The sequence below is a fragment of the Narcine bancroftii genome, chromosome 7 (genome assembly GCF_036971445.1).
Source record: "Narcine bancroftii isolate sNarBan1 chromosome 7, sNarBan1.hap1, whole genome shotgun sequence".
NCBI classification, from domain to species: Eukaryota; Metazoa; Chordata; class Chondrichthyes; order Torpediniformes; family Narcinidae; genus Narcine; species Narcine bancroftii.
Genome location: NC_091475.1, coordinates 1,741,153 through 2,232,141, shown reverse-complemented (window position 1 = coordinate 2,232,141; position 490,989 = coordinate 1,741,153). Strand labels below are relative to the sequence as shown.

The 490,989-nt window shown below is 39.6% G+C and overlaps 4 protein-coding genes, 3 long non-coding RNA genes and 1 pseudogene across 23 annotated transcripts in view; 5 read left to right on the top strand and 3 right to left on the bottom strand.

Annotated features, from left to right (window-relative positions):
- Positions 1-4,402: 4,402 nt before the first annotated feature.
- Positions 4,403-272,379, bottom strand: LOC138738384 (syntaxin-binding protein 5-like). Of its 8 annotated transcripts, none has more exons than XM_069888459.1 (29): positions 271,969-272,103; positions 254,023-254,098; positions 227,763-227,860; positions 197,430-197,511; positions 191,127-191,227; positions 170,189-170,323; positions 154,283-154,346; positions 140,336-140,419; positions 137,260-137,383; positions 127,198-127,276; positions 118,646-118,800; positions 118,363-118,435; positions 113,074-113,224; positions 111,113-111,180; positions 106,713-106,753; positions 102,893-103,110; positions 95,468-95,643; positions 88,317-88,442; positions 87,114-87,265; positions 65,238-65,309; positions 52,990-53,040; positions 36,681-36,770; positions 31,521-31,694; positions 27,165-27,401; positions 24,692-25,052; positions 20,335-20,500; positions 11,825-11,936; positions 10,110-10,330; positions 4,403-6,858 (listed from the first exon to the last, which is right to left on the bottom strand). In XM_069888459.1, the coding sequence occupies exons 1-29, from the start codon at positions 272,016-272,018 to the stop codon at positions 6,817-6,819; spliced, it is 3,579 nt and encodes a 1,192-aa protein (XP_069744560.1). In that variant the 5' UTR covers positions 272,019-272,103; the 3' UTR covers positions 4,403-6,816. The 8 variants fall into 8 exon arrangements, with proteins under 8 accessions (XP_069744560.1, XP_069744561.1, XP_069744565.1 ...); XM_069888460.1 differs by having other exon boundaries at positions 254,071-254,098; XM_069888464.1 differs by lacking the exon at positions 271,969-272,103 and adding an exon at positions 255,060-255,130.
- Positions 238,374-265,658, top strand: LOC138738385 (uncharacterized). 2 transcript variants are annotated; one of them, XR_011341523.1, is made up of 3 exons: positions 238,374-238,485; positions 239,040-239,157; positions 265,392-265,658. It is a non-coding gene; the product is annotated as an uncharacterized lncRNA (long non-coding RNA). The 2 variants fall into 2 exon arrangements; XR_011341522.1 differs by lacking the exon at positions 265,392-265,658 and adding an exon at positions 258,777-258,997.
- Positions 272,380-272,577: 198 nt separating the features above from the next.
- LOC138738383 (uncharacterized) lies at positions 272,578-422,354 on the top strand. 5 transcript variants are annotated; one of them, XR_011341517.1, is made up of 12 exons: positions 272,578-272,693; positions 278,003-278,097; positions 320,488-320,602; positions 322,189-322,329; positions 324,028-324,093; positions 325,530-325,655; positions 368,029-368,141; positions 405,779-406,169; positions 406,272-406,381; positions 407,729-407,891; positions 413,000-413,191; positions 421,319-422,354. It is a non-coding gene; the product is annotated as an uncharacterized lncRNA (long non-coding RNA). The 5 variants fall into 5 exon arrangements; XR_011341518.1 differs by having other exon boundaries at positions 325,525-325,655; XR_011341519.1 differs by lacking the exon at positions 325,530-325,655.
- Positions 286,229-291,426, bottom strand: LOC138738381 (uncharacterized). Its single transcript, XR_011341516.1, has 3 exons — positions 290,821-291,426; positions 286,823-286,932; positions 286,229-286,751 (listed from the first exon to the last, which is right to left on the bottom strand). It is a non-coding gene; the product is annotated as an uncharacterized lncRNA (long non-coding RNA).
- Positions 375,208-375,303, top strand: LOC138740213 (U6 spliceosomal RNA; annotated as a pseudogene).
- LOC138738382 (general transcription factor IIE subunit 1-like) lies at positions 400,476-454,107 on the bottom strand. Of its 2 annotated transcripts, none has more exons than XM_069888454.1 (5): positions 454,033-454,107; positions 447,119-447,573; positions 418,386-418,587; positions 413,031-413,263; positions 400,476-408,074 (listed from the first exon to the last, which is right to left on the bottom strand). In XM_069888454.1, exons 2-5 carry the CDS (start codon positions 447,564-447,566, stop codon positions 407,683-407,685), a joined length of 1,275 nt encoding a protein of 424 aa, XP_069744555.1. In that variant the 5' UTR covers positions 447,567-447,573; positions 454,033-454,107; the 3' UTR covers positions 400,476-407,682. The 2 variants fall into 2 exon arrangements, with proteins under 2 accessions (XP_069744555.1, XP_069744556.1); XM_069888455.1 differs by lacking the exon at positions 454,033-454,107 and adding an exon at positions 451,184-452,458.
- Positions 454,108-454,213: 106 nt separating this feature from the next.
- rabl3 (RAB, member of RAS oncogene family-like 3) lies at positions 454,214-476,109 on the top strand. 4 transcript variants are annotated; one of them, XM_069888449.1, is made up of 8 exons: positions 454,214-454,404; positions 456,746-456,837; positions 464,581-464,710; positions 468,117-468,231; positions 469,012-469,162; positions 470,823-470,894; positions 474,141-474,179; positions 475,374-476,109. In XM_069888449.1, exons 1-8 carry the CDS (start codon positions 454,359-454,361, stop codon positions 475,437-475,439), a joined length of 711 nt encoding a protein of 236 aa, XP_069744550.1. In that variant the 5' UTR covers positions 454,214-454,358; the 3' UTR covers positions 475,440-476,109. The 4 variants fall into 4 exon arrangements, with proteins under 4 accessions (XP_069744550.1, XP_069744551.1, XP_069744553.1 ...); XM_069888450.1 differs by having other exon boundaries at positions 474,134-474,179; positions 475,374-475,461; XM_069888452.1 differs by lacking the exons at positions 474,141-474,179; positions 475,374-476,109 and adding an exon at positions 473,924-473,968.
- Positions 476,110-484,564: 8,455 nt separating this feature from the next.
- The window catches only part of hgd (homogentisate 1,2-dioxygenase), a 29,432-nt gene continuing 23,007 nt past the window's right edge, over positions 484,565-490,989 (top strand). The window contains exons 1-3 of the mRNA XM_069888447.1: positions 484,565-484,709; positions 489,028-489,099; positions 490,134-490,222. Coding sequence (XP_069744548.1) covers positions 484,695-484,709; positions 489,028-489,099; positions 490,134-490,222 — 176 coding nt within the window. The 5' untranslated portion in view covers positions 484,565-484,694. The remainder of the gene's footprint in view (positions 484,710-489,027; positions 489,100-490,133; positions 490,223-490,989) is intronic.

Genomic DNA, 490,989 nt, shown 5'->3' with positions numbered 1-490,989 from the left:
AAAGAAATACTAAAATAGATTTGAAGTGTTTTCCTTATACTGAAATGTTCTCACTTAACAATCAGCTAAACAGTTCAATACATGTGGCAGTTAGGTTTTGCTTCAGTGATTTGTGCTGGAGTTGTATTTTTTGGACTGACAATTACCATCACGATAAATCTACAAAATGAATACAGTCGTTGGAATGCAAATAAGTTATACTAAGATAACTAATCCTGTGGAATGTTTTAACTGATTTTTTTTCCACCTGCAGAGAATAAATACCATACAATACGTTATGAATGATGGACATTATAGCAAAAATGTCATACTTCACTGGCACACACATAAAAGAATATATCTCGCTGCCACCAGAGATCAGTCTTTGGTAGTCATGTAATAAAATGTAACCGTGATGGGGACAATAACGAAGTGTTTCTTGTTATCATTTAAAATGCTACAACTGATGGCTTTACACACCATTCAAGTGCCATGAAATAGTTTCAAGCTACCATCAAAATATTATCTGAGATTACACTTCAAAGATGAGCTTGGATTTCTTCATTCCTTCACTGAGCACTTTGATTTGAGCCCAAATTAATTTCTTGCCACAGACTTATGAAAATGATTACCATCAAAAATATCAAAAAGATATTTTTTTGATATAACTTGTAGCAAAATAATGAATTCTGTTTAAGAAATGAAGATCTAACCAAAACAACCCAAAGTAGCTATATCATACGACTTGCCACATAAAAGAGTAATATAGATTTGAAAGACCATTTCATTGTTTCTACGGTGAACCTGAGTCAGGTATATGGTTCTTTATTTCTTCAAAATGAATGAGGTCTAGCACCCATATTTTACAATCACAGAGATAGGGACAGCTGCACTTAAGAGAACATGCAACATATGAAAGATGTAAAAAGGTGATGGTGTAGCAGGCCGAGCGACCGCGCAGTTAGATGAGCCAAATCGCCGCCCCAGTCGGCCGGCTCAAGATGGCGCGGGTCCCCCTTCACTCCCGAGAAGCCTGCAGTTGACACCATGTGTTACCCAGGGGAACTCCCCGCTTCCGGGTGGCACCGCCCGCCAGAGAGCGACGCCGCGATGCGCTGATATCACTCCCGGAAGCCGGAGCCCATATCACCGGGGGTGGGTGATCCCTTACGTGCAGTGCAAGGAATTCAAATAATAGTCTGTTCCTGGTTCACCTTTGCACCGTGGACGTCTATTTATTCCGTAGCAGACGCTACAATGGAATGTAATATGAGCTACTTATTCATAAAATGATTTGAATTTAGTTGATCCTACTACTAATTAAACAGTCATTGTTTAAAAATAAATAGATCAACACACTACAAATTTTTGGCACTGAACCATATTAAATATAGGAATATTTTCAGATTTTAATGATCAATTTTCAAAGTGGAATCTTGTAAACCAAATATAACCAACTATTTGTGTGTGATGTCAAATACTTAAAATATGGACGATGTGATGACACTGGACAATGAAGATTTTGCTTCCTGAACACTTTTGGGTGTGTTATATGGATTTTTGGCAGCTGGTCACGAAAATCACCTTAAGTAGTTTCCTATCATGTACCATTTTTTAGATATACTTTATATTTCGGCATATAAGACGATTCTTGAAGCACCCAAAAAACATGGGTTGTCTAATAGTCCAAATACAAAAACATAATCTTAACCTTCTACTCAAAATAGACTTGCTTGGTTCCATAACCCACTCAGACCCCATCCTACCACAAATTTTTAAGTACCTATTCTGCCTCATGATTTTCCAACCATGATTCCTCTTCTCATTGAAGATTGTTTCTTTTTCCATTCTCTTCCCATCTTCTCAGTTACGTCCAATGACCTCGCAGCACCCCGGTTGGTAGAACCCTTGGCCACTTCAATGACTTTCAACTTAAAAGTTGCTTCATTTTACTGGAGGCTCCAATGATTACACCCATCTCCTGGCCATGCCCAAAGGCTCAGTCAATGCGACATCAGCTCAGTCAACACACGCATTTTTTTGGGGGGGGGGGGTGGTCTTATACACCCGATATGATAAAACCATGAAATTCAGGCTGAAATTGAGGACTCATCTTATTGGAAGGTTGTCTTAGACACTGAAATTTATGATACCTATTTTTGTGATTTCCTGTCATATTTTAAGTCGACTTCAAGCCGACAAAACCACGATGTGCAACATGTCATTGAAATTTCATTTTCTGCATTCACATTTGAACTTCTCTGCTGATCTTGGTGCAGTCAGTGACGAACACGGTGAAAGGTTTTACCAGAATATTGAGACCGTGGGAAAAACAGTATCGAGGTAACTGGAATCCATCAGTGCTGGCCAACTCTTGTTGGACACATACACTGAGAGGCATCAGAAGCTGAGTAAAATGAAAATCAGTGGCAAAACATTTTTAGATCAGTTGAACTAACAATGTGTCAGCTTCATTATGTGATTAAACACATTAAATTCAATAAAAGTGAATTTAACGTTTCTCCAACTTTCTACGATACAGCAAATCTGAAATTATCTTTGCGTTTATCTTGAAGTTGTCTTTCATAATCCCCAGTTTTTTTCAGGAAGCAAACCTTTTGAAAACATTTGTTGTCCAGTATAATCATTATGAATCTTGCATATTTTCAAAGGATATTCAAACCGCAGATCTACAGTAATAATAATAATCACAAATGAGAAAAGAACCAAAAACTGTGATTTGATTACCATTAACTCAGCAATGGGTCTTTCATAGTTTCAGTGAAGAATATTCAGTAGCTATCAACTTTTCATAAAAATATGATTGGCTGAATCATATTGCCACATGATATTCCTATGTCCAGCCAGAATTATTCATCTACATGAAGACATGGAAATTTAATCATCTTGTGTGGGACATGGGAACTTAATTTTGGAAATTTAGCAACCAAATGGATCAATACCCATCATAAAGTTTGAAATATATGCCCATCAAGGACAACAAAAATCTTTTTTTCATTGTTTGCAACATGTTCTCTAATCAGAAAAATACAATTACAAGAATATCACTGCATTATAGTAGAGCAACTGTGAACTCCTTTACTTGAACCAATCATGATTGCTACTCGAAACAGCTACATCTATTTTGAAAACTCAGATGCTGTTTTAACTTACCAGATAGAAATAATTGTGGTGCTGTTTAACTGCCTTCTCAACAGTATCCAAAAGAAATTAATTGAGTTGACAAAAATTACATTTGTAGACTAGTCTCACTGGGAAATAGCCTATAAATAGTGTTTTGTTTTTAATGGCTTAGTCAATATAATTTCTCCTGTCTATTCCTGAACACAATCTAAATTGATGGTTTATAATTCCCTTATGTAAATATTTAAAATCAAAAATTTTGAAATAAAAATTTTATTAAACATTGTACAATTTTTATGACCTCAGCATCATTTACACATAATTCGTGGTCCTTGTGCCAATTTTTAGTTAATGTTCTGTAAATATATTTAGAACATCTAAAAAATGTGCTTTTTTTCTTCCTTGTTTACTGTCTGTGAATTGATGACATCACAACTTCAGGGAAGAATGATAGCAAGGAATGTCAGAAAAGAAAGAGCAAGTGTTACAAAGGGGCATTGAATTTTACGGTCAAGAAACAGACTGCTGGAGAACTCGGCAGCTCAGGCAGCTTCCAAGCAGGGAAATGGACAGGCAATGTTTCTGGTTGAAACCCTGCCTCAGAGATTTGACCCAAAATGTCAACATGCATTTTCCTCCATATATGCAGCCTGACCCGCTAGGTGTCTCCAGCAGTTTAATTTTTTTTTACTCTAGTTCCTAGAATCGGCAGTCTCCTGCGTCTTCAAATTTTATGACCAGCTTTCTTGGGTTCATGATGCTTTGCTGCTGGAAGGCGATATCTTATAATTGGTGATGTTAAACCACGCCAGGATTCACAATGATTGGTGTTTTATACATTACTCTATTTGACTGCATATAAGACCCACTTTCTCCCCCCAAAATTGGCTCAAAAATATCCCCCGGGTCTTATATGTGAAGTTGAAATTAAAGTGATAATGGTGAGTAACACTGACAGTGACCCTCGTCACTGTGTGGCTCAGTATCAGGGAGGGAGGGACCTCCTGCTGCCGCCTGGTATTGCCACCTGGCCCCAGTATCAGGGAGGGAGGGTAACAAGAGAACCTGTTTGTCAAGATCGCCAACACCCGCAGGTTGTCAGTGGGGCCCCCAGGCCCAGGCGCTGGGTGGTCCGCCAAGAAGATACCGCACAGCAAAGTAAGGGAGATCTGAACTTAAAACATTCTGCTTACGTATAAATACACTAGAAAAATTCTTACCATTCCCTGCTGAAACGGGGGGGGGGGGGGGGGGGTTCTTATATGCAAATACGGTACATTTTAATATTAGTGGAGTGAGACCAGTGTAATTCTAATTTGTCCATATGAACACCATCTTGAAGTGGGCGAGATGGTTGCTACATTAACTTGGGCATTTTTAGTGTTCTCACAATCCCCTGGTGAGAATTGGTTCAGGGAAAGTAAGTAGCATAATTTAATCTTTCACAATCATTTGAGTTGAAAGCATTTATCTGTGTATTCATTTATAAAAATAAAGAAATAAATATTGTAATACATTTTCTTTCTTTGGAAAGAAAATACATGGTTTCTATTCAAACACATTAATCACCATTTACTCATTATTTGGGGAAAACGACAAACTATGTATTTGAAAAGATCAATAAAAACAATGTAACATTTGGCACAAATACAAACCATAACTTTGATCTCAGAAATTAAGATGAAATTGGCAGATTGTCTAATAGAGTTAAAAAAAATCATCACATACCAGGAAATCCACAGCAGAGTACAGGGACTCCCTGGGTCACGAATGTATGACTTATAGAGATCCAATTTTAGGCACACTCCCCAAGAATACTCCAGATAGTAATAATAAGGTTTCATGATATCCATTAATGAGTGGATACCACATATTGTATATTCCATTTTGGGTAAAGTTAGGGTGAGTATTCCATGAAATAAAAAGTTATATCAAGCATATGTAGAACAAAAGAAACCATATTTTTGAGTGCAGCGAAATGACCAAGTTCTGAGGAACGGACAATTGCGTAACCCAGGGAGTTCCAGTGCATCATTTTAACAATCAAGGTCCATATAATTCTGGACAGACTTGCTCAGATTATCTGGGACCTTCACACGATTTCTATTATGAATAAATTGAGCTAGAAACAATCAAGGAATCAGTGGGTAAATATCCAATTACAGGGCAACAAGTCAGCAATATAAATTACAATCAAATGTCAAGGAAGTGTTAAAACTGCCATTTTGATATTGGAGAGAATGCCCTCTGTATTTATTTGTATTGATAATGTGGAGTCTGTTCAACTATGTACTTTGGAAGCATAGCAACAGGGATTTATTTTATGCCTGTGTTATTCTGAATGTGAAATAATAGAGTATGAGTGCTTCCTGGTTTTGATTGTGCGACCTTTGAACTTGTGAACACTCAAAGTTCTTCGCAGCAAAGATCCTATTGATAATATCATACCACTACCTTTCTATCAGTGATTAAAACAGAAAATGCTGTAAACATTATCGAAGTTGCCACATCTTGCCTTGTGTCCTGTTCACTAAAACATAATTATATAGAACTATGGAGTGAATAATGCTAGTTTCAATTTAGATATATGAGCAATACCTAATTTGTGGACAAGGTTATTGCTAATTAGAAACTCTGATTTACAGTTAATTCATATTTTGTACGTTTTTCTTCCATCCAGTCCAAATGAAGTAAACTGAAATTGTGTTATGGTGGTAAAGCAGAGTGGGATACCTTATAATGTTTACTTCTTGGCACATATCTTATAGAAATCCTCTAAGTACACAGACTTCTGCAACATGAATAATGCCTGTTTTCCATAAAAATACTTGCAGAATAAATTATTGATAGTTTGATAGACTCCAGTTGCCGAAATCCTCAAAGAAAGAAATATCCATGACACCCTGTGACAGTGTGATGAAGAAAAAGGTCCAATGGTTTGACCTTCTGCTCTATTGTAGTTAACATCATTCATGCTGCATATTCTTTATCAGACCATGGCAATATCCTAATGCAAAGCAGAATCTGTAGCTAAGAGAGGGTTTCATGAAATTTAAAGATTCACTGCTAGGTTATCTCTAATTCAACAGTTTCTAGTTTGTAGAACAGCACATCCAATCATTCATTCAGCCATCAAACAGTCAATTCTTTGTTATAGTTCACATGCCAATTTTGGCTTTGCTATGCAGATTTAAAAATAGAAATATTTTCTCATTTTCTTTTTATATTCTGTCAAAGCTAGAAATGAAATCTATCCCCTCTCATCTCCGTAACATGCTTTTATCATCATATGGGTGGTATTTTTTTTCCATGCAAGGTATTAAAGTAAGTCTATTTTTCTGTAAGAGCATTAGAAGTTTAATCTGTACACGTTGTTACTGGTGGCCTTTCCTTACTCCAAGTTAAAAAAAAAAAGCTCTATTTAAATAAAACGAGGATCTGCTATTGCAATTTTGTGAAATGGAGATATAAGCTTGTGGGATAAACTCCCAGTCTCGATGGACTGAGACATTGTTCTTTATAGTTTGTGAAAACAGAAAGTGTCAATTTATTTTTCAAATCTTTTTTTTGATAAATAAGAGGAGTTTTGGAGGAGAAAAGCCATTCCTTTCCAGCAACCAATGGAAGGAGACAATATCCATTTCCCTGAATGGCATTATTGATTTAACACACAATTAACTGTTCTCGAAGTCTTCAGAACTGATACCACTTCTTATCTCTGCATTTGAGCATCAACTGAAAAAGGAGAAAAATAGCCAAGTGAGAGGTCGTTAGTAGCAATTGAAAACATAAGAAATGAAGTATGAAAGTCTGCAGATGCTGTGATTATAGTCAAAACACAGAAATGCTGGAGGAACTCGGCCAGTCACTGAGGAAGGGCTCAGGGGCAAAATGTTGATAATACAGTAAAACCCTTGGTACCTGGAATTCAAGCATCTGGAAAAAAAACTGAGGAAAATAAATTAAAAAAATTAAAATATATAAGAATAAAATAATAGGTCAAAAAATATGCAAGTTTAAAAATGTAAATGTTCTCTGAAGTAACACATAAATCTTCGGAGAAAATGGGAGCAAATATTCAGCCAGTGGAATGCCTTGGTCATGCTTTGCTTTTAGCAGCTGTTAGAATAAAACTGCATTTGAATAAAATGGTGTCACGCAGAATGAAGAGCTGGTTGATGCTGCTTGACGTGGAGTGTCTCTTAAAGTTTCTCCTTATCCCTGTTAAGAAAGTTTCATCCGTAAACTTGGGGGAGGAGGGGTTTAATTATCTATAATGTTATTGTTCATCTTTCGGGCGGCTCCATCGAGGGGGAGGAAACTGCAGAAACAGTGATGGTTGATGCTTCATGCAAGTGAAACTTGTTCAATGCAAGTACAGTAAAGTATTTTTGTCTTTTAAATTGTTTACTCTTAATTAATTAGGGATGGTAAAAGTAAGTATCAAGCAACTGGAAAATAGACTTATCCGGCATCTGCCAATCCCCATAGGATCAGGATATCAGGAGTTTTACTGTATAGTTTACCTCTTATGGATACTGTGAGACCAGCTGAGTTCCTCCATTATTTCTGTGTTTTGATTCCATTGATATAAGTCTATTGAAGACACTGATTCACATAAAAATGTTTATAGAATATATAGAAAACACCATAAACTATAAGCATTCATCAAATTCAGACGAGAGGCATAAATTGAATTTCCCTCCAAGTAGGAAATATTAGGGGATGAATGAACTTTCTGAAGTTTCTTTCACTTTACTTGGGCTGAATCCATCAATATTCTTAAATTCATAACAGCTAACACAGCCTTGGTGCAGAAACATCCAATGGAGGAGGAGGGACAATTGCAGTACAAAAACCTCCCATGTCTTACCTGCTTCCATGAAAAGGATTTCCTAAAAGTTCTCAACTCTTCCTCATTTTACTTTGCCTTTGTCTTGAAATTAGACTTTTAATAAAGTCAAACTACATTTGAATTGGGATGTAACATTTGGCACAATGTATCCCTTTCATGACCGTAGCAGCTACTAACAAACGCAATGACATGGATCTGATTTTCACAAGTCTATCACCTTGTATAAATAAGATTTGATATCATTGTAAAACTCAACATATATTATGAATATAATGGCAAAAGACTAATCTCCACTTGCAACTAAATGGACCTTTCAATTACTACCATTTAAAGGTGTCAGCCAGAGTAAGGACTAGCAGGATTTACTGCAACAAACACATGGCCTGAGCAGCGGGAAGAGGGAAGAATCACTGGAACCAGCTCGGTGAAAGGTACAAATGAGACTGTACACCTGGTCACGGCTGGAATCAATGCCGACAGATCAAAATGTTTGCTAGTGTTATTGGGCAGGGTTTAAACCAATATGGCAGGGAGATGGGAATCTATGCAGGATGTAGCATGGAGGAGGTAGCAAAAATAGGGGGAAAAACATTAAAAGGAGGGGTGAAAAATGAAAAGAAAGGGGGCAAAAAGGCACAATGTTTGAAAAAAGAAAACAAGTCTGGATATATTATGTCTCAAGGCAAGGAGCATTTGCGATAATATTAATAAACTAACAGCAGACAGTTAATGTTTATGATTGAGATTGGTGTGGAAAATTTGAGGACATGGTATGGGGATAATGTGTTGATTGATTAATGTACTGGTTGGAAGGCAGGAAACAGAAAGGGGTCATAAATGACCCCTTTTTAAATTGGCAGAGAGTTTGACCAGTGGGGTACAAAGTTCAGAGCTGGGATCCCAGCTATTTCAAATACATATTAATGATCTGGACAAAGGAATTAAATGTAATATTTAAAGGAAATAAATGTAACATTGTTATGCACTAACAACCCCTTTAATTATGTTTTGGACTAAAGGGTTTTTGTTCGCTCTAACACAGGAGCAGCAATAGAAAATTCACCAGACAATGGTAAATTCAATTCTGAGTGGTAATGTGAGCTGTGAGGAAGATTCCAAGAGGTTGCAGTGTAACTTGGACAGATTAGGAAAGTGAGCAAATACACAATGGATCCAGGGTAATGTAGATAAATGGGAGATTTTCCACTCTGTTGGCAATAACAGGCAGGCATCTAAAATGGGGACAAATTAGTACAAGGGGAGATGCAACGAGACCCAATTGCCATGCTGGAATGCAAGTACAATGGGTGGTGAAGAAAGCAAATGACACATTGGCCTTTATTGCAAAGTGTTTTGAACAGAGAAGCAGGAAGGCCTTACTGCATTTGTACAGGGATTTGGTGAGGCCGCATCTTGGGATGGCAGGACTGATATTGTAGGAAGTCTGGATAGACGACTAGGGTTATACTCATGACGATTTCGAAGAGGATCTCATAGAAACATACACAATTCTGACAGGATTAGATATGATAAATAAAGGAAGAATGTTCCAGATGTTGGGTAAGTCTCGACAAGGGGTCAAAGTCTAAGGATAAAGGGGTATGTCATTTAATACTGAAATGAGGAGAAATTTCTTTACTCAAAGAGTTGAGGACTTCTGGAACTCCCTGCCACAGAAACCTGGTGAGATCATTCATTAGATAGATTCAAAAGGGAGTTAGATGTGACCCTGATGGTTAAAGGGATCAGTTGTATGGAGAAGAACAAGAAAAGGGGTATTTTCATTGCATGATCAGCCATGATCGCATTGACAGGATTGAAGGGCTGAATGGCCTGTCCCTACACTGATGATTCTATGAATTCATTTCAAAAATCTATTCTTTTTAAGTCAACAGTGCTAAATCTAAACCATCTGATAGTTAAAAAATTAAGTACTCACTAAAATATGAGTTATTGATTTCATTTAGATTATTAAGTAATTCACATTTTGAATGAAAATTTACACATGGGAGAGTGTACTTCAACTACATTTCAGAGAATTTAAATAGATAAAAAGAGGTAGATAGCTTTTCACGTTAAGTAAATAAATTGTATAGATGACAATTCTATAAAAAAATCAAATGGTTTTTACCTCATGTGCATGTTTGGAGAATGTTTCTGCACTTGCCATCATAGCTGCGGTTCGGTCTTCCAATTCCCCCAGTCTCTGGCCACGTTCATCCAAAGCAATACGAGCACGGGCAAGGTCACCCACAACGCCAGATGCAGCACCCTTAACCCCCTCAAGTCCACCAGGTCCAGGGATGTGCTGAGCAAGTGTCCGAGATGCCTTGCCAGCTGAAGCCTCTCCAACTTGAATGTAAAGGAGAAAAAAAAATATTATTTGGTCTTACGTTTTTAAGGGCAACGATAAAGAGACACCTTTTAACTTGAGACTTCAGATTTCCTCAGGCACTTCAGTAGGAGAGCACCCCTTTAGGAAGATGTTGCAAAGCTAAATTAGCTTTCACCCAGTTTGTTACCTTGCAATTGGAATGACTTCTGAAGGCTTGACTCATTCCTGATATAAAAATGTTACAGTTTAGCTGTTCAAACATTTCCCTCTGACATTGGCAGGATTTTCTCTGTGTCATGAGAACATTTGAGACAAAAGGAGTATCAAGTAATATTTACTTATGCATTTTAAGAATTAAGTTACTCCTGTTTTATTTAAACATAACTATTTCACCAGAAGAGGAACAAAAGTTGTTGAGGGAATTATCTTCCAGTATATAATGGTAAAGGAAAAGAATTTAGATACCCTAATGGATCCACTATAATTCCATTCAAGGCACTGAATACAGTAAAACCCCTGGTTTCCGCCACCTAGATGCCGGATAAGTGAATTTTCTGGTTGCTTGAGATTACATGTTGCATAATTAGTGAACTCACGGTGAGGTGCGCCAATTTTAAACTTCCAAATTTTTTACCTGTTTATTTTCGGCAATTTATTTTGGTGCTTGCTTGAACCTGCCGATGGCTTGAATTCCAGATAACAAGGGTTTTACTGTACCTGTATTGTAATATGAGTGTGGGTATGACAACGGCTCTGTATACGCTTATCTTTGTGAGGTTTTTCACACTCCTGTTCGGCTCCGGCATCACCTACGGCTCCTAGAACGCTTCCACCAGCGTTGTCTCCGCTCCATCCTCAACATCCATTGGAGCGCTTTCATCCCTAACGTCGAAGTACTCGAGATGGCAGAGGTCGACAGCATCGAGTCCACGCTGCTGAAGATCCAGCTGCGCTGGGTGGGTCACGTCTCCAGAATGGAGGACCATCGCCTTCCCAAAATCGTGTTATATGGCGAGCTCTCCACTGGCCACCGTGACAGAGGTGCACCAAAGAAAAGGTACAAGGACTGCCTAAAGAAATCTCTTGGTGCCTGCCACATTGACCACCACCAGTGGGCTGATATCGCCTCAAACCGTGCATCTTGGCGCCTCACAGTTTGGCGGGCAGCAACCTCCTTTGAAGAAGACCGCAGAGCCCACCTCACTGACAAAAGGCAAAGGAGGAAAAACCCAACACCCAACCCCAACCAACCAATTTTCCCCTGCAGCCGCTGCAACCGTGTCTGCCTGTCCCGCACCGGACTTGTCAGCCACAAATGAGCCTGCAGCTGACGTGGACTTTTACCCCCTCCATAAATCTTCGTCCGCGAAGCCAAGCCAAAGAAAGAAGAAGATTGTAATATGATGATATCAATTTATACAGAATCAAAAATCAAGTGTGAAGGAATACCTAATTTAATTTAGGGCAATTGTATTGTCTGCATAAAGGCAAGTTGCAATGTATTTACTCACATAACTCTTCTCTATCAAATGTTTGCCCACTTCCTCCAAACAATCCCTTTAAAAAACCTCTGTTCTGGGCCTCTGGAGTTTCAATAGGAGTAAACAAATCTCCAAGCATTTCCTGGGGAAAAAAAACCAATGAATCATTAGAACCAATAAAAACTCAACAAGCAGACGCAACTTTGTCAACTTACAATTGTAATTTGGAAACAAGGTTGTCGGGATGGAGGGAGCAATGCAGTTGCACCTTATTGAATGTTTGTCCAGATTTTATAAATACAAGCGGCAATTCTAGCCAGCCAGCCTACAACTCTGAGCAGAGGTGGAAGTCACTAATGAGGATTTGCGACATAATGGAAGATGCATGCAACAACTGGGGGCAATAACTTTCCAAAGCTGTATATGAAGGAATTGTAGAAAACAGTCACAGTTCTTAATCTGCAGAAGACCAGAGGCCTGCCAAAAAGTGCTCAAAACTGTTGCAGCTACATCGCTAGCAGCATATTGGGAAAATAAGACAACAATATACAAAGTTATTGAGGTGAGAATGAGATTAAAAAACAAAATCCTTGAACAAAAAGCAATCTGCTGGAAGAACTCAACAGGTTGATCAATATCAGTGGGAGAAAAAGATTGGTCAACATTTTGGGCTGGGGCCTTCATCAAGACTTAGGACCCCAGAATAGGAGACAGGATTGTGTTTTCCAACCTGATGAAGCTACACAAGTGCAGTTAATGGTTGTGATGTTCTCTAAGAAGGCTTAAAGAATTGATAGCTGCTTATTTGGAAGAATGTTCTCCAGTAATAATCAATTGATTGCAGAATTGAGTTGGGGACTGTTTTGAGAGGCCATCTGTGGCAATTAAATAGTTAGGTGTAGAATGAAACCAAATCTTCATGAGATACAAAGAGAATTGGAAAGAATTGGCAAACTCATTCTCAATGAGAGTTCCAAGCTCAAAGTCTTAGAGACCAATAAAAGTGACCACTGGTTGTAGTGAGATTAGAAACTCTAAAGCATCTTCCATATTATCTAAGGCCTTAATGGCAAACACAAAGGCTTCTTGTCACAATGTAATAAGAAATAAGCATAGGCCTAGGTTAAAATTGTGAAAAATGTAGGTAGGATGACACATAAGAAACTGTCAGTAGCAAATCAATTCCATGCTCCATGGTATCTGATTGGCTCAGTTTGAGTTCAAGGAATCCCAGTAACCTGAAAGACTGATGCAAAAGCATGGAAAAGAATAATCAAGTATATTGGTTCCATAACACTGGAACAACTATTGGAGGTACAGAGGACTCTGAGGTTGAAACTCAGAGAAGACTACAATTCATGGAAGTAACCCTGGCCAGTTTATCTTGCACGAGCAGAATCTAAATCTAAACAGTGATGTATTGAGCAGCAAGTAGGTCATTGTGAGGTCATCTGAGTTACAAGTATTGCAAAAATCTTTTAGAGTGGTCCAGATAGATGACCTGTTGCTTAAATACACCAATGATCTGATCTACCAGACTGAAAGAGATAATGACACATAGTTATTTGCATAATGCCTTTGAGGCAAGGGCCTTTGGGCTGGTGAATAGCTTTTTTGTTCAGTAGCCATCTTTACCTTATCTCAGTGGTTATTTGCAGAAGTCAAAGTTGGCTGCTGCACTTTGAAGACTATTATCATGGTATGATAACATCCTGGCTGGACAATGAAGTAGTTAGTGGAAGCCTTTCTAGTTACACTACACCTTCATGTTGACATTTAGTGCACAATATGACCGAGTCGTGGTAGACTTTCAGATGACAGAGATGCTGACAGCCTAATCCAAATGTTACTTGTCACTTATTTGTCTATGTCTGAATGTTCTACACATAGTTTTCTTTATTATTTGAAGAGATGAGAATGGAACTGAACCTTGCGCAACTCTAAATCTGACAATGTTGATGGAACAATGGAGGAAAGATCATTGAAGTGGCTAAAAACAGTTGGATATACCTCCCACAGGAATTCCTAGAGGGATATCCAGGGGTTGAACTCCAACAATCACCACTTCTCTTTCTGAATTAGAAACGGAATATATCAGAAATACTCAGCAGATGAGCAATATCCGTGCAAGGAAACGAGTTAACATTTCAGCTCAATGGATCTTCCTCAGGACAGAGATTAAAAAAAACAAGCATATTTAAACTTGCATAGAGAACAAAAGGAATGACTGATAATATGGAGACTAAGAGAAAATAATGACAGAATGTTGTTGAATGAGAAAGGGCACTGAAGGTTTGTTAAAGATGATTAACCCGAGCGAAGTGGGTGCAAACATAGGAAGGAGAGCAGATTTACTTAAACTTCTAATTTAGTATATGCATTTGGTGCCTTATGATGTGGTCTCCTCTACAAAGATCAAATTTGCATTAACACCTCCATTCAAGTTACAAGGATGACCCGGAGCTTTTAGATGCTTGCTATTAGTTTTCTGTCCCACTGCCATCTTATGTCTCAAATTATATTCCAAAAAGTCCAACACAAGCTCAAGAAAGCACCATTATTTCTGAAAGGAACATCTCAGTCCTCAAACTCCATGTTCAGTTCAATAATTTCAGATGACAGGTCTTCATAGAAAAATTAATATGGAAATATGAATTGGGAGATTTACAACTCACTAATTTTAAAGATGATTATCGAGGCGCTCAGATGAGATTTCTTACTTTTTTCTTTGAGGAAGGAGATAAATCTGCATGGGTGAAAATAGAATTGGATAAAATAAGAAAGAGAATGGCAGAAGATTTTGTATATAAATGGGATGTGAAATTAATAACTGCTGAGAAAGAAACCCCTTTGCTAAAACATTTAATCAATACATAGTATAAAATAAATCAGAACAAGGGGGGCATTATCTCCCTAAACCCCTGTGACCCTGTACAGTGGGCAGTCAAAGTTTTGAAATTTGGTCTCATAAAGGAATCAGATATATCGAAGATTGTTATGAGCAGGGGCAACTGATGTCATTTGAACAATTTAAAAATAAGTATGGAATTCTTAATAATACAATCTTTTGTTATTTTCACATAAAAGTGTATCTAAGGGATAAAGTGGCCTCAACAATGTTTTTACCAAAATGTAGTGATTTAGAGATGTTGATTCAAAAGAGAAATTCAAAGAAATTTATCTCTTACTTCAAATGGGAACCCTCAAACAGGGGGTTCATAGGTCCAGGTAAAGACGGGAAACAGAATTAAATGTAAGAATTGATGAGCAAACCTGGTCTGAACTATGTCGGGATAGCATGACTAATACAATCAATGTAAGATATAGATTAGTACAATATAATTTTTGCATCAATTATATCTCACACCGCAGAAATTAAATAAATTAAAATTAGACCTATCGGACCAATGTTTTAGATGTGGAGAGGAGGTAGGAACCTTTCAACGTTCAACTTGGTCATGTTCTACCTTTTTTTCTTAGAGCAGATCACAGGAATTCAATTTCCACAAAACCCAGAATTATTTTTACTGGGGAATATTATAGGGATAAGACCTAAACTGAAACTATTCAAATATCAAATATAAGTTGTTAAAATTGCATTGGCAGTGGCCAGAAATGTATAGTAGTTGCTTGGAAGTTTGATTCAGATCTAGGTATATAGTTGGAATATGAAGATGGACAGCTGTATGCCCCTTGAGAAGATTACCTATAACGTAAGAAATAAGTACGCTATATTTTTACATCTGGCATCCATATTTATGAATCTCAGGAATAAATCTTTTGTTGTGCTTCTTCCTAAATGTTGATCCCCTCCAATGAAAAATTAAATAGAAATTGAAGTGTGGAGCACTTTTCAGCAATCCATTTTGCTTTTCCCTTCTTTTCTATTTCTATATATCCACATCTACATCTTTTTCTTTCGGGTCTTTCTGAGGTGGGTGGGGGTTGGGGGAGTGGGCTATAACCATCATGGAGTAAATGGTTTTGTACTTGGTACTCTTTAATTTTGGACTTGACTGTGTGTATGGTCAAAGTTTTTAAATGAAATATTTAAAAATTTCAGATGACCAACCTTTCAGATTGTGACGAGTTTTCGTTTAACAGAATGAAATGTGCTTGGCGAGCAATAGTTGGAAGATGGATGCAAGGGTCGGGGAACAGATGGCGTTTCATCTTTTAGTAGTTTAGTCTTTCTCTCTCCAGGAGTGTTAGCTGCCCATTCTGTATTCTTACTTTTTCGCAGATTTCTAGAAACTGCTGTGTTTTGCATCTCACGATTCCAGGAGATTTTTTCCTTCTTTCTCTATTCTGCTCATTATTACATCTGCTCCAGACAGATTAGATTCCATGAACAAGCACCAATTCCTAATCTGCACCACTTTCTGTCATTTGGCTTTTCTTGGTCTCCATATTATTATGGATATTCCTTTTGTTTTCTCTTTCCCTTCCCTTCTCTGAAAGTTTAATCACTTCACTTTTATACACATTCTCCAGTTCTTAAAATCGAACTGAAACATTATCTTGCTTCCTTCTCCACAGATGATATTGGAGCTATTATGTATCTCTAGAATTTTCTGTTTATATTTCCAATTTTACTTCGTGTTAGTTTTTTCCTCCCGATTGAGCCACACTCTTTATAAAATGCTGCTTAGATGTCAGGTCAGTATGTATTGTCATGTCAAATATCTCGTCAAGGACATCCTTACAGCACTGCAGATGATTCATATATTGTTCCTGCAGAGATATATTCAGGTAGAAGATGCTAAATAGAAATAGAGTCCCCTTCTGAGATCTCTCCTTCCTCCAACTGCTCATTTTGTTTTACCCCTGCTGATTTTTTTTTTGTGTCCTGCTGCGATCCTAGGGGAAGAATTAATAAAGCGCAGGAGTCTGGCAGGAAAGGTTTTTAGTAGAACCTTGAAATCAATCAATGTGGAATTTAAAAACTTTCAAAAATCCAGAACTAATGAGCTGAATCAAAGCAGCACTCAACTAATCTGCAGCCAATATACAATTTCCTTAAATACCCCTGGTGGGGTCTTTAGCATTAAACACATACAATGTGTGAAAACACACAATGCTGGAGAAATTCAGCAGGTCAAACTGTGTCCTTTATGTAGCAAAGGTAAAAATACATAACCTTCATTTCAGGCTTGAGCTCTTCATCAAGGAACCTTTCTTAATAGAGCAACAGGCAACAATGAATATTCACAGTCAAACTGGATAGCACATTGGGGAAGAAAACAATCTCATCAAAAGGAAATGCTGTTGAATGGAGAGATTTCCTTTTATGTGCCAAAAACATCACTATTTTTAACCTTCCTAACCAGCAATAATTGGCAAGTGTTCAGAAAAACCATGGAGTTCAATTTATTGGAAGGATGCAAGGCACAGAGGGAAGTTGCAATATCATTTTAATTGCTGCTGTCCAGTGAAACCACAGCAAAGTATAATTGGTTAAAACCCAGGAATGACAGCTCCATCTTCAGTTGTGCTTTGGAAATTGTATTGACTATTTATGTGGATAAGTCAACAAAAAAGCCTCTAGATTGCAGTGCTCTGTGATTAGTAAGAGATTGGTTAAGGTGGGATGTGAGTGGGAAGGGAAGGTTGGGAATCACTGCTCTAGACCCAATTGCTACTGAAATATTTTGCTTGAGAAAAATTGTCATTGGTCCATTTCCTTTCGAGTTATGAAACTGGGCACATAACGAATCAATCAGGTACGATTAAAACAGTGGTTTTTCAAACTTTTTCTTTCCACCCACATACCACCTTAAGCAATCCATTACTAATCACAGAGCACCTTTGGCACAGGGAATAAAAGTGGTATGTGAGTGGAAAGAAAAAGGTTGAGAACCACTGTTCCAGAGAAAGGTATCAAATATTATTTCTTGGAAGAAATTTAACATAATCCTCAATATTGCCTATGTATAATTTTAAGAAATATGATGCCTTCTTATTATTTTTGTCATTTTTATTAATCACTCAAGATAAGCCAATTGCCATTTGGGCCGGCCCAAGACTTTATGGGTGATTTTTGAAGGTGACTCACACTGTGGATCTGAAAGCACCATAATATTTTACTAAATCATTTGATTTCATGTAAAAACTAAGATTTTTGCATTTAGTAAATACCATCTATTACAATATCTAACATGCTTTACAATTAAACATCAATATAAAGGACCTGATAAGTAACGAAGAGCTGACAAAGATTCATGGGGACCAAAACTCCTCTACACAGTCATTCAGAAAACCTTTTTTGCTGAAGACTGTGCTCTTGGCGCACAAAAATAGTGATCTACAGTTAATGCTGAACAAATGCTCAGACGCGGTTACACTTTTTGGTCTGATCATCAACCTGAACAAGACTGAAATACTCCATCAGCTCATGTCAAATACCAACACCATAGAACCAAAATTCACTGTTGATAACACCCAGCTGACAAATGTAAACAACTTCAAATACTTGGGGAACATCATCTCAAGCGATGGGTTTTTGGACAAAGAAAGTGACTCCAGGATCAGCAAGGCCTGCCAGGCTCTGGGGAGACTGTGTACCAGAGTGCTCAATCAACACAACGTCCACATCTCCACAAAGCTGAAAGTCTACAGAGCTGTAGTCATTCCTTCCTTCCTATATGTATGTGAGACATGGAGTCTGTACTGATGTCACATCAAATAACTGGAGAAATTCCACATGCGCACCCTGTGTCTCCAACCTGGAGGTCTTGGGTCTCATGAAGTCCACCAGCATTGAGACCCTGATCATCAGAGCCCAGATGTGGTGGGTGGAATGGACGACCATTGTATGTCTCGTCAGCTGCTCTACAGTGAACTGAAGACCGGAAGGAGACCTCAAGGTAGTCATCGCAAGCGCTATAAATACTCTGTGTAGGAAACCCTTCGCTACTGTGACATCTAGCCAATACTCTGTGTAGGAAACCCTTGGCTACTGTGACATCCAGCCAATACTCTGTGTAGGAAACCCTTGGCTACTGTGACATCCAGCCAATACTCTGTGTAGGAAACCCTTGGCTACTGTGACATCCAGCCAATACTCTGTGTAGGAAACCCTTGGCTACTGTGACATCCAGCCAATACTCTGTGTAGGAAACCCTTGGCTACTGTGACATCCAGCCAATACTCTGTGTAGGAAACCCTTCGCTACTGTGACATCCAGCCAATACTCTGTGTAGGAAACCCTTCGCTACTGTGACATCCAGCCAAGAGAACTAGAAGCTGCAGCTGCTGACGGATCCCGTTGGCGAGGCCTGTGCAATGAAGCCTACATCAGTTTTAAAGTCAGATCTTGCCAAAAACTGATGGAAAACCACAAACAGCGTCACAAAACAACAGCCACAGTTATTACAAGAACGGACTTCGTGCCCCCATTGTGCTAGATTCTGTGCTTCCAGACTGGGTCTTCAAAGTCACCTTCATGTCCACAGATAAACTGTACAACAACGTGTCTTCTTCGAACCGGACTACCAAAATTAAAATCATGTTTTACAATGAGCTGATAAAGATTCAGTGGGACTCAAATTTAGGCTGACATCCTGTACTCAAGAGGTGTTATAAGGATTTAGTCCTGAACAGACTCCAAATGAAGATCAGTTGTGCTGAGGCCCTGCTTCCTTAAATGCCCAGATAGCCTTTGACAGGAGGCATAAGTGGGATGAACCTCTCTCAAAGACTTTAAAAAACTGTCATAGTTTTTATAATTATTTGCCCCAATAAACATTAAAGCATCAATATATTACTGAAACACTGTTAAAAAGTAATTATTTTACCTACTTGCACTATTTTGCTAACAGCACCCGCTCTGTTCTCACTGCTGCCATCAGGAAAGAGGTTTGGGAGCCACAAGACTCACACCACCAGGTTCAGGAACAGCTGCTCCCCCTCCACCATCAGACTCCTCAACAACAACCTCCATCAGGGACTCATTTAAGGGCTCTTACTTATGCACTTTGTTGTGTTTTTTTCTCTCTGTATTGTAGTTGTTTATATTTATTTATAGTATTTGTTACATAGGTACAGTGTGTACAGTTTTTTGGGTAATTCTGCCTCATCCGCAGGAAAAAGAATCTCTGGGTTGTATGTGATGTCATGTTCGTATATGTACTCTGACAATGAATCTGAATCTGAAATCTTTGATCTCTAGCTCAGGAATCCTCTTTCTTGTGAAGGATGGTGTATGATGGCAAAGGTGAATTCCCTAGCAATAACACAGAGACATCAATGCACATTAGTGCTCTGCTTTTGGAGTCCATGTGGAGTCGAACCATGGAATGGAATGAGAAAATATTATCAGGCATGAACTGGAATTGGAGCCAGTCTGTTGAAAGCTCGGACTTACTAATTGAGGAAAAGGTGAACATCAACGGTTTCCTAAAGAACCATCTGTATCAGTTTAACCCCATATTTCACTGAGTGATGCTGTGCTCTCAATGATGTACTCAAATATTTGCTTTGTTCAAGTTATGGGATACTTATGCAAGATTATTTGGTCCTATACGGAATGGCCGCCTCACCTGAAGATTTTCACACATCTCTTGACTGTAGGTAATTCGCTGGATTTCACTGGGTGAACTCAGATACAGAGCCTGACCACCATTTGTAAAGCAGAATGTCCGGGCTATTCTCATGTCAGTTAAAGGCAAGTAGTTTAGATCCAGCAATGGCCTAAGGCTTGGCAAGCTGTGGTTTAAAATATATAAAAAAGACTGAAATTATTTATTGCAGTTTAAAATTCTGAACAACAATTCATTCTCTAGAAGTTGACATGTAAACTGGGCTTAATTTGTTTGAATTGCTTCTGATGACCATCATACAATTATGTCTTCTTGTAATATATTAATCAACTAGTGAAAACATTAACTCAGTCTTTGTCTACTCCATCTGTTAAATATTTCCTGCATTCTCCTTTCAACGAGTTTATTGCCATCTACATCGAACACTGCAGAACAGTGGAATGGAATGAGAAAATATCATCCAGCATGAACTGGAATTGCAGCCTTCCGCCCTCAATATTGTGCTATATATTGCTACCAAAAAAAAATCTAAGCCCTTCCTACCTTGTAACCCTCTATTTTTCTTTCATCCATGTACATGTCTCCTTCTTTCTTTGGCTTGGCTTCGTGGACGAAGATTTATGGAGGGGGTAAATGTCCACGTCAGCTGCAGGCTCGTTTGTGGCTGACAAGTCCGATGCGGGACAGGCAGACACGGTTGCAGCGGTTGCAGGGGAAAATTGGTTGTCTAATACCCTCTTAATTACCCCTAATATTTCAGTCTCCACCACCACCTCTGGGAAGGCATTTCAGGTACCTACAACTCTGTGTAAAAAAAAAAAAAACATCTCTAATGTTTCCTCTAAACTTTCCTTCCTTCACTTTGTACAGATGTCCTCTAGTGTTTGACACTCCGGCTCTAGGACAAAGGTGCTGGCTCTCTGAATTATCTATATCTCTCAGAATCTTGTAAATCTCTATTAAGTCACCTCTCACCTTCTTCACTCTAACAGAAAAGCCCTAGTTTTGCTAACCCTTCCTCGTAAGACTTATTTTCCAATTCAGGCATCATCCTGGTAAATCTCTTCCATATCATCTTCAAAGCTTCCATATCCTTCCTATAATGAGGTGACCAGAAATGAACACAATAGTCAAGAGATTTGAGGATTTGCAACATGACCCCTTGACACTTGAATTCAATCCCCCAACTAATGAAGCCCACCACACCATAGGCCTTCTTAATTACTGGTATCCTATCAATGTGCATGGCAACCTTGAGAGATGTATGGGTTTGGACTCCAAAGTTCCTCTGTTCTTCCATACTGTTAAATATCTGACCATTAACCCTGTACTCAGCCTTCAGGGTTGACATTCCAAAATGTATTACCTCCGGATTGAACTCCATTTGCCACTTTTCCACCCAACTCTGCATCCTGTGTGTATACTTTTATAACTTACGACAACTTTTGTATTATCCAAAAACTTACTGACCAATCCTTCCACATCTTCATCTCAGTCATTTATAAAAATCACCAAGAGCAGGGGTCCCAGAACAGATCCACGTGGAACTCTACTAGTCACTGACATCCAGGCAGAATAATTTCCATCCACCACTGATGCACTATCAATAAATTTGAAGACTAGAAGTTCCCAGAATGATAGGCTTTTAATTGCTTAAAACTATATGTGCCCTCATGTTGCTTGGCCCGAGTCTAGACCTCATACTGGGTGAGGGGGTCAGGGCTCAACAGCCTTTATTAGAGGTTCCAAGGGGAGGAGTCACTGAAACAGTCAGCACAGAGGTGGGTCAGCCATACACACAGAGATGGTAACCAATAGTAAAACAGTGGTATTACCACAACTATTACTCTCTGCTTTCTACAGTTAAGCTAATTCTGAATTCACACAGCGAAGGTTCCATCCATCGCATGCCTCAATTTCTGACAGTTTCTCATGGGGAACCTTGCCAAATACCTTACTAAAATCTATATGCAGCAGATCTACCGCCCTACCATCAATTTTGTTTGTTGCTTCCTTTAAAAAAACTTAATTAGGCTTGTGAGACACGATCTTCCCCTTCCCCTGACTATCCTGGAGTAGACTGGACTTCTCCAAATGCTCATAAATCTTGTCCTTAAGGATCCTCTCCAATAGTTTGCACACCCTGATGTAAGAATCACTGGTCTATAAGTGCCATGATTCTCCCTATAACCTTTTAAACAAGGGGACCACATTTGCTATCGCCAATGCCCCAGCTATCTCTTTCCTCCCTTCCCACAGCAACCTGGGGTATGTATCATTTGGCCCTGGGGACTTATTAAGAAGATCCAGCAATTCCTCTTACCTAATCTCAAAATGGTCCAGCACAAACACATTCTATTCTGACCTCACCTTGACCAAGGTCCTTTTCTATGGTGAATACTGAAGCAAACTTTACATTTAGGACCTCCCCAACCTCCTCTGCCTTCAGACACATGTTGCCTTCTTTATCCTTAATGTTATCCTTCTGTTCTTCACCTTGGAGTTCTCCTTAATCCTACTTGCAAAGCATTCTCATGCCCCTTTCGAGCTCTTCTGTCCTTTCTCGTTCCTTCCTGGCTATAATTCTCATGAATCCTTCCTGATTTTTGCTTCTTAAGTCTAACATATGCTTCCTTCTTCCTCTGAACTAGCTGTCTTGCCTGTTTTGTCAACCACAGTTCCCTTTTCCTACCTTCTTTTCTCTGTCTCAGTGGGACAAACCTATCCAGAACCCCATGCAAGTGGTCCCTAAACATTCACATTACTTCTGTGCTTTCTCCTGTGAACACTTGTTCCCAATTTACATTCCTCCTGTTCCTGCCTCATCCCATCATAATTAACCATTTCCCAATTAAACACTATCCATTTTGTCTGCTTTTATTCCTGTCCATAGCTTTGCAAAAGCTCAGTGTGTTGTGGTCAATATCACCGAAATACACCCCCACTGAGAGATCTGTCACCTGACCAGGTTGATTACCCAGTAGTAGATCCAGTCTGGCCTCTCCTCTGGTCTGCTGGTCCACATACTGGGTCAAGAATCCTTCTTGGACACTCCTGACAAATTCTGCCCCATGTATCCCTCTTGCAGTCAAGAGATGCCAATCAACATTTGGGAAGCTGAAGTCTCCCACAACATCAACAACCCTGCCATTCCAAAATCTACCAACTTATCTGCTCCTTAGTGTCCCGGGGGCTATTTGTGGTCCTATGGACTACTCCTAGTACAGTGATTGCTCCTTTCCTATTTCTGACTTCCACCCTGAGACACTCCTTTTACAATTTCCTCCCTTTCTACAGCTGAGATACCATCCATGGCCACTAATGCTACTCCCCTGTCTCTTTTACCTCCCATCCTATCTTTTTTAAAAGACCTAAACCCTGGTACTTGCATCAGGCATTCTTGTCCTTCCATCAGCCAAGTCTCTGTAATGGGCACAACACCACAATAACACACCCTGATCCATGCTCTAAGTTCATTACCTTTATTCCTAAATTTCCTTGCATAGAAATAGACACCTTTCAAACTCTCCAACTGACTATATTTATGCTTCTTCCTCTGCCTGTCCTTCTCCACAACATCGTGCATTATCCTTTCCACCTTCTGCCCTTTTCTCTGCACTAACACTTTGGTTTCCATCCCCCTGCCCAACTAGTTTAAACTCTCCCAACAGCTCGAGCAAACCCATCTGGCAGGATATTGGTTCCTCTCCAGTTCAGGTGCAGTCCTTTGTGTACAGGTCAGGCCTTTCCCAGAAGAAAACCCAATGATTCACAAATCTGTTCCCTGCCCCCTACACCAAATTTTCAGCCACACATTCATCTGCCTCAATTTCCTATTCCTCCTCTCACCAGTGCATGGTACAGTTCTTGCTTTTCAGCTTCCTTCCTAACTCCCTACATTCCCTCTTCAGGACCTCATTCCTACTCCTAATGTACAATTTACACATCAGCAACTACTGTGTGATCATGTGGGACATTGCAGGTAGCAGCAATTACTGGGATGGAGGATCTGGTGATCTCCTTGTAGCATTTTAATGGTGTTACCGGAACCTCTTGGAGAAGGAAATCTCAAATACAGCTAAACCCAGGAACAAATGAATGCTATGTAAAAAAAAAAGATTATGAACTGAAAAGAGCAATAGTGCAATGACAAAAGGTCACCTGGCTCCCCAACTAGCTATACTGACTATGGGTTGAAGAAAATGAGTGGAAAAAAGAAAATGATAGAAAATTACCTAAATATGTAGATTATAAATCTTCACAAAAATTTCAAAAACTTAATTTTACAATCTCAACAAATAGTGAAATCATGGAATTATAGTAGGAAAATCAAGTACTTACAGTACATCAAAGTTACCTTAAAGTCATAATATGTCCATTAGCACAGAAACAAGCAAGGCAAATGCTGTTGCACATTGATACGACATCTGCTCGTAATATAAAGGAAGTCTCTGTGATATTGTGCACATACAAGCAGCATTGAGAAGGAAGAGAATAGAGCTTGGCTTGTTTTTCAGAGCAGAGCACTAGATACTGATGGTCCTCCATCTCTTGAGAGGAAGATGGTGAAAATCTTACTAGTTTTCGTTTCCGTCCTTTATCATCTTTTTCTTCAATGTTTGGATCCCTCCATACCTCATATGGGGGGTGTATTAATCCACCCAGAGAATCCAAGGAGGAGAATTTTAATATGGCTCCTTTCAACATTAACACAGTGCCTGAAAAAGTAAAGCCATTGTCAGAAGCAGCATTGAATTCTAAACTTTACTAATTTGAGTACATTATGTTCCTTATTTTAAGATGTACTTAAAATGAAATTAGACAAATACCACATACTTTAATTTTAACTCTGGTTATGATAAACTTGTAACGTCAGACCAGAAAATATTTGCAAGCAAATTTAATTTGTCAAATTCATTCTTTCAGTTCTTGTTGAAAGTATCCACAATCTAAACCATAATTTTACTGATCCACATAGAAAACATTCTCAGTTAAAAAAATAAATATTACTCACAGAATAACCTAATTTGTATTTATCCAAGTGGTACATCTGCAGCATTTATCAAATACATTTATACAGGCATTTTAATATTAAAACATATCATTATATGTTGAATAGCCACAGAAAGATTGTTCAAATATCAGGGCTCCCTGTGAAAACTTTCAATGGAATACAGGGAAAATGTAACACATTAGATTTTGAGAGCCAATGGCATTCCCAATTTTGAGATAATATTTAAAATATTGTAATATTAAAATTGAAATGAGATTTTATTGTCATATACTCAAGTACAATGTACAGATGCACTGAAATTCTTTTTCTCACTGTACACATGATACACCAACTACAATCGTATAAATTAAATTTATGCCAAGACAGTGCAAAAAGAATAATCATAATTTAATAAATATACTTAAACCAGGTAAACTTTCTGAATAGAATGATAGTTGAAAGAATTTACCCAGTAATTACATCAAACACTTTATAGGTCTTTTTTGCACTGTGGCAGCCTTCTACCTATTAGAACTTATATTAGCACAGTTCTACCGAGCAGACAGTTTCCTCTGTATTGATATCCAAAGGCTCGCATCGTATGATTTTAGGGTTAAACTCTTAGGATTAATGGAAATGCTCAATTACATTACTTCCACCTGATTACACTGACCAATCTATATACATTTTATTCTGGTTATTGTTCTGAATAGTAACTGTGACACTACAGATTCTATCACCAATGTACAGATGTACAGATGGTAGTGCAGGATGACTGTGATTGGCTGAGAGTGTAGCCACACCTACTGGCAGGTCTTAAAGGCTGGCTCCTAGCCAGACCAGGTCATTCTGGACTGGTCGACCTACATGTGATATGCTCCAGTCTTCTAGTTAATAAAAACCTTGATTTGGATCAACAAGTCTTTGGTTCTTTTGACGTGCTCTACAGTAACACAAGACTATAGGAGCAGGAGTAGACCACCTTGCATCAAGCATGCTGCACCATTGAAATTATGCAATTATTGATCTATCCCAGGCCTCATCTGTGGCAGTTTCTCACTGCTCTCATTTCCTCAATCTTTCAAATAACTATCTAACTTCTTATTTCATACCTCAGTGATCTAGCTCTCAGAACCCTCAAGGATTAAGAATTACAGTGATGTGTCATCTTCTGTCAGAAGAAAGTCCTATGTCCTCAGTTTTAAATGACCATCCTATTACCTTGCACCATGTTCTCTTGTTTGGAATTCTTCCATTTGTTAAAAATGTCTCAAATTCTATCCTGCCACGTCATGTTATGTGTCACCAAGTTTAGCTTTCATTCAAAGAATACAAATCCAACGTCTTTAATCACTTATGATAGGTCAACTCCTCATCCCAGAAGTTAACCATATGAATCTCTTTTTGAATGTCACCCATGTTAATATATCCTTTTTTAAACAATGCACAGAACTCAAGGCTTCACCAATGTTCTGTATAATTGTTACAATGCTTTTCTTCTCAAATCCAATCCACTGTAATTAACAAAGCATCTTTCAACTTGCACGAGATTAGCTGGATCCCACAACAATCCATTTCATCTCATCTACTTTCATTTTTTGGTAAAATGAATACCTTACACTCAGCTCCCTCCTCTGTCATTAAAATAAATAGTAAATAATTAAAGGGCAAGAACAAATCACTGGCGCACCCCAACAGTTACATCCTTCCAGCCTAAAAAATGACCCATTTTCCTGTTTGATAACCAGATTCCAACTCTGTCTTTTATGTGATAATTGATAAAGATTGCATTCAAAACCTTTATCATCTTATAAAGTAAATAAAATAAATTTCTTACCACTGGGAGACATCATGAGTGGCTCTGAATATCTTTGCTCCTCTGGAGGAAGGTTCAATGAAATGACTAGTACTGTTCCCAAACTGGTACCAACCCAAAGACATGGTGAGAGAGTTGGGACCATCTTTCGGCTGAAGGACTCTATAAAGTATAGAGCTGTAATAGCTTCCTTTGATTCTTTGTCAATGCTGGATACGCTGGAACTTCGTGACCGATTAGAAGAATTCTCCTTACATTCTGTATAAAACAAATAAATAATAAAATCATCTCAGTTGAAAAGATTTGAGCAATTAATATGACTGCACTACAGATGGATGTATACTTCCAGAATTTTAATGATAATTTTGATAATTATATACAAAAATATATTGCTCTCAGATGAGTGTCAGATGGGAAACAATAATCTTGATGAATTGAATTGTTCAGTAAAATTAACCATTGCATTGATAATATTGGATCCAAAATACAAATACTTTTATTGAAATTGTGATTTTAAAGAAATGGGCAATGTGAGAAATGAACAAGATACCCATTTGTTATAAATGAATTCTCACAATTATGTTCTTTATGCTATTTCTGTGCCTTGGAATTCAAACCAATTTTGGAAATTAACATCATAGCTGAAAATAAATTAAATAGCATTAATTTACACACCATCTTGCTGAAATAAAGATCTTGTCTGAATTGAGATATTATAAATCTGTTCAAACAAAAACAATTTGCTTTCAACAACGAGCATTTTGATTTGGAGCACGGCTTCAAATATGGATTGGCGTTGACCATTCCTGAAGTGAAGTGCTCCTAAAATGCAAAACTACAGAAGTGTGGCCATGCTCACTCAAATACTCCAACATTGTGGAGTATCAAAGGATACAAGTTGTCAGCTGCCTTCTTCTCACTTCTATAAGTGCAGACCAATTTCTCATAAAATGGTGGGTTCAAATTTCTTAACCTCTTTTATAACAAAGGGTGATCTATTTATGAGAAACATCTTTAAAAAACCTAGGCTGAGAAAATGGGGGAAAACGTCCCTAGCTATCTAATGAAATTGAGTATTTTGTAACATAAGAATGGACATTTCCCTGTGGTCTTTTCTGGTTTTGACACTATTTAAATTTGAGAATTTGGGATACTCCAATTTTGGACAATCTCATGACCCATCATTTGCTGTTAAAATAATAGTTGGTGCTCATGAAGAACATTCTGCTCTGGCCAGATTTTGTTGGTAAAGTAACTGAGGCAGTTAAGTGCTCACCACTTTTTGAAAATACACAGAGCAGACACATCAGTGAAAGATGCCATCTGTATTGCATTGTTTTGATATTAGTTTTGCTTAAAGCCTCTTCACCATCTGCTACAACACAGACAAGATTTGAATACCATGGTTAAGGTATTTATATGTTCAAACTAACCAGATAAAATCAAAATTTCTTATTAAAACTGTCAGCCTTGTCATTGAAAATTAAGAGATGTGTAAATCTTCAATAAAACCTACAAAGAAGCCTTATTGGATACAAGGAGGAATTAACCCAATTTTTTTTCCCAAAATGCTGTTTCACCTGCTGAATATTTACAGCATTTTCTTCTCTTCTAATAATTAATAGTTTGTTGAGATTTTAAAATAATTGCAGTATATGTAAAAGTATTTTTCCTGGTATTCCAATACATCTTCCTCTCTATTATTCATCCATTCTAAATTTCTGATCCTTTAATCCAATTAGTAAAAAATGGTGCAAAGCTGATGGTGTTTTCAACTGCCAGGTCCAATACTTAGAAATTTCATCCTTTAAACTTTCCATTCTATTTTTCTTGAAGTAGTGTTGGCCATTTCTCCCTCAATAATTTGGTGTCATATTTGAAAACTCTTATGTGAAGTGCTATAGGGTGATTGGAAAAAGAGGCAAGTTATTATTGGTAAGAAGCTACAATCCTATTCACAAGGTGCTCTTTCCTCTTCAGTAATATTTTGATCTTATGTAACAAATTTAATCTAATAGTGGCCTATGTCATTATATGCCAGTTTATGACAAAATCTGGACCACTAGTTCATACAGATTTTGAATGTTTTTAACCAAATTTACGTAACATTCCTAAACAAACCTTGTTTTGCACATCAGAACTATTAACTTAAAAGTCTCAATTTTAAATTAAAATCGAAACATTTCTCCTTCAGTCCATTGATCAGAGGCCAGACAATGGAAAATTTAACATAACATAACATAATTTACAGCACGGAAACAGGCCATTAGGCCCTTCTAGTCCGCACCGAACCAAACACCCCTCTCTAGTCCCACCTCCCTGCACAATGCCCATGACCCTCCATCTTCTTCTCATCCATAGACCTCTGTCCTATACTCTTATCACCTCTGATACCCAGCTTCTTTCTCCCTTTATATATCCAATTTCACTTGATCGACCTTAGTCTTGAGAAAGGATTCACTTAAAATGCTGTGAAACATGAAAGACTGCAGACATCAGGAGGGCATGTCAGTGACGTGACTGTGTGTTCAACCACAGTTTCTTATTGTACTTGAGGAAGGGCTCAGGCCCGAAACATCAGTAATATATCTTTACCTCCTATTGATGCTGCGAGGCCTATTGAGTTCCTCCAGCAGTTCTGTGTTTTTATACTTAAAATATTGACTGACCCTTTCTACCCATGGATGCTGACTGGCTGGCTGAAAACCTCCAGCAATTCTTTGCTTATTCATTAGAATACATTTGTTTTTACAACAAATATTTCTGGAAAAACATACTCAATTGAGTTTCTGTTTAAAATACATGATAATATGCAATCACTCTTTAGAGAAGAAAAGTAAATTACCAGTATCATAATTCTTTTTAAGACTTCTGAATTCAGAAACAACTTGTTTTGTGATTTGAGATAACATATACAGTGGCTCTGTTCAATCGCTACTTGTGGACAAAATTTGTATAATTCATTTTCTTAAATATAACTATATGATTATCCTTAGCAGACTACATCATAAAAAGTTTTCAGATTTCATTCAACAATGTGATTTAATGAACTATCAAAAGTGAACTTTTGAGGATATTAAATTTATAGACTGTGACATGCAACTTTCTCAGAAAGTTTTTAATCATATTGGTTAAATAGATTACTTCAGTCATCCGATTTACTACCCATTGATTAGTTGTCTTCTTTAGGCACCTTCTCTGCTCATACAATCACTATATAAAATTATTGTTGGTTTTATGTGCTTTTGAGTCATTATTTTGTACCTACGTTGAAAAATGCTAGAACGAGTTGATGATGAGCATTAACATCCGCTGGGGTGACTTTTGTTCAGTACTTGGGAGCAGGGGGTGCAGTGCTAATTTTTTAGGTGCTGGAGCTCACCAAGGAGGTCACGTGAGACCTGGACTTGGTGGCTGCCATGTTGCATTTGGTGTTTATAATTGAGAGTGTACGGTAGGATGAGAAAGGAGAATGACAGGTCATGGAAGAAACAGGTACCTTGTATGTCCAGAATAGCGCTCAGCAGTGGGTGGGGGGAGGGGGAGGGTGCAACCGGAACAATGAGGTGCCAGAGCGGTGATCTGGTGAGCTCCGGCAGCCCTGCACCCCTGCTTGAGAGGTGCAAACATTACTTACCACTTATTGGTCAATGCCTGAATACTGTTTAGGGCCTGCTGAATTCATATTTTTTTCAGAATTACAAATAGAATTTAATATGATGTGCTATCAACAAACAAATCAAATTCTAAGATTATGATGGAAGTACAGTATGTTAATTTTTCACAGGACTTCTTTTGTTAACTATTAGCTGCCTTGGACAATATTTAATCATCATTTTAATCTGTACCCAGGTTTATCACTCCAACTCTGAAATACTAATTGTTTCTCCTAGTAAAATGTCATTCCCCAAGATGAAATTGATGGTTATAAAACTCATTTGTCTATTTCTAACCAACTTGTCAGAAGAGCATGCTAAGGCATTATATTGATGAGCAAAGTTCTGGAGGTACAATTTTGCAAATAAGGCTGATTTTTCTTGGCAGATCTCTACCAGGCACATTAAATTTTCAGACACAAAATCATTTGACTTAAATCATGACAACGTTAATATACAAGTTTGCATTTTAAATTATTTTCATTGAAGATAATATGAGAATTTTTACTGATGGTGTATCCTTCAACTCTACATAAACACACATGTAGAATGATGTACTGATTGGCCAGGGTACATGCACTGACCTGGATGGCTAAATTAGTAATTGTTACCAATTTCATTAGGGATCCTATTGGTTCTACTTTCTGTTTAATATTAATGTTTTTGACACCACACAACTGCAGTCAACAGGGAATACATTAAGCCGCATGCATGCGCACACCTTCTGTGTGGGTGACAGGCAATGAGATTTCCATGCAGGCAGCTGACTGTGCTTTTCGAAATGGCGGTCGCCCTGGTCCGCGACGGTTTTGCTTTGAAGTATCTGCAATGGAAAGGCGCTTCCCAGTGCTGCAGGGTTGAGATGTGGGGCTGGTGCACACTCCATTGATATGATCTACAAAAACACAATCAATGATAGATTTGAAAATCAGTCCGATAATGTGATTGTGTGGAGCCCCCTTGTTCTTCCTCAGAAATTGTTTTGCTGACAAGCTAAAAGAAATATTCTGATAGCAAAAGTCAAAAGAAAATTAACGCTGGAAATAATCAGCATTTCAAGATTAGAAGTAAAACCATTACTGAATGTTTGATAAAAATATTTTAATTACTAAGCATGTAAAATGATTAGAAAACAAGATATCCATTAACAATATAAGATCAGCTTAATTGTACATTACCATCTCACACCACTATTTTCACAATGACTTCCCACAAATGCAGTAAACAAAGACAAGTAGAAACCTAGATCAAAAACCAAAATTACTTTAAAGGACTGACTGAATTAACAAAAGCATCTGGTACTTTCATGCTGACCTATTTAAATATTCTGCTAGTCAGATTCCCATCTTCTGTTCTGCACAAACATCCTCCTCTAGAATTTCTGCTCATGTGAATCATTTGCATTATTCATTTCACAAATCAAGCCCAAGGTTTGCTAAATAAGTGCTCACTAAAGCCTCACCTTAATTTTAAAAATTCAACTCATTTACAAATCTCTCCTGACCTCTCCCTCCAAATCTCTGCAACCTTCAGCTCCGGAGGAGGGTCACCAGGCATTAACTTAATATTTTGAGTAAAACTTCGATAATATGCTATTCTATTGTTTAAAATCCTGATCATCGAATATCTGACTCTCATGGTCCTGTTTCCTGTGCTCCGTTTAAACTCACCTGGTTTACTGAAACATTTATTATACTATTGTGAAAAATGTGTCCATATATTAGTAGGAGTAACATTAAATAACGCAGAACAACTGCTAGTCTGACAACACCAAAATCTTGAAACTGCTGGGATTATCAGAATATTACTGTACATTCGTTTTAAGTAACAGGGATTTTGGGATGGAAATGGTAGTTGTGTATACATATCAAAAATAACATTGTACGCATAGGCTGCTCACCTCAGCCTTGGCTAACATGGGTCTGCAGGCCATTGCTGCAAAGAGAATTGATGATATAGATGAGGGAGGTTATGATGGCTTTTAAAAATAGAAAATGCTGAAGAAACTCAGCAGGTCAGGCAGGACCTTCATCAATCTGAGTTTTTAACGGTTTCTTTTCCCACAGATGCTGCCTGACCTGACAAATTTTTCCAGAATTTTCCACTTCTATTTCAGATCACCAGCATCTGTGTATTTTTGATTTTCATTTGAAAGCTTTCTCTTTCTTCTTTTCTTTGGCTTGGCTTCGCGGATGATGATTTATGGAGGGGGTAAAAGTCCACGTCAGCTGCAGGCTCGTTGGTGACTGACAAGTCCGATGCGGGACAGGCAGGCACGGTTGCAGCGGTTGCAGGGGAAAATTGGTGGGTTGGGGTTGGGTGTTGGGTTTTTCCTCCTTTGTCTTTTGTCAGTGAGGTGGGCTCTGAGGTCTTCTTCAAAGGAGGTTGCTGACCGCCGAACTGTGAGGCGCCAAGATGCACGGTTGGAGGCGATATCAGCCAACTGGCAGTGGTCAATGTGGCAGGCACCAAGAGATTTCTTTAAGCAGTCCTTGTACCTCTTCTTTGGTGCACCTCTGTCTCGGTGGCCAGTGGAGAGCTCGCCATAGAACACGATTTTGGTAAGGCGATGGACCTCCATTCTGGAGACGTGACCCACCCAGCGCAGTTGGGTCTTCAGCAGCATGGATTCGATGCTTGCGGACTCTGCCAGCTCGAGTACTTCGATGTTGGTGATGAAGTCATTCCAATGAATGTTGAGGATGGAGTGGAGAAGCGTTCTAGGAGTCGTAGGTGATGCCGGTAGAGGACCCATGATTTGGAGCCGAACAGGAGTGTGGGTATGACAACGGCTCTGTACACGCTGATCTTTGTGTGTTTCTTCAGGTGGTTGTTTTTCCAGACTCTTTTGTGTAGTCTTCCAAAGGCGTTATTTGCCTTGGCGAGTCTGTTGTCTATCTCGTTGTCGATCCTTGCATCCGATGAAATGGTGCAGTCGAGGTAGGTAAACTGGTTGACTGTTTTGAGTTCTGTGTGCCCGATGGAGATGTGGGGGGGCTGGTAGTCATGGTGAGGAGCTGGCTGATGGAGGACCTCAGTTTTCTTCAGGCTGACTTCCAGGCCAAACATTTTGGCAGTTTCCGCAAAGCAGGACGTCATGCACTGGAGAGCTGGCTTTATGTCTGCAATAAAATACTTGCTTCAAGTTGGAAGACTTTATACACAATATATAAAGGGATATTCTGAAAATGAGTATGCAGAATTCACTGAATTGCTAATTTACTTTATAAAATTATTTTGTAGCAACAAAAAGAACCACGCACATTATAATATGGGCTCACCCAAACTTAACTCTAGGAATTTCTTACCATCACTCCATTTACATGTTATCAAAATATATTCTATTTACATTGCGTCTGTGGAAACTCGACTTTAACCCAATACCAAGGTAGCTTGATGATAAGATTAAACCATGAAATAAAACAAATTGCATTTAAAATGAAAATTAATTACATACACATTTAGAATAGAATCTTGTTGCTTAATGAAGACAACCTATAATTATTTTGATTTGTGATGAACCTATCAAATCACAAGATGCATTTTACAGGTACATTTCTTGACCAAAATTTCTCAAATAAATTAAATACAGCTTTAAAAATGCATATTTCACATTTTGATAACATGTAAATATAATCTTTTGTATCAGTTGGCATCTTTTTAAAGATTTTAAATTGAGGGCCTTGATTATTCTTGAAAATTTGGATTTTGGATGGATTATTTTAACTAAGAAAATATGGGAGAGCTTATAGTTAAATTTTGACACATTTTTTTTATTGTGTATAATGAATAGCTTAATACTGCACGTTAAGAACATCTCCTAATACAGTGGACAAGATATGGAGGTAAACTTGATCAGAAGTTCATTATCAGGCAAATTATGTAAAGTACACAAGTTGATGGCAGAAAAGCAAATTGGAAACATTTTAGAGACAGAAGGTATTAAATTCAGAATCTTGCACTTTTTGAAGCAATCTATTTCAAATCTGCTGAATTTATACAATAAAGTGAGCTGTTAATAACCAGCAGGTTCATATCTTTTCAAGGGATTGTGTAGAATTTATAGGTCAATTAAGGGTTGCCTTTTCTGGTACAGTTTTGTCTTGTGGACACTTATTTGGTGTTTTATCAGTGAGGATAGTTCATATCTATACAGGGGAAGGTTTTGAAAGATTGCAGGAAATAGATCATTGCATGCCTTAGTGCCAACATCATTTTATGATATTTCCCGTCTTTTGCATTAGAGGACGAGGGCAAATAGCCAGGAAGATACTGCTGAATAGGAGCAGATATCACAGAAGAGGCAGATGGCAGTCTTCAGGAAGTTGCATCAACAGCAAGTACTCAAAATGCACTTTTCGAATATCAACTTTAATCAAAAAGAGGCCACTGTCAAGATTGATACTTTAGTCCAATATCCTAAATGCAAATTCAAAGAAATCATCCTATGGCATTCTTTGTGATAAAACATGATTTTTAAAAATTATTTTCGAGTTTCTTAGAAGAAATTTTGAAAATAAATAAAAACACGGCAAAAATTGAAGTTTACCTTATCAACTTTGAATAAGATACCCAGAATGTTGTTCTGTAAATGTAATATGTGTGCAACTTCATTAGATATATATTGTCAAAGATTTTCAAAGTTCTAGAAACTGTAAAATAACTCATATCAAAGTTTCCTACACAGCCAGCATTATGCTTTCACAGAATGACATGCACAAAGTTGAATACTGCACATTTTTTAGCTATGTCAAAATATTTGAGAGGGATAAGGCTAGAAAATCACACATGGCATTTTTCAAACTTTGGTTACAGGTAAACTGCATGGCCTAATCAATCTGTAAATGGGCATGTGCATGTGAACTGAAAGGGTGTTTTACCATATATGTGTGTGAAATAAGTGCTCATTTTCAACATGGAACTGAACTTCCACTGAAGCTGCAATAATGTGCTATGGGTTCATAGGATTATTGAAAACCTTTTGATAAATTCTGGTGAAAAACAAGGAGAGAGAAATATGTCACAAATTTGTCCTTGGATTCTGCTCATCCAAAACACCTGCAGGTGGTACTTGATACCAAATGGGGATCTCGCAACAATGCATCTGTTATTGAGGATGGACCTCCCACCAGCTTGCAAGTTGAGCTAATTGAGAAGGATACCTTGAAAGGATCGACAGTCAGAGTTTACAGCAGCAGGTCTTGTCACTCACCCTATAAACTTGCTCATTCCTTTTGAGGAACTTTCAGAGGTTTCATCAGGGACCACTTACAAGACAGCTTTATTATTAGATTTCACAACCAGTGTAGGAGCACAGTTTGTATATTTAAATTGGTTATTCCAAGCAGATGAGCTACTCACCCAGTTAAGATCCACTTGACAATTGTATCATCTGAATCATGGTTGTTTACCAGCCAAAGAATGGGACCGAGACAGAGGTGCACCAAAGAAGAGGTACAAGGACTGCCTAAAGAAATCTCTTGGTGCCTGCCACATTGACCACCGCCAGTGGGCTGATATCGCCTCAAACCGTGCATCTTGGCGCCTCACAGTTTGGCGGGCAGCAACCTCCTTTGAAGAAGACCGCAGAGCCCACCTCACTGACAAAAGGCAAAGGAGGAAAAACCCAACACCCAACCCCAACCCACCAATTTTCCCCTGCAACCGTGCCTGCCTGTCCCGCATCGGACTTGTCAGCCACAAACGAGCCTGCAGCTGACGTGGACATTTACCCCCTCCATAAATCTTCGTCCGCGAAGCCAAGACAAAGAAAGAAAGGTCAGTTTTGAATTCCACATATTTATTGGGCAATTAAAACAGTTATTTCTTTTAATGAATTATCTTCAATTCAAAAATATCAAATCAATGCCTCATAACATACCTTCAAATATTGTTCTAGTCTTCTCAAAAGTTTTCACTGAGTTCTTTGAAACAGTTGCTTTCCCTTCAAAACAGGAACCTTTCATAGACCCTAAAGAGCAAGATGGTAACTGATTCCTGGAGTAAATTTTAAAATTTTTGATGTCATGAATTTATTGTGACATTCACGTAGTAATGAAGATAAAATATTTCCTTAGTGTTATTGTTAATTAATATGTGATCCTTCAACAATCCAATTTTGCACTGATTGTCACTCCTTTTTCCACTTAATTGAAGTATAAAGGCTGGAAACAATTGCCCAGAATGATATATTTATCCTCCTTTTACCATCACCAAATCCTTTATCAATAAGAAGACTGTTTGGAATGGACAACGTATTTCAAACTCCAAATGCTTATGTCCTGAGAATTGACAGTAAACAAGGATTTTGTATCGCAGAGTGGCACTTCATTGCTACTGCTAGAAGGTTGAAAAGTTCAAGTTTTAAATTTATTAATTTGGGTAACAGAATGTCAATATCAATGCGTCAAAGTCATTAAAAGGAAGGAAAGGTAGTTGGAGTCTATGCAGCCTGCAGGAAGTTGCCAACACCATTTTACTTTTACTGATGTTACCACATTAGTGGGTTGTATAAAAGGGGGCGATGAGACAGCGTAGAGGAAGATTGAAAACTTGGCTGATGTGTGCACTAACAAACAACCTCACACTCAATGTCATCAAAACCAAGGAGCTGATTGTGGAGTTTGGGAGGGGAAAACTAGAGGTGTACAATTCAGATATCATTGGACGATCAGAGGGTGACCAAATTTCAATTTCTGGGAGTCATTATTTCAGAGGACATTTCCTGGAACAAACACACGAACGTCACTGTGAAGAAAGCATGTCAGCGCCTCGACTTGCTCAGGAGTTTGCGGAGGTTTGGTATGACATCGAAAACCTTGACAAACTTCTGCAGATGTGTTGTGAAAGGTGCTCTCCAGCTGCATCCCGGTCTAGTATGGTGCACCAATACCACTGAGTGGAAAGCCCTACAAAAGGTAGTGGACGCAGCCAGGTACATCAACTGGTAAAACTAGAAAATCTACATGGAATGCTGCCGTCAGAGAGCAGCAGCAATCCTAAAGGAACCACATCATGGAGAACTTGTTCTCACTGCTGTTATCAGGAAAGAGGTATACTTGTACCACCAGATTCAGGAACTCCTGCTGCCCCTCCACCATCAGACTCCTCAACAACAAACTCAATCAGAGACTCATTTAAGGACTCTAACTTTGCACATTATTTATGATTAAATGGCTATTTTCTGTACTGCACGGTTTGCACTTCCTTCTTATTTACATTGCTCTCTTTTCGAGTACAGTTTTTTTTGCACTCCTGGTAAGTGTAAATTCTGTCTGGCCTGCAGGAAAAAGAATTTCAGACTTGTATGTAATGTCATGTATGTACTAACATAAATCTGAACTTTGAATTAAAGCTTTTCCATTGTGTACTTTTATAGTCCAATCATACACAACAGAGGTAAACCAATTTCTAAGAACCACAAACCTTTGGTTTGCAAAGAAATCATAATAATTGCATATTTGACATGTGTTTATTTTAAATTGATAGCACAGTTGGTGCTGTAAAAAGAAATGGAGTTGGAAATGTTCCCTTCTGCCCTTCTTTTGTCACCACTGATCAGCACAAGGAAGCACCACTCCTCTTTGGAGGATATTTTTAGTGCTATTGTCCTCCATCAGTGGCCCTGTATCCTGGATGGAATAACTGCAATGAGTTTCCAGCACACCAAAGTGCAATTTGTCCAGGCAGCATAACATAAACAGGATTGAAGACTGAACAGTACTTCATCCAAGGGACATGAGCAGAAATATCTTCTGCGTTAAAAAAGGCCACAAAGAAATCGGCATCTACTGGGACAATGAGCTGATGAAAATCAGAAGAAATGCAAATCTCCACTCAAATGTTTCATACTCAATCCACCTCCTGATATCACCAGCGAGTACAAACATTCAGTCATCTGTGAAGCTGAATTGACACGAAAGCAAAGAATCTTGTAAATGCATCTGTCCTATCTTCATAGGATATCAATAGAGGCCAGAGCTGCCAGGGGAGACAACAGACAGACAAGAAGAACAAGAGATGACATTTGAGGGTAAAGGGCAAGAAAAAGAGAAGAATAATACAGTAAGGATGAAATGCACATTGCTTCATTGCACCTGAAAGCTCAGAGATTGGAACAGTGAGGGATGAAAATATTAAGAGTATGGTCATCGAACAGCCATCAGTGGACAGTAGTCTGGCAGCAGGCAAAGAGAAAAAGGTGTGGGTGCTCACCAGAGGGGAGTCTGAGCATCTGTGATGGTCTGGAGGGTTCAGGCAAACACATGGATGCTTTCTTGTCATAGCTGATGAAATTCAGACTGAGGTGGTTAGTGAGCTGTCAACATTGCCTAAATACAGATGATAGAGCACTTGCAAAGCCTACAGTTAAACACTCAAATATTTCATTCTGATATCAACCTGCCCTCTGATAGAACCAGCAATATATATAACCTCGCAGTCATCGGTGAAGCTGCATGGATATGAAGACAAAGCTTCTGCAGAGGTCAGTGTTTTGTTTGAAAAATGATTTCATACTGCCATTAACATCAATTCCACAGCAAGCCATGGCAATAAGTGAGGAATGCCTATTAGGCAGTACATGCAAACCTGCAGAGGTGGATGTGAGGGGGTGACCAATTATAATTTCTATATTGGCTTAATTACGGAGAGAAATCTGGTTGATAGGAATTGTGAATGTGGTGGACCATTGGACTTGGAACCCTCTCTGTGCAGAATGGAGAGGAGAAACATTTTGTCATTAGTAATGATTCCTTCCCACTGCTGACAGCAAATGGCACCATTTTGTAACTCATCTTCTAACAACCTATCCTTTTCCTGTAGATCTTTAGTTTTCCTTTCTTCATCCAGAACATATTGCTGTCTGCTTCTGGCTATGAGTATGCCTGGTAGTTCCCTCTCCCCAAAAGGAGTGGGGCACTGTTGGGACATGTGGCATTGTTATACATTGCAGTGTCTTGATCCTGAGGCAAGGACATTGACAGCTAAACAAAGGAAACAATCTAGTGTGAGAGCATGGACTTACTGAAAAAGACTGAAAAAACATTGCTCCATCATGACTACTTTTGAAAACCAGTGCCGAGGAAGACATTCTTCTTCAGAGATTTAGACATCCATATATGTACGTTGTGGGTCAAATCCCCAACCCAGCTTCTATGGCTAAGAATCAGTAACAGAAATCTCCCATTGGTGTGACTTCTTAAGCCCCTATTTCAAGACCACCTGACCTGTTAGAAGTTGGAAAGACTACAGTTGGAAAGACTACAGTGAATCAGAGATTGCTCAATCCCATGTTCCACTATCAGTTATTTCACTCTTAATTACAAACATATCTGAGAAACCGAATGATATAGTCACGGCTGAACCATGACTGAACAACTCAAAAAAGCTCAGTTCGTCCTGTTGAAATAAAAAATAAACTGCCAAAAGAGCTCAGCAGGTTGAAGTGGGAAGTGGATACACATTGATAGCTGTAATAACTCTACGATTCACATTGGGTTACCTTTCTCTGCACAGAGTACAGAACTGTACAGCACAGGATCAGGGTCTTCAGCCCACAATGTCTGCACTGAACAGGCAGCTGAATGAAATTTAATCTCTTCTGTCTCCACGTGATCCCTCCACTGAATGCATCTTCCTGTGTCTCTCCAGACACTGCTAAGTCTGATATACCACTACCCTTGACAGCCAATCTTGGCAATGGGTGACATTTTCAAATCAATTACGTGCAATTCATTCAAATGGCATTAAACAACTCTAATGCACCATTAGCATTAAAAAAAATCTACCACTAATGGGTTCTGTATCGCTGCGTATAACTTTGTTCATAAAACCCAGGATCTCGTGTACTAACTATCTCAAAAAATTCTGCTCCTTTTAAAGATGTATCTACATATTTTTCCAGATACCTCTGTTACCTGCATAACCTTTATAACTGTCAGCCTGCACTCTCTCTTCCGGTACTCCATCAAAATGTATTACTTGACACCGACTTGCATTAAGCTCAGTCTATTACTGTGAGTCTCGTTCTCTCAGTCATCGTTTCTGCAAATTTTGAAAATTCTACGTGCACATCCGTATTTATTATTACGTGGAAGATCACTGCCTACCACTTCCAAACTGAAAAATAAACTTGTACCACATTCCTGTTTGCTGTTGTACCACATTTATATCTGAGAGGCCTATTTTCATGGCATTCCCTTTTGCTAAGCAGAGTTTTGTATGGAATATTGTTAAACATCTTGTGCAAATATACTGCATTCTCATCAACCTTGTGTTAATTAATCAAGAAATGTAATCAGTTATGTCAAACACTATTTGCCTTTAACAAAACACAGCTGCAAGCATCTCTTTAATGTCTTTATCCATTTTTAGTTGATTGCTGATAAAAGCTTCCCTGCAAAGATTAAAATGTCAGAATTGTAATAATCAGCCACCACCTTATAGACCTTTTTGAACAAACGTCACATTTGCCACCTTTCAGCTGAGAAAGAATGTGAACCTTTCAGCAAACTTCAATTGTACTTGCCTCGGCAGCCCTGGGATTTCCCATTTGGAATTTGTGACAATTCTTTTGAACTTTAAACATAGACAGCCTTTAAAATACTGTTAAGCCTATCCAACCTTTTCAATTTTCTAGTCTCTGTAATATATACTACGTCCACCTGAGATTTTGGCAGAATACTCTTTCTCCCTAAAGACTGATAATAATAACTGCACCCTCCTCAATGTACCCACTTCCTATGCTACAAGAGATTTTACCCCTTTCTATTTTCATATGGCCTCTCCACATATATGCACATCTACCCTATTTATTCTGACTTGTCAGTGAATTATGATTTCATCATATAACTCTTTCCTCTTTATTCTTCCTCCCCCCACCCCCCCCATCTAGTCTATATCCCATTGTCACTCCATCAACCTTCTACACTATCCTCAGCACCTCCAACATTCATGTTATCTGCAAACTTCCTGACCTACCCTCAATTCACAAAGAACAGGGGTCACACAACTTTACCCAGTCAAATAGCTCAAGTCACCGATCTCCGGGCAGGATACACTCCATTCTCTGCCTTCTGTAGGCAAGCCCATTCTGAATCCACACAGCCAAATTTCCATAGATCCCTTGCCTTATAGCTTTTTGGATAAGCCTACCATGAAGAATCTTGTGAAATGCCTCACTAAAATTCATATACACCACATCCACAGCCCTATTTTCATCAATTTATTTTGTCATCTCCTTGAAATACTCAATCAGGCTCATGAGGCACGACTTGATCTTCACAAAGCCATACTATGCTTCTCCAAATGCTCACAAAAATCCTGAATCTGAGAATCCTCTCCAATATTTCACCCACCACTGACACAAGATTCACTGGTCTATAATTCCATGGATTCTCTCCATTATCTTTCTTGAACAAAGGAACAACATTTGCCATTCTCCAATCCACTGGTACTACTCCTGTTGCCATGGAGAATCCATTATCAATATTCTGTAGTAATATTGGATATATGCCACTGGGCTACAGGGACATATCTATTCAATTGTTTATTCAGAAGTTCCAACACTACCTCCTTCTTAACTTCAACATGCTCCAGCACATTAGCCTACACTGACCTCACATTCATCAAGGTCCCTCTCCCTGGTGAATATTGAGGTGAAGTATTCATTAAGGATCTCCCCTAACTCCTCCATCTCCAGGCACATTCCTCCCCTTTATCCTTGAGGGGTCCAAACCTCGCTCTAGCCATCCTCCTATTCTTCATGTACATGTCAAACACCCTTGATGTTTTCTTTAATCTTACTTGCCAAGGCCTTTTCATGCCCCCTTCTAGTTTTCCTAAGTCCATTCTTAAGTTCCTTCCTGGCTACCTTATAATTCTCATGAATCACATTTGATTTTTGCTTCCTAAACCTTATGTATGCTTCCTTTTTCCTCTTAACTAAATGTTCCACCTGTTGTCAACCATGATTCCTTTACTCTCCATCTTTTCCCTGTCTCAGTAAAACAAACCTACCCAAAATTCTGAGCAAGTGGTTGCTAAAAACATCCTCCACATTTCTGCTAACATTGCCATAAGAATATCTGTTCCCAATTTACTCTCCCAAGTTCCTTCCTAATTCCATTATAATTAGCCCTTCCCCATTGAAACACTTCACCATTTCATCTGCTCTTGTTCTTGTCCATGGCAGTGCTGAAGGTCAGCAATTTGTGGTCAGTCTGAAATGCTTTGCCTGTCCAGGTTCATTCCCCAAAACTAGATCCAGTATGCCCTCTCCTCTAGGTGGCTTTGCCCATATTCTATATCAGGAATCCTTCCTGGATGCACCCATCTAACCCTTTTGCACTAAGAAGGTGCCAATCAATATCAGGAAAGTTGAAGTCTCCCATGGCAATGAACCTGTTATATTTTCACCTTTCCAAAATCTGCCTACTCCTCTTCTCCTTACTGGCCTGGAGGCTATAGAGAGGCCTGTAGAATACTCCCAATAGAATGAATGGTCCCTTCTTGTTCTCATTTCAACCCACATCAACTCAGTTGATGATCAATCCATGACATCTCCCTTTTCTGTAGTTATGATATTGTTTCTGATTAGCAATGCCACTCTCCCCATCCATCTTTTATCTCCTCCTTTATCCCTTCTGAACATCCAAAATCCTGGAACATCAAGAAATTAAACCACCCCCGGCATCCATGTTTTGTAGTGGACACAACATCGCAATTCCATGTACTGATTCATACTTCTCGCATTAAAGTATACACATTTCAACTCATCCAACTGACAACCTCACTGTATGTTGCATCTAACTGCCCAACAACTGCTCCAATCTGAAGTTACATTTAGGTTCCCACCTCCCCCTGCCTACATAGCTTAAATTCTCACCAACAGCTCTATCAAACTTCCTACTGTATCGGACATACCTTCACCAGAAGAGATCCCAAAGATCCACAAATCAGAATCCCTACCCCTGTTTCTTATATTTTTAATGTAAATGTTACTTGCACAAACATACCAACATATCACAGAAAGCTGAAATGATGCTCTTCATGTTTGGTTGTTAACAAACGTCGTGTTATATGGTGAGCTCTCCACTGGCCATCGTGTCAGAGGTGCACCAAGGAAGAGGTACAAGGACTGCCTAAAGAAATCTCTTGGTGCCTGCCACATTGACCACCACCAGTGGGCTGATATTGCCTCAAACCGTGCATTTTGGCGCCTCACAGTTCGGCGGGCAGCAACCTCCTTTGAAGAAGACCCCAGAGCCCACCTCACTGATAAAAGACAAAGGAGGAAAAACCCAACACCCAACCCCAACCCACCAATTTTCCCCTGCAAACGCTGCAACCGTGTCTGCCTGTCCCGCATCGGACTTGTCAGCCACAAACGAGCCTGCAGCTGACGTAGACATTTACCCCTCCATAAATCTTCATCCGCAAAGCCAAGCCAAAGAAAGAAACCTACCAAGAATTAAAACAGAACTAATATGTCTCATTGCATATTTTCATAACAGCTTGTGCTAGTTTTCTTGTGTATATACATTAATAATCTTCTTTCTGTTTTAGAATGAATGCTCTCTTCACTTGATTTTTTTTGCCTATGGTTAGCTCACTTTATAAAATGCATAGATGTGCATTCAAATCTTCTTCTTCAAAAGGAGTGTGGAGATAAAACATCTGAAATTAAGCCAATTTGTTTGATTTAATTGTATGACTCCTAAAATACTACCATAGTTGAGGAAGAATCCTTTTAACATACACAGTTCCTGTAGCAAAATAAAACCATTCAAAACAATGAAAAATCAGAGTGGCACCCTGACAAAATTTAGTTCAGTAACTTATTGCTCATAGAAATATCAATGGCAGTGCATCTACATCTCTTGAGATATAAAGTTTCACAGGAAAAAAGAAAAAAAACAATACATAAACTTGAAGGCTGAATTTTGATATCAAATCCCTATGCAGATTGGGTGACCTCCTTGCAGAATATCTTCAGTGGGACAACAAACAAAACACATCTTCTAGTTGTCTGTCATTTTAATTCTCTACTTCCCTCCTATAGTGACCTGTCTTGGGTCTCCATTATTATTCCAACAAAGAGAGAACAATATCTCACTTTCCAAATAGGCACAATACAGTCTTTTTGACCCACACAGAATCAAACAACTTCAGATAATCAGCAATTGAAGCCTTTGCATTTCTAGAACTGTTTTTCTATTCAACTAGAAATTATTTGTCTTTTCCTATTCACTCTTGTCACAGGAATTATAATTACTAATTCCTTTACCTCTCTATCAACCAGCTCAACATCCTTTTTTCGATTTAATCTTTCCTGTTCGCCACTCTTACATTGATTCCTGGGCTCTCTTCAACGATGCCTAACACCTCCCTCCCCCACCCACCACCATAATTTGGACAACTTTTTTAGCGCTTTATAATTCCTTTTATTCCTAACTTCTCAGAAGTCTAATAGGTGGTCATAAACATAAAATTTTAATGCTTTCTCTCTCCACAATTATTATTTTTGTAATTTTCCATTTCATTTCACATTGGAGTATTGAATTCAAGAGTAGGGAGGTTATGATGAAATCGTACAAGGCATTGGTGAGGCCAAATTTGGAGTACTGTGTACAGTTTTGGTCACCAAATTATAGGAAAGATATAAACAAAATAGAGAGAGTACAGAGAAGGTTCACAAGAATGTTGACAGGATTTCAGGGTCTGAGTTACAGGGAAAGGTTGTGCAGACTAGGGCTTTTTTCTCTGGAGCGTAGAAGATTGAGGGGGGACTTGATAGAGGTGTTTAAGATTTTAAAAGGGACAGACAGAGTAAATGTGGAAAGGCTTTTTCAATTAAGAGTGGGGGAGATTCAAACTAGAGGGCATGGTTTAAGATTGAAGGGGGAAAATTATAAGGGGAACATGAGGGGAAATTTCTTTACGCAAAGGGTGGTGGGGATGTGGAATGAGCTTCCGGCAGATGTGGTCGAGGCGGGATCATTGGTTACATTTAAGGAAAGACTAGATAGTTATATGGAGAGGAGGGGACTAGAGGGGTATGGACCGGGTGCTGGTCAGTGGGACTAGGAGGGTGGGGATTTTTTACGGCATGGACTAGTAGGGCTGAACTAGCCTGTTCTGTGGTGTAAGTGGTTATATGGTTATTTTCAATATCTAGTCATTTGATTTGGATTTAGAAATGAGGGTATGAAAATGGAACTTAGACTGCAATATTCAATAATACATAATGGGCATATGGTGCCAAACTTCAATGAGCATCTGAATACCAAGAAAGTGCAGAAGAAGTCCAAAACATTTCATTTATTTAAAGGCTTCCTGATATGCAATAGGAATTGATACCTCTTCCAGTATCTCTTTCCAATAATCAAAGAGACAGAAACTTCTTGACTCCTGATTCTGATACCCCTGAAATGATTTCAGGCCTGAGAGTCAAAACACACGAGCATTATGTTGCCAGCTCAACATGATGTCTTGATTACACGCCTCTTAACATTTCACACATCTCGCACTGGTTTTCTATTTCTACTGGTAATTTCAGATTATTTTTTGTCTTTTTTTTAACCTCTTACTAATTTTGTTTAATTTTCATAAGTTGGGTCTTACAAAGAAAAACATATTTCATAAGCTTATAATAAAAAAGGAATATCAGAGAATTGTGAATATTATTAACCATAGAAGGACCAATTTTTAGGACAGCCAACTGAAATGCACTCTGGATGCCTGGAGACAGATGGTTACAAAACCTAATATGTTCCAGTTGAACAATTACACACACATATAATTTCTGGAGAATAATTGAGGAGAAAGCTAAAATCCACAATGCAGAAATTTCTGATAAGCAAAATCGTATTTGGTTCCAGGAGAAACAGTTTGTACTTCACCAGTGGAAATATTCTATATTCCTCTCTCTGTGAATGTTCAGTATCTTAAAAAAACTTTGTGCTTTAGAACAAATTTTAATGGATGGAACGCATTATTTTACAGATTTTAAAAGCTTACCAGTTGTAAATTCTGGCCAAGAAATACAAAATAAGATACCCATTTTATTAAAAGAAGCATACAATTTAAATTAACCAAAATATAATACAAAAATCAAGATTTAAAAATAAAATTGGAACGAAAGAAAACCAGTTTGAGATGAGCAAAGAATCTTCAGACCATTAACAAATTTGGCGTGGAGCTCAAAAGGACACATTCTATCTGTATTAGTGCTGTACAGCATGGAAATAGGCCCTCTTTCCCAACCTGTCCATGACAAACAGGTTGGTCCCATTTGCCTTTCCTATTCAAACCTGTCGAAACCCCTTTTGATAGTTACAATTGTCCTGAAGTCTACCATCCATATACTCACCATCTTTTGTTTGAAGAAGGCACCCCTCAGGTCCTTTTAAAATATTTTAAAATATTTCCCCTCACATCTTAAATCTATGCCCTCTAGCTTTAGAGTCACCTAATCTGCAAATCCTGCCTGGCTTAGATTCACTTACTCTGTAAATCCTGTCAAAGTGAAGCACCTCACGTGTCCAAGTTTAATTCTATCTGCCGTTCCTTGGCCCACTTTCCCAGTACATCTCGATCCTGTTGTAATCTCAGATAACTTTATTCACTTTGCACTATAGCACTAATGTTGGTATCATGGTAGACTTACTAACCGTGCTAACAACATTATCATCCATGTTATTAATATAGATGACAAACAACAATGGATCCAACACCAATACCTGCAGTTCACCACTGGTCATAGGCCTCCAATCTGAGTTACAAACCTATGCTACTAGCCTCCGTCTCAAGTCAATTCTGTGTTCAATTTACCAGCTAACTCTGGACCCCATACAATCTAACCTTCTAGACCTGCCTGCCATGCAGAACCTTGTCAAAGGCAATATCTATTGCCTTCCCTCATCAACTTTAGTCACATCTTTAGTAAAAATGCAATCAAGTTTGTGAGACACTATTTCCCACAAACAAAATAATGTTGACTATCCATAATCAGTCCTGGGCAAGTTGTGTGTGGTGATATGTAATTACACCACTAGGTCACCAGGGGTCATCACGGTGACCTTGTATATAAAGCAGTCCAGAGCTACAGTCTAGCCTTCCATATTTGTCTTGTAAAGACCTCTTAGTGTACATATTAGTTTATTAAATTGTACTGTTTTATACTCGCACTGCTGGTGTGGTTATTGTCAGTACAGAGTGAAACACGATAGGCTGCAGACGTTGTGATTTTAGTAAGCACACTGAAATACTGGAGGAACTCGGGTGGTTTTTTCAGCATGTATAGGAGACAAAGATCTATTGCCAAAGTTTTGGGCCTCAGCCCTTCTTCAAGGAAAAATAGAAAAAAGCAGAAGCAGGATATATCAGAAAGTCTCAGAATTCAAACAAGGGGGAGGAATCCAGACCAACAAAAGGTGTTTGGATATGAATAAGGGACGAGGTGAGAATTTATCATGTCTGTACGAAAGGAGACAGGGAATGGAGAGACAGAGAAAGAAGCGGGGGTGGGGGGGGGGTTTAACGAAAGCTAGATAAATCAATATTAATGCCATCTGGTTGGAGGGTGCGCAGTCTGAAGATGAGGTGTTGTTCCTCTAATCTGCAGATGGTTTTAGTCTGACATGTCAGCAAGGGAATGGGATGGAGAATTGAAATGGGTGGCCATTGGTGCAGACTGAGCCGAGATGCTCAACAAAGCAATCTCACACTTTGTCCAGTCTCCCTGATACAGAGGAGACCACAGCAGGAGCAGTGGATGCAGTAGCTGACTCCTGCAGATTCACAAGTGAAATGTTGCTTCACGTGGAAGGACTCTTTGGGGCCTTGAATGGTGTTGAGGGGACAGGTTTGGGCTGAAGTGGAGCATCTCTTGCGGTCACAGGGTTAGGTTATAAGGGAACGATGAGTGGGGAAGGAGGAGTAGAAGGTGGAGAGGGAAATATGTGTCTAGTGATAGAATCACGTAGTAGGTGGCGGAAACAGTGGAGGAGGATGTGTTGGATGCGAATGCTGGTGGGGTTATAGGTGAGGACAAGGAATTCTGTTCTTGTGTGTGGGGGTGACAGGGGCCTGGGCGGATATGCAGGTAATGGAGGATATGTGGGTGAGGGCCGAGTTGATGCTGGGAGAGGGAAAGCCACGTTGTTTGAAGAAGGAGGACATGCGGCCAAAGGGCATTAAGTGGAGCTCCCCAGAGAACAGAAAAATTAAAGACAGAGAAAGGAAGATTCCCTAAGGAAAAAAAACAACCAGAAAGCAAGAAGACACTGAAAAAAAAGAAAGAGTTAAAGTAAAATGGGCAAAAGGTCAAAATGAACAAATTCAGGAAGGATAGGAAAATCAAGGAATGGAGGCTCACCTCGTGGCAATTGGGATGGAGTGGTTGTACTTGGGTCTTCTCAGAAGCTGAAGGCAGTGGCAGCAAGAGTGGAGCCCCAGATCACCCAGCTGGAGGAGAGCTCACCCAGAAGGGTGAGTGAAGGAAGCCTTAACAAGGCTGACTCACGAGGAGGCAGAGAGAAAGCCACAATTGAAGTGGCAAGAGTGCCGTCATGGACATGCAACGAGGTTCCAAGGATGGTGGGAATGACCCGAGCCTGTGGAGGCAGTGACAGTGGCAAGAGAGGAGTCACTGACCACCAGGAAGGAAAACTCACCTGTTAAGGGGGCTGGGAGGAGGCCGCGATTGGGTCGGCGTCGGGCGCACTAAGCGTTGGGCCTGGCAGGCAACAGGAGCAGCTGACCAGGGAGCCATTGGAACCAGAAGGAAAGGCACATGGATGGGAGACACAGGCAGCCGTAACCCAACAACATCAGAGGATGAGGAAGAAGATGCAGATGGGGAAAAGGAAGAATGTGAACAGAGGAGATGGACAGTGAGGAAAGAAAGACAAGAAAGAAAGGAGGCAGAGGGCTTGATGCCCTCTACCAGGGATATTATGGAGGACATCGAGCAAATTAAAAAAATATTAAAAACATTGTTGGTGGGCCAGGGTGTGATTAAGGAAAGATTGGACAACTGAAAGGGTGAAAGAAACAGGGGAAAGGATTGAGAGAGTGGAGGAAAGACTGGAAAAGTGGGAAAGTGAGATGGATGTGTGGGTGAGGGAAAGGGATAGGATGTGGGAAAAGATAAGATTCCTTGGAAAATTATAGTAGAAGAAACAACATTAAGATAGTGGGGGTGAAGGTGGGTGCAGAGGGAAGAGATCCTGTGGGATTCTTCAGAAAATGGATCCCAGAAGTGCTGGGAAGGGAAAAGAATTGAGGGTGAATTGGAAATTGAATGGGGCCACAGGTCTCTCACCCACCCCCACTCCCTGTTCCCCACCTGGGCCCAGATCAATGACCCTGCTCCATCCCAGTCAAACTCCTAAGCTACCAAGACAGAGAGGGAATTTTATGGGCGGCAGCAAAGGGAGTGAAGGAAAAAAGGGGTCCAACAGAATATGGAGGAAAGAAGGTCCTCTTCTATCTGGACTTTAGTGTAGTGCTATTAAAATGCAGGAAAGAATTTGACCAAGTAAAAAAAAAAAAATCAAGACAAAAGGCAAAAGGAGATAGATCTCACCCTCCTTAACCCAGCAACTTTAAAAATAAGGCCAGGAGGGGAGAAAAATAATTTTTATTGATGCTAGGGAGGCAATGTGCCGTGTAAAAGCCTTGCCATCCTCTCGAGAGTAAATGGGAGAAAAAGGGTGGAATTAATGGAATGATTAGTTGTATATATTGTAAAGGATAAGAATATAGATGGGAATGTTTTATTGTTTAAAAATATGAATGTCAAAGTTAAATAAAAAAATATGGGAGCTCTAAGAAGGGGAGGAAGGACTAGCGATGGAGTTAGATGGGTGCAGTAGGCACACTCCAAAATAATGGGGGAGTTGGCACCAGTATCTTGGATACTGGTACCAGGAGGGGGTGGGGAGGTCAAGAAGGAAGGAGAGAATGGAGGGGGTTTATTTGGGTATATTATTTTGGCTATTTCTTTTACTGATTTGTTGGTTCTAATTTTTTTTTTTTTAGCTTGTTTACTGGGAGCACAGTCATCTGTGTCAGGGATCCATGGAAGATAAGCTAGACAGAGGATAAATATCCTGGTGAAAGAAGGTAATGTATAAGACAATCAAATTTGTGAGTTTCAATAGTATTTCTACAGGAGACCCACCTTACAAATCTAGAACATATAAAGTTTAAAAGGGAGTGGGTGGGTCAGGTGGTGACATCCTCCTTTAGCTTCAGAGCCAGAATAGCCATCCTCATAGGTAAGAGTGTTTCAGTGGTAGACTGGGCATGGTCATTGACCTGGCTGGGAGATTTGTGATGATTCATTGTCAGATATACTCAGAATTATGGACATTCATGAATATATGTGCCCCGAATTTTGATGATGAACAATTTATACAAAAAACCTGTGCCAGTAGTGGAATGATTAGGATAAATGAAGTGGGTTACTTTGGGTTTTTCTTAAGTTCCTTTAAGGGTCTGTGACTTCATTGATAATTGCTTTTTTGTGTTTGTTTAATTTATATAATCTTCTTCTTGTGGATTAGGGTATGGGAGGGAGGAGAGAAGGGCAGGGTAAAAACACTGTTATATACCATTGTTGAGAGAGATTGTTGTTTGTTTGGATTTGTGTGTCTTTGAAAATCAAAAAAAAGGATATGCGGGTGCAACAGAGATGGAGGAGTTGAGAGAAGGGGATGGAATCCTTACAGGGGACAGGGTGGGAGGAGGTGTAGTCGAGGGAGCTGTGGGAGTTGGTGGGTTTGTAGAAGATGTCTGATGAGAGTTTGTCTCCTGAGATGGAGGCAGAGAGATTGAGGAAGTGAAGAGTGCTGCTAGAGATCAACCAAGTGAATTTGAAGTTGGGTGGAAATTGGCAGCAAAGTGGGGAAGTCAACGGGCTCATCATCGGTACGAGGCAGCACCAAAGTAGTCAACGATATAGCAGAGAAACAGTTGAGGAGCCTCACCTGTGTCGGCTTGTAGCATGGATTGCTCCTCGTAGCCAACAAAAAGGCAGGCATAGCTGGGGCCCATGCAGGTACCCATGGCTACTCCTTTAATCTGGAAAAAGTGGGATGAGTCAAAAGAGAAATTATTGAGGGTGAGGACAAGGTCTGCCAGCTGCAGGAGGGTGGTCGTGGAGGAGGACTGGTTGGATATATTGCACCGGAAAAAAATAAAGGGCTTTGAGGCTTTCAGTATGGGGAATGGAAGTGTATAGGGATTAGATATCCATGGTGAATATGAGGCGATTGATTTCAGGGAACTGAAATGATGGAGGACATGTGAAGTGTCCCAGATGTAGATTGGGAAGGGACTGGACCTGGGTGGTCAAAACAGAGTCAAGGTAAGCTGAGGCCAATACGATGGGGCTGCCGGGACAGTTGGGTTTGTGGATCTTGGGTAAGAGGTAGAAATGGCGGTGCAAGGTTGGGAATCAATGAGGTTGGAAGCCATGTCAGGGAGGTGAGCTGAAATGATGAGTTCAGAGATGGTATGATGAATTTTGGTGGGGTCCTGTTGGAGGAGTAAGAAGAGGTGTCTGAGAGTTGTCATCTGGCTTTGGCCAGATAGAGGTCAATGTGCGAGACCACAGCAGTATCACCCTTGTCTACAGATGGTGAGGTTTGGATTAGTGCAGAGAGTGGAGGGCCAGGCGTTCTGAGGGGGTGAGATTGGATGCTGTCTTCCAAAATCCTCTCCTGTAACTTATCCATGACGGAGGTTGATCTCATTAGTCTGTAGTCCCCTGCCTTATCCTTACGGACTTTTATAAAGGCACATCCTTATCCACATCGGTCTTCCAGCACCTCACTCAAAGCTAATGATGAAACAAATGCGTCTACCAATCATGAAAATTGCTTCCCTAGCTTCCCATAATGTCCTAGGATACACGATCAAATTTTGGGGATTTATCTACCTTAACATAATTGAAGACCCCCAGCACCTCCTCTTTTGCAATCCAGACTCTTCAAGATATCATTATTACTTCCCTGAGTATTAAAAAATATATACATATCTCCATAATGAATGCCCTTAGCAGAATCCCATACAACTGTTAACTGTCTGGTTTAATTTAGTTTATCTCAATTTAGTGAAATTTGCTCATTCCCAAACTGAATAACCTGGAAAAATAAACTGTCAGCTTTCGCCTACCGTACCGAGATCAGTCTTAAGATCTGTCGGCAGACTTAACTTTCTTGGTCCTTTTACTGAAACAACAGAAAGAAAAAACAAAAAGAAACAATTAATACTAGAAAACAAAATTTTCAAGATCATGTGCTAAAAACGTGTGCTGTATTTGCGAAGCTGGATAAACAAGAAAAACACAGGACAAAATGAGATTTGGTATGCTCAACAAATGTGTTGCTAAAGGAGACAAACTGGATTTTAATGTGCAAAAACAAACTGTATATTTAACATTGGAACATGAAACTAAATATTTTTCTTTCAGGAATCTTTGGAAAATCTAGCACTATTGCTCACTAATAAAGATACTTCAGAGAGAACAAAATGCTCAAGTTACTGCTTCAAAATGGAGTTGATGTTTGAATGTGTGGAATGGTGGGAAAAGACAGTGCAGCATTGCATTAATGAAAAATACATAACCTGCAAACAGAATTACTAAACATGGTTGAACACCACTAAACGTCTATTTTAATCACGATTGATAATTTATATTTATTTTGTGCTTAGATAAAATAACAAAATTCATCTTGCATTGTACCATTTTACGCCAGTACAATTTCCACACATTTAGTCTCCATATTTTTCAGTGAACAAGCCACATGAACAATGAAAATTGCATTTTTCACTACAATCTTTGTATAAAGACAAATCCTTGATAATTTTACAACTATGATTAGATGGATTTATCTCAAGCAAAAATGTATATAAAACTGAATGCAACGAACGTGCTCGTTTTGAGAGATATCTGTGCATTTGAATGCACGATGAGCCCGATGGACATTCCACTAACATTCATGTATTGGAAGACAAGCAACTAAGTCTCCTTTTGGTTAAAAAATAATTCCATCCTACAGTTTGATGTGGAATCAAGATTACAGGAAGATCATGAAAGACTTTTGAGGTAATAAAAATACATTATCTGAGTTATAACTGACACAACAGACTATTTGATATTAAGCACGGATCAGATAAAATCAATCATAAATTAATTATATACAATCAGTGAAACACACGTAGCTTAGAAAAAAATGGCATCACTACCTATTTTACTTCATTTTCCCCTCTACTTTTTTGTCATTTAGGAGTTTATTGCATTTACTTGGGAACCCATAATGTGACCACTTCTCAACACACTACTTGAAGCTCAGCCGAGTATCACATAAATGAAAAAGACTTATTCCATAAATGACACATGGCCACTGAACACAGCACATCAAAAATTATGGTCCCTGCTCTACTTGCTCAGTGCACTCTGCTCCTCTTGCTAATTTCACTAAAATCAATTTAGGTCCCTTGGAAGATGCAATTTGAAAAGCAGATGTCTTAAGCAACTATATTGTGTCTGTTAGAGGCTTATGTTAATATTTACCTTTATTCTATGTTACATTATATTTTAGTAAAGTTACTGTGGAGATTTGGAACAGGCAAACACACACACACACACACACACACACACGCGGATAACAAAACATTTTTTAAAGCAGATACAAATGCACCTAAAGGTGGCCATAAAACCTAGAGTTATGGTTCTCGATTGAAAAGACTGACAATGGAATGTTAACTTCAAGAGACTCCTGTTCAACAAACAGCCATCTGCCAGATGAGAGGTTTTAGGAAAATTGAAACCTAAAAACCATGAATTGCTCAAACAAGTCATGTAATTAAAGAACCTTGGTTTTAAAAAAAAAAGCATTTTTAGTATTCAACCAGAGATCTACAGACAGAATTAAAATGACTCCCAGGTGAGATAGCCACTTCTGCTACTCCTTGTCAGAGGAGAGAAATCTGCTGGTAAAGAAAGCAAGATCATACTTGCATTTGGATCATGATCAGTTTAATGATCATTTCATTTAACCCTTGCCTGGGTTCGTGGAAACATCACATCGAAAAGTCACAAGTTCCATAACCTCTACCCAAGAATGGGGGGGGGGGGGGGGGGGGAAATTATGACAAATCACTTGTATGAAGAAACATTTCTATGAAAGCAATTCAACAAGATTTCTTGAGTTTTGAGAAGACTGATAACCCAGTGTCTCGCATACTATATAATTACTTCCGAACATCAGTTTAAAGATTTTGAGTTTCAACACAAGATTTTTAAGACTGAACTTTGAAATTGACTTTTCAGAATTGTGCCTAAGCTGTAATGGTTTGGTGATCCACACACATGTACATATACATATGAACATAGTTCGGGTTTAGAGTTAAGTAAGATATATTATTAATAGTTACTAATAAAAATTATTGTTTTAAAGATACCATTGCCTTGGTGAATTTCTATTATGACTGGTCTATGATATAACAGTATCAGACTTCACTGTAGAAGGCATGTCAAATATGTCAAAGAGTGAAGTTAAGGATGCAAGGACCTTAACACAATAATTATTACATAGAGCTAATGCTGAGCAAATTAGTGGTTCAAAAGGCAGATAAGTACTCTGGTTCCGATGGAATGCAAATGTCCCACCACTGTTTAAAAAGGATACAGGCAAAAGAAGATATCTATAGGGTGGTTAATGTAGCATCTGTAGCCAAGAAATGTTCAAAGCTATCACTAAGGAGGAAGTAGCAGCATACATTCAGGAAGGGCAGGTCAGGTCTGACAAATCCTCTTTGAGGATATAATGAGTGAATGATGGATACTTGGATTTCCAGAATGAGTTTCATAAGGTGCCACATGAAATACCTATCCTTAAGATAAAGATGCATGGAGTTGTAGATGATATATTAGCATGGATAGACAATTGGTTTACCAACAGAAGGTAGAGAGCTGGCTACAAGGGTGTTTCTCTGGATGGCAATCAGTGGTGAGTGGAATGTCATAGGGGTAGCCCTGCCACTAAATTGAATGGTTAAGTAAATTGTGCAATGGATGCAAAAAGCCAGCAGAGAGATACAGATAGACTGAGTGGGCAAGGATCCAGTGGATAGGGGGAAGGGATGGGATGGAGAATGGAGAGTAGGTTATTAGAAACTGGAGAAGTTGATGTTAATGCCATCTGGCTAGAAAGTGCCCAGATGGAAAATCAGATGCTGTTCCTCCAATTTATGGGTTGTCTTGGTGGGATAGTGCATGAGGCCATAGACAGATATGTGAGTATGGGAGTGGGACGCAGAATTAAAATGGTTGGTCACTGGGAGATCCCTGCCACTGATGCATCTGGGTATTCTCCAGCTGGATGGCATTAACACCGACCTCCGGTTTCTTCCTCCCTTCCCTTATTCCAGTCCTCTTTTCCTCAACTCTTCCATCCCCCTCCTTATTCACCTAGTTCCCTGCTTGCTGCTGTTCCCTCCCTCCTTTCTCCACATTTTACCTCCTACCTTTAGGACCATGATCCTCCCTCACCCTCCCCCTTACCTTGTTTTGCTTAAATGCCTGCCAACATTTTTCTATACCTTATGATGGTTATCTATCTTTGCTATATAAAGTACAGTTTGACCTGCTGAGTTTCTCCAGCATTGGATTTTTACAGAAAAATTCGAATTGCTTCAAGTCTTATATCAAACTTTGAAGTAAGGGATTAAAAAATAAAGCCTTTAGCAATGGATATGGGAGGTTATATACTGGAGAAGCAGCAGAGCTCCCTTGGCATTGGGTGGGAAAAAGATGGATGATGGTGAGAAAAAATCTAAAGCTGCAAGATGCAGCTTACATCATTAAGATGAACATCCTTCCTAACTGTTTAAAGATTTTTCAAGCTTTACTTGTTTTTGTTCCTATATCCTTCCTTGCTTCATTGAATTCTATCATATCTTCTTTTATATGGAAAAATAAGCCCCAGTCTTCAAAAAAGTTTTTCTACAAACTATTAAAAAGATCAGGGTTTGGGATGACCTAACTTTAGGGTTTATTATCGGGTTTTATTAAAAAGAACAGGGGTTTGGGATGACCTAACTTCAGGGTTTATTATCAGGTTTATTATCAGGTTTTATTAAAAAGAACAGGGGCTTGGGATGACCTAACTTAAGGTTTATTATCAGGTTTTATTAAAAAGAACAGGGGCTTGGGATGACCTAACTTTAGGTTTTATTATCAGGTTTTATTATTCAGGTTTTATTAAAAAGAACAGGGACTTGGGATGACCTAACTTCAGGTTTTATTATCAGGTTTTATTAAAAAGAACAGGGGCTTGGGATGACCTAACTTCAGGTTTTATTATCAGGTTTATTATTCAGGTTTTATTAAAAAGAACAGGGGCTTGGCTTGGGATGACCTAACTTCAGGTTTTATTAAAAAGAACAGGAGCTTGGGATGACCTAACCAGGTTTTATTATCAGGTTTATTATTCAGGTTTTATTAAAAAGAACAGGATCTTGGGATGACCTAACTTCAGCTTTTATTATCAGGTTTTATTAAAAAGAACAGGGGTTTGGGATGATCTAACTTCAGGTTTTATTATCGGGCAGCAAATATTAGACACATTATTTTTTGGATTCATCATAAGGAAAATTAAGATGCTTCATGATGGATGAATCTAGAAATTAAATCCCCCAAAAAATATTCTCCTCTTTTGATTCTTGGAGCACCTTTACCTTTTCTGGCATCCAAATTAACTGATAACAGTTGTTAGACAGACATTGAGAATCTGGTTTCAACTTAGGAAATATTTTGGGTACCACAGATTTTTATTAATTAGTCCCATTTTAGGCAATTCTTTTTTTTTTTAAAAATAAAACCTTTGGTTCAAGATATTAAATTTAAGTATCCATTCCTTTTTAGATATTTCTACTGACCTCTTTTGAATGATTATCCACCAAATTCACAATATCTAAACATCACTTCTTTCATTATTTACAGGTTAAGAGCTTTTTGAATTCTCTAATTTTGAAGCTCCCTGAAGACCTAGAACCTAATATGATGGGCATGATTTATAATTTTCAACCTAATTATAAAGAGATGGCATCTGGCCTTTATGATTAACTTCTAAATTCTAGGCACAGTTCCCTGGACAGAATTAAAAATCTATGGGAACAGAAACTATTTTCGGAAACTACATGGAATTCTGTTCTGAAACATGTGCATTCATCCTCTTTTTGTGCTCAACATTCATTATTACAGTTCATGGTCGTGCACTGGGGCCTCTATTCCAAAGTCCAATTGGCTAAATTCTGTTCTAATCTCTCTTCTAAATATGATAAATGTATAACTGAAGAAAGCCCACTGATCATATATTTTGGTTATGTCCTCCTCTTTCCAATTTTTGGGAAGGGGTATTTCGTACTTTGTCTTTAGTTCTTAATATTACTTTGACTCCAAATCTTTTATTACTCTCTTTGGAATAAGTGGGCCATCTGGTTTAATTCTGACTGCTTCACATCCCATGCAGTTGCCCTCACTTCCCTTATTGCATGAAGAGCCATATTAAGAAGATGGAAGATGCTGTCCCTCCCACTCAATGGTTGTTTGATAAGATAGCAAGTCTGATTTAGAAAAAATTAGTTGTTCCACAAGTGAAATGAATGTTAACTTTGTTTCTTTGGGAGGGGGGGGGGGTTCTTAATTATTTTCAAAATTTGTAAGACTAACTAGTTTCTGGTTTTTCAACTCAATGCTTTCCTTCTTTTTTCCTTATTATTAGTAGTGAACTGTTTGTGTTCAGCCAGTAGCCTCCAAAGGGAGGAGATTGATATTTAAATAATTAATGGTTTTCTTTTTATTTATTTTTAACGGAACATAATTACAGTACTATTTGTATTGCTAGATATCTGATTGGTTAATACTTTATTTTATTGCTTTATTTTATTATCATGTACCTATGTAACATTTATTTGATAAAACCAATAAAAATATTGAAAAAAAAATCAAATCAAGAGGTACTCCAGAAATGATGCAATCCTAACAAATATTTATATGCTGTGGAATAAATAAGAAATACACCATTGAATACAAGACTAATAAAGAAACTTGCAGTATTGAAAAAAAATATTCTGCACATTGCGTCTATGTTGAAAAACACCTTTCATTACTCATTCTGCATTCCAGCACCCAGTTCAAAGTCTAAGTTACAAAATTTCAAGTACTCATCCAGGTTCTTTCTCAAACACATCTGCCTCAGATCCACTCTAATTTTTCTTTCTTTCTTCCATATCTGCTTCTATGGAAAATATACTTAACTGTGACTTTCAATACCTTCTGGAAAACAACCCTAGGTTAGTTGATCTTTTATTATAATTTAACTTCACCATTCATAATTCTATCTTTGTAATTCTCCTCTGAGCACTCTCTAATGGTGTCAGATCTTTTCCAATAAGTGACGTTGATAACCATATGCATTCTCTAGTCCACCTAAAGTTCTATTTAATTCTGCATAATCTCATCGCTCTTCGGTTTTAATCTAACCAATAAATGAAAACATTTTAAATGATTTCATCTGTCTGCCCTGCACCTTTTAGAGATCTATGGGTATTAACTTCTATTTAGTTTCTCAACTCCTCGACATTTCACTGCATCCTGCTGTACATTGTACCCCTTTTTCTTGTCTGTTCTCTCTCCCATTTCTCTGAATTAAATTCCATTCATCATAACTCTGGAACCTAACATATCCACTAATAACTTTTTAAAAAATTTTATTTAATTGTTTGCATCATTACAGGAAAAAATATGAATAAACACATTAATCCATAGCCAATTATACAAAAAAATACTTTTATATTTTTCTCCCCAATCCCCCTACCAAAAGTAAGAAAAGGAAAGAAATGAAACACCCACCATTTAATGTACAATAATATTAGCATAGACATTCATTAATTGTTATTAAAAATGACTAATTAAGAGGAGTGGATAAGATAGAAGAGGTGGATGGAAAATTATCCATAAAATCCATAGATGGTTTCCAAATACTATAAAAATTTTCAACTCAATTCCTTAAACTATATGTAATTTTTTCCAAAGGTCTACCATTTCGCATCTCATTATACCATCTCCTTAACAACACTTCTCCATCATCTCTCCATGATATCGTTATACATTTCTTTGCAGTTGCTATTGCCATTCTTAAAACATTTTCTTGGTATTTGTCCAATTTCAATTTTATATCCTTTTCATAAATATCTCCAAGTCAAAATATTCTGGGATCCTTTGGTATCTTTATCTTCATAATTTGCCCTAATAATAAACTCAGTTCATTCCAAAACCTTTCCACCTTTTCACAAAACCACACTGAATGCAAAAAAGTCCCTGTTCTTTTCGCACATCAAAAACCCTTATTAGGATTAAGTCCTTTTAACTTTTGTGGCATATAATACAATTGATGAGGAAAATTATATTGAACCATTTGATACCTAACATTTACTATATTTGTAACCCTTTCATAACATAACTGTCACTGATAACCTTCTTATTGTTTCTCATTATAAAATAGCATTTTGGCTTCAATTAGCAAAAACATGCAGGCAGTAAAATTTATAATACGGTCATTGCATATAATGTAAGAGACCGTTTTCTTCATTTGGTAAAACTAGGCATCAACTTTTGGTCTCTATATTGTGCAATAAAACAACATTATTATTAATTATTTCTTTGATAGAACCTTCATTGCCTTTGATACCACTATGGACACTTTTTAGTTTAATGACCATATTTACTCTTCCAGCCTTTTTCACCTGTTCTGCATTCCAGCATCCCACAAGTGGGATTGCTCAATAGCTTAGGCCAGCATTTTGAAAATCATATATGTTATTCTTGACCCAAAATGGATGAACATGTAAATTCTGCATTGTTGACATTTACTACTGGCATTGAGCTTTATTGATGAAAAATAAATAAAAGTCATTCTTTTCAATTTACAAAGGTTTATTGGTCACAGTTTTTAGTGAGCATGTAAAAACTGATGACTCTCTTCATAATAGACTTTTCTTACACCTTGCCCTATTTTGAATTTGATTCACCCATCTTCTCACAATTAACCATCAACTACTCCAAAAAGATAAAGGTGGATAAATCTCCGGGACCGGACAAAATATTCCCAAGGACACTCAGGGAGGCTTGTGGACAGATAGTGGGGCCATTAACAGAGATATTTAGGATGTCACTGGTCACGGAGGTGGTGCCAAAGGATTGGAGGGTGGCGCATGTGGTTCTGCTGTTTAAGAAAGGGTCCAAATGTAAACCTGGGAATTATAGGCCCGTGAGTCTGATGTCTGTGGTGGGTAAGTTGATGGAAAGTGTTCTGAGGGATGGTATTTACAATTATTGGGAGGTACAGGGATTGATAGGGAGTCATCAGCATGGTTTTGTCAAGGGTAGATCATGCTTGACAAACCTGATTGAGTTTTTCGAGGGAGTTACAAAAAAGGTTGATGAAGGGAAAGCTGTGGATGTTGTCTATTTAGACTTTAGTAAAGCTTTTGACAAAGTTCCCCACAGGAGGTTAGGAAAAAAGGTGGAGGCATTAGGTATAAATAAGGAGGTAGTGAAATGGATTCAGCAATGGTTGGATGGGAGGTGTCAGAGAGTAGTGGTAGAAAATTGTTTGTCCAATTGGAGGCCGGTGACTAGTGGGGTTCCTCAGGGATCGGTCCTGGGTCCACTATTGTTTGTTATATATATATTAACGATCTGGAAGTCGGGGTGGAGAATTGGATAAGCAAGTTTGCGGATAATACAAAGATTGGTGGTGTTGTGGACAGTGAGGAAGATTACCGTAGGTTAAAAGGTGATTTAGGAAGGCTGGAGGTGTGGGCTGAGAAATGGCTGATGGAATTTAAGACAGATAAGTGTGAGGTGTTACATTTTGGAAAGGCAAATCTAAATAGGTCATATGCATTAAATGGTAGGCTATTGAGATGTGCAGAGCAACAAAGGGATTTAGGAGTTGTGGTAAATAGTACCCTCAAGGCTGATACTCAGGTAGATGGTGTGGTGAAGAAGGCATTTGGAATGTTGGCCTTCATAAATCGGAGTATTGAATTCAAGAGTAGGGTGGTTATGATTAAATTGTACAAGGCATTGGTGAGGCCAAATTTGGAATACTGTGTACAGTTTTGGTCACCAAATTATAGGAAAGATATAAACAAAATAGAGAGAGTACAGGGAAGGTTCACAAGAATATTGACAGGATTTCAAGGTTTGAGTTACAGGGAAAGGTTGTGCAGACTAGGGCTTTTTTCTCTGGAGCGTAGAAGATTGAGGGGGGACTTGATAGAGGTGTTTAAGATTTTAAAAGGGACAGAGTAAATGTGGATGGGCTTTTTAAATTAAGAGTGGGGGAGATTCAAACTAGAGGGCATGGTTTAAGATTGAAGGGGGAAAATTATAAGGGGAATATGAGGGGAAATTTCTTTACGCAAAGGGTGGTAGGGATGTGGAATGAGCTTCCGGCAGACTTAGTTGAGGCGGGATCATTGGTTATATTTAAGGAAAGACTGGATAGTTACATGGAGAGGAGAGGACTGGAGGGGTATGGACCAGGTGCTGGTCAGTGGGACTAGGAGGGTGGGAATTTGTTACGGCATGGACTAGTAGGGCCGAACTGGCCTGTTCTGTGCTGTAAGTGGTTATATGGTTATACTCCCATTACATTCCTGTTTTTTTTTCTTTTTATTCGTACTTTGTCACATGCTTTATTCCTCTCATCTTTGCGAAGCTGATGTCTTTTCTATTTACAGTCACAGAAAAGTTGCAGCGCTAAAAGAGGTCACTTCCTCCAATTAATTTACTGTTTACCTCCAGTGTTATTTCATTACCTCTCACCAGCTTTCCTTTCAATATCTATTTTTCAAAGGTATCCTTCTCACTCGATTTGTTACTTTGGGAATTCCACACCCATCCTAGGCTGCTTTCTTAAGATATAACTGGATATCTCAACTCGAGCATCTTTTTACTATTTTGTAAGATGTAATTCTCCACAGGTGACAAAATAACATACTCCAAACTACATGTATGATTACAAATATATTATCTTTTTGACAAGCCAATACAACTGTCCAAATAATTAATGAACAACTCTACATTCTTTGGAATACCTTGTAAAAGAGCAAATTTGTAAATCAAGTGCTGTCATCGCTGCATGTCCGAAAAAAATCACAGCTATAACAAATAGCAAGGGAAGGATTGGGAAAAAATTGCTCTGCTTTTGGATGAAAAAGAAACATCAGCCACAAAAATGGAAGAATTCCTTCTCCAAAATAGTATCTTGGTAGCCCGAACCTGCTGCATATTCCTAATTTTTTTTAAAAAGGTGACTTGGGTTCCTCTTTCAAATCTGTAGTGGGAGAGACAAACCGAAGGCTTGTACTGCTGTTTTCAACATGATGCAAACTGTCTCTTGCTTCAAACCGGTTTAGGTGACTGGATTTAAAAGAAGTAACACATTAAAATTATTTTAATATACATAATTTTGTCACAAGTATGATAAATGCATGTAATAAGTACAAAGGAATTGAAATTCAAATACACATGAAAGTTCATTGAAATGGTGCTGCATAGGAAATCTGAGTCTGATCGATTGCCCTTCACATACAGGTTTTAGGCAAGGATTGAAGGGCTGAAGAAATTCCTCATTTGTGTGCAGTAACCAAGAATAATTTCATTTATTTTGATGACAGTCAATTTGAACCTTTAACTCATGTTTATCTCTTCACAAATACTATCTGATATCCTGAGTGTTCCCAGTATTTTTAAAAATTTTATTTAGATTTCAAGCATTTTAAGATATCATTACCTTTTTTTAACTATTTGATTAATGACTTCAAGGTCAATGAACAAACACATCATTAAAGTCACCAACAAATGAATGCATAATGAAATACACACACTCCTCAAGTTAATACACTTCCAACTAGCAATAATCCTTGCAAGCAGTATCTCTAGTCACATCACACCAACTCATTTACTGTTGCAACTACACATAGACTTCACATACTCACTAATTATATATACAATTATTCAGTCATGGCAGACAAATTTTATATTCATTACCAATATTTCCCTCTCTCTTGTAAATGATGGTGATTCACAATGACCACCACAAGCAACAAGTGGAAGGAATTTCAGTCTTCAGTGCAGCCCAGGTGTTGAATCACGAGTGCAGTAGTGAAATTGTTGATTTGTGCCTTGTAAACTTGGCTTGCTGCTATGCAAGCTCAGAGAAGTGCATTTGAGGTTTGGATACTACCGTTCCAATAGTCTTCAAGAGTCTTCCTGGCACTTGGGCAATAGCAGGGCTACTGCACTGCCCCTGAAAAGTGGTGGGTGACAAGATCTGTGAAGCTTCCACTTTTTTTAAACTATGATGATGTAACACTGAACAAATAAAGATTGTGGGCGAGTGTTGCAGATGGCCATAGAGTGATTCCAGCAATGCCACTGCACGTGTCAAAGGGCAAGGAAGATTCAATAATTCCTTGGAATACCTTGGTCTCTAATACAGTATCATTCTAAATTGCCACAATGTTTCTGTTCCATGTCTGTGTCAAGGTACATCATTTTTATGGTTCAGCACAGATTGATAAAGATAGTTAGCAGCTTGGTGATGGGGCTGTAGTGAACGGTAAAGATATGATTGAATTAATAGGTATACAATTTAGATATAAACTCGCTCACCTTGTCGAATCCTGTGAGATTCCTTTTATAAGCAACATATTCAATGTAGCTCTTACACCTGACAGCAAAGAGCACTTGAAGGGGGAGAAAGGGAATACTAGCAAAGAGGATCATATATACTGTATTTATTTACATCTTGTAGAATTTTTCTTCCATTGAGAGAACCATTTATAACTGATGATTTATTCATTCACATGTGGCACATGGTCTGCCAAAACTGTCTTCAGAAAAGTTAATTCTGTGCAAACCTTGAGTTACACCAATAACAAGCTTTGGTGAAATGATGCTAATTTGTTTTTCCTTTGTAGTAAGTAATAATTGAAAAATATCACTGAAGGAAGTCCAACATCGATAACATTTCTATTTCATTTAACTGCAAATTTCACAATGAAATTCTTGATTTTCTAAAGAAACCACAGCTATGATTTAGAAAGCAAAAAAACTTTCTAATCAATAACATTCTTATCAATAAAAGTGGACTTGAACATATAAACCTGATCAAGCAAGGTTCTGTCATTGTCTTTGCTGTAAAGTCATCAAATTACAGCCTATTTGAAGCAAATGTTGTAATGTTAGCGATATAAGAGCTTTGCTCAATATATAACATAGATGCAATGAAACAACAAAACTAGGATACAAATATCCACAAAGTAAAAATGGACAGAAACTGATTACCTCTACCTGAGGTGGGTGATTTGCAGCGTTCAATCTCTAGTGATCCAGGGCTATCCACAAGTTCAGTCAAGCCTGGGAACAGAAATGCATAAATATTTTGCATCAAATTAAAAGTAAAATAGTTTCAACACAGTTACCAATAATGAAAATTATTAAAGGATGCCAAAGTGAAAAGGCATTTTTGGTGAGATTCTTCAAAATAATGTACTGTATTTTCTTTATACCCATCAAAAGCAAGTTTCAGTGCTGAGCCTTTTCAAAATATTTTACGTGATGCCTTTATACTTCAGACCAGCAAGGAACAAATTATTTGTCAAAATCTTCTCCAGAGTAATTCAGATGAATGAATGCTCAACATTTTTGATTCTACAGCACCCAAGGACAACAAATGATTTTTAAAAATGATTTTACTGATATGAAAACGACAATGATTATGTTTCAAGACACAACTTATAGATAACATTGCATTCTGAATATCAGAACCTTTGTGCATTAGATCAAATGAATAGGGTGAAATCGACAAGAAAACATGAACTGCTTTTGGTGAGAAAGGCACAATCATTTCCACTTTCTGTTATTAAAATGATTAGCATTTGAATGCATACTACTGTATATGATTATAATTGTAATTTCCAAAGTGCTGTTCAATGCAAGTCAACACTTGGACATAAAACTGGCCCATGTAAACATAGTAGCTCTTTGCGACTGCCTGTGTAATATTAGCCCACCCTGAGTCATGACGGTCAGTTAAACTTACCATACTAACTTTAAACATCACCTATTAGGCAACCACCATAAAGGTGGAACTCTTAGATATGTGATGCCAAGAAGTATAGGAATGATTTATCCAAAACCACAATAGAATATCAACTGGTTTCTCCTATTTCCTCTACACTGTCCACTTCTTCAATTATCAATCTTCGTATGCAATCCCAATTGTTTTGCAAATGGAAGAGACCCAAGCAGCAATGTTTAGAACACTCAATTAAGGCTTAGGGGTTATTCCTGATTGCCCTGTATATCAGAAAATGGGTGTTGCCAAATTTTTTGTTCAGTCTTTTTAAGCATACTTACCAAACAGATTTGAAACAAAATTCACTGTTTATTCTAAGGCAGAAATGGAGGACATTCTATTACCTTTTTAGGAAATCACAAAATTCTGTAGACACTGTGATTGAAGTAAAAACACAAGAGACTGGAGAAGCTCAGCAGGTCAAACGTATTCTTTATGTAGCAAAAGCAAAGATACAGAACCAAACTATCGGTTCTCTATTTTTCCCTTTGCTACATAAAGGACACTGTTTGACCTGCTGAGCTTCTCCAGTCACTTGTGTTTTTACTATTACCTCCATGTCAATTAGAGCCAAAATATTACTTTACTTAGTGCTTTCATTTATTAACTTGCTATTATCAGTAAAATGACTAGGTATGGGACCATCATAATTACAAACACTTGCCTGTATGCTGCCAGCCAATTCACAGCGTAATACAGCATGGAAACAGGTCTTCCAGCCCACTAAGTCCATGCCAACCATCAAGCAACCACTTACACTAATTTTGCATTAATTGTATGTTATTTTCCCAAAATTCCCATCAACTTCCCTACACACTAGAATAATTAATTAGCCTAACAACAATGCATATTTTTGGACATGAAAGAAAATTGGATAAAATGTGGGGGGAGGGGGCGGGGAAGTGCAGAGAAAACTGACAGGGTCACAGGAAGAACATGCAACTTACAAGATTCAAGATTCCTTTATTGTCCTGTAATGGTACAGAACCTGCAATATTACATGAAATCACCTTTTGCTTGCCGTAAGGCAGACAAAGAGTCACCATTAATCAGCTGGCACCCCTTAAAGAATGAGATAAAGATAAAGCAGAAGAGAGTCCCCTCAGAGTCATTGTGTAACTATGATTTCACCTCCAGCTCTCCCACAGACATCAGCAATCCAAGCCCCAGATCCAAACCTCCAATATGATCAGGAAGTCTTCAGTGACTGAGGCCCATCAGGACTTCTTGCCTTCAGCACACTCTTGAACCCAATTCTGATATCTGGTTCTCATGAGCAGTCTTCAGCGGCCTGCAGCCCATGCATGCATCCCGACCACAGGTCTGCCCCCTGTGGTCACTGTTCTGTTGGGTTATCTTCCAACTCTCGTGACTGCTGCCAAGCACAAGCTCTGCAGTCTTGGGCACAGACCAGACTTGCAGGATTTTAGTTTAAAAACTCTATCAGCTTCTTAAAAAGGCCATTTAATGCCTGTACAGAGCCACCAACACTGCTGTTTCTGCGCTCTACCAGGTCCACGCAAGTGGCAGCACTGCCACTTCCCCCCCCCCCCCCCCCCCACTACACAAACGGCAGCAGTGGTTAGAACTGAATCTGGGACACTGTAGCTGTGAAAAAGCAGTTGTACTTGCTGTGCTGCTGTGTCATCCTTAGAATTGTTTGGGATTCCTAGGATAAAGTTGGTGATGTAGCTGCTTGCTGGAAGGCTACAGCCCTCTCACTTGACTGGAGCTTTTGGTGGTGAGGAAGGAGGACAAGGCAAGTTATAGTTCTTTTAATATGTACTTTCAATGCTTTCTATGTAAATGATGCAATAGTTTCATCACATATATACTTTAAACTGATTTCTTTATTGATAGCTTTTGAACATTTCTGAATATCAAGTTGAAAAGTCAGGGCCTGGCTACCTGGACTATCAAACAGCATTTCACCTATCTATATGCTGAACACTTCCCATTTACAATGTATCCTGCCCAATACTTGCAGTCACACAAGTTCTTCTGGATCTTTGCATTCAATTTCCAGGAAGGCAATTTCAATCCTGATACATCTTGGGAGCCGAACTAACATTCACAAGTGGTCATGTACAAGTACCTCATGAAAGATCGACAGTAGAGGATCTTTGACTTTGATTAGCTCTAAAGTGCAATTGCATAAATGATCATTTTTTTTTAAATGTAGAAATGCTGCATATTAACAGGCCTTCTGGCCCACACAACAGCACTGCCCACTTACACTCATGTGGCCAATTAACCTACAAACCCCATATGTGAGGAAACCAGAGCACCTGCAGAAAATCCACATACACATGGGGAGAACGTACAAGTTCCTAACACACAGCAGCACTGGATTTGAACCCAGGTCACTGGCACTTTAATAGCATTGTGCTAACCACTACACTAACCTCTTACTCCCTCCTTTCCAAATGGTTTTGTATGCTTTCTGTGAAAACAGGTGCAAAATATTGGTTGAATTTATTTCCCACTTTTTTGTTGATCTTATTCCTGTGGTCTCATTCTGTCTCCATTCTTTTTCGACATCAATAGTCATTTTATAAAAGAGTTTCCAGCTTACTCAAATATTCTACTTCCAGCTCCTTATTAATAATACTCAAGCCCTCTGTTGCTAAACTCTGCTGTTTTCCCAATGCTCATACTTACGCCGGGTTTTTTTTAACATTATAAGACATTTCCTTTGATAAGTCACTTCCTATTAGCACAGGGTGCCTGTCTTTTTGGAAAATCAGAAATTAGAACCAGTTGGTACTCTCTAAGTTTTTAAATACAGTCACATTAATGTAGAATTATGAGGTACAGGGAGTCATCCTCCAACAATATCCATCTTGAACAATGGCATGTAAGTGTGAAAGGCTGAAGCATTTGAGACAGAATTACCCAACAGGTGATTCATCCTGGCTTTCTTATTAAGATCCCCACGATCACAGAAGTCAGTGACTGCCAATTCAATTCACTCCATGCCATATCAAGGAGAGGCTGAGAACATTGGCTATAGCAAAGGCTATGGAAGCAGACAATAGCCCAGGTGTAGTCATGTTCTTGAACTAACTGTGCCTTAGTCAAGTTCTTCCAATACAATTACAACATTGGCATCCACTCAACAATCTGAAAATTTGTTCAGCCATGTCTTTCTCATAAAAAGTAAGACAATTGAAATCTATCTGATTACTGCCAAACCAGTTTAATTTCAATAATCAGTAAAATGTAGGAAGAATTCAAAGCAATGCCATCAAGCACAATGTATTCACCAATAAACTGCACAGGGTTACTTAATGTGATCAGAATGATATGGCGGTACTCGCTCTACAATAGTCTGTTCACTATTATTCAGTGGATGTTTTGCCAGGACCAGACCTCATCACAACTTTGATTCAAAGATGGACCAAAGAAAAGAAGTTTTTAGGTACCAGGGAGCACAAAACTTCATGGAAAATGAAGAAGTCCATGTCCACAATGCAACAAAACCAAGACTTGGATTTTTCACTTAGCAAAATGCCATAAATTTAATTGCAGGATTGGTAAGGGCAAAGTTGTGGATCTTGTCCACATGGACTTCAGCAAGGCCTTTGACATGGTCCCTAATGCCTGTCCAAAAGGTCAGACAGATCACATGAAATCCAGGGTAAGTAGCTCAACTGGATACGGAGTTGGCTCGATAACAAGAGTCAGAGGATAGGAATAGAGGGTTGTTATTGAGGTTGAAAGTCTGTGTGCTTTAGGGATGGGTGCTGGGTCTTTTGATTTTAATCACTATTAATGACTTGGATTACAATGACTTTAGTATGGTTAGCAGGTTTGTGGATGCACCAAAATCATGGTGAAGAAGATTATCTGAGATTATAGCAGGTTGATAAGCTAAACCAGGGCAGGAATTACGGTGAATATTAGGGTCTTGAAGAGTGTAGTATAATAGAGACACCTAGGAGTAAGGGTATACAGTTCCTTAAAAGTGAGGACACGGTGGGGGGGGGGGGGTGGGTTGGTGAAGAATGTATTTAGCACATGCACCTTCATTGGTCAGGGCACTGAGTACAGGAGTTGGCATGTCATGTTACAAACGTACAAGATTTTGGTGAAATTATGAGTATTACACGTTTCTGGTCACCTAGCTCTTGGAAAGATCTCATAAGTTGGAGAGGGTCCGAAAAGGTTTACATGGATGATACCAGGACTGATAGGCTTGAGTTATGACAAGAAGGAGGGATGGCTGACATTTTTCCCCCAAGCACACGAAACAGAAGGTGATTATATAGAGGTGTACAAAATTATTGGGGGTGGGGGCCAGGGAACAGATAAAGAGTCAATCTTTTTCCCAGGTTACAGGAACATAACATTGGGTGTGGGGGTCATAGATTTAAAATGAGAGGGAAATAATTTATAGGGATAACTTTTTCCACACAGAGGAAATGATAGAGACAGGTCTAACTGTAACATTTAAAAGGCATTCAGATGTGGATACATACAGTATATGGATATAAATGGTTTAGAGAGATGGGCCAAATGCAGACAAATAGAACAAACTTAGGTAGACAACTTAGCTGGAAGGGACACGTTGAGCTGAAGGACATGTTTTAGTGCTGTAAACTTCCATGGCTATATATCAAAATGCTGATGTGATAACTAGAGACATATTCTCTAAAGTGATGACCAATTCAACAAGAGATTCAAACTTGTAAAAACTTATTTTTGACATTCAGTGGCAGTACCACCATCTACTTCTCCCACTATCAACAACCAGCAATCATTATTGATCAGAAACTTAGCTGAATCAGCCGCATAAAGTCCAGAAGCTGGGCATCTTGCACTGAACAACTCAACACCTGATGCCAAAAGTATTTCGACAACCTATGTCAGATAAATGATGATTAATCTTCAATTGTCTGCATGAATGAAGTTCCAAAACTTCAAGGGAAGGTGGTCTGTTTAGCCCCTTTTCCACGGCACCCTGTCCCAGAAATTAACTGGGAATTTACTGGGACAGGGTCCAGTGGAAAAGGAACATTGTCCAAACTGCGGTGTCAAATGACGTTATTTCACACCTCGACCCCTACTCATATCCCCGGCATTTGGTTGACTCTGACGTGCTGATAAAACCAGTGGAAAAGGGACAGCAGAAAGTCACCCATTTCCAGTTGAAGACAGAACATTCCAATTCCCAGAGATGAGTGTGTTTAGTGGAAAAGAAATTAGTGTCCCATTTAAGGGTGGCCCAGTGGAAATGGCACAAAGGGCTTCCTACCCTGGGAGACTGCACAGCCAATTAACTGGGATGCCAGTGGAAAAGGGGCTACAGATTGCTACTTTGTCCATCACTTTAAACATTCAACTTCTCCACCACAGCTGCAATGTGGCTGTTATTTGTACTATCTACACCTTGGATTGCCACAATTTGCCTGCTCATCCATGACCTCCACATCCCTAATTTCTATCACCAAGAAACATCAAGGACAAAAGAAGTATATAGACATCATAGCCAAGAGATTCCTTCAAGTCAATGGCATCTTAACCTAGGTATTTGTTGACGGCAGGGAACAAACCTAATTTGAAATTTCATTCTAAGAGCCTTGCTAGGCAAAATGGATTGAATAGTCTTCTTCTTGCTGTTTCGTACAAGGCTCAGAGAAGACACCTAAAATATTCATGTTGATACATTGATTAGCAAGTGAATAGCAAATAGGTGTAAAACCAAAAGTAAACATGTCGAAGTAGCAATGGGAAATTTTTTTAAACTAAAAATTTGGTGAGCGATTCATGGAGATAAGTAATTTAACAAACAACCACTCGTAATCAAAATTCATGAGGGAAAATGGTATTTTAATCAATACCAGAGGAAAAGAACAGAACCAAAAGGAAATTAAAATCATAACTATGAAATAACTCTTTGTAGGATTGGTAATGATTTACTATTGAGGTGAGATAAGAAATTAATATTAGTGTAAAATAAGATTTTGAGAGAAATCTTCCATCCCCACAAGCCATTGCCCATCTTCAGCATTCTCCCACACAACCTGAGAATATTCAACACCTGCCCTTTTACCTCTTCCATCATCCAGGGTTCCAAATTGTCCTTTTGGATGAAGAACAATTTATTTAAATTTCAGTGCATCTGGTGTTCACCATGTGATCTACTCTATATACTGGATGAACGAGCACTTTGCTCTGTAGCTGTGATCAGGGTGACCATGAACTTTCCGTTACCTGCTGTTTTAATTCTGCATTCATTCCAGCCCATCTCTCTGCACTTATAATGAGACCTAATGAAAGCCTGAGTTACAGAAGCTCATCTCTCTGAGCACTTTCCAATCTTCTGGACTCATTACTGAATTCTACTGTTTTAAGTAACTCACTTTCTCTATCTCAAGTCATCCATTTGTGAGATGAGCTCAGTTTTTTGTTTCTCCATTTGCATAACCTAACCTCCTGGGCATGCCTGTAGTCATGTGTTTGCCAACTTCTCTCGTTCTTTTATTTGTACTCTCACATTCCAACTACCATCTTCAATCATCAACTGAATGACCTATTCATGACAATTCCGCCTTCATACTGTCATTGTTGAACTCATTCTTCCCCAACTTTTCTGAAACATAAAGTTAACTTATTTCCTCTCATTCCCAGTTGTGACAAAGATGTTTACAGTTTCCCTAGACACAGATGCTGTCTAGCCTGCTGAGCATTTCTAGCATTTTCTAAATTTGTTATGTGCCTAGGGAAACAGAAGAATATCATCCCTGATTTAAAGGAACTGTAAACTGATAAATAAGTTTTCATAATTAGTATAAATTGATCAAGCCAAATTCAACAAGAAGACCACTATTCTGGAGGAGCAAATGATATAGGAAGGTTGTCTTGATGAAGGAGAATTAGGCGGCATGACACCGAAATTTTCATAAGACTGTGCCCAGCACCAGTTGTCCCATCTCCAAACCTGGTTTCCTGAAGCAAACTCTTGGCACACTGGTACTGGAATCTGAAGCAAATACAAACTGCTCCAGGAACTCAACTAGTCAAGCAGCATCAGTGGGAGAAAATGAATGGTCAATGGTTCGAGTTGAAACTCTATCAGAAGTCAAATATGGATTTTAAAAAGTCATGATGCAATGAATGTTAGAAAGTAATTAAGAAAAATTAATCAGATGGTTTCAAATGGAATCAGAATCAAAATTTATTATTCATGTCACTTAAAGTGAGCAGCAGCGTCAGTTCAGGGTCCCTTAAAAAGCAATCACATTTTTTCACCTTCAGTCACTGATCCTTTTTTAATACATGGCAAACTAAGGTTTCAAATGTCCTCAAGATCTTTATGCAGACCGAGTATTTAGCTGCTTCACCTCTCTGTCACACACATATGCCTTATCTACATCACACTTATTTTGCTACTTTCAGATTTGACATTTTAATTTGAAGTCTTTCCCAAAGTCTTTCTCAGTTACCTGCCAAAGATCTTGTTGGAAGATCTGGGAAGTCCTAGTATCAGCTAATCCAGGAGTGAGAGAGACAATTTCAAAAATTTATAGCTCTATTCTGTCAATTAAAAGTCATTCACTTTCCAAAATAAAGACAGAATAGGAGGAAAAATTGGAAATGGAAATTGAGGAGAAACTGTGGGAAAAGGCTCGTGAGAGAATTCATTTGACCACCTCCTGCACTCGCTTGGGTCTCATTCAGTTCAAGATACTGCACAGGGTACACTTTTCTAAATACAGACTGTCAGCCTTTTATCCTGAAATAGAAGACAAATGGAATCAGTGTAATGGCTGTCCTTGCTACCCAAGTCAAATTTTATCAGTGCCCCAAAATACAAGGATTCTGGAGCAGGGCCTTTAGCACACAATCCAAAATATTTAAAGTCAATTTTTAACCCTGCCCATTGACTGCAATATTTGAAATCTCTGACAACTCCCAAAATTCCCATAGAAAGACGTGATAGCATTTACATCCCTTTTTGCCAAGCATCTAATCTAGTTACACTGGAAGTCTGATAGGTTCCCTTCTATTACACAATGGATCAAGGATATCAGTTTCTTTATTAAAATGGAGAAAATCAAATACATATTAAGAGGGTACATCAGAAAATTTGTTCATAAATGGCCACACTTGATGTGTTCTTGCTCTGAATTACAAGTGTTTTCGGAGTTGAAAAAAATTGTACCAGTACAATCGGAAATATACCAATGATACTGTCAACAAAGATGCCAAGGTGATCCGGGTGTGTATCTGAGGGTGTATGTGAACGCTTGTGTATGTACATGAATGTTGGTTTTTCTGTTTTTTTATAAAAAAGGAGCACAATGTACATCTGTATAAATTGCACAAAATTGTTTTGGATGCTCGATAAATACATTTTGGGAAAACAAGAATTCATTGTCTTACAGCAGCATCACGGTGTGAACATTTATATAAATCACATTACTTAATAAATAAAAATAGTGCAAGGAAAAGAAAGTAAGTACTCTCACTTCCCACAGGCAGTGAAAATGCTGAACAACCAAAGGAACTCCTCACACTAACCATCTGAGACTCTCATAGTCATGAAACAACATTTATTTATTTGTATAGATGAAATGCTTATCTTGCATGTATATTGTTTGTCTGTATGTGTGTTAGGTCTGGTTGTGTGTCTGCATGTTTTGCACCGAGGACCAGAGAACTATTTCATCAGGTTGCACTTGTACAATCAGATGACAATAAATTTAAGGTAGTGGTTAATTGTTAATTCAGGAATCAGATGGCAGCAGGGAAGAAGCTGCCCTTGTGCCGCTGTATGTTAGTCTTCAGGCTCTTGTACCTTTATCCTAATAGTAGCAGAGTGAAGAGGTCATAGCCTTGGGGATAGATAGAGGCTGCTCTTTAAAGACTCCGCCTCTTATAGATGTCATCAATGAGTGAACACTGGTGATGTCACTGGCCAAGTTAACAACCCTTTTGAGATTTTTTTCTTGACCTGAGCATCGACACCTCCACACCAGGCAGTGATGCAACCAGCCACAATGCTGTCCACGGTTCACATGTAGAGGTTTTCGTGAGTCTTCAGTGACCTACCGAATCTCCTCAAACTCCTAATAAAGTATACTGCTGGCGAGCCTCCACACCAGGCAATGATGCAACCAGCCACAATGCTGTCCACGGTTCACATGTAGAGGTTTTCGTGAGTCTTCGGTGACCTACCGAATCTCCTCAAACTCCTAATAAAGTATACTGCTGGCGAGCCTTCTTTGTGACTGCCTCGAAATGGAAGTGCCAGGATAGATTCTCAGAGATATTGCCACCAAGGAATTTGAAGTCCTTGACCCTCTCCACTGCTGATCCCTCGATCATGACTGGTTCATGTTCTCCTGATTTCCTCCTCAAGTCCACAATCATCACCAAATCATTAGAGAAGGGAAATGGAAAATGTGCTCATAGGCAGAAAGCAGATTGTTGGAATGGGAGGGGACTAGAGTGGACAATGAACACTAGCCCAGATGAACAGTTTCATGTTGTATATTTTATATACAATTCTGTTCAAAGATTCTTAATTTAGACACACAGCAATGGTTACTGGCCATTTCGGCCCATGAGTCTGAGCTGCCCAATTTACACCCCATTAATCTACATCCACCCCCCACCCCGGTATGGTTTTCTAACAAATATATACACTTTTTTCCCAAATTTTCAGATGCGGTTAGTTCCGTAGGAGGGTTGTTTATTTGAAATTTAACTAATCCACTTGTTCGTTTACCAGAGCTTGTCTGAATTGTGGCATATATACAGCATCTTCTGTCCTTACCTAAATACAGTACAGCATTACTAGGAACAAAAATGGAACATTTATCATACTTGTGAGTTTCTCTTAACAGTGCTAGCAAATACAGAGTGAAAAAATACAATACAATCCATTAATGTGGTCATACCTTTCCCATTCCTCAGCTCCACGCATACAGCCTCAGTCATTGAGCACTCCAGTCTGTCCTGTCTGAGCACAGCTGTGATATTTTTCTGACGAGCAATGCCACTCCTTCCCCTTTCATCCCTCCTGCTCTATTGCATCTGAAACAATGGAAGCCCTGCCTCTCCTGCAACCAAGTTTCACTAATGGCCACAATGACATCATTCCACTTGCCAATCCATGCTCTAAGCTCATCCGCCTTTCCTACAATGCTCCTTGTATTGAAATAGATGCACCTGAGAACATTATTTCCACTACACACAACCCTTTGATTTCTGTCTTTATACGCAGTCTTAGCATTATCTTTATCCTCATCCACTCCTTAGCTTTATTCATGAGGAGAAAGAGGTGTTCCAAGATAAAACAAAATCATATAGTGCTGAGTTGCAAACTAAATAGGGTGTATTCACTTTAGAACATCATTTAGTAATATATATTTTCTCTGAATCAGTTTAATGACAGCTTCCTCAGTCTCATTAGGCGATAATATTTCTTCGAGCACTGAAGCAGAATCCCATTCAAGAAAAATATGTTGAAAACAAAATGCACTAATTTCCCCCATACTAATTTAATAAATGCAAGTTCTGTCATGTATATGTTCACAAAAGTGGTGCAATGAATCCAGCCATAGTGGTCTTCAAACTTCTGTCTAGAAGAGAAGCATTTATGGCCTGCTTTGAATATCACTTTCCACTCCCAAAAATGACACACGAAGTCTTAAAACGAAGTCTTAACATTTAATCAATATCGATAGAAATGCCTTCATGTTTGTTCAAAATTAATGCTTAATTTAACCCAAAATAAATATTTTTTTTCTGGCCTGGCGCACACAAAGAATAGACTAAATTTAAATTTCTGAACATAATTCCATAAGCAATTAAATAAATAATATGCAGCATATTTACCAAACACTATTTTACAGAATATAATCTGGACAAAAGGAATTTGTATTATTTTCCATTTCTATTCTGATAATATTACCCCTTTTATATTATCAGTTTTGATATCAGATTGTAAGGGATGAATTAATTGGAGACCATTGGAAAGTCAGATGCTCCGTACCAGTGGATTCTGTTTTTCTGTCAACTGTTTCATTTACATAATTATCATTCAAATTGTTTCAAAACTCGAAACACACTTTTGTATGAATTCATGTCTGATGTCCTTTTGATATTGATTAAATGTATAATTGTGATACTATTTGGATGTAAATGTCCAGGGAGAGCTCAAAACTAGAACTACAACCTCTGCAAAAGGACAACAGCACTCAAAATACAAAATACAGTTAATTGTCAAATGTATAATTATATTTTTTTCAAATATTTATCAAGATACTACACTATCACATTACTCTTACTGAACTGTACAGCATGACAAGAATCCAATGATCATTTTTTTTTCTCACCCTATTCAAAGTTTGGGAAAATTATAGACCATATTTCATTTTGTTTTAATCTAATAAATGGATAACTTATTTGCCACTCTGAAATGAGTTGCACATACATGAAAGTAAGTGGCTTTGACAAATTATGTATTTCAGCTTAATTAAAGCAATACATTTGAAAGAATTTCTTCTTGCATTAAATCATACTACAAAAAGAGCAATTAACCAAGAAATGGTACTGACTCTTCCTTCAGAAACTACAACAAAAAATATTAATTTTATCATGGCACTCAAGTGTGGCAAACAGTAATTATCAATCCATCACCCAGCAAAAACAGAATAAAATATGGTCTACAGAGATGGATAACTTACTCTGATATGATGTACGGAGCCGTTTCAGTGAGTACAAACTAGACAGGCCACGCATGCAAAGGTTTTCTGTCAGCAAATCATCACCCAGCAGCAGCCAGAGGAGAGAAAAACAGACATAGCTAAAGAGAAAGAAAGTGGCTTCCAGCTATCAAATAGCAAGTTTCATTCAACAGCATCCAGGAGAAAGTGGAAACTGAAAGAAGTCGATCTCTGTATGCATTCCATGGACAAAGCCATTCAAAAGCATTTAGGAATTATGAAATGAAGCTTTAAAACTAAATGTGTCCAACAGGAAAACATACAACATAGCTATTTGCATATGCATCGCAACAGTGCAATGTTATTCATATCCATTTCCAAGTTTACTGAGCACAATTATATTTAAGACACATCAAAGTCAAATAAATCAAACCTGAATGAAGTTATGGAAAATTCACCAAATTCTTAATAGATTAAGAATCATAATCTATTCCGACCTACTGGAAGTCAAAAATGCATAGTTGTGTTGCCTTGGAGAAGATTACGTACAACCACACAAATTGCTACAACAGGTTTTTAAGAAAATGGAATGTGTATTTAAGATTTCCCTCTCTAGTCTCCAATGCCACATCTTAAATATCCCTAGCGATGTCTATGTCAAGACATTTATCCCTTTAGGGAGGAAGTAATCTCAGGATGAATCACGCAATGTTTCATCTTAATGTAATTAATGTTTTTGGAAAACAGATGATTTTGTCACATCATATGGGAGAAAAACATCTTTTTTTCCCCCTTGTCCTGGGGGGGGGGGGGTCTTTCTTTTTTTTCTTTTCTCCATTTCCTACTTTCCTTTGAAGGATCAGCACATTGTTTAATTTTGTATTTATAAACAATAGTGCAGAACTTGATAATTGTGATAATGTGTTGGATCTTCCTTCTTTGTATATCAACATGTAGTTCAGTTTTGGTATTTTATTGTATATATCTTAGAACAATTAGAGTTCGGAAACAGACTATCTCGGCCCCTCTAGTCCATACCGATCTAAGTGATCTCCTCTAGTCCTACCTACCTGCATTCTGCCCATAACCCTCTAATCCCCTCCAATCCATATACCTATCCAACTTTTCCTTAAATGACAAAATTGACTTTGCTGCGACCACCTCTTCCAGAAGGTCATTCCACTCAGCCACCACTCTCTGAGTGAAAAAGTTCCCTCTCATGTTACTTCTAAACTTTTTCCCCCTAACTCTTAACATTTTATTTCAATCTCACCTACCATCAAGGGAAAGAGCCTATTCACATCTAATCTATCTATCCCCCTCATAATTTTAAACACCTCCAACAAATCCCACCCCCCCCAACTCAACCTTCTACACTCCAATAAATAAAGACCTAATCTACTCGATCTTTCTTTGTAATCTAGATTCTGAAATCAGACAACATTTTAGTAAATCTTCTCTGCACTCTTATTGATATCCTTCCTATAATTTGGTGACCAGACTGTACACAGTATTCCAAATTTGGCCTCACCAATACCTTGAATAGTCTTAACATCACTTCCCAACTCCTATATTCTATGTTTTGATTTATAAAGGCCAACAAACCAAAAGCTTTCTTCACCACTCTATCCACATGAGATACCGCCTCAAAGAACAATGAACCATTATTCCTAGATCTTTCTGTTCTTCTGCATTCTTCAATGCCCTCCCGTTTACTGCTTATGTCGTTTTGATTATTCTTTCCAAAATGAAGCACTCACACTTTTGAGTATTAAACTCCATCCGCCACCTTTCAGCCTACTCTTCTAAGCGTTCAAATCATTCTGTAATCTCTGAAAACCTTCTTCATTATCCACAACTTCACCTATTTTTGTATCATCTGGATATTTATTAATCCACTTTACCACCCCATCATCCAAATCATTAATGTAAATGACAAATTACAAGGGACCCAATACCGATCCCTGAGGCACTCTGCTTGTTACCAGCCTCCATCCTGACAGACAGCCATCCACCATGACTCTCTAGCCACTGTTGAACCCATTTGACTATCTCAAAATTAATACCCAGTGCCTGAACCTTCCTTACTAACCTTCCATGTGGAAGATCTGTGATGTTTCTTTGGTTTTTGTTTGTTTTGTAACTTCATGTTGATTGAAAATTTAAAAAAAAAATCATAATCTATTATAAAATCAATGATCAAGTAATTAGGCCTAAATCTTGTTTGGCTTCTTGATTGTTTATCACAAAAGGTATGATTGGCTAAATTATCACATATTTACCTGGAAGCTGAAAGGCATTTATCGAGACTTTTAAACCATCAGTCCATGGTAGTCCAATAAATGTTTTATTTGAGTGCCTACTGCTGGGAGTTTCAACAATAAATAAAACAACAGACATTTTGTGTGCTATTGAACAGTCCTGGAGCAAGGAAGGATCTTTCTTTTATGTGTCAACAAGATGATCAATCTGGGTTTAGGTCATGCTGAAGTGATGGGGGAGGGAAGGGTGGGATCTGGTGACAGGCATTGAGAGTAGAGAGAGTTATCAGTGACCCAGTATTAATAAATAGAGTAATTGGTCTGGAAGGTTGGCAGAGGGGTTAGTGGCTGCAAATAAGTCAAGAGACAGACAGATGATGCTGTTCTGAATTAGTTCTTAGTACTTATACTGCAGAGATCTAGAGGTGCAAAAGTTTGAATCCCAGCATTGTGGGTGTGGAATTTGAATTCAATTAATTTAGTTACTTGAAGACAATTAATCTTAGTAATGACAATCAGATAGCTAACCTGCCTACACAAGACATCAGACCCACATCAATGTGGTTGACTCAAGCAATACATTCAGTTGTACCAAAACTGTATATTAAAACAAAATTACAAAACAACTAAATGGACCATCAGGCAGCAATTCAGATGGAGCCAAGTTACTTCCAGTCAAGACTTCCTCATCAACAAATACTAGTTTCCAAACTGCAAAAGCTCTCTTAAGGATGAGTCAAGAACAACTAGCTATTAGTACACTCAGAATCATACCTTGTAGATAACATGCCAGGCTGCTCCGTCAGAATCTTTTTTGGTATGTCTTGCATCATTAGCCAGACAGATTAAATAGAGGTAAAAGAAAGTAGCTCTGGGAATCTGCAACACGAATGCCATATCTGATGGCATCAGGTCAAATGCGAGCAAGAAAAGTCCCTGTGATCATCACTGTCCTCCCTCATCTGTTGAATCTGCATTCCTCCATGGTGAAAATATCAAGGGCATAGGATGTACTATATTAGGACTTCAAGGTCCACACCAAAACAAAAGCAGAAATGCTGGAAGAACTCAGTCAGTTCAACAGCATCTGTGGAAAGAAAAAAAATCAAGTCAAAGTCCCTCCATCAGAACAGAGAAAGAGAGAAGGCCCAGTTTTCTGCAGCATTTCTGTTTTTTATTTCAAATCCAGCAATTGCAGTTTTATTTATAGTCCAATAAGTCTCTGAGTAGCACTGGGACTCTGCAGACCATGTCCATATAACCATATAACCACTTACAGCACAGAACAGGCCAGTTCGGCCCTACTAGTCCATGCCGTAACAAATCCCCACCCTCCTAGTCCCACTGACCAGCACCCGGTCCATACCCCTCCAGTCCTCTCCTATCCATGTAACTATCTAGTCTTTCCTTAAATGTAACCAATGATCCCGCCTCGACCACGTCTGTCGGAAACTCATTCCACATCCCCACCACCCTCTGTGTAAAGAAATTAACCCTCATGTTCCCCTTATAATTTTCCCCCTTCAATCTTAAACCATGCCCTCTAGTTTGAATCTCCCCCACTCTTAATTGAAAAAGCCTATCCAGGTTTACTCTGTCTGTCCCTTTTAAAATCTTAAACACCTCTATCAAGTCCCCTCTCAATCTTCTACGCTCCAGAGAAAAAAGCCCTAGTCTGCACAACCTTTCCCTGTAACTCAAACCTTGAAATCCTGTCAACATTCTCATGAACCTTCTCTGCACTCTCTCTATTTTGTTTATATCTTTCCTATAATTTGGTGACCAAAACTGTACACAGTACTCCAAATTTGGCCTCACCAATGCCTTGTACAATTTCATCATAACTTCCCTACTCTTGAATTCAATACTCCGATTTATGAAGGCCAACATTCCAAATGCCTTCTTCACCACACCATCTACCTGAGTATCAGCCTTGAGGGTACTATTTACCACAACTCCTAAATCCCTTTGTGGCTCTGCACATCTCAATAGCCGACCATTTAATGCATATGACCTATTTAGATTTGCCTTTCCAAAATGTAACACCTCACACTTATCTGTATTAAATTCCATCAGCCATTTCTCACCCCACACCTCCAGCCTTCCTAAATCACCTTTTAATCTACGGTAATCTTCCTCACTGTCCACAACACCACCAATCTTTGTAACATCCGCAAACTTGCTTATCCAATTCTCCACCCCTATTTCCAGATCGTTAATATATATATAACAAACAATAGTGGACCCAGGACCGATCCCTGAGGAACTCCACTAGTCACCAGCCTCCAATTCGACAAACAATTTTCTACCACTACTCTCTGACACCACCCATCCAACCATTGCTGAATCTATTTCACTACCTCCTCATTTATACCTAATGCCTCCACCTTTTTTCCTAACCTCCTGTGGGGAACTTTGTCAAAAGCTTTACTAAAGTCTAAATAGACAACATCCACAGCTTTCCCTTCATCAACCTTTTTTGTAACCCCCTCGAAAAACTCAATCAGGTTTGTCAAGCATGATCTACCCCTGACAAAACCATGCTGATTACTCCCTATCAATCCCTGTACCTCAAAATAATTGTAAATACCATCCCTCAGAACACTTTCCATCAACTTTCCCACCACAGACGTCAGACTCACGGGCTTATAATTCCCAGTTTTACATTTAGACCCTTTCTTAAACAGCGGAACCACATGCGCCACCCTCCAATCCTTGGCACTGCCCCGTGGCCAGTGACATCCTAAATATCTCTGTTAATGGCCCCACTATCTGTCCACTAGCCTCCCTGAGTGTCCTTGGGAATATTTTGTCCGGTCCCGGAGATTTATCCACCTTTATCTTTTTCAACACAGCCATCACTACCTCCTCGGTTATCCTTATATGATTCATTACCTCCCCACTATTTTTCTTTACCTCAACTGGTTAAATATTTTTTTCCCTAGTGAATACCGAGGCAAAGAAATCATTCAAAATTTCCCCCATTTCCTCTGACTTCTCACTCAGCCTACCCTCACTATCTACAGGGGGTTCAATTTTATCCCTCACTAATCTTTTACTTTTAATGTACTTATAGAAACCCTTTGGATTTATTTTTACTCTGTCTGCCAAAGCCTCTTCGTGCCTTTTTTTGGCCTTTCTAATTTCTTAATCTTAAGATTCCTTCTACACTCCTTGTAGTCCTCCTTCAAATTGTCAGCTCTCTGTTCTTTATACCTCTTGTACACCTCCCTTTTTCTCCTAACCAAATTTCCAATATTCCTCGAAAATCAAGCCTCCCTATGACTTCCAACCTTTCCTTTGATCCTCACTGGGACATAACTACTCTGTACCCTCAAAATTTCTTTTTTGAATATCCTCCATTTCTCATTTACACCCTCACCTGAACAAGCTTTATAGATAATTTGTGAACCAACACGAATCTTCTTTCCTTATCCTCTCCAATGTACCTATGACATATCATTTATCCATGACAATGTTGTGGAGGCAAGGTTATTTCTTCACTCAGAGATAGGTTCCATTGTTGTGGTATTACCATCTTTAATCAACCATTACAATCAAACCAGCAGATCAATCTTAGTTTAACAATGTGTGCAAAAGGACATGCCAAGAGCTGCACTATACATGCCTAAAACCAAGGTGCAATCTGTCAATGTTGCAAACTAAGAGATAAACAGAATGCAATAAAGCTTAGCAACACCACAACCACCATATCAAATCAAGATCTGCAATCTGTTTCATATAGTCATGAATGATGGTGGGCAATTAATAGGAAGAGAAGGTCAATGAATGTTCCCAGAATCAGACATGGTAAGGCCAAGGCCACAGATCCAGCTGAAGCATGTTAAAATAATATTCAGCCAAAAATGCCAAGTTGTTTCCTCCTGAGATCTCACACTATAACAGCCAGTCTTCAGCCAATTCAATTCACTCTATATATTAAGAAGTGACCACAAGAGAGCCTAACCATCTATTCTTGCCATTCAATGGCATCACTATGGCTATGTCCCCACCAAAAACACCCTGAGGAGGTGATATTTGATGAAATACATCACACCTCTAAGTACCCTTCTACCATCAACACAAATCAAGCCAAGATAGATTGATCTCTACTTCCCTGATAGAGTACAGCTCCAACACATCAACAAGTTCAATGACATCAGAATGTCTGTTTGTCACCCCACCGACCACCTAAATTTTTAATCCTTCCACCACAGGCATACCATAGCTGAAATGTGTGTGCTCCAACAACACTTCCCAAATCTATGATCTATGCTGTCAAAAAAGGACAAGGGAAACAAGTACGTAGGAAATGCACCACTTTGTCAAGTGCTGGGTGAAAAATACACCACTAATTCATCATTTACCTGGGCTGTAAACCAGGAACATGCTTCATAGCACCTTTGTAGGTGTATCTTTACCAGGCTGTGCATGCACAGTCCAGACTGTTAACGAAAGGAGATTTAACATAGGTTGTTTCAAGGTGTTAGACTCCACAAGCTGTGACCTGCTCAGGCAGATCACCTTCAAGTAACATTGAAGCAAATAGCACCAGAACAGTAAAATCTCTGTTATCTGGAATTCAAGCAATTGGCAGCCTCAAGCAAACGACAAAGCAAATGCGGAAAATAAATAAGGTAAAAATACAAACGCTTAAAATTAACCCCCCCCCCCCACCCTTAGTGGTTAGATCACCAATCATACAACATGCAATCTCAAGCAATGGGAAAATTCACTTATCCGGCATCTACCAATCCCCCATAGATGCTGGATTCCGGGGATTTTACTGTATTACCTTCTCTAGTGCTTGTCTGTGTGAAAATCCCCAAAATAATATTCAGGTGTGTGAACTCTTCCAATGCGAAAATAACATCATTCCACAGTGGAAGGAATATCATTGACTGTGCAATGAAAATACAACATTTTCTATGCTGTTTTATCTTTCATAGAAATTAGTGTGGTTCTACATAATCCCATTTCCAGGTATCACTACCACAAAGTGTTATTTTCTGTTTTGACGATCTGAAGATGTTAATTATTGACGTTGAATCATGCTTCATAAACTGCTTTGGAAGAAGCTTTTTTTTTGTTGCTCCTTTTGAGTATTTTGACCTTGAGAATAAAAACTTTACAAAATAATTTGATGTCTAATTAAGATTCTGTGAAGGCTCAATTATTTAAGAGACTGCTGTGGATCATAATTTCTAATGAAGAAAGTGGTATAATATCTCATTTCCTATTAAAGAATGCTGTTTTGTGAATCATTTTTTGACCAGGTACAAAAATTTGATACAATAGTTTGACAAAGTAATTCCATCACTGTTTAAAAGGAATATTAAATAATTAACTGTAATTGATCCTAACAATAATATCATCAAAGTGTGACAGGACTGGAGAAAGGGAAAAGCCGGCTTTGATGTTTGAGTAACAATTATCAGGTTTCTAACAGAGAATTAGTTACAGTGATTACACTGGACAAGGAAGATTTTGCTTCCTGAACACTTTATGGATTTTGGACTGATTCAGTCATGATTTCAAGAACAATCAAGAAACAATCCTTGTGATAGATTAAAAATAGATCACTAAGGTGTGGATCATTGGAAAGAAATGCAATTTACAAATGATTTAAAAACATCAGTTACATCCAATGAAGACATTTTATTTGAGAATGGCTCTTCAGAAAGTTTTAACTTTAGGAAGATTCATAAAAGTTTTATTACTTTGTCTTTCAAAATGTGGAAGTTAAAAACCAACATAACAGTCCAAAATGTAACCATTGTATTTACCCATTTCAATGAAAGCAACTATTAAAATATCAGTGCATATGCTGAAGTCCTGAATGGTAAGGGGTAAAAATTGGCACTCTATCTATCATGATGCTCTTCATTTCATCTCCACAAGGAGGTCAATCTTGCTGAGACTCCCCAGCATTTACCCTGGGAAAAAGATTTGATTCATGCCAGGTTAAGTCACTGCCATATTAAGAATACAATCTGGACTTGTGTGAAGGCAGCAGTTAGAAAATTAAAAGAATATTTCAGTAAAAGTACAATCAAAAAGAGATATGGCACATAGAATTTTAGGAATGCGTCCACTTTATAGACATAATGATAAATATTAGCCTTTATGTTGCTTTACTAATTTATAATTTCAATGATCAATAATGCATTCAGTATTTCAGCTCTGCTGTGATTTTGTTTTGGTGCAACCTGACTGCTCAACAGCAGGAATCCTCTGAGTGAGATCATGGCCACAAACCGCAGGATGAGCAGAATTTCATGCAATGCACATTCTATGTGGGTCTTTGGCTCAGTCTAGAACTTGGAGTGAGTTAATTTTGCCATAAAATATGCTAACCCACTTCCTTTCAGATAATTGACATAGAAATCCCAGCATTGGCCTCAGTTGCATTCTTGTTTACAGATGAAGGGGTGGGTGAGGCATGGTCAAGAGACATGTTTCCATTTAAATTATCTATGAAACAATGGAACTGGCATCATCAACAAGTTAGAGATCAGGTCATATGACTTTTGTATGCCAATGCATGACAATTTTACCTGGTATGCCAACGTTAGCGAATGGCACATACCATGGTCACAACTGCAAGATAACTTATCCAAACCAGACTCAGTGGCACAGAGATTCATGTTGCAGCTGCACAGATCCAGCAGCCCGGTTTTTCCCCAACCTTGTGTACCTTCTCCCTGTGGGTTTCCTTTAGTTGCTCTGATTTCTTCCCAGATCCCAAAGATGTATTCATTGGTTGCTATCAATTATCCCTGATGTAGGTGAGTAGAAGTAGAATTAAGGTCAGTTTATGCACATATGTAAATAGGTTACAGGAAAGTGGTGGAATAGGACTAATTACTGCTTTGGCAGTTAGTATTAACTCAATGGGCTGAATGGCTTCCTTCTATGTCATAAGAACTATTGGGCCAAATAAATACACAGTTGCAATATTATGTAGTCATCCTAAACTTAAATGTAGGTCTCCTGCCTTCTCCAACTCTATGAAGAGATGAATGCACAACATTTTGTGCATCACAGGTGACTATATATTTACAAGAATAAACATGTGAACAAGCAGAACACTTCAAGCGATGTACATTCCATTATAATGAGGATAGACACTGTAAGATTGTACCTGCAGTGAGCTGTTTGTTCTTACGGGGAGATTTAAGGTGGCGCTGAAATGGGTCACTTGTACCATAAAGTTCAATGGTTCCCATACTAAGTAGAATGGTCTTCTGAATGAAGTCCACAACTGCCAAACCATTACAATTTCCAAACGCCACACTTGAGATAAGATACAAATAAAAAATGGAAATGTTACTTTGTGTACAAGCTGAAATACAAAAAAAAATTCTATTAAAAGGTCAAGAGGGAATCAGAAGAGAAGGAGAGCATGAATTCTATTCAACAAGATTATGTGGGACTTATGAATGCATGTTCATTAATTCTCAAAGGTGCAGGCCAATTTGAAAAAGCAGTTAAGGAAGCCTTAAATATATTTGATTTTGTGAATAGAGATACCAAATCGTAAAACAAGGAAGTGATGGAAAATGTGAACAAAACCACTAGTTAAACCCCAACTCGAGATGCTGTGGACAAATGGAGCCATCTCTCTTTAATGATGAGGCAAAGAGGGCATTTATTATGATGATAACAGAGAGGATGAACCTAAATCACATGGTGTGACCAGAGAAGGTTAAAGCGAGACCTTTAACCAAGAAAGTTACTGCTGTTTCTTTTTCCATAGATGCTGCCTGACCTGACAAACATTTCTAGCATCTGAAGTCTTTAAAAATTCATTCAGGTTAATATGAAAATCCAGAAGATGTATTCAAAACCATGAATGACTTCAACAGACTAAATGAGAAACTATAAGTATTAGAGCATAAGAAATTAAGATCATATACAGTTGAATCATTCCTTCTGGCACCTGGACCCTACCCTCAACCGTCAAAAGTGCTTCTTGCTCCATCACCTTTTCTGACAGTCGGGCTCCAGACCCCAACACCATTTAGGTTAAAAAAAAAACTTTCTCTCACTGCCAATTATTTTAAATTTATGTTCTTTAGTTTTTGAGTATTCCACCAAGGGAACTAATTTCTCCATATTGACTCTGTCAAGGACCTTATAATTTTATACACCCTCTAAGTCTTCCCTTAGCCTTTGTTCAACTCTAGTCCATCCATCCTTTTTGGTTGCTATTTTCCAGTCTTGGCAACATCCTCAAAAACCTTCTCTGCATCTTTCCATATGATTGTGTTGTCCAAGATCTGGTGTCAGATTAGCAAATCTGATATATTCAATGACACAGTCATTTAATTGTGGCTTTACTTACAGGCCGTATGCAGAACTAACTGCGAGGCTGGTGATTTGTTGAGGTGGATCCCCATCAGTCCATACGAGCTGAATGATGAGATGAGTCTGGTATCCAGGAGGCATTTTGACAGGACGCGTTTTCACCCTTTGGTTCAAAAATAAGACAATAGGATAAGAATTCTAGACTAGTAAATTCATACTGTAGCTCTTTTTGAATTTCATAATATATTAGTGGAAAGTCTGCAGTGCAAATAATAACGCACAGTGATTTTTTAAATGGCTGTAGGTTCCAGGAAGAGTAGCCAAGTAGCTCAACAGAATAATAAATTGAAACACTTGAGTTTGGGCATTCAGGTTAACTTCTCATTTGCACTAACTTAAAGTGGTTTATAATCAATTTAAATTAAACTATTCCTTGGGTATTCTTCATACGGTATTAAAGAATGTTCTTTAGCTTGACCAGAGTCTCCAAAAATCTACATGATGTCATATTTAAGCACATGCCAAGATGCTTTAAACTGACTCAGACCATACACTCTGACTGATTCAGGAAGAAGTCAAGAATTTAACAGTACTGAAATGCACCCAAAAATTTTACCAAATGAAAAAATTAGGCAGGCAACCAAAAGAATTTGGTTCACAAACAAGTTTGTCTGCTTTTTCATTTCACTGAATACATCCCATGGAAAATTTCAATACCCCATAGCTTAAAAATGACTTGATTGTCAGTCCTCCAGCAAGGCTGGTTCAATCCAGCTGGGTCAAGGTTAGCTATGCAGTGAGTCTCTGAAAAGCTGGCTGCACAAAAACAAACAACAATCTAATAAAAAATAAGCCTCATTTGCTTTTGAGTAATAATACAATTGTTTAAGAAAGAAACATCTAAAGTTGATAATATTTCTAATTTGTCATAGAGTCATACATCAGGAAACAGACTCTTCTGCCCAATTTGTCAATGCCAACCAAAGCCCCTTACTGAGCTATTCTCATTTGCCTGCATTTGGTCCATATCCCTCTAAACCTTTCCTATGAATCAAATGCCTGTTAAATATTGAAATTGAGCCTGCCATTTCTATCTTCTCTGTGTGGAAAAAATTGCCTTGCAGGTCCCTTTTAAATGTTTCCCATCTTATGTTAAACCTATGCCCTCTATTTTTAATCTCTCCTACCCTGGAGGAAAAAAAACTAAGACCATCCACTTCATCTATGTCCTTCATGATTTTATAAACTTCTATATTCCCTCAAGTTCCTTCACTCCAATCTAAGTCAATCTAGCCTCTCTTTATAACTCAAGTCCATTAATCCCAGTAACATAGTTAAGGCAACCAGTACTGTACACAATATTTTAATCTAAACACAGAAATGCTGGAGAAACTCAGCACGTCTTGTAGCATCCTTAGGAGGTGTTACTGATGCTTCAGTCCTGAGCCCTTCCTCAAGGGCTCATTCCTCGGGGAAGGCTTCAGGCTCAAAACTTTGGTAATACATCTTTACTTCCTACAGATGCTGTGAGACCTGCTGAGTTCCTCCAGCATTTCTATGCTTTTACTCCAATCACAGGGCTTGTAGACTTTTGTGTTTCACTTCAGTTGGGGGCTCATCAACATCTGATCCAGATGTAAAATGATACCTAAACTCTGGTATTCAATGCCTCATCCAAACTATTTATATGACAAACAGCAGGGGGCCAAACTCTGATCCCTGCAGCATACCACTGGTCATAGGTCTCAACTATCCTTCAGCCATGCCAATTTTCTATCCAATTGCTTAGCTTACCGTGGTGCCAAGCAACTTCACTTTCTGGACCACCCTACCATGTAGGACCTTGTCTAAAGCCTTGCTAATATCCATTGTGCATGGTTCAAAACTAAAGCTATTTTTGGCCACTGAATTTTTGGAATTCATGCACAATTACTTATTTTAGGTGTAAAAACAAAAGGTACTGAAAGACAGAACAGATACATCTGTTAAAATTATTTTGAAATTCAGGGAGTCGTCTTGGGGAATTTAAATTCAGGTAATTAATGAAATCTGTCCAGTTAAGCTACTGAGAATGGGAGATAATTCTGGGAACAGTATATGATTACTCGAAGCAGAATAATGGCCCGCCCAAGGTTGATCATGAGAAGGTATTATTTTTTCAAGTCTTTAGCATGACCTTGATTAAACAAAAAAAAACTTGAAGATGTGAATGGAAACCTATATGGATTATATAGGGGCCCAAATATAATCAAAAAAGGTGTCACTATTATAAAAATATGTCACCTCCCCAATGAAGACTTTCACTTTTTAAAAAAACCCAACTGTTAGCCCTGACAATGTGATGGGGGTGGGAGGAAAGGGGTTGTTGTGTTTTGTTTTGTAAGAAAAAAGTACATTCTATCTATCTATATATTTATATCTATATATTTTGAAAATTGTGATCTGTATATTTATAGAAAAGACAAAAATAAAATATTCAATGAATCTGGAAGGGGCAATAGGGCCTTATGAGGAAAGACAGAAGTGGCAAGGGTTGTTTCTGCTGGATATGCGAGAACTTGATTGAAACATAAAAAATCCTGAGTGGTCTTGACCAGATGAATTGGAGAGATTATTCCCTGCTGTGGGAGAATTCAGAATTGAAGCATTACTTTTTAATGATATGGACACTCAGTTACATAAATAATGAGATGAAAATTGTTCTTTCACAAGACTAGAAGTCTTTGGAAGTCTTCCCCAAAGGACAGTATAAGCAGAATGAGTATTTTGATACAGATGGAGATTGATATTGAAAAGCAAATGATGAAAGATTACAAGAAATAGGTGAGCATGCAGAGTAGAGGTTACAATCACATCACCCACAATCTTATTGAAGAACAAAGTAGCCGACTTCTCATATGTCCCGTGAATTCTAAAAAGTTAACCCCTTGTCATGAATCTGCTGAATTGTTGTAAAACGTCACCTGCCAAAGGAAATCTGCCACATTTACTAGTTATAGCCTACACATGATGTGACTGAAGTTTAAATGACTTCTCAAAAAGGGGATCGAATTTAAAATATTTACAACTTCAAAATGTTATCAAAAAGGTATAAAGTTAGTCAATAGGTCTCAAAAACAAAGACTAACAAAATAGTTTATAATGAATTTTCATTTTCAAAATAAACAAGACATTGCAGGATGGCACATTTATGATCACAAAATATATGCCAAATGTATTAGTGATTCTGTATTATTGATTCTAGTGAAGCTAGAACCCAGCTACAGCTTCTACTATTTGGTCAACACATAAGAGACTGCAAATGCTGAAATATGGAGCAAAATACAATGTGCTGGGAGACTTGGTGGAAGATAAAGAATTGTCAACTTTTCAGGATTTGAACTTTGGTTCTGGATTAATTATCCAGATTTCTAGAATTATTCTGGTAAAATAACCACTTTGATATGTTTGAGCAAAATAAAAGGTTCTGACAAAATAAATCTCAGAAATTTGTTAGCTTTGATTTTATAAGGAAAGATTAGCAAAACTGAATTCACTGACAACATTCTGTATAATTAATCAATTTTCTTTGTATGTATACACAAACGTAGAACTCGGTAAATTGTTGTCATCAAATGTTAGAGTTCAGGAAAGAAACAAGAAAATAAATAAAAAACTGTTGATGCTAAAAGTCTGAAATAAAAGCAGAAAATGTTGATCAAGCTGCGTTAGTGGGAAAAGAATCAGTTAGTATATTAGTTTTGAGATTCTGATAGAAAAAGATATTTAGCATTTCAGGTCCACAGATGATGTCTGAACTGTTTCCAGCATTTTCTTTTTTTATATAAATAAAAAATTATGTTGATTTCAGTACTACTCCTTGAAAGTTCTGCACAAGGTTGGAGATAAAGCAAACAGAGCATTCTCATTGACCTTTGGAAAGAATTTCTACATGAAATTTTAGTAAGTGTTTTTTATTATATTATTCAAAATCAAGTTAGGTTAGATATCAAGGATCAGTCAAGCTGACCTTCCTCACCCAGGTGGAGTCCAATGAGATGTAGTACAGCCATAGCAATGAACAGAAATCAGCAAGTGGATTGGGAAGGCCTGTACAAAATAGCAATTTGTTTTAAAAAAATAATAAGTAGAGCCTAATTGAAACCTTAAAAACATAATTACAACAGGCCAGAAATAATTAAAATTAATATTGTGGGCTGATCTCATATCAAACAGCATGACAGTATCGTCATTGGTCTTATGGAGTCCAGTGATGGGTTGGTGACAAATACATCATTGTCTTTAAGGATATCCTAAGATCACACAAGTATGGGACTTAGTTATCTTGGAGCAGCTGAAAACTGAAAATCCCTTTTATTTTTTCTGCTTAATGTTTTCCATAGATTTAAATACATTTTAATTTTGAATAGTTGTTTTGGAATGGTCGGCATAGTCTTTGACATTTCCAGCTAAAGGCATGACTAAGTTGACTGTCAAATTTTATTCACTGTTTCGTAGAGAGGGCTGGCTTGCCCACCCCCCACACTGCCCCTCCTCCATACCTGCTTTTATTAAAATCCATTGACAATACTGACATGCTGTTTACTATGAGATCAGTCTACAATATGTAGAAGTATCAATGTGAGAGGATGCAATACTCGATCTTCTAGGGAACCAGGCAGGTCAGGTGGCAGAAGTCTGTGCATTTTGGGTCCAGTGACCATAATGTCATTAATTTCAAGTTACTTATAGAGAAGGATAGGTCTGGTCCTCAAGTTGAGGTTCTAAATCGGAGAAAGGCCAATTTTGAGGAAATGACAAAGGATCTTGGAAGAGTCCATTGGAATAAGCTGTTTTCTGGCAAGGACATGTCTGGCAAATTCAAAGGCAAGATTTTGAGGGTCCAAAGTTCCTAGTAGGATTAAAGGTAAAATTAACGGGCAAAGGGTACCTTGGTTTTCAAGGGATATTGGTGATATGATTAAGAAGAAGAAAGAGGTGTATAACAAGAAGCAAGTGAGGTACTTGCAGAGTAAAGAAAATGTAAGAGAATAATAAAGAAAGAAATCAGGAAGGCAAAAAGAAGGCATAAGAGTGCTTTGTCAGATAATGTGAAGGTATATCCGAAGTGTTTTTACAAGTATACTAAAAAGATAAGAAGGGACAAAATTGGTCCCCTTGAGGATCAGAGTGGTCAATTATGCATGGAGCTTTGCAAAATGGGGGAGGTCTTAAACAGTGTTTTTGCATCAGTGTTTACTCAGGAAACTGAGGTAGTGCATAAGGATGGAAAGGAAACAAAAAGAAGTGTCAAGAAACATAAGGAGAGGAGGTGATTGCTGCCTTACAGATCTGGATTTAATATTCCCTCGGACCTTGAGGGAGACAAATGTTGAAACTGCAGGAGCCTGATGGATATATTCAAATTGTACTTAGCCATGGGAGAGGTGCCGGAGGATTGGAGAGTAGCTCATGTTGTTCCACTGTTTAAAAAGGGTTCCAAAAGTAAACCAGGTAACTATAGGCCAGTGAGCCTGACGTCAGTAGGAGGTAAATTATTGGAAGGAGTTTTGAGATAGGATATATAGGTATTTGGACAGCCATGGGCTGATTAAGGACAGTCAGCATGCCTTTGTGTGTGGTAGGTTGTGTTTAACAGATCTTATAGAGTTTTTGAAGGAAGTTACCAAGAAAGTAGATGAAGGAAAGGCTGTGGATGTTGTCTACGTGGGCTTTAGTAAGGCCTTCGGCAAGGTCCCATATGGGAGGTTAGTTCAGAATGTTAAGGCACTATGTCTACATAGAGGGGTTGTAAACTGGATTCGTAATTGGCTGTGAGAGAGAAAACAGAGAGTGGTAGTGGATGGCTGCTTCTCAGACTGGAGACCTGTGACGAGTGGTATACCTCAGTGATCTGTGCTGGGACCATTGCTGTTTGTTGTCTATATCGATGATCTGGGAAATTGGATCAGCAAGTTTGCTGATGACATTAAGATAGTGGGCAGTGAGGAAGATTTTCAAAGCTTGCAGAGGGATCTGGACCAACTAGCAGAATGGGCCAGTAAATGGATGATGGAGTTTAATGCAGACAAGTGTGAGGTATTGCATTTAGGAAAAGCAAACCATGGAAGGACGTACACAGTAAATGGTAGGGCACTGAGGAGTGCAGAGAAGCAAAGAGACCTGGGGATACAAGTACATTGTTCACTGAAGATGGCATTGCAGGTGGTCAGGGTTGTAAAGAAATTTTTTGGCATCTTGGCCTTTATAAATCAAAGTATTGAGTATCGGAGTTGGGATGTTATGTTGAAGTTACACAAGACATTGGTGAGGCCAAATTTGGAATATTATATGCCGTTTCGATTGCCTAGCTACAGGAAGGATATCAATAAGATTGAAAGAGAGACGAGATGATTTACTAGGATGTTGCTGGGTCTTCAGAAGTTGAGGAAAGAGTAAACAGATTAGGAGTTTATTCCTTAGAATGAAGACGAATAAGGGGAGATTTAATAGAGGTTTACAAAATTATGAGAGGTATAGACAGAGTGAATGCGAGCAAGCTCTCTCCACTGAGATTAGGAGGAATAAATATGAGAGGACATGGCTTTAGGGTGAAAGGGGAAAGGTTTAGGGGGAACATTAGGGGGAACTTCTTCAATTAGAGTGGTGGGAGTGTGGAATGAGCTGTCATCTGATGTGGTGGGTGTGGACTTGATCTTGAGTTTTAGGAATAAATTGATAGAGACATGGATGGGAGAGGTCTGGAGGGTTATGCAATGGGAGCAGGTCATTGGGACTCACTGAACATTGGTCAGCACAGACTAGAAGTGCCAAATGGCCGTACTCTAACTTTCTTTGGTTCTATGATACTGCTTGCTGAAAGAAACACATGGATTTCAGAACTCGTGGTTAAATACAAATGCACAACTTCTGTTATCATTTTTGATGCCAATGTATCATTGAATAAATTCAACCAGACTCACAACAAGGTAGTTATGATTACATATTTGAATAAATGCATTAATTTTTATTTTGGTAATAGCAGGGACTGGTGCACCTGTCAAGACAATGACATGGGGAAATTAACTCATTCTAATTAACAATAAAGAGCTTTTGATCACAAGCATAGAACATTTATAATTCCAGGAACTTCATACTGACAGTCACAAATAATGAGCTACAATGGCATGAAAATTGTTCACATCTTACTGGAGGCATGGGATGCTGTCTTTTAGTCCCTCTGCTGTTAATGTACTTGCACTGCCAGACAATGCTGAAGTCTTTGAAAATGAAAGCTGAGAAGACGTATCAGTGAATGGCAGCACTGATTCAGGTTCTGGAGTCACAATGTCTTCAACCTCGCACTGCAAGCGCACTTCAAGAGCCTGAAAAGAAAGATTTTAAGAAAATATTAAGTACAAACCTTTGGCTTAGAGGTTCAAAACTTCTTACAGACATGTTCACCTAGCAAATTTTCCTTGCTAGTTTTTACCTTAACTTAGTTTAGAAAACACAAGAAATTTGGTTCCTGAACTCAATAATATTCCACAGACTAAGAAATCCACGAATACCCAATCTATTTTCTGGTGGGAAAATATCAGGCTGCCAACTATTATTTATTAAGATTAACATGGCTTAACTTTGAAACCAAGCATTAACTGAAAGGGAGCTGCCCCAAATCGACACAATTAGAAAGAGGTCTGAGGCCCAAAGCCTCAGAACTCATCTAAACCCATAGTGGACATCCCTGGGATTGTAAGTTTGATGCTCATATTTTATACTGGCTACCCCCTCCTTCTACGCTCAGTTCTGTTGCTGGGTCTCAACCCAAATGTTAACTATCACTATGCCTCCACGGATGGTGCTTGATCCCTTAATTTCCTCCAGCAGTTTGTTGTTGGCTTGAAATTATAGGATTTAGACCTCATTATGCCGACATCGGAAATTTGAAGAAATAATTTACAATTCTTGTTCTTTTACCATGCAAGAAGCAGAGCATGAGAACTTAGGTGCTAAAAGAGCAGGCATGCATTGCAAAGGAGTTAGTATATCTGAAGGCATGGAAATGGAATAAAGTGTAGTATGCCTTTTAATAATTCCAAAAATACATGGGCATTTTTGTGTTATTTCTTAATAGATTGCATTATTTCATTTCTGATATCAATGCTTTACAAAATATCTATCGTTTGTACAAATGTTCTAATCAGTCAAGAAAATAGGTGGAGCTAAACAAGGAGGCCTACAAAGTTCTTAGTGCTGAAAAAGTACAACTCCCAAGTCAAGAATATTTCTCTTGCACACAAGGACCAGACTGTCAAACTACAGTGCAGCACTCTAATGGACTTGAATACTTGTACTTAATTGAAAGTTTTTCTTGTTTGCTCTGCAACTCCAGAACAAGTAGAAAAAAAAGATGGATCACAAATTGCAGTGAGAATGATGAGGGTGTGGAGGAAATAATTTAGAGAATAACAGGAAATGAGATAGGGAAGATTAGGGAATCAGATTACATGGGGTGGGGAGAGCAGTGATATGATTTGAGAGCAGGATACCCATTTGAGGTTTCAAGGATAGAGGGTGAATGGTGGTTGATAAAGGATTGTGAAGTGGGGAATGAAATGGTGAGAGGAGTCCTAATCAGAGGGTTGACAAGATTGCTAATTGAGTGTTATTATTAATCTTTAGGAAAATAATATATATTTCTCAGAAAAGGCTTTGTGGGTGGACAGGGACACACACACACAGACACACACATTGAAAAAATTGGAAAGTCAAAATGTCTGCTTAAACCATTGTTAACAGCCATAAAACCTGAAGTCATTGTCCATTCAATTGCTGGAACCATAGTGTTTGCTATGGAGAAGCACCTGCATATACAAAGAGGACTTTTGATTCAGTGGCCAGCAGTCAGAGAGGAGCAATTTTCTTTTGAATTATAATTTTGAAGTGGTTTGAAGACACTTGAAAGACAGCAATGATGTCATGTCATGGGATTAAAGACATTTGAAAAACAGCATTTTAATACTGCACCAATAAACATCTGAGGTCAGAAATGCAGCAACATTCTGTGAGGGAGAAACACAGAATTGCAGTGGCTTTGGAAAGGATGGCCACTTTGCAGCTTCTCTTGGTCAAGAGAGAGGGCAGTGCTGTGATGCCATTTTAAATAGTCACTTGTGATTATTCTGGATTAAAAAAAAGATCATTTTTGATTCTGGATTATAATTATTGTGATGGTTATTTCATCAGACTCATACCAGACTTTGTGAAATTATCGTGTGAAGAACAGATACTGTTACCTCCATGCAAGAGAGGGAAATCATTCATATGAAGAAACAATTCTCTGAAAACAACTCCACAAGAATTTTATGAGTTTTGAGAAGTATGCAGCCTCATACCTGCTCCATAATTACTTTTGAGCAACAATTTAAAGAATTTGAGTTTCAACACAAAACTGACTGAACTTTAAAAACTGATTCTTTTTACAATCGTGGCTAAACTGTAATGGTTTTGGGACCTGCTCCCCCCCTCCCCCCAACAAACATTTGTGCATAGTGAGGTTAAGTTAGAGTTAAGTAAGAAGTATTGTTATTAATAGTCATTAATAAAATTATTGTTTTGAAGATATCACTGACTTGGTGAATTTCTATTGCTGGTGGTCTAGGTCACCACAGTGTAAAAGGAGGATAGGGTTCAGAGTAAATAACAAGGTAGGCAGTGACCTTGACAGAAGTTCAGCACTGCAGAAGTACATACTAGGTAAGACAGGTCCACTAGTAATGCAGAAGCAAACCTCCACTTGTTACTGAGGGTGTTCAGATAAATTTTGTACATGGCAAAAAAGCATGCTCGGTATGCTTTTTTTTGGTTTTTTTTTAAATTTTATTTTTCACACTGAATATCATTAACCAAATACACACAAACATTTCCCTCTTGAATATACACAGTGTCATTTTCTCCCCTTTCCCCCCCCTCCCTTCCCTCCCACCCCCCTCCCTTCCCTCCCCCCTTCCCACCCCCCTCCCTACCTACTCAACATTCAACATATATGATACATTAAACCCATTAAACAATTTCATCACACAATGAAAATAAACAAGAAAATTGTGTCATCTACTTTTACACACTGGGTCAGTTCATTTCGTCTTCTTCTCATTCTGTCATTTTAGGGGATGGAGGTCCATGGTAGGCCCTCTCTGTTGTGTTCCATGTACGGTTCCCAAATTTGTTCAAATACTGTGACTTTATTTTTTTAATTATATGTTATTTTTTTCCAAAGGAATACATTTATTCATTTCTATGTACCATTGCTATACTCTCAGGGTCTCTTCTGATTTCCAGGTTGACATTATACATTTTTTTGCTACAGCTAAGGCTATCATAAAAAATCTTTTTTGTGCTTCATCCAATTTGAGGCCTAATTCTTTACTTCTTATATTACTTAGAAGAAAGATCTCTGGATTTTTTGGGATGTTGCTTTTTGTGATTTTATTTAATATCTGATTTAGATCTTCCCAAAACTTTTCCACTTTCTCACATGCCCAAATTGCATGCATTGTTGTTCCCATTTCCTTCTTACAGCGAAAACTTCTATCTGATACTGTTGGGTCCCATTTATTTAACTTTTGGGGCGTGGTGTATAGCCTGTGTAACCAATTATATTGTATCATGTGTAACCTCGTGTTTATTGTATTTCTCATAGTTCCGGAGCATAGCTTTTCCCATTTTTTATCTTTGTGTTTAGATCTTGTTCCCACTTTTGTTTGGCTTTACAGCTTATTTCATCGTTCTCTTTCTCTTGCAGCTTGATATACATGTTTGTTATAAATCTTTTAATTATCATTGTGTCTGGAATCACATATTCAAAGCTGCTCCCTTCTGGTAACCTCAGCTTGCTTCCCAATTTGTCCTTCAAATAGGTTTTCAGTTGGTGGTGTGCAAACATTGTACCGTGAGTTATACCATATTTGTATTTCATTTGTTCAAAAGATAATAAACTATTTCCCGAAAAACAATTTTCTATTCTTTTGATCCCTTTTCTCTCCCATTCTCTAAAGGAAAGGTTATCTATTGTGAAAGGGATTAGTTGATTTTGCGTCAATAATAATTTTGGTAGTTGGTAATTTGTTTTTTTCCTTTCTACTTGAATCTTCTTCCAAATGTTGAGCAGATGGTGCAGTACAGGTGAACTTCTATGGTGCACCAGCTTTTCATCCCACTTATAAAGTATACGTTCTGGTACCTTCTCCCCTATTTTATCTAGTTCTAACCTGGTCCAATCTGGTTTTTCCCTTGTTTGATAAAAATCTGATAGGTATCTTAATTGTGCTGCTCTATAATAATTCTTAAAGTTTGGTAGCTGTAAGCCCCCTCGTTTGAACCATTCTGTTAATTTATCTAGCGCTATCCTCGGTTTTCCCCCCCCTTTCCATAAGAATTTCCTTATTATTTTCATTAGTTCATTGAAGAATTTCTCTGTTAAGGGAATTGGTAACGATTGAAATAGGTATTGTATCCTTGGGAAGATATTCATTTTAATGGAATTTACCCTTCCTATCAGTGTTAGTGGTAAATCTTTCCAATGTTCAAAGTCATATTGTAATTTCTTCATTAATGGCTGATAATTTAATTTGTATAGATGGCCTAGATTATTATCTAGTCTAATACTTAGGTTTCGGATTGCTTGTGTTCACCATTTAAATGGTGATTCTTTCTTAAACTTTGTGAAATCCATATTATTCATTGGCATAGCTTCACTTTTATTTGCATTGATCTTGTACCCCGATATTTCTCCATATTCTTTCAATTTCTTATGTAATTCTTTTATTGGTAATTCTGGTTCTGTTAAGTATACCGTGATGTCATCTGCAAATAGACTGATTTTATATTCCTTCTCTTTTATTTTTATCCCTTTTATTTTATTTTCTGTTCTTATCAGTTCTGCCATGGGTTCTATAGCTAAAGCGAACAGTGAGGGAGATAGTGGACATCCCTGCCTAGTTGACCTGCTTAATTTAAATTGGTTCAATATATATCCATTTACTCTCACCTTCACCAATGCTTTAATCCAATTAATATATTTCTCTGGTAGGTTGAACCTCTGTAGTACTTTGAATAAATAATTCCATTCTACCCTGTCAAAGGCTTTCTCTGCGTCTAAAGCAACCACCACTGTTTGCGCCTTATTTCCTTGTACTGCATGGATTAAGTTAATGAACTTACAGATATTGTCTGTTGTTCGTCTTTTCTTAATAAATCCAGTTTGATCTAGTTTTACTATTTTTGGTACACAGTCGGCCAATCTGTTTGCTAATAGTTTTGCTATTATCTTATAATCTGAGTTAAGTAGAGATATTAGTCTATACGATGCTGGTGTTAGGTTAGAAAATGGAATATAAAGCTAGATTGTTATTGGATCACTCACCCCTGTTATTAGCAATAGGGCTGGAGGACATCCCACCAAGAACGTGGTGTTAGGTTCATAAGTGTCAACTGATTTCACAGTGACTGTTATTCCCTCCCATCCAACCCCCTCCAGAAGAGACTTTTATCTTCCCATTACAACAAAGCTCCCCCTCATTTCTTCTCTTTTTCTTTTTGTTTTATATATTCATTATTAATTTTTTTTAAACCCCTCCTCCTTCCCCCCCCTTCTCCCTTACTTCCCTTTTCTTCCCTCCTTTAGTTTTTACTTCTACATTACTTTTACTTCTTTATACGTAGTTTGTTGTCGTTCTTTGTTCTTGTTATAGCTCTTCATCTCTCTTTCTGTCTTGCAGGCATTCTGCAAATTCTCGTGCTTTCTCCGGATCTGAGAACAGTCTGTTTTGCTGCCCCAGTATAACTATTTTAAGCACCACTGGATATCTTAACATAAATTTATAGCCTTTCTTCCATAGGATCGATTTTGCTGCGTTAAAGTCCTTCCTCTTCTTCAGGAGCTCAAAACTTATGTCTGGGTAGAAATTTTTTTTGACCTTTGTACTCCAGTGGTTTTTTGTCTTCTCTCATTTTATTCATTGCCTTCTCCAATATATTTTATCTTGTCGTATATCTCATGAATTTTACTAAAACGGATCTTGGTTTATGTTGTGATTGTGGTTTCGGAGCTAGTGTTCTGTGTGCCCTTTCTATTTCCATTCCTTCTTGCATTTCTGGCATTCCCAGGACCTTTGGGATCCATTCTTTTATAAATTATTTCATATCTTTGCCTTCTTCATCTTCCTTAAGGTCCACTATCTTTATATTGTTTCCCCTACTATAGTTTTCCATTATATCCATCTTCTGAGCTAACAACTCCTGTGTTTCTTTAAATTTTTTATCACTTTCTTCCAATTTTCTTTTTAAGTCATTCACTTCCATATCTACCGCCATTACATGTTCTTCCACATTTTCTAATCTTTTCCCTACATATGTTATGACCAGCTCTATTCTACTCACTTTTTCTTCTGTACTTTTCATTTTTCTTTTTATTTCACTGAATTCTAGTGTCAGCCATTCCCTTAATGCTTTCATATGATCTTGAAAAAGTTTTTTATCTATGTACTGTCCATTCCTATTCCTCTGTGCAGAGCTTGGTGTTCTTCTTCTTTTTCTGTGTCTGCTCTTGGGTTTGTGTCTTCTATTTCTCTTCCTTGTATCTGTGTCTCTTCTGACTTTCTTGTTGAGCTGCTTGTCTCAGTTTGTTGGGTATTTTTTTTCCCATGGTGTCTTGATGTTGGTCCTCTTCTTCTGGGTTGGTTATCTGTTGTGTTTCTCGTTCCCTTTTTTCATTCTCACCCCCTCCCGTTCCCGTTGTTTTTTTAAATCTTCCAGCTGGTCCCCCCTTCCATCGGTGTGGTCTTTGTCATGCGCATCACGCATGCGCAGTTGCGCACCTCTGTTTGGCTCCGTGAGGCATCTTTGCAGTCCTGCGGTTGGTGGGTCGCGACCCTGCGGGGTCTCCACTAACCTTGGGGAGTGGGCTCCTCTTTCCACAGCGGGTCCCTGCTTTTTCGTGCAGGTAAGACCTTCACTTTTCTCTTCTGGCGACTTTCTTTCTTCTTTTCTTCCCGCTGTTTTTGGATTTTCTTTCTTAGGTGCCATTTTCCCCACACCTTTATTTTTTATTTGTTGTGATTTGTGTGTCTGCGGCTTTGTTTTTTCTTCACTTTTTTCCTTCTTTTCTGGAGAGAGCTGGTATTCTCCTACTGGCCACTACTCCATCACGTGACTCCTCCCCCACGGTATGATCATTATATATCCTCAATGTCACAGGAATGGAGAACTCCTAATAAATTTTTAAAGACATGCATCCCAAAGAGGAAGGTCATAACTAAGATTTAGATTTTAAATATCGTACTGTAGGAGAAAAAAACTGCAACTGCAAAGTGAACAACATTTAAGAAGTCGCAAGTAATTATTTTCCTTTTACCACCAATGTCATATTATTTTATTATTTTTTATTCTGAGTACTACAGTATAAAATGCTTAGACAACTGCAAACAAATTCTGTTTGTAAATTATAAGTCTGCTCATTAACATTGTTATCTAACATAAAAATGTTGAAGAAACATCAATGCCACTAATATGATATTTTTCTTTGAAATAAGTACCTTGTTATTTGTAAAGCCGCAAAAATGAACAGAGGCTCACCGATATCTCAGCTGTAACTTCATGTTTGCTGAATCTATAAACAATAACGTGTGCTGAGATGCCCACAACACAAATGATTCTGCTTTCTGGACACCAACTGATCATCTGTATGGCATAAGGATCCTCTTCAACAATCTCTGCAGTCTGCTTTCCATCTTTCACATTCTGCTTTTCAAACACTTTGGAGGATTTCAGTTTGTATAATACTTGAAGAGTTACTAGCAAAGGATAAGCAAAACAAATCAGGTAAGTTAAAAGATCAGAATGGCAATGAAGAAACAAAAAACAGTTGTGATATGACTTTGCTATTCTGAAAAGAGAAATGTTCATGCTGGAAGTCAGAAACAAAAATAGGGAACATTATAATTTATCAGCAGGAAAAATAACATTTGTAAAAAGAGGAAGCAAATTAACAGCATGTTGATGATATCTTCATATAGAGAAAAACACAATTAATTTCTCATTTTTCAGTTCTGAGAAAAAAACATTAATCTGAAACTTTAACTGTTTCTCTCATCATAGATTCTGCCGACCAGCTGAGCAGTTTCAACATCTCTTAACTTTATTATTCGGAGGTAAATGATCTTTAGTTTGTCATTTCTATTCAGGATGACAACTTGATGTTCAACTGCATTAGATTTTATGTCACTTTCTGTAAATCTATATCTGGCTTGCTCTTTGTATATTTGCATATCAAAATACAGCTTAATAAAATCATGGATGTAATCTGAAGGACATTATTGGTATCCTTCTGGAGACAAAAGTCATATAATCATACAGCAAAGTAATGGGCTCTTTGGACCAGCATGAATTAGCTGTCCTAGTCCCACGTGCCTATATAAGGGCAGTGCTTTCTATGCCTTGCTTTTTTAACCATCTAAATATCTCTTTACCATGATCATTGTATCGGCATCAATTATCTCCTCTGGCAGAAAGTTCCAGATGTCAACAACTTTCTGTATTGAAAACGTTCCTGTCAAATCACCTTTAAAACTCATTCCTTTCACCACAGAGGAGTACATAAGCTCAGTGACTGGCTACATCAGCAAGTGCATTCAGGACGTCATCAAAATCAAATGGTTCACAATCAAGGCTAATCAGAAACCATGATTGGATGCAGAGGTCTAGGCCCTTCTCAAAGGTCATGATGCTGCCTTCAGGAAAGGGTGTAGGATGACACTAAGATCAGCCAGGGCTGAACACTTCCATGCAATCTGGAAGCAAAGTGAGGGTTTGCACAGAAGATCCACAGACAGCTGTGCGACACCGGAGTCATGAGGCGCATGGAGCAAGGGATCAAGACTATAATGGATCGAAAGTCAACCTTGTGAGTTAAGGACAATGACGCCTCCCTTCTGGACACACTGAACATCTTCTAGGCACAGTTTGATGAGAAGAACAGGATGATGCCAAAGAAAGCTCTGTATCCCCCTGATGAACGGGCCCCTACGTAGCCATAGCCAAGGTGGGGAACCCTATTCTAGGTGAACCCCCACAACATGGCAGGACCAGACAATATACTGCGCAGACCAATTGCGGAGGTCATCGCAGACATCTTCAACACCTCACTGCAGTAGTTCACCTGACCTCCACCATAATAAAATGCTTCAAGCATCTGGTGATGGAAAGCATCAAAGCACACCTCTAACTTGCCTATAGAAGAAAATTTTGCACAGATAATGCTGTAGCCTTGTCACTTCACTCAATCCTGGCTTATCTTCCATCGACTTCAGCTCAGCATTTAATACAATCATTCCCTAGAGGCTGGTGAAGAAGCTATCCTCACTGGATCCTGGACTTCTTAACAGAAAAACTCCCATCTGTCCGGGTCACTGACAGAAAATTGAGCATCGTCAAGCTGAGCACTGGCACACCTCAGGGCTGTGTGCTCAGCCTGCTCCTGTTCACACTACTGACGCACAACTGAATCACCAGATCCAGCTCCAACAGTGTCATCAAGTTTGCAGATGACACAACTATAGTTGGTCTCATCAGCAACAATGAGTTGCACATCAGAGAAGAAATGGAAAACCTCCTGAAAAGAATAACAACCTGAGTCTCAACGTGGATAAGATGAAGGAGATGATCGTGGACTTCAGGAGGACCAGGAATGACCATCCTCCACCACACATCAACAACTCTGTAACAGAGAGACTGGGGAGTCAACTAGTGACCTATCGTGAGCATGCAACATCTCCTCACTTGCCAGGCAGGCACAAGAGTGACTGCACTTCCTGAAAAGACTGAAGCGGACAAGGCTACCACAGACCATTATGTCAATCTTCTAAAAGAGCTCTATCAAGACCAGCTGCATCGCAATGTGGTACAGTTGTTGCACAGAAATTAATTGGAGGTCAATCCACAGGACCATAAGAGTGACAGAGAAGATCACTGGATTCTCCTTTCCCCCCCAAATCGATGTGATCTTCCAGGATTGTTGTATGAAGAGGGTGCACAAAATTATTGAGCCCTTCCACCTTGCACTCTGCATCTTTCAGCTGCTCCCGTCAAGGAAGAGACACAGGAGTATCAGAGCCAGCACCACCAGGCTAAGAAACAGTTTCCTAGGGGCAGTGAAAATGCTGAATGACCAAATGAACTGCTCACACTAACCATCTGAGATTCTTGTATGTACAAAACAATATTTATTTATTTTTATAGACAAAATACTTTTCCTGCATATGTATTATTTGTCTGTACATGTGTTATGTCTGGTTGTGTGTCTGCATGTTTTGCACTGAGGACCGAAAATGCTGTTTCGTCGGGTTGTACTTGTGCAATCTGATGGCAATAAACGACTGACCTAAACCTAACCTCTTACTACCTACCCTATTTATGCCTCCTATAATTTCATGTACTTCAATCGTTATCCCTCACCCTCCTTCACTCCAGGGTAAACAAATCCATTCTATCCAATCTCTCCCATCACCAAGATCCTCCAATCCATGCAACCTCCTCGTGATTTAGCTCTGCACTGTCTCCAGCACAATCACATCCTTTCTATAGCATGGCGACCAGAATGACACAATATTCCATCAAGAATCACTACAAAATGTTCCAATTATTGTTATATTCTCTGCCATGACCTAGGCAGGCTTTCTTCACTACCCATTTGAGACACAAACTTCAGCAAGAGAAAATTGAATAATAATTTGTTTATAACAGCTACAGAGCACGACAGCTCAGAAGCATGTTCAATTTAAATTTAGACATGACCATTTGCCGCCCAAATATACACCCTATGAATCTACATCCTTGGTATGTTTTGAATGGTGGGAGCCCCCAGGGAAAACCCACTCAGACCATGTGGAGAACATACAAACTCCTTACAGACAGCGGGGGATTCAGACCCGGTCCCGATTGGGATTCCACATTTTAGGAAAAATAAGCAATTAGTATTTGCTTCATTTATATCCCTCATTATTTTATAGATCTCCATTAGATCCCTCCTATGGTCCAGAGAGAAATATTCTATTTCATCTAGCCAATGGTGCAGTGAGAAAACTTACAGTCTATCCAGCAACGTTAAGCTTGAATTCAACAGGTTCTGGGGCTGAGGTTCATTCACATCTTGTGTGCAGCATTCTATCACATCTTTTGATGTACATCATAATATAGTGTGCTGGGTGCAGAGTAGACCTTAGATCTCAAAGTAAGCAGCTGGTCTCCAGTACAATAATAAAATGCAATTGTTTCATTGCCTTGGGTATAATTTAAAAAGCTACATAAAATAATTAAATATAACAATCTTGAATCAATTTATGTATAGATGATTAAAGAATTTGAAAATGCCATGACACAGCTAAAGTTTAATACTTACTGGCAGAAGCATCCCAGAACTTCAAAGAACCATCTGCATGTCTGAAAAATAGTTTAATTCCAAATTTTACAATAACAAACAAGCCAATAATAAGAACATGGTAGACAAGTACAACAGGAATAAGTAACTTGGTCAATGATTAGAAAATAATGAGTTGCAGTAATAACAAAAAAGATGTGAATTATGGAAATGTTCAAATGGACATGGCAATCAGATTCATTTGAAGACTCAAATTCCAGCAAAATGAGTCTTTGCCACTGAACTCCATTAACTTTACTCATAACTGGATTGTTTAGGCATGGAACTTATTTTGATTAATATGGATCAATGCCGTCAGATCTCTGCATGACTGCTGACAATGCTCAGGAGATTTAACCCAATATTTCATCCTGTGAAAGTCAAAAATGAACTTAATAATCAAACGAACAATGTGGCGAGGACTGCCCATGCCCTCAATTACCTTTAGTGGCCACATTGCTTCCAAAGACTTTGTGGCCTTCCTGCATGTTCTGTGAAGAAGTAACTAGGCAGCAGGCCATGCAAACTAAACCCATGGCCAAGGGCCACCTTCCTTGCCTTTAGATGGCTATAGTTAACTCAGATCTTTACTGCTGTTTCTATCTGGCACTGAAGATCAGTGACATTTTGACACAGTTGAAATATATTTCAATATATTTAAACAAATTTAAATTACAATTATAGTGTAGATTAAAACACATTCAATTACATAAATCCATTGAAAATATTAATATGATTAAGGTTATGTAAAAGGAAACAACCCAGACTCCATTTACCTTTTCAACAAAGGCCAGCTATTCAAATATTGTTGATGAAATGTTAAGGGGGCCTTGATATGAAGAGTCTATGTGATCTCTCAGTTAAGAAGAAGCATAAACTAAGGGCCTAGATATGAAGGGTCTATGTGACCTCTCAGTTAAGAAGAAGCATAAACTAACGGGCCTAGATATGATGAGTCTATGTGATCTCTCAGATAAGAAGAAGCATAAACTAAGGGCCTAGATATGAAGAGTCTATGTGACCTCTCAGTTAAGAAGAAGCATAAACTAAGGGCCTAGATATGAAGAGTCCATGTGACCTCTCAGTTAAGAAGAAGCATAAACTAAGGGCCTAGATATGAAGGGTCTATGTGACCTCTCAGTTAAGAAGAAGCATAAACTAAGGGCCTAGATATGAAGAGTCTATGTGACCTCTCAGTTAAGAAGAAGCATAAACTAAGGGCCTAGATATGAAGAGTCTATGTGACTTCTCAGTTAAGAAGAAGCATAAACTAAGGGCCTAGATATGAAGAGTCTATGTGACCTCTCAGTTAAGAAGAAGCATAAACTAAGGGCCTAGATATGAAGAGTCCATGTGACCTCTCAGTTAAGAAGAAGCATAAACTAAGGAGCTAGATAGGAAGGGTCCATGTGACCTCTCAGTTAAGAAGAAGCATAAACTAAGGGCCTAGATATGAAGAGTCTATGTGACCTCTCAGTTAAGAAGAAGCATAAACTAAGGGCCTAGATATGAAGAGTCTATGTGACCTCTCAGTTAAGAAGAAGCATAAACTAAGGGCCTAGATATAAAGGGTCTATGTGACCTCTCAGTTAAGAAGAAGCATAAACTAAGGGCCTAGATATGAAGAGTCTATGTGACCTCTCAGTTAAGAAGAAGCATAAACTAAGGGCCTAGATATAAAGGGTCTATGTGACCTCTCAGTTAAGAAGAAGCATAAACTAAGGGCCTAGATATGAAGAGTCTATGTGACCTCTCAGTTAAAAAGAAGCATAAACTAAGGGCCTAGATATGAAGAGTCTATGTGACCTCTCAGTTAAGAAGAAGCATAAACTAAGGGCCTAGATATGAAGAGTCTATGTGACCTCTCAGTTAAAAAGAAGCATAAACTAAGGGCCTAGATATGAAGAGTCTATGTGACCTCTCAGTTAAGAAGAAGCATAAACTAAGGGCCTAGATATGAAGAGTCTATGTGACCTCTCAGTTAAAAAGAAGCATAAACAAAGGGCCTAGATATGAAGAGTCCATGTGACCTCTCAGTTAAGAAGAAGCATAAACTAAGGGCCTAGATATGAAGAGTCCATGTGACCTCTCAGTTAAGAAGAAGCATAAACAAAGGGCCTAGATATGAAGAGTCTATGTGACCTCTCAGTTAAGAAGAAGCATAAACTAAGGGCCTAGATATGAAGAGTCCATGTGACCTCTCAGTTAAGAAGAAGCATAAACTAAGGGCCTAGATATGAAGAGTCTATGTGACCTCTCAGTTAAGAAGAAGCATAAACTAAGGGCCTAGATATGAAGAGTCTATGTGACCTCTCAGTTAAGAATAAGCATAAACTAAGGGCCTAGATATGAAGAGTCCATGTGACCTCTCAGTTAAGAAGAAGCATAAACTAAGGGCCTAGATATGAAGAGTCTATGTGACCTCTCAGTTAAGAAGAAGCATAAACTATGGGCCTAGATATGAAGAGTCTATGTGACCTCTCAGTTAAGAAGAAGCATAAACTAAGGGCCAAGATATGAAGAGTCTATGTGACCTCTCAGTTAAGAAGAAGCATAAACTAAGGGCCTAGATATGAAGAGTCTATGTGACCTCTCAGTTAAGAAGAAGCATAAACTAAGGGCCTAGATATGAAGGGTCTATATGACCTCTCAGTTAAGAAGCATAAACTACCTCAGACCTGCTGCAAGTCCAGAATGGGTTTAAACATGGCAGCTGTAAATTTGTAGAATTTGGTTCATAGAAATTGTAGATCATGATCATTTTATACACCACATGACAGTTGAAGCCCCAATACCAGGTTTAAGACTGAAACACAGGAATAGGAATTGGGTTTCCAATTCTTCTTGCCTTTTTGTAATTGAGGAATTCATTTGTTCTGACAAAGGGAGCATTTATTTCCATCAAGACAGATGTTCTTACTGCCTCCTAGCTATTGCTTCACAGATGTCATCATATCATTGAATGACACAAAACCATAAAATAATCAAGAGATCACCTATTAATTTTAATGAACAAAACAATTAACATTTTACTTTATTGCCCCAATTCATGTTTGGGTAATTTCACATTTTTGCTGACACACATTATAGTCCAATAAATGTGGGCTCATATTCTATTTAATTTTGGTCAAATAACAATTTACAACAACATTTGCTTTTAATTGCTAAAAAAATATAATTGACAGATCTCTTAGTTTATTCTAGAAATTTTTAAACTCCAATGTATTCTGAATATTTTGGTTCACAAATCAAGTAAGCAAGTTAAAAATTACATAGGGAAATTCATTATTCCCCAAAACAACATGATGTTCAACCCAGGGGGGAAAAAAAACATGAAAGTAGAATGGCATTTATTACAAACTCACATTTCTTTAAGGGTTAACACAGGCTGTAAAGCTTTAACAGCAAAATCTTTTACAGTTTGTGGTCAGACAGGAGGCACCAACCATCAAGTAGGAACATTACTCAAGGTTGATACTTTAGGAGAAGAACAATGGTGTTTATTCAAGGAAAACAGATGGGACCCTGAAAGAGAATGGCGATTGAGGCATGTGATTGGAAGTCATGTGTTTGTGACACTTGAAGAAGCAGGATTGACTTATGACTAACCAGAGAGCTGCAAAACAGAAAGGTGGCAGTGTGAGAGGGCCATTTTACGGGTTCTCCTTGTCAAGAAAATTGTTGGACTACCATGACCATTGTAATGGCCATTTTGATTAACCCATGTCTGGGTAAAGGACGCAGGAGGATTCCTGCATTTGCATAATGACCAATCTGATGCCCATTTCATCTGACCCTTGCTTGGGTTTTTTGGAAGCGTTGTGGAAGTCACACATTTCGTTTCCCTTAGGCAAGGAAGAGGAGAGTTGAGACAACCATTCATAAAAAAAGACATTTCTCTGGAAGCAACTTGACAATAATTCACGAGTTTCGACAGTCTGATCACACAGTCTCTCATCTCCTTCATGATTACTTCCATACAACAGTTTAAGAGTCTGCATTTCAGCACAGGATTTCTAAGACTGAACTTTGAATTTACATTCCAGAATTATGCCCAAGTTGTAATGGTTTGGGTATTTTACACACACACACACACACACACACACACACACACACACACACACACACGGTTATTTGTGCATAGTTGGAGGTCAAGTTTAGATACATTAATTCAGGTATTATATTATTAGTAAAAGCAATAAATATTATTTTTAAAATAACACTGTCTTGGTGAATTTCTATTGTTGTTGGCCTGTGATGTAACACGTTCATTTACAGTGCTAAATATTATGTATGGATTGTTCAATTCTATGCAAATTATAATAATGTAACCATAAAATATTAAACTTAACAACTGTATGGTGAATTGACAAAGTCCTTACCCGGTTATAATGATTTCAGGATATGTCTGTGGACCCAAATTCCAGGTACCACCTCCAATTGGCCATTCCTATGGAAATACAAAAATTAATATTATCTTCAGATGGTTAGTAACAGACATCGGAGATAAATTGGTAACTTGAAAAGCCCATATCTGTCCAATAAATGTTAACTTGGTCAAAATCTGCCCAGCTCTTCTTCAAATAGTATTTTTTTCCCCAAATAAAACGATATGGAGGAATGTTTCTCATGATTTTGAGTTTCTTTCCTTGTTCGCAGCATCCTTTTATACATTCCCAGTCCCAGTCCCATTGATATCTCCATTGAATGGGTTACAAGTTACATGAATACATTTTTAAATGTCTATTCGAAATATGCCTGAGACTGTCTGATCTCGGAAGCTAAGCAGGCTCAGGACTGGTCGGTACTTGGAGGGGAGCTGGCTAGGATCACCAGGTGCTGAAGGTTTCTCTGAGGGACAAAGTGGCGACTCACTGTATGCCTTAAGGTACACAAAAGTTAAAGAATTTCATATAGGTTGCATTCTACATGTTACGTGACAATAATGGAACCTTTACCTTTTTACTATTTAAAATTTTTTTAATTAAAAAAAATCAGGGTAGATCAATTCTGTTCCATTAAAAACTCAAAGGACTTGCAAACTACATATATTAATTTAAATTTTCACAAATGAAGTTGGGGAGCAAGAAATTAGATCAGAAATAAATTAAAGGAAATGAAGAGTTCATTTTGGATTATGAAATATTATGGAAGCAAATGATTTTAAACATCTTTAAAATATAAAATTATCAGTGTGTACTTTAATATCTTAAAGAAGATGATAATGAGGCCGATATAAACCAATTTTATGTCATGAAGGACATTTTATTAAGCACATTGTCATAGTTATGATAACACTTTCCTAAATTTCATAAACTATTTTATATATTTTTAATAAACAAGCTTCTGGACTTTACTCAGAGAAAAAATTATTAGAGTAAATAAAATATAAAACTGCAGATGCTGGAAACTTCAAATGAAACATGAATATATAGCAACACGCTGTAGGCCAGGTAGCATATGTGGAAAGAGAAACAGGGTTTACGTTACAGATTAGAAACCATTCATCAGAATTAGTAGAGATTAAAAAAATTGAAGTTGCTTTGAATTGCAATTTAAAATTTCCCCTCTTAAAATGATTCTTTCCTAGTGCTGACAAAGGATCTAGATGAGTTTCATTAAATATCTCTCTTTCCTCAAATGTTGCCTTGCCTGCTGAGCATTTCCAGCATTTTCTATTTAAAATGTGATATTGTTCAGACTGATGTAAAATTGGAAAAAACACTTTTTTTAAACCAAAACAAGAAAGGGGACTATAAGTGAATCATTCACAGAATGGTGAAAACAATGAGCTATCCAGGTGGAATTTGCAAAATTCATAGAGTGAAACTAACATTCGTCAAAGACTTAAATGTTCTTACCAGGTTTTAAAATACTTCACCAGAACAAACTTTTACATTCAGATAAAACTTTCTCTCTGTTGTTTGAAGCAAAATTATAGCACCTCTTGATTAATATGGTGCAAAATATAGTTACATTTTGACTGATTTTGAATGCAAACATATTTAATGCCCTGCTAGCTTTAGCTTAATTTATTAAAATAATATGAATGAAATTTATAATGCGGTGCCACAAATTATCCTTCCAAGTTTCAATAACTTATTTCATTTCTTCTCCCATGCTCTTGAGCATTCTTGTAAAAATCAGTGATAAAATGACCCATTAACTCACGACTCCATTTGGTTTTCATTTTGATTCCCTCAACAGAGTTGCTTTAGCAGTTTTTTTGCTCCAACTTCCAGCATCCGCAGTCTTTTTTGTCTCTAATACAGCAGGAGCTTTGTCAGCAGTGGGGTCCTCTCAGGGTCAACAAATAAAGTTATCATAAATTGGAGTTTATTACCTTTGTGCTACAACCCTGCCTTTTTTGTTGTTTCGCTCCCACAGAATAGAGGGCAGGTATCAAATCAGGAGGACAATCTGCAAAATACTCTGAGCAAGTCACTGGAGATTCATGCACATCCATTGGATATGGGTTTTCAAAGATAGGAAAACTAACCAGAGGAACAAACAAAATAAATAAAGACATTGTGCTCAACCATTAGAACTACAGACTCTATGAAAATAATTAAACAGAAGGTAAGTACTACGATCATATTATGGAGTGTTCCAGCACATAAACAGAATATTCTTTCATTAAATTCATCTTTATTTCCTGCCAATAGTGCCTGCAAACATGAAAATAAACAGACACCTATGATGCTGGATCATCAATTTGTTTAAGTAGTACATGCATTCCCAGCAATGAAATGGGTCAGCACAGGAAATCCTGCATGGGACACTTAAGAATGGATGGAAATGACATTCCTGACTTACACAACATATCATTTTTCAACTTTAACATTTTACATGCATTGTCTTTTCTCTATATACATTTTCTTCAGGATACAAAGTGTAGAATACAATTCTTTTTTAAAACAATCCTTGCTTCCCAAATTTAAGGGATCCTACCTTATGCAATTTAAACATCCTATATGTATTCCCATAATATGGGGTCCCAAAAAAAACATAGGGCCCAAACTGAACCTTAGAAAATCTACACAAAAAATTCAGCATTTGGTACTTCATTTTGAAAATGGAAGCCTACAGAGTGCAAGGTCCCATAAGCTGAATAGTATTTTATAACATTGACCCGAATAATTACCAATAACCTCAGAGTTCCACTTGTTCCACAGAATTTTGAGAAAAATTAGAGAAGCAGAAGGTTTCTGGAGAATTCTGAGGGTGAGGAACAATGACATAGATAGGAGTAGGGATGAGGTCCTGAAGAGGGAACATGGGGAAGTTATAAAGCAGGATCTCAAGGGTGATGATCTCGAGATTGATACCTGTGCCACTTGCCAAAGAGGGTAGGAATAGGAAGTTATGAGAGATAAATGCTTGGCTGAAGAGTTGGTGCAGGGGCAGGGGTTCAAATTTATGGATCATTGGGGTCCCTTCTGGGGAAGGTCTGACCTGTACAAAAAGGACAGGCTGCACCTAATCTGGAAAGGAACCAATATACTGGCAGGCAGGTTTGCTAGAGCTGTTGGGAAGGGTTTAAACTGGTTTTGCAGGGGGGTGGGAACCAGAATCTGTGTGCAAGGAATATGGCAGAAGGTCAAAAGCATGATGCTATTTGTTTTGAGATTGTGAGGAAGGACATGCGTAAATGTAGCCAGTTAGAAGGGTTGAAATGTGTGTATTTTAATGCAAGGAATATTAAGAATAAAGGGGATGAACATAGGACATGGATCCGTACATGGAGCTACGATGTTGTGGCCATTGCAGAGGCTTGGCTGGAGGAAGGGCAGGATTGGCTGATGCAGGAACTGAGGTTTTTGTGTTTTAGAAAGAATAGGATGGGAAGTATGAGAGGGTGGGGGCAGCAGCATCACTGGTCAGGGATAGTATTGTGGTTATAGAAAGGGAGGATGCTGCAGAGGGAGTGTCTACTGAGACAGTGTGGGGGGGAAGTCAGAAATAGGAAGGGAGCAATCACTGTGCTGGGAGTAGTCTACAGAGGTCCCCAAATAGTCCTTGGAACAGAGGAGCAGATAAGCAGGCAGATTTTGGAATAGTGCAGGAAATACAAGGTTATAGTTATGGATTGTTTCAACTTCCCTAATATTAACTAGCACTTCCTGACTGCAAGAGGGATAGATGGGACTGAATTTGCCAGGTACGTTCAAGAAAAATTCCTGGCATAGTATGTGGACCAGCCAAAAGGAGGAGAGGCCACACTGGATCTAAATTTGGGTAATGAAACTGGTCAGGTGATGCTCTTGGTGAGGGAGCATTTTGGTGAGAGTGACCGTAACTATCTGAGCTTCAGCATTACTATGGACTAAGATACAAGCAGACAACATGGGAAAGTGTTTAAATGAGGAAGGGGCTAATTACAATGGGATGAGACAGAAACTAGTGAGAGTAAATGGGTAACAGATGCTCAAAGGTGAAAGCACAGAACTGATACATAGAAACATAGAAGATAGGAGCAGGAGTAGGTCATTCGACCCTTCAAGCCTGCTCCTCCATTCAACGAGATCATGGCTGATCTTAAAGTTCAGTACCCTGTCCCCGCCTTCTCTCCGTAACGTCTAATACCCTTATACTGAAGAAATAGATCTAATTCCCTCTTAAATAGATTTAATGAACCTGCCTCTACTACCCTCCGTGGCAATGAATTCCACAGATTCACCACCCTCCAGGTAAAGAAATTCCTCTTCATCTCGGTCCTAAATGGTTTGCCTATTATCCTCAAACCATGGCCCCGGGTTCTGGATTTTCCCATCATTGGAAACATCCCATCTGCATTCATTCTGTCCAGTCCTGCCAGAATTTTATAGGTCTCTATGAGATCCCCTCTCAATCTTCTAAACTCCAGCGAGTACAATCCCAATTTGCGCAATCTTTCCTCCTAAGTAATTCCTGCCATTCCAGGTATCAGCCTGGTGAATCGCCTCTGCACTCCCTCCATTGCAAGAACATCCTTCCTTAGATAAGGAAGGAAGTTTAGGGACTACATGTGTTGAGTTCAGGATAGGCTTGTCCCACTGAAAAGATGGTAGGAAAAGTGAACCGTGGTTGACGAAGCAGCTAGTCAAGAGGAATAAAGAAGCATACGTTAGATACAGGAAGCAGGAAACAGGAAGGGCTCATGAGAAGTAACTGGTAGGCAGGAAGGAACTTAAGAAAGAACTTAGGAGAGTTCAAAGGGGGTATGAGAAGGCCTTGGCATGTAGGGTTAGGTGTTCTATGAATATGTGAAGAACAGAACAATGATGAGAATGAATGTGGGGCCACTAAAGGGTAAAGGAGGCAACATGTGCCTGGAGATGGAGTAGGTTGTGAAGGACCTAAATGAATACTTTGCTTCAATATTCACAACAGAAAAGGATCTTGATCAGGGTGAAGTTGGAATAGAACCAGCTGTGTGGAAATTAAGGAAGAGGAAGTATTGAATCTTCTTAAAAACGTGAAGATTGATAAGTCAATGGGGCCAGACATGATACACCCCAGGGTGCTGTGGGAAGTGAGGGAAGAGATACCTGAAGCAGTAGCTATGATCGTTGAGTCCTCTTTGGCCACAGGGGAGGGGCCAGAGGATTGGAGAATGGCAAATGTAGTCCTTTATTTAAAAGAGGTAATATGGAGAACCTTGGGAATTATAGACCGATGAGTCTTATGTCAGTGGGGTGTAAACTAATGGAGAGGATTCTTAAGGATAGGATCTATGAGCATTTGGAAAAGTCCAGTCTACTCAGCGACAGTCAGCCTGGCTTTGTGAAGGGAAGGTCATGTCTCACAAGCCTAATTGAGTTTTTGAGTAGATAACAAAAGAAATTGATGAGGATAGGGTGGTAGATATGAATTTTAGCAAGGCATTTAACAAGGTCCCCCATGGGAGACTCGTTCAGAAAGTCATGAGGCATGGGATCAGTGGGACCTTGGCTGTATGGATAAGGCTTGCAGGAAAAAAGCAGAGTGTAGAAGTGGAAGGAAAGTATTCTGCCTGGAGTTTAGTGACTAGTGGAGTATCTGTTCAGGAATCCTGCTCTTTGTGATTTTAATAAATGACCTGGATGAAGAGGTGGAAGGATGGATCAGTAAGTTTGCAGATGATACAAATGTTGCAAGAGTTGTGGATGGAGCTGAAGGCTGTCAAAGGATACAAGATGATATGGACAGGATGCAGAGTTGGCGGAGAAGTGGCAGATGGGAGTTCAATCCGGATGTGTGAGGTAGTGCTTTTGGAAGGACAAACCAGAAGGCTTAGTACAGGGAAAATCATCAGTTACTTAAGAGTGTGGATGAACAGATGAGCCTTGGGATCCAAATTGATACATCCCTCAAGGACACCACACAGGTTGATAGGATAGTTCAGAAAGCCTATGAGATGCTGAGATTCATTAATAGGGAGATTGAGTTCAGGAGTAGAGAGGTCATGTTACAACTCTACAAATCTCTAATGAGATCACACTTTGAGTATAGTGTTCAGTTCTGGTCACCTCATTAAGGAGAGGGTGCAAAGAAGATTTACCAGGATGATACCTAGATTGGAAAATAAGTCTTACAAGACAAGATTAGCAGAGCTGGGACTTTTCTCTTTGGAGTGAAGAAGGGTGAGAAGAGACTTAATAGTGATCTACAAGATTATGAGAGGCATAGAAAAGGTGGACAGGCAACACCTGTTTCCCAGGGCAGGAACAGCAAACACCAGAGGACGAGTACAAAATGAAAGGAGGGAAGTTTAGGGGAGACATCAGGGATTTTATTTTACACACACACACACACACACACACACACACACACACACACACACACACACACACACACACACACACACAGAGTTGTGGGTACCTGGGATGCCATGCTAGGGATGGTGCTGGAGGCTGAAACATTAGGGTCTAAGACAGGCACATGGATGGAAGAAAAATAGAGGGTTACAGGGTTGAGAGGGTTTTGTACATTTTTTAAGGAATATATGGGTCGGCACAATGTCGAAGGTGAAGGGCTTGAACTGTGCTGCAGTATTCTAAACTCAGAAATTTCTAGTGCATGTGTAAAGCGCGTCGAAAGAACCAAAGAGTTGTTGATCCAAACCAAGGTTTTTATTTACTAAAAGACTGGAGCATATCACAAGTAGGTCGACCAGTCCAAAATGACCTGGTCTGGCTAGGAGCAATCCTTTAAGACCTGCCAGTAGGCGTGGCTACACTCTCAGCCAATCACAGTCATCCTACACTACCATCTGTACATATGTACATATACACATTGGTGATAGAATCTGTACTATCACAGCATGTTTTTAAATTACATAGAAATGCTTCTATCTGTATAGCCACGTAGTTTCTTTCCTTGTCTCAACTACCACTTATAGAGCAACGGATTTACTAATGAAAAGGATCACTTCCTTCAGTCTGGCTTGGGTAAATACAACTAAAGGACAAGAAAGAAACTTTTTTTTCCCCAAACTTTAAAATACATTTTCCAGAAAACAAAATAAACTAAGTTTCTTGGGCAAATAACTCTTGTCAATCACTATTAAACATTTACACTAGATAATATTTCCGGAAGTAGTTTAATAATTTTACACTATTCTGTTTATATTAAAAAAACTAATATATTCTGCACATGCAAATTCACTTACTTGTTTTGTGTAAGATCAACAACGATCAGATCTTTCTCAAGCAGCACAGCCACAGCATAAGGGTCCTGGAATTCTGTAAAACAAAGTGTAATTAAATACAAACCAATTATATGCACAAATACTATGTCTTCTGAATATATATTATTTATTACGCTGCCAAATATATCTTTGCCACTTAAGGGGTTTGAGCAAACACCTGGACAGCATTATTCAAACTTTACTAATTACATAAATAGTAAATAGAAGTAAATAAAGCCTCAACTGTTCACTTGTAACTATTTACCATTTGGATATGGTGTTTCACAGAGAGTTACGAAGTCCACAATGGGATAATCCATTTCCAGAACTGTAATGGATTTTCCATGCATAATTGTCAGACTGGGTCTTCTGCATGCTTTATCATAGGATAGTCCTCCAGAAAAAATAACAAATGGTTCACTGGAAGATGAAAATCCAAAGTTAGATAGCATCCAATTTATACTTGACATATTACAAAGGTACTCTAGCATTTGGAAGTTTTTAAATTAGCTTCTTTATTGAAGCAAAATCATCATATACTTTTGAATATTTCAAAATTGCAATCTTAAGCTAATAATACTTTTTCAATATTTCCTAATCAAGCAAAAAGTTAAACTCAACATTGTGCCAAAATCTGTTTGCCAATAATAAATGACTAGGACTCCCATACTTTAAAAGGGCTGGATGGCTTGGAGTTTGTCAAATGTATTCAGGAAAGTTTTCTAAATCAATATATAGAGGTACCAACGAGAGAGGATGCAAAACTGGATCTCCTATTAGGGAACCAGACAGGTCAGATGATAGAAGTATGTGTAAAAGAACATTTTGGGTCCAGTAAATATAAAGTCATTAGTTTCAAGTTAATTATGTACAAGGATAGGTTGAGATTCTAAATTGAAGAAGGGCCATTTTTGTGGAAATGAGAAAGGATCTACGAAGAGTGGATTGGGATAAGTTGTTTTCTGGTAATGATATGTTCCGTAAGTGGAAGGCCTTCAAAGCTGACATTTTAAGAGTGCAGAATTTGCATGTTATTGTCAGGATTAAAGGCAAAGTTAACAGGCATAGGGAACCTTCGCTTTCAAGGGATATTGGCGATTTGGCTAAGAAGAAGAGAGAAGTGTATAACAGGTATAGGCAATAGGAGCAAATGAGGCACTAGAAAAGTATAGAAAATGTCAGAAAATACTCAAGAAGGAAATCAGGAAGGCAAAAAGACACAAGGTTGCTTTGGGAGATAATATGAAGGTAAACCCGAAGGGTTTCTATGAGTATGTTAAGAATAAAAGGATAGTAAGGGGAAAAAAATTGGTTGCCAATAGATCAGAGTGGTCACCTATGTGCTGAGCCTCACGAGATTGGGCAGTTTTTTTGCATCAGTATTCACTCAGGAAACTGGCATAGTGTGCAAGGAAGGAGGGGAAACAAGCAGTAGTGACATGAAACATACAGAGATTAAAGAGGAAGAGGTGCTTGCTGTCTGACATTGAATAAGGGTAGATTAATCCCCTGGGCCTGATATGATATTCCCTTGGACCTTGAGGGACACGAGTGCAGAAATTGCAGGAGCACTGGCAGAGATATTTAAAACTTCCTTATCCATGGGTGAGGTGCCGGAGGAATGGAGGCTAGCTCATGCTGTTCCGTTAGTTAAAAAAGGCTCCAAAAGTAAATAAGGAAATTACAGGCCGATGAGCTGATGTCAGTAGCAGGTATATTGGAGGGTGTTATGAGAGATCGGGTATACAAGTATTTGGGCAGCCAAGGCCTGATTAAGGATTGGCAGCAAGGCTTTATGCATGGTAGGTCATGTTTAACGAATCTTTTAGAGTTTTTTGAGGAGGTTACCAAGGAAAGGCTATGGATGTTGTCTACATGAACTAGGTCCCACTAGTTCAGAAAGTTCAGACACTAGGTATCTATGGAAAGGTTGTAAACTGGATTTGAAATTGGCTGAATGGGAGAAGACAGAGAGTGGTAGTAGATACCGCTTCTCAGACTGGAAGCCAGTGATTAGTGGTATGCTTCAAGGATTGGTGCTGGGACCATTGGTGTTTGTTGTCTATATCAATGATCTGGGTGACAAAGTAGTAAATTGCATCGGCAAGACTGGAGGTGTTGTGGACAGTGAGGTAGGTTTGCAAAGCTTGCAGAGGGATCTGGAAAAGTGTGAGGTGTTGCATTTTGGAAGGAAACACCGAACACAGTAAACGGTAGGGCACTGAGGAGTGTGGAGGAACAAAGGAATCTGGGAATTCAGATACATAATTCCCTGAGAATGCAGTCTTAGATAGACAGGGTTGTGAAGAAATCTTTTGGCATCTTGGCCTTCATAAATCAAAGTGTACAGGAGTTGGGATGTTATGGTGAGGTTGTATAAGACATTATACAATTTGGTGAGGCCAAATTTGGAGTATTGTGTGCAGTTCTGGTCGTCAAATGACAGGAAGGAGATCACTAAGATAGAAAGAGTGCAGAGAAGATTTATTAGGATGCTGCCAGGTCTTCAGGAGTTGAGTTACAGGGAAAGATTAGATTAGGCTTTATTCCTTGGAGCATAGAAGAAAGAGGGTAGATTTGATAGAGGTTTACAAAATTATGAGAAGTATGGACAGAGTAAATGTGAGTAAGCTCTTTCCACTTAGATTAGGAGAGAAAAATGGAAGAGGACATGGCTTTAGTGTGAAAGGGGAAAGGATTAGGGGCAACCTTTTCACTCAGAGAGTGGTGGGAGTGTGGAACGAGTTGCCATCTGATGTGGTAAATGGGGGCTCACTCTTAAATTTTAAAAATAAACTGGATAGATACATGGATGGGAGAGGTCTGGTGGATTATGGAATGGTGCAGGTCTGTAGGACTAGTGGTATGATGCTTCTGGCACAGACTAGAAGGGCCAAATGGCTTGCTTTCTGTGCTGTGGTGTTCTATCATTCTAATTAATTTAAAAAAAACATTGAAACTCAGCTCTATATTGTGAAGTATATGATAGGGTATAGTTTTCATGATTAATCAGATAGGGAAATTTTCATCTCACCAACTGAGGGAACAGTGACCTTTTTCAGAAATTGACCTCTCATTCCATTTAAATAAACAGAAAAGAATATTGGGCAGTTTCTTTAATATCTGCAATCTTAGTTTTACACGAACAGTTCTGCCTCTTTCAATTTAATAGGAGGAATATTATGGAGGATATGGGCATTCCCTTTCCCTGCCATAACCTCTTGTGCCAAATTATAACTTGTTGGTTCATATTCATAAATTTAACAAACCAGAATTCTGTATGTAGTGGATATATAAATCAAAAGCAACATCTGAAGAGTTACCAATCAGACTAGCAAATATGATATGAAGTGCAGGTGGGGAGGGAGAGAGAATTGAAGAAGAGAAAATGAGGAGTAAGGGGAGGAGATGGAGCAGAAGGAATGGTGAGAAAGCAAAATGGGGAGAAGCAGAGGGGGAAGGTGATATGAGGAGAATAGGAATGGAGAGTGAGGGGATGCATCCAAATTAAAATTTGTATTCAAAAGGAAATACCATAATCAAATCTGCATTAGTCCTTAGCCAATCATATTTAGCAAGTGTTTACTCAGCTTTGGCAGTCAGACAGACTTGGAAAGAATTTCCTCTGAAGTCAATGATCAGGAAAAGAATCTTCTGAAGTAATTGATAACCATCTTTTGATTACATAGAAAACCACAGTTCCCATGTTGCACTGCCACCTTTAAACCTTAGGCTTCAATTCTGATGATAATCTTATAATGTGACGTTTTATCAAATCCTTTTTGAAATTTCAAAGGCATGAATCAACCACAATTGTCCTGGTGACCCTGATTACTGCAGCATCACAAAATTCAAACCAAGTTAGTTGAACTTGCAGTATTGATTGGAAACAAAGGGTAACAAACATTTCAGGCCTGAACCCTTCGTCAATATATGAGAAAAAAGCAGGCAGGCATCTGAATAAAAAAGTGGGGGGAGGAGAGAAGGGAGGAAGCAGATAAGAGGTCATAGTGGCTATAGGTGGGAGGGTAAAAGAGGATTAAAAAGCTGAGGTGATAGAGGAGGGAGTAGCTTTCTGAATGGAGATGAAAGGAGGTGGGAAGCTGGAGAAAAAGAGAATGTGGGATAAGGAAAGGGAGAGACTCAGGGAGGGTTTAACTGAATTAAGTTGATGTTAATGGCGTCTGGTTGGAGAGTGCCCAGATGAAACATTAAGAGTTGTTCCTCCGATTTGCGGGTAGCCTCGGTTTGGCATTGACACCTGGCAATGTCACAGAAATTCCCACTATTCTCTGCATCCAACTCCTGCAAGTTACGATGTTTGTTTACTTACTTTTCCACTACTGATGAGGGGTCCCTGAAACAACTCTTCATCTCTCTGCACATGGTGCTTTCCAACATTTTCTGATTTTGCTTCAGTTATATTTATTATTTCACAAGTCAGAGTCCTGGAATTCCATTCCTTCCAGTTTTCTCAGCATAAAATTATGTATTATTATTATTAGTTTTATTTTTAGTCTTAACATTGTATAACAGTTTTAATTTTCCAGCCCTTTTGCCAAATCATTGTATTCAAGATGGATTGAAAGGTAACTACTTTTTATCTTTTCAATATTCACCTTACATCCCACAACAACATTAGATGCATCCCATCTGAACTTGGTGTTGCAGGCTTCTGTTTTTTTAGTAGTTTATATTTTATATTTTAGTAAAGACCCGAATCATGGGTCCTCTACCGGCATCACCTACGGCTCCTAGAATGCTTCCACCAGCGTTGTCTCCGCTCCATCCTCAACATTCATTGGAGCGACTTCATCTCCAACATCGAAGTACTCGAGATGGCAGAGGCCGACAGCATCGAATGCACGCTGCTGAAGATCCAACTGCGCTGGGCAGGTCACGTCTCCAGAATGGAGGTCCATCGCCTTCCCAAGATCGTGTTATATGGCAAGCTCTCCACTGGCCACCGTGACAGAGGTGCACCAAAGAAGAGGTACAAGTACTGCCTAAAGAAATCTCTTGGTGCCTGCCACATTGACCACCGCCAGTGGGCTGATCTCGCCTCAAACCGTGCATCTTGGCGCCTCACAGTTCGGCGGGCAGCGACCTCCTTTGAAGAAGACCGCAGAGCCCACCTCACTGACAAAAGACAAAGGAGGAAAAACCCAACACCCAACCCCAACCAACCAATTTTCCCTTGCAACCGCTGCAACCGTGTCTGCCTGTCCCGCATCGGACTTGTCAGCCACAAACGAGCCTGCAGCTGACGTGGACATTACCCCTCCATAAATCTTCGTCCGCGAAGCCAAGCCAAAAAGAAAGTTACTTGGGGGGGGGGGGAGGTTAGAATAGGGAATGACACTCACAGATAATCACATTACTAGACAGTCTGGCACCTACGTCCAAGCCATAAAACAGAGGTATTGTTTTCAATTGAAAGACTGAAACAATGAATGTTTACTCAGAAGACATCTGTTCAGAGAGAGAAGGGCATCTGTCATATGATTCAGGCTTTTGTGAAATTGAAACTGGACCAGTATTGTGCTCAAGCAAGTCATGTGATTGGGAAATTTGAAGAAAGCATTTTAGTTCATCAGAAAGTCATCTGAAAAGGCAGAATTGAAGTGACTTTTGGGGAAGATGGTCACTTCTGCTGTGTCTCCCTGTCAAAGGAGAGCAGTCTACTGTGGCCATTGTAATGGTTATTTTTGGGATCATGACCATTCTAATGGTCAATTCATTTCATCCTTGACTAGGTTCATGGAAACATCATGGAAGTCACAAGTTTCACAACCTCTATGCAAGGAAGAAGGGAATTGTGGCAAATCATTCGTATGAAAAAAAACATTTCTCTGAAAGCAACTTGACAAGAATCCATGTGTTTTGAGAAGTTTGATGACTCAGTGTCTTACCTACTTTATAATTACTTCTGAATAACAGGTTAAAGATTTTGAGTTTACAAGATTTCTGAGACCAAACTTCAAATTGACTTTTCAGAATTGTGCCCAAGCTGTAATGGTTTGGGTGATTCACACACATGCACATCCATATGTAAGATGTTATATTAATAATAGTTATTAATAAATTTTTTTGTCTTAAGATACCATTGTCTTGGTGAATTTTTATTGCTGCTGGTCTATGACGTAACCCTGGTAACATAAACTTCAAGACAAGCCTTTATTCTATTCTTTCCAATGACTCAACTGCTTCATTTTTTTTGCATCCTGACAAGTGATCTGATAAACAGAAACGAAAAAACACAAGTATTTCTCGCCTTTCTTAAACACCCCCTAATGAAAGGAAATTGACCAGAAATGCTGACCATTTTTCTCCCCACAGATGCTGCCTGATCTGTTCAGCTTCAAAGAATGGAATGCTCCCAGCACCACTCTTACCTATCTTGAAATCAACAACTTATTTAAATACTTTAAAAAAATCATTAGTTATCCCTGTAGGTCAAACAGTTTTATTCTTTAGCTCTTCCTATTTCTCATCTACAAATTCCTGTCACTTTGACCAAAGACGCATCATGTTCCACGAGCATTTCGAATGAGATCCAGTGTTAATGGAAGACTTCTTCTCTGAATTGCCTCTTTATTTTCAACCTTTGATGAGCCACAATATTATCTAATTAGGAAAACTGAAAGCACTGATTTTGGCTTGCACTATAAATTTGGTTCCCTTCTCCGGTCATTCCTTGCCATGACTATTTATAACCAGCGATCTCATGTTGAACATTTGATCTACTTCCTCAACTCATCTCCTGAACACTCCTCATTCCTCCGTGTGTTACCCTTTCTGCTAATGAAATGTTCATTCATTCATCCTCATGACCCAGGACGAGACAGTACAGTTCTCACGCTGGCTGGCATGTTCTTCTATGAAACAGATTGAAAGGTCTGCTGCTGTATCTAATCATGTCAAGACCTGGTTACTCCAGTTCCTGAGCTGGGTGACCTACAAGACTCCCATTCAATCAAAATACTTATTCTCATGTTCATATCTTTGCCTGATGGAGACCTATTAAGCAATGAGAACTTTACATTTCATTTCATTATTTCCTTTGGTCTGTACCTTCATACAATCATTCATATTTATGCCTCGAGTTCCTAGGACCAATGCTCTAGAATCCTCGCACTAAAATTCTTAACCCCTTCACCCAGCTCTCATAATTTAAGTGAAAATTAAAGTACTGCAGATGCTGGAAACTTTACTGCAGAAAAATGAGGGAAACATTCAGCAAACTAGGCAGCATCTTTAGAAAGAGAAACAGATTTAATATTTCAGGTCGAAGATCCTTGTCAAAATGTTCTGAATAAAGGTCTTTGACCTTAAAGGCTTTCCTATGAATGCTGCTTCACCTGCTGAGTATTTCCAGCATTTTCTATTTGTAATCTCATAATTTAAGACCCTCTTTACAGCTTTCATCGAAAGTTTTTAGTCTCTCACATAAATTAGTCCTTGTATAATTTGATGTCAAATTTTGCTTCAGCAAGTTCCTATGTAACATCTGTGATCATTTCCAAAGGTGCTGTACAAGTGCAAGTTCTTATCTCAGAACTAATTTGAGTTCAAATTGAGGCCACACAAGTTGTTCCCCTTGATCCTCTGGCCAAGAGCATCCACCTGCTTATGTCCTACCTCCAAAATGAAAAAAAAACAAATTTCAGCTCCTTGATGCCTCAATCATTGAATGTAGCATACTACGGACAAAGAACATTCGTATTTCAGGCTAGAGAAATTAGTAAAAATTAGTTACTGTGCCTCAACAATATGGATTGAGACAGATTGACTCATGTCCAGATTTATACTGGTTATACTGGCAGATCTATTGGGGATGGAAGATTATCATCTTGAAGGGATGAAAAATAGAATAGGAAGAACAACTTATATACTCCAAAAACATTTAAAGCTAAACAATCCTGAGTTTATTTTTATTACAGTGAGCACGAAAGAATATTGGTTTTAAATTGCATGAAGAACTAGATAATATAATTTGCAATTTATTCTCTTTGAAAATTCCTCAGTGATGATAAGTCTACAAGAATTCTGGTGCAAGAATGCCAACCATCAGAAATGATGTAAAAATGGAGTCAATGTCTTTTGGCAATTTACTTTAATCTTAAAAAAATAATCATATTATTTTGTGAAATATCAAATTAAAATACAAAATAAGTTAAAAAGAAATTAGGCGTTCTACAACTGCAATGGATTTTAACTTTCTTTCTCTTTGTAGGTTATTGGTCTTTTTTTTCTCTGTGACCCCATTGTTATTATTATCAGTAGTGCTCTTCTTAACTTGGCCAGGAGCCCTCCTTGGGTGGGGTTTGATTCATAGTTTAGAAATAAATGTTTTTTTTTCAATTAATGACAAAGGTTCATATGTACCTCGTTCACTGTTGTTTGATATTTGTAATTGGTTATTAATTTACTTTACCATTATTATCATCTCTACCTATCTAGCTTGCAAATGTTAAAAACAATAAAAAGATTGAAAAAGCTCAAAATAAGTTAAACTCCAAAGATGTTGTCAATTATAAATGATAGCCTATGAGGTTTCTAACAGATCCAGTATCAGTGCTGTTGCTACAATGAGGATAGCACATGAAGCAGACAACACAAGACTTTTACAGTATACCAAGAATCAAATCAATTTGTGCTTTACCAAGAAAGATGTATCTATGGCACAACAGGTTGTGAATAGCCCACCATAACAATATAACAACTGATCCACAAGTTGTTGCAACACATTTTAATTCATAATGGACTATATAGTAAACCTTACACTGGCAAATAGAAAAGATTCATTATACTTGCCTATTTCTGCAAGTCTTATGATCAACTGTTAGGATTGGTTTGCAAGACTCTGGTTTCTTACCATCTCGTGGGACTTTACCTGTTAGCAAAACACCAGAATGAAAAGCTGTAACTGCAATGTTGCCACATTGGATAAAGGTCGCAGTGAGAAATTCTAAAATAATCAGACACCAATAATTCCATCATAAAGATCAATGTGGATTCACTATTAACATCATTCACAGTTCATTTTTAAATTTAAAAAAAATTAAATGTAGACATACAGGCCATTTTGGCCCACGAGTCTATGCCGCCCAATTTACACCCAATTAACCTACATCCCTGGTACGCTTTGAACGATGGGAGGAAACTGGAACCCCCGGGGAAAGCCCACGTTGACTCAGGCAGAACGTACAAACTCCTTAGAGACAAACCCTGGTGCCGATCGCTGGTGCTGTAAAGGTGTGACACTGACCACTATGCCAACTGTTTTGAATTTGCATTTTATGTTGGAAAACAATACCCTTACCGGACCAGTAAAATTATGATTCCTGAAATATGGGATTAGTACATTAAGCAGACAAAATGAGACATTTTACAATTTCATATAAAATTAAGTTTTCCAAAAAGGGAGATGCAACTATGACAACAGCAACAGGTCCACTCTAAAGTCTCCAGTTCCTCTCTTACACCTGTTGAAATCAGCCTTCACCCAATTTTGGACCTCAACCTGGAAACAGTCTTTATCTGTTTCCTTACATACCTTGAAACTTACAGAATTATGGCCATTGTGACCAAAGTATTCCTGCACCAACACTTCCATGAGCTGATCAGTTTCATTTCCCAAGGTATTGCCAAGATATTGCCCATTTCACATAGGATTATCCACATATCGTTTCAGTATCTTGGACACACTTAACAAATTCCAACTCATACAAGCCATTTATGTTAAAAGAGAAAGTTTACAACAACCCTAATGCTCTTTCTCTTCTTTGTGATTTGCAGAAGCTCCTCGACTTACGTTGGTTCAACTTACAATTTTTCAAAATTTTGATGGTTGTTAACACTATATTTTATGATTAAATTTTTTTTTCCAGTATTCAACATTTAACTGTAAAATCGGCTTTGTTTTAGATAAATTTGCACAGCTGAAGGCTATGGTAAGTGTACTGAGCACGTGAAAGGGGGGCTAGGCTATAATGTTCAGTTATCTTTTTGACTTAATATTTTTCTACTCACAATGGATTTATCTGAACGTAACCTCATGTAAGTCAAATAGCACCTGTATATCCCTTTAATTCCTATGGAATATTGGGAGGCCTATAATATAACCCAGGCACAGTGATCACCACTTTCTTATTCTTAAATTCTAACCATATGGCATCATTGATTGATGACCCCCCCCCCCCCCCCTCCACCTCATCTCCATTAAGTATTGCTGTTATGTTCTCTCTAACAGTAGTTATTTAATCCCTAAACAGTCATGCTGCTCCTCCTGCACTCCTCTCTATCAAGTCTAAAACTTCTCTATCTTGGAACATTAAGCTCCCAGTCCAGCTCTTCCCTAAACCTTATTTCCATAATTACAATTTCATATAATACACTCTCTTCTTCTTTTTTCTTTCTTTGGCTTGGCTTCGCGGACGAAGATTTATGGAGGGGGTAAAAAGTCCACGTCAGCTGCAGGCTCGTTTGTGGCTGACCAGTCCGATGCGGGACAGGCAGACACGATTGCAGCGGTTGCAAGGGAAAATTGGTTGGTTGGGGTTGGGTGTTGGGTTTTTCCTCCTTTGCCTTTTGTCAGTGAGGTGGGCTCTGCGGTCTTCTTCAGAGGAGGCTGCTGCCCGCCAAACTGTGAGGCGCCAAGATGCACGGTTTGAGGCGTTATCAGCCCACTGGCGGTGGTCAATGTGGCAGGCACCAAGAGATTTCTTTAGGCAGTCCTTGTACCTTTTCTTTGGTGCACCTCTGTCACGGTGGCCAGTGGAGAGCTCGCCATATAATACGATCTTGGGAAGGCGATGGTCCTCCATTCTGGAGACGTGACCCATCCAGCGCAGCTGGATCTTCAGCAGCGTGGACTCGATGCTGTCGACCTCTGCCATCTCGAGTACCTCGACGTTAGGGGTGTGAGCGCTCCAATGGATGTTGAGGATGGAGCGGAGACAACGCTGGTGGAAGCGTTCTAGGAGCCGTAGGTGGTGCCGGTAGAGGACCCATGATTCGGAGCCGAACAGGAGTGTGGGTATGACAACGGCTCTGTATACGCTTATCTTTGTGAGGTTTTTCAGTTGGTTGTTTTTCCAGACTCTTTTGTGTAGTCTTCCAAAGGCGCTATTTGCCTTGGCGAGTCTGTTGTCTATCTCATTGTCGATCCTTGCATCTGATGAAATGGTGCAGCCGAGATAGGTAAACTGGTTGACCGTTTTGAGTTTTGTGTGCCCGATGGAGATGTGGGGGGGCTGGTAGTCATGGTGGGGAGCTGGCTGATGGAGGACCTCAGTTTTCTTCAGGCTGACTTCCAGGCCAAACATTTTGGCAGTTTCCGCAAAGCAGGACGTCAAGCGCTGAAGAGCTGGCTCTGAATGGGCAACTAATAATACACTCTAAGCTCAGTAAAAACACAATGCTGGAGAAACACAGCAGTGTCCTTTATATAGCAAAGGTAAAAATACATAACTGACGATTCAGCTCGAGCCCTTCACCTTGCTTCAGTGAGAGGAATCAAAGTTCAGCCTATTACACCTTGATGAAGGGCTCGTCTGAAACGTCGGTTATTTATTTTTACTTTTGCTATATAAAGGACACTGTTTGACCTGTTGAGTTTGTCCAGCATGGTGGTTTTACTTCAACCACTGTGTCTACAGATTTGCATGGTTTACTTCACTCTAAGCTCACCTGACTTACCTGTATTACTGTAAATGTAGTTGAGCCTGCCAGCTTCCCATACTTCCCAACATGTAGCTTGTTCCCTCCACCCATTGGGTCTTTCTGATTTTCCTCCCCACTTGCTGCAAGGTTACAATGCTTCCCACCCTGCTGCGACTGAGTTTAAACACCAGGTATGCAAAAACTTCCCTGCAAAGATATTGGCCCCCTTCTAGTTTAGGTAGTGGTGCCCCCTTGTACAGGTTCCACCTGCCCCAGAATTGATCCCAATGATCCAAGTACCTAAACCCCTCCCTTCTGCAATCGTAAAGGGGAGAGAATTCCATAGATTCACCACTTCTGCAAGGAGTTCCTTTGCACCCAAGTTTTAAATGCTCATTCCTCTTCACTTGTAACTATGTTTCCTTTTCAGTTTTCCCACCAGTGGAAATATCTCAACATCAAACCTGACCTGTTCCCTGAGGATTTTATGTTTCAATTATTTTCCCTATTTTAAATTCTGGAGAAACAAATCTATATTTTTAAAGATCCTCCCATCCCCGTCCAATGTTCAGGTCATTCAGGCCCAAATTAAATGCAATCATTGATTGATGACCCTCCCCCCCCCCTCCATTTGGGGCAGGATATGTCGTCCACATGATTGGCAACAAACTTCAGAGATACAGGAAGAGATTACCAGGTTGACACTGGAAAGACTTGCCTATCTTCTTAAAGCTTACTGGTGAAATGTCCTCACTGACTGATGGGAAATGTTGAGCTCAGTTATTTAATCTGGGGGAAGGAACCTTTGGGTGGTACTATGAACTTTGAGTCCATGTGCTGGAAACGTAAAGAAACCCAGTTAAATGGGAAAAGAGCACACCATCTCACAACCACCCACCTGCCCAGTTAGGTACTTCCTTCCCACCTGCAGTTCCAATATTGCAACTCAGAACCCACAGAACTGAAGTGGAACCATCATCCCCAACAATAGACAACAGACAATAGACAATAGGAGCTGGAGTAGGCCATTTGGCCCGTCAGGCCAGCACCGCCATTTTAGATCATGGCTGATCATTACCATCAGTACCCCTTTCCAGCCTTATTCCCATAACCCTTAACTCCGTTACCCACAAGAGTCTTATCTAACTCTCTTTTGAACATAGTCAGCGAATCCGCCTCTACCACCCTCTGTGGCAGAGCATTCCACAGATTCACACTTCTCTGGGTAAAAAAATGTTTTCTCATCTCCGTCCTCAAGGGCCTACCCTGTATTCTTAAACTATGCCCTCTAGTCCTCGTCTCCCCCATCATTGGGAACAAGTCATCCGACTTCACCCTGTCTATCCCCCTGATGATTTTGTATACCTCAATCATGTCCCCCCTCATCCTTCTAAACTCCATCGGATACAAGTCCAGTTTCTCTAGCCTTTCAGCATATGTCAACCCCGCCATCCCTGGAACTAACCTTGTAAATCTGCGCTGCACACCCTCTAGAGCTAGTATGTCCTTCCTCAAGTTTGGAGACCAGAACTGGACACAATACTCCAGGTGGGGTCTTAAATGCTTATTGTCAACTTCAGTAAGCACTTTTAGAAACAACAAACTGTGTGAGTTTGTGGCTCAGAAAATGAGTGTTCGATTGAGTTGATGACACAGGAAAAGAGCTATCTGTGGACTGTGATTACGTAAAGTGGGGTCTCACCTCAGCATGTGCAAATTAACACACAACACCTGTTTGCAAAATCCAAAGGGACAGGTTAGCACAGATCTATTGTAGCTAAAATTCATTAAAAGGATAATTTTTCCCATCTTCAAATAGGAATAATTGTTTGCTGCAGTCTGATGCAATTTGCTTGCTCCTTTTGAATAAGCCATTTAGTCATTAGTGGTGGATCTATCTCTGTATCAAATAATGTAAAAATCCATTATTTTCTAAGGGGTCAAACAGAAGTGATAGATATATTCACACTGTTCCTACAAAAATAACAATTTTAAACTCGTGACTTGTTTTTGTTTCATTTGGTAAATAGCTATAATACAACATGCTCTATTAAAAAAATCACATAGTATCATCCAAATTTTGCTGGAAGATATAATTGCATTAAAACTATATCCAACCCATGGGCCAATCACATCAGGAGCATAAAGATGTTCAAAAATTTGGTTAAAACAGTGTAACTTCCAATATCATGAGGCATAAAAATCCATCATGTGAAGTATTTATGCTCCATGCAATGTAACGATCAACCCTAATCTGAACCTAAACTTAATTTTCTTACTGCTCTCACTAACACAAATACAATCTGAAACCCCAGTATCCAATTTCTTTTCAACATACTTTGGGAAAAATAAGCAATCCCAAGGGATCAAACCCATTTTTAAGATTAGTTGCTAATTCTGGGATTAGGGTGAAGAAGTAATTACTCAGAGCTTTTGTATATTGTTTAATTTATTTTTTGGTCCCTCCCTAAATATAATACAAGCATGTATTAAGGTGAGTACAATTTTTTATCATCCAATTGTACAAGTACCAACCTAAAGAAACCTCATTCTCCAGTGCTCATTGTAAAGCAGTGCAAACACACATGATACATGTGCACAGTACACACACACACACACACACACACACACACACACACACACACACACACACACACACATATATATACACACACACACACAAATATTAAAATTAATAAATATTATCATTAAATGAACAGTTGTGTCATGGAGGGTTTGGATGAGCAGATCATCAGTCATTCAGCAAACTTACTGCCTGAGGGAAGAAATAGTTTCTCAGCCTGGTGGTTCTGGCTCTGATACTCCTGTCTCTCTTTCCTGATGGGAGTAGCTGGTAGATGCTGCAGGTACGGTGGTAGGGGTCCTCACTGATTTTGCAAGCCCTCTTCAGACAACAATCCTGGTAAACCACATCGATGGGAGGGAGAGGGAGACCCAATTATTCCTCTGCCATTCTTATAGTCCTGTAGATCGATCCCCAATCTAATTCTCTACAGCAACCGTACCACACTGTGGTGTAACCAGCCAGGACATTCTCGATAAAGCTCCTGTAGAAAGTTGACAGGATGGTGGCCAGTAGCCTTGCCCACATCAGTCTTCTCAGGAAGTGCAGTCGCTGTTGCACCTGACTGACAAATGAGATGTTGTGTGACCAGGATAGATCACTTCCTAAGTGGACTCTGAGGAACTTGATGCATTTCACTCTTTTCACTACTGAGCTATTAATGTGTAATGGAGGGTGGTCATCCCTGGTCCTCCTGAAGTTCACAGTCATCTCCTTTGCATTATCCACATCGAGACTCAGGCTATTATGCTCACACAATGTCACGAGGTTTTTCACCTCTTCTCTGTAGTGTGTCCTCATTGTTGCTGATGAGATCAACTAATGTCGTGTCATCTGCAAACTTGATGACATTGTTGGAGCTGGATCTGGTGATGTAGTCGTGGGTCAGTAGCATGAACAGGAGTGGGCTGAGCACACAGCCTTGAGGTGTGCCAGTGCTCAGCACGATGATGGTCGATGTTCTGCAGCCGACCCAGACAAACTGTGGCCTTTCCCTTAGGAATTTTGACAGGAAAGTTAAAACATCTAAATTATGAAAGATTATAAAACTGAGCTGAAAATGATCTGAACATGTTACTGAATGATGTACAAAAGGTGATAGAGCAAATAATGAGGAAAGCTAATCGATTCTCACTTGGGAAATTAAATCCAAAGTAGAGACACACTAATTCAGTTCTATAGCGCATTTGCAAGACCTTCATTGGGAGCAGCGTCGGCCGCCACTGATGTTGTAAGCGATGCGACGTGCAAGAGTAATAGCGTGCATGCGTGGGTGTGTTAAGCATCAGTATATGGGTGATGAATCTCAGATGCAGGAGGAGGAGAGTGTGAGTGTCAGGATCACCCATGTGGCAGTGAGCCAATGAGAAGGTTCGAGGAGTGGAGCTGGGTGGTGTTTGGGGAGAGGAGTTGAGCTGGGTGGTGTTTGGGGAGAGGAGTTGAGCTGGGTGGTGTTTGGGGAGAGGAGTTGAGCTGGGTGGTGTTTGGGGAGAGGAGTTGAGCTGGGTGGTGTTTGGGGAGAGGAGTTGAGCTGGGTGGTGTTTGGGGAGAGGAGTTGAGCTGGGTGGTGTTTGGGGAGAGGAGTTGAGCTGGGTGGTGTTTGGGGAGAGGAGTTGAGCTGGGTGGTGTTTGGGGAGAGGAGTTGAGCTGGGTGGTGTTTGGGGAGAGGAGTTGAGCTGGGTGGTGTTTGGGGAGAGGAGTTGAGCTGGGTGGTGTTTGGGGAGAGGAGTGGAGCTGGGTGGTGTTTGGGGAGAGGAGTGGAGCTGGGTGGTGTTTGGGGAGAGGAGTGGAGCTGGGTGGTGTTTGGGGAGAGGAGTGGAGCTGGGTGGTGTTTGGGGAGAGGAGTTGAGCTGGGTGGTGTTTGGGGAGAGGAGTTGAGCTGGGTGGTGTTTGGGGAGAGGAGTTGAGCTGGGTGGTGTTTGGGGAGAGGAGTTGAGCTGGGTGGTGTTTGGGGAGAGGAGTTGAGCTGGGTGGTGTTTGGGGAGAGGAGTTGAGCTGGGTGGTGTTTGGGGAGAGGAGTTGAGCTGGGTGGTGTTTGGGGAGAGGAGTTGAGCTGGGTGGTGTTTGGGGAGAGGAGTTGAGCTGGGTGGTGTTTGGGGAGAGGAGTTGAGCTGGGTGGTGTTTGGGGAGAGGAGTTGAGCTGGGTGGTGTTTGGGGAGAGGAGTTGAGCTGGGTGGTGTTTGGGGAGAGGAGTTGAGCTGGGTGGTGTTTGGGGAGAGGAGTTGAGCTGGGTGGTGTTTGGGGAGAGGAGTTGAGCTGGGTGGTGTTTGGGGAGAGGAGTTGAGCTGGGTGGTGTTTGGGGAGAGGAGTGGAGCTGGGTGGTGTTTGGGGAGAGGAGTTGAGCTGGGTGGTGTTTGGGGAGAGGAGTTGAGCTGGGTGGTGTTTGGGGAGAGGAGTTGAGCTGGGTGGTGTTTGGGGAGAGGAGTTGAGCTGGGTGGTGTTTGGGGAGAGGAGTTGAGCTGGGTGGTGTTTGGGGAGAGGAGTTGAGCTGGGTGGTGTTTGGGGAGAGGAGTTGAGCTGGGTGGTGTTTGGGGAGAGGAGTTGAGCTGGGTGGTGTTTGGGGAGAGGAGTGGAGCTGGGTGGTGTTTGGGGAGAGGAGTTGAGCTGGGTGGTGTTTGGGGAGAGGAGTTGAGCTGGGTGGTGTTTGGGGAGAGGAGTTGAGCTGGGTGATGTTTGGGGAGAGGAGTTGAGCTGGGTGGTGTTTGGGGAGAGGAGTTGAGCTGGGTGGTGTTTGGGGAGAGGAGTTGAGCTGGGTGGTGTTTGGGGAGAGGAGTGGAGCTGGGTGGTGTTTGGGGAGAGGAGTTGAGCTGGGTGGTGTTTGGGGAGAGGAGTTGAGCTGGGTGGTGTTTGGGGAGAGGAGTTGAGCTGGGTGGTGTTTGGGCAGTTGAAGAGTGTAATGTTGAGTCTAGTGAATAATTAAAAAAGAAAGACAACTTCATGATGCGCTGATAGAAACGAGTGAGTGTATTCTTTATTTGTTTGTAAGCTGTGATAAATCAGTGCTTTTAAAAGTATACAGATTCGGTCATATTCAAGGACATGTGTAAATGCATTGAAAGGAACTCAGAGAACCTTTACGAGACTGATACTTAAAATGGGCACGTCGTCAAATGAGGAAACAGAAGACTATCTGCTGGATCTTAAAAAAGTGAGAGGGGATTTGACTTTGGTGATTAACAGGGCTGAATACATTGCCCTGTGGTGTGCTTGTGGTCAGCATAACAGTGCTCAGTGTTCTGCTACCGACCCACACAGACTGCAGGCTTTCCATTAGTCCAGAATCCAGTTAGAGAGGAATGTTGTCTCAGCGAGGACAACTTCTCCACAAGCCTCTGGGGTATAATCGTATTAAACACTAAGCCGAAACCAATGAACAGCAGCCAATGAACAGTATGAGGTATCATTCTCCAGGTGGGTCAGGACAGAATGGAGGGACAAGGCTATAGCAGCATCAGTGGAATCGCTCCATCTGTAGAAATTGAAATGGGTCCATTGTCTTTGGGAGGTGTGGTTTGATGCTTTCCATCATTAGGCACTCAAAGCATTTCATAATGGTGGAGGTCAGTGCCACTGGACGTTAGTCATTGAGGCCTGCTACTGTTGCCCTCTTTGGTAATGGGATAATGTTGGCGGTGTTGAAACCCGCAGGGACGATGGACTGCTGTAATAATGCTTTGAAGATGTCCATAAGGAACCTCCATCAGTGGGTCTGCACAGAGCTTCAGTAACCGACTGAGTGCATTATCTGGACTCGCTGCCTTGTGTGGGTTCACTTTAGATAGGGTTTGCCTTACCTCTGCTATGGGTATGCAAGGACCCATTCATCAGTGGGACATGGAGTTTTTTTTGGTGTCAAGTTGTTCTTCTTTATGAACCGTGCATAGAAAATGTTCAGTCTGTCTGGAAGGGAGGCATTGCTGTCTTTGATTGTGGTCTGTGATAGTTTTGATCCCTTGTCACATGTGCCTCATGTCACACAGCTGACAATGGTTCTTCTGAGCGCACCCACTCTTTGCCTTCCAGATAGCACTGAGTGAGTTTAGCCCTGGCTGATTTTAGTGCCATCTTGCCTCCTGTCCTGAAGGTAGTATTCCAAGCTCTAAGAAGTACAGAGACCCCTGTGTCCAACCATGGTTTCTGGTTCTCCCTGGTGGTGTAGCATTTGATCTCTGTGAAATCCTTGATGCACTTGTTAATGTAGCCATTCACTGAGCTCATGTACTCCTTGAAGTTTACCTGACCATTGTAGGGGGCAGCCTCCCTGAAACCACTCAAGTCCGTAGTCTCCAACCAATCCTGTGGCACAACTGTGCCCCCCACCTCTTTCAGGACCCAGAGTTGTTGTAAACCATGGAAAAGTTCCTTTTTTCATAGCTTGATACCCAATGAGATATTAGTTCATTATCAGTTTAGATTTCTGGCAAAAAGAGCATTACCCTACTCCCTGTTTGATCCATTAGCCAGAATGAACAAACTGGGATGCTATTGGAAGGTATATTTAACCACAAATATAGGAAACAAATTATTTTGTAAATGTTGTCTGTTATTTTACATTTTTTTCTTAAATGACTATGCAAATTAACACCATGTATACCTGCACTTACCCATTAGATTTCACAAATGCTTACCATGTGGTACTATGATCTGAAAAGGTTTGCTTGGGTTTTTCAAGTTCCAAAGAGTTAAACTACCATCTGAATGGCTACACATGAATTGCTTCCCTTCATGATGCCAGCTGATAGAATGGATAGCCTAAAAATGAAGTGACAATGAGCACTGTATCATGATTCATTGGTGCCTTTAAAACAACATAATTGTTGCCAAAGAATGTGTCCTGGCACCTTATATTCAACAACCATTGATAAAAATAAATATAATATATCCAGTACACAAAATTTCTTTCAATATCTTTATAACAAAAACATTTCACTAGAAGTCAATGAATTTAAAAATATGATCTGAATAGTTAAAACAATATCCTGTCATTAGCTTCATAACTTAGGCGAAAGATTTTATCCACACAATTTAACCGATCAATTATCAAGATTGGTATTCCATTAAGCATATGGCCTTACAAATCTATTCATATGTCTTCTCCCACTCATTTCTCCTTTCTACAGAGCTCCCACTCTACATGTTCTAATTCATGGTTTCTTCAAGAACCCTTCTGCCTGGATGCCCTTCAACTGATCAGTGAACAGGATATATTTTATCTACTTATTTGAATTCTTATGTTGTGCATCCAACCACAGCATTGCACATCTTTGAGCACATGTATCATGTTTTCACTTTTTCCCCTTTCTTCACACAACTGGGAGAAATTCCCAAGATACAAAAAAAATGGAGAGGAGTGTGGGAGAGGTGGGTAAGGATGGTACATCAGTCCTTAAGCTCGAAAGATAATTTTTCCGCTTTGTACATATCTGTGCACATTTCAAATATTAGACTAACCTTTCCCAAAATACAGGCAACATAAATAAACCCTGCAACTAACTAATTATGTTGTGTGAAATGGTTCTGCTTTCAGGCTTGTTGTCTTGTATCTTGTCAGTAGTTGGTTAAAGATTTGGTGGCAAATGGATTTTTGTTTATTGTACTTCCTTTAATATTAGGGTATAGTTCCAAAGGTTGCTCAGCTTTTCACTGACTGGATACTAGATCTTTTAGAGATTAAAGTTTATTCATAATTAATATGATTTAAAACAAGTAACTTTCATCCAGGTGGGGTGTCTTGGAGAGGGTCATTATTTATATCCTCTAACTTCTCAAACTAATTATTAGATATAGCTCCTTGTAACATTTTTATCTAGAGTACCAGTTTATTCTATTAACATAGGAGATTGTCATTTAGATACATTAAAATCCCCATTCAATCAACTGGAAACTCAAACAACCAGCAAAATAGAAAAACAAATAGGTCTTAAAATTAATGAAGAATAAATAAAGTTTTAAATAAAAGTTTAAAATTTTTAAAGTAAATATTCTCTGAAGCAACACACAGCCCCTTGGAAACAAACATTCAACTAGTGGAGCACCCTGGTTGAACCCCACCTGAAGGAGCTGTTTGAATGAAGAGGCGGTGCCCAGAATGAAGAGCTGGCTGGTACTGCTCGCCGCTGGTGCAACTCTCCCCCCCAACCTGGTCAAAGTCTTTATCGTTATTAGTATTAAATATATTAGTAAAGGCTTGGGGGATGGGGATTAATTATGATGGCAGCACGGTTAGCTTAGCGGTTAGTACAATGCTCGCAAATGGGGTTCAAATTTAAAGGAAGGTACACTGAGGGCCTGACAGGGATACTGGCGTGGAGCTGAGTCAGGTTATCAGTGCAAGAGGAGGAGTTAATTATGACAATGGCATGGTTAGCGCAAAACTGTTACAGCGCCAACAACCAGAGTTCGAATTTAAATTTTGTAAGTTTCGGAAATTACTTGATTAAAGTAAATTTAATAAATTAAAGACTACAGTCCTGATTTTTTTTCTCAATTACTTTACATTTTGCACCATCTTTTAAACCGTGCATTCTTAATGCAGATGTTAGTTAGGCATTGTAAGATTGAGTCTCAGTCAACTGGAAAATTCGTATATCTGACATCTGCGATCCCTGTAGTGCCAGATAATGGGGATTTTACCATATTTAGGAGTCTACAACAATGATCAAAAATAAGTGATAAGAAAATTGGGTTTATACAGTTCATTTAAATGAGTGTAGGACATTTTGGCACCCACAGTTTGACGCTGGACATTTTGGCCTACCGCCCCACTGCTGGTCGACTCTGTCCCCGAACCCCTAATGTTGCTGAAACTCCCTCCCCCAGCAAACAAGGGCTTTTCGTAGCTTATAGCAATATCTTTAAATTATTAAAAAGTCAGGGATAAATAAAAAGCAAGGACTTTGGGTAAATTATAATAATTTATTTATTAGAAGTTTAATTACATATAATGGAATATATATTTAATGGAATTATTATTTGCAGAATGTGATTATTTGTATAACAATAAATCCTATAATATTGTTTTCCTCTCCTCACAGATAGACTGACCAAAGGCCTTTATTTTTGATTGATCCCCAACTGTTTTTAATAATTTAAATAAAGTATATCACTATAAGCTACATAAAGCCCTGGCTTGCTGGGGGAGCAGTTTCCTGGGGTGGGGGGCAAGTTTCTGAAATACTGGGGGTTCAGGCAGTACTGCAACACTAGGCAGTGTGGCAGGACCTTGGCTAGCAAACAATGAGTGGGACGGGGAGACAGGCCAAAATGTCCAGCACCAAAATGTCCGAAGGGCTACAAAAGTTTTTTTTTGCCAAAATGTCCAACACCAAAATGTGAGCGCTAAAATATCTGGCATCAAAGTGTCTAATTTCTAATTTAAGTTAGTGTCTACATTTGGCAGTCATTAACAAACTAACCTTCAAAATATCTGGACACCCACCCTTACAAAACTAAGTATTTTGTCAAAATCCAGCATGAATTTCTAATTTCATCCCCTCTTTAAAGAATTCAACACAGGCTATCAACATAGTGCCATCTCTTAAAGTCACAATTGCTAATGTAGCAGACAGGGATCATAAAATCTAAATTTTGCATAGAACTAAAATTAGAAATTTTGAAGAGGATATTGATAGACACAGTCTAAACATATTACAATCATACAATAACGATGATTTCATGCTTTCCCAACATAAAACCTTTACTCACCTCATCATAATAAAACCTAAAATCTGCTCTCTTTGACCTCACGTCCCATAATACAACAGTTCCATTTTCAAACCCCAAGAGGAGCTGCAAGAGGAAATTGAAGATACATAGTCAATTTCAAATAAGCCTGTTTGCTTCAACTCGAACATGGGTGCCCAATGTCACGTGATTGTTCAGGCTTCACATCTGTAGACCTCGTCCTTTATGTATTAGTAGCACGCAAATTTCAATATAGAGCTTGTACAAGATGAGGGAGAGCATACTCACAGAGACACTTTAAATGAGAAATCCAATCAACTATTTATAGTCAAAAGAAGTCTCCATAAAATGCCAACAACAGAATTAATTGATTATTTTGAAATACAGAGAATTCATCATTAATTGGGGGATGATTTAGCAGTGCAATGTTTCAAAGCTCTGATCAGTCAGTTTAAAAGGATTTCACTTCCAGGCTCAAACCATTTTGAAAGTCAGAAAGTTTGCTGTTTGCATCTCAAACAGAGATGAAAAGATTTTATGATAGTTCTTGAGAAATAGAACAATGTTTTGGAAGAGAGAAACATCAAAGATTAAATTATGGTTTTTTTTTAGCATAAAGATGTTAAAAGGATCAGAAAAACTTCAAAGAATGTTATGTTGTCATACCATGTGACATGAAAGATTTGTACACAACATATGATTGAAATCAGACATTTTTTGAAAAAAAGTCACACTTGATTAAGAAAGAAATCATCATGGAAAACAGTCTCCATAACTCTTAGGCAAGATAAGAAATTTTTCAAATCACTCCTATTAAGAAATATCTCTCTAAAAAACAGCTCACCAAGAAATTTGTGAGTTTAGAGGTCTGAAGACATGATGTTTCAAAATGCTTCATAATTACATTTGAATTTAAAAATCTTTAAGTTCGACATACGATGTTTGATGCTGAAATTTAAAATGGACTTTTCTGATTTATTCCTAAACTATAATGGTTTGTGTTTTGGGCACACACACACACAGACATTTTACATTTGTGCATAGTGGGGTAAAGTTTAAAGTTAAGTAAGAAATGTTATGTAATGAATAGTTTAATAAAAAACTATTATTTTGAATTTACCATCCTCTGGTGAATTTTCCATTGCTGTTCTTTGTTAGTCCATAATAATCCTACTTGCCTGAATTTGGCCAACATGTCTCAAAATCTGCCTTGGGAAAAAGACAGTGATTATCTACCTTAGCTATGCCCCTCATATTATAAACTTCTATACGATGCCCCTTCACTCCACAAAAACAGTCCGCAGTCTATCTAGTCTCTCATCATAACTCATCCTGCCTATTCTAGCAAGATCTTTATGCATCCATTCTGGCTTAATCACATCCTTCCTACAGTATGGCAAGCAGAACTGTACACAATATTCCATGATCAGTCTTACCAACGACATATACTGTTGCCACATGACATCCCATGTCAATGTCCCATCTTATGAAGACAAACATGTCATATGCCTTCTTCACCACTTTGTCCATCTGTTCAGGGAAGAGTGCACTTGTATTCTAAGTTCTCTCTGTTCTGCCACAACTTCAAGGTTCCTGTCATTTATTGTCCAAGTTCTACACTGGCTTAACTTCCCAAAATACAACCCTTTGCACTTGTCAGTCAAATTCCATCTCCTATTCTTTTGCCCACTTTCCTAGTTAATCTAGTTACAGTTGTCACCTTAGATAACCTTCTTCACTGTCCACAATACCACTAATGTTGCTGTTATCCCCAAGCTTACTTATCATGCCACCTGTATTCTCATCCAAATCGTTAATATTCAAGACAAACGACAGTGACCCAAGCACAGATTCCTACATCATACCTCCAGTCAAAAGCCTCCAATAAAAAAAACTCTCCAGTACCACCCTCTGACTGTTTACACACAGACAACTTTGTATCGAGTTGGGGTGATGGGGGGGGGGGGTTCCTTTAGGATGCCAACTGTCTCCTTGACTCAGTGGTTCATACAGTGCCCTCCATAATGTTTGGGACAAAGACAACTTTTTCCTTTATTCATCCCTGTGCTCCAGAGTTTTACATTTGTAATTAAACAATTCACATATGGATTAAAGTGCACATTCAAGATTTTATTCAAGCTTCTTTTTATACATTTTAGTTTGATGATGTAGAAATTACAGCACTTATAATATTTAGGACATAGCAATGGTATGTATATTAAAGGAGTCATGTTTAATACTTTGTTGCATATCCCTTGCATGCAATGACTGCTTGAAGTTTGTGATTCATAGACATCACGAGGTGCTGAGGTTCTTCTCTGGTGATGCTCTGCCAGGTCTCTACTGCAACCATCTTCAGCTCCTGCTTGTTTCAGGGATTTGACCCTTTAAGTTTTCTCTTTATCATATGTTCAATTGGATTTAGATTGGATGGCAGTCTTGGCTATTCAAGAAATTTCCAGTTTTTAGCTTTGAAACACTCCTTTGTTGCTTTAGTAGTATGTTTGAGATCGTTGTCTTGCTATAGGATGAAGTGCCGTCCAATGAGTTTGGAGGCATTTCCTCGCACTTGAGCCGATGTTTCTATACAGCTTAGAATTTATTTTGCTCTTGGCTTCAGTAGTTACATCATCAGTGAAGATAAGTGTGCCAGTACCTATGGTAGCCATACATGCCAAGGCAGGCCATTACACCCAATCACCATGTTTCATAGAGGAGGTAGTAGCTTTGAATCTTGGGCAGCTCCTTTACCTCCACACTTTGCTCTTGCCATCACTTTTATACAGGTTAATCTTGGTCTCATCTGTCCACAAGGCTTTTTCTAGAATTCTGCAGGCTCTTTTAAATTCTTCTTGGAAAACTGTCATCTGGCCATCCTGTTTCTGTGGCTAACTACTGGTTTGCATTTTGCAATGTTGCCTCTGTCTTTCTGTTTGTGAAGTCTTCTGCGGACAGTGGTCATTGGCTCATCCACACCTGCCGCCTGAAGAGTGTTTCTGCTCTGTTGGTCAGGGAGATTTTTTGTCATAATGATGAGAATTCCTCTGTCATCATTGACCTCCCATCCCTTTGTGGTTAATGAGATCACTGGAATGCTCTTGCTTCTTAATGACGTACCAAGCTGTTAATTTTGGTCATCCTAAGGGTTGGCCAATGTCTCTTACTGTTACATTTTTGTTTTTCAGCCTCATAATGGCTTCTTTGACTTTCACTGGTTCAAATCTGGTCCTCATGTTGAAAAATGACAACGACAGACTCAAAAGGAGATCAGAAGCTTGGAGGCAAGCCTAGCTCTTTTATACCTGCACCACTGAAGCAGTTAAACAAACCTGAGCATCACAAACATTTGTGAAGCCAAATATCCCAATCATTATGGTGCCCTGAAATGGGGGATCCATGTATTAAAAAGTGCTATAATTTCTAAATAGTCAAACCAAAATGTGTCCAAATAAACAAATAAAATCTGGAATGTGCACTTTAATCACATGTGAATTGTTTGATTACAAATGTAATTTTCAACACAACCTTCAGCAACCCCATCCCATCTCTTCCTTCTTCCCATTACAGGGCATCTTCCTCAACCTATACTTCCTCAACCCTCTCACCTTTCTTCCCCCTCCCACCTACTAGCCTGTGTTCCTCCCTCACCCCATTCTCTTGATCCTTACTATTCTTGATAAAGGGTTTTCTCCCCTAAACCTCCAGTTTTCCAACAACAGCAAATTTCTCGTTTATAGAATGAATATGTTGACCCTTAATTTGCCCCATTTCATTTTTGATACCCCCTTATTTGCCAGATGTTCATCACAGCCTCTCCTAATTAACCATTGAAGCTTCCTGTCTAATACCATCAAAATTACTTGCCCCCAATATAGGGCTTTAACTTGTTGATCAGTTCTATTTTTTTCTATAACAATTATGATCATTGTTCACAAAGTGTTTCTCAATTGATACGACAGTCATTTGTAAGCCTAATTTTCTAAGAGGTTAAGTGACACCCGTCTCTCCAGTACGGCCAATGATACATTGCTTGAGACAACTTTTCTCGATACCACACATATTCTGCCTCATCTAATTTCTTGGCACTGTGGCAAACCCAGTCAAGAGTAGAGAAGTTACACATGTCTACTATTAAAATCCTCTAATCTGACAGCTAACATTTATTGCTCAACTTATTTTTGTTTTATTTATCTTTGAGAGATGACTATTTTACTGTAGTCAAGTCACCATGTATTACAGTTAATATATCAACATTAAAATTCTAATTCTCCCTGCCCTCATTAACAAGAGCTGAATAATATTCCAGTATATAAATAAAGTTTTTCACATCAAAAATGTGCCAGGTAATGATCATCTCCAACAAGAAAGAGTTAAACTATCCATTTGGTGACTAAAAAGTGGGGTAGAGAAAAAGAGGGGAATTATAGGCCGGTGAGCCTTACATTAGTAGTGGGCAAAATGATGGAATCCATTATTAAGGATGTAATAGCGGAGCATATGACTAGCAGAGAAGGGATCGGACGGAGTCAACATGGATTTACAAAAAGTAAATCGTGCTTGACAAATCTATTGGAATTCTTTGAGATGGAGACAGGTAAAATAGATGGGGGAGAGCCAGTGGATGTGGTGTACCTGGACTTCCAAAAGGCCTTCGATAAGGTCCCGCATAAACGACTGGTTTCCAAAATCAAGGCTCATGGGATTGGGGGAAAAGTATTGATGTGGATTGAGAACTGGCTGGCAGGTAGAAGACAGAGAGTTGGGATAAATGGCTCGTTTTCTGAGTGGCAGGCTGTGACCAGTGGGGTGCCACAAGGATCTGTACTGGGACCCCAGCTGTTCACAATTTACATTAATGATCTGGATTAGGGGATTGGATGGAATATCTCCAAATTTGCAGATGACACCAAGCTTGGAGGGGTTGTGTGCACGGAAGAGGGGGTCAGGAAGCTCCAGTGTGATTTGGATCAATTGAGGGACTGGGCAGATCCATGGCAAATGCACTACAATGTGGATCAATGTGAGGTTATCCACTTTGGTAATACAAACTGGAGGGCAGATTACTATTTGAATGGCAATAGATTAAGAGATGGGGAAGTGCAGAGACCTAGGGGTACTTGTACACCAGTCTCTGAAGGCGAGCATGCGGTTAAAAAGGCAAATGGTATGTTGGCCTTCATATCAAGAGGGTTTGAGTAGAGGAACAAGGATACCTTACTGCAGCTGTACTGGGCCTTGGTGAGACCCCACCTGGAGTATTGTGTGCAGTTTTGGTCACCTTATCGAAGGAAGGATGTTCTTGCAATGGAGGGAGTGCAGAGGCGATTCACCAGGCTGATACCTGGAATGGCAGGGATGACTTAGGAGGAAAGATTGGGCAAATTGGGATTGTACTCGCTGGAGTTTAGAAGATTGAGAGGGGATCTCATAGAGACCTATAAAATTCTGGCAGGACTGGACAGAATGGATGCAGATGGGATGTTTCCAAGGATGGGAAAATCCAGAACCCGGGGCCATGGTTTGAGGATAATAGGCAAACCATTTAGGACCAAGATGAGGAGGAATTTCTTGACCCAGAGGGTGGTGAATCTGTGGAATTCATTGCCACAGAGGGCAGTAGAGGCAGGTTCATTAAATCTATTGAAGAGGGAATTAGATCTATTTCTTCAGTATAAGGGTATTAAAGGTTACGGAGAGAAGGCGGGGACGGGGTACTGAACTTTAAGATCAGCCATGATCTCGTTGAATGGCGGAGCAGGCTCGAAGGGTCGAATGACCTACTCCTGCTCCTATCTTCTATGTTTCTATGAACTTCCATATTGTTATATGTCAGGAAAATAAAGGACAACTATCAATAACAAAGGCATGCTTACATGATGGGAAATAATTAGAGAAAGACCTTGGCATAACAGGGATTCTAAATTCTACTGCAGGCAATATATGGCAGAGAATATTTGGTACATTGGGATCATGAAACAGAAAATTTGAGGATCATCCTAGCATTTTTTTTGAAGTCTCAAATCCACAAGCTGCAGGGTTATTTTTATAATGATCAACCCCATTTCCAACAAATCATTAAATAAAGCAGTTCAAATGTGCATTCTGTAAAATATAGACTCAATGTGACTAGACACACAAATTTGATGACTAAATGAACAAGCTATAAATTAGGTATCCTGGACAATTGCCTCAGCTCTTGGTGCACCAAAGCTTTTTCCACCATGTACAGGAGCCTGATGAAATAATCTTCAGCTGCTCTAACAATAGTTCAATTGACACTATTCAAGACAAACCAGCCTGTGTGACGAGGACCCCATCCACCACCATCTTTCCTCAGTCATCGGTGAACAGTAGGTAACAGATTACGCTTTATTTTTCAAATGTGCGAATGCCATGTGTTTTTGAAACCTGATTATCGATACAGAGGACTTTGAACTGCTACTCCTAACATTATGAAAATTGATAACTGACTTGTTCTCTTCAACTATTTATTTAGCAAATGCACAATTACAAAATCAAGTGTGAACCTCCTCTTCTGCTCAACTGTGTCTGAGTTTGGAGAAAATACAGCCACAACAGTGAAGATTAGTTGTTTAACAGAAATGAAGGACAATAGAGTGATATCCGACCAAGCCCTTTAATTGAGATGAGGACAAATTCAACTGATAACTTTTGGTCAATGAAAATTCAATCAGAGTTTGAGTTGCATGTAGCTGAATGTGGGAGTCTCTGACTTATTATGGATGGCTCTGTATCTGATGCCAGTGATTACATTTGACAATTCTTCTTCAATTTTATGTCAGTCTGTCTACAAGGCTCAAGTCAGGAGCAAGATGTAATACTCATCACTTGCCTAGATGAATCGGACTCCAACAATTGTCAAGAAGCTTGAAGCCATTTCAGCACAAATCTGCCTTTTGACAAGCCAGACAACATTCTGAACATTCATTCTTCCTTTTACTGGCACACAGTGGGTGCAGTGGGCAATATAAGATGTACTGCATTGATACCCTTATCTATTCTGAAAGTAGCTGCCAAATCTGCAAAGTTTAACTTCAGGACAAGGTCAGCAGCAATACATGCATGGGACTATCACTGGTTGTAGATTTTCTTCTAACTTGCAAACTGTTCTGACCCAGAACTACACTCTGCTCCTTCACTGTTGCTCGATAAAATAATCCAACTCCCTATGGTCACTACAACAAGGACTATAATGATTCAAAAGTGAGTCAATATGATCTCAAAAACTATTAGGATTGGGCAATACATTGTGGGCTTGATCTCCCAAAACAAATGCAACTCTTTATTTACTTTTTCAAATTTTGTCCTGCTTGCAAACCAAACCAGCAAAATGCATTTTAAAAATGAAAAATAGGGTTTATATTAAATGACCTAATCAAACTCAAAAAAGAGGGTAAAATCCTTAGACTGGCTGCATGCATTTCAAAAAAATCTTATGAAAAGAAAGTAGATCTATTCCCATGCATATCTAATAATCTGTTAGAAAAAATGTAACGTCAGAGGGCTCATGAATGGATAGTATTACACAACTATATGGGGATGCTGAACATATCCATGAGTTATAGACCAGTCAGTTTAATCATGGCAGAAGGAAAAATAAAGGAATTCCTTTTGAAAGGAATAAGATTTGGAAACAAAAAGGTAAAATAATGAATAACAAATGTAGATTTCAAAATGAAAAATCTTACTTGACGAACCTAAATTCAATCTGTACAGTGACTTTGCAAGGATGGTACCAGACATGAGAGTAAATATATTTCAGAAAAGCAGGATCAAATTAGTCTCTTATGTCTTGAGAAATTACTAAGGAATCATTTGAAATAAATTCTAAGAAGATCCACATTTTCTAGGTTAGAGATTAACCACACAACTACAAAAATAAATTTCCAATACATTAGTTTTAAATAACTAATCACTTCTCTTGAAACAATGTCCCTTTGTTCAATATTATTCCCCTGGCAAAAACACTACAGCTCTCCGGTCATGCCCCTTTGGGATCTCTTAGGTTTCAATGAAATCATTCCATTCTTCAGAACTCCAAAGAAGACAGATCCAACATGTTTAGACCTGAAAGTCTACAAATAAAGCATAGACAAGATTATCAAATTTAAAGAGAACAAACTTCAGAGATTTGAACAACAACTCAAATTTACAATTGAGCTACATTGGTATTATACCGAGTAAGCTCAAGTTGCCTGGCTTTAATCATTTTCACTTATTTATTTTTGGATTTGGCCAGTTTTACTTTCTGCTTCTTTTTCTATATTCTGTCTCTTTCTTGTCTTCTCACTTTTGTGCTGCTGTCATTTCCTGATTCAATTTTTAACTTCTTTCCTTTTTAATCAAAGGTTCATACTTTAATTCTTTCAAGGTGCAGTGAACTGAGAGTCACAGGTGGTGTGTTATTCTGATGGCTGTCTCCACCTCCCGGCTCTGCCCCCATCTGCCCAAATATAACCTTGGTTTCCCGCCTAAACCCCTCTGAAGATCACTGTAAGACCCTACCTTCAGTTATAAGCTAATAAAAGCATATGATCTCCCTCCAGTCATGAAAGCTTTTATTCACAGTACCATTTTATTAGCTTATTCCCTAAATGATGGAAGTGCGATTCCAGTCAGGTACACTGCTGATAGATCCTCTGTCCCCTGACATGGCTGAGGAGTTCATGTACTGGCTAGACTCCTTCCAGGCCTTACTGAATGTGACCAGAGAAGTCTTCCACACCAATGAACTCAGGAGGTTCACACTCATTTCGAGGGTAGGAATGAAGAGGTATGCAGACATCAGGGCTGCACTACATATGATGCTGCTATTGAGGCATTGAAGGGTAGGTACCTGAAGTCACAAAACGAGGTCCTAGCGAGGCACCGTCTCGCTCTATGTCGCCAATGGCCAGGAGAGACCATCGATGACTACCTGTTGGATCTATGGATGCTTGCCAAGAAGTGCAGGTACAAGGTGGCTATGGGGCGCATTCATGAAGAAGAACAGATCCGGGACACTCTAGTCACGGGGTCGCTCAAGGTACATGAGGCAGCAACTGCTCGAGTTGGGTAAGAAGGACCTGGCTAGTTACGTTGAACTGGCCAAATCGTTGGAACAGGCCAAGCTCGAGAATGAAAACCTTGAAGCTAGTGAGCTCGCTCACCCAGGTGACCCCTTCCAAGGACCGGCTGCTTCCACTACCCCAGACCTAAAGGCTTCCGCCTTCCCATGTTACTGAGTGCTCCCGCGCTAGGGAGTGCTTTTTCTGTGGCAAGAGCCAGCATCCCCAATATCCCCGATCGCGTTGCCTGGCTAAAGACTCAGTGTGTTTCAGCTGTGGCACGGAAGGACATCAGGTGAGGGTTTGCCGCACAAGGGGAAGCCCAAGCCATCTGCCCTGAATTCACCCAAACCCACTTGCTGCGCTACATGCCGTCGGAGGATGTGAGGAAACTGCGCAAAAAGGTTTGGCAGCCATCTTGCCTTGACTCAAATTCAAACTCAGTGCCATCATTATCAGAGGAGGAAGGAGGGCGGCCATCTTGCCGTGCCACAAGGTCGACGCCATCTTACCCACAGGTAACCCATGAGGGTGGGAGCCACTCAAGTGAGGAGTATGGAGTCTCTGGGGTCCTAGTCTCGATGGTCCAAGATCAGGACAGACCTCACCAGCTCGGCAACTCCATAGTGACTGTTAAGGTAAACGGACATTCCACTAAATGCCTAATTAACACATGCTCTACTGAAAGATTCATTGACTCTCGGACTGTGGAGGAATACAACCTAAGGATGCATTCTTCCTTATCACATATTCCTTGCATCTGTCACCTCTATGTATATTCAACAACATTGTATATTATATTTGTAGTATGTAATTTTGTAAGATATGTCTATATGTATGTGATGAATTGTGTGCTCTGGTGTTGTTGGGTCTCAACTTCTTGTGTCACCTTAAAAGCGTGACCTTAAAGTATACTGGCACCTTCCTCTCCACATAACGGTTCAGAAATCAGAACCCACTTGTTGCCTCTCCACACTGAATATCGACACCCCACCCCCCTCCACGTCTGTTCCCGAATCTGTCCTCAGACTGCAAACCTATTGCTACAGTGTGAGATAAAATGTCTGCTCGATGAAGGTATCATCAAATCTAGCACCAGCCTGTGGAGAGCACAAACGGTAGTGGTAAAAGGGGAAAACAAGTCCAGACTAGTAATTGACTATAGCCAAACCATTAATCGGTACAAGCTCCTGGACACATACCCACTCCTTCGAATTTTGGACATGGTAAATGATATCGCACAGTATTGGGTCTATTCAATCTGAAAGATGCTCATCAGCAGCTGTCAATCCATTCTGAGGACCGTCCATTTACAGCATTTGAGGTTAATGGTCGTCTCTATCAATTCCAGAAGGTCCCTTTCGGTATTACTAATGGTGTTTCCATCTTCCAGAGGCAGATGGACAGAATGGTGGATGAGTATGGGTTGAAGGCTACCTTCCCCTACCTCAATAACGTCACCATCTATGGCCACACCTTGGAAGACCACGCAGCGAAAGCCCTGAACCTCACTTATAACTCTAGCAAGTGTGTGTTCAGGACTAAACTGGCTTTCCTCAGTTAAGTGATGGAGAATAATATAATTGGCCCCGATCCCAATAGGATACACCCCTGTTAGAGCTCCCCGTTCCCAGGACCACAAAGTCTTTGAGGAGATGCCTGGGGTTTTTCTCATATTACGCCCAGTGGATCCCTCAATTTACTGATAAGTTTGCCCTCTCGGCTGAAGCCCAAACGGCTTTTACCTCCCTCTGGAATCACATTATGAAAGCCACCACGCACACGGTGGATGACAAGCTACCTTTCCAAGTGGAAACCGACACCTCGAACACAGCCCTGGCCTACCCTCAATCAGGTGGGCAGGCCAGTTGCATTCTTTTCTCAGACATTGTAAGGCCATGAGCTCAAGAACTTCTCTGTGGAAAAGGAGGCTCAAGCCATTGTAGAAGCCATGAGGCACTGGAGACACTACCTGGCTGGTAGGAAATTTACGCTCCTTACTGACCAGTGCTCTGTTGCATTCATGTTGAACAATGTCAAGAGTGGAAAATCAAAAATTTCAAAATTGCTAGGTGGAGGATAGAGTTCTCCACCTACAATTATGACATTGTCTATCAGCCAGGAGCCCTTAATAACTCTCCAGATGCCTTATCCAGAGGAAGCTGTGCTTCTGCACACACCGGCCAACTGTGGTGTCTGCATAATGAGCTCTGCCATCCAGGGGTTACCACATGGCTCATTTTGTCAAGGCATGCCATCTACCCTGCACCATGGAAGATGTCAGGGAAATGACCAAGTCTTGCCAGGTCGGAGCAGAGTGCAAGCCGCACTTCTACAGCCCTGCAAAGGTGCACCTGATCAAGTCATCCAGGCCCTTCGAACAGCTCAGTGTCAATGTTAAGTGACCTCTCCCCTCCACGAACAGGAACACTCTCTTCCTCTCTATCACTGATGAGTTCTTCCACTTCCTGTTCGCCATTTTGTGTCCAGACACGTTCACTTTGTCAGTCATAAAGGCCCTAGATTCCATTTTTGCCCTGTTCGGGTATCCCGGCTACATTCATGGCAACCGGGGCTCATCCTTTTTGAATGTCGAGCTATGTCAGTACCTGCTGGCGAGGGGCATCGCATCCAACAGGACTATGAGCTACAACCCCTGGGAGTACAGGCAGGTTGAAAAGGAAAACACCACAGTCTGGAAGGCTATCAATCTGGCCCTGAAGTCAAGAGGCCTTCCAGGCTCATGCTAGCAGGAAGTCCTTCTTATAGTGCTCCATTCCATCCAGTCGCTACTATGACCTGCAACCAACACTACTCCTTTCGAGCTCCTATTCAATTCTGAAAGAAGGTCACCATCGGGAACCACATTCCCGACCTGGCTCACCACTCCTGGTCCAGTCCTTCTCAGGAACCACATGAGGAGAAGCAAGACCGACCTGGTGGAAAGGGTGAAACTGCTCTATGCCAATTCCACATATGTGGAGTACCCGGATGGCAGGGAGGGTCTGTTGCCTCAAGGGCCCTGTGAGCCATGGAACTCATTCCCACCACCCCCAGCCAGGGCCTCAGGGAATCCGGTTCAGGAGGAAAGTGCATCCCCCTCCACTCCTCCCCCACAAGGGAACCAGGAGACCCAAGGAAGCCAAGGCCCTCCCATGCTTTGGCGCTTCACCAGGATCTCCAGACTGCTTAAATTTGTAAATAATTATATTTTTTGATTTTTTTTTTCTGAATCAATGTTCTCTGACTTCAAGCACAGACCCTAAATTCTGCAGAATTGAGATTCACTGGTGGTGTGTTATACTGATGACTGGCTCCACCCCCATCTACCCATATATAACCCTTGTTTCCCACCTAAACTTTGAGCCCCTCTGAAGACCACTGTAACACCCTACCCTCAGTTATAAGCTAATAAAAGTGTATCTTCTCCCTCTGGTCATGAGAGCTTTTATTCAAGCTACACAAGGTCAGGTTTCATACTGATAAACTTTCAATATATTATTTCCTGTGACTTGGCATCCTCTTCTGCAATTGTATCACTGACTCTACAATCAGTGAGGAATGGCAAAAAAACACTTCTTCCACAATAATCCTCAACACCATGTGCCCCATTGCATACTTGAACCCATACCATATTTCTTAGATACTCATGTCTTTGTGCCCCAATACTGCTCTGACTGCACTTAGAAGTTCACAGATGACATCACCACAGTAGACTGGATCTCAAACAATGAGGAAATGGAGTACAGAAAGAAGAGAGAGAATCTAGTGGCATGGTTTCAGAACAACCTCTCCTTTAACTTCAGGAAGCACACACCTGGCTGCATGGTGGTGAGGTGGAGTTGATGCTCTGGCTGAGAAATATAAGAATACCTCTACTTCCTCAGAAGCCCAAGAAAATTTGACAAATCCTCAATTCTCTTATCAATTTTTACAGATGTACCTCAGCTTGGTGTGTGAATGGCTCTGCCGAAGACTGCAAGAAACTCCCCATCTCTATTTTGCTGTTGCCTCTTGAAAGCAGCCAACATGTTAGAGAACCCATTTCATCCCAGTCACCTCCCCATTCCCAATGGATGGAAAATTCACAAATTTAAAAAAACACATCACCAAATTAAAAGGCAGTTTCATTTCTGTTAATTCAAAAGTTGATTCAAATATTTCTACTCTTCCGTAGAACTTCCTGTGCCAATCAATGTAAATTAGTGAATTGACATGGACTTCAATCCTTCATTCTCACTGTAAATTGTGTCCCTCATTAAATGAAGAATTCAATGAATATTTGATGATATTCTATCATTATAACTGAACAATCCTATTAAACCCACTTAATTTGGTGGGTATCAGTAGCATTCCTTCAGAATGATTACTGTGCTATGTTTAAAATAATATTTTGAATTTTTTATAATTAAGTTTAATTCTTAATCCATTAAAAATGATCCAATCTCCCCCTTGCAGTCTATAATGTCAATTAAAAAATTAGAGCAGCTCCCTCCTTAGTTTGCTATTTTGTAAAATTATTCAATTAATTTGCAGCGCTGTTAGTTCAGTAGCATCACAGCTGCTGGGTGTTAAAATTCCAGATCATGGTACCTGATATCAAGAAAGTAGAAGTCCATGCCATAGTTTCACCAGATCTTTTGTGGCCATATTTTACTGACAGCTGCAAAACATGAAACATTACAGCAGAAGACATAGAAGAGCACAGCATGTGAACAAGCCCTTTGGTCCCACCCTGTCAGGACCCTCCATGATGCTGATCTAGCTGAGCCCATCTGACTGCACATGGTCGCATTTGGTTGTTTTAGATGAGATTTAAGAGTCCAAATAATTATTTTGATCTTGGGCAGAAAAAATAACATTTCAAAAATCAATAATGCTATTTTTCTTTCTTACTTACTTTCCCCTCGTCCCTTGGGCTGTCACTTAAATGAACAACAGGGCCAGGGTGAGTTTTTGTAGACCTGCAAAAAAATATAATTTTCCATGACAAAAAACTATTGAAAAAATAAGATCTGATGAAAAAAAAAATTTACACACATACAAGAATGTTTTTGCAAGATTACAATTTAGGGGTTGACTTGCAACCCCCTCAACAAACTGCTGAAACAACCAGAAATGGTGTTGAAATCCTGAGACCGACAACAATAGCATGACAAATCTCTTTTCACCATTTCATCGCAACTGAATCAATAAGAAAAAAATCTTTGAACAAAAGCAGAACAAGAAATAGCTACAAGGCAGAACACTAAATGCAAGGTTGGACGCTGACAAAGATCAACAGCTCTCCTAGACAGTTTTGCCGCCTGCTGAGATATAGCATCTGAAAAAAAGGGAAATTAAGTCAGCTCTATTGTTTCTTCCACTCTGACAGCATTTAACCAACAACTATTGCAAGTGTTAACAATACATCTGCCTTCAGAAGGAGGCTCCCAAATTAAGGGTCAAAATAAAAGGGTCGGTAAGGTAGCATCATGCTTTCATTCCATTTCATAGCTTCTTGTGCAGTCCAAAGCACAAAATAATTTCTAATCATTGAAAAGCATTTATCTCACTGAGTTTACACCTATGAAGAGTTATGTTAATTTAACATGTAGGATATCATTATAATTATTTGTTAAAATTTGGAGATTTATATTTACATTGAATTCTAATTGGAGCAATTAACTCATTTTTTAATATCACAATAGAGCCTTATTGGCAAGGGACAGAGTAGTGTGGAGTATGAGTGTTGAGGGAGGGGGCACAATGCAGGCCAGGCAGAGTAACAAAGGAGCTGAAAGGTTAAACAAAGCTTGTACTCCCAATAAATTAGGAAGATACAAGGTGGAATCTAATTCAGATTTAGAAAGCATTCGGAAAGACTCAATGGATAGAATAGATGATGAATGGCAAAGAACATCTGGCCAGGTGTCTGGAAGTGGCCCAACTAACCAGGAAATTCAACAGCATTATCATCACAGTAATGGAGAAATATTGGGAGGAATTTGTAAGATTAGTGGGTTACATACATACACACACTTTAAAACAGATCTTATTTGAAAGACTGAAGGATTCATATTCAATAACATTTCAGGATCTCTGGAGAATGTGATGCACATTTCACAAGTAGGTGCTAATTGAAATGATGTCATGAAATGTAAGACCATTGTTGTAGGACACAAACTGGCTGTTAAAAAGTACTTACAGTGTGCTCACAGAAAGGTCATTCCTGGGTTTTGTTTTATCTAAGACAACATCTTGACCAAGGAGAAGAACTCCTGTTGTTTGCTGAAGAAGGTGGGGGTTTTGCAAGTGAGAGAGTCACATGGGTTTTCTGGAGTCTCAGTTGGAGAGAGAGAGAGAGAGAGACAAGTTAACAAGCTCTCCCAGCTAGTGTGGGTGACACTGAAAAGAGACTGAACAGTCACGGCTGAAACAAGCCAGGAAGAGCTGGTTGAAACTGATGAAAAGCTCCAGAGCAGTGGACGGCTGGAAGTGCTATCGGTCTGATGTTTCTCTTGGAATAAAGGAAACAGAACGGAATTCTGTGGTGGTAGCCTGAAGAAAGAGGATACTATCTGGAAAACCCTGATGGGGCAAGTTTCATCAGCGAGACCTTGAGGTGACTAATGGTGGTATCTCAGTTGTGGAAATCCTGGAATCTCTCTCTGCAAACCCTACAAGAACCTTCCTGAGCAGTAAACATTTACCTTTCAAGCACCAAAGCCTGGTGAACTTTATACATGTTAAATTCTGTGCACAGTATAAGAATTGCCTGCACCCAGAGAACTTGGAAGAAGGAGAAGTGAGATTGAATTGTGAACCAAAGAACTTTTCTTAAATTTACACACATATTACATACACATGCACTTAGAATTAGAAGGGGGTTAATTTGGGTTAGTTAAGTATAGAGATTAGTTAAAGTTTGATTCTATTTTCATGTTTAAAGATGATTAAAAATAACTTTTGTTTTAAAAACTACTTGTCTTGGTGAATGTCTATTGCTGTTGGGTTTTGGGGTCCTTTGGGCTCGTAACATCATCAAGTCTTTTGTCATGAGCATTCTGGAGGTCAACACTAACTAGAAACTTAACTGGCCCTAAATATTTTGGGCATAAACGTAAGGCTAATTTGGATAGAATCTGAAAATGCCAGGGTAATTATAGTGCAGGATTAAATCTAATAGGGACTGGAGGGTACCTTTAGGCTGTCTGCTAAATAGTTAGAAGACCTTTCAGACAAACTCTCATGAGGAAGGGGGAAGAGGTGACTATAGCAGTCAATGCCAGGAGCTGCTTGAAGGAAGTTCATTGGCTTCAAGGTCAATGAATTTATCTTCAAATGACATATCTCACCAATATCACTCATCTCATTTACCCATCTAAACTTTTATCTATTACTGCATACCTATTGTGACATTCAGCCCAGACATAATCTTTCTGCACTGATTCAAGCCCTAAATCCACATTTTGGTTCACAAATACTACACAATGCTCTTATTTCAGCTATCAAATACCACAAAATGCCATCACATTTCTTCTCTCTCCAGCAGAGCAAGAGGTGGTACAACAGAAGATGGTAACAGTTAACCAGGAGCCAGAGGTCAAAGTCAGGTGAATGATCTTGGCCACAGGAGGAAACAGGGCCACCAATCACAGGAATAATTGTTACTGAGGATATTACCAATTGGAAGGCTCAAAACATCAAAAATGTACAAGACAAAAGTTGCATGTTACCTGCATAAAAGGCCTCAATAATATGACATTTTGCTGATTTAAATCACATTATACAAAATTTTAAAGCAAAATAGCATTTCTCTCATCCAAAGAAAGAAACAGAATTTTGGATTTGGACCAAACTTTTGTCAAAGAAATTTAAAACAAAGCAACACTATCTTAAAATTAAAGCCTAGTTACTTAGAAGCATTTTTCCATAGACACAGCAATGGAAGTCCAGAATTTTTGCCATAAAGGGGCATGTATATTTTCCTGTGAAATCAAAATTATTTAATTGTTAAACATAAAGAAAATGGAATAAAGGCAAGTCACTAGTGCCTACACAAAAGAGCTGGAGAAACTCAGCAAGTCACATAGCATCCATAGGAAGCAAAGATATACGACCATTTGGGGCCTGAGCCCTTCGTCCAGGTAAGGGCACTGACAAAAGGCTCAGGCCCAAAACAAAAATTATACACTTTTTGCTTCCTATGGACACTGCATGACCTACTGAGGTTCTCTAGCATTCTTGTGTATTAAACTGCAGTCTCAGGGTCTGCAGACTTTCCTGTTTAACTCACTATTACACAGTGGTTCTCAACCTTTATTATTCCATTCACATACCACCTTAAGTAATCCCTTACTAATCACCAAGGACTTGTGGCATCCTATGTCATAGGTGCTCTGTGGTTACTAGGGATTCCTTGAGGTGGTATGTGAGTGGAACAACGGTTGCCAACCACTTACTTGTACTAGTGCTTAAAAGGATGTTTCATCAGGGATCAGCCACAAACGAGCCTGCAGCTGACGTGGACTTTTACCCCCTCCATAAATCTTCGTCCGCGAAGCCAAGCCAAAGAAGAAGACAATACTGCCACCTACTTGTCAACTTGAAAGATTTCCTGAGCAGTCTTCAACCCAAGACAGTTTCCCAGAATCGAGGGCAAGTTGCACTGGGTTCAGTCTTGGCTCACATGGCCAAAATGGAAACAGTATGCTCTTCCATTGATGGGTCAAGAGGTGACTGATGGAGAAAGTGGACAGTTGGTCCTTCACTAACTACGTAAAGCTTTAATGTGTTCCTAAACAAAACAGAACGCTGGAAGAACTCAGTGATTAAGCAGCATCTGTGGAATAAAAGTTTAAATTGACCAAACAAGAACTGAATTTCTGAGGTGGAAAAATTGCTTGAAACAACAAGTTGGCACTTAGATCACAAATGGCATCAAAGGGCCTTGACAAATTTGAATTCAATGCAAACATTAAGAAAAACTCCCATTGGCTGTAGTTGTTACCTCGCAGAAAGAGGTTGATTGGGACCAATCATCTTGGCCCCAAGAAATCATTCTAGGGGTCATTTCAGAGACAAACCAATGCTCTATTACCTGCACCTGTTTTAACAGCTCAGCCTCTGAGCAGCTCAGAGTGAGGATGTTTGCCAATGACAACAATGGTCAATTTCATGTGCATCTCTTCCAAAAAATGCATGCATATTTACAACAAAACCTGAGCAGAGATGATGAATGGCAAAGAACATTTGGCCACAAAAGTGTCAGGAATTAACCTATTTAACCAGGATGTTCGACGCCATTAGCATTCTGGAAGTCAACACCAACTAGAAACTTAACTGGATCCAACGACAGTAGATCCAGTGGATACAAGACCAGGGCATAGGCTGGATATTCTGTGGTAGGTAATTCAATCCTCAAACATCAGTTTCCTGATGACATAAGAGGTGGCCATTCAGCTATTGAGTCTATGCTGATTCACAGGGTAATACATCCTACCACTAATTTTCTCCATGACCTAGTCCCCAACATTTCTATTAATTCCACCATCCACACGATACCATGGGAAATTTACAATGGGCATTTAATGAATCCACCCACACAGTTTTGCATATAGGATGGAACCATAGCATCAAGAAGAAATTAAGAAAATCCAAACTCTACATTGATGGCAGTCAAAGCCTTTTTACGATGGAATACTTTTCATTTACCAAGTTAAATCTAATTCCAAAGGCACTGGTCTAGCATCACCAAAACCAAAGCAGCCCTATCTATCATTGAGATCCTTCACCAATGAACTATGGTTATGAGGAAGACCATGCATTAAACACATTGGTTATTCATCTCATGCTCTTCGACAGTACATCTCAAATCTACAACTTGCAACAAATAGAGACAGTAAGTACCTGAGAGCATCAACCCTTGCACCCAACCACCACACCCCCCCACCCCCCACAACCAGATCACTCTCTATTCTGACTCAGAAATATATTGCTGTTCATTTTAAAACATATTTTATTTTAAATGTTTCCATATGTGTAATTAAAAAACTTTCAGATAGACAAATATTGATTAAATTAAAAATTACAGTGATTACATGCTGGTTTTACCCCACCCTTACCTTCCCATCCCCTCCCTCCTTGTACCCCCATCCCACTCAGAAATTGTACAAAATGAAAACATAGCTATGATATATAGTTATATAAAAAGTAGAAAAGAAAGAAAAATAGTTTCCTGGATTCCACGAAGGGTCGGTTCACACACTGGGATCCTATAGTTTTTGTACAACCATTTTGTGGGATAAGATTAACACAGGTCTTGAGGCCGGAAGTACATTTTACATATTTACCTCTAAACTTTGCGTATATTGGCTCCAAATTTATAAAATGGCAGAATATTTATTTCTTAAATTATATGTAATTTTCTCCAAAGGAATACAACTTTAAATTTCTGCATTCCATCTCTCCATACCTAAACGTCAATCCAATTTCCAGGTCTCAGCAATACACTTTCTTGCCACCGCTAATGTTGTTTTAATAAATTTCACTTGATAGAATGGTAATTTTAACTTAAGTCTTGTCCCTCTATATTTTCTAATAAAAATAAGTCTGGATTTTGATGAAATACAGTACCAATAATTTGTTCTAAAAAAATTCATAAATCCACCCAAAAAGACCTTACTTTAGAACATAACCAAGTAAAGTTTTAAAAAAATCCTCTCTTCATACTAAAACATTTATCTGATAAATCTGATTTCATTTTATTCAATTTTTGTGGCATTAAATATAATTGATGCACATAATTCTATTGAACTCATTGATACCATACATTTATGGTATCTGTCATATAATCTCGACAAAGATCTGACCACCTTTTCTCATTAATTGTAATATTTAGATCTTCCTCCCATTTCTGTCTAGATTTATGAACTCCCTCTTTAATAGTGCCTGGTTATAATAAAAGGTACATTACAGGTATGAATTTCTTAGTATTACCTTTCCTGATAAGATTTTTCAACTCACTAGAAGCATAAAATAAAACTTCGGCCCCTTCATACTCAAGTGGATTTTCTGTCAATCTTGCCTTTTCTGCCACCAAAGATAAATTCTTCTTACATTGGGTTTGAAGAAATTTAATTAACACAGATCATGGATTTTGTGTTCGAAGCAGTTTTGGTCTAAGTGCTCTTTCAATCTCTATAGTATGCTCAAAATGCTCAGCTCCCAACAATTCAAGAATTCATTCTGAAAAAAAGCCACTTAGGTCTTGTTTTTCTACACATTCTTTAAGACTTAGTATCTTGATGTTTCTCCTACTCAAATTTTCCAGTATATCCACCTTTTGCTGTAACTTCTTATTCTCCATAGTTAAAACAGTGGTAGTATCATCTACTATAGTCATTCTGTCTTCTACATGTTATAGATCTTTTTGCATTTTTTTTATTGAACCTTCTAATTTGTCCAGTTTTATCTTCATTTTGTTAACAGTCTCCAAAACTTTATTTATTTCTTCTTTTACATCTGACAGTAATTTAATATTAGATACATCTTTAGCCTTGCTCTTGGTTGAAAATTTCTCACTGCACCTCATTAGCTTCAACCAATTACTGCTATGGATTCAGCTCCCTTAGTGCTAAATCATTTTTGATTTGTGTTTTCCACTAAATTGGTTGAAACAATTTGACAGATCTTTCCACTGCATCTCTGTTTTGTGCTTCTTACTTCCTAACAGCTGTTGCATAGGTCAGCTGTCTCATCAGCCCTGATCATATGTACAGTATTTAACATCCGAAAAGCATTATTCAAATTTCCTATCATCTCTTATCTTTTACCTCTTGTAATAAGAATGATGTCAACTTTGGGGAAAAGCTAGGATTAACAATCCTTCTTCCATTGGTGATTACTCTTCCATTAGAATAATGAAATGCACCTTTAAAATTGAATTACATACTTGACCTGAATCCCTGAATTATCTGCCACTTCGTCCACTAGATCTTTTTATTTGTAGTGCATAGCCTCCACAAATTATATATTCATACTCTGTTATTCACTAAGCTGCTATTTGCCTTCTCACTCTAGCACACTCCAAACTGGGACATTTTTTGTTGATGTCCCATGCTGGTTCTCCATTCTTTAAAAATAACTGCACCATTAGGAGCTCTCAAACTTAAACTTTGGCCTTTCCTTTAGCAACGCTTTTATGATTGTTTCCAACCTTCTTCTGACATCCTTCTGTGCATTTGCATGCATGGTTTGACTGATATTCTGGACCCTCAACTCTTTTTATGATTCAAAGTTAATCAGTTGAAGAATTGGCTGTGTTTCTGCCTCCATAAATGCTGCCTGACCTGCTCACTATTTAAGCATTTTCTGCTTTTATTTCCTACTATTCTGGTATTGTATTTCTTTCTATTATTTCCGTTTAGGCCTTTTGCTCTTCCTTCCTGACCGGAAAGTGCATAACAGCATACTCTTGTTCAAACAAAGTTTCCTGACTTAATTTCCCGGTGGAATTCACTTCAAAATTTAGTGGCTTGAGGCAGAAACAATGTAATCAGAAACACTAGATATGATAGATGGACATAGAAGGAGGGATTGAAGGAACAGTCTAGGAAAAATACTAGATTTATTGGCCTTAAGTCTATTTCAATATTCCAACTAAATGCTTTTCTATTTACATGTTAATCATGGGCAACATCTGGATAGTTGAACTTTCTGTTGGAACTTGTTGACAAAAATTAGTGCTGCTTGCAATAACTGATCATCTTTCAAAATCACCCAAAACCACTGAGATAGTGACAAAATAGTACCCAGTGGAATAGATGGAAATATATTATGAAAACCAATGTGTACACAAGATTACATGGGTAGGCTCCTGAAGGCAATTCTTTAAATGTACAGTATAGCTACACAATCAAATCATTTTTCAGGTCATGGAACCCAATAATCAGAAAATATTTCAGATTATTAAATGTACACAGCCCAGGACATCACAGGCAAAACCCTCCCCACTATTGAGTACAACACTGATGAATTAAGGGATATGGGGAAAAGGCAGGTAGGTGTCGAGTCAATGATCAGATCAACCATGATTTTATTGAATGGTGGACCAGGCTCGATGGCCGACTCCTGCTCTTATTTTTTATGCCCTTAGGATGATTGCGGTTGCCCTCCAATGGCAACAACCTACACCACCCAGCACATGCTCTCTCCTCGGTGCAACCATCAGGAAAGAGGTAGAGCTGTCACAAGACTCGCACCACCAGGTTCAGGAACAGCTGCTACCCTCCACCATCAGATTCCACAACAACAAACTCAATCAGGGACTCAGTTAAGGACTCTTACTTGTGCACTTTATGGATTTTCTTTTGTTCTCTCTGTATTGCACAGCCAGTTTGTTTACATTCATTATCTGCTTACAATTCTTTTATTTGTTTACATGTTTATGCTGTGTACAGTTTAATTTTTACACGACCAATTAGTGGTAATTCTGCTGTGTCGGCAGGAAAAGGAATCTCAGGTTTGTATGTGATGCTCAGTATGTACTTTGACAATAAATCTGAAATCTGACTTATAGCGTTCAAGTTAAATGCTTTGGAGAGAGAGTGAAACAGCAAACATGGGAGAAGTAAATTAGGTACATTAAGATTGTTAAAGGACATTTTTCACAAATTGTGTACTTCAAAAGGAAGTCCGCCCTGCCTAGAATTCTTCAGTGCTATTAACTAATTGTTTCTCTTTTAAAATAAAATCTTTTTACAGAAACAAGAGGAATCAGAATGCATTTCCAATTATACAAGTCATGATTAGCCCCCACATTACCATAGTCCTTATGTAGCTACTGTACGTAATTGGTTCCCATTCTTGCTTTCAAAACCATCCAGTTTTAAATTCCAACCTTCTCTTTAATCTCCTTCATCACAGGATAACTTTGCAATGGGCTTGCTGATCATTTGTTAATTTATTTGCTCTACAAGGAGCCAAGACCCAGAGCTCATAAATTCCCCGCTGCCTTTCTACTATTTTGACTACTTTTGAAAGCTCCTTCTTTGACCAATATTTTTGATTATCTGGCTTAACTTTACCAAATTAGCTTATTTGTTTTGTTCAGTTACGATTTTGAAAAGTGCCCACATGTCTTGCTATGTTAAAGATACAATGCAATGAAAAGTTGTGGTTGCCAGGTGATGTTGAACTTCTCAGATATTGTTGCAGCTGGATTCATCCAGGTGGACTACATCATATTTCTGACTTGCTCTTGGTAATAGTGGAAAGACTTTGGAGAGTCAGGAGTTGAATCAAGTTCAGGGTTTACTCAACCTCTGGACAATTCATGCAGATATGAACATTTATGTACTTGACCTGTCAGGGTTAAAGAAAAATGTAATATTCCAACCCTATGAATATTGATGCGGGGGATATAACAATGGTAATGTAATTAAATGAGAAAGGTGGTTGGAGATTTGCTTAGAGATGGTTGTTGTTGAGGAATTCGTGACAAGAATACAATCTGTCACTCAATCATTCAAACCTTACACTTATCCAAATTGCGCTGGACACAGACATGCATTGTTTGCAAGTGGAAATGAACAACATGCAGACATTAGGAACCATCTCCACTTCTGAGCTGAAAATATCATAGATGAATCAGAAGAAGGGACTAGGTTTTTGGCACTGGGAAGAAGCATATACAAAGTAACCATGCAAGAGGCCACAATTTGATCCCCCCTCACCATGCCAGTTAAAAAAAAACTACTCAGCTAAACCTTACTTTCCAGCATTTAGTTTGTAGCTGTACAGTTCACAGCTCTTCAAGGAAAAATCCATTTTTAAAATCTACCTCTACCTTCCTTCAAGCAATGAGTTCAAGATTCACAGTACTCCCTAGATGAACCATGTTTTCCTCATCTCCCCTCTAATTGTTTTCCCACTTACTTTATATCTGCACCCATGTGTTTTTTCTCTGCAAAGGAAAAGCTGGTCTGTTTTTTTATTCTATCTTGACCCTCAATTTTATACACCTCAATAAAGCAGCACCTTAGTCTCCTGCATTTCAATGAAAATGTCCTCAACACCTTCAATCTTTCCCCATTGCTGTGTTTTAATCCAAGCAGCAACATTTTAATATGTATTCTCTCAAGTACAATCACATCTTTCCTGTAGTGTGATGACAGTACTCAAACTGCAGTATACATGCATTGTCTGCAGCTACGTATATCATCAACACCATACTCTTAGGCTTTATGTGTCAGCTAATAAAGGAGAACACCCAACATGCCTTTTCATAATTAAGTTTCATATGTCAACTGACCAGATTAGTTACATCTTCCTACACTATAAAGATATCTGTGTCACCAGGGGTGCAGTGCTAATTTTTTAGGTGCAGGAGCTCACCAAAAATGGCGACAAGGAAGTGCAGGAGCTACCCCCAAGGTGCCTGGAGCGGCCCCCTGAGGTGCTGGAGTAGAGCTCCTGTGAACTCCTGCAGCACTGCACCCCTGGGTGTCACTAACATTCATAAGACCATTTTATGTAGCATTTGCAAACTTCTGTATCATGCTCCTACATTCAAGTCTAAATCATTAAATATACATTGCCACAACACAAAGACTTATAGCGAGTCCTGTGGAACAAATCAGAAACTGTCTTCCAGATGGAGAAACACTCATCAGTTCGCCTCCTGCAAGTGAACCAGTTTTGATTTGAATTTGCCATCTTTTTGAATCCTGTCAGCTTTTACCATTTGACCTGATCTTGTCATGTCTTGCTAGAGTTTATAGAGACTTAATCAAAAACACTGTCCTGTTCAATCTTCCTTGTTACCTCCTCCAAGACTTCAAAAAAATTGCCAGACAAGACTTTCCCCTGAACAAATCCATGCCAACTCTTCTTGCTTAATCTGTGCCTTTCTATACTGTTTTTCAGAGTTGATTTCAATTCTTTTAAACCTGGTTACATTAAACTGGTCAGCAACTACTCAGTTTATCGCATCTCTATTTTTAAAGAATTATGATCCTCTTGTACCTCTATTGAAATTAGGGAGGTTTGTATAACGATGGTCAGGGCCTCCACATTCTTCTTCATGGCTTTGTTTAATTACCTTCATATATATTTAATCAGGGACTGTCAATTTAATCCTTTTTCAAAAATGTGAGACTCTGTAATTCATCCAATATTTCACATGCTTCCTCATTAACATGAGTATAGTCTCTTTTGAAAATCCATCCTCAAAGTTTTCATGAAGACCCTAACTCACTTCATCCGTCTCCATACATTGGTCATTTAAAAAAATCCTTAGTAGGCTTTTTCTCCCCCTTAATTATCCTTCTGCTCTACATAATTATAGAATATATTTGGATTTTCTTTAATTTTACATCCAGTGATTTTATTTTGCTAGCTCTAATTTCTCTTTTAATATTTCTGTAATACCTTCTATACTCTTTTATGCTTTCAGCTATACCTGCATTACATTTTCTGTCTGACTTAAAGCCTCCAAATTTGTTCTTATCTTACCCTCTATGCAACTTACATCTGGTGAATATATATTTTGGCAATCCTATCCTTTAAATTGTGGGAATGTGTTTATCAAAGGAGATGACTGAGGACTTCAGGAGAACAAAGGTTAATAATTTTCCATTACACTTCAATGGTTCTGTTGTGGAGGGATCCTTGATGTGCACAGAAAAGATGACCTATCCTGGACTCATAACACATCCTCATCTGTCAGGAAGGTGCAACTTCTGAAGGAGGTTGAGGATGGCAAGGCTATTGGCCCCCATCCTGACAAACTTTTCCAGGAGCACAAATGATTGTGTCTGGTAGCATCATGGCATGGATTGGTGACCACAAAGCATCGGTTTGGAAGTTAATACAGAGGATCATCAAAATGGCCGAGGAAATCACGAGGGTCACCCTTTCTGCTATTTATGACATTTACCAGGAGAGTAGCTTAAATAGGGCTCATAGAATTATAGAGTATCCTTCCATCCATCACACAGTATCACTGACCCACTACTATCAAGGAGGTGGCATGAGAGCATCAAAATCAGGACTGCAAGGCTGGGAAATAGCTTCTTCCTACAGGCTATGCGATTGATGAATATACAATCTCAAATATATTTATATAAAATTAGATGTTTATGTATATATTTGATAATTATGTGCTGTGTATTGTGTGAGTATGTGAATGCACTGTGGTCCAGAATATCGCTGTTTTTTCGGGTTGTATTTGTACAGTCAGATAATAATAAACTTGAACTGTGGCAACTACCACCTAAGCTCTCTCTCATCTGATATCACTTCTACTGTAGAAGTCCAAAAATCTGGATGCCAGAAATCTTGACCACCTGAGAATCCAGACTTTTTGAAAACTCTCAAATTTTAAAAATTAGTGGGCTTTTAATGTACAGTTCTATCTTTATTTTTCTTTAAAACTGCTAGTTTTGATAAATGAAGCATGCTAATGAATAAACATTCAAAATTTACCTGTTTATCTCTTCCTTATTCTTCCTTAAATTTGAATTTAAAAGTATTGCCCGAAAATCCAGAAAATCCAAAAATTCAGACCGACCCAATTCCCGAGCAGTCCAGATTTTCGGACTTTACTGTACTTGTTTGGCTTCACTCCTCAAAACTAAACCTACTCATTTTTCTGCACTTGCTACTTACTGGCTATAAAAAAAATTCTCATGAATACAAGTTAGTTACAGAACATTTCCGATTATCTGGAAACTGATTATTGAAATTCTCGAATATCCAAAAAATATTTTGGCTAAGACACAATGTCGCAGTTTGAAAAAAGTTGAATTTTTTTTTTACCCACCGTGCTCAAGTGGGGTTAGCGCAATTTTAAATCAACAGAGCTCTCGTGCACTAGTCAAAGATACAGATGCAAGGGCAAGATTTTACTCAACTGCTCAAGTAGGGTTCTGAAGCCATTAGAATCAATAGAGCTCTCGTGTACAGTATTGTTCAAAGATACAGATCAGGTGAGGGTCTGTCGTGCTGTTAGTATAATTTTGAATCAATGTAGCTCTCATGTACAGTTCAAAGATACAGCTCTGTTTGTGGCTGCAGTTTGTAAGCTGAGATTATGTTGTTTTTTTGGTAAGAATTAAACATTATTTCATGCTTTTTGTTATTTGTTGTTGTTTAACCGTGGATACAAGTGTTGTGCTGATGCTACTGGTCAGCTTAAAGAAATTTCTCAATTATCCGAAAAATTCGGATAGCTGAGGTAGGTCAGGACCCAAGCATTTTGTAAAATTGAAAACGTACTGTATTTTGTGCCTTCTGCATCTTACACACTGACTGTATCTTCGTTAAAACCAAAGCAATTGAAATGCGCCTGTCAGAAATGTACCAACGAATATACCCTTCTCCCTTGCTTGGATTGTTGAGAGATTTACAGTAAACTCCCCAACACAATGATTGTTCCTTTTCCCTTCTGTTGTTTAATCCACATTAGCCCTGATTTTTCTTACATTACCTTCTCCCATCATTGTGACTTTTTTCTCGAAGCAACATCCTCTACGAATGTCCAGACACTGAAAAGATGGATCACCCACAACCACAAAACACCTTGCTTTGCGTAAGCCATGACTGCAGTTTTCCCCAAATCACTCTCAAATTAAATTTCATTCATTCTTCTCGGACTAACACTTCAAATGTTCTCTTGATGCCAAGGGTAGTCATTTTCAAAATGTCTTGGGAACTGATCTTAAAAAAAAGACCAATGAGGTCAGGAATAAAGCAGTTGCAACAGAACACAAATGAGCATCAGGTGGAAAGTTATTAATGAATTAGTGCCACATCAACAACATTTTTCATTGCTTTCATGATGTCTGCAAGCAGCACGAATGCATGGTCACTGGCCCAATTGGATTTCATCTGCCTTTTATGTGTAACTATGGCCAGGCAATCTTTCAGTGTCATGGGAATAAATTCTTTGGAGATGCAGCAAATTCTGGAGCACATCTTCAGTCCTGCAGTGACATGTTTGGGACTCATTGTTTTGAAAACTACAGTGTGCTCACACATCCCTTGATATTGTATCACAAATTGAGAGGTTTGGCTTCTGATAACAAGGACGTCACGAGGAAGTCCTTGAAACCTCTGGCTAAAAGTGTGGCATTTGCTCCAGCTTCATTTTGCCTTTCTTCTTGACTACCTCATTATTGAGAAAAGGGATATTCATGGAGGCTCATCCACATCTTAGTCGTTTAATGTTAATCATTCTTCTTGGATATGACAAGGTAGCAGAGCTTGTCCTATTCATTGGATGCAGAATTATTTACATCTATTTCTAGTGGGCTACTTCTACCTTCCAAGTAACCTTAGCTTATAGCTTAAACATTTAATACTTAAAAATTAAAGAGACATCACCTGACATGCTTTTCCAAATTACACTGTACTGGCATTGATCACATTGCTGAATGGTAAAGTGAGGAAGATGTCTGTTTTGAAGGTTACACATTCAAACAAATGCAATTGTGTTGCAGTAACGTCTATAGCTCATGATGCCTTGTGAATGGGCTGTTGTGCATTAATAGATTGGTTCCAAATCAACAATATTTAGAATGGGTATACCACTACACAACCTGCAACAAATCCTCAGTATAAAGACAAGACTTCAAATCACAACAATTTTGACATGCTTGCTAATACCAGAGTTTGACAGACGTATCTACAATAGGCAGCAAGATTTGTTCTTTTTTTTTTTAGAAGCAACACTTCATCAACTTTGAGTATTTTTAGAGGTAATCTATCACACTTAGAATTCCTATTTTTTTAAAAATTAGACATACAGCACGGTAACAGGCCATTTCAGCCCATGAATCCATGCCACTCAATTTACACCCAATCAACCTACACCTCCAATACATTTTGAAGGGTAGGAGGAAAGTGGAGTTGGAGGGAAAACCCATGCAGACATGGGGAGAATGTACAAACTCCTTACTGACAATGTAAAGGCATTGTAAAGGCAGTCGCTGACAATGTAAAGGCATTGTGTGCCAGCAGCTGCACCAACCCTCCATTGGTTTTTTTTCCCCCCATGATGTAAAATCTTTTCTTCAATTGCAATTTTCAATCCTTTCTTTCTACTTATATTTTCTTCAGGAAGACCCCTGCATTCATTTCAATCAAGTTTTTTACTGGTGCACATCTGCCCAACTGAAAACATAAACTAGAGTTATCCCCAACAGCCCCTTTACAGAATGGCCTCTGGCACATTTTAGAGATCCAGTAAGAGTTAAGCCCATTCTTCGTACTGATTTCACTGAAGTGTCCAGGTTCAGGCACAGAATTCTGCTTTGCAATCTTCGTTTCTGACAAAGCCGTGATAACACTGGACCAACATAACATTGGGCATACTTCTGCAGCCATATGATGTTGGAAGTTGACGTTGTATAAAATTGTTGTTTTTGCTTTGAAGTCCAAAATTAGTTCCTTTTTTTCCCCACCGATAGAATCTTCATCAGTAATACCTCCACCAAAATATCTTAACCAGTACTACAAAAGACAATCTCAAGCTTCCATCCTTTCTCTATTTATTGAGGAACACAACATGGGGCTCCCAATTTCTGGGTAGTTCTTTGTCAGTTCTCCGTAAAGTAATGCATTGCAATTTGAACAGGAACAATGAAACCACATTTATTTGGGGGGGGAAATCTATATCAGACCAATCAAGCCCTCAGAGTTAGTCATTTGATTGCATAAATTTTAATCATGCCAATTATTCAGCATTAAATCTCATTGTTGTAAACTGCTGACTGTTTCTTGCACAGTAACACTCTGCACTTGGTTTATGGATGATACTTACAGTTCAATAGCTTTATTCCACATGATGACATATCCCGATAGGACAAAAGATTCGATATTTACAATGTACATGTTTCCTCGCTCCGTACCCACGTATAACCATTTACTCTGGAAAGGGAGATGGCAGCAGGTAATCCTGGTTTAAAAAAAAAGTTATAACATTCAATATTTTCCAAAGAAAACCTAGATAGTTTCTTAAATTCAACAAGAAGTAAACATCCAGGTGAGAAGCAAAATTTCACTTGAAATTCAATAGCAATACTACCAATCATTTAGCAAATAATAAAAACAACTTTTTTGTGACAATGCACTTGAGAAATGAGAAAACCAGGATGAATGCTTGGCATTGTTCAAATGCAACAGATAGAAAGATGCAGCAAGTCCTGGGTGAGAAGGAGGAGAATAAGAATAAGGTGCAATAACAAGGGGGGAGAATTAACTAGAGAAAGAAAAAGCAGGAAAGAAAAGGGAAAGAGGAGGTTAAAAAAGGAGAGTGAAAGAGAGGAAAATAAAGGGGAAGAAGGAAAATGGAGATGGAAGTAAAAAGATGGTAGCTCATGGGAGCAAATAGAAAGGGGACAGAGAGGGAGAGAGAGAGATGATGATGACAGAGTACATGAAAAAGAATATTGGTTAATCCTTTGTAAACACCATAATGGTGCAAGGAGATTTTTTTGGATTAGGAGATTGAATTCCAACAATCTGAGCGACGTTTACAAGTCAGAAAGACAGGGGTGTATGGGGGGTGGAGGGGGGGGGGGAGGTGGGTGGAGGGAAAGAAGATTTGCTCTACTGAGGCAATATGAACTCTAGCAAAGAATATCAGCAGCTGAGAAGGACTGTCTTAAAAAAAACTTAGGACCTGCTCCATCAAGGGAATTAGGCATCACATTAATTGCAATTACTATTTCATCTAAGAGAAGAGGCAGCAATGGGGTTTTCAGTACATTCATTTCAGAATGCATAATAAACTATTTCAGTCTGTTGAGATTACCACAACACAAATGATCTTAATCATTGGTTTATTGATATATCTTGAAAATACTTGGCATTCAAAAAATTATAGAACATTTAATCTTACTGACGAAACATTAATTGTCTTTACTTGCTATGGATACTGCCTGACCTTCTGAGTTTCTCCAGCATTTTAGGGCACTGCACACTTCATCTGACAGCTTATAAGAGATCCATATAATTATTTCATTAGAAGGTAATGGAGAACTGTAATTTTTCACTGAGTGTAACTTTACTTCAATGTACCTTCTGAGGTATTTTGATCTCTAGTGGACTTCTATTTTAAAAATAGTTCATTTGTAAAACCTTTCCCTATTTTTATGGCTTCAAAGATATCAATGAAAGCTATCTTTGGAAGATACTCTTAAAAGAACAATCCCAGTTTCTCCAATGTCCCGCCTAACTGAAATCACTTTTTCCTATCAAATAAATAAACCATTCGATTAATCTCTCCAAAGTTTTGACATCCTCTGTTATTGTTGTTCAATTATGCATTTCAACTGTAAAACGGTGAAGCTTTTGGCAACTGTGGTGGTCCACCACTGGCCTACTGCAGGGGGCAACCTCTATACCTGCAGAAAAGCATGGGGACAAGACAACACTTGGCCGGCTGTCAATCAGCCAACTTGAATAGACCAACCTCCACCCGGTCGGATGTCAATCACCCTCTGGGTTATAAGCCTGAGCCGGCCCTTCGAAGTCACTCTCAGAGTTTACAGCCAGCACACTCTCACAGCTGCCTTGTGGAGGTTTACATTGAATAAAGCCTGTTGTACAGTCTTTTGGTTTTGTGTGTTTGCTTCTGACTGATAGCGCACCACAGCAACATTGCAGGAAAGTGCGACAGGAACTTTTGGTCAACTGAGGAAAGCCACTCGCTCTGCTGGCCTATTTTCAACAGAAGTACAAGGGAATTTTCTGTGCTTTAAAATACCTCTGCTTTTCTTGAATTGTTTTCTTGGTTTCGATTTCCTACTTTGATATAATGTTTCTGTTCTATGAAAAGTATCATTATCCACAAAATAACAAAAGAGAATTTTAAGTACACCTTACTATTCTTATGACAAAGAATCTTCGGAGATTCTGAGTGCTTCATTAATTATTACTTGTTTGCTTTTTTTGAAATGCAATGTAATATTATTTTGCATTACTTAAGATAACAATATCATAATTTAAACCAAATCTATAAGAAAAACCTAGAAACAATTTTTAAGAGAAATTAATCAACTCTGTAAGCACTGAAAGTCTACAAAAGGGCTCAATCCCAACATGGGATTAATTATAAACCATACATGTTAAAGATATTTAGAAATACTCAATGAGAGCGACATCTTTGACAGTTGGTGAGACTGAGAACAGTGGACGTACTAAAGCAGCAGCAATAGAAATTCACCAAGACCATGGAATTTTCAAAAACAAGTTTTATTATTAATTATTAATAACACTTCTTACTTAACTCTAAACTTAATTCTAACTTAACCCCACTAAGCACAAATGTGTATATGTGTGCATGTGTGTGGCAAAACTAAAACCATTCCAGTCCAGGCATAATTCTGAAGAGATGATTTTAAAGTTCAGTCAGTTTTGTTTTGAAATTCAGATTCTTTAAATTGTTGCTCAACAGCAATTATGAAGTAGGTATGAGGCATCAGACTACTGAAAACTCATGAATGTCTTGTAGTTTTCAGAGAATTGTTTCTTCATCCAAATAATTACCCCCTCTTGCATGGAGGTTACAGTACTTGTTTTCTTCCACGATGAATTCACAAACCCAGGCAAGGGTTACACAAAGTGCCCATGTAGAAATAAACGCGGCAAGATTGCCCCCTCTCTCCCTCTCTCTTAAATAGGCAGTTAGAAGTGGTCATTCTCTTTCAATAACTACTTATTTTGTGTTCTCCTTTCGCCAGGAGTAACAAGTAAGAGTACCTTTCTGGTTACTATATCTTCAATCACGTCTTACATACAGGATGGCCAAGCAACAACAACTGGTCTCAAAATGTCTGTGTTTTCAGCAATATCTTCCCTCAAAGTGTCTTTAATCATGTGACATGACATAATTACTGTGTTTGAAGTTTAAATTCGAATGGTTTGTGAGTGGATACGACTCCGATCCGTCTGCTGAGCCATAGCCAGCAGAATGTACACAGCCTGCTCCTGAACAAACATCTATTGTTTGGAGGTTCTCAATGGAAAAGGGTCATAAGGACCTTTATGACTGTTTACAGCTTGGAACTAACAGTCACCCTTTCTCTTTAAGCAAACAGGCATCCAGCAGAATAATGACTAAGCAGACCTTTCCACTTCCAAAATGGTTTCTCTCGGAGGACAATTATGTGTCTGTGTGTGACCCTGTATCCAAACCCACAAAATATGTATGCTATAACTTAAGATTAATATTAACACAATTATAAAACTAGTACCAAAAGCTGATGAGGAGGGGTCTTGGTACCAGCTGAACCCAGCAGAACTGGGGTTGGGACACCCCAAGATGTAGCCAACATCCTAAATAAGATGGAAACATTGTGCACTTGTTTTACGAATGCTCAGAGTAATTGTGGAAGATTTAATGGAATGAATGAGTCAAGTGGAGGCTGAGCTGGACAAAACAAAAGACAGGCTAAAGGGTCAAGATGAAAAAGCAAAACATGGGACACAGACAGAAAAGGATTGATGGACAAGATCAATCATATGGAAAATTCCAGCAACATAAGAATCATTGGACTGAGAGAAGGAATCGAGAGGAAAGTCCTGATGAGCTTCTTTGAAATGTGGATCCCACAAATGCTGGGGCAAAAAAAGTTAAACACAAAGCTGCAAATTGAAAGGGCTCACTGGGCCCTGGGACCCAAAAGAACCGGCGAACAGCCGGTTAAATTATAACCAATAATCAGATGTCAGCGGTATTCCCCTTGAGTACACTGAGTAGACAGGGATGCCCCCTGTCTCTAGCGCTTTTTATTTTAGCGATTGAACTGCTGACAGATAATAAGAAGGGATTGGATATAAAAGGCTTAAAAATTTTCGTCCTTTTTGGTATATTTCATATTCAAAATGTGTCAATGGCATTCATTATCTTGCTTTTGTCCATATTTATTCTATACCATATATTCTTCCATATTTTTCTAGTGTCAATAATTAGCTCCTTGGTTTTGGTGACATTAAGTTTATTGTTATATAGAGAATTTAAGTTAAAAAGACTTAAGTTAAAATGTGATGATTAATCATAAACAGGGAAGCCAGAACGGACAGGGAGTTTACTAGCAGTCAAGGACAAAAGGATCTGCTGAATATGTTTTTTTAAACCTATCTTTTCATGGTCATAGTGAGAGACATGCAGGAGACAAAGGATTGATAAGAAGGGTGAGAAACAGAATTTAGTGTATGTAGAGTTCACAGCGTACGTAACGAACGTGATAATTAATAATGCAGTTATACTTAGAATGTTTTTGTAATACTAACCAATTAAAACAGTATTAATAAGAAGGGGAAGGGCAAATAATAAGGGTATAAAAATCAATGCACTGTATGTATCGGGGCTTAACTGGTGAGAAACCAGTTGAGTCCAACTCTGCAGACTTGTAAATAAAGCTTGTCGTGTCATCAGTTTTAAAGAGACTCATGTGTGAGAAGTTTTATTTCTGACAAATGGGGGCTCGTCCGGGATCTACACTCCGGCCGTGAGGGGAGGCGAGAAGAGGGACATCGGAGGCGGTGCACCCCGCTGAGTTCAGCGGCTCCTAGTCCCTTGCTCGTCGCTTCGGGCGGCTTGAGCGAGTGGTATCCAGACAGGGTGACACGACAAGACGGAGAGGAGAAGGGTGACGGTTCAATCCCCGGGAAGACACCAGTAAGTGACGACTTACGATTGTGGTGTGGGGATTGGGTAACAGGTGTAACGGGATACACCTGTTTGGATAAAAACCTAACGGAATAGATTAAGTATAGATCTTTTGTCGTGGTGTGAGGACCCTGTCGCGGGACTCTAGGATAGACCCCAGGGAAACCTCGGCGGTAACCGAAGGAGGGACAGCACCTCCGACGAAGTGCCGAGAAGAGAGGGGTCAACCCCAGGAAAACCTCAGCGGTAACCGAAGGAGGGACAGCACCTCCGACGAGGCGTCTGAGAGGAAGGGAGTAGGGTCCAGAACGAGAGGGTCCTCAGCAACGATAAACAGATCTAGGTGGGAAAATGGGAGGATCAAAATCTAAGGGCTCGTCTGAAAATTCAGGACAATTCCTGGGAGTACCCCTTGACAGCCCTTTGGGGAGAATGTTTGAAAATTGGGATAGTAAAAGATATCGGGACAAAAACAAGAAAAAGATGGTCCAATATTGTCTCCTTTGGTCAAAACAGCCTATTAAAGGTTCCTCGGTCTGGTGGCCGAAATTTGGATCTGATGAGGATTGGGTTAGACAAGCATTAAACATATATGTAAATTCGAGACCAAAGGTGAATCAAGAAGAGTCAGCATATGCATTTTGTTGGGTTCCCTGGCCAGGATCCTTAACAGAATGTTTTAAATTGAGGGTAGCAGGAGAAAAGAAATGGGAACCTCTGGACAACCTTCCCCCTCCTTATATTCCCCCGGTGCCTACTGCGCCCGAGGAAAGCTTATTACCGGAGGGGAAAGGTGATGAATCTGATTGCCCCGAAGGGGGCCGGGGAAAAAAAGATGAATTAAGGGAGTCGGACCCTAAACTTCCACCGGTAAACCGACCCTGGACAAGATCCCAGACTGGTCCAGGACCATCAAAGTTTTCAATAAACCTAAATCCCCTGAGAGAAGTTCCTATGGGAGGACCGGGAGGGGGAACGGGATATGTGAATGTTCCCCTAACTAGTACAGAGGTGCGGGGATTTAAGATAGAAATGAAAAAGTTATTAGAAGATCCTATAGGACTGGCTGAACAGCTCGACCAATTCCTGGGACCAAACACATATACGTGGGAAGAGATGCAGGCAATAATGGGAACATTATTTTCACCCCAGGAGAGGCAAATGATTCGACGGGCTGCCCTCCTCATGTGGGAATATGAACAACCTGGGGACCCTAGACCCCATGAACAAAAATATCCCTTAAATGAACCCAGGTGGGACAAACGAACACCCGAGGGATTGGCAAGTATGAGACAATATAGAGAGTGGACAATTAAAGGGATACGGGAGGCTGTGCCAAAGGGTCACAATTTTACCAAGGCATTTGGGAACCACCAGGGGAAAGACGAGTCCCCTACTGATTTTTTGGAGAGGGTGAGAAAGAATGTCCAACAGTATGCTGGCGTGGACCCTAGTACACCAATGGGTGAACAGCTTATTCGAATTGAATTTGTTTCCAAATCATGGCAGGACATTAGAAAGAAACTAGAAAAGGAGGAGGACTGGAGTGAAAAACCCCTAAGTGACCTGTTAAAAAAGGCACAAAAAGTATATGTGCAGAGAGAAGAAGAAGATCAAAAGAGGGCGACAAAGGTTATGGTACAGACTATCCGACAGATGAATGCTGAATCCAGAGGGGAAAGAAAACAAAACCTTCCTCTAAACAATCCAAGATATCCAAGAGAGGGAAGACCCCGGAGGTTCGTTAAGTGCTATTACTGCAATGAGGAAGGACACTTTAAGAGGGAATGCCCCCGATACAAGAGGGAATTGCGTGCCCTCGAACTTATGGAAGAAGATTAGGGGTGTCAGGGGTTCCAAATGTTAGGGACCAAATATAAGAGGGAACCCCTGGTAAAACTAAAAATTGGTCCCAAGGGAGAAGAGGTGGTGTTTATGGTGGACACAGGAGCGGAACAAAGTAGTGTAATAACTGTGCCAATCGGAACTGAGCCTGTAAAAAGTAATTTAACAATTTCTGGGATAGAAGGGGCTCCCAGAATGGTATCAATAATTCCCCAAGTAACAGTGAAACTGGAAGAAAGAGAAGGGGTACAAGACCTCTTGTTATTACCGTCGGCTGGATTTAACCTCCTAGGAAGGGACTTACAGGCTCTCCTAGGTTTGGGTGCTCTCCCTGTGGACGGAGAAGTGCGAGTCCACCTCTGCGCTTTAAAGGAAGAGGATGAACGGCAGATTGACGAGAGAGTCTGGTATAAGGAGGGAAATCGAGGAGGTCTGGACATCCCACCTTTACATGTCACATTAATACCAGGTCATCAGCCGGTAAGGAAACGTCAGTATCCTATTTCTTTGGAAGGGAGAAAAGGGCTACAGCCGGTAATTGAGACTTTAATACGAGACGGACTATTAGAAGAATGCATGTCACCTTATAACACCCCTATACTCCCAGTGAAAAAGTCAGATGGATCCTGGGGTTATCGTACTCCTATATATATGTTAAATCGTATAATTCGCTTACAAGCAGTCCTTGAAATTGTTACAAATCAAACAGCTATAGCCCTGCAATTACTTGCATCCCAGCAAGGTCAAATGCGCTCTGCTATATATCAGAACCGTCTAGCCCTAGACTATCTCCTAGCCATGGAAGGAGGTGTATGTGGCAAGCTTAATTTGACTAACTGCTGCTTACAGATTGATGATAATGGAAAAGCCGTTCGTAAAATCGCTGATAATATTCGTACATTGTCCCATGTACCGGTTCAAACCTGGCTTCCCTTCTGGAGTACAGTTGAGGGGTGTCCCACCTTGGGGGAATGGGAGACCCTGTAAGACTTTTATTTCAGCGTGAGATTAATGTATCATAAAACATTTCTCTTCCCTAGCTTAGAATCCCCATTCATATCTATACATATATTCAACACATTTTAAAGAGAGAAAGGGGTGGATTGTTATATAGAGAATTTAAGTTAAAAAGACTTAAGTTAAAATGTGATGATTAATCATAAACAGGGAAGCCAGAACGGACAGGGAGTTTACTAGCAGTCAAGGACAAAAGGATCTGCTGAATATGTTTTTTTAAACCTATCTTTTCATGGTCATAGTGAGAGACATGCAGGAGACAAAGGATTGATAAGAAGGGTGAGAAACAGAATTTAGTGTATGTAGAGTTCACAGCGTACGTAACGAACGTGATAATTAATAATGCAGTTATACTTAGAATGTTTTTGTAATACTAACCAATTAAAACAGTATTAATAAGAAGGGGAAGGGCAAATAATAAGGGTATAAAAATCAATGCACTGTATGTATCGGGGCTTAACTGGTGAGAAACCAGTTGAGTCCAACTCTGCAGACTTGTAAATAAAGCTTGTCGTGTCATCAGTTTTAAAGAGACTCATGTGTGAGAAGTTTTATTTCTGACATATTTCATATTCAAAATGTGTCAATGGCATTCATTATCTTGCTTTTGTCCATATTTATTCTATACCATATATTCTTCCATATTTTTCTAGTGTCAATAATTAGCTCCTTGGTTTTGGTGACATTAAGTTCATGGCTGTTAGTGGTGCATCATTTAGCCAAGTTTTCAACCTCCCTCCGCTATGCTAACTCATCACCCCTTTTTAGACTACCATAGTATCATCAGCGAATTGGTAGATGGTGTTGCTGTCATACTGAGGGTGGCAGGTTAAATGGCCAATATAAATTGCCTCCAGTGTGTCGGTAAGGAGTAGTATCTGTGGAAGAATTGATGGGAATGTGTAGAATTTAACATGAAGAAAAAATTATTGGGGGAAGGGGATTAGTCTGTGAACTGGCAGAGGAGGAGCTATGAACTCATGTTACAAGGAAATATGCTTTAAATTCACATATATTTAAAGTATCTATGCTATTACAAGCTCCCATTTCATTTAGTGTGAGTATCACTTTAAGGGCTAGTACCAGCTGCAACCATACACAGCTGTGGAGAGACTGGGTGGCAACATCTAGTACAGGCTGTACCCAAAGTTGATTCTCTCTGGAAGAAGATAAATAATTTTGTTGCTTTATCTAGGGAGACAGGTGGTGAGAAAGTCATATGGGTGAAACACTGAAGAAATAGCACTCATTATAGACCACCTGCCACCTCAATTTGGCTGATTCTCCCTGTCAGGGGAATTATTGAACCGCACTGTGACCAAAGGAAAGGTCACTTTGATTGAACTGTACCTAGATTTTGGAAACAGAAGAATTGCTGCATCGGATTGTGACCAAAGTAATTTTGACTGACCCATACCTGGGTTTTGGAAGCATCATGGAAGTCACACGTTTTGTTTCCCCTACACAAGAAAAAGGGGAGTTATGACAACTGTTCATCCGAAAGGATATTTCTCAGCAAGAAACTCGACAAGGATTCGTGAGTTTTCAATAATCCAGTCACCCAGTCTCTCTCACCTACTTCATGATTACTTCTGGGCATCAGTTTAAAAGTCTACGTTTCGACACAGGATTTCTAAGATTGAACTTTGGAATGACTTTCCAGAATTATGTCTAAGCTGTAATGGTTCAGGTATCTCACACAGACACAAGTATATTTGCACATCTTTGGGTTTGATTTAACTAAGGTGCTATATTATTAGTAGTTATAAATAAATATATTGTTTTAAAAGAAAATCAATAAGACTGACTTGGTGAATTTCTATTGCTGCAATGTAACAATGTATATTTTTCAGAATGCTTCTCAATGCTGTCACCCAAGAAAGTAATTTACTTTAAGTTAATACAACACAAGTAGCATTTTGATAATAGCAAAATGATTTCCAAGAGTATGAGGCATGCTGGACAGCATGCATGACAGACCACACAGAGTTCAAATATCATTAACATCAGTGGTTATTAAACAAGTGCTTTTAGTTAGTCTATCAGGGAGAGAAACAAGAACATGTCATTTTTAACTCTTTTTGCATAGAACCATAGAAAACTACTGCACAGAAAACAGGCCATTTGGTCCTTCTAGTCTGTGCTGAAACATTCTGCTAGTCCCACTGATGTGCACCTATTTCATAACCCTCCAGATCTCTCCCATCCATGTATCTATCCAATTTATTCTTAAAACTTGAGTGAAACTGCATTTATCATGTCAGATGGCAGCTCTTTCCAAACTCCCACCCCTCTCCGAGTGAAGTAGTTCCTCCTAATGTTCCCCCTAAACCTTTCATCCTAAAGCCATGTCCTCTTGAATTTATCTCTCCTAATTTAAGTGAGTCTACTTGTATTTACTCTATTCCCCTCATAATTTTGTAAACCTCTATCGAATCTCCCCTCATTCTTCTATGTTCCAAGGAATAAAGTCCTAACCTGTTTAATCTTTCCCTGTAACTCAACTCCTGAAGACTGGCAACATCCTAATAAATCTATCTTACTGATATCCTTCCTGTCGTTTGGTGACTAGAACTTCACACAATACACCAAATTTGGCCTCATCAATGGCTTAAAACACCTCACCATAACATCCCAACTCCTGTACTCAATACTTTGATTTATGAAGGCCATAATGCCAAAAGCTTTCTTTTGAATTCTCCACCTTAGAGGGCAGTGGAGATTCAGTCATTGAATACATGCAAGACAGAGATTGATGAATTTTGGATATTATGGGCATCAAGGGATTTTGGGTTAATACCATAAAGTGCTGCAGCAGTAAGATATCAGCAATGACCTTAATGAATGCAGAACAGGTATGACAAGCCATATGGCCTCCACCTGCTTTATTTATTATCAAACTGGGTTCAGATGGAATTGTATTGATTCTCTTAATCCTAAAATGCATCATTTCAATTTCTCTGGATTAAAATTCACCAACCCCATTACCCAATGTGGCTACAATCTTCTACTGCACGTTACACCCTGCATTGTAAGGATTTCATGGATCAAATTAGTTACATCTCAGAAAGCATTTTTAATAACTTGTTTAACAGAAGTGCTTTACAAACTACATAAAGAACACTTCATGATTTGCTAAGTTTCTTCAGCATTTTTGTATAAACTACAATAACAGCATCTGCAAGATTTTCTTGTTTACCTTTAAAAATTGCTTTGTCGTTGATATTTTAGAAAGTTTCAACAATGGATTTTCATTTAACAGTTGGAAAGTCAAAACCAGACTGCAATGTTTATATATTAGAGAATCTTACAGCATGGCCATTCAGCCCATCATGTGAAGTTCTGGTTCTTTGAAATAGTTACCTGCATTTCGGTTTTTAAATGTCCTTTTGTTTGTGTTCTCTCTCCCTAACATTTCCTCATTAACCCATTGACTGGATGACTTCACCAAATACTTAACACCATGGCAATCCAACCTCACCTGTCAGAGAAGCCCGCTCTGTCTTATCCATCCCTTCCTCCACCCTCTCTGCAAGTTAAAACAAACTTGTTTTATTTTTCACTTTACCAGTTATGACAATGGGTCTGCAACCTAAAATATTAATTTGGTTTTTCTTTTCACAGATGTTGCCTAAACTGCTGAATGCTTCCAGAATTTTGCTTTAATATGAAACTGTTTTTACTCCTATACCATCTTCCCATGGCCTACAATCCCTCCCCCAAAAAAATATTCACTTCACTTTTTAGATCACAAGTAAATTTTCCCAAGACTAAATTCCAGAACACAATAACCATTACATAGAAGTATTTCAAGGAAATCTACCTCACCAGTTTACTAATGATTTGCTGGTGTTTTTGTCCCTTTCAAAAAAAACACCATGATTTTGTAAAGTTTCCATGGGCTAGATGTTGCAGGAACATGCTCACTGCTATCAGACATCCTGCATTCTAACTTACCTTTTCCACATGCAAAGGGTGAACATCGCTGGCCAAAGTGGCCCAGATTCCAATGACAAGGCCTGTACAGCACCAGATTCAAATGATAGACAGGAGAAGCCCTACTTCCAAAACTCTACCGACAGTGAACTAAAGGACACCATTTAGAAACATTGAAAAAAAAGTTGTTAAAACAATATTAAATGAAAAAAATCAATTATCCCAAATAAACACATCTAAAGAAAAGCAGTTGAATTTATGGAGAATATACAACAAAACTAAAGAACTCCAGAACTTACTTTGTAATTTCTTTGTACAAGTTAACTTTGCAAAGGTCTCACCTTCATAACTTTACGCACACAATTCAATGACTTCCATGCAGAACATGATACTGAACACTTGTTCCATTGCCTCCTCCTCCATTATTTGAGAAACAACACCTAATATTCTGTCTGGACACTCTCTAACCAGATGGTATTAATGTCAACCTCCAGTTTCTATTCAACCCCTCCCATGTGTTTCTCTCTTTCTCTATACGTCTCCTTTCCTCTAGCTCACCAGGCTCTTCCCTTTCCTCTTCCCCTACAACTTCTCAGCTTTTTTCTCTTCTACCCTCCCACCTATATCCACCAATGACCTCTTACATGCTAGTCTGTACTTCTAACACAGGCCTTTCCTCCTCACTCTCCTCTCTACCTCTCCCTTACTCTTTTTATTCAGGCACCTGCCTGTCTTTTGCACATTCCTTGGTGAAGAGCTCAGACCAGAAACGTTGGCGACCCTTAACTTCTTATAGATGCTATAAAGTGTAGCAAAACATCAAAAGTGCACTGAAACATTGAGTCTGACAGTACCAGGTACTTCAGGGCAGATTTAACCAGTTGTCAATTTTTTTGCTCGCTTTTATGGATAGGATTGTTTTGAGTGCCTACATTATTTAATTACTGAATTACTGTGTATAAGACTTGATATCAATATGGAAGACACACTTCATGTCCAGTGTAAAACCTCACCTTCGGAGATCAGCCTAGCTCTTTGAATTCCAGAGATTAATTTTGTACTGTACTCAGAAATTAGCCCAAAAAGAACCAGGTCATAATTTCTGTAAGTCCGTATGCAATGGCCTTACAGTAATAAAAGTAGAAATTAACCGGTGAATGTCGCCTACTGACTTCCAACAATCTCAAATTAATGAAAATGAATTACTCCCCTTCAGAGCTTGTTTCTATTTCAATGAAATATTTTCTTTTTTTTTAAACTTTTTACTTTTCACAATATAAATCATATTGATCAAGATACATACATTTTCCTTTTCAAATATATAGTGTCGTTTTCTCCCCCCCTTCCCTCCTCCCCTCCCTCCCTCACCTCCCCTCCCACTTATTTAAAGTTCAGAATCTAAGATACATTAAACCCGTTAAACAATGTTGTCACTCAATAAAAATAAACAAGAAATTCCACTGAGTCAGTTCTTTTCATTCTCTTCTCCTTCTGTCATTTTAGGTGGTAGATGTCCCCGGTAGGTTTTCTCTATTGTGTTTCATGTATGGCTCCCATATTTGTTCAAATATTGTAGTTATTTCTTAAATTGTATGTTATTTTTTCTAATGGAATACATTTATTCATTTTTATATACCATTGTTGTATTCTCAAATTATCTTCTAATTTCCAGGTTGATATAATACATTTTTTTGCTACAGCTAGGGCTATCATAACAAATCTTTTTTGTGCTCCATCCAAATCAAGTCCAAATTCTTTGTTTTTTATATTACTTAGGAGGAAGATCTCTGGGTTTTTTGGTATATTGCTTGTGATTTTATTTAGTATCTGGTTTAGAGCTTCCCAAAATTTTTTCACTTTCTCACATGTCCAGATTGCATGAACTGTTGTTCCCGTTTCCTTTTTACAGCGAAAACATCTGTCTGATACTGTTGGGTCCCATTTATTTAACTTTTGAGGTGTAATATATAGCCTGTGTATCCAGTTATATTGTATCATACGTAACCTTGTATTTATTGTATTTCTCATAGTTCCGGAGCATAGCTTCTCCCATGTTTCATTCTTTATCTTTATGCTTAGATCTTGTTCCCATTTTTGTTTGGTTTTACCATTTGTTTCCTCATTCTCCTTTTCTTGTAGTTTAATATACATGTTTGTTATAAATGTTTTGATTATCATTGTGTCTGTAATCACATATTCAAAATTGCTTCCTTCTGGTAACCTCAGACTGTTTCCCAATTTGTCCTTCAAGTAGGATTTCAGTTGGTAGTATGCCAACCTTGTATCGTCAGTTATATTATATTTATCCTTCAATTGTTCAAAGGATAATAGTTTATTTCCCGAAAAACAATTCTCTATTCTTTTGATCCCTTTTTTCTCCCATTCTCTAAAGGAAAGGTTATTATTGTAAAAGGGATTAGCTGATTTTGCGTCAGTATTAGTTTTGGTAGTTGGTAATTTGCTTTATTCCTTTCTACATGAATCTTCTTCCAAATATTGAGCAGATGGTGTAATACTGGAGAATTCCTACGTTGTACCAATTTTTCATCCCATTTATATAATATATGTTCAGGTATCTTCTCCCCTATTTTATCTAGTTCTAATCTAGTCCAATCTGGCTTTTCCCTTGCTTGATAAAAATCTGATAGGTATCTTAATTGTGCGGCTCTATAATAATTTTTAAAGTTTGGCAGTTGTAAGCCTCCTTGTTTATACCATTCTGTTAATTTATCTAGTGCCATCCTCGGTTTCCCCCCTTTCCATAAAAATTTCCTTATTATTTTCTTTAAATCCTTGAAAAATTTCTCTGTTAATCGTATTGGTAATGTCTGAAATAAATATTGTATCCTTGGGAAAATGTTCATTTTAATACAGTTTATCCTTCCTATCAGTGTTAGTGGTAGAAATATTTTCTTGAGTGACGTTATTTAAATATATTATTTGTGATGCTAATGACTGAATTATGGTATGATGTCATCCTCTGGGGGATTCTGCCAAAGAAAGAGGTCCAAGGAACAGCAGTTTTCTCATCTCGTGATTTGCAAACTTAAGAAACGTGCATGCATTTGCCATGTTTTAGAATAGTTGCAATCATCAATCACAACATTATCAAGTCTTCAAGCCTGACAGGTGACAAAATAATTTCTATTATGTTTGCCTACTTTTAATTGAAAGAAAGAATAAGGTGACAGTCTTTAAAAGTAGCTATTTTAGTTATCTACATAAAAATGAACATTTATTGAATATTATTATAAATATACTCATTTCTGCTCAAATAAAACCTAAAGCAAAAGAAATGCCCTTCACATTTTTAAAATGTTCCACTGCCTCAACACAAGACATGATTTTGACACTTCGATTTTGTTTCTAAATATTGCCATGAAGTAGATCCACTACATTCCATGAATGCCATAGTCTTCCATGAAGGAATGAATGCTTAAATGGTATCTTCTAATTTTTTTATTCAGCAAAAACATTAGAAAAATAGACTAAAATATATCTATTACCTGTTTCCAAATGCAATACATCTCGATTATTGCTCAAGTATGGATCTGTCACTATTATATTTTGTTAAGTCATCAAGATTCAAAGAAAATGCATGAATGATTTTGTAAGATTGTATAAGCAATTGCTGAACAGTAAATAACTTCTGCTTTCATGAACTCATTGAATTTTATAGTGCAGAAACAGGGCTTTAGACCCAATTTGTCCAGGCTGGCCAAACTAGTCCCTTTTTCCTTCATTTGGCTCAAATCCTGCTAAAACTTTCCTATCCATTAATAGAATTTTTTTTAATCTAAAAAGTAATCTACAATGAAATTTTCTGAAAGCACTGAACAACAAGGTACAATGTGAAAATCGGACAGATAGAAAGAAGATTAAGAATGTATGATTTAGTGTGAAAAGAATTATGGAGGCAAAATGCATTTGAAAAATAGTACAAATTATATGATTCATTGCAACATCCAAGAGAGCGAGAGAAGAGGAAGAGATGGTAAAACCACATGGAACAAATTTTAACAGGAATAACAAATAATGAACTATCAAAGTTGTTGAGTTATTTGTAGAACAAGTTAATTAACTATAAATTATGTTGTTGATGATCAGAATTAGATGCTGACCAGGATATGACATAGGTTTTGAATTGTGAGGGGATATAGATCCAACAAGGCTAGGACATAACAAGACGATATTGAGGAATAGAGGGACACATTCATGAACAAATCCTAAAGGCAGCAGTACAGACAAGGCAAGTAAGAAATATAGGATACTTGCCTTCATTAGCCAGGGCATAGGTTATAGAACATAGTATAGCTAAGGAACTCTGTGCAGCTCAATACAATAGGAAGAATGTGATGACACTGGAGAAGTTGCAGAAGCATTGGATGGGCCACTTTACCCATGTACTTTTTCTCTATGGAGTGGAGAAAGCCGAGGAGTGACCCGAGATAGATCAAGGAACATAACGAGAAACATGTCCCTTAAACAGAGGCATAAAAAAAGGGAATAGATGCAAGATGAGTGATTTAGAGGGGATGTAAGGAAGAATATTTTAATTCAGAAGATAGCTGAATGGGTGATAGGAGGAGATACTCCCAATGTTGAGGAAATATTTAGAAATGCCATGTGATAGAAAGCAGAGGGCAGAGTTCTACAAGATGGGGCATGTACAGAAAGGTACTTTATAACTGTCATGGATAGAATAGAGCAAAGACCCTATTTCTATGCTGTATGTCTCTATATAAAAATGAATTATTGACTTTACTGATGATCGAAAAAAAAGACACAGGTACCATCAGAAATATTAACCTTATAACAGATGCTGGGGAGTGAAGAAGTGATCATAATTCTTAGGCTCACAGTTCACCCATATTTGATTAGCAAACATTGGCTACATTATAACGAGAAAGGAGATGGGTGCATAGAGCAGAAATAGTTATTATTCAAACTTCCTTTGGCTAGGTCTCTTCTACTCTATGGCCTAGAAAACTGATCAAAAACAGGATCATTTTCTCCCAATGTATGTGATGCATATTAAACTTTCAAACTAAAGAAGTCTACCAAATAAAACTCATATAAATTTAAATAATGACTTGATAGTCACTGAGCCATTAGGTAATCTAGGTTCAGTTTAAATTTATGTGTCAAAATACCAAGAACAGTGAGAAGAGGAAACCAACAGATTATCTCTAACATTCACACAGTTATGTAAAGTGCACAATTTAGAGAGTACAGGATTACAATGAAAGGGAAGATCAATTAGCATCAAGCAAGGTCAGGACAATAGAACTGTTATGGGGTAAATTCAAAAATAGCTGTGGGGAAGAAACCTTTAATCCTGTTGAAGTAAACTTTCACATGTTTAAGACTTCCCCTCATTACTAATGAGAAGCGAGTACGCCCAGAGTGTGGTGATGTCTGCTTTGCCTAGGCAACGAGAAATGTACATGGATTCCACATAGGGGAGGGAAGCTTGTGATATGTTCTGAGCTACATTCACTATCTTTTGAGGCTTCATCTGATCTTGAACAGAGCAGCTCCACATTCCATGATGCTTTGATGTATCGAGAAAGGGAGGCTCCTGGCAACCCCGACACACCTGCTTCCATCTGATCCAGAAGCAAGAGTCAAAAACATCAGATAGAGTTTGGCAGAAGGCAAAGTGAAGACTAAACTTAGCAAAAATGTTCAAAGTTCAAATTTATTGTCAGAGTACAAACATGGCATCATATACAACCCCAACATTCATTTTCCTGTGGGCCATGCAGACTTTCTACTCACTGGTAACTGTAAACTGTACTCAAGAAAAAAGATAAATACACAAGAGAGAAATGTATCATATCCTTCAAAGATTTTGAAATTGTCATGTCACTGATGTGAGACATAAATATTATTTACATTGAAATAAATAAATTTATTTTTTAAAAGATTTAATTTAAATTAAAAATACTAAATTGAGGTAAAATAATTTGAAAAATGATTTAGCTTTGCTGCTCTCCTAACCCTCATTCTAGAATTCCCTCGGATTCATTTTGATTGTTTAATTTCAAGGCCTGATCATTATTAGTCAGCCAGCATTTATTGCCTGTACTTAAATACTCTTGAAATTCTTTGGACCTTCAAATGAATATGCTCAAAAAAAAAATGCTGTTGGATAGGAGGTTTAAGGATTTAGACTCAGCAACATTGAAAGAAAGCTATTTCCAAATCTTGATAGTGTGTGGTTTGGAAGGGAAACTACCTGTGGTGGCTTTTCTAGTGCCGGCTGACCTTGCCCTTCGAAGTGGCACAGATAATCTTTTTTGGTAGACACTGCATGCATTTTAGAGATTGCGAACACTTGCTCCCAGTATGCTGGTAATACAGAGCATTAATGATTATCCATGCAGGTTGGTTTGCCTGGATAACATTGAACTCCATTATGTTATTTGATTTCCCCCCCCGCCCCCAAAACAAATGGAGACTATCCATCACACTCCTGAGTTAAGCCTTTAAATGATGCAAAAGCTTTAATCTGGCTAGGGATCAAAGTGGTGATTCCTGAATGCAATAACTAAGCCCTGCTACTAGACTCCATGTGTAATCCAGAGAGAGACAAGTATAACCATGGCGTCCAACATTCAACAGTTGAATGACTGCCATCAGATGCAGATGAAAGTTTCAATAACTGAAAGCAGATGTTTTAATTTATTGTATTAAAACTAAATGTCAAATGTCATCATTACCACTCAATGTTACTAGATTGTCCTGCATTTCCATTGAACATATTTAGAAAAGGCCAAGACCTATTTGCAGCTAATCGCTCCTGTTGGTGCTTTTATGCTCCATCCTCATTACTGCTGCCTTTATTAGCTACACCAAAATAAAATATTGTCAAGAACTGGACCCTTGTCAAACTCATGTACAGTCAAACCATGCTGAACTTAACAAATGAGTATGTTACTTTGCTCTACAGATAGGGATTTATGAAATAAAACAATAAATGCGGAGAGCTTGAAAGTCTTCAGTTGTACTCAATTGAAGTAATTTTTGGCCCTATTTATTAGCAATGAAGTACAGTATCAAAATATCATAGTTAGTCAAACATTTAAACCAGTTTCTACAATAAATATCACATTTAAATGAGGATAAAGATATTGAACAGTGCAGTTCTTTTAAACTTTAAGTGAGGCTGGCAATTGAAAATTGCTTATTTATCTGGACATCTTTCAAACAGTTTCTCATCTTCCTACATGATGCTGCCAAATGAATTTAGGAGTCCAGCCAGCTATAATTAAAATCCAAAGCAAATACAAAAACATAATTTTATCACATGGCAGACGATTAAATTTAGAATAATAACAATCAGAAGTCTTTCAAAACTCTCAAGAATAAATTATTGATTCCCTTCAGTGGCCAACATTAGATTGATATTCTTTTGTGAGTTGAATCTAAGCAAGGTCAGATATGGGACAACACAAAAGATGTAGGTTTTAGTAAATGGGTGAGAAGGTGTTTGGTGGAAATGAGGCAAATCCAGTTTTGATAATTATGTTGAGACTTCTATAGCTCAGTATGAAGGCTTGGATTCTTGAAGCAATGTCATCGTATTTAAAAGTAATCTCCACATCGATTATATCGACACTCAACACATCAGACGCATATGAGAAGTAAGTATTTGATCAATGCCTCTGGCAGAAATAAGACTGCTTTGTTCTATTTTGATTCATTGGGTCCTGAGGAAATTATCAGAACAATAAAAAATGAAAAATAATAAATGGGATTAAATTTTAAACAGAGATATCTACAAAAAGTATTTCACATGATGATGGGGCATAGCTGTCCTGCTAAATGGGGTAGACCTGACCCCACCACCCCCGTCGCTCCACGGCACCCAACTGTCTCATTGGCCCAATGAACTCAATGTGGCACAATTCGTCTTTGTCAGAAGGGGACCACCGAGAGCACTGCTGCAGCGGCCTTACGAGGGGCTGTACAAGGTTCACCGGCAGTCGGGTGGAACTTTTACTTTGGACGTGGGGGGCAAGGAAGAATTCTTTATCGTGGATCGCTTGAAAGCCACCCTCCTATACTCATCTCAACCGCCCAAACGACAGGACATGTAGCCGGTTCTGGAGGGGGGGTTGTGTGGCGGCGCACAGCCTAATGGTGAATCGGCCCCACTTGTATCACCACATGGCGGGGCAGCCATTAGGATATGGCAGCGTTAGGGATTTCTTCTGGACTCCAGCATCCCTTCCAGTGCGTGCCCTGGGCAGCGATTATGATGTCACAATACACCAAGTGACTGAGCTCCTGCTGCCCTTAAAGGGCACGCTGAATTGGAATAAAAACATTTGTTAACAATCATCGGTGTGGTTTACTTCAGCTCCTCAGAGCACCACAAAACAATATTTATTGATATATATCTGAAAACACATATACTAACCATCAGGATGAGTAATTTTTGGTTGTGTGTCTGCATGTTTTGCACTGAGGACCGGAGAACGTGGTTTAGTCAGGTTGCACTTGTGTAATTAGATGACAATAAACTTGACATGACTAGGCTTGATGCTTGTTATGTAAAAAATTGACATTAAAAAGCAAAAGACAAGCTTGAAGCATCTTCAACCATCTCTGAAGGTTTCAAGCAAATGGACCACTTTGGATTCCTCCCAAGATATCTACTGTCATAGAAGTCAGCAAAATTGATACACAACAAATGATAACAAGAACTAATTGACAGCAATGAGTCCAAACAACAATACAGGAATAGTATTTTTGATATATTATGTTCTAACCCAAGCTGTGTCTCACCCCATGTCAAGACAGATCCTATCTGGCCAATTACCAGAAAGACTACTCTCTATCATCAGTAAATTACTTGAAAACATCATCAGAACTTGCTATTAAGTGAAACTTTCTCACTAATAACCTGCTCACCATTGTTTAGTTTGAGTTTTGTTATGTTACAAACCTCAGTTCCACATTCAGCCAAACATAGTCAAGAGAGTTGAATTCAAGAGACATGGGTCTCATCCAATAATGTCAAGTGTCCATTTCCCTCCACAGATCCTGCCTGATCCATCGAGTTCCTTCAGCAGTTTGTTTTTTTGTAACATAAAAATAAAATCTTCCATAGTAGATATAGTATTTGCACATCATCTTTGCTATAGATAAAAATTTCATATACGACTCAGATTATCTTGCAAAATATCATTAATAACCCATTGAAATGAATGCCATAATACAAATGGCACTTAAATTTAAACTAGTCCAGAAAAAAACAACATTAATGACCTCTTACCGCTCTCTGTTGAATTTGAGTGAATGAAGAATAGCTGGTCGCTTTTGACGAAGATTCCATAGATGAAGTGTGTCATCTGCACATGCACTTACTAAAGCACCCTGGAAAAATGGGAAGAAAATGTAGAAGAGAAATTATTCCTTCTTCCCACAATATTTATTACAGCTCATTGAAGTTACTTCATTTGTTTTGATTGATTATCAGGGATGCGAGTTTGCAAGCTCTAGGGAAGCTGTCAGAGGTGGTCAAACTTATCAAGGATTATGCAAAAAATATCTACTTTTAATGGTAGAGGAATCAGTAACCAGGCACAGAGCTCTGGTATAATTTAAAAAAAAAAACTGAAATGACACAAGAAAAATTGTATTATTGTTGACAAAGCCAACTCTAGACTGGCTTCATTGCCTAAAACAAAAGAAATTAAACTGCACCTTTCAAACAAAAAAGATGAATAAACTTACAGGATAATGGAGAAGAAATAGACCAGTGGGACTAAAGACTTTTGAAATAGCCAGCACAGACAAAAGCAATCAAAAGAATAATAAATTTAGTTTTAAATGGTTGGCTGGAGGCATACAGAGCTCTCTGCAATGTTTGGGACAAAGACATTGTTTTCCTTCATTTGCCCCTGTGCTCCACATTTTAAAATGTGTAATCGAACAATTCACCTATGATTAAAGTACACATTTATTCAAGATTATTTGTATGCATTTTGGTTTGACCACGTATAAATTATTGCACTTTTTATACATAGTCCCCTCATTTCAGGGCACCATCCTATTTGGGACATTGCAATGGTATGTATATTAAAGCTGTTGTGCTTAGTATTTTGTTGCATATCCCTTGCATGCAATGACTGCTTGAAGTTCTGTGATTCATAGACATCACCAGGTGCTGAGGTTCTTCTCTGGTGATGCTCTGCCAGGTCTCTACTGCAACCATCTTCAGCTCCTGTTTGTTTCAGGGATTTGACCCTTTAAGTTTTCTCTTTATCATATGTTCAATTGGATTTAGATTGGATGGCAGTCTTGGCTATTCAAGAAATTTCCAGTTTTTAGCTTTGAAACACTCCTTTGTTGCTTTAGTAGTATGTTTGAGATCGTTGTCTTGCTATAGGATGAAGTGCCGTCCAATGAGTTTGGAGGCATTTCCTCGCACTTGAGCCGATGTTTCTATACAGCTTAGAATTTATTTTGCTCTTGGCTTCAGTAGTTACATCATCAGTGAAGATAAGTGTGCCAGTACCTATGGTAGCCATACATGTCAAGGCAGGCCATTACACCCAATCACCATGTTTCATAGAGGAGGTAGTAGCTTTGAATCTTGGGCAGCTCCTTTACCTCCACACTTTGCTCTTGCCATCACTTTTATACAGGTTAATCTTGGTCTCATCTGTCCACAAGGCCCTTTTTCAGAATTCTGCAGACTCTTTTAAATATTTCTTGGCAAACTGTAATCTAGCCATCATGTTTCTGAGGCTAACAAGTGGTTTGCATCTTGCAGTAAGCTTCTGTATTTTGATTCAGGAAGTCTTCTGCAGAAAGGAGTCATTTGCACATCCACGCCTACCTCCTGAAGAGTGTTTCTGATCTGTTGGACAGGCATTTGGGAATTTTTCTTCATGATGATAAGAATTCTTCTGTCATCAGGCAGTGGAGGCATCACTTGGCCCATCAGACCTTTTGCGATTTCTGAGCTCACCAGTATGCTCTTTCTTCTCAATGATATACCAAACTGTTGATTTTGGTCATCCTAAGGTTTGAGCGACGTCTCTTACTGCTATACTCTTGTTTTTCAGCCTCATACTGGTTTCTTTGACTTTCATTTGTCTCAACTCTGATCCTCATGTGAAAACAATTAAACATACTTGAGTAATCACAAACACCAGTGAAGCCAAATGTGCCAAACATTATGGTGCCCTGAAATGGGACAATTATGTATATAAAAAGTGCTGTCATTTTGACATGGTCAAACCAAAATAACCTTAAATAAAATCTGGAATCTGCACTTTAATCAAATGTGAATTGTTTGATTACAACACAGTGGGGAAAAAAGTGTATTTGTCACAAACATTCTGGAGGTACCATATATTGTGATTATTTTGTTGAAAATTAGGAAATCTTAAATTGAGACTGCCCATCATGTCAAGCAAGAACAACCAATAACAACACAATGCTAACATTTTTCTTTTCATTTTTTGAGATGCATGTATGTCCATACCCAATTTCTATCTTGAGGGTGAAACATTGCACCTACACACAATTGTTTGATCAAAAATATCCATTTGGCAGGATGACTTTCACAGTAGCAGAACACAAGTACCCAATTGAAAGCAGGAGTCAGTTGGCCCAATAATTGTCCTGCAGCTTTGTGGTTTTATTGAATTAACTAATGCAAGAGATGAGTATAAATCAAAAATCCTGACTGCTTTAGGCTCTGCAGCTCCAGAACCTCTGCTCAAAAACTTTGAAAGGTGACCAAGACTGGAATATTCAGAGGCATTTGACATTTTGGAAAGTTAGACAGAAAGGAGAAGTTGGAGGGGGGGGGGGGGGGGGGTGCATGGCAAGATGGCATAGAGGGAAAAAGTGCAGTTCCACCTTTCCCCAGTTAGACATTAATACCTGATTTTAAAACCTGTAAAAGTTGTTAAAAATAGTATTCACAGACTTAGTAGAGGATTGAAAAGGCTACAAACGTGAAAAAAAATCAAAAACTCAGTTACAGAAGAAATTACCCTATAAATGTGTTGAAGAATTGAGGCCTACCTACCAAGTTGAAGCCACGGAGTCATCGACTTGAGTTCCCAAGCCTCAAAGAACCCCAGCTCGGCTGACAATTACACCGGCGCCGATCACGCATCCGCAAGATGGCGCCAGTTCTGTGATGAGCTCGGTAGGCCCCGACTTGCGCCCCTGTGAGCCCGGGTGGATCGATTAAGTGGGGACAGACACGCGAGCCCACAGTAATACCTGGTGGTCTAGGGACGCGCAGTGTAGCGTCAGAGGATGCACCTGCGCAGTTGGTGACTATTCCAGGCATGCGTGGTGCATCACGAGTTTGAGATATACTAGAGAAGGAGTGGGCTGTGGGAGAACCCGAAAGATGGCAGGCTGACGAGGTCGGCACGCTGTTGACGGGTATCCATCTGCAGCCGTACTGGTCAAAAAGTGGAGAGCCCGGCACTATTGGAATCAACACAGGAAGCATATATGGGGACTGGGACCAGAGAAGATAGGCCTCAAGGGGAAGTGATGGCTCATCAAATGGAAAACATGTCAATGCAGATGTCTACTCAGATAAATCAAGGATTTATGGAAGTGAAATCTAAAGTGAACAATATGTGTGAAGAGATGACCTCTGTGAAGAAAGATATGACTGTAGTTAAAAGTAATGTTAGTAGATGTAAAAAACAGTGGACACTGTACAGGATGATTTTTAAAAAACTGAAAAAGCTCTTTTTGAATGCAAGAACCAAGTGGATCATAATAGAGAAAAAATGGAAAAAGTGGAGGATTCTTTCGCGGATTGGGGGATTCAGAAGAAGGAATTACTGAAGAAGATTGACTCATTCGAGAATCAAGGTCAAAGAAATAATGTAAAAATAGTAGGTCTCCCAGAAGATATGGAAGGTTCAGATCCGGTTAAGTTTTTTTAAGAAATGGATTCCTGAGGTACTGGGCAAGGAATTTTTTTCCGGGTGGTCTAGAGTTGGATTGAGCACATAGAGCATTGAGAAAAAAAACGTTTCCAGGTCAACCACCGAAGGCAGTTTTGATTTGTTGTTTGAAATATCAAGATAGAGAAATGATACTACGAGTTGAGATGCAGAAGGCAAAATCAGACTCCAATGATGGTTCCAAATAACAGAATGTTCTTCTATGCAGATTTGAGTCAAGAAATTATTAGGCGGCGCTGAGAATTTAATTCAGCTAAAGAAGTGCTGTGGCGAAAGGGTTACAAGTTTGCCTTTTGTTACCCGGCTGTACTTAAAATGATCATGATGCATTAATTTTTGCTAATTCTTTGCCAGATTTGCGAGGAAATGGTCGGTCACCATTATCATCGCCTAAAAGGAGGGTAAATGGAAAAGGGAATGGAAAGAATAGGAAACACGGAAAGAATGGGTAGAAGGTTGAATTGACGCAAAGTCTTCTTGATATTGAAGACCTTGAACAATAATTGAGATTGGAATCACTGGGTTGAATATTCCTGAATAATTACTTTGTGAAAGTCTGATTGGTGGGGTGGATGACACTGAGACCTGATAGTTGTCTGCCACTAGTGGGTTTCACCACACCCAGATTTTTAGGGAGTTACTACTTTTTAGTCGTTTACTGAGGGGCAGTTTATATATTTTTTTTTGTTTTTGTGGAATTTTTATATGGGGGGGGTTTTAGAATATTTAGGGAATTAGAAAGGGGAGTAATATTTTATAGTAGAATTTTTACTGAAATGTCTAACTTGAACTTTGCAACTTTTAATGTCCAGGGATTGAATAATGCTATTAAGTGTAAATGAGTATTGGCTTATATTAAAAAAATTAAAGTTGATATTGCTTTTTTTGCAAGAGATACATTTGACTATAAAAGAACGTATGAAATTGAAGAGAGATTGGGTTGGTCATGTATTTTCTTCTTTCAATTCCAAGGTGAAAGGTGTAGCGATCTTAATTCATAAGAAATTACTGTTTGAATTAGAATCCTTTGAAGGTAATGCAGGGAGGGTTTTGAGGTTGAATTGTAAATTTTTTGCTGAATTATGGACTTGGTTAAATGTCTATGCACCTAATGTGGATGATGAAAGGTTTATGTCAGAGGCTTTTTTCTTGTTAAATCAGGCCAAGGAAAATATTTTGGTTGGGGGAGATTTTAACTGTGTTTTAGATCCTTTGTTGGATAGGTCTCCGAAAAGTATAAGGAAATCAAAAACGTCAATACGATTGGGTGCCTTGATGGAAGATTTGAATTTAATTGATATTTGGAGGAGAGTAAATCCTACAGAGAAAGATTTCTCCTTTCATTCATTTAGACATGATTCATTTTCTCCAACAATTATGCTGGTAGGGGATTAGATAATTTCCCTATTGTAAAAATCTAAGAGTTATGAGGAAAACTGCAGGTAGGTAGAGCTGAGTTCACAGCCAGATTAGCCATGATCTAATTGAATGGTGGAACAGGCTAATCCATGATTTTAGTATGTTTTAAGAACAATAAATTGTCAATATATGATCTGAAATTTACATGGAAAGAAAATAAGAACTGTGTCAAACTGGCTGCCAGATTTCCTATTTAATACACATCAAACTGCAATAATTCAATATTACACAATTAGTGGTGATCAGTGCAAGGAGCAAAATAAGACATTTGTTTTCAAAGACGTAACAAAGATGAAGTCTTGAAGGAATATGTATATATATGAATGGCAAAATTCAAACAAAGCTCAGGAAAAGAGAATAATAACCTTTCCCACCATCACTATAAAAATCCCAACTTATTGAGTTGAACTCACAACATTCAAACTTATCATTAAACTTTGCAACATGATATGAAAGTATTTGTAATTGTTTCCTGATAACTACTGTCCTATCAGCAATACAGGGATGAGTATAAAAATGAACTTGTGTGGAAATCTTGTGGAATTTATCAGATTAAAACAATTTTAAAAATTAGCACTTCTCCCCAGCTCAAAAGCCATAGCATGTCAGAGCCAAACTACTTTGAGATGAGAATCAGAATTTGTTCGTCATGAATGGTAGCATCATAGTGAAAATGTTCACATTATAACCATCTTACGACATACTACAAAAAAAGTAAAAATAATAATGTGTGGCGGCATGCCACTAGGCAGGCGAACCGGCCCCACTTGTAATCCACGCGGCGGGGCAGCCAGCCAAAATGGTGCTGTCAGGGGATTTCCCCTTCTTCTCAGCATCGGGCTCAGAAGCCCGCGCTGGGGGACCACGTGAAGCCCGAGTGATGTCCGCGCCCCCCAGCGCAATTCTCAGCCCAGTCCGGGCTGGGAGTATAAGTCCAGCCCAGCAGCCAGCAATAAACCAGTTTTTCTGCTCACTGAGCTCAACCCGTCTGATTGTGTGTTCTTTCAGAAGCAGTGTAGCTGCCGCTACAAGTCCACGAAAAGTCTGAGGTGGATTTCTGGGTTATCAATCAATTTGCCTTATCATTTAGGTTGATCTTGCAAATATGTTTAGGGTCATGGCTGCATTTCTAAGGAGCTTACATATTTAATGTAGATAATAATGCACTGTGTTGATCAGAAACCAGGGAATTAGAATCATCTTACCTCATTTATCAGAAACTGAAGCTGCAGCACAGCTGCCCCACTATCATGTTGGCAATAGCAGTCAACACCAGGACGACCAAGTCTGATTGAATGCAAGTCAAGGAATCGAACATTAACTGTTCACACAAAAAATATTCAAATGTTAAAAAAAAATGCTTTTTCAAATCAGCAAACTGAACTTTCTTCTAGTTAAAACCTTTTATGTTAGATACATTGTCTGTTTATTCAGAACTCCTTCAATCATTTCTAAATAAATACGGTATTTAATGGCATACAAGATCCACTTTTCTCTGCCTCCCCCCACCCCCCAAATGGCTCAAAAATATCCCCAGGACATGTATGCAAAGTGGAAGTTGGATGATAATGGTGACAGTGACCATTGTTGCTGCCTGGCATCACTACCATCTATCGTTGGAGGCTGGTGGAGACTTATTGGGAGACCCTCCCAGCACCCTGCTGTTGGTCCCTACACTAGTCCCACCGCCCTGTTCCCCTTGGGATAGTGCAGGGCAGTGGGACCAGTGTGGGGACCGACAGACAGCCTTTGGAGGTGAGGAGGCAGTGGGACCAGCATGGGGACCAACAATGGCAGTTTGTTTTTACAAAATGTTTTCTGCTATAGCCAAGTTATTTTTGTTTTCTCTTGTATATTACACCAGTATTATTATTTAAAAATTTTTCCTGTTGTCCTAGTTGTAAATTTTGTCCAAGTTTTTTTCTGCTCTACTGTAGCTACACATTTCAATAACATTAAATGTTTACCTGTAAGTAGATAGGAAAAAAATTCTTAATATTCCCTGCTGAAATGGGGGGGATCAGGGGTCTTATATGTGCCCATGGATCTTGTATGCATCAAATATGGACCTACATCTCGTTTACATCAAGTGCCAAAGTCGATGCCCAAGTGGATGGTTGTTACAAGCAATGCAATTTCAATGGAATGAGTATCAGGCATTTGGTGAGCTGTGGAATCTCTACAGACAAGAAGAAAATAATGGTTATTAAATAAAACAGTAAACCAGCTAGCTTTTAAACTTGATCAGAATTATTTTTAGTTATTACAACCAATAGACGCATGGCAAGGTTCCTCAGTCCCTCCCACTGAATGCATACCCTCGACTCGTGTCAGAAATCTTGAATGCTTCTTGCAAAGCAACCATATGTGCACCAGATTGTCAAGCACAGTATACAAAATTCAGGATTCAGACCCGAGGCACCTTCTGGAATTGCAACAATATCCCATGAAGCTAAATAAGAAGTAAATAGAAAGTTTCAGGAGCTGATCAATACACAATTTAAACATCATCACAGACGAACAAATAGGTAACTGTACGATAGATAAGGAAGCCCAGACTGGTACTGCTGGGGTCCAGTTTCAGCATGCTGCCCAACCAGGATTTCAACGTTGAAAACTGAGAGGATAACTGCTTGAGGAGAGTACAGACACAGTCAAGTCCATAACATTGGAGGTGATAAGAAGAAAAAGCAAAGGAGAGCTGCAAGAGCACCAAATTCAATTGCCAGGAATGCAGACACGTTTCAGTGGTCACTGATACGATTTCAGGATATTCCAAATGTCACAGAGTACACCACAGAATATTTTGAAGGGTATGGGTCACATTCCAGATCAGGACTAATAACTCAAACTGAAAGGAACAGATTCTGCAGGTAGATATTAGGGAACATAAGATGTACAGCAAATCCTCAAAAGGTACAAAAAAATCTGACAAACAGGCATAGTAAAAATAAAAATAGTAAGAAGAAACAAAATACTCAAGTCAGGTGGCATACGTGAAGAAAGAGACAGATTTACTGTTTTAGGCCAATAATCTGTTCATTGGCTGGTGGTAGGGGACATGACCTACCAGCTGTAGCTGGGGGCTGAAAGTATAAGCCAGGAGCACTTCCCCTGACATGATGCTTTGAGCCTTTATGACCCTTTGATAAAACAATGTTGGTCAAGTACAAGACCATATGGTAACAGCCCCGATCAATGGACTACAGTGTTACAGTGCATCATTATCTGAGCAAGGGACTGGAATGATGTATGCATTCATAGAAAAGGATGATTGTTCAAGTGATCACAGCAAATTCCACTCCACAGGCCTTTGATAAGTTGCGCACATGAGGCTGCAGACAATGGTATTATGGGAATGGTACTAGCATAGAAAGATTAGCTGACTGGCAGAAGCCACAGTGAAAATAAAGGGCTTTTTTTTTATTGGATGGATGCCAGTATCTAGTGGTGTATCCTAGGGGTCAATGTTGGGTCCACTACTATTGGATAAAGGGATTGACAGCTTTGTGGCCAAGCTTGTGGATGGTAGGACTATAGATGGAGGGGTGGGTGGTGTTGAGGAAGTATGGAGTCTGCAGGAGGGGCAAAGAAGTTGCAGCAGAATAAGGCATAGGGAAGGGTTATGCACTTTCGTAAGAATAAAAGAGACTATTTTCTAAATGGAGAAAGTATTCAGAAAGCAGAGGTCCAAAGAGACTTGGGGATCCTAGTGGAGGGTTCCCTGAAGGTTAATTTGCAGGTTACATCGTAGTAAAGAAGGCAACTGTAATTTCACCTTCTTTTTGAGAGGACTATAATATAAAAGGATGCAATCCCAAGGCTTTTCAGGTGTTGGTCAGACAACATTTAGACTATTATGAGCAGTTTTGGTCCCCACATTTCTGTCAAAAGAGAAGATCCAGAAGAGGTTTACAAAAATTATCTCGAGTTTGAGAGGGTTAACATACAGGAAACATTTAATAGTTTTGGGCCGGTATTTGTTGGTTTAGAAGAATGAGGGCAGATTTCATTGAAAGGGCTGGTGTTGCAGGCTTCTGTTTTTTAAAATCTTTATTTTATTTATTTTAGTAAGTTACTGTAGGGGGTTGGTACAGGGAAAGACATTCACAGATAACGACATTTTGAACAAGACAGCCTGGCACCTAATTCAAAACTGTAAACCAGCATTATTGTCCTCAATTGATAGACTGAAACTATGAATGTTTACTTAAGACAACATCTGTTCAAACAGATTGACAAGATGTTGGGAAACTGAAAACCAGTATATACATGCCAAGACGTAGAATTGGAGTGACTTTGGGTGAGATGGTCACTTCTGCTAATTCTCCTTGTCAGAAGAAAGCAGTTATCTACTGTGGCCACTAACAGTCATTTTTGATTGACCCATGACTGGGTAAAGGAAACAGGATCAGTCCTGTATTTGGATCATGATCATTAAATGGCCATTTTGTTTAATCCTTGCCTGGGTTCGTGGAAGCATCACATTGTGGAAGTCACGTTTTCTGTCCCCTACCCAAAGAGGGGAGTTGTGACAAATCATTTGTATGAAGGAACATTCCTTTGAAAGCAACTTGACAAGAATTCATGAGTTTTGAGAAGTCTGAAGTCTCACCTACTTCATAATTACTTCTGAGCATCAGTTTAAAGAATCTGAGTTTCAACACAGGATTTCTGAGACTGAGCTTTGAATCGACTTTTCAGAGTTATGCCTCAGCTCTAATGGTTTGGGTAATCCACCCAAACACACACTTGTGCATTCTTCGGGTTGTTTAGATTTAAGTACGATGTTATATTTTTAAGTTATTAATTAAAATTATTGTTTTAAGATACAGTTGTCTTGGTGAATTTCTTTTGCTGCTGATCTATGATGTAACAGCTGGATAGGGTAGATGTGAAGAGGTTTCTAGTAGTGGGAGAGTCTAGGACCAGAGGACACAGTGGAGAATAAAAGGTCACAATAACCATTTTAAAACTAATGGAGTTGCAGTCACTGGACCCAAAGTACTCAGCCACCATCATTTCAGTCACTTGTCCTATCCAGTTTCCTGAGACGAAGCCCAGGGTCACATCCTCTCCAATAGGGCTCTCAATATATTGATTGAGGAAGATCTCTTGGACACACTTAATAAATTCCAAACTATGTGGGTTCCATTTAAAGTTTTCCAGTAATACCTCTCTACTATTCTGACAGCAATCTGCAATTTTCCTGCACATCTGTTCTTCCAATTCCTGATATTGCAGCCTACAATACAGCCCCATCAAAGTGATCATTCTTTTCTTGCTTCTATCCATACAATTTTATTAGATGACCACCCAAGAATACTTTAATCTTTGTTATCTTGTCTTCCCTCAGAAAAACAACCTCCTTCCCTCCTCTTACCTAATCATATGTGTAGCATCTGTATCCTAGTTTTTGATAATATTTCTCTTGTGTTACTTTGCTAAAGTTGCTGTATTACTGGAAATATATTGAAGAATAAAATATGAATTTGGCATGCTTGTGATATAAAAGATACAAATCATCATTGTTTTTTTAAAAATTTATAGCACAGTAGAAGCCAAATTCCAGCCATTTAAACCCATGTTAGCCCAGTTACACCCAAATTAACCCACAACCCCGTACGTTTTGGAAAGTGGGAGGAACCACGGGGAGAACGTACAAACATATAGGAACATAGGAAGTAGGAACAGGAGTCGGCCAAAAATGGCCCATTGAGCCTGCTCCGCCATTCAATACGATCATGGCTGATCTAATTTATGATCTAACTCCACCTACCTGACTTCTCCCCATATCCCCATATCCCCTAATTCCTCTATCATGTAAAAATTTATCTAACCGAATTTTAAATATGTTTAATGAGGCAGCCTCAACCACTTCCCTGGTTAGAGAATTCCAAACATTCAGTACTCTCTGGGAAAAACTATTTTTCCTCATCTCTGTCCTAATTCTACTCCCCCGAATCTTGAGACTGTGTCCTCTCGTTTTAGTTTCCCCGGCCAGCTCAAAAAACCTTCCTACATCTATCCTATCCATACCCTTCATAATCCTATATGTTTCTATAAGATCTCCTCTCATTTTTCTGAACTCGAGCGAATACAATCCTAGACGATTTAATCTTTCATCACAAGTCAACCCCTTCATCCCAGGGATCAACCTAGTGAACCTCCTCTGGACCGTCTCCAAAGCCAGTATATCCTTCCTCAAATATGGAGACCAGAACTGGATTCAGTACTCCAGGTGCGGTCTCACCAGTACCTTATACAGTTGCAACATTACCTCCCTACTCCTGAATACAATTCCTCTTGCGATGAAGGCCAACATTCCATTTGCCTTCTTAATAACCTGATGAACCTGCAACCTAACTTTTCGGGATTCATGCACAAGCACTCCCAAGTCCCTTTGCACAACAGCATGCTGTAGTTTTTCACCCTTAAAATAATATTCAGCTCTTTTATTTTTCTTGCCAAAGTGGATAACCTCACACTTACTAACATTGTACTCCATCTGCCAGACCTTTGCCCACTCACCCAGCTTAACTATATCCCTCTGCAGACTCTCCACATCCTCATTACAATTTGCTCTTCCACTCAATTTGGTGTCATCCGCAAACTTATATCCTCAAAGAATCCTAACAAGTTTGTCAAACAAGATCTTCCCTTTCTAAAACCATGCTGCGTCTGCCTGATTGAACCCTTGCGTTCCAAAAGTTTCACTATTTCATCTTTAATGATGGCTTCAAGCATTTTTCCAACTACAGACTTCAAGCTAATTGACCGATAATTTCCAGTCTTCTGCCTACATCCCTTCTGAAAAAGTGGCGTGTTTGCTGTCTTCCAGTCTGCTGGGACCTGCCCAGAATCCAAGGAATTTTGGTATATGACCACCAATGCATCAACTATAACTTCTGCCATTTCCAGAACCCTTGGATGCATATCATCAGGACCAGGTGATTTGTCTGGCTTTAGTCCCATTAGTTTCTCCATCACTACTTCCTTTGTAACAACTATTTTATCAAGGCTCTCCCCAACATTCACATCCTTAACTCCGCACTTGGGCATGCTGGACGTGTCTTCCACCGTGAAGACTGACACAAAATATTTGTTCAATGCCTCGGCCATTTCCTCATTTTTTGCTACCAGTTTTCCTTTCTCATCCTCCAAGGATCCTATGTTAACTCTGGCCACCCTCTTCCGTTTTATATATTTATAAAATTTTTTGCTTTCTGTTTTTATATTTTGTGCCAATTTACTTTCATAATCCTTTTTCCCATTTCTTATTACCCACTTTGTAACCCCTTGTTGTCTCTTAAACTTATCCCAATCTTCCAGTTTCCCACTGCTCTTTGCAGATTTGTACACCTGCACCTTCAATTTTATACTCTCCTTTATTTCCTTTGTTAACCACGGTTGATTTTTCCCTCCCTTGCTGCCCTTTTTCCTGACCGGAATATATTTTTGTTGAGCATTACAAAATATTTCTTTGAAAATCTTCCACTGTACCTCAACTGTTTCATCAATTAGCCTGTGCTCCCAGTCCACTCTGCCCAATTCCTCCCTCATAACATAACAATTACAGCACGGAAACAGGCCATTAGGCCCTTCTAGTCCGCACCGAACCAAACACCCCTTTCTAGTCCCACCTCCCTGCACAATGCCCATAACCCTCCATCTTCTTCTCATCCATATACCTGTCCAACCTTTTCTTAAATAATACAATTGACTCCGCCGCCACTATTTCTCCCGGAAGCTCATTCCACACGGCTACCACTCTCTGAGTAAAGAAGTTCCCCCTCATGTTACCTCTAAACCTCTGCCCCTTAATTCTTAACTCATGTCCTCTTGTTTTAATCTTTCCTCCTCTTAATGGAAATAGTCTATCCACATCCACTCTGTCTATCCCTTTCATAATCTTAAATACTTCTATCAAATCCCCTCTCAACCTTCTACGCTCCAAAGAATAAAGACCTAATCTGTCCAATCTCTCCCTATACTCTAGATGCTTAAACCCAGGTAACATTCTGGTCAACCTTCTCTGCACTCTCTCCACTCTGTTTATATCCTTCCTATAATTAGGCGACCAGAACTGCACACAGAACTCCAAATTAGGCCGCACCAACGTCTTATACAATCTCAACATCACCTCCCAACTCCTATATTCCATGCAATGATTGATAAAGGCCAGCATACTAAAAGCCTTCTTCACCACCCTATTCACGTGAGTTTCTACCTTCAGGGAACGATGTACCGTTACTCCTAAATCTTTCTGCTCTTCTGTATTCATCAATGCTCTCCCATTTACCACGTATGTCCTATTCTGATTCTTCTTACCAAAATGAAGCACCTCACACTTATCAGCATTAAATTCCATCTGCCATTTTTCAGCCCACTTTTCTAAGCAGCCCAAATCCCTCTGCAATCCTTGAAAACCTTCATTATCCACTATTCCACCTATCTTAGTATCGTCTGCATATTTACTAATCCAATTCACCACCCCATCATCTAGATCATTAATGTATATAACGAACAACAATGGGCCCAATACAGATCCTTGAGGCACACCACTGGTCACCGGCCTCCAACCTGACAGACAATTATCCACTACCACTCTCTGGCCTCTCCCTTTCAGCCAATGTTCAATCCATTTGACTATCTCAAAATTTATACCTAAAGACTGCACCTTCCTAACTAACCTTCCATGTGGTACCTTATCGAAGGCCTTACTGAAGTCCATATAGACAACATCCACTGCGCAACCCTCATCCACATTCCTAGTCACCTCTTCAAAAAATTCAATCAGATTGGTCAAACATGACCTTCCTCCCACAAATCCATGTTTAGTGCTCCTGATCAGACCCTGTCTATCCAGATGTTTATAAGTACTATCTCTAAGAATTTTCTGCATTAATTTACCTACCACAGATGTCAAACTTACAGGCCGATAGTTGCCAGGCTTCCTCCTTGAACCCTTTTTAAATAACGGAACCACATGCGCAATGCGCCAATCCTCCGACACTATCCCCATATTTAATGAAATTTGGAAAATTACCGCCAGAGCCTCTGCTATTTCCTCCTTCACTTCTCTCAAGTGTTTAGGCATAATATATTAGTTTTAGATCTAACTATTTCCCCTTCCATCTGAATGAGAAATTCAATCCTACCATGATTGAGATAGGTAGAGTAAATGATGTAATAGAGAGACCATCTGGTCTCCCAACTCCTATATTCCATGCAATGATTGATAAAGGCCAGCATACTAAAAGCCTTCTTCACCACCCTATTCACGTGAGTTTCTACCTTAAGGGAAAGATGTACCGTTACTCCTATCTCATTGCACAACACTAGATCCAGGAGAGCATTTTCTCTTGTGGGTTCCTTAACATGCTGCTCAAGAAAGCTATCGCGGATGCATTCTATGAAGTCCTCTTCCAGACTCCCACGACCAACTTGATTTTCCCAATCTATGTGGAAGTTAAAGTCCCCCATGACTACTGCTGTATCATTATTACATGCCTCACTTATCTCTCTATTTATTTCCTGTGCCACTAAACTATTGTTATTTGGTGGGCGATAGATAACACCCACCAATAATTTTTTCCCTTTGTTATTCTTTATCTCTACCCAAATGGACTCAACATTATACTCTTTAAATCTTATATCATCCTTCACTACTGCCTGGAGCTCATCATTGATTAAGAGTGCAACTCCACCTCCCTTACCATCCTGTCTATCTCTTTGCCCCACCTGATACCCTTGAAAGTTTAATTCCCATTTAGGGTCACCTTGTAGCCATGTTTCCGTGATGGCTACCAAATCATAGGCATGGGTACTGATTTGCGCCTCAAGTTCACTAACCTTATTTCTAATACTGTGGGCATTCAGATAAAGTGCCCTTATGCTCTTTGTCTTTTTAATATCTAGTGACTTCTGTAACCTTTTCTTTTGATTTTTCTGCCCACTATTTTTCTTTGTAATTTTCTTAACACTATCATTGACCCGAAAACTCACTGCTTCATCTGATTTTTTACTTTCTCCTCCCAACATTACTTTTCCTATTTTACATTTCCTGGCCATTACTTTATCTTCCCTACCCTTTTCTGTATCACTCTGGTTCCCATACCCCTGCCAAATTAGTTTAAACCTTGCCCCACTGCTGTACTAAACATACTTCACAAAATGTTGACACCTTTTGGATTTAGGTGCAACCCGTCCCTCTTGTAAAGATCATGCCTTCCCCAAAAGAGATCCCAATGATCCAAGAAACCAAATCCTTGCCTTGAACACCAGCCCCTCATTTTCCTTATCCTTACATTCTTTTAATCACTTGCATTTGGAACAGGTAGTAATCCCGAGATCACCACCCTAGCATTCCTGTCTTTCAGCTTTTGTCCCAGCTCACTGTAACCCCTTTTCATTACCTCCTCCCTTTTCTTGTCAATGTCATTTGTACCCACATGTACCAAGACATGAGGCTGCTCTCCCTCTCCTCTAAGAATATTTTGGACCCGATTTGTGATATCTCATACCCTTGCACCAGGGTGGCAGCACACCATGTGGTATACTTATCTGGCTCACAGAACCTCCTGTCTGTACCCCTGACAATGGAGTCCCCAATAACTACTGCATTTCTCCTTTTTCTTTTCTTTTGCACCACTCTGCCAGGCTCATTGCCATTGACCTGGTGCCCGTGGCCATCTTCCGTCCGGTCATCTCCCTCAACAGAATCCAACACAACATAACTGTTGCTGAGTGGGATAGTCACTGGTGTGCTCTCCATTTTTCTCGCTTTTTTCTTCCCCCCCCGACAGTTTCCCACTTACCTGACATGGGTTCTGGAGTATTTATCGCCCTGAAAGTTGAGTCGATTAACTCCTCACTCTCCCTTACAAGCCACAGGTCATCGATCTGCAACTCCATATCCCTAATTCGCTCCCTTAGTAACTGCATCTCGGTACACCTGGTGCAGATGTGGCCATTTGGGAGGGTGGAGGTCACCCATTGTTCCCACATCTGACACCCAGTACAGAGCACTAACCCTATTGGCATGACTCTGAATACGAAGGCAAATAACTCAGCTTACCTTTTCTCCTTGCCTGCTTTCGCCGAAGCCTGATAAGCCAAAGCCAGGAAGTCTCACTCCTTCACTGCTCCACTCACTCACTGAGCCGCTCCTCGCTGGCCGCTCCCTCCCATTTCACTCCTTTTATTGGCCCCTTGACCAATTGACCCTGTCACTTTCAGCAAGCTCCTCCACCTCTGACTCACAGCCTGACTCTCTCCAAGCTCCTCCTCCGACTCCCAGCCGAACCAAGTAGGCCCAAGCCCCGGTAAGCCCCCGACTTTAATAGCTTACCTTCTCCTCACTTTCAGCAAGCTCCTCCTCCTCTGACTCACAGCCCGACACTCTCCAAGCTCCTCCTCTGACTCCCAGCCTAACCTTATAGACAGCGCCAGATTTGAACCTGGGTCGCTGGTGTTGTAATAGTCTTGCACTAACCGCTATGTTAACCATGCTGCCTACAAATGCCAATCGCAATTCAATGAAGAACTCTTTTTCACTTGGACAACAGCTGTCGCAAAATCAATGCAACCACCTCATTCTACCAGCCTTGACTACACTTGACTTGCTATACTAATTGAATGTTTCATTAAATTTATATTTAACCATAAACATGGCCATCAAGTCCAATGAAACAAACATCAAGAAAACATAGATTATTAATTTTGCTCTCTATGTTAGGAAACACCTCAAAATTACAATATGGGCTCATCAAATAAATAACTGTCATATAAACTGATAGATTTATACAAAGACATTTTAATCAAGTATGTAAAATGTTAAAGATTGCTTCCTCTTATTGGCTGATTCAGATAAATGAAAGATTGATGGGAAATAACCTCTGATTTATAATTTTTGTTCAAAAGCATGGTAGAATGAAGATGAGCACATCAATCAAAGTTCAGGTTGATGAAAGGTCACCTATAAGTTAGGGTATTTCCACATGAAATGACATATTTGATAAAGACGATGAATGGAAACAAGAAAAAAATCCAGATGTGGTTTAGAAAACAAGTTAAATCACAATCCAATTTGCATATGGTAACCGTCTAAAACAAATTGTGAGATTTAGTTTCAAGGTTAGCAAATAGATTAAAGAACACAAGAAATAAAACACAAGTAAGTCATTTGTTTCTTTAACTCTGTCTGCTATTAATCAAGACCATGACCAACCTTTTACTTCAATATTTCTCTTTGTTATCCCTATATTCATCTCTTCCTGAATAACTCAATGACTGAGCCCAACCCCACCTTTGTAGAGATTCCAAAGATTCTTCACACTCTCCATAAATGTGTATTCATTTCAGCCCTTCAAGTTAAAATTCCTTTCTGTCTATTGTCACATGCTGAGGGTTGTGTGCTTTATCCATTCGCTCTATCAGCATATCAGAAGAAAACAAAGTATAAGGAGTTACAGTGCGAGATCAGTTCAAATGGAGTAAGGGCAATATTATTTTACTTACGTGAAATTTGTTCAGTAGGTTGATATAGTAGAGGGAAAGAAACTGTCATTGGATCCAATGGTGCAAGATTTCACCCTCTTGAATCTTCTTGACAGGATGAGGAAAGAAGAGAATGTGGTCAGGGTGGGAGGGATGAGCCCCTCAGTAGGTTAACTGCTTTATCAAGGCATCAAGAGAGAGAGAGATAGAGCGCGAGAGAGAGATAGAGCGCGAGAGAGAGAGCGAGCGCGAGCGAGCGAGAGAGAGCGCGAGAGATAGGAGGTTTGTGTGATGATCTAAGGTCATTCACAATTCTCTGCAGTTTCTTGCAGACTCGGGTGGAGAAGTTCCTGTACCACAGTATGGTGTATCCTGAGGCAGTGAGCCCATTTCTCAACTTTTCAAATGGGGAAATATGCTCCCTGCATCCAGCCTATTGAGCCCCGCATGAAATTTCATAAGGTTCAATTAGATTTCTTTCAATCCTAATTTTAGAAAGAATAAATTTAGTTTACTCAACCTTTGCATGCAATTAGAATAATGAACCTTTCCCATATCTCAATGGCAGGTGTATCTTTTTTTAGGTGGAGACCATAATCTAGGAGCAGGCCTCTTCAAGCCCTATAAAAAGGAAGACTTCTTTGTTTTTGTAGTCAAATTCTCCTGTAAGGCTAAAATACTATTTGCTTTCCTAATTGCTTGCTGCACACATGTGTTGAATTTCAATGGCTGTGTCCACCCAGATTCCTTTGAACATTGAGGTTACTGAATTTCATTGAGTTAAATTGCATGTGTGTTTTTACCTACTCACTCAATTTGTTAATAAGACTTTGAAGACTCTTTATATTCTCTTTCCTACTCACAATCCCACTCTGTTTTGTACCTGCTGCAAACTTGGAAATATGACATTTGGTCAAACATATATATGAATTGTGAATCACCAATAGCTGCAGTAATACAGCAGTCACAGCCTGCCAAATGTTGCTTTTAATACTGCTCTTCTTTCTATCCAAAAATCAATACTCAATCCACCTTATCATATTAGCTCCAACTCTGTGACCTAACTTTATTACCCACCTCTATAATTAGTCACTTAAACAAACCAAAAGTTAAAAATAGGGAGAATAAGCAGCCAAAAATTCAGAGGCTGAGGATCCAGGATCAAACAACAGTCAAGAGTTTTGCTTTAAACTCCAGCTGATGAATATGAAGGTTGATAGTTGATTTTAACAACAATTTATGATGAAAGTCTGATGGTATAAATTAAGATTTTAAATAGCTTCTAAAAGAGGAACACTAAGATCATAGGCAGGCTGCCAAGATCTACTGCTTGCAATTCCTGTGCTATATGGGAACTGGAGGATACTTCTTTAGGAAATTAGGTACAGGAAGCATCTCCAAGATCCTGAATTCAAGCTCAAGGTTTCTTAGCTTGAGGATAGCTGGAGTCACTGTTGAGCATTGGGAAAGTGAGATTCCTGAACAATATGTAGGAGGTAGTTATCCTCCTGAGAGATTAGGAGAGTAAAATAACGATCCTAGAAAGTGTAGGGTATGGAAGAAAGTGCCGGAATATTTGGGATATATGACTCTCTCAAATCAATACTCAACATGGAAGACCGCTGAGAATCTGAATAGTCTAAAGAAGAGGTTGAAAGATCATCATCTCAATGGGCAAAACTACATGATGAGGAATAGCAAAGTGTAGACATACAGCCATTATAGGAGATCCCATTGTTAGAGGGACAGACAAAGAATCTAGTACTTGGAAGAGCTTTGAGATGATAAAAGAGGACCTGAGGTTTCGTTCAAGATAAACAGGTTTCCATTAACCTGGCTACAACCTTTGCCAAGGTAAGAGAGGAAGTTCAGGAAGAGCAGACAGAAAGAGTTTTTATTTTCAATAAGGATGGTTTCAATAAAGCCCCACAAATAAGGCAATTAGGAAACAATAATCAGCTGAAGGAATTCAGGGAGGTCGCACTGCATGCATTGGTAAAATAGTTAATTGACCTTTTATTGAGATTAAAGGAAAAGCTGATCTCACATATTTCAAGAGAGGGGGAAAAAAGCCAGGAAGGGACCAAAATGTGATAGGGTATTGGACAAAAGATGAATTAGAGAAAAAAAGAATGTGAATAGGTAAAAGATGAAAAGAATGGAAAAGAGGAGGAGGTTATTCAAAATTAGAAAAATCATTGTTCATACCAGAGATTAACATTGTCCAGAAGGAATGGTCGCAGCTAAGAGACATCTTTCTCTGAGAATGGCGAAGGAAATTAAAATGGTGAGCTACTGAGAGTGCAACACACAAAAGTATTGGAGAAACTCAGCAGGTCAGACAATATCCATAGGAACTAAGGCATTAATGTTTCAGGCCTGAGAGACCCTCATCCAGAATTTGGTTAGTGGAACTTCAAGGTTGGATTCAGTGGCTAGATATTTGCAAAGCATTTATCCAATCTGTGTTAGGTCTCATTGAAGTAGAGGCCACACCTAATACACCTACCACAGTTGATTAGGTCTGATGATGTGCATTTAAAGCTCTATCTCACTTGGAAAATCACGTTGGTGGCTCTGGATGAAAGTGAAGGGGATGGAGGGACAAGTTTTACACTTTCTGCAATTACATCGAGAAATGGCTGATGGGATGGAAAGGTAAATGGAGAGAGAAGGTAGACTGAAAATTTCAGATAGACAGATACCTATGAAAAGAAAATAGGGGTGGAGAGGGGAGGTTGAGACTGGTGCTGGAATGGTGATGAAGTTATCAGAAATGTCAGAGGATAGATAATGTGCCCTGCCTTGGAAGAGATGGTCTTGAGGCCAGAAGTACAGGAAACAGGTGTGTGTGTGTGTGTGTGTGTGTGTGTGTGTGTGTGTGTGTGTGTGTGTGTGTGTGTGTGTGTGTGTGTGTGTGTGTGTGTGTGTGTGTGTGTGTGTGTGTGCGCGCATCCTGACAAAAAAATTGAGGAAATATATCATCCCGATATATGTAGGTGGGAGTCAATAGATTTGTGATAGATGTCCATGTTTAGCTCCTGCAGTGTAGTCAGTTGGTAAATTTGAGGCCTGTTCAATTAAAGAGTTAGTATCAGCATGGTTAGGATATTGACATCAATGCCAAAAGCAAGATTAGTAGCAGTTATCTTTCTGATTAGATAGGACCACTGTTTTTTTTAATATTTGTAGCAATGGGAGTGTGAAGGACAAAAATGTTGGTAGATGCCACAACACTTAGAAATGTGACACCAAGGATCGTGATAATTTACACAAAAAGTACATTTGCTGGCAGGGAGGGGAGACAGAGATTGATGAAATTTAACAGACTTGTTTAGCAGAAAGACCAAATAAGACACAGACTAGCATGGTTGAAAATTCTCATAAATGGCAGGGCACACTAAGGGTGTTTATTGATATCTGATACTGAGATTCATAAACAGTGTACAAAATAGGACTGATGAGATTGCTCTGTTAGGTGCAATTTAATAAAGATAATAGCTCCATGCTACTTCTTAAAAATTATTTATTTTGTGGGCATCACTGGAAAAGCCGGCATCCATTTCCCAAACTTAATTGCTCTTAAGGTGATCATGTCACCTTCTTTAACCATGGCAGACTTTTTGGTAAAAGTTCTACCTTAATGTTTTTGGGTTGTGAGCTCTAGAATTCAGACTCAAAGATAAAGATGGGCAAAATATTCCTAACTGAAGTTGGTGTGTGACCTAGACAGGAAGCTGCATGTGATTATCCCCTCATGCCTTGCTCGGCTTCCACAATGGTTGTGCTGTGGTTATTTCTACCAGTATTATTATGGACAGATACATTTGCTACAGGTAAACAGGTTCATCCCTCTTATTATTTCACAATCTCAGACCTACTCATGCATCTACATTCTTCAGATTAAAAGTACAATGATTGGAGATTTTCCCTGTTTTTTATGTCCAAAACAAACATTACTATGCATTATTTGAATTCACTTACCACCTGCAACAGCCTCAGTGTGACAGCTCAGTCAGTTGTGGTGCTTGAAAGCCATATTTGTTGATGTGCACTGACATCTTCACCTAGAAGATATCCTTGCTTCTTTCAGTTCTTCTATCAAGTATAATAGTGACGTTGTATTCCATCAGGAGGATGGACATTATTCCTTTTCCATGGTACTTCATGGCATCTAAAATCTCACTCTGCACTTCACTGTGCACACAGAACTAATGTTCCTGGCAAAACAGATGCACCCAGGAAATGAGGAGGAGTCTGAAACTTCAGCTGTAAGAAATGATGTAAGCATCACTACACTGCTGGCAGGCCAATTTTTCCAAATGAGTCAACAACTAACTGTAGTGCCTGTTCTGGAGGGCAGCCTTACAATTTGGAAACAGTTCTTTCTCTTTGGTTTCTAAAACTTTACTGAGTATGACTCAGTTCATGTCAAATCCTCTAGGCTTTGTTATTCTCATGGTGCTCATTCTGATATAATTGAATAGTTTGCATATTTCAGAGATGATAGAATCAATCACAAGGTTGTCTTGTCCTTCAAATCAGAGGACCCTTCCTAGCCTTCCTACCCATCAGCAAAGATGGATGATAGACTTAAAAGATTACTTTTCTTATGACTAGCAGGGCTTCCATAACAAAACTGACCTTGCCAAGTTCTTCAGCTAATTTTGGCCCCTCTTTGTCTGTTCATAGATATGGAGATTATTATATCAACATTTCTTCAGGTAACATAAATAAAATGTACAATTGACCCAATTCATAAACCTATTAAAAGTAAATGAAACTGAAATGGAAATTAAGAAAATCCAATATGTAAAAAGAAAAATCAGATTAATACATGAAACATGCATAAAGGATTAAAATCTAGCCAGTGTTATTACTGAAAAAGCAGATATTGTGCATGTAGATGAAGATTAAGCTCATCTTCAGTAAATCCAAACTAAAAGACTAAAATCAATTCCTTGATACATTTCTAAAAGCATCCAGCAATATTTAACATTAAAATACCCATACAACCATGATTTATTGGATAATGATTTTCTCCTTTCATATAGTCTCTTTAAAAACCATTTTACGAACCTCCTATGTTTTGTGGGCAAATTGAGAGAAAGAATTGTAGTAAAATCCCATGTGATTTGACATGACTAAATAACTTATTCAGAATTCTGAGGAGCTCATTTAAATACTGAAATTAAATAGCCATTTAACATTTCAAAGACAATTTTATCTTCATTTCTAGGTTAGTTAAACATGTGACATTGTACGTGTTGCTGCCCAGGTGGGAGGGAAATTATGTAAGCATGACAGTATCAACACGGTATCAACATGGTGCATAGGACATCAAACAACTCAATGGAGATGAGAAAAAACAACTGCCAGTTCATTATTGTTCATTTTACATTATTGTACAAAGTAACCTTTGGCAATTAAGGACAAAGTCTACATTTCAAACATCGTAGATGAAAGAAAACTGCCTAAAGTGCTTAGATAAAATTCAGCTATTAATCTAAAGTCATATATTTTGTCAATTTTTCCTAACACAAATTCCTACATCAAAATTCCCATCCAAATGTTTTGTGTAATTATATCTTCCAACAAGAGAGGCAATTATTTCAGAGGTAGTAATGTACAGATGATGGTATGGTTCAGTTTTCCCAGTTTGGTTAAAGGTCATGGTTTGAGATCAGTTCATTGGTTGGAAAATATGATTTAGTGTTCAATTGCCATTTTTGTTGGGACTGATTGAAATAAGTATTTGAACATTAGAAATGGTAGTTCAAAATTTGTAGATAACACCAGTGTTAAGAATGTAGTTAATGTAGATGTAAGTATTTTTTTAAAAAACTAAGTTCAGAACATGAGCAGCTAGGAAACAAGTAGTCAACAAATAAAAAGGGTAATTATTTTATCAATGTCATTTTGTCCATTGGTCTCTGATTAATTTTCAAAAGATAATTCACTGTGAAACCTGAAGTCACAAAACTCACTAAATAAATGCATTTGTTCTGGGGTGTTTCCATCCTGATTTACTAATCCCTCCCTTTCAACATGAAATTTCTCCATGCTTCCATTTAAGATATCTTATACATCCTTGATTTTATATCATTCCAAGTATAATTTTGTGGGCAATATATCACCAATCTGTTGTGACCAGCAAAATTAGATATTAATCTTTGATAATGAAAGGTTATTAAACAGACAAGCCCCAGCCTATTGTCCAGACTTTGATCAGTAGTCCTACATGCCCATACTCCCAAAACTCCCCTGTATGCCAAAGAGCTAGACAAACATAACCTCCACTCCCAATATACACGTGACAAGACCATCCCAACAACCACAGGATTTTAATGGTTCTAAAAAATCTTTGTGATAGCTAGAGATAAGCAAAAACTGTTCACATGCATCTTAAATGCAGCCGGAAAACCATTTAAAAATGAGAATAGTAAATAATATATTTAATAAAAATCAAATTAAAGGACTAACAATTCATTACAATAGTGAAGTAAACCAATCTAAATTAAGTAGAGTACTTCTTCCCCTCTCATTGAGTCTGCAACCCCATCATTGAAGTTACTGTTTGCATTGAAGCTCTCCATAACAAAATAAAGCTGCATCCTCTCTTTGTCATTGGCAAATCCAGAGGCAGATTGAACATTTAGGCACACTAACAATTGTACTCCAACACATACAAGACCTCTGTCTTGCCGGTGTCTTGCCTGCCCAAACATGGAAGATGAAAAAGTGCATAGATGTTAATGAGCTTTAAGCTGTTTCCTTCAGAATCACTTGCTTCAAGTCAGCAAAATTGAAAAAATGAAATCTGCTTCAGTCACAAAAAATACATAGCAAAACCATTCTTTACTTTTCTGAATTGACTGGGTGTTTGCCAAGCCAAGAACATTTTAAAACAATAGAAGCAGCAGAGTGCCATTTATCCCTTTGAGCTTGCTCTACCCTTCATCCAGATCATGGCTGACCTTTTTTCCTACACTGGTCTGTTTTGAATGAAGTCAGAAGCCCAGTTACTGAGGTCATTCAAAACAGACTAGGAAACAGAAACCCTTTTAGATAAAGAATTTTAATTACTTATCACCCTCTGTAAGAAGAATACCTTCCTTTTCTCATTCATATATGACCTATCTCTTATTCTTATATGATGACCTGTTTCTAGTCCATTCAGCCAAGGAAAACATCATTCCTGCTTTCAGATGGTCTAGCTTCACAAGATCTCCTGTCATTCTTTTAAATACCATAGAACACACCTGGCCTATTAAATCTCTTCTGAACTGGCAAACCTAGAATCACTGGAACCAGTGTAGTGAATCTTCAATTTATGGCAGGTATATAGTGTGACAGAATATAGCTATGTTTTTGGGAGATAAATTGGGGCTGGGTTTTTAGAGTAGGCCACATACAAACACTTTAAACCAGATCTTATTTCAAATACTGGAGCTCTGCTGATGCTAGACATGTTGGGGCCAACAGTCTTTGCAAAAGCTTTGGAGAGTGCCCACGAGACTTCAGTAATGGATTGTTGTTTACAAAACGGCAACAGATTAAAGAGCTTATTGGAGTCACAGACAGTCTGCAGTGGAGCTTGCAATTCTAGGAGGGTCATGTGGTTTTGCAAGCAGAGAGAGTAAAACAGGCTTTCTGTGTGTGTGTGAGAAAGAGAGAGAGAGAGAGAGAGAGAGAGAGAGAGATCAGTTCTACAGTCAGCAACTGGAACTGGAACAGGACAAGCTGGCAAGCTTTTGGAAGGCAGGTATGAGTGTTTAGTTCAGATTGGTCAAAGCCCTTGTGGTTCATGCAAGAGGAGAGGACTCTCTCTGAAAACCGACAAGAACCTTCTTGAAACATTTACCTTTCAAGCACCAAAGCCTGGTGAACTTTATAAATGATAAAGTCTGTGCACAGTATAAGAACTGCCTGCAACCAGTGAACCTGTGGATCAAAGAACTTTTCTGAACTTACACACGCATTACATATGCGTGCACTTAGAATTAGAAGGGGGTTACATTAGGTTAGTTAAGTCAAATGTGACAAGTTAAAGTGTTATACTGTTTTCATGTTTAAAGATAATTAAAAGCAACTTTTGTTTAAGTGACCATTTGACTTGGCGAATATCTATTGCTGCTGGGTTTTGGGGTTCTCTGAGCTTGTAACAATAGTTTGTTTTAGTTTTAAAAATCAAAACTGTACATAACACTCCAGTTGTCATGTCACACCGTTGCAATTTTCTAACCTTACCCTTTGCAGTATCTATAGGTTGGCTTCCAGTGCCTTATGTACAAGGACAGCCAGATTCCTTCAAGCTTCAACATTTCAGTAAAGGGTATTAAAGGTTACGGAGAGAAGGCGGGGACGGGGTATTGAACTTTAAGATCAGCCATGATCTCGTTGAATGGCAGAGCAGGCTCGAAGGGTCGAATGACCTACTCCTGCTCCTATCTTCTATGTTTCTATGTTACCCATTCTCTCATCATTTAAAAAAAGCTAGAATTTCTAACTAAATAAAGCTGACTTAATAACATCAAAAATATCTCAATATTCAGAATATATTACATAAATATTTTGTTTAAAAAATACTCAAATGAGTTAAATATTCAAATGAGAAGACTATAATGTCATTCCTAGCTGAGAAATACTGAATAAAGCTAAGCAGCTTAGATAAGTCTCAACTCCCAGAAACCAAATAGCTGCCTTTTTTGGAATAGGAATAACCCAAAAAGCTGAAAACTCTTCCAGGTTTTGAGCTGAAAGTACATTTCCAGTTTCCATTTGTGCTGTTTGCTTCAGGCTTCCAAAGTCGCCACATCTTTAAAACTTCTAGACTCCTTCAAGAGATTTCAGTAGCATCCACACAAGATGAGATGTAATACATTGTGGACTGAAAAAAAAATCACATCTGGTAGGATATTTCAAGTCAAAAATCTTTCATCATAACTGGAAAGTTGAGAAGTGCACAGGTAAAGAGAATGGAGAAGATATCTACCAAACAGTGCAGATTAAAGTTGGCAAAGTTAAAGGTGACGCCTCACTTGACAGACCTTTTGATAACATATGTTTGCCCTTACAGAGTCTACAAATCATGAAACAAAAATTTGAGAGATGAAAAAATTCACTCTTAAAAATTTGTATGAAATGTATATTAGCAGAAAATTTACGGTTTCAACTTGTGTTTTTGAAGCTTGTAGAGATGCCACAGCTTTGCATTATGGAAAAAAAATTCTGAACGTGATTGCATTTTTACGAATGCAATCTCCCTCCCCCCCCTCCTCCCCCTCCCCCTATTAGGCAGGAAACACTTGGAGATGCCACAGTTTTGCATTATGGAAAAAAATTCTCAATGTGAATGCATTTTTACGAATGCAATCTCCCTCCCCACATTTTGCAAGAGACACTTGCATCTTAAAAACTACCAGTTAGACATAGATGAAAGCAATATAATCTGTTCATCTGTCCTTCACCTTTCCCCTTCTAGCTCTCATTGTACCACTACTGTCACCCTCTCATCAGATTCCAAATCTGCCAGCCTTTGTCTCCACCTATCACTCGACTACAAACTGCCCAACACATCTTCCTCCACCAAGCCTCCTTTACCCTCTTGCCTTTTTTGCCTGGCACCTGCTCAACTTGTCTCTGATCATCATCCTTCACTCCTCTTGCCCACCTCTCCTACCCGGCCCTCATTATATTAGCAAGCTCCCCTCTGAGATCTCAGAGTTCACAAGATAAAGAAACAGAAGTAGACCATTTGGCCCATTGAATCTACTCTTCAAATCCACCCTGAGCCAAACTGTTCTCACATCTAGTTCCAAATTCAGACTTTTCCCCCATATCCCTTGATAACCTGCTCTCCCCCTTAAACTTCCCTAATGATCAAGCCTCCACAACTATATGTGGCAACAAATTCCACAAAGCCACGACCCTCTGGCTAAAGAAATTTCTCCTCAACTCTGTTTTAAATGGGTATCTTCTAATTCGAAGACCGTGCCCCTCTTTTTCTGGAGTCACATCTACTCTATCCAATCCTTTCAGCATTTCAAATGTTTCTATGAAATCCCTCTCATTCTTCTATACTCCAATAGAGTCCAAGAGCTGCTAAACGTTCCTCATATGTTTGCCCTTGCATTCCAGGAATTATCCTGGTAAATCTTCTCTGTACTCTCTCCAACATCATTACATCCCTTCTAAAAGGCCCAAAACTGCACACAGTACTCCAAATGAGGTCTCACCAGAGCCCCATAGAGCCTCTGATGAAGGGTTTTAGCCCGATAAACTGACCATTCTTTCTCTCCCACTAATGCTGGTTGACCTGTTGAATCCTTCCACAAGATTGTTTGTGCTCCACATTCCAACGTCTACAGTCTTTGTCTGGGAGAAAAATGGGCAAAAACAGAAGATTATTTATTTCTGAGCTTCTGAAAGTCCTTTGGTGAAGCTGTTGTGCGTTGCAAATTCATTTTGACCCCAGATTGCATTTTTTTGCTGTAATCTTTATGTGGAACTCATGAGATGGGTGATTTAGTTGCTCAATCACAAATATTAAACATTCTCAAGAAAATTCATCCTTTATAAATAAATAATTTTAACAATTAACAAAACTTTTCCTTCTTTCTTGATCTGATTAAGACACATCTTGTGATGGCATTGTACACAATTTTTAAGATTTAAGCTAACATGTTGAAGGCAGATAGGCAGCTGGAGAAGCAGTAGGAACCTTTCAACTGTATAATCATCAAAGATAATTAACCTTCATAAAATTCTATTTTCTGTTCTGCTACCAGCATAATATTTTCATACATGCACCATAAATAAATTTCCAAACAGAAAAACAGGTTCAATTACAATATTCAAACTGTAACCTAATTTTAGTGGGAAGCAGGAAGGGTAATTATTATCTTCACTGATAAATTAGACTAATAGTTCAACAAAGATGAGTATAATGGATTTTGAAATTACATTACAATCAGGTTAATCATTTTTATGTGTTCTGTTTACAGATACCAATTTTGCAAATGAGGCAGTGGATAATAACCCATCATCAAGTTAATTTGGAAACAACTCTTTACCCCAAATTCTCAATCTGATGTCAACAGCCTGGGGAAGAAGGCAATAGTTGCAGAAGCTTGCAGAAAGTGATTAACCTAGCCAAGTATATCATAGGCACTGACCTCCCACCAATTGAAGACACCTATGAACAAGATGACTTTTCAAACAAGTCACCAAAGGTTGGATGAAGACTAGAAAATAAATCAAGTTGGTGCATAAATAAGCAGATACAAGAATAATGAGAGCTTATTGTCAGAAGCACAAAGACAAAAGCACCAGAATTCTTGCTCATTGCCACCAAACAGGTACACAAAATACACCAACTACGATAGTTTACATGAAATCACCACAGTAAAAGTCAAGACAGAGAAGGGACATTTAGTGCAAGTAAAATTGACATCTCATTGGTGTAAACCCATGTTTGTCCCAGACTAGTTTATGTTTAAGATTAAATTGGTACTGAGTTGTTCAAGAGCCTGAAAGCTGTTGAATAAAAATTGTTTCAAACCTATGGTGTTGGACTGGGATTTCTGTACCTTTTGCCTGAAGGTGACAACAAAAAGAGATTGTGACCAGGGTGATGGGGATACTTTACTATATTGGCTGCCTTCTTGAGGCAGCATCTCACATAGGTGTCTTCAAAGGGTGGGAAGTCAGTGCCTGTGAAGCACTTGGCTTAGTCAGCCACTTTCTGCATTTCTTGGAACTTGAATTAACAGACCAGACGGTGATGCAACCAGCCAGTATAATTTACACGGTGCACCTGTAGTGGTTTGAGATTCAATGTCATGTTAAATATCCTCAGACTTCTTATCAAGTGCAAAAAAAAGTGCTTTCTTCACAGTTGTTTTCAAGTGCTGGCTCCAGGAGAGATCTTCCAATATGTGAACTTCAGGAGATAAGCCTCACAACCATGTCCCATTAATGAAGGCAACTGCATGGTCCCTCCCCTTGCTAAAGTCCACAACATGTTTCTTGATCTTGCTGATATTGTTGTTTTGGTATCACAGAACTAGATTCTCAATCTCCATCCATAATTCTGACTCAGAGGCTATCTGGATAGTCCTGGAGTTTCAAGCGTGGGCTTGCAGAATGCAGAAATCAGTACTGTGGGGTGAAGGTAGTACTGAGAGAGAATCAGGGTCACTTGCACCAAAAGAAAGGGAGTGATAAATAACCAAAAGCCAGGAGGGACAGGAGCAAGTGAGATTGGAAGCTAGGAGAGGAGACACACCAATCTTTAGAGCATTCATTTGTATACTTAAGAATTTAATGTCTGCATTAGATGCGCAAAAGAATGCCCTTGGTTTCTTTCATTCCATAGATAAGTGGGTGAACCTCTGGTCAGAAATATGCATGTACTTCTTGTTTCTTATTTTACAATTTTTGGACTCCAAGACTCTGAAGTAGGCACCTGCAACACAAGCTCCAATTATACAAAATTCAAAAAAGCAATTCTGAAATGTTTTTAATTCTCCAATGTTTATTTCAATGTGCTAAATTCCAAAATGAAAAGCTTCCATTTATTTATATAATACATTTCTTTCTTTTTTTTTGAAGATTTCTGTTTGAGGACATATTAATTGTGGTGTAATACATCAAATGATGTCATCTAATAATTTTTTTCTCCTTTTCGATTATGTACTCCTATTCTCCTCAGTATTGTTCACCTATATGATTAATAAAGATTGAAAAAGAGAGAAAAGTTTGCATTTATACTGCTCCACAAAATGCCCAATAATCTTTATCAGGTGACCTTATTATGCAATGTTCCAAGGCTGAGTGCAGGACCAGGGAAATGGTAGCAGTAGGCAAATTGGAGTGTGTCAGGCCTGGATGGAAAGCATTAGAATGTGAACCATGACCAGCCTCTCAAGGTATTTCACAATAGTGGATATCACAGCCACTGGCTGGTAGTCATTTAGGAGTGTCATTATGCTCTTCTTTGGCACGAGGATGATAGTGCGCTTGAAGCAGAGGGTGAAGATGTTTGGGCCAGTCACTTTCTCTAGGTTCATTCTCCATAAAGCCAATCTGATGCCTGTGGTAGTAATCATGGCTGCAGGTGTGCATGAGGTTAAAGTGGTGTCTGCTGCTGGTTCATTGGCCTCCTATTTGTAGTAAGCCTATTGAGCTTGCCGGTGGGGGGGGGGGGGGGGAGAACGGGACACACACTTTTTCTTGCTTGTCTTCTGAGTTTTATATTATACCTGATGATTTTTCAAGGACCCAACGTACAATTGTCATTCCAAAGAAAGCACATCAGCACCTCTACTTCCTCTGGAGTTTGCAAAGGTTCACTATGACTTCTACAGATGCGTAGTGGAAATTGTGCTGACCAGCTGCATCGTGGCCTGGTATACGAGCACCAGTACCTTTCAGCGGAAATCCCTAGAAAAGGTTTTGGGCACAGTCCAGTACCTCATAGGCAAAACACTCCCAGCCATCAAGAAAATCTACATGGAATGCTACCGTCGGACACCAGCGGCAATCATCAAAGATCCACACCACCTGAGACATGCTCTGTCCTTGCTGCTGCCATCAGGAAAGAGATAGAGATGGCACAAGACTCATACCACCAGGTTCAGGAACAGTTGCTACCTCTCCACCATTAGTCTCTTAAACACAGACTCAATCAGAGACTAATTTAAGGATCTTTAGTTTGCACATTATTTATTTCTGAATATTTTTTCTGTATTGCAGTTTGCTTACATTTCTTTCTTTCTTTGTATTTCTCTCTTTAATATACACATATTTTTCTTGACTACAGTTACCGATTGGTAGAAATTCTGTCTGGTCCACAGGAAAAAGAATCTCAGGGTTGTATGTGATGCCATGTATGTACTCTGACAGTAAATTTGAACTTTGATTGTATACATGCCCTGTCACAAGAACCCAGTGTCGGTGAGATCCATCCAGCATTCATGTCTGGTTCTGTTCTTGACATCTCTGATGGCCTTAGAGGTCAACCACTTCATTGCATAAAGACTATGGTAGCATTAAACGATTTAAGAAGATGCAGTCAGTGTAAGACAATTATACTTATGAGAGACCAGATAAATTTTTGAAACAAAGGAGACTGAGGAGTAAATTTAATAATGGTGTATGAAATTATAAAAGACTAGGTCGGGAAAACAGAAAGGACCTACAGACAGTTGGATTTATAAATAGGGGGAATATATTAAAATTAATTGATAGAATTAGAGCAGAGCTGAGAAAAATCATTTCATTTTTATCCATGTAAATAACCAGCTCCATGGCCTGGAGAAACGCTATCTCACTTTCACTGTACACTGCAAGGTTTATGGTATGAATGACAAATAAACACAACTTATTCAATATTATCAGGCACCTAAAGAATTCTTTCAAATGAAATCTATTGTACTTAGTGGCTTCTTCTGCATTGATGAAACTAAACATAGATGAGGCAACCATCTTACAGAACACCTGCTCTACCTGTAAAGGCCACATCAAGCCTGTGATTGCATATCATTTTAACTCTCCTTCCAATCCAACATTGACCTACTTATCCTCTGCCTTCTCCATTGATACACAGAGGCCAACCACAATTTAGAAGAACACATCTCTTATTGTGCTTGGGTAGCTTACAAACCAATGATATGAACACAGAGTTTTCCAATAGCTCAGTGCTCTCTCACATACACTCACCTTCTCTCCCTACTTTCTTCTCCCTGTTTGCATTTCTCCTCTCCCTCACCCAGTTCCATCCTCCCATCATCACTTCCCTATCTGCTTCCAGCCATTACCTACCAGCCTCTCTTCCCAACCCACTGCTAAATACAGTACATGTAATCCTTCCTTTTCTTTTCAGTCACGATGTGAGTCTTGAATCATTAATTTACACTTTTTACCTCTACAGAAGTTGCTTGAATCACCGAGTTTATCCAGCATACTTTTTTTGTTCCAGAATCCAGCATCTGCAGTCTCATTTGTCTTCTGCTGTCAACCAATGGCAACTAACTAATCTTTGGGTCCCAATATTCTCCTAATCTTCTTTCAAAGTAGTGTTACATTTGCCATATTTCAATCTACTGAAACTATGCAAGATTAAACAATGAGATCACATATTATCTTCTCCTCTTTTGAACTCTGGGAAAACAATGTCAGAACTAGGAAATTTGTCAAATTATGGCATTTGAAATCCTTTAATCTTTCCAGTACTGTATTTTTTAATTTAAATGATATTACTTTAAGTTCCTCAATGCTATTAAGTTCTAGGTTCCCCTCTATTTCTGCTACAAATGATATATTTTTCATAGTGAAGATATACAAGTGTTACAGGCTGAGGGGACCCCAAAACCCTGCAGCAATAGAAATGTTACGGGCCGAGGGGACCCCAAGACCCCGCAGCAATAGAAATGTTACGGGCCGAGGGGACCCCAAGACCCCGCAGCAATAGAAATGTTTGGGCCGAGGGGACCCCAAACCCCGCAGCAATAGAAATGTTACGGGCCAAGGGGACCCCAAAACCCCGCCCCACAGCAATAGAAATGTTACGGGCCGAGGGGACCCCAAAACCCCGCAGCTACAGAAATGTTACGGGCCGAGGGGACCCCAAAACCCCGCAGCAACAGAAATGTTACAGGCCAAGGGGACCCCAAAACCCCACCCCACAGCAATAGAAATGTTACAGGCTGAGGGGACCCCAAAACCCTGCAGCAATAGAAATTCACCAAGACAAATGGTTACTTAACCAAAAGTCATTTTTAATTTTCTTTAAACACAAAAACAGAATCAAACTTTAACTTGTTACTATTAATTTAACTTAACCCCCTTCTAATTCTAAATGCATTTGTAGGTAACGTGTACAAGTTCAGAAAAGTTATTTGATTCACAGTCCAATCTCACTTCTCCAAGTTCACCGATACTGTGAACAGAATTTAACATTTATGAATTTTCACCAGGCTCTGGTGTAGAAAAGTAATTGGTTCCTGCTCAAGAATGTTCTCGTTGGTTTCAGAGAGAGATTCGTTGTTCGTTGGGACACATACAAACTAACTCCCTCCAATCAGCCACTTCAGAGTCTTACCGAAGAAACTCGCCCCATCAGAGTTTTCCAAGTGATAACCTCTTCTTCTGCAGGTCACCACAGAGTTCCTTTTTGTTTTCCTTCTTTCAAGTGAATCACTCTAGCCAGCTATTTCCTCTTGTATGGACCACAAGAGTTTTTAACAGGCTGAACTTAGAATTCACAACCAGTCTTCAAAATGGGGTTTCAACAAGCTGTCAACTTGCCATAGTGCAGAAACCAGTTCTCTCTCTCTCACACAGAGAAAGCCTGTTTGGTCTCTCCTCCCTCTCTCTGCTTGCAAAACCACATGACCTTCATAGAACAGCAAACTGCATTCAGACTGATTGCAGCACCGGACCCAATCTTCTGAGTCCATTCATCTGTTGCTTTCAAAACAATAATGCATTACTCCACAGCATGTCCAATTAACATCTAATTGTGAAATCTCTATAGGCATTCTTCAAAGTTTTTGCAAAGGCACTGGGAGCCTCGACTGCCTAGCTTGAGCAGAGCTCTGGCATTTTAAATGAGATCTGTTTTATGAAGTGTTTGTGTCCTACACTACTCCCACAATCTATCTCCTTAAAAATCATACCTATATAATATAGGATATAATCCGTCACACAACAGATTTTTAATGCCACCGCCATTTTTTGTCTTCGAAATAATCTTTCCTGCTTTACCTTAATGAGTCCCATTATTTTGGACTTCTTTTAATAGAGCTTTTACACAAGAGTGTGAATATCTTGACATGTGATACATTGATCAATATATCTGATTGCAAAGAACAAAACAAGCTTTTCTTTCTCTTTCATATACATTCCTTTGCATTTTGAGTAGTCAAGGCAAAGTATGCAATGATTCAAAAATGATAAAGTTGTCCAACCTTTCATTATTTACACTGTCTGCTCAAAGACACAATCCCAATGAGAGAAACTGATACACAAGTCTCCCAAAAGAGCCATTCATTGCTTATAGAAAATGGGCAATGTTTTAAGACTATTTTAAGAGGAACTGCAAAGTTCATTCAAAATCTGCATTCACCAAAGCCTAAGAGAAGAATGCCAAGGAGCACAAAGTATAGAACGATAAGAGATAGAGAAATATAAAAAAGGAACATACTATTTTCTTCCATTATATGTGGGACTCTAATTTTAAAATGTTAAATATACAGTTCTATGAATAAACACGACCTTTGTTTCAAAAATATATTAAATTCATCAGTCTATTCATTCAGTCTTTCACATTGTTCAATACTACAAACCAAGATTCAGGACATTCCCTTTCTGCAGATTGATTCTATTTTTCAATTATATGAAGCCATTTCAAGGCTCACTAGGAAATAATGATTTTCATTATGATATGAGCAAATGAAATAAGATATTTCTCCAATAAATAAGCTGCACTTTTTTGCAATTGAGATTAAACGAATGAAAATATATATCCAGTGCAACTCTGATTATCTGAAATGGTTGGGACCCAGCCTATTTCAGATAAACGGTGTTTTCAGAGAACCGGTCAAAAAAATCAGCTCAGTAGCAACAGCAAATCACTTGTAACAGTGTTTAAACGCAAACAAACAAGGTAAGGCTTTTTAAGCATTAAAATAATGTTTAATTCTCACCAAAAAAAATGCTGGCCACTACCAATCACTGATACTTCCCGAGAGTCACAATTTTTAATTGCAGATAACTAAAGATTTCGAAAAATCCGATTTCAGATAATTGGAGTTGTACTGTACATGAAACTATATATTTTAGAAATGCAATTTGAAAATTAATTCTGAAGCTACATTTCCACCTTACAATGGGTGGATAACATATGATGAATTGTACAAACAGAAAAACTAAAATGAAAAATTCATATTTTAAAAAAAATTATGGTATTGTGAATCCCAAGAGATCATCACACAACACTACAAGCTTATTTTCTCACAAAGCATTTTCACTTGTAACTTTTGTAAATTTATGACAAACTCAACTGAGAGATTTGAAGAGATTTCTCAAGTTCTGGTTGTACTTTAGTCCCACAATCCTGATCTTTGGACACCCAGGACAGGGATGGGGAGCAGGTGGGGTGTGCAGGTTGGTCCAAGGACTGCCTTCTTGATTTGCTCCTGGGTCAAGCAAGATTTGCTCTTCACAAGTCCTGGCAGTGGTCTGTACAGTGGATTGCCCAACTTTATTTAGATGATATACCCATGCCCAGATGTCCATGTAGAGAGAGATACCGTGCTTGCTGATTCACTGGGCATCTTCTAGGACTGGGTAAGAGCAAATTCTGAACGGCAAGAGTAAAATTTTAATCTTAAATAGTTACAAGTTTGAAAAAACATGTCATTTGAAAATGCAGCAGGTCAGGACCATCTGCAGTGCACAAAAATTTGTTAAAACCCTATGAATAATTTACTTTAAGTTTGTAAATGAAATGGTCAAAGTTCAGATTATTGTCACAGTACATACATGACATCACATACAACAATCTAGAGATTTTTTTCTCCTGATAAATGATGTTAAAGGAATAACATTGTCATGCAAGTGTCTCTATTTACACATTGGAATTTTTTATTATTATATTTTGAAATAAAAATAACTCCAAATGAAAAGAGAACAAAAAAGAAGGAACTCCTCCAACTTGAACAGTATCATTACTTTTCAACACAACCCCAATCAATTAAAATATAATGTTGACCAAACACATATATCAAGAATACTATTAAGCTTTGGAACAAGTTGTAGATAAGACAATCATCATTTATGGCTGAAGTGCAAGCGTTCTAAATTTAATGGAGAGGTTGACTAGTAGGTGGGAACATGCAAATATCCATCAAATAAAGAATATTGACTTGAAATGTTGACTGTTCTTTCTCCCACTGATGCTGCTTGGCGGGCAAAGTTCCTCCTTCTGATTTGGTTTTAGAGTTAAAATTTTCATTTTGGGGAAAGGATACATTCGTAGAGCTCCTGTGCGGCACCCAATAGCCAGAATTTTTTGCACTGGATCAAAAGCCAAGGCTGTTGGCTGCCAAGGAAAGCCATGACGCACAGTCTGCAAAATAAGACGAGTCCAAAGGAAAAATTAAAAATTGATCTTGCAGAATTTTCACTAATGTATTTTTACATTAAGCTGCATTAAAATCTATACCTTCTTACTTAAAAATCCTTTCAAATAGAATAAAACAACAAATCTGTCAAATTTCAACAAATAAACACATTTAGAATTTTTCAGTGCAACTGATCCATGTCAACAATTAAACTTCACGCAACCTTACTCTTCCCCTCCCCTGAATCTAAACTGTATTAATATTTAAATTGTATTAATATTTTTGCACTATTATCTTGCTTTACTTTGCACATATCTCTGCTAGTTGCTGCAATTACCATCACCATTCGCAATGACAAATGTCAACTCTAACTGCACTCAGCAAAATAAATTTCTCTTGAATTCTCTGTTATTGCATTACATGTGTAGTCCCTCATTCTAGTTTCTATTATATTTGGAAGCTACATCATCAAACCTTTTTATAATCTTATCAACTTCTATCAAGTGTTCGGTCTGAGAAAACAGCTCCAGCCAGTAAAACTTTAATAATCTCCTACCAAGGGAGCAGTCATTGTTGAAGTGGGCTGTGTCAGATTGGAAAGGCTTTGGCTCAAGGGGCTTCATGAGAAGACGCTGAGGTGGTAGTTCAGGAGTTGAAGTAAGAAAGGGCCGCCCTATTTGAGGAACAAAAAGGATTCAGCAGGTAGGCACAGGTAAGGGCAGGTTTTAGATCTTTTTTTCTCTAGTCAAAAACAGTAGGAATGGCAGCCAAGGCAGGGGACTGCTCCTCTTGCAGAATGGGGGTTGTCAGAGAAGCCAGCAGAATCCCTGACAATTTCATCTGTGAGAAATGCATTCAGCTGCAGTTCCTGACAAGCTGGGTTAAGGAATTGGAACTGGATCATTCAGGAAGCAGAGGGGGCGATAGACAGGAGTTACAGGGACACTATCACACCTAGGAGGCAGGAGGAGGGTAGATGGGTGACAATCAGGCGAGGGAAAGGGAACATGCAGGAAGAGCAGGGCACACCTGTGGCTGTTCCTCTCAATTACAAGTATACTATTTTGGATACTGTTAAGGGGGGGTGGGGGTGGGAAGAACTACCAGGAACAAGCCATGGCGATCAGGTCTCTGGCACAGAATCTGATCCTGTGGCTAAGAAGGGAAGGGAGGAGAAGAGGCAAGCTGTATTGATAAGGGATTCCATAGTTAGAGGGACAGATAAGAGATTCTGTGGAAGAGATCAAGTATGCCAAATGGAATATTGCCTTCCTGGTGCCAGGGTTAGAAATATCTCAGATTGAGGGTAAGCAGCCAGATATCATGGTCCACAGATGAACCAATGACATGGATAGGAAGGATGAGGAGATCCTGCAAGGTTCAGGGATTGAAGGACACTAGATTGAAGGACAGAATCTCCAGGATTGCTATCCATGCCATGTGCCAATAAGGTGAGAAGTAAGAGGATAATGCAGGTTAACACATGGTGAGATAAAGTACAGGAAGGAGGACTTCAGGTTTCTGGATCATTGGGCTCTCTTCCAGAGAAGGTGGGACCTGTTCTGACAGGAAGGCTTGCCTCTCAATTGGAAGGGGACTAATATCTTTGCGGGAAGGTTTGCTAGAGCAGCTTTGGTGGTTAATGGATGAGAAACAGAGTGCCAGTTCAGATAGAGGAGTGATGAAAATTGCATGCACCATTAGAAATCAACGGGTTGTACATGGTGGAAATGTCCTCAGGAGCATCCATTTCGATGCAAAGAGTATTGTAGGAAAGGCAGATGAGCTTAGAGATTGAATTGGCACGTGGAATTATGACGTTGTGGCCATTAGCGAAACTTGGTTGCAGGAGGGGCAGGACTGGCAGCTCAATGTTCCAGGCTTCCGTTGCTTTAGATGTGATAGAATGGGGGTTGGGGGGGGAATGAATAGTTCATTTGCTAATTATTCTTTAGTGTCCAGGTTTATTTTCATCTTGCATTTTGCTGTATCCCTCCTTTGCATTAAATACAAGAAGACAAATAAACCAAGAGACTGAAGAATAATTATCAAATGAACTGAATAGTTGTTTTTGCAAAGGAGGGATGTGGTAAAATACCACTTCTCAATCCTCCACAAAAGCAGTGGTTCCAATAACCAATCAAACCATTTATGCAAAAGATGAAGAACAAAGGTTTCACATTTAATCCATCACTTTTCACTGTAACTACTTTCTGTGCTGCAGGTAGCTTGTTATTCACTTTCCTTTTGATACAATATATTCTCAGCATAGGATCTATTGTGAGAGATCTTCAGGGCGTCATTTTAAAAATCAAAATATATATTTTTTCTAGTTGCAAATAGATATCTACATTTATACCATTTTGTTTCATCAAGTTATACACAATAGCCAGGTTCAATTTGTGGTTTGCATCCACCTACTGTGATTCAACCCAGATTTAATCAAAGATAAATTTGGGAATCTATTTCATGGAACATCACATCTATACACACTAAAGGCCATTTCATCAACTCTGGAAAGAGTAGTTGCCCTATCTGGTGTCCAGTTCAATTTCTTTTCAAATGCTTCCACAATACTCTGATGTATTAATTCACTTAATGATGTTGGCTTTCACTTTCCTTTTACCAGTATCCTCCTTAAATTAATTCTTTTTTTAAATTCATTCTGCTATAATTCTATCTATGGCTTCCTACCCAAATTTCCCATGGTAGGTACTTTCTCCTAATGTAGCCATTCAAGCAGAGAGGCCTAATTTCCCTCATTTAAGACAAGCTAGCCCCAATTTTTCCATATGTTGATGCTCTAAACCAGAGGGACCTTGGTGAATGTGAGAGAAGTGTAGAAAAGGCAAATGTGCAGAAGCGTGGCAAGGTTGGTAACGCAGAAGTGCTGGATCTTCTTAAAAAATATTCCGAAAGACAAATCCCTGGGACCAGACAAGATACACCCCAGTTTACTACCAGGAAGCGAGGAAAGAGATTGACCACGGGTGAGGTACCAGAGAATTGAAGAATGGCAAATGTAGTCCTCTTGCTTCAAGGCAAGAAGGAGAATCCTGGGAATTATAGACCAGTGAGTCTTACATCAAGCTATTTCTTTTTCAATCTTTTTATTGGTTTTTGAAAAAAATTATTAGATACATAGATAATGTTGTGGTTTTTTGATGTTCCGAAAATGTATCAGGAAACAGGGAGAATTCTTCAGAAAGGTTTAAGCCTTTATTTGCAAACAAAAGCTGCGACTAATCAAAGCCTAGACTCTGAAATGCCTATTGCTATGAGACACTGCCCTTTTTTAATATGATAGTCCTGACTTAATCACATTTCTGCACCCAATCATTCATAACCTCATATCTTAACAGGACGTCATCCCTTGGCTCACCACAATTATTTTCATTATTCTCCACCCATTGATCGAATCCTGTTTAGAACCATGTGTTTCATCTTATCCAGCCACCTACTGCCTTCTATTCATTACTGTGACCTTGTGTAGTAAATTAATAATGGATTATTAGTTTTGTAACATAGTGTGTGTAAATTGTTACAAAGGAAGCCTGCATCCAGGAGGTGTTGTGATATGTCTGCCAGTGTGAAGGTTCATTTAAACCGCCATGGGACGAATTCCAGAGGGATGGTCTGTACTCCGTAGGTTTCGATATTGTTGCTGTTAGCCACAGCAAGGCAAGGCCTAGTCTTTCTGGCACAAATGTCCCGGCGCGTGGGAAGAGTACGCAGATCTCTGCTCACGAGTCAATCAGGAAATGCCAACCAGAATGACGGTCCCAAAGATAGAGCAGGCTGTTTCCTCGGCCAACCGTTGTAGCCATCAACGATGGCTGGCAAAGGTGTTCCCCAAATGTGAGGAAGGTGGTCGGCAGTGGTGAGCAGCAGAACCCCAGTGCTGATGGTAGTAGCACCACTGTTCCTTCTCCAAGCTGTCCACAGCTGTATTAGGCTTTCTCTCTGGCAATGAAACTGTAGGAGGACCCTGGCATGACACAGCAACCCAGTCTTCACCACACTGATAGGGCTGTGATGTAGTAGCATAGTGGATAGCAGGTCCACTACATTGATTAGCCTGTCATAGGACGTTGGGTCAAGCAGCCAACCTGCAAGGGTCACCAAAGTCGTCGAAGGCTAGGAGCAGATGAATGTTCTCCAGCATCTGTTCTAGGAATATCTGCTCAAACAGCAGACAGGGTCTGTGACTATCCATCAGCGCCAGCATGTTGCTCATGAGGATGGATGGTGTGCGGTCATCCAGGCTGTCAGTAGGCAACAGCCTCACTGCAGGAGAGGCAGAAAGTGCGTATGAGGAGCGCTTTGAGTGCTTCCTATGTGTCTTTGATGGGGACTGCTGCAGGAAATTGACAATCCTGCCAGTAGTCTCCTGGTCAAGAGAACTGACCATGTAATAGTATTTTGTGACATCAGCAGTGATTTACCTAACACAAAATTGAGCCTCAGCCTGCTGGAACCAGACAATAGGTTGTGAGGTCCAGAATATAGACAGCTTCAGGGAAACATTCATCATGAGGTCCAAATTTTATGATTTGGGCTGTCGAGGTCACCAAATGTAGCGAACAAAGACGCAGTAGTCGTTGTGAGCTGATTTAACTGGAACTCCTCCATGATGCTTTGCTGCCCTGGGACCATTGTGACATCAGCCTGGAGGGCTGGCAACGCTTCCAGTATCTTGAGGATCTTAGCCCCATGCGAGCCCCTTGACCCAGTTCGCTTGCGGATCAGTGCAGTCCGCTACAACCTAACCTCAGCTATTGAATGTCATGAATCAAAGGTTAAAAAATGGAATTACTTAACATTGGACTAATTAATAAAAATCTATGATAACCAAAGTGCTTTCTAAATTGGAACCAAATATGCAAAGTATGTCCAACTACCAAATTATGTTAATTTGGAGAGGAAAAACGGCAAATGTATTCCATATTGAGATAAGAGAAAGTCTTTTAATGGATTTAATCTTCATCCTGAGGCACTTATATATTCATTATGATGTATCCAAATAATGATATAGCTAATGTTTTTAGATTTAGTATTTTGAAGGAAATGTTTTTCTCCCCAAATGGTGATGCTCATTTTTCCATACAAGAGAAAATAATTGAGCCTAATAAATAAAAAAGGAGCAGCCTGAAAAACTTAGGCAGGATATTCATCAATAATATTAACTCTCCCTATTAACGTCATCGAAAGAGGAAGACCATTGTGATAAAGATGTTTAACACAATTCAATAAAGTCAGGAAATTTTCCTTACACAAGTTAGTAATATCTAGATAACTAAACTGGTGTTTAACAATTGTAAAAGGGATAGAGGAGTCAAAAGAGTGGGAAGAATCCAATGGGAATGATTCAATTTGTAACCTGAGAACTGACCAAATTGATTAAGAAGATGGGCAAGCTTTTGGAGAGGATTCTTAGGGTCATGATTTATCAGCATTCAGAGAAGCATCGTCTTCTCAGAGATGGTCAGCGTGACTTTGTGAGGAGCAGATCATGCCTCACAAGCCTAATAAGAGTTTTTCAAGGAAATGACAATAGATGTTATTGTCGGCACGGCAGTGGATGTGCTGTATATGAAATTTATTGAGGCGTTTGACAAGGTCCTCCATGCTAGTAGGCTCATTCAGAAAGACATGAGGCAAGGGATCCAAGGAACGTTGGCTACTTGAATTTGTAATAGATTTTCCTGCTGAAAGCAAAGGGTAGAAGTAGATGGAACATATTCTGCCTGGTCGTCGGTGATGAATGGTGTTCCGCAGGGATCTATACTGGGACCCTTGCTCTTTGTGATTTTTATAAATGATTTGGATAAAGACATTGAGGGATGTTTCAACAAGTATGAACATGATACTCAGATTGGAGGTGTTGTGCATAGTGTAGAAGGCTGATGTAGGTTACAACAGGATATAGACAGAATCCAGTTGGGCGGAGAATTGGCAGATGGAGTTCAATCTGAATAAGTGTGAAGTGATGTACCTAGGAAGATCAAACAAATTCAGATTATGTGGTTAATAACAGGATTTTAACAGTATGGAGGAACAGAGGGATCTTCAAGTTCATGTCCATAGATCCTTCAAGATTGCTATGCAAGTTGACAGAGTGGTCAAGAATGCACATGGTGCGTAGTTAAAAAAGGCTTATGGTAATGCTGGCCATTATTAGTCAGGGGATTGAGTTCAAGAGCCCTGAGGCTCTATAAAACTCTGGTTAGACCACACTTGGAGTATTGTTCAGTTCTGGTTGCCTCTTTACAGAAAGGAGGTAGATGCTTCGGAAAAGTGCAGAGGAGATTTACCAGGATATTGCCTGCTCTGGAGAACATGTTTTGTGAAGCAAGGCTAAAAGTTAGGCTTTACTCTTTGGATCAACGAAGGTTGAGAGGTGACAATAGAGGTCTGCAAGATTATGAAGGGCTCAGATAAGGTAGACAGCTAGTACCTTTTTCCTGAAGAGACAACAGTAAATATCAGAGGACGTCCATTTAAGATGTGTGGAGGAAAGTTAAGGGAGATGTCAGAAGTAAGTTTTTAAAAAAAAAACAGGGTGGTGGCCTGGAACATATTGCTGGGCATGGAGGTGGAAAGAAGGTACAATAGGTATATTCAGAAGATTCATAGATAGGGACATGGATGTAAGAAAAACAGTGGGTTTTGGGTGTGAGTTAGGGAAGGATTGAATTGTTATGGAGTAGGTTTATATAGGTCACCACACATCATATGCTGAAGGGCCTGTACTGTGCTGTAATGTTCTATGTTCTAAATTTGCCCTTTCCCAGTTTTTTCCTGATGGCCAATTTAAACATTACAAAATTGTCACCATCATTTCCTAGATATTCACACATTTGGCTGGACTCACTCAATCACCAATAGATATACAGATTACATTATTGTTATCCTACATTTGGACAACTGATGTTCCCATTGACTACTTTATACTTATCCACATCTCATTCATTTCCTTGCAATCTGCTCTTTGATACACACCCCATTAATTTTAAATCATCCCAGAACCATAACTTAACTTTAAAATTGAATTCTAAAATATACATTCTTCCAGCACTGCAAAAATCCATAATATTGCCACACCTTCTTCTTTCCTCCCTTCTCCATCTTTCCCAAATCTCAAATTATTAAGAATCCATCCCCCACCCCAAAATGACCTCTGTTACTGCCACAGCACAATAATGCAGTTATGCACACCTAGTTTTCCCAATGCTCTGTCTACGTACATAGACTATAAATTGCCTCACACCGATAAGTATTTTAACCTGGTCCTCTGAAAAAAAAGTACCCTAATATCAAAAAAAATTTGATGGTCACTCCCCCAATGCTTTCTGCTTATTTTTATCCTTTTCAACACTACCTTCCTGTGCCTAGCCCACTGCTATGTGAAGTAAAATATTTGACAGAATAATCAAGATGAAAAGCATACAGATAACAAATTTTCAAAGGGAAGCTGGAGAAGTACATGAAAGAAAAATGTTTTAAATGGACAGGCTGACACAGATAAATGAAGGGGGCGTGGTAAACAGAAAGTGGAGATCAATGTTAATGCCATATGGTCGGAGAGTCCCCAGACATAATGTGAGGTGTTGTTGCTCCAATTTGTGGGAGGGTTGCCATATGTTTAGAGGGTGCCCAGATGGAATACAAGGTGTAAACTGTAGGAATTGCTACATTTGTGTCCACATCTCCTCCCTCACCACCATTCAAGTTCCAAACATTAGTCCTTCTAAGTGAACTAACACTTCACTTGGGAAAATGCAGGGGTCTACTACTGCATCCAGTGTTCCTTCTGTGCCCTCCTCTACATCAGAGAGATTGGACGAAGACTAGAGTCCTGTTTACATTGAAACAAGACAGCTTTCCTCTGGCTTTTATATATTTCACTTATTTGCATGAATGCAGAAAAAGTGGATTGGAGGGTCCATTTTGCTCTGTGTTTTCTCCGCTGAGGGACCTAGTATCAGAGGTGGAGTGAAATTGCACTGCCTCCTACATAAACTGACTCAAAAGGGGGACAGCTGATGACGTCCTCAGCCTGTGATCGAAGAGCGCAAATTTTAAAATTAAAAGAGGCTGTTCCTGATAAAGTTGCAATCACAATGTCGAACTGTGATGTCGATCCTTTCCAAACTTAAAACCGTTTGAAATTTACATAAAGCATATTATTCACCCAAACCCAGACACATGAGAAGGTATACATCTGGTTTACCAATTGAATTTCTTTCCAAAGTAGTGACTGGTGGAATGGCGAGAGAAGGCATTAGAAGGTCAAACAAAGCGTTTTATAAATACAAGCAATTTTTTTTTAATATATATACAGCCAATCCTAACACAAATCATTGCAAATGATCGTGGACTCAGTCAAAAACATAATAAGTGATTTCTTACCCGCCACGAATGTTCTACTTCACAGCAGAGGGCAATGTTGCTGTGCCCCTTTTGCCCTAGGAAGCCAGCTCACTACATAGAAGGACTCAGCGATCCATTTTCAGCTTGAACACTGAATCCACCTTTCCAATTTCCCTTTTGCATAGATTGTGAGTTGAGCAATAAGGCAGTTTCTTTATGTAAAAATCCATTAAGAGATAGCTTCGATGAACATCTTCGCTCTGCCTGGTGCAATAGTACGGATCTCCCAGTGGGAACACATTTCAGTTCCCTGATCCATTCCAATACGTCTGCCTATGGTCTCATGCAATGTCAAACTGAGACCTCCCCCAAAGGCGAACAGCACCTCATATTCTGTCTGGGCATCATCCAACCTGATGGCATTAACATCAACCTCCGGTTCGTTAGACCCCTAGCCCCATGCGCGTCCCCCCAAAAACTGCCTGGCTGATGCTTTACCTATCCCCGGGTCTTCTTTTCCTCTAGCGCGCGCACACACACACACCTTGCAACTCTGCATTCATAGCTATCTACCCTCCATCCTCCCCATCAATTGTCAGGGGTTTTTTTCCTCCTGTCCTCCTACCCATGTCTACTTATGGCCTCTTGGCTGTTGGTCTGTGCTCCTCATCCAGCCCTTTTTTCCCTCCTCCCTGTGCCTTTTTATTCAGACACCTGGCTGGATTTTGCTCATACCTTGACAAAGGGGTCAGGCCTGAACAATGGTTATGTATCTATCTTTGCCTCCTATGGAGGATGAGGTGCTTGCCAAGTTTCTCCAGCACTTTCATGTATTGATTGCAAACATAGCATCTGCAGACTTTTGTTTCACTCGAATTCCTTTTTATCCCCCCAATAGAAATATTCTAACTGCAGTCCCTCAAAAGAAGAGTCAATACTTAAGGAGAGAAATGTTAACTTGTATTCTTCATCTAGTTCAATAGATCTTTTCTCAAGAATGCAAGGTGTCAACCTCCATTACCAGCAACCTTGTGATTGAAGCTTAAGAAATGTAAGCAGAATTTTCTGCCTTCCAATAAAGCCTGACTCCGCTGCATCTTCTAACTATCCTAACAATGCAACTGATGGAAATCGGAAATAAACAGTGAGGACATAAAAACAGAGTTCAAGAACCACATTTTCCAAAATAACAGAGAATGGCTGACGTAATATCAATTAGTACCACTTTAAGACCAAATCCTCCATGTGCAAAGATGTTCAAGAAACATTTGAAAATTTATTTCTGTCTCTTTGGAGAGGCTGTTTGGCTGTCCAGTGTGAGCGCACAGTTGAAAAATGGTGCTTGCCATTCTCCAAGTTCTGTTGCTTAATGAAGCCCTGTTGGTTTAAAGAATCAGCTATCCTCCAGTAACTTTGTGAATTAATGAATGAAACAGACTGAGCAACCAGCACAGTTTTATCACATGCCATGCAATCAAGGGTCACCTGCTTTCCTATCAGCCTCTTGCCAAATTAGCAAGAGTCTCTGCTGCGATGCTGATGTCTCCCTGGAATTTAGCACTTCACCATAATACCAAGTTGGAACTGCATAGCTGAACAATAGCAATATTTGCAGGCAACTACTATGAATTCAATAGGGAAGATTGTGCATTGTGAAAGATTTCCTGAAAGTGCAGTGTTTTACTTCTCTAGTGCCTATTTTATAATCTGAGTATTGCTCTAACATTTTTCCCCTGCTCCTCCATTTTCATTCATCTTCTATTTGCCTCTCCTACAGAGATATGATCTTAATAATCACAATCTGCTATCAACCTGCACCATCACTTGCATCATTTAATCTCTCTTACTCTGCACCCCCAAACATACATTTCCACCATTTCTCCCTTCTCTTCTCTGCAACTTGAATATTTAATTTTGATGTTTACTATTTTTTTTAATTTAAGGTAATTAATGCAGTTAATGCTGCTAATTCCTAAAATGTTCTTACTTATACAGCATATTAATTCTAGTAATGCCAAGAATAAAAGGTCATACGCACTGGAAAAATGTAATTGGTTGTCACTTACACAGCATAAATGTGGCTTGTGACATCAGATCGATGTCCAAATATCATCCACTTGTTGAAAATTGTACAATCATTACCAAACACCCTTAATATGGAAAGGTTATGAATGAAGTAGCTGCAGGAAGTTAGTTCCTTAATACTGTCAGAAGAAACTCCTGCAGTGATATCCTCGAGCTGCGGTGATAAATTTCAGTAATACAACCAAATCTTAGCTGTGGGAAATAGTATACCATGCAATGTTGATTTTGGTTTTGCCAAACCTCCTTAGCGCCATGATAGGTCAATACAGCCTGATATCATGGATCATCATTATAACCATATAACATATAACAGTTTATGGCATGGAAACAGGCCATCTCGGCCCTACAAGTCCACGCCAGTTTACTCAAACAACTCCACTAACTCTTCCCCCCCCCCCACCCCGCCTATTCTCCACCCATAACCCTCTAACCCCCTCTTATACATGTATATATCCAGCCTCCTCTTAAATGAAAGAATTGACTCTGCCTCAATTATTTCCTCCGGAAGATTATTCCATTCAGCCCCCACTCTGAGTGAAGAAGCCCCTTTACCCTCAACTTGTGTCCTCTTGTTTCAACCTCCCCTGCTCTCAGGGGGAAGAGTCTACTTGCATCTAGTCTATCTATTCCCTTCATAATTTTAAACACCTCTATCAAATCCCCTCTCAACCATCTACATTCCAAGGAATAAAGTCCTAACCTCTTCAATCTTTCTCTCTACTCTAGATATTTTGACTCATCTGGGATTAGCTCTTTTGTCTATTATAGGCAAAGACTGCATTTGACAAGTTCTGAAGCTATGTGGTTCTATCAAAACTCACAGTACTTGCTGAGCAAGTTATTGGTAAGTGGGTACCATTCCTTAGCATAATTAAAAACACCTTCCATTATGCCTTCATCCATGGCAACATGATGACACAACAGTTAGAAATGGAAAGAATTTGTATATTTTCTTTATAACTCTATGGGTTTTCTCCAGGTGCTTTAGTTTCACTACACACCCTAAAGATATGCCAATAGATTGATTGGTGACACTTTATTACCATCCAAACTAAGTTTAAGACAAAATTAATCAAATTGACAGCAGTTATTCCAGTTTTCCAGTATCTGCAGACTTCATGTTTACCCAGGACATATTGATAGATGTGCAAAAATTAGTAGGTTATCAGAATACAGAGAAATAAGAGGGGGAAATTGGGCAGAATGACCTCCTGTGTCAACACAAGATAACTAACAGAATGATGGGATTAGCCAGACTGGGTGTGACTCTGAATGGACATAAGATTGCGTGGCTGACTAGCAAAAGCAGACATAAATGGGTATTTGTAAAAACACAATGCTGGAGAAACTCAGCAGATCAAACAGTGTACTTAATATAGCAAAGATAAAGATACATAACCAACATTTCAGGGTTGAGCTATTTGTCAAGTTTACCTGGTGTCTGCAGATTTCAGTGTTTTACTTCATAAATGGGCATTCGTCTATTTGGCAAGATGAAATGAGAAGTATGCCGCAGGAATGAAAACCTTGAAGGTATTGTTAACTGACAGAAGGGAAGCCAAGTTGTGAAAAGGATTCAAATGCTACAAAAGGAACATAGTAGGCTAATTGAGTAGCCGAAGATCTCGATAATGTCGCAAAATATTAAATTATGAATTTTCAAGTTAAAGGTTATTATCACCTGATTATACAAATACAACCCATCAAAACAGCATTTCTGATCCTCAGTGCAAAAACATGCAAACACACATCCAGATATAACATACATACAGACAAATGATACTTAGGTAGTATGCATATACATATATTAAAATAAATAAATATTGCTTAATAAATAGTAGAGACAGAGGGTTTGTATGAGCAGCTATTTCTCAGCCAGGCGGTTCTCGCTCTGATCCTCCTGCTTCTCTTTCCCGATGGGAGCAGCTAAAAGATTCTGAGTGCAGGGTTGTAGAGGTCCTCAATAATTTTGCAAGCCCTCTTCAAACAATAATCCCAGTAGATCACATCGATCAAATCACATTTACTGTCATCTGATTGCACAAGTATAACCTGACAAAACACATTCTCTGGTCCTCTGTGCAAATCATGCAGACACACAACCAGATGTAACACACATACAAGCCAACAATACACATGCAGGACAAGTATTCAGATCTACAAATAAATAAATAAATATTGCTTTGTGACTATGAGAGCTCGGATGGTTAATACAAGCAGTTCCTTTGGTCATTCAGCATTCTCCTTGCCCTTGGGAAGCATCTTCCTGAAGTCCACAATTATCTCCTTTGCCTTGTCCACGCTGAGATTCAGGTTGTTATTCTCGCACCATGTCACAAGCTTTTTTTTTTCTATGTAATGCAATGGGGAGGAGGGGGTGGGGGAAGAGAGTCTCCTCTCTGCCACATTTATGGTCCTGTGGATTGACTTCCAATCCAAAGCTCTATAGAAACTGTACTAGACTGTGATGCAGCAGGCCAGGATGCCCTCAAGAGAGCTCCTGTAGAAAGTTGACAGGATTTTGGCTGGTAGCCTTGCCTGCCTCATTCTTGTCAGGAAGTCCAGTCCCTATGTGACCAGGATGAATCACTTCTTAAGTGAACTCTGAAGAACTTGGTGCATTCCCCACTTTTCACAACCGAGCTATTAAAGGGTAAAGGTTCCATTATTGTCACGTAACACTACATTTAGAACATACTTGAAATTCTTTAACTTTGTCTAGTGTGAGGAAGACAGAGAGTTGCCACTTTATCCAGCCCCTCCTTACCAGAAATAAGGCCCCAGCAAGGAACAAACTCAAGATCCTTGGTTTACAAGACCAGTGCTCTAACCACTGGGCTATTGGAGCCTCACTAAAGTGTAGTGGAGAGTGGCAGCCCCTGGTCCTCCTGAAGTCCCCAATCCTCTTCTTTGCAATGTCCACGTTGAGACTCAGGCTGTTATTCTCATACTATGTCTCAAGTTTTTTCACCTCTTCTCTGTCGTGTGAGTCCTCATTGTTGCTGATGAGGCCAAGTACTGTCATGTCATCTGCCAGCTTGATGCCTCTGTTGGAACTGGATCTGGCACTGCAGTCGTGGGTCAGTAGCGTGAATAGGAGTAGGCTGAGCACACAGCACCAGTGCTCAGCGTGATGGTGCTCGACGTTCTGCTGCTGACCCAGAGACTGTGCTCTTACAGTTAGGAATTTTGGCAGAGATTTTTGGCAAGATCTAAATTATGATTATAAAATCACAAGATTATAAAACTGAGCTGCAAAGGATCTGGATAGGCTACTGAATGATGTACAAAGGTGATATAGCAAGTAATTAGGACAGCTAATGTATTTGTTCATCACATGGGAAATTAAATACAAAAGTAGAGAAATTCTAATTCAGTTTTTTTTTAAAGAGCTACTGGCTCATTGGAGATTCTTGCTAAAAATACACCTGCAGCAGTTCAACTTTTCCACACAAATAGGAAGGGAACAATCACTGTACTAGGAGTAGTCTGTCGAGTCCCCACCAAATAGCCCTTGGAATACTGAGAAGCAGATAAGCAGGCAGATTTTGGAATGGTGCAGGAAATACAGGGCTGTTGTTATGGGTGATTTCAACTTCCCTGATGTTGACTGGCACTTCCTGACTGCAAGAGTGATAAATGGGACTGAATTTGTCAGGTATTTCAAGGATTCCTGAAACAATATGTCGTCCAGCCGACGAGAGGAGAAGCCATACTGGGTCTAATTCTGGGTAATAAACCTGATCAAATGGCAGACCTCCTGATGCTAAGCGTGGAGGAAATGTGGCCTCCCTGCTTGTCTGGGATATGTGTATTGCAGGTGGTCATGTGTCCTCCCCCCATCCAGAACTTACTTGGAAGTCACATCACCTGTCAGTGAAGGTTGGGATCTGTGCACTAATTAGTGCACAGTGTGACAGAGTATATAGATATGTTTTTGGGAGATAAATTGGGAAACGTTTGTTAGAGTAGGTCACATACAAACACTTTAAAACATCTGGAGGTCTGCTAATGCTAGACATATCGGCCCCACAGCCATTTCAAGAGCTTTGGAGAGTGCCCAAGAGACTTCACTAATGGATTGTTGTTTACAAAAAGACAACAGATGAAAGACCTGTCGGAGCCACAGACAGACTGATTTTATTAAACATAGATCTGTAGATAATAGTTAAATTTACAAGTTTATTAAATGTAGCACAGAAAGGAAAGATAGCAGCAATAGCAGCAGCAGTTTATTTGTGGATGACGCTATATATAACAAAACCAGAAATATAATTGAGGAAAATAATTGTAAAATTAGCAGAATATGGTCTGGTATCAGGTTATAAATTGTGGAAAAGAGTGAAATAATGCCTATGAATGACAGGGATTATACACAAAGTAAACAAATGACAAAATGTAAGTGGCAAAAAAGAAACAATTAAATACTTAGGAATAAATATTGACAGGAATTTAAATAACTTATTTAAATTGAATTATTTACCACTATTTAAAAAAAATTAGGAGGATTTAAAAAGATGGATAGATTTAGCAATAACTTTAATAGGAAGAGTAAATTGTATCAAGATGAATATTTTTCCAAGATTGCAATATTTATTTCAATTATTACCCATTCCTATACCAGAGAAATTTTTCCAAGAATTAAAAAATGTAAGAAAATTTCTCTGGCGAGATAAAATGCCAAGAATAGCTTTGGAAAGAATGATCTGGAAATTTGAACAAGGACTAAGATTACTGAATTTTTAAAATTATTACAAAGCAGCTCAGCTAAGATTTTTATCCTCCTATTATCAAATTGGAGAAAAAACAGCGTGGGTACAGATTGAAATGAACAAAATAGGAGAAACTAACCCAGAGCATTCTTTTGTATAAATGGAATGATAAATTTTTGAAAAGAAAAATGGAATTACCAATTTTAACACATTTACTTAAGGTATGGAATGGAATGGAATTCATTAAGGAAAAAAAATTAAGAATTATAAAATACCCAAGATGATGTTAAAGCAGAATCAACTTATTCCTTTTACTTTAAATAATCTTTCTTTGACATTTGGCACGGTAAAGGTATAAAGAGGATAAAAGATTGGTTTTTTTTAAAACTTTTGAACAAATGAAAGAGAAGTATAATATACAAAATAATACAATTATTTCATATTATCAACTTAAATTATATTTAAAAAAGAATCTAGACATGAATACTGTGTGCAGTTCTGGTCACCAATTTATAGGAAGGATATTAACAAGATAGAGAGTGCAGAGAAGATTGCCTGGGTTTCAGCATCTGGAATACAAGGAAAGATTGAGCAAATTAGCTCTTTACTCTTTGGAACGTAGAAGGCTGAGAGATTTGATAGAGATGTTTAAGATAATGAGAGGGATAGATAGAGTTGATGTGGAAAGGCTTTTCCCATTGAGAGTAGGAGTGATGGATACAAGAGGTCATAGATTAAGAGTTGATGGGCAAAGGTTTAGGAGTAACATGAGGGGAACTTCTTTGCTCAGAGAGTGGTTACTGTGTGGAATGGGCTTCTGGGAAAGGTGGTGGAGGCAGGGTCAATTTTGTCATTTAAGAAAGAGTTGGATGCATATGGATGGGAGGGGGATGGAAGGTTATGGCAGAGTGTTATATGTTATAATTTAAGACTTCCAGAACAGATGGACACATTTATTGAGAAATTTATTACAAATATGTATATAAAATTGCAAGACACTATAAAGAATAAGGAATTATATAAATCAAAACAAAGATGGGTGAAAGATTTAAATATACAAATTCAAGAAGTGTGTCAAGACAGTGCCAAGAGAGTGTAACAAATACAATTAATGTTAGATATCAAATAGTACAATATAATTTTCTGCACCAATTATATTATACTCCATACAAGTTACACAGATTCAATTCAAATTCTTCTAACAAATGTTTTAGATATAATAAAGAAATAGGGACTTTATTACACTCAGCTTGGTCGTGGAAAAGGTTTGGAAAGATTGAGTATATTATTGGGACAAATTATGAAGATACAGATACCAAAAGAACAGAGAATATTTTAACTTGGTAATTTATATGAAACAAATACTAAATTAAAGTTAGATATATATCAAAAAAAGTTTTTGAGTGTAGCAATAGTGGTAGCAAAGAAATGTGCAGCAGTAACATGGAAATCATACAATTCTATAAGGTTGGATAGATGGCAGACTGAAATACAAAATTGTATACCATTAGAAAGGATTACTTCTAGTTTAAGGAATAAACTTGAAAATTTTTATATGATTTGGAAACCATACATTGATGTCATTGTTAAAAGTCCATCCACATCGTCCACATCCCCTGCTCCTCCCAACTAACATCCAGAGGATAATCATGTTAGATTAATATGAATAGTGATCAATACATAAATCCTAGTGTTTTATTTCTTTTCTTTTTTCTATTTGGAGGGAGGGGGAGGGAAAAAAGGAATTTTCTGTATCATTTTGTGTCAATTTTTATAATATATTGTTAGATGAATGATTACTTGTCTGTATTTGATGCAAATGAAAAATATTTTCAAAAAATGTAATCCATACATTTCTGAAATAAACTCATTAATACTTCTAATTCATTCTGTCTAGGTACAATTATGACCCAATTTTTTAAAATTAAAAAAGCTCTTACTTAATAATAAGGAAAAAGTGTTTTATTTGGTATATTAAACACCTCCTGGACTATGTCCTGGTGCGAGAAAGAGACAAACGAGATGTGCTCCACACCAAGGTCATGCCCAGCGCAGAATGCCACTGGTTCGCTGCAAGCTCAACCTTCACTTCAAGCCAAAGTCCAAGAACAGTAAAGCCCCCAGAAAGAGGTTCAATGTTGGAAACTTGCAGTCAGACGAAGTGAGAGGAAACTTCCAAGCAAACCTCAAAGCAAAGCTCGAGGATGCAATCCGCCTTACGGACTCGTCCCCTGAAACCCTCTGGGATCAGCTGAAGACTGCCATACTGCAATCCACTGAAGAGGTACTGGGCTTCTTCTCCAGGAAAAACAAGGACTGGTTCGACGAAAACAACCATGAAATCCAGGAGCTGCTGGCAAAGAAGCAAGCTGTCCACCAGGCTCACCTTGCAAAGCCGTCGTGGCCAGAGAAGAAACGAGCCATCCGTCGCGCATGCAGCCATCTTCAGCGCAAATTCCGGGAGATCCAAAATGAGTGGTGGACTAGCCTCGCCAAACGAACCCAAATCAGCACGGACATTGGCGACTTCAGGGGTTTTTACGAGGCTCTAAAGGCTGTGTACGGCCCCTCACCCCAAGTCCAAAGCCCGCTGCGCAGCTCAGATGGCAAAGTCCTCCTCAGCGACAAGATCTCCATCCTCAACCGATGGTCAGAACACTTCCAATCTCTTTTCAGTGCCAACCGCTCAGTCCAAGAATCCTCCCTGCTCCAGCTCCCTCAACAGCCCTTAAAGCTAGAGCTGGATGAGGTCCTCACCTGGGAAGAGACATATAAGGCAATTGAACAACTGAAAAGTGGTAAAGCAGCAGGTATGGATGGAATCCCCCCAAGAGGTCTGGAAGGCTGGCGGCAAAACTCTGCATGCCAAACTGCATGAGTTTTTCAAGCTCTGCTGGGACCAAGGAAAGCTGCCTCAGAACCTTCGTGATGCCATCATCATCACCCTGTACAAAAACAAAGGCGAGAAATCAGACTGCTCAAACTACAGGAGAATCACGCTGCTCTCCATTGCAAGCAAAATCTTCGCTAGGATTCTCCTAAATAGAATAATACTTAGTGTCGCCGAAAATGTTCTCCCAGAATCACAGTGCGGCTTTTGCGCAAACAGAGGAACTACTGACATGGTCTTTGCCCTCAGACAGCTCCAAGAAAAGTGCAGGGAACAAAGGACTCTACATCACCTTTGTTGACCTCACCAAATCCTTCGACACCGTGAGTAGGAAAGGGCTTTGGCAAATACTAGAGCGCATCGGATGCCCCCCAAAGTTCCTCAACATGGTTATCCAACTGCTCGAAAACCAACAAGGTCGGGTCAGAAACAGCAATGAGCTCTCTGAACCCTTCTCCATTAACAATGGTATGAAGCAAGGCTGCATTCTCGCACCAACCCTCTTTTCAATCTTCTTCAGCATGATGCTGAAACAAGCCATGAAAGACCTCAACAATGAAGACGCTGTTTACATCCGGTACCGCATGGATGGCAGTCTCTTCAATCTGAGGCACCTGCAAGCTCACACCAAGACACAAGAGCAACTTGTCCATGAACTACTCTTTGCAGATGATGCCGCTTTAGTTGCCATTCAGAGCCAGCTCTTCAGCACTTGACGTCCTGTTTTGCGGAAACTGCCAAAATGTTTGGCCTGGAAGTCAGCCTGAAGAAAACTGAGGTCCTCCATCTGCCAGCTCCCCACCATGACTACCAGCCCCCTCACATCTCCATCAGGCACACAAAACTCAAAACGGTCAACCAGTTTACCTATCTCAGTTGCACCATTTCATCAGATGCAAGGATCGACAACGAGATAGACAAGAGACTCGCCAAGGCAAATAGCACCTTTGGAAGACTACACAAAAGAGTATGGAAAAACAATTAACTGAAAAACCTCACAAAGATTAGCGTATACAGAGCCGTTGTCATACCCACACTCCTTCGGCTCCGAATCATGGGTCCTTTACCGGCATCACCTGTGGCTCCTAGAATGCTTCCACCGGCGTTGTCTCCGCTCCATCCTCAACATTCATTGGAGCGACTTCATCTCCAACATCGAAGTACTCGAGATGGCAGAGGCCGACAGCATCGAATCCACACTGCTGAAGATCAAACTGCGGTGGGTAGGTCACGTCTCCAGAATGTAGGACCATCGCCTTACCAAGATCGTGTTCTATGGCGAGCTCTCCACTGGCCACCGAGACAGAGGTGCACCAAAGAAAAGGTACAAGGACTGCCTAAAGAAAGCTCTTGGTGCCTGCCACATTGACCACCGCCAGTGGGCTGATCTCGCCTCCAACCGTGCATCTTGGCGCCTCGCAGTTCGGCGGGCAGCAACCTTCTTTGAAGGAGACCGCAGAGCCCACCTCATTGACAAAAGACAAAGGAGGAAAAACCCAACACCCAACCCCAACCAATTTTCCCTTGCAACTGCTGCAACAGTGTCTGCCTGTCCCGCATCGGACTTGTCAGCCTCAAACGAGCCTGCAGCTGACGGGGACATTACCCCTCCATAAATCTTCGTCCGCAAAGCCAAGGCAAAGAAGAAACTTCTCCTTCATTCTTTTAAAAGTAATAAATTTACTTACTTCAAAGCAATCATCTATTATTTTGATTCCTCTTTGAAACCAAATTTTTAAAATGTATTGCTATTACATGGAAATCTAGAAACTGCCAAAATGTTTGGCCTGGAAGTCAGCCTGAAGAAAACTGAGGTCCTCCATCAGCCAGCTCCCCACCATGACTACCAGCCCCCCCACATCTCCATCGGGCACACAAAACTCAAAACGGTCAACCAGTTTACCTATCTCGGCTGCACCATTTCATCAGATGCAAGGATCGACAATGAGATAGACAACAGACTCGCCAAGGCAAATAGCGCCTTTGGAAGACTACACAAAAGAGTCTGGAAAAACAACCAACTGAAAAACCTCACAAAGATAAGCGTATACAGAGCCGTTGTCATACCCACACTCCTGTTCGGCTCCGAATCATGGGTCCTCTACCGGCACCACCTACGGCTCCTAGAACGCTTCCACCAGCGTTGTCTCCGCTCCATCCTCAACATCTATTGGAGCGCTCACACCCCTAACGTCGAGGTACTCGAGATGGCAGAGGTCGACAGCATCGAGTCCACGCTGCTGAAGATCCAGCTGCGCTGGATGGGTCACGTCTCCAGAATGGAGGACCATCGCCTTCCCAAGATCGTATTATATGGCGAGCTCTCCACTGGCCACCGTGACAGAGGTGCACCAAAGAAAAGGTACAAGGACTGCCTAAAGAAATCTCTTGGTGCCTGCCACATTGACCACCGCCAGTGGGCTGATAACGCCTCAAACCGTGCATCTTGGCGCCTCACAGTTTGGCGGGCAGCAGCCTCCTTTGAAGAAGACCGCAGAGCCTACCTCACTGACAAAAGGCAAAGGAGGAAAAACCCAACACCCAACCCCAACCAACCACTTTTCCCTTGCAACCGCTGCAATCGTGTCTGCCTGTCCCGCATCGGACTGGTCAGCCACAAACGAGCCTGCAGCTGACGTGGACTTTTTACCCCCTCCATAAATCTTCGTCCGCGAAGCCAAGCCAAAGAAGAAGAAGAATGTCAATTTAGGGTTAGAAAGATGGCATGTAGAATTGTATCCATGCATTCCACTTGAAAAAATTACTGATAATTTATGCTATAAGTATAATTTATTTTTGAAAATATGGAACCCATATAAAAAAAATGGTTGGTTTAAAAATTTAAAGATCTCTCAATATCTCGTCTGATGGGTGAACCTGTGCTCCACAATTCAAATCAATTTATATTTAGATTTATATTTTTAGATTGACATTCTCCTATATATTTTCTTTCTTTTATCCATCCTTTATTTTTTATTGTTTATTAGATTAGAAAGGGGGAGGGTTTGGGAGGGAAGTTGGGAGGGAGAGAGGGAGGGTTGAAAATTTTCAAAGGTAATTTGATATCAATACATTATATATAAAAATAAATCTATTTATTTATCTATTTATCTGTGTGATTTTAAATTTTTTTTTAAATTAGTTCTGCCATAGCTGGAATACTGTGTAGTGTCATCACCAGAGCATAGAGAAGGCATGATTGCACTTTAACGGGTGCATCACAGTATGCTGCCTGGAGTAGAAGTAGCCAAAATTATGAGGGAAATAGATAGGATATTTAGGAAGATTATAGTTTTGGTCTACCCCAGGAATCCATGTTTATTAAAGAGGACATTTAGAAAATCCTGGAGTGGAAAGCCTCACCCTGGGAACAAATGTAACAGAGGCAGAGAAATTAAGGAAAGTGGTACATCAATCTTACAAGAAACAGGGTGAGAAGGTAGCTGGGAGTCAGTGAGTCTGTAGATAAATTGTATCCTGAGATGGAGACAAAGTTCAAGGCAGGGAAAAAGTGGTAGAAAAAATCCAGGTAAACTTAAGGGCTGAGTAGAAATTAGCAGTGACATTAGCCTTCTACACCAGGACATCCAATGTGCCTTCATTCTTTAATAAAGATGCCCCAACCCTTTACTGTTATTGATAGTCCATACTCTTATATCCTCCATTACTCATACATCTGCCCTTTCCCCAAGCAGAACAACAAGATGATTTTTATTCTCCTGTTGCTGTTCAATCTGTTGAGCTCTTCCAACAAATTATGTGCTGCCCTTTGGTTTCCATTTTCCACCCCACAAGTCTTCACATCAACATATTAACCAATTTATGGACACTCTGTCAATTTTATCATGATTTCATCACCAGCCACATCTTCCCCTCCCTCCCCCATTTGCTTTTCACCAGGATCAGTCTCCGAGACTCCTTAGTTCCCTCTTCACTCCCCTCCCACCTCTCCATCACCTGAGATACTTCCCAGTGTAATCACAGAAAATGAAAAGCTTTCCCCTACATTTCTCCTCTCACCTCCATCCAGGACCACAGACAAGGCAGAGCTTTAAATGGTCATAATTCAACCTAATCTACTGCATTCGGTGTACCCAATGTGGTCTCCTCTAAATTCGGGAGGTCACTTTGCTAAATGCCTGTGCTCTACTTGAGTCTAAGCTTGAACTTCCTGTACTCAATCATTTCAACTCCCCTAAACATTCCTATGAAAGTTTATCTTCAGCATCATCCATTATTGAGGCTAAACATAAACTTGAAGAACACTTCTGATTCCTCCTTCACAGCCTTAAACCTGAACAATGATTCTTTTCCCCCTAATTTTAGGTTAAACCCCCCCCCCCCCACTGCTATCTGGTTTATTGTTTCCATCTCTTCTTGACATACTCTAATACTTTTTCCACTCAACTTTTCCCCATCCAACTACTTTTGCAGTGGCCTCTCGTGCCTGTCCTTTCACCTTCATGCATTTTGCCCAATACCTCATTACCTCTTGGACTCTACCAGCTTTTTTCACCATCACATACATAATATCAACCCCACTCAGGTCTTTCAGCAGCTCAATGCTCCAAATTCCAACATCAGCAGTTTTTGTGTTTCTCTCTGCTCGGATATCTCATTTAGTTATTGATAAGCTCCCAACAACATCCTCTGGGCTATTGATAAGCTCTTGGCAATGTCATCTGGGTTGTGGAGCCTATATGGGTTCTAATACAAAAATGGCTCAACATGCATAGTTTATCAACAAAATGAAGCACAATGGCCAAAAAAAGTTCATAATGTGCAAGTCATTGGTAAAAATACTGTCTGTATTCATTTAACAACAAATCAATTTATATTTATATTTTATATTTTTATATTGACATTCTTCTATATTATCTTCATATTCTTTCTTTTATCTATCCTTTATTTTTATTATTAGATTAAAAAGGGGGAGGATTAGGGAGGGAGAGAGGGAGGGTTGAAAATATTCACATATAATTTGATATCAATACATTTATATATGTATTATATATGTATCCATGTATATATGGATTTATATATATATATATATATTTATAAATGTATCCATCAGGCACACTGAACTCAAAAACGGTCAACCAGTTTACCTACCTCGGCTGCACCATTTCATCTGATGCAAGGATCGACAAAGAGATAGACAACAGAATTGCTAAGGCAAATAGCGCCTTTGGAAGACGACACAAAAGAGTCTGGAAAAACAACCACCTGAAGAAACACACAAAGATCACCGTGTACAGAGCCGTTGTCATACCCACGCTCCTGTTCGGCTCCCAATCATGGGTCTTCTACCGGCATCACCTACGGCTCCTAGAACGCTTCCACCAGCGCTGTCTCCGCTCCATCCTCAACATTCATTGGAATGACTTCATCACCAACATCAAAGAACTCGAGCTGGCAGAGTCTACAAGCATCGAATCCATGCTGCTGAAGACCCAACTACGCTGGGTGGGTCACGTCTCCAGAATGGAGGACCATCGCCTTACCAAAATCGTGTTATATGGCGAGCTCTCCACTGGCCACTGAGACAGAGGTACACCAAAGAGGTACAAGGACTGCTTAAAGAAATCTCTTGGTGCCTGCCACATTGACCACCGCCAGTGGGCTGATCTCGCCTCCAACCGTGCATCTTGGCGCCTCACAGTTCAGCGGGCAGCAACCTCCTTTGAAGAAGACCGCAGAGCCCACCTCACTGACAAAAGACAAAGGAGGAAAAACCCAACACCCAACCCCAACCAACCAATTTTCCCTTGCAACCGTGCCTGCCTGTCCGCATCGGACTTGTCAGTCACCAACGAGCCTGCAGCAGACGTGGACCTACCCCTCCATAAATCTTCATCCGCGAAGCCAAGCCAAAGAAGAAAGAAAGAAGAATGCGATTTTCAATTTTAAATAAAATATTTTAAAAAACATTAATTATGCCATAACTTCCCTTTCAAAGGACCAAACCATCATTGCAAAGGCTGCGGCATCACAACACAAGCTTGAAATATACACTGTAGCAGCTCACTGGAGCCTTTATTGAACAGGCTCTGGAGGATCCGAGTGATGTCATTATTTCACAATGCGATAACGTCATTTGGAACATGTGGGATTTTAAAAAGCTGCAAGTGACTGTTTGAGTAAACAACTTTTACTGAACTTCAACCATGTCTGATCATTTTCTCATTCTTCATTTCACACCACGATACAGTTGCTACATTGGTGACCCCAACAGGCCCAAAGATTTTGGACCCAACATGGACAAGGCAGCAGTTTCACTCAAACTGCCTGTCTTTTGGACCACTCAACCTGAAGTTTGGTTTGGGCAGGCTGAGGCACAGTTCCACATTCGCAAGATAGAAGTGGACACCACTAAGTACCATCATGTGGTAAGCACTCTCGACCAGGACACAGTCGGTCAAATAACAGATTTCCTTTGGGACCCACTAGCTCTCGGCAAGTATGAACCCCAAAAACCTTCTCTCAATTTACAGTTTCTCACATCAGGAGTGAGCTGCACGGCTCCTCCAAAATCGATGGCCTGGGGGACCGTGCCCCTTCAGAGTTAATGAATGGCATGTTGACACTGGCCTTGCTTGCTCTTCGAGCAGTTGTGTTTAGAGCATATGCCAGAAGTCATCCGCCTCATACTAGCTAATGAAGACTGTGATAACCCTCGAACAGTGGCCACCCATGCAGACTTTCTGTGGCGCGCGAAACAGCAAGGCCCACAGAAATTAGTGCCGCATCACACCCAAAGCTGGAGATCTTGCGGGGATTACAGCAACTCAAAGACACTATCATTGCAGCCTGTATTTGGTGGTACCCACGCACCAAGTCAGTTTTAGAAATACCCTGGCCCCATATACAGGACTTTACAGCTAATCTTCTTGGGACCAGGGTATTTTCTAAAACTGACTTGGTGTGTGGGTACTACCAAATACCTGTAATCCTGGAGAATGTGCCTGATACCGCCATCATAACACCATTTGACCTCTTCAAATTTTTCAGAATGCCTTTTTTGGGCTCAAAAATGCTGCACAAGCATTCCAGCAATTGATGGATGCAGTGGGGCGTGGCATGGACTTCTTTTTCAAATACTTGGACGACATACTCTTCACCAGCCATTCCCACAAAGAGCACCTGCAGCATCTGAGTTTACTTTGCTGCCCCCTACACGAGTTCATTGAACTGTGAACCCTGCCAAGTGCAATTTCGGACAGTCCTCTATCAAGTTCTTGGGTCATCAGATCAGTAGCTGGGGTTCCAATGCCTAGCAAGGTGGAAGCCATCCTCAAATTCCCGAGCCCCGATCTGATCAAATGACTCCAGGAATTTGTGGGGATGGCCAATTTCTATCATTGCTTTCTACCCTCTTCAACTCATATCATGAAACCCTTCTTCAACCTCATGTCCAGCAATGCCAAAGAACTTGAGTTGACAAAGGAAACAGTAGCATTCCAGCAGACCAAAAATGCCCTAGCAAAGGCAACATTGCTGGTTCATCCATAAATGGATGCACCGACTGCCTTAACAAGATGTATCAGTAGGCCATGTCTTGGAACAGTACACCAATGGACAATGGAAGCCTCTAGCATTTTTTAGTAGACACCTCCACCCTCCAGAAATAAATACAGCACATTCGATAGGGAACTGCTGCGTAGTACCTAATGGTCAGACACTTCAACTACTTTTTGGAAGGCAGGGACTTCATGGTTTTTACTGACCCCCCTAGTTAGCCCATCAGCAATGACATCTATCTTATGTATTCGAGTTTTCAAACAGGATTAAACACATCTCTGGCAAGAGTAATGTGGTGGTTGATGCCCTGTCCTGTTCCTCTGTTCAGGCAGTACATGCCCTGTCTCCGGGTGTAGACTACATGACGCCTGCCGAAGCTCAGTGCCAGGATGACGAACTCCTAACTTACAGAATTGCTGTCACAAGCCTGCAACTCAAGGATGTACCCTTTGGGCTGCAAGGTACCACTCTCCTGTGCGACGTTTCCACAGGTCAGCCTCGGCATATCATCCCTGCTGCGTGGAGACTTTACATTTTCAATGCCATTCATGAACTGTCCCACCCTTCCATTTCAGTGATGGTTCACCTGACAGCCGACAAGTTTGTATGGCATGGACTCAAAAAGCTCACGTACTGGGCAAAGACATGCATGGACTGCCAATCTGCAAAACAAAAAATACACATGAAGGTGCCACTTCAGCCTTTCCAGCCACCGCAGCGCAAGTTCAACCACATGCACGTTGACATTGTTGGCCAGCTTCTGGTGTCACAAGGGTCTAGGTACTTATTAACGGTATTCGGCAGATTCACTAGATGGCTAGAGGCAGCTCCGATGATGGACTCATCAACCGATTCACATGCCAGAGCTTTTATTTCTGTCTGGGTATCCGCCTACCCACAAACTCTAGTGGACAAAGGAGTTAAGGGTTATGGGGATAAGGCTGGAAAGGGGTACTGATAGTAGTGATCAGCCATGATCTGTAAAATGGCGGTGCTGGCTCGACAGGCCGAAGGGCCTACTCCAGCTCCTAGTGTCTATTGTCTGACAGAGAGACCAACAGTTTACCTCCACACTCTGGGACATTTTGTCGCGACTGCTGGTAATGCAGCTCCACCACACAACAGCCTACCACCTGTAGTCAAATGGCCTGGTGGAGCAGTTCCATACCACAAGAAAGCTGCACGGATAGCCCGCTTTCAGGGACCTGATTGGGTGGACAAGCTGCCCTGAATCCTCTTGGGAACAAGAACTCAATGAGGATCTCAACTCCTCATTGGCAGAGCTGGTTTATGGAGCCCTGCTCATTGTACTTGGGGAGTTCATGCACACAGCACGGAGATAGGAGGTGCCACCGACTGAAGTCTTAGGCAGACTGCATGAGTGGCTTGGAAAATTGGTCCCAGTTCCCACGTCAAGACATGGAACAATGACACCCTTCAACCCAAAGGAACTCCAGGACTGAGTTTGTGTTTGGGCCTAGTGGTGCACATGGGCCACCATTACAGAGGCTATATGAGGGCCCTTTCCACAGTGCTACGAAACAATTGTATGACTTGTATACTGGACATTAGGGAGCATCCAGAGACATTTGCGACTGATGACTAAAGCCCGCTCATCTCGACCTTGATCGGCCTTGCCAAGACCCCCAATGCAAAGGCACGGACGACTGGGCAAGAATGGAGGACAGTAATGATTCCCGAGGTTTAGCCTCCTATCGCCAGTTCGGGGGGGGGGGGGGAGGGCAGGGGCCTTGTAGTGACTCACCAGAGGCTTAATCAAACCGACTCGGGAGGTTCTGAGAGATGTTATGACATCACAATATAATGATGTCATTTGAAACGCAAGGGGTTTTTAAAAGCTGCAGGTGATTGAGTAAATGACTTCTACTGAACTTAGACTCAACTACGTCTGATCATTTTCTTGTTCTTCATTTCACACTGTGACAGTTGCTATAACACCTCCGTTCTCCATGTAACAAATTACTGTATGGTTACAATAATTTAGCTCATTTTTTCGGGCAGTTCAATTAGCCTATTTGATCACCACTCAGCAGCCAGATGAGTAGTACTTTAAACATTTGCAACCTCTGCAAATGACCAGGTAACTGCCAGTAATTGTTCAACTAATCTATTGAAGTACAAGTTTGTTGAAGTTCCAAGTCACCTCTATGAAAGCATTACTGTCATTCTACCATCATCTTTAGCAGGATCTCAGAGGCATTGCCACACGTTAAAAGTTTTAAGCAAAATAAAAATAGTTGAAAATTTTGGGCTGTTTCTTAAAATGCTAAAATTTAGTCACCATGAGTAGTCTCATTTCCAATAACTAAACATGCAGCAACTTCACTGAAGCTCTTCTACAGCTGTCGCTTTAAAAGTGACCAAAGAGCTTGCTTGCATACATTCACTCTCTCTCTCATCTTCTATGTCCTTTATTTCCACCTTGCAGTAAAGGAGACCCATGAGTGAGATGAATGGAGAAAATTTATTATTGGGAAAAGCATGGCTCCATAAAGACAAGCCATTAATAATCAGAACAATTTTTAATGAAAGTAAGTGCAGAGACAAGAAGGGATTGGAACAACCACGTGTTATGTTAGTGTGAGGAGTGATGTACTGGAGCAAACTCAAGACAGAATTATGCTTCCCTGCATAATTTTACAGCAGTTAAAAACAGGCATGAGTTTCTGAAATGAGCAATACCATTTGTTTGTATTGCTTCATTTCACTAATGTTTGTTTCACCTTCCAACTGCATTTAATAGGATACCACACGTGAAACGAGTCACACAAATCGGCCAGAAATAATCGAATAGCATAGCCAGGATTGTAGATTATGGACAGATACACTGTACTTATTTTCTAGTTTCCTATGCCCCACACGATCAGAGAATTAAAGTCCACCAATATCGACAAGAACACTAATTTTGTTCATCAATGCTCTTTTACAACACATTTCCATTTTATTGCTGCATGGAAAGATTGCTGGACTGCAGCATTATGATTTTACTCTAGGCTATTCTGTTAAATTTCAGGGACTGGAGAAGGAGCAGCCACAGCAGCAGCAAGAATTCTAAACCCAAAAGATGAGATAGGGTGATCAACTCTAGTTGGCTATTTCCTTCTCCCCCAATTGCCCCTTCTCAGAATCAGGATTTATGGTCATAAACAAGTCCTGAAATTCAATGTTTTGCAAGAGGATCACATTCCAAACATACATACTATGACCATCTTACAACATTACTATAAAAAATAAAAATAATAATAACAATAATAGTGGATGAAAAATAAGGCAGTGTCTTTGGTTCATTGATAATTCAGGAATCTGATGGGAATGTGAAAGAATCTGTCCTTGTGCCGTTGAGTGCTCGTCTTTAGGCTCCTGTACCTTTTCCCCGATGGTAGCAGAATGAAGAGGGCATGGCCTGGATGGTGGAGGTCTTTAAGAATAGAGGCTTTTTTTTTTAAGATACCACCTCACGTAGTTGTCCTTGATGGAGTGAAGTCTGGTCCCTGTGATCGCTGGCCGAGTTAACAACCCTCTGGAGTTTATTCTTGTCCTGAGAGTTGCCACCTCCATATCAGGCAGTGATGCAACCAGCCAGAATGCTCTCCATGGTTCACCTCCACCACTGGCACAACCATCCTCACAAACATTGATCTTGTATGCCAATCAAAAAAAAACTTCCTAAACTAGGTGCAGGATTTTCACCTGTAGTAAAACAGTACAATTTCAATAGATTTATAAGCAACAAAAATGCTGTGAGAAAATAAATTCAGTTAATTAATTATATTTAATGCCTCCAAAAATCAATAATTGGTCCTAGCTATATTGTACATGTGACTTTATGAATATTTCAGGATAATCTTAAGGGTTGAGAACTTATCTACGGCCTTCATACATTGCTTTAAGGACATTTCAAATAGATAACAGAACCAATCATCCAATTTAAAGTATGGAGGAGATGGAAGCACTCTACTCCTAATCAAAACAATGCACTTCATTATGCATAAAGGCAGTGTAAAAAGAAATGACCTTTGCTAACTGAGTTTCACTTAAGCATGATGTAAAAGAATGCAACCAAAATTAGATGCATGTGTCACATGACTACATATTGTAATGGAATATATATTTGGGTGATATTTGGTAAAATTAGAGTAGGTTACATTCATACACACATTTTAAAACAGATCTTATTTGAAATACTGAATTCATATTCAGTAGACTTTACAGAAACTATGGAGAATGCTATGCATATTTCACAAGTAGGTTCTAATTGAAATGATGTCATATAATGTATAGACCATTATTTTGGACTGGAGACACTCTGGTTGTTTGCAAGTATCTACACAGTGCTCACAGAAAGATTACTCCTGGGTTTTGTTTACCTAAAACAACAGATGGGAGCAGAAGGAGAACTCCTGTTGTTTGCTGAAGAAGGTGGGGGTTTGTGTAAGTGAGAGAGTCACATGGGCACTAGCAGTCTCAGTTGGGGAGGGGAGAGAGAGAGAGGGATGAAACAAGCTTTCTCAGCTAGTGTGTGTGACACTGAAAGCAGCTGAACAGAGCAAGCCAGGAAGCTTGTTGGAAACAGAAAGCTCCAGAGCAGCAGATGGCTGGAAGTGCTATCTGTCTGATGTTTCTCTTGGAATAAGGGGAACAGAACGGAACTCTGTGCTAGCCTGAAAGAAAGAGGTTACCATCTGGAGATCCCTGATGGAGCAAGTTTCATCAACAAGACATTGAGGTGACTAATGGTGGTACCTCAGTTGTGGAAATCCTGGAACAACAAATCTCTCTCTGCAAATCCTACGAGAACCTTTCTGAGCGGTAAACATTTACCTTTCGAGCACCAAAGCCTGGTGAACTTTACACAGTTAATTTCTGTGCACTGTTTAAGAATTGCCTGCAACCAGAGAACTTGGAAAAATAAGAAATGAGATTGAACTGTGAACCAAAGAACTTTTCTTACATTTATACACACATCACATACACATGTGCTTCGAATTAGAAGGTGGTCAAGTTGGGTTTAGTCATGTGAATGGAAATAAATTAAAGTTTGATTCTGATTTCATGTTTAAAGATAATTAAAAACAACTTTTGTTTAAGTAACCATTTGGTGAATATCTATTGCTGCTGGGTTTTGGGGTCTTTTGGGCTCTTAACATTTTATCCTGGAAAAAAAGGCAATTCCTGAATACCTGCCTTGTGTGACAACTTAGAATAGTGGAAAAATAATTCATAATAGATTGTTTAGAAAGCAAATAAAAATTTAATTAAAAAAGTATTACAGGAAACACGCTTGGGCTGATCATTTCCTGTGTTGTATCAATCCCTAAGGCATGTGCATGTTTTAATGGCAATTCTGGGGAGGTGGTGTAGCAAGCCGAGCCATCACAGCCCAAGATGGGCCAAATTGCCGCAGTGTACTCACCTGAAAAGATGGCGTGGGCTCTCCGACGTCTTGGGGCAGAAACACATGACATCACTTCCAGTTTTAGGCTTTCAAACCAGAAGTGACGTGAAAAAGGGTATATCGCGTGATTAAAGTAATTCTACTGACAGCCGTGAGTAGTGTACATTTATTTGGTACTGCTGCTGTGGCAGAAGTTACATCAATTACAAACTAGATTTCATGTTTAATTTATTACTATTAATTTAACCCCCTTCTAATTCTAAGTGCACGTGTACGTAATGTGTACAAGTTCAGAAAAGTTCTTTAATTCATAGACCAATCTCATTTTTCCAAGTTCACCGGTTGCAGGCAATTCTTATACTGCGCAGAATTTAATATTTATGAATTTCACCAGGCTTTAGTGTTTGAAAGGTTACCACTCAGGAAGGTTCTTGTTGGCTTTTCGAGATTTGTTGCTCATTGAACACCCGCAACTGACTCCTTCTGATCAGCCACTTCAGTGTCTTGCCGAAGAAACTTTCCCCATCAGGGTTTTCCAGATGATAACCTTTTTCTTTCAGATCACCACAGAGTACCTTTTTGTTTCCCTTATTTCAAGTGAAATATTAGGCAGCTAGTCCTCTCCTTTTGTATGGACCACAAGAGCTTTGACCAGGCTGAACTAAGAACTCACAACCAATCTTCAAAATAGGGTTTTTCCACAAGTTTGATTGCTTATCATGTTCCAGTCCCAGCTGATACTGCTGAACTGTAGAAATGAATTCTCTCTCACTCAGGAAAAAAAAACCACATAACCCTCTTAAAACAGCCAACTGCACTCAGAGACCTCAGGTCCGGACTTAATCTTCCGAGTCCGTTCATCTGTTGTTATCCAAAACAATAACAGGAACATAGGAATATAGGAAGTAGGAACAGGAGTAGGCCAAAAATGGCCCATCGAGCCTGCTCCACCATTCAATACGATCATTGCTGATCTAATTTATGACCTAACTCCACCAACCTGCCTTCTCCCCATATCCCCTAATTCCTCTATCATGTAAAAATTTATCTAACCGAATTTTAAATATGTTTAATGAGGCAGCCTCAACCACTTCCCTGGATAGAGAATTCCAAACATTCACTACTCTCTGGGAAAAACTATTTTTCCTCATCTCTGTCCTAAATCTACTCCCCTGAATCTTGAGACTGTGTCCTCTCGTTTTAGTTTCCCCAGCCAGCTCAAAAAACCTTTCTACATCTATTCAATCCATACCCTTCATAATCCTATATGTTTCTATAAGATCTCCTGAACTCGAGCGAATACAATCCTAGATGATTTAATCTTTCATCATAAGTCAACCCCTTCATCCCAGGGATCAACCTAGTAAACCTCCTCTGGACCGTCTCCAAAGCCAGTATATCCTTCCTCAAATATGGAGACTAGAACTGGACACAGTACTCCAGGTGCAGTCTCACCAGCACCTTATACAGTTGCAACATTACCTCCCTACTCCTGAATTCAATTCCTCTAGCGATGAAGGCCAACATTCCATTTGCCTTCTTAATAACCTGCTGCATCTGCAACCTAACTTTTTGGGATTCATGCACAAGCACTCCCAAGTCCCTCTGCACAACAGCATGCTGTAGTTTTTCACCCTAAAATAATATTCAGCTCTTTTATTTTTCTTGCCAAAGTGGATAACCTCATACTTACTAACATTGTACTCCATCTGCCAGACCTTTACCCACTCATCCAGCTTAACTATATCCCTCTGCAGACTCTCCACATCCTCATTACAATTTGCCCTTCCACTCAATTTGGTGTCATCCGCAAACTTGGCTACACCACATTTTGTCCCCTCCTCCAAGTCATCAATGTAAATGATGAACAGTTGTAGGCCTAACACTGACCCCTGCGGCACCCCACTTACCACTCTCTGCCAACCTGAAAAACTCCCATTTATCCCGACTCTCTGCCTCCTGTCATACAACCAATTTTCAATCCAGGCCAATATACTTCCCCGGACTCCACTTTGCTGTAACTTACTGATAAGTCTCTTGTGCGGCACCTTATCAAACACTTTCTGGAAATCCAAATATACAACATCAACCTGTTTCCCTCTATCCACCGCACCCATTATATCCTCAAATGGAATAATCCATTACTCCACAGCATGTCCAATTAATGCCTACTTGTGAAGTCTCTATGGGCATTCTTCAAAGTTTGTGCAAAGACACTCGGAGCCTGGACTCTCTGGCATTTTAAATGAGATCTGTTTTGAAGTGCATGTATATGACTTACTCCAAAAAAAAACCTGCCACAATTTATCTCCTTTAAAACATATCTACATACAATATAAAAATCTGTCACACATTTAAGAGATATTTAAACAGATGTGGTAAACCACTGTGTGTGTGTGTGTGTGTGTGTGTGTGTGTGTGTGTGTGTGTGTGTGTGTGTGTGTGTGTGTGTGTGTGTGTGTGTGTGTGTGTGTGTGTGTGTGTGTGTGTGTGTGTGTGTGTGTGTGTGTGTGTGACCCCTTGCTGACTGTGCCTGAGGCTCCTCCCATTGTCCCCTGAATACAGCCCCCTCCTCAGTCCAGGAGAGTCAACCAGCATGGATGACATCCATTCTGTTGTGAATAAAAGCCTGTCAGTTTCTCTACAAAGTCTAGTCTGTGAAATTATTGATAGTGCATCAACAGACAAATCAACAAGCACACCACATGCAGACAATTAGTTAGATTTTCATCATGGTTGATTCAAAAATGGCAGGCTAAAGGGCCTGTTCCCATTCTCTACAGTTTTATTTTCAATGTAATTGACAAACAAATATCTAAATTTGGTCAAATACATTCCTGACCTTCAACTTTCATGCACTGAACAAATGAAAGGATCAATACAAGAAACTGCTTAATGTCTGTTTGGGCAACGTCCAACCACACATACATCTGTGGTCCCATAATTATTCAGTTACCTTGAGCAAGTCCACAGAAATTTAGAAAAAGCAATCACTAGCTACAGGAAATTGTATAGTGTATACCCAAACTGATCTGACTGCCCCACTCTCTCCCCACAGCCCAATATCAGTCCCCACACTGATCCCTACTTACAAATAAAAAGTTTATAGGTACACTACTGTATCCCATATAGCTTTGATAAAAAGTGTTTGCACAATGTCCACATTGCTTATCACCCAATTTCACAGGACATATCATGGACATTAAGCTGTATAATGAAAGTTTCTTGAATTTACAAAGTTAAAAGTAACATGTAATTCAGAAAAATATTATGTACTATGTAACAATTTGCTGTCAAATAAAGCTTAAAGGCAAACAGGCTGAGGTGATATTTGGCAATAAAACCACAGCCCAAGGGAAAAAAACTCCTCAATTTTTACCAAATGCCAATAAGCAAACTTCAACATGGACTATTTCAGAAGTGAAAAAATTGCAGTTTTCATTTGTGTGTGTTGGTCTTTGAATATCCACCAGTTTTTACACAGGGCTGTAAAAACTTTGACCCAGCTACGAGGATCCAAAAGGACAACTACAATGGCCTGCAGTACAAATGGAAAAACCTTCAATTGGTTTTTATTTTATCTTTAAAGTATGAAGTACTCTATTCCTTCACGCATTACAATGAAACAGAACAGCTTTCAAATCATTCCAGTTAGCCTCCCAGTCACTAGAGATGAAATCAAACTGTGAATGATCTTATGGAACCACAACGTAAAAGACACCTGCATAACTCTCCAAGCCAAAGAAGCAACAAAATTGATTTTAACCTCCTCTCCATTCCTTTCCCACTCAGTCTCCTGCCATGCAGAGCATCCAAGTCCCATTACTCTGGTACTTGTTCCAAAAGTATGGAAAGTCTAATTATGCCAGAATTTCAGACAGACACTGGAGCAGTGTCGAATGTTCCCTATAGTTTCTACCTTTCCTAAAGAGAACAACACTGGACAACAAATCTTTTCAAGAGATTTGCTTACTGAAAAAAAATAATTGAGGATTATGATAGACAACTTCAAGTATTTAACTTAACAATTTGGATGGAAGAGGACTACAATTACCAGAAAATGTAGATACAATTAAATTGATAATTGGTTACTTCAGGGGAAGAAATGTAACAGAATTGAAAAAAATTAGGATAATTACACTGGACAACAAATTTTCCAAATCCTGAATTGCTCATCTGGTAACAATGGGCAACAATTTTTTTCTTCAAAAGATTTGCAACTTGAAATAAAAGATTATGATAGACCACTTCAAGCTAAACAGAAAGATAATTTCAGAATTGCTGTATCACCTAGGAAGTTGGAGAAACATTAAATTAACTTTTAGTGAATTTATCCTGTTTAATTGCATAATGACGCTGACGCGTTGTGTTAGTTCAACTGACCTAAAAATGTTTTGCTGCTGATTTTCATTTGTACTCAGCATCTGATACCTCTCATGTCAGTGTCCAACAATAGTCAGCCATCATTGATGGATTCCAGATGGCCTGATATCACTTTTCCATGGTCACAATGTCTCGGTGAAACTTTTCATCATGTTCATCACTGATTGCACCAAGATCAGGAGGAAAGAAGTCCAAGTGCGAATGCAAAAAATGAATTTTCGATATATTGTACTTCATGCTTGAACTAGACTTAAAATTAGACAGGAAATCTCAAAAATAGCTATATCTAAAAAAAATGTGATGGGAAACTTTGAAGGTGATTTCGTGATCAGCAGTCCAAAACCAATAAAATACAACCAAAAGTGCTCAGGAAGCAAAATCTTCATTTAAATTTAAAGAAAAACTTGACTTACGAGAGAAATTACTAGCCTGCAGGAGAATTTTCAGAACTATTTCTTCAATAATATTCTTAAGTATTAGTTGGTAAGGCATCCCTTGCTAGGAGACATATTTTCTCAACAACTGAGGCAATAAAAATGTTTTAAGGTCAAGAAAAATCAGGAAATTCTGGATGACCAATCTGCAGCATTTTTAATGTTTTTTTTCCTAAAACTTCTGCAAATAGGAACTCATGAGCAACCCTATGGAAAGGGCTAGCAACATTACCTCTTTTCCGAACGCACAATTTATGAATCTTCCCGAAAGAGCATTTCAACCAAGTTTAACCATGCGAGTTGATCATACTCAACTACTGACGACTTAATCACGTGTTGCTGAAGAGTCAACAATAAGTCAAAGATCTCCACCAATGCCATCATCGGCCATATCAAGGTCCGACACCAATGGCACCAGTTCTAGTTCAGCCAGTTCCATTGACAAGTCAACCAGGTGCAAGCCAAGGTGGACAAGACAATATATTATCATTCATACCAAAACAAAATGAAATTTCTGCTACGTTTCCGCAGCAACAAGGTTCATATGGTTTACCAAAGAAAATTCCAGTTTTTAATGGTGATCCATGACAATATCTGACGTTCATGAATTCCTTTGAACATCACATTGAAAACAATACTAAAAGCACCCAAGATTGTTTGTATTGCCTGGAACAGTATACCGGAGGACAGGTGAAAGATTTAGTCAAAAGTTGCCAATATAGGGATCCAGACCAAGGTTTCAAAAGGGCAAAAGAATTATTGCATTATCATTATGATGTTGAGCATAAAATTGCAAGTGCCCTCATAGACAAGATTCTTTCTTGGCGAGCAATAAAATCAGAGGCAACCTCAGATGATGCAAGTATTGCTCAGGCTAAGAAGAACTTCCAAATAACTTGCAAACCAGAAGGCAAGTTGCCCATTAATGCTGAAAAATCAGATAGAGATTGAATGCTTTGAGTGCAGTTGATATTGAGAGATCAGTAAATGTATCAGAGGTTTCGCATAGCAACCCAGATAGCAGTGCGCAGTTTTTTGGAGGGCATGAAGGAAGACTTTGAAATAATAGTCGAGAAGGATTTGAAGAAGCCATGGTCAAAAGGTAATGAGGGAATTAGATTGAAGGAGCCTGATGTTGAAGGATAGCACCTCGGCAGACTAGATGCATTGGAGCCCTTTAACCTAACTGAGGAGCAAGATGGAATGAGGCCGATGAAAAGATGAAAACAGTGATGATTCAGAGGATGAGTACAAAGGCTATTCTCTCCATAGTCCTAGTTCCGAGAGTGAAGATGATAGAGTGCATCCAGTAAAGAATTTTTTTTTTTTTTTTTTTTAACTTGTATTAATGTGGTCTATTTCATAAGATTAGGACCCAAGAGAAAAGGTTCACGAGAATGGGCCAAGAAAGAGTTGAAACTAAGACCAGATGAAAAATTATTTAATTGAACAGCAGAACAGGCTTGAGGGATGTTGACCCATTTCTTATATTCTTTGGACATTCCAAAGCTTTAAACAAAATGAACTTTGAGATACAATCACTGTTTATAAAGTATAACATTTTGCTTGCATTAAGTTCTTTTTAGACTGTCACTGGGTAAAGTCATGGTGAATATGAGAGGAAAGCTGCCTTTTATAGCTTTATAAAGCAAATAATGACAATTGTAAAATATCTTTATTATTGTATTAATAATCTTAAATTATTCTTTTATTTTCTTTCAGTAAACAAAGAAACAAAAACCAGACTAACATATTAAGACAGTTCACGCTAGCTTTTGTTGGCAGTTCCAAAGGGTGAGATCTGCAATTCCCATATTTACATGGTTCCACCTGCCAGTACAAGTACTGAACAATAAAAGCCACAACATCTGTTACTCTGCTCCATTGCTAGAGTTGATATGGAATCTAATGGCAGAATCCAATTGTGCTAAGATACACCAATATTACACTGAAGAATCTGAACTTCCAATAAACAGAATCTTGACACTACCACAATATCCACAACCCAATAGTTTAACTTTTGTCTGACCATTTTTAAAAATAAGCAATTTATTGTGGTTCATGCAAAATAAACTCCATCTTTTGCCAGTTGATTATAAAATTAATATTTTTGCAAAAATGTGAAAAGAACAAATTATTTCAAAAGCAATGGAAATAATGGAACAATGTCCCCATTAAAGTAATACAATCAAGTTTCAAAATTATATTTCAATGTTATCAGATGGGCAACCTTTGTGCCAGCAACAAATTGCATTTAGATACCCACACCATTTCATATTTTCCAAATGACGTAGAAAAAGACTATATGGCTACTGATTCAATGATGTTCCACTGACCCGCTTTTTTCCCTATAACACATTGTCTCTCATGCCTTCTATCTCTCCCCTGAATCTCCCAAACTTCACCTACACTAGAGACAATTCACAATAGCCAATTAATCGAACAATCAGCAAATATTTAGGATGGAGAAACCAGAGGAACCAGGAAGACCCATGCAGTTACAGAGAAAATGTACAAATGTCCACAGAGCCAACACCAAAAATCAAAATAAAAGCTGGATGCTTGGAACTGTGAAGCATTAAGAAAGATCAAAGCAATAGTAGTGATCAATTGTTCCAAATTATAACAATTACATGTATCCAATTGGGAAAGGGAAGGCAACAATAATAATGTTTTATTTAATCTTGGCAAGGTTTTACATCAATGGGTTGCTATAGGAATTATGATATAGTTATTCATTTCAGCATTGAATGTGTATATATAAGCACATATAAATTATAATGCATCATTGAGTAAGACAATATTTCTGTATTATGGTACAAAGTCTGTTGATATCCAAGAAGGAAATTCGATCTACATTCTGAGTATTCCAAGAATATATCTTGCTCCAAAGGAGTTTAGGCTTTGACTAATCTATTAAATTTGGATTTAATGAATTTATAAAAATCCAATGATGACATCAAAGAGAAAAATAACCAAATCCAAGAATTGAATTTATATTTTAATTTCACCAAGACTATGCAATAAAAAAAAACACAAACACCATAACCTCAAGGTTTATTTTATTGTCACATACAGGTAATAATACATTAAAATGTAACATACATGATATACTTTAACTTTTACTGCTAGAAGGTAAAGTCACTATTAGCATTAAGTACAAGAAAGAGAAGCAAGAGTCCCGTCAGAGATACCAAGTGTCTGTGGACTCATTTCCAGTACTTTCAGTGTCTGCAGCCTCACAGACTCCTGTTTGATTCATTGGCAACCCAAGCACCAGATCCAAACCTTCAACACGATCAGGAAGCCTTCAGCACCTGAGGCCCTTCGGGGACCATTCTTGCCCTCAGCACCCTCTCTAATCACAGCTCTGATTCCTGAGCCAGTGTCCAACAGCCATGCGGGTTCCCTGACTACTAGATGTCCGTCACCTTTGTGGGTCCCTCAGCCACTGAGCCCCTACTGGTCTGCTGCTAGGTACATCTTTGATTTAGGGTCATACAGTCTCTGGGCCCTTCTCTGCTGTGGTCACCATCCTGTATGGTCATCTCCCATGCTTCTCTTTCTCAACAGGGAAATTGGGGGGAGGGAAGGGTGTTCTCCCCATTTCCGGTACCCTGAGCTAGTCCACTGCTCCTCCGCAGTCTGCAACCACTCATGACTGCTGACCACAGGCATTGCCATGTTGGGTGCAGACCTTGTGGTTTCAGAATTTTACTTAGAAACACCATTGGCTCATTTACCAGGCCATTTAAAGCTGGCATGGTCCTAATGGATGAAACCTTCAGAGCAATGCTGTGTCTTTGCTCCCCACTCTCTCAGGTCCACACTCATATCTGTGCTATGAAACTGTATACATTTTGTATCTTCAGTTTCAGTGGTTTAAATTTTAAAGACAATTGTTTATTTTTATTTCTCTTTCATAGGTCATGTAGCAAATGTAAAATGGTTGCACCTTTGATTCATACAATTTTAAACCTCTAATTATACAGTCAAATTCATGCATCCAGAATATCAAGTTCCATGTCCACTTTTTAACTGAGGAATCAAAAGGTGCCCAAAATTGTGTACAATATTCAATCAACTGAACCACGTTACCAAATACTATAATTCCCTTATGCTCTATCCATCTCTTTAAATTAGTTATTATTGTTGGCAAGGGGTCTGCAGCACTGTTCTTTCTTTCTCCTTTCATTTCTTTAAATATCAATATTTTGCATATTATTTTGTTGACAACAAAGCATTTTTTTTTTAAACCAAACATCACCACCTCAATTTGCACAGACTCTATCCTAAGTATGGTTTTCTGCCATTTTCAAGTGAGGAAAGTGCATTTAAAAAAAAACAAATTATTATTTCAAAAAAGAGAACTAAGCTTTTCATTGATCTTGCGAGACCCAAAAGAGAAATTAAATAAATTACTGATTTAAAAAAATATACTTTTCTAATTTGCATTGCTCATTAGTTGTAAATTTTGAAAAAAATCAATAAATCATTTCCTTTTGTATAGTATACCCAATTATTCAAGCTATTTTTAAATATGTAAACTTGAACCAAAGACTAAACCTTTCAATAAAAAATTCATTGAAATCAGAGAATAAGCATGATAACATATCATTTAATGCTATTGAGTATGCTAACATATAATCACTTAATTATAAACTATAAAATTGCAAGAATAAGCTAGAATGAAGAACATGAGCAGGTTTGTACATTTCTGTTTAATCCCTTCATGTACTGAATTTGTTCAGTACACATCTCTCAGGTTGGAATGTTAAGAGTCAATTCACCAACTTCACGAAATTGAACTTTCATATCAGTGAATTTGTGAAGCAAAGATGCTTTGCTGTCAACAAAATAGCAGGATTTCAATATTTTTTAAAATATGTATTAACGTGATTGAGCAAATTACAATTTCTTTTGGAACATTGTCACCCATATCTACTCACCCCTATCCCCAACTTTCCTGTGTTAACTCACATTGAACAGCATGGTTGGCAGTGGTTAGCGCAATTCCTTTACATCACCAGCAATCAGGACCGGGGTTCGAATCCCGTGCTGTAAGAAGTTTATACGTTCTCCCTGTGCCTGTGTGGGTTTTTCCCAGAGGCTCTAGTTTCCTCCCATCGTTCGAAACGTACCAGAGATATAGGTTAATTGGGCGTAAATTGGGCAGCATGGACATGTGGGCCCAAATGGCCTGTTACTGTGCTGCATGTCTAAATTTTTTTTTCAATTAAATTTTGTCATGTCTATTAACTTGTTTAAGATGCCCTCTTATATTTGAGTGTTATATAAATGTAAATTGATGTATTCATTACATCTGGATAGATTTCATAATGTCTTAAAATTGCAAAAAGTAGTTCATGCAGATTTTATATGCTGAACAATAGTCTGCAGAAAGAAATGATCCTGGTGATGCAAATTTGTTACAATATTTAAATGTTACAGTGTTCATTGGTTCCATAGCTGCTTATTAAATATATGTTTGACATTCTAGTATACATTTTTTTCTAAATTAAATATGCTACAGGAATTTTTTTCCCCCTAGAGTAAATTTGCACATGTAGCTCAAGTTTCAAGCACAAAAATCTGATTAATTTAAATATTTAGAGACCCTTAGCATTCAAACATCTGCCCAATAACTAATTTACAAGATGATAACCTTTCCAAAGGTTATCATGCCAATCATATCACTGCAGAAAGCGCAGCTTTAAATCTACTTGCTGAAATCTTTCCTCTAGTGAAAAAATTCCAGCAAGATTGTTCACCAGTAAGAATATAATCAGAATAATTATATTGTTATTCACTCATTGTGATTTGTAACCAACATACGTCCTTTTTAAATACACCAGCTCCCACAGTTACCTCAACTACTCCTCTTCACATTTAGACCCCTGTAAGGAGACTATTCGATTCTCTCAATTCCTTTTTCTCTGTCTCATCCTCTCCCAAGATGATGTCTTTCATTCCAGATCATCAAAGATGTCCTCCTTCATCAAAAAAAATGTGGTTTTGCCTCTACCACCAACAACTCAGTCCTTAACTGCATCTCTTTAATTTCCTGCATATTCAATTTCCTGCATACCTGCCCTGGATCCAACCCCTCCTCACTCCTAGATGCAACAAGGACAGGATTCCCCTTGTCCACACCTACTAGACTCTGCATTAGCAGATTATTCTCCAAAATTTACGCTACTTTGAACATGATTCCACAACCAGACACATCTTCCTCTCTCTCTGCCTTCCCACAGGGACTGCTCCATCTGTGATTTCTTGTCCACTTACTCCTTCCCCTAATCGACCCCTTTGTATGTACTCCTGTGACCATGTGAAATGTTACACTTGCACCAACACTTCATCCCACATCCCCATTCAGGACCCCAAAAAGTCCTTCCAAGTGAAGCAAAACTTCACTTACAAATCTGCAGGGGTCACCTACTGCATTCAGAGGTCTTATTCTGACCTCCTCGTCATTAGAGACTAGAAACAAATGGGGAAATGGTTTAGTTGAGCACCTTCGCTCTGTCTACTGCAATAGTGGGGACTTCAACCATTTCAACTGCATGCCCCACTCCCACGCCAAAATGTCTGTCCATGGCCAAACTGAGACCACCTAGAAATTGGGGAACACCACCTAATATTCTGTCTGGGCACGCTACAACCAGATGGCATTAACATGAACATCTCCAATTTATTCATCCTCCACTCCTCCCTATTCATCACCTTCCCTCTCCATTCAGTGCTATTCCTCCAGCTTTTTTCTCCCGTCTTCCCACCCATATCCGCCTATGACCTGTTGCTTGTCGGTCAGTGCTCCTCCTCCTGCCTCACCCCCAACCATTTTATTCAGGTACCTGACTGCTTTTTGTTCATACCTTGTCAAAGAGCTCAGGTCCAAGATGTAGGCTGCATGTCTTTGCTACAAAAGGAATACTGCACGACTTGCTGAGTTTCTCCAGCCCTTTATTATAACCTGAACGTTTCAGAAGCTCGACACTTGTCATCTTTTACACTACTTTTATCAACAACTCAGTAATTCTTGAAATATTTGTAAACATTTACATACTCTTAGAGCACTTTTGGTTCGTTTTTGAACAATTTTTTTTATATAGAAGTCTTTCAGAATTAAGAAACCTTAACATTTCTACTTGAAATTGTTTAAACAGTAATATTGCAGTAAATGCCTTCAATATTTGAACTTTATATCACTAGGCCAGTTCACAGCCCTACTCGGACCTGGGTGAAATTCCAGGGAAGGCAGGATCTTTCAAACTGCAGTCCAAATTCCTTGCAAGTTGCCCTCCCCGGCAATTTGGGAGGGGGGGGGGGGGGATCCTGCCCCGAGCAATAACATTATGCACTCACTCACCGAAAGATGGAAGACTGCGTGTATGTTTAGAGAGGGAGAGCGTAATTAACAAGTAGCAGAATGAACTGATTTACTGAAGGCAAACTGAGATTGTCCAGCTTAAATGCCGAAATCAGGACACAATGACACAGCACACAGGCGCTGACATCGTGAAGCTTTCGCCGCTCAGCCATTTGACAATGCAGACTGCAGGGAGAGGGGGGCCCCGGGAAATTACCCGGGTCCACCGATCTTCAGAGCCGCGGACCCGGGCAATTTTCCTGGGCCGTCGCTTTTGCACCGCCCGTTCACAGGAGGGTTCCTGGGAATCCCCATTTCACCTGGCGGTGCTAACCGACAAGTTTGAACCCTGAAGTTTCTGAGTGGTGTCCCCAGACCAAGTGCTTTCACGACCCAAGGTAAATGGGGAAAAAAAAAGCCCTTTCATTTCACCCTGGAATCCTCTCCGCTTACTTGACACAAGCTTGAAGCTAATACACGTTGAGGTCATTTAAATACTACTATTATTTTGGCAGGTCCAAGGATGGGAATTTCAACTCAAATGATGCCCTGGCTTCTTCCGGAGGAGACTCTGGCACCTCGACGCTGAGTGCAAGCAGGACACGCTCTTCTTTCAAGCAGGTTTTGCCATAGTTTGATTTGGACTCGAGTGCTCTGCGTTATTCACTTGCTCCCTCATTGCGATTTGTCGTGATTCAAGCGCAAAACAGAAATCCATTGAACAAAACTGAGCGACAAGACGTTTTCCTTCCTGTTCTCCCTGAGAGGCTGGTCCAGGTCCTTCGGTGTCGCCAATCGTTCTCAAGTTCGTGTCGACTAACAGGTAGAAAAATGGGGATGGAGCCCTCAAGGCAAACGTGTGGTCAGAGTCAGGACACCCGAGTCCCATCGGCCCTTCGACCGACCCAAGGGGCGAACGGGCCTTACCTTGCAGATCTGGAAGTGATCCGACGTGAGGGTCTCGGGGATGTCCGCATCCGCGGCCCCTCCTCTCCCCCCTCCTCCTCCTCCTCCTCCTCCTCCTCCCGCCGGCCCGCCGCCGCCCCCAGCCCCGGATCCAAGGCCGCCGCCGCCAGGGTGAGGCGGCGAAGACGCTGCCGTCAACCCGTCCAACACCTTGCGGAAATTAAACTTCTTCATCTCACTTCCTCAACGTTTGCAATTTTTCCGATTAAATAAATAAAAATTCTCCCCTGCGAACGAATGGCTGGTCAAGCCGACGACGTGCAGGAGGCAGCCGTGAGGAGAGCGGGCCGGCCCGACGCCCCTCTCACCGGTGCCATGCCTCACTCGCACTGAGAGGATTTGCGCTAACGGTCCAAGTCTCCCCAACCGTCAGTCCCGGCTCCAACCCGGCGCCTCATTGGACGGCTCCATTTCCGACTGGCCAATCAGGCGAGGCTCCATTTCCGACTGGCCAATCAGGCGAGGCTCCATTTCCGACTGGCCAATCAGGCGAGGCTCCATTTCCGACTGGCCAATCAGGCGAGGCTCCATTTCCGACTGGCCTATCACGCGAGGCTCCCTCGAGGCGCGGTGGGACTTGTCGCCTCTGCATCTGGGGCCGTCGGGCCGAGTCGTCCCTTCGAAGACCCCCCCCACCCCCCAAACTCGCTGCCCCCGTTCGCACCGAAGTGAGGTGGGAATTTCAGGTCAGCAAACGGAACAGCGGTTTGGGCCGAAGGCGGAATCCTTGTCGTTAACTTGGATTCATTTCTCTCGGGTTCCCCATCCTTTTACGTTCATTCTCTAGGCCTTTATCCCAGGTCACAGGGTCTCATATCGTTCACGGCACTTTCCACTTCCGTGCCTTTTTAGTTCTGGGCTGCTTCGGACAGGCAAGTCTCCGAGAGGGGCAAGGCACCGGTGCGTTTACGGACAGGGGGGCTGGGGGGGGCCGAGGACAGGGGGCTGTGGGGGCAGAGGACAGGGGGGCTGGGGGGGCAGAGGACAGGGGGGCTGGGGGGGGGGCAGAGGACAGGGGGGCTGGGGGGGGCAGAGGACAGGGGGTTGGGGGGGCAGAGGACAGGGGGGCTGGGGGGGGCCGAGGACAGGGGGGCTGGGGGGGGGCAGAGGACAGGGGGGCTGGGGGGGGGCAGAGGACAGGGGGTTGGGGGGGCAGAGGACAGGGGCTGGGGGGGCAGAGGACAGGGGGGCTGGGGGGGGCAGAGGACAGGGGGGCTGGGGGGGGCAGAGGACAGGGGGGCTGGGGGGGGCAGAGGACAGGGGGGCTGGGGGGGGCAGAGGACAGGGGGTTGGGGGGGCAGAGGACAGGGGGGCTGGGGGGGCAGAGGACAGGGGGGCTGGGGGGGGCAGAGGACAGGGGGGCTGGGGGGGCAGAGGACAGGGGGGCTGGGGGGGGCAGAGGACAGGGGGGCTGGGGGGGGCAGAGGACAGGGGGGCTGGGGGGGGCAGAGGACAGGGGGGCTGGGGGGGCAGACAGGGGGTTGGGGGGCAGAGGACAGGGGCTGGGGGGGCAGAGGACAGGGGCTGGGGGGGCAGAGGACAGGGGGGCTGGGGGGGGCAGAGGACAGGGGGGCTGGGGGGGGCAGAGGACAGGGGGGCTGGGGGTGGCAGAGGACAGGGGGGCTGGGGGTGGCAGAGGACAGGGGGTTGGGGGGGCAGAGGACAGGGGGGCTGGGGGGGCAGAGGACAGGGGCTGGGGGGGCAGAGGACAGGGGCTGGGGGGGGCAGAGGACAGGGGCTGGGGGGGGCAGAGGACAGGGGGGCTGGGGGGGGCAGAGGACAGGGGGGCTGGGGGGGGCAGAGGACAGGGGGGCTGGGGGGGGCAGAGGACAGGGGGCTGGCGGTGGGCAGAGGACAGGGGGGCTGGGGGGGCAGAGGACAGGGGGGCTGGGGGGGCAGAGGACAGGGGGTGGGGGGGCAGAGGACAGGGGGGTGGGGGGGCAGAGGACAGGGGGGTGGGGGGGCAGAGGACAGGGGGGTGGGGGGGCAGAGGACAGGGGGGTGGGGGGGCAGACAGGGGGTGGGGGGGCAGAGGACAGGGGGGTGGGGGGGCAGAGGACAGGGGGTAGGGGGGCAGAGGACAGGGGGGTAGGGGGGCAGAGGACAGGGGGGTGGGGGGACCGGGGGGTGGGGGGGCCGGGGGCTGGGGGGGCAGGGGGGGCCGGGGGCAGGGGGCTGGGGGGGCCGAGGGCAGGGGGCTGGGGGGCAGGCCCTCCCTCCCTCCCTCACTGAGCCACCGTCTTTCTCACTCGCCAATAGACTCTCCAGGCAACCTGTTAGTTGGTTTTAATATGTGTACACACCGTGTCCAGGGGCCGATGGAACTTGTGCGCGGCGGATTTTTATGACAGTTCGGCTCTTGAATCGATGCTGAATAAAACCTTGTAATTAGACTATGTATTTTCAAGGAATATTTCAAGCTTACTGGTTGCATTATTTCACGTTTCCTCAGCAGCCATTATTCGACTAATAAGTACTGACATGATCGACAGAAAGGCAGATTACTCAGAAAGAAACGTCTTTCACAGTGAATAATTATTGTCACGGGAATATTACGCAAATTCATAGCAACCTAGTGGAAGACGTCCTTTTTTTTCACTTGTGACTTTCATAAGTTCCTGACCTTCAAATCATTCTTTTTGCATATAATCCAATCTATTTACGTCAATTAACTTTCAATAATTATAATTGCTAATTTGTATTACGAGTATGCTGCTAGGTTTTATGTTGCACATTGCAGTATTGCTGTAAGCTAGAAACTGTAAATCTTCATTGTTTTAAATGCAATAAACTATTAATAACATCTATCCTGTTAGTGATTAATATTTTACTTTTACTAAAGAATTAAAACACACAGAGTTAGCTATATTTTCAAGAAAATAACTGGTTCATTATATTGAGTTTTGGCTCAGGCATCATAAGAAATTCAGAAAATAGTAAACCATACCAGAATGTCACGAAATGTAATAATTATTTCAAAAGGCTATTGATTTCTGTTTTGATCAGCCTTTTTCAGTGTTTTCAATAAAAGTATAGGGCAAGCTGAAGGAAATCTTTAAAGTCATCTCAATTTTGAGTGAATTTTTCACATTGGAAAAGCTTGTCAGAAGGTCATTATTTTAAAATAACTCCCAAGAAACCCCCTCCCAGGACAATCAAAAGAAACTTCTTTATCAAAGAGTGATAAGGGCATGAAACTCACAAGCAGTAGGAGTATATGAATTGTATGGAGAAAGGTGAACAGGCATATGTGGAAGGAAATAATAGAGGGTCATGCTAATCCTTTCAGAAGAGGAAGACAGGAGGGAGGTCAACAGGAGCATTAGCACCAGCAAGGCTTGGGTGGAGTAAATGATCTGGTTATCACAATAATTTGTAGAAGTACCAAACAGCATTAGATGTTTTCGACATGGACTCTAGTGGTGCATTTGGTTCAAGTATTGCACAGAAGGCCAGTCCAAAAATTTAGGACCCAAAACAAACTAGCAAATTTGATCTAAAATTGGCTTGGTTGTGAAGGACTGCTTTTCTGATTTGAAGTCAATGCCAAGTGTTGTTCTACAAGGAGCAATGATGGGATGTTTGAGATATACATTCATTACTTTTATGTAAATATGGAAGATGTCAGTAAGTTTGCAGAAGATTCAAAATGTATGGTATTTGGAATCGTGAGAAGCATACAACATGGCATTGATCAGCTGGATTGTTGGACAAACCTAAAGTGATGCATTTTGGTCAGTAAGTTTGTGGATGACATTAAAACTGGTAGTACAGTGGACAATGAGGAAGGTTGACTAAGGTTATAACGGGCTCTTTATCAACTGAGTCAGTCAGCCAAGGAGAGGCAGAAAGAGTTTAGTTCAGATAAGTGTGACATTTTGCGTTTTGGTCATTCAAACCAGGACAGAACTTGCACTGTAAATTGTAGGGCCCTGTGGAATGTTGTAGAACAGATAGATCCAGAGGTACAGATGAATGTGGTGACTTGAATAGTCAGGGTGGTGGAGAAGGCAGATGGCTTGTTTTTTTTTTGTTCATGGCATTGAGCACAGGAGATGGGATATCATCACAGCTGTACAAAATATGGATAGGTCACCTTTGCAGTACTGTGTATAGTTTAGGTCACCTTGGGATAGAAAAGATGTCACTAAACTGGGAAGGGTGCAGAAAAGATTCACAAGATTGGAGAGTTTGAATTATGGAGAGAAGCTGGATAACCTTGGACATTTTTCCCTGGAGAATAAAAGACCAATTGTTGGTCTTGCTGAGGTATATTAACATAATGAGAACTGTTTTTTCCCCAGGGTAGGGGAACCTAGAACTAGAGGACAAAGGCTTCAAGTGAAAGGGCTGGGTGATTTAAAAGGACCCCCAAGGGGGATTTTTTTCAGAGGGTGTTCTGTCAAAAGAATGATCTGCCAGAAGAAGTGGTAGAGGTGGGTACAATTATGGCATTTATAAGATATTTGGACAGGGAAAAGTAGGGGTTAAAGGAATATGGCCAAGCACAGGCAAATGGGACTAGCTTAGATGGGCAACTGGACTGACATGGACAGTTGGACTGAATGGCATGTTTACATGCTTTATGACTATTTTATTACATAACATAAGGGTCTATTTCTATGCCATATGATTTATGACTCAAAGACTAATCTGTTACGTTATGGCCTGGAATGTTTTCCTTCTATCATTACCGTCAATCTTGGTTCAATAATTGATACAAGAGGGCATGCTTAATCAGCAATACCTAAAACATGATGGGATGCAAGACACAGCTGCTGCATGAAAGCCAAACAGCAAAAACAACATGCAATAAGTAATCTACCAGCTTAAAGATTATGTCAAAGCTCTGCAGACCAATGAGAAAGATGGTGGACAATTACACAATGAACCAGGAGGATGAAGCTCCACAAATCTCTCTATTCTCACCAATGGCAGTCCATTAGTGGTCAATACAAGGTTGGAGTATTTGTGACTATGTTCAGAAAGAAGTGATGAAAAGAAGGGGCTCACGCTTGCATGCAGCAAGAGCCAGACAACATTCAACCAAGGATTGATTTACGGGTACAGTATTGATTTACTGGTATCTGGCACCTAGAGGGATTGTTAGATGCCGGTTAAGTGTATTTTCCAGTTGCTTGAGACTTACTCTTACAATACCTAACTAATACATCTGCATTAAGAATAAACAGTTTAAAAGACAAAAGGCAAAAATACTATACTGTTCTTACAATAAATAAACCACACATGAATATATAAACTTTAAAGCATTTTACTTTATTCGCATTCTTTGCAAATATTAAACTGTCACTGCATCTGCAAGTTCCTCCCCTCCACAGAGCCATCTGAAAGATGAAAAATAACATTATAGAGAATTCAACCCCCCCCTCCCCCCCACATTTACAGATAAAGCCTCTGACTGAGACAACTCTTACTAAGCAAGGATAAGGAGACATTTTTAGAGAGTCATCCCAACAGCTGCTTGCTGTTGGGATGAACCAGGTCTTCCTTCATCCTGGGTGATGACATTTTATTCAAACACAACTTTATTCAAACAGCCGCTATAAGCAAAGCACGACCAAGGCCCTCTGCTGGCTGAATATTTGCTTTCGTCTTCACCAAATACCAAAGGTTTATATGTCACTTTCAGAGAACATTTACTTTTACAATTTTAAACTTGTGTATTTTACCTATTATTTTATTCTTATTTATTTTAATTTTTATATTTATTTTCCTCTTTTTTTTGCCTATTGCTTGAATTCCATATACCAGGGGTTTTACTGTAGCAACTAACATTCATACATTCAGCGCTGTCAGTAAGGATGTTGATCATTCTCCTCATGCCTGTGTGGGTTTCCTCTGGGTGCTCTGGTTTCCTCCCACCCTTCAAAATATACAGGGGTGGAAAGTTAATTGGTGTATTTGAGCTGCAAATAACTACCTTCAAAATGTCCAGCCAACTACTCTTGACCTTCAATGGCAATACCATTTGCAGAATCCTCATTAACACAATCCTGAAGTCACCATTGACCAGAGCTCAAATGGACGACTACAAAATGCAAGATCTGATCAGAGGATGTGTATCCTGCGGTGAGTGACTCAACATTTTCCTTTATTAGTTTTCATATTTTAGGCTGTCAATAGTCCTTTTTGTTTATTGGTAATAAAGTTGACTGACCCATTAACTGAATTGCAGCTAACCAATAGTTTTCTATTTTGATATCTTCTTATTCCAACTTGGCATTGACAGAGATATTAATCAGTGATAATTCCATATAAGAAACCAAACAACTAATTTGGGAGACTTGATTCCAAGAACCAAAAGGGCAGTAATACCAAAGAGACAAAATGATTAGAAGATTACCTGTTCAGTTGAAGTGCATGAAAATCAGAAGTAGATGCATTCTTGGTACTGGAGAACATTCTGCCACTTTCTAATCAATCACGCCATTTCTTTCACTGCATTGTGTGAATTTCCTCTGTAACTTCCAACGTTTAACTGATAATTTATTCCTTGAAAGTGTTTTTTTTTAATCATTGGTTATATTTCCTTCAGTTAAAGAGCATCAGAACTGATTATTTTAAGAAATCTAATACTTCGGGTGAAATCATAATTTCATCAAAATACATGATGCAATTGCTATATTTCAGACCAGCAAATTATTTAAATCATGCCAGAATATTGTGAAGCATTACATAAACAAGTTAGGTATAGAGGCAAGAATGTTTAGTTACTCATCTGTCTCCAGGTAAAGTTTGCTAACATTTTTGGCTTTGACAGGAAGTTTGAGTGCTCATCTGCCTAAGGTTTGTCTTTAATAGCTACTCAAATTCATTTTATATTTGAAGTATAATTTGATTGCTCAGAAGAAATTTGAATTTCCACCACAGGAAACAACCACAGCATGAAAACTGGAATCATTAATATTATCTCCTACCATCTCAATTTGTCAGTCAATCAACATTCTTTCTATGAGTGATTTAGAATAAGCAATTAAGCTCAAATCATCCTTTTTTCAAAATATTATATAATTGTATAATTCTATCAGTCCATTTCATTGTTTCAACAAATCAATTTCTCTGATATTCTGCCAGACGCTTGGTTGGCAATTAATTCAACAGTTCTTCAAATATCCTTCAGTGAAGTCATATTCACAATAACTATTTGGACACATTACAAGGTATTTTTGTGGCATCACAGCAGAGGTTTTTGTGACATTGTATGTTGCAAATGAATGGATCTTATAGAGGGCTTCTGTTTTCTGTAAACTGCCTCTGTTGTGATTATGGTGCAATGCACAAAAGTGCTGGAGAAACTCAGCAGGTGATGCAGAGTCTAGGATCAGTGGTTCTCATCCATTTTTTTTTCCACTCACATACCACCTTAAGTGACCCCTTAACTAACCACAAAGCACCTATGGCATTAGTAAGGGATTGCTCAAGATGAAATGTGAGTGGGGAAAAAAGATTGAGAATCACTGATCTATAGGAAGCAAAGAGAAGTAAACTATGTGTTGGGCCTGAGGCCTTCATCGAGGTATGAGCAAAAAGCAGACAGGCATCGGAGTAAAAAGGAGATGAGGAAAGAAACTGCAGGGGGAGGTGTGCAGGCCAACAGGCAAGAGATGGATGTGGGTGGGAAGGAAGAAGAGAAAAAAATCTGAGGTGATGGGGAGGGGGTAGCTCTTTGAATGGAGAAGGAAGGGAGTGTGGAGTTGGAGGAAAGGAGACTGAGGGATAAGGAAAGAAAGAGACAGAGGAGGAGCCTAATGGAAACTGGAGAAGTCGATGTTAATCCCATCTGGTTGCAGAGTGCCCAGACAGAATATTTGGTGTTAGACTTAGTTTGACAATTCATGAGGCCATGGACAAATATGCCAGTGTGGGAATGAGGTGTGGAATTGAAATGTTTGGCTTCTGGGAGGTTCCCGTATTGTGGCATACAGAGTGAAGATGCTCAACAAAACAACCTCCCAGTCTGCATCTCTGAGTCATAACAGCAGGTGATGACCCCTGCAGATTCACAAGTGAAGTTGCTTGATTTGGAAGGACAACTTGGGGTCCTGGATGGAACTGAGGGAGGAGGTGTTTTTGTTAGACTCCTCCCCTGACTCTCTCTCTTTCTCTATCCCTCTGTCTCCTTTCCTCCAAAATCTTGCTTCCAATAGACACATTGTGACCTGCTGAGTTTTTCCAGCACTGCTGTATATTGCCCTACAACCACAGTGCCTGTAGACTTTCCTGTTTAACTCATTTTGGAACACCTCCGATCTGTTACCAAACAACACTCAGGTGTAATCATCACATTTGTGTAATTGTTACCTGTTACTAGTAAATTAACATGATTCTGATTTAAAATACTGACTAATCTTTAGAAGTGAGTGTTCAGATTTTACAGATTTTGTATATCTGATGCCCTGAAATGCTCAGGATTAATAAAAAGTCTGATTTTTTTTCAACAAATTATTCCCGCGTCCTGGAGATCAAAAGTACTTGAATAAAATCATATTCACAAATCAGTTTTTTGCTTCCTTACAATGTATGTCTGCTACAGAGCAATTATTGTAAGAAGATTCTGTGGTGTTGCATGTTGTGATTGAATGTAATCAAAATCTACATGAGGTCTGCCATCACACAGAGTCCTTAGCATGCTGTGCAACTTTCTTTGGAGAACAGATTCTTCTGCATGTCAAAAAAAATCCGAATTTGGTGAACAAGGGAATTCGGTGAAGCAGAAAAAGAGGTGCAAAATAGTACAAAATAAGACTAAATTAATAAGAGCATAACAATTATTTAATCACTAACATGGCTTTAACTGTGAAACTAGGTTAACAAAAAGAAAAGGTATCAGTCTGAGTAATGAATGAAAATAAATATATCTAAAGCGGGGTTAGAACTGAAATATGAGGTTACTTATGTTGGGCAGTTGAGACCTAATGCCTGTAGTTTCTGCCCTTCTGGAATCTGCATATGCTCTGTGGGTAGCTGCCATGATAGTAGCTCAGTATTTCTGAGCTTAAGGGGCAACCAACATCCCAACTTTTGCCAAATGTTTACATTGACATTAAAAAAAATATAATTAGAAATGTGGTATAAGCTCTAATGTTGCGACTCAAATTCAAATAATTTAAAATTAAAATAATTTGTGGTGTGTTATATATTTCTTCATAATTGGCTTGTATCAGATATATTAATATTTTATACCATTTACACTTTAAATGTTATATTATGTCATTAGATAATTATTCCTTTTATAGGTGTTAACCTGTAATAACTTAATAACTTGTTAAAAATTATATAAAGCTATATTTTACCAGTCTGGTTTCAAAAGTGCAAAGTTTCTTCTCTGAAGAATTTCTGTTTAAAGTACAAGAAGACTGAATATTTTTTAAAAAAAAACAGATACTATTAACTTAAATAAAAACAAAAACAACAACATCTGTGGAAATAGAAATTGAGTTAAATTTTAGATCGAAGATGAAGAGATTTTTAATGCTCTAATGAGCTGGGATTGGAGTTTGGATCTAGCAGCTCATGTAAAATCCAGCAGTTTCTTCAATGTGTTTGTTAGTAGTTTCTTAACCCAGGTTTCCAAATCAATTATATTCAGTGCTATTGACATGGACATGTATAATTCAAAGTCAGTTCTTCTATTGAAAGAGAAATTGCAAATATGACATTGGTTAAATTCTGAAATAGGCGGCATGGCAAAAGCAATGACAAAAATAAGGATCCAACCAGTCAAGATGTCCTTGAGTTTAGTGAGGATTCGAGGATTGTCAGATTCTGCAGAGACCAATTTTCTACCAATGGGAGAAAGCAGCTTGACAAAAATAATAAGCATGCTGGTCCAGGGTAAGAAAAGGAGCAAGAATATGACCTCTTTCCTGAATTGGCATTGCAGGTGATGCAGTTGTCTCACAGCTCCAGTGGAGTTTGCACCTAGTCCATGACCATAAGGATTTCCCTCATGTTCATTAGTCTTCACCTACATTCCAAACATGCTGGCCCTAAGGTTAATTGCCCACTATAAATTACCCCTAATATAGGTGATTGATGGGAGAATTGGTGGAGGGTAGAAGGAGTTAGTGGACATGCAAGATAACTGACAACAGGGAAAAAAGTAGGGGAAAGGGTTTGTTGGAGTTGCTCTTGGTTGTATAGAAATACGAACATTTAAAAGACATGAATATTCAATGCAGTGAACAGATCAGGAAATGTGATCAGGAAATGTGATATATTTGTAGCATGATGAGTGCTTAACTCAAGGCCCCTCAATCTGCCCTCTTAAGAATTACCTCATGCTAATTTGTCGAAATACCCAATGCATTCCATCTGTGAACTCCCTCAAATCCCATTTGTCGAGTTGGCACTGATTCTAACTACATTTTGCAATAGTTACTCAGAAACATACCTGTCAATTTATCAACTCATTAAATTCTGATGTGCTCTCTTCTTTCTTTATCTAGAATGTTCCAAGAAACTTTTGCAGGCTGTGTACATTGAGATAAAGTCCAAAGGTTCAGTCAAGATTGCTCTCTTTGACCTAATTGGATGTAGCCTGATGTATTTGGGTTGAATGCAGAGGTTGGTAGGTTTGGGGAATCTTGTGAAATGCTGTTACTTTCACTGTCAGGTAACTTGTTCCTAATCCCATCTGCTCACAGATCTTATGATCATGAACTTAGGTTTCCTCCTCCATAGGTACGGTCTGACTCACTATTTGCAGCATTTTCTGTTCTGACCATGTTTATGATAATATAGTATTTAAGACCATAAAACATAGGACCATAAATAGGCCTCTCAGCCCATCAAGTCTTCCCTGCACTTTAATCATGATCTGATCCATTTTCCTACTCAGCCCCACTGCCTGGCCTTCTCCCCATAATCTTTGATGCGCTAGCTAATCAAGAATCTTTGCCTTAAATACACTCAATGACTGTGGCCACAAATTCCTACCCTCAGGCAAAAGATTCCTCCACATCTCTGTTCTAAGCAGACACCCTTCAATCCTGAAAATGTGCCCTCTCCCACCAATGGAAACAACCTTTCTACTTCTACTCTGTACACTCCTTTCAACATGTAAAAATGTTTCAATGAGATACCCCCATCATTCTCCTAAATTCCAACAAGTACAGGCCAAGAGTTGCCAAACGCTTCTTATATGATAACCCTTCTATTCCCAGATAGTGAACCTCCTCTGAACCTTGTCCAACATCAGCACATCCTTTCTTAGATGAGGAGCCCAAAACTGTTCACAATAGTCCAAGTAATGTCTCACCAGTACCTTATAAAGCCTCAGCATCACATCCCTGTTAACTCCGTAACTTTGCACTTTGTTCTTGCTTCTATACTATGTATGGGTTGACTTGCTGGGCTGTTCAATACGGACTTTCTCACTGCACCTCTGTACATTTGGTAACAAGGCTGAACTTGAACTAATGTCCATAGTATCTCACTGTTCTGGTAATTTCTTTGTATAGCAAAACCTTTGGGATCCTGCACCAGGATTCTAAACTTCTTTATTCTTTAACAATTTATTTTCCTCAATATTTTTGCCGGTTGCTTGAGGCTACCAGTTGCTTGAATTTAGGATAACAGGGGTTTTACTATATTTTTAAGACAAATGTGAAAGGAAGAAAAAGATCTGAAGAACAACTGAATCCTTTTGAATAATGTATAATTACTGAAGTATAAGTACATATTTTTGTGCGAGCAAAACCCAGCAGCCTACATGGTTATTTATTTATGTTGATATCTTTAGCAAGGCTGACTTTTTTGCCATCCCCAATGCCCTTTAGAGAGTGAATATTTCACTGCAAAATCTGAAATTCACCAATATACTGCATACATAACAAAAATGAAAATCCTTATTATATAGTATTTAACCTTTATATGACGACAGTTTCCCAGTTCTGATGAAGAGACTCTGACCTGAAACTTTGGCTCTATTCCTCCATACACAGATGCTGCCTGACCTACTGAGCATTTCCAGCATTTCTGTTTATATTTCAATTTTACAACATCTGCAGTTTATTTTTTCATTTCTTGATCAGAGCAGACAGAATACAAAGTACATTTCTGGAGAAGGTGCCTTGTATTCTCTCTAATTCATCATGAAGGACTCCAGTTAGGGACTCAGGAAAAATTATGCCAAATTTGACTTGCTGATTTTACATTGAATATAAATTTACTTTTCCACCAACACTTAGGATACTCTAAAATTACCACATGAATTAATTCATTCTCTCTAAACATTATCACCATCAGGGAGAAAAAGGGAGAATTCTTCTTTTCATCCTTCCGACTACAACTCCACCAGCATTTTTTTTTTGATTAAAACCCATACTTATTACTCAATACTGAGCATGCAAAGTCGATAGCTATCACGGCCCCAAAGGATAAATGGCACACCAGGAACGATGAGATTATGGACTGTCTCAAATTGTACTGGAGCTGTTTTTTGTGTTGAGCTGAATTTGCAGAATCATTGAGGCACAGAATACATTGCAAGTACACTTGGGTCAGGAAGCACGATTTCTAGTTAAACATCTCCAAAAAGGCTGTTTTCTCTTTTGAAGATTGTTCAACTGCAGAGGGAATGTATGCAAACAGTAAGACAATGTATACACATCATACATTGTCATCCAGGAGCTGTATGCAGAGTCGACATCCATTATTTATAAGGAAGTAGATCATTTGGATAACAGTTGCTGCAAAAAATTCTTGACAAATGAACACCAGCTTCTGCATCGCCAACACATTGCTCTCAAAAAATTGATAAGCTGCCATGCCAGGCATTCAGATTTTACCTTCTGCTTATACAAAAGTCATAATTCATTCTGATGATGCAAAAACCACATGCATGTTTTAATTAATGCTTGTTTTTAGGATATATTATAATCAACTTTTTTTTAGCAAAGGTAGCTGCAATTAGGTAGGCACAGTAATAGTCGATGTATTTATTTAGGGGAGGTTGATTCTCTGAGAGTACTGCGTATTGCTGGAGATTAACTCACTGAAAAAGAAATCACAGCAGGCACTGATAAAAGTGGATAAAGAATTTAATTCATTTTACTGACAAAAATTATGGGGAAAAAGCAGGAGAATGTGATTGAGAGAAAAATACATCAGCCATGATTCAAATGGTGGAACAGTTTGATAGGCCAAATGGCATAGTTCTGCCTCTATGTCTTGCGATCATAAAATATTTTGCCATATGTTTTTAATAGTCATTTTGCTGTGACATAAATGATACAACCTAGAAAACAGCTAAAAATATTTTTTGAAATGGCCATTTTTCTGCACTCTTTTTAAAATGTAAACTTTTCCTTGACCACTGAGCAATGGTGATGCACAGGTATCTCAGCTGCTAATATTGTCACCATGAAAGGACACGAAATACATTGGATGATTATGGGACAAGGAAATAAGGAAATGTACTGAAGAACTTAAACTTATTTTCCTCTTACAACGGTTTAGCTTGCATAAACTAGTATTTCCATACATTAAATTTACTATTAAAGAGATTGGGGAAAAAACATCTAAAACCAAAATCTTCATAAAGAAAGAATTTAGATCATATGTTACAAGTTTCAATTTCAGTAAAAGTCCAGTGAGGTGCTGCATTACATTTGAGCATTCATTTAATAGTTCTTATATTATTCAGGACCAGGACAGAAGAATTTTAGATAGAAATCTTGGAAGAATTGGAATTTAAATGCAGGATGTGTTCATTTTTTCTCTCATCACAATGGGCAACCACATTTTCTATGAAAGAAGGCAGACAGGAATAGATTCCAAATCATTGAGGGTGATCGTGATGGTGAGAGGCGACATTGTAAGGATCTGGGTAGATAGGAGTACTCTGAATGAGTCTGTGTGCCAGGTTGGGTAGAAATCAGACATTCTGAGGGGGGGGGGGGAATACATCAGCAGAAATTGGGGATGAAGCTAATACTCCAGTGAGAGAGGGAGGGATGAATGAGACATGGGGAAGAGGGTACAGATCATAAAATTGTGAGTGCATGACAGGGGCAGGTATGCTAGTTGCACCTAGGTAAGAGGCTTTTGGCCTTCCTTGCCACAAAAATGCAATAAAACATTATTGGATCTGGCTTTTCTTACTCTTTTTTTTAACCTGGCAAAACTCCCAAAGTCTGGGAGACCAACCTCTCACAGTTAAAAGTAAAAGGCCTGCTAAAACAATGCACATAGCTCATTTTATTGCATAGCACAATGCACATTTATTTCCAAAATGAGGGTTGAGGATGAAGGCAGCTTGCTCGGCAAAACTCCCAAAGTCTGGGAGACCAACCTCTCACAGTTAAAAGTAAAAGGCCTGCTAAAACAATGCACATAGCTCATTTTATTGCATAGCACAATGCACATTTATTTCCAAAATGAGGGTTGAGGATGAAGGCAGCTTGCTCCAGATGGAAAATTCTAATTTCTTCTCTTCTAAAGTCCACCATTCTGTCTCCCACATTTCCTCCATCTCCATCTTCTTTTCTACATTTAGCCAGTCTCGATAAAGGATTGAAATGTTGACCCTTCTTTTTCTTCCACAGATCTGCTCAACCCACTGAGTTCCTCCAGCAGATTATGTTTGGTATGAATCCACCGTTGTTAGTTAAAATTTCCCTATTTTATAGTGACTAATTGTTTCCATGTATAATGGACAATTATTCAAACCCTGGCTATTTTAAGATGATCAGTAATTTTAGAGAGTCAATTTCTAAGACCTACAGAAAAAGAAATAGGTCAATAGATCAACAGCCTTATTGGTAATGATGGCAAATCCATTTGCAGTTACCTTTCCATTGTAGCAGATCTGTGACTTCATTATAGTTTAATAAGAAATCCCAAGATTGTGGAGAGTGATTCATTGCTGAAAGAATACTGAGCTGGTTGCAGCTTTCTCTACTGCAAAAGGTAAATAACATGATAGGTATATTTACAAATGCCATGTTACAAAATATGCCAAAAATCTTATTCTTTGTTACACAAGTTCAATGTGTGGCACAGAAACTATCGAGTTCTAACTATATATGTGTATTGTAATCTTACATGAATAACAACATTTTTTTAAAATGTTCTTAAAATATTCATTTAAATATTTTAGCTTCTACTTTAATTATTTGTGTATGTTATAAACTTAATTTAACATTCGGTAAAATTTAAATTAAATTCATTCTTTTTGTTTATGGATGTGCTGTCTTTGAAAATTCCTTAATGGAATTAACCAGTTTCATGGTACCACAGCTCCAAGATATCAGGCATCCCTTGAATAGCACCTGACCACAAACACTGCAGAGATCATTTGATCTTTGTTGGGATTATTCTTCAAGATCATTGAAGAATGATCAATGGTGAGCCTTGTTGCCTTCAATGGTTTACGAAGCAAAGTGGGTGTAAACTTGTCTGCTGGCTCATAAGCGCCAATTTTGTACTCTTCTCGAGCCCAATGACACCCCATAGCCTTCACATAACTAGCTATGCAGGAAAACCCTTCTTGATAAATTGAAAGAGATGTTGAGTAACAGTTTCCTGAGTGCAGTAACTAATGATGGAATTCCTTTCCATGGGAAGCAACTGACTTCCAGCAATCTATCTAAAATAAGACTAGATTATCATGCTTGTATGCTTTTTGGAAGTAAAATAAAAAATATCATATCCTGGTTCCTGTTCCTTGGATAAAATCAGCAAACTAGTCTCTGCAAAGAATTAAAATGCTGGCCTTTTTTCTGTGTATGGTACAAGACATCGCCTTTTAAATGCAGGGGCTGAGATAGTTTGAAACTAGCATCGCTGCAATTACAATCAGCTTCTTGGTGTATTTTTAATGTCAATAATTCAAAATATTTTAAATTAATGTTCAGAAGGTGGTTTGAGTGCTAAATAATGAGTAGGTATCGTCGTTGACTGTTCAGTGTCTCTTTTTGGATTGTACTTGCAACATTTGTCTGCATTGAATTGACATTGAGAGCCAATTAAAATGAAGCTAACCATAATTGAACATAGCAGAACATAAACAGACGCTTCATCAAAAATTAATGTTAACATTCAATTCATGTCACTAAATCATAATGATTGAGTTAAATTATGCTTATAAAAATCTTAACATAGTGTGAAAACATATTATTTCCAGGATCTTCAAATGATACATTCAGAAGGAAGACATTTGGTCTATTATAATTATGTCATCTCTTTGAAAAAACTTTGCCCCACACCCCCTATAATTCTAAAACTATTTTTGTTTGTCTACCATTGTGTTGTTTCATTTTCCTTCATTAAATTTAAAACATGGGAACATTGCAACTTAAATTTGTCATCTTATTTATGATATGTATAAATACTGGCCAATTTTTTGCAATTGCTGCCCATCCTAACAATTTCACACCTCATTTATCCTGTAATTAATTTGTGGAGTTGGTGTTAGTAGCTAGCCAGAAGGTCCAACATTTTATTTGGACTCCTCAATAAGAAAATAATGGATCTACAGAAAGTTTATGTTGCTTTGAAAACTGAAACTCATGACTATATCTTTTAATCTAATTTACTTGCAATTTTTTTCAAACCTAAGATGACTTAAACTAACCCTTAACAACTGAAACAAAGGTGTGAAAGATCAAATTGTATTCAAGGTACACACAGTAGTTTTTCATTGTGCTCATACGATCATTTGGGCTTCAATCTAATGTATCTGTCCAATTCTAATTCATTTAGTGTGATTCACCACATTCAAACAGATATTCATTCATTGTCTTATATTAATTCAATAGCTATGCATCAAAGGTACATTTGAGGACCTTAAAAGCATTTACCAATCTAATCAATTAACTTTTAATAAACTATTGCTGCCAAGGCTGCCAATTCTGGACAGACATCTTCCAGAACATTTAATCTCAGAAGGTCAAATACAGAATTAGTCAAAACACATCTGCTATGAAATAGGTGATTCCTGTACAGTTTGATTCTTGTGGAAGATAAAGAGCAAGATGTGAATAAAATTATTTTTCTAACCATTCAGCTCAATTATTTAGAGAAACAATATTGTAAAAAAAATCCAGAAATTGATCTTGCCAACTGAACTGAATCTCTTTACAATAATTTAGTACAAACACTGCCATCTGATCCGCAACTGATGCGCTTAAAATTCGTTGTTTTTTTCTACTTGTGAAGCAACTTCCACCCAAACCATTTACTAGCCTCCACCATCAACCCCTCCTTCTAAAACCTGACAGGTTATATTCCGAATATGGCAGCGTGACTGTAGCTCACTGCGGCCTCTCCAGACGTGGGTGTTACATTTACCTAAGTAGGTGGCATGAAGAAACACTGAAATGGATCAAGGACGTTCTCTGGAATGATGGGGAATGGGAAAAGCAATGCTGGAGATGAAACGAAGGAAGCAGACCTCTTGAAAGTCGCTGAGGTCCAACCTGAGCAGCTGGTGCTGGCGGCGGACAGCTTGTTGCGGCCTGGTGGTCACGGGTGAACCCTCCGTGGTGGGGACGGCGGTGCGGTGAATGGAGTCGGTGGTGGATGCTGGAATTGGTGGTGCCTCAGGCTGGAATCAGTAGGGCAGCAGCCTGCAGCCTCAAGGTGGGGTGCGGCTGCAAAGGCCATCTGCATCACTGGTGGTTGTGCCGTGTTGGACTGGAAGAACGGTAAAGAGTCAAGTTAGTCCAAGGGTCTGGAATGCTGGGCAGCATGCTGGCTTGGCACCCACGGTGGGCATGTCAACAGGGAGTGTGGGGTATAGCGGCAGTCAGTGCCGGGGCCAAGGAACTGTCGATTGAGGGGAGTTTCCCTGAAAAATAGGCTGGAGGACTCTTGCTACCATCTATGGCCTGGTAGTCGTCGGAAACCTCAGACAGCAGTGTGGTGGAAGGCTGCAGCAGGAACTGCTGAACCAGGAGTCACTCTACTGATGTGGACATTGCTATCCTGCTTACTGAGCTCATGGACTGGTCTCTGTCTATGAACATGTTCCATTCATTTACTTTTGCACATTCTGTTGAAGTGGTTTGTTTTTAGGTTATATGTAATGTTATGCTGTTAATTTGTCATTGGAAGGCTGTGATCAGATGGTAGCTGTGGCTTGAGATGGCTGCACGGCAGTTGCTTGCAGCAGCCTCTTGCTACAGTGCCATTTTGGCCGCTTCTGTGCTTGGTCTTATGTATAGTATTATTTTGTAAGTAACACCTTGACCTGGAGAAACACAATTTCATTTTTAATGGCTATTTAACAGTTTTTAAAAATGACAATAAACTCTTGACTGACTGAAGCAAAAAGTATTAAAAGTTGACCTTCGTGCAATTGTGCACACACTGGGTAGAAAACAATGTGGTAGCTCAGGACCTGCCCTAATGCACTGAATGAATGGATTGATAGATCTACTGAATCAGTAAAGTAACTTAATTGTGAACAACAATTTGAAGGAAACATCCAAAAATATAATTAAAGCTGCCTCTAATTTGTCATTAATTAATTGACAGCAGAGTTACAAAGGAAACAAATTCACATATTCTGAGCTAAACTGGCAAAAATATTTGTTTTGTAAAAAAAAAAATTCAGTTGTTTCAGAAGCTAGGACATCAAGATAATGGCCAATCAATTAGATGGGAGCCATTTTCCAACACTATCTTCATATCCCGTGAATCTCAAATGTCTCGTAGACTTCTTGTCTCTGTTTTGATTGAATACAATGGCTAAGCTTCCGCAGCCATCTGACATTGAGAATTCCAACATTTTACCACTTTCTGAGTGAGAAATGTCTCCCCATCTTAGTCTTAAACATGGCCTACCTCTTATTCAGAAAGTGTATTCCAAGGTCTTGGATTCCTCAGTCAGAGGAGGCATCCTCCATGCATCAAATCTGTATCATTAAAACACGCTGTTTCTAGTTGCCCAGGGAATAACACAATGATTCCAAGTCAAATGTTGGAAATCTAAAATAAAAACCAAAAATACTGGAAATACTTGACAGGTCAGGTAGCATTTGTGGAGAGAAACAAAGGTAATGTTTTGGACCCAAGACTTGTATTTGAACTTAATAATCTGAAGTATTAAATCTCTTTCCTCTCATGTTGTCTGAAGCATTGAATATTTTCACCATTTTCTCTTATTATGGAATATTCCAACCACTGTAATTTCCAAGTTTAGAACAGAACTTTGCTGTTACTCATCCTTTCAACATTCCAGCACAATCTGAGAATTCTCTCTGATTGAAGAATCAGATTAATCTGTTATTTTGTTGCAATCCTGGAGGCTGTATTCATTCTGACTCTGCAATAGATAGAATGGGAAAAAATAATTAATAACACAAAAAATTAGCTACCTAGTTTTACAGAACAGGCCTAACAAATGAGCTATGAGAACAGGCAGATGTGAAGGGATATCAGAACATGTCAATCACATGACACTTTAATTATAATCATTAGTTAGGTATCACCTGCCTCATTGCTGTTGTGAGATCATAATCAATTCCACATTGTGTTAACCTGTGAAAATTCAGCTGGATTTTGGCAGCATGGTTTATTATTTAAAAGATGTGATGAGTTTAAAAATTCTAAAATCACATACATTTATTTATTTCAACTCTGCACAATTAATTTTTTTTTTAAAGATGATCTTTTGATGAAATATTTGCTTCTGCCCCACTTCCTTGTTATACTTGAAACACAAGATGTATACTATCTGATGAAAGTTTCAGAATCAGTTTTGATGAGAGGTCATTGATTTGAAGCATTCCCTTCTCCAATGCTGCTGCTTGATTTGAACACTGCATACATTTTCTGTTTTTAGTTCTGATTTCCAGCAGGATTTTCTTTATTCATGTGGTTCAGGAACTGCTCTGTTCCTGAGCAGACTGCGACTGCGAGTTGTGAACTCAGCAACCTCCCCTCCGACATCTCTGTCTATTACCTCCTCCTGTGTCGGGGAAGCTGCTGGTATATTAAATGGTCCATCGCACCCTGTCCACATTCTCTTCATCCCATCTTCCTTCAAACTGAAGATAAAAGCTCTTATAAACACGAACTTCCAGATTCAAGGGCAGTTTCTTTCTTGTTGTTATCAGTCTCTTCATCGGTAAAAGATGATATCCCTGCACTGTTTAACTCTATTGTTTTTCCTTTAATGTGATTTTTCCAATTAAGACTATAATCCTGCTGTACTTAATTATGGCTAGATTTCCCTAGAGAGCTTGCAAAGCAAAGCTTTTTACTGTATCTTCATACACATGACAAGAAATAATTCAATTCAATGCACTATTCTCGTTGATATCACTCAGATATTGAGGAATATCACAAATGGTTGACACCTGCATCTCGCAAATATCAAATTCAATCAAGTGCCCTGTGTGATAGAATATAGGTATGTTTTTGGGAGATAAATTGGGGCAGGGTTTTTAGTGTCGGTCACATACAAACACTTTAAAACCAATTTTATTTAAAATACTGGAGCTCTGCTAATGCAAGACATATCGGGGCCTCAGAGCCTTTGCAAAAGCTTTGGAAAGTGCCCAAGAGACTTCACTAATGGATTGCTGTTTACAAAAAGGCAACAGTTGAAAGAGCTTGTTGGAGCCGCAGACCGTCTGCAAAGGGAACGCTGTTCTAAGAGAGTCAAACAGGCTTCTTCTCTGAGAGAGAGGCAGACAGAGATCAGTTCTACAGTGCTACAGACAGTAACAGCAGCTGGGACTGGAACATGGCAAGCTTATGGAAAACCCCATTTGACCAGTGCTTAGTTCAGCCTGGTCAAAGCCCTTGTGATTCATGCAAGAGGAGAAGACTGGCTGTCTAATGTTTCACTTGAAATAAGAGAAACAAGAAGGAACCCTGTGGTGACCTGAAAGAAAGAGGTTATCATCTGGGGAACCCTGAGGGGGCAAGTTTCTTCAGCAAGACACTGAAGTGGCTGGGTGTCCAACGTACAACAAATCCCTCTCTGAAAACCAACAAGAACCTTCCTGAGTGGTAACCGTTTACCTTTCAAGCACCAAAGCCTGGTGAACTTTATAAATGTTAAATTCTGTGCACAATATAAGAATTGCCTGCAACCAGTAAACTTGGAGGAATGAGAAGTGAGATTGGACAGTGAATCAAATAACTTTTCTAAATTTACACACACATTACATACACGTGTTCTTAGAATTAGAAGGAGGTTAAGTTAGGTTAGTTAAGTCAATAGTGATGTTAAAGTGTGATCCTGTTTTCATGTTTAAAGATAGTTAACTGTAACTTTTGTTGAAGTAACCCTTTGTCTTGGTGAATATCTATTGCTGCGGGGTTTTGGGGTCCTCTGGGCTCGTGACACTTGACAAACTTGCAATAAAATCATTGTAATTTTTGATACGCCATTGATTGTCAGGCAAGGAGGACCATGAGACTTCACGATCGTTTATTTTAACATTCAGAATGACAGAATATATATTTTCCAAAACTTTCTTTTTTGTTCAGGCAGAAAATGTTAAGTGAAATTCCTCAGAATCTCTTGAACTCTGCCCTCATGATTTTATTGGCGAAGCATAATTGAGTGAAACACAAAAGTCAGCAGGTTTTGCAAGGTCCATAGGAGGTAAAAATATATAACCAATATTTCTGGCCTGAGCCCCTCATCAAGGCATGTGTAAAAAGCAGGCAAGTGCTGAATTAAAGACTGGGGAGAGGGAAAGAAAGGGCAAGGGAGGAGCACTGACAGCAGTCTGAATGTGATCATTAGAGATGGAAGAAGAAGAAAGATGTTAATGCAGATCTGAAAGAAAGGAGAAAGGGAAAGAGAGATAGAAATAGAGATAGATGGGAGGTGGGGCTAATGGAAACCAAAGTCAATGTTAAGACCATCTGGTTGGAGGGTGCCCATGTGGAATAGGAGGTGTTGTTCGTCTGATTTGTGGGTGGTCTCAGTCTGACAGTGCTTGAGACCATGGATAGGCATGTCAGCAACGGAAAGGGGCAGGGAATTGAAATAGGTTGTTACTAAGAGATCTCCTTTACTATGGCAGGCATAGTCGAGGTGCTCAATAAAGCAAACTCCCAGTCTATCCAGTATCTCCAATGTAGAGAAGACCATAATGGGAGCACCAGATGCAGTAGATGACCCTGGTAGATTCACAAATGAAGTGTTTCTTTACTTGGATAGATTGTTTGGGGCCCTGAATTGTGGTGAGGGAGGAGATCTATGTGCAAATGTAGCACTGACTGTGATCATAGGGTAGGTGCCAATGGGCAATTGGTGGGAAGGGAGGAGTAGACAAGGGAGTAGAGGAGGGAGTGGTCCTTGCGGAAGGTGGAGAGGGGAGGAGAAGGGAAGATGTGTCTGGTGGTGAGATCAAATAGTAGATGGGAGAAATGGTGGAGAATGGCATGTTAGTTGCAGGGGCTAGTGGGGTGGTAGGAGAGACAAGGGTAATCCTGTCCTTGTAATGTTTATTGGCAGAGGGGGCCAGGGCAGATGAGTGGGTAGCGGAGGATGTGTGGGTGAGGGCTGAGTTGATAGTAGTAGAGGGGAAGATATTTTTTGAAGAAGGAGGACCTCTCTAATGACCTGGCATGGAAGATCTCTTCCTGGGAGCAGGTGTGACGGAGACATAGGAATTATAAGAAAGAAATCGAATCCTGACAGAGGTCTATTAGAGGTTTGCAGAAAATATCTGTTGAGAGTCTGTCTCCTGAGATGGAGACAGGGAGATCGAGAGAGGGAGAGTGTTGCTGGAGATGGGCCAGGTGAATTTGAGGTCATGTTGAAGGTTGGTAGCAAAGTGGATGAAGTCAACAAGCTCATCATGCGTACATGAGGCAGCACAAAAGCAGTCATCAGTGAAGCAGAGGAAGAGTTGAGGGGCCTTGTCTGTGTAGGCTTGTGGCATGGATTGCTCCATATAGCCAACAAAAAGGCAGGCATAGCTGGGCCCATGAGGGTACCCATGCCTACCCTTTTGGAGAAAGTGAGTTGAATCAAAGGAGAAGTTATTGAGGGTGAAGACAAGTTCTGCCAGCCAGAGGAAGATGGTGGTGGAGGGGGACTAGTTGGGTCTATTATTGAATTTTACATATGAGAGAAGAGAGATGAGGTACTGAGTAGTATTTTTCTATTCTGATAGTCCTGAATGCAGTGGACTGCATTTTAGTTTAACTGTATTAATGTAGATCCTGCTGCCTTTTGTTAAAGTCACAGTAGCTGAACAGTAGATTATACAAATAATATTTAATTTATATATTATTATTATGATAGATATATATTTGTGGATTAATTTTATCTTTCATTGATGAGCAAAAATAGTGAATAGTGAAGCTACCACGTATTTTATTCCCTGCCCCAATTTTCTGTTTCACCATATTAGATTGATTGTTCAATGCAAAAGCAGCATTGCAAGCCCAGAATATGCGAGCCTCCTGTAGCTAAAGGGAGGTGATGTAATATTGGAGATAGGAACAGGCCAGAAACAAAGCAAAGCTCCCTGGCCACTGAAACTTTCATTAAAACATTTTCATTAGGGAGGTAGGGTTAATAATTGTGGAAACACAAACACTGGATGTTGGATTCTTGAGCAAAGAATGAGATGCTGGAGGAACTCGATGGGTGACATGGCATCCATGGGTTGAAAAAGTAGTGAGATGTGTAATAATCAATCTATTGCCTGGCTTCACCTCAAAGATTCACCTCATATTAAGAGTCATTGGGCCACTTTTAACCTAACCAGCCTCGATCTTGCATGTGGTTGATTGGAAAATAAATGGAAACATGTCAAACTGATTATACTAGGCTTCTACAAGGCTGAATTAAAAACAGAAAGTACTGGAAACACATGACTGGAGGAAAGAGAGAAAGAGAAACTGAATGACTGTTTCCAGTCTTTATCAAAAGTGGGAAGGAGAGAATGTAAATTAGGTTTAAGTTGCAGAGAGGAGGAGGTAGGATGGATGGAATAAGATGAATGTCCCTAATACGGTGAAGCCAGTGTTGGTATGGATCATATGAAGTACATGATGTCATCCAATTGATAGATTAATGAGGGGACTCAGAAAAAGAGTGAGAGAGAGATAAATGTAATAGCTACAAAAGCCAGAGTTGTAGAAAATACCCAGTAGGAAAGGGAGAGATTTTTTAAAAAAATCTGGGTCAATATTACAAATGAATAAGCCAATTCTGAAGTCAATGGAGAAAGTGACCAAAAGTGGCAAAATTCAATACTGAATGCAAAGGCTGCAGCCAACCTAAACCGGAGATGGACTGCGTTCTCAGTTAGCATTAGGCCTCATTCTAACAGTGCAGGAGGACACACATGGATAGGTCAAGTTAGGATAGAGACAAGGTGACAGGCAGCACAAAGCCCCAGTGGACCAAACACGTGCTTTATAAAGTGGTCACTTACTCTGTGTATATAGGAGGTAGTTGCAGAGAATACCACCTTGTGAGCGGCAAATTTGTTTACCTTTCAAACTATTAGCATTAGGTGTTCCTACTCGATTTCATTCAGATTATGTCATTTTTCTCCTCAGCCCTCTCAGTTCAGGGTACGTGAATTGCCAATGAGCAACAACTTTAGAACGTTGAAGCCTGTGACCGATCAATTGCTCAATGTGCATACTTAAGGGATGTTGGAGCAATCTGGCCCAGCTCGTTTTCTGGCAATAATTAAGTCAGGATATGGCAAAAGTCCAGGCATGCTGTCATCCGAGAGTTGGCATCAGCTTCAATTCCTATTGCATGATTGGTCCTGTAACTGAGCTATGTCTCAGCACCTCTACAGATCTATGAGCGAGCAGACTGTAGGACATCTGTGAAGCAATTGAATCCCTTATCCGTTTGGCCTGTCACAGGAAGAGAAGACAGCTCAGCATAGATCCTGCATCAACTCGGTATATATCACTAAGAAGTGTTATTACTGGTGCCGCAGAGCCCTGGAGACTGGACCCAGCTGCTCTATTGATTGAAGTCGTTGTACATTCAACCATAGACTGCAGCATGCTGGTGCCACATACCAAAATGTCAAACACAAACTGGTGGACTCCAAAGCAACCTCCCATATATTCTTGACGCTTCCTGTAAAGCTGTAGCATGAACTTCACAAGTACTTTCGCATCATTCCTTTCTCTTTCCAATATTTTTATTGAGTTTTATATGCTCAAAGTAAGTTTCTCTTTCCAATATTTTTATTGAGTTTTATATGCTCAAAGTAAGTGTATATTAACAAATAGCTGTAAACAACCTTTGAAAGAGACAAAATATATATAAAACAAAAGCTATTCTAATAATCTCACCCTTCCCTTGTGAAGTTATGATTTGTGGTGATACACCACTCTATATTGTTACTTGGTTACTGGCACTGTGTATATGGTTGGTTCATATGTATGGCTGGCCTGTCTTCCTTCGGTGACTCCACCCCCTAGAATCCCCTAATAAAGGCAATAAGCCAAGTCCCTCCCTCAGTACTCAGCCAGAACAGCAGCATGGTCCAAGTCTTATGGTATTAAAAGCCTGTCATCCTGCAACTCCAGTCTTTTGGTATTATTGATAGTGTTTCAATTTTAATACCATAAAAATTTTGCAATGGACAAGCTACTAAAGCTGGACAAACTAGATGTAGATCCACAAACGCCCAATGCCCTAGACCACTTCGAGCTCTGACTTACCTGCTTCAATGCCTACCAGCAGGCCAGCGCTCAAGTCGTGAATACCAATGACAACAATCTACGCTTGCTGCAATAGAGGGTCAGCTATCAGGCCTACACCTTCATCAGAGTCTGCATGAGGTTTGACGAGGCCATGAATAAACAAAGCAGGTACTGATTAAACATGTATGTTCCATTAATGCATGAAAAAAAGGACAACCAAACTGTAAAATGGGATCCATTAATCTTATAAATTCTGAAAATAATTAAGGAAAGGACCCATAAATTTGGAAAATTAAGGTTCATTACATTAGTAGAGCATCTAATTTTTTTTCCAGCATCAAGCATGCCATGAGATCAGATAACCACTGAGTGTGTATAGGAGGGGCAGCATCCTTCCATCTCATAAGTATAGCTCTTCTGGCAATAAGAGTAAAGGCAAATACATGGGAATGTAGCCCAGACAAAATTAAATCAGATGACTTACTTATCCCAAATAGGGCAAGAAAAGAAAAGGATTAGGAGCCAAATTAACATCGTACTAAAGACAAAGTACAGAAGATACTTTCCCAATAATTGGAAAGTGAGGAACCCAACCAAAACATATGAAATAATGCACCTTCTTCAGTTTTACATCTATCACACTGATGAGAATTAGAATATAATTTAGCCAATTGAACTTCGGAAAAGTAAACTTGATGTACATAATTCCTTTCAAAGCTATGTGTACTCTTAGTAATTATATATCTGCTATAAGATGTGACTAACTTCCATTGTGAGTTTCAACCTGCATTTGTCCTGCTTTCTGGCATTTAATCAATTACTGAGCACCAATGTTTCTAACACACTCTATATTGTACAGACATTGCATTATTGATTTATTTGTTGTGCAGAGGCTAGTGAGTGGCCATGCAAAGCAAAAGCATATTGTGGTTATTGGTGTGGTAACAGTTGAAAATAATTGATCAAAGATCCTTTAGTTCTTTGCTTGTATTTTCACCATTGCTGAGAACTCTCTCATGGCCACAAATATATTGATCACAGCCTCCTGAATTTATAGAAACCAGATTACCTCCAGTTTTGTAATCAGCTTCCTGCCATACATTGGGACCTCCTCATATTCTGACGAAGGAGGGTTGAATCTCTCTTGTGGTCTATGCAGAATATGCCTGATGAGATGTAAAAGCAGCAAAAACAGCCAAGAAGGAAAACTAGTTGTTGTGTCAGCAAGTTTTTTGTCTTAAGATGGAGGAGAAAGAGAAAGAGGTGTATAAGTATTCTTACTGTGATAGGAGAAGGGCCTATTGTTGGGACGATGGGAGAAGTATTCTTACTGTGATAGGAGAAGGGCCTATTGTTGGGTTGATAGCATTTTCAATTTTGACATGTGTAATGGAAGAATGAAAAGAGGACTCAGATGATATTCAGCTGGCAGAAAATAATGGGAGAGAATGGATCACAGAGACAACATCCCTCAAAGCTGTTCTGTGAGTAACTGTACTGCATGCAACTTGTTGAAAAACAATATACATACATATATATATAAAACATCTGTAATCCAATAAAGAGGTCTTCACTAAACACGGCTCTTGTTCTGGACACAATTACAAACCCAGACCCACATTTCAATTATGTTGCCATTGACTGATGCCTTTATCTTCTCCAGCTTCATCTGAATCTAGAGGCATCTGCAATATTTCCCAGTTTTCAATGCAATATTGCTCCCTGTTAGCTGAAATCCTCCTCTGTATTCTTCTCCCAATGAGCCCAGTGCATCTCATTCTGTTTTCCAAGAAACACCAAGCTGAGTGAGTAATGGCTTCGCAGGAAAGAGGCATAGGTGCCTCAAGACTCACACCACCAGGTTCAGAAATAGCGGCTACCCCTCCACCATCAGATTCCTCAATGAGAAACTCAATCAAGGACTCTTAATTTGATTTATTTTTCTCTCTGTATTGCATAGTCTGTTTGCATTTCTTTATTTGTTTACCTGTGTATGTTGAGTACAGTGGAAATTCAGCCTCTCCCGCAGGAAAACGAATCTCACGTGATATCATGTATGTACTCTGACAATAAATCTGAAATCTGAATCAGAACTGTAAGGTTTCCCTGGGTATTTGTTATCATGGATTGCACTCACTCTGGCTCTCAATGTTGCCAAATGTCAACTTGATGATGAACCACAACAAGAAGGTATTTCTCTTTGGGCAGGTCCAGCTGTCACGTGACCACGTACAGTGCTTCACATTGATCAATGCCCCGTTTCCAGGCAACAGCCATTATTCAGTTACTTTGCAGCTCTCTTCTGTGCTATTGATATCTGAGCCTTCATGGTTACCTTTATGGTATTCAGTGATGAGAACTCCTGACATCAGTGTGGGTGGCACTGTGCCTGCAATGAAAGCTAAGCTGCGAGACAATAAGACTAACCTGACTGTTAGCATTCTCAAAAATTTCATTCCTGAGAATAATCTGACAGCACTCAGCAGTTTGTGTCTCACAATTCATCAAGATGTGCTGCAAGGCTACACAGTTCCTTTTGGATAAAGGATGACTTGCTTTCATTTCAATCCTGTTGGTTCTGAGGTGACTGATGGGGCTAAAATGGATCCACAGATGGGGGAAGATGAGAATTGTATGGAGATTCTATGTGTTCTCAATGCTATCTTGAATGGCCCTCCATTTAAACAACTGTGGGCCAAGGGTACCTGGAAATCACTGGATATCTTGTTCTCTATCTTGGGCATTTAATGGAATCTTTTCTTCTGTCCACCTGATAATCTCTTCCCATGACAGAGGTCAAAACACAATGTATCTGTTTTGAGAGTGGTCAGGCACAGATCGATGTGGTCTACCTAATTGAGTGAGCTGACTGAATGTAAATTAGACCTCAATGCTGCAGATGTTGGCCTGGACAAGGGCACTGAAACATGGAGGAGGGCAAGGATTAATGCTTCCCAGTCGATCATAATTATGCAAGGGGACCTCAGAGACACCCTTCAATAAAAGTTCAATATTCAGATTGATTGTGAGAGTACATACATGCCACCACATACAACCCTGAGATTCTTTTTTTTTTCTGGGCAAGCCAGAATTACCACTTATTGGTATTGCAAAAAACTGTTCTCAAGAAGATATACATGTAAACAAATAAAGAAATTTAAACAAACTGTGTGATACAGAGAGGGGAAAAAAAGCAATAAAGTGCAAAAGAAAGTGTCATTAAATTAGTCTGTAAGTGAGTTTATTGTTGAGGAGTCTGATGTGGTGGAGGGGTAGCATCTGAATCTGGTGGTGCGAGTCTTTTGGCCCCGATAAGGGAGATGAATCTAATTGCAGTTAGTTCAGTAGGGGTCTCCTTGCTGCCTGCCACAGGAAACATCATTGCCAGAGTCTTCCACAACTATCTTGTGCCTGTGATTGTACAGGTTCTCCCCAATTCACATCATGGATTCCGTCCATTGAAAGATATAGTGGACATGATTCTCTTCGTGAGAGAGTGATCCTCACAAGTCCATGAGAAACAATGGAAGCAAAGCCAATAGTAATAGATGACTTTTTACAACCCTCGCTAAAGCTTTTAACTCAATTTGTCAGGTACTGTGTTTAAGGCTCCCCTGCCGCCCCCCCCCCCCCACCAAATATCACTGCGTATAGAAATTATTTTCTATATTTGCTTTAGTACACCAAGCAGGCTGTGATTCTAACCAATGGTCTACATCAGAGAAATTCTCAATGCAAACAGGCATTGTTTACACAGTAAACAAGACGAGACAACCCTACTCAGAGTCATTTTCTGCCCATTAGGACCTCATTGTCTCAGCCCAAGTGGCAGCAGTCTCTGCAGTTCTCTAGCCCAGAGAGCTGCGCAGTTGGCACATTATTACATTTAACCAAAAAGGAAGTGAAGAGGATGGGGAAAAGAGGGGGAAAGTGATGAGACTAAATCTGGATAAACCAATTGGTATGTTCCTGCTCCTGATTTTTGTGTTCTTATGAATCATGTCTGGAACTTGCCCCCAAGCTAAACAATAAATTACCCAGTGTAATATCTGAACTGATGGTTGAAGTCCAGGATTCAGCGACTGCTTTCTCACTCTTGGCTTGCATTCAAAAGTACCCTGAAGGAACAGGCCTTTTGGATCCATTGTGTGCGCTGAACACAATGCCAAGTTAAAATATATCTCTTCTGCCTGCACAGGATCCATACATCTCCATTCCCTGCATATTCTTGTGTCTAACACCTTCTTAAATGGTACTATTATATCTATTACCCCTAATAACCTGTTCCAGGCAACTACCACTCACTATGTAAAAAAATTGCAACATCTTTACATTTTTGCCCCTCACATCTTAAGTACATGCCTTCTTGTATTTGCTGTTATAAAAGATCGTGACTGTCTACCCCATCTATGTCTCCCTTCAGCTCCCTGACATTCCAGATAAAACAATTCAAGTTTGTCTCATTTCTCCCCAAAGGTCATAAACTCTAATCCAGGCAGCATCCTGAGTAAATCTATTCTGTATTCATTCCAAAACCTCCCTATCCTTCCTGTAATAGGACAACCAATTTTTGGTGATATAAACAAATACTGGCTGAAAATTAGTGTTGTCGTAATGAGGGAAGAGAGGCAAGATGTATGCTTACCAGCTGCTTTTAAATCTGAAAAAAGAAATGCTGAGGAATATAAAAATGAGTATTAGATCTGAGGGTTCCTGTCATTTTCTATAATTTCAGTACCTCCACAAGCAATAATGCAGAGATCCCTGCCCCTCTTCAGCTAGATTCTGCTGCAAACAGTTATGTGCCATTTTTTTCTGTGGAAGAGAGAGGAATGTACTCTAATACAATGGGTTTAAATGATATTGCCACTTCAGTTAAATATCTGACAAGGGGAGTAATCGATGAGATTTGAGTGCAAGATGTAACAGTGCTTTGTGAGTGTCTACAGTGGAGCAAAAAAATTGTGATGGGGAGGATGTGATGGAAATGTAATCCTTCAGCAATGTAAGAGGCTGTTAGCAATATCGAGCAATATATGATTTATTTATAAGATGTGGGCATCACTGCCAGTCCCTTGCCTCGGTGACCTTGGGAAGGATGTAGGTGAGCCATTTTCTTGAATTGTCGCAATTGTTTTGTTTGGAGAAGGAATCCAATCATTAGACCCAATGCAATAATGTAATGATAATATATTTCCAAGACACAATAGTGTGGGGGGTGCCATCACTTCCAGGAAAGGAGATAGGGATCTAATGAAGTAAGCTTGGTGCTTTTTGTAGATAGTACAAATTGTATCCACAGTGAGCTGATGGTACAGAGAATCAATGTTTTGGTTAGTGACTTGAAAATGTCATCACTGACATTGACCATGTGGTGGAAGTCAGTGGATATGGTTTGCATCCATATCCTTGGTGATCAGCTCTCATTATTCATGTCCTAAACTGTCCACACCCTGTCCACTTCTCCCAGGAGATCGCATCCCTCTTTTCCATTAAAGCCTCTATTGTGGCATCAAAAAAACCTTAGATCCTGCTTTCTACTATAATAACATGAACATGATTGACCAGAAATTAATTTTCACTCTATTATGGTCTCTGCTAATCATATGCTGAATGTTAATCAAGGCTTAATTGCTTTGTTTGAAATCAGGTAGCATTTGAAATACGATAAAGGAGTTGTCAGCACAGAAAGCAATAGATGATATGGTCTAATTGCTATGACCTGGTGATAAGAGGTATACATCGCTGGTCTGACAAAGCAGATGTCATCCTATAGCGCAGCTTTTGAGACAGTAGATTGGTCCATATTCAAGGATTCAGCAACCAATCTCAAGGAAAGTTCTACTGCCATCACCGACTTCATCAGTAAGTGTGTGGTGGACTACATGCCAAAAAGGACAATCGACATGCTCCACAACCGGAAATCTTGGCTGAACAGAGAAGTCCACTCACAACTGATGTCCAAATCTGAGGTGTTCCATGTCTGGCAACCTGGGTCTGTAAAAGAAATCCAGGTTTGTCTGCTGCATGCCCATCAGGGACAAGAGAGGGAGTGCCGAATCAACCTTGAGTCCCAGGGTAACTTGATAACTGTGGCAGGGCACGCATAGCAGCAGCACTTATACTCTTGATTAGCTCATTGCATTGTGTCCTCACTTCAAACAGGAGGCCAGTGAGCCAGCGACTCCTATCACAACAACCTCTTGTGTACTTGCGTCCATAGTCAACGCAATAGATGTCAGATCCACCTTCCTGAGAGGGAACCCGCAAACTAGATTTATTAACTAAGCAAACAGCACACAGGACAGAACAACTGGCTCAGACGGAATTCATGGAGATATGTTTTGAGCTAAATGTGTTATCAGGCATCTTTAATCTTTCCCTGAAACAGGCAGAAATTCCTGCTTGCTTTGGGAAGACTGCTATCATCCAGGGCCAAGGAAAGCCATGCTAATGAGCTTTAATGACTACTGCCAGCTGGCTCTGACATCCACTATCATGAAATGCTTCAAGTGGCTGGTCATGGCTGATGTTAACTCCGGCCTCCCAGCCAGCCTTGACCCACTTCAATTCATCTCTATAAATTATATATAAAAATAAATTAGAGCAACACTAGGAGAAAGTGAGGTCATGTCTGTGGTTTATTGTTCATTCAGAAATCGGATGGTAGAGGGGAAGAAGCTGTCCTTGTGCCACAGGATGTTCATCTTCAAGCTCCTGAACCCCCTTCCTGATGGCAGCAGTGAGAAGAGGGCATGGCCTGGGTGGAAATGGTTCTTGAGGATAGGGACTGCTTTCTTAAGACAGAACCTCTTGTAGATGTCATCGATGGAGTGCCCTTTGAAAGCACTGGCCAAGTTCACAATTCTATAGTTTTTCCTGTCCTGTGCATTGATGCCTCCATACCAGACAGTGATGCAACCAGTCAGAATGCTCTCTATGGTACACCTGTAGAAATTTGCAAGTCATTGGTGACATACTGAATCTCCTCAAACTCCTCACCAAGATAGCCACTGTAGTGATATAGTACTACCACCAGGAGGAATCGGAGATGGAGTGTGTAGCATTTTGGGAAAGCTGCTGCATCTTGGGTAAATTCAAGATGGATCCCTCCACATGAGGTCTGGCATGTGTATGTTATGTTCTTCATGCTGTTTACTTAGTTAATAAATCTAGTTTATTGTAATAAAAGAAACATCACAGCCACTGGCAAGCCTTCTTCATGATTGCATTGGCATGGATCCCCAGGACCGATCTTCAGAGACGTTGACACACAGGAATTTGATGTTCTTTATCCTTTCCACCACTGATCTCTCAATGAGGACTGGTTTATGTTCTGATTTCGTCCTCCTGCAGTTCCTTAGTCTTGCTAATGTTGAGTGTAAGGTCATTGTTGTTGTACCACTCAATGAGCAGATCTTTTTCTTTTTCAATTTGTTATTGGTTTTTATAGGAAATAGAAAACAATGAAGAAAAGGGAATAAAACTGAAAATACTATGTCACGGGGGTGTGTGTGTGTGTGTGTGTGTGTGTGTGTGTGTGTGTGTGTGTGTGTGTGTGTGTGTGTGTGTGTGTGTGTGTGTGTGTGTGTGTGTGTGTGTGTACTTCAAATGGTATAAATTCGACTCCCCCTCCACTGCAATGGGTGAAAATTAAAAAAAATAAAAAGTATAGTATAAAAACCTCACTTAACTGACTCTAATAAAAAAACAACTAACAAAAAACAGCCGAGCAGATTATCCTGAAGGTTATATGTATTTTGTAGTTTTTGGTTCCTACCATAAATCAAAAAAAAAGGTAAAACTATATCTCATCTGGAAAATTAAATACATCTAATCATATTAGAAACATTTACATCAAATGAAAATAAGAGCTAAAAGGTTGCCATGTATTTATGAGCATTTAGTCTTCTCAGGGTTAGTCAGCATGGCTTTGTGAAGGGAAGGTCATGCCTTACAAGCTTAATTGAGTTTTTGAGGAGGCAACAAAAAAAATTGATGAAGGTAGTAGGGCGGTAGATATGGCATATATGGATTTTAGTAGGGCTTTTGACAAGCTCTCCCATGATCCATGGAATCTTGATTATGTAGATTCAGAAATGGCTTGCCTGTAGAAATCAGAGAGTAGTAATGGATGGAAAGTATTCTGCCTGGATATCAGTAACTAGTGGAATTCTGCAGGAATCTGTTCTGGGATCCCCCTCCCCACGCCACCCCCAACCCCTGCTCTTTGTGATTTTTATAAATGATCCGAATGTAGAGGATCAGTAAGTTTGCAGATGATGCAAAGATTGGAGTTATTGTAAATAGTGTTAAAAGTTGTTAGAGGTTACAACAAGATATAGACAGGATGTAGAGTTGGGTAGAAAAGTGGCAAATGAAGTTCAATCCGTATTAGTGTGTGGTGATGCATTTTGGAAGGTTAAACACGAAGGCAGAGTCCATATTTAATGCTCGAATACCTAACAGTGTGGAAGAACAGAGGAACCTTGGGGTCTAAATCTATAGATCTCTCAAGGTTGTTTCACAAGAGCAGCAGCAGGAGGCTCAGATGAGCAGTTCAGAAGAAGAGGACCAACAGCAAGAGGCCAAGCAAGAAGAGGCCTGACAAAGTGAGACAAGCAACTCATCAGGAAAGTCAGAAGAGACACAGATACAAAGAAGAGAAAAAGAAGACACAAATACAGGTACAGACACAGAAGAAGAGGAAGATGAAGACCAAGATCTTCACAGAGAAATAGAAGGTAAAACAGATGGACAGTATATAGATAAAGCTTTTTTTCAAGAACAAATGAGAGCATTAAAAGAATGGTTGTCATTAGAATTTAGTGCAATTAAAAGAAAAATGAAAAAAACAGAAGATAAAGTGCAAAGATTAGAGCTAGTCATGACAGAAATAGGGAAAAGAGTAGAAAATGTGGAAGAATGAGAAACAGCTGTAGAAATGGAAGTAAATGACTTAAGAAGAAAATTGGAAGAAAGTGATAAAAAATTTAAAGAGTCACAAGAGTTGTTCGCTCAGAAAATTGATAGGTTGAAAAATTATAGTAGGTGAAACAACATAAAAATAGTGGGCCTAAAGGAAGATAAAGAAGGCACAGATATGAAGGAATTTATAAAAGAATGGATCCCAAAGGTCCTGGGAATGACAGAAATGCAGGAAGGAATGGAAATAGAAAGGGCACACAGAAAACTATCTCCGAAACCACAGACATATCAAAAACCAAGATCCATTTTAGTAAAGTTTTTGAGATATACGACAAGAGAAAATATACTGGAGTGGGCAAGGAATAAAATTAGAGAAGACAATAAACCATTGGAATACAAGGGTCAAAAAATATTTTTTTACCCAGACATAAGTTTTGAACTCTTCAAGAAAAGGAAGGAGTTTAATACAGCAAAATCGATCCTATGGAAAAAAGGTTATAAATTTATGTTAAGACATCCAGCTGTGCTTAAAATATTTATACCTGGGGAGCAAAACAGACTGTTCTCAGATCTGGAGGAAGCACAAGAATTTGCAGAACGCTTACAGGACAGAAGGAGAGATGAAGAGATGTAACAAGAATGAAGAACGGCGATAAAAATATATATAAAGATGTAAAAACAATATATAAGTAAAGAACTAAAGAAGGGAAAGAGAAAGGAAGAAAGGAAATAAGGGGGAAAAAAGGGAGAACTTTGTTATATGTGTAAAAAAAAGTGCTTTCTGCGGGGGTTGGGGGGAAAGAATAACCGTCACTGCGAAATCAGTTGACGCTTGCGAGCAGGTTCGCAATCCAAATGGAAAGGGGAGTTGTGGTTGCTCGGAAGGGATAAGGGGCAAATCAGAGAGGGGAGAGATATTTGGGGTTAAAGGAATATTGGATGTGGGAGTTGTTTGAGGATTTTATGTTTTAAATGTGTTGTCATACATTGAGTTTAAAAAGGGAAAACTGAGAGATGAAAATGGGGAAAAGGGGGATGGTGGTGGTGAGGAAGCGGAAATGAGGTGTAAACAAGATATGAGATGGCCACGTTGAACTATATGACTATAAACATTAATGGAATACATAACCAAATTAAAAGGAAGAGGCTATTAAATTGACTGAAAAAGAAAAAAATAGGTATAGCATTTGTGCAGGAAACGCATCTAACTGAAGTGGAACATAACAAATTAAAGAGAGATTGGGTCGGGCACGTAGCGGCAGCATCATATAATTCAAAAGCTAGAGGTGTAGCTATATTAATTAATAAAAAGTACCAATCAAAATAGAGGAGGAAATAATAGATCCAGCAGGGAGGTATGTAATGATAAAGTGTCAGATATATTCAGAATTTTGGAATTTGCTCAATATATATGCACCTAATGAAGAGGATCAAAAGTATATGCAAGATATTTTTTGGAAGATTGTAGATAGGAGGGTATTTTAACCTTAATTTGGATAAAACTGGACAAAAGACTAGCAAAAAGAATAAAGTAGCCAAATTTATGGATAAATCAATGCAGGAAATAAAACTTATGGATATATGGAGGAGGGAGCACCCAAGAGAGAAGAATACTCATATTATTCAAGTTGGCATAAAACATACTCAAGGATTGATATGTTTTTGTTGTCGGCCCATATTCAATGGAGAGTTAGGAAAACTGAATATAAAGCTATATTACTATCTGATCATTCACCCCTGTTATTAGCAATAGAACTGGAGGACATCCTGCCAAGAACATATAGATGGAGGTTAAACTCCATGTTACTTAAAAGACAGGAATTTAGAGAGTTTATTGAACACCAAATTAAAACATATTTTAAAATAAATACAGAATCAGTGAAAGACAAATTTATATTATGAGATGCAATGAAAGCTTTCATTAGAGGGCAGATAATAAGTTACATAACTAAGATAGGTTGGAAAATTATAGTAGGTGAAACAACAAAAATAGTGGGCCTAAAGGAAGATAAAGAAGACTACAATCGAGAAATAGAGCAGTTGGAAAGGGAGATAGTAAGTACAGAAAAGGAACTAGTAAAAAGGGATGATATAACAAAAAGGAGAGAATTGGCGGACAAAAAAATAAAATACGAAACATTACAAACGTATAAGGTGGAGAAAAACATAATGAAAATAAAGCAGAAGTATTATGAACTATGAGAAAAAACACATAAAATATTAGCCTGGCAACTTAGAACAAGCTAAAAGAACTGTATTGGCATCAAGGAAAAAGGACAAACAAATTACATATAACCCAATAGAGATTAATGAGAACTTTAAGGAATTTTATGAACAATTATACCAAATTATGAATGAGGGTAAAGATGATAAAATAGAAGAGATTTTAGCTAAAATTGAACTGCCAAAATTGCAAGAAGAGGAACAAAACAAACTGATAAAACCATTTGAAATAGAGGAAGTATAGGATATATTAAAAAAGCTGCTGAACAATAAAATGCCTGGAGAGGATGGATTCCCAGTAGAATTCTATAAAGCATTTAAAGAGTTATTAATTCCTCCTCTCCTGGAAGTAATGAACCAGATAGAAGAAACACAAAACTTGCCAGATTCATGTAAGACAGCAATAATTAAAGTAATACCAAAGGTGGGGAAGGATCCACTAACACCAGCATCATATAGACCAATATCTCTACTTAATTCAGATTATAAGATAATAGCGAAATTATTAGCATACAGATTGACCGATTGTGTACCAAAAATAGTAAAACAAGATCAAACTGGATTTATTAAGAAAATACGAACAGCAGATAATGTCTGTAAATTTATTAATCTAATTCATGCAGTTCGAGGAAATAAGAAGCCAACAGTGGCTGTTGCTTTAGACGCAGAAAAAGCCTTTGACAGAATAGAATGGAATTATTTATTCAAAGTATTACAGAGGTTTAATCTACCAGAAAAATATATTAATTGGATTAAAGCATTATATAATGGACCATTGGCGAAGGTAACAGTAAATGGATATGTATCAAACCAATTTAAATTAAGCAGGTCAACTAGGCAGGGAATATCTCCCTCATTGTTCGCTTTAGCTATAGAACCATTGGCAGAACTGATAAAAACAGAAAATAAAATAAAAGGGATAAAAATAAAGAAGTATAAAATCAGTTTATTTGGAGATGACATCATAGTATACTTAACAGAACCAGAAATATCAATTAAAGAATTACATAAGAAATTGAAGGAGTATGGAGAAATATCGGGGTACAAGATCAACGCAAATAAAAGTGAAGTGATGCCAATGAGTAATGCGGATTATACAGAATTTAAAAAAGAATCACCATTTAAATGGCAAACACAAGCAATCAGATACCTAGGTATTAGGTTAGATAATAACTTAAGCCACCTGTACAAATTAAATTATCAGCCACTAATAAAGTAATTGCAGGAAGACTTAGAACATTGGAAAGAATTACCGCTAATGTTGATAGGGAGGGTGAATTGCATTAAAATGAATGTCTTCCCAAGGATACAATACTTATTTCAATCATTACCAATTCCATTAACAGAGAAATTCTTTAATGAACTAAAGAGAATAATAAGGAAATTCTTCTGGAAAGGGGGGAAACCAAGGATAACGTTAGATAAATTAACAGAGAGGTACAACCAAGGTGGTTTGCACTTAACCAAACTTTAAAAATTATTATAGAGCAGCACAATTAAGGTATTTATCAGAATTTCACCAGACAAGGGACAAACCAGACTGGACTAAGATAGAACTAGATAAAATAGATGAGAAGCTACTGGAACATATTCTTTATAAGTGGGATGAAAAGTTGGTACAACATTAAAAGCTCACCAGTACTGCATCATTTACTCAATATGGAAGAAGATTCACTTAGAAAGGAAAAAAACGAATACCAAATACCAAAATTACTATTGACATAAAATCCGCTAATCCCTTTTACAATAGATAACCTTCCCTTTAGAGAATGGGAGAGAAAATGAATTAAAAGAATAGAAAATAGTTTTTTTTGGGAAATAATTTATTAACATTTGAACAGTTGAAGTACAAATATGGCTTAACTCATGGTACAATGTTTGCATATCATCAACTGAAAGCTTATTTAAAGGATAAATTGGGAAACAGACTGAGATTTCCAGATTAAAAGATTTATAACGAACATGTACATTAAGCTGCAAGATAAGGAAAAGGATGAAATAAGCGATAAACCCAAACAAAAGTGGGAAAAGGATTTAAACATAAATATAAAAAATAAAACATGGGAAAAGTTATGTTCTGGAACTATGAAGAATATAATAAATACAAGGTTACGCATGATACAGTATAATTGGTTACACAGGTTATATATCACGCCCCAAAAGTTAAAAAGAAGGGATCCAACATTATCAGATAGATGTTTTCGCTGTAAGAAGGAAATGGGAACAACAGTACATGCAATTTGGGCATGTGAAAAAGTGAAAATGTTTTGGGAAGATCTAAATCAGATATTAAATAAAATCACAAAAAATAATACCAAAAAATCCAGAGATCTTTCTTCTAAGTAATATAAGAAGTAAAGAATTAGGCCTCAAATTAGATTAAGCGCAAAAAAAAGATTTATTATGATAGCCTTAGCAGTAGCAAAAAAATGTATAATGTCAACTTGGAAAATGGAAGAGAGCATGAGAGTACAGCAATGGTACATGGAAATGAATAAGTGTATTCCATTGGAAAAAATAACATAATTTAAAAGATAAAGTCACATTATTTGAACAAATTTGGGAACCATACATGAAATATAACAGAGAGGGCTTGCCTCGGACCTCCAACCCCTAAAATGATAAGAAGACAAAACTACTTGATCTATGGTGTAAAAATAGATCACACATTTTTCATGTTTATTTTTCAATGTGTGATGACATTGTTTAATGGTTTTATTGTATTGTATATGTTGAATATTTATTGGTTTTGGAGGGGTGTGGGAAGGGGGGAAGGGAAGGTAGGGGGGGGGGAAAAGGGAGAAAATGCCACTGTGTATATTTAATGAGAAACATTTGTATATATTTTGGTTAATATGGTTCACAGTATGAAAAATAAAAAATTATTTTAAAAAAGGTATACACAGTTTTTGAAGTTCAGTAAATTTGAAACCTTACCATTGGTTGTTCCATTGCTGGTTGCAGCTTGTATATATAAAGCACATCAGTCCTGCCTGAAAGGACGATAAAGAAGGTCTAAAGCATGCTGGGCTTCATTAATCAGGAGATTGAGTTCAAGAATTGTGAGGTAATGTTGCAGCCCTATAAATCTCTTGTGAGACTACACTTGGAGTTTTGTGGTCAGTTCTGGTCATCTCATTACAGAAGGATGTGGAACCTATGGAGAGAGTGCAGTGGAGATTTACTAGGATGTTGCCTGAATTGGAAAATATGTCTTCTGAGGTAAGATTAGCAAAGCTGGGGCTTTTCTCTTTGGGAAGAAGGATGAGAGGCGGCAAAATAATAGAGGGATATGAGATTATGAGAGGCAGAGGTGGTAGATAACCACCACCTTTTCCTACACCTGAGGACATCTGTACAAACTGAAGGAGGAAAATTTATTTTTTTTAATTAAAAACTAACAGGCCCTTTTGGCCCACAAATCCGTGCTGCCCAATTACATCCAATTAAATTACAACCACTGGTATATTTTGAAAGGTGGGAGAAAATCCATGCAGACATGGAGAAAACATATAAACTCCTTACACACAGAGTTGGATTTGAACCCCGGTCCCAATCTCTGGCACTGTAACAGTGTAACTGCTAGGCTAACTGTGTCGAACAGGGGTGACATTATGGGTAGGGTTTTTTTTACACAGAGAGTTGTGGGTGCCTGGAATACCTTGCTAGGGTGGTGATGGTGGATGCTGGAACAATAGAGGCATTTAAGAGATTCTTAAGGCATATGGAAGAAAAACAATAGAGGGTAATGAGGTACGGAGAGCATAGCTTTTGTTGTGTAGGTAATTATAGGTCGTCATAGCATTGTGGGCCAATGAATCTGTAGTGTTCAGTAATGTTCTATGATTCATTGTAGGATGATTGACACATGCAGAAGGCAGGACTCATGTGCTTTATGTACAAGCTGCAACCAGCAATGGAACAACCAATGGTAAGGTTTCAAATTTACTGAACTTCAAAAACTGCGTATACCAGACACTCTGCAACAACATTGAAATCTTAATGGATATCCTTTCAATGAGCTCACATTGGTGTTGTGAGTATTAACTGAAGGCCAGAGATTAATGCAAAAGCCTTGATTTGTGGCAATAAAGCAGGAAGGATGTGATGCACAAGTTGTGTTATCATTGAGTGTGCAAATCATCCGAGGTGGTTCAGAGGTGCTCAGATGGAATGCTCATGCAAGTGACCGAGCCAGTTTCCTGATGGGCACAATTCAATCAGAAATGGTGAGCTCAAGCTGCCCTTTACAAATTGCTTTCAGCATAAACAGCAGGGCCGAATGGGATCCTGTTTCTAAGCTGTTGTTTGGGCAGTGCATGCAGCAGGTTAAAAAGCACAGATTTATCACACGTTGTGATTGGCTTTATCTCCAAAGAAATGGGTTTGGAAGGTGGATTGATTCTGCTGTAGGTATGTAAAATCTTGTAGCCACACAGAATGTGAGAGCACTTGGGATTTTTTTTTTTTGGTAATCATCAGATTGTTTTTTAAATTAGTGCTTTGAAATGAGACTCATTTGTTATGTTATTTCTCTCCATTGTTGCTGGTGTGACAACCCAGTTACCGGCAAGTGAATTGTCTCCTAAAATGGCAGATGCACTCTTACGTGCGGGAAAAAGCTCACCTCGGGACGGGTTTTAGTCCTATCCGATGACGTCACCTCTGGCCTGAGTGATGGGAATGGGAGTGTATAAAAGCACAGGATAAAGGCCTGAATAAATCAGTTTTTGAACTCAGCTCTACAACAGGTACATCGGTTTCTTTCATAGCTCAGTGAGTAGTACTTCACTATATTGGTGACTCCCAAAGGTCCCGACGATATTTGGGCCTGAGGATGGACAACTTTTCTTCGTTACCTCCACCCCCTTAAATGATAGAATGAGAAGAAGATGAAATGAACTGACCCAGAGTGTAAAAGTAGATGATACAATTGTCTTGTTTATTTTCATTGTGTGATGACATTGTTTAATGGGTTTATTGTATCGTATATGTTGAACGTTTAATGGGATTGGAGGGGGTGGGAACGAGGGAAGGGGTAAAAAAGGGGAGAAAATGACTGTGTATATTCAAGAGGGAAATGTTTGTGTGTATTTTGATTAATATGGTTCGTAGAGTGAAAAATTTTTTTTTAAAATTAAAAACCACCCTTTTACATTAAAAAAACAAAAAACATGCTTGTAAGTAATGTGGTTATGGTTATTTGTTATAAAAATGTTATTAACGTCACATTATCCCCATTTGTATTTTGCAAAAATTCATACCAATGAAGTGACTCGTGAGATTATAAGATTATTACTGCACTCTTCATAAAATTATAAGAAAACTTTCTTAAAGTTCAATATACCTTGAATCCCCATCATTTACAGGAATTTTACACAAATAGGCATTGTGAAGATATAGAATTCTTTTGCCATTTAGTCAGGTTGAAGTGCAGTACAAAATTGCTTGTTGCTGTCAGCTGTGGATCCACAAGATTAGTTACTGAATCGTATTAGTGAATTTTACTTCTTGAATTTCATTGTCAAGTTTGTGACGTCTAAATCATGTTTTCTGCTGATCCTTCACATTTTCCATGCTGCAGTAAGTTTGCCATTCATTGGCACAGAAAAGATGGAAACAATATTCATGCCTTTGGCATGCTGCCACAGAAGATTTTTTTTCACACGATGCTTTTTCTGGGGCTAATGTGGGGCCAATGAGGAAGGGAGGAATAAAAGATAAATTTCAGTTGATTAGACATAGTACCATCTGCATCAGAAGTTCAAAATAGCCAGAATGTTTTGAAAATGAAGCTCTGGTTCCTTTGCTCCAGCTCCCTATAATCTTGAGCGAGATTATATTCGATGCCAGGTAAATCATTTTCAGACCACCTGTGATAAAATGCTGCACAAACATATTTTTAATAATGAAATTAATCTATATCAATGCAGTAGAAATCCAAAAATCTGGATGCCAGAAATCCGGACCACCCAAGAATCTGAACTTTTCAAAAACTCTCAAATTTTTAAAGTTTAGTGCGGGGTGGGGGGAATGTGTGTGTCTGTGTTTGTGGGCACATGCACGCAAGTGCCACAGATGTATAGCAGTAACAATCGACCATGCTTAATACAGGTAATCTTATCACTTAAAAATTTATTTGCATACTGTATTTTTCTTTAACCATGTTCATTTTTAAACATATTTTCAAACATTATATGTTCTTTTTTGTAATAAATGAATGATGCTGTATTTGCTAATGAATAAACTATCAAAATTTATCTGTTCATCTCTTCTTTATTCCTCCTTAAATTTGAATTTTAAAAGTACTGTCTGAGAATCCAGAAAATCCAAAAATCTGGACCGATCCAAACCCCCAGCAATCCAGATTTTAGGTCTTCAAATGTATATATACTATATTTTCACTCATATAAATGCACACACACATATAAATTGCCCATGATATGCTAAAAATCTTAAACTATGTAAAATATTCTTGGATAGCGTGCATACGCATATACCGCACAGGTGTCGAATTCTACATTCCAAGTCACAAGAGCAATTTGCATTTACTTGGGCAGAAGACAATGCACATTCCATCATCCCACTATCTGCCACAGTTAATCTCCCATGATTTACAACCCATTCCACCTCTCCCAGAGATGTCAATCGCCCATTATGTAGATAATATCCTCCTGCAATGTCCATCTGAGGCCTTTGACTCAGAGGCAGTTGATAAATTAATCTCCTCTCTCAGGGGACATGTTTGGGCAATTAACATTGATAGGTTCAGTGATGTAGACAGATTATTACCGTGGCACTCAGGCCAAAGAGATATTCCTGAGACTACCAAGATCTAAATTTAAAAATTTGCCATTTTGTATGTACCCAATTACCATGTTAGTCTGTAAATTGTATGTGCATTTCATTGCTGCTATTACTTACGTATGCTCGCTATAAATTGTGTGTGTTTTTTCTTGCTGGTGTGACTTTCCCCTGCCCGCTATTAATTGTAGGCATTGTTTCAACATGTAAAATAATTCTTGTATAGCACGCAGACCTATAACATGCGGTGGGTTATCAGTTTGTAAAAGAATGCCTATAATGTGGACATTATATGCATAAAAATACAGTATTTGGAATAAAATTCAGTAAAATCCCCATTATTTGGCACCTATGGGGATCAGGGATGTCAGATATGAGAATTTTCTGGTTAACTGAGACTCATTCTTCCAATGCCTAATTAAAACACCTGCATTAAGAATACACCTTTTAAAAAGACAGTGCAAAATGTAAAGTAAATTGGAAAAAAATCAGTATTGTAGTCTTTAATTATGTAAAGTTCACTTGATCAGGTAATTCCCGTAACTTACAAATTTTTAAATTTGAACCCCAGTCACTGGCGCTGTAACAATGTTGTGCAAACCACTATGCTAACCGCTGTCATAATTAACCCGCCTCACGCTGACAACCTGACTCACCTCCACCCCAGTGTCCCGGTCAGGCCCTCAGCACAACCCGACTCACCTCCACGAAAGTGTCCTGGTCAGGCAAACCCCATTCATAAGTGCAGTAACAGCATTGCGCTAGCGTGCTGCGCTAACTGTGACACCATCATAAGTAACCCCCACTCCTCCATGTTTACAGAAAAAGCCTTACTAACATATTTAATACTAATAATGATGAAGACTCTAACCAGGCAGGGATAGGGAGACACTTTGGGAGAGTTGCCTCAATGCTGAGCGGAACCAGCCGCCTCCTTATCTCTTCATCTTGTTCAAGATGATGGGGAGCTGAAGCAAAGTAACCAGAGCTTAATTTGCAAAACATTCTGGCTATTTTGAACTTCTGATGCAGAGGAAAATATTTCTAATCAACTGAATTTTTAAAAAAATTCTTCCCTTGCTCATTTTGTTCAAACACAACTTTATTGAAACTGCAGGTAGGGCATGACTGGGGAGCTCCATTGGCAGAATGTTTCCTCACATCTTCACCGAGTGGTTGTGTGTTGCTTCGGAGAACCTTTTACAATTTTATCCTTTTATTTAAACTTTATTTATTTTAAAATGCTTTTTTTTATTTGTTTCCTCAATTTTTTGCTGGTTATTTGAGTTTCTGGTTGACTTAGGGCTGGATAATAAGGATTTTACTGTACCAAGGTTTTCCTGTCAAGTAATATAACACTGGATTAAAACCTCAGCTTGTTTTGTTCTTACCTTGTATCTTTCAATTTAATAATGTTTTTGTCACTTATCTCCATCCTGGATGCCTCACTTAGCATCACTGATCAACCATTCAACATTATCTTCAAGTTTGTTCTTGTGGATATAACTTATAGAGACTTAATGAGACAGCTCAATGCAACTGTTCTAATTGCTGGGTAGCCATAATATTCCTGCCATCAAATTCAGGAAAAACAAATTCATGAGTGGGAATGACAGAAAATTAATTTTTCAAGGCACATCTGTGTTTATATTCCCTTCACAGTTCACATCTTATTCAGTCACTTTCCTGCATATGGGTTGATATCCACAGCAGTGGATCAAATTGCCTCAAGTAGTCACGAGTGATTTCACCTCAACGAACAAATGCATACGGAATGAATTTAGGGAACTAACTCACAGCTGTTCACTAATCTTTGCTGGGAAAGATCATACAATCTTGAGGTGAGTCTGTCCAACAGTGGAACGTACACACACATTTTGGGAGTATTACCCATGAAGTAGCAGTTACATGCCAGTAGGTGGCTTGCAAATAAGGCACTGCAACCTAATTCACTAATTGCATAATGGCTCAAAGTTCCTCTCAAGATATGTTGAGAAAACAAAGCTAGAGACAACAGGATTTATGAATTCCATCTTGGCCAGCTACCTGAGGGACAGCTGTCCAACACGGGGAAACCTGGTTAACCCCTCACATTGGGAAATATTTGGGTCAAAGGACCCCCGAAAGAAGATGGATAAAAGTATGACCTTCAGAAGCTATGATCATACCATTAGAAAAGTATATTCATGCAAAATACATTTTAAATTATTTGAAGCCTACTGACAAAACAGGGGGGCTTCTGTAAATAAAGTGGCTAGAATATTTGCAATACTCAAAAAGGCACTGCATGAACTAATAGGATAGAGAGAGGGCTTGGGCTTGGGCAGTTATGCATAAACTTATTATACACACCAGACCTTGATTTTTTTTTGTGAAGCTACAAATAGCCAGGACTGGGAAGGAGGTGTCATGAGTTTGTGGTGATGAGGTGACTTGTGCTGAGATGTAGTGAATTAAGGACTGGATATAGGGAGGCATTGGAACACTGTGGTTGCATTGGGCATAGACAGAATGACAATAGACAATATTGGCCATATTACAAGTTCCCATTTTAGTCAAATAGGATTATCACTGTAAGGGATAGTATAGACAGGAGGGACTGAATGGTCACAGTTAGCATTTAACATTTCACACAAGCACAACACAAGTCAAAGCCCAGTGATAATCCAATACATTGGAAGAACGGAGGGAAGGTTTGTCAGCGTCTGTTCCAGAATTTGATACATTTGCAAAGACGTTGTGATTTTGCAAGGGGGAACCATTCTGACGACTGAAGAGAAAACAGCTTTTTGAAGCAGCCCTTGTGGCCAGACATTTCGTGGAACTCAGAGAAAAGTATGCTCTGGGAATGACTGGGCCTTTTCAGTGGATTGACCTGTGCCATGAGGGTCTTTTTGGGAAGCAAAGTGCTTCATTTTGATTGTGACCAACAGTGAAGGTCACTTGGAGAGATCGGTGCCAGGGTCTTGGAAGCCGCCCAGTCAAGTCTTGCCTACAAAAGGACCAGAAGTGCTATGACCACAGCTCGTGTGGATGGACATTTCTTCAAAGGCAAGACAAGGAGAATTTCGTGAGTCTGTATCAGCCACAATTCCAGGCTTCCCATCAGTTCAACATTAATTCTGGGCTTCAAATTTCAAAGGCCTGCTCTTCAACTCTGAATGTAAAAGACTGATCTGTGAAGTAACTTTCAGGATTTGGCCTGGTCTGTAATAGTTTGGGTCTCTCTCTCTCTCTCTCTCACACACACACACACACACACACACACACACACACACACACACACACACACACACACACACACACACACACACACACACACACACACACACACAAGTACACCTGTGCATAGTTGGGGATACAATGGACATCAATTTGCAAAACAGATAACCTCCATATGCATGTGCATAACAAATTAGTAAATGTGGCAGGCACACACCAGGTACACAGTGTGATTAGACATTGCGTTTTTTTGTTAATATTTACATAGGAAGTAGGAACAGGAGTAGGCCAAAAATGGCCCATCGAGACTGCTCCGCCATTCAATAAGATCATGGCTGATCTAATTTATTTAATAACATAGAGATACAATGAGGATATTAAACAATTCATTTATTACAGCCTAACATATATCACTATTTCTAAAGCAAAATATCCCACTCCTTCATGTAACTAACCCAATGGTAAGAGATTTAATTGCTCCATGAAATTTGCCAACTATAAAGGCTATTGGTATACCCAAATAATCATGAAGACTCTATCCCATACTTGCTTGCCGCTCAGCGTGTTTCCTAAAGCTCTTCTAAAGTACGATCGCATGATTACCTTTACATTTCCAAATCAAAATTCTGTAAAGTTCAACCCTCTGATTGGAATCAGTTTTGTACCGGTTGTGCTCATAATGTTTTATGTTACTTTTCCCACAAATACAAACAGAATATACCAGAAATGTTAAATAAATCAGTGGAAGAAGTAAAGTATCAACCTATCAATAAACAATCTTTTTCTCCAAAAAAGAGGAAAACTTAGAAATCAAACGTTTTTTAAGTTGGAGAGAATGGTCCGATGGAGTTGGCGGGGGCGGGGGCGGGGGGGGGCGCTAATGAAGAGAACAATGGGAATCTCCATGACAGAGTGGAGATTTAGAGAGACTGAACAGCATGAAGGGAGGTGGTGCCAGCTGAGGAAGGGTGATGAAGGCTGGTCAATCAGTTCAACTGGAAAGAGACAAATTAAAAACAGAAGGCAGAAAAAATCCCCCAAAGAAATGAGACCAATGCTGGAGGTGTAAGTTACACAGATAAGCCAGACACAATGGTTTATGGAAATGTGAAATAACAACAAAGAATGGTGGAAATATTCAGCTGGCCAGTGAAAAAGGAAAGGGGATCATTGTCTCATGTCAATGACCTTTCATTTGTACTGGCCAGTACAAACGCAAACTGAGATTGCTGATTTCAAGTGGCAAGTCGTAAAGCCTTTCACTCACAAAGTTGTAACTTGCGATGCTGTTTCTTGAACTTGCATTGGGCTTCATTGGAAAATGTAGAAGGCTATGGAGAGGGTTGTTAAATTGCATGGAGAATGAAAAATGACAGGTAGGTGAACACTTGGGAAGATCTTGCATATTGCATGGAGGTTTTTTTACAAACCAGGTGCTTGCCTCCATTGAAGTGGAGGAGGTCACATCATGAGCACCAAATGTAATTTATAATCCGAAAGATACATGAGTGAATTGCTGCTTCATTCGGAAGGTGTGTTTGAGTTCATGCATGGTGGGAAGGGAAAGACACATACTTGTGCTGGAAGGATTTATTATATTGTGGCATATTGATGAGATTATTTTAAGATTTGCACCATGCGACTGACTGACTGCCGTTTGCTTTTATATTGCAGCACTAGTTAGAGTGGAACGTTCTCGAGGCTGCCTCAGGGGACAAACTGCTTAGCTGTGTGGTCACAAGTGTTCAATTGAAAAATACTGTTTTGAACAATACAAGTTCTTTTATAGGTAAAGTCTTTAACTTGTTATGAAAATGAGACAAGAATAATAATAATAATTACAGGATTCAAGCAGCAAACTTATATTTTGATTTGAATATCATGTTCGGCAGAGACATGGGGGCTGAAAAGCCTGTTCCTAGACTGCACTGTTCCACTGCTCTGTTGATTCATCAACTGCAAAGGATAATGGGAACCCAAATATGTTTCTGAGCCTATAGTTCAGCTTCCTATATTATCCTGTGGAGCTCAGATTGCCAGTATTGAAAACGGATAGGAATAAGGTTAATTCCAAAAGAGTGTGGAGGGAGGGGAGGCAAAGCTTGAGAGAAAGAGTGATGGCAGTTAACAGGGGTGTGAGTCATACATTTGAACTTTACATAGAGCAGCAGCAAATTAAATTAAGGTGCCCATAATATAAATGAAATGGACTCCAAGCCACTTAAATTTGGAATATGTATTGGTTCTGTGAAATACAAAATAAAGCACATATATTTTGGCATATTCTAGGGAGATGAGAACAAAATTATATTCAGCAAAACTTCTAGCAGAACGAGATGCAGTTTCGCAGAGACAGGGACAATTTCACTACCGAATGTACATCTTCCAATGAATGGGATAGAATTATTTTGCCACAAAAACCCTGCGTTTCTGAAGAAGCCCAAGGGGGTATGAAATATTTTGAATGAACATCTGTTTTTTGACTGCTGAGCTAAATGCTGTCAGTTGACAGCAGAATTATAGATTTCAAACATGTTGAAAGTGTTGGACTGTTGTCACATCTGCTTTCACTGAAAGAAAGGTTGCTGGCAATGTTACAGTGAAACAGGAGGCAGCAGAGAAATTAGGCAGGATAAAAATAGATAAACTGAAGGTTCTTAAAGGCTCAGCACCGCGCTTCGTGGATAAGTATTCCAGACTCATTCTGGAGTGCTGAGAGAGTTAAAGGATAAGATATTGGAGGCACTGACCACAGTATTCTAGTGTTTCTTGAGTATGAAAATGCTTTTAAGAGAACTAGAAGACTGGAAATGATGCAGTAAAACCCCTGGTATCTGACACCTATGGGGATGCCAGATAAAAGTAGATTCCAGTTGGTTGAGACTCGCTTTTACAATGCCTAACTAATACACCGGCATTACGAATAAACAGTTTAAAAAGCAAAAGACAAAAATACTGGACTGTACTTATACTAAGCAAACTTCATTTGCATGAATATATAGACCTTAAAGCACTTTATTTTCAGTCACATTCTTTGAAAACATTTAACTGTCACTGCATTGCAGCTTCCTCCCCTCCACTGAACTGCCTGGAAAAAACACAATAACATTATAGATAAAAAACCCTTCCAAGTTACAGATAAAATCTCTGACCAGAATGACTATTACTAAGGAGACACTTTAAGAGAGTGTATCCTAGATTTTATACCTTAAATGGACGGGAGGGGGGAGGTAGGGAGGGTGGGATGGGAGGTAGGGAGGGTGGGATGGGAGGAGGGGGGGGAGAAAATGGCACTGTATATATGTGAAAAGGAAAAAGTGTGTATCATGGTTAATGCGATTTATGGTGTGAAAAATAAAAAATTTTTTAAAAAAGAGAGTCAAGCCAACAGTAAGCGGCATCAACCAGCTCTTCATCCTGGACGACACCATCGCAACTTTATTTAATCAGCTGCTACAAGCAAAGCCTGACCAAGACCCTCCGCTGGCTGAATATTAGCTCCCATCTTCACCAAAGGTTTTTATGTTACTTAAGAGAAAATTTAATTTTACAATTTTAGACATACATATTATTTTAACCTTTTATTTTATTCCTATTTATTTTAATTTTTAAATGTATTTTACTCAGATTTTTTTCCAGTTGCTTGAATTCCGGATACCAGGGGTTTTACTGTACTCACCTGTTCAAAATAAGGGACAACAAAAAGTTAGACAACCTAATGCTGGAGGAAGGGAAGATTTCAAAGGAAATAGACAACAACAAAATTAATTAGCAATTGAAAAAAAATAAGGGGAAGTTCGTCCTTTTATCTATCCCCTTTTTGGTTGCATGAAACCCTAAACCACTTTTAAAGCAATGAAAATACCTCAAAGTGTAATGAAGGAAATGACCATCAGTACAGATCAGTTAAATGCAAAGTGTTTGGCTTATTTGATTGAGATTTTTAATGAAGTAACACATGGTCAATGCTGTGTATTTGAACTTTAGTAATCTATCACATAATAATGATATTAACAAGATTAAAGCCCATGGGATTATTGGAACTATTCCCATGGACTCAATATTACTTCCAGTTTTATTTTTGTTATATGACATTTAAATAAAACAAACCAAAAACTACAGAGGTATGTGAACACAGCTCAGGACATCACACAAACTGACCTCTGGCTATACCTCCTGCTATCTTGGGAAAGTTGCCAGCATATTAAAGGACCCATCCTACCCTGGTCATACCCTTCTCCCCACTTCTGTTGGGCAGAAGATACACGGACTTGAGAGTATGGAATCCCAGATCCAAGGACAGTTTCTTTCTTGCTGTATCAGATTCTTAAACAGATTTCTCATTGGTAAAAGATGATGCCATTGAACTCTAATAACTGTAATTTTCTCTATACAATGTCTGATGCCTTTGTAACAGAATACACTGCACAATTTGACTTACTGTAAGATCCTGCACTTTTGTTTAATATTGCAAAATTTGCTGTACTAATGAGTTGACCTGCATGGATAACGCACAAAACAAAGCTTTGCACTATGACTTTACATATGTGACAATAAACAATTCAATCGAACAATTCAATTTAAACAGTGAAGTAGAATAGTATATTTCAGGAAATCTTGACAGATTATTACAATGTTGTGAAAAATAGCAGATGAGATTTAACACTGAGGTTTCATGCATTTTAATAGAAGAAATGAAAAGAGGCCATATAAATTAGATGATATAGTTGTAAAAGGAAAATGAACAGAGAGATCTGAGACTGCAAATGCATAAATAGTTGGTGGTGGCAAAATTAATTGGGAAATTTTTTTTTAAACTATTGGAACATGAGGTCTAGAGTAGCAAAGCAAGTTGAAGTAAATCTATCAATTGCATTTATGCCCCATGGAAATGTTGTGTCCATTGTAGGACACCATTCTTTATTAAGGATGCTTGGTTCTTAGAAGGAAAGTTGAGATTTATGGAAATGATACAAGGGTGTTAATTTCTTAGAGAGTCTAGAAAATGGGTTTTTTCACCCTTAAAATATATGACAGCAAGTAAAGGATGAGTCATTATTGTAATGTAAAAGGTATATCTGGCGCAAGCCAGCAGAAGGGAAACCTTTTTACGTTTGGCTTCTTTTGACTTCATCACTTAGCACCATCTGCTTTCTGATCGCACCAAAATTTAGCAGTAACTGTACTAAAATTCTCCATTCTATCTGATATTAGTGTCAACGCCAAGCCAAATGGTGGTTAACACATAAAAAGGAAACTCCAAATGACCGCAGATGGCAGGTGAGGCTTCAATTTATGATCTTCCCGTTGAAGTTTTTGTTATCACTCAAATAATCCACCTGATAAAATTTCACTTAGGCTTTAAGAAGAACTGCAAAGATTCAAATTTGTGATGGATTCAATTTTTTTGAGGTTTAGAAGATTCCTTTTAGTCCAGTAGAAATAAAGGAAACAAAATTTATCAATGAATATTAGCAACATTTTGATCCTTTTTTTGAAGCATTTTAGAATATTTCATCTCTGGAATTATTAACTGTTCTTTAAATGGCTTTTCTTATTAAGATATATCATCCTCAAGTCTTTGAGTATGAATTGAAGAAAACACGTCAGCGCCTCTACCTCCTCGGGAGTTTGCCGAGGTTTGCATATATGGGGTTGGAGGGTTATGGGCGAAGAGTGGGAGGGGGGAACAAGTGGAGTTGTTCAAGTGAACCGGCGCGGACTCGAAGGGCTGTTATGGCCTGTTTCCGCGCTGTAAACTGTTATATGTTATATGGTTATATTTATGTGAAATGTCATGAAGAGGATTAATGTTCACCACATTTTACACACTGTATAAAGATTGCTCTGACTTTCTGTCCATAGTTAAGTGATGACATTCTGCACTGAAGTTGACCAATGTCACCTATAAAAGTCCAGCACTCTCTGAGGTGTCAACTTTCCTTTCCCCAGGAAATGACAATGGCAATTATCTCACCGTGTGATGAGAAATCAGGCAATGATTGATTCCTTTAAATCACCCTGAATGGGGTTCTATCTGTTTCCATATATGTTCATCTCTCTGAGATAAATGCAGGACATCATCTGGAGACATCAGCTCCAATATGGTACAATTTCTGCTACACTAAAATTACACTCTTATTGACAACACATTCTTTCTCTTCTGTTTACTTTCAACTGATGTTAGCTGCACACATACTAACTTCCTCATCAAAGTACATTTGTTGGCTGTTATATTCAAAATAATCTATTATCACTCCCTCTAAAATAAAATGGTATTGAGACCATTTTTGCACTCATTTAAAGGTAAAGGTTCCATTATTAACATACATGAAATTCTTTAACTTTTGCTGACCATAAGACAGAATCACTACACTCAATGTCCCACGTGGTCTCCCCTCCAAGTACTGACCAGGCCTGAGCCTGCTTAACTTCTGAGATCAGACACTTTCAGCCATTTGCAGGCTATTAGGCTTCTGATACTCTAAATAATTTTGATATCAACATAACTTTTAATAACTATTTAACCTTAAGCAATACTGGAGAAATTAAACTTGTTGATATAGCCATTGCATCCTATAGCTTTGCTATCCAATTCATATTCAAAATATCTGGGCTGCCTTTCTTCCCATTGGCTGATTTAGAGTAAAAGTGCAATATCACCCATCAATATGAATCCCACAGTGACCAGTCTTATCATTTTCCTTCAAGAATAGCTGAAGCACATCAAAAGTGAGAATGAATCCCCGATGTTTGGAAATATCCCTGGTGGAAGCCACATACAGAACAGCAAGGCTGTCGTGCAGTAAAGGCACAGGGTGGAACAGGATGTCTGGAAAATGGTCAGTGCTATTTCCATCACTCCTGCAAGTATCACAAAAATCTGAAGGACATCACCACATTCTTGACAATATTCAAATCAAAGCAAACCATTGACTGTTAGAGCAGTGTGACTTTTGTAAAGAACAGTTTCTGCAAACCATCATGCAAGCATAAGTTCACATTTATTTGTCACCTGATTGCACCCAGCGAATGAGCAGTCTCCTATCCACAGTGCAGAACAGTGCAAAACACATATCATACATATGATACATATACACAGTACATAGATTAAAATAAACATAGTACAGAGAGTTGTTTTACCAGTCGTTCAGCGTTCTCACTGCCCATGGCAAGGAGCTGTTCCTCAGCCTGATGGTGCTGGCTCTGATCCTCCTGTATTTTTTTTCCTGATGGGAGGAGCTGGAAGATACTGCATGATGGGTGATAGGAGTCCTCCCTGATTTTGTGAGCCTTCTTTAAACAACAATCCCGGTAAATTACATTGATGGGGTGGGAGCGGGAGAGACCCAGTAATCCTCTCTGACACTTTTATGGTCCTGTGGATTGACCAACAATCCAACACTCTACAGAAAGCGTACCACACTGTGATGCAGCCGACCAGATTGCTCTCGATAGAGCTCCTGTAGAAACTAGACAGAATGGTGGCCAATAGCCTTGCTTGCCTCAGCCTCCTGACAAGTGAAGAGAATTTGTGTATGCAGGATAGGTCACTTCTCAAGTGGATTCCAAGGAACTTGGGGCTCTCTACTACCGAGCTGGTAATGAGTAGTCATCCCTGGTCCTCCTGAAGCCCACAATCTTCCATACAATTTCTGTGTGCACGTGTGGCAATGGAAAATGGATAGATCACTTGAGAAAATTAATATTATTGGCTCTGCTTTGATCTTTATGTTCCAGTCAGGCCGAAGGGGAAGACTAAAGGTTCAAGGGAGCCGTGGTTTTCTGGTGAAATTAAGAAGTTGGTTTGGGACAAGAGAGAGGCCTATATCAAATATAAAAAAACAAGGGATTGAGGAGATGTATGGTCATTACTTAGATTGCAGGAAGAACCTTAAGAAGGAAATTAGAAAGGCAAAAAGAAGGTATGAGGAGTCCATTGCTAATAAGGCGAAGGTGAATCCTAAAGGGTTTTTACAGATATGTGAACAGTAAAATGAAGATTAAGGATAGAATAGGTCCATTGGATGATGGGACCGGTGAACTATGTCAGGAACCGTATGAGATGGGAGAAATATTGAACAATTTTTTCTCATCTGTATTCACGAGGGAAAGGGACATTGGGCTATACAAGGTAAGAGAGGCAAAGCGCTTAGTTATGGAAAGGATAGGGATTAGTAAAGCGAGAGTTTTGGAGCTTCTAGGGTCAATTAAGGTGGATAAGTCTCCTGGGCCTGATGGGATTTTCCCCAGGATTTTAAGGGAGGTCAGGGAACAAATAGCGGGGCACTGACAGTGATTTTTCAAAGATCACTGGAGGAGGGGGTGGTAGCACAAGATTGGAGGGTTGCAAATGTTGTTCCATTGTTCAAAAAAGGCAGTAGGTGTAGGCCAAGTAATTATTGGCCAGTAAGTTTGACTTCAGTGGTGGGGAAGGTTATGGAGGGTATTCTTTGAGATAGTATATACACATATCTGGATAGGCAGGGATTGATTAAGGGCACCCAGCATGGGTTTGTAAAAGGAAATGTTTGACGAACCTTGTTGAGTTTTTTGAGGAGGTGACAGAAAAGGTGGATGAAGGAAGAGCGGTGGATGTGATCTATTTGGATCTTTAGTAAGGCTTTTGATAAGATTCCGCATGGAAGGTTAATAAGGAAGGTTCAGTCACTAGGAATTAGTAGAGAGATTGTGACATGGGTTCAGAGGTGGCTGGGAGATAACAGCAGAGAGTCATGATGGACAACTGTATGTCAGGTTGAAAGCCTGTGACAAGTGGGGTGCCTCAGGGATCGGTGCTGGGTCCCTTGTTGTTTATCAATTATATTAATGATTTAGAGGAGGGTGTGGTTAACTGGGTAACCAAATATGTGGATGATACGAAAATAGAGGGAGTGGTGGATAGTGAGGTAGATTTTCTTGGATTACAGAAAGATTTGGTTTGTTTGGAAAAGTGGGCTGAAAGATGGCAGATGGAATTCAATGTAGACAAGTGTGAGGTGCTGCATTTCGGTAAAAATAACAGAATAGGACATATACATTTAAGGGGAGGGTATTGAGGGACGCAGAGGAGCAAAGGGACCTGGGGGTTATGGTACAGAGTTCACTGAAGATGGATTCCCATGTAGACAGGGTGGTTAAGAAGACATATGGTATGCTGGCCTTCATAAATCATAGTATAGAGTATAGGAGCTGGAAGGTGATGCTGCGGCTGTTTAAGGCATTGGTGAGGCCAGGTTTGACTCCAAATTATAGAAAGGATATAGATAAGGTGGAGAGGGTGCAGAAAAGGTTTACAAGGATGTTGCCTGGCTTACAGCATCTGGATTACGGGGAGAGATTAAGGAGACTGGGACTTCATTCATTGGAACATAGAAGACTGAGAGGGGACTTAATTGAGGTATTTAAAATTATGAAAGGAATAGATAGACTAGACATAAACAGACTTTTTCCCCTGAAGGCAGGGGAGGTTGGAACAAGAGGCCATGAGTTAAGGGTAAGGGGGCAACATTTTAGGAGAAATATTAGAAGTGGCTTTTTCACTCAGGAAGTGGTGGCAGAATGGAATGATCTTCCAAATGAGATAGTTGCAGCAGGGTCCCTTCTGTCATTTAAGAGAAGGTTGGATGTGTATGGAGGTGAGGGGGTTGGAGGATTATTGGCGGTGAGCGGAGGCAGGGAACTTGGAAACACGAAAGTCTGCAGATGCTGTGATTGTAGTAAAAACACAGAAATGCTGGAGGAACTCAGCAGATAACACAGTGTCCATAGGAGGTAAAGCTGTATTACCGATGTTTCTGGCCCAAGTCATTCTGCGAACAGTAGTTCGTCTAATATCAGTACTGGGAAAATGTTGGGATCTAGTATTAATTATAACAGAACATTTAGAAAATCATATACAATCAAGCAGACTTAGCGTGATATTATTAAAGGGAATCTTCTTGTTTTAACAAAGTAGAAGACCATTCAGCCCATCACCTCCATGCCAGCTCACAAAGTAGCAGACCCATTAGTCCCATTTTCCTTCTTTTCTCCTTGTGGCCCTGAAGCTTAATCTTACTTGCTTACTCATCAATTCCTCTTTGATTGTTGTGTTACTTACCTACATGAAGGGGCAATTCACAGTCACTGATTAATTTAACAGCACAACTTGGGATAGAATACAAAATACAACATAGAACAGTTCAAGAGAGGAACAGGCGCTTCAGCCCACCACATCTGTGCCATGCTGATGCCAAGATCCTAAGCCCTCTTTTCCTTGCTTGCTCAAGTGCCTCTTAAACGACATTATTATATCTGATTCCATCACACCCCTGGCAGCACGTCCTAAGCACCTACCACTCTCGATGTAAAATCTTGCCTTACACATCTCCTTTAAACTTCCGCCTCTCACCTTCAAGCTATACTCACTAGAATTGGACATTTCCTCCCTGGGAAAAAGATTGATTATCCACCCTTTCTATGCCTCTCATAACTTAAGCCACAATCAGGTCTCCACACAGCGTCCAAAGCTCCACAGAAAACAATTCAAGTTTGTCCATCCTCTCTATCCCAGGAGACACCCTCTCCAAAGCTTTCATATCCTTCCTGCAATTCGGGACACAATTCTTCAAATGTAGCCTAAGCAGGTGCAACATGACTGCCCAACCTTTGCTCTCAATGCCTGACTGATGATGTCGTACAGGTTCTTTACCTCCTTATCTACTTCTGTTGCCACTTTCTGGGAGCAATGAATTTACCCCAAGATCCCTGTGAACGTCTATGCTCCTAAGGATTCTGTCTATTTACTCTGTACTTTTCCTTTGCATTTGAGATGCCAAAGTGAAACACCTCACGCTTGTCCAGATTAAACTCCAGCTGTCATTTCTCTATCCATATCTCCAACTAATCTATATTCTGTCTGAATAACTCTCCTCCATCACTCCATTCTGCCTTCTATGGTCAAGCCAATATTTACCGAGTCACTATGGATATGGATGGGAACCGTAAAACCCAACAGAATTCCACCTGGTCAAGAAGAGAGCATGCGCATGCTACACAGGCAGCATCAGAGGTCAGAAATGAACCCGGGCCATGGAGCTATGAAACAGCGTAAATATTTTAGTGTCAGCATGTTGCTCAAATCACATCTGTGGAAGACATATCAAGCCACGTGGTATGGGTCAGGGGGTATGGAGAGAGAGCTGGAACAGGGTACTGAGTGGATGATCAGCCATGATCAAAATGAATGGTGAAGTAGGCTTGAAGGGCTGAATGGCCTACTCCTACTCCTACACCTATTTTCTATGTTTCTAAGTGAACACATAGATGTAGTGTATTTGGTTTTCCAATGTTATGGACCTGGGACAATTTTATTTTCGGACCAGGGACAGGACTGAACCTACGGTGGGAGAGAGAGGATTGTGTGTTGCTGGGAAGCACTGAAGCAGCGCTGGGAGAAATAACAGCTGTCAGAAGTGCAAGAGCCACGTACTGCAACTGATGGGCTCGCAGAGCGTGTGTCCACTGTTATCAACCTCTCTCCACCAATCGGGAAAGCTGAAGGCACATGCTGGAGTAGTTCAAGAGCCCAACGCGCTGAGTTTTGAACAGGTTAATCAGTTGGTCGGAGGGCAGTCAATCAGATGGTTGATCTGTGTGTGTTTGGTCACCTGGCAGCTTCAGCAAACAAGAGTTGCTTCATTCATAGGTGCTAGCACTGCTGTCCGTAACTGTCTTGTCAGTGTGCTCACCCAGTAGCTTCAGTGGGAGAAAGAAGACTGAGCTACTTTGTCCGCGGGTGCCACACTGTTGTCCTGACAGCAGCTTTCACCACTCTGATACCCAGAGTGTGCTCGTGTCCATCCTGGTCTTCCCCAGTCCCCTTCCAAGAGGAGAACAGGAGTCATTTGACAACCCAAGACAGGGTGTTTACAGGGGAAGTCATGTCCCTTGTTAACTCTAAGGTGGGCTTTGGAGGTGTCAAGGAGATCACTGGGTGAAAATTCCCATGTGAAAAAATTAAAGCTGGTTGTTGCCACATTTTGAAACTCAGGAAAGTCGTGTCTACAGTGATCACGGCCACCTGACTCCACGTCCAACTAGAAGACCAGAGTGCAACCAAACTTAGAATCCCAAGCCTGGAGACTAGAGTTTGTGAGCTGTTCCTTTTTGACTGACGGACTTGAGGTTTTGTTTTGGGAATTTTCTTTTGGGGCATTTGGGCTTGGACTGTAATGTTCTGGTTTTTTTCCACATACACCTTATCTGTTGTTAGTGTATAGTTGCCATAAAGGCTCATATTCAGGTGTTGTTCGCTGAGTTAATTCTATTATTGACAATTGTTAATAAATTTTGAGTTAAACTTAACCTATCTGTTTATGCTTCTCTCAATTGCTGCTGGTGAGGCGTAACATCAAAAAACAAAAGATAAAATAGCTTTCTGCACAAGGTAAGGGTTACTGACATTGGAATAAATGGATCAGACCAGGCCTGGCATCTGGCTGCCTTTCCCCAGTTATTTACAACCACAGTGTGTGGTGCTCGACATGAATCACAATTCCTGACTGTGTTTCATTGCCTGCACTTGGTGCAGATTCCATGCTGCTCAGCATTTACAGGGCAGGCCACGTGACAGACCCTCACACTTGGTGATAACTCAGAACTTCTTTTCTTTCAAAGGGGATTGACGTCGAGACTTTTGGTAACTTTTCTCCAGTTGTCTCAAGCAATTACTTGAAAAACCAGCAGCTACAAATAGAAAGGAGTGTGGCCAGTGTAGTGGGTGCATCACCACACCCTTGACTGATCATTTGTACATGACTTCATCTCAGGGTGATGCCTGGTGATACATCAGTAACCTGGACACTTTGTCAGGAGACAGACACACCCCCGAGATGAAATCATGTACAGATGATCAGTCAAGGGTGTGGTGATGCATCCACTACACTGGCCGCACTCCTATCAGCTACTGGAGGAGCAACCACTGTACCTACAGGTAGGCAACCTGGGAGGCTGGCCCCACTTGCCTGCCGTCAATCACTGGCCTGTAGAAAGACTGAAGCTGGCTCCTTTTGGAGCAGTCAGGCACATGGAGCCAGGAGTGGACTGAGACCTGGTGTGTACAAGTTTAAGCTGATTAAAACCTGTTGTACTTTGTGTCTAAATTCTTTGCAAAGCAGTGCTCACAAAGGGGGAAAGGAAATTGTGACTTTGAATGCAGGCAGTTTGAAGGAACTTTGTCCACATATTTTTTCAGCAGTTGCAAGATTCTTACGACCCGTGTAGATGGGCAATTTATAAATTGTTCTGGTTTGCACAGGCTCAGTGTGGTAAACCATTATTACACAATGATTGGCTACTATCAACTGGACACACTTCCTGAGACCGATCCTACCCATAGCCCCTTGCAGGCTACCCATTCCCTTTTGCTCTGATCAGTCAAGGAGGTGGATGGTTGTTTGATAGTATTCTGGTCTTTAGCTGTTAAAAGCCTGATTGGTTCACTACTCAGCCTTTTGTGAATTATTGATGGTACATCACTCAGTATGGATTTATGAAAGAAAATGTCTTTAAGGCAGAGTTTAAAGGAAATGGGGAATATGGAATTAGTGCAGGAATGTGGCACTGAAGTTAAAGACCTTCCATGCACATGACAACAGCAGTATGGGCTGAATGGCCTGTTCCTCCTTCTGTTTCTAATAATTGCCAGTCAGAAGTTCATAAATTCCCAGCTTTGCTAAAAATACACTTTTCAAGCAGTATGCTCATTTCTGGTTCCCGATAGGATATTGGGAAAGGTATTGTCAAAGGTGACCTGTACATCAAGAGAGTTGTGATCTCGGGTGTGTTGAATTGAAAGATAAAAAGTGGTGGAGGTTTCTTGTACAATTACTTATAAGCTGAAGAGGATGGCAATTGCTAAAGGAAATGATGCCAAGTTATATTGTCATAACTATATGTCGGTTTAAGTCAGTTCTATGGAGCAACTACGATTTTAAAAAGTCCAAATAAAATGAAAAAGGCCAATGGTAATCATTGATCAATGAAATAGTAGAGAAATACGTGTAATGTGCCAAATGTTGGATTGCTGTTGTAATTTTAGGCTCTAATTAAACAGTTCTGTCAGGCTTCAAACTTCGGGCTTCTCCATCAACAAGCTTTCATTCCCCACAAACTGACATAACATAACATAACATAACAATTACAGCACGGAAACAGGCCATTAGGCCCTTCTAGTCCGCACCGAACCAAACACCCCTTTCTAATCCCACCTCCCTGCACAATGCCCATAACCCTCCATCTTCCTCTCATCCATATACCTGTCCAACCTTTTCTTAAATAATACAATTGACTCCGCCGCCACTATTTCTCCCGGAAGATCATTCCACACAGCTACCACTCTCTGAGTAAAGAAGTTCCCCCTCATGTTACCTCTAAACCTCTGCCCCTTAATTCTTAACTCATGTCCTCTTGTTTTAAACTTTCCTCCTCTTAACGGAAATAGTCTATCCACATCCATTCTGTCTATCCCTTTCATAATCTTAAATACTTCTATCAAATCCCCTCTCAACCTTCTACGCTCCAAAGAATATCCATGCTATTTTGGTGAGTCCATTCCTTATCGACTTGTCAAAAAGCTTGTTGCTGCAGTTGACCGACAGGCCTCTCATGACCCCCAAGACTTTATGAGGTGGACATGAAATGATGTGGAATCAACTAACACACCATCCAAAGGAAGGTTGGATTGACCATTCAGGGATGGATAATTGAAGGCATTGATAGAATTATCCCCCAACTCCAAGAAAAGAGAACAGAAAAAAGTCAAATTCGTTTAGCCAAATTAGTTGTTTATATGATGGTTTATTTTACCTTTAATGAGATGATTTACTGTACTGTATTTATTATAGTCCTGCAAATCTGCCCATTTGGCACTACAAAAGTCCCAAAGGTGTCAGATGATCAGTTTTATGTAAAATACCAAGTCATACTCATTTATTCCATTTAACAAAAAATAATTCACAAGGACAATAGAAGATCATTTTTTTTAAATTTCTTATGCACTTTATGTGTGTATGTGTTGAGGGACCACAGAAAATTTTGCCTTTCTTCCCTCACCTCAGACATTCTCCAAATAAACCCAAAAGCAATTAAATCATGCCCACTCAACATCTGGCTTGAAAGTCTCCTTCAATATGTAAACTTGATGTATAAATTGCAATAGTAGTTTCATTATTAATGACTCAGCTGCTCACCACAGCAAGAAAATAATATTTTATTTCTTCTTTAAATATTTATATCCTGTCAGGGTTTTTTGAGAAACATTAAAAGACTTTCCACTATGAAAGTTATAAAGTATTAGCTGAAGAAATCATTATGAATTCAGATACACCGTGCAGAAACCCTTTTTGTTATTCTTTACAGCACCACAACTGGTAAATAAGCTGTTTAATATTCCTCAGAAGCAGCCAACTTTTGCCATAATTGCAGCTGTGCTCAGTGGGTGTAATACGTTACGTCACAAGAGCCTAATGTTGACCAACAGTGAGGAGCCATCTGTTTCTTTTTCACTCCAGTTTTATTACAATGCTCACATAACAGCATGCTACATCCAATGAAACAAAATTCAGCTGCCCCCTTCAACACACACTATGCAGTTCCAGATCACATCCTATCTCCTTTTCTTTGAAACATTACTAAGATCAGGAATACATTCATAATTGAAAAAATCCATTGCCAGTCTTTCAAAGGAAATTGACTGCCTTCGATCGCTCTCCTGTTAAAGGAGCCTTGGCGACCTTATTCAAGAAGAATATTGACATCAAGATCAAAAAATTATTGCATTTAGATGCTAGCCCAGAATTTAACTTTAATGAAACACATTGCAATAATCAGAAAATGTATCCATAAATTAACTTGATCGATCAACACTTTACTATCATTTTGTTGATAAGATCAAATATATTTTCTCTTGCTTTTACCTATTTTTCTTTTGTGACCTGAATCTTAAGTAATTACATCATGTTCTTATGTTTTGGGATTTGTTCTGGTTTCTACTGCTTGTTGATCGGTCATTGTGTTCTCTTTGGATTTGCCTTTTTGACATCCTTAGGATTGTATTTTTTCTGAGCTGTGACTATATGTAATTCATTCTCATTGTCAGATCTTTTCTTTCATGTTTTCTATATTGACGAGTAGAACCTTGGAGTTACTTGTCCTTTCAACGATCCAACAATTTCATTGCGATTCCTCTAGAATCACCAAATATGTTGTGTTTAATTAACTGTATAAATTGTTATGGATGTTTTGCTCTTCCTGCATATCAATAGGGCATGATCAGAAAAAGAGAATCTTGTAACTCCATACTGCATTTCATGCTTCAAGAAATGATAAACATTGATTGGAGTTAAGTGGTCAATGTGAGAGTTAACATATTCATAGAAAATTCCCAGAGACATACATGTTTTGCGGAAATTCACTCAGTCTGCTGAATAGAGAGACAAAGAGGCAGCGACTATCACAGAAAACAGTTTCTGGAGGATCTCGGCAGTTCAAGCAGCATTCTATGTTGTGGAAGCATTGGTCAGGGAAAGTTTGCTAAATTAAAAACAAATCTCAGGGAACATGTTATTCTTCCTCAAATGATTCCAAGAGAGGAGTGGTTTAATATTTTTTAAACAGTTACTTAATCCACCATTACCTACAGTCAGCAACAATATGACCACCCCTCAGTTGACTGTTAAAGGGGCCGCACCAGAATTCAATGTGCATTTCTCCTTCCTCACATAATTTGCTGTAAGGGGTCAGTTGAAAGGGATCTTAGGCAATCAGCCAATGGGATGTCATGGGAAGTCAACCAGAAGTTGCTGTCTAGTTTGCTCCATTACAAGAATGAATTCTGTAAGCATCATTAAATTAATCTCATTGCATTTTCCAGGTCAATTTTACTCTTCAATATTGAGATCTAGTTTATGATTCTCAGATAAGACTTTTTCACAAAGCTTCAGAAGATCTGATCAACATTGAAGAGAGTCTTTCTTAAACTGAACAAAAATATTTTCTATTTATGTCATTTAAAAAGGTTCTCATGCATCTTTTGTTATGATCTATTTTATGACTGAAAAGTTTCAAACAATCATCTTCTGTGTTGGTGTGTTTCATAGACAACATCTACTTTGCTATCAAATTTGATCTGAGTTAGTATCCATGATGCAAAATAAACAATTTTTCTTTCGTGCAAGATCTGATATTAGGATAATACCATTTATGGTGTACTATCTAACTTATAAACTACTAATTTCTTCAGTAGGTTATCATTTATGATGCAACTTCTGGTGGGCAAAAAATGTATCAATCTCAATTTCTGAACTTTATTATAAAACTCAATTCTCCTGATTAATACACACTTTACTTAATGGAGCTGCAATAAACATGTCTTTTGCAGTATTAAATCAAACAAGCAATAATCAACAATATAATTTGTTTTAAAGTTAGACATACAGCACAGTAACAGTCATTTTTGCCTGTGAGTCCGTGCCGTCCAATTTACACCCCATTAACCCACACCCTGGTACATTTCAAATAGAGGGAGGAAACTGGAGTCCCTAGGAAAAACCCACGACGACACAGGGAGAACGTACAAAATCCTTACAGACAATGAGGGATTTGCATTCCGGTCCCGATCGCTAGTGCTGTAAAGATGTTGCACTAACCATGCCGCCAAAGTGGAAGAGAAATTAATTCACACTGTAATTAGTAACCTTGTTGTTGTGAATTGGGAGTCCATTTCCTATACCAGAATTACTTTTATTTTAGGTTAATGGAAGAGAAAAGCCTTTCTCAATAATTATAGGAGTCAAAGTTCAAAATTTCGATTTATTGTCAGAGTACACACTGAGTACATTACAACCCTGAGATTCTTTTTCCTGCAGGCGCAGCAGAATTATCATTTATCGGCAGTGCAAAAAGCTGTTCTCAAGAAAACATAGGGAGAGAAATGTAAACAAAGAAAGAAATGGTGCAAAAGAGAAACAAAGAAATACTTCGAAATAAATAGTGTGCAAAGTCAGAGCCCTTAAATGAGTCCCTGATTGAGTTTGTGGTGGAGGAGTCTGATGGTGGAGGGGGACCAGCTGTTCCTGAACCTGGGGGTGCGAGTCTTGTGGCAACTATACTTCTTTCCCAATGGTAGCAGAGAGAACAGAGCACGTGCTGGGTGGTGTGGATATTTGATGATTGCTGCTGCTCTCCGACAGCAGCGATCCATATAGATTTTCCGTGATGTACTGGCTGTGTCCACTACCTTTAGTAGGCCATAATGCAGCCAGTACATATTTGTAGAAGTTTGCCAAGGTTTCCAATGCCATACTCAACCTTTACAAACTCCTAAAGTAGAGGCCCTGACATGCCTTTTTCATGATGACATGACAGAGTTGGGTCCAGGAAAGGTCCTCTGAAATAGTGACTCCCAGGAATTAAAAATTGCCTCACCCTTTCCATCTTTGATCATGTACTTCTGATTTTAACCATATAACCATATAACCGTTTATAGCACGGAAACAGGCCCCTTCCTAAAATTCATAATCACCTCCTTGAAAGGTTGTTATTAGTACATCATTCAGCCAAGTTTTCATTCTCCTTCCTGTTATATTGACTCTTGTTCCTATTTATACTGTAAGACCCACGACTGACTTATTGTCAGCAAATTTGTACATTATGTTGTTCCACCGAGCCACGCAGTCATGGGTGTAAAGTGAATAGAGCAGGCAGGGGGCTAAGTACACAGCTTTCTGGTGCTCTGGTACTGATGGAGATTGTGGAGGAGATGTTCTTGCCAATCTACAGTGATTGAGATCTGGAGGTGAGGAAGTCCAGGATCCAATTACATGGTGGGGTACGGAGGCCCAGGTCTTGGAATTTGCTGATTAGTTTTGACGGGATGATAATGTTGAATCCAACTGTAGTTGATAAAGAGGTCACATCATGAGTATAATCCAACAAATAAATTTTCTCATTAGTCTCTTGCTATCTTGTTTTGAGATCAAATGGTCTGTGTGAATCTTTCGTCTATTTTCAATGAGATGATTCTTTGAGTGTACATCTGCTCACTCTCTAACGTATAACATTTTCTCATCACTGGCATGTCTGGAAATTACACCACAGATGCTATTTTCACTTCTCTTTTGTAAAATGTGTTGTCCTATTTGTTCCCTTTTTCCAAGTCTTCCAAATGTTTAAAAGAGGTTATGGGGGAATCCTGGGAATTATAGACCAATGCGTCTTACATCAGTGGTGTGCAAACTATTGGAGAGGATTCTTAAGGACAGGATCTATGAGCATTTGGAGAAGTCCAGTCTACTCAAGGATAGTCAGGATGGCTTTGTGAAGGGAAGGTCATGCCTCATGAGTCTAATTGAGTTTTTGAGGAGGTAAAAAATAAAATTGATGAGGGTCGGGTGGTAGATGTAATCTATATGGATTTTAGCAAGGCTTTTGACAAGGTTCCCCACGAGAGACTCAACCGGAAAGTCATGAGTCTCTGAATCAGTGGAAAATTAGCTGTATGGATAAAAAAATTAGTTTGTAGGAAGAAAGCAGAGTAGTGGAAGGAAAGTATTCTGCCTGGAGGTCGGTAACTAGTGGAGTGGCACAGGGACCCCTGCTCTTTGTGATTTTTATAAATGACCCAGATGAAGAGGCAGAAGGATGGGTCAGTAAGTTTGTGATGACACGAAGGTTGGAGGAGTTGTGGATGGAGGTGAAAGTTGTTGAAGGTGACAAGATGATATAAAGAGGATGCATAGTTGGTCAGAAAAATGGAATATGGAGTTCAATCCGGATAAGTGTGAGTTGATGCATTTTGGAAGGACATACTTAAGAGGGTGGATGGATAGAGGGACTTTGGGGAGAAAATCCTACATCTCTCAAGGTTGCTGCACAGGTTGATAGGATAGTTAAGGCAGCCTATGGGATGCTGGGATTCATTCATAGGAATATTGAATTTAGTAGAGACATAATGTTACAACTCTACATATCTTTGGTAAGACCACACATAGAGAATTGTGTTCAGTTCTAATCACCTCATTATAGGAAGGAGAGGGTTACAGGTTGTAGAGCTTGAGAGCAGCAGGGGTTACATTACAGGAAGGATGTGGAAGCTATGGAGAGGATGCAGAGGATATTTACCAGGATGTTGCCTGGTTTGGGAAACAAGTCTTATGAGGCAAGGTTAGGAGAGCTGTAACTTTTCACTTTGGAGCATAGAAGGATGAGAGGATAGAGGTCTTCAAGATCATGAGAGCCATAGATAGGGTGGACAGCCTGTTTCCTAGGGCAGGATCAGCAAACACCAGTGAACATATGTATAAAGTAAAGGGACAGAAATTTAGGGGCGACATCAGGGTTTTGTTTTTTTTTACAATGAGAGTTGTGGGTGCCTGCAATGCCTTGCTGGACAGAGATGGTGATGGAAGCTGAAACATTGGGGGAATTTAAGAGACTCTTAAGCAGACACATGGATGAAAGAAAAATAAAGGGTTTTGGGGTAGGGTAGGGAAGGTTTAGTACTTTTTTGGGAAGGAATATATGGGTCGGCACAACATTGAGGGCTGAAGGGCTTGTACTGTGTGTTCTATGTGTCTGAAACAGATTCAAAATGCATTCCCAGTCATCAGTGGATCCATATTTTTCCAGTGCATTATTTAATGTAGTGTGACATCAGCCTTAATTTAGATGTTAATGAGAGTTGTGAACAGATTTCAGATTTATTGTCAGGGTACATGCATACAACCCTGAGATTCCTTTTTCCTGCGAACTCAGCAAGTACCATCACAGGCACCAGTCTTCACCCCATTGAGGGCATGTACAAGAGATGGTGTCTTAAGAAAGCAGCCTCTATCCGCACCACCTAGGCCATGCCCCCTTCACTCTGCTACCATCGGGGAAAAAGGTACAGGAGCCTGAAGATGATCACTCAGCAGCACAAGGACTGCCTCTTCCCCTCTGCCACCAGATTTCTGAATGAACAATGACCCACAGACACTACCTCACTTTTCTTCTTTTTGCATTCAAAAATATTTTATTTTTTTAAAGTAATTTAATATTTTCACCTATGATGCAGCCACAAACAACAAATTTTGTGACATCTTCATGACAATAAATTCTGATTCTCAATTCTTTTTCTCATGAGTCAATTCTTTAAAGTAAAATCTGCCTTGCTTGAATTTCTTCTTCAATGTCATTTTCATTGTATGCAGTCACCTCTCAGCTTTTCTGTTTGAGGTCGAATAATAAGGAGCTATAAAAGTTTGGTTCATAAATTGTTCAAAACTACTGTCAATTGTCTTCAGGAAGACCACATTTGGCAAAAAATGGATCTGAATCAATTTTATGTAGTCTATTCAGAAATGATGAATAATCCATCTGTTTACCTCAAAAGATTTTGAAAGTCTTTAGCTACAAGGTGAGATTAGATACAATAGATTTATTTTTAAGAGCAGGTAGGAGGCTAAGGGACGTCGATAGGATAGGGTATGCTGGGCATAGATGTCAGGGCATAAGTAAGATAGATAGAATCTTTTTCACAGGGCAGGCATGTCTAGAAGTAAAGAGTTCAGGTTTAAGGTTAGAAGGGAAAAGTTAAAGGAGATCTGAGGGGTGAGTTTTTGATTCGGAGGGTGGTAAACATTTGGAACAGGCTGACAGAAGTAGCGGTGAGGTAGATACAATAAAAATGTTGAAAATATTAAATACAAATGGAAAATGTTGGGGATACTCCTCCAGGTGCAAATATTCTATTCTATTGACATTCTTTTGGCTGTTGAGATAGGGAAATGTGGTTATCAACGAGTGAATGATTTGTTAGTCCACTTGCAGCTCTGGCCGAGCTTGGAAAATATAAAGCACACCTTTGCACCGAGCAGCAAAAGTTTTGATAGAACTGAAAATGAAAATGACAACATTGACACCTCTCTGGCAACATCACCCCACGTGAAAGGTTTAATTGAACATGTCTGACCTCAATGCAGTTCACCATTTTCATGTTGAACCTTGAAACAAAGCCCCACAGAAATTCACAGGACAAGAATAATGCTCTCAGCACTGCCCCGTGCACTTTTACCAGAGTTATGATCATTTTCAGCTTGTTAAACGTGCCACAAAATCAATGAAGAAGATCGCAGGCTACCTTCTGCTGTAAAAGCCACAATCGAGTAGGTTTAATTGGGTGCAAAAGAATTAAGCTATCTGGGGAAAGTTCCATTTATTTCATATTATGTTAAAATGCCTTGCTCATTTTGAGAGATTGTCACTCCTGATCTTGTCCAAATGTTATAATGTGCATGCATACAATAATCATGAACAATGATAATGAAATTGTAAAACAGATGGGATGGAATAAATAAGGAAATCAGAGTTGCACAGAACAAGGGTAATACAATCATATCCAAGAACAAATCAAATTTGTACTCTAAATAGAAACAATGGATTTCTAGAATGCACGAGATAAATTTTAAGGTCATGATGTTGAGGAAATGATTGAAGAAGCTATTTTAAATTGAACTTCAACTTAATTTAATAATGTTGTTGGAAAAGAATCTTATGAAAATGTGACCATAATATAATAGAACGTTTCATTCAGATCAAAAATGTTGTGAAATCATGGGCTTCTATTTAAATGAAGGAAAGATACAGACGGTATTAAGGAAGCATTATTATGTGTGGCACAACCCAGGAGCAGGAATGTGTAAAGGATGAACAGGAATGCTTTGATTTTATTTGACACACTAAGGACAATAATTAGAGGAGGGGGAGGGGGGTGCAGATTTTCGTTATCTAGTGGAAAGGTAAATGGGATGTTGAAGGCATGCAGGTCTAGTGGGAAGAGTTAGGCAGAGAGAGAGGAGGGGGCCATGAGAGGCTTAACAATTTTTTTTATATCTCTTGCCAGAAAGTACGTTGTTTTTATTATCCACTTACCGAGGCATATTTCACATTGTACTATCATCAATAAGAACATAAGAAATAGGAGCAGGAGTCAGCCATCCGGCCCGTCGATCCTGCTCCGCCATTCAATGAGATCATGCCTGATCTTTTTTTTACATTTTTTATTTTTCACATGTAGAGCTCGTCGAAAGAATCAAAGACTTGTTGATCCAAACCAAGGCTTTTATTAGCAAAAGGCAGGAGCTCTTCACAGGTGGCCGACCAGTCCGGAATGATCCGACCTGGCTAGGGACACAACCCTTTAAGGCCCAGACAATAGGCGTGGCTAAGCTCTCAGCCAATCGCTGTAAGCACAGTCTAGATACAGTAACTATATACACTATGTACATTGGTGATAGATCTGTACTATCACATCACACTATCACATATTAATCAAAATACACACAAACATTTCCATCTTGAATATACACAGTGTCATTTTCTCCCCTTTTTCCCCCCTTCCTTCCCTCCCTCCTTCCCACACCCCTCCTTACCCACTAAACGTTCAACATATACATTACAATAAACCCATTAAACAATGTCATCATGCAATGAAAATAAATAAGAAAATTGTATCATCGACTTTTACACACTGGGTCAGTTCATTTCGTCTTCTTCTCATTCTATCATTTTAGGGGTTGGAGGTACGCGGTAGGCCCTCTCTGTTGTGTTCCATGTACAGTTCCCAAAGTTGTTCGAATACTGTAACTTTATTTTTTTAATTATATGGTTTTTTTTTTCCAAAGGAATACATTTATTCATTTCTATGTACCATTGCTGTACTCTCAGGCTCTCTTCTGATTTCCAGGTTGACATTATACATTTTTTTGCTACAGCTAAGGCTATCATAATAAATCTGTTTTGTGCTTCATCCAAATTGAGGCCTAATTCTTTACTTCTTATATTACTTAGAAGAAAGATCCCTGGATTTTTTGGTATGTTGCTTTTTGAGATTTTATTTAATATCTGATTTAGATCTTCCCAAAACTTTTCTACTTTCTCACATGCCCAAATTGCATGTACTGTTGTTCCCATTTCCTTCTTACAGCGAAAACATCTATCTGATACTGTTGGGTCCCATTTATTAATCTTTTGGGGCCTGTGTAACCAAATATATGTATCATGCGTAACTTCGTGTTTATTGTATTTCTCATAGTTGCGGAGCATAGCTTTTCACATTTTTCATTTTTTATCTTTATGTTGAGATCTTTTTCCCACTTTTGTTTGGGTTTATAGCTTATTTCATCATTCTCTTTCTCTTGCAGCTTGATGTACATGTTTGTTATAAATCTTTTTATTATCGTTGTTTCTGTAATCACATATTCAAAGCTGCTTCCTTCTGGTAATCTCAGTCTGCTTCCCAATTTGTCCTTTAAGTAGGTTTTCAGTTGGTGGTATGCAAACATTGTACCATGAGTTATTCCATATTTGTACTTCATTTGTTCAAAAGATAATAAATTTTTTACCAAAAAACAATTTTCTATTCTTTTGATCCCTTTTCTCTCCCATTCTCTGAAGGAAAGGTTATCTATTGTGAAAGGGATTAGTTGATTTTGTGTCAATAATAATTTTGGTAGTTGGTAATTTGTTTTTTTCCTTTCTATGTGAATCTTCTTCCAAATGTTGAGCAGGTGGTGCAGTACTGGTGAACTTCTATGTTGCACCAGTTTTTCATCCCACATAAAGTATATGTTCTGGTACCTTCTCCCCTATTTTATCTATCTCTAACCTGGTCCAATCTGGTTTTTCCCTTGTTTGATAAAAATCTGATAGGTATCTTAATTGTGCTGCTCTATAATAATTCTTAAAGTTTGGTAGCTGTAAGCCCCCTTGTTTGTACCATTCTGTTAATTTATCCAGCTCTATCCTCAGTTTCCCCCCCTTTCCATAAGAATTTCCTTATTATTTTCTTTAGCTCATTGAAGAATTTCTCTGTTAAGGGAATTGGTAATGATTGAAATAGGTTATGTATCCTTGGGAAGATATTCATTTTAATGCAATTTACTCTTCCTATCAGTGTTAGTGGTAATTCTTTCCAATGTTCTAAGTCATCTTGTAATTTCTTCATTAATGGCTGATAATTTAATCTGTATAGATGGCCTAGATTATTATCTAGTCTAATACTTAGGTATCGGATTGCTTGTGTTTGCCATTTAATTGGTTATTCTTTCTTAAACTTTGTGAAATCTGCATTATTCATTGGCATCGCTTCACTTTTATTTGCGTATATCTTGTACCCTTATATTTCTTCATATTCCTTCAATTTCTTATGTAATTCTTTTATTGATAATTCTGGTTCTGTTAAGTATACTATGATGTCATCTGCAAATAGACTGACTTTATATTCCTTCTCTTTTATTTTTATCCCTTTTATTTTATTTTCTGTTCTGATCAGTTCTGCCAATGGTTCTATAGCTAAAGCGAACAGTGAGGGAGATAGTGGACATCCATGCCTAGTTGACCTGCTTAATTTAAATTGGTTCAATATATATCCATTTACTGTCACCTTCGCCAATGGTCCCTTATGTAATGCTTTAATCCAATCAATATATTTCTCTGGTTGGTTAAACCTCTGTAGTACTTTGAATAAATAATTCCATTCTACCCTGTCAAAGGCTTTCTCTGCATCTAAAGCAAACGCCACTGTTGGTGTCTTATTTCCTTGTACTGCATGGATTAAGTTAATGAACTTACAGATATTGTCCATTGTTCGTGTTTTCTTAATAAATCCAGTTTGATCTAGTTTTACTATTTTTGGTACACAGTTGGCCAGTTTGCTAATAGTTTTGCTATTATCTTATAATCTGAGTTAAGTAGAGATATTGGTCTAGACGATGCTGGTGTTAGTGGATCTTTCCCTGTCTTTGGTGTTACTGTAATTATTGCTGTTTTACTTAAATCTGGCATGTTTTGTGTTTCTTCAGTCTGGTTCATTACTTCCAGGAGAGGAGGAATTAATAAATCTTTAAATGTTTTATAGAATTCTATTGTGAGTCCGTCCTCTCCAAGCGTTTTATTGTTCGGTAGCTTTTTTAATATATCCTGTATTTCCTCTATTTCAAATGGTTTTTTCAATTTGTTTTGCTCTTCTTGCAATTTCGGTAGTTCAATTTTAGCTAGAAACTCATCTATTTTGTCTTCTTTCCCTTCATTCTCAGTTTGGTATAATTGATCGTAGAACTCCTTGAAGTTTTCATTGATCTCTGTTGGGTTATATGTAATTTGTTTGTCCTTTTTCCTTGATACCAATACCGTTCTTTTAGCTTGTTCTGTTTTAAGCTGCCAAGCTAGTATTTTTTGCATTTTTTCTCCTAGCTCATAATACTTCTGCTTTATCTTCATTATGTTCTTCTCCACCTTATACATTTGTAGTGTTTCGTATTTTATTTTTTTATCCGGCAATTCTCTTCATTTTGCTGTATCTTCCCTTGTAGCTAATTCTTTTTCTGTACTTATTATTTCCCTTTCCAGCTGTTCTATTTCCCGATTGTAGTCCTTCTTCATCTTAGTTACATAACTTATTATCTGCCCTCTGATGAAGGCTTTCATTGTGTCCCATAATATAAATTTGTCTTTCACTGATTCCGTATTTATTTCAAAGTACATTTTAACTTGGTGCTCAATAAATTCTCTAAAATCCTGTCTTTTAAGTAGGATGTCCTCCAGCTCTATTGCTAATAACAGGGGTGAGTGATCAGATAACAATCTAGCTTTCTATTCCATTTTCCTAACTCTCCCTTGGATATGGGCTGATAACAGGAACAGGAATACTCAATCCTTGAGTATGTTTTATGTCTACTCGAATAATATGAGTATTCCCTCTCCTTTGGGTGTTGTCTCCTCCATATATCCAAAAGTTGCATTTCCTGCATTGATTTAACCATAAATTTGGCTACTTTGTTCTTTCTGCTAGTCTTTTGTCCAGTTTTATCCATCTTTGAATCCAAATTAAGGTTAAAATCCCCTCCTATCAATATATTCCCCTGCATATCTACAATCTTCAAAAAAATATCTTGCATAAACTTTTGATCCTCTTCATTCTTTCTTCTTTGGCTTGGCTTCGCGGACGAAGATTTATGGAGGGGGTAAAAAGTCCACGTCAGCTGCAGGCTCGTTTATGGCTGACAAGTCCGATGCGGGACAGGCAGACACGGTTGCAGCGGTTGCAGGGGAAAATTGGTGGGTTGGGTGTTGGGTTTTTCCTCCTTTGCCTTTTGTCAGTGAGGTGGGCTCTGCGGTCTTCTTCAAAGGAGGTTGCTGCCCGCCAAACTGTGAGGCGCCAAGATGCACGGTTTGAGGCGTTATCAGCCCACTGGCGGTGGTCAATGTGGCAGGCACCAAGAGATTTCTTTAGGCAGTCCTTGTACCTTTTCTTTGGTGCACCTCTGTCACGGTGGCCAGTGGAGAGCTCGCCATATAACACGATCTTGGGAAGGCGATGGTCCTCCATTCTGGAGACGTGACCCATGCAGCGCAGCTGGATCTTCAGCAGCGTGGACTCGATGCTGTCGACCTCTGCCATCTCGAGTACTTCGACGTTAGGGATGAAAGCGCTCCAATGGATGTTGAGGATGGAGCGGAGACAACGCTGGTGGAAGCGTTCTAGGAGCCGTTAGGTGCATATATATTGACCAAATTCCAGAGTTCTGAATATACCTGACATTTTAACATTACGTATCTCCCTGCTGGATCTATTATTTCCTCCTCTATTTTGATTGGTACATTTTTATTGATTAATATAGCTACACCTCTGCCTTTTGAATTATATGATGCTGCCGTCACGAGCCCTGCCCAGTCTCTCCTTAATTTCTTGTGTTCCACTTCAGTTAGATGCGTTTCCTGCACCAATGCTATATCTATTTTTTTCTTTTTTCATTGACCCCTTCTTATTCTACCCATGCAGGCTCATTAGCTGATCCCACTAGGATATCCTCCCTAAGTACTGCTATAATGGTCATCCTGAGGAGTGATATCCAATCCTCTTTTGCACCCAACTCTGTCATGCCTGAAACATCTGTACCCAGTCCTGCTTTTCCTTTCAGTCCTGTTTCTGTGATTGCTACAGCATCATAAACCCATGTCCTGATCCATGGTCTTAGCTTATCAATCTTAAATGTGAGGCTCTGTGCATTAAAATAGTTAAGCCTCTCGGGGGCGGGTGGGGGGGGGGGAAACACTTGGGTTAAGGGAATTTTAGATGTAGGAATGGTTGAAATATTTTATGTTTTAGAAGTGTTGTCATACAGTGTGCTCAATGAGAACTACTGATCTAGTTCTTGAGTTTTTCCCTTTTTAAGATATGTCAGTTTTATGAAAGATCAGTGCTATCAATTTTTAATATATCAACTTGCTCTTCCTTCTCTATTACTTTGCAATCATTTCCTTCCTGTGAACACAGACACAAAGTGCTCTTTGCATTTGCCAGTTAGGCAAAGGTTTCTCCCAACTTCACTCCTCCCTCTCCCCCATCCAGCTCCATCTGCCCTCCTGGTTCACCAATCCCTTACTAATCCCTGTCTCAAATCTCCCGCCCTTTCCTTTTTATACTGACTATCTTCCTTCTCCACAATCAGTCTTAGAACATAGAGCATTACAGCACAGAGCAGTCCATTTGGCCCATGATGTTGTGCTGACCTAATATAATCCTACTCCACAACAGACTAACTTCTACATGCGAAAACCGTCTATCTTGAAATTTCATCCCAAAATGTTGAGAATTCCTTTTCCTTTCATCGATCTGCTCGACCCACCGAGTTCCTCCATCCAATTGCTTTTTGCAAAGTGCTCATTGAGTGCATTGACTGTGCTCTCAAAATCAATGACGTTCCTATTTTAGTCCTTAATAGGCCCCTCTCCACCATGTATGGACACTGTATGTCAATTAGATGCCAAAGAACACCTTTGGACCCCCATTTCTGCTGATGGATAATCTTTACTCATGCATTTTCTTTGTATTATTTATTCCCCCTTACCTCCTTAGATTCTTTTGTAATGAACCTGGTTCTTGCTGGTATTTACAACCTGAAACTTGTCATGCACAACTCTTTTAGCTTTATCTCTATCTCTACCTCTCTCATCGTCCAAGGAGTTCTGGATTTGATTGTTCTTCCTTTGACCCAATTCTACCTGACTATCTCTTCCTTCAAGACTGTCCATTAATCATTTAATGTCTGCCTTTCAAACACAAAAGCCTGCAGTTGCTATGATTGCAGTAAAAATGCAGAAATGCTTGGGGAATCAGCTGGTCTCGCTGCGCCCATGGGAGGTAAAGATAATAACCGATGTTTTGGTACGGAGACCTTTTTCAAGGTCAAGCCCGAAACATCAGTTCTATATCTTTACCTTCTATGGATGCTGCAAGACCTGCTGAGTTCGTCCAGCATTTCTGTGTTTTTAACTTTTGGTTTCAGTTTAGCTGAGGCAGACCCACTCTCATTCCATTGAAATTGACCTTCCTCTAATTGATTATTTTCCTTAGGATTCTTGGTTTTCTTTTTTTTTAAATACCTAAGCCAAATATATGGTGCTATGAATACAGTCATTTACATGTTTCTAACTCTATTCCTAGTGCATTCAACCCAGTTCTTAACCTAGATCCAGATTCAGTAATGCCCCTTTATTTATGGAACCAGAAATACACAACTGTGGAAAATTATTCTGGACACATTTTAGAAACTCTTCACCCTCTCTGCTAACATAATTTCTATCCCATTTTATACTGAAATAATTAAAATCCTTCATCATAACTACCCATTAGTTTTTGTACTTCTTTCCAGCATATATTTACTTCTCCCTAACTTCCACTGGTTGGCGAGCCACAGAATATGCCCACAGTATATAACGATCCTTCTACTGTTATTCCGATTCAGCCTTTGACACTCTGGGATCTTCTCTCTCCACCTCAGTAACACACTCTTATCAGTACTGAAATTTCTCCTCCTGTCTTTCCTTCCCTCTGCATCCTAAAAAGATGGACTGGAGTACAATGGAGCCCAATATTTCCATATCTATACATGGAGTTTAACATTTCCATTGCTGAGAGATGCAGAAAGAATTTCCAAGAAGAAATCATTCTTAATTTAGGGTCAATCTCCAGTTCATATCCAATCAAGAGAGTTGGTTCTTTGAATCTGGACATTTTGTGCCCTTTTCTTATAGCGTTATTTTTATTATTATGGAGTTTATTTTTATTATTTACAAATGCAGCCACTAAAACACCCTTCAACATTTTACATTTCTACAGCATGTATTATGTTGCCTTTTTCCCCACTGCCATATAAAACTATAAGTTATTGCAGGAAATCTGGAACTATATTTTACATTTCTTTTAATAAAAAAAACAACTTAAATATCTTCCTCGTCACGAGCAAAATATAAAAGTACAGAGACAGAATAAATGACGAGATTAATAATCCAGGTTTATGGACTAATCATCCAGAAATAGGAGTTCAGATTCCATCGCAGTAGCCAGGAACTTCAATTCAGTCAATTAAATATCAGGAATAAATTCAGCATCGGTAACGATTACCATAAAATTATCAGACTGTCCTGAAAGCCCATCTGCTTCACTGACAACATCCCTGAGGGAAGTAAAATCTCTCATCCTTGTATGATCTAATCTCCAGACTCTTAGCAATGAGCTTAACACTTGCCTGCCCTGGGAAAAGGCCTGGGGGCTACTGATGTACGTTAAACTACTAGATCAAAATGTAATGATCTGAGTGGATCATGCACATCAAATTTGCCACAAAGTTGGTGCTCATCAAAAATGCATCCCCAGTGCAGTCATTGTGGTCAACCCTAAAAAATCCTTCAAGGAAATTGGGTTAAAATTAGAGGAGTTGTCAAATAAACTGACCATTCTTAACTTTTTTTGGCAATGCTTCCCTTAAAGTTTGTCTACTCAAGGTTTATGGGTGGGCACCCTTCCCTATGAAGCACTCATGTTTAGTTTGTTTCTTCTGTATTTCTCTCCAACCAACTACATAAAAAAAACATTTTATGATTGCAGTCAGTGGCCCCCATCTTAAATCCCAGGGGAGCCATATGGCTCAAATTGAGAATGGCAGATATAGACTACAATCATACAAAGGTCTGAAAATACTCCACAGCATACAGTATCTCTAGAGAGACGAAGAGTTAACATCTCAATTTTGATGAAGGATCATCGAGTTAGATTTAACTTCATTTCCTATTCCTCAGATTCTACCTGACCTGCTAAACACCTCCAGCATTTTCTGATTTTTATTTTGTATTTCTGGCATCAGCAGTTTTTTTGCTATTTGTGTGTGCCATGGACCTGGGATCTTCAGAATTGATTCTGGGCCCCAGAAAGTCACATGCCATTGGACACAATATGGCCCAAGTCACCTGTCACTACCCACCTTCAGCCTGGAATCTTCAGAATTGATTCTGGGCCCCAGAAAGTCACATGCCATTGGACACAATATGGCCCAAGTCACCTGTCACTACCCACCTTCAGCCAATAAAACTGTGTTTTTCCTCTATTGAGCATCACTTGAAAGGAATTCTAAGTACAGCAAAGTCAGGGAGAGAGGTCAGTTCTGAAGAGCAGAGGTGACATGAATACATGGCAGATGGTGAGAGCTGCAGTAGGAGAAAAGAATGTAAATGATTTCATCCTCACCAATTTATCTGTCACAGAAGGACTAGTTCATGACAGCATTGGTAGGTTCAAAAGTCCTTAAGGAAATCAAATCAGACCTTACATCAAAGACTTCCAGTTCTATGCTATTACCACTATTCCAAATTGGACAGTCAAAACAGTCCTGCAGATGAAAACTGGGAATCAATGAGGCACTGTAAAACAAAACCATGTTCCACCATTTCATGGTGAAGAGTCTACTTGGGCCAGAATCCCCAGTGATCATCAATGATCTTCCTATTCAGGTGCTAGGTCAGATGTGAAGATGTTACCTAACCATGGCCCTGTGTTCACTCACATGTGCAATTTGTTAGATTGTGAGGCAATCTATTTAAGGCATGAGGAGATTAGCTTTGATGTTAGAAGTACTTACAGATGTCAGTAAGGGAGAATCCATCCACCCACCTCCCCTTGATATTCAAAAGCATTACCATCATCAAAGATTCTGCAGTGCGTGACTCCCCAACAACCCAACTCCCCAAACCCTTTCTTCCATCTATGAGATTTGATGGAATATTATTGACTTGCCAGGACTAGTGCTGCTCCAACAACCTGTCATCCAAGTCTGTCACAACTGATATACTGAGCACCATTTTCTTTCTACAAAATCCAGTGCAGCCAATCATCTTGGATTCCCTGAAGCACCTCAAACTTTCTAATTCTATGTAAAGGAGCAAGGGCAACAGTTGTATGGATGGGCACCATGAGCAGCAAAATGCTTTCCCCGGGAAACATCCCATCTGACTCAGAAATACATCATCACGGGCTCAAAATTCTGAAACACTCCCCTCAGAGGCAATTAAAGAATAACCCAAATGCTGCTCTTGGCAGCAAAGTCTACTTTCCATAAACTGAACAAAAATTACAGGAAGATGGAAAAGATCGAGACACCAAAACAAAGGGCTTACAATAAAGACAGCAATGACAGAGGTTTTGGTAATGATAATTACATGTATTTATTTGTTATAGTATGTTTATATACAAATGTCCCCGTGGAGTATACTGCTAGTTAACTGTTATGATGTGATTTATTTATTGTCTAATGACTGAGACAAAGACTATTTTAATTTGTCATCAGGGAAAACTAGAAATTTCAATGACAGTGCAGTGTTTACTTTATCACTCAGTAGTAACAATGTCCCCTTTATTGAAAATCCTGACTTGGTTTTGAAGTTACATGATCTCAAGTGTTGCCTTATGACTGTGAAACGGAGAAGGATACGATCTGGACAACAAGATATTTCTCATCAAATGCAGGTTTTAAACGTAGCAATAACAATATTCTGATTTCCACATAAAATCCATTTGCTTCTGCTAGGCTCAGTGTATGATATCGAAACATAGCACATATTTTGATTTAAAAGGGTGAATTAAATGGATGAACATTTATTTTAAATGCAACTTGCCTAGTTTAGATTTACAATACAGTGTTGGCTTTGATATGGGGGAAATATTTTATGTGCCTGTCATTACATATTTTCTTAATTTTGAAACAAAATTCAAATTGTTGAATTTCAAAAGGGAATTTTGGGATCATTATTTTTATTATGCTATTTTTCAAAATATTGCATCATGGATCCAATAAATCTACAGCTGCAAATGGGTACAGAGTGATCTGTGCACTCTGGTTTCAAATTTCAGATCACACTTCAGAGGGTTGAGTAGAATTAATCGAAGCAGATCATTTAGAGAGCTATGCTATTGGAGATGCCTCCTTTTAGAGGAAGTATTAAGCAGTTGTAGTGGCGCTATGGCAGCACTACAACTCCCAGAAGGTATCAAACCAGCTATGTGTCATAAGGGCGTGATGATGTCAACACGTGTCGGGCACATGATTTGAGCTTTTAAAAGGTTGTGCGCGTTCTGAACAGTATATCCATTTGATTCACTGAAGAAACGCCTTGTGTGGTTATTTCATCAGGTCCACAGTAAACATTTTCTCAGGTGCGTGTAATAGACTCTATGGGAAAGAAAGAGAAAATCATCTCTGGAGACCTATCCATTTCTGAAACAGATTATGTGGCCATCATCACACCGCTATTTGTGGGAGCTTGCTGTGTGAAAATTATCTTACCTTATTACAGTGACAATATTACTTCTAAAGTTCTTCATTCTTCCAAGGTACCATTGAGTATTCTGGAAGGGATGTGAAAAGGGCTGTACAGTTGAAAGCCACTCCTTGTTTTAATATTCATGTTGCTGATAATATAAAATGTGTAAATACGAAGTAAATTAACATCAAGCAGTCTGGGAATATAAGGGAAGAACTCAGACAATTGCTCTGTGAATAGATGAATGGCTCACATTTAGCTTATTGGTTGAATAAACATTTCAATTCTCGGGAAACCAGAGGTGAAAATAGCGTGATAATTAGTTTGATTTGCTGTTGATAATAATTATGTAATTATGTATTAACCCATTACAATTTTGTTGTTGTTTTGGTTCCTGTAATATAGTCACATATTTTTACTGAAATGGTATACTACAAACATCTTTAATTATAAATGTGGATGAATCCTTGAATGGGGATGTTCAGAGTGAAATGTTTTTTTTAAATGCAGGTACTGGAAAATTTGGGGGCCGAGATAACCTCTGTAAAGATCAAGATTCAATTTATTATCATAGCAAGGCAGACAGGTTTGTCACTGTCAGGAATTGCCTAAGCACCTCTTACAGCCTGACTTACAGTCCAAGAGTGAGAAGCAAGAGAGAGCCCCCCCAGAGTCACCGGGTGTCCGTAGATTCGCCTCCAGCGCTTCCACAGGCCCCTCAGCCACAAGAGTCCAGTCCAAACCATTGGCAACCAAACTCCAGATCCGAACCTCTGACACGGTTGGGGACCCTTCAGCACCTTTGGCACCTCCTCACATCCCAGTTCCGATACCTGGCACCCCTCTGGCCAGTTTGAGCCAGTCTCCAGCAGCCCACAGCCCAACGCAAGACTCCCGACAACAGTCTCCAGCAGCACACAGCTTCTGCGGATTCCTCATCTCGAGTCGTCAGCGGCCCCGCCACATGCAATGGTTCCTCAGCCGCAGAGCCCCCTCACTGGTCCATCGCCATGGTCACCGTTCCCGCAGGTCATCACCTCCACTTCTCCTTCTCAAACCAGAAATGGGGGGTGATCTACCCATCCTCTGGTGCTCTGCTCCAGTCACCCATGTCATTCAACATCAACCAATCTCCACCCTAACGCATTATTTTCTTTTGTTCTTTCTGCCCTTCCCATTTGCTTCTCAATTTAAATGGTTAATGAAAGATCATTGACCTGAAAAGCTGCTCACAGATTTCTTTTAGGACTTTCTAGATTAAATTAAAAAATGATCAAGATTGTCTTTGCAAATCCTCTCTATCCTTCTCCTGCTTTTTAGCTGCTCACTGAGTTGACAGGAGGAAGAGTGGTCGCTTTATGCTGGTCTGTCTGTGCAGCAAACAGCACACCACTGCAAGTCTCAGCACGTCCTCTACCACCTACTCTAAAGCTCATCCAGTGTGACTCAGGCAGCACAAGCCTTGTTTCAAGGTACCAGTGGTCTCCTTCACCATTGTCTTGTGTTGGGATGGCTTTAATTTCCTGTCTGCCCTATGAACAGGGAGTGAAGCATTTGTACTTCTATAGGAGAATTTTCAGAGAAAGCTGGGATAGTGTGGCCTCTGACCCTGGCAAGGGCTGCACGTCCAGTCAATCTGATCGTGTCAATAAACGTTTACAGATCCAATTGTTTTCCAGACTGAAACCAGATGTAAGTGCTATGTCTTGTAGCTTCATTGTTGCAAGAGGTCATTATTAATAATGATCATTATTATTTAAGTTGCTTTGACTACATTTCATTCTCTCTTGATGGAGAAAAGCAAATGGAGAGAAGAATTTTAACTTAAATTGAGACATATGGCACGGTAACAGGCCCTTTTGGCCCACGAGCCTGTGCCACCCAATTACACCCAATTAACCTACAACCCCTGTACATTGTGAACAGTGGGAGGAAACCAGAGTCCCAGAGGAAACCTTTGCAGACACAGGGAGAATATACAAATTCATTACAGACAGCACTGGATTCGAACCCCGGTCAACAGCGTGGCACTATCTGCTACAGTACACTAACCGTGCCACCCACAGTTTACTTTGCAAAATTTGTAAACATCCCCAAGGAAGAGGGTGTTATTGGCAGCATGCTCATTTCCCTGCAGGAACTGAAGGTTAACTTTGCAGTACTTGGGAAGGAAAGAAGATTCCATTCCACACATGGATGGTGCAGTGAAGTCAGTAATTCTGCCTCAATGATGAACCCTCCCTCAATATGCCAACAGTCTCAACCACTTGGACATGGGTTGCAACAATGAAGCTCCAAGGCGTAGCACTTACATCTGGTTTCAGTATGGAAAACAATGGATCTGTAAATGTTTATTGACGTGATCAGATTGACTGAACATGCAGGCCTTGTCAGAGGTTACAACTGCCCCAGGTTTCTCTGAAAATTCTCCAATAGAAGTGCAAATACTTCACTCCCTGTTTGTTGGTGAGCTGCTTGTGCCTTGACATGTTTTCTTGTTGAGACCTCTTCTCTTTCCTCTTATATCTGCTTTCATTTCTCTCCATGCTCTCTGCCCATTCTCCAGCCGACTGTATTAGAAAGTACCTACGAGTAAGCACATCATTGGGAGTGATGGGTTTGTGCATCAAAAAATTCCCACAGAATTTGCCCAAATATTCTGCAAACATACGCAATTTGGAGTAGTTCTAGACACCATCAGTACTTTTTATAATCACTGCAGCAAGGAAATCAAACTGAACTAAACCCAAAAAAGAGCAGATGAGCCCATTAAATGGCATCAGTAGACCATCCTGTGGCCAAGTACTTTAAAGAGAGGATGATAGCTGGAGAGTCACCATTGCCCTCACCAATGTGCCATTCATTGCATCTCATTGCACATGTGTCCTCATTGCCAATTTGGGCCTTGACTGGCTCTCATGATACCCAAACACAGGTACCACTCTCTAATTATGTTCCATTTATCTTTGACATTTTACATTTATCTCTTCTCTTGCAATAACTGTGACCAGCTGTGTATAACTCATTTCCAATACCTTTCTTGAACAATACTCCCCATTGAGAAACCTTTAGGAAATATGTGCAAAAGGAGTACAAGACCCAGCAGGCACTGTTGCTAAAGCAAAAAGAAGCTGTCACACAGGAGGAGTGAGAGACATTCCAATTTACTTTGGAATACCTGTGGATATCCTTTTCCTCTGGGGTATTTTTCTGTTGTTCTTTGCTTCCTTCAAACCATTTTAACAACATGGAGACATCTTGTCTTTAGACCCAACAGCAGAATCTATCATTTTGAGCCTTTGTTTCCTACACAAAGGTCAAACTAATTACAGTGAAATCCCCACTATCTGGATGAGAGATATACTATTTTTCCGGTTGCCTGAGACACACCCTTACAATGCCGGCTAATACACCTGCATTAAGAATAAACAGTTTAAAAGACAAAAGACAAAGCAAAATGTAAAGTAACAGTGTTGTGCTAACCCATTCTACCATCATAATTAACATTCCACACCGCCACTCCGCCCTCCACCCCCCAAATTTACAGATAAAGCCAAACTAATATACTTAATAATATACTAATAAAGATAAAGACTCTTACTGGGCTGGGATAGGGAAACACTTTGGGAGAGTCGCTCCAGTTGTGAGCAACATCGACTGGCACTTCACCCCGGGAGCTGCCATTTTATTCAAACAAAACTTTATTGAAACTTTGATCAAATAGCTGCTGTGGGTTGGGCACAACTGGGGCGCTCCACTGGCTGAATGTTTTCTCCCATCTTGACCAAGGGGTTGTGTGTTGCTTCAGAGAACATTTACAATTTTAAATTTTTGTTTGCATTGTTATTTATTTTACTCTTATTTTGTCGATTTTTTTTGTCGGTTGCTTGAGGTTGTTAGTAGCTTGAATTCCAGATATTGGGGATTTTACTGTATTCAGTCAATTTTAAACTTTACAGTAACAATTCCTTACTGAATAAAAATTATGCAATTTATTCTCAATTTTTCTTGAGAAAGGAAATAATTGTACAAATTAATTTTATAAAACCTACTTTAAAGCTACAACCATTATTTGAATAAATTTCACTGACATATCTGTCACTTACAAAACTGGAAGATTGTTCTCAAACTGACAATCCAAGTAAGAAGAGAATTGTTTTTTGACTCATTATTTAACATAACTATAATTTCTTCCTCTAAAGGAAGCTTTCATTATGGAAATCAAAACCAAACCTAATTTTTATATTATTTCTTCGATAATTATGATACCAGACGTCCTTTTGAGCCAAACGAGGGAGCACAAATTTACATTTAAGGAAGAACTACAAGATTTAATTCACTGTTTTACATAGTTATAAATGCATCAGTGGAGATAAAAGCATTGGAACTTTCAAAATACAAAGCCTTTACTGGCTGGACTTTGCTCAGAAATCTCCTGTATCAGGCTTTGCAAGGGATGAGGGAGACATTACACGTAAAGTGAAATACAATTCTGGAAACGTATGTCATAATTATAGTGAACAGAAAACTATGAAAAACATTGCTCTTTGGTGTTTCGTTGTTTTGGTGTTTTTCTAGCATTGACCAGGTGAAATCCTGCAACTTTTATTGATCTTCTCTGCTCCAAGGAGACAATTTTAATTTGTTTGGTCTTTCTGCATAACCGAACTCATTCTTTCTGGTACTGTTCTGTTCTAGTAGGTGTTATCTTCCTTTCTCCTAGGTCTTGATATTAATAGTATCTATGACGAATAGATCCAGAGTATCTCCAGTGTTTATATTTTGAATATTTGCAGTATGGAATACTAAGATGGTGTCAGGCATTTCCAATTAAGAGTCACAGCCATGGAACTGGTGTACAAAGTGATGTTTTCTTTGATGTCTGAATGGTGGCTTGATCTGCAAAATACACCCAGAGCAGAAGTATACAGGAGGAGATAGCTAATTCATCCAAATTTGAGTTGATGACACCCTGACAATGCCTCCACTTCCCCAGTCTTAATGAAGGGTTTGGCCTGAAATATGGACCATTCCTTTTCTCTCACTGATGCTGTGCAACCCACTGAGTCTCTTCAGCAGATTGTGTTTCGCTTTAGATTTTGGTGTCTGCAGTTTCCTGAGTGTCTCTAGATCAGGCCAACTCTGTTGGATGAGCATGAGAAACCAGGGGTTTAACAGGAGACAGCATCACGCTTTAGAAGGCTGGCTCCATGTCATGGAAATACATTTGCACTCAAACATGATTGAAATTCCTGATGTTCCCATTCTAACAGCATTGTGAGGCCTTCACCACAAGCAATAGGTGAAAGTGTTTTTTCTTTAAAAAAAGCACAACTAAAGATGACCAACAAACCTGGAGTTGTTGATAAGGTTCACACACTTAGTGTAGAACAGTAGTTAGACCATGCTTGACCCTATAATGAAGTGGTGCCTTCAGTGATTTGAACAGGTGCCTGCAATGGATCAAACCGGCAGGTTGAGTGTGATTGATAATGTATATCCTTTTGCTTTTAGATGATCCTTTGGCTGAAGAATGGGGCCAACGGCAAGAATACATTTGAAATCTACTTAAAATATACGTTCCTGCTTGCTCATTCAGTGCTGATGTGAACAGTGTGCACAATCACTGATTGGCTAAATTGTTTGCTGGCCCATTTCAAAAACAAGTATTTTGAGGGTGAAGACAAGGTTGATTAACTTGACTTTCATGAACTCTTATCATCTTTGTAAAGGGAGTCTACATTAACTGTGCAGGTCTGCATAAAGATGGTTCTCCTCAAATAATAATGTCCAAGACCCTCAGAAATCCTTAGAATATTAGAGCTTGTTGAGATTCAGTGACTGAGGGAAAGGTGAAAGGTTAATAGCAATGCTGGACTTAGGGCCCCTCACAGAATGGTACTGACTGGAACAGGGGCCTAGGAAGGGAGTCAAGGCTGAAAGTCTTGCAGGAATGCGAGAAGAGAAAAGAAAGATGTATTTTCACTGAGTTTCAAGAAAATAATCTGTCTTTTGAACCTTGTACTGAGGCCACAGATGTAGGGTTTAAAAACTAATGCCTACGTGCTTGCTTTACTTTTAGATTAAGTGAATTTGTAATTGATGTAACTTTTTCTTAACTTGCTTGAATGTATAAATACTTGATCCGTCCCTTTGTTGGGAGGAGACCCTAGGAGACTACTTCAAGTGTGATAGCAGGAGAAAAGGCTCTCAGGTAGCTGCTGCCCTAATGAAGAGTTAACCACTAGATTTATGTGTGCCGTGACTCATTACGTTGGGAGCGATGAAACCATAGCCACACTCCCACAATAATTTATGAAATTTCATGGTTTTACCCCAGAAAACTGGAAAAATCCTAAAATATATTTCAGGGGAACACGGTTAGTGTAACGGTGTGCACCACACTATTACAGCACCAGCGGTCTGGGTTTGAATCTGTAAGGAGTTTGTACGTTCTCTCTGTGTGTGCATGGGTTTCCTCCAAGTGCTCCAATTTCCTCCCACCCTTCAAAAACACACGAAGGACTATTGGGATATTTGGGCGGCACGAGTTTATGGGCTAGATGGCATGTTACATGCTTTATGCCTAAATTAAATTTAGATGAGACTAGTATGTAACCTGGAAGGGAACATAGAAATAATGATGAACCCAATGCAGTTGGTGCACATCTGCTCCATATTCTGCATTTGTGGGGATATAACACTTGAACTATGTTTAAAAAATAAACAACCAACATTAAAAGATAAATCTACATAGAAAAAAAAATGAGACCTTGATGTTGAATTAAGCATCCTGTGTCAGATTTAAATCAGCAAATTCAAGCTTCTATTTTATGATTTCATCACCACAGATGGTCCTCTGTAGCCTTGAAAGGCAGATCTTCTTCCTTTTCACATATTTTTGGTCATGTTTTGATCTCCTTGCTTCTAACCCTGGCATTTTTATTATTAATCCTGACTTTCATTCTCAATTTTCATTCTAGTTATTAATTCTCCTTTGGATGTACGAGACCAGCAGCAATAGAAATTCACCAAGGCAATGGTATCTTCAAAACAATAATTTTTATTAACAACTATTAATAATATAAAATCTCTTAACTCTAACGTGTGTGTGTATAAACCAAAACCATTACAGTTCAGGCATAATTCTGAAGAGAAGATTTTAAAGATCAGTCAGTTTTGTTTTGAAACTTAGATTCTTTACATTATTACTCAAAAGTAATTATGAAGTAGGTGTGAGGCATCAGACTTCTCAAAATTCTTGTAGAGTTGTTTTCAGAGAAATGTTTCTTCATATTAATGATTTTCCACAATCCCCTTCTTTTGCATGGAGGTTTCAGAATCTGTGTTTCACACTATGATTTCACAAAGGTTAAATGAAGTGCCATGTCGGAATGGACATGGTAGAACTGCCCTCTTTTGGCAAAGAGACAGTGAAGTGGGTCTTCTTCATTGCCACTGATTTTGTGGTTCTCCCATGATAAGAAAACACCACAACAGGACCTTCTCTGGAGAAATCTCTGTAATTCTGACTTCGGAGGTTCCTTGATGCAATATTAAAATGCAGCTTCTTGAACTGTCTTTAATCATGTGACATGACCTCACCACTGATTTTGTTTCATTTCTCCAAAAGCGTGAATCATGGCAGATGGCCTTTTGCCTGTTTATATAAATTATCGAACAAAGACCTGCTTGTTTGACTAAGTGTTTCCTGTGTGCTTGAAGTTCTTCAAACCACTTCAAAATCATCAATCATGAGCAAAGGGACTCCGTCCTGCCTCCTGACCATTGAATCCAAAATTCTCTTTGTGTACATAGATGCTTCTGAACAAATATCTATCGTCTTAAGTTCAATGAAGAATCACTTCAGTTTTTAAAGGTTGTTTACACAGCTTTAGCCAACAATAGTTTAACAGACATTTTAACTTCCAAAATAGTTTCGGTGTGTAAGGGTCTGTGATATCTGTGAATGTCCACACATAAAGCCTTTACCAAGAAATATATATAATAAATAAAGATTAATAATACAATTCTGTCACAGGACCAAATAAAACTGATTAGCAGTCAAAATGATGATCTATTTTATCATAACTTATCTATGAAAACAAAATGAGGCTATCTGGAACCTCTGCGTATCAAGTGAATTATTTTTCCATTTTCTAAGAAGATTATCAGATTACCGTACTCCTTATAAATCACTATTTGTTGTATATCAGATTATATCTTTCATATCTTGTAGTTTATTCAGTTTCATAACATACATATGAGTGAATTTTCATTGGTTGTAGTGCCCACTATTAATTCTTATCAAATTCATTTAGATTCATTTTATCGGTTGTTCTGTACTTTCCTTTCTGTACTTTCTTGTGACCATATTACTGATATATCTTTCAGCATTTTCTTTTGCATTTTAATCAGATATTCAGTTTTATATTTTACTACAGTATTTCTTTCATCAGTTTTATTATGTAGTAATTTTCTGTTTCATTCATTATTGTTCATCACCCATTGCTTCATTGGGCGTCATCAAATCCTTTTGAATTGCACTCGTCACTTTGCAACTGGTTAGTCTTTTCATTCAAAATTGCATGAATATCTGCTTGATAATCATTCACTTGGACATGTTGGGAAGTATTGCATCAGTACTTTTCTTTTGTTAAATCATGTAATCATTCTGTTACCAACAGCCCTAGCCTTTCCAACACCTGGTCATTTTATTTTGGCATTAATGCTGCTAATTAACTATGCTTTTCATTAATCCAATTAAACATTTGCAGAAAATAGCAGTATAGAAAATGCTATAGTAGCATTTTTCATCATTCTACCTTACAACTGCTGATACTTTGTGCGATCAGGTGATGGGTGGTGTGGAGAAGTGTGCAAAGTACCCAAATATGACAATATGATACTATAGAATGAATTTTGTGCCTGTGTAATCCTTGATTTCCAGTGATCATTGGGGGAAATCAGAGATGGAGAGGGTGAGCACATTTATGTTCTTGTGAGTCACCATCTCAGAGGATCTTTCCTGGACCCAACACACTAATGCCATCGTGAAGGTGGCACATCAGTGCCTTTACGTCCTCGGGAGTTTGCGGAGGTTTGATAGGACACCAGAAACCCTGGAAAATTTCTATAGATGCACGGTAGAATGTGTGCTGTCCGGCTGCAGCATGCTCTAGTATGAGTACACCAATATCCCAGAGTGCAAAGCTCTCCAAAAGGTAGTGGACACAGCCCAGGACATCACATTCAAAACCCTTCCCACTATTGAGAACATCTACTACAGGGGACACTGCTGTCAAAGAGCAGCAGCAATCATCAAACCCTCACCACCCAGCACACACTCTGTTCTCATTGCTGCCATCAGGAAAGAGGTATAGGTGCCACAAGACTCGTACCCCCAGGTTCAGGAACATCAGACTCCTCAACGACAAACTCAATCAGGGACTCATTTAAGGACATTTACTTGTTGACTTGATTAATTTTTCTCTCTGTATTTCACAGTTAGTTTACATTTCTTTAAATGTACATGTTAAGTACAGATTTTTGCACTACCCACATCAAAAAGAATCTCAGGGTTATATGTAATATCATGCATGCACTCTGACAATAAATCTGAAAATTAGAATATAAATGTACGAGTTCAAGCAACTTGATGTAGATAGAGACATGAGTGAAAGTTATAAAATATTATTTATAAATACACTTTTTACATAATAACATAGCAAAGAAAACACAAAGTAAAAATCGAATTATATATCCCGTTGTGCAGTGGTTCCCAACCTTTTTCTTTTCACTCACGTACCACTTTAAGATTTCCCTATGCCATAGGTACTCTGTGATTAGTAAGGGATTGCTTAAGGTGGTATATGGATGGAAAGAAAAAGTTCGAAAACCACTGCTTTAATCGTCCCTCATTGACTCATTATGTGCATGGTTTCATAACTCCAAAGGAAATGGGCCAATGGCAATTTTTCTCAAGCAAAATATTTCAGTAACAATTAGGTCTAGAGCAGTGATTCTCAACCTTCCCTTCCCACTCACATCCCACCTTAACCAATCCCTTACTAATCACAGAGCACCAATGTCATAGGGATTACTTAAAGTAGGATGTGAGTGGAAAGAAAAGGGTTGAGAATCACTGCTCTACACGATTAGGATAGGTTGAGGGTACTTTTAGAATTGTGGTTCCTGTGCAAAAAAAAAAGATGCATATTTATCAGGCATTCACTTTATCTCTTCTACTGTTGAGGGAAAAGATGACGCGTGATCATTGCTAATAGAAAAGTCTAGTAAAAAAGCTAAAGATAATTTGATGAAATATAATCTGACATGTGGAGGAAATGTTTTAAATGAAGGTGAATCATCAACTTATTCAGAAGTTCTGCAATTAGAATTTGAAGGGGCACCGTGATGCAATTAATAGAGCTGGTGTCTCACAGCCCCATTGAAATGGGTTAAATTTGGACCTGGTGCAGTGTGGAGTCTGAATGTTTTCCCTGTGACCACATTGGCTTCCTTCCACATCCCAAAGATGTGAGATTAGTGGGTTAATTGGTCACTGATAATTGCAGCTAAGGAATGTGTCTAAATCAATCTGGGAGGAGTTGAGTGGAATGTGAGGAAAATAAAATGGGATTTTGTAGGGTTAGTGCAAATGGGCGCTTGAGAGGGTGTGGACTCAGTGGTTACAAGAGTCTATTTCCATCCTGCATGACATTGATTATACAATAAAACCCCCAGTATCCAGTACCTATCAGGGTTGGCGCCAAGGAGGGCATCCACAGGCATTGCCACCCCCAACAGTCAGACCTGCCCCACTCCCTCCCTCATCAGTAGCATCTAGGTTGACGCACACTAGTGACTTTCCACCCACTCCTGGCTGTGTCACTAGCATCCATCAAACGTCAGCAGCGCCTAATGATGTTTGAAATGAGTGTCTTAGTGCCCCATGTCACAAGGGCGGATGGCATTACGAGAGGTAGGTAGATCCCTGCCAGTGCCCCCCTCCCACCCATCAACAGGTCCCTGCGAGCCCCCCTCAAAATCACTAATGTCCCCTTCTAACATATGTTCTGTGGCTGACCCTGTGTCAGATAAGTGAATTTGCCAGTTGCTTGAGATTGCATGTTGTGTGATTAGTAAATAACTGCTCAGGGGCACCAATTTTAAACTTTCATTTTTTTTACCTATTTATTTTCCACGATTTTTTTGCTGGTTGCTTGAGGATTCTTGAATTCCAGATAACAGGGATTTTACCGTACAACACGAAAATGTATTAAACCCTCTCACCTATGTTGAAAAATGGAACTTAAGAATCTACTGTGCATGTACATTTTCACCCACTCACGCAGCTGTATTCTGTTCCAGGTCAGTGCTGGGTTAACTCAACACAGCCAAACCATTAGTTAACATGCCACATATGGTAGGAAGAAACAACAGCTCCCAATTCTTGGCTGTTATCCTGTGACTACCTCAGAGATTATTATGAACTTTACGCAGGATCAACATCATCTTTAATTTTCCTCAAAGGTTGTTGGCCATTGCTGATATACTGAGGCAACAGGAAAAATAACAACTCCCCAATGTAACACTAGTGGGGAGGGGGGCATTAAATTAGATGAGAGATACAATCTGCCAGCTCCACTGCATCACTAGTACCACTGGAATCTCCCAGAACAAAATTAGATATTCAAATACATCTGTTAAATATGCATTGAAATCAAAGCTCTTCCAACTCAGGCTACAAAATAAATGGGACGAAAATGCTGAACAAAAGGAAAATTAACTTTTTCATTTGACATTACCCATTTGTGCAAAATCAAGCTATTTTTAGGCTATTTCAGTGCATGCATTTTTAAAATTATACTCTGTTCCAATTACCCTTTCATGAATTCATTGAATGATTCAAATCGATCTTGTATTATTACCAGTGAATTGCATATTATATAAATTTTGTTTTTGTCCATATAAAATGTCCTTCCTTAAACATAAGGGTGGTTAAGAAGACAGATAAAACTTTGGTTAGACCACACTTAGAGTATTTATTGTGTTCAGCTCTGGTTCCGTCATTATAGAAAGGAAGTAGAAGTTTTAGAAAGGGTGCAGATGAGATTTACTAGGATGTTGCCAGGATTGGAGAACAGATTGAGAGGCATAGATAGGGTGGACAGCCAATACCCTTCAACAATAGCAAATAAGAGAGGACATCTGTTTGAGAAAAGATTAAGGGAGAAGTTAGAGATAGATATTTTTTGCAGAAAAAAAACAAGAAATGTAGTTAACTAATGATGTTCAAGTAGTTAACAGTAGAGTGGAAAGAAGCCCAAGATTCTCAACAAACATGACAAACAAAGCAGAGCGACAAACAATGCAGTGGGTAAGTGCATAATTAAAACGGAATAGGTTTCATTTTAAGTTGTGATTAAGATAAACAGTGCCGAGGCCAGATTATACTTAACACCGTGAACAATTCTGCCTGTTCAGATGGAAGTGGCAAGATAAAGGAGTCATGAGGTTGATTACCGGGTGTTAGATGTTTAAAATACAATTAGTGATTACAGTGTTTTGGACTTTTCATCCTCCACAAGTGATACCTGAGAGGTAAAACTGAAATAGAAATGTATGAATGTAATAATGATCAACATGGAAACTATTACTTTAAATTAATAAGGGAATGTAAGACAAACAGTTGTGGGTTCAGATTAGTAAAGGCCAGCTTTACTAATGAGATTGCAAACCTTCACAAAGAAAGTGAGATGAAAATGGATAAATTTCAGTTATCAGTGGAGACACAAAAAAATTATTATTTGAGAACCAATTTGAATGCTGAACAGAGATCAGTTAGGATTGACTCTTTAATAGAAACTTAACAAGACATTTTGTCTCTCATTACCAAGTGACCCAGAATTTTAAAAAATCTCCCAAATTTCTTCTGTAACCATCTTGAAGGAAAAATAAGGAGGCCTTTAAAAACACATTTTCCCCTCACTTTTTTGAACACTTGTCTATTAGTCATAAAATTAATAGAGATTTTTTTTTTTAATTATGAGGTTTTGGATCTGGGGCAATGGAAGCAGGAGATCCAGATGAAGAAATGAATAACAATATTAGCCATCAGATCTGGCAATTCATATACCACTTCATTCAAAGGACATTGAAGAAATGTCTCCTCTTTTCATTTCCAGAGAAAATATATTTCATTAAAAATATTTCACTGCATCTTAGTGGGTTAATATTTGTTAATATAATACAAGCATAATGAATTTAATGAACAGTAAAACACCTGGTACCAGCATCTATGGGGATTGTTAGATGCTGGATAAGTGAATTTACCGGCTGCTTGAGATTGCGTGTTGTGTAGGTTGAGGGATAGACCGCGAGGATATTGTGTATATTTTACCTATTTATTTTCCACAGTTTTATTTTTACCGTTTGCTTGAATTCTGGCTAACGGGGATTGTTCTCTATGGAATCTAGAAAGAAAAATTATCTGTTCTTTTTAAGAGATATCCATTTCCTGGAATAACTTATCAACAAGTAATTGTTTCCTGTACATAACTTCATCAGGGAGTGTGTATTCAAAGAAGGATTTTCCCCCGTGACAGAATGTAAAGCCAAAGCAAATCTCAACTCAATAAATCATATACTGAGATTCTTAATAGTTGAATTGACATATTTGAGACACATGACAAATGCATGCGAGATGTAAAATGAAATATATTTAGAACTATACAGATTATTATATTGATAAGATATCCTTCATCATGCTTAAAACAGTGTGGAATAAAATTACAGAATCAAGAGTTTAAATTCAAAACTACCCTGGATTGAATGAAACCTCAGCAAGATATGAAAGATTGTTATATATTGTGCCCTTCCATATTTCATTCTCCTGAGTGATAAAATACAAATCCATGAAAATGTTTGTGTTGTGATATTTTGATAACCATCAACAAAGCATGGCATTCCAAGACACATAGTGCTAAAGGGTTAATATTGATTATGTACTTTAGACTGGAACTGGGGCTTGGGCCCCTTGCCCTTCGAATTAAGGAACAAATTTCCTGACAATAGCCAAGGTTAACATTTAGACAGAATAATTTATACTGCAGGCTTATAATGCTCTGTGACCTGATTCTCAAACTGAATTTGGGCTTCTATATTCTTCATGCCCAGAAGAGAACAGTTTACCTCTGGGAATTACATCTCCGAAATATTCTTTTCTCTTTCTAAAAACAACTGTTTCCTCCATAACAAGTAGAAATACTATTGATATGGGAAGTGTAATATTCTGCATTCATCTAATTTTGAGGCAATACAGTAAAACCCCCGGTATCCAGCACCTATGGGGATTGGTAGATGTCAGATAGGTATGTTTTCCAGTTGCTTGAGACTTACTCTTACGATGGCTAACTAATCCACCTGCAGTAAGAACAAACAGTTTAAAAGACAAAAATGCTATACCGTCCTTGTATTGAACAAACTTCACTTGCATGAATATATAAACCTTAAAGCATTTTACTTTATTTTCAGTCACATTCTTTGAAAACATTAACTGTTGCTGCATCTGCCGGTTCCTCCCCCACCACGGAGCCACTCAAAAGATGAACAATAACATGATAGATAATTAAATCCCCCTCCCCCAAGTTGGCAGATAAAGCCTCTGCCTGGGGCAACTCTTACTAATCAGGGATAAGGAGACACTTTAAGAGAGTCACCCCAACGGCGAGCGGCATCAACCAGCTCTTCATCCTGGGCGACATCATCGCTGTTTCACACAACTTTATTTGAACAGCTGTTACGAGCAAAGCCCAACCAATGCCCTCCCTCCGCTGGCTGAATATTTGCTCCCATCTTTAAAGGTTTATGTGTTACTTCAGAGAACATTTATTTTTACCATTTTATACATGTGTATTTTTTACTAATACTTTTCTTCTTCTTATTTTTAAATGTTATTTATTTTCCTCAATTTTTTGCCGGTTGCTCGAATTCCGGATAATGGGGATTTTACTGTAGTTGGTATATTTTAATAATTTTATCTGCATGACTGAAATTCAAGCAATTTTCAGAGTGAATCTTCCTTTAGGGCTGATTAAGAATTATGAAAATTACTTTGCACACAGAGTGTACTACTTTGATTCCTTAGGAAAGAACAAACCCATTCAAATCTACATTTTGAGCTAATGTAAAGAAAATTACAGCAAATTATCAGAAAAATGTGCTTAATTTCAATGATCTGATCTTTATTTCTTCTGTGGGAAATTTTATAATATTGTATAAACAGCTGAACCGAAATATCTCTGGTAATAATTAAATATATTTGCAAGATATATTTTAATCTGACAGAGATTGTAATAAAACGTAAAAGCAATAATTTTATCAGCTCATGATTACAGGCAAAGCTATTTTTGTGGAAAAATCCATTATATGATCATAAACACTGAGCAAAATGTGTGCACACCGTCAAACAACAATAATGCCAACAGCTCTGCTCCAGCTCCTCACGTTCTTTGCTTATATCATTTCTATTCACAGACATGACAAGCCACTATTTGAATGTACGCACTAGTGGAAACAGGAAGAGCCCTTTGAACTGTTGAGTGGAAATCGATATAAAACAACAATGTAGAAGATTTCTGAAGGTTCAGGTATGTATCAGCAGAAGACGATCTAGAAAGTTCAATAGAATTAATTAAATCAGTGGGTGCAGAGTGGGGAGAGGAAGTCATGCCAGCAACTCGGGCACAAAACAGGGATTCAATCTCTGCAACCACATAATCATTTATTTTGATAAAGAGAAAGCTTCATTGCTGTATTGCTCCAGTGTATGATATCGACAGAGCACAGAGTTTAGATCTGGGTATATATTTTTTTTAACCTTGTACATTGATCATTTTTAGATTTTTCAAACCTTTCAAAAGAAAGAAAATTAAAAGCAGTTGATATGTGACAAATAGATAGAATTTCACTCTATTCACGATGACCTGATTGCTGGTGGTAAACAGTGATGGGCATTTATGCCAGCATGGAAATCTCATTATTGGCCACAATAATCAATAATTTTCAAAATACATCTGCAGGGAATATTTCCAACTGAGACTACTTGAGCTCAAGATCTCAGAACGAGGTAAATCTGGGTAAATTTACAGATTTGGAGAGGTTTCTATTTGAAGAGTTTCGGAGTTGTTCCCCTTTGTGAGAAAGTTTGAGCTGAAAATTACATGAAGAAGTGCAGCATAAGTCCTAAAATCCAGACTGCTCAGGGAATAGGTCGTTCCAAATTTTCAGATTTTCCAGATTCTTGGGCAGTACATCTGTGGCGTTTATGCAATGCACTCACACATGCACGTGATGAACACACACGCAGCAAATGGATAGACATTATGCACGCAGACAATGCACACACACGAAAGCCTAGAGTTTTTGACGTCCAGATTCCTGGGTGGTCCAGATGTCGGGCAAGAGTTTTCAAGAAATCTGATTATTGGGTGATCCATATTTCCGGACTTCTACTGTTCTGGGTTTAAAAAATGGAAAATTGCAGGTTTGGAAAATAAATAAAGTTTTAAAATACCAAAAGTAAAATATGATGATTGAAACAAGCTAAACGTGGCTAGTTAGGAACAGATGGAAGACAATCAGCCCTGGAATCCATTTTATTATTCAAATAGATATATCTAGCGGTGCAGTGCTAATTTTTTTAGGTGCCAGAGCTCACCAAAAAAACAGCGACAAGAAGGTCTTGTGCGACCTACCCTTCGTAACTGCCAGGTTGTATTTGGCATTATATAATTTAATAATATGGCAAAGTTTTGCACGGTTACACTCTCTAATTATCATCAAATATAATTATCAACAAATAAAGAAATAGACGGCAATCATGTATTTTACCAATTTAAAACCAATTACCTGCCGACTAGAAATAAAGCAAACGTTTTTTTTGCACTTGTAGCCTCCTATATTGGAACCAAGTAATCGTATGGAAAAAAAATCTCCAATGACCTATTGCTGTCCCAGCCTCACCAGCCCCCAACCCCCCACCCCCAGCTTAACCGGTCTTCCTGACCTACCCGGCCCAACCTGCCCCGGTCCCCCCCCCCACTCCCCGCGGCACGGTCCCCCCCCCACTCCCCGCGGCACGGTCCCCCCCCCACTCCCCGCGGCACGGTCCCCCCCCACTCCCCGCGGCACGGTCCCCCCCCACTCCCCGCGGCACGGTCCCCCCCCCACTCCCCGCGGCACGGTCCCCCCCCCCACTCCCCGCGGCACGGTCCCCCCCCACTCCCCGCGGCACGGCCCCCCCCACTCCCCGCGGCACGGCCCCCCCCCACTCCCCGCGGCACGGCCCCCCCCACTCCCCGCGGCACGGCCCCCCCACTCCCCGCGTCACGGCCCCCCCACTCCCCGCGGCACGGCCCCCCCCACTCCCCGCGGCACGGCCCCCCTGGATATATGGTAGTTGATTTGTGGCTCTGATTCAACTTTCAGGATTTTGATGTTTAGTCAAAAATTTATTGTCCATCCTAACTGCCTTTGAAAGGAGATTGTCATTTTTTTTTTAAACAGTTGTAGTCTTTCTGGTAATGATCTCCAATATTCTCGTTGAGTAGGGAGTTCTAGAACTAGACCTGTATAATGAAGGTACAGTGATACATTACCTTCCTGAGATGATGTGTGACATTGAAGGGAACCTAAAACTGATGATTTACCCATGCACACATTGCAACTCCTTGTGATAGGTACTATGGTTCGGGAGGTTCTGTCACCAAGCTGAGTAACTGCAGTGCACTTTGGAGATGGATTGGTAGTGGAGGGAAAGAATCCTTATGCCAGAGAATGAGATACCAATCAATCAGGTTGCTTTATCTTGGATGGTCACACACTTCATGGGTGTTGTTGGTGCATTCATTGAGGCAAATGGAAAATATTCTATCATGGTTTTGTCTGGTGCCTTGCAGACTGTGAGATGACTTTGATGCGTTAGGCAGTGGGACATTTGCAGGAGTGTACTCAGTCTCTGAACAGAGCCACAGTCCCTGCTTGGCTGATCCAATTCACATACTGCTCAGCGGCAGTGCTAGTCATAGTGGTGCCACTACTGTGAGGCATGAATTTTATTTACAAATAGGCAAACACATGAATTAGAAACTGGAGTCTAAAGGCTCCCTGCCATTTAATAAGATAATTGCAAAATCAACTCTGAATTCTGATTCATCTTACCTAGAATCACATTTATCACACAAATATGCAGAATGGAAACGCACTGTTCGGCACAACTCATTCACATTAACTAGTATATTGCTTTTACTACCAAAAGGGAACCGTGACTGACAAAACAGGTGAGGCAACTACTCAAGAAGAAGAAAGCATACGTTAGATATAGGAAGCAGAAAAGGCTCATGAGAAGTATACGGTAGCTAGGAAGGAGCTTAAGAAGGTTATAGAAGGTTACAAGAGGATATAGACAAGATGCAGAGTTGGGCAGAAAAGTGGCAGATGGAGTTCAATCCAGATAAGTGTGAGGAGATTAATTTTGGAGGGTCAAACCAGAATGCTGAATGCAAGGTTAATGGTTGGATACTTAAGAGTATGGATGAACAGAGGGACTTTGGGGTTCAAATCCATTCATCCCTTAAAATTGCTGCACACGTTGAGAAGGCCTATGGGCTGCATTAATAGGGGGACTGAGTTCAGGAGTAGAGAGGTCACGTTGCAACTCTACAAATCTCTGGTGAGACTTGTAGAGCGCGTCGAAAGAACCAGAGACTTGTTGATCCAAACCAAGGCTTTGATTAACTAAAAGACTGGAGCATATCACAAGTAGGCTGACCAGTCCAGAATGACCTGGTCTGGCTAGTAGGCGTGGCTAAACTCTCAGCCAATCACAGTCATCCTACACTACAATCTGTACATGTACACATTGGTGATAGAATCTGTACTATCACAGGACCACACGTAGAGTATTGTGTTCATTTCTAGTCACTGGAAGGATGTGGAAGCTATGGAGAGGGGGCAGAGAAGATTTACCAGGATGTTGAGGCAAGGTTAGCAGAGCTGGGACTTTTCACGTTGGAGTGTAGAGGATGAGAGGAGACTTGATAGAGGTCTACAAGATTATGAGAGGCATAGATATGGTGGACAGCTGGCACCTGTTTCCTAGGGCAGGATCAGCAAACATCAGAGGACAAGTGTACAAGCTGAAGGGAGGGACGTTTAGGGGAGACATTGTGTTTTTTTTTAATTACTCTCAAATTTGTGGGTGCCTGGAATGCCTTGCTAGGGATGGTGGTGGAGACTCTTAGACACATGAATGAAAGAAGAATAGAGGGTTTATGGGATAGGGAGGGTCTAGTACTTTTTTTAAAAAAAGGAATCTATGGCCCAGCACAACATCAAGGGCCAAAGGGCCTGTACTGTGCTGTAGAGTTCTAGGTTTTATGTTCCAGGACTTTGCTTCTCTTCTTTGAGGAAGAGAGTTCCAAAGGTTCATGAATGAACCCTCTAGAGAGAGAGAAAAAAAATTCACCTTTTCTTCATCTCTTATTTTTAAAGAATTACCAACCTGGATGGGAATGAGATTTTCTAGACTAATGGATATTACTCCTACTGATATCCAAATAAAATTTTAATTTACTATTTTTAAAAATATTGTATTGTTGCACAATAACGTAGGGAAGTTTTACTTTGTCCAGTAGGTTTATATGTGTCAGTACATCATGGGCCAAGGACCCTATACTGTGCTGTAATGTTCTATGTTGCAGTGAACTCAAAGTATAAGGGAGCATGGCAAGCTGGGCCCAGGTGGGTTTCCAATGGAGCATGAAAACAGCGGCCCCATGAACTTCAAGAGCATGAGAAGCAGGCATGGGGCCTGGACGGTAGTGAATTGGCTACAAGGACAGATTGGGTGTTTTCTAGGGACTGCCAGGAGTTGAGGGGTGAAAACTATAAAGCAACACGAAAGGCATCAGTAAGATAGATAGTCAGAGATTGGTTTTCCCAGGATAGAAGGGTCGAATACTAGATGATTAATACTAAGTGATTAATTAATTGGTAACTTGTCTTTACCGTCCACAATTTCCTGCTCATTCCTTATCTCCGCATCAGCACCAAACATAGATTACTTTTGCCGCTATTGATTCAACATGCATGGAAAATGGGATGTAGTTCCCCAATCAATAATCTCTAGAAAGAACATTTATATTAAATGGTGGCCAGTATCACAAATGTCACCCAATATCAGGATTATGCTCTGGCACAGGAATGTTGTTCTCAGTAGGAGCAGGATGCATTGATTGATTGTTTTATAGGCTTTGCCAACAATCAATGTTCTTTTTGATCTTGTGACTTGTAGTTATTTCCAGATTGTGATCACAATATTGCAACGCTTGCATTTCATCTGTTTTATAAACTGCAGCATTTCTTTCTTCATAATGCAATACGATACTTCTGTCACTAGACATTAAGATGTGATCTATCCGTAACAATACATTCTCACTTGATGTTACAGTATTCATTCTAGTTTCTACAGTATCCAGGATGAACAGGTATATTCTGCTAAGTTCCTAAGTAAACAGCTGAGGTCTCCTTGCGCATTAGAGTGATATTTGTTGAAGGCAAGAAAAAAGGTTAAGATATGAACAACTCTTAGGCAGAAGTGTGCAGGAACTACAGAGGGTGCAAGACCAAAGCATGGTTAGCATGGTTGTTTTGGCCTTGCTGCACACCACCATAGAGCATTGCTTCCCTGCATTAGTAGTGCAAGACCACACCAATATGTTAACTGTGGAATTGATCAGTGCCATGCATACTTTGGCACTGCAGCCTCTTTTGTTTTAGATTGGGAAATTAGATCTCCCAATCTAATCTACGGCATTTGCTGTATCCAGTGTGGCCTCCTCTACGTTGGAGAGACTAAATGCAAGTAGGGTGACCACTTCACCAAACGACTATGCTGTGTTTGTGGGTCTAAACTTGAGCTTCCTGTAGTAAAAACACACCAAAGTGCTGGAGGAACTCAGCCGGTCTTTCAACCTCCATAGGAAGCAAAGATTATATTGCTGACATTTCAGGCTTGAGCCCTGCTCTAGCATTTCAGTGTGCTTTACAGACTGCAGACTTCAGTGTTTCACCTGAGCTTCATGTAGCCAACCAGTTTAACTCCTCCAATCACTTCTACAGTGACAAGTCTGTCCTCAGACTCATCTATCGACAGGGTGACGTCAAACATAACAAGGAAAAACAGCCTTCAATCCATCATGGAGTTTTCTCATTTTAGGAAACCCCAACCCCCATCTAATTCCACAATTTCTAGCTCTTCTTTACCTACTCCTAGGCTTGTTTTTTTTCCCTTCTAACTTTTCTTTCCACACCCCTTCCTAATGGTCTCTCCCTCTACCTATCTTTTCCCCTCTTCTATCCTATCACCTCTGAGACCCTCCTCCAGCTTCTTCCCCTCCCCCTTATATATATGTAATTTCATCTGTTCTATCGTAGTCTTGATAAAGAGCTCCAACTCAAAACATTGACTGACCACTTCTACCCAGAGATGTTGTCTGACCTGTTGAATTCCTCCAGCAATTCTTTGTTTACTTTGCATCTCTGTTGTGAAACCCCATCTCCAGTGGTGCAGATGTATGGTTGCCCTCGCCTTGATCATCATACCTCTTCTAATGAAGAGAGCTGACCATTTTCTCTCGTATCAGATCAAACTACCTCTCCCTGGCCAGGTAGGTCTCGGTGTCTATTTCAATGGACCAGCCTGTCACCTTGGTGCACTGCCTGCCAACTCGAGACTTCCTGGACCTCCCTGACCCACATGGCTTGTGACATGTCTGAGTGGCCTGGTGTGCCAGGAGGTGTGATTGACATCTGAATCTATGTTTTGCAAAATGATCCCTTCAATCCAAGTAATGCAATCTGTTTTATGTTCATGATTGCTGAGGTACACCCATTGCATGACAATGAACTATTGGTAACCCAATAGTTGAATGCCCCATGATATTTTGGAGTCACCCCTGCAGATGGTCAAATAATAGATTATCTTGCTCATAAATGTCATACATATCCAATCCAGCAAATCAGTCTTCTCTCAACTATCAGCAAACTAATGTTGACAGTGATATCAATGGAAATTACTCCCCAATAACCTACTCACCAAGGCCCAATTTGTGCTTTATCAAGACTCCTCACCTCTGGATCTTATCACAATCTTGGTCTAAACATGGATTATAAAACAATTCCAGAGCAGGGTTGGCAATGATTGGCCTTGACATCAAGGCATCTGAGGAATCGTGGTTAAAAAAAAATGAAACTAAGATCAGATCTCACCCAACAGCAAATGCTTTTGTATTGAAGGGTGATCATTGCAGCCCCATGATATCATTGCAAGGGTTCTTCAGGGAAGTTTCTTCAGCCTGGTCATCCTCAACAATGTCTTTCTTTCCATCATAAAAATCAGAAGAAGAGGATTGCACCTCAATAACATGCAGCAAGACCTACACAACTTTCAGGCATGGAGTGATAGATGAAAGTAGCATTCATCTCAGTAAAATGACCAGGAAATGGCCCCCTTCAGTGATGTGGTCTAGCTGCCTCCCCTTCTTACTCAATTACATCATCCAGTCCCGAACTATCAACATTGCGAAGGGCAGCATTTTCCAGATATTCAACTGGATCAACCACAAACACGTGGGCATAGGAAGAGGTGAGAGAAGGATATTCCTTGATGTGCACGCTGGAACAATACAGAGATCAGCAAGGCCCCTGCGCAAGGATGACATGCAAATTCGTGAAGTGATCTTTTTTTAAATTGGACTCTCCTCTTGACAACTCAAAGCCCTTCCTCCACCTACAAGGCACACCAGGAGTATGATCGAATGCTCTTTGGTCACCTGAATGGAAATACGATCAAGTCTCAAGAGGCTGATGCACTGAAGATCAAGTAATTCAATGAATTTGAACCCAATCTATTTCCCTGAACAATTATTCCCTCCACCACTTGCACCCCATAACTCAGTATTTTGCAGTCATCCCCTCCAATTCACAGACTTGAGTCATTTGCTATCATTTCTTCACCATCACTGGCTTTAAATCCTGGAACTCCTTACCCAACAGCTCTGTTGAACTACCTTCAATCAAATGACAGTATTGATTAAAGATGATTCACCATTGCTTTCACAAGGCAATTATGGGAATAAATATTGATTTTTCCAGCAAGACCTGCAACAAAAGTTCTATTCTGTTTCACCTCAACAGAAAATGGTTGAAATATTCCTGATATACACCCTTTCCCACGACAGACCAACTTGCCACACTATCCAAGTGCTAATTTAAATTTACTGCCTCAGTTGATAGGTGGTTGTCGATATACTGTACATATCACCCTCCTTGAATATGCATTGCCCAATCCATCCCATTAGCTCCGGCATTGAATTGCCAGATTCAGCAGAATGGATTGTACTCCAATGGGACTGTTCCACATCCTTGCCCTTATATCCAAGGCAAATGAGGATTACCATCTGTGCTGAAAAAGAGAGAATCTCTGATGAAAGCTATAATCCACCATAGAGGATGCGTCCGTTACCAACAGGTACCCCTAATATTGTTGCGTCACAAAGTAAATGGCAGGAGCTTGAGAGAAATTCATATACAGTATTGAATCTCTCAGTGAATTGTGAAAGTAAATTTCAGACTTTCGTGAGTATTGACAAGGATGTGACCTATTTGATAATGTTTTCAAATACGTTGAAGAGATTAAAACTCTAAATGATAAACTGACCTGTCAGTTCTGTTTGTTCCACCTTGATTTGCCTTTGGAAGTCGTAATCGAAGGGCCTTGAAATGAATACATCACGGGTCTGCCAAAATAACATGGGAGCTTAACAGAATTAATCATGGGTTCAAGTTGCTTAGTATTCCTTGAATTTAGTCTAATCCAGTTGCATAAAATGGAAGCGATTTGGTAGGGTACAGTTGACTGATCAAACTGAATGATGAAATGAGGTTGAGGATCGTACAGCCCATTCCTGTTCGTACATTTTTGTCTTGCTGCCAAAATTGGGGTGTGGTGGCAACATCATTTTACTTTGCTTTTATTTCATATTTTCTGGTATTAAAGATTTATAGAGCTTTTATTTTCTTGCTGCGACTCATTTTTAAAAAAAACGGGCAAATTGCCACACTAAATATGTTAATGCAAACAGTTTTCGAGCTGCAGCTAATTCACCACATTTGACAGCAAATGGTCAGAAAATGACAGCTTCCTGTTAGAGGCTTGATCTGAGGGCCGTAGATTATAGTGTGCTCTCCATCCATGCATGTCAAAAGGCAAGAGTTCAGTGTTTTAATAGATGTAGCTATTTGAGTTTAAAGATCAAGGTCTTTTTGGGATCAGTAATTGCAGATCCAGTAAATGTTTAACAGTGTAGCTTTAATCACCATAATTTTCATTGTCATTTTACGTTGGTAATTTGGCAATGAGCTTGCTCCCATGTGGCTCAAAATCTTTTGGATTCATTGCCAATATTCATTTATTCCTGGTGAGATATCAGTACACTGACCAACTTCTTCACACAATCACAGCTCTTCACTGTAATGCAAATTCAGCAGGTGGCATACATTAGGAGATTTCAGAATAAATGGAATCAATTTTTGACACATCGTACAAGATGTACACCCTCCTAAAGTATGTTTAGTGACCCTATCCATGGGTGAATTCCGAGGCAAATATTCAGTCCTTAATGCTTTGCTGGTGGTAGGAGCTTGGCACAACTGGAGATACTTGAGAGATACGTCACAGGTTTCAGCGTTTTGAATGAACCATTCATTGTGAAGATTGCACAAAAGCTTTTGTTTGTTTTCACTAAGGACCAGAAATCATTTGCTTGAAGATTCAAATTTCAGATTTATTGTCAGAATACATAAATGACATCATATAAAACAGATATTTTTTCCTGCCGGTGAGGCAGAATTCCTACTTATTAGTAATGCAAAATAAAACCTGTACACAAACTGACTGCATTACAGAGAGAATTTTTTTTTTTTTTTTTTTTTAAAATCAATAAAGTGCACAAGAGTCTTTAAACGAATCCCTGATTGAGTTTGTTGTTGAGGAGTCTGATGGTGGAGGAAGAGCAGCTGTTCCTGAACCTGGTGGTGTGAGTCTTGTGGCAGCGATACCTCTTTCCTGATGGCAGCAGCGAGAACAGAGCATGTACTGGGTGGTGTGGGTTTTTGATGATTGCTGCTGCTCTGACAGCAGCGTTCCCTGTCGATGTGCTCAATAGTGGGGAGGGTTTTGCCTGTGATGTCCCGAGCTGTGTCCACTACTTTTGCAGGGCTTTATCCTCAGAGGTATTTGTCCCCATACCAGATGATGATACAGCCCATCAGCACACTTTCCACCACACCTCTAGAAATTTGCCAGGATTTCTGATGTCTTAATCAAACCTCCACAAACTCCTGGGGAAGTAGAGGCACTGATGTGCTTTCTTCACAATGTCATTATTGTGTTGGGTCCAGGAAAGATCCTCCAAGATAGTGACTCCCAAGAACCTAAATCCACCAATGAGCACTGGATCGTACACCTCTGGCTTTCCTTTCCTGAAGTCTACAATCAGCTCCTTCGTTTTGGTGACATTGAGTGCAAGGTTGTTAGTGCACCATTCAGCCAAGTTTTCAATCTCCATTCTGTACGCTGACTCATCCCCTTCCTTTATACAACCCACTACCGAGGTATTGTTGGCAAAATTTTAGATGATGTTGTTGTCATACTGAGACACACAGTGTTGGTGCAAAGTAATTAGAGCAGGGGGATAAGTGGTAATCTGGTACTGATGGAGATTGTGGAAAAGATGTTCTTATCAACCCTCACTGATTGTGGTCTGGAGGTGAGGAAATCCAGGATCCGATTACACAGTGCAGTGTGGAGTCCCAGATCTTGGTTTGCTGATCAGTTTTGAGGGGATGATGGTCAGACTCTTAATTTATCAGACCAAACCCAAGCAAATCACACATTTTAATTTAAATTTAGACCTACAGCACGATAACAGGCTCTTTCAGCCCATGACCTCGTGCCGCCAAATTACACACAATTGATCAACACCCCCAATATGTTTTGAACAGTGGGAGGAAGCCAGAGCCCCCAGAGAAAACCCATTCAAACACAGGGAGAACGTACAAACTCCTTCCAGACAGCGCAGGATTCAAACCTCGGTCGCTGATACTGGTAATAGCGTTGTGCTAACCACTACACTAAATGTTCCACCCCAATTCTTAGATCAATCGATTCTTATTCTTAAATCTGTGAAGTTTCTGATTCTGTTCACATACTCATAAATTTGCCTACAACAATCTGAATAGAATTATGATAGAAAAGCAACAAGGGTGAAAATCCAGGAAATGCACAGGAGGATGTTCTGCACACAGCAGGTCCTGCGAGAGTGGATGAAGGGGGAGAGAAGGTTGCTTCGGAGTCAGGGAGGATGTGCTGCACACAGCAGCTCCTGTGAGAGTGGATGAAGGGGGAGAGAAGGTTGCTTCGGAGTAGGGAAGATGTGCTGCACACAGCAGGTCCTGTGAGAGTGGATGAAGGGGGAGAGAAGGTTGCTTCGGAGTCAGGGAGGATGTGCTGCACACAGCAGGTCCTGTGAGAGTGGATGAAGGGGGAGAGAAGGTTGCTTCGGAGTAGGGAGGATGTGCTGCACACAGCAGGTCCTGTGAGAGTGGATGAAGGGGGAGAGAAGGTTGCTTTGGAGTCAGGGAGGATGTGCTGCACACAGCAGCTCCTGTGAGAGTGGATGAAGGGGAAGAGAAGGTTGCTTCGGAGTAGGGAGGATGTGCTGCACACAGCAGGTCCTGTGAGAGTGGATGAAGGGGGAGAGAAGGTTGCTTCGGAGTCAGGGAGGATGCTCTACACACAGCAGGTCCTGCGAGAGTGGATGAAGGGGGAGAGAAGGTTGCTTTGGAGTCAGGGAGGATGCTCTACACACAGCAGGTCCTGCGAGAGTGGATGAAGGGGGAGAGAAAGTTGCTTCGGAGTCAGGGAGGATGTGCTGCACACAGAAGCTCCTGTGAGAGTGGATGAAGGGGGAGAGAAGGTTGCTTCGGAGTCAGGGAGGATGTGCTGCACACAGCAGCTCCTGTGAGAGTGGATGAAGGGGGAGAGAAGGTTGCTTCGGAGTCAGGGAGGATGCTCTACACACAGCAGGTCCTGCGAGAGTGGATGAAGTGGGAGAGAAGGTTGCTTCGGAGTCAGGGAGGATGCTCTACACACAGCAGGTCCTGCGAGAGTGGATGAAGGGGGAGAGAAAGTTGCTTCGGAGTCAGGGAGGATGTGCTGCACACAGCAGCTCCTGTGAGAGTGGATGAAGGGGGAGAGAAGTTTGCTTCGGAGTCAGGGAGGATGTGCTGCACACAGCAGCTCCTGTGAGAGTGGATGAAGGGGGAGAGAAGGTTGCTTCGGAGTAGGGAGGATGTGCTGCACATAGCAGGTCCTGTGAGAGTGGATGAAGGGGGAGAGAAGGTTGCTTCGGAGTCAGGGAGGATGCTCTACACACAGCAGGTCCTGCGAGAGTGGATGAAGGGGGAGAGAAAGTTGCTTCGGAGTCAGGGAGGATGCTCTACACACACCAAGTCCTGTGAGAGTGGATGAAGGGGGAGGGAAGGTGGCTTCAGAGTCAGGGAGGATGTTCTGCACACACCAGGTCCTGTGAGAGTGGATGAAGGGGGAGAGAAGGTTGCTTCGGAGTCATGGAGAACAGATTGAAAATGCAAGTTAGTAACTCAGTTGTCATATGATGTTATGGATAGGTCCATCTTTGGTCGTTTAGGAAGTATATGTTACTAAGGAAAATAAATATTGCTCAGACTTCAAAAGTGAACACAATGTGTGATTTGTTGAGTTTTTCCAGTATATTCTACTTTTTTTTTTAAAGATTCCAACATCTGCAAAATTTGCATTTGTTTAGATAAATCTTTGATAAAATTGGAATCAGACAGACAAGGAAATACACGACCAACGATAGGATTCAAGGTGGAGGAGCAGAGAGATCCCTGCAGGTAGCAGCACTTGAATGTAAAGTAGCTCAGAAGCCTTGGGGCACTCACATCATAGCCCGATACTTCAGATAGAAAAGCAGGAGGCTCAAGCACAAATGATATGAAATGCTGGTTAGGCCACAATTCTGATCAACAGGAAGGATGCGATTGAACTGGAGCAGAATGCACAGGAGGTTTACGAAGCTGACACCAGCATTGGAGAACTTCAGTTGTCAGGAGAGAGTGGAAATGTTGTGTCTTTTTTCTGTGGAACAAGGGTGGCTGCAGAATGATGTAAGCTGTTGTGCTTACAATAATGAGTCCTCTAAAAGGAGAACATGAAGGACTTGTTCACATTGGAAATGTGATAAATAATTGCGGAATTTAATTTTAAGGCAATTGATAAATGTATCAAGAGAATTGAGGAAAAGAATTTCATCCAAGAAATGCTATGAATCTGGAAGTACAGGTTGTACCTCTTTAATCCAGAAACCTGGATTGACCCCTATGTAAACATATCAAAGGTATAACAAAGCTTAAAACAGGAAATAATACCGTGAGCAACACGATTAGCGGAACATCCTTACAGTGCCAATGAATGGAACCCTGGTTTTAGTCCATTGCTGTAAGGAGTTTGTACTAACGGTGGAAGATTCGAACGTGCTGGACCACAGGAGTTGCTGTACCACAGAGGGCCCAAAATGTATAAACACTTGACCTTGTATTGAAAAGGTAGTGTAACCTGCCAGTTAGAAAAGGCTACAACCCTAAAAAAAAGTGGGTTGATATGGCCACTCTTTTTAATAACAAACTGTCCACACACTGGAGAATTTATTATTATTGACTCTTGTGAATGTTTTAAATGGGTAACCTAAAATATAGTTTTAAAACTATTGCTAGAATCTACAACACTACAGATTAAGAGCTGGGAATTTTAATTCCTTAAATTGCACATTTTCAGCCTGTAGGGACTGGATAGAGTAAATGGCCTCCTACCATTGCCAATAAATTTCTATCATCTTGGAGCAATTAAAATTAGTTAGGTTAGACTATCAAATTAATCAGAGCTGTTGGAGACAGTAAACAAATAAATCTAGCAAAAACTTATGGCTGTAAGAAATCCAACAAAGCTTCTCTCATATTAATAGCTGAAAATCAATGCTGATTATGATGTAAAAAAATCTTTCCTTGTTCCTCCCTTGGATATGTCTAACATTTCATTGGGTTTTTTTAAAAAATTTGTACTAAAGAGAAGTAACTACTTCTTATAGTAGAAAGTCATACATAACGAGAGAAATCTGAAATTCTTGCAATGTGTGGAGGTGGTTTGGAAGACGATTCACCAACATTTTCTTGCTCTTGGTCAATTTCAATTTTCAAGGCTGAGATTAATTGAATTTTGGTGGGGCTATCACGGAAAATGGAAAAAAAAAGGAGAGGAAATGAATAGGGTCGAGATGGAAACCTGGCAAGTCCTACTGCAGGGAAGCACTGGGTCTTGGGCTGAGAAGTCTACTCTTGACCCTGTGTTTCAAGTACATAAATGTGCAATTAGCAGCAGTGGTCATTTATAATTAAGAGGAGGGAGGTGGTAGACATTGTTTTCCATGAGGGCATGTTGATGAACATTGTTAATGGCCTTTTTAATCAACTAAAATGATTCAGCATTTCTGTTCCCCTCCCTTTTGCATTTCACATAAAATTAGCTCATTCATACCAAGAAATGTGGCTCAGTGCTGCAAAGAGGTAAAGAAAATACACCTTCATTTAACAAAAAACTATTGATAATGTCCCAGAAAATCGGTTGAAGAAATATCAAAAAATGGCATTAGGGTCATCTCTGCATTTATTGGCTATGTGCAAATTATTTCTGATTGAAAACTGAATGTTCGAGGTGTATTTTCTTTTGCTTTGCTCAATCCTCAGGGGCCATATTTTGATTTTCACATTTGCGCTGAGTCAGAAACAAATAACAATCAGATCCAATTGAAGTCTTCCCTTTAACCCATCTGGTTTTCCAAATTAAACAAAATTGACACTTCTAAAACATCTTTGTGGGACTACGATCTATCTATTTATTTATTTATTTATAGATGCGCATTTGTCCTGCTTTTGTATTGTTTTTCCGTGTTATGTCTGGTTGTGTGTCTGTGTTTTGCAACGAGGACCAGAGAACACTGTTTCATCAGGTTGAATTTGTACATTCAGATGACAATAAACTGAACTTGAACAATTTTATTCTTTCTGCTATTTTTGATTTGAAACCTTCTAGAGAGGGTAAATAGAGGATAAGTATTTCCATGAGCAAATAGTCCAAAGACAAGGACATCACAGATTTAAAATTTAGGCCAAAACGTACAAATTGAATGTGAAAAGGAAAGCTTTTTCCACACAGAGCTTGACCCAAAACCTATTGCCAGTAAGGTTTGGTGGAAACAGAATGGAGTCTAGCCACATGACTCAGGTCCAAAGTGACCCATGCATGCATCAAGTTTGGGTCAGGTTAGGTCTTTGTCATGCATTTGACTGGGCCTGGCGAGAAAGCCAGGGAGTAAGACGGCGAGAAAGCCAGGGAGTAAGACGGCGAGAAAGCCAGGGAGTAAGACGGCGAGAAAGCCAGGGAGTAAGACGGCGAGAAAGCCAGGGAGTAAGACGGCGAGAAAGCCAGGGAGTAAGACGGCGAGAAAGCCAGGGAGTAAGACGGCGAGAAAGCCAGGGAGTAAGACGGCGAGAAAGCCAGGGAGTAAGACGGCGAGAAAGCCAGGGAGTAAGACGGCGAGAAAGCCAGGGAGTAAGACGGCGAGAAAGCCAGGGAGTAAGACGGCGAGAAAGCCAGGGAGTAAGACGGCGAGAAAGCCAGGGAGTAAGATGGGGCTGAGAGGGAGGATGGATCACCTCATGGTTAACAGGGTGAAGCAGACTCAATGGGCCGACTTCTGCTCCTACATCTTGTGATCTTGTAAATAATACCCTCTCCTCCTCAACTCTCCCTCCACCACTTGCTTATGGTCTTCAACTCTTAATTTTTTTTTTTACAAAAAAGACAAACAAAAGAACAAATAATGAACAGCATTTTTCAGATGATCACGTTTCCCCTGACATTTGGGGTTAAATATGAGGTAAGGCATGTCCTTAAGCCGTGTTTAGGTTCAGATTGACCAAGATCAGGTTGGAAGTTGGTCAAAGAAGCCATTAAACAGAATCATTTGAGTTTCAATAGGAAATTGGGTAGAGACTTGAATTAAAATAATTTTAAGGGCTGAAGTGGTGATGTGTAAAATGAGACGTGCTCTGCCAGAGAGTTGGTACAAACTGAATAAGCATTGGCCTCCTTCTGTGCTACAAGGATTCTTCAAATCTGAGGAGGTACAAAGTTACATCCAAATGGTCTGAGGAATTGATTCTGACAGCTTGCATAGCTGGTGAAAAATATGGACTTACCTAAGAAAATTCCTATAAACTGACAGGCAGAGGAAGAAACACTAGCTTGGTATGCATGAGCTCATGTATGTGGATGTCTCTGCAAGTAATTTGGTGAAAGCTAATCAACTCCAAAATTGTTTAGGGCAGGATTCCAACAGTTTTGCCTGTGGAAAACAGGGCAATCTAATTTTGTAAAAAAACATCTTTAAGATTCTGACAGTTTTTTTTTGGCATCTTTCAGATCTTGGACTAACAAGATGCTCTGAATGGTCTGATGTACCTCTGACCCTAGAACTACATTAGGCCTGCCAACCACCTTTGTAAAAATACTACTCTCAGGTGATATGAGGAGTGGAGGAGGCCATTCCGGAGCTCAAACTTGCTCCACCATTTAGTCAGATCATGGCTGATCTGTTGTAGCCTGAATTCCACATACTTGCCCACATCTAATCACCTTTCAACCCCCTTATCATCAGTCCCTTGATCCCTGCCTAACAAAACATTCAAAGAATCTGCCTCTCCATACTTTGAGAAAGAGGATTCCTCAAAGGAAGTTCTCTGAATGAACAAAATGTCATGCATCTTAAATTGATGGCTGATTGTTTTTAAAACAGGGACCTCTAACACTAGGTTCTCCCACAAGATAAGCCATCATCTCCTTCCACTTTCTCAGCAGCAGATACATTTCATTCCTTCCTTCTTACTCTAGACTCCCAGGGAATACAAGCCTGGCCCATCCCAACCATTCCTCATGAGACCACCAGTCCCAACCAATGGCCTTTGAAAGGAAGCATGACTGTTTCTCTTCCCACGGATGTAGTGATGGATTCCAGCATATTATTTTCTTTACAGCTGCCTAATCTTGTAAACCTTTGCGAAGCAGCTGTCAATGCCTTTTCCACCAAAGTACCTTCAAATGAAGCAGCAGCAGAGCTGGTAATGAGTGTCACCTGCGGATCAAGTCAAAGAGGATGATCATTAATGCAAAGCACTTCAGTTAACGATGTACCTCTCTGACCCTTGCATCCTAGTCTGAAATTTTAAAAATACGTTTTGTTTATATTTAGACGTACAGCACGGTAACAGGCCCTTCTGGCCCATGAGTCTGTGCCGCCCAAATGCCCCAATTAACTTACAGCCCCTGTATGTTTTGATGTGTGAGAGGAAACCAGAGCGCCCCCTGAGGACAAGGAAGAACATGCATCCTCCTTACAGACAGCGCCAGATTCAAACCTGGGTATCTGGCACTGTGTAATTGTGTTTCTGGGTTATAACTCAAAGAAGCAGGGTATCTACAGGTCACACTCGAGACAAGCAGAGCTGGCAGACATCACCAGCCAGCTGAGTAGGTGGGTTCCTCCTTATAACTACAGGGCGTGTTAGGAAACTTTAAAACAAAAACAAATGGAAAACCGTGCTTAACCATTTCACTACAATCTATTCCTGATAGCCACCACTGCATTCTTCATTTTTCACCTCTTTCTTTCAATTTCAGACAAAAATAAAAATCAAACATTTCTTTCTCTTTCCCCTAAACAGAATGCATCACACTGTAGGCAGCCCCGCTCTGGGACATTTCTGATTTTAAGCAATCTTTTCTCTCATCAGGAAAACACAGATTGAGAAGGGCATCAGACTGAGACATTTCATTTAACCTGCGTGACTGCAGCTATTCAATATTAACATGTTTACAGCTCTAATAATGTAACAATCTCTCCTCTTCCAAGGTTACCAGTGTACTACGCTTGAACTCAGACACTGGATGGATTTGGAAAGCAATGCATGTGTGGGTGGTGAAGTACTTAGTGAATGACATGCTTCATTTCCTCTGACAGAAAATGGGTATGAATCAGGGTCCAGCATTTTGTAAGAGAGCTCATCCGATTTTAAATGCCTTTGCTTTCCCCAACCACATGAAACCACTGAGTGGTTTCTAGCCATTGTGGTCCCCTCATACACCAGGGCAAAGGGATTTGGGAAAGGATGAGGAAGGTATTTGACCCTTTTGCCTACTTTCCCAGTCATGAAAATCATGGCTGATCTTTTCCCTCACAAATTTTCCAGTATTATCTCTTGATGTCCCTCCACCATCAGACTCCTCAACGGCTAACTCAATCAGGCACTTATTTAAGAAATCTTTTGCACTTTATTGATTTTCTATTTCTGTATTGCACAATTTGTTTACATTTCTTTATTCGTTTACATGTATATGTTGAGTCCATTTTGTTTTGCACTACCAATAAGTGGTCATTCTGCCTCCCCCACAGGAAAAAGGATCTCAGGGTTGTACGTGATGTCATGTCCGTAAATCTGAAATGTCCAGAAATTTATTGATCAGTGCTGTGAATTAACAGTCGTCTGATGGAAAGTATTCGAGAGGCATATCACCTTGAGGAAGACATTTTTTCTTCATCCCAAATCTAAAAGGCCTATCACTTATTCTCAAACAGGGTCCCTAGTCTGAAACCCCTCCAAAGGCGGGAACATTTTCTTGGCACTTGGTCTAGAGATCAGTCCCATAAATCTTTGCTGTACTCCCACTATTGCAGGTGCATCTTTTCTTAGGTAAGAATACCAAACCTTTGCACAAAGCTACAGGTGTAGTTTCACCATCCCCTAAACAATTTCAGGAAGACTTCCCAACTCCTGCAATCAAATCCTCTTACTATATAGGTTAATATTCTACTTGTTTGCCTGCTGCTTCTACATGGTGTTCATTGACTTGTATACAAACACATGTCCCTTTGAGCATCAATCTCTCTCCATCTGCTTTTTACAAAGTGCTCTACCTCACATTTTTTCACATCATGTTCCATCTGCCATGTCCTCACTCAATCATTCACCACATCCATTTCTCCCAAGGTGTTTACATCCTCCTCCCCACTTTACAATCCTTCCTAGTTCGGTATTGTCAGTAAACTGTTGACACAATATCAGAATTAACTGGGGTTCAAGCATCAATCCATGTGAAACCACATTAGTCACAGCCTGCCAATTTGAAAAAGAGACATTTATTCCCACTCTTTGCTTTCTGTCCAACAACCAGTTCTTTGTCCTTGTTGGTTATATGAACCCTGAACCTCCCATTTTCTTAACCTACCTCTCGTGTACAAACTACTTGAAAGTTTTCCAAAAATCCAAATACATCATGTCCACAAGCTTTCACTTTTCTATTCCACGTTTTACATTCTCACAGAACTCCAGTAGATCAAACAACATGTACTTTTCATAAATCCACTTGACACTGCCTAAATGTTGTTCCTTCAAAGGTATCCTTTATATAGACTCTGGTGTTTCCGTACCACAGATGTTAGGAAAACATATGGTAGTTCCTCATTTTCTCTGTCTGTACTGCCCAATTTACACCCCATTTACCTACACCCTCAGTAAGTTTTGAAAGATGGGGGATGGGAGGAGGAGAACTGGAGCCCCCCCAGAGAATTCCCACACAGACATGGGAGGGGAGGTGGGGGGGAACATACAAACTCCTTACAGACAACGCAGGATTTGAACCCTGGTCCCACTCACTGGTGCTAAAATAGCGTTGCACTAACCACTAAGCCAACAGTACCATCCCTAGTTCTTTATTGTCACACAACCCTTGATTATTTAATATATCCATCTGGCTTTTTGTGCCTTCTTCAATGAAAATAGATGCAGATTAATATTTAATTCTTCTGCCATTCCCAATTCCCCAATATAAATCATCTTGCCCATTTATAAGATGCCCCTTTTTATCTTTATTAGACCTCCTATTTTAGCCCCTATTAATCCTTAGGGTTCTCCTCTCCTATTAATGTTTTCCTTTTCTGTTTAATATGCTCTCATTCCTCCTATTTCTCACCCTTTTTATTCTTTTTAGTTGATTCCATCCTTAAACGACAGGTACCGATCCTCCAGTCATCACAGAACCTCTCTTTTCCTCAATTCCTTGCCAACTGTGACCCATGACATCCGATGCACAGCTCACATAAATTATATTGGAAAAACAAGTACTTGCTTCACATGATTTTTCTGGCAAAGGCCAATCTGAGGACCTAGTTCTTTTGGCTTCATTATTTGCCAATGTAACTATCAGAAATCCAGCCATATCAAACTCTGAAACTGCTTGTGACGGAGTTAATCTTTAGTTATAAAATATATATTTTTTAGTAAAGGAGTTGTGGGCTGGACAGGGACACACACAGACCCTTACATATCAGAAACCATTTTGAAAGTTTAAATGTCTGCTAAACCATTGTAAACTGAAGCTGTATAAACAGCCATACAAGTCCTCTTTGTGGATACAGGTGCTTCTCCTTAGCAAACACTATTGTCCATTCAATTGCTGGAACCATAGTGTTTGCTAAGGAGAAGCACCTGTATCCAAAGAGGACTTTTGATTCAGTGGCCAGCAACCAGAGGTGTCATTTTCTTTTAAATTATACCTTTGAAGTAACTTCAAAAACAGCAAAGTCATGTGATTTTGACACTCCAAAAAGCTGCATTTTAATATTGCATCATAATTGATCTGGAGTCAGAAATTCAGTAGCTTCCAGTCAGAGAGGTACTGTTCACACTGTGTTCTCTTTGTCAAGGGAGGAACACAGAATTGCAGTGGCTTCAGAAAGGATGGCCACTTAGCTGCTTCTCTTGGGTCATGAGAGAGAGCAGTGCTGCAGTGGCATTTTAAATAGCCACTTGTTACTGACCCAATTCTGGGTAAAAGAAAGTAAGATCATTCTGGTTTCTGGATCATAACCGTTGTGATGGTTATTTTGTCAGACTCATACCTGAGCGTGTGAAATTATCATGAAAAGAACAGATACTGTTACCTCCATTCAAGAGAGGGAAATCATTCGTATGAAGAAACAATTCTCTGAAAACAACTCAAGAATTTTGAGAAGTCTGATGCCTCACTCCATAATTATTGCTAAGCAACAATTTAAAGAATCTGAGTTTCAAAACAAAATTGACTGAACTTTCAAAATTGACTTTTCAGAATTAAGTTTAATCTTTAATTGTTTGGATTTGCTGCATGCTTATGCGTGCACAGTGGAGTTAAGTATAAAGTAAGAAGTGTTATATTATTAATAGTTATTAACATTGTTTTGAAGATTCCATTGTCTTGGTGAATTTCTATTGCTGTTGGTTCAGGACGTAACACTGCTTCTCTATCAGGAATTCTGCTAGCTCTCTCCACCTACAGCTACCAACAACCTCAATGCCTGGGATTCATAGGAAAGTAGGTCAGAACGTCAGTTGGAAACTATTGCAGGGCAAGGATGGCTATGGTGCTCTTACTGTATAAGGAACTGCTGGACATTTAATTTCTGAAACTGCAATTCTTAATGTAAAAACAAAATTGGAGATGCTCAGATGGTCAGTGTACTTTATGTAGCAAAGATACACGACCATTGTTTTAGGCTTGATCTCTTCATCAAGCCCACCCATCAGATTTCCTGCAGCTTTGGTTGCCACTCCCCATCTGCAAATCTTAATGATTTCTTGGCCAAGGTCCCAGAGCAGTCAACCCAATACCAAAATATAGCTTTGGCAAAATGCAGAGGTGGGAGGTAGGAGACAGAACAGGAAGAGAAGCATAGGGAAAGGTTACAAAGGGAGACATTTGAAAAAGCACCCAGATTGACATGTCCACCTTCAACTCACTTGAACTCCAGCAGTACTGTGGGGATCGAGTCCAGCCTCCCTTTTCCTTAGCCATTTACTTCCAAGGAAATAATTTTGAATTCAACATTAAAATCATTGAACTGAATTTTAAAAATGCCATTGAGGTTCTAACATGTGCAAGCCATGAAAACACATGATGAGCTGAAAATCCCTCACCTACATGGTAAAGAGGTCCAAAAATGTTGAGTTGCCACCACTAAAGCAAGCAATAGAACGTACGGTAGAACATAGAACAATACAGCACAGTACAGGCCCTTCGGCCCTTGATGTTGTGCTGACCCACATATTCCTTCCTAAAAAAAGTACTAAACCCTCCCTACCCCATAACCCTCTTCCATGTGTCTAAGAATCTCTTAAATTCCCCCAATGTTTCAGCTTCCACCACCATCCCTGGCAAGGCCTTGATCAATAATAAAAATATACCCTGAAGCTATCTTAAAAGGCCTATTTTTAAAAATATTTTCTTAAGTTAACTATGCAGCATAATCTATGAATTTAGTGTTCATAACATAAATATGTATAAACCACTGACTAAGCACAGTTCTGTATGGACAAGTGATCGAAGATGTAGGTTGATGATGTAACAGGGCCTTGGAAGAGAGAGCCTCAGAATATTAAAAGCACAGAACAACCTTAAATATGCAAGTGTTATTTGACATTCCTACATCAGTTGCAACTACTATTAGACAATTTAAATGTATTCAATAACCTTTAGGCTTTCTTGTTATTTTTATTAATCATTAAAGATACCCAATTTTGCAAATTTATACTAAAAACCTAAAACACACACAACCTGAACTATGATGTTAAAAGAAAAGCTAATTGTTTTGCTGGTCAGCAATTTACAAAGACAGAAAGGTCAAGGTTAGTGTCTTTAAACAGACCTCGGTGAAGAATCTTTGAAGAGGATGACGTTAATTAAGTTGGGGGATTGCCATAAAAGCCTTACTTGCCTGTTAGAAAACACTTACTGTTTCTTATGACTATAATCTTTCATCTTTTAATTACCTGCTTTACAATCAATAGAAGTTTTTTTCTCCTGCTTATCTTGACAAAACTTCCATTGCTTTGAATGTCTTATCCTGACCTTTGGTTACCCCATCTTTGATCTTAAGCTAATGTTTCTTCCTAACTCAAAAATGTTTATCTCATTGGACCATTTCCATGATCCTTCAATGCCTGAACATCCTTTGTGCACTGAAGTTTTACTTTGAACCACTTTGCACAATTTCATTCATCTCCTGCCAGGGATTTCAAAATAAACCGCACAACAACTCGAGACAAAGGAGCCTTCTTTCGCCTCCCTCCAAGTGGTCAAGTATTCTTCATTTTAATTTCAACATCAGTACCCCAAGCTCACAAAATTCAAAGTTAACATAGCAGGCACAGTTGCACCAGGTCTGCCATGTACAACCTTTTGAAAATTGAAGTAGGGGCAAGCACAAGTTGAAGTTCTATCAAACATTAGGGTGACATTGGTGATACAGCAGATGCAAGTGGCCGACGACCACCGATACTCTCAACTGTTTCTTAATATCATGCAGAATGAAACCAATCAGACACCATGATCTCAGGAAGAACATGACCCACTGAGCACTTTGGGCTATGCTGAGTTGTGACTGTTTCAGCCTGGTCTTTAGCAGGTAAATGATGAGAACTGTCATCAATGAGGAAGAAGTTCTGGAGTCCCTTATTCCCACGAGCTATTTAATTGCCTTGCCATTACTCATGACTGGATGTGGAATTGCTCAGCTCTGTCTATCACTTGCTGTTTTTGCTGTTTAGCACTCTGTGATCCTGTGTTGTCGCTTTGCCAAGTTGGCACATTATTTTTATGCATGCCTTCTGCTGCTTCTAATGTGCCTTTCTGCTCATCTCTTTGAACCAGGATTGATCTCAGCCTCTCTTGAATGACGAGGTTTGAACAAAATTGAAAGTAGGTGATGTATCTCTATGCTGATCACGGTGTTGACAGGGTTAGAAAGGGTTATTATTTTGGGTTCTGCAAGCTGCAGGCTGTTTACATCAGTTTCACATGCAAACATCCTACAGCCATGCAGAATCAGAGATAAAACTGATCATTATTTTTATTATTAATATAGAATTAAACCAGTTTATAGGGACGTAGTAGTTTGGCAACTGACTTGCCAAACTCAGGTCAGCAGAAGGACAAAAGGATGTAACTATAGATTGGAGGGCAGTTTTGATCCTGTTGAACAATATTTATCAACTTTCTGAAAAAAATGTTTATCTATTTCATGTGCTTTACAGCTCTAACTGATCTAGTGGTTATTATTAATCTTCTATTACTAGAGTACACAGGCAGATAACTGGTAGCAAAAATAAATTGCCCTCCATCCAAAACTAGTTTTGATAAGAATTATTGTATTTCTCTTCTTGGTTTTGCCACGTTGTTATGAACAGGATATACATCCTGCTGGAAATAGCAGGACGTCAATTCAAAGTGACTACATGAGGAAGCAATGATTCCTTCACTTGGTGTCATTGTGCTAAGTATAATACCGTTGACGTCAATCCCTCCTCCCCCCACCTGAGCAGCACTTGCCTTGTGGTTGCGGGGAGTATGACGCTTGTATGTTAATGAGTCATGGATCTTATAGTTAGGCTTAAGCCGAGCATCTGGGATGGGATGATTAAAAATGTGGCAAAACAATGGCAAACTTTGCATTAATGGATTAATTAACTGATAGATTTGAACTTTTCAAGGAAAAAAGTAATTAAATTTGCTGAAAGTCACGTTAATCTTTTCAGCATCGCTTAACCTCATCAAATTTTCCAGCAATTTGTCTGGACCATCTTATCAGATCATTGATTTTTTTTTAAAGTATCTGTGGCGTCCGAAATACTCTTATTTATTCAGCATCAAATGTAAACTCAGCTCTAACTGCTTTGTTTTTATTAACTTGTTAGTTGCTTTATTAAATTGATAATTCTCAGCAGCAGTGATGGGTTTCCTCATAAAAAAAATGTTGAATGGTAATTAGGTTCTTAAAAGAGATTAAACAAATTAAAATACATGGCAAAATCATACATTTTAAATGAGCAAGTTGTGTGCATTCATATACAAATCAAATGCAAATAAATAAATATCCCTGACATTTTACAAATTAAGACAGTTAATCATACTTTGCTTCTAACTGGTTGGTGGGATTTTAGATAAAAAGGCTTCTTGAATAAGCCACTTTCTTTCTAATAAAAACCTTTTTTTCCTACCACAAGCATCTAAAATATATTTACTCACATCCACATCAGATGCTTCAACATTTCCAGCTTGTCCAAGAGGTGTTGATTAATTCCTGGACAGAGGTGAGTGGTGAAAATTACTGGTGGTGGGAAAGACACCTACTTGTCTGATAATAACCATCTAATCAAGTAATTAAGGTACTTGTGGAAAGGCAGACAGATGCTGAACAGAGTGGACCTAATGGGCAATCAATGGTAGGAGTGTGGGTGACGAGGGAGACTTTATGGAAGATAATGCAATCAACTCCACCTGAAGATTATTTTTCTTGTTATGATTGGCTAAGATATTAATATTCATCAATAAAAAGGTATTAAAGAGCAACTAATTCCCAGCATTCAAGTCCTTGGTTCAATCTTGCTCTCCTTGTGTAGAGTTTGCCGGTAATTGTGTGGATTTCCTCTGGGTGGTCTGCTTTCCTCATACAAAAGATGTGCAATTCCAGTGTAAAGTGGGCCACAATGTCTCATCTTGCAACCTGGCATGATGCAGTCCTGGGGGCAATAATTTTCAATTTAACAAATTTGCATAACCACCCAATGCAATTTACATCTGAACTGACAAGTCCCAATTTTAGGTGATCAGTCTGGACCATAAATCTTTTCTCTCTTCACAGATGGTGCTCAACTTTCTAAGTATTTCCAGCATTGTTTTATTTTAGACATCTAGCATCTAAGGGTTTTTTGCTAAAATCTAATACTCTACAATTGTATCGGTGTGAAATGTAGGATGTTTGCATTGGGGATTTGTTGTCACCTTGTTTTTTAGTATCTCCAATTTCAGATCCTGTCCATCTCTGTGACCTTCTGACATTAAACTGCCTGACATGACTTAGGATTTCAAATGACCACTCCTTAGAGAGTAAAATTGTTGTTAATGGGAAACCCACCTGGTGTTAAAGTTACTAAACAGGATTGAAATACTTGGGCAGCACTGGAGAGAAATTGTGTAAAGCTTGTTCTGGACTGGATGATTCTGCCCCTTCCAAACTATGCTTATTAATGAAGAGGTTTTAATGATGGGATTGTGGCGGCATGCCACTAGGCAGGCGAACCGGCCCTGCTTTTAATCCACGCGGCGGGGCAGCTGTCCAAAATGGCACCATCGGGGGTTTCCCCTTTTTCTTAGCACCGGACTCAGAAGCCCGCGCTGGGGGACCACATGACATCGGCGCCCCCCAGCGCGGTTCTCAGCCAGGTCCAGGCTGGGACTAAGTCCAGCCTGGAATCCAGCAATAAACCAGTTTTCTGCTCACTGAGCTCAACCCCCCCCCTGGTTGTGTGTTCTTTCAGTAGCAGTGTAGCTGCCGCTACAATTGATGACCCCGACTGGTTCAAACGTCTTTGAATCCAACATGAGCGAACCTGGGATCAGTGCTATAGCCGTCAAGCTGCCTGACTTCTGGGTTCAGGAGCCGGAGACCTGGTTCGGCCATGCGGAGGCTCGGTTTTACCTCTGCCAGATTTCGTCCAACATGACCAAATTCTACCATATGGTCGCCACCATGGACCAGGCCACTGCTAAACATGTGCTGCACCTCGTTCAGCATCCGCCCACCGAAGACAGATACAGGACCACCAATGCTGGGGAGCCAAGGCTCAGCAGAGTCATCAGGCCTGCTCATTCCAGGGAAACGAGCAGGCCGGCCGCTGTGACTGGCCTAGGACACAGCTTCCTCTACCTGTGGGACCTAGTCAGCGGCTGGCACTTCCTCGTCGACACTGGGGCCCAAATCGGCATCATGCTGGCCACGGCCATCGAGTCCAGGAACCGACCTTGAGGACCTCCCCTCCATGCGGCCAACACAACAGAGATCCGGACATATGGGAACAAGACAGTCCACTTCCAGATTGGCTGGTGAAAGTTCTCATGGAGGTTCACCGTCTCGTCCCTTCCAACCGCCTTCCTGGGTGCTGACTTCCTCCTTGCCCACGGCTTCCTGGTGGACATTTCAGGTAGGCGCCTGGTAGTCGCCTGGACTTTCCAGGCCTTTCACCTCGACGCCTCCCGCACAGAGCAGCCACAGATGGTCACAATCAGCACACCCAAAGACGAGTTCCAGCAAATCCTGGGCGAGTTCCCGGCCCTCCTCAGACCACAGTTCTCTGCTGCCTCACTGTGCCACGGGGGTGTTCCACCACATCCCCACCCTGGGTCCACCGGTTCACGCCAAGGCATGCTGGCTCCTGCCTGACAAGCTCCAGGTGGCGAAGGAAGAGTTTTTGCATCTGCTGGAGCTGGGGATTACTCGGCGCTCCAAAAGCCCGTGGGCCTCGCTGCTCCACCTGGTCCCAAAAGCCTCCAGTGGCTGGCGCCCCTGTGGAAACTATCGACGGCTCAACAAGGTGACAGTTCCTGACCGTTAGCCCATCCCTCACGTCCAGGACTTTACAGCCAACCTGCATGGTGCAAGGGTTTTCTCCAAGGTTAACCTGGTGCGCGGGTATCATCAAATCCCAGTGCACCCTGAGGACATACCCGAGACGGCCATCATCACCCCCTTCGACTTTTTCAAATTCCTTCGCATGCCATTCAGGCTAAAGAACGCCGCTCAGATCTTCCAGTGCCTCATGGACTCAGTGGGCGGGGACCTGGATTTCATCTTCATTTACTTGGACGACATCCTCGTTGCCAGCAGGGATTGGGCGCAACACAAGGCCCACCTGCACACCCTCTTCTCCCAGCTGGCCAACTTCGGCCTCACCATCAACCCAGCCAAGTGCCAGTTCGGGAAAGAGTCCATGCAGTTCCTGGGCCATACCATCACAGGTGAAGGAGCCATACCCACTGCTATCAAGGAGTTCCCACACCTGGACAACCCCAATGGGCTGCAGGAATTCACGGGTATGGTCAACTTCTGTAACCAATTCATCCCAGGAGCCGTGCGCATCATGCCACCACTATTCGTCCTCATCACAGCCAAGCACAAAACACTCACTTGCGAAAGGTACCATGCTCGCCCACCTACACCCCAACCTGCATATGCCACTCTCCGTCGATGCCTCTGCCACAGCTGTCAGTGCCATCCTGGAGCAGCAAATGAATGGACAATGGAAGCCACTGGCATTCTTCAGCCGGCTTCTCCACCCACCAGAGAGCAAGTATAGTGCCTTCGACCGTGAGTTATTGGGCATGTACCTGGCAGTGCGGCATTTCCGCTATTTCTTGGAGGGGAGGACTTTTACCATCATCACTGACCATAAACCCTACTCTCAGGCGCTCGCGATGGCAAAGGATCCCTGGTCAGCCCGCCAGCAGCATCACCTCTCCTTCATGTCGGAATTTACCACCGACATTTGGCGGGGAAGGACAACGTGGTCGCTGATGCACTCTCACGACTGGCCATCTGCATGCTGACACCTGGCCTCGACTTCGACCAGCTTGCCCGGGATCAGAAGTCCGACGAGGAGGCGTGAGCCTTCAGGAATGCCATCACGGGCCTGCGGTTCTGAGACCTCCCGACTCCTAGCGGCGAAGGCACCGTCCTGTGTGATGTCTCCATGGGCACCCTGCAGCCAGTGGTTTCCTCAACAGTGGCGCAGGTATGCCTTTCATGACATCCACGACCTTTTGCACCTGCCCATCAAGACCACAGCCAGTGGTTTCCCCAACAGTGGCGCAGGTATGTCTTTCATCACATCCACGACCTTTCGCACCTGTCCATCAGGTCCACGGTCCGTATGGTGACAGAGCGGTTCGTCTGGCATGGGCTGCGGAAGCAGATCATGGGCTGGGCCAGAACATGCACCCATTGCCAGACATCCAAGGTGCACAGGCACACCAGGGAGCCAGTGCAAGAGTTGGAGCACGTCCAGGAATGGTTCAGCCACATTCAAGTGGACATAGTCGGGCCCTTACCAGTTTCCCGGGGCAACCGTTACCTGTTCACGGTGGTAGACCGCACCACTCGTTGGCCCGAGGTGATTCCGATGCCAGATGCCTCCACTGACTCCTGCTCCTAAGCGCTGTTGCACGGTTGGGTCACTTGGTTCAGTGTTCTGAATCACCTCACCAGCGATCGGTTGCCCATATCACCTCTGTGCTCTGGGCACAGCTCACCAACAGGTTGGGGATAGAGCTACACCGCACTATGGCCTATCACCTGCAGGCCAATGGGCTGGTCGAGCGTCTGCACCGCCACCTTAAGTCGGCACTTATGGCCCGACTCACCGCTCCCGACTGGGTGGATTAACTGCCTTGGGTGCTCCTGGGCATCTGCTCCATGCCCAAGGAGGATCTGCAGGCGTCATTAGCTGAGCTGGTCTACAGCGCACCACTGGCACTGCCCGGTGAGTTCATCAACGTGCCTCACCAACCCCAGCGGTCGCCGCACAAGCTACTTCCCCACCTCTGGGCCCACTTGGACTCCTTCACACCCCCACTGCCGCCCAGACATGGCACACGGCCATCTTACGTCCCCAGCGAGCTGCACTCCTCAGAGTACGTTTTTATTTGGCGGGGCCCACCCGCGGCACCTCTGCAGAGACCTTATGAAGGGCCGTACAGGGTTGTCCAGCGTTCAGGGTCTACGTTCACGCTGGACATCGGCGGCAGGCGGGAGCTGTTTACTGTGGATAGGCTGAAGCCAGCTCACCTCGACCCCACCGAACCATTGATTGTGGCCCAGCCCAAGAGCGAGGCCACCCAGCTAAAAAGGACATTGGCGCCAGTTCTGTTGGGGGGGGGGGGGGGGTCTGTGTGGTGGCATGTCACTAGGGAGGCGAACTGGCCCTGCCAAAATGGCGCTGTCGGGCATTTCCCCTTCTTTTCAGCACCGGGCTCAGAAGCCCGCGCTGAGGGACCACATGGCGCCTGAGTGACGTGGGCACCTCCCCCCACCCCAGGTCCGGGCTGGAAGTATAAGTCCAGCCCAGCAGCCAGCAATAAACCAGTTTTCTGCTCACTGAGTTCAACCCGTTTGGTCGTGTGTTCTTTCAGTAGCGGTGTCGCTGCTGCAACAGGATTAGGTTATCAATCCAGTTTACTGGCACCATAAATCCACGCAAGGGATGGTTACACAACTTAACAGCACATAACAGGGTCGGCTACTGATTACAATGGAGAACTTGGTCAGTATCAGCAGGGATTGGCCACTGTGACCATATTGGGAGTTGCAGCCGTGACCAATTTGTCTGCCTGCTGTGAACGGAGAGCAGCTTTTGTTGGAGTTAGGAGGGAGGACCAGAAGACTTCAAATGTTTGAGGACTCTTCAAAAACGTTAGCAGGTTAGTTCCCAACATCAGTATTAATTGAAATATTGAAAATAATCATAGATAAAATAATCTTTTATTTGGGAATCCATGGGTTAATCAAGAAGTTCTATGATGGAATGTATTAAAAATAAGTTGTGACATACCAAGTTGAACTCTTATGCAGGAACAGAGAAGTTTAACTGACAGAGCTTTAGATTTTGTACGTAAGGACTTTTGGAAGACATTTCACAACATGTCACAAAGAAAATGCATCAGGAAGAAAGAAGCACAGGGGTATAGAATTGGCTGAGTTTCAACTGTTGTAGAATATCTAATTTTCAGAATGGGAGGTAGTTTACCTGCATTATGAAGAGCGAGTTAAAATGTGTCCACCCACATAAATCCTTCAAATACTAATGGCTTATGTCAAATAAAAACAGAAAATGCTTGAAACTCTCAGCAGGATTGGCAGCACATGTGGAAAGAGAAACAAAGGTTTTCAGATCAAAGACCCTTCATCAGAAACTATGAAAGAAGAAAATGTGTCAGAATTAAGTTGTAGCAAAGGTGACAGGATAAATAGAATAAAAAGACCATCACTGAAGGAGTGAGACTAGGATTTGCTGTTGGGAAGTCATCCAGTTGATGCTTTTGTGGGAACAGTTAGGGAGAGGGAGAAAATAAACAAAAGTTACAAGACAAAGGGAGAGAGAGAGTGAGAGAATAGGAATACTTACAGAAGATTGCAAAAGTTGCAAGATGCAGGTCACACTGCACCAATGAAGAGAGAAATACTGAGCCAACGTAGAAGAAATTGTCAATTTTGATACAGACCCAGAAAGAAAGTTACAGTAAAAGTCCAAAAATCTGGATGCCAGAACTCCAGACCACCCAAGAATCCGGTCTCTCCAACTTTTAAAATTGAGCGGGTTTTGTGCGTGCGTCTGTGTGTAAGCGCCACAGATGTACCGCGGCAACAAGTGACCTGCTTAATACAGGTCATGTCATAACAAAGAAGTTCATTTGTACACTATTTTTCTTTTACAATGTACATTTTTAAATATTTTACCTTTTTTGTGTCGTGAATTTTGTTTACGTCTTTTCTTTAAAACTGCTCATTTTGATAAATGAAGGATACTGTTGTTGCTTAATGAATAAACTATCAAAAGTTACCTGTTCATTTCTCCTTAAATTTGAATTTTAGAAGTACTGCCTGAGAATCTGGAAAGTCCCAAATTGACCCAATCCTCAAGCAGTCTGGATTTTACTGTATTTGGAGATAGAATTTGAAATGGTCTGGAAGTCGCACTCAGTTGGGAGAGAAGTTGCTTTTCCTCAAGTTGTTGGAAGCATCAGAACCCACTATGGGAGATGCTCTGCTCACGATCGGAAGGGGGTGAATGCAAACTTCCCTCGCTCCCCTGTGGTCTCCCTCTACAGCTCCAGCAGCCAATATACACACTCTCTTCTCCCTCCTCTCGTGGGGAGCCTGAAGTGTGTAAAAACATGCATCAATAGGCTTGGACAGTTTCTTCTCTATAGCCACCAGGCTCCTGAGAGGACCCCTGTCATGCTGGCCTTGCTTAGTGCTCACTGATCTTTTTGGCTGCAATCACACACTCTGTATCTGTGGTCTTCACACAGCTGTAGGAATGTTCGAGGTAATCTATCTGTCTGTTCACAGAACCCTTCCCACTGTACAAGGTATTTTGCGTAGGAGGCCACAGACAGATTAAATTGGGAGTGAAATGAAGAAATAAAGGCAAAATAGGTGCTATGCCTTTTAGTTTCTCTCCTGTAGATACCACATTGTGAACAGTGGATGCAGAAGGGCAAGTGATTCACTGCTTCCGTTGTAAAAGTTGCACCTGGATGTGGTAGGAGGACAGGTGTGACATTTCCTGCAGTTTTCTGTTCCAAAGTGCATTCTACATTTCTCTTCCTTGGAACTCCATGCCAGTTGAATCCAGCAGGCAATATCAGATTGGTCAGGAGCACCCACAACCATATGATCCTGGTCAATTTGCAGTCTCTTACCAATTTCCTAATTAATGCAGCTGAACTCCACCTGCCTACCCACAATTAACAACATCGATCCAAAAGCATGAATGACACAACTTCCTCAATTTCTCCATCAACCAGAATAATTTCACAGTACTTATTTCTGAGAGTCAAACTCTTTCTTAAGTAATCTTACCTAACATTCTCAAAACAATCTTTGGTATTTTCCTTTATACTGGTGGCAAGATTTTGGATCCATTCTTTTAATTCTCCCGATTATTTCTACTATAATTAGGACATTTGACATATTCTCTTTTTAGTTAGTTAATAGCTGAAATTTCACTACAACTCTACAGATGAAATGAGCTTTTATTTAAAATAATTGTGAAAAAAATATTTTTCAAAACTTTTATTTTCAAATTCGAGTAAATAAAACAATGGATTTGGTATCATTATGTAAAGGACATTGGTTGTAATTTTACCTTTGAAAAGCAACATTTTAATTGCATACAATATATCTGTAAAAATCGACTCAAGATTGTTTATTTGGGAACAATGTAGTTATTTTAAATTTAGACATACAGTATGGTAACAGGCCTGGTACGTTTTGGAGTGCGGGAGGAAACTGCAGCGCTCGGAGGAAACCTATGTAGGCATGGGAAGAACATACAAACTCCTTACAGACAGAGTGGGATTCGAACTTCGGTCCCAATCGCTGGCGCTGGTAAGACGTGGCACTAACTGTGCTGCCCTATTAGGATGCAGTCCTTTTCTCCAGATAGCAATCCATTCATTTCCTTGATGCATTTCCTTTTTGAGAACATTTTAGCAAATATACGTGGACTTTCTAATCTTTATCTTCCTTCTCTCTCACTACAGCAGGCCTGATTACTGAAATAAATCTACTCATGCTCAGACCAAAGGTTAGAATATTTGATGGTCTGTGATTTTTCTATACTGTTGGATGAAGGCATCTATAATGGTTAATTGTGCTTACCATTTACAGCACAGAAACAAGCCAGTTTGGCCCGACTCGTTTGGCCGTGGCGGGGGCGTTTGCTCGGGCTTTAAACTAGTAAGGTTGGGGACAAGGGTTCATGTCAGGGAGGAGAGCAAGAACTGAGTCTTTAGGCAAAGAAAAAAGGCTTTTCACACAATCTGGAGGTGGAACAGCAGCAGGTAATAAATAGTGGCCATAATAACAATTGTAGAGAGGGTGAGAGGCAGAAAGTTGCCTTTCTGAGATGCATTTATTTCAATGTAAGGAGTGTGGTAAACAAGGTGGATGAACTAATGGTGTGGATTGACACGTGGCCTTACGCTGTGATAGCAATTTGTGAGACATGGTTGAAGGAAGGTTGTGACTGGCAGCTAAATATTCCAGGATTTCGCTGCTTTAGACGTGACAGAATTGGCAGGGTATGAGGGGGAGGTGTGGCGTTGCTTGTCAGGGAAGATATTACAGCGGTGCTGAGGCAAGATAGACTGGAGGACTCATCACGCGAGGCTCTGTGGATTGAACTAAAAAATAAGAAAGGTGAGGCTGCAAATATAGGGGTATATTATAGGCCACCAAAAGAGGATAGGGAACTGGAAGAGCAAATGTGCAGGGAAATAACTGAGATGTGTAGTAGAAACAGGGTTGTGATAGTTGGGGATTTCGATTTTCCTAACGTTGATTGGGAAACACAATCAGTGAGAGGGCAGGATGGCTTAGTTTTTGTACAATGTGTTCAGGATTGCTTTTTACAGCAGAATGTTGAAGTGCCTACCAGAGGGGAGGCAGCGTTAGATCTATTGTTAGGGAATGGAATAGGACAAGTGACGAAAGTGTGCATTGGTGAGAACTTTGGATCCAGTGATCATGGGTCCATTAGCTTCAACTTAAATATGGAAAGGGATAGGTCAAGTTCAAGGTTGAAAGTCTTCGAGTGGGAGAAGGCCAAATTTGAAGAAATGAGAAGGGATTTGCAGAAAATTATATGGGCTGATCTTTTTTCTGGAAAGGATGTAGAGGAGATTTGGAGGGTATTTAATGAAGAGATATTGAGAGTACAGGATCTTTACGTGCCAGTCAGATCGAAAGGCAAGGCCAAAGTCTTCAGGGAACTGTGGTTTTCTGGAAAAATAAGGAAGATGGTTTGGGATAAAAGGGGGCATTTACTAAATTTAAGAAGCAAAAAATGTATAAGATGTATGATTATTACATAGATTGCAGAAAAAACATGAAGAAGGAAATTAGAAAGGCAAAAAGAAGGCATGAGATGTCAATAGCTAATAAGGTAAAAGTGAATCCAAAGGGTTTCTACAGATATGTGAATAGTAAAAGGAGGGTTAAGGATAGAAATAGGACCACTGGAAAATGAGAGCGGTGAATTGTGCAAGGAACTGTATCAGATGGACAGATATTAAATGATTTCTTTCTCATCTGTGTTCATGAAGGAAAAGGACATTGGACTAAGTTAAGTGAGGGAAATGGCTTAGTTATGGAAAAGATAGGGATTAGTAAAGAGAGGGTTTTGGAGCTTCTAGGGACAGTTAAAGTGGATAAGTTTCCTGGCCCTGATGTCCTCAAGGATCGGTGCTAGGTCCCCTGTTGTTCATAATTTATATTAATGATTTGGATGATGGGGTGGTTAACTGGGTAAGTAAATACGAAAATAGGGGGAGTGGTGGATGGTGAGGAAGGTTTTCAGGGATTACAGAGGGATTTGGTTTGTCTGGAGAGTTGGGCTGAAAGATGGCAGATGGAATTTAATGTAGAGAAGTGTGAGGTGCTTCATTTCGGTAAAAATAATCAAAATAGGACATATGTAGTAGAGGGGAGGACATTGGGGAATGCACAAGAACAAAGATCTTGGAGTTATGATGCAGCGTTCCTTGAAGGTGGATTCCCATGCTGACAGGGTGGTTAAGAAGGCATATGGTATGCTAGCCTTCATAAATCATAGCATAGAGTATAGGAGCTGGGAAGAGATGCTGCGACTGATAAAGGCATTGGTGAGGCCAAGTTTGGAGTATTGTGTTCAGTTCTGGTCTCCAAATTATAGATAAGGTGGAGAGGGTGCAGAGAAGGTTTACAAGGATGTTGCCTGGCTTAAAATACCTAGAGGACAGAGAAAGATTGAAGAGGTTAGGACTTTATTCCTTGGAATGTAGATGGTTGAGAGGGGATTTGATAGAGGTGTTTAAAATTATGAAGGGAATAGATAGACTAGATGCAAGTAGACTCTTCCCCCCTGAGAGCAGGGGAGGTTGAAACAAGAGGACACGAGTTGAGGGTAAGGGGGCAAAATTTTAGGAGAAACATTAAAGGATGTTTCTTCACTCAGAGAGTGGTGGCTGAATGGAATAATCTTCCGGAGGAAATAGTTGAGGCAGAGTCAATTCTTTCATTTAAGAGGAGGCTGGATATATACATGGATAAGAGGGGTTTAGAGGGTTATGGGCGGAGACTAGGCGGGAGGAGCTAGCGGAGTTGTTTGAGTGAACCGGTGTGGACTTGTAGGGCCGAGATGGACTGTTTCCATGCCATAAACTGTTCTATGGTTATAGTCCGTGCCAAACATCTCCCACTTAGTTCCACTGACCCGCATTTGGCCCATAACCCTCCACACCTCTCCCATTCATATATTAACATTGATCTTGCTTCTACCACCACTGCCAGAAATTCATTCCGCATGAAGAAATTTCCCCCTTAAATTTCCCTTAAATCTTTCCCCTTTTAATCTCAATCCATGCCCTCTTGTTTGAATCTCCCCCACTCTCAATGGAAAAAGCCTGACAACATTGACTCTATCCGTCCCCTTATAATTTTGAATACTTCTATCTTCTACGCTCCAAGGAATAAAGTCCCAGCCTGCGCAACCGTTCCCTGTAACTCAAACCCTGAAACCCTGGTAACATTCTCGTAAACCTCCTCTGCACTCTCTCTATACTGTTTAAATCCTTCCTGTAATTTTGCAACCAAAACTGCACACAATATTCCAAATTTGGCCTCACCAATGCCTTATACAATTTCAACATAACATCCCAACTCCTGTATTCTATACTCTGATTTATGGCCAACATACTAAATGCCTTCATCACCCTATTCACATGTGATTCAGCTTTCAGAGAATTATGTACCATAACTCCTAAATCCCTTTGTTCCACTGTACTTTTCAATTGTCCACCATTTCAATGTATGCCCTATTTTGATTAGTCCTACCAAAATGTGGCACCTCACATTCATCAGTATTAAACTCCATCTGCCATCTTTCAGCCCACTCTTCTAACTGTCCTATATCACCCTGTAAGCTTTGATAATCTTCCTCACTGTCCACAACATTGCCAACCTTTGTATCATCTGCAAATTTACTAATCCAGTTTGCCACCCTATCATCTAAATCGTTAATATATATGACAAACAGCAGTGGACCCAGTACTGATCCTTGAGGCAAATCCACTCGACACCGACCTCCAGTTCGACAAACAATTTTCCACCACTACTCTCTGGCATCTCACATCCAACCATTGTTGAATCCATTTCACTACTTCATCATTAATACCTAATGCTTCCACCTTCCTTACTAACCTCTTATGGGGAACCTTATCAAAAGCCTTTCCCTCATCAACCTTTTTAGTAACCTCCTCGAAAAACTCTATAAGATTAGTTAGACATGATCTACCACATACAAAACCATGCTGACGACTCCGAATCAATCCCTGTCTTTCCAAACAGTTGTATACACCATCCCTAAGAACACTTTTCATGAATTTACCCACCACGGTAATGAAATTAAGGACATCCAAAATATTTTCATCTCCTTATAATCCTGTATTTGAGGAAAAAGGTGATAAAAAGATTGAGTTTAATTTCATTGCTCTGGGCTGGACATTATAAAAATTGCATTTCCCTCTCAAAATGAACAGTTTGTAACTTAGTCATTTGATGGTACTGCACAATGTGAATTAAGATCATTGGTCTCTCTACTGCAGACAAGAGATAAAACTTGGTTATCAATTTTTGGAAAGCACAAAAACAAATTGTTTTTAATTGAACTTGTGTGACATTTTAACAAATGGAAATTCCAGTCAATAAGCATCAAGAATGTTCTATACGACTGCACTATATTTTTTGCCACTGGATTCTGCTAATAAGTTCTCCAAATATTTTGGTAGAATAAAGGGAGAAAAAAAATAAATGCACATCTATTACTTTCCACTTGCACAAAAGTTTTATAGGTTTTAGCCTGATCTGGATTCTTTCCAAAAAGTTTGTATACAAAGTAATAAAACTCTTTATCATCTGAAAATCTTTATTAAAATCAACTTTTTTTAAACCCTCCTGCAACAACTTTCCTGCTGACGGTAAAATATTGCTAACAAGTTATTTATACTTTTTGACGTGTGGAGGAACTGATTTAATCCATGGGTGCCAACACCAGAAATCTAATCAAATCTGAATGATTCAATTTTCTCAAAAGAATTGAATTTGATAAAAAGTGCACTATAAACATCCATGGTTATTTACTTCCAAGGGAAATGAAACATTAGGTAAATTTACTTACATTGCAAGGAGCAGATTGTACTCCAGACCTGATAGTCAACAGCAAGGAAATCAAAGAAAATAATTCAGCACTCAGTAATTGCCAAAGTAAACTCAGTAGTACATTACTAACAACTCAATGCAGGTTCTTTTTCATGTATTTACAGGGCACCTTCAAGCTTATTAAACTGCTGCATTCCATTCCAAGATGAAAACAGAACATATTATTGTAATCAAATAAGGATTTTGCAGAAACATGCAATAAATAATGGCATTGATATGCTTTTATGACCATCATAGATTACAGAACACAAAATGAACGATCAACAAGAGAATGTAGCCTTTTACATACACAGTACAACTCTGATGATCCAAAATCGGGTTCTCTGAAATCCTTATTTGAAATCCATTTTTAAAAAACTGTGGACAAATGAGGGATATCTGAAACAAATCAGAAATCCTCATTTATCTGAAATATTTTCAGAGCTGAACTGATCTCACAGATTGAAAAAAAATTCACCCGACATGAAATTGGAACGACGATTGTCCTAATTTCAGGTAACTAACTCCCTCTCTTTTTCCATTTCATCTTTACCTCCCCCCCCCCATTGACTTTTCTCTCCAACTCTCTCTCTCAAATTGCATGTCACTGTCTCCCAGCTGCAAGCATTCAGGAGAATCCCTTGTCCCGGCAACCTCGGGCTCCCAGCAGGAGTGAGGACCTCGTTGGGGAGGGGTCGGTGATCAGTGGCTGCCAGCATTTTTTTGGGGTGAGAATGAAACGTTATTTTAATGCTTAAAAAGTCTTCCCTTGTTGTTCGTTGTTGCTTCAATACTTACGAGTGATTTTCTGCTGCGACTGGTGTGATTTTAAAAAATGACCAGTTCTCTGATAAAACTGTTTTATCTGTCTTAGACCCGGTCCTGACCATTTTGGATAATTGGAATTGTACTGTATCTATATGTAACATAAACAGAGAAGATGACACTTAGAAATTAAAACTTATCGGATGATAAAACAAGAGAGCAAAAAGGCTTTTCCAAAAATTTCATTCTCAGTTTAGATGTAATTAAACATGAAGTTAGATTACAGGATTGTTACCTCTCTCAAGCACCCACTCTTCAAATAAATCATGTAATAGAATGGAAAATACACTCTCAAGATGAGATAATACTCTTTATAAGAGGCTATCATTACCAAACTGTTTTAAAGATTCATTAATATATCTACGGTAATTTGGCATGTACAGTATATATCGTGCCATTGTGTAACTTTCTTTCATCCTTTAAATGTTTCATCAAACTTCTGTGCAGAATTGGACAGGTGGAAAGGTTTAGAATTACTATGGCAGTTCTTGGTTCACATAGGCTGTAGCATATGACTGTAACCACTACGAATTACCCTGTCATCAGTCTGTTGCTCATCAGAGCATATTATATGTCAAGGTAATGAAGGTAGTGATAGGCTTTGTTGTCCCAGATTTAAGTGAGAGCAAAAGGGAGCGCGTATAAACAAGACTGAACAGCGTGTACCTCTTCTGAAGAAGTCATTTGAATAGTTAACACAAATAAAATTGACAAGTATTCAATAAAAGTCGAAAATATTGGAAATATTTGGCTGGTCAGGCAGCATCAACAGAAGGGGAGGGAATTCAGCTCGGGACAGTTCTGATTTGTACGACGGAGGGACAGGAGTTTAGCGAATTGCAGAGGAAATGAGCTGAGCCATCTTTTGGAAATACTTTTAGGAGCGCCATCAGCCACTACTACTCTATCCTGCAAACAGCAAGAAAAAAGAATAAGTTAGTTTATCGAGGATCATTAGAGGAGAGTTTATGCAATAAAAGAAATAACTGAAATAAATAAAATGCCAGAGGGCACTGCAGCACTTTCGCTTTCTAAAAATACTTCTGTCGTCAAAATACTTCTAAAACTCAGCCTTCATTTTGCAGAGAAGGGAATGCTGTCTCTCAACACTTTGGCAGATATATTTAAAACTGTGGAAACACTGACTAAAATAAAAAAGAGGAAATGTTAAAGAACTTTAAAATGTTTGTTCAGTGGCACCAAGTCATTCGTACATATCTTGAAATATTCTTTGTCCCATGGCAATGTAGGTTTCCTTCTCTTCAGCTGTCATCTGTGCCACTAACCCTTCACACTGGCTGACCTGGCTATAGGAATACGGCTGACCTGCTACCAAAACAGTTGGTTCATCCTCAAATTCTTCATCCTCTTCTGCTGCCACTGGGAATGATACTGTTGCTAACTGTGGTCGAGGTGAGTCATCCTCTGATTCACTAGTGTCGCTCTCTGAATCACTAGCATTTGAAGTTGGGATTGTGACAGCAGCTGCTACAGTTGCTGATGTACTTTTCTTTTCATGAATGAGCAACGTTTGCATGACTTCTTCATTTGCTTCCATTGGATTTTCTTTTCCATCACAATCGTGAAAGGAGTCACCTGCAAGATCACAATAGGCAGTTGGATTCTTAAAACTTGCTTCATATAAGAGCAGACTGAATGCAAATGTAATGACTAAGACCAGAAAAGATTTAAAAATTACCACGTACATATAGAATCGTGATAAGATGGTATGGATTAGCCTCTTCTCTTTAATATTTTGATTGTTTATACAAATAAACATATTATGTGCAAAACATTTATGGAATACACAATAAAAGTGGCAGATTACAAAGCTCAGCCAAATATAAAGGTTCACAGAGCAGATCCATAATACAAAAGCACATCTGATGATAACTTTATCACAGATAGCCGTGTCTCTAAACCCCATCCCGTCCCAACGTTGTATGGCTAAAAACAAATGTACTTCGTTCCTGGAGTAACATCGCAAAATAGACAATATTGAAATTCAGGATTTATATTGTGCCTAAAGGATTTATATTGTGCCTAAACGAGCCTGCAGCTGACGTGGACTTTTTACCCCCTCCATAAATCTTCGTCCACGAAGCCAAGCCAAAGAAAGAAAAGGTTATAAAAATAATTCCGGGATAGTCCCCACAAGATATGAAACCTCTATTGAATTCAATTCAAGAGCAGGTCCCTGCAGATGGAAGACAGCAAATGTCATGCCACTTTTTGAAAAAAGGACACAGTTAGCTTAATGAATGTGGTTGGGAAAATGCTTGAAGCTGTCATTAAGGATGAAATAGTGAGACATTTAGAACAAAGGGGTTCCATCAGACAGACGCAGCATGGATTCAGAAAGGGCACGCCTTGTTTGACAAACTTGCTGGAGTTCTTTGAGGATATAATGGGTGCAGTAGATAGAGAGGAACAGGTTGATGTTGGATCTTTGGATTTCCAGAAGGCGGTCGATAAGGTGCCGCACAAGAGACTTAGCAATAAGATTCAGATGATCGGAGTCGGTGGAAGTATATTGGCATGAACTGAGGATTGGTTAACTGACAGAAGGCAGAGAGTCGGGGTAAATGTATGTTTTTCTGATGGTCACAGTGGTAAGTGGGGGGGGGGGGGGGGCTGCGGGGGTTGGTATTGGGCCAGCAGCTGTTCACCATTTACATTGCTGATTTGGAAGAGGGGACAGAGTGTCGTGTGGCCAAGTTTGCAGATAATATTAAATTGAATGGAAAAGCAAATTGGACAGAGGATGTGAAGAGGCTGCAGAAGGATATAGTTGTTAGGTGAGTAGGAAAAGGTCTGGCAGATGAAGTACAACGTTAGTAAATCGAGGTCATCCACTTTGATAAGAAAAATAGAACAGCAGATTATTATTTGAATGGTGAAAACTACAGCATACTGCAGTGTAGAAGGACTTGGGAGGGCTTGTGCATGAATTGCAAAAACTTGGGTTACAGGTACAACAAATTATTAAGAAGGCAAATGGAATGTTGGCCTTCATCGCTAGAGGAACTGGATTCAAGAGCAGGGAGGTATTGCTGTAACTATATAAGGTACTGGTGAGACCGCACCTGGAGAACTGTGAGCAGTTCTGTTCTCCATACTTGAGGAAGGATAATACTGGGCTTGGAGCCAGGCCAGAGAAGGTTCGTCAAGTTGATCCCAGAGATGAGGGGATTGACCTATGAGGAGAGACTAAATCGCTTGGGATTATACTCACTCGAATTCAAAAGAATGAGAGGAGATCTTATAGAAACATAAAATTATGAAATGGAGAGATAAGATAGAGGGAGGAAAATCGTTTTCACTGGGAGGTGAGACCAGAACTAGTGGACACGGCCTCAAGATTCAGGGGAGTAGATTTAAGATGGAAGTGAGGAAAAACTGCTTTTCCCAGAAAGTAGAGAATCTATGGAATTCTCTGCCCAGGGAAGCAGTTGAGGTGACTTCATTAAACATATTTAAGGTTCAGTTAGATAGATTTTTACATAAAAAAGGGAATTAAGGGATATGGGGAAAAGGCAGGTATGTGGAGTTGAGCCATGATCGTATTGAATGGTGGAGCAGGCTCGATGGGCCAGATGGCCGACTCCTGCTCCTATTTCTTATGCTCTAAGTTCTTGTATGTTGAAAGGAGATTAAGTTTAGTTTGAAGTTCAACTTGTTTTTTTATATATTACAAGATTTTTAACTTGAGCATATTGTTGATCTATTTGTTTAATTTGATTGACTAATTCTAATCTTTCTTTATTGGCCTTCCTTTTTATATTCGTGGTACAAGAAATAATTTGCCCCCGAGAAAAGTTTTCAAAGCGTCCTAAACAATCAAACTGGAAGTTTCTAATGAAGTACAGTACAACGCCAATTATCCAAAATCTTCCATCGTTTTGGATAAATCAGAGTTGTATTTACTTCGGTTTTAAGAAGTAGGAGGATAATTTTAACAGGGGAGGCTCATACAGTATTTTCTCAAACCTTATAATAGTAGCCCATTTGTTTATTTTACTTCATAGCTGAAATCTAGGGAACAAACTCATGTCATCACTAATTAGATTTAGTAATATCATTGATTCAAGGGAAGTTGGGGAGAAATTAATTTGTTGGCCTCTCTATAGTTTCTCCAGGCAGCAAGTCCATGTAATAATGATAATGTTTATTTTAATACAATGTACATATTCACCAAAACTCCTCTTGCTGAAGTCAAAAAGGTATGTGAGATACTACAATAATAGAATATTCAAGAAATTACCCCAGTATGAAATGAGATAATAAATCTAAGGAGAGCTGAATAAATAAATATTCAGTTAAAGTTTGTGCACTAAAGTATAATTTCAATAGTGCAGACAGGCGTTTTTGGTAGTCCTAAAGTAACTTATGTTTATGAGGAGATTCAAGAGCCCAAAATGCTCATTTCTGGCTTCTGTACCTTCTTCCCAAAAGAAGCAGTAAGAAGAGATTGTGACCAGGGTGATGGGGTCTTTTAACACATGAGCTACATTCTTGATACAGCGCCTCACACAGATACATTCAATGGATGGGAGAGTAGATCTGATTGGCCTTGGCAATGTGGGGGGAAATGGTGGAATGGTGACATTGGCAACAGTGGATGCTGGTCAAGAGAGATGTCAAAAGGAATTAAGGCTTGGTACAAAAGACTTCCAGACCCAGAATTACTCCAGATCCAGAATTAGTCCAGACCCAGAATTACTCCAGACCCAGAATTACTCCAGACCCAGAATTACTCCAGACCCAGAATTACTCCAGACCCAGAATTACTCCAGACCCAGAATTACTCCAGACCCAAAATTACTCCACACCCAAAATTACTCCACACCCAAAATTACTCCAGACCCAGAATTACTCCAGACCCAAAATTACTCCACACCCAAAATTACTCCACACCCAAAATTACTCCAGACCCAAAATTACTCCAGTCCCAAAATAACTCCAGACCTAGAATTACTCCAGACCTAGATTTACTCCAGAACCAGAATTACTCCTGGCTGCAGATTACAGCAAGTAAAAAGAAAAAAATATTTCCTTGAATAAAGGTGAACTTGAGAAGCCACTTTGCAAATTTGACTTCAGAAAGGTACAAAAGAAGGAAGCAGCTTGTCAAGTGTATTCACTCAATTTCTGATCAAATGTGGAGAGCATTTAAACATTTATGAAAATCCACAAAATTATATGCAAGAGTTCATGTCTGTCTGGTCAGAACCCTTCCAAGTGATAAATCACATAGGCCAATAATTTTAGACATCTATGAAGTGTGAAAAGGAGCTCACTGAATTATGACATTTTATTCTAGTTTCTTGGCTGAAAATTACTTAAAACAAGATATAATTGGTACTTGATGGTCCTCATAGACTCAGTGCACCAAAGGACATGTTTCCATGCTGATTCATTCTAATTTCATCCTCCCTCACACACACACACACACACACACACCCACACACCCACACACACCCACACACACACCCACACCCACACCCACACCCACAATGACAATCACTGTTTCAATGCTGGTATTTTTTTCATGAATGTCTCAGTTCTGGCAAATACAGTTTGCAGCCAAAAGTAGCAAAATGATAACACCGAGTTAATCTTTTGTGATGTTATTTGAGGGAAAAATATTAGTCAGAACTCTGAGAGAACACTCCAACTTTTCAAAAGTCAGGTCATGGGATCTTTTCTCTTGGTTAGTTTCAAGGAGATCCTCAGTTTAATGTTTTATTTAAAAGATACTGCTTCTAACACCAAAGCTCTTCCTCAGTCATGCTATATTTTCTCTAGCCAGAGAAGGAAATTCAAACTCATGACCTTCTGACTGACTATCAGTACTGAATTATGGCTGACACTCAAGGCTAAAGATTGTAATCATAGACATACGGAACGTGCCATGTCAATCCGGATTTTTAAATAATTTTAATTATGAACAAAAGAGGTCAATTGTTTTTGCACAGAACTGAAGAATCTTAACTTTAAATTATTTGTATTCCATTTTGAAAATACATCTAAAGAAGTCCACCACAAGACTTGTCAAGTTTGTAGAATAAAGACTGCATTTTGTTGGTTATTTCTGAGATGAACAAATCAAATTTTATGCAAAACCTAACTGCCAGAGCAACTCAGAGAACATCTGTGACGTGAAAGGAAATTTCCATGTTCAGACAACACCTTGCATCCGGACTGAGAGTGGGGACCCCCAAGTGCTAGGTTGACTGGTGGGGGGTAGGTGAAGGAGCTGGCTTCACTGCTGTTTTTCCTTTGCCTGTCATCCAACTGCCTGTGTTCCCCAACTCCCCCACCCACCCGTACATCATCTTTCACTCAATTCTCAGTTCACCTACAAACTACTAGCCACAGTCTTGACCCTCCCCCCCAACTCCTGCTCTGAAAACCTCCAGCCACCTATTTTTTCTCCAGATTCCAGCATCTGTGGTCTTTTTTTTTCCAATTAGAATTTTGTTTTGAAGTAGTCAGCTTGAACTTTGTTATCTTTACAGATAAAACAATCAAAGAAAGCTGGTGCCTCACCTTCTTGGAGTTCTTCAGAGTCTGCAAAGGCTCCTCGGACAGTGCTCTCCCTCATCCAGATTGGTCTCTCCTTAACTGGCTTCCCATCAGAAACAACTCTGTGCTGCACGTCAGATTCTTCCATATTGATGATCACTTTTTGAGTGTAAAGATCCTCATAGGTGGGTCCTCTATTAGCCCAAGTTTCCTTTGGAGAATTCATACTTCCACTGCCAGCACCAGGTGCTCGTTGACTATTAGAAAAAAATATTAAATAACTGCAATGTAATAAAATGAACAATGATCGCGCGTTTTGTTATGAATTATAAAATTATGAAAAATATGTTATTGCTGTTAGTTTGCATCAAGTGAAAAAAAGAGCTTGCACCAAAAGCTCTTCAATTATTCATGTTCTGCAAAACTCATGCATTATCTTTGGAGTTTTTGGATTTATATTTGTCACAAACTGAAAATTAATATCTCTCTCCAGTTGTTTTACACCTATTAACACAGTTGCATTTGACACACAAGATGAAACTAGAAAATAATTATATTATCCCAAGTTTTAATTTTGGCAAGGATGCTGCCAGACCATGTAATATTTAACTCAACCATCTCGGATAAAGGTTTCACGGTGTTTAAGAGAAGACATAAAAAGCATCATCCTAGATTCCGTAGTGTCCCACTGCCTGGTCATTATGCCAATGGCACTGTACAAGTTCTAAGCAGCCCGTAGAAGGAGCTGGCAATGTTTCCTTTACCACTGATGAACCCACAGAATTCTGTGCCCAAGTGGATGCACCCATACTTGACAGGAGACATGAGGGGCACAGGGTCCTGGGGATTAGTGGACTGGTTCAGGGCACCAGAGCAGGAGAACACTCCTTTCTGTTATCCAGAGAATTATCCAACAGGTTGGACAGGTTGGTCTGAACAAAGGAATTTCCATGACCCTTGCTCCTGGAGGGTCATCTAACCAGCAAGGCAGGAGGTCGGTCGAAAGTCACTTCCCCATGTCAGTTTCCTAATCATATTGGAGATTTGACCAACTGTGTTCACCGCTGGAATAACCATGAGGCTGTGTGGTTACAGGAGCTGAGGAGGCACATCTATGGACACTCAAGTGTCTTTGAATGGACACTCTTTAACTTCTCTTACTGGTGGGGAGCTGAGCCAGTGGCATCTTTTTGTGAGCCTTTACAGCAAACAGTTGACAAAGTTTGCGTATTATGTATATGACAATAAAGGAATAGAGTTTTTTTGCGAAATCTGAACCTTCCACTTTAGTCTCAGTTTTAGGAGTGGAAGCAACTGAACTATAAGATAGTCCTGGGAGAGAATAAATTGGACTTAATCACTTTCATCGATCAATGATGTTTCAAATTCCATCATGGGGTAAGCTAGTAGATGAAAAAGAATAGTACTAGATTTTTTCATAAATCATAGATGAGATAAACAGATAGAGATCCAAGCAGTTCTATTTAATTTAGAGATAACAGTCACTCTTTTGTAACTAGACATTTAAACAAATGGTATTTATTATTGAGGTCTTAAAATTAGACCGAAGGGACAATCAAAAGGAAAATATTTTGCTTAACTGGTTGATAAAATGTTGTTCCTTATAATACAGAAGCCGATTCCTGGCATGCAAGGTTGCAAAGGTTACTTATTAAACTTGAGTAAGATTGTGTGTGGGAAGCAGATCCTCTGTTACTGGGAGATGAACTACATAATAAATTGAAAAAAAGAACCAAGTTTCCTCTTCCCCCATCCGCAAGCACAACAACTGATTTTTTTTTAAATGTGACCAATGTTCTTTGCACTCAAGCAGAATTAAAATAAGACCATAAGACTTAAGAACTGGGCATTGAGCCAATTGACTCTGCTCTGCCATTCAAATCATGGCTGATGTATTTTTCCTTTCAACCCATTCTCCTGCCATCTGCTCATATCTTTGATGCCCTTACTGATACCCAATTGACTTCTGCTTTAAATACACCCAATGACTTGGCCTTTACAACCCTCTGTGGCAATGAATTCCATAGCTTTACAACCCTCTGACTGAAGAAACTTCTCACTCTGTTCTCAAGGGAGGGCTTTTGAGGATGTGCCAAGATCACAAATAATAAGAGCAGAAGTAGGCCCATTGGCGGGATATGGACCGGGTGCTGGTCAGTGGGACTAGGAGGTTGGGGATTTGTTACGGCATGGACTAGTAGGGCCGAACTGGCCTGTTCTGTGCTGTAAGTGGTTATATGACCCATCGAGGCTGCTCTGCCATTCTTATCATGAGCTAATCCATCCTCCCTACTCACCCCCACTCCCCAGCTTTCCCCCTGTAACCCTTGATACCCTGACTAATCAAATACCTGCCAATCTCTGCCTTAAATTCGCCCAATGACCTCGCTTCCACAACTGCCTGTGGCAACAAGTTCCAAAGACTCACAATCCTCTCAGTAAAAACATTTTTTTTTTGCATCTCTTGTTTTAAATTGACACCCTTATCCTGAAGTTGTGCCCTCTTGTCTTATAATCCCCTACCATTAGAAACCTCCTTGCCAGATCAGCATTCTGTATGCCAACGAGTACAGTCCAAGAACTGAAAATCATTCCTCGTATGCTAACCTTTTCATTCCTGATATTCCAGTAAATCTTCTCTGAACTCTCTCCAATGCCAGCATGTCTTTTCTCAGACAAGGCACCCAAAACTGTACACAATACTCCAAGTGAGGTCTCACCCTCTGGTCCTTGATTCTCCAATTCTTCTACTTCTCCACATCCACTCTATCTTGCCCTTTTGATTTACGGTATATTTCAATGAGATTCCCCCTTACCTTTCTAAACTCCAGCGAGTACAGGCACAGAACCATCAAGCGCTCATATGTTAATCCTTTCTATCCCTGGTCATTCTCATTAATCTCCTCTGGACCCTCTCCAACTCCAGCATATCCATCTTGAGGAGTATTGTGTATCTAAAACTGCCTGCAATACTCCAAATGAGATCTCATCAACATCTTGTAAAGCCTCAGCATTACAGAACATCTTTATTTTTATATTCTAGTCCTCTCGAAATGAATACTAACACTGCATTTGCATTCCTTACTACTGGTTTAACCTGCAAGTTAACCTTTAGGGAATCCTGCACCAGGATTCTGAAGTCCCTTGGGACTTCTGCTTTCTGAATTCTCTCCCCATTTAGAAAATAGTCTACTTCTTTATTCCATCTCCCAAAGTGCATTATTACCATACACTTCTTTGCCGATTCTCCAAACCTGTCCAAATCCCTGAGCAGGCTCTACTTCCTCAACACTATCGTCACATCATCCACAAACTTGGCTACAAAGCCGTCATCTAAATCATTTACGTACAGTGTGAAAAGTAGTGGATCCAACACCAACCCCTGTGGAACACCATGAGTCACCTGTAGCCAGCTAGAAAAGACTCCCCTTTATTTTCATTTTTTGGCCTCTCCCAGACAGCCATTCTTCTATCCATGCAAGTATCGTTCCTGTACCTATCCCAGCCTCATGTGTGGCACCTTGTCAAATGTCTTCTTAAAATCCAAGTAAACAACATCCATTCTTGTCTCTCCTGCTCATTACCTCCTCAGAGAATTCCAATGGATTTATCAGGCAAGATCTCCCCAAAGGAAACCAGCTGACTTCAATGTATTTTATCTTGTGCTTACAAGTACAGGTGTACACCGTTTAACATCCAATCGGGCAACATCTCACTGCATATATGTCTGAAATCCGTGGTTCGATAGGGTTATAATGGACTTCAGTCAGAAATCCCAATGTGGACGTAACCGGAACCGAAGAAGAGGAAAAAGAAACTGCAGAAGGAGAAGAAAACAGATACAGAGGAGTTTCACTGTTAAAGGGTTAGCCAAATTCTTTGCAAATCTTAACAGTCTGCAGCACGTTTTTCACTGATAGAGAGGGATGCCTCATGCAGGGTTTGCCGCATATAAAGAAATCTATGAAGAAAAGGAAAAGCAATCTAGGCAACAACACTGGACATATTCCTGAAGAAGCCAACACGGCCCCAAGAAGAGGTTCAGGCATTACACAGTGACAGTTCATCAATGGAGGTTATTCCACCTCTTCCAGTGGAACATTATAAGGGAGTTGAGAACATTAATGTGGATGATGCTGATCCCCTTTGATAAAGTGTATGTGATGTAGGATAAGAAAGTGTTTACATAAAAGTTTAAAAAGTGGAAAAAATTTAACAGTTTAATTTACCATCGGTTCAGTATCCCATAGAGCTTTGCTAAGTATATACAGTAATATGGCGTTCATACAACGTCCACATCACATATCACCCAGTTTCACAGAATGTATCGTGGACGTGAAGTGGCGCATACCTGTACTCTGAAATCTCATCCTTAATAATGGACTCTAGAATCTTGCTAACTAGCTGATCATTTCCTATCTTTTGCCTCTCTCTCGTCTTAAACAGTGGAGTGACATTTGCAATTTTCTAGTTTTCTGGAACCATTTACCAACTCTAGCGATTCATAAAAGATCACTGCTACTGTGTTCACAATATCTTCAACTACTTCTTTCAGAACTCGGATGCACTTCATCTGGTCCAGGTGATTTATCCACCTCCAGTCTCTTCAGCTTCCCAAGCACCTTCTCCTTAGTTATAAGGGACTATGATCACTTCTGCCCCTCTCTCCAATTTATGGCACGTCACTGGTGTCATCCATTGTTGGCGTAGCAGTTAGCACAACGCCTTTACAGCACCAGCGATCGGGACCACGGTTCGAATCCCCAGCTGTCTGTAAGGAGTTTATACGCTCTCCCTATGTCAGTGTGGGTTTTCCATACATGTAATCATAGCCAGATACAGAACACATAATAATAAAAAATCAATTACATGATGATATAAACCCCAATCCCCCCCCCAAATAAATCCAAATAGCAAAAGAAAAGAAAAAGAATAAAGAAATAGCATTATTTAACAATTACAGCACAGAAACAGGCCAGTTTGGCCCTTCTCCCACCTAGTCCCATTGACCCGCACCCAGCCCATAACCTTCCATACCTCTCTCCTCCATATGGCTATCCAACTTTTCCTTAAATTGTAAGCAGATCAAAGTTATTAGAAATAAAGTCCAATAAAAATGGTAAAGACCATGAAATAAATGTACACCAGATCAAATAAAATGGAAAAAAATAAGATATTTTAAAGAATGTACAGAAACAGGAAGACAACAATAAAATTTGTGGACTGAGAGGTATTTGCTTGTGAAACTAATTAAGCTAAAGGATCTTTTGGATTCAACTTGGAGACCCAAAGGAGAGTCAAGTTTTCTTCATTTTTTATGCTTGGTAGAACAGAAAAAAAATAAAAATGCAAACTAACTTTGCTCTAAGAGATGGAATTTCCGTTGGTTCTGGCTCCAGGATTTCATGGGCCAGATTAACATCTTCAGTTTCTCGCAATAGAGCGTAGATTGGTTCAATCTGTTCATTGAATCTTGCCAGAAGTGTCCTGGCATCCTTCTTTGGTAATGCGGATTCATCCTCTTCGACCTCAGTTTGACAGAAAGTGCATCGGAATGTTCCTGCAGAGACAAAAACCGTCCACAGTATGAATACCTTGATGTCAATAAATCATTGGTGAAGTTACTCCATGATTTCGTTTAAATCATGTCGATTAGGATTAACAACAGAAAACAGTGGATTCCAAACCAAAATGACCTGGAAGCATCAGCAAAATATGGAGAAGTTGGTCTCACAAAATGACTCTGTAAATGTAGCCCTGGGATTGGTGAAAGTCGAGGGAAACTATATTAGTGCCAAACAGTTATGGCACCAATTTTTTTTCTTTTCTATTGCTTAATTTTCTACTTGTCTTCTACTATTTTAGTTATTACTCTTCTTTGCATAATAATGTTAAAATATCTGATGGAAAGCACTCTGCAAAACTGAATCTGACTCGTATCAAAGTCTGAACCTTCTAAAGTTCGATAGATTTCCTGTGGGATGAGCACTTTATTGCAGCACTTTATATGAAAAGTATTTTATTTTTTATGATGTTTCTAAGAATTCATTTAGTGAACCTCTCATTGAACAATTCACAAAATAACAAGGCTCACAAATATTTTCAACATAAAATGGTTTGATAAGTTGAGATTTTGAACTACTTGGCATCTCTATAATTGCTTGGAAAATTACTGTTCCCGTGCTACACATCCTGACCTATAATTTGTGGTATAAAACAGTAGGTAGCCTTTCCCACACAGACATCTGCACTTACATACAATTACATGTACAATTGTATTTACAAAGTACCAAAAATTAATTGATTTTGCAATGACAAAGTAAATATGCACATACACAATGAAAGTAAATGGCTGAAAGGAATATCCTTTGATCCAGGAGGCATCTCTTGTAAAATGGAGTTAACCGAGCAACTTACTAGGTTGAAGACCCAGGTACAGGGCTATTTGAAAGGGCCGAACCAGACAAGCCCGGTCAAAATCTACCCGCGTCCCAGGCCTACCTCGGAGGTGGTCAGGGAACACAGTAAAACTTACCCGGGTCTCCTCCGCCACCGATTTGAAAAGGGAAATGGTTCACCCAGTTACTCTGGAACTTTGAACAGAAAGAACCCAGTGAACAGGGGATTCCCTGTGGCTGCGTGACGTGTCACTCACCACATCATGGCAGGGACGGGATCCCCCTAAATTGCCGGGTTGATGATTTAACAGGTAGGTTAGGCCACTACTTGAAAGGTGCAGGAGGGACACACGACCCAGTAATCTCACCCGGGTCGCAGGAGGACTACCTGGGTGCTGCAATTTGAAAGTGCCTAATGTCACAGGGATTGCATTAAAGATTAGGCTAAACCTCAATGGTTAATGCCAGCGGTTTTGAATGGAATTGAATTAAACAGAAGCACATAGACTGTCAAACATGTTACTGCTTGGTTTATTAATAGATTCAGAAAACTGGACCCTTCAATTTGCTCTACTACATATTGTCAGCAGTGAAGTCCATTCTTGCTGACATTTCCAAGCATTATGCTGAAGAAATCATCTCACTCCTCATTCACAATTGCCAGGACATCTTGGCAATTTCAGGTGTTAAATGCAATCTGTTCGAGGAACTCGCTGGGTTGAGTAGCATCAGTGGGAGAAAAAGAATGGTCAACCTTTCAGACCAAAACCCTTTATCAAGACTGACGATGTGGAGAATAGAAGCCAGTGTGAAGAGGAGAGGTTGGGAGGAAGAGGGCAGGGGCCTGTGTGGGATTGGTGTGCAGGGAGTGGAAGTATGACAAATAGAGGCAGTAGATTGGCAGATGACAACGGGAGATAGGGGCAAACAGCAGAACCTCCCTCTAGTGTTGCTCAAGGTGCTGAGCAGATTGTGCTCAGCTTCAGATTCCAGTACCTGCAGTCTCCTGTGTGTCTCCAGTTGGCAGTTTCAGAGTTCTTTGTTCGCAGGATATGGATGTCCTGAATAAGGTCAGCTTTTGTTGCCCATCCTTAATGGACCTTTAACTGACAGGCTTATTAGGCTTAAAAAAGGTTGACAAGTATAAATATGGATATTTACAACATTGCCACTTCATGGTCACTGCTGCCTAGCTTTTCATTCTAGATCTACTTAATTATCTGAATAAATCCCCTGCTGGTGGGCGAGAACAAATATCTCAGAATCAATAGTTCTGTTTTCTGAACACCATGCCAGTGACATAACTGTTGTGCTACCATTTACCTTATAAACCATGTATGTCAACGATATTTTTCCATGAACAATAATGTTCAGGAGTTTAATTGCTCTTCCCCACTGAGTTCTTCCAAATAGGAGGGCTAAAAATCCTATCACAATTGACTGACTGAAATACAGAGGGTGCGAAACTAACATCTAACATCAATTTATTTATGGGACTTGCTTTACAAAATGTTATCAAAGCTTGCCCAGGTTTACAGTCGTTTAATTAACTCTTCTTAAAGACACAGGCACCGACAGAATTTCTTCCAAATGATTATGTTATTATATACTTCTTGTGTGTTGGCAATTATCAGGTTGGAGTGAAAATAATATGAGACTTTTTCCAAAAATCATTTAAAAAACTACTGGAAAATACAAAATAAAAAAAATTATTGCACAATGAAACAGTTAAAATGACAAAGGATGTCAAAAGGCTTTCAATTATGTCATGAAAAATGCATTTCAACTTCTCAAGCTCAGAGTACAAGCCACCATTTCTATTTAAGAACAACTGTTAACAGGTCACATTATTCTATCAGGATGTAAATTATTCACTTTGCCATCTGTCTTTAGTTTATTTTAGGGCAAAGCCATGATTTACCAGATAAGACACTGCACGCAGTGGAGCTCCCCCTGATGCTGCTCTCTGCAGGATTGAAAGTATCAGTCCCTCTCATGTGCATAAAAAAAGTGAGAAGGACGGAAAACAGATGGCACCAACCGCAAGACATACAATCCAGGCTGCCGAGAATCCTGGATCCTTCCCATCAGGACTGTCTCAGCAGAAAGAAAAAAGTCATGTAGAGATGCAGTCTTACCTGGATTTGTGTTCAGCAAAGATCGTTGACTATTTTCAATGCGAGACAATAGCTTTAACTAATAATACTAATGAAATCATAAATATTATAGAATAATAAAATCATTACATTAAAACAAAACTAATACTGTAGTTACGGTTTTGGACTATCTGGGATTTGGATTTCACAAGAATGAGCTACTGTATTTTTGTGATATTTATTCAGCAATATTCAATCACCTTGTCCACATCTATCTATTACTTTCTGTGTGCAAAACATCATAATGTGTTATGGTTCTTCAAAGATTACATATGAAAACCAAAATTTTCATAGAACAATGACTTAAAGAACATTGATTAAATTTTGGAAGGCCTTTAAAATGCCCAAATCTGGTGTTAAAATAAAGTTCTGAATTTTAATTCAGACAAGTGTGAGGTATTGCTCCAACGTAGATCCCCACCCCACCCCCCCCCCCCCCCCCCAACCCCGGCTAGATTTGGCTCCAGTTTTCCATGTTGTAAATCACCCAAATAACTCTTATCTGCTAATTTTGGTAGCTTGCACCTTTATGAGAGATGAAAACTTGTACAGGCAGTCCCAGGGTTAAATATGAGTTCATTACTTGGGTCTGTCTTTAACTCAAATTTGTATTTAAGTTGGAACATACAGACATTGAACATCAGTCAGGTAAATGTTTATCTTACTATATATCATGTTAGTGTATATTTAATCATTCTATGTATATAAAACACTTCCCAACACTAAACATAATAATGCAGTTCATAATAATACAGTACGTGCATTATAATAAACTTAACTACAGATGGTCATAAAGTCCTGAAGTATTAATTATTACTCCTGTCTTTGTTTGGCCTGACTCGTTTCATGCCTTGTACATAAAATGACAGCAGGATTGGCTTTTGCCGACTCTGTGGTTTTCATGTTCCTTCTCTCTCCCCCTCCCTCTCACTCACTTGTTCCCCCATCCCTCCCACTCGCTTGCTCCCAACCTCCCTCCCTGCCGCTCGCTCCCCCTGGTTCCCACTCACTCCATTTGTCTGCGGGGGGTGGGGTGGGGTGTTAGCCGCATTGGAGCGGGCGGGGGGATGACACCATGTCAGTGCTGGTGGGGGGGGGGAAATCATTTTTGAAAGATGAGATTAAAATCAGATTGCTTACTCTTGAAGGAAAATAATTTAAATTAGACTTAACCACGCTCGAAGCAGAAGTTGTCGCCATTCTACTTCCGGTTGGCTTGTCGGTTTGTAACTGCAGGTTGTTTGTAAATTAGATGTCTTCAACACGGGGACTGCCTGCATAATGTTTTTCCATTTGGAATGAAAAATGCTCCAGGGATATTGCAAAGGATGATTAATTCTGTAACCCAATGCTTAGAGTGTACACATTTAATGAGAAGGTTCACGAGAATGTTGACAGGATTTCAGGGTCTGATTTCCAGGGAAAGGTTGTGCAGACTGGGGCTTTTTTCTCTGGAGCGTAGAAGATTGAGAGGGGACTTGATCGAGGTGTTTAAGATTTTAAAAGGGACAGACAGAGTAAACGTGGATAGGCTTTTTCAATTAAGAAAGGGGGAGATTCAAACTAGAGGACATGGTTTAAGATTGAAGGGGGAAAATTATAAGGGGAACATGAGGGGAAATTTCTTGACGCAGAGGGTGGTGGGGATGTGGAATGAGCTTCCGGCAGACGTGGTCGAGGCGGGATCATTGGTTACATTTAAGGAAAGACTGGATCGTTACATGGATGGAAGGGGACTAGAGGGGTATGGACCGGGTGCTGGTCAGTGGGACTAGGAGGGTGGGGATTTGCTACGGCATGGACTAGTGGGGCCGAACTGGCCTGTTCTGTGCTGTAAGTGGTTATATGGTTATATTGATGATTTGGTTACAGAGAATGACACGTGGGAAGCACATATCCCTGAGTTAGAGAAATTATTTGACAAACTCTCAAAAGCAAAACTTACTATTAATTTAGCTAAAAGTGAATTTGGCCATGCCACTGTGACTTATCTTGGGTAGGTAGTTGGTCATGGCAAGTTGGCACCTGTTCAGGCAAAAGTTCAGATGCCAGAAAGTAAACAGCCTATACAGTTCCTTGGAACTGCCAAATATCTGCAAAAGTTCAACATCCCATTTAAGAACCTAAATTTTTTACACTCATCTATTTCCCTTTTATGATTTCACCCATACCAAAGTTGAAGAACAAAGCCTATTAAGGAAGAGAAATTACTATTGTTAGAATTGCTCTTCAATGAAACACTGCAGGTTGCATTAAATAATTCATGTCCTTGTGAGCAACTAGAATGAAAACAAAAACAAAAAAAATGCTGCGTAGCCTGCTGAGTTTCTCCAGCTCATTTGTGTATTGTATATCTGCAGACTTTCCTATTTCACAAATATTTAAATCCATTTTTTTTATTGTGGTTCACTGCAGCACAGCAAGTAGTTGTTTGCTATAATATGGCATACAAACCAATTGAACGAAACAATACCGCCTAAATATTAGACCAGTTCTATGTAACCAGAATGGAACAGCACTAAAAGTATAAACAAGCTGTGGACAACAATTTATTTTTTTCTGCATTCACCTTAGCAAGGGAGATGCGGGGAAACAAAAAGCTATTTTACAACTATTTTTAAAGGGATGGTCAATGTTTAATTGCACATGGGAATTTTTGGCAAGAAAAATTGAAGAGTGCTCCATAACATTTAATGAAACAAATGCAAAAGCTTTTGTACAATTTTTAACAACAAAACGATTCAAATATATTATAAACTAAATCATCTTATGAGATTCTTGGTAAATAGAGCTTTAGATCTTCGAGCATTTCAGTTAACTCTACTGCAACTTCAAAATGGCAAGGGAATTTCACTGCAAATCAACAGCATTAACTTTTGTAGATTCTACTGGTCTGTTGTTACTACGGAGCAAGAGCAAACCATCAAGAAATTTCTAGATGCAGAAAGGCACATCGGCAAGTTTTAATATTTTAACATTTGCAGAATGTAATTACTTTTAGAGCAGATACATCGAACAAGTGACAAATTATCTAGATTAGCCTGTCATATGGTCTTGCTTGGAAACAAGCCTTTATTCTTTCTGCTCAGCTTTTGAAAAACATAATTATTTAGTCGCTTGTTGGCACTCAGAGTAAATCACCTGACTACCAATTAGATGCAAGCAATCAAAATTATGGATCGTTATTTATTTCCATTTCCTACTTTAGGAAGATACTTACTATTTTACAGCAAAATGTATGAAATAAATTTAACTTTATGGTGGGGATGATGAAATAGAGAAGGGAAAACAAACAGTTAACTAGTTCTTTCATTCAGTTGACAATTCAGCAAATTCAAATTTTCTTGTGAATAGGAAGTCAAAGGAAAAATTGAAACTTTCTTCAGGATGACACAGGTTCTTCTTGGCAGAATAGATGGGAGGCAATAATGGGAAATATGGTTTTGAGAGAAAAATCAATGTTTACCAAAATAGCTTATAAAGGAAAAAGAAACATGATTTTTCTCATCTATAATAGAAAATGAATGATTTTAATCTTTATGCTACACTTGTTTTCATGTTTACATTTACTCATTTAACACATCACATTTACTGTCAAAGCCAAAATTAGCTTTTAATCATTGAACTCACATTTATCAAGATATTTTCAGACCTTCCCTCCAACTCTTCAAACAAAATGGTCAATCCAAATGATGAATGACATCTAGAGGAACATACTTGCCTAGCAATCCAATAGAGCAATCAGAAAGGTCATGGGGAAGTGAAGTGGATCTCTAGTTTCACTTGGGACAACTGTTGGAAATTATGTTAGATTGGAAAACAAATGAGCGTGATTCCAGCTGTTGATTTTTGCTATGAAACAGAATTAGCTGATCGTCAAACAAAAGTCACTTCTGAAGGATCTGGATCAATTTATCCTGCATTAATCTTATCTGAGCTTTTCTTGTGATCCTGACCAGCTCTAGCTGGACAAAACTTAGCAATGATTTTTTTCAAGTTCAGTACAATACCCGGAATCCAGAATTCAAGCAATCGGCAACCACAACCAACGGGCAGCAAAGAAAAAAAAAAATCAAGGAAATAAATAAAAACATTTAAATAAATAAGAACTAATGAAAATTTAAATAAAAGTTTAAAACTGTAAAAGTAAATTTTCTCCCAAGCAATACACAATCCCTTGGTGAAGATGGGAGCAAATGTTCGGACAGAGAGCGCCCCCGGACATACTCCGCTCGCAGCTGTTTTAATGTGAATAAAATAGTGTTGCCCAGGATGAAGAGCTGGCCGATGCCACTTGCCGCTAGGGAAATTCTCCCAAAGTGTGTCCCTATCCCTGCCTAGTAAGTCTTTATCTTTATTAGCATATTAGCAGGATACCCTGCATTGCCTGGGAAATAGGACACTCGGCTTGGCATTGTTCTTCAGTTTCCTGCTGCCTGTTCCTTGTGTGTCTGGAGGCCTGAGCACTGAGATGGGTATATTGCTGCTGTTCTGTTTCCTGCTCCTTGCATGTCTGGAAGCATCACCAGTGAGGCGAGACTGATGTTTCTCTGCTATCTTTTGCTTTCTCTTTTGTCTAACTCTGCAGATTTGTGAAGCGTGTTGAATTGGGTTTGGCCACTTGTTTTTATTCTGAATGTACATTGCACAGCTCTGTAACTAATTGAGGTATCCTGGTGCAAGTTCAATTTATTTTAAAACTTTTGAACTTCATATGACCATAAAGGTTAAATTCAATGTGGTCATGACATTCAGCAACAAATGTCACTACAATTATAGTAAATAGTAATGCAAGTCTGTGCAAGCTGGTCAAAACATTCAGCATCAAGTGTTACCCCTAATGAACCTCCTTGGACATTTCTCGACTGCTCCATATTGATTTGCATGGAGAACAGACAAGCAAACAGACATACATGCACAAATATATATTAGATTATTAAGTATATTAGGAAGGCTTTATCTTCAAACTTGGGCAGGTGGTTTAATTATGATGGCGGCATGGTTAGTGCCACATTATTACAGCGACAGTGACCGGGATTCAAATGTAAATTTTGTAAGTTACTGGAATGATCTGATGAAAGTGAACTTTACATAATTAAGGACTACAATACTGATGTTTTCAAATTACTTTACATTTTGCACTGTCTTTTGTCCTTTAAAATATCTATTCTTAATGCAGACCTATTAGTTAAGCATTGTGAGAGTGCATCTCAGGCAATCAAAAATTTGCACATCCAACATCCACAATCTCCATAGATGCCAGAGAGCAGGGATTTTACTGGAGTATTTTAAGACAATAATTTTCCCAAAACAGATAACAGGGAAATATCTTTGGTTTTAGTTTTGTAGATGATAATGGCTTCACAATTAACTGCAGCAGATTCCTTGAGTGAGAAAGATGAAAAATTTCCCATATGCTATGGAGCCTTAACACTAGATTGCATGCATTTTTTCCAGTGTAGTTTTGCTTCTGCAAGTTTGTGTGATGCATTGAAATTAATTCACAAGAAAATTGCTTCTTGGTTAAAAAAATGGCATCTACTATACCAAATGTGCTTTTCAAATCTTCCATCTGATGATGCTAAAATGGGATAGGTATCGTTTATAAATCGCGCTTGGAATGGTGTGGAAAGTAAAAAGTGTGTGTATTGAAAAGTTAGCAGGGAAATAAAAAGTATGCCAGAAAACAGTTTGAACTGGAAGAGAGATAGGGAAAGAGTGACATATATATGAGGGAGGTTGGAACAGAACAAACAGGAAGAAATGCCAGCATGTACAGGGAAGGGAGCAAAATTGCTCTATGAACCAGCGAAATAAATTAAGAAATGATTTAATAATTGGATTTATCAAAAGAGAAACTATAAACCATTGTTTCTTCTCAGTAAAAGCAGAGTCCCAAAACTTTTGTAATTATCTAATATTTTTCAATGATAAGCCTGCATTTTGTGATACAAATTTCTGTCTTAACTGCACAAGATGAAATATTCTTAAAAATTATGATTATTACATAAATTAAATCATATCACATATAATCATAATTTATGCATTTATACTGAAATAACTACTACTGTAAAAAAAATGTTGAAATACAAGTATTACAAATTGTTATAATTCTGGCTTTTTTATGCAGTGCTGTTACTCCACGTTGATGAGTACCCTAATACCTCACCACAAAACACCGTGATTCCTACAAACCTAATGAATCATTTTGCAAACACTGCAAAAAAAAAAAGGACCGTAAAAGCAGATAAAAAGCATAGAAAGCCATTTGGACCATTAAACCTTTGGTGGCGCTTCGAAAAAAAGCTATCCATTAGTCTTATGACTAATTTCTCATAATTCCACATATTTCTCCTTTTAAAACACAAGAGTCAAATGCCAACAATGTACAAGAGCAAACCAATGATTCAAATATACCTTCAGTTGAATAGCTGCATCAGACACAACAATGCTATCACGTTAATGCAGATTGTGACAGTGAATTTCAAGTTCCTTTCTGATCTCTGGTGTTGTGCTGCCCTCTATTGACCGTATAAAAATAAAACTGACTCAATGAACAAGACCACAGGTTAAAAAATTGACATTCTCACAGTGTTGACATTTTAGTAGGGAGTTAAAGAAGAATGCATCACTGAGGGCAGTTTCTTCTATAGCACACACACTTTCACTTCTGTTTTGTTTCCCTTTGGAAAAACATTGCTTTGCATAGTGATTCTATCCTTTGCTCTTGTTACAGACTTTTCATAGGCTGGCCATCGTTTTGGTGCATGTTGCATGCCACATTGTTTGTAATTGATTGTCTCTCCATCTTTTTGTGTTGTCTATGTTTATGAGTGCATCCAGTCACTGCGACTACGGTTGTGCCTTCGTTTTCTCTGGCCCTTGCACTCTTACCAAATTTTTTCACTTGCAGTAGAGTGCAATCTTCCTTGCATCCAGTTTGCTATTGAGTCCAATGGCTTGCAGATACAGGATGAATCATTGTTTGAACAACCACCGCTCGTGGTCAATGTTCCCAGTCCAATTCCCAGCATCAGGCTTCACACTTCCTGTATCTCCTGCTGATACCCTCTCCTGGTACCATATGATGTTTCTTCTATTGTGATAAAGAAACTTGGGTTCTTTTGTATTACTTATATCTTATTATCAACTCATGACCTCATGCGACACATCCATCTTGTTCATCTAACCCGAGCTGGGGCATTCCATCTCCGATGGCCTCTAGTGGTCAGGAGGATCACCAACGCCACCACTCGTAACATGCATTCAAGTGTAGAAAATCCAACTTAAAGCATATCTCTAAAAGAAATTCAGTTTAAAAATAACTCACACTGTATAACACACAAATTCACCCCCCCCACCAGAAAGTCCAAGCTGACTTGTAGTACTGAGGATGTTACAAGATCAAACCAGCAACCACAAAGAAGCCATATCACACAGGGGTAAAGATGAACAATTACTTTATTAACAAAAAATTCATCTTCAAACTTTAATTCAAAATCTCCCCTTTTATAACAATGCCCACTGGTTACTAATCAAATTTCTATAACAGTGTAAAACTAATAAATTCCCCAGCCTAAATATAACATATGGAATTAAAGTCTAAGTTATATTTCCAACCAGCCCACAGAAAAACTTAGACACAAAACACACAAGACTCACAAAACTTTGATCTCAACTGAAGCAAAAATCATAAACAGTTTGTTTGGTAAACTGAAGCCAAAAGATCTTCGGGAGAGAGAGCACAAAATTCAAAAATGGCTCTCGAGGCCAAACAAAAGTTCGCAATGCACAATCAAAGGAGAAAGAGGACACCGGCGGGAGGGGGGCTCAGCAGAGGAGTGGGCTGTCACAGAGGACGAGGAAGGCAGCAGAAGAGGGAGCGATGAAACAGATAAGGGAGATAGACAAAAGGATGACTGACAAGAAGATCAACATCAGGAAGCACAACATACGAGCAGCCTAGGAGGGGAGGACCAGCAACAAGAGGCCCAGCAAGAAGAGGACCGACGGACACGACAAAGAGATACAAGCAGCTCATCAGGAAAAACAGAAGAGACACAGACACAAAGAGAAGGAGACACAAACACAGATACAGACACAGAAGAAAAGGAAGAAGAAGACCAAGATCTTCACAGAGAAATAGAAGGTAAAACTGATGGACAAAGAGAAGTAAAAGGTAAAACTGATGAACAGAATATAGATAAAGTCTTTTTTGAAGAACAAATGAGATCACTAAAAGAATGGTCATCAATAGAGTTTAACGTAATTAAAAGGAAAATGAAAAGAACAGAAGATAAAATGCAAAGGTTAGAACTGGTAATGACAGAAATAGGGAAAAGAGTAGAGAATGTGGAAGAGCGGGAAACGGCTATAGAAATGGAAGTAAATGACAAGAGAAAAATTGGAAGAAAGTGAAAAAAATTAAAGAGGCACAAGAGTTGTTATCTCAGAAAATTGATATGTTGGAAAATTATAGTAAGCGAAACAACATAAAAATAGTGGGCCTGAAGGAGGGTGAAGAAGGCACAGACATGAAGGAATTTATAAAAGGATGGATCTCGAAGGTCCTGGGAATTACAGAAATGCAGGAAGAAATTGAAATAGAAAGGGCACACAGAGCATTACCTCCGAAACCACAGGCACATCAAAAACCAAGATCCATCTTAGTAAAATTTTTGAGATACACGACAAGAGGAAAATATACTGGGACGGGCAAGGAATAAAGTTAGAGAAGATAATAAACCATTGGAATATAAGGGTCAAATAATATTTTTTTACCCAGACATAAGTTTTGAACTTTTAAAGAGGAGGAAGGAGTTTAATACAGCGAAATCGATTTTATGGAAAAAAGGTTACAAATTCATATTAAAACATCCAGCCATGCTTAAAATATTTATACCCGGGGAGCAAAACAGACTGCTCTCGGTTACAGAGAAAGCGCAAGAATTCACAGAACGTTTGCAGGACAGGAGAAGAGATGAAGAGATGTAACAAGAATGAAGAACAGTGAAAAAAGTATATATAAAGATCTAAAAACAATGTATATGTAAAGAACTAAAGAGGGAAAAGAGAAGAGAAGGAAGAGAATAGGTGGGGGGGGGAGAGAACTTTGTTATATGTGTTTTTTAAAAAAAGTGTTTTCTGGAGAGGGCTGGGTAGAAGGGGAATAACCGTCACTCCAAAATCAGTTGACGCTGCAAACAAGATCGCAATCCAAATGAAAAGGGGAGTTGTGGTTGACTGGCAAGGGTTATGGGGCAATTCAGAGAGGTGGGAGAACTTTTTGGGTCAAGGTATTAGTGGATGTGGGAACTGCGGGGATATTTTATGTTTTAAATGTGTTATCATACATTAAGTGTAATAAGAGAAAACTAAGAGATGAAAATGGGGAAAAGGGGGATGGAGGTGGCGAAGAGGTGGAAAAGAGGTGTATGCAAGATATAAGATGGCCATGTTGAACTATAAGACTGTAAACATTAATGGAATACATAACCAAATTAAAAGGAAGAGGCTACTAAATTTATTGAAGAAGGAAAAAATAGATATATTGCAGGAAACGCATCTAACTGAAGCGGAAACTGAAGAGAAACTGAGTAGGAAAGTAACAGCAGCATCCTATAATTCAAAAGCTAGAGGTGTAGCCATACTAGTTAACAAAAATGTACCAATCAAAATAGAGGAGGAAATAATAGATTCGGCAGGGAGGTATGCAATGATAAAGAGTCAGAAATACTCAGAATTTTGGAATTTGCTCAATATATATGTACCTAACGAGAAGGATCAAAAGTTTATGCAGGATATTTTTTTGAAAATTGCAGACATATAAGGAAATATATTGATAGGAGGGGATTTTAACCTTAATTTGGACCCAATGTTGGCTAAAACTGGACAAAAGACAAGTAAAAAGAATAAAGTAGCCAAATTTATGGTTAAATCAATGCAGGAAATGAAACTTATCGAGCAGGCACAAAACTTACTCAAGTATTGTTTTTGTTGTCAGACCATATTCAAGGGAGAGTTAGGAAAACTGAGTATAAAGCTAGACTACTATCAGATCATTCACCCCTATTATTAGCAATAGAACTGGAGGACATCCCACCAAGAACATATAGATGGAGGTTAAACTCCATGCTACTTAAAAGACAGGAATTTAGGGAGTTTATTGAATGCCAAATTAAAACATATTTTGAAATAAACACAGGATTAGTGAAAGACAAATTTATATTATGGGATGCAATGAAAGCCTTCATTAGAGGGCAGATAATAAAGTTATGTGACTAAGATGAAAAAGGATTACAATCGGGAAATAGAGCAGTTGGAAAGGGAGATAGTAAGTACAGAAAAGGAATTAGTAAAAAGGGATGATATAATGAAAAGGAGAGAATTGGCAGACAAAAAAATTAAATACGAAGCATTACAAACGTACAAGGTGGAGAAGAATATAATGAAAACAAAAGTATTATGAACTGGGAGAAAAAACACATAAAATATTAGCCTGGCAACTTAAAACAGAACAAGCTAAAAGAACAATACTGGCATCAAGGAAAAAGGACAAACAAATTACATATAATCCAAAAGAGATTAATGAAATTTTTAAGGAATTTTATGAACAATTGTATCAAACTGAGAACGAGGGGAAAGAAGACAAAATAGAGGAATTTTTAGCTAAAATTGAATTGCTGAAATTGCAAGATGAGGAACAAAACAAACAAATAAAGCCATTTGAAATAGAGGAAATACAGGATATATATAAAAAAGCTGCCGAACAATAAAACACCAGGAGAGGATGGATTTCCAGTAGAGTTCTATAAAACATTTAAAGAGTTATTAATTCCTCCTCTCCTGGAAGTAATGAACCAGATAGAAGACACACAACTCAACAGAGGACCTCTCTGACTCCTCAGACCAGTCCCATGACTCAACCAAGAACCCCTACACCATGTCCTGCTCAATCCTATAGTCCTATGCCATGCTCAAATAGGGACGGGGGGGGTCACTAAAGACAAACTTCACAGACATCACCATCAACCGAGCTATTAGCCCCAACACAAAGAGTCCGCAATGACTTTGCGAACTGACTCATCATACTTATTTTATAATTAATCATAATATTCACCATTAGTCTACAGGCACAACATAGTTATTATAGATTAGTAAAATGTTATTCGCACAAAGCATTTATTTTTGTGATGACATTGTCACGCTTGTATACTGTGTATCACGAGGAATCATTTTAGTTTTGTATTAAAGAATGAATGAAGCACCACATCTCAGTGTGCAGTGTTTGTCCTTGAACATCAAATACATAACAGAGGGGCTGTAGGGAAAAAGGATCAGCTCATGATTGAATGGCGGGGCAGACTCAATGGGTTGAATAGCCCATTTCTGCTCTTATCTTATGGTCTTAAAGCCACGCCCTCAAGTTCTAGAATTGTCTAATCTGGGAAAAAAGACTGTGATCCTGCATTTTATCCATGCCCCTCATGATTTTATAAACCTCTTATATGGTCATCCATCAACCAACAATGGTCTCAGGAATAAAAACAGTCTATCCAACCTCTCCTGATGTTGCAAGCCCTCCATCTCTGGGATCATCCTGGTGAATCCCCTTTGCATTTCTTCCAGCTTATTGATATCCTTCCTCTAGTTGGAAAACCACACCTGCACACAGCACTGCAAATGTGGTCTCACCAACGTCTGGTAGAGCTGTGTCATGAGGTCCAACTTTAGTACTGAAAACCCTGCTCGATGTAGGCAGGCACTTCAAACATCTTCCTCACAAACCTGTCCACCACATTAATATATCGATGCACTTCTACCCCTTGGTTTCTCTGTTCTACAATACTCTCTGGGGTGCTGCCATTTACAGTCTTAAATCCTACTCTAGTTTGACTTATGAGAGTTAAATTCCATTTGTCACCTCCGGCCCATCTTGCTATCTGATTTTAATCCTGTCCATTACACCACAATTTTTGATCTCATCTACAAATTTATTAACTGCATTGCCATCCAAATCATTAATACAAATTAACAAGGGTGAGCCCAGCCACAACGCCTGCAGTACATCACTGGTCACAGGCCTCCAATCAAAATCCAACACTACCCTCTTCCTTCTTCCATAAAGCCAGTTCTGAATACAATTGGCCAGCTCACCATGGATCCCATGTGATCTCACCCACATTAACCTGCTATGTGGACTTTGTCAGAAGCCTTGCTAAAGTTCATATCTATACTGTGCACTGCCCTATCCTCAACAATCCCCTTGATCATTTGTTCACAAAAACCAATCAGAATTGTGAGACACCAATTCCCACGCACAAATCCATGATGACTACTTCCAGTCAGTCCCTGACTATCCACATGCTGGAAAATCCTGTCTCTCAGAATTCCCATCAGCAACTTTCCCACTACTGATATCAGGCTCAATGGCCTTTCGTTCCCTGGCTTGTCTTTGTTGCCCTTTTTAAAATAACAGTACAACATTAGTCACCTCCTGTCTTTGAAGTACTTCACCAGAGGCCAAATATGATGCAAGAATTTTAGCAAGGTCCTGCACAATTAGGATTATGGATAATGTAACACTATTAGAGCAGTGACCTGGGTTTGAATCCATTGCTGTCTGTAAGGAGTTTGCATGTTCTCTCCATGTCTGTGTGGGTTTCCTATAGGTGCTCCTGATTATGTGACTGAGCCAAATTTGTAAATTGAATTTTTTCCTAGCTTTCCACAATGTCAAAGGATGCACCTGATCAGGCCCTGGGGATTTATCCACCTTAATTGTCTCGGGGCACTGATAGATCAAGAAAGTGGCAACATTACAGCAAATGGAATTCATTATGGATAATAGGTCATGCCCCCTGTACTCAAGAATATAAATTTTAAATGGCAAGCAACTGAAAACAGTATTAGGGGAAATAGTTAGCAGACCTAGGTTCACAAGATAAAGCATGTACAAAAAAATCCAAAAAGTTTTACACAATATTGGTTTTAATTCGTACCCTGCCAGAGTGGTGAAGAAGTTATGCTTCAAACTATCTACTGGGTGTACCTCTAAACAATGCATCTGAGGAAAGACACACTGAAAGGAATCCATTGCAGATTCTCCAGAATAGTACCAAGGCCTAGAAGACTGAATGAGACCCAATTGTATAGACATAGCTTTTATTCCCTTGATTTTACCAGAATGTGGGATGATTTGAAATGATTAAGGAATTTAATGGAATAAATTGGGAAAGCAATAAACATTGTGAAGGACTTCACACACCCGTCATGTAAACTTTTCTCCCTTCTGCCATCTGGTAGGAGGTACTGTAGGACTTGGGCCCTTAGCCCAGATTGGCAACGGTTTTTTTCTCCACAAGCCATCAGGCTCCTGAATTCCCAAAACATACGTGGACAAAGTACTGTGGACATCTATTGTATACTTCTTAATATTTTAACTTCCATTTTAACTTATTTTAACTGCTATTTTAACTGCTTTGTGGTCCTGAAGAAACGCTACCTCATCTTTACCATGCGAGCACAGTATGAATGATAAATAAAGGGGATAACTTGAACAAAAGGTCATTAATGCTCGAATTCTGAATAGAAAAGTTGTGTGAAATCTGAAAGGACATTTTTTAAATATATATAAATACAAAGACTATGAAAATATGGAACTATAAATACTCAACCAATGGAGTTGGGAAACCAGAAAGTAGACTCAGTTTGGGGAGAGACCAGAAATAAAGAGGGAAATTAATCATTGGTGAGGGGGAGAGTAGTTTACAACAGACTCACCAAGGCAAATAGCACCTTTGGAAGACTACACAAAAGAGTCTGGAAAAACAACCAACTGAAAAACCTCACAAAGATTAGCGTATACAGAGCTGTTGTCATACCCACACTCCTGTTCGGCTCCGAATCATGGGTCCTCTACCGGCATCACCTACGGCTCCTAGAACGCTTCCACCAGTGTTGTCTCCGCTCCATCCTCAACATTCATTGGAGCGATTTCATCTCCAACATCGAAGTACTCGAGGTGGCAGAGGCCGACAGCATCGAATCCACGCTGCTGAAGATCCAACTGCGCTGGGTAGGTCACGTCTCCAGAATGGAGGACCATCGCCTTCCCAAGATCGTGTTCTATGGCGAGCTCTCCACTGGCCACCGAGACAGAGGTGCACCAAAGAAGAGGTACAAGGACTGCCTAAAGAAAGCTCTTGGTGCCTGCCACATTGACCACCGCCAGTGGGCTGATCTCACCTCAAACCGTGCATCTTGGCGCCTCACAGTTCGGCGGGCAGCAACCTCCTTTGAAGAAGACTGCAGAGCCCTGACAAAAGACAAAGGAGGAAAAACCCAACACCCAACCCCAACCCACCAATTTTCCCTTCCAACAGCTGCAACCGTGTCTGCCTGTCCCGCATCGGACTTGTCAGCCACAAACGAGCCTGCAGCTGACGTGGACATTACCCCTCATTAAATCTTCGTCCGCGAAGCCAAGCCAAAGAAAGAAGAAAGAAAGAAAGAAAGAAGAATTAAATAGAATTCTATCCAAGAAATAAAGGGGTGGGGTGTAACGTCTGCAATAACTGTGGGTGACTTTAATCTTTTTAATAGACTAATCAAATTAGCAAATCTTGAGCACATGACTACAGAATGCAGTTGATACAATTTCCTAGAACAATGTTCTGCACCTGAATCTGACCTGAGAACAGTTTATTTTAGATCAAACAATGAGGCAATATTGATTAACAGTCTCTGAATTTCACTTTGGGTAAACAAATTCATGTTTTAAATAAAGTTATTTTAAAAAACAAAGATAATTTCAAAGATATGACTTGCAGATTAGGAAAGAGATTAAAGGTATATTGTTAGATTAATAAAGTCGATATTTAAAGAAACATTTCAAATCCAGAGTAATAAGAATTCAACAGGAAAAGGAATTAACTAAAGTACTGAAGGGTAGCATTGGATCAAAAGAAAAGATTTCTCATGTGAATGACAGGGATAACAGAGAGATAAAATTGGGAATATTTTAGAGGTCTGCAATGGTCAATTAAAGAATTGGTAGCAAAAGAAAAATAATCTAACAAATAACTGAAAAGAAATTGAAAACCTATAAATTTATTAAAAAAAGAGCAGCAAACATAAATGTTGATTCTTTTGGAGGAAACAATAATGGGGAATAATGAAATGGCAGAGATAGATAACAAGTATTTTGTATACATGACAGAAACACATGGAAAATATACCAAAGGGTTTGAATCCCACTACAGCAGCTCTCAAATTTAAAACCAAGTTTGAAAATAAAATAATTTTCTCGTCTTATTTGAAAACAACAAAGAAACTATACAAGTTGCCATTTGATTTACTAATATCCTCCAGGGAAGGAAATCTGTTTTCCTTACTTGGTCTGACCACGTGACCCAATATTCACCCTGTGTTATTTACTCTGAACTGCCTCCTTGATTTAGAAGCAATAAGGTTAGGAAATAAATGACAGTATTCCAGCTATCCTGTTATTAAATAAAACATTCCATAATCAATATTAATTATTGATTAGAACTGACAAGATTAAAGGCTGACAAGTTCTTGTAAGCATGCTGCAGAGGAATGGTTGCAGGCTTCCAAAGTTCCTTTAATTCTGGAAAGATCCAAATGCCACATTTATCTTAAAACGTTTCATTGGGAGAATATTAGAATTTATTTAAAAAAGTAGCAGGACATGAAAAGCATAATATGATTACATAAAGTCAACATGGTTTAACTGAAAGAGAATAATATGAGGACAAAGCCAGAGTAATTTTTTTATGATACATTACAACCAGAAAGCATTTTTGGATTTACAAAGGGCACATAATAAGATGCTGCATAGAAAGTAGCGACACAAGAAAAATTTTTGCGGGTTCACAGTTGTGGGGTAATATTGACCCAGGTTAGTTAACTGACAGAAACTAGAAAATAGAGATGAATGGATTGCTTCCAGCATGGAAAAATGTAACTTGTAGATTGCTCCAGGAATCAGTGACCAGTCTTTAACTCAGTTCTCAACCTTTTTCTTTCCACTCACATATCAATTTAAGTATTCCCTCTACCATCAGTGCTCTGTGATTAGTATGGGATTGCTTATGGTGGTATGTGACTGGAAAGAAAAAGTTTGAAAACCACTGTTTTACTCGTACCTCATTGGTTCATGATGTGCACAGTTTCATAACTCGAAAGGGAATGGGCCAATGGCAATTTTTCTCAAGCAAAACATTACAGTAACAATTGGGTCGAGAGCAGTGATTTTCAACCTTCCCTTCCCACTCACCTACCACCTTAAGCAATCCTTTACTAATCAATACCAATGGCATAGAGATATGTGAGTGCAAAGAAAAAGGTTGAGAACCACTGATTTTTTTTCTTTGGCTTGGCTTCGCGGACGAAGATTTATGGAGGGGGTAAAAGTCCACGTCAGCTGCAGGCTCGTTTGTGGCTGACAAGTCCGATGCGGGACAGGCAGACACGGTTGCAGCGGCTGCAGGGGAAAATTGGTTGGTTGGGGTTGGGTGTTGGGTTTTTCCTCCTTTGCCTTTTGTCAGTGAGGTGGGCTCTGCGGTCTTCTTCAAAGGAGGTTGCTGCCCGCCAAACTGTGAGGCGCCAAGATGCACGGTTTGAGGCAATATCGCCTCAAACCACTGATTTACACAACATTAAAATAACAATGTGTAATGTGTTGAAAAAGTTTCCTGATAAACACATTCAAGGAAGTCAATTATCAGAGGACCCAGACACAAAAGTTTACCAGGTTGGGCCAGTGAACAAATTTGTGCCTGGGAATAATATGGGAACATTTGAGGATATCTGATAGGGAGGAAAGCAGAATACAGTAAAATTCCAATGATCTGATGCTACGAGCCCAAAAGACTCAAAAACAAGTAGCAACAGAAATTCACAAAGATAATGGCCTCTTAAACAAAATTGGTTAATTTTCTTAACACAGAACATCACAATTAAGTTATCTATACCCCCCTCCTAATTCTAAGTGCACGTGTGTGTATGTGTGTTCAAGATGGTTCTCCTTACACATATGTTTTGGTCCTGTCCCTCTTTTCAGAATTATTGGAAGGAAATTTTTTCCATTATATCTACCGTTTTGAATATTCATTTACAACCACATCGCATTACTGCAATTTTTGGATTACCTATGATAGATTTGATTTATTGCTTTTCTTACACTAATGGCTAGAAGATCTATACTATTGAATTGGAAAGAGGTTAATCCTCCCACTGTTTTCCAATGGTTTACCCAAACTATACTATGTTTAAATTTAGAGAAAATTAGAAACTCTGTCTATGAATCCCCTTCTAAGTTTGAGTTAACCTGGCGACCATTTATTCAATATTTTCATTTGTGGTGAGTTGATCTGGCTCTGTTTTCTTTTTATGATTATGTATGATAATTGGGCTGTTAGATGAGATCGGAGTGATCGGCGTGGTTTAGCTATATTGGTAGGTTTTTGGTTTTTTTTAAGTTTTTAATTCAGATTTGTTTTTTCTTCCTTTTTGGGGTTTTTTTTTCTCTCTTTTTTTATATATTTTAATTAATTATATCATTTTTTTAGAGATAGTTCATACTCTAAACTAATCTAAAAAAATTTTTATGATATATTTTTATTCTGCAATATTATTGTTTAATATCTCTGTATTAATTCGTTATTTACTATATATTTTTCATATCTCTGAACTGTATGTGTTTATAAATTATAATAATAATAAAAAGATTGGAAAAGAAAGAAAGAAAGATGGTTCTTTTTCACTGTCTGGTCATTTACTGCTCACTTCTCCATGTTTACTGGTATTAGGCAATTCTCAGTACTGTGCACAGAGTTAAACAGGCATTACATTCAACAGGTTCTGGTGCCTTAAGTTGTTACCAGTCTGGAAGGTTTTTGGTGGGTGCAGAGATGTTTGTTGGACACGCAAACTGATTTCCTTCTATCAGCAACTGAAGTGTCTTTCTGAAGAGACGTGTCTTTCTGAAGAGACGTGTCTTTCTGAAGAGACGTGTCTTTCTGAAGAGACGTGTCTTTCTGAAGAGACGTGTCTTTCTGAAGAGACGTGTCTTTCTGAAGAGACGTGTCTTTCTGAAGAGACGTGTCTTTCTGAAGAGACGTGTCTTTCTGAAGAGACGTGTCTTTCTGAAGAGACGTGTCTTTCTGAAGAGACGTGTCTTTCTGAAGAGACGTGTCTTTCTGAAGAGACGTGTCTTTCTGAAGAGACGTGCCTTCTTACCGCAAAGAGTTCTTCTTTCGCCCCATTTCAGCATAAATGCACCAGCCTTTCACTGCCAGCTGCAGCTTTTATCTCTCTCTCTGTTACAGTTTCTCAAACGTGATGTTTGCTTGTGAAAAGTGACCTAAACTACCTAATCTTATTCCCCCCTTTTATTTTTGAAGACTTTATTTAAAATTTTATAACATGAATACAATAGAGAATTACATTTAAAGAAAATTTTTTTTAAAAATTAAAATGGTATGATTACAATATTACATCAGAAAACTACACAAAATAACCCCCCCCCATTAATTATAACACAATATTAGTAATCTAACTTAAAATTAGTCCAACCCTCCCCCACCCAAAATAAAGAGTGAAGAGTTAATAAAATTAACAATATTATATATGGAAAAAAAATACCCACTTACAAAAAAAGAGATAAAACTTAACCTAAAAAAAAATTCTAACAACAAAAAAAAATTGTCAATACTAAAATATCACGCTTAAACATATATTTCAATCAAACTTAAATGCATATAATTAGCAAACGGAGTCCACTTTAACTTATAAAAAGACATCTTATCCTGAATTGAAAAAGATATCCTTTCCATAGTCAACAAAATTTCATCTCCAAATACCACTTATCTAAAGTTAGTATATTTTTATCTTTCCAAGTAAGTGCTATACATTTCTTAGCCATGACTAAAGCTAAATAAATAAAGGAAATCTGATAATCCTCTAAACCTAAATCAATTAATGATTGCATGTTCCCTAATAAAAATATATCGGGATCTAATACAAGATGGATATTATATAAACTGTTAAAAATAGATTGAATACCTTTCCAAAACTGTTGCAATCGATCACAAAGCCAAACAGTATGCAAAAGAGTATTGGCCATCTGATCACATCGAAAACAAGAATCCAACTTACTAAGACCAAATTTTTTAAATTTCTCCAGCGTCAAATATAGCTGATGAATAAAATTATAATTAATCATCGCTAGTCTAGCGTTAGTTAATTTCCGAATACTATTCTGACAAATTTCCATCCAGGCTTCTTCAGCTATTTTATGTCCTAAATCTTTTTCCCATTTCAACTTATCTTTATCCCAGTCTTTTTTCTTATTCCCCTTTTTAAACATATTTTATTCTTATTCTGTTACATTCTCCTCTACAAAGGAATTTTAGCTCGTGATCTAAAATTCTTTTATAACCTTCACAAATTTCTAACTTAATTATCACTACAGTGAAAAGAATACAGCAATGTATCCCAATAATGAAAGATTTTCCTTTCCATAATCATTTCAAAATCTAGACAAGCAATCTACACTCACATTATTTGTACTTTTGACATGATTAAATTGCAGATTATATTCTTGCAAGATCAAATTCCAGTTTAATAATATCCTATTTTTATGCTTCATCTTATTTAAAAACACCAGAGGATTGTGATCAGTAAATAACATTAATGGTTCATGGCTTGAACCCATATCCAAATCGTGACATATCACTGACATTATTTTTGGAACATCAGAAAACAAATTTGTATATTTCAAAAGCATCTGCTTCAACTGCTTCTGTTCTTGTGATTTAAGATGGCCTAACATTTCCTCCAGATTTTCCAAAATTGTTGAATTCGACAGGCACACAGGAACTATGGTTTCTTTACGATCACCCTCAAAAGATTCTGTTTCCATGATCTTATGATCCATAACTTTCTCAACCCTGTCAACAACTAACACATCTGATTCAAACTGTTTTCCACTACCATTTTTCTCATAGTAAGGTTTCAACATCTTGATATGACAAACCTGAGTTTCATTCCTATGATCTGGAATGTTTATCACTTAAGTAACATCATTCAGTTTTGATTTTACTTCGTATGGTCCAGAAAAATTTGGATTGTCATGTGTTGGGAACTTTATTTCCTGGCTTAAAATTCCTCACGTGAGTCTTCCTGTCAAATAATCGCTTCATTTTTACCCTGAACCATTTTTAACTTCTCTTGAGCCAAAGTCCACATTTTTCGTAACCGACCTTTCAATGTAGAAACATAATCCAACAAATCCAACTGAACATCCTCATTAACCCACTGTTCTTTTATCAATCTTAAAGGTCCTCTAACCTGATGTCCAAACACAATTTCAAAAGGGCTGAAACCTAATGAATCCTGCACAGACTCTCTTACAGCAAATAACAGTAAATGAATACCTTCATCCCAATTCTTTCCATTCTCCAGACAGTAAATCCTCATCACATTTTTAAGAGTAGAATTAAATCTTTCCAAAGCTCCCTGAGTTTCAGGATGGTACGCAGATGAAGTAATCTTTTTAATTCCCAGCTCATAAATCAACTGCTGAAACAGTCCTGAAATGAAATGACTTCCTTGATCTCTCTGATTCTCTTTAGGTAACCCAAAAACTGTGAAAAATTTTTGCAAAACTTTAATCAGATTTTGCTTTGATATTCCACAATGATATAGCTCTGGAAATCTGGACGCTGTCCAATTGTTAACAAGTAGATATTCCCACCCTTTAGTTTAGGCAGGGGACCTATTTAATCCACAATAACCCAAGTAAAAGGTTCCCCAACAACAGGAATAGGTTGCAAGGGAGCTACCGGAGGACACTGGTTCGGTTCCCCAGAACCTGACAAAGGTGACATGTTCAGCAACAATTTACAACATCCTTCCTCAAACCAGACCAGAAAAAATATTTCAAAATGTTATTCATGGTCTTCTTTACACCTAGGTGACCTCCCAAAGGTGTTCTATGGGCCAAATTAAAAATTTAATTCCAGTAGGCTTTAGGAATGACCACCTGATGAATCACCGCCCATTCTTCATTTCCTCCACCCTTCCAGCCATATCCACAGGGCATTTCCTTAATCTCCTCCACATCCACAGCCTTCTCCTGAAGACAGTGTGATCAGAATCTGTCTTTTGCTGCTCAATTAACTCTTTCCTTGACCAAGACAAATTCTGACTCTCAAATTTAACCTGCTCCTTCTGGACTATTTCAGAAGTACTGGGCAAGTCTCTATTAACTGGATCTTCCTCTGCTCTCATCATTTTCTTAGACAAAGACCTTGTCACAGCACATGTAGGATATATCTCACAATCCTCGCCAACCTCATCCTTACTTGTCTTATTTGTTAATCTCAAAACTGACCCAACTTTATCTTCTGCCAAGTCATTCCTTTGAATGGGCAACTTTGAAATAACTCCCACCACAACCGGTCCTTTAGCTAATTCAGAATTCAACACTACTTTATGCAGAGATATTGATTCTACATATCATCCAACACCTCTAATCAGTCATCTCTCCTGTGACCGTCTTTTGATCAAGAGTCAAGACATTCTCCAATGACTGGGTAACCCCATTGTCTCTGAGAATTTTAACTGGCACTTGGGAAGTTCCTTCCTTTATTGAAATCAAGCCCTGTGATACAAAAAGTTTGTATACATCCAAAACATCCTTACCAGGTATGAAACCTCTGTTCTCATTAAGTTCAACTGAATATACACTTCTGGTAATATCTCCTTTTCTTTCTTCTTTTTCAGCTCCAAACAATTTGCAAGAACATGCCCAGGTTTCTTACAATAACAACAGAAAAATCCTGAAATTCTGTCTTTTCCTACTTTATCCTCATCTTTTCTCTTAATATTCTCCCCAGACTTAATTTCAGGCTTATTGGGGTCTGTTCCACATTAACTTCCTGAACTGTGCTGAAATTTGTTTTTGTGAGTCAGGGCAAATTCATCCACTAACCTAGCCATTTGTTGCCATGTCCCATGTCTTTCTCCTCCAGGTATAATTTGATCTCATTGGGAACACACCTTTCAATTTGGAGTTCTGTGTGCAGTTCTGGTCGCCTAATTATAGGAAGGATATAAACAGAGTGGAGAGAGTGCAGAGAAGGTTGACCAGAATGTTACCTGGGTTTAAGCATCTAGAGTATAGGGAGAGATTGGACAGATTAGGTCTTTATTCTTTGGAGCGTAGAAGGTCGAGAGGGGATTTGATAGAAGTATTTAAGATTATGAAAGGGATAGACAGAGTGGATGTGGATAGACTATTTCCGTTAAGAGGAGGAAAGATTAAAACAAGAGGACATGAGTTAAGAATTAAGGGGCAGAGGTTTAGAGGTAACATGAGGGGGAACTTCTTGACTCAGAGAGTGGTAGCCGTGTGGAATGAGCTTCCGGGAGAAATAGTGGCGGCGGAGTCAATTGTATTATTTAAGAAGAGGTTGGACAGGTCTATGGATGAGAAGAAGATGGAGGGTTATGGGCATTGTGCAGGGAGGTGGGACTAGAAAGGGGTGTTGGGTTCGGTGCGGACTAGAAGGGCCTAATGGCCTGTTTCCGTGCTGTAATTGTTATGTTATATGTTATGTTAATTTCCTCAATTAGTATCAATCATTATTTATTCCTTTTGAGGCACATCAACAAAACATACAGATTTTCCAAGTGCAAAATCTATATAAGATTGGTTTCATGCTTTCCCCAAATTCCTAAATTTTTGTCTATATGCTTCTGGAACCAACTCATAAGCTTTCAATACTGCTTGTTTAACAGTATCATAATTTGCCATTTGCTCTGCATTCAAACTAGAGTTTGCCAGTTGTGTTTTTTCCTTTACCACTTTGGCCACAGTGAACTCTGTGCAATCTTTTCAAAAATCTGAAAATATGTATCAATATCCCTCTCATCGAAATGAGGAACTAGATTAACCTCTCTACTGGCCATAAACTTCTCTCCAGAAGTTAGAGCTTCAGTTCTCTTAACTCCCTCCATCTTAAGTCTTAACTTCTCTCATTCAGAAAGCCTATTTCTTTCAGCTTCCTCCACTTCAAGTTTAACTTTGTGTTTCTGCAATTCAAACTCCCGTTTCTCTCTTTCTTCATCCATCCTGTTTCTCTCTCTCTTCCTCCAGCTCCAATTTTTTCTGCATTTCAACAGATTTATCCTCAGGAAAATTTTCCGTCTTCCTCTTCAAATTTTCCCTCACTTACATATTTCACTATAATTCTCTGTATTTCTACTTTCCTCATAAAACTCTTGACTTCAGCCAGCTTTAATTCACTAGGAATGACCATCAGTTCTTGTTTTCTTTATCCCTGCAGCTCTCCAATTGATGGTTGTACCAAAAATTCACTAATTTCCAATCCTGCTGTTTTCCCCTCAGAAAGACAATTTACTAATAAATCACAAAAACTCCAAAGGTTTAAGATCCCAAAACTCCTAAAGTTTTAGTTCCCAAACTCCAAATATTTCAAATCACAACAGAGCCCTAAGCTCTCAAAAACCAACTGCAACAGAAATTCACCAAGACAATGGCAACTTAAACAAAATTGGTTTTATTTTCTTCACACAGAATAATAAAATCAATATTTAACTTATCACTATTAAGTTACTTAATTTCGCCCCCTCCGAATTCTAAGCGTGCGCATGTTTTTAAGATGGTTCTTTTTCACTGTCCAGTCATTTACTGTTCACTTCTCCAAGATCACTGGTATCAGGCAGTTCTCAGTACTGTGCACAGAATTAAAGTCATTACATTCAACAGGCTCTGATGCCTTAATTTGTTCTTTGGCGGGTGCAGAGAGATGTTTGTTGTTCATTGGACATGCAAACTGATTTCCTTCAATCAGCAACTGAAGTTTCTTTCCAAAGAAACGTGTCTTCTTCCAGGTTGCTCTATTTCAGAAGGAATACGACAACCAGCCACTACAGAGATTTTGAACAGGCTGAACTCGGAACTCAAATCCCATCTTGAATTGGGGTCCTTAACAGGCTTTTCATTTTTCCAGCCTTTCACTGACTGCTGCAGGTTTTATTTCCCTCTCTCTTTCTCTCTGTTTCTGTCTCTAAAATGTGCTACTTGCTTGTGAAAAGTGACCTAAACTACTTAATCTTATTCCCCCTTTTTAATATATTTTATTAACTTAGTCCATTACACTGGAATTCAAGCAACTGCAGACTCATGCAACTGGCAAAAAAAGGAACAGGTTAAAAAAAAAATACAAAAGTTTAAAATCAGCACCCACCAGTGGTCAGTTCGCCAATCCACACAACATGTAATCTCAAGCAACCTGAAAATTCACTTATCCAGGATCTACCAATTCCCATAGATGCCAGATACAGGGGTTTTTACTGTTTTTTTTTTAAATGATGTTCAGAGAGATCTTGGGGCCCATGCAGGAAACACAGGAAGTTAGCAAGCAGGAACAGCCAATTATTTTTGCAGGCAAATTGTTTATTGGCTTTTATTGCAAAAGAGAAAGAGTACAAAATAACAAAATACCACTCCTATGATAAAGGACTTTGATGAGAAAAACCCAAAACTGCACACATTTTTCACAAGACAATACTTCACTGAGAGGCAGTATAAATAAGGTTAACCAGATTGATTCCACGTAGCAGAGTGAAACACAAAAGTCTGCAGACACTGTGATTGTAGTAAAAATAGAAAATTCCTGGAGGAAGTCAGCACATCTTGCAGCGTCCAAAGGAGGTAAAGATACTTAACCAACGTTTCAGGCCTGAGCCCTTCTTTCAGGTATATTAGGGGCAAGAAAAAAAAAGTTAATTGCATTGAAGTGTAGGCCGTCCATGGTGTAACCGAATGAAAGAGGATATATGAATGACTCAATTCTCTATTCCTTGTATCCTTAAATGAGCTTATTTTAAAAATTGATTCAAGATTGATACTTCCGTAAAAAATTAGAACTATTGACATGAAATACAAATGCAGTTCTAACTTTTTACCCCCAAAATCTGACACATCAACAAAACCCAAACTTTCAAAGTGCAGACACCTCAGTGACAACATCTGGATCAAAAATCTTTCAAGTTTGGGTTTACAAAACAAAACACAATTCGGAACTCGTACGTGGGATTGACATGACCCATTTACCACCATTTTTCCACAAAGGTATTTCTGTTTGTTCGGGCTGCATACACGGCCTCTCTTCCATAAATGAAAGAATGTTGATGTGCTCTTGGTTTTAACACTTTCAGAGCACAACTTAATCCTATTCACAGATGAGCCTTTTCCATGAGGATTCTTTCAATACCAGATTCAATCCTTCCCAAAACATTCATGCTAGTCATAGTACTTTTAATTTGTTGTGTTCAACTTTGTCAGAGATTTAAAATAACATAAAACAGCACTTGTCCATAGTAGGGTCAGATATTCACTAATGTGGTCACCATATAACTCTAGATCATTAAAAGCATTTGGTTAAAAAGGAACATTGTACAAGTACTGAACTCTCTGTACCTGTCATTAGATCAAATAGTTGGTTGGCTTCCAGGTCTGTGAATGTTTTGAAACAGTTGGGGCATTTAAAAGAGGCTCTGTTGGTGGAATCTCGTTCATCTGTCTCAATCCTTCGCCTCATGTGGTCAAGTTTGTATTTCACCACATTGACCAGAAGACGGTAGTTTATGAAGTAATAATTATGTCTTGTACTTTTACCATCAGGTGCAGTTTCAACTCGCATTCTACTTTTAATAAATTTGTCATTTTTCAATGTGTTCAAAACTGCTCGCAGTTGTTTACGGTCAAATTTCAGCAACTCCAACATGTCCTCTTCTTTGACACATGGGTTTCTAATGAGGATATCCAAAGCAAGTGCATGTTCTAGCCCGTAAAATCCTCTTACAACATATTTGGCAAGTCGTTTCAAAGCAGCAGGCACTTCAGTCACAACATCTGGATCAGTCATCTTTTACCTTTGGGTTTACAAAAAAAAATCTTTCAAGATTAGGAACTCGCACATGGGAATTACATGCATAAACCTAAATTTTGATTTGGTGTGTTACAGGAATTATTCAAGCCTGACTTAAAATTCTTCAATTGTATTTATAAAAGCAAAACAATTTCTCACAGTACACTAAAGTGCTGGAGAAACTCAGTCGGTCACAGCATCCAAAGGAAGTAAAAGGCAAATGATTCAGGCCTCAAACATTAACTGCCTTTTTACTTCCTTTGGGATGCTGTGACCGACTGAGTTTCTCCAGCACTTTCTTCTTCTTTGGCTTGGCTTCGCGGACGAAGATTTATGGAGGGGGTAAAAAGTCCACGTCAGCTGCAGGCTCGTTTGTGGCTGACCAGTCCGATGCGGGACAGGCAGACACGATTGCAGCGGTTGCAAGGGAAAATTGGTGGGTTGGGGTTGGGTGTTGGGTTTTTCCTCCTTTGCCTTTTGTCAGTGAGCTGCAATAGACCTCAGAATCTGTAATTTTCTTGATGATCAACATAATCTCTTGGTTTGCATTTGCACCATCAATAGTAGTCACCAATGTGCAAAATTCAAAAAACGTCTGTTTAGTTTGGTAGACAATGGTGGTACTGACAACTGAGTGAACCCAACGTTCAAAAATATATATTTACATCGTAAAAGCAACAAAGTTAACATATATTTGATTCAAATGCTGAACTTTGCTTAGTTTTGAGTGCTGGTTTGGTAGAAGTTTTAGGCGTAATAGCTGAGATGTTTTTCAATTGAGATAAGCAGAATTGGTAGAAGTAAGATATTCATGACATCATTTAGTCCAAATCACCGAACTGAGTGGTTAGTCTGCTATCCTCAACAGAGATCAACAAATTTCAAACTTGTACTTTGCCTTTCTTTTCTCAAATGATGGCATCTCTAGTTAGCTGCTTTTTCATTTTTTTCCCCCAACGTTTATTGTCCATCCCTAATTGCCCTTGAATAATTTTAGAGGATACTCAAGAGTCCTCCATATCTGGAGTTACACATAAACTAAACTATGGAAGGTTAACATTTACTACTCTTAACACTATCTGTGAATCTGATGGAGCTTTTTAGAACTTCACTTGTTTCATACACATTCATAAAACCAGCTGACTTATTTTCAAAAAAGCATATTATTAACAGAATTGAAACTACACAGTTGTCATGGTGGGATTTCAATTCAGCTCAATTTTTAGGGTGACACAGTCTGATAATTTAGCTGCACCATCACCTACCTCTGATCACATCATGAAAGACTGAATAACTTAAAATTTGTATTAAAGCTATTTTACTGATTTTAAAATGAATTTTTTTTAAATTTTGAATAATTAATAAATGAACAATCATTTCACTTTATATAACATGGGCATCACAGAAACCAGAGAATATTGCAGCAATTTTTTCCTTCACAATTGAGGATATAGATGGGTTATATCAGTGGTTTTCAAACTTTTTCTTTCCACTCACATCCCACCTTAAGTCATCCCTTACTAATCACAGAGTGCCTATCCTATGGCCTAGGGATGACTTAAGGTGGGATGTGAGTGGGAAGGGAAGGTTGAGAACCACTGCTCCATGCTCAAATGTTACTGAACTATTTTGCTTGAGAAAAATTGTCATTGGCCCATTTCCTTTGGAGTGAAGAACCGTGCACATAATTAGTCAATGAGGGACGATTAAAACAGTGGTTTTCCAATTACACATTAGGGTTAGGGATAGGGTGAATTGTAGTTGGTATCTCTTACATCTTTGCTCTGCTAACCCTGGTGTACAGACCGTTGGCAAAGCAAACTAGGTTATTTTGCAGGAAGATCAGGTCGTGCGTGGCCCAGGGGAAGAAGGGGCCACAGCAGCGCTGCAAGAGTTCTTTGAGACCACAGGTTGGAGCTGTTTCAGGGAGGCGGCCACCACAACAGTCACACAAACATCGAGGAGTACACGAGCTCAGTGACTGGCTACATCAGCAAGTCCATTGAGGTTGTCACCAAGATCAAATGCTTCAAAACCAGGACTAACCAGAAACCACAGTTGCAAGAAGTCGTCCCGGCCCTTCTCAGAACTCATGATGGTGCCTTCAAGACAGGGTGCAGGATGGAACTAAGATCAGCCAGGGCTGAATTCTCCCGTGAAATCCAAAAAGCAAAGCAGGGGTAGATCCACAGACAGCTGTGTAAACTAGCAATATAACGCACATGGGAAGGGATCGAAAGTCAACCTAGTGAGTTAAGGACAATGACTCCTCCCTTCTGGAGACACTGAACATCTTCGATGCACAGTTTGATGAGAAGAAGAGGGTGATGCCAAAGAAAGCTGTGTTCCCCTGATAAACCAGACCCCTGCATAGCCATAGCAGGAGGTAGGGGGAACACTCTATCCAGTTGCGAATTACCACCTGGGCTCATGGTTGAGTTTTAGTATTGCCCTCCCCCTCCCAGGGTCGGTGTCATGCGAGGGAGGGGGGTGGGGGCATTTGCAGGCCATGCATACCAACCCAGTGGCAAATCTACAGAAAATAGCACCTATGGCAAGCACTGAAATTGTGCCCCTGTCCAAACATCTGACACCCATCTTTTAGATAACTTTACCAACTCAAAAATACAATGCTGCAGGGATCTCCAAATGCACCAATTCCCTCCCCAGTCCAGCCACCGACCCACCCTTCCCCCCCACCCCACTTTGTCCATGCCAACCCCCTTCCCCACACTATACCTGCAGATGCCTTTTTAGTGCCACTGCTTCCGGAACAATCAATGCTGAACTGTGCAACTCCACAGCCACCACGGCTCCATTGCCTCTAGGGTCGGACAGCACCTCCAACCTCAGCCTTCCCACATCTTCGCTGCTTCCGATTCACACCCAGCTCCTTCACTTCCTCCCTCCTCAGAAGGGCAAACACACTTTATAGCCGGGCTGCCATTTTGCGGGGCTGAGTGGCGGCCCCACTCCAAGCCGTGACGGTACTGAAAGCATCACGATGGCGCATGCTGCTGCTTCCTCTCCCCCTCCCTCCCCCCCTTGGCCACCCACTGTTCTGCCCAGGCCTCATGCGGCATAGCCTGACAGCAGATGCGTGTCACTCGCTGCCTGATGATGGACCAGGTAGCAAGCCAATGGAAAGCAAGCTTGGTGTCAGCCCAACCAATGGGAAGCACAGAGGGGAGGGGCCATGCTCATTCAGAAGGCCCCTGCAGACTGAGCAAGTCCAAGTTAAAATAGCAATTTTGCCCCAGTTTTATCTCAGAACTGTGAGTTGCACATTACGTTTCCTGCCACTTGAAACTGATCAGTCCACAACCTTTGATATGAAGCTGGATCATCGTCAAAGTCAGCTGACATAACAAGCACATCACCGTTCATGACCATTTCCTTTATGCCAGGGGAAGCCAAGAATTGAAGCAACAGTAGCCCACCTACAGCACGAGAGTTGAAAGTGGATTTTATATTTATTTCAAAGAAGCATGATACATGAAGGCCAAATCAGATCAAACAATTTTATTAACATTAGTTTTCCAGTACTTGCCCCATGCAACTGTATTTGAATAGAAAATAAAATTTCCTGAAGTGTATGGGTTATTTATACTTACCTGCATTAGGATTACAATTGTTGGAATAAATGCTATACCGACAATTGGGTACATAGTTACGGATAGAAGACGGGCGATGACAGGCATGTGCACTTTCCAGCGCTGGCACAGGCAGAGTAGTTCCAGCTGTGTGGCGGATTATGGGTAACGAAGATGGCCATTGATCCTGCATTGAGGCGCCGTCGCTGCCCTGAGCGGACCTGTTGTTTTTTTGATTTCAGTGAATAGGTGAAAGCCAATCAACAGGAGCTTTGAAAGCTACATGTTGTTGCAATTTTAAAATACTTTTAAGTTAGTAAACTTTTAGAGGATAAAAAAAAAAATCCAATTTAACTCCTTGGCACATGAAAGCTAGGTTTTGCAAGGTTATCACACAAAAGATTCAATAAACACCTAGCTATCATCAAATTGTATAATAGTCTTCAGTGCAAGAGAATTGGAGTACAAAATAACAGGCATCTCTTGAGACTGTATTTTCATGAGTATCATATACAGTTTTGGTGTCTGTACCAGAGAATAGCAGATTGATTCTTGAGATGAAAGTATATTCCAATGAGCAGCAATGATTGAGTTGAGAGTTTAGAGGAATGAAAGATGGTGTATTTCAGATTCACAAAATTCTCAGAAGGATAATGTTCAGATGCTGAGTGCTTTTTCCTCTAGCCAGTGAGTCTAGACAAAAGAGTTTAATTTTTGGGGAGCTGTAATAAGAAGGAACTTCTTTCAGCACAGGCTATAAATATTTGGATTCTTCTATCACTTAATCCTATGAATTTTCATTGCATGTAATTCAGACCAACTTGTTGACTTCATCCACTTTGCTGCCAACTTCCATCCCAATCTCAAATTCACTTGGTCCATCTCTATCAACACTCTCCCTTTTCTCAATCTCTCTGTCTCCATCTCAGGAAACAAACTCTCTACAGACAACATCTCTAAACCCACCAACTCCCACAGCTACCTCAAATACACCTGCTCCACCCTGCCCTCTGTAAGGATTCCATTCCGTTCTCTCATGTCTCTGTCACATCTGCACCCAGGATGGACTTCCGTGCCTGATCATCAGAGATGTCCTTCTTCAAACATGGCTTTTCCTCTACCGCCACCATCAACTTGGCACTCACCCATGTGTCCTCCATTACCCGCACATCTGCCCTGGCCCCCTCTGCGCAACAAGGGTGGGATTCCTCGTCCTCACCGACCACCCCACCAGCCTCCTCTGCCATTTCCACCACGCAATCCCACCACTAGACACAAATTCCCCTCTCCGCCTTCTGTAGGGATCACTCCCTCTGTGACTCCTTTGTTTATTCCTCCCTCCTCACCAATTATCCCCTTGGGACCTACCCCCATGATAGCAGGAGATGCCCCACTTGCTCCCACACCTCCTCTCTCAGCACCATTTAGGGCCCCAAACATCCCTTCCAAGTGAAGCAACATTTCACTGCAGGGGTCATCTACTGCATCCAGTGCTACCGCTGTCGTCTCCTCTGCATCTAAGAGACTGGTCACGGACAGCAAGGTCACTTTGTTGAGCACCTTGGCTCTGTCTGCTGCAATAGTGTGGATCTCCCAGTGGCCACGCATTTCAATTCTCCATTCCATTCCCTTGCCAACATGTCCGTCCATGGTCTCATGCCCTGCCAGACTGAGACCATCTGCAAATTGGAGGAACAACACCTCATCTTCTGACTGGGCACCCTCCAACCAGATGGCATTAATATCGACTTCTCTGACTTTCATTTAACCCCCCACCACAATCCCACTTCCCCCCTTTCCTTTTGCACAGACACGATCAATTCGATCTGCTTCTTATCACATCCAATTCACATCTTCTGTTGGTCTGGCTTCCTCCCCCATTAGTTGAATTCTGAGACTTTCTGATATATCCTGCTTCTGCCTTATCTAACTTTTCCTCAGGCTCAAAACGTCTGCCATATATTTTTGTCTGCAATAGATGCTGAAAAGACTGGCTGAGTTCCTCCAGTATTTTGGTGTTTTTATTCCCAAGATCCATAGATTTCTGGTTCATGTTTGTGGGTCTCCAGCCCAACATAAAGTCCCACTTTATAATCTTGTGGCTAAAAGGGAAATATCTCCACTAATGTGAAAAATTATCTACTCATTGCGTATACTTTGGAAGAGATCCTGGACTTGTAACTGGTTCTCCAGCAACACGAAGAGGCGCCAATGGTTGAATTTTTTTTTTTAAATAGCCTCCTTTTGGGAAGATCCGCTCTGGAGAGATTGAACATCGCTAGCTCTTTCTGTCGGATTGGTCATTGTCATTTGAGCACCAGCAGCGACAAGTATATTTGTTTCTTGTGGTACCCGCTGGCTCTGCTGGAAGGTGAGCCCTTTGGGTATGTCAAGGAGTGGCAAACCTGTCAGAGCCTGAGCCACATTGGCCACATTCGTAGCAGGCTCTAGTCTTTCCTCCATTCAATAAGCTGCTTGTTCTTCACGAGCCCATTGTGGCTTCAGTGGCTGATTCTTAATCTGAGCCTCCCTCCTGCTGGCATTTTTGCTCTGAACGTTGGAGTAAGTCCCTGGTTACCCCACCAACTGGGATAGTTCAATTCCTCGATCACTGCATCACATTTTTTAAAGATGACAGGAACAGGACACAACCAGGCCCATAAAATCACCGAGGAACCTCCATCCATGCGAGTCAAGGCGAGGGTCCTCGGCAACGTGGGCACGACCCCAACGAGGAGGACCTCGCCGACGGCTCGAGTGGAGCGCCGCCCAACCAGCTGCACAAGGACGGCCAGTGTCGAAAGGCGACCAACGGGAAGATGATCCTTCAGAGCAAGAGCCGACATTATCTGAACGATTTAAATACTCACCGGCTTTCAGCACACCCAGACTCCCCAGCGGGGTCCGCACGCAGGAGCTGCGCGCGCATCGTGCCGTGCGTCGCCGGAGCGCCGCGACGTTGCCAGAGCGCCGCGACGTTGCCGGAGCGCCGTGGCGTCACCTGAGCGCCGCGACGTTGTCGGAGGGCGTCGCCGGAGCGCCGTGGCGTCACCTGAGCGTCGCGACGTCGCCGGAGCCGGCGCGCCGTTTCACCGTGAGCTGCCGCAAGCGCTGCGTCTTTTGAGGAAAGAGTCAGTCGGGAGGTCGGTGTCAAAAGGCCGGCGTCAGGCTGGGCTGAAGTGAGCTGGCTGGTGTCATGGCTTCGCTGGACCGTGTGAAGGTGCTGGTGTTGGGAGATTCAGGTGAAGGACAGCGGGTGTGTTGTGCTGCTGAGGAGGCCCGTCCATGTTTATGTCGCCCAGCGGTTCCCACCCACATCCCTGTCTCATTACAGAATCCCGATGGCATGGGTGTGAGTGGAAGGATCCTCCATACAGACTGTAAATATCTGGGGTCCCAGCAGTAAAATACTGTCTGCACCATTCTGAATTTATTCGCCTTGACCCAGAGGCTCTCCACCCTTTTTCTTCCCCTTCACATCCCACTTTAACTCTTCCCCGTGCCATCAGTGCTCTGTGACGAGTAAGGGATTGCTTAAGGTGGAATGTGGGTGAAAAGAAAAAGTTTGAAACCCGCGGTTTTAATCGTCCTTCATTGACTTGTTATGTGCACGGTGTGATAGTACAGATCTATCACCAATGTTTATAGTTACAGTATCTAGACTGTGCTCTCAGTAGGCTGAGAGCTAAGCCACGCCTACTGTCTGGGCCTTAAAGGGTTGTGTCCCTAGCCAGGTCGGATCATTCTGGACTGGTCGGCCACCTGTGAAGAGCTCCTGTCTTTTGCTAAGAAAAGCCTTGGTTTGGATCAACAAGTCTTTGATTCTTTCGACGAGCTCTACAGCGATTGGCTGAGAGCTAAGCCACGCCTACTGTCTGGGCCTTAAAGGGTTATGTCCCTCACCAGGTTGGATCATTCTGGACTGGTCGGCCACCTGTAAAGAGATCCTGTCTTTTGCTAAGAAAAGCCTTGGTTTGGATCAACAAGTCTTTGGTTCTTTCGACGAGCTCTACACACGGTTTCAGAACTCCAAAGGAAATGGGCCAATGACCATTTTTCCCAAGCCAAATATTTCCATAACCATTGGGTCGAGAGCAGTGATTCTCAACCTCCCTTCCCATCTTAATAGTCTCAGAGAACCAATGGTTAGGGAATATTTAAAGTGGGATGTGAGTGGAAAGAAAAAGGTTGAGAACCACTGGGTGAGCTTACAAAGACATACACTGTTTTGTGCTTGCTAATAATTCATACATTATTGAAATTGTAACTCTATACATTGTTATTGCTGAAGGTTTGAAGGTGAACTGAAGCTTACTTTTGCCTTTACAGATGCTTCATTCCAGATTTTATTTTATTCAATAAAATGAATTCAATAAGATTTTATTCTATTCAAGGTTATTCGTATACATTTTGAAGACTTCTGCAGACAGCAGTCCTAGATATATTTGTATCTGCCTCCAGAAGACTCTTGGACATGTGTTTGGGGACTTTTCCTCATTATGATGAGAATTCTTCTGTCAACAGCAGTGGTGGCCTTCCTTGGAACACCAGTCCCTTTGCGATTACTGCGTTTACCAGAACACATTTTCTTCTTAATGATGTTCCAAACTGTCGATTTTGGTCATCCTAAGGTTTTGGGGATGTCTCCTACTATTTTATTCTTGTTTTTCAGCCTCGTAACGGCTTCTTTGACTTTCATTGGCACAACTCTGGTCCTCATGTTGAAAAATGGCACCTATACATTCTAAAGTTGGTCAAAAGCTTAGAAGCAAGGCAAGCTCTCTTATACCTGCACCAATGAAGCAATTTAACATACCTGAGTCCTCACAAACACCTGTGAAGCCAAATGTCCCAAACATTATGGCGCCCTGAAATGAGGGGACTAGAAAGTGCTGTAATTTCTACGTGGTCAAATCAAAATGTTGAATAAAATCTGAAAGGTATACTTTAATCACACCTAATTGTTTTAAGTAATTACAAATTTAAAACTGTGGTGCACAGGGGAAAATAAATGAAAAAGTGTCTGTCCCAAACATTATGGAGGGCGCTCTATATTTCTTAAATTGTGAAACCTTTATGGGTGTACTGTGGTGTGAATGGCACTACATGATTGTGTAGAACCCTTAAATGTTCTGAATATACAATGTGGAACAATACAACATAGTACACACCTTTCACCCCTCAATGATGTGCTGACCTATAGATGCCCACCAATAAAAACCTTACCAAAAAAACCCTTAACCCTTCCTACTTCAAATAACCTATTTTTCTTTCATCCATGTGCCTGTCTAAGAGTCTCCTAAATTCCCTTAATGTTTCAGCCTCCACTACCATCCCTGGCAAGACACTCCAGGCAGCTACAACTCTGGGTTTTTTTTTAAATCTCTTCACTGATTTTTTTTTAATTTTTGTTTTGGAAATAAAAAGACCAAGGTGCATAATTTTGATGCAAACAAGTGAATATTCTCCAGTTAGTTCTAATTAACCTTCTAGGACTAGAATTTTCCCAAAAGCATTGATGTTTTCGTATGTTTCATCAGGTAATTCATCCCGGTTGTTTTTTTCTCTGTGATTCTTTTCCAGGAGTTGGGAAATCATCTCTTGTCCATTTGTTTTGCCACAACCAGGTATTAGGGAATCCATCATGGACTGTTGGATGCTCAGTTGATGTGAGGGTAAGTTTGAGAGGATGCAGAAATTATTCTTGAATGCCAAATCTCATCTCTCCCTGCGCCGCACCCCCCCCCCCAAGTTATGCTAGATACAATATTTTGAATTTAGTAGGAAAAATAATTTTGATTTGTGTGTCCTGAACAAAAGTTTGATTCTTAAAGCTTGATTTTTAGATTCTGGCTATGTAAATACTTGTTTATCTTGGAAATGTAATTATGAAAATAAGGCCGGGTAAGAAACCTGCATAGGAGAAGGCCACTCCGATATAAAACCTACGACCCAAGGACCTCGCTGCCACGTCCCAGCTTGCTTGGCCACGGCACACGAACCATGGGTGTAAAGGGTGGGGCCAGTACTGCGCGCACTGCACTCCACCTAAAAGCTCCTTTGCGCAGGCCCGAGGACAGGTCCACGTCCTCCCCCTCAACGTCCTCCCCCTCAAAAGATGCTCACAAACTCAAGCTAGCATGCTGGAACATCAGAACCATGCTAGACAAGACTGACAGCCACCGACCTGAACGTCGGTCTGCCCTCATTGCACATGAACTCCTCAGACTTGACATCGACATAGCCGCTCTCAGTGAAGTCCGCCTGGCAGATGTAGGCAGCCTCCAAGAACGCGGCGCGGGCTACACACTCTACTGGTCTGGCAAGCCTTCGGATGAACGACGCCTATCTGGTGTAGGCTTCATGGTCAAGAGCTTCATTGCCTCCAAACTCGAAAACCTTCCGACAGGCCTCTCGGACCGAATCATGTCCATGCGACTCCCACTTCAAAACAAGCGTCACATCACCCTCATCAGTGTCTATGCTCCAACCCTCCAGGCGGAACCAGCAGAAAAGAACAAGTTCTACACCGACCTGCGCAACCTCATCCAACGTACCCCTACAGCTGACAAGGTTGTCATCCTGGGCGACTTCAACGCTCGTGTCGGTAAAGACTCAGAAACCTGGCCAGGAATCCTGGGCAAGCATGGCGTCGGCAAGTGCAACAACAATGGGCGCCTCCTGTTGGAGCTCTGCGCAGAACAGCGGCTTGTCATTACAAACACCCTTTTTCAGCAGAGGGACAGCCTTAAGACCACCTGGATGCATCCCCGATCCAAACACTGGCACCTCCTGGACTACATCCTGGTGCGAGAAAGTGACAAACAAGATGTGCTCCACACCAGGGTCATGCCTAGCGCGGAATGCCACACTGACCACCGGCTGGTTCGCTGCAAGCTCAACCTTCACTTCAAGCCAAAGCCCAGGAACAATAAAGCCCCCAGAAAGAGGTTCAATGTTGGAAAACTGCAGTCAGACGAAGCGAGAGGAAACTTCCAGGCAAACCTCAAAGCAAAGCTCGACGTTGCAACCCGCCTCACGGACCCATCCCCTGAAACCCTCTGGGATCAGTTGAAGACTACCATACTGCAATCCACTGAAGAGGTACTGGGCTTCTCCTCCAGGAAAAACAAGGACTGGTTTGACGAAAACAGCCAGGAAATCCAGGAGCTGCTGGCAAAGAAGCGAGCTGCCCACCAGGCTCACCTTACAAAGCCGTCCTGTCCAGAGAAAAAACAAGCCTTCCGTCGCGCATGCAGCCATCTTCAGCGCAAACTCCGGGAGATCCAAAATGAGTGGTGGACTAGCCTCGCCAAACGAACACAGCTCAGCGCGGACATTGGCGACTACGAGGCTCTAAAGGCTGTGTACGGCCCCTCACCCCAAGTCCAAAGCCCGCTGCGCAGCTCAGACGGCAAAGTCCTCCTCAGCGACAAGATCTCCATCCTCAACCGATGGTCAGAACACTTCCAATCTCTTTTCAGTACCAACCGCTCAGTCCAAGATTCCGCCCTGCTCCAGCTCCCTCAACAGCCCCTAAGGCTAGAGCTGGATGAGGTTCCCACCCTGGATGAGACATATAAGGCAATCGAACAACTGAAAAGTGGCAAAGCAGCAGGTATGGATGGAATCCCCCCAGAAGTCTGGAAGGCTGGTGGCAAAACTCTGCATGCCAAACTGCATGAGTTTTTCAAGCTTTGTTGGGACCAAGGTAAACTGCCTCAGGATCTTCGTGATGCCACCATCATCACCCTGTACAAAAACAAAGGCGAGAAATCAGACTGCTCAAACTACAGGGGAATCACGTTGCTCTCCATTGCAGGCAAAATCTTCGCTAGGATTCTACTAAATAGAATAATGCCTAGTGTCGCCGAGAATATTCTCCCAGAATCACAGTGCGGCTTTCGCGCAAACAGAGGAACCACTGACATGGTCTTTGCCCTCAGACAGCTCCAAGAAAAGTGCAGAGAACAAAACAAAGGACTCTACATCACCTTTGTTGACCTCACCAAAGCCTTCGACACCGTGAGCAGGAAAGGGCTTTGGCAAATACTAGAGCGCATCGGATGTCCCCCAAAGTTCCTCAACATGATTATCCAACTGCACGAAAACCAACAAGGTCGGGTCAGATACAGCAATGAGCTCTCTGAACCCTTCTCCATTAACAATGGCGTGAAGCAAGGCTGTGTTCTCGCACCAACCCTCTTTTCAATCTTCTTCAGCATGATGCTGAACCAAGCCATGAAAGACCCCAACAATGAAGACGCTGTTTACATCCGGTACCGCACGGATGGCAGTCTCTTCAATCTGAGGCGCCTGCAAGCTCACACCAAGACACAAGAGAAACTTGTCCGTGAACTACTCTTTGCAGATGATGCCGCTTTAGTTGCCCATTCAGAGCCAGCTCTTCAGCGCTTGACGTCCTGCTTTGCGGAAACTGCCAAAATGTTTGGCCTGGAAGTCAGCCTGAAGAAAACTGAGGTCCTCCATCAGCCAGCTCCCCACCATGACTACCAGCCCCCCCACATCTCCATCGGGCACACAAAACTCAAAACGGTCAACCAGTTTACCTATCTCGGCTGCACCATTTCATCAGATGCAAGGATCGACAATGAGATAGACAACAGACTCGCCAAGGCAAATAGCGCCTTTGGAAGACTACACAAAAGAGTCTGGAAAAACAACCAACTGAAAAACCTCACAAAGATAAGCGTATACAGAGCCGTTGTCATACCCACACTCCTGTTCGGCTCCGAATCATGGGTCCTCTACCGGCACCACCTACGGCTCCTAGAACGCTTCCACCAGCGTTGTCTCCGCTCCATCCTCAACATCCATTGGAGCGCTCACACCCCTAACGTCGAGGTACTCGAGATGGCAGAGGTCGACAGCATCGAGTCCACGCTGCTGAAGATCCAGTTGCGCTGGATGGGTCACGTCTCCAGAATGGAGGACCATCGCCTTCCCAAGATCGTATTATATGGCGAGCTCTCCACTGGCCACCGTGACAGAGGTGCACCAAAGAAAAGGTACAAGGACTGCCTAAAGAAATCTCTTGGTGCCTGCCACATTGACCACCGCCAGTGGGCTGATAACGCCTCAAACCGTGCATCTTGGCGCCTCACAGTTTGGCGGGCAGCAGCCTCCTTTGAAGAAGACCGCAGAGCCCACCTCACTGACAAAAGGCAAAGGAGGTAAAACCCAACACCCAACCCCAACCAACCAATTTTCCCTTGCAACCGCTGCAATCGTGTCTGCCTGTCCCGTATCGGACTGGTCAGCCACAAACGAGCCTGCAGCTGACGTGGACTTTTTACCCCCTCCATAAATCTTCGTCCGCGAAGCCAAGCCAAAGAAAGAAAAGAATTTTGGAATTTTTTGGAATTCTGTTGCTTGTCACTTTACTCCAGAAATTGACTTTTATTTCGGGCCATTGAATGGTAAATGATGGTTTAAAAAAAAAGAAAATTTTTATTCAATATATTGCTGATTGTTTTTCACCAAATAAAACCGATTGCATTTCTTTTTCCAGAAGAATGGGAGCAATTGATAAATTTTGGTTATAAGACTATTTGTGTAGATAAAAATGATTATGTAAAAATATATTAAAAACAACAACTTAGTGTTGAGTGTATATAGGAAGAACACAAATGTTGTTTGACCAGCTAGATTGATGGTTGGGGAAAGTGGGTGGCTCTGAAAGAGAAAGACTGGGCTGGGCATAAGGATAGACTATGAACAAGGTTATCTGCTCAGTGAGTGAATGAGAGCAGTTAGAGAGTGAATGAGAGCAGTTAGAGAGTGAATGAGAGCAGTTAGAGAGTGAATGAGAGCAGTTAGAGAGTGAATGAGAGCAGTTAGAGAGTGAATGAGAGCAGTTAGAGAGTGAATGAGAGCAGTTAGAGAGTGAATGAGAGCAGCTAGAGAGTGAATGAGAGCAGTTAGAGAGTGAATGAGAGCAGTTAGAGAGTGAGAACATTGTCAAAGACTGTTGGAGTTACAAAATGCAGAATAAAAGACATGCCAGGCAGGTCTCCACCAGGAGGGAAAAGGGTGGTAGAGTATACTCAAAGCAATATACTACCATTGTTGATTGGTTATGTTACAATAACAACACTCCATCCTCAACATTAATTGGAGCGACTTCATCTCCAACATCGAAGTACTCGAGATGGCAGAGGCTGACAGCATCGAATCCACGCTGCTGAAGATCCAACTGCGCTGGGTAGGTCACGTCTCCAGAATGGAGGACCATCGCCTTCCCAAGATCGCGTTCTATGGCGAGCTGTCCACTGGCCACCGAGACAGAGGTGCACCAAAGAAGAGGTACAAGGACTGCCTAAAGAAAGCTCTTGGTGCCTGCCCCATTAACTACTGCCAGTGCGCTGATCTCACCTCAAACCGTGCATCTTGGCGCTTCACAGTTCGGCGGGCAGCAACCTCCTTTGAAGAAGACCACAGAGCCCACCTCACTGACAAAAGACAAAGGAGGAAAAACCCAACACCCAACCCACCAATTTTCCCTTGCAACCGCTGCAACCGTGTCTGCCTGTCCCGCATCGGACTTGTCAGCCACAAACGAGCCTGCAGCTGGCGTGGACATTATCCCTCCATAAATCTTCGTCCGAGAAGCCAAGCCAAAGAATGTTACAATAAAGGATAGGAATAAACAGATAACAGCAGACATTTAGAAAATCTTAAGACTATCAAGCAAAGTCAATGTAAGTTCATGAAAGGCAAATACTATTTGACATTTGCTAGTGTCCTTTAGAGACTGTAAGGGATAGGGTAGATAAAAGGGAACCTGTAAATGAGAGGGTTAGGGTTGATCCTTGATGATCACCCACCACCGTCAGTTCACAGACTTAATTGACACATCGCGGGCTAGCAGTGCTGGGCACCAAAGTACAGCGAGTGGATCAGATGAAGCCTCTGCCTAGAGGGGTGGGGTGCTAATGGCTCATAGCTTTAACCTGCTGGTCCTGTGGACTAATTAGCTCATTAACAGGCAGGGAATAAAAGGTCTTTGTATGTCTACAATAAACCAGTCTTGAGTTGACTACTTTTGTGTGTGTTTGCCTTTATTTCGTGGCATCTACCGTAATAGCTGCTACAGTATGGTATTTGGGATGATCAGAATTAGAATTTATTATCACGAACAAGTCATGAAATTCATTGTTTTGTGGCAGTATCACAGTGAAAATAATTATATTACCCACCTTACAAAATAATTTTTTTAAAAATACAAGTGAAAGTCAAAGTCAGGCAGTGTCTGTGGTTCATTGTATATTCAGGAACCTGATGACAGAGGGGAGGAAGCCGTCCTTGCGCTGCTGAGTGCTCATCTTCAGCCTCCTGTACCTTTTTCCTGACGGTAACAGAGTGAAGACGGCATAGCTTGGATGGTGGGGGTCCTTGAGGAGAGAAGCTGCCTTCTTAAGCCAGAATGCTTTCCACAATCATCTCCTTTGTTTTGTAAACAGTGAATGCAAGGTTGTTGGTGTGAGATTGCTTAAAGATCTGATCTATCTCCCTCCTGTACATTTCCTCGTTGCTATTTGTGATTCTGCCAACAACTGTGGTGGGTATAATGAGTAGAGCAATGGGCTGAGCATGCATCCTTGGGGTGCGCCTGTGTTGATGATCAGTGAGGAGGAGATGTTGTTTCCAATTTGTACTGACTGTGGTCTTTCAATGAGAAAGTCAAGGATCCAGTTGCAGAGGAAGGTGCTCAGGCCCAGGGTTTGGAGCATGTTGACCAACACTGAGGGTATAATGGTGTTGAAGGCTGAACTGTAGTTGAAGAGCATCTGTATGTATAGGTTGCTATTTTTGAGGTGATTGAGATAAATTATTGCCATGTGTAGTGGAGTAGCTAGATAACAGAAAATAGTAAGTAGGAATGGGTTATTCTCATATTGGTTTTGTAACTTGTAGGTACTTAAAGGATCAGTGCTGGAGCCTAAATATTTACAGACTATATTAGTCATTTGGATGAAGGGGCCAAATTTGTTCCTGATACAAGGCTGGACAAGTTGTGAAGACATTAAGAGCCCGTAGATGGATGTAGATAGGTTAACTGAATGGGAGATGTTTGAAAATTGAGTAAAGAGGAAAAATGCAAGGCTATCTGTTTCAGAAGGAAGATTGAAAAAGAAAATTATTTTTAAACAGAGTATGACTACAAAATGTTGTGGTTCATTTTGTAGTCTCACTCTCTGGATTCTAATACACAAAACCCAAAGAATTAGCCTGGAAGTACAGCAAATAATAAAGGATAAGAAAATGATGCCCTTTATTGTATGGTGTATTCAAGTAGAGATATCTTGATGGAACATTTACTCGATGCTGAAGATACTGCACCTGGAGCACTAGGTATAGTTTTGCTTTCCATTTCATTTATTTGCATTGAAGTCAAGTGAATTTCACTATATAATTTATAAAAAAAAGTTTAAATATTTTGCTAAATTACTGTAGTAAACTATTTGCCTTGTTACAAGCTTTTTGTGGAATTTTTAATGTAATAAAATCATTCTTTGCTTTGTTTTATTTTGAGTGATTATTTGTAACCACATTAACTGGTGACTTGGCTAAATGGTGTACCAACAATATCTCTCACTCAATATCACCAAAAGAAAGGAGGTGATTGTAGAATTTAGGTAGGAAAGGCAGAGGTGTACAATCCAGTGATCATTGGAAGATTGGAGGTGGAGAGGGTGAGCAGATTTAAATTCCTTGGAGTCAATACCTTGGAGGACCTTTCCTGGGTTCCACCTATTAAGGTCATGGTGAAGAAAACACATTAGCTCCTCCACTTCCTCAGGAGTTTGTGAAGGTTTGGTATGTTGTTGTGAAAAGTATGCTGACAGGCTGTACCACAGCTTGGTATGGAGGCATCAATACCTCTGAGTGGAAAGCCCTGCAAAAGGTAGTGGACACAGCCCAGTACATCACAGGAAAAACTCTCCCCACCATCAAGAAAATCTATATGAGGCACTGATGTTGGAGAGAAGCAGCAATCATCAAGGATCAACACTGCCCAGAACAGGCTCTGTTCTCATTGCTTTCATCAGGGAAAAGGTGTAGTTGGCACAAGACTCCTACCACCAGGTTCAGGAACAGTTAGTACCCCTCCACCATCAAACTCCTAAATAGCAGATCAATCAGAGACTCATTTAGGGAATCTTTCTTTGAACATTATTTAATACCGATGTTTGTTTTAATTTCTATATTGCACAGTCTGTTTACATTTCTTTTTTGCACTTCTCTCTTTTGTCTGCGTTTTTTTTTTAGAGGATGGTTCACAGTTACCAATAAATAGAAATTCTGTCTGGCCAGCAGGAAAAGATATCTCAGGGTTGTATGTGATGTCATGTGTGTATTCTGACAATAACTTCGAACTTTTTAATCTAATTCAGCTTCATGACTATAAGGAAGGAACACCAGCTGAGAAAACCTACTACATTGAATTATGGGATGTTGGTGGATCTGTGGGCAATGCCAGTAGTATTAAAAGCACCAGAGCTGTATTTTATAACTCTGTGAATGGTATGGAAGTTTCTTTTGGTATTCAATATTTTTGCCATAATTATTATTTGTAGGCATAGCATTTTCTTAATCTGCAAGATCTCTTCCCTCAACTCCAGACTTAAAATTTCAGAATATTATGTGACAGAATATAGACCATAAGGTAATAAGATATAGGAGCAGAAGTGGGCCACTCCACTATTACATCATCAGCTGATCCATTCTCCCATTCAGCCCTCATACCCTTCCTATTCAGATAACCATCAATATACTTAACAACCTGGCCTCCACAGCTGTCCATGGCAGCAAATTCAAGAGGTTCACCACTCTCTGCTTAAAGAAATTCCTCTGCATCACTGTTTTAAATAGGTGCTCCTTTAAGTTGTGCCTTCTTATCCTTGTCTCCCTTCCCATGGGAAACAACTTTGCCTCATTTATTCTATCCAAGCTTTTTTAACATTTAAAATACTTCCTTGAGGTCCTCCCTCATTCTTCTGAACTCCAAGAGCTGTTAAACATTTCTCATGTGCTAATCCCTTCATTCCAGAAATCATTCTTGTAAATCTTCTCTGAACCCTCTCTAATGCCAATCCATTCTTTCTTAATAGGGAGCCAAAAATATGCCATGCACTCCAAGTGATGCCTCACCAGTGTCTTATGAAGCCTCAATGTCACATTGCTGCTCTTGTATCCTATTTTTCTAGATATAAATGCCAGCATAGTATTCACCCTCTTTGCCTCTGACTCAACCTGGAGGTTAACTTTTAGGGAATCCTGCATGAGGACCCCTAAGTCCCTTTGCACCTCTGAATTTTGAATTTTCTCCCCATCTGCACTTTTATTCCTTCTACCAAAGTGCATGAGCATACACTTTCCAACATTGTATTTCATTTGCCATTTCTTTGCCCAATCTCCTAATTCATCCAAGTCTCTCTAGCCTCAAACCCATTTATTCCAGAATCCAAATCACTAACATAAACATGGGTCCCAACGCAAAGCCGTGTGGAACACCACTTATTCCCACTCTGTTTCCTGCCAATCAGCCAATGCTCTACCCATGCTAGTATCGTTCTTCTAATTCCATGGGCTCTCATTTTGTAAAGTTGCTTCATGTGCAGCACCTTTTCAAAGGCCTTTTGAAAGTTCAAATGTATAACATATACTGCATGTCCTTTTTCCTGCTTGTGGTTTCCTCAAAAAATTGCAGTAAGTTTGCCAGGCAAGATTTTCCTTGAGGAACCAGGCTGATTTTGGCCTATCTTGTCATGCACCTCCAGGTACTCTTTAATCTCATCTTTGACAATTGACTCTAACAACTTCCCAACCATCGACGTTAGGCTGGCAGGTCTATAATTTCCTTTCTGCTGCCTCCCTCCCTCCAGTCTTCGGAACCATGCCAGAATCCATTGATTCTTGGAAGATTGTTACTAGTGCCTCCACAATCGCTATAGCTACTTCTTTCAGAACCTAAAGGAGCATTCTATCTGGTCTGGGAGACTTGTACACCCTTAGACCATTCAGCTTCCAAACCACATTTTCTCTGGTGATCGTGACTGCATTCACCTCTCTTCCCTGACATCTTTGAAAGTCTGGTGTACTGCTAATCTCTTCCACTGTGAAGACTGATACAAAATGCTCATTCAGTTCTTCTGCCATCTCCTTGACTCCCATTATAATTTCTAAAACATCACTTTCTATTGGTACTATATCTACTCTTACCATTTTTTTACTCTTAATGTATTTATAAGAGCTCTTAGTGTCCTTTTTGATATTACAGTACAACTCTAATTATCCAAAATTGAATTCTCAAAATTCCTTATTTATCAAAAATAATTTTAAATTTCTGATAAATGAGGATATCCGAAACAAATCGGCTGCCAGTGGCAGTGGGTTAGGCTCCTGGCACTAGTGGGCCCTCGGTGGGAAGGTGTCAGTGATCGGTGGCGGTCAGCATTTTTTTGGTGAGAATTAAATATTATTTTAATGCTGTTGCTACTGGTCTGGTTTTTTTTAAATTACTATTTCTCCAAAAAAAAAGTTTATCTGACGTAGGCCTGGCCCTGACCATTTTGGATAATTGAAGTTGTACTGCATTTGTTAGCCTCCTTACAAAATTCTTTTTCCTTCCTAATGGTCTTCTTAGTTGCCTTCTGTATGCTTTTATGGGCTTCCCAGTTCTCTATCTTCCCACTAAATTTTGCTTCTTTGTATGCTTTTTCTTTTGTCTTCACTTTGATTTTGACTTCTCTTGTCAGCCACAGTTGTGTCAGTTCCCCTTCAAATTATTTTTTTGGAATATACATGTCTTGCCCTTAATTATATCTCACAGAGACCTCCCTGTTAGTGTGCTGTTCCAATTAACATTTGCCATTCCTCTTTCATACCTCGGTAGTCCCCTTTATTCCACAGGTATATGGGATACTCTTATTTCCGTTTCTACCTCTCAAACTGCAGGGTGAATTCTATAATATTATGATCACTGCCTCCTAAGGATTCTCTTACCTTCAGCTCCCTTATCAACTCTGGTTCATTACACAATACCGATATGCCATTTTCCTGGTCACTTCAGCCACAAGAAGCCATCTCAGACATTCTACAAATCCTCTTTCATGAGATCCATTCCCAACCTGATTTTCCCAATCTACTTGCATGTTAAAATTCCCCATGACTACCATAACATTGCTCTTCTAACACACCTTTTCTATATATGTTTTATATACTCTCTTGCTCCATTCCATTAAATATTCTTTCGGGAACAACAACTTATTTCTTAAAAAGTATTTGTGGACTCTGATTCACCAACCTGCAACCCATAAGCTCTCTTGAGCAAAGCAGTTAGCGCAATGCTCTGACGGTGTCAGCAACCTGGGTTTCAATCCGGTGTTAATTGTAAGGAGTTTGTACCTTCTCCCTGTGTCTGCATGGGTTTCCTCCAGGCTCTCTGGTTTACTCCCACCTTTCAAAAACATGGGGATTGTAAGTTAATTGGGGTATTTGAGTGGCACATGCTTGTGGGGCCAGAAGGGCCTGTACCTGTGTTAGATGTCTAAATTTAAATATTTTGCATTTATAATTGCCTTTGATATCATACAATATGTTTGTTTCAGTGCTATTTTGGAATAATGCACACTACGAAACCATTTTGTACATTGAAATCAATTCTACATTGCCATTTTCTTTTTATTTAAATCTCAATATATTTTTGTTTGCCATAGCCAACAGCTTTATCCCAATGTTAAAATTCATTAGTTTAACGTCTTTCTTTGTTGCCATATGGTTTGGATCTATATATGTTGGTGACACCTACATTTCAATCATTGGAATTTTTAATTCTAAAATTGTAACTTTTCTATTGTACTAATTAAGCTTGTTTTTCTGTTATAAACGGAACTGATGCTTTGTTTCTTTTGATTGCATATTCTTAAAGGTATAATATTAGTGCATGACTGTACTAACAAAAAGTCATCTCAGAATCTGTATCGGTGGTCATTAGAGGCTTTGAATAAAGATTCCATACCTACTGGAGTCATAGTAGCAAATGGGTAAGTTGTGTTCCTGCTGTAATCTTTTTTTATTATTCTTTAACCAAAACAGTATCGTTGTTGGAATATTTTTCATGAAAACTTGAGGGATTTTATTCAGAATTTACATGAACCATACTATACTTCATTCAAATTTGTTACACATAACATAGGCCAATAACTTTTAAGATTAGTTCATTTTCTGACATTGCATAAGGGTGGGTCTAATAAAATTGAACTCCTTCATTTAAGTAGGAATCTGAAGAGGGAAGGTGATTGAGGAATAGTGGAGCAAAGGAGACGACGGAATGGAAGCAAAAATAGGAATGAAGTAAGATTTTGTGGAAAATGATGTTCAGTAGACTTCATCACTGCCTTGAAAGTCGACCTATGACCAGATGTTCAAACAGCTGGGAACAGTAAAGATGAACTCAAGTAGTTTGCGTGTGTAGACTGAAACATGGAAACCAGTTGTTGAGAAAGGAAAACAACAATAAGTGTGTTCGGTAAGGGAAATCGATAACATATACTTGTGATTACTGATGAAAAAAGACCTGAAATAAGACCGTAACCCCAAAGAAAGACCTGCAGCAATGAGGTGACTTAAAATGGGAAGATGGCCTGTTATGGAATGTCTCAGATGTGAACAATTGAGAATGTGAGCCAAGTGGGGTGAAGGAGCAGAAAATATTCAATGAGATTCACAATTTCTACTGTGCACTATTTCAGGATTTGATTTTTTTTTGTAATTTTATGCTCATGGGTCAGGTAGAAGTCAGAAATTGTTATTTTTTTAAATAGAGACTGTGATTGGGAGCAGTTTGCTGATAAGCAGATTCCGCTATTGGTCATTGGTACAAAGTTGGACCAAATTCATGAAACTAAAAGGAATGAGGTGTTGACAAGGACTGCATTCTTGGCAGAAGATTTCAATGCTGAGGAAATAAATCTGGTATGATTTTTAAATCTATAATTTTGATTTTAAAAGAAAAGAAAAATTCCTCTTGAACCAAATCTCATGAAAAGATGGATAATGTCAGATTGGAGAAGAATTTTGTCTTCAGTTGTACAGTAAAAGCCCTGGTATCCTGCACCTACGGGGATTAGTAGATGTCGGATAAGTGTATTTTCCAATTGCTTGAGACTTACAATGCCTAACTAATACAACTGCATTAATAATAAATAGTTTGAAAGACAAAAATACTACACTGTATTTACACTGAACAAACTTCACTTGTATGAATATATAAACCTTTGTGGCGGTACGCTATTAGGCAGGCAAACTGGCCCCGCTTGTAACACATGCGGCGGGGCATTCGGCCAAAATGGCACCATCGGGGGTTTCCTCCCGACCTCGGCACCGGGCTCAGAAGCCCACGCTTGGGGACCCACGTGACGCCCCAGTGACATTGGGGCCTCCCAGCGTGGTTCTCAGCCAGGTCCGGGCTGGGATTATAAGACCAGCCAGGCAGCCTGCAATAAATCAGTCTTTGCTGACTGAACTCAACCCATCTGGTTGTGCGATCCTTCAGTTAGCAGTGTAGCCGCTGCTCTACCTTAAAGCATTTAACTTTATTTTCAGTCACATTCTTTGAAAACATTTAACTGTTGCTGTATCTGCAGGTTCCTCCCTCTTCACAGAGCTGTCCAAAGCACAAACAATAACATTATAGAAAATTAACCGAATGTCTTTTGATTGTTGTTATTTATGCCTGCTTCTTCAGCCTCACCCATGCCTTGTACAGCTGAATTATGAATTCCCAATGTTTTTATTCAGTGCCTGGCCCAATTAAGACCAGCGTGCCAAATGCTTTCTTCACCTCCTTATTTACCTGAGTTGCCACTTTCAAGGAACTTTGCACTTGTACTCCTAGGTCTGTCTGTTCTCCAGGGCCCGATCATTTCCCATGCAACTCCTGCCCTGGTTTAACTTATCATTGTGTAAATCTTTTGTCAAAATAATTCCAGTTGCCACCTATTCAACTGATCCAGATCCTGTTCTAAACTGAGATATTCTTCCTCACTGTCTACTACACCATCAATTTTGGTGTCATCTGCAAATTTACTAATCAATTTATCAATAGATATGGAGCTACCCTTGTGGCACACCATATCTTCAATCAGAGAAACTTCTTTCCACAGCTACCCTCTGCCTACTTCCACTAAACCAGTTCTGAAGGCATCAAGCTAGAGGTTCCCATGTGATTTAATACTCAAGACTAAACTGCCGTGAAAGACCTTGTGATAGCCTTTCTAAGGTCCATATATACAACATCCACTGCTGCACTGTCATGAGCCATCTTGGTTACCTCTTCGAAAAAAAACTCCATCAGATTCGTTGGACACAATCTGCCACACAATAATCCATGTTGACTAACTCCATTCAGTACCTGACTATGGAAATGTTGGTCAATCATGTCCCTCAGAAAATCCTCCAGCAATTTTCCAACCACTGACATCAAACTCACTAATCTGTAGTTGCTACTATAACCTGTTCTTGATTCAAAAAAATTGTGTTATTAATGCAAGAGTTTGAAGTAAAACATAAATGATCTATTACTTCAAATTAATATTTCTCTTTCATTAATGCATTTTTGTACAACTTATCCTAGGATTGTACCAATCCACGATATTTAGCTGCAGGATCTTCCAATGCTGTGAAACTGAGTCGTTTTTTTGATAAAGTAAGGTATTTTTTTATTTGTACTCTCATCTTACGATTGCATTGTAATGGACGACTAACTGATGGATTGGAATTTTAAATGAGAATTTTGAATGATAACAATGAATTTTGTGACATGTTCATGACAATAAATTTTGATTCTGAATTTGTCAGATGTTTGAGTAAAATCATATCTTAATTTATTGGGAAGTCGTGAACTTGAGAATTCTGTTTACTGAAATTGCTTAATTAGCAATTCATACATTTAAAATGTTGACATTGAACTCCCTGGGTTCTATTGGTTTTTGGGGCCTGCGGACATTTGAGCTTGCAATGGCTATTATGACCTCAATCTCTACTCTGATCATGTTTATAGGAGATTTTTTTTAAATAAAAAGCTAAAATCTCCAAAGAGAGGATTACATTTTTGGCAGTTATTTGATCAAGAAGGGCATACAGGGTATCAGAAAACGTTCCCGGCCTGCTGAAGTTGTAATCTAGAACCTTATGTGTTATTCTGCAGAAGCAGTGTGCAACGGACAGACACATAAACCCATAGCCAACCGATCAGATCAAAGTTCTGCCACATTAAGTGGTTCATAGAAGGAGGAGAAGACTCCCAAGATCATCCCTTTCCTCAATTATAGCAGAGGCCTGCATGAAAGGCAAAGCATGTGAAACTGTTAGCTATAATTGCCTAATAAATGATTTGTCTCTACTTCCCCCAGGGTCCTCATTGTCATCCATAGCATACATCTTTGTCTTAATATCTGAAATGGAAATTTTCAAATTGCAACTCTTTAAAGTTCAGCGATCCCTGTCTACTCACAGCAAGACTTGGACATTTGCCGAAACCTAATAAATAGTACATAACCTCTCTGACGTCTATCTGTATGCCATTACATCTCCATAGGACAATGTAACCAGCTATGCAGCCATTTAATGGAATCATCATCATTGCCAAGTCCCCGCCATCAACATTCTAGAGCAGTGGTGCCCAACCTTTTACTTTCCACTCACATCCCACTTTAAGCGATCCCTGTGCCATCAGCGCGTTCTGTGATTAGTAAGGGATTGCTTAAGGTGGGACGTGAGTAGGAAGGGAAGGTTGAGAATCACTGCTCTAGACCCAATTATTATTGAAATATTTTGCTTGAGAAAAACTGCCATTGGCCCATTTCCTTTGGAGTTGTGAAACCCTGCACATAACAAGTCAATGAGGTACAATTAAAACAGTGGTTTTCAAACTTTTTCTTTCCACCCACATACCACCTTAAGCAGTCCCTTATTAATCACAGAGCACCTATGGCATAGGGAATACTTAAAGTGGTATGTGAGTGGAAAGTAAAAGGTTGGGAACCACTGTTCTAGAGATTGCCATTGACTAGGAAACGTTAACTGAACCAACCACATAATTGGTATAACTGTAAGAATAGGTCGCAAGATGAGGATCCTGCACCAGGTGACTTCCTCCTTTCTAAAAAAACCTTTCCACCTATTGCAAGACGCGTCAAGAGTGTGATAGGATATGCTGTCATGTCTGAATGAGTGCAGTTTTAACAAAAACTCATGAAGCTCAACACTATTCACGGAAAGAATAGCCCACTTAATTGGTCATCCATATCTTCACTGTCACTTCATCTTGATTACCATTCATACCATTGACAAAATCCAAAGCAGTTACTCACCTTGGCCTGTTTGACAGCTGCTCCAAATCCAATGACTTCAACCACTAAAGGAGAAGGGTAGCAGGTAAATAAATCCCGGAGGTTTGCCTCCATGCCACACAACGTCCTTTCTTGTCCATATTTTTTTGACCTATATTATCGCTGCGACCAGTATGTACTGCAGCGCTGCATGAGTAACGTTTATTAGAAAGGATGCATTACGTGAAGAAGATGGCTCACTATCATCCAAACCCAATAAATAAATGTAAAAGAATCTTTTTACTTTTGAAAACTTTATTTTTCATTTGCATCAATGACAAATACAACATGGTTATCCATAATCATACAGAATAATAAAGCAATGCAAAAAGAATACATAATTTTATATTTTCTCTCCCCTTCACTCCCCAAAAAAGTAGGTAAAAAAGGAAAAAAACTGACCTGAATTTATCATATATCATTCATTGATTAATTAAATTTTTAATTTACAAATATAATCTTAAACCTCTAAATTAACTAGAGTGAGTTGGAATGGGAGTGGTGGACGATTTAGATGATTTCTTATTGAAATCCATATATGGTTTCCAAATTTTTCTGGTTGATTCTGTAAATTGTACATTATTTTCTCTAATGGTATACAATTTTGTAATTCCATTTGCCATCTATTCAACCCCACATTATTGTATAATTTCCATGTTACCACCGTACGTTTCTTTTGCTACACTTAAAAACTTCCTCTGATAAATATCTAACTTCAAATCATAAATATCACCAACAAAAATATTTTTCAGTCTTTCGGAACTTGTATCTTCATAATTTGTCCCAGTAAAATAATCACATCTTCCCCAAATTTTTCTAATGTAAAAGAATCATGTGATCTTAAATTCTCATTGTGGTTGAATGTGTCAAGGATGTGAGCAGGCCTGGTTCAGTTTTAAACAGAGACTAAAGATGGGATCAGTGGTTAGTGTATTTGGTGTATACAAAATTCTGAGCTGATAGAAGTAGAGATTACAAAGTTCCATTTAACAATTTCCAAAAGAACTTTTAGTTTGGATTGCAGGGTTTGGAGTAGTCCTTGATGGCTCATCTTATTGCATCTATACCTGATAATATGGAAATGTAACTGTACAGTGGGTCATATTATTTAGATTTAATTTGTAACAAGGAACCACTATTTGTGTTATTGCCAAAAGTTCAGTGGTAAAAGAGTTTGCAACTGAAGTTGACCATTTTGTTGGGAACATCAGGCATTTTTGGCATGTTGTAGTGATTTTGTTTGTTCCAGTGGTCTAATGCAATTTGCTGTTATTTAAAAAGCCATTGTACCCTTGAGACTAAAGAACTAATGTTAGTTTTAACATTTTCACTGTTCTCATGCCAGAATTTAGCTGATTATAGCGGAAGGTATTGAACTTTCACTCTTCTTCTGGTCTGTGTGATGAACTAACTTAACAATTTATAATTAACAATAAATAACTTCATTAAAATCGAATGATGTTGCAGCTTTTTCCCAAAAGTATTTGATGCATATTGTGTGCTGTCATTTTCATGAAATGTGTGTAGAGTATAATAATTGTTCTTTTCTTTTGAGTTTTTAGGTTATAGAAAGGAGGTGTTTTTCACGTGATAGTAATCAGGTTTGTATATGATTAAATGCTTTTTTTTCTCAGAACCAGAGTATAATTGTTTCTCTGCATGCTAAAAATAAATAATTTAATTAAAAATATCACAAGAATTTGATGAAAAAATGATTAGTAAGAGACTGCTTAAGATGGTATGTGAGTGAGAAGGGAAGGTTGAAAATCACTGCTCTAGACCCAATTGTTACGGAACAATTTTGCTTAAGAAAAATTGTCATTGGCCCATTTCCTTTGGAGTTATGAAACCGTGCACATAACGAGTCAATTAGGTGCGATTAAAACAGTGGTTTTCAAACTTTTTCTTTCCACCCACATATCACCTTAAGCAATCCCTTACTAATCATAGAGCACTGATGACATAGGGAATACTTAAAGTGGTATGTGAGTGGAAAGAAAAAGGTTGAGAACCACTGTCTAGATGAAGCATACCTCTGGTTAGAACATCACTTCTGCAGTAAGCCTCACTGCAAGACCTTTTTCGTTCACTTGGTAGCACTTTTGCTTATGTGTGAAAAGAGCACATCTATATTTGTATTTCTGTGTAGTACCTAATCTAAGAATTACTGGAGATTCCTTCTTTCACATAAAATTTTAATCCAAGTTTGCTTGTTCAGGTGGATTAAAAGATGCTGTGAAACTTGTCAAAAAGCAAATCTTTTGATCATTTGCTATTTTTCAAACTGCACAAAATAAATAAAAAACTTGGTTTTATTGGCTATAAATTGTGTGAAGATTTACAGGAATATTCATAAAATAATGATTCTGGAAGATTTGAGCCACCTTGTTACATTCTGAGGAAGATGAAAGTGTAGTCTCGCCAATGCCCAAAAATTTCTTTTTTCCTGTAGTCTTTTTAATACAGTTTTAAATGTTCCTAATGTGACTGTGTGTGAATTTTTTTTGTCTGTATTATTGCACAATTCTTGGCCTCAAATCAACTGTTACCATGAGATTATGCCTTAGCTTTCCAAGAAAATTTGGCTCACTCTTGGATTATTTGCATTATGTTTGGATAGTTGTAAAACTGCATAGATGCTGAAATATTGGCCCCAAAATTATTAACCTTTTGTCATTTTGACATTGTTGGGCTAGTTTTGATCATTACATTGTGAACTTCAACTTAGACCACCAATATAAGGAGAATTCTGCATCTCGTAACCTGTTATTTTAACTTTACAATTTTTTTTGCAGATTTCTGGTTTTGCTGACCGAAAACGATTTGGAACAGGTTCATTAAAGGTTCTTCATTCTGATTAAGCAAATCCGCCAGTGGCTGAATGTATGGAAGTAAAAGTTCAACTCTTACTTTCCTCCTGCCAAAAATGACCAATTTTAACAGAAGGAAATTGAACTTTTGATCTTCTGTTAATTAGTTTGAGGAAAGGAACTCAATATGAAGGAACAGTCTGTACCTTTTGCTTTTTATAGACTATGGAATAATAAGATTATTTAAATATTTGATTTCTGAGAAGATGGAGGAATTATTTTTAATTTCAGGATCATTGATTTTCTTGTCAAAGAAATGTATATTTCAAATAACTTTCTTGAGTACATAATGGCACTGTGTGGAAGTAACTGTACATGACACTCTTCCAAGATTCTGTTTTATTGACTTCAATGGAGCTGAATTTTGAAACCAATTATATGACAAAGTTCTTACTTGTTCTTCAATCTATAAATTACAATTGTTCATGTGGATAATGTATATTCCTTATGGTGGCGACTTTTAGAATCTAATTCAAGTGATTATATAGGATAGAACTTTGTTTCTAATGTGGTAAATACAATCGAGTTAGTTGACAGTTGTACAAATTTGAAGATCCATGTAAACTAAAAAATTTTCAGCAAATGTCCAAATCCCTTTTACATGGGGGTAAATGAAATTAATAACATTGACTATTTATTAAATGGTGGAAGAGATCAATAATCCAGCAAATCTGAGCGCTCATGATTCTGAATCACTGAAAATTTCATAAGCGGATAAAAATAAGAGGGCAAACGGTCTGTTGGGCTTTAGCTAAGTGGATTTTAGTAGACAAGTAGGCATACCTTATTTCAACTTTGATATCCTGGAGAAACTGCATCTGGAATAAACGTCATCAAGGGAATACAGTATTGGATGGTAAGCTTGAATGGGGAGAGATTAAGCAGACTAAGCATGAAGAAGAATAAGAAGTGAGCTCTTGAAACATTCAAAATTCTTATGAGGAGCAAAAAGGCCATTCAGCCCATGGCTGATGCAGGGGTGATGTTTTCCCCAGCAGGTTGTTTAGACCAGTGGGTCAGAATTCTCAGTTATGCCTTCTAGGAGGTGATAAAACAAAAATTCTTCACCTGGAGAGTGCTGCACCTTTGGAAGTCTCTACCCAAGAGGTCTGTTGAAGTTCAATAGCTGAATATATTCTTCACAATGATTGATCTATATTTAGATATTAAGGCAATCATGGAATATTGAGTCGGGGCTGGAAAGTGGTCAGATGTTTAACATCTTTCTGAATGGAGGAGCAGGCATGAAGGGGGTAATGAGACCAACTCTTCCTCTTGTGTCTTTGCATTTAAAACACCTTGTGTGTTTCTGCTGTTTGCTGTTATTTATCCAAAATTACCTCGTTATTAGGTTATTGCCAAGAGACCAACAACACTTAAAATATACGTTCATCAGGTGTTTATCAGCTGAGAAAGGGGATAAACATCTCTAATGAGCAGCAGGGGCATTTTAAATCACGAATAAGCAACCAAAAGCTTAAACCACTGAGTGCAATGCTATCTGATGGATACGGTATAGAAATACGTACACAAATAGAGTTTTAGGTCAGGCTTTGGGCAATAGACAAATAGTCACTCGGCTAATTGTCTTCTTGGGAAGACTTGAATCTTAATACTGGAGTGTAACATCATCTGAAATCATTGCTTTTTTTAATACGCAAAGAAACTTATAAATTGTGTCCCTGAAATGCCAGTGTTTGGTGGATTTACATCTGTTGCATTTTGGATGTTTGAAGCCACAAAGGCAAAGCCATAATCTCAAGAATTTTATTTTCCCCTGAATTTCTACTACTTGCAATTCTTTTACCCAACTGCCAGACAACCAATTGGCATGAAACTAATGTGTTTGGACAAGGGAACTGCATTAAGAATTGATCTGTTATTTTGCTTTTTCTTTCAATATTACTAACTTTCATTTACTTTACTAGACAATTCATGTAACTTGACTTTCTCTCTGTAGGTTGATATTGTAAGTTGCATAAGTTTGTTATAAATATACTTTTAGAAATTGCATTGAATGAATAGATTGAAGAAATTAATACAATTGTAAGTATGTGATTCAAATTTTAGAACAGAAAGGTTCTGTACTTGATGACGTACAAGACCCACTTTTTCCCCCAAAAATATCCCGCAGGTGTTGAATCCAAAATTGAAATGAAGGTGATAATGGTACCAGTGATCATCATTGCTGCCTGGCAAACTGGCATCACCACCCTCTATAGTTGGGGGCTGCTGGCAGGCTGTGGGGGGAGTGGGGTGGTGAGATTCTCCCAGCGGCCCGCTATTGGTCCCTGCACATGATTCCACTGCCCTGTTTTTCTCCCCCCCCCCCCCCCCACCAGGTGAGAACAGGGTAGTGGGATCAGCGTAGTGGGATCAGCGCGGGGACTGACAGCAGGCTTCCAGGAAAGAGCAGGCAGTGGGACTGGTGCAGGAACTGACAGCAGGCTGCTGGGAGAGGGTGGGACAGAGAGAGCAGGTCAGCGGACTACTGGGAGAGAGCAGGACAACGGGACTGACCGTGGCAGTTTGTTTTAGTCAAATGTTTTCTGCTATAGCTAAGCTGACTCTTGTAAATTACAGCAGTATTCTTAGTAAAAAGATGTTTTCTGTTGTCCTAGTTGCATGTTTTGTCCAAGTTTTAAATGCACTAAAAAAAATTCTTAATATTCCCTGCTGAAATGGGTAGTGGGGTCTTATATGCCCATGGGTCTTGTATGCCATCAAATACAGTAGTTAAATTTGAATATTTTTTTTCATCATTTTTGAAAGAGCTGACTGCAAAAATGTATGTTTTTGGTCATATGCGTGGTGGAGTTCTACATTTAAGTGTATTGAAAATCATAGATCATTTATTTTGCAACTTTAATATATTCATTTAAAGTGGGTAAATTTATTGGAGGAATCAATAAATAAGTACTTACGGGGCTTTGAAAACTTTTGATTTGTGATAGTAAGGAATTACTGTGCTAGTATTTTAATTCCATAGCAGTCCTGGTATCTTGACATTCTTGGATTAGGTAAGGAACATAGACATGCAATGTTGGGTCATGTAAACATGCAATGTCTCAACATCAAATTTTGGTGCCCAAGGATATTCTCTATTTCCACTTCAAGTTTTCTCGATGGCAACCAACTTTCAAAGTTTTAATGTATTGAGCTCACAAATTGATTCTGACAAAAGAGGACAATTTCATCTGCAAAAGGTGGTCGAGAAATCCTCATCGCGTATCAAAAGTTATTGGACAGGTACTTGAAGAATTTATTACCTGCAGGGTGGCAAACCTATTGCTGGTAGGTGAATGGCTGATTTTTGTCTGGTGCTAACATTATGGGCCTAATCACATCCTGTGTGGCAAATTTTCTATGATTTCTTTGCCTCTAAAAGGTAGAAAAGCCTCTTCTACAAATCTTTTAAGATACTTAATCATATATGTAGGATTTAGTTACTCTTTGCTTTATTTTCCATTGTATGACTAGCTTCTTGACTTTTAAAATGAGGGGATGGAAACAATTGTCTGTCATAACTGATAAGGAAAATGTAAGAATCAACAATGAAAGATGTAGTAATACAGTATATTTCCCCATATCAGAAAAGCTTGGGGCTGGGCGGTTTTCAGTTATTGGGTCTTTTTGGTTAACAGAACAATGCCTTGAAGTAGCCCAGAAGCATCAGCAGAATACTTGTATCAGAGGTTAAACAACGGCAGGTTTTTCGAGCATGAAATAATGTTCAATACGTATCAAAAAACAACTTCATCTCTGTTTACAAAATAAGATGAATGAGCACCAAACACTGGAAATTCTCCTTGACAGCTTTTTCAAGTTTCCTCCAGTGTCATCTGCCTCATTAACAATGGTTTTTGTCTTAGAAGTCTCCCTTTGATTTTATAAACTGACATGATTTCTTGTTCTGTTAGGAATGCACATTGCTCTCGTCCTTCAATAAGATCCTCCATTTGCAACTGTATCTTTGTACAGTACATGAGAGCTCTGTTGTTATCAAAATGACACCAACAAGGGCAAGATGGTGATAAATATTTTCAACTTGTGACGTCACGTCAGAGCTGCAAAAAAGTTTGGTTAATGGATCATTTCAGTTAACATAACTTTGGATAAGGGGAAATGTACTGTAGAATACCGTACAAAGAATAATATGATTGAATGCAATCAACATGGATTTATGAAAGGTAAATTGTGTCTGACTAATCTACTGGAATTTTTTGAGCATGAGACCAGCGGACTCGAGATGTGGAAACAAGTGGATGTAAGTGTATTTGGATTTTGGTAAGTTCTTGATGTCCTGCACAAGAGATTAATTAATTAAGGAGGTTCATTCATTCCACAGGTTAATGTGGAAATGTAGCCCGCTGTGACCACATTAACCTGTGGATTCCCATCTGCCTGTAGCCTTCTTTGCTCCTTAGAGCCACGGGAGATGGGTGAGATATCAAATGAATATTTCTCGCCTGTGCTTGTCAATGCTGGTGAGTTTAAGGAAGTGAACAATGTTGTCCTGAAACTTATTGATAATATGAAAAAAGGTGTTGGCAGTCTTTAAATATACCTGACCTTGTGTATCCTAGGGCATATGGGAAGCAAGGGAAGGAATTTCTGGGGACTGGCAGTGATTGTTGTACCTTTGTTAGCCACAGGTGAGGTACCAGAAGAGTAATGGGTGACTAATGTGGTGCCTTCAAAGACTGCAAGGATAAGGCAAGGAACTGCGGTGAGTGTAACATCAGTGATGGGAAAGTTACTGGAGGGGATTTTGAGAGAGACAGGTTTGAGATTTGGAAAGGCAAAGACTGATTAGGGATAGAACAACTTTGTGCATGGGAAATTAGGTCTCACGAATTGAATTGAGTTTTCCAAAAAGGTGACCAAGAGGATTGATGAAGGCAGGGTTGTCGACATAGATTTCAGCAAGACCTTTGACAAAATCCTGGCCCAGAGGTTTTGCTCTCATGGATGAGCCAGCCAATTGGATACAAAATTGGCTTGGTAGTAGGAGTCAGGGTGGTAATGGAGGGTTGCTTTTCAGATTTGGAGGCCTGTGACTAATGGCCTGCCACAGGGATTGGTGCTGGGTCCCCTGTGGTTTGTTATGTCCATTAACCATTTGGTTAAGGATATAGGTAGCATAATTAGTAAGTTTGTGGATGACATCATGATGGGTGCTTTAGTGGACAATAAAGAGGGTTGTCTAATATCTTGATCTAAAGGAATGGTAGTTTGAACTTGGACAAGTGTGAATTGATGCATTTTGGAAATTAAACCTGGAACAATGAAGGGAAGCTGATTTAATATCTATGGCTGATGCCCTCAATTGATTGCAGGTAAATAAATACACACAGATACATTTAGGATAATGCTCTTAATGGATTGAAGGTAAATAAGTGTATGTAGATACATTTGGTATTAGAAATTGTATGTGTGATGTAGGGATGAAAAGGTGAGAATAACTCTGAGAGAAGCTCTTCTGAGCATCCACTAAATGGAGAGTGTTCAAAGAGAATGATGTAACTATTCATCTCAAAGGTGCAGGGTCATAGAGAAATAAACAATGGCCAGAATCAGAAGTTTATTTTGAACTCTGGTTTTACTGCATTAATCTTGTGAATGAAGCAAAGATATTCAGAAATGGAGCTAGCAGATAGATGGTCATTTTTGAAGAGGGTCGGTGGGGTGGAGTTAGGACAGTGGTTTGCAAGAGCAATGAGGCCAAAGTCTGTTTTGATAGAGATGAGGTTGAAAATGGATTTGAAAGGATAAGTAACATTACCTGTGGAGAGAACATATCAACCAGCAGGTCATCAAAACAGAATGTTGACAGACTGACCAGTTCTAAGTAGAATAAGGTCAAATAAATAAAGCAACAAAGTACGAGATTATCTTTGCTCTCCAGCATAATATCGGTAATATTGACAAAGGAGATCAATTCCAAGACAAAAAAAATCTGCAATATGAGTGAATGCAATAGTCCAATTTCTTCTTTCTTTTCTTTGGCTTGGCTTCGCAGACGAAGATTTATGGAGGGATAAATGTCCACGTCAGCTGCAGCCTCGTTTGTGGCTGACAAGTCCGATGCTGGACAGGCAGACACGGTTGCAGGGGAAAATTGGTTGGTTGGGGTTGGGTGTTGGGTTTTTCCTCCTTTGTCTTTTGTCAGTGAGGTGGGCTCTGCAGTCTTCTTCAAAGGAGGTTGCTGCCTGCCAAACTGTGAGGCGCCAAGATGCACGGTTTGAGGCGAGATCAGCCCACTGGCGGTGGTCAATGGGGCAGGCACCAAGAGATTTCTTTAGGCAGCCCTTGTACCTCTTCTTTGGTGCACCTCTGTCACAGTGTCCAGTGGAGAGCTCGCCATATAACACGATCTTGGGAAGGCGATGGTCCTCCATTCTGGAGACGTGACCTACCCAGCGCAGTTGGATCTTCAGCAGCGTGGATTCGATGCTGTTGGCCTCTGCCATCTTGAGTACTTTGATGTTGGAGATGAAGTCGCTCCAATGAATGTTGAGGATGGAGCGGAGACAACGCTGGTGGAAGTGTTCTAGGAGCCGTAGGTGATGCCGGTAGAGGACCCATGATTCGGAGCCAAACAGGAGTGTGTGTATGACAACGGCTCTGTATACGCTAATCTTTGTGAGGTTTTTCAGTTGGTTGTTTTTCCAGACTCTTTTGTGTAGTCTTCCAAAGGCGTTATTTGCCTTGGCGAGTCTGTTGTCTATCTCGTTGTCGATCCTTGCATCCGATGAAATGGTGCAGCCTAGATAGGTAAACTGGTTGACCGTCTTGAGTTTTGTGTGCCCGATGGAGATGTGGGGGGGGCTGGTAGTCATGGTGGGGAGCTAGCTGATGGAGGACCTCAGTTTTCTTCAGGCTGACTTCCAGGCCAAACATTTTGGCAGTTTCCGCAAAACAGGACGTCAAGCGCTGAAGAGCTGGCTCTGAATGGGCAACTAAAGCGGCATCGTCTGCAAAGAGTAGTTCACGGACAAGTTGCTCTTGTGTCTTGGTGTGAACTTGCAGGTGCCTCAGATTGAAGAGACTGCCATCCGTGTGGTACCGGATGTAAACAGCGTCTTCATTGTTGAGGTTTTTCATGGCTTGGTTCAGCATCATGCTGAAGAAGATTGAAAAGAGGGTTGGTGTGAGAACGCAGCCTTGCTTCACACCATTGTTAATGGAGAAGGGTTCAGAGAGCTCATTGCTGTGTCTGACCCGACCTTGTTGGTTTTCGTGCAGTTGGATAACCATGTTGAGGAACTTTGGGGGGCATCCGAGGCGCTCTAGTATTTGCCAAAGCCCTTTCCTACTCACGGTGTTGAAAGCTTTGGTGAGGTCAACAAAGGTGATGTAGAGTCCTTGTTTTGTTCTCTGCACTTTTCTTGGAGCTGCTGAGGGCAAAGACCATGTCAGTAGTTCCTCTGTTTGCGCGAAAGCTGCACTGTGATTCTGGGAGAACATTTTCAGCGACACTAGGTATTATTCTATTTAGGAGAATCCTAGTGATTGTGCCAAACAACCTAACTCACTTGATTATAATCCCATCTCCCATCTTTATGTATTCCCTGCCCTCCACTGACAACTTGTCAATAGTTTTCAATGATAGGACCAAAAGCTGCACCTTCCATGATCTGAGAAGGGCAAATGAAGAATCCAGATTAAATTCATTATCATGTGCACAAAATACCAAAACCTAATCCAGCTCCACTATGGAATTGAAAAGAGAAGCAAAAGAGAACGTCTTCAGAGACATCGAGCGACCATGGATCCTGCACCTCCTCCATAGGTCAGCACTCAGGTGTTTCCATAATCACTGTAGCTGTTTGTCCTGTTCAGGTATCCAACTCACACCTCCTTGGCCCCCGGTTCTGAATTCCTGAACTGTTAGGAAGCCTTCGACATCAGAGGCCTTTTGGGAGACTTGCTTACCCATTGTACCTTCATAAATCCTGAACCTGATTCCTGGCTCCCTGTTGCCTGGTGTGATGCCTTCAGCTGCCGAGCCTGAGCCTGAGTCCCAAAGCAGCCACCTTTGGCTGTGTGCGCTTCATGCAGTAAACTGGCAGGAGTAACAGACACCTCCTCTATTGCATTCCTATAGCCCCTCAACATCTGGCTACCAAACATGAGTACTTCCACTTTCAAAACAGACCTCTGAAGATTTTCAATGTAAAACAACTACTGTCAGCCTCATTCCACAGGCAATTAAACCTGTCTCAGAGACTGTTGGATGGGAAGGACCCTGTGGAGAAGTGCTAAAAGGCCTTCTCCTGGGTCAGCAACAGCAGGAGAGCTATTGACCTAATCTCAGTAGGTAGACATCTCTTCGCCATCACTTGCAAGGAACCCCTCCAGTTCCACAAAATCTTGCTTGGTATTGCTGCATCATAACTGCAACAAGAATTGCAACAATGATCTGGGAATGAGAAGGTTAACATCTTAGAAGCCATGGGTTTGTTCTGACTGGAATTCAGAAGGATGAGGGAGGAATCTCATGGAAACCTACCAAATATTGAAAGACCTAGGATGGGAGAGTAAAGGACCACAAGGCATAACCTTGGAATAAAAGGATGCCCCTTCAGAGCAGAGAAGAGACATTTCTGTGGCCAGAGGGTGGTGAATCTGTGGAATTCATTGCCACAAACTGTTGGAGGGAAAATCATTGGGTATACTTAGTAGGTTTATTGGTCCTTGATTTGTCAGGGTGTCAAATGTCACTGGGAGAAGGGGTTGAGAGGATAAAATATCAGCCATGAGTGAATGTCAGAGAAAACTAGATGGGCTGAATGGCCTTTTTGCTCCTATTGTCTTGTACTGGAAATCTGACAATCATCTTGTGGATAGTTAGAGATTGGTAATACATGCTAGTTATAGTGTAAGTTATACAACATCACAAAGGAGATTTCTTAAATGGTGATTGAGTTTGTTTCAAAATGTAGTGTTTTTCTGGTTCTCTTTTCCATTCCCATTTTTTTAAGTTACTTGATGCATTCCATACTTTTAATTATTAACTTTTTGTGGTTTTTTAAATTTAATTCTTGTTCTATGGCTACAGTGACTGTCTTTGCACCTCATTTATTTTAGCAGTTGCATAATTTTTGGAACATGCCCATTGCAATCCCAGTTGCATAAAGTCAACTCTCCATAGTTAAACGGTTCTTTCTCTTCTGAGAACTACCTCTGGTTGGGTTGAAATTTGGACCTTCTGTGGATTATTTAAACATAAACCAAACAAAAATGGAATCACTCAAGGTAATAATTATTTATGGATTTATCAAAGATGGACAAGTTTTATTTATTACAAAAGCTGCATCTCATTTGCATTTGTTGCTTTTATTTCATTGATTTTTGATAATAAATCTTTGGCTTTGTTATTTGGGAAAAATATTCTCAATTCAAAATGAATCAATAATTATAATTAATGATTTTTAATTTTATCATTGAAATTTTATTGCATTTTTATTTCAAATGCATCATTTTCACAATGTTATAAAATTGCATCTTTCAGTCGCTAAAAGTTGGTATGAAACTAAAACTTGAGTAAATTTCTAGTGAAAAATCTGTAAAACAAATCTGTGACGACACTGTGCAACTTTTAGACTTTGATCACAAACATGTATTTCAAAACCTGTGCAATGCACGAGTAAGAGCCAATGAATGGGAGGTAAAAACGTATCTGCCTACTGGCAGGAGGTCACAGAGTCACTGTGATTGTTGTGGACCTCCTCATTACAGAGTTGATATTGAGTAAATTTTAACTCTTGGAAGTACTTTTATGATTATACAAAGATTTCTGGTAATCCATTTTGTTCCACAAAAAAAAATTTGCAAAAGGAGAATAATTCAGCAAAAAATATTGGAGACCACTTTGGCAATCCAATCTTCCTACCTCATACCTCCTTTTGGTAAATAAATCTGACATGGAAAGTGTTTTGCACCTAAATCTTTCAAAACTCAACAGTCTTGCAAGGGATATCAAGGGGTTACAAATCTTCAAATAAATTAGATGTGTTAGGCAGGTGAGACGAATAGGTTGATAGAGGTCAGTGAAAGTTTGGTGAAGGGGAGAGGGGGTGGGGTGCTTGAAGGTGGAAACAACACTTCTGATTAAATAGGCCAGAGTGTAGAAGGTAATTGGCAAGTTGGTGTAGTCACAGAAATTCAGGCTCATGTAAAAAAAAACTCCAAGAATAAATGCCTGTAGTGGTGTGAGAAACTTAAGACATTTCTATATTTTATTTGCCAAATTATTAACAATTAACTGTAAGCTATGGTTTCTGTTAAAGGTCTGGAATAAAGAAATATATAGAATGTAGCATTTCCTAGATTACAAAATCTTAATTCTATTAGAAGCTGATTGCTTGATGAAGAATCTGGCAGGTCCAATAGCAATACTACATCCAGATATTAAGAATTGATGCATAATGCAAGCTATGGTGAGGTTTGGGTAAGGTCTCTTTCTTTGTTGTTGCAGTTAGAGCAATGGGGATGGCAATCAAGGCATTGGTATGCTCCACTTCTAGGATGTGGGAAATCAAGGAGGTCTCCAGTATTCCTGATAACTTCACCTGTGAGAAATGCACCTGACTGCAGATCCTCACTGACCATATTAGGGAGCTGGATAAACTCTGGATCATTTGGAAGGCCAAGGGGTTGATAGACGTTCACACCTTGAGTGACTAAAGTCAATCAGTGCAGGATACCCTGTGGCTATTCCCCTCAATAACATGTTTACAACTTTTGGGGTGGGTAGGGGGGTGGGGGGAATGATCTACCAGGTGAAAACCAGGGTAGTCAGGTCTTTGGCAGAAGGGAAGGAGGAAAGGAGAACGATGGTGATGGTAGATTCATTGGTTAAGAGAATAGATGTGATTGTATGGGAGAAATGATATGTCTCCCAGGTGTCAGGACAGAGATGTCACTGATCGAGCTCTCTGCATTCTCCAGGCAGGGTGAACAGCTACAAATTGTGGTCCATGTTGGAACCAACAGCATAGATCGGAAAAGGGATGAGGTCCTGAAGGGTGAATATAAGGAGTTAGGAAGGAAGCTAAAATGCAGGACCTCGAGGGTAGTAATCTCTAGATTGCTGCTTATACCAGTGAGGGCACAAATAAGATGTGGCAGATGAATGTGTGGCTGAAGAGTTGGAGCAAGGATTCAGATTTGTGGATCATTGGGACTCTTCTGGGGGAGGCATGGCTTGTACAAAAGCTACACAATGCACTTGAACTTGAAAGGGACTAATGACATTGGGCAGGTTTACTTGAGCTGTTGTGGAGGGTTTAAACTAGGTTGGCAAGGGAATGGAAGTGATTGTGAGACCAAATGATGGAGTAATTGGTGGAAAGGTAGATGAAATGTAGTGAGATTGTGAAGAAGGTCAGGCAGGAGATAGGACATAAATACAGTCAGTTGGATGGGTTTTAATGTAAGCTCAGAGACTCATTTAAGGACTCTTTGCAGATCATTTATTATTGAATATTTAATTTGTGCATTGCACAGTCAGGTTGTTTATATTTCTTTCTTTATTTCGGTTTCTCTTGTATGTGCATCTTTTCTTGAGTCTAGTTTTTTTGCACTACTGATAAGTAGAAATTCTGCCTGGCCCGCAGGAGAAAGAATCTCAGGGTTGTATGTGATGCCTGACAATAAATCTGAACTTTGAATATTTGGATGGGTAAGGTGCCATCCCCCAAGTTACTACAGGAATTGAGGTAAGAGATTGCTGGGACATTGACAATGAGCTTTGAGCCCTCCCTGGCTAGAGGAGTGGTATCAGGATTGGAGGATTGCAAATGTAGTTCATTTGTTCAAGAAAAGTAATGGGGAGAATCCTAAGAATTGTAGACCAGTGAGTCTTGTGTTTGTGATGGGCAAACTATTGGAGAGGGTATTAAGAGTATTTAGAGAAGCAGTCTTGTTAGTGATAGCATGGTTTTGTGAAGAGCAGGTTATACCTTGTGAGCCTGAGCTTTTGATGAAGTGACGAAACAAATTAGTGAAGCTCAGGCAATTGATCTGGTGTATAACGATTTTAGAAAGCTTTTTGACGAAGTTCCTCAAGATAGGCTCATCCAGAAAGACGCGAGGTATGGGGTCCGTGAAAACCTGGCTACGGAACCTGCTGACTAGAGCTGTTGCACAGGGGACTGGGACCTCTGTTCTTGGTGATTTTTACATACGAGTTGCATGAAGAAGTGGTGGTGTGGGTCAGTAAGTTTACAGATATCATGAAGGTTGGAAGTTTGTGAATAGTATAGGAGTTCATCGACAGTTGCAACAGGATTTCGAGAGGATGCAGAGTTGGGCTAAGATAGAGGTGGTGTACATGGTTCATGGCAGGGATTTTTGCAGTGTAGATGATTATTGGTATTTCTGGTCCAAATCCATGGATCCCTTAAGGTTACTGCATAAGCTGAGAAAATGGTTAAGAAGTTGTATAGTGTGCTGACCTTCATCAGTCAGGGGATTGAGTTCAAAAACCATGATGTTCAGAGTCATGATGATATTGTAGCTCAATAAAACTTTGAGGCAACGCTTAGAGTATCGTGTTCAGTCTGGCCATGTTATAAGAAGGATCTGGAAGCTTTAACGAGGGTGCATTTGAGATTTACCGGAATGCTGCATGGATTGGAGAACATGTACTATGAAGAAAGGTCTTGCAGCTCGAGCTTTACTCTTTGGAGTGATGAAGGATCTTTGGAGATGACTAAATGGAAGTCTATAAGATTATGAGAGACATGGATAGTGGACAGCCAGCATCTTTTTCCCGGGATGGCCAATACTAGAGGGCAGCTGTTCAAGATAAGTGGAGAAAAGTTTAGGGGAGGTGTTGGAAGTAGGTGCATTATACAATGAGTGGTGGGTGCCTGTAATGCTCTGCGCGGGAGAGGGGATGGAGGCTGAAACAATAAGATCTTTTAAAAGACTCTTAGGTAGACAAACGGGTGTCATTAAAAATAGACGGTAATGGATGTGACAAAGGGAAGAATTAGATTGACCGTGGAGTAGGTTTATGTTGGTAGGCACCATATCAAGAGCCCTATTGAACTGTTTAATATCTTGGAACATAGACTGTGGAGAAAGGACAGAGTGAATAGAAAAGAATTTATTGATATTTGGAAGGTGAAATAAATTGAACCCATGAGAATCAGAAAAATGCAAAATAAATTGTACTGTTTAGTTGATAATTATACTGTGGTTGTGTTACTGGACAGAGCCCTAAGGCTGGGACTAATACATGGAAAAACATGAAATGAAAGCACGGATGTACAAATAAAGGAAACCTTTATATGTCCTTCATATCCATGATCCGTCTGTTAACAAAAGGCTGAGAAGCAAGGAAGTGGGTGAAGGAATTGGTAGATCCAAATTCTGGTGATTTGTTGATCCAGTGCTTATCAAGAAGGTCACTCTTGTCAACATGAATGTTCGAAATGTGTCACTGAGACTGTTCAAATGATTTGAACAAGCTTCTTTCAGAATCAAAATAATTTGTTTTTTAATTAAAATTTGGTTTTCAGTTATAAATTATATTTCTGCTCCTTCATTTTCTGTTGTTTTCCAGTACATGTCAGGATTTGGCAACGAATTTTCTTCGGAGGATCCACGATGTCCTGGGTCCTTACCACAGGGTCAGGTACTGTAGATTTCCTCTAGCGACAGTTTTAAACGTGCACTTTTTGCTGAGTTCCTGCAGACACCAATTTACAATTCAAGATCTTGTTTAAAATGAATGCACGTTTCAGGACCTTGCTGAGGTATAAATCCAAATACTGAACGTTAGTGAGATGAGTGATTTTTCAGAGTTACTACAGAGCCGGAGTGGGCCATTCAACCCCCTGTGCTAGTTCTACCATTCAATAAGACTATTGCTAATCCTTCATTTCAATGCCCCTTTCCTGCACCATCTCATGCTCCCCGATTCCCTCTATATCTAAAAGTCTATTGATCACAGAATGGAGTATACTGGTGAGCATATGACTGGCTAATGAAAATAGTCCCTTGGGACTTTTTAACCTACCTGAGAGAGTGTGATTTACTTGTAATTTAGGAAATAAATACTGCTTTTACAAATTTGGGGCTATACCCTCAAATAATGGTATTAAATTTGTAGTGATTCCTTTTTATCCCTTCAGCCTATCAGAATTCTCCTCTGTAGGTTTATATTAGAACTGATGAATTTGTACTGGACGACATCTCTCTACAATCCAAAGATTTTTTTTTACTTTCTCTTTCCTTCTTGTCTTTTTATAAGTATATATTTTTTTAAACTTTTCAATTTGTATATTTTTTGGGGGGAGGGGAGAGGTTGGGTGGGAATGCAACCAATTTGCTCTTTTTTGATATCTGTTTATTATAATTGTAGTATGGAATATTAAATAAAATATTTTTTTAAAAAGAGAGAATGTGATTAAATGTTTCATTTGAAGATTAAAAACAATTGAACACTTTACATCAGCTAAAAGGAATAAACATTACTAATGATGGTATTAAAAGAAAATCAGAATATGTTGGAGTGCACTTTGTCAGTTACTATTGGTTGTTTTCCAGTGCATTCCTTCATGAGGCAGTTTTCTGTGACTGGTCAAGTATGGAATACTGTAGTGATTTTCGAGTGGTATTTGTGTAAGCAAATCAAGTAAATAATAAAGTTTCCGCCTTGTGTTTCAGAATAATCCACAAGTTTGTCCATATGGGCTGTATGCAGAACAACTCTCTGGTTCAGCCTTCACTTGCCCAAGAAACAACAATAAGAGGAGGTAATTGTAGTCACAGCACATAGGCCTGTTGTTGCAGCACTATGTTCGAGCAATGTAGCTCATTCCATTCACTTAGAACCTCCCATAACCTGGAAATCCTTTCTTTTTAGATGTGTTTCCAGTTTATGATTGACTCTTACGCTTGCACCCTCACCTCGGGCAGTGCATTTGAGATCTAAACCATTCACTGTGTGTGAATTTAAAATAAATACTTGTCACTTTTTTCTGCAAATGCCTTCATCAGTGGCCCCTAATCTTATTTGTTTCATAAAATCAAGAATATCACAAGTACTTTATGTATCTTTCCTTTGCTCTTGTTCTCTCTCTCTCTTCATCTCGTCTGCCCACTCTCCACCTCGCACCCACTCTCACTCTAGCTCTCATAGCCGCTCGCTTTTTACCTCTCACACCTGCTCTCCCTCTCCCCCTCTCTCTCCCCCTCTCTCTTCCCCCCCTTCTCTTCCCCCCTTCTCTTCCCCCCTTCTCTTCCCCCCCTCTCTTCCCCCCTCTCTTCCCCCCCTCTCTTCCCCCCCTCTCTTCCCCCCCTCTCTTCCCCCCCTCTCTTCCCCCCCTCTCTTCCCCCCCTCTCTTCCCCCCCCTCTCTTCCCCCCTCTCTTCCCCCCCCCTCTCCCCCCCCCCTTGCCGTCTCTCAGCCGGATAACCATCAACATGGAAATCCTGGTCTTCCACTATAAAATAAACTCGATACGTTTAATCAATACTTCATTCATTAAAACCTGCTTTATTTATTTTGTATGGGGAAAAAT

Coding starts and splice junctions, on each gene's coding strand:
- rabl3 (XM_069888449.1), top strand. CDS start 454,359: ATGGCTTCGCTGGACCGTGTGAAGGTGCTGGTGTTGGGAGATTCAG. Junction 454,405..456,745: donor GCTGGTGTTGGGAGATTCAG/GTGAAGGACAGC, acceptor ATTCTTTTCCAG/GAGTTGGGAAATCATCTCTT. Junction 474,180..475,373: donor TTTCACGTGATAGTAATCAG/GTTTGTATATGA, acceptor TTTTTTTTGCAG/ATTTCTGGTTTTGCTGACCG.
- LOC138738384 (XM_069888457.1), bottom strand. CDS start 272,181: ATGAAGAAGTTTAATTTCCGCAAGGTGTTGGACGGGTTGACGGCAGCG. Junction 87,266..88,316: donor GTTAGTTCTGCATACGGCCT/GTAAGTAAAGCC, acceptor TCTTATCTCAAG/TGTGGCGTTTGGAAATTGTA. Junction 6,859..10,109: donor TCTCCAAACATGCACATGAG/GTAAAAACCATT, acceptor CTCCTTTTTCAG/TTGATGCTCAAATGCAGAGA.
- LOC138738382 (XM_069888454.1), bottom strand. CDS start 447,566: ATGACTGATCCAGATGTTGTGACTGAAGTGCCTGCTGCTTTGAAACGA. Junction 413,264..418,385: donor ATTCCATCTCTTAGAGCAAA/GTTAGTTTGCAT, acceptor TTTTTCTAATAG/TCAACGAGCACCTGGTGCTG. Junction 408,075..413,030: donor CTCTGAAGAACTCCAAGAAG/GTGAGGCACCAG, acceptor GTGATCTTGCAG/GTGACTCCTTTCACGATTGT.